General features: G+C 35.4%; 6 protein-coding genes, 2 long non-coding RNA genes and 1 pseudogene across 13 annotated transcripts in view; 5 read left to right on the forward strand and 4 right to left on the reverse strand.

Moving 5' to 3' along the window:
* The first annotated feature begins 11,268 nt into the window (after window positions 1–11,268).
* LOC149800318 (uncharacterized) lies at window positions 11,269–11,650 on the forward strand (annotated as a pseudogene).
* A 20,617-nt stretch (window positions 11,651–32,267) lies between these two features.
* On the forward strand, window positions 32,268–62,436 carry LOC149800319 (proton channel OtopLc-like). The gene is made up of 9 exons (XM_089959907.1): window positions 32,268–33,031; window positions 36,410–36,759; window positions 49,600–49,750; window positions 50,599–50,713; window positions 52,094–52,295; window positions 54,501–54,661; window positions 58,103–58,289; window positions 59,515–59,652; window positions 60,014–62,436. Exons 1-9 carry the CDS (start codon window positions 32,616–32,618, stop codon window positions 60,790–60,792), a joined length of 2,499 nt encoding a protein of 832 aa, XP_089816033.1. The 5' UTR covers window positions 32,268–32,615; the 3' UTR covers window positions 60,793–62,436.
* A 9,086-nt stretch (window positions 62,437–71,522) lies between these two features.
* LOC149800320 (uncharacterized) lies at window positions 71,523–72,447 on the reverse strand. Its single transcript, XR_016420959.1, has 2 exons — window positions 72,264–72,447; window positions 71,523–71,928 (listed from the first exon to the last, which is right to left on the reverse strand). It is a non-coding gene; the product is annotated as an uncharacterized LOC149800320 (long non-coding RNA).
* Window positions 72,448–73,164: 717 nt separating this feature from the next.
* Window positions 73,165–140,633, forward strand: LOC149800321 (sorting nexin-32-like). The gene is made up of 14 exons (XM_089959908.1): window positions 73,165–73,371; window positions 80,597–80,767; window positions 88,264–88,368; window positions 92,201–92,331; window positions 103,077–103,152; window positions 104,664–104,747; window positions 109,971–110,045; window positions 110,285–110,315; window positions 116,559–116,643; window positions 121,352–121,391; window positions 123,038–123,124; window positions 125,252–125,341; window positions 126,176–126,241; window positions 129,703–140,633. Exons 1-14 carry the CDS (start codon window positions 73,369–73,371, stop codon window positions 129,841–129,843), a joined length of 1,185 nt encoding a protein of 394 aa, XP_089816034.1. The 5' UTR covers window positions 73,165–73,368; the 3' UTR covers window positions 129,844–140,633.
* Window positions 140,634–150,315: 9,682 nt separating this feature from the next.
* Window positions 150,316–178,881, reverse strand: LOC149800322 (beta-sarcoglycan-like). 3 transcript variants are annotated; one of them, XM_089959910.1, is made up of 8 exons: window positions 178,775–178,873; window positions 176,227–176,384; window positions 174,802–174,987; window positions 167,054–167,233; window positions 162,013–162,043; window positions 160,202–160,353; window positions 152,547–152,687; window positions 150,316–152,057 (listed from the first exon to the last, which is right to left on the reverse strand). In XM_089959910.1, the coding sequence occupies exons 3-8, from the start codon at window positions 174,973–174,975 to the stop codon at window positions 151,851–151,853; spliced, it is 885 nt and encodes a 294-aa protein (XP_089816036.1). In that variant the 5' UTR covers window positions 174,976–174,987; window positions 176,227–176,384; window positions 178,775–178,873; the 3' UTR covers window positions 150,316–151,850. The 3 variants fall into 3 exon arrangements, with proteins under 3 accessions (XP_089816036.1, XP_089816035.1, XP_089816037.1); XM_089959909.1 differs by lacking the exon at window positions 176,227–176,384 and having other exon boundaries at window positions 178,775–178,881; XM_089959911.1 differs by lacking the exon at window positions 176,227–176,384 and having other exon boundaries at window positions 178,689–178,873.
* A 2,740-nt stretch (window positions 178,882–181,621) lies between these two features.
* Window positions 181,622–450,939, forward strand: LOC149800323 (ATP-dependent (S)-NAD(P)H-hydrate dehydratase-like). Of its 2 annotated transcripts, XM_089959914.1 has the most exons (11): window positions 181,640–181,953; window positions 190,826–190,970; window positions 192,355–192,400; window positions 195,917–196,005; window positions 206,261–206,369; window positions 208,837–208,887; window positions 210,913–211,017; window positions 253,073–253,193; window positions 263,206–263,326; window positions 425,108–425,281; window positions 450,801–450,939. In XM_089959914.1, exons 1-10 carry the CDS (start codon window positions 181,893–181,895, stop codon window positions 425,268–425,270), a joined length of 1,011 nt encoding a protein of 336 aa, XP_089816040.1. In that variant the 5' UTR covers window positions 181,640–181,892; the 3' UTR covers window positions 425,271–425,281; window positions 450,801–450,939. The 2 variants fall into 2 exon arrangements, with proteins under 2 accessions (XP_089816041.1, XP_089816040.1); XM_089959915.1 differs by lacking the exons at window positions 425,108–425,281; window positions 450,801–450,939 and adding an exon at window positions 347,932–348,093 and having other exon boundaries at window positions 181,622–181,953.
* LOC149800324 (uncharacterized) lies at window positions 323,902–377,666 on the reverse strand. Its single transcript, XR_016421360.1, has 3 exons — window positions 377,470–377,666; window positions 376,441–376,603; window positions 323,902–324,405 (listed from the first exon to the last, which is right to left on the reverse strand). It is a non-coding gene; the product is annotated as an uncharacterized LOC149800324 (long non-coding RNA).
* Window positions 450,911–471,408, forward strand: LOC149800325 (protocadherin-11 X-linked-like). 2 transcript variants are annotated; one of them, XM_089959913.1, is made up of 5 exons: window positions 450,911–453,694; window positions 457,091–457,252; window positions 461,322–461,466; window positions 462,143–462,186; window positions 466,844–466,981. In XM_089959913.1, the coding sequence occupies exons 1-4, from the start codon at window positions 450,911–450,913 to the stop codon at window positions 462,166–462,168; spliced, it is 3,117 nt and encodes a 1,038-aa protein (XP_089816039.1). In that variant the 3' UTR covers window positions 462,169–462,186; window positions 466,844–466,981. The 2 variants fall into 2 exon arrangements, with proteins under 2 accessions (XP_089816039.1, XP_089816038.1); XM_089959912.1 differs by lacking the exon at window positions 462,143–462,186 and having other exon boundaries at window positions 466,844–471,408.
* A 10,580-nt stretch (window positions 471,409–481,988) lies between these two features.
* LOC149800326 (protocadherin-1-like) overlaps window positions 481,989–516,903 on the reverse strand; it is a 40,667-nt gene continuing 5,752 nt past the window's right edge. The window contains exons 2-5 of one of the 2 annotated variants that reach the window (XM_089959917.1): window positions 510,981–511,082; window positions 488,428–491,200; window positions 486,271–486,418; window positions 481,989–485,052 (exon numbers count right to left, since the gene is read on the reverse strand). In XM_089959917.1, the coding sequence (XP_089816043.1) occupies window positions 483,980–485,052; window positions 486,271–486,418; window positions 488,428–491,142 (3,936 nt within the window). In that variant the 5' untranslated portion in view covers window positions 491,143–491,200; window positions 510,981–511,082 and the 3' untranslated portion in view covers window positions 481,989–483,979. Of the gene's footprint in view, window positions 485,053–486,270; window positions 486,419–488,427; window positions 491,201–492,857; window positions 493,009–510,980; window positions 511,083–516,903 lie in introns of those variants that run through there. The other variant, XM_089959918.1, reaches the window with a different exon arrangement.

Genomic DNA, 516,903 nt, shown 5'->3' on the forward strand with positions numbered 1-516,903 from the left:
AGAGAGGTGCATTTCTGATGTGAAATCATGGATGACATGTAACAAGCTGCAGATGAATGATGATAAAACTGAGGCCATTCTGATAACAACACAAAGACTTTCTCATTCACATCCTTTACCTCAAACAATAAATATCTGCAACGCCAACATTAAATTCACACAATCAGTACGAAACCTAGGTGTTACTCTGGACAGTACTCTCACATTGCACCAACATGTCACGAACATATGCAAAGTTGCATATCTTGAGCTGAGACGCATCAGCTCAGTTCGCAAATATCTTTCAGTTGATGCCACTAAAACACTTGTGTGTTCATTAGTACTTTCAAGACTGGACTGTTGTAACTCAATTCTGTCTGGTTCATCTCAATATCTGCTCCAGAAACTTCAAAAAGTTCAAAACACAGCTGCTCGGATCATACTTAGAGTATTACGATCAGAGCACACCTCCCCGCTGCTCTGTACCCTACAATCGATATCCATTCGATCCAGAATCAAACACAAAATTTGTTCTCTGTGCTACGTTTCACTGTCGGACTCTAGTGCAACATACCTAGCCGACCTCACCGATGTGTACACACCAGCAAGATACTGGCGCTCCTCTTCTGACAATCGTATACTCATTATTCCCACTATGAAAACAAAGTCATATGGACAGCGTTCTTTTGCAAACCAGGGCCCAGCAACGTGGAATGAATTGCCCACTGAACTTAGACACAAAGACACAGTGATCACATTCAATAGGGCTCTCAAAACTCACTTATTTCGACTGCAAGAACAAACTTAAAAACCTAATAATGTTTCCTACCTGAAATATTCTCAGCATATTTTTTATTTTTTAATGTTTTTCTAATTTCATGGTGTTTGTTTTTGTAATAATATTATTATATGTTTATATGTTTTTTATCTTATAGGTGTCGTCCAATGTTGTAAAGCGCTTAGAGCTTCTAAAGATTAGGCGCTGTACAAAGTCCTCATAATTATTGTTATTATTATTATTATTATTATTATTATTATTATTTAGTGACTAACATTTGCTGGAATAAATGTACTTTCTATCCTACTTCAGCATGCGCCTAACACACTATCATAGAGGACAATGCCAGATTGTCAATTTGACAAGGACAGAACCCAGAACCAAGAACTCCAGTGCAATTATGAGAGGTAACTCTGCTGGAACTAAACCGGTAAGAGTTACCCAGTTACATATGTCTTATTATTGATGTGAATTACGTTGTTATGTTTAAACCATAACAAATACAAGATCTAGCTTAACATAATCTAACAGGTAGCCAATAGAATCAACTTTTAAAGCTTAACAGTACTAAAGTCTTACATAATTACAGTTTGTATTGTTTAATTTTGAATACAACATCCTACACATTTCGAAGAACCACTTGAGTTGTTAATTGGTACCTGTATCGTATACAGAAACGGCACTAGGATGTGCAGGGCCCAAGGCAGCATGCGATTAGCGGTGCCCCAAGAAAAAAAGTTGCATTCCGGAGTTGATTTCCGTCAGCATCGCGGTGCCCCTGAAAGGGTGGTTGCCTCGTTCGCTTTGTGCTAGGGCTGGGCCTGATGTCATACGAAATAACAGTGATGTGAGTGCAGTATAAAAGAGTAACTTCTTGAAAACTCTTAAATGTCCAAGTCCAATAAATATTGATGTAGAAACTATCTTGAAAGATAGTTAATGGTAAAGCAATATCGTTGCATAGGTTCATGAATCGTCTGAAAATTAAGAGCTATTTGCAGGCCCGACCCTAGGGCAAGACGAACGAGGGTACCGCCTTGGACCTCGCGCTTCTCCACAATGCAGTATTTTTCATTGGGGCCCTGCGCTTATCCCATGCTGCATTGGGCCCTTCACATCCTAGGGCCCGGCCTGGCTATTGGTGATCACAACTCAGTACAGGTGGGTGGGAGATGGCACTCTGATAGTGAAGAAATGGCTATAAATTTTAATAATAGTGACACCATATTTCCTTCAATAGATACTTCCCGATAAGGTCATTTCCATATGATAATCTGCCCATTTTACCTGGACGACTGGCAATCTGGCAGTTTCTCCTAATATGTGACTACCAAAATTGATTATTTTGAACAAGGTACACTGAAGCAAAATCAAATTATAAAGTACAAAGTAGATATTAACAGAAAGCCTGATTTGGGTTCTGTTTATGTATGTATGTTTTGTAACCGTATCTTGAGATTCGTTGAATTTATTTCAACGTCCAAATAACATATAAACTCAATGGTAAACATTGCCAACATATCACAAATATTTGCATGCAATGAAACCAGTATGTCACTCACACATATCAATAATCCACTGAGTGGCAAGGGAAGTGGGTTTTGTTTCTGCCTTGAGAAATTGGACATAAGCATTTTTTCTGCAAATACTGTTTAGAAATAAAATATATTTTGGTTCTACAAACCCGGAAAGTAGATATTTAGTTATATGCGGTATATCTATGAAACAGCCTTACTGTATTCAACTTAAATTTTCTACCGTATCTATGGAAAATACACCATAAAATGCTAACTATGGTAGTACCCCATTTGTGACTTCAGTATGCAAGGTTACAGGATGGCCTATCTCCTCCCTTCTGATATGAAGCAAAATGAGTTGGGAATTCAATGACATGCTCTTTGAGACATTCTAAGTTTGTCATTCTGTAACCATGCAAAATATTTACAGACCATTTTATTTGAAATGTATCACATTTATGAAACAAATGTAACTTCCTATTATGCTTAATTGAATTGCAGTCCACTACATTGTTAGTGAACTTTCTCTTTCAGCGAATATTCCTTTCATCTTTCTAAACTGAAATGGTGGACACCTAATCATGACACTATGATACTGTTCCTTTTTCTCGTTTCTTGATAGAGTCAATTCCTTTATGGCTTGCCAATACTTAAGATTATGTCAACCACTAGCAGCATTAAATGGCCTTTTCTGATTCTGCTTTCTAAAGCACACCATGTCTTTGCCAATGACTTCAATGAAGCACAAACAAACAGACTGACCCAAAAAATTTCAAATTTCGTACATAAAGCGAAACCAGTAAATATTTAACATCAATGCAAGAAGTGATAATAAATGTATATAAGTAAATAAAAAGATAAGTTTAAACCCATACCCTACACATGATTTAACTGACACACCATACACCAATATGGCAGCCTCCAGTACATTGCCTCGTGATAGTTTCCACTTGTGGTGTATATAAGGCTTCGTGAATGCAAAATGAAACACTTGTTGCATTTTGTTTAGTCATTATACAACATTATAATTACACTGCATTTACTCAATTATATCTCTCTTTTATTATCAGTTGCACATAAAATACAATATCAGATTGCTTATTTTTAGTTTTTAAAATATCTTTTCCACAAATCATATTTTCCCTGTTCATTTCATTGATGTTACATTTTCCAGTTATGTTCTATACATGATATCTGACAATACCACAGCCACCCACCCTATGTTTGCATTTCAAATAGGCTTAATAAAGTGTGGAAGCAGAGATGGTGACATTCAAAAACACAGCCAATACATTTGATGTGTTCTGCCAACTTCGCGAACGGTTCAGGGTTTATACCGATGCATTCTATTCTATCAGTTTGGAGGGATAAGATCTTCAAGACTGTGGTAAGTACATATTTTGTCTTATTCAATCCAGTGTTATTCAAGACTGTGGTAAGTACATATTTTGTCTTATTCAGTCCAGTGTTATTCAAGACTATGGTAAGTACATATTTTGTCTTATTCAATCCAGTGTTATGTTAATTTATCTTAATATTATACATGTATTTTCAGTGACCTTTGCTGCTGAAGCATATGTTACTACTACTGGTGAAAACGGCAAAAAAAGAGGAGTTTGCAGATGTAAGAGTTGATCTTATCTAATGATAATTCTATATTGTAGTTATTTTACAAGGTAAAAATAGTTCAGCATTTAATATGTTCCTATTTTCCTGCCCCCCCCCCCCCCTCAAAAAAGCAGTGGTATTCCCTCCCAGTTAATGCAGGGACGTCATTTTTCCGGGGGGGGAGGGGGACAACTTTAAGGGGCTTGCTAATTTTCGTATATAGACAACAGCAATTTTACATTTTACAGCACATGCACATTCAGGAGGAAGGCAGATGCCTCCCCCCACCCCACCCCCACCCCCACCCCCATCCCTTGTTAAATGGTTTATGTTTTAACTTTACATGGCCAGGCTTTTCAGTTATGGATTTATGGTAATAAATCTTCACCAATACTTGAATAGTTTCATAGTCTGCCATTTTGATAACTTATTGCATCACATGTGTGTACGCAAAGCAGAAGGACGATGAATTAATATGCAGCTAGACTCACAAAGATAATCTAGCAGATCACAGTGTGCTGCAGACAAAGATAATCTAGCAGATCACAGTGTGCTGCAGACAAAGATAATCTAGCAGATCACAGTGTGCTGCAGACAATGATAATCTGGTATATCACAATGTACATGTACTGCAGACAATTGCGTGTCTTTGCACATGTGCACATGGTTTACTTGCAGTATTAATGTCAATTTTGAATATTTAGGGCGCATTGTTGTGAGGGGATGGGCTGTTGTTATCATATTCCATTACTTAACAGAATCTAGATGTAATGAGTAGATTCCAGGCAATATTAAGGAATATGGAGATGATAGTGAAGATGAAGATTAATTCCTTTGATTAGACAATGCAGAATCAGCTTTAGATACTTCATTATCTTAACATGATTATCGTCTTTGATCCGTTATCAAACATGGCAAATCAAGAATGTGGTAACTGTATTGTTAATGCCAGCAAATATATTTTATTAATTCTTAAGTTTCATTGTATGTGATGTTGTTGAAATACACACAAGTATATGTGTCTGAATGCATATGTGTAATTATTGTAATGGTAATATTATTATGGGTGGTAAATCTTCATTTTAATCAATGGTTTTCATTTGTGTTTTATTTCATGGGATATTTAGTGAATTATGCAATAACAGCGTCTGAGTGATTAATCATGATGTATTAATCATGGGCCTAAATAGTTAGAGTGTTCATCTCTAATGCGAGAGGTCGCAGGTTCAAACCATGGCTGGGGCTGGGTGTAACCAAAGACTTATAAAAATGGTACTTGCCGCCTTCTTGCTTCGAATTCAGCATTAAGAGGTTAGTGTTAGGACTTGTCAGCTTTTTGTCAGGATAATGTGACTGGGTGGGACATCATGCTGCATGTTTGCGGCATGATGCACCAGTGCTAGACATCAATATAAACTGCCACTCTGCAGACATGGTTGTGATATGACTGAAAGATTATTAAAGGTACATTAAAAATACACACACACACACACACACACACGCGTGCATTATTGATGACTTTTATAATGTGTCAAACGTATTGGTGACAAAACCGAATTTAGGGTGAATTTAGTTGTACTGCAATTGTTTAGTGCAAGGTTCAGAGTGACCAAGTATTGTATTTTTATACATGGACGGAACATCCCACATTTTTCCCAGCAGCACACTTCATGTATTCATTTAATGTGACTGCAATTCATAAACTGTGCTTACAACAGAAGTATACAATTGGCAACTCTGGATTAAATGCTTTAAATTAAATGTTTTGTGTTATTTGGTCACATTCAACTAATTATTTCATGATATTGTTATTTAGTCAGTTTGTCTGTGTATAATATTGTATAGAATTCAATGTTATAGTAACCATGTTACCTCCGTACAAATGGCAGCATTTCTAGAAATAGTAAAACAAATGTAAAGCTGTCCTTATATGATTTCCAATCAACAGTAGAAATATGACACTGATATATATTTAACTAATTAGTAGTAAAATAAATTTAAAACCTAAATCTTTCAAGTAATATGTTAAGGTCATTCATTCCAAAGTTTGAACACATTTGGAATAAGGGTGTCAGAATTAAAGTCCATCATAATGGCCTAGCTGTTCAGTAAGAGAGCAGTCAGTGGAATCCAGTTTGTTGAGTACGCATAACTATGTACACTGGAAATCATGCAGAGATATTCATAACAAAATAAATTATTCTTCACCATATTTACAAATTACATTTGTATTAAGTGGTAAATTTTGAAATCTGATAAATTTTATGCCAATCTCGTACATTTCCAATCGTCTTTGACTTTGCATGAAAAAGTACATGCGTTGACATAATTCAAAATACAAAGTCATAAAAAGATTGAACTGATAGAATTTCTAACAGTTTTCTGAATTATTTTAATTAGCTTGGTGTCAGAATGTTACAGCTTGGATTATTAAGAAATACTGGCAGCAACTGGAAAAGTAGCTGACATTGTCTCGATCAAGCAGTGTTTATTTTACAACATATATGTGCTGCTCGTTTACGATCCTGATGTGTTATAAAACACATGTTGTCTTGAGTAGCAGACAAAAGGGAAGTATAGGACTCATGGTACTAACACTAATTCGGGTTCCACAGTACACCTTTGGAATAACATTAATTTAAAAAATGCAGTAACTTAAGTTTCTGAAAGCTCATGAACAAACCAATATTTCTCAGTATAGACCCATTGTAGATGTAAGATTCTATGTAGAGAAAACCATTTTTACTGTGGCATCTTCTTCATCAAAATTTCTTTGAAATATGTTTTTCTTATTCTGCACCTCAAGAATCAGGTGCTAATTTCAGCAATGAGTGTTCCTAAGCCAAGTCTCTAAAAATGTTTCAAATTCCATCAATACAATATTTTCTCTTTTTGTTTCAGTTACAAATAGGAAAAGCTCTCAAAAGATTCCTTTAACTAAAATTTAACTTTTAATTATAAGCAAATCCTGGCCCTACAAAACCCATATATACCTTATTTTATGTTCACCCATTTGCCCATATAATTTTTTCCATGAGTCATATACCTACTTTTCTCGAAACAGTTGCGTCTATGTAAACAACCATTTGTGTATACTATGTTTTGATGAATAAACTCAGTTTGAGTGTTGCAGTGAATTTTCTTTAGTTTTCCCAGCCTCCTCTTCTGTAGGATAACCATCTTCATTTATGTCCATTGTTATATACTTGTTAGATTTCAAGTTACAATATCCCTTTTTCATATTGGAAAATGGATCAAGGATGTTTTCATCACAGCAATTCTTTGATGAAAAACGATAGAACTGTGATATGCAGTCAATATGAGTAAAAACATACTGCTAAGGGCATCCTGGATCAATACAGTGTAATGTACTCCTCAATCCCCAGTCCATATACAGTTAAACCATCCTCTTAAGAACACATTGGATAACCAAAGTGTAATGTACGTCACTGTCCCCACTCTATATACAGTTAAACCATCATGTTAAGGGTACACTGGATAATCACAATGTAATGTACCTCACTGTCCCCACTCAATATACAATTAAACCATCCTTTTAAGGACACAATGAATAACTACAATGTAATGTACCCCAATATCTCCAGTCTATATACAAATTTAAACCATTTTCTTAAGGGCACGCTGGATAACCACAATATAATGTACCTCACTATCTCCACTCAATATACAATTATACCATCCTCTTACGGATTCACTGGACAATTATAATATAATGTACCTCACTATATCCAGTCCATATACAAATTTAAACCATTGTCTTGAAAGCACACTGGATAACCACAATGTAATATACCTCACTGTCCCCACTCAATATATAATTAAAGCATCCTCTTACCGATACACTGGATAGCTACAATGTTATGTACCCAAATATCCCCAGTTCATATACAATTAAACCATCCTATTAATGGTGCACTGAATCGCCACAGTGTAATGTACACCAATATCCCCAGGCCATATACTCAATTTACACAAATCAATTTAATCATTCTGTTAGTGGAACACTGAATAAGCACAATGTAATGTAACTCACTGTCCACACTCCATATATAATTAAACCATCCTGTTAAGGACGTACTGCATCACCGTAATGTAACATGTCCCCAGTCCATGGTGAGATAAAGTGTAAGTGGTTTGACATCCTATCTCTCCATGTGAACAGGAATGAATTATATGCGTCATTAACAGAAAATAGAGACAAAAATCAAAAAGCATTTCACAGATGTAATAAAGGACAAAAAAAATACTAGCAATATTATGAATATCTGATTATGTTATAATTTACTGCTGAAGTCTTTAAAATGGCCAGTATAACCTATGAGGAGAACCTAGGAAAGTCTTTTTCTTAAAAGATCTAATCTATGCAAAATATGAAACTGTAGAATGCCACATTTTTTAGCAGGGAGATGCCAATGTGGCAGACCAAAAGATTCAAATGTCAGATTTGTCCAACCCAAAGTGTTGATTAATCTACCCTTCAAGAAGGAAAATATGCCATTCCTAAGAAGAAAATTTTAAGACAAAATGAAATGACCAATGCAAGATTACATGTTGAATGACAGATAGAGAGAATTAACAGTTTTAGAATTTTACAAGGAGTTTTGCCATTCAATGGCACACTGGGCTTCCAAACTATGGCATGTATGTGCCAACTTAATAAACTTGCAACGGCCTCTATTCCAGATTGATTCAACATGTCTTTTCTTGACAGTTGAAGGTAGAACATTTCTGTAATTGAACATTTTTTATTGCATAGTTACTATTTAAAAGTTAGTTCACAGGTCATTTTCCTTTCTTCACTTCTTATTTGGGGTGGATGGTGGAATGGTATAGTTATTTATGCATGTATCCTAGCTGTTACTGTCACAGTACATTATATGGGGTTGCCAGACCAGTACATCCATGTATCCTAGTTGTTACTGTCAAAGTACAGTCTATGGGGTTACCAGACCAGTGTATCCATTTGTACTTGTTTAATACAAAATGACAAAGTTCGAGAGGAAAAACAACAATAATTGTAATCATTCAGTATTTGGTGAATACATGATCTTTAAAGCAGAAGCAAAGGAATCTTATTTACTTTTCTTTCAGGTACTATTTAGGATTTGACTTAACCCCAACCTCTGTCAGAGTAAATATAGAGTGCACACTTCTACGTTATTGTCACACTGAAGTTTAGAATAAAACAATTTGTAAAAATATTTCTCTCTTCTGTGACACTGTAAGAAAAATATTACTGAGGTTAACAAAAGTTATTTCCTCTGAGATATTTTAGATTTTTAAACATCTAGAAGTTTTGAATCTATATGAATGAATTTTCACTGTTACATATATTTATGTTAACATGCCCTCTTTAATTTTGTTATATTTATTTATAAATTTCAAGGACACTTTAAGAGTCCCTCCACAAACAAATGCCACTTACAGTAAACTATTTTTCATGACTATGTTAAAATGCATAATTACTATTCTTTTCTTGACAATATTATCTCATTTAGTCAGAAAATGTTCCATGTACATGTGTAATGAGTTCTACAAGAAATGCTTGAATCAGATTACTTTGTCATATGATGCTTTAAGTGAACAGACAAGCCCTACATATTCAGTGAGTTATGGTGTAATCTAATATTACACTTGTATATTATTCACTTCTAACTATGCCTGCCAGACCAGTCTAGGTCATTTACCTCGTTATGTCCTCGGATAAGACACTAAGGTAACATATCTTAATCACTGTATGACACTATTGTGTTAAAAGTGCAGTTTTTAAAAAACGTAAAAGTGTCATTAAGAAAATATCAAACAAACTGTAAAAGTCACTTTGAAATGCCATCAAACAAACTGTAAACGTGCCATTAAAAAGCCATCAGATAAATTGTAAAAGTACCATTATAAATCATCAAACAAACTGTGAAAGTGCCATTAAAAATCATAAAACAAACTGTAAAAGTGCCTTTAGAAAACATCAAACTGTACAAGTGCAATTGCTAATCATCAAGCCATAAAAGTGCCATTAAAACAATCAAAAACTGTAAAAATGCCATTACAAAATATCAAAAACTGTAAAATTGCTATCAAAATCATCAAACAAACCATAAAGGTTCAATTAAAAATCATCAAACAAACTTTAATCGTACCACTGAAATGCCATCAAACTGTAAAGAAGCTACCAAACTGTGAAAGTGCCATTGAAAAGCCATCAAACAATCTGTAAATATGTCATTTAAAAAACCATCAAACAGTTCGAAAAAGTGCTATTAACACACCACCAAACAAACTGTAAATCTGCCATTAAACACCATCAAACAAACTGTAAATATGTATTTTAAAAACCATCAAACAAACTATAAAGGTACCTTCAAAAAACACATCAAACAAACTGTAAATGTGTCCTTTAAAACCCATCAAACAAACTGTAAATGTGCCATTAAACACCATCAAACAAACTGTAAATGTGCCATTAAAAACCATCAAACAAATTGTAAGTGTGCCATTAAACACCATCAAACAAACTGTAAATGTGCCATCAAAAACCATCAAACAAACTGTAAATGTGTCCTTTAAAAACCATCAAACAAACTATAAAGGTACCTTAAAAAAACATCAAACAAACTGTAAAACTGACATTAAAAACCATCAAACAAACTGTAAATGTGCCATTAAAAACCATCAAACAAACTGTAAAATGTGTCCTTTAAAACACCATCAAACAAACTGTAACACTCCATTAAAAACCATCAAACAAACTGTAAACATGGAAATCTGATGGAACACAAACCATAGCGGAAATATACAAGCACTCTGGGATATTTGACATTGCTGGATATAAATGTGCAAATCTGGCCCTGTTTGAGTTAATTGGTGGAATGGTCAGTGATGGATGATAGAAGCTCATTATAAATGAGACGGATTTGAGCTAAATTTTGTCTAGGTTTGCATGTGAGTTTTCAGTGAATCTAGAAACAATAGGCCTAATCTATAAATCCAGATTTACGCAGCACACAAACATGGACTCCATAAAATTCTAAACTTTCATCCAGACTATAACCTTCTTGTTCAGATACCACTGCGTACATGAAATAAATTGGAGGTGACTGCAAAATGAACATGAATCCAATTAAATAATCTCGTCTATACATAATAAATCTTATGACATATATACACTATCAATGTAAAGGTGTCTGCCTAGATAATCATGAACTTTGTGGTAGAACATTCCATCACAAGTAATACAAATCCCACTTGTTCATATTAAATGATGGATGCGGCGTTCGACCATATCTTAAATGCAGTGTCGGAGTCAAGTTGTGTAATCAGCTAGGTCAGCCATGCTGAATATTATTGTGCGTGAACGTGGGGAAAAAATGTGTCATCAATGCTGTTGAGGAAAAAGCTAACGATGCCATCAGTGCAGTTGAGGAAAAAGCTAACGATGCCATCAGTGCAGTTGAGGAAAAAGCTAACGATGCCATCAGTGCAGTTGAGGAAAAAGCTAACGATGCCATCAGTGCAGTTGAGGAAAAAAGCTAACGATGCCATCAGTGCAGTTGAGGAAAAAGCTAACGATGCCTTCAGTGCAGTTGAGGAAAAAGCTAACGATGCCATCAGTGCAGTTGAGGAAAAAGCTAACGATGCCATCAATGCAGTTGAGGAAAAAGCTAACGATGCCATCAGTGCAGTTGAGGAAAAAGCTAACAATGTCATCAATGCAGCTGAGAAAATAGACTTTATCGCTCTAGACCTGTAACAGAAAGAAGATAAATCAATAAGTTTAGTAAACAAATTATTTTTTCTATGATCAAAGTGAAAATGTAAGAGACACGTGCAGTATTATAAATTAAATCCCAAATGATCATAAATGTCCAATCATATGTCCAAAAGTATAGAATATTCGAATGAATTTCAATATATCTATTGATATAATATATATTGATTTGCCACAATGATGCAATCCAGAATGACTTTGAATGAGCTCACAATAATTTCAAATAATGAGTGAATCCAAAGTCATTGTGCACTTAGTAATTCCAATTAATTGTTTAGATAAATAATTCTTCTCAAATTATATTTTGGGTACAACAACAAACTTTGATCACGGATTCTCACATATGTAAGAAGAAAAAAAGGAAATGAATTACATTCACATTTTAACTAATCCCTACTTGTACACACTTTCACTTGACTTGAAAATGATTGTGTCTAGAATGTTCCGAACTCAAACGTAAACATCCTCTTTTCAACAATTATAATAAAGTACAATGATCAATCATGGACGCAATTTAACTATGTAAACATGTCGTTTGCATGATCTAAAACTTACAGTCAAGGAAATATAGCTAAGCACACAATTAAATTCAATATACATAACAAGACAAGTCAGTTGAATACTATCTGGAATTGACGTGACTGTTGCTAAAGATACTGGTAACATGAACATATCGGCGAAGATTTATTTCCTAGTAAGCAATGAATGTTTTGTCCTTTTTGTACGTGTATACCTGCGGTGAATCAGCACATGTGATCCATGACGGATTGTGGAATAAAAATACAAAGAGACGCAAGAAAATCAGATATACTTGCGCTATTAGGAAGTCCCACCGCCAATAAATCACAGTTCACCATGAAGCAGCTCAATGCAACGGCAGTTCAGTAGCTAATTAACAGAGGCCAACCGGGCAAAATGGCCTGTGGTTGCCGTCAGCTTATTACCCCTACTATTGCCACTAAGGCTGTCATGGAATCTTGCCAATGAGTAAACAGTCCCCATTTCAAGTTGCACAAGCTTGTTAGTGATTTCCAAAATTACCAGGCAATCATTTCAAATGTATAAAAACCAGGTAAAAACACTATGAAGCTCCTTTCATACCTGTGTCTGTGAATAACATGAATGTTTCAGCATGAATGGGCAACACGACTCATCTACGGGGTCAAGGTGAACATTGTTCTTGGTACGGACTATACCATACATATTCATTGCAGCCAGTGATGGGATCGGAATCTTATGTGCGTGTTACCACTGTAATCTTGAGCAACAGAAACATTAAGGTTTCGCTGAAATCCCCCACCCAGGGAGATCAGGATGGACTCATGTTAAGGTTTCCCCATACAAGCTCTTTTGCTGATCAATGTATATTCCCATGCCAGTCTGTATTCTGCAGCGAGCAGTAATAAACATGAAAAACACAAACGATTGATGTTTTGACTGGGTGATCTTATCCGTGATGGATGCTGTAAAAAAAATCATACAGCCTTGAATAGGCAGACAGTGCTTCTGATAACTCAAAACTGGCAACATAGAATTTCCTGTACAGGTTGCTGAATTTACCAAGTTTGAACAATTTCACTCTGACATCGCTGTTAATTTATTCACTTTGAATAGTGGCCTTCAGTTAACCAAACTATTGCCACATGTATTTGGTGAACAAATGCTGATCTTTTTCTGATGGATAACATGGAGGGCCCAGAGGCACTGCACCATTACCGGTTAGTGTGTATTAAAGATCCTTCTCTGGTAGAGTACCACCACATAAAGGACCATGAGAGAAACTTTCCATGTTGATGGTGCACGCATAAATTTACCACCAATAGTTGCTTGACAAACATAACTTTTATTTCATGGGAATCAGAGAAAAGCTGTAACATACAATAGTGCCAGAGCCGAGCAAAGGCGTTTTGAAATTTACTGCGATGCAATGAAAGATGAAAGTATTGAATTTCATCAACACAGATTTCATTGCTGCAATATTCTCATGGAGAGCAATGCTTTCCAAACTATAGGTTTTAACAGCCAAAGCCTATACCGATAAAAATATGCGGTACAAATGTCTGAAACAAATCCCATGCAGGTTTTATTACATTATTGTTTAATGTGATAGAGTAACTGAACTGCCTATGTTATACCGTGGTAAGGATTGCAGTAAGATGGATTCAACAGCAACTTTCCGTGCATGTTACGTGAATATGAACTGTAATGATATGGTGATTCATTGTTGGATCTGTGATAAAGCTGTCAGCTCACCAATGAAAAAGTGCATGACTACTGTCATATCACTGGTCAGGAGAGAAGTTGCACACATAAATGCAGCCTGCAGTTGTGACTAAGCGTAACAAAACAAGAATTCTGGTGATGCTTCATAATCTGTTTGGGTATGATGATCACTTTGCAACGGTATGAAAAGTAACACTATGCGCTATTCCTAATAGCATTTATAAGTTTATGATGTTTCTGCTTGGCCAACTGTAGTTCATTAACACTCTGCAGCTTCTCAATTCCAGCTTGGCCAAACTTGTTGACAATGAGGTAATAATCATTTTACACTCACTCGTTGATACGGCAGCATTGATGTGCTGACGCTTGCAGATGATTTAAAAGTGTTTCACAATAATGCCATGTGCTTGTACAAACTCATCCCCATGCATTACTTCTCATCATTGAAATGACTCAGGATGCACTGATATAATTTTAAAAAAACTCAAATTAAATTGGAACTGTTAATAGACACCTTTCGATATTTGTTTATCAAACGTGGTATCCATGGTGGAGTCTCCGTGGTGGATCATCACTATGTTTGCATTCACAACCCACGAGTACAATCCTGCATTTCCGAACAGTGATATTGTGTACCTGAAAACGAGCATATCTGCATAAATGGGTGATAGTGCAACCGATTTCAGTAGGTGAGTTCATATTGGTGGATCCTGCACATGTGGTAGTCCAGGCACATATCTGTGAAAATGACTACAACAGGAATGTCGGGTACTTATTTGAAGTCAATTTGAAATACCAGGACAAGCTTCACCATGCACGCAACGATTATCTACTGGCCCTGTAAGTGACGTCAGATTCCTCATGACTTGTTGCTGGTTTGGAGTGTAACACCATTTCTCAGTGCAAGGTAGGCTATACATGGCAGCAAGCATGACTGGTGGAGGCAGAACCTGGGAAAAACCGGATAAAAACCATTGATCCATATGACGCTACTGGCAGCTTTGTCACATACCCAACTTGGTAGAGCCCGAGACTCGAACCCACATGGACAGAGGTGAGATGGCAGTGCTCATTAAAGCTGAGTGCTTTCGACCACTTGGTCATTTGAGACCCCTTCCACACGCATGGTTATCCCTGGACCAGAGTGAGCTTGTGGATCATTCTGGTGGCGAGTTCGATGAGTGCACCAGACTTATCCTGATATAAATCCAACGATATACACACAAAACCTACGGTTGGGAAAGTATGTGTGTAAAATCGCTATATGTTTGTGGTTTCTTCTGTAGACATGATGACCCGTTATATTTGTATGAACACGAATCTGCAAATGGCCACCGGAAATAAATTTGAAAACTACTTATTCAAGCTGACGAACAAGGCCATGTACAGAACAGCGATGGAAAATCTCTAAAAATAAATTCGCATCGACCTTGTCTGGGACAGTGATCAACAGATACTCCACAGAATCTTTCGGGACCCAACATTTGTGTCATGCAAGATATTTTATAGCGGAGTCATTGCCATTCACATCAAGACGTCTAAACTGAAGTTGAAGAAACCTATCTATGTTAGTACGTATGTGCTGGATTTATTAAAACTGCTCATGTATACGTTCTAATATGACAAGTTCAAGCTGAGATACAGTGTCAACATATGGATGCTGTACATGGATATGGACTTCTGGCTGATGCAGATCACCACCAATAACGTCTACACTGACATGAGTGAGACATCGCTTGCATGTGAAGTCAACGCCAATAAGAAACCGAAGGACCATCCATGAAAGTGATCCAATGATGAATGTCAAGCAAACCCATCGAAGAATTTGTAGAACTGTGACCCCAGATATACTCAGTCATGATTGGATCTGATCTCTCCAGTGGATGTGGGAGATTCATCAAAAAGATCACATTAGCCAAAAGTGTCCCAATCATTGTTCCACAAAAGGATCTCGAACAGAAAATTTATAAGAATCTCTATGTGAGTGGCGTAAATTAATGTAAGTAGCAAATCTTATCCAGAAACATTGCATATGTGTATTTTTTCACCAACGTAAATTTGTCCCCACTGGACACCAACCGTTGTATTTTTCCAGGTGGAATCACCACTTACGCGTACATGCAGCATGAGAGTGATATCTAAGGACAGTATTTGTGTATTCGGTAGAATTGTTTATATCTGGGACAACCAACATGCTGTCATCTGGCTATGGCAGATGAATGAGCGTAAAACACCGCTGAAGTACAACTTGCCATGAACGCACACATATTCTGCCTGGTGGTCCGACTGCAGAGTTATGTTATCCGAATTTATCATTTGGATGCCATCAACGAATCCGTCACTGACCCCAGATGTATGATTTTATCACAGAATATGGAGTGTATCTGATTTCATTCTTTCCGATGACCACGGGCTCGTTGCAAAGAGGTATTGGAGAAGAATCCATATGGAAAATAAGTAACCAACAAAGTATCAACACACCGTGTCAAGTGGCATTTCAAATTACATAAAGTCTGAACAACCAAATGGGAGAGACCCGGGTGTTTCTTACCCCAGGACCCGTAATCTCTGTCTACGGCCCTCAGTCCGATATTTTCAACACTGGCAGTGACTGAAATCTCACAGGGGTTAAATGGTCATCAAGAGTCTACCCAAATGTTTTGCTTCGAAGACAGTTATTTGACGTGTGTATTGTCGCCTGTTCAAATACGTGGATTACAAAATCAATCAAGCACTTTGGATTTGAGAAACTTGGATCGTCAACATGAAATCTTCAACAGACTTGGTTTTCATATGGGTGCATATCTGGTGACAACTAAACATTTTAACATCTTGACTTGTTTTATTCAATGCAAACAAGATTATATGGTCAAATATATTGCTGAAATACTGCACGCACTCGAGCTTTCACCGACACCACGTGTATTTGTCGATGATGTGTTGCCACATACAAGCCATGCTTAACGGTATATGAAACTCCTGCTGACACGGACACAATAGCGCAAGGACCGTATAGAGAGCCATTGAGGTGGAACTGACCAGGTTTGCCACCAAAGCGGATTTCTTTGAGTTGAACAACTGAATTGTTGTTAGTGTTGATGCGGGCCTGCTTGTGATTTTTCAACATCAAACTGAAAAACTTAAAATCTCCAATGTAGAGATCCACAATGTTGTCTAGAGCTGCAAGTCACCATAACAAAAATCCTGGCCATAATCACCAAAACCAGAGAATAGGACACTGATGTGTCTGTTCCCTACATCAAAAGCTATATTGGTGAGTACACGGAGTCAAAACATGAAAAGACTGCCGATAAAATGAGTGGAAATCTTAGCATGAACGGAAGTCGAACCATACGGATACACGAGCCTATCAACGATACTGCATCTGATATGAAGCCATATATGGATTTTAAGAAAAGTCTCTCGGAAACTACCAAAACTGGCTGGAATCATTTCCAGCTTAATAATTCACACACTAGCTCACGTGTTAAGCTTTATAGAAATTATGAGTTATCCTGATAGTTCCGATAACCTTAGGCTGCCACAAGCAGCACTAACCTCTGAGGTATATGATGTAGGGCCTCTGAGGATTCGTGGCTTGACTAAGGATCATTGGAGCTTGTGACCTAATGTTGATAAAGCGAGACATTATTTCTTTACCGTGTAATCAAGGATCTATTAATATTTGATTACTAAGTAAACTTCATGAAACAAAGGGTCCCAAGAGCATAGTGGAAGATTTTTAAAGGAAACCTCAAAACATTACAAATTATTTTTAAAAACGTATGTAGACTTATTTCAGCTACATACTTGATTAAGATAAACACCTGCAAGGAATAGAGATGCAAGCGATGAATATTGATAATGAATTGCTAGTACCCGTCTTTGGATGTTTTTTATTTAAAAACCGTTAGCCCAGTATACATGGCGGACGCAACACTTGAGAAAGCTGAGCTTACCAGTGATAATAAAGACAAAGTCTCTGCAGTTTACAGTCGTGCGGTTTTAAGTCAGCTGGGAGTGGCTGCCAACATCAATCATGATTTTGTTCCTCTCGCCGACAAATATATGCATGAAACTATGGTTATCACACCCTCATATGCAATCAAATGTAATCTTGCCGAGGGTCAAATATAGATCGGATGTTGGTGGCACCCTGGTACACCAATACCATCTCCAGGCTAACTTAGAATTATCACATTATCACGCGAAAACGCCCGGTCGCTGAAAGTTACATTAGCGTAGAGATTAAAAACATTCAAGGATTGTTTCTACATCGATGAAGTGGAATGCACGCACAAATGCACCAGATAAAATTATCGGTCAATTATATCTAACCACTAGTATTCACTCGACCAGAAAAATAAAATTGGGTTGTCATATTTGAAGTTTCAAAATACACGACACTCGGTCGAGTGGGTATATCTGTGCCGGTATATGCATAAAGATTTATGGGCCGAAAAGGAGGACATGTCCGGGGAAAAAAGCGCGTATGGTAATCCTAAATAAAAACAGCCTGATATTCACTAAAAATGCGACTGTGTGTAGCAAGAGTTTTGGGCTATAAACTAGAACTGTTGGAGATACAAATCAAAGGCGTAATCAGTATAGTTTTAGGTGAACATAGGACCAAGCCCCCAGAAAGCACAATCTCTGGAAATCGAAATATTACCGATGAAGATAGTTTATATGATTGCATGACAGGTATATGAGTTAAGATAAATGCTTGCTTGGAAGTGCTTGTGAGTGCGAGTGTTGCACCCGAACAGGCCCAGCCTGTTGAGCAATTATATTCTGCAGTGACAATATCAATAAAAGAACTGATGAACCCTCAAAGCTACCGATGCGGAAAATTATTGAGGCGGTACAACAACTACGAGTTGAAGTCACAGAAAACGCCGTTATGCACGCAAATAATAAACGTACGATTATTGTCACAGATGCAGTTTGTGGACTAGCGACCGCGACCAACACTGACCTTGGCGTGGCGGAAATCGCGACTACCGCAACCATCATGAGTGTCCCAGACGGATTTGCTGTTGGAAATATATTAATAGCTACCTGTGTGTCTGGCGGCACTGGCAAAACAATTTCACGTCAGCTGTACAAACTAATACGTGTCTATTCGGAAATCCTCACAATCAGTCTCAATTATCAAGCTGTATTCGGTTGCCATCGAAGATAATAGAGTTACCACAACGGAGTTCGAGGCGGTGTTGGCTGCAATGAAAAACTTCCGACAACTTATTGTACATACATGAAACTGTGGTGTTATAGCAAAGACAGAATCGACAGAGACAAGTGTTTTCCACGTTGTAAAAATCGATGCCCCAGACGACCTGTAAGGGCGCATAAAATGCTTTCTCATGCGAAGCTCACCGCGAGAGATGGCTACTTAATGCCCCCGAAGGTATGGACCCAAACTGGTGACTGCTTTTGTAACCGGGGCCCCGAGTGGCCGAGTGGTCTAAAGCGCTCTCCGATACGGATCACTTCCATCTCACCTCTGTCTGCGTGGGTTCGAGTCTCGGATTCGGTTCATGTGGGTATGTGGGAAAGCTTGCTAGAAGCTTCTCGTGGGTCGGTGGTTCTTTCCGGCGTTTTCCCGAGTTCTTCCTCCACCATTAATACTGGCCGCCATGTATAGCCTATCGTGTGCTGACAAAATGGCGTTAAACCCTACAACAACAACAGCAAAAGCTTTTGTAACCTTCTATTTTACCACTAATACTTATGGTCTTGTTTGAAAGCAACATACCCAATTAAAATTCACAAAAGAATAATTGATATTCATAGCACTGATCTGACATCTTTATTCGCATTTCAGCAGGTCACTTAACCTAGATAATGATTAAGTTTGTTACCACAATGTGAAAAATAAATTCTTCAGTCTGGTCTTGTTGCAAATGGAGATATACATGGTTTACAATAAAAAATCACACTAACCCATGCTCGTGATGCATTCTATGAGACAAGTGAGTCTTACTGTTTGTTTCTCGTCCTCATGTCCTTATCTGACATAAGCACTGTCAAAACAAAAGTATACTCTGAAATTTTTTCAGGAATTTTTCAAATACGTCTTCTTGTCCTCTCTCGGGATTTCAATCGTTTGGCATAACTCCTGAGTGATATGTTGTGAGGAAACATATCTGGAATGTCTCTACATATTCAATTCACTTGAAGTTGATACTGGCAATGTACTTGTGAAAACAGAGCACAATGGTGGCAATTAGGTGCATTGTTGACTTATATTGTGTGCATCTTATTATGCAAATATACAGGTGTAATTTCATTGGAGAAGTCAATTGATTATTGCTTATAGGGATTTGTCTGGTCCACAATACAATATTTGTCCTTAAGTATATCTTTGGTCCCCAAATTCTGATGCTCAACAAACCGTTCGAAAGAAATAATTCCACGATGAGATGAAAAATTGGATGATACATGTCTATCTTGAAGGTGGCACTACTTATATCTGAGAAGAAGAAAAAATTAGATTCAAATTTTACTTTAAATTTTATAGAAGCAAAATATCGAGTAACATCTTTAAATAAGAACCCTGAATGTTAAGAAAGAAATAATTAATTCTTTAAAGAAAATACAGCGAGAGCAACATATGATCTGATGATTATTTTTTCATAATTTAGGTCAATCAAACTTGTGAGAATATAAAATATGTATTTAATTGTTTTCTTTTCCTAGAATCAAACCATGTTTCTTTTCCTCAATACTTAAGACAAAAACTAGCATAAAAGATATGTGTTTACCTTCCACTGAGCTTGAGGGAACGAAATAATATTTTTATTTCGTGGCCTCTCTGGGGCTCCGTAATGATTATTAATTTGCTGCTGCTGTTACTATTAATAATATTACTAACGATACTAAAAATACTAAAACTACAGTGCTATAGCAAAAAAACTGGAAGAAAGTTGATTGAATTGCTTATTCCAAATAAAAGTGAGCAAGGAATAAATCAAGCTAATTTTCAAACAGGATATAAGCCACACATACGGTCTAGTACATTTTGCATGGTAGTTACGCATCAACACAATGCCGGCTTGCAAAGACAATGTCCTCTGTTAGATAATACTGACCACAAATTGAACACACCTCGTGAGCAAATGAAGTATGACATGCAATTAAAGTGTATGGGTAGAGATGAATAACATGCAGTTATAGTATATGGATAGAGATGAGTGTGTGTGTGTGTGTGTGTGTGATTTAGATTTTTAACGTAGCTTTAACAATTTTCAAGTCATATCGCTACGATGTCTGCAGTGTGACAGTTTCAAGTGATGTCTTGCACTGGGGCATCATGCCGCAGACATGTAGCATGATGTCCCACCCAGTCACATTATCCAGACACCAGGCCGACCAGTCCTAACACTAACCTCTTAATGCTGAGCGCCTAGCGAGGCACCTGTTAGTACCATTTTTAGAAGTATTTTGTATGACTCGGCTGGGGTTCGAACCAACAACCTCCCGCATCCGGGGCGGACGTTCTAACCACTAGGCCACCGGTACGGTGATCGAGACGAATAACATGCAGTTAAAGTATATGGACAGAGTCGAAGACGAGTAAAGAAATTTGTATTTATCTTTGAATCAATAAAGAATATTTCTCGTCATCTGTAAGCAAAAATACATTCATTTGACCTATGGGCACACTTTTTAACTCGTGCATCGATGGACTTGATGAAATTCACTTACCGTTTAAAACAACATCCTGGTAGAACAATTAGGATATCAGTCCTTTGATTCATTGTTAGCAGGGTAAAACAAAGCGGACAAAATACAGAAAGATTCAATTCCGGAATAACAATGGCACCTGTGACATACAGAACGACTCAGTTCTGAATGGACAAAGGCAACTCTCTCTCTCTCTCTCGCAAGCAAGCAAGCAAGCAAGGTCAATACCGATGGGAATATTAAATGCATTGACTATCCCTCCCCCAGCCAAAGAGAAGGAAAACAAACAATGCAGCCTGTAATATTGCAATCCATTAGTCAATGGGTTTTAATCGGTCAGTCCACTTGTCATTGCGTCTCCATGTGAGCGATTGAGAGGGATGTATTGAATCTGTTTAGACTAAATCATTGCTTGATGTAATGCGCAATATGGTTTTACTGTTTTCCCCTGCCTCATATTGTGGGGTGGGAGTTTTTCAGAAGCAGTTTTCCAAAGATGTTGAAGTGGTGTTATTTTAAAATGTCATGTTTAATTAAGAAGCTTGTCATCGCTTCTCCTCCCACGCTGCTTGATGAATTTCTCTTTTGACATTTTGCAGGAGAAATAAACGGTACATATAGAGAGCCAACACGTTTTTATATTTCCTGTGTCTTATCTTTTACTAATTTCCATATTTGTCAGTACGGGATATTTTGAGAAGTCAAGTTTTAGGAAGAATCTTCTAATCGCATTGCTACCATGCTGCTTGTAGTATTTCAGTGAAACCTTTTAGGCTAAATAGGTCGTCTGTGTTTATGTGCTGTATGGGTTTAATTTTCTGTCCCACTTTGTTGGAATTTTTGTTTAGAAAAAAATATCAAAAATTTGCGGTTTTTTAAAATTTCAGTTGGTATGATGTAGCTTGTCATCACTTCCGACATCGATTTCAACAAAAACTTTCTTGTATGTGACAATTGGAGTTGGGAGACAGATAGGGTGCAAGGAACAGTTTTATGCACAAATTTAATGTTGCATACGCCTGCCTAATATAAAATTTCATAGAAAAAAGATACATGAGTGAGGTCAAAAAGGTCCTTCTGTTTTGGATAGATATAATAAAGGAAAACATAAAAATATCATTCACTTGACCCGACAAGTCAGTGAAAATTCATAGAATAAAAAAATTGATTCACCTCACCCCCAAATTTATACATGTATTTTTCATGACCGGAGGCCATTTTTTAGAACAAGCGATGCTCACGGTGGAAACACAAACCCTTTCCCTGGGCGATAATTTTGAGAAACTTTGTGAGCTTAATACCCTGATGCAATTCCAAAAAGTTGTCATTCATGCAGCTTTTGAGATATTCTACTTGCCTTGAACCAGCGCGTCTATTGCAGTAAATAGCTATCTCTGCTTCCAAGCCGACGCTCAAAAAGTCACACCATAGCATTAAGTTAAGATCTTTGCCATGGTCAAATTTGCTAAACTGTTCCCCGCCACCTAAGAGAACAACGGATACCATTCTGTGGCGTAGCAACCTTCACAAGTTTTTGCCACACCACTGGTTCCATTTTTATCCTGAACTGAGAAAGTAAAACACAGGTTCTTGCCATAACACTGGTTACATTTTTATCTCCAAAACTGAATACGTAACAAAAACAGTGTTTTCTACAAACATCATAGAGATTCCTTTTGTCTGTTATTATAACAACATAAAATATTAAAAAAACCAACAAGAAACACTATTTTATTTCAGCCAATCATATTGATGGTAAGTTTGTATGGAGGGTGATTACCGCCATAATTCTATGAATATGTTTGATATCAGTATACGATGTATATGGAGAATAGCTTTATTCTGTGTTGGGTTGTTATTACGTGTATAATGTACATTCAAAGTTGCATCTTTACCACTGTAAATATGTATAGCTGAAATTGTTATGTATGTTATTACAGTTATGCAATTCCTTGCATTTGGTTTTTTAAAGCATTTATGTGCTTGTCTTTTCTCGTGGACAACGTAGAATTGAATGAATAATAAGACAATATAAATAGTTCTTTCTTCCACAGTATTCTTTTTGTTGTTGCTTTATCACTTAAAATCATTACTTTGCCATTATGCAATGGAAGTCTATATCAGAGCCTCCTTTTCGTAGCATAGGCATTGTTTTATTCTTCTGAATACTGTGAGAGGTGTAATTAGTTAAATTTTAGGTTTTACAAGACAAGTATGCACGCAAAAAAAAGATTTACAAAAGAAGTTTTTGACGCGTTTCCTTTGTATATTATTCCGTTGGCTTTTCATCTGTAAGTGTAACATCATTAGAGGAACTACAAACACTAATAGGAGAACTACCCTTAAAATTACGTAGGCAAGAACTGCTCCTCCGATACTCCATTCGATTAGATACCCACCCCGACCACCATCCCACCAAAATAGCTATAAATAAGTGTAAAGTTGTCTTCAAACCCAAAATCATACCCATCAAACCAAGTGGCAAAGTAATCCTTGAACTAAGAGAAAAGATACCTCTACTAAAAAAACCGGTAACAAACAATACAGACCAGAACAAATCACCATGGTTACAAAAACCACCAAGGATTAACATTGAAGCAACCAAATTAGGCAATAAAGAAGGACAAGAAAACTTAATAAAACCTGTACTGGTAAACGAAATCAACCAAAAATGCCCGGACTATGTTAAAATATATACCGATGGATCAAAAACAAACAACCCACCAAGAACAGCTCCATTTACACCACTGAATTCTGGGCTATACTTGAATCACTACAATGGATCAAAGACAACCAAATACCTAAAGCAGTCATTATAAGCAATTCCCTAAGCGTTATCAAATCTATCCAAAATCGCAATACACACTCTAGGGAACAATTCCTCGACAGAGCATGCCAATTAATCGACGATATCACCACAGCACATCAATTAGTCGAGCTCATGTGGATACCGTCGCACATTGGAATCTCTGGCAACGAAACAGCAGACAAAGTTGCAAAAACCAAGCTAGGAGATAAAAACTCTATCAAGTTTAACTATAGCTCTACAGAAGCACTAAGCTTTGCACAAACATATATAGACCAAACATGGCAAGATTTTTGGAACTCCTCCACAAAAGGTAAAAAGCACAATGAAACCCAAAAAAAACGTAGATAGGAACATACAGCTACCTAAGGGTACCTATTTAGAACAGAAAACCATAAACAGGATAATAACTGGAAAAACTAAACTAGCAAGCAGTTTTGGAAGGTTTATAGGACCCAAACCAGCAACCATTAACTGCTTTAACTGCCACACCACCGAAGATCTACACCACGTATTCAATATATGCACAAAATATCAACCCGCTCGGAAAATATTTATCAAAAACCAAAAAGAGATTGGATCACCACACACATACCCAGAGTTACTTATGGACTTTAATAAAAATAAACAATCAGCATATAAAAATATAAATCAATTCATAGACTCAGCAGGACTTAGGAACAAAATATAATTACTATCCCCACAAAACCAAAAGACCCAGTAACTAGCTAAATAAATTTAGAAGCCACAACATAAAAACCCATAACATATCATTCAATTTTATAAAAGTATTAATAAATAATTCACTTACGAAGCACCTATAAAAAACTAAGGAAACCGCAAAATCGGATGTCCTAGATGTCCTTAACGAACCGAGTAATTAGCTAGGATTCCGGTCCTAGATGTCGTTAACGAACCGTGTAATCGGCTAGGACTCCGGTCTCTTGCTAAATAAAGTATAAATAATATTCAATCTCTAAAAACATTAATTAATAAATAACTTAAAGAGGTAATATCTAAAAACTTACAAATAACATAACGTAGGAAACACCCTAAACACCTCGACTAGTAATACCTTGAAAATCTCTCTTCATACATGATTTCTACTAAGAACCTCTATAAACAGCATAGAACATCCCCCCTCCTTTTAGAACATTTTGAAGAAGGAAAAAAAAAAAATAACAAAAAAAAAATCGCAAGAAACACCAGGCAAATACAACAAGAAACCAGCGATGTAAAGCAAGCAGGACCGTTCCCGAGCTCTCCTTCCCACTAATGACAGCCAACCATTCAACTGTAGGGAACTTTATGGACCCACAGATTGAGGCCAAACTATCAGGGTTCCTTGAATCCATAAAAAGCCTGGGGGAGGTGGCACCATCCTCTTCCCCAGGAACAACTAGCAGACTGCGGTGCAGTCAGAAAAAAGTGGCACATGCACAATTGTGCGCACGCCACTATAATTAAACTCAACAACAACAACAAGTGTAACGCCAAAACCATCCACAAAACACAATATATAAAAAAATGGTTCGATTGTCTTTTATTAACTGGGCGTTACGTTGTTTTTTTTTTATAGACACAGTAACATTTAATACTAAATGCTAAAGAGAGGGAATATTTTAAATGTAGCGATCATGCTGTTACTGATTCAGTTATAAATATACCAAATGACGGTTTACCTGGGGGTGGGGGTCTACCTTTTTGCAATTGATTGTGGGTAATTTTCCTACTCAAGATCATGGATATGGCTTGTTGTAGATTTTCTTAAGTTTGTATTACTGCAGGGAGAGAAGCAGTTAAAGTAGCACATGTCTTGTCCGGATTAAGATGGCAGGTGTCCCTGGTGCAATTTCAAAAATGAACCCACATCCGCACTATTTCGCTACGTTGGTGCCACCTTTCCACCCTCCGACTCAAGGCGAGGTGGGGGGAAGGGGGCTAGGGCCACATCTTCAATTGCTCAGCCTTTAATCTGGCATTGATTGTACCAGTTTTACATATAATTACTTTATTGAGGGGGATTACCGCCATAACTCTTTACGTGTATTTTACTTCTATGCGTGTATTTTCTATTATTATATGCTATATATAATTGTATTTTCTATTAGTTATACGCTACCCGTTATAGATTGCATTATTCTATTTTTTTTTTTTTTTTTTTCTATTTGTGTAGGATGCCCATTCTATATATCATCTTTACATCTGCCAATATGTATTAATGAGTTTGTTCGGTATGATAGTACAATAAAGCAATTTTGTGTCTTCAGATACCATGTAAGTGATATTATTACACACTTTAATGTTCTTGATTATGTCTTTCCAGCTCAAAATTTTCTCCTTTCGATTCACAGATTTCCTTTAGGGGTCCCGAGTGGCCGAGTGGTCTAAAGCACTCACCGTTCCGGATTACTGCTGTCTCACCGCTGTCTGCGTGGGTTCGAGTCTCAGGCTCGGCTAACTTTGGTACGTGAGAAAGCTTGCCAGTAGCTTCTCGTGGGTCGATGGTGTTTCCCGGGGTTTTCAAGGGTTCTTCCTCCACCATTAATACTGTCCGCCATGTATAGCCTATCTTGTGCTGAAAAAAATGGCATTACACCCTACTACAACAACAACAGATTTCCTTTATAACACACTATTAAGTATTACGCAAGATGCAATAGATTAATGTCCCATTATGACAACAGAGGGATCGTGAGGTTAATGCGCATTTTAATCATGGAGCCCTATCCGATCTGGCGTACATGTCTCGACAGCAACGTAGTATTTGTTGAATAATAAGACAATGAAAATATTTCATTCTTTCAGGGTATTTATAAACTTTATTTTTTAAAAGAAAGCTTGCCAGTAGCTTCTCGTGGGTCGGTGGTTCTCTCTTTCTCTCTCTCTCTCTCTCTCTCTCTCTCTCTCTCTCTCTCTCTCGTGTTTACATATTGTGGACTTTTGAATTATACGTGTATGAAATAAGATACAAATAGCAAGACAGGACCTTGCCGAAATACATGGTCAGCATGAGGGCAGTACTTATCTTTGGACGCACTGCTTGGTCAGAAACGCACAATCTTATTTATATATGCTTTCTGCTAGCGTTGAAAAACAGCCATTGAACTTCATTTACCCGTACATGCTCTAAATCGTACATTTCAAACCAAATAGTTCGTCCAATACCCGTGGAATTGATTATATGAATAACTTGATAACAGAGCATCGTGTGCTGGAAGTCTTATTTTTTTTCAAAGAAATGTATTTCGAAAACATTTATGACACAAAAATGTTTAATCTGTTTATGAAAATAAATTATTATACATTTTCTTAAAACTTATTTTCTTTATTCAGATCGTTAAAAATTGAAGAAAAAATAAAATCGTAATTATTGCTCAACAGTAGGAAAATTATGATTTTATAAACGTTTTATCTTTAGCACGACATTTCTTTAAAAAAATTCTAGGGTCATTATTGACTTGTTAACGAAGTTCAAGTGGTAAATTCAGCACTTGACAAAATAGTTTACATAAGCAAACCACTGCCTAAGCAAGGAATGTTTTAGTCCTACAAACGCAGATCAGGTAAACGTCAGTAAATTATATCCGCAATGGCCGTGCGAATAGTCCTGCAGATCATGGAATAGTCTTTCTCATGTCAAATACACGATGGCCGTACAAATAGTGTCTGCTTTTTAAAAAGTTCAGCACCATCACTCAATCAGTAACCTCTCTCTCTCTCTCTCTCTCTCTCCTGTTTTTGCATAGTATGGTATGGTATCTGGATATACATATATATGTATGTGAAATCAGTGACCTATACTAGCAAGATAAGCCCTGGTGAAATGCTGGTCACCATAACAACAGTACTAATCAAAGGTATTCAAGGCAGTTTGGGATCAGAAACGGGCGATTTTATTTATATAATCTTGTGCGTGCCTTGTGAAATGGCTATTTAACTTTATTTCTCCAGACATACTGTCAACTGTCCGTTTTAAACCAAACAAGCCGTCCAATTCACGTGAGACTAATTGTGAATAACATCACGAAGGAGCATCGTTAAGACACGAGAATGTGTACCTCTGTGTGTGTGTGTGTCTATGTGTGTGTGTGTGTGTGTGTGTGTGTGTGTGTGTGTGAGAGAGAGAGAGAGAGAGAGATATGGATTTTTAACGTAGCTTTAACAATTTTCAGTCATATCACTACGACGTCTACAGTGTGACAGTTTATAGTGATGTTTAGCACTGGGGCATCATGCCGCAGACATGTAGCATCACATCCATTCTGTCACATTATACTGACACCAGGCCGACCAGTCCTAGTACTGACCTCTTAATGCTAAGCGCCAAGCTAGGCAGCTTCAAGTGCCATTTTTATTAGTCTTGTATATACTCGGCAGGGGTTCGAACCCGCGATCTCCCGCATCCAAGGGGGACGCTCTAATCACTTAGGCCACCGGAGTCTTCCACGATGATGTGAGAATAACTGATCACATCGCAGTGTTTACATACGTGCCATTCTGTTTAGAACACTATTTTGAAATAAGAGTGACAGACAGACAGAGACGTGGGGGAGACATTAAATAGCGGTTGCAGTCTAGCAGTTGTTATGCCAACTTTTCACAAATATTAGCCAACCAAGTCACGATTTTTCACTGATAATTACAGTTTACGTGAAATGCCTCAAGTAGGAAAAAGAATTAAGTAAAATTGACAGTAAAGTAAAAAAAAGTATCCAATTAGTTTCAGAGTCTGGGTGTGAGCGTAGAGATATGTCAACAGTGAACAGTAACATTTTAAACCCTCGTGCCCCTGCCCCACTGCTACCCCCGACACTGATATATATATATATATATATATATATATATATATATATATATATATATATATATATATATATATAGAGAGAGAGAGAGAGAGAGAGAGAGAGAGAGAGATGTATAACAAATGTCGTTATGGCTCATCGATTTCTAGGTCAATAAAAATATTTTCCAGCATCCTAAACAAGTTGAAATAAGCTAGTTGAAGCATAATACACACATGCACAGACACAGACACACACACGTGTGTGTGTGTGTGTGTGTGTGTGTTTGGGTGCCCACTTGTTATGTGGCGCTTTTGTTTTGTTATCGTTTCCTAGGAGATGGATGATACATCACGGTTTTATTGCCCTGATCGAGTAAATAATAACATAGGGACAGTGATATGAGCAGAGCCAAAGAAAAAAGTAACACGAGCCCCTGCATGTTAAATATAACAATTTAATCAACTACATAAACAAAATCAAACTGAATATGACAGTTGAATGATACACGTTCTAAATAAAATTTACAAGAAATGCAATTAAACGTCCTGTTATACTGATAAAACAAATTTCCTTATGAAATCGATTGAATGACCGAACTCAATGCTCAGCATGCCTGCGTTACCTGGTTGGTTCCGGTCCTTCTAAATTCAATGATGGTGACAGCTCAGAGTCGCCGTATTTCTTTTCTTCATCTCTCTATCTCTCCAGCATCTTTCGGGTCATTAACTGTAACGTGATTGTCTGCTCTCCTTTCCACTGCGTAGTGCATATGTGGAGCTATTTCCTCTTTAAATAGATATATAAATATGCAACCTTAATATTTATCAACATTTTTTACTTTTGTGATCGAACAATAATCCCCACTCTTGTTACGTCAGATATCGTCTTATCGTAACTCAACAGAAACCGAGGCTAATATTGGTCAGTTCGCAGTTGATACACACAACTATATTACAGTTAAATTAATGTCTTTACCTAGCGGTTACCGCATTCTTAAATGGAACCATGACATAACTAGACATCTTAGAAAATAGTACTATGCCCTACACATGCTGGACTATGTGTCGGTCGGCAGGCGTTGTAAGGTCAAACACCATTGACTCTCGGATAACAGTACTCACATGTTAATTACACAAATGAATTAATGGATTTCACGTTATATCTTATTTGCATTACGTGCTAACTAGCAATTCACGTGCATAACATTTCCAGACATAGTAAAATAAATTCCTAGCCTACGTGATTCATATCATTTAAGACTGCTAAATTCACACATTCTCAACATGGGATTCCTTTTATATACAAACGAGTATATATAAACAATTTTCTCAGAATTCATATCAAGGCAATATTGTATTACCTTCTTAGAATGCACGAGTCATTCAAGACCAATTAATGCAAATAATTATGAAATTAAAACTAATATATGCAACAAATAATTACACATTTATATCAATGAACACACTGTAAGCGATTGATACACAATTTCTGCTTTCCGAGACTCGCTTTTCCTATCCAGTCGAATCTCTTTGTACATTTAAGGTTCCGTGTCCCTCAGCTTCCACACATGTTCCTTGGGCAATTTATAATAAGAAACACTTATTTCCCGTAGTCAACTTCTTGCCTCCCTGCAGAAACTTAGACTGACTAATTTCGCGAGGGATATTACTTAACACATTGAATTTCGCCTGGAAAACACCCCCCCCCCCAATTTAGAGGGATATTACTTAACACATTGAATTTCGCCTGGAAAACACACCACCCACCCACCCCCCATTTAGAGTAGACATTAAGGATTAACTTTAACCGCCGAAAATTTAACACGCCCACCGAAGTTAGACTAATCGTCCCTATTCCGTCTTTACTAATAACTATTTCTGGAACACCCCATTTTATGACACTTATTTCAAATCGCCCAAAATTATCGTTTCCCCGCTATTGAACCCCAAATTACCATCGCCTCTCTGTCTGTCTGACTGTTATCACAGCGGATCTTAATTAAAAATTAGTCATGTCCTACCATTAAGACCATCACATGATACTGATTTATTGCGAGTTCATTCATATATATATATATATATATATATATATATATATATATATATATATATATATATATATATATATATATATATATATTCCAGTGACGTTAAGTGAATTACCGTTACCCGTGTTACATATTTATCGCATACATACATCTTATAAAATGAGTTGGGTGCAATTCCCTCCAGAGTTTTAGTACTGGCTATATTTACAAACAAAACGGACGACCGGGATGGCTAATGGAGAGAAGGAGGGCATCGCTTTTTTATAAATAAATAAAAATAATAAAAAAATATATTTTAATAGAAGTATTGTGCCATTTGTCAATGTAGTTGGACTCAGACCAATCAATGTGGAATTTTTTTTTTACATCTTACGAGATTAACCACGAATTGGGGATCTGTGGATATGTCATTCATGCGTAGAATCTGTCATTTCTGCTTCACCCGGGGTGGTTGACCTTTTATAATGAGTTGTGCAACAGCGCCATATGTTATCATAATGGTGCATTACGTTATATCTTAAGTTATGTGCCATTATGACAACATATAGCGATGATTACATCATTTCAACTTGCTTATTGTAACATCTTGTCACTTTCATAATGCTAGAATGTAACTTCCAGGAATTTGTGTGTTTTTACCATCATGGCGATTGATATGAATTGTTAAAATGTATATAGGACATTTAGAGAAAGAATGATGTAATTATGTATGTTTGTGCGAGTGGTATTACAATGTGTACATAAATCGCACACAAGAAAACTGGCACGAAATTCTGTATTTCGATGTCACACATATCAAATTCACAAAGAAATATTACCAGGTTTAAAGAAACAACCCAAAATGTACTTCCGACAAACATATAAATTCAAAATAGAAAATACCTTGTGCATTAAAAACAAAAACAGAGAATTATGGCGGTAATTCCACACCATACATTTCAACCAATGTTAAAATTTGATACGCCGAATCGCTAAATGTATTGCCATCTCACACGCACTCACACGCACTGTTTTCTAAGCATCATTAGAGTTCTTACCGTGCTCGTGTTACTCACCCTTGGCCACCCCCTCAAGTGTGAAGGCTAGAGTTAGTTCTACTGAAACACGGCTTTCATTCAAACCTCCCGCAGGCCAGCTAGCATAAAAGCCCAGGATCCCACGTGACCTTTAAACTTAATTTAATTACAAGAGCCAATGGATTCGGCATTGTCTACATGTAGCTGAAGGCCGTGTGCGGTCGTTCGTGTTTATCGTCTTGAATACAAATCCTTGCTACTCGGCAGAAAAAAGCAAGAAAATTTGATCGGAGCATTTTGTAAGTGAAATTATACAGTATATGGAAACAGAGGATTGGATAAATGAATATTAATAGCTACTAAGGCAGCCATTGACAGTATGAGCGGCAATCAAAACTCCAATGATCTGGACAAAGGAGTAAACCCCTCGATGGTGAAGGGTTTGAGACAGGGGACCGTAAATGGCATCCCAGAGTCGGATACGGGAGAGAGTGGAGACGATTCTGAGCCTACCTACCGGGCTTATGATAATTTTGAGACGGACACGCAAGACGAGGATGAAATACTTCATCCTGCAAACCAAGGGGCCAAGGAATCACTTCCTCAGCGGGAGGTTCCACTTCCTGTCCCTCGAGAACCTGTTCATTTGCGGGACAATGTAATAGGCAACGGGCAGAACAGGGTAATCAGCAGTGATTCTGATAGTTGTGCAGAGAGTGACGCGTTCCTGGAAACAGAGGGACAGGTGACAGATGGAACCACTACGTCAACGTCAGAATCAGAGGAAACTCAAATGTAATTATACTCTTTCTCTCTCTCTCACACACACACACACACAGATATATATATATATATATATATATATATATATATATATATATATATATATATATATATATATATACCCAGAGCTACTGGCATCTATACTTGCCTTGGTAAGATAAATCCTTCGAAGTATTGCAGTAAATTAAAACACGAAACCCAACTAATAATCATTTTAGTTACGCACACAGACATGTGTACAAGTACAGACAAATATTTCATTTCGGCATCCTGTTTAGAAATAAAAAAATTTTACTGATCTCTCTCTCTCTCTCTCTCTCAGAATGCTGACACCTGTGATAATACCTTAAATTGTTAAAATAATCAGAAATAGAAAACAATTATTCGAAATATTACGTACAAGAAAACTTGTCTCTCTCAAATAGCAGACTACTACGTTTGAGCCATATTTTTTTTTTTAATCTTTTACCATTAGGATGCACCATGAAAAGTATGCATGTAAACACGTGTAGCCAATTAGAGTTAGGAAGGCACAAAGAGAGGAATTTACCGAGTGCGATCTAAGATTATGTAATCTGATAGCTTGTTTCATTTATACTTCTTTACGTACTCTCTACACATGCAAGGGGACGGGAACGACTTGTCTCTTATAACTTCGAAAACACACAATTGGATTGTGCCTCCTCTCTCTCTCTCTCTCTCTCTATCTCTCTCTCTCTCTCTCTATCTCTCTCTCTCTCTCTCTCTCTCTCTGCCCCACCCCGTCATGTGATAGGGGTAGTATCATTAGTAATTATAGTTCAAGCAGCAGTTATTGTACTTGTGTCAATCAAGTATTGGCGACTGTGTCTTTGCTAGCAGAGGCATTTGTGGTATGAGTGTATGCTTCAAATCTTCCAATGGGTCGATATGTACTGATGACATTGTACGATTGATCCTCAAGTTCAGCTTGTAATTAATATTTACACATTGAATACTCTAGTTTAGCTGCATGTTTGTCAAAAATATAAACACAACTTGAGAAATGTTTTAATTTTTCTAAATTCAAAATCCTCACGCTGCTAAGTAGTTGCCGAATTTTAAGTTAATTAGGGGGATTAATATCGGGCATTGTGACCTAAGCCAGTATAGTGCACAACCTCATTTGCCCGATTCAAAATTTGAAGTTCTGTTCTTTAAAAACAAAGTAATATCTTTTGCCCACAATAACAAGGGACTGGAAAGATTTCGGGTACCTCTGCACTTCTAATCACTGATAACGGCTCCGCGTTCATTGATTAATAAAATGCGGTCCGTTCCAGCGTTTGCTTACAAACAGATGGCAAATGATTGTAATAAATCGAGTGAATATTGGAGTTGAGGTACGTAGACAAAACGGATTTTTTTTTAAAAAATATATATTTATTCTTAGATTTAAAAAAAATGTATTTATTATCTATTGATTTCCTTTTTAAGTTAGTTACACGGGAAGGAGATTTCTTGCAATATACTGTATACATGGTTGATCAAACTTGCAAATAGGGAATGCATGCATCTCGGTAAAAATGAGTAATTTTCACATCTGTGTTTTGAACCCGAAAGGTGGATATAAGATTCAAACTATCGGGTCAGCCTTTTTTTCTTCAGAAATCAGGACATCGCTCGGCCATTTTCTTTACGTCACTTATTACGGTGGATGTAGATGTAGGAGTACACATAAATGTAATAGGTTTGATTATTCGCCTGGCGGCGTGCATCTTATATTTTACGACAGAAAAAACCTGACAGTAGTCCTACAGATATTTTGTCTACTTTTCCCGCTATACTGTATCATGTGAACAAAGTAGTTCCAAATATAGTTCTTAATGGCCATGAATTACAACATGGAATTTTGTTCTTGACTGAACGGAAAAGGCCGAGATGTTCTGATTGCCGTTTCTGTTCCTGTGTTGTGACCTTGAGCAGAGCACTTTACTTACTCATTTTTCTCGTCCACAGTATAACCTTCGAAGTGTTGGTGTGCCGTAAATACTAGACTAAACGAAATCTTGGCGTTGAGTCGAAACTTTAAAGTATTTATCAGCAAATGTCAGGACTTTAAGTTCAATAAGACAGCCAATTTAAACAGTATGTTTGCTATCGCCGATCGCGCATCCGTTATCATTTTGTTAATACTATCGACCAAACCAAACTAGCGTAGAAATTTAGTCACCTTGATCAAATATAGTTGTGCTCAAACTTTTCTGTTCGCAGACCACTTGAATATTGCTTAGGGACTTAGCGAACATTTAATGATCTTTAATATTTTTGATTGTATCGTTAGGTAACTATTGCATCCTTTCCGCGGACCACCTCAATGGAGCCTGAGAACCTCTAATGATCTAATCTAATGTGTAACTTTTAAAAAAAATCACAAAGCGAGATTTTACTTTTACGTAATTTATAACAATTTCAAGACTTCACTTGCTGTTATGGACGTTGATTTTTGTTGAAGAGCGCAACCATAATTGAATGAAATGACAATCGCCAGGTACTCGGTAGTACAGGAGGTGCATTTGTACACATTGTACTGTAAATGTCAATTATCTATACAGGTATTTAAGTCAATTGTCCATCACTGTAAAACAATATTAGATGAATTAGGTAAAGGAAAATTCGTATTCATTGTTTATTAATTTAGACTGCTTCTAGTTTACTCCAGTTCCTCTCAAGGAAAATAGTATGTTACTGTCGTTTTGTCCATTTGCATCTTTTATTTCGGTGCCATAGTTTTCTTGTTTATCCAGTTCATTTTCAGACCAATTGCTGTATTTATGCTTTGGCGCTTAGGGCTCATCGGCACTTTGAAGGTTATATCGTGCTGATACACGTAGACCAGAGTGTCTTGGCCTTACCCTAAATACAGACCACGATAACGATCAGGGCTGATCTGATGGTGGGAGTCAAAGCCGCACCCTTATTAAGGCTTAAGATCACTACTTGTACACCTTAAACACTGAGCAGTAACTTCCTTAAAATAAATGATATGTGTTGGCCCTAACCAAAGTTAGACTTGGAAGTTTTCCAAAAGTGTCTTCCACACCCTGGCTGGAAATCTGTTTGTCGGTGATATTTGGAATTTTGCTGACTTAAGCTCATTCTAGTTGGATCGACCAGGGACCAAACAGCAACATTTTGAATAACGTAAATTTTAATCTTTTCCAAACTACAAGTTACAATCTTCCGATGACATTTGAAACTTATTTTCAAAAATGTCAGCATAGTAGAAATGAGCTAGCTTTATTAATTTCAGGCAAGCTATTAAGCGATTATTTCAGCGCAGACATGAATAGTACAGTCGTCTAAACCGAGATAAAGCTATTGTTAGTAGTGCAATAAACTGAGTGTCAAATTCCAGTTTCTTCGTTCCAGATGGGTACCGGTTGTAAAGAGACCTGGCAGTAAACAAGGTGGATCTCCCCCACCTCCCAGTGGAAGCAGCTCAAATGACAGTGATTCGACCAGCAGACCCCAGAGTATGATCCATCGGCCTAATGCACCTGGGTACTCAGTCGGGACGCTGCCTGGGATATCGGCAAGTGGCGAGTATACGAGAGGTTTTGAAGAAAGCAGACGACAGTCATGGCATAATTTGCAGGCCGGCCTGCAGTCAGGCGTCCAAAAGCGTTTGCTACCCAAACAAGTAAGCGTGGGTCTCCTTCGAGATGAGGTCACGGGAACCATCACGCTTGACATCCAGAAAGTTCCCAATGGAGGACCAGGTTTGTGCATTTTAGCCCTTTTTGTTCTACATATTTGTAGTGATGTTTAAAAACAATAACTTTAGCGGGAAGGGCTTTTATTCTCGTGATCAACGCAGGTGCAAAAAGCTACGGCTTACTGTTCGTCACTAACATGTAGCCGCCGTAAGACGGTAAATTTTACCCATAGCTTTTTTTTATTATAGAAGAAACAAAGTGCATGCTCTGGATCAGTTCTGTTATCTTTTCTTAATCTTAGTGGACATGCTCAATTACAGCTCAGTTTAGTTCCTCGCCCCTTCCATTTACTTAACGGCATCCACACCAAGGAAATATTTACTCGTTCTTTCTTATCTAATCATACACCGATAGGTAATGAAACATGCAAAATTGCTTTTAAAGTTTGCTGTTGGGTTCAACCTTTCAAACAGCGGAAGACATTTAAACTTCCGGAGGTATTGGCGTCAGAATCACATTAACATAGGCATCCATATTAATCCCAAATATCCTGATTATTATGGTTTTGTAGAGTAATGGGCTATGTTACTAAAATTCATTGCCCTTGAAGATTCCCTCCCACGTCAACAGTCGTCTCAACACCTCTGCATAAGCTAAGTGCTCCATTAACCAACGAACGTTTGGTAATTTCGGAATTGTCTCTTCCAAAGCATGCATCCGCTAATGTTACCGCATCATCTTAGGAATGAAACGCTTGTTCGGAGATCCTTCGGAAGAGAACATTTAAAAAAAATCTCTGAGTGATTTCTTTACATTTATAGTGGGTTTTGTTTGTTTTTTGGTACAAAATTTGACAAATCTTATTTAAACAAAAAGTATGTGTAATGTAGTACAAATCAGGACTTAATGACTTAGATATCACACGTTATTAAATATAACTGGTTATGTATTGAATTTCCTACGGTTTTGAAGGGTTCTATCATGTTCATATTACATGATTTAGCCTTAACTGTAGACATGTCGCACAGCGTTCAACACTGCATTCGTTCAGTTTTTGTAAATCCCATTTATCAGCACAACTATTTCAGTTAATAGCGCATAAATGTTAAACAATATTTGGTAAATTAAGTAATCAAAGTTTTTGTTGTTTTCATTTACATCTCTTCTCATATAATTTAGTTTGAATAGTCCGTTTTTAGCTATACTGGTCATAAACCAGAAGAGTTTATGGGATGATCCGTCGGTTAACACAAGGTTTCTATTATCGCTAATCCTCCAAAGCTAATTAAAGGATGGCAATGAAATCTTTCACACACACACACACACACACACACACACCGTTGTCTAGTTGATCCTACAATACATGAAAATGATTCCGCCGGAACATCAAATATGGCCGCCACAGTCGCTATCTTGACAACCCCATTATTGATACTCCTGAAAGGATTAATGAACATATCAGCATGGGGTTTTAAGTAAAGGACTTTTTATGATGTCTGCTTGTCGTCCTAAATGACAATGTTGCAGATCTGATGTCCAAATTCTTGTTATTGTACATCATCATGAATGAAAAGTAAAACTGCCATGAGGTTTTCACAAGAAGACATTTTGTCATGTATGGTTCATCCAAAATGGAAATGGTGCCTATCTGATATCCGATATGGCCACAACAGTGGTAAACTTGAAAATATTGTTATCACCTCGCCTCCTGGGATAACTTTTCTATTTCTCAGTTTGTTATCTCGTAGTTCTAAATTATATATATATATATATATATATATATATATATATATATATATATATATATATATATATATATATATATATATATTCTTTCATTTATCAGGGGTTTTTTTTATTATTTTAGATCAATTATTAATCGATCAATGAAAAAGTTGTTCTCAGTACTAGATGAATGTCAGATTTTTCAATGAGCTAAATCCATATCGGCTATTAACGATTTTGGCAGGCAATATCTTAGCTTATTTTACGATAGTTTTGCAATATCGCCTGAATTAATTTATCACGCTTGAAAAAAAATGAGAAAAAAACTCCCGCATTCATTAGGACTAAATTTCAGTATGTTTGAACATTTAACTAGACCTGCTTATCGAAAATAACATGAAACATGTCTTTCCATAAATTAGTTGCATGACAAAATCACAAACAATAGCCAATATTTCAAAGAACTTTTCGAAAATATTCTTAAGTCGAGAGTGCATTTTGTTCCGAATTGTACGAACCGGTGGAAAGTAATGATAATAAGGGATGAACGGGGACCCGGCCCGGCCACCTGGAGCCGGCCACATTTTGCACTATCCGGAAATGCCCGGTCCAGCTGGGGTTTAAGATTAAAAAATTGATCTTGCTGGGTTGGGTCCCCACCCTGTCAGTATTTTTGTATTTATTTATAGAAACCCAGTTTTTTTATTGTTGACACAAATGAGGGTTAGAGAGGGATGGGGAATCCGGACAAAATTGGAGTGAAGAACCCGTCCAGGTAAAAATCGACCTGGCCGGGGTACCCGGAAAAATTTGCCATACCCGTTTATCCCTAATGATAGCTGAGCACATTTCTTTTAGTGTAGGACCACTCCTATTGCCTAGTAGTTAGAGCGTGCCTCGGATGCGGGAGGTCGCGGGTTTGAACCCCGACCGAGTCATACAAAAACTTATAAAAGTGGTACCTAACAGCTGCATCGCTAGGCGCTCAGCAATAAGAGGTTAGTGTTAGGACTGGTCGGCCTGGTGTCAGTATAACGTGACTGGGTGGAACATCATGCCCTGTCTGAGGCATGATGCCACAGTGCTAGACATCACTATAAACTGCCACATTGCAGACACAGTAGCGATATGACTGAAAAATTGTTAAAACTTCGTTAAAAATCCGTATTACACACAAATACACACACACATTCTTTTAATGTATGATGGTATATCGAGGTGGTAAAACTCATCAAGTGTTTCAACTGGATAATTTTTCATTGATTTGGTCTTTTATGTTTGTTTTTATTTTTCTTTACAAATACTTTGTCAAATTTAAGAAATACGCTTTAACTTTTATACGTTTGAAAGATTTTTTAAAAAAGAAATACATGTCAGTGGTTAATTGAAGTTAATAGGAATGATTAGTTATTATAATATTGCTCTGCACGACAACTTTAATAAATACGGACAACACAGTTTAGTGAACGTGTCATGATTCCAATTTGTGTGTTTACTCTAGTGTTTGAAAGAAAAGAATTTGAAGCCTTGTAGGAAAGTAAAGCTTATTCATAGTAATAGAGAACTATGAAAGTGTCTACCGTATCACCTATCTTCTTGAATCAGTCATTTTGGGGTCAGACATATGTATAATCAGTACCTTAATGGCCGATGAGTGTACTGACATGTATCGGCCATTGGAAGGTAAATTTCGGGAATCAAAACCGCTACAAATGTCCGTACTAAACAATGTATGTATTGTGCATGTATGTATGTTGTGGCACTTTGTCTCACCTTAGCACAATAGTGGCTATATGGTGCCAACTAAAGGTAAATGTTTGAACAATATAACACTGAATAACACAGCCACGTTTCCACGATAAACCTTCCAAATGTATGTAACCATCAAGTACAACAAGATAAATATAATGCGAAGAAATGCTATAAATCAGTAAAATGTACATGAAACAAGAAATAAAGGCAATACATGTAAAATCCTTAAAAGACAGAGAGAGAGAGAGGCAGAGACAGAGTAGGTTTAAATCAGTTATCGAGGAATCGAAGACGCAGATATTGTAGATTGTAGCTATTGCCGTGCCAAATGTCAAAACCGAACTTTGATATTTCAAGGTCGGCAGTTCACTCATTGACCCGAGACATCTTGTGTATTGTTTTTTTGTTGTTATTGTTGTTGTTGTTCTTTTCTTCTTACCATTTAGTCAATAAAAACCTGTTAAAATAATGTTTAATATATTTGTCTAATTTTTATATAAAAAGAACGATGATTTCCTTTGCAATTTTGAAGCTGTGTGAAGTTTGCAGGTTCCCTCAGTTCCCTCACTCAATCCACAGTCAGTGAAAATTGTGAAGACTTTAACGGTGGTTCAGTGGTTAATGTACCTGACTCGCGATCGGAATGATGCGAGTTCGAATCAAGCCATTAACAGGCAGAGTCGCTCAGTGTAGTGTGTCTATAGGAAAGGCACTTTATTCCAATAGCCGTGATGTTCAATATAGCATTGGCTGTTGAATGCGGAGAATATTGCTATTTGAGAAAGAAGTTTAGGAGAGTAGAAGAAGAAAAGGTGGTATAGGATCGCCGACTTTTACCTACCGTCATGCATCACGTTTAGGCCTTTATCATCATTTGCCGACAACTTGCATCCAAACATTTACTTGCAAATGGTTTTGTATTACGACCTCCCAGTGTTAAGAATCTGAAAATAACCTAGACGGAGTGGTCGCACACAGCTTTGATAGATAAATTCGGATACTTGATTTAAACCGGAGAGGGACGAAAATTTTAAGCCAGGATCAAAAGATAAGGTCCGTAACTAGAGTTTCTTGCAATCAACCTTAAGCTCAAGCTTACTGTATCCTATATTTGTATCATGCTTTCAGAAATTCCTGATAAACATGCTCTCTTTTTTTTGAGCGGGGGGCTGGGGTGGGCACTGCCCGACCCGGCTAAGTCGACCATTGTTCCCGAACAATATAGTCCATAACAGTTGTATCGTAACGATATAACCTTTCAAGTGTTGATGTGTCATCCATCATGTTGTGTGTGCATTTATCTGCATTAATCAGTTTAATTGTTATTTTCCCTGCAATTTGCTTTAAAGACATTACAGAATTAACAAAGAAACCATTATCATCTCCCGCAACAAAGGTGCTTCACCAACAGTCAGTAAACTATAATAAACTCTTTATTTTATAAATGCATCGATATTCCTTTAGCTACTTGACATCCTTTTAGCTACGGTGTTGTTTTCGAAGGGATCCGCAGATTTACGCATCCTTAAAAGTTTCAGATATTGTGTATATAATTCAGTATATAAACGAATCTGTTTTTCATGGCTCATCGCCGTAATTTTGTAGTCAATAGATATTTGATACCAAAGGAGGCAACATTTTGATTTTGATTCCCTTATGGTCTTGTTTACAAGGTGCCAAGCTCAAGATACATTAACCGATGTACGATCAAGCCCGTATCTACATCTCTCCATCTGTAAGCAATGCATAACATACTTTAGGGACAGCGTAGCAGTATAAATCGAGTAGGAGATAACTGGTGATAAGGCACTTGTTGACGAATACGGACTTACTCTGTGCCTAAAGGAACTCCACTGGACCATCATATTCTGTATATGCTACTTTAGAGCACGATCTCGATCTCTCTCTCTCTCTCTCTCTCTCTCTCACACACACACACACACACACACACACACACATACTCAACATGACTTCGCAACGAAGTCTTTCAGAATAGGTAGATCACAAAAACTTTATGTTCCAGCTCAGCTCGACTGCACGATTCCATCTTATGGTCTTTAAGTGGAGCGGAGGAATTCTCATTAAATCGTACACTGTTGATAAAATAGTAATTAAGTGGTTACATGATCAAAGTGAATCTAGACGGATGGGCTCTCGCTCCACGTGGAGCATATCAACCCCTTGTGTTCTTCATTCGGGTGCCTTTATAAACGAATTATCTTGAACAAATGAAACCGACAAATCCAATTTTAGAAAAGGCCAACCAGTCATCTGGCCGAATAAAACATACAAAAATTTGTTCCAGAGCATTAATATCGAAGCATGTTGCTGTAAGTGATGGACAGCCATTTGGCTGATTTATCTCCAGCGCTAACCGTTAATAGTATTAATTGCCCCACTCTTGATTTATAAAGAGTGACGTGTAAACAGATGACTCAGTTCAGTGCAACTATTCATGAATTAAATGACTTTAAAATAAACTTCTACAACAGATAGAACGACTATTACCAATCAACAGTCATGCTAAATAAATTAAATTAGACACACGACTGTTGAACACTCGCCTCTTTTATAGTTAGGAAAACTTGCAGCGTAAGGACCATAGTTATATCAGAGTGATAAAGTTAATTTTATTGGAATAAGATAAATGAGTCCGTTTATATTGTAATATGTTGCACTTAAACAATCATCCCAATTTTACCTTTGGCTTGAAGCAACTTTACGCAGATATTTAGTTGTCAGATCCTAAAAGTCACACAATGGAAATCTCCCCCCCCCCCAATCGCAGCTGTTCAGCACGTGTTATCAGTTGCGCTGTGAGGCCGTTACGTTAAATTCCATGAGCAATATTCGGTTTTATTGCATGGTTTTGGAGATGTAACGGTTTAATAGTGCGCATTATTTGGATTTATATGACATTTTTACAAGTTTCGCTAAACGTCATTTTTAGATAGGCGAAATAGCCTTTTAGAACCGGAAAGCAGGCAGAATTGATAAAGCAAAAACCTGACGATAAGGGTCAATGCGGTGCATTACTTCTCAATGTACGTCCAGTAAATAGCTAGTAGTTCTTCGCTGAAAATTCATTTTGTGGTTTACTTGTTTATTTTTTTTTTTTTTGTTTTGTTTTGATTTGGCGGTGGGCGTTTGCGTGGACACGAATGTATATGATGGAAATACCATTTTTCACCCGAAGAATACTTTGGGAATTCTTCCAGATTGTATCTACGCAGCCGTAGAGGCCCTTTTTATATTCTCTCCAATAGGTGGAGAGTATTATATTATAGGTGGCAGGGGACAGTTTCGCATATTGACCCCTTGCAAATTTCTTAACTTAAGGGTTTAGTGTGACTTATTGAGCTATTATTGTGTAATAATTAAAGATATGGATATATTTGTGAATTTGTCTTTCCAGCTTGTGTTGTTATTGAAATTAATGTGAGGCATGTACACCTCATGTAGTCACTGCACAGCATGTAGCCAGTGAAATACCAATAATCGGCTAGGAAGCAGCGCTAGTTACTTCTAGCAGTAGACACGTTGATTCAAGGCAAGCAAAATAATTCAAAAACTGATTGGATGCCAATTATTTTGAATAGTATCAGACTATTAGGCACATAATGTTTTTCAAAATTATCGTCCAGGGAAATGGCCTGTGTTTGTACTAAGAGCACCACGTGTTCTTGAAATTGGCCTTCGACGTGAAACATGCATGGATAAATTTGGAGGTGGGGTGCATCAACTTTTTATTCTATGAATTTCCATTGACTTGTCAGATCAAATGAATGATATTCGTATGTGTTGCTTTATTATACCTATCCAAATATATGGACCTTTTTGACCTCACTCGTGTATTTTATTTTTATGATTTTTTTTAAATATTAGGCAGGTGTATGCAACATTAAATTTGTGCATAAAACTGTTCTCTGCCCCCCCCCCCCCCATGATACCAGTTCGTCTCTCAGTCGTTGCCAATTTCGTTTCCGCGCAATAGCTTCAGTTGTTCCCAGTTACCAGACTTTGTGGACGGTTTGCACTTTGTGCAAGGGAGAAGCCTATCAAGGGGGGTGGGGGTGGGAGGGAACAAAGGCCAATGTCAATTTGACTGAAAAAATAAAAATGGTTTCTGCAGAATAACATTCATTCTACATTATATACATTAATCAAACAATATGGATGGCTTAAATTTGGGGCAAGTAAGCTTATTCATTTTGGGATCCAAGGTCAGGGTCACTTTGTCCTAAGAAACGAGAAGTAATTTCTGCACAAACGTTTTTGTTCTATACAGTGTTTCCCTTTAACATCATTTGTGTCAGAGACCTCAAATTCTTAATTTGACCCCGAGTTCTAGCAAAAACAAATTCTTTTCTTTTTAATAAATTTTAGTTTACAGTTTGACCCCCAGTTCTGATACCAAAGGAGATGTTTGACTCTCGATATTGCACCCATTGGTGGAAACACTGTCAATACATGGAAGGCTATGAAACGCAGGGTGGGCATATACTGTGCCGTTCACAATACTTCTGTTAGCTGATAATATTTTGGACTTTGTTAATTTTTTATGCCCAGTATTTAGTGTTAAGATTATATTTTATAGTTGGCAAGTCTTGTGTTGTATTAGGGTAAAGAAAAAAAAACCAAAATAATTTTTTCTCGATGAAACATCCACATTTTCTTGAGCACTTATTGATACATGGAACACACTCATTAATATTTCGTTTCCACGATGATACATATATTGCTGTCGATTATTTAATTAGTTGACTTTTTCATTTTAGCAGAATTCAAAAAGAGTAATTACGCCTGGTCGATAAATCCAGTTTTTAAGTAGATTCGTGCATATTTGCCTTCTTTATATCAAGTACAATGTGAGAAAGCTTGCCAGTAGCTTCTCGTGATTCGTTGGTTCTTCCCAGGGTTTTCCCGCGTTTTTCATTCACCGAATATACTGGCCGCCAGATAAAGCCTATTGTGTGCTGAAAAATGACGTCAATTACATGACATCCAAACAACCAACCATTACAGGTGAAGCAAAGAATAAGTTATTTTGCATCCTTAAGGATGTGTACACTCTGCTATTGCGTAAATTTTACCGTTTTTAGTTTGGGTTTTTTTATTCAGCTTTTGAAAAACTTTGGCCTATAAGGAGTCTTTGTAAATATTTTTAAGGCCTTTTTCGTGACATTGCAAACCCTGATATCCATGCAGTTTCAGAACACGTTACATGCAATGTATAAATAGTAAATTCCAAGTCCTGGGCCTTCCAGATATTAGCTGAAATTGTATCCACATTGAAATCTCGTATCCAAGACGTTGACTGAATCCACATGGAACCGTCTTAAATTGACAAAAACACTAATTGGATATCATCTTACGCTAGAAATGTAATTTAAAGAATTGACACAAGCTTTTTACACATTCAGTACTTTGCTATAACCTCTTGCAGGTCTTTGCATGTACCAACTATAGTTCCCCACCATGTGAGGCGAGTAATTTATTTGCAGTTTGTACACACATTGCTTACAACTGCGAATAAATATGCAAGGAAGAAATGTGAAAAAAGAACCGCCATGTATCAACATCATTTGAATTTCGACACTGAGAAGTCGATGCAATACTGTGCAGATAATCGTATATGCTGTTTGTGGCCGTAACTTGACCATTTCAGGACTCGCGACACTAATTCAGTTCCCATAGGTAGCCCATGCGAACACCACGACATTAAATTTTTGAATGCTTATGATCAGGTATCAGTACAGACATATCCCTGGTGACAGATTATGTGTAGAATAGTGTGAGCCTCTGCCATTTTCTGGATATATATGTTTGAAACGTGTGTTATCAGTTCCGCACAAAAGAGTTAGGTGCTGATTTCAGTAATGAGTCTTCCAAACTTGTGTATGTAAAAGCACTGAAATTCCATCAAGAAAACAATGTATGGTTGGGGCAGTTACAGGTAGGATAAGTTCTCAAATTCTTCTTCTTAATAAAATCGTAGTTTCATTAGCAACCAATCCTGGCCAGCTAAACCCATATATACTCTCCCATTTCTTGAATGGTTCACATTCTTCCATATAATTAGTACCGTTAGTCCTTCATAGCATGACCATCAGCTGGCCATTTCATTATGGCAATGTGCAACCCTACATGTATTCAGCTAATGACCGTCATCTAGCTGTTTCATGGCACTAAGTACTGCGTAGATGTACTTATATGCTGCTTGTGACTGTGACCAGGCCATTTCTTGGTGGCAGTGGTAAAATGTACGTTTTTGCTGATTGTGGCTGTGACTTTGCCATTTCGTGGCGGTAGTGTAGATGTACAAGCTGCTGGTGACCGTCATTTGGACATTTCGTGGCGGTACTATACATATATACGTATATGCTGCTTGTGACCGTGAATTTGCCATTTCGTGGCGGTACTGTACATATGTGTGTGTATGCTGCTTGTGACCGTGAATTTGCCATTTCGTGGCGGTACTGTACGTATGTTTGTATGTGGTGCTTGTGACTGAATTTGCCATTTCGTGGCGGTTCTGTACATATGTGTGTGTGTGTATGCTATTTGTGAGTGTGTTTGGCCATTTCATAGTGGTACTGTGTATATGTATATTAGTCCGAGTTTCCTCTGACCCTTGCCACTTCATTTTTTATATTTAGACATTTATGTTGGGGTGTAGGGTCCGAGTCCAGTCCCTATCGAAAAGTTGGAATTCGCCGACACTATGGGTTAGTCGCTGACATCATCGGTCATACAGTCACGTGAAATCAACAATACACCATTTATAGTGTTGCTGTAGGAAAACAAATCGAACTTATACATGAAAGTCACGTAATTTGTTTTACAGAAAAATGAAATAAAACATAAACTTCTCAAAATATTTATTCTGAAAACAGCGAATGAATATCTGTCAATGTATCAGCAATTTGAAGAAAACCAGATTCACTATGCAGAGAGCACATGTCAATGTGGCAGTCACGTGACTTCACCCTGTTGCAATACCGTCATGTTTCTGGTCGTTGATCTCAGAATAAATATGTTGAGAATTAAGTGTGCATTATATTTATTTACAAACATTAAGTTACTTCTACATAATATGACCAAATTATATGTACAACAACTTTGGAAAATTGTTTATTGTCAATATCACATGATTATATGACCTGATGTCATTACATGTAGGTTGCGAGAAATTTTTTATAGTCATGTGACTCAGAATGCAAATGGTCAGATCCAGGTCAAATTTCAGCAACGATATACTTTCGTCTCGTCTGTCAGCGGATTAAAGATATGACGGATGATATCCTTACAACTTTTAAGGAATAAATCATATTTCTATCGATTTCATGCAGGTATATATCTCGATGAAAGGTCGTTCAAGTTTGCTGGGCCGGCTAGCATGCGGCTCACCCATGCCGACACAAAATGGTGTCGGCGAATTTCAACTTTTCGATAGGAAATGGACTCTTGACCCTACACCCCAGAATAAATGTCGAAATATCAAAAATGGCATGACACGGGTCAGAGGAAATTCGGACTAATGTGTGTATATGCTGCGTGTGACCGTGAATTTGCCATTTTGTAGCGGTACTATACAGAGATATACGTATATGCTGCGTGTGACAGTGGTTTGACCGTTTCATATCGGTACTGTAAAGATGTACTAAAGTTTGTGACCGTAACCTGACCATTTTCATGGTGGTACTATGCATACGTGTACGTTCATGCTGCTTGAGACCGTGACCTGATCATCCGTAAATCTGTTGATAACAGCAGTTCCAAATTCATTCCCACCTGATCAAACAGTGGGTGACAAAACGTATACCTGTCCTTTAAGCGAACTGGTTAAGCTTGTAAGCATATAATTGAACTCAAGGGGATACATTTTAATCCAAATCTCCCAAACATTTCGGCAAACGAATATAATCTATATAATGTCGGATTTCTAATAAGTATTTCAATTCTTGACACACAGAGAGCGGTGTCTATTCTTGCCGCGCACTACGTATGTTGAGCAGTGTGCTCTGCTAGTAACAATGCTATATACCTTTTTATCTCGGTATATTTTAGGATTCTGTACCAGTACGGTTTTATGAAGAAACAGATGTACATGAAACATTCTTCGTCTAAATAGTATCTTTGCAATCTTGAGGTCAGGAAGTGATGGCTTTTAATCTTAATAAACAGACTTATCGTTAAACAAATGTTTTTCATATGCCTCTATAAACAAATGAGATAGGGGAATGAAAGATAAGACGTGTGATGGTGCCAAGGTCAGTGTACCTTGTATTCACCCATTACACTAGAGAAGGAGTCTAATGGGTTCCATGTATTCTTGCCTGTCTTCATAAAAATGAGTTTGGTTTATGAGCCAATATGTCTGACTTTTGTTTAGCAATTAAATATTATGAAATATGTAATAAAAAGTAATGCTAATTTGTGTACGTGAATTTGAAGAAGGTATGAATAAAAACGTTCGATCATAAATTATAAACTGTGTCTCACCGTTCCCTTTCTTACTTTATCCCGATCAGCATTTACATCTTTCGTATAACTATAAATGGGTTAAATGGCAGTTATTGCTGGATATAGCAACAAGTTTCTTCGAGTATGGATAGATGCAAAAATAAAATTTATCCATTGCATGATCAAATAAAACCCGTTTTAGGGATTAACTCTCAGTTGACAGATAACGATTTCCTAACAATGCACAAGCTAAGAGTAATTATTATTAAGAGTCACCGATTTTGTTTTTCATAAACATGTTTGAGTTGTATGAGTTGTAGAATAATAACAAACAGTTCAATACTACAACAGGTAAGGCAAGCTTTAGAACCATAAGACTTTTCAGGGGCAGTACACGCTTTTCCATCAGTGTGCGTCTAGTCTGAATCATGACATTTTGGAAAGTGTGACCTTCATTTCATCCCACAGTTCCGTAATAAATGTGTCAGGCCATTAAACTATTCACATAACACATTTTATAAAGTATTTCTGAATCACCTGCTCCATGAAATATTTACTGTTTGTTTGCCTTGGTTTCTGCAAGCCGCTATGCTATTGGTATCGTATTTCAAACTCGGGCAGAATTAATCAGATTTATAGTGCGCCATCTCCTGGAACACTTGTTGCGTGTTATGGAATAAAGACATTGGAATCGAGGACAGACCGAATATAAGTACCGGGAATTATTGAAGGAATCATCCCAATGCATATTTCTAAAGGAAGAAAATACATTTAAAACAAAATTTACAGACCCCCATAATGTCAAGAAAGTCTGGTTCTAAGCCAGTTTGCATATCCATGTTGCTGACTTTTTTGTTGTTTTTGTTTAGCCGAATAACTGATTTTTTGGAGCAAATATTGAATATTATATATCGATATGTTTTATCATTCCTGTATTGAACAACGAATCTTTTGCTCCAGGAATTGTCACAGACGAAGAAAGAAGAACCCAAAGTGACGATGCCTTCAACTCTGATGCATCAGGCGGCGGTCTTGCAGGATCCATCTTGAAGAATCGCAGTGGTGGAGCGAACACATCATCTCAAATCACGGAATACAACCGCAATACTAGGTGTGGAGTGCTTCTTGGTTTTTTGTAATGGTTTTCTGTAATGGTTGAGTGTCACGCAGTCATTATGCCATTCTGAAACCATTGAAATATAAATCGTTGCACTGATCTGGGCCATTCGAGATAGAAAATAACTTACTCCCTTTGCTGCATAGCTGGTGGCGTTTCTTGTACGTTTAAAAATGATAGCGTTTTAGCCGTGCTTCCACGTTTTTTAACCTTTGAAATATGGAACGAAAGTTTGGACTTAGGATCCGAAAATTGTGACTTTTCTAATATTAATTTAAATAATCTAATCAGCTTCATTTACCTTACAAACGTGCTTTAGCTAATGACTAACATGCAAATATTTAATGACGTAGACATACTCGCATCATACATATTCTAACTGACCCTGGAAGAAGAAGAATTGACCTTGGAAGAAGAAGAACTGTTCAGATTGGCTCTCGAAACATTTTGACATTACTAGACCTTTCATGAGTATGTAAACTCGAAAACGACCGATCACCGTTACACGTGTGTGCTAAAGCATACATGAATAAATACGATCATGGTGCTTAAATTTATGTCTTATGTAGAGATGATTATTTGCTTGTAATTACAAGCCAATTTTTAAAGCAAAATATTTGGCCAGTATATCTGTATTTTCACGTTTGAATCAAATTAAATCATTAATTCAGAAAACATTGGAGTTTTTATAAAATCTTTTAAGTACTGTGAGGTGTACAAAATTAAGAATTGTATGATCAGAAGATCGTAGACCAATCATTTTCTACTGCATCGCCTTAGAATATCGATGTTGCATGCTTGAAAATTTAAAACCGAAGTTGTTAAACTTTCTTTTCCTGTAGAGATAACCTATGCATCGCGCTCAGTGGACTGTACTGTCTGCTGGTGGTTGTGGCAGGAACAATATTTCCGATAGCTGAAATCTTTGCCAGAGATCCGAAACCTGCTCTCTTTGAGGTAAGTTATCGAGACCTGCTTCCATTTAAATAAATAAATAAATAAATAAATAAATAACAGCTTTATAGCAAATAGCATTATTTTCTTAACTCATTGATCTGAGGAAAAGAAATTTTGAATTATACTGTGCTCAGATTTAACGAGTGTTTACAGTTTATGGCACTGTCAACTTTGCAGAAACCAGTCAATGGCAATATTTCAATAGTCAGTATGAAAGAAAGAACTTCAGAAGTGGCATGTATAAATGAAAATGGAAGTTGTCGAGGGTCATTTTCTACACTATGTATCTTTTCTGAGGGGCAGAAAGATTCTTATTTGGGGGATTTCATCAATGGATATTTGTTATGTCGAAATGTTAATTGTCGTTGAAAACTTAGTGATTTGTATTTCTTATTATTTTGTTTCATACAAGAGGACATAGTTGAAATTCCGCACAGTTATATTTGCTAAGTTGTTACAATTGCTACATTTTACCTGTTTGTTACTATTGCTACATTTTGCTTAGTTGTTACTGTTGCTACATTTTCAGGACACTGCAAGAGCTATTTCTTCAAATCTTTTCCTTTATTATTTGCCTAGATTTTTCCAAATTTCATTGCTGAATCACGATTTAGAAGAGATGACTGCGACGTAAGAAGATTCGTTCATCTGCATAATCTTTGGATTAATACTTTACTTTGCTATACACGTATGTTTGGATGTGACTATTACTATTTTTTGCAATTTTTGGAGCAATGTTTACAACCTGATGACAAAAGAAAAGACTTTATCTCAAGATTCCCATTTTTGGCGAATCTAACTTGAATAAACAGTGATTTAAAAATAATGTAAATATACGTCAAAAAATAAAAACAAACAATTCATACAAGGACGAACATGAATGATAGCTACGACTTCTATGAAATAAAGTTTTTTGTTTCGAAGTCAAAGAAAGCAGTTTTGGTAATGTATGATTTACTGAGGAAAAGTAAGCTTGTGTACCATTTCTAAGTGTCAAGCAATATGCCGTTAATCATACGAGCTGTTTAGGACTGGGTTACTGATTTGCCTTTACACGGTATATAGTTTCTTTTCAAAACTAATTTCATTTAAAGATGTTGTTATACCAAGCTTGGTATGGAGATCGTTGAGATTACAGTGACAGATTTTTATCCTTTTTGTAGATAATTATGGAATAATTTATCATTGAGATTATCTGTTAAATTTATGAGACTTCCGATGATATACATTATTTTTCTTAAATCTTCTTTTCCCCCTCTCATCTTTCCCAAAACAGCATATTTGATAAATACCATACCACGAAGTCATCGTGTCTATCATTGCTGCAGACACACGCAAATTAAAGGGTTATATATTATCAGAAAATGTGTCTTTATGCAGGGGTTCTACATCTATCTCCATATCATGAGCATAGCTTTCCTCGTTTATGCTTACGCTTACCTGCTTCGAATTCGGACACTACCGAAGCAGAGACATAAGCGATCCAGTACACCATCTGGACAAGGAAGGCGACGGAAGTTAAGTCATGAGGGAATAACACATCTGCACACTGGAAATTTCTACCTCAGACTAGGTGCCGTGTGTAAGTATTTTTATTATTATCCGGTTCAGAAGATAAATATAAAGCAAATGAAAATCACAAATGTAATTGAGTCGTAAAATATGATGTTTAATTGCCTAATTTGTTGATAAACTTATGAGTATAGAAATGGCTCAATAATATTTTTTATAAAATATCTTGAGCAAATAGTGATTGTATAAAAATGTTATATAACATTATTGTTACACGCAAAGGATCTCACTTCAGAGCGAATCAAACACTTGAAGCTCAAGTTTCCCCTATTTCCAGGAATCATCAATACATCAGTCATTGTCAGCTGAAAGGTTTTATAATGCCACAGTAATTTCTTCAAATCACCTAATGACAACACATCACGAAACTCTTAATAATTTCACACTTACAAGGTTTGTTTTTTTTTTGTTCCACGTTTGTATGGTTCATCACTAAGCTTTTCCAAGTCGAATATTAGTACTTCACACCATGCAACACAAAGCACGACACAAACATCTAATACAATGAGTTATTCCTACATCGATCGATTAGGGGCCCCGTCCTCGTTTGTTCGAGTCACGGTTTCGGCCAACTTAGGTATAAGAAAAAGCTTGCAAATAGCTTCCTGTGTGTCAGTGGTTCTTCGCTGTGTTTCTCCCCGGTTTTTCATACACCAGATAGACTTGCTGTCACGTATAGCGTATCATGTGCTTAAAAATCTTATTAAATCTACCAAACCAAAAAAAGAACAAACATCTCAAATTACTGCCCTTGTATACCTGACAATTCCCTAAGTTACCAAATTATAGGAGGGTCCAATTTGTTAAACTAATATATGGCTTGATAAAGTCTTATGAATACTATACATCATGACTTCCACGTCCACTCCTAGAAATTTACTAATTACTCGGTTTGAGAAATATCTTCCCAGTACTGACTGCCCATAAAATCTTAACAAAGCTAATAATGAAGACGTAAAAACAGATAGCACACACCCTGTTTTATTACAGTGTTTTCAGTTCGTATACGCTTTAGTTTGTAAAATCATTGTCAACATCATTCAGTGTTTTCTCAGGTTGGCTCGAAATGTTGCAAGTTGCGCCACATTTATAATGAAGCAAATTCTTGTTTATCCATCAGTTTATCTGAAATGGTGACATTAAAAAGTAACACAAAGAAAATATTTGTGTAGCGCAGTCTTTAAATGATGGTAATTCGGTTTAGTTGTCAGGGCAGTCAATAAAATGATAGTACGTTTAAACCTCGGCACGGATTACTTGATCACAGGGGCGTTGCTACCATATAGCAAGAGTATGCAAAGCATAGGGGCCCACACTATAGATTAGGCAGGGCCCATCGGTAAGATTAGCATAGGGGCCCGCATATATTGGATATGCCACTGTTTGATCAGATATCACCAGCTCGCACCATCAGGCAGTAAAGGGCTCAGTGAGGGAGAAACTCGCACATATAAATCTTGAGACATTGGGGAGAAACATCGCTAATTGACTATACTCGCTAAATCGGCACAAAGTCTCTCTATTCCGCCTATATCTATATTTACTTAATATAGATATTACAAAAATGCGCAAATATTACGTAGCATGTACATATTTGTAAGGGTTTCTAATCTAAAATTTCAGAACAAAGAAATCTCCATTAATGTTTGCAGATCACTCTTTCATTGGTACTATAATGAGAGTACTTCTGTCATAATACTAGATGGCAAAAGCTATTATATCAAACAGCATGTATAAATCGTATTCTACCTTGCATGTGTATATTATTCTCTTCTCTGTGTATCATGGGAAGAACATGCTATATGATACATCGATACATCAAATGGCACTGAAATAAGCTTAGGAAAGGTACCATATTATTACAAGAATAATGTATAAAAGTAATGTTCAAAACATTTGAAAACAGTTTTAACAGAACTTTCACATTGACTTAATAAAATTTCTAAGCAAAAGGGTGAAAAGTTGTACCAAAAAAAGAAATATTGTAAAACATTATCTTGGGGTGGTATATTGCGAAATAATTGTTCAGTAATGATTTCCGAGTAATCCAAGTTTGTTTATGTTGTTTATATATCCAAGTAGTTGTCTTAAAAATATTTCAGTCCTACATTATAACAATATATGCAAAAGATTGTTTTGGCCGGAAATAAAGAGTATTTTATTGTTTATATTTTCTTTTGCAAGCTTCAATTTTGATTCATTCTTTTTCCATCAGTTTTTGGTATCGGCAGTATGATTAAAAGCGGCCTTCATTTTGGAGAGTTTTTTGAACTGGACTCAGAATCGCCTTGTAACCACGTGCTACATGGCATCAGGCCTTTACTTCACCTCTGTTTCACCTTTACACAGCTTTATTTCGTCTTTCTCAACTCTAAGGTAAGTAGAGTGTTTAGTCTTTACTGCAATGTTTGCGGTAGTCTTAAGATTGGCCCGCGTTATAAGCGAGAGAGCCTTTGTGCGTGCGTGTGTGTAATTTAGCTTTAACAATTTTCAGTTATATCGCTACGATGTCTGCAGTGTGATAGTTTATAGTGATGCCTAGCACTGGGGCACCATGCCGCACATGTATCATGATATCCCACCCGGTCACATGATGCTAGCACCAGGCCTACCAGTCCTAACACTTACCTCTTAGTACTGAGCACCTAGCGTTGCACCTGTTAGTACTATATTAAGTCTTTGGTATGATCCGGTCGGCGTTCGAACCCTCTCCCTCCTACATCTGAGGCGGACGCTCTAACCACTAGGCCACCGAATCGGTCTGAGAGAAAGCCTTGTACTTTGAGAGGCTGTAATAAGACTATGTCATCGAAGTGCATAAAACACGAAATATGGTATTTAATGCTTCGAAATCATCTTGTAATTGGCAATGAGTAGCCCAAAACTAAAATCAAATGAACAATTCTTAAGTGGCAATAACTGGACAATATTTTTCCACAAGTTTAATGGGATTCATGACGATGTTCGCATTATAAGAAATGCAGTGGTGTACTGGTCGACTTTGTAGTGAGAGATCATTTGGCCCATTATGAACTTCTGTACTGACTACTACCATACCGATTTGTCTGTACTGACTGCTACCATACCGATACGTCTGTACTGACTACTACCATACCGATTTGTCTGTACTGACTACTACCATACCGATTTGTCTGTACTGACTACTACCATACCGATTTGTCTGTACTGACTATTACCATACCGATTTGTCTGTACTGACTACTACCATACCGATTTGACTGTACTGACTACTACCATACCGATTTGTCTGTACTGACTACTACCATACCGATTTGACTGTACTGACTACTACCATACCGATTTGACTGTACTGACTACTACCATACCGATTTGACTTCGGCTTCAATCTGGCATTTTTGGGATTTAGCATTTCCTGGTTATGTTCCACCATACAATTTTCAATAACATTTTTCATGGGTGTCATTCCACATTGTTACGGCTTATAAATGGTGTTATTGATTTTTATTTTTTTTAAAATCTTTTTAGGATGTAAATATATTCCAATTCCAAACATTATGCATCAGGTAAAAACATGCATAACTTCGTTAATAGATGTGGATGTATGCATCAGTATATCAAATGTAGTTACAAAAAGTAAAAATCTTAAGGGCGTCTGCGTGGTTTAACGCGGTCGCCTTTACAGATTACTAACAACAAATCACCTCTGCATGAATTCGAGTTTTGGCTCGACCACTGTGGAAATGTGCGAAAGCTTGCCAGGAGGTTCACGTGGGTTGGTGGCTCTTCCTCAAACAAATATCCTGGTGGCCATGACTAGCCGACCATGTGCTAAAACCCCATGAAACCAAAATAAAATTAAAAATCTTGAAATATGTATAAGAGGACTACCGTAGCGACACGATGTTCAGTAGTGTTCCGTTATAGCTGTTAACAGGGGCTACATTTATTATAAAACAGTGAATTTGGCACTGAGTATATATATATATATATATATATATATATATATATATATATATATATATATATATATATATATATATACGTCACTGCAATTAAAATGCCGAATAGCTGTTTGGTTTTGTATCAAAGCCAGTCAACAGGTACCAGCTGCAATATATTTGGCTGAACAGAAGGACGGAGAAGGGGGTGGGGGGACCTAGTCCAGAAACATCACTGAAAATTGGAATATTCTCATTCTGATGAACCTCCTCAGAAGCAGTTGGGCATGCGCATGTTTTTGTATATAAAACAAAATTTCTTTTTGAAAAAAAATGTGTGTGATTCTTATTTTTATCGTAGCTTTAACAAATTTTCAGTCATATCGCAAAGATGTCTGCAGTGTGACAGTTTTATAGTGATGTCTAGCACTGGGGCTTCATGTCACACCAAGTCATATTATCCTGACACCAGGCTGACCAGTCCTAACTCGACCTCTTAAAGCTGAGCGCCAAGCGAGGCAGCTGCTAGTGCCATTTTTTTTTCTTTTTGTTTTAAATTAATGGCTTTACCTCTAGCTCATTTGAGCTAAATAATACTGTTATCTTTTTATTTCATCAAGCCAACGGTTCTTTCGAGAACTGATATCTGTCTGTACACCTGTTCTAGGGAAATTGTTCATTTTCATGTGATTCCTCGATGATGCATATAAGCCAATAATTTAAACTCCCTTGATCCGGGAATAGATACAGAAGGTAAATGTTTATCAGGCATCTCTACAAGACAAGAAAGGGTGAGGAGCAAATAGATGAATGATAAATCTGATCAAGCTTTTTTTATTTACACTGTGGAGACCAGTACGCATGGAATCAGATTCGTATGTCTTCAGGAGTAGGAAAAGTTTATTGTACGAAAGGTAACACTGATGCCACATAATAAGTACACAAAATATTCTGATAAGATCATTTCATATTTTCAATTAACGTTTGTGTCAATTTACAGTAAATTAAACTATCTTTATTATGAAAATATTGCGATTTTGAATTTATGTGAACAAAAAATGTGGACCCGTTTCCGTCTTGCTTCATGCATTACACGTCGTCGGTCGCGCACAGTTCTCCACCAACATTTGCCAATTACAACCGTCCCTAACTGCAGTACAAGTAGCAATTACTAAAGGCAGTATCGCTGCATGAAGGCCATAAATTATATTGATCAGCTATTCAGGGTGGTCATATTTTTTTTAGATCATAGGCATTTACATATTTATCCAACAGCGCTCGTTTAGTGCGGTATCAAATTCGACCGGAAAAACCCAGTAGGTACCCGTTTCTGGTTTGTCGAAGTAAAACTGATAACGCTCGCCAGTGTCACTCTGTGGCCTAACTAAAAAACAACATTTCCAATTTTTCATACTGTCTCAACTTGTGATAACAGAACTGAATGGTTATAATAAAAGAAAAGTGTAATGACCATTAATTGGGCTTATACCCAACGTCGAAACGACACAGAATTCAGATTATTCATTAGTACCGTAACAGTGTTCGTAATTTCTGAAACTAACACTTTAAGAATATCATTTATGTTTCCCAGTAATCAAGGAATATATCATTTCTTTTATCCAAACATGCAAATCTTATTTTGTAACAATTTCTGAAGGACTTTGCAAGTTTAATGATTTCGCAATGTGCATGATTTCCAGTTCTTCACTTAACGTTTATGACCTTAACAAAACAGTACATACACTACATGGGGTGTTGGTCACTGTCTTTGAGAAACAGCATGGCAGAGAATTATTAAGTGGGCAATGGTCATACTATTAAATAATGAAGGATGAAAAATGTAACAGTAGTTATAGTCGGAACTAGTATGTAGAAAATTGTTATGTTTATTTTCCAGATGCGGATTCACAAATATAAGTACCTTGCCAGATTTGGTTTGATGCACATGATTGCCACAAACCTTTGTGTGTGGATTGAGAATGTGGTGAGAGAGATATTAAGGGAGCTTGCCACCGACTACAAGGCACAGACAACCTCAACGAGCGGATTGATCGACAGTACGACTAAATATGATCCAGCTTCAGGTAATGTACCGGGTGCAGAGATCTCGAATATGCTTTTTCCCGGTAGCTTTGATTTCGTCTGCTAATGGCGTGGTCAGTGTTACGAGACAGTTTGCTAGGTATTTAAAGGCACATCAGCACATCATAGGCTTTATCTTGCTGATGAAATTTGGGTAATGCGTTTTTCCCACAGGAACGCTTCGGCGAGCAGCCCGGTCTGGTCTGTACATGATTCGAACCCGCACCCATCTGGGCGTGAGTGCAGTACGCTAGTTATTTAGCCGACACAGCTTTCTATTACGGGACTAGGTTAAGACTTTGACATACTCACATGTAGCGTAGAATTGTATAATCCTAATTGTTTTATCAATCTTGACTTGGTCGAGTCTCGACGTAGCGATCATTTTGGCGTCCAAGTGCGTGTTCATCCGTCCGCCTACATCGCAGATAGATTAAACTCAATTTTAATGCTTCCTATGTGGTTTGTACATTTGTCTACAGTCACGTTGCTAAATATCTGGACAGGCTGGACACAATGGCTGTGGCCATTTAGTTATTATTTATGATACTAGTTTGCGTAATTTGGTTGAAATGGCAAGCATTATCATTCTTCCTTCTGAACACAAATAATGACTCCAGTTTTCACGGTTTTGTTAATCAACAGGGTAAAATATCGTGATGGTTGTGACCTTCAGTTAAATTTGCGTTGTTTCCAGGGCCGGATTTGGGTCTTCTAGGGCTCTAAGCACTGAAAATATTATGCCCCCCGCCCCACTTACAAAACGTGACACTAAAATAATAAACAATATTAAAAGCTAAAAAGGCGGGAAAATACTAACGTTGACCATTCCAAATCAAAATGGTTATATATAATTCATTCAATTTTACCATCAACAATTTTTTTCTGGTGCCCCTTTTGTCTGGATCCCTAAGCGTGTGATTAGTATGCTTAATGGGTAATACGGCCCTGGTTGTTTTGCTTGGTGTCTCCTTCATCAGCAGGGTTATGGCCCAGTTGTTGCACAACTCTAGGGACGCACGTACGTACACATGGGCGGGCAGTAAGTATAATTTAAATCACGATAGTTGTTGCATCTTTATTTTTCCTACCACCCACTGTGCGCCTAGTAAGCGTAAGGGGGAGGGGGTTGGAAGGTTGGCAGTCGCATTGACTCTGGTCTTAATTTTGTTTTTCTGATTTTTGTTGAAAACGTTGTCATTTATTTTAGCCTGACTCAATTTGCAGGAAATTCTAGTGGTAGCAGCTTCAGTTTCACGTACCGGAAGATAGACTGTCAAAGCGGCTCTATGATGGGAGAAGTGGTGGACATATCCAGCCCTTACTTGTATCCATGTAGCATTCAGTACAGCATTATCTGCACAGGTCAGAATTCCAAAATCACTGGGTAATTTACTAAACCTCTGTATAAATTAATAAGACGCTTAATGACACATGTTTTAACATTGTATTAGGTGCATTTGTTAACACTTTGCATTTGCATTTATTTTTTTAACTTTGTTAGCTGATGAAACACGTTGATTTAAGATTTATTCAAGGCAAATATTTATCACATCCATGTAACATTTTAACCAATTTCTAAATTGATAAACAGAAGAATGTATTTACTTTGAAAATAATATTTACTGTCCTTCAACATTAACCATTGGTTGGTTGAACATTGCAAGACAAAACATTAATATTTCCAAAGAAGTTTATAATATTGCTTGTTTGCTTGCCGTTTCAGGTATATTACTGGTGATGTGGTACAGGGTGGGTCATAGGACGGAGAGGTCAGAGATCAATGATCGGGAAGAGAGTGAAAGGGTCAAAAGGTCAAATGTGGACTGTTCGGGATCAAGTAGAGGCCTATTCAGCGGAATTATTGTCCTTGTTGCCGTGGTAATAATTCTCATCACGTTTTTTGTTCTTGCGCGAAGTAAAGAGTTCATAGACACTGCTATCAAACTGGAGCAGTTTTCTGAAATATCAGTGTTTCTGATGGCATCGGCAGCTGTTGGACTAGCTTGCCAGAAAATGAGGGTGTTAAGACCCATAAAAGAATTTTCAGTTGGACTTGAAGAGAGCTTCATAATCCTGTCGCTTCTGGGTGTGTACGGTTTCTGTATGGTCAGTATCGTAGCTGCGGGTTTTGAGGCCAGCGAGACGAATGGAATGCTAATAATCTTAACAAACTGCTTGCAGATGGTGCAGACGACATTACAGACGATGTTTCTGCTGAATTTCATGCATCGTGTAGCCTGGAGGAGAGAACAAGAGAAAGATAAACCTGGCAGGGACTTTGTCACTTTTCTTCTGATCTGTAACATAGCCCTGTGGGGTCTAGCACTTTTCGAGGTAGAACAGTCGAGAGCGTATCCAGTTCAAATGAATTTCTATGGAACAATTGTTTGGAACATATTCACTCATCTGTCAGTACCGCTACTAACTTTCTTCCGTTTCCAGTCCACTGTGTGTTTTGCAAACATTTGGAAACATACCTGGACGCCATTATACAGATTTTAGAGCAAGTTAGTCCACGATAGAAGAAGACTACGTCCTCGTAAGTGGATACTCTGCAATACTCATTTCGTCTTAATAGTGGTCAGCTAATTTACTGTTTATCGATCATATTTAAACAATGTGCCATAGAAAGATGGTGATCGCAAACGCCTTGAGCAGATGAATGTGACAGGAAAGATAATGACTGCAAGTGCCTTGACCAGATGAATGTGCCAGGAACGATAATGACTGCAAGTGCCTTGACCAGATGAATGTGCCAGGAACGATAATGATCACAAGTGCCTTGACCAGATGAATGTGCCAGGAACGATAATGATCACAAGTGCCTTGACCAGATGAATGTGCCAGGAACGATAATGATCACAAGTGCCTGGACCAGATAAGGTCATGTAATTACGGAATATGAAAAGTTGTTGGCAACTCTAATGCGTGCGTGTATTTTTATATTTTAGGGCGGTGATTCAAAATGAACGATATAATACACTGTAGCAAGCGGAAAGAATCTTCAAGTTATTTTCTGTTTAAAGATAGTCTTCATTTGCAGGAGATAACGTTTTTCTGCAGTTTATGTACAGTGTTTTTGAAATCATTATGACCACGGATGAAATAATAACGCGACAACTAACTGTACTTTTGATAAGTAGAAAATGAAGAGTGACAAAATTGTAGCTCAAAAATGTTACTATGTAAGGTTTAGAATTTGGTCGCAAGAAAAACAGTGTTTTTGTAGATGTACGTTGACTGCTTAGGACATTATAAACAGAAAGAAATCAAGCATCTTTATTTTGTATTACGTCGGGACCGGTTATGAATTAGCTAACAGGACGAAAGTACAATAAATATTTTCAAAAGACAAATGTTTACACATGTAATGACATAATTTGGTTCCTTCCCCTTTTGGCAATCAAACAATCGCTTTTATCAATTTCCGTTTCTTCCCTTTGGTTTAGCTTTGGTTGTACGTATATTTGATTGTACATCAGAATTATTCGTCACAAAGGAGAAGACTTCATTGTTAAGTACGCGTTTGTTCTTAAATCTCAATTAAGTTATAAAAGAACTCAAAGTTGCATTGGAAGAAACTTATTTGTACTAACTACAAACACGATTTGTACTAAGTGCAAACACGTTTGGACTAACATGGCAGCTAGGTTTTGATATATTCGATATTACACGATCTGAGAACGTATGATGTGATATACTAGATAATACACGATCACGTGATGTTATATATCGAAGCGAACAAACAAATATTTTATATATGCCTATCTTTGTAACAGCAGTATTTCTTTTTAAATTGTAATGGTCCTGAATATAAATGGCGTGAAATTAAGAAATCTTTCCTCTTTTGATGTTACGTTGGTAATTTTTAAAAAATGTTCCTACGACTACGACTATTAACGTTTACGTGCGAGAGAGAGAGAGAGAGAGGATCAAGGAAGACGATACGAATTTGTCAGTGTTGTAGTATAAAAATAACACAAGATGTCTCAAGTTCTTTTATATATGCCATGTTTTATTCAGTTACTACTTTTAGTATTTTAATTGTATATACGTGTCTTGCTGGACATTTGTTTTAAATTTATCCAACAATCCTACTGGTCACAGGGATTTTCCATGTGACACTCATTTAAATGTGTAGAGCCTCGTTTTCGTTCATCTTTTTATTATTTTTTTTCCTTCATTTTGTGTTTGTCAAAAAAGATATGCCCGTTTTATTATTCTTCTAACTAGTCAGTTATATATAAAAACCAGAAGCATCTAATCTATTGTTTCAAACATTAGTCAATAAAATTCTAATTGCCAACAAATATGTTAAATACTAGTAATTTGTATGTCTCCAAAGTCGTTATTTCATATAGGATTGGGGGGTGACGGTCACTTAGGGTTCCATATACTGATGTAGAAGATGTACGATAAGTATCATAGTTTACAACAAAAAGGAACGTAACGTATTTACCCCCACCCACTCACCCCATATAACGCGAAACCAGCCACAAACAACACAGCGGATCTGCCATAGAACAGCGCGACTCAGATTACCTCTTGTAGCCTAAGTTTAATGAACTGTGTATATAGTATTGTATGTGGTGCATTGTAACCACATCCAGCTGGCTTGGGGGTGCACAACACTATTTGTGTGGTACAGTGTATCTGCATCCTGCTAGCTTGGGGATGTGGAATTAGCCTAACATGCCCTTTCGTTAAAGGCGACGAATAAAGGCAAAGTTTTGCCCCTGATGCATCCCGTGATTATATTTCAGCCGAGAAGGTCATGAATTCATAAAAGAGCGCGACTTATCGAGAAGATCTGACTTTGAATTTTTAAGACTTTATCCATGTTTTTTGTGGCCTTCATGTTTGATTTTACGCATACTTAGGACACCAAGACTTACTCTGCACCTTATAACCAAGATTGTGCTAATGTGCCGTTAAACACTCTACCTACCTCCTATTTTGTGCAGGTCCGTGATGTAATTAATGAATCGAGCTTTACAATCCTACCCGTTATGAAATCACGCTAAAACAGGCCTCCAGGGTTGTCTACATAGACAACATTGTCCATTCCTGTTTGACCCTATAAACAATTATGACTCCATAATCCCGTTCCCGTGTTAAACCTATGGACAAATTTAACATAAGATTTCCCGTATGACCGTATAAAAACGTTTGACCCCAAGTGCCACCCCCATGTTAAACCCATTAACCAATTTAACGTAGGATTTCCCATAATTACTTATAGTGGGGTCTATTGAAGTCAACTCTAACAATTTTACAATGTCACCCCAATTTGGGTCAACCACCTCTACTATACCCCCCCCCCCACCCAGTATTAAACCTATTAAACTATAATTTGAGACTATAGTGGCCCCCGCATGTTAATCCATGGGCAACTATACGGGCCTGCATATGTTAAACTATGGACGCTGATATCAATCCCATATGAGATGCAGTATCCAGATGTAACCGTTATCGATGCATCAGTTTCAGTTGCCTAATCACAGTAAGTAACGCTTGCAGAGAAAGAGTCGTCTTTGGGCAGAATTCAAGCCTAACTTTTCATTGGACATAATGCTTATGTAAATTATTTTCATCAGTGATAATATGAATACATATCCTCATAAAGCTGGAGGCCCCGGGGCGACCAGGTGGTATAAAGAGCTGGCCTTTACCACTTCCATCTCATCTTTGTCCACGTGCTTTCGAGTCTCGGGGCTCGGTTAATGAGAGTATATGAGAAAGCTTGCCGGTAGCTTCCCTTAGGTCGGTGGTTTATTCCGGGTTCTTACTCCAGTAGTAAAACTAGCCGATATGTATAACCTCTTTTGCGCTGAAAAATGGCGCTAAACCCACAACAGCAGCGTAAAAATGTTTCAATAATTTTGCATGTCTTTTTATGGGGTGGGGGAGTTTTACATTTCCCCTGGCGTTGAAATTAGTTTTACTGCACTGAACTAGGCTACAATGTACCAAAATCACAAAACGGACACCATTCAAAGAATCGTCCCAGAGATAGTGTTATGAAAATTACTTTTAAAAAGGACAAAGGTTATGTTTTACTCGGGAGTCACGGTTGAAGCAATAGCATATTTTTGTAGACTTAAAATGACACTATCAGCCATAACACCATTTTATCGTAACGAGTAGTTTGCTCCTACTGATTGAAATGGATGAGCCAATTGCGATATATAATATATGGCTGCATCCTTGGAAACCTTTTTTTTTTTTTTTTTTCTCTAACTGCTTAAAGAAGCTGGTTAAAACAGGACATCATGGATATCAGTCGTTTCTAGTTGTTTTGAGGCTGATTATAGTGTGGACCAAACCAAACTTTTAGTGTCATAGTCTGCCCTATTGGAGGTAAAAAAAAGTAGATCATCTAGCAATTTATATATAAATATTAATAGTGGTCATAGTGTGACCTTTTGACCAATTAAATTCCCTTTTACATACAAAATTCATATTTATTGCATTTATGGCATTATTATAGTCAGACCAAACAAGTGGGCAGACTCAGTACATCCGTTATATATATCAATGTTACAGTTACATTGATTGGCCGAATACAAAACAAAATCTCATTTGTAATGTCCCATTGTTTACCGATACGTAATCAACAAACATTAAAGTATAGGGAAAAACTTTGAAACATACGACAACATTTTATCAGTGGTCGATGTTTTTTTTTTTTAAAAAAAAGGTGAATGTATTCAAAGTTTTAAAAGAAGCACCCCACCCCTCAAAAAAACCAGCAAAACACAAACAAACAAGGAACCAAGTCTCTACACAGTAATAACAGTGACGGCGCGACGTTTCGAGGAGGCTGAAGGCACCTGTTCTTCAGTGACACTGTGTAATGGCACTTACATTGGGATATCTATTTAAGTAAGAGTAATCACAGAAAATGCTGACAGGGTTTACATCATTTAGTGGCTTTGAATCGTGACCCATTTGCTACATAAAAGTATTATTTTATTGTTTTATTTGAGGGTGGGGTGGGTCAAACTACTCAGAGATTTCAATAGCGACTAACTTAATACGTTTTAGAACCTGTACAGATATACGAACTGGCATTAAGGATAACGTTGAGACAAAATATCTCTTGTGTATAGCCATCTTTAAGGACATATCTGCGAATTTTTATGTTTTAATATAATGTTTAAGTACTTGATAAACTATTAAAAAAAATTGTAGATTTTAATCACTATTAATTCTTTTATTCGTGTTCATAAAACTTGGTGTCATGCATATAACATACGTTTCAAGGATAACGTATGACTTTATTACGAAGTATCTGATAAGAAAAATATCCTACACAATTCACGGTGTTTGCTAATTATGAAGTTTATCGAAACGTCATAGCTGCTTTCAACGCAAAATCAAGATTTGTCCAGATTTGCATTTGTTTCGTCAAGTTTATTTTTCGTGACATATAATCGTTTTGGAATTCGGATTTGTGATTTATTCTTGTGATTTATTCTTGTAGAAAGAGAACAAAGAGAATTTAACAAAAAAAATAAAATGCTAGTCGTATAAGTGCGTTTCTTTAAGCCCCACGATTATAACAAGAAAAACATATTCTGGTAATGACGAAGATATCCTATTCTCTTTGATTATTGCAAGTTTTCTTGGTATAAATATTGATTCATGATTGTGAATAATTTCAGCAACATTTTCACCCATTATGTAGATGTATTATTGCAAATTCCCATTAACCGACCACAGAAATGAGTGCTACAGTTTCTTTTTCACATTAATCCGCTGTACTGTAAGAATTCCAATACGGATCGTATTTGTATGCTTCCAAAAAACTATTGTAGCGTCTATACACCAATCTTTAAACACGTTCTTTTTAAATACTTTTTTATAATTAAAAAAAAGTTAAATGAGAGGTATCGAGTTTACAGATTAGGAGTGGATTTGCTACTGTAATGGAAGAAAATCTACTGAAAAAGAAATAAAGGATATTCTTTCATATTTGAACCACGTTTTGCATATGAAAATGAACAGGAGAGCGTTAGATTAAACGTTCTGCAGCTGTGACCCACCTTAAGAATAATCCTCCATAGAAAAACACCTAACACAATTAAATAAAGCCCAAATGACACCACATCGTAGGATTGTACACACGCGAAAGTTAATATATATATATATATATATATATATATATATATATATATATATATATATATATATATATATATATATATATATATATATATATATAGAGAGAGAGAGAGAGAGAGAGAGAGAGAGAGAGAGAGAGAGACCTTTATGTGTTTCTTGAATAAAGTCTATCAAATATTCAGCTAAAATCATTTTGGATGTGAAGCAAAATTTTTAAGAATACATTTTTAAACTTACAGTTCAGATTCCAGCCTGGTAAGTGAAGTATTTAAAACATCCTCATATTCATACTCACAATAATCGGTCACTGATTCGATGAATGATGTCTAATCTGTCACTGATTCGATGAATGATGTCTAATCGGTCACTGATTCGATGAATGATGTCTAATCGGTCACTGATTCGATGAATGATGTCTAATCTGTCACTGATTCGATGAATGATGTCTAATCGGTCACTGATTCGATGAATGATGTCTAATCGGTCACTGATTCGATGAATGATATCTAATCGGTCACTGATTCGATGAATGATGTCTAATCGGTCACAGATTCGATGAATGATGTCTAATCGGTCACAGATTCGATGAATGATGTCTAATCGGTCACTGATTCGATGAATGAGGTCTAATCGGTCACTGCTTCGATGAATGAAGTCTAATCGGTCACTGATTCGATGAATGATGTCTAATCCGTCACCGATTCGATGAATAATGTCTAATCGGTCACTGATTCGACGAATGATGTCTAATCGGTCACATATTTGATAGGTGATGTCAAATGAGTCACTGGTTTGGTGGATGATGTCAATCAGTCACTGATTTGATGATGTTTAATCGGTCATTGAGTCGATGGATGATGTCTAATCGATCACTGATTTAATAGATTATGCCAGATCGGTCACTGATTTGATGGATGATGTCTAATCGGTCACTGATCTGATAAATGATGTACAATCGGTCACTAATTGATAAATGATGTCTAATTGGTCACTGATTTGATGGAAGTTTTTCAGACATGAACGTGTTAAGAAGTCGAACTGACCTTTGATCATACATTATACAAAGAAATCAGACATTCAGTGAATGTGTTACAATCACACACCATATAAATTATACCTAAAACATTGGACACAATACGAGGAAATGCACGTACAACAACATCATGTACACAAATGTTGTCCTAATTCCGTGCGGAAAATAATTGATGTTTGGCTATCTATCACATACAGTAACAGTTTATAAATAAATGGCATTTCATAGCTTAATAGGGACTCGTCTTGGTGAAGAAGAGCGTATAGCCTATAACTAAATGGCATTTTATAATATAACTTGGGTTCTTTGAGTAACGAAGAGTGTATAGATTATAAATAAATGATATTGCACAATACATCATGGACTCGTATGCAGCGCCGGATCAGGTGAAGTGTTTAGAGGGTGGATGGGGTTCCAAATATTTAAAAGAGCCCTGCCTTTCCTCGAAGTGTCACTAAAGCAAAACTCAATGTGTCTGTTTACTCAGAGTGTGCATTATAGCCAATAAACGTGCGCAAAAATAAAAAAAAAGACGATGGTGAAAGTTAAAGTGACTTTACGCGCGTGTGTGTGTGTGTGTGTGCGCGAATCTTTTTTCTTCTGCTGGGGGATATAATGAAACCCCAACTTTCCGATCCGGCCCTAAGTTTGCGAGAAGAACCATGCATGTCAGAAGTATATACCAATCGAAAGTTGAATGAAGATGTGAACTTTTGTCAAGCCGCCACAAAATAAATGAACAAACTCAGTTTATATTCCATAGTGAACATTGTCTTTTGACCAATTTCGAATGGAGTATGTGTGTGTGTGTGATTTGAATTTTTAACGTAGCTTTAACAATTTATCAGTCATATCGCTACGATGTCTGCACTGTGGCAGTTTGTATTGATGTCTAGCGGCATCATGCCGCAGACATGTAGCATTATGTCCCACCCAGTTACGTTATCCTGACACCAGACCGACCAGTCCTAACACTAACCTCTTAATGCTGAGCGCCAAGCAAAGCAGCTGCTAGTATCATGTTTATACGTTTTTTGGTATTATTCGGCGGGGGTTCGACATTTCGACATACATACATACATATATACATACATACATACATACATACATACATACATACAGCACTGGGACGAGACTGAATCATCCAAATGTAGGTAGGACACATTTCAAGTTTTTTATATGGTTGCGCACTATAGCATACAAATCACAAAGACTATCTGGTACATGCTAAAGTCCAGAAAGATGCAAGCACATGCAGTTGCAAGGTACAAGTGCTGCATAAATCTGTAAGCATATGTCTGATACGGGATTTAAATAACTTTGGTATCAGTCACAAGTTAGGATGTAGGATGTCGAGCCAAAAATTTAATCAGTTTCCAAACATTCAAAATCTGTCATCCAAGATGTTGGCAAAATTTCTGGCATGCGAAAATGAACAAATATCCGCTAGAGTCACATTCGAAACAGAATCAATGACAACCACTACAATTCACCTGGATGATGTCGATTAAGTCTAACCGTTGTGGACCAATATTGAACGCATACGTAAGAAAAAATCATTGATTCTGCAACTGGGAAACCATGAAAATTTTGGTCTAAATGAAAAAAGAATCAGCTTCCCATTAATGTATAGCCAATGTTTAAGTCCGTAATCAGATCTATGACCTTCATAACAGGAATCATTCTCTATTGATTCTAATTCATTGTCTCTGCTAAAATTATGTTTCTACTTATCAGAGGCAGAATATTTATTTTATGGTTGAATACATTTATTTTCTATAATATGTTGGGTTTGGGGGTGGGTATTCTTTGTTTTTTTATGGAAGGATTGCACCTGTGCAGTATTCTGTAATGCATTATCACTATGTAACACACTTTTTGTTTCTGGGTAGTATTATTTCGTAATTGCTTATGCCTCAAAGGTATAGAAAATGGCTATTATTCCCCACAAACTTTGCTTTTGTGAGCAAAACAGTGATATTTTGAAATTTTCCTATTTACCAATGAGAAAACGGGCGAATTTATGACCTTCACATAAAGTCAGAAAAAACAACGTGAATAAAAATTAACATGTATTTATACTAAAGTAATAAAAAATTCCCACAAAAGATTTAGAATTGAGTACTTTTTCGAGATTTACAATTATACTGTATCACTTTCACGAATCAGCCCCAAAATATAGTCTCCCATCATGTTCTCGTTATAATGTCATTGGTAGCTGCGTTCAAGGTCCAGTATATCCTGGTGGAAGCGCTCGCCTTGCTCCTCCGAATACGCCCCCATGTTCTCCTTGATTTTATCAAGATGAGCATCAATGATATGGATTTTGAGGGCCAGCCTGAAGCTCATTGTGCCGCAGTTCCTCACCAGAGTCTGAACCAGATCCAGGTAGTTTGTGGCCTAGTGATTGCCCAGGAAGTCCCGAACCACTGCGACAAATCTGTTCCAAGCCGCTTTCTCCTTACTAGTCAGTTTCCTGGGGAATTCATTTCACTCATGGATCTACTTTATCTTTGGTCCGACGAAGACATCGGCTTTGACCTAAGCCTCAGACAGCTTAGGGAAGAAGTCGTGAAGGTACTTGAAGGCTGCCGACTCCTTATCGAGAACTCTGATAAATTGTTTCATAAGGCCCAATTTGATCTGCAGTAGTGGCATCAGCACATTCCGGGGGCCCACCAGTGAATCCCTCTTGGCGTTGTTCCTCCCCACCGAGAACTCGGTCTGCTGTGGACAGTTCTGCCTGTGGTGGCGCGCCCCTTGGTGTCTTTGCTGTCCCAAAGGCAAAAATTGCAGGGAAACTTGGTAAAATCGCCTTGGAGATCCACCAGGAATGCCACCACCTTGAAGTCTTCGATGACATCCTAGCCGTACTCATCATATTTCAAGGCGTCCAGCAAGGTATTGATGCTGTTGTAATCCTATTTGAGGTGCACAGAGTGAACCAGGGTTAGAGACGGAGCAACACAACTTTGAGGATCCTGAATGCGCTGTCAATGAAGAGGCGCCACTCATTCTGGTTACAGGCGATTCCGATTGCCTCGAACAGACTGGTCACATTGTGGCTGAAACAGAGCCAATCTTGACGGGCGAAGAAGCTGAAAAAAAAGCTTATTGACGCTTCCTCTGATGTGCGACCTGCACACTTTCATCCAACAAGTTCCACTCCTTAAGACTAGATGTCAAAAGCTCGGCATTGGACTTGGCGAGACCAAGATCTCTGATCAAGTTGTTGAGGTCGTTTTGGCTGGGGTATTATGGGTTTCGCTCCTCTGAAATTGTCACCTGGATCTACAACTTCTTCCTCGCTCTCTGATTTGCTGCTCTTTTCTAATGACGGCTGCTCTCTCTACAAAGGAGTGGGTACGGGGAGCTAAGGTCGGTGTGGCACCGGGGCGATGGATGAAGGAAGGTCCGGATATCTGATAGCAGGTTCTCGCAACATTTTTCGTATATGATATATTTTTTTCAATAGCATTGAAAATTGTAAAACATTTTAATATTAAGAACTTTTACAATTTTAAAAGTTTAACAAATTTTATAACATAAAATTCCGAGCAACAGTTGTCCAGCTTACCATCCAGAGTATTTTTCAGTGCACGCAGGTGAAATGAGGTGCCCAGGGTTTGTCTTGATCCCCGACAGGCATGCCGAAATATGCCTTGTAGGCCTCACACATCTTCGAAGATGCTTCAATGGAGTACTTTTTTGCTCTTGTCCTGATAAATTGGCCGCAGACATAGCAAAATGCGTCTGCCGGATGTTTGCAGCCTCTTGATGCCATCTCAGAAAAATGCAGCTATGTAACCACTTAGGCAGCTGGAACTAAACTGAACTGGTAGGCTTAAAGCCCCTGTATGTATATTACTATTTATATTACTGGAAAGTCCTAGTAGTTTCTCCAAGTTTACTCAGCACTGAATCTATCTGGAATGTTCAGGAGAATATGTAAATTTCAAAATATTACTGTCCTGGTCACAAAAGCAAAGTTTGTGGGGAATAATAGCCAGTTTCTATACTTTTGAGGCATAAGCAATTAGGAAATAACAAGTAATACTCAGGAGAAGAAAAAAATTGTTACACGGTTTAATCATCCCTTTGTTGTACTGAAATGAAGCTTGCCATGAATAATCATTTAATAAAGCTGCATAACTGGTCCAAGCAGTGGTTCTTTTGAGGTTTAATCCAGAAGAAAAAAAAAAAAAAAAAAAACAAACAATGGCCATGTTTCTCACGAACACAAATTTTTGAACTTGGTTATCAAAATATTGATCTAATAAAACTGCATAGTTGATCCAAGCATTGGCTCTTGAAGTTTAATCCAGAAAAAAGGTATGTAAAGTGCTTCTCAAACTTTTGTACATAAACCGTTTTCTTCTGTTATGCACAGTAACATTGACCTTTGATCTCTTGAACCCATCTCCAACAGGCTATTTCCTTACCGCAAGTGCAAGCAGTCCACACAGTCAGGTTCAGTCCTGCGATATAAAAATTTAAAAAAAACCTAATGTTATCATGCAAAAGACCATTGGTTTTTTTTGTTGTTGTTTTTTTATTGTTGGTTTTTTATCTTTCAGTCACGCTGATACCGACCTCCTCTAACGGTGTGCCCCTAAAATCAATAGCCTTTTTTCCCAAAGGCAAGTTCTTTATTTATGAAAGTTACTCTAATAAAAGACAAGATGGTCTATTGTGTTTCTCTGGACTAAGACGATATTTAGCACAACTAGAGAAGAGCTCACTTCACTTTATTCCAACCAATCCGGTCCCAAACCCTGTATTGAAATATTGGTGGTTTCGCATATGATCTTACCTTTTCATAAAGATTGCAATCGTTGTAGACGGAGTCGTCCAAAACACGGTAGTGGCAATATAGACTGTTTCTATATGTTTACCGGCATGTGTCGCAGCTCTTGATTTACGATCGGTTGAAACGGCCTTTCGGCGGTTTGTATGAGTGTTTCTATCAGATGTCTGACACATGGAATCACACAACCTTCCGCCCATCTTTTAATTAAAGCGTACATCGACGTATAGTCGATTACTTCATTAACATTGAACTTTCAATCAGATGCAACGTTCCTCCTATCGAAACTATTTCGGTTGTGGTCATGTGTTGGATATCTGTCATTTGACTGTCACGCGATAAATAACTCGTGTGACTAACTATCAACGCGGTTCATTAACACCCATTATTTCGAAATGTACATAATAATTGATAGTAATTGAACTCCAGTTAATTTCTTAGTGAAGTCTAAAAATGAATGTTAAATGTACAGTATGTAAAATGTTCCGAAATCAACTTACCAGGACCATTATGGAAATAAGTTTTTATCAATTTGTATAGGTCATAGTTATTAATCTTCTTTCATTTTTGTTATCTTTTTCTTGTGAGTATTTTTTTTTATTGTTGCATGTTGTTGTTTTTTTTTTTTTTTTTTTTTTTTGTCTTCAAAATTCTTTCAGGAATAGTTTGTACTCTGTAAATGTTCACGTGCAGTGTTGTCATATTACTCAGGTAGGTTTGTACTAGTATGTGATGTACGTTTTTTGTCCTTGATGTGTTACGTTTGTTTGTATTATAGTTGTTTTATCTGTGTCGTGTGTCACGCCAAGTTACTCATTTAGATTTGTTATATGTATTACTATTTGTGTTAAATGTTGATCCTGGCTAAATACAATTCTACTGTTTTTCTTTTGGTAACAGTGAACAAATGGGGATTTCCGCAGATGATCTAATTGTGGATACATGAAAGTACCACGTGAGAGGTCGATCTGTTTCAACTGGATTAAATTTAGTCAAGACCAGCAAACGCTTTGATCAACGCTTTTTGGACTCCGATCGTTTCCTGTTTTGGTTTTGCTAGTGCCGACTCGGGCGAAGCGTTTAGGAAACAGTCGCTATCCTGCTTAGAATAATGGTAAAGCTAGACTCTGTGTATTCTCTTTTTTAGAAGAAGTTGATTTTCACTCTTTATTGTTTTTAGTTTTGATTTGATTTTTGTTAGAGGTGGTATCGTAAAGTTGTCAGCGACCTGAATCTCGTAAATGAACCCTTGATTAAACCCACATGGTGTAGGGAGACACGCCCCCTTTCGCTCACTTTTTCGTAGATTATAGTATTATTTCGGCAATGAAATAGTGTTTCAAACCTTCTGTACAGTAATGTATTAAGATACAAGTGGTAAGGGCATTGTTAATTGAGCGTTTCGGTTAGAATATGAGTCAAAGGTGTTCAAAGCAAAGTGACGGGCCTAAGAAACGAATAGCTGGTGTCGAAAAACGTTGTAGCTCAGACACTTATTGCGAACCGAAACAAAATATATTTAGTTACGTCCAGTATGGTTAATAAATCATTTATGTTGTAGTCTTGGGGAGTTCAAGTAATAAATTGAATTAGTATGTTAAAGGGTGACGGCTGTCACTTCCCTATATGCATCTGGCTAGTATGAGCTATTTTATTTTAGTAATAACACAACATACCTGGATAACATGAATTAGTGACTTATAAAAGCTGTGTTTCTCAAGTCCATGCCAAGCTTTTAACTGTCTACAAGAAAATGATGAGAGATCACTTCCCACATCCATGTTCGAGCTGCAGGAGCAGTTTTGGATGCATGGCACTATGATGTATTATTGATCATGCCATGTAATGTGCTTTCACCATTTTTAGGACGAGGAGTCCTGGACTTCACTCATGGAACTCAGGAGTCCCTGGCATAAACTTGAGTCTCTCTCTTTCAGCAAGACTGGAAATAAAATAAAAAAAAGCATAAAATCATTATTTTGTTATGTATTAATATCAGATTCTTAGCCATTTATAGTATCACACTAAAATGACAATATTTTTCAGTAAATGGGATATTAAGTTAAAATTATAGTCATGTAAATTTATAATTGCTGCTGCTACAACAACACTAAAAACAAGGTCCAAGTCAAATAAGAAAATCATCAGCCAGTAGTTTCAATCCTAAAAATGATCATTTAGAATGCAGTGTAGTTTTCTCTCCAAGTAAAATAGCATATCCATTCACAAAAAAGAAACTTACATGAATAAACACATGGCATTACACTTAACATAGAGATAAACAAACTATCATTATGAAATGAAACTAAGACAGAAGACAAAGATAAATCAACCTGAATCGGTACAGAAATTTGGATAGAAATATGTTCATTAGTAATAAATTTCAAATACCATAAGAGTTGACCCAAAGAAATAAGGCTGGGATATAATGTGGACTCTTGTTTTTTTTTTTATTTTGTTATTATAATTAATCATGTTATGTGTATATTACCTAAAAAGCCAGAGACTGCTGATATGAACTGTTGTCAAGATAAATTCACATCAGCTGTTTTTAACTGATTCTCACATATCACAAATCAAATGGAACTTTTTTGCCTTTTGTTGGCCTTAGGTGTCATTTTCATCACACGTCTGTTTCCCAAAAACTGAAAACAAATTTTACCAACTTAATATTACAAGTTGGCTTACTTTTTTCTGCACTCTTTATTAAGATACTGTTGTGCCCTTTTCTTAATCACACATTCTTAATTAGCAGTTATTATTTTTATAGCAGATCAATGATTGGACAGTGTTGTCCCGATCAGACTGCTGAGAAAGCTTGGATTACTTTCATGATTTATGTTATGTCATCACCAGTTTATTGTAAGCACCATTCCGTCAAACTAGTGAAGATGCTTACATTCACACTCAATATAAAATCCTATTCAAAGCCATATCAGATCAGCTATCAGAGGGGCAATCCTTTTCGCGAGATAATTACAGGGAGAGGGGTTAACTCTTAATTAATGACACTGGTTTTATATGTTTGTTTAAATCTAGCCTTTAGCTATACTGCAAAATCATCCATCACTGATCCAAATATAAAAAGGATGAGTGTTCTGGGGGAAAATAAAGTGAATGTTCACAGGGAAAATGAAGTGCTTCTTGGAGATGTATTACAGGGAGAAAGGGTACGTTCTTTGAGAATTTGACTTGGAAACTTACAGGTCCTTGAGAGCCCTGCATATACTGAGGCAAAACCCTGAAAATTATTATCTGAAATGGTTGCAATATTTGTGCAAGAATTCATGGAAACCTTCAAACACCCTGAAAGATTTCATAGAATACATAGATTCTAATGATATGATCCATTATAGTGGTCTTTATATTTATAAGGTTCTTCCTTCACCATTAATACTGGCCGCCATGTATGGCCTATCGTGTGCTATTCTTTTGTGAATTTAAATTGGGTATGTTGCTTTCAAACAAGACCATAAGTATTAGTAGTAAAATAGGAGGTTACAAAAGCTTTTGCTGTTGTTGTTGTTGTTGTAGGGTTTGACGCCATTTTGTCAGCACACGATAGGCTATACATGGCGGAAGAACCTGGGGAAAACCCCAGAAAGAACCACCGACCCATGAGAAGCAACAACAACAATAAAATGAGACACAAGTCGTACTCATAGCAGCAAATAATGTCAAATTTGACACAATTAAGACACAACAAGGTATTCAGTATCACTTGAAAGTCAGATCTTGAAAATATTGTAATCTCTACTCCTCTCCAAATAGATGGCTATTTCAACATGGGGTTTTCACCAATAGACTTCTTATGATACCTAGTTGGTCATAAATGAAATCGGCACCAGTCATGCATCCAATATGGCTGCAACAATGATTGTCTTAAAAATGTTGATGTCACTGCTCCCTCTGAATGGATGATCATTTTGACAGATTTTTCACCAAGCCTTAAATGAAAATGGTGCCAGTTGTACATCCAGTATGGCTGCCATGACAACAACGTTAAAATTCTTATTATCACTGATCCCCTGAATGGATGATCATTATAACATGGGGTTTTCATTAAAAGACTTCTCACGATATGTACTTTGTTCTTAATGAAAAAATGGATGATCATTATAACATTGGTTTTTCATCAAAAGACTTCTCACGATATGTACTTTGTCCTTAATGAAAATGGATGATCATTCTAACATGGGGTTTTCATCAAAAGACTTCTCACGATATGTACTTTGTCCTTAATGAAAATGGATGATCATTCTAACATGGGGTTTTCATCAAAAGACTTCTCACGATATGTACTTTGTCCTTAATGAAAATGGATGATCATTATAGCATGGGGTTTTCATCAAAAGACTTCTCACGATATGTACTTTGTCCTTAATGAAAATGGTACTGCTGGAACACATTTTTAAAAATTGGTTTTGCTGAAGAATATTCGAAAAACTTCAACACTCATCAGTTGAAAGAAAGAAATGGTCTTATCTTAAATTCCTGTAAATTCTTTTTGCCCAGTGGATCATGAGTCCGTTTGTGGGACTTGTGTAATACTTTTGTACGTGGAATCATTAAAAGTTGCAATTGACTGCAGCTTTATGAGTACTACACCCTCATCTTAAGAGTAGGTCCATTTGACCGATACTTTACCTATCATTGACGTTGGTATAACAGCAAATTTGAAAATCTAGTTATCCCAGTTATCCCCAAAAATTTTGGAGATGGTTTGAACACTTGACAGTTACAAGGAAGAAATGGTCTCATCTTGAATTCCTGGAAATTATTTTCATGCAGGAGTCCTTGCTCTGACTCAAAATTCACCTGCCTAACCAGTTTGTGTTCTGTTAAGATTATTTTGACAGTGTTGAAACTGATTTCCTGAAAATACAAACTATAATAAAAAGGCTTTAAATTGACTAAGTTTCTCTCTCTATTTATCTCTCATAAAAGCATACTTCCTCAATAAATTATGTGTGACCTTGACTGTGGTTTTACTTAATTTTTTTAATAACAACAGTTTCTCTATGTCTTGATGTAAACCAGTAATCACTAATGTTATTTTCTGAATGCTGTAAAACAGAAATGAAGTTGGAAATGTATTGGTGTTTTTGGGGCTGTGTTTTTTTTCTTTTTTTTATTATTTTCAAAGCCCAGGGAGCTCCTGCATCATAAAGATTTCTTGGATATAATTTTCACCATATAGCTGTAAAGAAAGCTTACCCTAGGAATCATTCTAGTTGTCTAGAACTCATTTTCGGAGGTGGAGGGGGGTTGAAAAACCTTTTCCCCCACCTATTTGCCCCTAGAAACCGTAGCTTCAAGTTTGATACATAGTTTATATCACAGAACTGTGGATGTGTCAATCCATAGATATATCAATATAACCAGGGGCTAAATATTCTTTGAACTAAGTGGATTAAACCACAGTGTAATTATCTCAGGTCCTTTAGGCTGAAAAACATTGTATTGAAGGCTTTTATAAGTCACTTATCCCCATGCTTAGTATAATTGTCAAATAATTGCGTGGGTACTGATGGATATCTTTGACCATCTATAAATGACCAAGTCATTGTGAGCAAGTGACAGCTATTTGTCAGCCATGCAGAACAAGAGCACTGGATGTATATTACCGATGACATAATTAAAAAAAAAATTAAAGCAAAAAACAAACCATAGGCATGTTGTTGGCACCTCAAGGTTACATGAAGGAAATTAGATAACACCCCTTTTTTTTTTTTTTTTACATTAGTCCAATAAGCAACTGATCAGAATATGGGAGGGACCCATTCCAGTATTAGAGGAGCTCCAGACACATGACTACCAGAAGTTTTAGTTCTTGTGCAAAAAATATAAAAACAGAACAAAGCAAGCTGTTTATTTGTCAAATGAATTTTAAATTTCAAGAAAACGTTTAATATTTTATTCTTCCTATTTTGAAACTTTCATTGTTATATTGGGGTATCATATTTTAGGGCAAGCTTAAATCACAGAGACAAGTTCACTTTTCATATCAGCTTGCCCTGGGTTAGCTTTTATAAATATTTATCCAGCCCTGTAGTTGATACCTAAATCAAAAGAGAATAAATTTTGTTGTTGTTATTATAGGTATAATGGCATTTTCCAGCACACGATAGGCTATACATGGCGGCCAGTATTAATGATGGAGGAAGAACCCGGGAAAACCTGGAAAGAACCGACTCATGAGAAGCTACTGGCAAGCTTTCTCACATACCCACATTGGCAGAATAAAATTTAAAATTATCTTCTTTCTTTACAAAAATTGTTGCATTTAATTAACATAAAATATAAATTTATGTAGATTTTGATAATATGCATTGACAGAATATCAGATGTGCCCTTAACAGTAATATAAAGAATTTTTACTTAAGAATGAAAATGCAGTTACACCCTGAAAAGGGTAGAGATCATTGTCAGCAACTATCTGCAAAACTAAAAACAATTCATATTTAAGAAAAAGCTTGTTCAGGTGAGAGAAGATACACTTTAACCCGCCCACCCACTAAGATGGGCAGTTATAGCCAAATGTTAAAACATAACTTTTAAAATTTTTGTTACATGTTTAGGCTCGAATAAACAGTAACACAGAAAGAGTGAAAACAACAAGCTTTTTAAAATTTAACAAATAATTTATTTTCCTGGAAAAGTTCTAAAAAAGAAAAAAGGAGAACTTAAGGTTTCAAGAATCAAATCCAAAATATAATCTGAGAATAATCCACTAATTAAATTGCAAAAGTCCTAGTAATAAATGTTCTAATAATTTCAAATTTGAATCCTGATGGAAAATCCAAGATGGATGATGATGATGTATGCTTAGTCAGTACTGTGCTTATCTACAGTTCAATGTAGAAATACAAATAATGGCACTCTGGTGCTGGAAATCCAGATTAAATTTGTAAGCAATGTCTTTACAAAATTTCTGTGTGGGCACTCCTCAAAATATTTCCAGAGAAAAAAGAATTAATCCTCGTGAAATCCAACTGATCTGAAGAAAATTAGAACTATAAATCTGGCTACAAGAAAATAACTTGACATAGTGTAAAAAGCCCAAAACTGAGAAACCTCTCTCAAAGCATTTCTATTAAAACTAACAAATGCGCGTAATGGAAAAACCGGAATTGTGAAATCGAAAAAAGGGGGGGGGGGTCACGTGATCGTGTTTATGTCATGTACACCAAAAATGACACTGATGACAACCAGTCATTTTATTCCAAGAAATAAAAAATAAAAAAATTTGTTTAAATCTTAAATCATGTAGTCCCATCAGGACCTTGGAAACAACCAAACATTTTAAAATAAAATAGAACATTGTTTATGAAAGTAGCTACAAGTTCTGAAACAAGGTCAGAATTTAAATCAACACCTGGTGTTTATAAACTAACAGTCAAGGTCAAACAATTTTCTGAAAAAGTATCATCTCTAGTGAATAAATTTACATTATAATAGCATATAATATAATAAAAAATTTAAAACTGACAAACAGTTAAATTAATTATGAATATGAATTAAATCAGATATATGTAACATTTTCTATTATTTTTTTTATGGTGAATACTATTTTGTTTTCATTTCTCATTTGCTATATTTAGAAAATAATATTAAAACTTCAGTAATCTGATGAATTTAAATTTGATGTAGTTTATGTTTTTAAATTTAGCTCTTTTAAATTTAGCTCATCATGAATTATGCTCTATGCTGCTTTTAGTTACTGCTGTTTTAAATAAATAAATAATGCCAAAGTTACTCACAATTGACTTTGAATTTAATTTAATTCATTTTATATGTATGATGTAACAAACCTGATTAATAAAGAACGGCTTAGATTTATTACATAAATTATATTTTTCAACACAATACATGATTCATACATAATCTTGTTTATTTTATTTTTTTGCTAAACATTTACTTAAATAATTTTTATTGTTTAATTTCTTTTCAGTTTCATTCCATTTTGTTTCATTTTCATTTTATTTTTCTGTTTTGGTTAATTTGAGTTAATTTCAGTACTTTAGGCTACTGTAAAATTAATATTTAGTGCAGACTGCAAAGTACTGAAGTTTTAATAACGGGGAAAGGGGATAGAATGGAGATACATATTACAAGGATAGAAAAAAATGAAGGTTTGTTGAAGGCTATTTTTTTGTTAAAATGGTTTTTGAAAGGCATGAATCACATCAAGCTCCAAATAAAGTAATATTCTGTCTCCTTTGAAAATTTAAGTATGAAAACATAATGAGGTATCTGTTATGATATTAATTATAGGACTACATAGATTGGTTGATTGATCATGATCATTCTCATCATCATCATCATTTCTAATTCAGGATGAAAATGACTCAATAGAAGATGTAACAAGTTCAGAAGATGACGTAGATATTAGCTCTCCAGATTCAACACCCACAAAATATACACCATTCCAGCCACGTTTCCGTGTTCAGATCCCTGATGCTGTCAAAGATGGTGATGCTTTACTGTTCAGTGTGAAGGTTTTTAAGGTCAGAACCACTAGAAATGCTTTAGAGATCTCTGTAGGCCTTTGACAGTGAGATTCCTGGACCCTCATTCTCCAGGAATTTGTGGTCCTGATAGGAAAATGAGATGGGGGCCAGGTGAGAAAAGATGAAGTCTGTTAGTGGTCATTAAATTACTAAGTTAAAAATAAATTTTTAAAGGTTTAATATACTTAATATTTATGTAAACTATAATTTATTCCACTATTATCACTTCTACACCTCAGAATCAGTAATACAAAACCTGTTACTACTGCATACCTTCTACTTTTCTGGTTAGAAAATCCCCACCCACCCCTCCCCAGACGAGAATTAATTCTCTCATTTGGGTGAACCAGAAGATTTTGGAACACCTTACCCATGTACACTGGCCTGCATTCTTTTCCTATCACAGGAATTATGGGCTGCTTAAATGTTACATTGCAGAGAAATTGTCATTGCTTGATGTTTACATTGCAATGTAAGTTTTCTCTTTATATGTGTTGTCTTTATCATGATAGATTTACTCCTGATCAGGTTTCTGTCTGCCTGAAATGTGATTGATCTCTCTCTCTCTCTCTCTTATCATTTTTTCTGGTTACATTTGGTATGGCCTTGCATATAGGCTCTTATGGTATTATTGTAAATATTGATGGGAATTTATTTCTAGGCATTTAGTAAATGTCCCTATCTTTGCCAATTTTGGTTGGTAGACTCATATTGCTTATGTTTATGAGATAGTAGTTGATATTCATTTTTAGTTTTCTGTTTATTAGCAATCGTGCCATACTGCCAACTGGCTTTTGCAAAGTTATCACTAATTCTCAAATAAACCTGGCTGACAGTTTTTTTAATTATTTTGAGTACAGTTTTGGGGGTTTTATTGCCTTAAGTAAATTTATTCTGCAAACTATTATTGATTCTGTTTATTAATTATTACAGTAATGAATCATCTTAGTTCTCTCGCGTAATGTGAGTTGTACTGTTTCTATCTCAGAGAGGCCAGTCACACACCAGTTTTTCCCTTTATGTTGTGTGTTTAGTTATCAAGCACCATTCATTCTCATTTTAGCATTGCTTCCTTTTTGCATTAATACGTTAGTGATTGTTTTCATTCTCTGAGACCTTATAAAAGTGAGTTTTAGCTGTTATCATATTAGTATAGACTAAGTCTATGCATACAAATTTACTTACATAAAAGTTTTTGAATAATTTTTTTTTACAGCATCCTATTTTAGCAATGTCTAGGCAGGGTGTGGATGGGTAATGCCACCCCACTTACTTATCTTTAGTTGGTCAAAAGCTGGACTCACTAAATATAGTCATATATAAGGAAGAGAGTTTCTTTCTCAGCTTATTCAGAATTTAATCACATCTTTGGGTTTGACAGGTTTCAGGGGAAGGAAAATGATCCCAACTGATCACAAGGTCAGACCTGTCAGCCCTTACGATTTTGCCATAAGTCTTATGAAATTGACCATTAAAATATAGACTTATTAAATAAACGCAAAAACTACAGAAATAAGATTGTTGCAGTAAAATCCAGAATATTGGCTCATCCGTGTTTCATTTAGGCACAGGTTTCATATTAGATTTAGTGGAATTGATCAGGGAACCAGACTAACTTCACAGTAGTACCTTAGACACTTGAAACTGCACACATTTTTTCATGCAAGGCATGTTCATGATCAAACTGTTGATTATAGAAGTTTTTAAAAATTATGTCCTACAAATGATAGATGTTGAGAAAGAAAAGGAAAAAAAGGATCTGGAAAAGTTTTAGTAATCATTGGAGACGAATGAAAAGGATTATTCAGATTCTATAGAATAAAAGCTGGAAGTGACACTGCTGCATTTATTGTACATCAAATGTAGATTTGAGTATGTCTCATGGTGGGAGATATGATTGCTATCCTCATATGAAATCAAGAATGGTTCAAGAATTACACCAGGTTGAGAGATGGCAACAAGCCATTGAATAGCATAGGGCTTGGAGCTGAAGTTTTTGCAACTGTACTAAACATAAATAAGGTCTACATGTACTTTACAAACTTTTCAACTGAACAAAATGTTTACATCACTGATTCGGTTTCGAATACCAAACATTTTAAATTATATGTTTTCCAACCTTATAATAGCAGTACATTATATTTTGTCACAAATTACTAAAAACTGGTGAAAATTATGGAAAAATATCAACTGCCTTACTGAGTCTTGTTAGGGTTGGCAGGTCTGCATGGTCTGTCATTGAAGTTGTTTAAACTTATGCAGCCCTATTCAAAGAACAACCCCATTTCGAAAGGACAAAGGTGGACAGCCTCAGGGACTTGCATTCTCTCATGCAGAGTGTTCTTTTTCTGTTGCTTCTCGTAATTGCCAGGCTAGACTGCTTTGTTTTCGAGTGGTCTAAAGCGCTCACTGTTATGGATCACTGCCATTTCATCTCTGTCTGGGTGGGTCCAAGTCTTGGGTTCGGCCAATGTGGGTATGTGAGAAAGCTTGCCAGTAGTTTCTCATGGGTTGGTGGTTCTTTCTGGGGTATTCTGGGTTCTTCCTCCACCATTATTACTGGCTGCCATGTATAGCCTATCTTGTGCTGAAAAATGGCATTAAATCCTACAACAACAATAACAACTAGACTGCTTTTCAGAAGTTTGTCCTTGCAAAAGGGTAAATGGCTGGGTCCTTTAAAGCTGGATACTGGCTTCAGTTTCGAGATCTCCCGTCTCTAGTTGTGTCCCCGTTATTCTTCCACCAGTTGAATCTGGTGCAATTAAATCAAGAGGTACTCTTATCTTCTTAAAAAGTTTTTTTAAGCCTATTTAAGGTCATTGGTATCCCAATCTCCATTTTTTGATGATTTGTTGATCCACATTGGCTTTCTAAAGTTACTCGTATTAGATTTGTCCCAGTGTTGATCCACAGCGACCAAGATGTGTATTTCTCTAGAGAAATCTGAGCTTACTCCATTCCTAATTTCATTTACAAGCGGATTAATTTTGCCACAATCAGGATTAGTCTGTGTCCACTTGGGACAGAGTAGTCAAGATCCTTTACCTGTCTGAGGCACTGAGAACAATGTGTTGCTAGCTCATCCTTTTCTTTTTCTTTTGAGTTCCTTGTACTCCACAATGGACATGGTTCCCGTAGGGAGACTGTCCTAGTACCCTCTACAGTTTCTCCTTTTGGTGAACTGGAAACTGCACAGGGACCCTCTTAATGCTCAGATTTCTGTAAGTGTATATCTCTATCTTCATCTAATTTGGTGGACAAATCGGGGCCAATTTAGGACCAGAATCCCCATGCTTGCCTCAAACCTGACTTACATAAGTTCACAGAAATATCAGATTCAGGTTGTGTTGCTGATCTGGAACCAAAAGGACTAATTCTTCAAGGTTCCTGTTCCAAGAAGAATATTTCCTCCACATCAACAATTTGGAAATGAGGGCAGTGTTCTTATCCCTTCAGAGATGCCTCAGTAAATAAGAGTTCACTGCTTGATGTCTCCAACATTGATACATTGGTGGTAGCGTACCTCAGAGACAAAAAGGAATGTATGCTGTTTCTCTCTGTGTGGAGGTTTGAATCCTCCTTTGCTGAGTGCCTCAGAAGAGATTACCTATGAGCTGGCCATATTCCGTGTAAAAGTTATTTTGGAGTATGGTGTTTCTAGGAAGGAAAGATAGTCCTTATCGAATAGTCACCAATCCATAGTGAATTCCCTCTGTTCCAACTGGTGGACTTGTTTGTAGGTTAATAAGCTAGCTCCCATATTTTGTTTCCCTATTTGCCAACCAGTGACCTACACAAAAGCCCATAAATTCTCCACCTTTCTTCCATTGGATCATCTCAGATTATCTCAACAGGTTGCCAAGGTCATTATTCTGTCCAGGAGATGATCTACATCTGAGTCCTACAATGGAAAGTATATGGGGATTGCCAAGGTCATTATTCAGTCCAGGAGATGATCTACATCTAAGTCCTACAATGGAAAGTATATGGGGATTGCCAAGGTCATTATTCTGTCCAGTAGATGATCCACATCTGAGTCCTACAATGGAAAGTATACGGGGATTAATGCTGTAAGAAATATGTCAGTCCTAGTTGTCCTTCTGTGAGCACAGTGGTTCATTTTCTTAAGAGCTCAAGACTGTTGTCTCACTTGCTAATGCCTAGATGGAATCCTTTTTGCATCTTGTGGTCTCTAGTTAAACCTCTCTATGAACCATTAGGTGATGCTTCCTTCAGTAACCTTACCCTCAAGCTTGTTTTACTGGCTCCCCTTGATACCTACATGGTGAAAGAATGAACTTCGTGGTTAGTCAATAGAGCCAGGCTGTATGAGGTTCATAAAAATAATAAGTTGCCATCTAATGAGAAGAAAGTGACTTTTCCTTCCCCATAATGGTTTTGCTGATCTTTTAACTTCCACCATTTGTGGTGGTTGCATTTGCTATAAGGAGAACTTTTCAGTCCCTTACTAAGATGGTAATACCATTCGAGACATTAAGCTCATGATGTCTGAACCATTGCTACCTCATGAGGTAGAGCCATTGCTACTTCATGAGGTTTGAGCCAATGCAAGCTCATGGGCCTGTCCAACTCATTATTTCCTGGAGGATGTAATGAAGTCACATTTTCACAACCTACGACTGCCTTCTCTTGTGGCTTCTACTCATAGGCTCACCAGGGTGAATGTATATTTTCCAGCGGTCTGATTATTGTAGGTAAAAAATTGACTCTTGTGGATACCATTGGTCAGTAGTCTTCTATTCTACAGACTAATTGTGTGATCATCAGCCTGCCACCGAACTGAAATTCAGCTATTCAATAGCAACAGGTTTTGTATTACTGATATTAAAATATAGTTTTTGGTGGAGGGTAAAGCTAATTTTAATGAGGTAATACTAACCTGTTGCCATTGCCAGATTCCATCCTTTGCCCTGCACTGATGTCCCACTAGTACAGGGTCTTGTACAATGTACGAGATAGATTTAAAAAACTGAAGATCCATGAGTAATTATTGATGACCCATGAAATTCACAGTCTTAAAATACTGTTTGACCAAGACTAGCATCTAAAAGGTCCAAGGCCTGATTTCACCCACAGAACTAAGCATGTATAGGTCCAAGGCCTGATTTCATCCACAAAACTACGCATGTAAAGGTCCAAGGCCTGATTTCATCCACATAACTAAGCATGTAATGGTCCAGTGCCAGATTTCACCCACATAACTAAGTATGTAAAGGTCCAAGGCCTGATTTCACCTGTAGAACTAAGCATGGAAAGGTCCAGGGCCTAATTTCACCCATAGAACCAAACATGTAAAGGTCCAATGCCTGATTTCACCCACATAACTAAGCATGTAAAGGTCCAAGGCCTGATTTCACCCATAGAACCAAGCATGTAAAGGTCTAAGGTCTGATTTCACCCACAGAACTAAGCATGTAATGGTCCAAGGCCTGATTTCACCCACAGAACTAACCATATAAAGGTCCAGGGCCTGATTTCACCCATGAAACTAAGCATGTAATGGTCCAAGGCCTGATTTCGCCCACAGAACTAAGTATGTAAAGATACAAAGGCTGATTTCACCCACAGAACTTAAGTCAAACTCACATTTAAGTTTAGACTCAAGTGATCTGATTGACTGTAATTTAAGCCTGGCTTAAACTTGACCAATGAAATGTCTTAAATCTAGACTTAATCACATGGGTTGGTGAAATTGAGGCTGGGGTGGACATTTAATGTGTAGCACATAAAGGTCATGAACCCATTTTGGTCATTACACCATATATTTGGGGCAGATGACTTCAAGTGAACAGCAGCAAAACCTATGCATGGTAAATAATTCTAACTGCTAAGAGTATAAAGATTAAATTAGAACTTTTCCAGTAAAACATAAATGGAATCCAGGGAGTAGTCAACATAACCTTAAATTAGTACTTTTCCATTGAAATGTACAAGGAATCCAGGGAAGGCATGTTTAATGTGGAGTAGTCACCCATAGATTAAATTAGGACCGTTCCAGTAAAAGATAAATGGAAACCAGAGAAGGCACTTTTAATATGGAGTAGTCACATTTAGATTAATTTAGGACTGTTCAAGTAAAACAAAAATGGAATCCAGGGAGTAGTCACCAGTAGAAAAATTAGGACTGTTCCAGTAAAATATAAATGGAATCCTGGGAAGGCACTTTTAATGTGGAGTTGTCACCAATAGATTAAATTATAACTTTTCCATTGAAATATACAAGGAATCCAGGAAAGGCATTTTTTTTGTGAACTCGTCAACCATAGATTAAATTAGGACTGTTAGTAACAGTAAAACAATCATGGAATCCAGGGATGGCATTTTAATGTGAAGTAGTCACCTATAGATTAAACTAGGACTGTTCGAGTACAACATACATAGAATCCGGGGAAGTCACTTCTTTGTGAACTTTTTGAGTAATCAGATTACCCTGGCATTTAATTTTAAAATCTTCCATCCATTTGTATCATTTATGTTTTAATGAAACAGGTCTTATGGTAATTTCCAATATGTAAAACTATTACATAAACTACCACAAGAACAACTCAAGAACATTTACTTTTCTTAATTTCCAAAATGTCCCTATAAGTGATCAGTCCAGTACAGTCGGTTCAAAGCTGTTTTAAACAACACCTTCTGATATACAGGAGAGCACAAGCACTGATGTCTTTATTTCCTTTATACCATTGTGTGGGGTCATCTATTAAAACCATAATGATCGCTAATATTACATGCGAGTATCATTAACTTTACAACTACATGTTTGAGGTGGTCATTTAAACTATTATTTTGAATGTTTTTCAGTTTTTGGTTAGGTGTTGTAAACTAAAAGAAATAAATTGTTTTAGTCATTCTTGATTAATACTTTTACTTTTTGTTAATTACAATAAGTAATCTAGGTATGCCTATCAGTTTAAGCTGTGTTGATTTGATGTCCTATGGCCAGATTGCATTGTGCCATAACCAAAATGTGTGCATGTATGTGTAAACCTTAACCTTTGGTTCTGATAGCCACTTGATGTCCTATGACTTGAATGCATTGTGCCATAACCAAAATGTGTGCATGTATGTGTAAACCTTAACCTTTGGTTTTGGTAGCCACTTGAAGTCCTGTTGCCAGAAAGCATGGTGTAATGACCAAAATGTGTAAAGTTTAACCTTTGGTTTTGGTAGCCACTTTAAGTTCTAAGGCCTGAATGCATAGTGTTAAGACCAAAATGTGTGCATGTATGTGTAAACCTTAACCTTTGGTTCTGGTAGCCACTTGATGTACTATGACCTGAGTGGATGGTGTAATGACCAAAATGTGTACATTCATGTGTAAACCTTAACCTTTGGTTCTGGTAACACTTGATCTGTAAGATGCTATGAAGAGGTGTTTGATATAAATTATTATAACTTACTGCAAAGTAGACAAATAAATGAATTGATGGAAAAGATGCTGATTCTGCTTATTCTTTGTGTTGCAGTGGGATGTAAGAGATGAGGAAATCAACACAGTCAAGAGACAGTATGAGGATGTTGAGTGGCTGCATCACCTGCTTGTTACATATAATAACACAGATGGAGTTATTGTAGGCATTACATATCACCTGTTTGTTACATATAATAACACAGATGGAGTTATTGTAGGCATTACATATCACCTGCTTGTTACATATAATAACACAGATGGAGTTATTGTAGGCATTATACATCATCTACTTGTAACATATAATAACACAGATGGAGTTATTGAATGCATTAAATATCACCTGCTTGTTACATATAATAACACAGATGGAGTTATTGTAGGCATTATACATCATCTTCTTGTAACATATAATAATGTAGATGGAGTTATTGTAGGCATTACATATCACCTGCTTGTTACATATAATAACACAGATGGAGTTATTGTAGGCATTACACATCACCTGCTTGTTACATATAATAACACAGATGGAGTTATTGTAGGCATTACACATCACCTGCTTGTTACATATAATAACACAGATGGAGTTATTGAATGCATTACACATCACCTGCTTGTTACATATAATAACACAGATGGAGTTATTGTAGGCATTATACATCATCTACTTGTAACATATAATAACACAGATGGAGTTATTGAATGCATTACATATCACCTGCTTGTTACATATAATAACACAGATGGAGTTATTGAATGCATTACACATCACCTGCTTGTTACATATAATAACACAGATGGAGTTATTGTAGGCATTATACATCATCTACTTGTAACATATAATAACACAGATGGAGTTATTGAATGCATTACATATCACCTGCTTGTTACATATAATAACACAGATGGAGTTATTGAATGCATTACATATCACCTGCTTGTTACATATAACAACACAGATGGAGTTATTGTAGGCATTACATATCACCTGCTTGTTACATATAATAACACAGATGGAGTTATTGTAGGCATTATACATCACCTGCTTGTTACATATAATAACACAGATGGAGTTATTGTAGGCATTACATATCACCTGCTTGTTACATATAATAACACAGATGGAGTTATTGTAGGCATTATACATCATCTTCTTGTAACATATAATAATGTAGATGGAGTTATTGAATGCATTACATATCACCTGCTTGTTACATATAATAACACAGATGGAGTTATTGTAGGCATTATACATCATCTACTTGTAACATATAATAACACAGATGGAGTTATTGAATGCATTACATATCACCTGCTTGTTACATATAATAACACAGATGGAGTTATTGTAGGCATTATACATCATCTACTTGTAACATATAATAACACAGATGGAGTTATTGAATGCATTACATATCACCTGCTTGTTACATATAATAACACAGATGGAGTTATTGTATGCATTATACATCATCTACTTGTAACATTTAATAACACAGATGGAGTTACTGTAGGCATTATACATCATCTACTTTTAACATATAATAATGTAGATGGAGTTATTGAATGCATTACATATCACCTGCTTGTTACATATAATAACACAGATGGAGTTATTGAATGCATTACATATTACCTGCTTGTTACATATAATAACACAGATGGAGTTATTGTAGGCATTATACATCATCTTCTTGTAACATATAATAACACAGACGGAGTTATTGTAGGCATTACATATAACCTGCTTGTTACATATAATAACACAGATGGAGTTATTGTAGGCATTATACATCATCTTCTTGTAACATATAATAATGTAGATGGAGTTATTGAATGCATTACATATCACCTGCTTGTTACATATAACACAGATGGAGTTATTGTAGGCATTATACATCATCTTCTTGTAACATATAATAATGTAGATGGAGTTATTGAATGCATTACATATTACCTGCTTGTTACATATAATAACACAGATGGAGTTACTGTAGGCATTATACATCATCTTCTTGTAACATATAATAATGTAGATGGAGTTATTGAATGCATTACATATCACCTGCTTGTTACATATAATAACACAGATGGAGTTATTGTAGGCATTATACATCATCTTGTAACATATAATAATGTAGATGGAGTTATTGAATGCATTACATATCACCTGCTTGTTACATATAATAACACAGATGGAGTTGTTGTAGGCATTACACACCACCTACTTGCTACATACTACAATGTAGATGGAGTTATTGAATGCATTACACTTCACCTACTTGCTACATACTACAGTGAAAATGGAGTTATTGAATGCATTGCACTTCACCTACTTGTTACATACAATAATGTGGGGCCCCAAGTGACAGAGTGGTCTAAAATGTTCACCGTTATGGATCACTGCCATTTCACCTCTGTCAGCATGGGTTTGAGTCTTGGGCTCGGTCATTGTGGGTATGTGAGAAAGCTTGCCGGTAGCTTCTCATGGGTTGGTGGTTCTTTCCAGGGTTTTCCCTGGCTTCTTCCTCCACCATTTATACTGGCTGCCATGTATAGCCTATCTTGTGCTTAAAAATGGTGTTAAATCCTATAGCAACAACAAGAACAACATACAATAACATAGATGGAGTTATTGAATGAATTGCACATTACCTACTTGTTACATACAAAAATTATATGGAGTTATTGATTGCATTACACATCATCTACTTGTTAAATACAATTATGTAGATGGAGTCATTGAATGCATTTCACATCACCTACTTGTTACATGCAATAATGTAGATGGATTGTAGACATTACACATAATCTCCTTGTTACATACAATAATGTAGATGGAGTTATTGAGTGCATTTGACATCACTTTGTTGTTACATACAATAATTTTGATGAAGTTATTGTAGGCATTAAACATCATGTGAAGTACATTAATAATGTTCCTACCCCAAAAAATAAAAGTTTTCACTCTGTCTACAAATGGGACTATTGCTAAAAGATAAAATATCACTTATACCTCTTTCTCATTACCTGTTTCCTCTTGAAACTTGTTCAGTTTCAAATCCTGTCATTTTCTGCCTTTAGTTTTGTCACAGCATCTGTTTTTGTATCAGTCTATAACTGTCTTGCTTTTGTTATATCTTCACCCTCCTATACTGTCATGATTGAGAGAAAAACAATGGTCATCAGCAAAAAAAGAAAATGATTTTTATAACTTAGATTGCAGCTATTATGACTTCGGGCCAAATACAAATGCTATAATAATAATAATAATAATAATAATAATAATGAGGACTTTGTATAGCGCCTAATCTTTAGAAGCTCTAAGCACTTTACAACATTAGACAACACCTATAAGATAAAAAACATATAATAATATAATTACAAAAACAAACACCATGAAATTAGAAAAACATTAAAAAATGTAAAAAATACATGCTGAGAATATTTCAGGTAGGAAACATTAGTCAAATATACTTATAGTAATTTTTATATCTGATAATGAGTCAAATATAATTATAGTAATTTTTATATCTGATAATGAGTCAAATATAATTATAGTAATTTTTATACCTGATAATGAGTCAAATATAATTATAGTAATTTTATATATCTGATAATGAGTCAAATATAATTATAGTAATTTTTATATCTGATTCCAGGCTGAACAAAAAGTCAATTATCTGATAAGAAGACATACATGAGAATACACAAATATGCTTGATAACATGCCAAAGCAACTTTTTTATTGTAATAACCAGGTATAAAAGTAGATGCAATGGTTTATCAGTGATTCATATTTTCCATTGCCAAATACTGCATTTCTTACTGATGTAGGACTGTTGAATTTTATCAAACTATCAGTCCTTTCAAACAAATATTTTTTCAATCTCTTTATATGCATTATATATTCACGAAAATGTTTATATAAAAAAAATTATGAGTACAAAGCATATAAGATGTAGAAAATATTTTTGTATGTTGTATTGCAGATTCCCCCTCTCCCTCCAAGACCAGAGGCAGATGCCAAATCAGCTGAATCCAAGTCTAAGAAACAGTTGGGTAGTGACACTAAGTTCATCATGCCTGATGAATTCAGCAAGGAGTCTAGGATTATAGAAAAGTAGGTTTATCTAGCAGATAATGATTTACATGTCAAAATACAATGTCTCATGCTAAAAACACACTTTTTGACCCCTAAAAACCCAGATATGGTTGTGTTTTGAAAAACACAAATTTTCAGTAATTTAAAGGGAAAATTTAAGAAGAAAAACAGAAAGGGGATTGAGTGAAGCTTTTTCAGACCATCAGTGTCGTCAACAATCCTGCTTAGAACCCATGCACATGGTTCATATGGTCTTTGAAGGTCTTTGACAGTTTGGGAAAAATGAGGTAGACTTTTCAAGGCCTTGAAAGTTTGGGAAAATCGAGCAGATTACCCTGAGGTCTTTAAAAGATTTTGAAAATTGAAATAAACCCAGACATTTTAATTTCTTTCCATAATCACAAATAAAATTGTTCAAGGTTGTTAGATTTGGATGTAGTCATGTTTTCCTAGTTTCTTTCTTCTGATGACCCATTCAGTTTCATTTCATCAATAAAAAATGTAGTATTTTGCATTCATTGTTTTATCATATAACATAACTTGTATATAAAATGTTTGCGAAAATAGGTCTTGGAAATCTATGTTTGTGGTTTTTGAAAGTTTGGGAAGAGTCTTTGAATTTATCATTCAGAATTCTATATGAACCTTGATGCAGAATATCCACTGGTCAGTTTGTACAGCTGAGTATCATATAGACAATTAAAGGTTAATGGGGTAAACCACCATTTCCTACTACTTGATTGGCTGAGAATAGTTAGGGTGATGCCATACGAAGTCCATTGATCACTGCAGTGTGACAGCCTTTAGGCTAATTTGCATAGGTAAAGTACACTAAGTGGAACAATCCAGTTTTTGTGAATTTAGGTTAATCATAGAGATTTGTGTTAAAGAACAAAGTTACTATATGTCATTGTCCTGAATGAAAATGTTTAAGCCATCTTTGTTGAAATTTTTTTTTGAAGTTTGTGATCAGCAGCAGTCTTTCTGTGAAATTTGGTTTTACTCCATTATTAAATGCAGGCCATGATTATTTCAGTTGATGGAATAGTTTACAAGTGCTATTCATATTTAAAGACAAAATATTGCAATTTAGCTGTGATGAAGACAATGATGAGCCATCTACAAAGTGACCAAAGCCAAGCAAATTTAGATTTCAAAATTCCAGGAGCTTTACCTCATGAATCACAGCAGCAAGGGAGAGTACTGTATTTTCTCCTTCAAATATGTTCCCTGATCACATTAACGTTAGGGATATAAGCCTGCTACTTCTTGAATCCAGCCCTACTAAAAGACGAAAATTTGTCTTTTCGGTCTATCTCATATAGACCAAAGGGCAATAACTCTTGCCCCTTACCTCCCCTTGCCACCGCCAGGTGTCACTAGTTTTTAAGCTTTGCTTGTACGGATAACACATACATTATACCTCCAAACAATCCAAGCCATCTTAGCGTTAAATTGGACCATCCGAAGTTAAATTTGGATTTATTGTGTTGGACAATCATTCTTCTACAGGCTGTATACATTATTTTAACAATTTTTCTCAAAATTGAGTGACTTTGTCACCCTTACGGATTTCATTTACTGAAGACCATGTTACACACGCTATCGCGGAACTCGTTTTGTCAATTAAGAGTTAACGCGACACTGACTAATTTCGCTTACTCCGTTAGTATTAATAACACACTGAATTGCTAATTTGTGCTTTGTTTTCTTTTCTTGTGTTGTTTCAGTAGAAATGTCAACCAAATGCATGAAATGCAAAACGTTCAAAGCAAAAGAAGACAACCATGACTCTTGTATTGTATGTACCAAGTGTACATCATCTATACCATGCAGTGTGTGTAATACTTGGACAGAGCAAACATGGGCTGATGTAGTCCAGAAGGAGGCAAAAAGGAGGGATAGACGGAATAAGTCGAAGAAAGATAGCATTGATGTCCTCAGTATACATCCGAAGACAGCTTCCATTGCGAGCCTTGTGAGGGATGTTGGGGTCCCCCCTCCACCTAAAGTTCGTCGTTTGCAACCGTCAGCCACAGTAACATCAGCGGCAATGGAAGAAAATAATGTTGACAGGGTACAACAGTCCAACTTTGAACAGATGCGTTGTTTGGTCCAGGAAACGACGCAGCTATTGACATCAGGTCAGATATTACCCTTATTTCCCTCGCTCGCTTCCACAGCTTTTTCTGACTCTTTGGGGGAATGTTCCCCCAATTTTAGGCTGCCCAGTGGGCGTAAGTCCCCCGCATGTCCGAGCATGGCCTTCAGGCCTGTAAGTCAGGACGCATGGGGTTTTTACCGGATCCATCGGATCCATATCTTTATACAACCTCTACGTCACCGGCCGTCCAACTGTCCCAGCATGGGGACCCTATTGCTAAAACGGTCCGACCAAACATGACTTACGGGGATTTTAGTGATAAATCCGTCCGTCAAGCTGTACCGCTGGCAACATACCAATACCATGGCGGAGATTTTAGTGAGAAATCTGTCTGTCCAGCCAGGCCATTGGAGCAGCCGGTACCGGTGATAGCAGGACCATCGCCAACATTCAGACCGACCACAAGCCAGACAAACCAGCCGGCAGGGCCATCCGTCCATATGTTCACGGCTTATCCACAAGGGAGAGTTAGTGACAGTGTTAAGGATGACAGAATCGCATCATCTATGCCACCTGGTGTGCTCTATCCAGAAATGCAAGCTATTACAGAACACGACTCGGCACACAGTGAGGGTGACGAAACTCCTGCAAATCAGCCGTACACAGATCCAACCATGGAATGGACTGAGTTTAGCTTCAAGGCAGCAGTGGAAGAAATTTATAGAGTGTTGGCAATTTCAGAATGCCCTCCACCTCCTACTGCCACTCAAGACTACAAAGTTAAGGCATCTGTAGATCTTGACGGGGAGGAAGAGACGCCATCCTTCCGGCTCCTTACCCAGTCGGCAAAAATTAAGGAGATCAACGATCGTCTATCAGGACGAATAGGTGATCTGGGGAATGCTAAGGCGTTCTTTTCAGAAAGCCAAGTACCAGCGACGTTCTCGGGTCGCTGGTACAAAACTCATTCAGACGCCTTCAGTACGGATCTTCCGGCCCTGGACAAAACTATGGCAGCAGTTCACATGTCCGCTCCACTGTTATACAAAGTGGACAAAAATGTGTTCCATGCCACGTCAGAGCTAGTCTGGAACGTAGTCGCTACATCTTCAATGTTAGACTTGGCTTCATTAGCCATTTTCCGACTCACAGAAAAATCCGACAATGACCACGCTTGGGAAGCGGCGGCCCGGATTGCTAGAGTTATTAACAGGGCAGCTCACCATTCCATGGCTAATGCGTTGACTGCTTCTGCCAACTTAGAACTGATACGATGTGACACATGTCTGCGGTCCACGTCACTCAAGCCCCATCATACTCCGGCTTTACGGATGACTCTGTTTGGCTCGCCTTTACTCTTTGGAGGAAAAATTGAAGAAGTTCAGAAGCAGGCAGCTCAGGAACTGCCCCTCCAACTTGCCGCCCAACCCTCGCAGGTGTTTAGAAAAATCAGCCCCTGCAACAGCGGAGGGATGATTGGCGGACCAGGGACAAGGGATCCTTACAATCAAATGTGCAGTATAGATCCCAACCCAATGCCAGGAGACAACAGTCTAATCAAGCTAGGAGGCAACAATACAGAGGTGGTAAGAAACAAAGTTTCTCCGTCTTCAAGCCTCCTAACTCTAAAAATTGACATACCCTCTCCACCACCCGCGGACAGCCTACCTGTGGGCGGCCGCCTCCTGCAATTTCAGGACCACTGGACCATCTTTTTTTCTCAGAACGATTGGGTGATCCAGGTCATTTAGGAGGGACTTTGGATTTCATTTATCCAACCCCCTCGGGAGAAGGATACCTTTCTACAACAGGAGATACGGTCGCTCATAGGAAAACAGACGGTGGAGATTGTGAAAAAACCGCAATCGCCGGGGTTTTATTCCAAGCTGTTTCTTATCCAGAAGGCAAACGGCAAGTTGAGGCTGATCATCGACCTGAGTCGCCTCAACCAATACATTTTACCACCGAAATTCAAGATGGAAACGGCGAGATCAATCCGTCTTTCCATCCAGCAAGATGGGTATGCCGTCAGTCTAGATATGACCAACGCATATTTTCATGTCCCTATCCACCCCACGTCACGGAAATTTCTTCAATTCGCTTAAACCGCGACGCGGTTTATCAGTTCCAGGTCCTACCCTTTGGCCTCAACATAGCCCTTGGGCTTTTACCAAGGTTATGGATTGCGTCATCACCCTGTTCCGCTTGACTTCATCTACAGGGACGGCAGTGTACTTGGACGACATCCTCCAGAAACATATGGTAAGTTCAATTCTGCTAAAAGACAGAAACGATCTTTTAGCACTTTTAGATCATCTAGGCTTTCTCGTGAACTGGAAAAAGTCCGATCTCCGTCCATCTCAGTGTTTTGTCCATCTGGGTATGGAGTTTCTCACCGATCTGAATCTGGTACGGCTTCCTCGCATTCGCATAATCCAGATCGTCGAACTCGTCGAGTCCGTTTCCAACAGGACGTGGATTTCAGCGAGAGAATTCTTGCAACTCCTCGGATTATTCAATGCGGTGGCGGACTTGATCCCGCTTGGCCATCTTTTTATGCGTCCCTTACAAATAACGTTACTGGCACAATGGCGCCCCTTTTCAAATCCCCTCAATCAAACAATAATGATCACGCCCGTGATACGATCATTCGTGAGTCAGTGGCACAACCCCGGTTGGCTGTCCACGGGGATTCCTCTGGAGATGCCCCAAGCGGAGATAACGGTATGTGCCAATGCCAGTACCTATGGTTGGGGTGCCCACCTGTTGCCAGACTTCGCTACAGTCAGCGGCACGTGACAGCCAGGGGAGAGGCCTCTCCACATCAACCTTTTAGAAATGAGGGCTGTCATCAATGCCTTTCATTTCTGGAAAGATCAACTCTCAGGAAAAACTGTCCTCATTATGTCAGACAACTCTGTGGTGGTGACTTACCTCCTCAAACAAGGGGGCACCAAATCACCAGATCTGTGCTTTCTGATCTGGCAGTTTCTACATTGGTGCAACAACCTCCACATCAACGAACAAATCAGACACATTCCCGGCAGACTCAATGTCTTGGCTGACACTCTATCCAGGAAAGGTCAAGTCATTTACACGGAATGGTCACTCCATCAATCAGTCTTTCTTCGGATTTGCACACTTTGGGGGCATCCGATGATCGATCTTTTTGCGACAAGGTGGAATCACATGTTGCCCACCTTCGTCTCTCCGGTTCCAGACCCAGAGGCTTGGGCTGTGGACGCTCTGTCAATCAGCTGGGAGGGGTTGTGGGCATTCACCTACCCTCCCATGGTTTTGGTACCAAAAATAATCCATAGGTTAAGGGGTCAGAACTGTCGGATGATTCTGATTACCCCTCTCAGATGGAACAAGTCCTGGGTCACCGATCTACTCGATCTAGCGATAGATCTACCCAGGAAGATGCCAACCAGCCCAAATCTTCTCAAACAACCGCGGTCACGGGTGTTCCACCCCTGCCCGGACTGTCTTCTTCTTCATGATTGGCTCTTGTTCGGGCAGCCTTGCGAGACAAACAATTTAACCTTCGATTATGGAGAGAATCTCAAGAGCAAGAAGGCCCTCCACTCTGAAGGCTTACGAGGGAAAGTGGTGTGTTTTCAGGGACTGGTGCCATATCAATAACATCGTCCCTTTGAGTGTCTCAATCCCTCAACTGGCCAACTTTTTTCTTTGGCTTTTCGAGGAGAAACAGTTGGCCCAAATTACTATCAAAGGCTACCGCTGCATGATATCAGACACATTCCACCATCATAGTAGATGTGATATTGGGCATAACAAAGACCTATCAGATGTTTTAGCCAATTTTGATTTCAATCGAGCAAAATCCCTCACCCTGTTTCCAAAATGGAATCTGTCCTGGGTTTTAACATGGTTCATTTCAGACAAATTTGAACCTTTAGCCCACACTTCGTTAAACTACTATCATACAAAACATGTTTCTTGATAGCCTTAGCTTCAGCATGCAGGGTGAGCAAGTTACATGCCCTTTCCAGTGACCCGAACTTTCTTCAGTTCAGATCAGATGGTTCGTTGGTCCTCCTGACGCAACCAGGCTTTGTAGCCAAAAATAGGTTACCATCCATTGGCAATCAAAGAATCGTCATTCACTTGCTCTCTTCCATAGATAAGTCAAGAGCAGCAGCCATGCAAGATCCTGTTCATGCACTCAAGCACTATTTAAAACACACAGAGTCGTATTGGGACACACGTAAGCGCCTCTTTCTTCCGGTCAAAGCTGGTAAACGGGATATCACCCCTCAAGCCCTTGCTTCATGGCTGAAGTGGGTTATACGCTCAGCGTACTCTGAGGTCTCACAAGATCAGAGTTGCCTCATGAAGATTACGGCTCATGAGATTAGAGCAATCTCAGCGAGCCTGGCATTTGAACGCAATGTTTCGATCCGTGATATAATAGAAGCTGTTGGCTGGCATGCAGATTCAACCTTCTCCAGTTTTTATCTCAGAGATTTGGCTTCGCAGAGGCAAACCTTGAATCTGGTAGGTCCAGTGTCGGCAGCCCAGATGACCACCAGACCCATTTAAAACAATCAGCACAGCCTATCAGCTTCGCTGGATTCGCCAGTGAAATTTCGTAGATAAGAAGATTTCAATAACTATCTTCTTAACCATATATAAGGGTCACATATCACGTGACCCTAGGCTGTGTTGCTGATGAAATTAGGAGAACGGGTTATCGTTCAAATGGGGAATCCAGCCATCATTCCCTAGAAGGTACCCGGGGTGGAGGTAGGATGCTCAGCATTCCCTCCTCCTATTACTTATTCTCCTAACGTTAATGTGATCGGGGAACGTATTTGAAGGAGAAAGCAAATTTTTAGTAAATTGTGTTTCTCCGAGAATACTTACCCGATCACATTATTTAAAAACCCTCCCAACCACCCCACTATGCGAGCATCCTCTTATAATATATATTGCTCAGCTTAAAAAACTAGTGACACCTGGCGGTGGCAATGGGAGGTAAGGGGCAAGAGTTATTGCCCTTTGGTCTGTATGAGATAGACCGAAAAGACGAATTTTCGTCTTTTAATAGGGCTGGATTCGAGAGGTAGCAGGCTTATATCCCTAATGTTAATGTGATTGGGTAAGTATTCTCGGAGAAACACAATTTACTAAAAATTTGCTTTTTGGGCATATGCTGCAAATATGGACATTAGTCATTCTGGGTGTATGACATCCATTGACAAAGTAACACCACTCAGCATATTTGAAACTCATTATAGCAATGCTGATGCAGAATGATCATTTTCTGTCATGAGAAAAATTCTGCATGAGTGCAAAGATGAACACACTTGATATCTGCATTACAATTGATTCTCTTGCTGGACTATTAAGAAGAACAAAGACTGCATCTTATTATGAAAGTATTCCACTCTCCGATGGATTTTAAAGATACAAACAGCCACCTCCCACTTGCCAGTAACAGACACTGGTCTTCCAGAATTTTACAGTCGGTTCTTGTCTCTGTAGCAGAAATGATCTCATTTTTAGGTCAGTGTCAGTTACATCAAACACATATATCCACAGGTGTCCAGATTAATTTGCATTGTACTGCCAATCATTTTGAAGAATGTTATTTTGTCTGTCAATTGGTGTTAAATTTATTGACAGGTTTAAAGAAACATAGATTTAGCAAAATATTCAGAACTTTTCAAATACCTAACCGGTACTCTTTTTTTGTCCCACAGTCTTAACATGGGTGGTAACTTTAAAAAAATATTTTTGTGGCAGTGTTATCTTTAAGCCATTTTTGTTATCAGTATGGATGTGCATTGTGATATGACATAATTTTATACATTATAAAGTCATTCATCATACTTATTATGTTCATGAATGAGGTAATGTATGAAGCGTGATAAAGAATACAAAGAACTTAATTTTGTAGAATTTGTAAATTATTTCTTTTAGTAATGTTAATGGATCCCTTAATTGGAGACTAATCATAAATTAGAATGTATAATAAACAGGTTATTATATACACACTATCTTGCGTGGGCTAATAATTGTTTTGGTTTTTGATAACTTTTTCTAGTAAGCTGCATAGCAGAATTTGACTACATTTGACAATAATTCTAGCTTGAAAGCCCTATCTTGTTGATCACCCATGAAAAATGGTCACCTGTCCTAAGAGAAAAATAACTACATTTAGACATTTCTGTGTCCAAAAAGTCACTGAATAACATTTGAGCAACTTTTACAGAAAGCACATCATACAGATGATGCTGATGTGCCATTAAATATGGATAAGTTATAAAAAATTAGAGGACCCTCTAAATGTGTGTCATCCACAGCATTTGAAATTTCTCCAAAAGCATCCTACTGCTATAAATTTCATGGCAGACTACCAGTACTCTTGCATTTGCCTATTAGGCACATGTCACTCAGGTAAGTGATATCAGGCCCACTTTTGCCTTTGTCACTCACGTAAGTGATACCAGGCCTATTTTTGCCTTTGTTATACATGTCACTCAGATGAGTGATATCAGGCCCACTTTTGCCTTTGTTACACATTCGGCCTACATGTAATTCTGAGAATTAAAAATAATTGTTTTAAAAATTAAAAATACATTTTGAAAAAGTTATCATTTTGTGTACTTTATAAAGAAAAGTTCTTTATGTTTTAAATAAATCATTGGCTGAATGTGGTACATTGGTTGAATGTAGCACTTTGGCTGAATGTGGCACATTGGTTGAATGTAGCACTTTGGCTGAATGTGGCACATTGGTTGAATGTGGCACATTGGTTGAATGTAGCACTTTGGCTGAATGTGGCACATTGGTTGAATGTAGCACTTTGGTTGAATGTGGTACATTGGTTGAATGTAGCACTTTGGCTGAATATTGCACATTGGTTGAATGTGGTACATTGGCTAAATGTGGTACATTGGTTGAATGTAGCACTTTGGCTGAATGTGGTACATTGGTTGAATGTGGTACATTGCCTGAATTTGGTACATTCATCGAATATGGTTCTTTGGCTGGATATGTCTCATCGATTGAATGTAGTGCATTGGCTGACTATGGCACATTGGTCAAATGTAGCACATTGGTTGAGTGTGTACATTGGTTGAATATGGAACACTGGTTGAATGTAGTACATTGGTTGAATGTAGCACTTTGGCTGAATGTAGTACATTGGTTGAATGTAGCACTTTGGCTGAATGTGGTACATTGGTTGAATGTAGCACTTTGGCTGAATATTGCACATTGGTTGAATGTGGTACATTGGCTGAATGTGGTACATTGGTTGAATGTAGCACTTTGGCTGAATGTGGTACATTGGTTGAATGTGGTACATTGCCTGAATTTGGTACATTCATCGAATATGGTTCTTTGGCTGGATATGTCTCATCGATTGAATGTAGTGCATTGGCTGACTATGGCACATTGGTCAAATGTAGCACATTGGTTGAGTGTGTACATTGGTTGAATATGGAACACTGGTTGAATGTAGTACATTGGTTGAATGTAGCACTTTGGCTGAATATTGCACATTGGTTGAATGTAGCACTTTGGTTGAATGTGGTACATTGGTTGAATGTAGCACTTTGGCTGAATATTGCACATTGGTTGAATGTGGTACATTGGCTAAATGTGGTACATTGGTTGAATGTAGCACTTTGGCTGAATGTGGTACATTGGTTGAATGTGGTACATTGCCTGAATTTGGTACATTCATCGAATATGGTTCTTTGGCTGGATATGTCTCATCGATTGAATGTAGTGCATTGGCTGACTATGGCACATTGGTCAAATGTAGCACATTGGTTGAGTGTGTACATTGGTTGAATATGGAACACTGGTTGAATGTAGTACATTGGTTGAATGTAGCACTTTGGCTGAATGTAGTACATTGGTTGAATGTAGCACTTTGGCTGAATGTGGTACATTGGTTGAATGTAGCACTTTGGCTGAATATTGCACATTGGTTGAATGTGGTACATTGGCTGAATGTGGTACATTGGTTGAATGTAGCACTTTGGCTGAATGTGGTACATTGGTTGAATGTGGTACATTGCCTGAATTTGGTACATTCATCGAATATGGTTCTTTGGCTGGATATGTCTCATCGATTGAATGTAGTGCATTGGCTGACTATGGCACATTGGTCAAATGTAGCACATTGGTTGAGTGTGTACATTGGTTGAATATGGAACACTGGTTGAATGCAGAAAAGAACATCCATCTACACTGAGCAAATGTGATGTTTCTTTACCATTTAGGTCAAAAGTAAAATTGCAAATTTGTATTATCCTCATGTTTATTAATCAGTAAAGTATTGAATAGCAGCATTTTTGTTGAAGTAAACACAGTATCTCAAAATGGTTCAAGAATAATTGTGGCTAAAAAAATAATACATGTTGTTCTGAGACAAATTTACAAATCTCACATGGAAAAAATCTGTCAGTTATCTACTGCATTAGATTGTTTTCAACATGAAAAGGACCTTTTCAGGATCATAAATACTCTTACTCTTCTGAGTTTAGAAATGTGCGCAAAATGTTTTGATTGTCAAGACTGCATTAGAAATCAAATATTTTTTGTGTGCATTAAAAGATTAATCATAGGTCCTAAAATTATCATTACAGAAACTAGAGTAGTAACTTTCTTTTTTCAGATATCTCCAGTTAATGATAGCACATGAAGTCTTTGGAAAAGATAAAAATCTTGAAACCTTCTTGTGTGAAGAAAAGGTAATTCAGTCTTATATTGAGGTCTTTATTGTGGCATTGTTTTGTTTAAAACACCTAGAGCCAGAGCCATCATAAGGGGTTGCAAAACGGGTAACCACCCAGGGCACCAAGTCAGGGGAAGGGCACCATTGCTATATGCTTTTTCAAGTGGTGGATGTGTTGCTTCATCCAGTGCAAACTTGCAATGGGCCCCTCCTAGAGCAGATGTTTTGTTGCTGTGAATAATCATCAAAGTTGTCATAAAGATCAAATTTAATGCATATTATTTACAGTTGTTGCCTCAGTCATTTTTTTAAACCTCGTGATTATGGTACTAGCCATCCATGCATTAATAAATAGTGAATGCATGTATCTTATCACTCAGCAACATTAAGGATGGGTTTGTTTCTAGGGTTTGGTATATGGGTGGGTGGGGCATTTTATGGCAACACTGAAGGTTATGATCATGTTCCCAGGCAAGTAAAGTAAAGTTTCTTGCCCAAAGGATTCACTCTGGTTGCCAATCCAGGCTGGTCCAATGATGGGAAATCAACCTACATTTTTGGGTTCAAATCCTACCTTTGGATCAACCAGACTTGGCTATTGTGATGTGTCCTTGTGCAAGGCATTTTACTCCAGTTGCCTTGGCACTAAATAATGTGTGTTACTGTGTAGCACACCAAAACCCAACTAAATCAAACCCAACTGGTCACAAGCCCAACACCATAATCACTGAGCCACTGCAACCTATTTTCAAGATAGAGACTTCAAAACCTGTAATATGATATGGGGCATTTTTGAAGATAGATAGGGAGATTGGAGTATTTCATTCTTGCTCTAGTGAAGGAACTGGACATGAAATTGTAACATTGTATTCTATTTGCCAAGATGCATGTTACATTTATATATTGACAGTGATTCTATTGTTAAAAACAAAAATTAAAAGTGATAAAGAATTAGATGTTTTTAGCTAAATTATCAAAATTTTCATTTCAGAACTAAGTCATTTACAACATTTTCCATGTGTTTTATGTAGTAATGTGTGTCATAAGCAACAAATTCTTGTTAATTTCACCTATTTTATCCATGAATTTTTAATATATTTGCTATGGGCAGCACTGATTTAATATATGTTATTTATGTCATTCAAAATTGAAATTTTTCAATCACATATTTATTTTTACTTAATGTTTTTTGTTAGGCTCAAATCAACAAGTTTAGATAGTGTTATAGATGGCTTATCTAGACTAGAAATGTCAAACTGCTTATTTCAGCATGCAGTACAGTAAAACCTGCCTTGAGACACCCTCCCCTCCCCTTTTACCATAAAAAAGTAGTCTTATAAGACAGTTTGTTGGTTTATGTAGGTCATCACATTATACAACACAAATGATCCATAAATTAAGCATCTGGTGATAAATAACAGGTTGTTTCCCCCTAACAGTTTTCTTTTAGGTCAGGATTACTGTTGCAGGTTATCTGTCAGAAATTAAAAGGTGTATTATTTACCTGAATCTGTGTGAATGTTACAGGCACCGGAGCACACAAAGATAAATATGGGCCTTTTGGGTCGATTGTCAACATCTGTAGAAAAAGCCAGGAAAGGACAACATAGGGTAAGAAATCAGTCAGTGATTACTAAACTGTATCTGTTCATTCTTTAGCTATATGTATATTCCATGGTACAAATTCAAAATTTGCTTTTATGAAAAGCTGTAATTCATTTTCCATGTTAATACATTTTGTACATGGAAGTAACAAATTTGTATATAAGACTTACCTTCTATAAAAGTTGAATTTGAAGGTGTCATATGCACAAGACTTTGAATAACTTTGAAACCATTTTGTCTCTATCTAGTTTCAAGGAATTGAAAGACTCGTAAGTATGTGACATTCAAAATAGCTTGTTCATCATATGTCTAAAATATGCATTTAAATATATTTTGATGATGTAAAGGCTATTGCTAAGTTTTTAGGACTGAGTAAGAACATGGGTCTCAGTTAAACATTTGAGCATACCATACCAGATCATTGTTACACTTTGTTTTTAGCTTACATCAGCAAAGCACAGGAGTCTTAAGATATACCATGGGTGTCATGTGTATAGTCAACATCTTTGGTTGGTTAACACCAGAGTAAAGGTTTTGTTTTACTGCCGTTGCTGCTCCCTTTAGGTATTAATTTCTTCATAGACATGGATCAAGTCATTGAAAAGTAGGTCACATTGATCTACTGTTTGAATACATGTGACTTTGCTGTTAAAGGTTAATCCCAGAATAAAAGATATATGTTGTTTCTTCCTACAGCTATAGGCATTGTATTATCCCTAGAACATGATCCTTGCATCATTCTGAGTCACTCCAGTAGAAGATAGGTCACAGTGTCCTATTCATCTTATAATAAGTGTTAATTTTTTCTGTCTTCCTAGCAAATCTGCAGCTGTAGGCATTGTATTTATAGAACTATATCAAGGTGATTCTTCTTCAGATATGTTACCTGATTATAATATCATGATAGTACCAACCACTACCTCATAAATCCTGCCATTAAATTTTAGCTATAAAAGACCACAAAGTTGTCCTGTGACGTAGATGGGACTCCCCTTGGATGGTGGGATTGGCTCCGAATCCAGTCTATACTTCATTTACTAATTCTGATTGTGCTAGGAATTACACTCCTTTAAGGACCTTACAAAAATTCTGGATCAGGTGTTATTTGCCACAATAATGAGTGAGTTTTGGGGAGTTTTAACCATACATCTGTATTTCCATGTTGTGCATTTTATTAAGTTTTCTAACTTTATTAGAACAACTTATTTGTATGAGGTAAATGTTGATGCCATTTTGTTATACCTGCCCTGAGTACTAGAATGTTCGTTCAGTAATGTGTCTTTGATATCTGAGATCACTGTCGATTATATTACAGACCAGAAAGGTCATGCAGATAATTTCTGTAGACATTTATTTGTTCACTTGGGTTAACTTCATGCTAGGTTTATGAGACACTGTCAGTCACTGACTGTTTTATTTTACAGACCAGGATGGTCATGTAGGTTATTTTTAGAGACATTTTATATATAGTTCACTAGCATTCACTTCTCCGTAAGCTTATGTGATGCTTGACTGATTTCACCAGCTCTGGTCACTCATATGTTCATTCAAATAACATGTGCATGACCTATTATGTGACTTCTGTCACTCACTGTCTAATTTTACAGACTAGAAGTCATGACACATAATTTTGATTGGCATTTGCAGCGTTTATTAACATCCATTTTACAGTCAGAGTATGCGACATTAGACTGATTTCATCTGCTGAGGCTAGTTTTTGGTACTGTATTTACAGGTGTCAGCACAAAGGGCTGGACTAATTGCTTTCAGTTGAGAAGGAAGTCATTTTAAACTGGTTGGATATAATAATACTACATGTCTGGAATGATGGTTGTGATTTAAGCCATGCATGGGGCATATATCCTTCATGGATGGAGAGTCAATGGGTTACAGCTTGGACAGACACAGCACACGATTGAAATGAAGTTGAACACTGGGATGTGCTTCAGACACAGTTCTTGCTATTGTGCTATATAACAAGCTGTCAGTCTTTTCATTCAGGCACCATGATGTAGAATGGAAAAACATCCAGGCAGGTTGTTAATACCATTTGCAAGGGAGCTTAGCCTCATGGACATAGTATACCAATTCAGGGCACTTGGTATAGTGTACACATCAGTTCCGGGGTCTTGACACATGTTTAGGATAGAGATTCATCACTCTTCAGTGCCACTTCCACATCAGTGATTTTCAACCACCATTCTTTCTGTAAAATTATTACATTCTTGATCATGTATACAGCTTATTTCAGCCTTGGATTCCTTGTCTACAAGAGCAAATCCATTTTGGTCCTATCTCAGGATCCCCCCCCCAGGAATATAGTTAAAAACACATGTGAAGAGGTTCTATTTCCCACAACAACGTGCCTGGAAATTATCTTTGCAACAGTGAAACGGGTCTGTTTCCCTCAACAACATTCCAGGAAGTGATCTTACCAGCTTCAGTCCTCGCAATGAGATCACTTCTCAGCTGTTGGGAAAATCTTACTTGGCTTCCTTTGCTGTCCAGCATACAGGAATCATGATGTTTGTTTATGTCAGCATTGCAGGCTGTTGTGCCCAAGACCAACCAGTATTCCCAGAAATCAGCATTGCAGGCTGTTGTGCCCAAGACCAGCCAGTATTCCCAGAAATCAGCATTGCAGGCTTTTGTGCCCAAGACCAGCCAGTATTCCCAGAAATCAGCATTGCAGGCTGTTGTGCCCAAGACCAGCCAGTATTCCCATTAATCAGCATTGCAGGCTGTTGTGCCCAAGACCAGCCAGTATTCCCAGAAATCAGCATTGCAGGCTGTTGTGCCCAAGACCAGCCAGTATTCCCAGAAATCAGCATTGCAGGCTGTTGTGCCCAAGACCAGCCTGTATTCACAGAAATCAGCAGATCATGATCTCCTCAGAACTGACTATTACACATCATTCTCTTGGAGATGCAGACCATAATGAATACATTTCTTTGGCGTCAGGAGACATTGTATGGAAAGGGCATACTCATTCTGTTTGAACATCTCCACTGTTGTGAAATATCTCAAAAGGCAAGGGGGCACACCAAATCGCCAGATGTTTGCCGCCAAGTTTGGATATCTCAGTTGGTGTCGTCAATGATAAGTCCTTGTTGAAGTCTGTCAGAGTCCTTGCGGGCAGATGTTTTGCAGGCTGTTGTGCCCAAGACCAGCCAGTATTCCCAGAAATCAGCATTGCAGGCTGTTGTGCCCAAGACCAGCCAGTATTCCCAGAAATCAGCATTGCAGGCTGTTGTGCCCAAGACCAGCCTGTGTTCCCAGAAATCAGCATTGCAGGCTGTTGTGCCCAAGACCAGCCTGTATTCCCAGAAATCAGCAGATCATGATCTCCTCAGAACTGACTATTACACATCATTCTCTTGGAGATGCAGACCATAATGAATACATTTCTTTGGCATCAGGAGACATTGTATGGAAAGGGCATACTCATTCTGTTTGAACATCTCCACTGTTGTGAAATATCTCAAAAGGCAAGGGGGCGCACCAAATCGCCAGATGTTTGACCCCAGGTTTGGATATCTCAGTTGGTGTCGTCAATGATAAGTCCTTGTTGAAATCTGTCAAAGTCCTTGCGGGCAGATGTTTTGGCAGACTCAATATCCCATTGGAGTGAACCAATCCATACTGATTGGTTGAATCATACCTTAGTATTCAGTCAGATCTGAACCTGCCATTGCTGATGACCCAGGGATCTTTTAGTGACAAACTGGAATGCATATATAGCCTATCATGTGTTGAGAAATGGTGCTTAACACAACAAACTCTGCTTTGATGGTTAAAATTAGGTTTCTACATAAGGACAATCAGTCCTTTGATGTGAAACCTCTTTTCTTATTGAACCCATCTACAGGAGCTGGATTGGGCTTTGAAGCAGTTCCGGAGGTAAGCGAACTGGTACAAACAGCACGAGTTCATTTCTCTGTACCTTTGAAAGTGAAAAAGTTTGATATTCCAGCTGAGGCTCTATTGTCTTGCACAAGATGGGTTATTCACTTTAGATACAGACAAATAATCCGAATCAATGAAATTATTGCACATTTCAACTCGTGAAGATAGGGCAGTTACCACATGCATTGCATTCAAGTGCGCATGTTCCCTCATGAACCTTATACAAGACATGTGATGGAGAGGAAAGATGACTCCTAACCTACCTCCAGGATCTTTTATCCCAAGGGTTCAGTTTGACCTGACACCTATAGCAGCAGCACAACAGATCATTTGGCTACTTTTCATTGACATGGTTTTCCAACTTCTGCTGGGGGTAGGGAAAACTTTTTCTACTTCTTGCCTGTTATTTTAAGGTATTATGATCAGGTAAAGTAATTAGAGAAGAAATCAATTTTAGGAATAAATTTTGTTTATTTTATAATAGTTACCCAAATGTGCAAATGGAATGCAGAATGAATGTAAATGAAATACTGAATAAACACAAATGAAATGAATGCATTTTGAGAAAAATGGATAGGACAAAGTCACATTTCAGACTGCAGACCCATGAATGATAAATGAAAATGGAATGAAATGTGAATTCATTTCATTAATGGCTTTGATCACAATTTATTTTATTGCAGCCACTTAATTTCCAAGCCTGAAAGGCATTTTGCTTGATAATCCAAGATCAAACGTTTTAAACCGGCAGACATTTTTTCACCCCATACAAGCCATGACAACCCTATTTGATGTGAGAACATAATATCAGGTGGTATAAAACAAAGAACTAAATTTTAGGCATTTGCTGTTTCATTAAGTAAACATTTAATAATACAGTAAACAAAGCTGTCGTTCTCAATCCCTTTAACATTTAAGAGTCAGTAGATTGATTATAATCAGCTTCTTCCAGGGTGCAGGACGGATAAGTGATAAGCCACACCCTATGATATAAATTGATGAATAAAACCAGGTCACAGGCTGTCTGTAATTTGCCCACTCCTGCATAAATGCAGGATGGATAAGTGATTTTTAAAGCCACACCCTATGATATAAATTGATGAATAAAACCAGGTCACAGGCTGTCTGTAATTTACCCACTCCTGCATAAATGCAGGATGGATAAGTGATTTTTAAAGCCACACCCTATGATATAAATTGATGAATAAAACCAGGTCACAGGCTGTCTGTATTTTGCCCACTCCTGCAGTAGATGCCTAATTAATAGAAACATAGATTATCATCATCATGGTTTCATCCTGTGTTTTATTTATTCCCATACAGGATATAGATGAATATTTTCAAAAGAAAAGGGAATGGGCACCTGATTATTCCAAGATTATAAAAGAAACATCATCCGTGAGTATATTTCTATATGAAACAGTTTTCTTTGTGTGCTGTTGACCTTGCCAGTCACACGTGTAAATAGATGCCTTCATGTTTATTTGCATTACAGTTAAACATATCATCAGCTGGTCTATGTTTCTTTCTTTTTGAAAACATACATTTTGTGGAGTATGCATTCCTTTTTAAATGACATTATCTGTGAAGTTGCATACAAAATATTATATTAATATTTCCTAAACTTTTTTTTCCAGAATTTCAACAAAATGGTTTATGCTCAGATGAGTAAGTATTAGCTTTTATGGTGATAAATTTAAATTGAATTATAAACAATAATTTGAAGATGAAAAGAATTAGCTGATTTTTTTAAGAGTAATTAATAAGCAATTATTGAAAGCCATCAGCAGTCATTTTTTTTTAATGCGAATGAAACCATATTCTTTTGGTTTGTGAAACTCAAACGTTTATAGGTATATAATTTAAAACATACATGCTGTTTGTTACATGCTAATATCTTGTTACAAATCCAGGATCACATTGTTTAATTCAGAATCATAAAACTTGATTATTAACCAAGTTGTTGGTTTCATTGTTGATACATTTGGACATGTTAACAAGCTTTACCTGAAGTTGGCATCATTATTGATACATTCATACATGTAAGTAAGCTTGATCTGGAGTTGGTATGATTGTTGATACATTCATACTTGTAAGTTAGCTTGACCTGGAGTTGGTATGATTGTTGATACATTCATACTTGTAAGTTAGCTTCACCTGGAGTTGGTATGATTGTTGATACATTCATACATGTAAGTAAGCTTGATCTGGAGTTGGTATGATTGTTGATACATTCATGCTTGTAAGTTAGCTTGACCTGGAGTTGGTATGATTGTTGATACATTCATACTTGTAAGTTAGCTTCACCTGGAGTTGGTATGATTGTTGATACATTCATACTTGTAAGTTAGCTTCACCTGGAGTTGGTATGATTGTTGATACATTCATACCTGTAAGTTAGCTTGACCTGGAGTTGGTATTTTTATGTATATTTGATTTAATTATATGTGATTTAATTTATATTTATTTGAATTTAATTGTTTGTTTGTCAGTTTTAAATTGTATTTATTTTTCATTACATGCTATTGTAATGTAAATATATTGACCTGAGATGATACTTTTTCCAGAAAATAGTTTGACCTTGACTGTTCATTTTGTAAACACCAGGTGTTGACCTAGATCCTGACCTTGATTCAAAATTAATAGCAACCATATCAATAAGTTCTATTTTTATTTTAAATTGATTGGTTGTTGTTGAGGTCATGATGAGACTACTGTTTTAAGATGTAAACAATTTTTAAATTTTTTATTTCTTAGAGTAAAATGATTGGTTTTCATCAGGGACACACTGTGTGTACGTGATCTTTAACAAGTATATAATTTTGACAAGGTTCTGGAACATGATCACGTGACCTCCATTTTGCATTTTAGAATATGATATAAGCTTTGTTTTGGGGAGATGTTGTCAATAGTTGGGCTCTTACACTGGAAGTTGTATGTTGTGCTGTTTGGAGTTATTTCAAATTACTTGGATTCAAAAGGATTTTTTTAAAATTCTTCCTGGAAAATATGTGTACTCATATGAAATTGTTGAACAAGGACAGCTTTTATAAAAATTTATTCAGATTTCTAGAACAGGAGTGATATTTCTTGTTTCTACAAGGAACTATAGACTTTAACACTACAGATTATCGCATACTTCATCGTCTTCCATCTTGGATTCTTCGGTGGGACTTGAACTTGAAATCATTAGAACATTTTTTTATTAGGACTTTTTATTCTGGGATTATTTTTGGATTTGATTCTTAAAACCATAAGTTCATTTATTTTTTCATTTTTACAGAATTTTTCCAGGAAAATAAATTATCATATTTTTTAAAACTTGTTGTTTTCACTCTTTCTTGTGTTACTGTTTATTCGAGCCTAATCACATAACATAAGAGTATGATTATTGATACATTTATACATGTAAGTAAGCTTGACCTGGAGTTGGTATGATCGTTGATACATTTATAATTGTCAGTAAGCTTGACCTGGAGTTGGTATGATCGTTGATACATTTATAATTGTCAGTAAGCTTGACCTGGAGTTGGTATGATCATTGATACATTTATAATTGTCAGTAAGCTTGACCTGGAGTTGGTATGATCATTGATACATTTATAATTGTCAGTAAGCTTGACCTGGAGTTGGTATGATTGTTGATACATTTATGATTGTCAGTAAACTTGACCTGGAGTTGGTATGATTGTTGATACATTCATACTTGTCACTAAGCTTGACCTAGAGTTGGCATAAATGTTAATACATTCATACTTATCAGCAATTAAAAAGCAATAAATGAAGAAATTAATGCAAATAATCAAGGTATGTATAGTAAAAGAAAGGTTCGCTTAAAAATCATTTCATTGGAATTAACAGGGAATAAATTCTTTTATTTTATGTCATGAAAAAATGAGCATGTTATAATACGACAATATGAACTCAGGATTAGTTTTGTTTATGTTAAATTTTCAAAGTATTTATTTTTAAATCGGCCTCTGAAGCTCTCAATTATTTTTTTCACCCCAGAAAGCCAGATTTACCCAGCAGGTGTAAGAGTCTTTGACCATCTTTATAGTAATGGCCAGTGTAAATACTACTGCAGATTATTGTTCATTCATTGAATGATCCACCACACTATAGCCTCATAAGACAAGCATGTACAATTCAGTCCTTATGATATCTTGCCCATTCACATGTACAACAAATAGTGGACCTTTTGAAGAAAGATAGCTTTTCTTATTTTCAATTTGATGGGTCAGAAAAGGCCTCTGAAACCATCAGATAAATACATTTTTCAACCTAATCATTAGGAGTAGCTTACATAAATTCATTGGTGTGATTATTTACTGTTTTTGAAACCATGCCAGAAGATTTTGAACTCCTGAGCTTGAGTTTAGGTTGGGTTTTCAAAATCAGCCAATCAAATACAATCATGTAAAAGTAATATCAATTGTTATTGATTGAAACAACATCTAAGGCTCAAGTGTTTTGTGATTTCTAGGCCTGGTTATTCCATGTCATATATGGATGTACAGCACTCCCTCACTATAAGGCTGTCTGTTATAAAACAATCCCTGTTAAAAGATGGGTATAATCATCGATCCCATTTCATTATGTACAGACAGTGAAACAGGTAATATTACCATGTTTTCATTGATTTGCATTCCATTCTCAATTCATTTTCATTTTGCCACTTCTTATTGATTTTGTGCTTATCACTTCCATCATTTCCTGTCATGATTACTCATTTGAAACAAAATGGAAATGCATTTATTAAAGATGTTTATTCCATTTTCAAGATTTTTGATGGCAGAGAACCGTAGCTTTCTTGTCTTACCTTATCAGAAGTGTGTTTGATGAAATAGAGGCTGAATGAAATGCAAACGACATCATTGGAATTATAATTACACCTGCAGTACATGTGAACATTATAGTGGTAGAGTATTTGTCAACAAGTTTTTATTTTTTTATTTTGCTCAAATAAGGGGCCCCAGGTGGTCTAATGCTCTCACCTTTACAAATCACTCACACATCTCACCTGTGTCCATGACCGCTTCGGTAGTCCAATGGTTAGAGCGTCTGCCACAGATGCACATGGGTTTGATCCCGGAGTCATACCGGAGACTTACAAAAATGGTACAGACAGCTGCCTCGCTTGGCGTTCAGCATTAAGAGGTTAGTGTTAGGACTGGTCGGTTTGGTGTCAGGATAATGTGACTGGGTGGGACATCATGCTACATGTCTGCAGCATGATGCCCCAGTGCTAGACATCAATATAAAGTGGCACATTGCAGACATCATAGCGATATGACTGAAAAATCACATCACATCACATCACCTGTGTCCATGAGAGTTCAAATCTTGGCTTGACCAATGTAGGTATACAAAAAGGCTTGCCAATTGCTTCTAATGGGTCAGTGGTTCATCCTTCACTAAATACCCTGGTGGTTGCCATGTATATGATGTGCTAAACAATGGTGTTCAATCCCATAAAGTGAAACTTGGCTCAGACAATTACTATTTAGATATAACCACTGACAAAGATATCATCACATCATTGACAGTTGTTTTTTTATGTCTGCCTCGACAGGAACAATGCTATCAGCTGGTAAGGGGTAAAATATTGTTAGTGTGAAAAAGGATCCAGGATTATCATGCAGAAAGGGTTTTTGACCATGGAATTTTAGAATCAGCAAGGAAATAATTTTAAGATCCATTAATTAAATGCACTTATTTTCTGTGATCTTAATTTGCCCTCTCAATTTTCTTCAAATTCCGTTTATCATTTGTTAGCATTCATTCTGCATTTCATTTGTATTCATTCTAAATTTCATTTGTGTTCATTCACCATTCTATTTACATTAATTATGTATTCCATTTTCATTTTTCTGTTAAAAATTACCTGTTTAAGTGTATGTTGTGGTATATTTATAACTGTAATGTAAATAAATATTAGGTTTTCTCATTATATCATGGTGTGCTGTATGGCTGCCATTGACAGGGTTGTAATGTGTGAGTACTGTGCTATGTATGGCTGCCATCGACCGGGTTATAATGTGTGAGTACTGTATTGTGTATAGCTGCCATCGACAGAGTTGTAATGTGTGAGTTCTTTATTGTGTATGACTGCCATTGACAGGGTTGTAATGTGTGAGCACTGTATTATGTATAGCTGCCATCAATAGGGTTCTAATGTGTGAGTTCTGTAATGACCATACATAGAATATCATAATTTTCCAACAAACAAATTTTGCCTTTTCCAAAGTAAGTGCTTCTCTGACATCTAAAATCTTGTTAATTTATATATAATTATTTAAACAACATTTTAACTAAAGGAGTGAAAATGAAGTTTTTCTTGCACGAGTTCTTGTAAAAATTAAAAGAAAAACTTGAATATTAGTGCATTGATTCTGTAGCTATTTAGTAAGATCAAAATGTTTCCCTTTAACACCTGATGAAAGATGGATACCTACTATAACACATGAAAGGGTCATTAGTCACCTGCCCATTATGCATGGCTTTGACTGGGGTCTAGGTTTCCTTCCCTCTGTTTACAAAGACAACTGCTTGACATCACTTTGATCATTTATGGATGCAAAATAGGTAAGGTGTAGTCTTGTTGAGCCGGCAACGGCAGAAGCTTGACATGGTGATCACTTTAGCTTGTGTGGGTCTTTCTGTATGGTTATCCAAATCCTAAGAGTTCAAGCATTTTGCTTTCCTCTTTCCAGTATCATTTTATTACACCATCTTCAGATTTGGAATGTTGCTTCAGTATGCCTTTATCGTTATATAGCTAAATAGATGTCATTATTATCAAAGCTTGGGAGTCAACATGGGAGTGGAAATATATATAGCTAAATAAATGCCATTGTTATCAAAGCTTGGTAGTAGACATGGGAGTTGGCATTGATATGGCTAAATAAATGCACTTATTATCAAAGCTTGGAGTGGGCATTGATATACCTAAATAAATGCCATTATTATCAAAGCTTGGTAGAAGGCATGGGAGTGGGCATTGAAATAGCTAAATAAATGCCCTTGTTTAGGAGTGGGCATTGAAATAGCTAAATAAATGCCCTTGTTTGGGAGTGGGCATTGATATAGCTAAATAAATGCCATTATTATCAAAGCTTGGTAGAAGGCATGGGAGTGGGCATTGATATAGCTAAATAAATGCACTTGTTTGGGAGTGGGCATTGATATAGCTAAATAAACACTTATCAAAGCTTGTAGTGGGCATTGATATGCCTAAATAAATGCGATTTATTATCAAAGCATTGAAGTGGGTATGTGAGTTGGCATACATACATCTTATTATCAAAGTTTTCGAATGGGCAGTGATATAGCTAAATAAATGTCATTATTATCCATGCTTAGAAGTGGTTTCAGTATGCAGGCCACAGTCCCACAAAACTGTCACTTTGATGGGGCATGCATATTGGTTAGTACCATCCCACCAAAAGAGAGCATCTGTGATTGGGCATGCATGGTTAGCACATTCCCAAAAACGTGTGTCACTCTGATGGGACATGTATATAAGGTCAGCACCATTGCACCAAAGAGTATCATTGTGATCGGGTATGCATATTAGTCAGCACAATCCAACAAAAGTGTGTCACTGTGATGGGGCATGTATATTAGTTATCTCAATCCCACAGAATTGTGTCACTGTCAAAGGGCATGCTTAATGGTCAGCATCATCCCACCAACAGCATGTCATTGTGATTGAGCATGCATATTGGTCAGCACATTCCCACCAAAAGAATGTCACTCTAATGGGGCATACACTTTCCATGTACACATTTCAAGTTCTCTGGGCATTTTAATGTTTTCCCTGATCAGGGACCTTTCATGGCTTAATTCCAAAGTCTACTGTATCACATGTCATTACTATACAAGATCATGTTACATTTTTTATTACAGGATTAGGAACGTGTTTTGAGCATGTGTCAACCGCATTAAACTTCTCTGGACTCAACAGAGACGAGGAATCCATAAAAGTTAATAGGTATACACATTTTTTTAAATAATGTTCAGTAACAAAAATTAATATTTGTCTTATTTATATTATCAGTGATCGTAATTAACCAAATCATTTATTGATATTTTTATTTAAAAAAACAAATATTTGGAAAGTAAACTGTTGATTCTAAGTTTCATTAGTGTTATTTCAAATAATATATTTGTATCTGTGAAAAGTTAGAAGAACCTCAATATTAGTGGGAAAATATATGAAAATGAAGGTTATACATCACCATAGAAATGTTATGTATCATTAGATTCTTGGTCAGATTTTGCTCACATTAAATACACTTGTAGCACAGGCTGGAGGGTACCATACATTGGTGGTTCTTTATAAGAAATTTCATCTTCTTTAGCTTATTTTATGATACAATTCAAGACTGTGTAAATTATGTACATTTTGTGAGGTACAATTTAATTTGTATTTCTTGTGTACCACTAACCACAAATTAACAGACCCAAGTAATAATAATGATCCTTTTGTTGAAAAATTAAGTCCATTCCCCAGTCTACACAAACAGTGACCCGTCCATGTAAACAATAGGTCCCATCCCCAATCCACACAATCAATGACTGATCTGTGGAAAAAATAGGTCCCTTCCCCAATCCAAACAAACAGTGACCCATCCATGGAAAGAATGGGTCCCTTCCCCAATCCACACAAACAATGACCCATCTATGGAAACAATAGGTCCCTTCTGCAATCCACACAAACTGTGACCCATTCATGGTAACAATAGGTACCTTCTCCAATCCACACAAACAATGACCCATCCCTGGAAAAAATAGGTCACTTCCCCAATCCACACAAACAATGACCTATCCATGGAAACAATAGGTCCCTTCACCAATCCACACAAACAATGACCCATCCATGGAAAAAATATGTCCCTTCCCCAATCCACACAAACAATGACCCATCCATGGAAACAATAGGTCCCTTCCCCAATCCACACAAACAATGACCCATCCGTGGAAACAATACGTCCCTTCCCCAATCCACACAAACAATGATGCATCAATGGAAACAATACGTCCCTTCCCCAATCCACACAAACAATGACCCATCCATGGAAAAAATAGGTCCCTTCCCCAATCCACACAAACAATGACCCATCCATGGAAACAATAGGTCCCTTCCCCAATCCACACAAACAATGACCCATCCGTGGAAACAATACGTCCCTTCCCCAATCCACACAAACAATGATGCATCAATGGAAACAATACATCCCTTCCCCAATCCACACAAACAATGACCCATCCATGGAAACAATAGATCCCTTCCCCAATCCACACAAACAGTGACCCATCCATGGAAACAATAGATCCTCTTCTCAAACCCATAAGTTTCAGTATTGATGCAAATGTCATTTTTCAAAAGTCACAAAATGTATAAAAAAAATTATTTAAAAGAAATTAACATTATGTTTCTCAATAATATAAGGTACAGAATTTCATAAAATAAGTGTTACATCTTAGACATGGTTTTCCAAAAATTCTGTACTAATTGTAAGTTGCTTATTCTCATTTATTTTGAAACACCAAATAGGGGCACTTTATTTCCACATCAATTGAGATCATTCGTTATAGCTACTCTGTGCAAAATTAACTTATGTTTGGTTCAGAAAATTATGTAACATAAGATATCAGTGAGATCTTTGTCATACAATATTCCCAGCATGAATGAAAATATCCAAATGATATTGTGAATTTGTGATAAGAAAGGCACCAAAGAGCCAATCTTACTTACTATATTGATCCTGAAGATCAGTATATGAAAACTATAATCATTAAATGGTTGGAGATGCAACAGGATGCCGTGTTTGCTTCAGTACCAAAGATTTATAAAACATCCAAGACCTCTCTCATTGAATGAACAGAAACTTAAATGATTCACAATAATTTGATAGAAATTTTTTCATCCTTATTTTGCAGTTTTATTCGGTTAGCATTTTTAATTTGGGTAATTTAGATTTTGATTTCCTTTGTTACATCTATGAAAGAATTTTTCTTTCTCATGTGACATTTGTAGGATCATGCATGGTCTAATTTCATCTGAGACAAATGATGTATGTGGGGTCATTTTCTTCTATTTTCTATTATTCTTATAAATTGTTACCATTGATTTGTTCTTTTTGTTTTTGTTTTTATGGAAGAAATGTGGTGTCAAACCCACTTACATTTTATCACTGCATGGACTGGGACAGAGGGGTGCATGCCACATCATAGTTATTCTGTAGGCACTTAACATGATGGTTTTACTTGTTTGGTTGCACATGACAACTCTCCTTTTTTTCTGAAAGAAATACTGTTATGAAATTGTCCTAAATCCAACATATAATTTTTAAAAAATTTATTTTGAAAACAATGGATTAGACACAATCTAGACTGGTTATCCAGCTTGAACAGAGCCTGGAAACACTGAAATTCTCCTAAAAATCAACTGTGACACTCAAACCATTTCTAAATTGATTTAAAGGAAAATACCATATAAGTTTACTGTTTTACCAATTGATCTAGGGGCCCCGAGTGGCCAAGTGATTTAAAGCGTGCACCGTTCCGGATCACTGCAATCTCACCTCTGTCTGTGTGGGTTCAAGTCTCAGGCTCAGCTAATGTGGGTACGTGAGAAAGCTTGCCAGTTCTTCTTCCACCAGTTATACTGGCCACCATGTATAGCCTATCTTGTGCTGAAAAATGGCATTAAACCCTACAACAACAAGAACAATAACCAATTGATCGATACTATTCTCCATCTTTTCAGAGCAAAATTTCCATATACAAATGCTTGTTTACAGATATAATTAAGAATCTAGGCATATTTCCTTTTTGTCAGTCAATCAGTAAAAAAGCATGTGTTGTATGTTGTGAGGCTGTTGCAAATGGGTTCCATAAATGTTGCAAAATAAACACCACTTGATGTAGACCCTGTTGGCTATTTTACCAGTTGCTTCTGATATTTTATAAGAATCCGAGATGGAATATTCTGATGTCAGACTGATTTTAAAAAATTCTGAAAATTATGTCATAAATTCTGTTGGTGCTGTCTTTTTATGATTTGTGTAATAAATTAGGTAAGTGCATGTATTTTCCACACAGCATCAAATATGTTTGTCAGCTTGTAAGATTGGCATAAAAGTTATCCAATTTGGGAACATAACACTTATGTTATGAATGTTACGTCCAAACATGGTGAAGAATAATTTGTTAATTTATTATTTCATGGCATGATTTTGAATGTGCACAGTTATGTTTTCGCAATAAACTGAATGCAAGTGATGTCTCTCTTCCAGAACAGCAGGGCATTTTGTTGGTAATTAATCATGACACCCACATTGTGGTAAATTGGAAATGTCCTTAGGATTTTGCAGTAAAATATTAGCTTTTAAATTTATTTACTGATAATCAAGTAAATACCTGTCAGTGTTATCTTGCTGTTTTTGACTGCAAATGACCTACTTACCAGCTTTAAGTTTTGTTGCCAATTTCAGGAAAGACGAATATTTTAGGCAAACGTAACACTTATTTTATGACATCAAATTCTATATGCATACTATAACTTGTATGAGCTGCTGATTAATTCTAATTTTGATGTACACAGTCTTTCCATGAAATATAAACAAGTATTTTCATGTATAATGATCGTAATTGATCTGTTACACCATAAAAAGCCAAAAATACATGGTAAGCATTTCTATACTCCATGTTTTGTAAATGTTTACAGCAGTACATGCAATCCATTATGTGTTATATAGTCTGATACTGTAAATCTGACACAGATCTTTTCAATGAAATTTGGTTAAGCACAGAAATGGGTTTCATTTTGAATGACTTTCAAGGAATCTCATCTTTTCTAATACAACAATAGTAAGGGCCCCGAGTGGCCGAGTGGTCAACAGCGCTGTCCGTTACGGATCAGTGCCATCTCACCTCTGTCTGCATGGGTTCGAGTCTCAGATTCGGCTAATGTGGATATGTGAGAAAGCTTGCCAGTAGTTTCTCGTGGGTCAGTGGTTCTTTTCAGGGTTTTCCCGGGTTCTTCCTCCACAAATAATACTGGCCGCCATGTATAGCCTATCGTGTGCTGAAAAATGGCGTTAAACCCTACAACAAGAACAATAGTCAACTTAAAAGAAATTAGATGAATTATGATATATTGTATTTAACTTAAGTCATGAAAAGTATTAAATGAAGATACAGTAACATAGCACTAACCTTTGACCCCTTAATTTGGGTGTTCAGTATTAGCAGTTACTAACCTTTGACCCCTTAATTTGGGCGTTCAGTATTAGCAGTTACTAACCTTTGACCCCTTAATTTGGGTATAAGTAATAGCAGTTTAATGTCCATGCCATAATGAAAAGTATTAGATGAATATACTGTAACATAGCACCATCCTTTGACCTCTCGTACCATTCATCTGACTTTGGTTATTCAGCCATTGCTTTTTATTGATTATGTTATTTCCGTCATGAACCTTAGATTTAACTTAAGTCAGTTTTATTTCCTCCTCAGCTTATATCCATCACCACATGTGACCCCATTAAGTATGTTTAGCAATAATAATAAGGATGATTTTCTTTGAATATAATGTGCTGAAAGGCTTTTGGTTCATGTTTATGTATGTTCATGCAGTATTATTGAGAAGGAAATTTCTGATGGGTTTTTATATTTTGGTATTTTTTTTGCAGATTACTAGTAACTTTGTCAAGAGCTACAGAAGATTCCAAGGTAAAGCTATTCGTTGTTTTCAAATATTGAAGAAAATTGTTGGAAGCCTAATTGTTATTGTTACAATTGAAATAATTTTAGATTTAATGCCATAGAATTAATTTTCAACCTTTTACAGAAAATCTGAATTTTAACTTTGATTTGATTCATCTACTTTGTTAAAAATCTAATAATCTTTAAGTGCCAAACTTTAAATTGCAATGATAGTTAGTGAGCACAGTTTTTTTTTTTTCCTTGGAGTGCTTTTGATACACTGACCAAATATGTTTGTTGCAACCATGAAATAATAAAATAAAACCCTGATTTTGTTTAGATGTGCAAATGGTTAAGTTAAAAGCAGAAATTGGCAACCTTCTTTGCCGTCACACATAAGCACTCAAACTTTAGGTAAACATGGTGCTCCCTGCCATTTTATTTCACAATGAAAATTGTGCCTATCAAAATAGCCTTGAAACATTCAATATGCCATTGTAACCATCTTAAAAATCTTGCATTATCAATAACGGTTGGTGACTGCTCTGGTGGCCTAATTGGTTAGAGCATCCACCTCAGATGCGGGAGGTCATTGGTTCGAACACCAGTCAAGTCATAACAAGGACATAAAAATGGTACTAGTAGCTGCCTCACTTGGTACTCAGTATTAAAAAGTTAATTTTAGGACTGGTCGGCCTGGTATTGGGATAATGTGAATGGGTGGGATATGATGCTACATGTCTGTGGCATGCTGCCCCAGTGCTAGACATAATTATAAACTGCCACACTGCAGACATAGCGATATGACTTAAAAATTGTTAAAGCTGCATTAAAAATCAAATCACACACCTGATCAGTTGGTCATATTGACATGGGGATTGCACTGAAATTCTTCATATGATGTGTAGCTGGTCCTAAATGAAAAATGGTGCTAATCTGACATGCAGTATGATCTCAAGGATGACTTTCTAGTTATTACCAATCCTCCAGAACAGATGGTTGTGTTTACATGGATTTTTTTGCTAAAAGATTTTTGATTGTCTAATTGGTCCTATATGAAAATGGTACCAATCAGACTTCCATCATCACTGCCAAATCTTTTTATCACTCCTAAACAGATGCCCATAGTTACATGAAGTTTTCACCAAAAAAGTTTTCCAATCTTGTCTGATTAGTACAGATTGGAAAATAATGTTGATCTGACATATTGTATGGCAGGCTTTGTGGCCATTGTAAAAATCTTGTTATGGCAAATTCTTCTAACTGGATGGTCATATTGATATGTGGTTTTCACTGAAATGCTTCTCATTGTATGTAGTTTGTCCTAATAGAAAATTATGCCACTGTGACCTGCCAAAATGTGAAGCTATTTCTCCAGATTGGGTCACCTTATTGACATTTTGATATATAAACTTAACATACTTTCAGTATAAAGCAGTCCCTGTATGAAAGTCATACTGATACAACCTCCAAAGTGGCTGTCTTGACTGCCATCCTAAAATCTAGAAAACCTGGTCTGTTTCCCTCCTGTATAGATTGTCATGAATTTGTGGTTGTCCCCAAAAGATTTCTTATGATGTCTAGCTGGTTCTAAATTAAAATTATACCATATCTGACATTATATATGTGAAAATGTGATGGGCAAAACCCTGATGTGTATGCTTTTTATTCAGCATGGTCTAGAAATGTTGTCAGCCAGTGCAGAGAAGACGCTGGGATTTGAACTTGACTTGAATGCAAGATACATGGATTCTGTAAAGGTAATGGTTTCAGCAGAAGAATAATGACGGTTCTGTTCGAGAGTTTGACATTTCTGCATAAAAATAACGTTTAACAAAATAGGGACTGATTGATGAATTTTAAAATCAGCTGGTAGCCCAACTACCTACGCTGAAGATAATCTGATTTGGTTTGATTTCATTTTGTTGTTTTACATTACAGTGACACTTGAAACATTATACCATTGTAAAGAAATAGGAGTAAATTACCTGTCCAAGGGTGCTATTGTGGCTGACTCAGTCTGCTCAAATGATTGGATTTGAACCTGCATTCATCTAATTGTGAGTCCAGTCCATTTACAACTGAGAATGTTGGTGACCCAGCTAAAATTCATTATTAGAGAGAAGGTGTTTTAATTTGAAAATTGATACAAGTCAGTAATATATACATTCTTTAGTGAAATGTTTTTACTACAATGTTTTGAAAAAATGTATAACAAATCACTAGTCTGATATCATTTACTGGCCTGATGGACACTCCTGAGATCTGGATAGAAGATTCATCCAAACCTGCCTGAGAATACACTCACCATGTTCTATGGTAACCATTGATACTGTATATCAGAGATGCTACCAGGGTGCACAAATGCAAATCACGAAAAAAATGTATGCATTTGTGCAGTTTGATACCAGTGATGCATAAGAACTCCCACAAACAAGTTCCAACTCACTCATATGAAAATGCACTTGACTGCTATAATAAACTGAATAAATAAGAATACAAAAGATATTAAAATAGTAAGAATACCATTTTGATCAAAATATGCTAATTTAGGTCAATACAATAGGATGCTTAGAAATCCCCCTTATTATATATAGCAACAAATAAACGTACCCTACACTGGCTATCCATTCGATCCAGAATCAAACACAAAATTTGTTCTCTATGCTACATTTCACTGACGGACTCTAGTCCAACATACCTATCCGACCTCACCCATGTGTACACACCAGCAAGATGCTTATGCTCCTCTTCTGACAATTGTATACTCATTATTCCCACTATGAAAACAAAGTCATATGGACAGCGTTCTTTTGCATACCAGGGCCAAGCAACATGGAATGAATTGCCCACTGAACTTAGACACAAAGACACAGTGATCACATGCAAGAGTACTCTCAAAACTCACTTATTTCAACTGCAAGAACAAACTTAAAGACGTAATAATGTTTCCTACCTTAAATATTCCCAGCGTGTTTTTTCTATGTTTTCTAATTTCATGGAGTTTGTGTTTGTAATCATATCATTATATATGTTTTTTATATATAAGTGTTGTCTAATGTTGTAAAGTGCTTAGAGCTTCTAAAGTTTAGGTGCTATACAAAGTCCTCATTATTATTATTATTATTATTACTAGAGGGGTTCTGCAATTCATGCCCTATCCTCACATTTGTCTATGCAGAAATTTTGGTCCATTTTTGTAAGGTGAGCTTATAGGCAATGACTGGGTGGAAAATTATTGATTCTTTTCAACTTCATACATTATGTGAATGAATGTACAGTGTGAATGGCAGAATGAAGAAAGTAAAATATAAAGTGGAGTTTCTTGCCACATGGAGTAAAATAATTCTAAAATGATGTCAGATGTCAGGTTGGATTAACTGCCAATTAAGAAACCCAAATTTGATGCAAAATTTCAGAAATCTTGACTGTAACACCAAGACAAGATACATGTTATGTAGTATTTACAGGGATTATGGGGAAAATACTTTGTACATAGAAAATCAGTTTTTTAAATTTATTGGATATTACCTCATATAATGTACTGAGTCAGCAAAACGACCTTCTGAATAGGCTAGGATGTATGTATATAGGTCTATCATAGATCAATCAATGTGATTATAAGCACAATTTCTTTTCCTTTCAGTCGAAAAGCTTCCCTTAGTACAATATGTCACAAAATTGTTTCATACAGCATTTAATTATGAAAAATATGTACTCTTTGCACATGAAAAATATTTGCAGATATATTTCACACATAAACAATACAAACAATAAACAAATATGAAAAAATATTAACTCATACATTTTTGTTTCTTTTGTATTTAACAATGTTAATATATGCAAGGCATTATAAAGACCTAATTCCATTCTATTTCCCATTTCAGGAGATGTTGTTTAGGAGAACTTGTCTACTAATAGACTACCAGGATGCCAATAGGGCTCTGGAGAAGGCCAAACCTCAGAAGAAACAAGCAGTAAGTTTTTTAATATTGGATTGTACTGACAACTCGACATAGGGAAATATTAAAATTCCTAAATAATAAGCAAGTCAGTGAAACTCCTATTCATCATGTCAATGGAAAGCCTGTACAGCAAGTATGTCTTTGAAGATCCTATATATGTCAATGAAAGTGTACATGTATGTCTTTGAAAATCCTATATATGTCAATGAAAGTGTACAAGTATGTCTTTGAAGATCCTCTATATGTCAATGAAAGTGTACAAGTATGTCTTTGAAAATCCCATATATGTCAATGAAAGTGTACAAGTATGTCAACAAAATTCACATGTAGTAATTAAAGTAAAACGATTAGCCAAGTGTCAGTGAAGCTTTTATACCACAAGTATGTAAAATAAAACTAAAATAAAACTCCTATGAAATAGGCATGTCATTGAAAATCCTATACCAAAAACATGTGAAGTAGACATAGATACAACATTATGTCTCAAAACTGGAATTCAGCAAGTATGTTGCAAAACTGCAATGCAGTAAGTATGTCACAAACTCCAATACAAAAATCTTTATTGTTTATTTTACTGATTACTTCAAACAAACTGCATAGACACACATATGCTTGCACAATTATATGATGACAGATTTTGGCTTGTGCAGTTTGCGCTGGGACTTTTAAATGAATACATATGGCAGATACTTCAACATAGTATCCTTAATTATACACAGTGTTAAGAACAGCTTGGTTTATTATATAATGATGATGTACAGTCATGATGATTATAATAGGTTTGGCACACTAAGGATGTACATTTTCGGTGTATGACTATAACTGTTAAATATGATTTACATCCAGGCTGAAGAGGTCCAAACCACTGCACAGAAGGCATATAATAACTGCTGTGAACAAGCAAGAAATGAGGTATGCATAAATATTCAAAATTGAACCAGCCTTTATTGTCTTCATCTTGGCAAACATATGACTCCGATAGCCACTTTTTTCAGGGTTCTTAAGACCATTGTATACACTATTTTTAAGCAGCACTTGTCTTCACAGGTCATGTTTCACTTCACCGTGACTTTTTCTTATGGTAATACTTGGCTCGTCTGCAAAAAAGTGTAGAAGAACTAGTGTTATAGCCCAGTGTCATTCTGATGCAATAAACTGATTTCATAAGTGTCTGTGTCGTTAACTGCATGTGGCATTGTCATTCACGAATATACTTTTTTTATGGTTAGATTACTTTATTAGATTCTTGAAACTTGATATGTACATGCATGTGAACGGTTACTAAAATTAGTAGGTCACAGTGAGATCCTTTTAATGGTATGGTGACAATGTATACCTTTTTGGTTGTCACTTTTGATAACAGAATTAAACATATGAGTGCTACTACCACACTGTTACCATGTTACCATAAATAAAGGTCAACGTGAGCAACATTTTACATTTTACTTGTTTCTGGTAATTTTTTGCATTTAGCTCATCACCAAATAATTTATATATATAAGGCCACTGTGACCCATATTTCTTGCTTCATTTACTTTGTTTAAATTTTGTTTTATTTCTCAAGCTCTGGTCCTGGTAGAATCAAGAAACTTTATGATTGTATGCATCTCTGTTGGTACCGTATTCTTGCAACAAAAGAGCCTCATGGTGACCTGCATTTCACATATTACTGGCTAATGTTAAGTGTTTGAATTTAGCTGATAATGACATTGGCATTGTTGTACTTGGAATCAAGAAACTTAATGAGAGGATGCATCTTGATGAATACTACATCTCTTCTTAAAAAAGTAGGTCACTGTGACCCATATTTCACTGACTGTTCTTCAATTTGCTGTGTTTACTTTTCATGCTTTAATCATTGAACTAGATGATTGTATACGTCCCTCTTTTTGCTACACATATACTGTATTTCACATTTTACTGACACTACTCTCTGGTTTCAGTAGGAGGTTATTATGACCTGTATTTTATACTTCACTAAGTTAGGTTAAATTTTGTGTTTGATGTTCACTTCTCAGGCTAGAATCATGAAATTGATGATGAGATGCATCTCTGTTAGTGCCACACCATTTTAACAGAACAGACTTTATGTGACTTATATTTGATCTTTTTCTAGCTTGGTTTTTTTTTTTTTGTATTCAGCTCGTTAATTTCAGAATGTGTTATGGATACTAACCTAATTTAAATAATGTATCTTGTAAGTTGTCACATAGTGATAAGTTCTACATCCTTATTTAAAAAGGAGGTTGAGGCCCTATCTAAAGTTATCTAAAGTGCTTGCCTGTGCCGTTCACTGCCATCTCACCCCTGTTCAAGTCATGGGCTTGGCCAGTAGTGGTATGTGAGAATATTTGCCAGTACCTTCCTTTTGTTTGGTGGTTTTTCTAGATTCTTCCTCCACCACTTATACTGCTGCCAGGTATAGACTATCTTGTGCTGAGAAATGGCTTTTAACCGAAAACAACAACAAAAAGCAGTCGAAGTGACTATTGTTTCATGATTCAGTAACTTTGTTGAAATTTTGTGTTTTTTTGTCACTCCAAAGTTTATCTAAACCTGTGAGCAAAGCCTGGCTTCAAGAAAATGGCATCTTGAGCAAATTTTAAGACCGTTCTTTTGGTAAATAAAATATGAAAACAGCATTAATATTCGGTTTTCTAAATTCATTACAGTACCACTACTTTGATACTGTAGGAAGAATAATCTTTTATAATTGTTTTATGTCTTTTATGGCCTGTCAAACTAGGTAGGTAGGTGGATAGGTAAGTCGTGTTTACAATCTGGCAGCACAATCCTGGCTTTTAGAGTGCCAATTAAAAGTTCAAATTAGAAATAAAAAATGATTGACATTCTAATATAAAGATAAAAGATAGCACATACAAAAAATCTTTAGTTAGAAAAGGGGCCAACATTACAGTAAAATCTGTTGTGAGAGACCACCCCTTCTGCCAGCAAAAAACGGTCTCTCGAGACAAGTGGTCTCTCATAACAGGTTCGTACAAAAAGACCATTTTCCAAGGTCCCATTTCAAAACAATTTAAAGAACAATAACCACAGTCACTTCTATTCTTTATTAATAGTTCTAAGCTAAAATAATGTATGCATTCATCTAAAAACAAAATTATGTAGCAATCAAGATATATTTCTGTCATTAAACATTATATCACATTTACATTTAAAGATCACTGGTACATGTATTAGCAATTTCATCATTTTAATTTATTTAATTTGGACTTTGCTTTGGTGAAAACTTTATTAGAACAATTGCTGAAAAATAACTTGACATCAACAAAAGAAATTTATCAGGCCCATTTGTAGCTGTATGAAAATGATCGGATTAAATATTCATGCCATCAAATCAGTTCTTTCATATATTTTTAACAAATGTTTTGAACAGAATTGCTAAAAGCCATTTGATATATACAAATGAAATTTTGGTAGACATATTTTTATGCAATATTTAAATTGCCTGATTCAGGTTTCATTCCACAAGCAATGTTTCATTTTGTAAAACAATTGTACCCTCGTCTTTACTTAGATTTTGTGGGCTAACGTCGGCATTTGGGTTATACATGTCTTATAGACTTAAATCTTGTTTAGGGTTGCAGGAATTTCAATCCCTCCAAGGCCTCTGGCAATCTACTCTTCTGTTAATAATAGTCTGTGCTTCTGATAATAAGCACTTTTTTATATTTAGCTCTATTGGCCTGTTTTTATTGTAAAAGTTAGTCAGCTATGTCAAATTCAAAATCCCATGAAATTATTAAACTCAGTGGTTTACCTCCCTTAATTGTCCGATGATGTCTGTATAGTATTTCAAAAACAGTACATTATTTCAGTAGAAAATATCCTTACAAGGTAATTGCTTAAATTTTTTAAAAGATAGTTTCTGAATTTTTTTAAATCAGTTATTAGTTAAGAAATATAGAGAAGAATTAAAACATAGCACAGGTATTTCACCTATAATCATAAACATGGAACACTGATATATATATGCAAGTTATATGCATCATTTTGATCACATTTACAATGCTGTGTAATCCAAACACTCCATACCATCAGGATTCTCAGTAAAGTTGATTTTTATTGGTTGACCAGAAATTCCAGTTTGTTTGGGTGAAATATTCCTGACAACAAGGTCCACTTGAAAAATAGGAATGGCATTAGGTGCATCATGTAATCATGGTACAGCAGAATTATGTTGCTTACAACCAGCCTGCACATAACTCTATACATGTATCCATTGTTCAAGTGGATTAGGCCCTAGTACGTGTAACTATACAAATGAAATGTCCCATGGACAGATTATTTCCCATGGACAAATTATTTTGGTCTTTCTGTATGTTATATATTATTATTTTTTTACCTTCCAGTTGAAGAGCTTTCTTCAGCAGAGGATGTTGTCATTTCAGGATGGTTTAATTCTCTATGCTGAATCCCAGATTAAAACCGCCAGGGCTACATATGCTCTACTGGCCAAAACCATGACGGTGTTAAAACAGTCAGAGTTATAGTCCTTTGTTTTTACTACAGCAAAACTCTTATTCATTTATTGTAATAGGGAGGACTATGTCTGTTGAAAAAGAATTGTTGTTCACGACTGAAATCATGTTTTTTCAGCTTTTCTTTCCTTTTTTGACACGTGTCATCTTGTGCCCTAGTTTATATGTTTACTAACTAATGAAATAAATTGTATCAGTGTACATGGTGTAAAAGATAGCATAAACCTTGTCTACACCACATATATTGTAATTTCTTCACCAGCTGAGAAGTCACCTAACCATTCAGAAAAAAAAAGTATCTTTCTAAACATGATTACAGGATATTGAAAGGCATGCAGCTATAAAACCCTTCATAAATTAGACTAATTAATCTAATGCAATACTTACAACAGCATAGTAGGAGTTAAATATGATATGGTATGACACTGGTCTGGCTGGTTGGTTCTAGAGGAAGTCCCAATGTAGAGAAGACAATCAGCCAGTAATGCATGTATGTAAAGTAGGCAAGTGTAGACACTTGATATTTACATGTACTGGTATTTTTGTTATCTAATATTGATATAATTCTTATTTAACTGCATTCCAGAAGTTATAGAATTAGCTTTAAATAATGATGAAATTTGTATTTCATTTCTGCATTAACCAGTAAAAGATTCCTATGTGATATATGGTTTTGATTGATTATGAGATGAATTGTTTTTTAATAAAATCAGAAATTTATAACAAAATAAAAAAATAAAATTAAAAAAAATCCATTTTCTCAAGCTCATTCAATAAAGACTGATAGCTCAATATACCAAGCAAAGTTTAGTCAGCAATTATAAACTAATTAATCAAATTAATTTGAAGTAAGCATCAGGACAGCAGTATGACATGTTTGGTAGAATTTGGTAGAATATTAGGCCTCAAAATTAAATATTCAGTAATCAAACATATTACTCCTAGCAATATATATATAGTACTCTTAGAAAGACAACAGTGTGACATGTATGACATAGCTCTCAGAATTAGCCTTAAATATTCAGTACTCAGAAATATTTCTTGTAGCGATTTAGTACTCATTGAAAGACAGCAGTGTCACATGTAGCACATAGGCCTCAGAATTAGCCTTAAATACTCAGTACTCAGAAATATTTCTTGTAGCGGTTTAGCACTCATTGAAAGACAGCAGTGTCACATGTAGCACATAGGCCTCAGAATTAGCCTTAAATACTCAGTACTCAGACATATTTCTTGTAGCGATTTAGTACTCATTGAAAGACAGCAGTGTTACATGTAGCACATAGGCCTCAGAATTAGCCTTAAATACTCAGTACTCAGACATATTTCTTGTAGCGATTTAGTACTCATTGAAAGACAGCAGTGTTACATGTAGCACATAGGCCTCATAATTAGCCTTAAATACTCAGTACTCAGACATATTATAGCAATATATAGTACTCACTGAAAGACAGTAATGTGACTGACATGTAGCACATAAGCCTCAGAATTAGCCTTCAGTACTCAGACATATTTTTGCAATATATAGTACTCACTGAAAGAAAGTAATGTGACATGTAACACATAAGCCTCAGAATTAGTCCTCAGTACTCAGACATATTGTTGCAATATATAGTACTCATTGAAAGACAGTAATGTGACATGTAACACATAAGCCTCAGAATTAGCCCTCAGTACTCAGACATATTGTTGCAATATATAGTACTCACTGAAAGACAGTAATGTGACATGTAACACATACATCAGAATTAGCCCTCAGTACTCAGACAAAGCATAATCAGCCTATTAGAATTATATATATATATATATATATATATATATATCTATACTTTGCTTGTTAGCTATGGCTGGTAAAAAAAAATGTATTTCAGATGTAAGTTATCTGAACTCCCATGATTCTCAGATTTTGTCTAGATACATACTCTTTTAATGTATGGTAAAACAATGCAGAAAAATAAATTGTAGGTCCTGAGGATATTTCATTGGTCTTGATGAGTGAGAAAGTTCAGAAAATCAATGTATGAAGAATCAGTGTTTAACAGTAGTGGACATCATTCTGCAGATCTACTGTTTAATCAAAATTCATGTCATTTGAATGCTTCCCTCACAATAAGAAAGCATACCTCAGTTTTTTTCCTATATAAATCATGGCAAATTATTTTTCTTTTCTTCAAATGTATATATGCTTGTAGTTAATTTAATTATTCAAAATTACACAAATGTAATGTTATATATATATACACACACACACACTATCAGGTCTGGTACCATGATCAGTTTGTGATAGTCCCAATTTTTTTCTCTCAAGTATAACATATTAGTGTTAATTCATTATAATGTCTTTGTAATTTCATTATTTAAAAAAAAATGGTACCAGTCTGTTGTACTTGGTGTTTATTACCATTTATTCAGGGTAAAATTACACCAATGTCAGTTAGTTCTTGTACATAAATTAGACCCGTCTTGAATGTGACTTGCCATATATACATGCAAACAAATTGAGTCCAACTGCAAACAACATAGACTTTGATATGCCATTACACAATGCAGTCAGATCAGGGTCTGTGCTGTTTGTTCTATTGATCACTCCTAACCAACTGCAGCAACACTGATATGCCTGGACATTATGCAATGGCAGATCTGGGTCTGTGCAGTTTGCAGTTGGATTAAACATTTATTCAAGTGTATATGGTATTTACAAAGTGGAAATTTTGACCCGGATACATGATACATTTTGAGTAAGAACTCCAAGCCTAGGGTAACATTTCTTACTTTGTGTGTTTAGTAAAGGTTTATTACATCTAGAGGTGCCAAACATTTTGTGTAGACAACCCTTTATAGCTCACCACTGCAAAGTTAAAGCCATTGTATTAACCCAGCATTAACATCTGCACAGATCAAAGCATATACATATCAATAGCATCACTGAGTCTCAACCTTTCTTTCTACCAAGGCTCTAGACAGCAGTTTTCAGTGGGTTTCATAACAACCTCCCCTGGGGAGGGGGCTGACTAATGCATCTATGTATATTAATAATAATAATGAGGACTTTGTATAGCGCCTAATCTTTAGAAGCTCTAAGTGCCTTACAACATTGGACAACATTAATAACATAAAAAACACATTTATAATGATATGATTACATGTACAAAAAACAAACACCGTGAAGTTAGAAAACATAAAAATATGCTGAATATATTTAAGGTAGGAAATATTATTAGGTCTTTAAGTTTGTTCTTGCAGTCTAAATAGTTGAAAGGGATCACTGTGACTTTGTGACTTAGTTGTAATGTAAACTCTTAGTCAGTTATTTGCATGAAACTTGGTATTTTTTTTTCTTCACATGGTATAAAGACTATTATGCCAGGAATTATGAAACTTTGTGAGAGAATGCAGCTTGATGAGTATTACACCTGCATTATAAAATTAGGTCACTTTGGCTCATGTTTCATACTTGACTATGTTTACTTTTTGTGTTGTAAGTTTATTTATCAAGCTTTGATTGTTCATGCTAGAATTGCACAGTAGTTTGGTTGATTGGATTGTTTAATCATATTTTAACACAATCCTGATGACAAGTTTATATTTTAAAGAAGTTAAATTTTAGGAGAAAATAATTGTGAAAAATTATTAGAAAGGGGTCAACATTTCAATACTATAGTCTGAACTTATTTTCTACATTATGATTACAATGACGACTCATGTAGAGGTGAGCTATGTATTTGTTTGTTACACTATGGCTTCTTACTTGATGATTTTGTATCATGCAGAGAATAGCTATTTACCTGTAATTGTTGATTACACTATGGCTTCTCACTTGATGATTTTGTATTGATATGCAACTTATTTAGCAGTTTACTTCAACATTCAATATTAATTTTATAGCATGCTACTTCAACATTCAGTATTAATTTTATAGCATGCTACTTCAACATTCCATAATTGTGATTCTCTTTTGGTGCAGTGTAGGTTCATTGAGCACTGTAAATTTATTGTCAAATCAGCTCTTTTAGTACAATATGGGTTAACTAAGTACTGTAAGTTTATTGTCAAATCAGCTGTTTTAGTTTAATATGGTGTAACTGAGCTATGTAAGTTGTCAAATCAGCTCTTTTGGTTTAGTATGGGGTAACTGAGCACTGTAAATTTATTGTCAAATCAGCTATTTTGGTACAATATGGGTTAACTGAGCACTGTAAATGTATTGTCAAATCAGCTCTTTTGGTATATTATGGGTTACCTGAGCACTGTAAGCTTACTGTTAAATCAACTCTTTTGGTATAGTATGGATTAACTGAGCTCTGTAAATTTATTGTCAAATTGGCTCTTTTGGTACAGTATGGATTAACTGAGCACTGTAAATTTATTCTCAGATCCACCCTGGCAGGTGATACACATAGCAATTACTTTGATATCTGCACTCAAGATCTCATCAGGTTTAACATTTTGTTCCCATGCAATACACATGTAGTATTTGCTTGTGCAATAGCTACACACTACTACACTGAATATAGACCAAGGTCTTCCATCACACAGTGCATTGGCAAATGAATATTATTTGAGTTTATTCTACTTATTATTTTAACAAAGAGCAAGACCTTTTCTAAAGTCCATTTCACAACAGCAGTTCTGGATCTAGGTTGTTGACATCAGGGTGCACCTTACTTACAAATAAAAAATTTCTGAAATAAATTATGATTAGTTCATGGAAAAGGTGTATTGAGCTGAAGGCCATGTGCCTGTAGAAGACCTCAGGACATCTGTATCCTCATGGATTTATAAATGTTACAAATTTTACATTTATTTCCTAATTGCTTGGTTGTGATTGAGCATGTTTAATTTCTGATACATGTAACTTATAGTCAGTTTGTGCCATATGACTACCTATGTGTACATGTGTAACATTTGGTATTATATAAAATTCAAGCAATGTAAACCATTCTGTACATGTGCAATATTTCTTTTAGATTTTATATAGAATTATTATGTGTTCATTTGTTTTCTCTGTTAACATTACATTGTCAGAATCTTGCACTCATGCGCACTTCATAATGCACTCACATGTGCCCAAAAGTGTATTAGGAACTACTTTGTAAACAAATCATGTACACTCACGTAGTAGGTGCTTTACGTTTTGTTTGATTAAATTTGTTTCTGAATGAACTAAAACATGTTTCATGGACTGCCACATACCAGCTACTTTGCCATATTCCGCATTAACATTCTTGATACAATGTTTTGGATTTAGGCTAGCGATAGATGCCAGATTTCATAAAATTGCTGGGTCCCTACAAACATGCAAGTGACAAGGCAAGAACTGTCCTCAAAATGTACTTTCTTAATTCTGCAAATCTGAATTACATGAGCCATGTCATGGGTTCTCAAGCTAGATTATACATTTTTAAATTGTACTGTAATTTTGACTATATTCCAGGTGCAGTTACATCCTCCTTATTGCACTCAAAATGAAATAAACTTTAAATAGCATAGCGTCTTTTTGATAATTGCATTTGAAAGACTTCATATTTTTCCCACATTGTGAATTCAAACATTCAATGATAGAACAGAAACACATTTGCAGATGTCAATATGCTACTCCCTAGCTGCTGAAATCCGATGTACTTCATGTGGTATTAGAATAGATAAATCCAGTCCATAATCACGAAATTTCATAGAATCGACAAAAATACCCAAATCTATTCATTCCAGATCAGAAGGAAAAATTGTTGCACTGCATATTCATTCACAGTATGACTCCAAATTTCAATTTTACGTGGACGAAAATGATATTTTCTTTCAAAAGTTATGTCTAGCACATGACTAAGTTCAAATTTATCTGGGCAGAGTTAAGTGCGCAATAATAATGTTGTTGTTGTGTAATGATGAATCTGCACTTGTGTATTTAGTTTTTAATACGGAATACATTCAGTTACTTTGTTTCTTGTAGTGTGTTTTTGTTTATATAATTAAGCCTTAGGTAGAATAAGAAAATGAGCATATAATAAAAATGTTACTGCATTTGTATGGGAAAATATGAATTCGTTTTGTCAGGTGGATGTACTGCACTCCTAAAGTCTTGCAGTATTTCTATCAAAAAAACTAGTTCATATTTTCCCCTTTCAAATGCTGTAACCTATAAATAACAGTTAAAGGCCAGTTGTTTTTCTGAATACATTAGTAAAAATGTTTAGTTTTAGGAAGCAAAGATTCTATATCTTCACATAACTTTTATATCATGTATGTATACTTTTCACAAATGAATGTCTACTTCAACACAGTCCAATGGTATACCTTTCCAGTTTTTATAAAGTGCTTTACCAGAATTAAAAATGATACAAACTTACAAGAAGAGAGTTCAGTTATTTTGAACTGGTAAATGAATTTCATTTTCTGTTGCAAGTATAAATTGTAGCAGATGAAAGCAATGTTGACCACCTTACCTTTTAACTGACTCCATATTAATTAGCTGTATAAACTGCCCCAGGGATACAGATATGGCATTTCTTTTTCAAGTCATCATAATTTGTTGCTATGCATTATAATGAAGAAGTGACATTTCTTCTGCACTTGCTTTCTTGATAGAAGTCTATTTCTCTATTGAGACTATAAGGTTTGATGACAAGTGTACTTAACTAGAATGTCTTCCAGTAGATTTCTTCTTTCTTATCAAAATATGTTTGAGTATGTACAAGCATGGGCTATTGTCATCTGTTTACCTGGTCTGTAGATCACTTCTGGATCATACTTGTAAAGCTAATGGAAGCTTCTGCAGGCGAGCTGAAATATTGACTACTATGGATTGTGGTTCAGTTCTACCACAACCTTCTGTTAATAAATGTATTGTTGAAACTTGTTATACCCAAACACAATTGCCAGAGTTTCCTTTTTTGTGAGTATTTTTACTGGTGTGCGAGTACATGAAGGAAAATGCAGTTGGTTTAGCATTCAGTTTACAACAGCTGCTTCCATTCTGTTCCTAAGGAATTTACTGTCGGCTGTGAGCACCATAGGATTGCTGGAATTGAAATATGCAAATACTGGTGTGCTTGTGACCATCTTCTTTAGTTTTCAAAGTTTTCCTCAACATCTGCACTGCATTCTTTAATCATTGGGCATAGGTCAGTCACAAACTTGTGAAACAGTTCTTGAAAATTTTGTATTCGGGACTTGAATCTATATTATGATTTGGTTTGATATGGTTTTACAGTATTTTCAAACCAAAACAAGTCAGTCTTGAGTCACTTTGTATTTTCTTCTATTCTAGGTGTGACAGATGTTTCCATTTTTCACCCACCCACGTCAGGTAGTTGCATTATTCTTCATCAGGTTTGCCTTTTAAAATCCACTGTACATAAACTTGCAGTGGGATTTTAATGTTTTGAGATTTAAGCACAGAACTTAAATACATGACATAATTGTCACTTTAAAGTATATTTTTACAAATGAAAACTGGAAGGGTATATGTACTTTACCATGTTGAAGTTTAAGTATACCCGTCAATCAACAGCACATTCATGTTGTTAAATTGGTGTGTAGTTGTGTTATAGATACATCTTGTTCCTAGTCTATATTACTGTAACCTGCCATTTTTACAACAGCTAAATTTTGAAGTAACCAGCAGTAAAATAATTGCAACAGTTTAATGTTTCAGTTTGCTAATGTCTTTATATAGCTGTTTAATTTCATACATGTCATCCTCCAACAAACTCCACAAAATTTTCAAGCAACGTAGGATTATAGTACTATACAGTACCTTTCGTTTTTGATACAATACTTTTTAATCTTACTTCCATTAATTTCGTAGCAAAGAAATTAAAAATTAAACCTTTTACAGTAAAACAACGGAATAATCTTTATATTAAAACTACCTCAGTATAAGGTTACCTAAATTATAATAAGTAATCTTTATGGCTACCATGAACAGATGTACCCCCAGTGCTTCCACCTACAAACAGCATATACCCAGATTTGCTCTCACATCAAGGGCCAGCAGGTCAGTGTTTATGCAGTTAATATTGGTAATGATCTTGACCAGTGTAGACCCTACACTGATGTAGGGTATACACTGTAGACCCTACACTGATGCAGATCTGGGTTTCACACTGTGCAGTTTGGTATACATCATAGTAGGGTACATTCGGTACATTTATTGGCTGATTATTTTTTGTTTGATATTATGACATGTACAAAAACAGTTAAACTTTGTTTTCATTTGCTGATGTCGTGGTTATATTCTGATGCATTTTGTTTCTAACTCATAACATGAGAGCACATCATAATGGGCCCCACTCATTACAATGTGCTGGGCAGGACCTTAAAACAGAGGAATGTGTTGAGAAATGAAAATTAGGACAGTGAACATTCAGGATTGCCTATAAATAAAGACGTGGAAAACTGAAAATCCAATCTTTGAAGGTCTCATTCCAGGCTACTTTAGTTGAAACAACATTCCCTGGAGAAAAAATACAACAGAAACCAATGTTAGGGGGTCAGCCACATGGGGGTGGGTGGATGGTGTAATGGGGTTGTCTCTCATCTACATGATATTGTGGAATGTTGGAAATTAAACTCATTCAGTCTCTTTACTATAAAAGTGAATGAAATATAACAGCCCTTGGTATAAAAAAAATCTTTGCAGCAACTAAAGTCAGAAGGGGGAGCCAATCAGGAGCCATAACTCTTCTAAATGACATTGTGGAAATGGTAGAAAAAAAACTGATCCAGGGTCCTGCCTTACAGACACAAAATTGCTGATGGATAGCTGGACACAGACAGACATTACTAAGAAGGGCCCTAATCAAAAGAAATTTAGCACTCTAAAATTATTTAATATTCATAAATGATTGAATATGGTTTCCAACAATTCATGTTTGTTGTCATGAATGTTTTAGGTTTGACACATCAGAATATGCTGGTGTTCAGTTTTGCATATACACAAACAAATGTGTAAACTTATGACACCTAACGTAACAAATTTCTGCAAGTGTCTTAATCACCATTATCATCTAGCTCTTAGAGTTTTTATCAATAAGAGTCCCGCCTTCCAAAACCACCTGTTTCCAGACCTTCAGCGATTCCAGTTTTCACAATTATCTAGTTACCTACAGTAGTTACATACCCAGAAACATTTATGTATCCCAAAAATGCATTTTTTTTGCGTTAGAATCAACTCTGCATTTACCGTTTATCATCTCACTGTTTACCGCTTGTCAGTAGTTCTGCATCTTTCATTTACAAAAGTTGTGAAAGTGTAACAAGGGAAGTAATTCACAAAAGGTAATATTTTCTTATTTAATAACGTATTTGTATCTGGAAGATGTGAAAAATCACTTTAAAGTCATAAATCATTTAATTGCTGACAAAGGTTATCAGTGTTATTAATGAAGGAAAACAATTAGCTTCAGTATTTGTTAACCGAGTTTTTCACATTTCAGTTTAATGACAGTTTTATTCCAACACATGACTGTATAATTGGTGACATTGTCAAAACAAGGTATATGGTGGAAAGTATTCAGTAACAATCAGGAATCTTAAGAAAGGCTTTCAGCAGTAAAAATTAAATAGGTACTCGGAAGTCAGTGAAATTTCAAGACATTACGGTAAAGCATTCACATTTTTCCTAAATCCATCTTCAAGTCATTTTTGTATATCATTTATTGTTTGGTTGATAACTCAGCCTATGTTGCTTGTACTAAGAAGAGTTTATCCAACACCATTTTCATTCATTTGAATTTCAGTTATCATTCATTTATGTCCTATTCATTCCGTTTGTATTTCAAAGGAGTATATAATTATTCAGGGTCTGTAAAAGAAAGTTGTATGTTACACATTCATTTGGATGAAAATTAAAATCTATAAGTGAGCATGAAAGTGAAAAAAAATAAAAGAGGCTGTTAACCTCACATATAAGCATTTATCAAACACCTAAATTTTATTTTACTTTTATTACAGTATTGGAACCTCTGCATCTGAGTTACCTTTTTATGTAGATCTTTACAACTTTTTTCCTAGTTAAAGGCAGTCTGTAGAATCAGTGGAAAAAAACCCATAAGGCACACATACCAAAAATTAGACAAAATCAGATGCACAAATTACCAGTGTGCACACAGATTACAAGAAAACAAAACAAGTGCACAGATTCCCCATACTGTCTGTATGTTGGGATTTTACATTAATTTGAAATTGGATGGTCTTAGATAAAAAAATAACAAAGACAAACAAAAAGTGAAATGAAAATGTTTCCAGGATATACTGATTTTGCTTTTGGCTGTATTTACAGATATGTATGTAATCCCAAACACCATAGACCCTTTTATGCCATTGCAAACATATCAGGTCAGGGTTCATGTCACTAATAGTTTGATGTGCATTATGTATACCTGGGTAAATACAGCTCATTTGTTGCACCATATATAAACTTGCATACAAGTCGGATCCAGTTGCAACAGACCGCATAGACCCAGACCTGCATAAAAAGATTAATCAAAAGAAAAAGCACAGGCCCTCTTCTGCATGTACAGGTTTGTGTCTCTTTGCTGTTGGATACAACTTTTGTATGCAGGTGTGTCTGGTACTTCATAATAGGAGACTTACATGAAATTTAGGGGACAGAAAATGCATGCTGCTGTTGTTTAATAGATACTGTTATCAGAGGCGTAACACATTTGTATTATATGTATGCAACAAAAATGTGTGGTTAATTATAAAAACCTAGTATTCAAGATTGTAAATCACTGTACTTTAATTTATGATCATGATACATGTATCTAGATGATATTTGATTTAATAAATTTTTAAAGTTTTCTAAATTTGTTTTTTTGTCTTGTACTGTTTCTTATAAATGTCTGACCTTACAATTTATACTTATTTTATTGCATTGCATGATCTACAATTAGTATTAATACTGTATAGACTCGCTTATAAATAGAGTCAAACAACAAAGATCCTGATCTGCCATAGCATAATACAACTGCAGATCAGGGTATATGTTGTTTGTTCTACTGAAAAGATCTGCCAGCACATTATGCAACAGCAGATCTGGGTCTGTGCAGTTTGCAGTTGTACTTGTATTCAAAGCAAGTATATACAGTAGGTCATCTTCCTGTACATACAATGAATGTTTGCACTGAAGATGAATTTAACTTAGACTTAAAACACTCTGCAATTTACCAGACTTTATCAAATTTAATTTACTTATTTCCATTCAAAGTTGAAGCATATGGCTGTTCTAAAAAAAAAAAAAAAGCAAAAGTAATTGTAATCATACCAGCTATTGTTTAGATTTTATACTAAGTTAATGTTATTTTCCCATTCAAGCAACAACCCTACTGCTTCATTTCTGTACAGATAGTTGAGTAAGTCCATACGGTATTAACTGTAGCTATAACCAAAACAAGACTTGACAACAAACAGGAGAGGGCCTGGTGGCCAATTGGTCTAAATTGATCACCTTTATGAATTCCTGCCACGTCACCTGTCCCCATCGTTTCAAGTCTTGGGCTCAGCCAATGCTGGTATGTGAGAAGGCTTGCCAGTATTATGTATATGTAATTTATTTATTTGTTTGTTTGTTTTGAATTTGTTTAAAAATTCTATTACATGCTATTATAATGTCATATTGTTTACTGGATGTGACACTGTCCAGAATTTAGCTAGTCATGCCTTAACACTTGACAAGTCAAGTTGTTTTATGTTGTGTCCAGATTTGGGCTAATTATTTTATTTTCTTCAAATTATTGAATTTCAAGTGACTGTTTTCCCTGGAAATACACAAATGCTCCTAAACAATTCTTGGATAAAAACATTGGAAGTTATACTGAATTCAAAACTGGAATAATATTTTCTGTGATTCAACAAGAAACTGTTGACATAACAGCACTTCACAGGTTACAATAGACGTCATCATCTTCCATTTTGGATTTCATTGGGATTTGAACTCAGTTACATTCAGGACTTTTTATTACTAGGACTTCTATTTTTTAATTCTTGGATTATTTTTGGATTTGATTTGTAAAACCTTAAGTTCTTTTTACTTTTTTTTCACTTGATAGTCTAGGGAAGTAAAATACTTGTTAAATTTTACGAAGCTTGTTGTCTTCACTCCTTTCTGTTATTTTTTGTAAAAGCCTAGACTCATAACACCAGTAGCTTCCTTTGGTCATTGGTCCTTACCAGGGTTTTCCCAGGTTCTTCCTCCACAATTTTTCCTGGCTACCATGTACAGCCTATCATGCACTGAGAAATGGCGTTAAACCCCAAACAACGACATAAATGGTAGCAAGTTTCATAATGCACAAAAGTTAATGGAGAAGAAAACAGGATTTTAAAAAGTGGTAGACACTGATGGTAAATGTTTTTCAAACCATTTGCTAGATCACTTGTTGTCTTAGGTAAGTTTTCAACGAATGCAAAATAACTGAATCACTTTGCTACATATGGTGGTGGTGTGTTGGTGTTGCATTAATATTACTATTACTGTCTTCATTTTCAGAGAGTAGCCCAAGCACATTTATGGAAACTAATTACTCATGGAGACTTTATTAGCTACAGTTATTTACAGGTAAAAGTTCCACGATGTATTTACAAATGATATTACACCTCATTAAAGCAACTGTGTCCATGATTGACATACAGAATGCCATGTGTATGGGAACAAAACATATTTCCATCCTGTGATCACATCTCTATCATACAGTCATGCTTTCCTCATGATTGACATACAGAATGCCGTATGTCTGGGAACAAAACATATTTCCATCCTGTGATCACGTCTCTATCATACAGTCATGCTTTCCTCATGATTGACATACTGAATGCCGTATGTCTGGGAACAAAACATATTTCCATCCTGTGATCACGTCTCTATCATACAGTCATGCTTTCCTCATGTGATCATGTTTCTCCATGCCTCCTGTCTTGTTTGATTTGGTATAATAAACACTCTGCTATCCACTGTTTGGAGGAGATATGAAAATTTGTTCGTCTGTACCATCATGGATGAACAAGTCTGTTTTTTTCCCAAACAAAGGGAAAAAAGGAAAAATGATAAAGAAATAATATTATATACTTTTTATTGATTGATTAAGCACTCATTTAAGTGCACTTTGAAGAAAATATTTCGATGATTTTGCTTATTTCAAATATTCAGAACTATGGTATAAGAATATGCAAAACTATTTTTAATTTATTCGTTTGGGGAATGTTGAAATTTTTAGTTGAAACAGACCATAAGATGAAATTAGGAATTTCTTATGGTGGACTGAAAATATTCTGGATTTAATGATGACCTGGATTTTAAATCAACAAATTTAGACTTTCTCCTAGAGACATTCTTGCCCATGTAGAATAATATTCACTTCTTGCTTGTACCATCATTTGTTTTAAAATGTTTCCAAGTCAAGCCACATGAAGCTTAATAACTACTTCATTTTTAAGTTTACTAGACACCACTTATACTAGGGTCTCCGGGTGGACTAAGGTGCATGTGTTTACAGATCACTGACATCTTACATCTGACCATGTAGATTCAAATCCTGGGATGGGCTGATATGGATAGGCAAGAAAGTTGTTTCCACAGGTCGGTGAGTCTTCCCAGGGTTTTCTTGGATTCTTCCTCCAACATATGTAATACCGGCTGGCCACAATGCATCATGGGCTGAAAAATTGTGTTAAACCCAGAACAACAACCAACCTTTCAATTTCTAGTGATAATGCCAAGATTTGATATTTAGCTCCAAGTCTTTGAGAAGGTGTGCTTATAGGATCAGTAGCAGTTCAGGTGGTAAAGTGCTGGATTGGAAATCTTGGGTTTATTTGTTTGACACCTGGACAGGACAGCTGCTTTGGTGCATCCCATGAAAAGGGACTTAACTCCCATAGCCCTGGCATGATATACCCATCAATGTGTATAAAATGCCATTATAAACCAACTAACCAATTGTTGTATATGCAGTCAACAAAAGTGACACAATCACTTCTATTTAGATGTTCGCATTCACATCCTTAAAGTGTAGGTTACAAAGACTGACCTTCCTTGTTCTGTCAACTGGTTTAAATATTTTTAATTATGCAACAGTGATGCATGTATGACTCAACATTTCATGTTTTTGTTTTTGTATTGCACCATGAGAATACATCTTGGTATTTGAACTCTTGGTTGTATTTCTGCATCATAATTATATCAATATGTAAGTTTGAAATACAATATTAATTTACAGTAAATCTACTTTTCTTGATGTGCTATTTATTATTGTAAGGAGTTCACACAAATAAATCACCGCAAAAGTGTTTGTGTACTGGAAAGTGTGACACTGAACATCTGTGATAAAAAGTACTGCACAGTGCAGTTGAAGCTGCAAATTCTCCAGTCATGTGACTGTTCCTAACGTGCACTTTGGATTATGGTTATTGAAGTTACTTCTGTTGAAACATTTGCAAATTCATCAAAATGGAAACGAAAACCCCAAAAATGAAAAGAAACAAATATAGAGAAAGTTTTATTTTTATTTACTATGGATAAACAAATTCGACATCTTTAGGTCACCTATTTAGAAATTTTGTCATGAAAGGTAACAACAAAAGTTAAACCCAGAAGGGAAAAACACCTATAAAATCGCACCCACTGTTAGTAAACTGTGACAATGAAATAAATTAAAAAACAAGGTTCACAATAATTTAACGACAACAAAATATTATCAGTACATGATAAACACCCTGGACCCTCACAATCCAATGCACCTGTATAATGTATGGACGTGCATCCCATTTTAGGATCAATAGTTTTGATATTTAACCCATCTCAGAATAAGCAGTCTTTCCAGCAAACTTCTGTGAAAAGGTAGGGATTTAAAAAAGTATACAAAAAGTATGAGAAGAAAAAGGATGTTCTTATGGGAAAAATAATGTCACAAATTTATGTAATGTTACCGAGGAAAGGAAACCTTTACTAGACTTAACTTGTAAACTTGAACAAAAGCATGCTCTTATTTTCCAAACTAGCTGTCTCTTTAGCCCAAGTTGCTTCTACCATCTTAAAACACCATGATCCACAAAGAATCCACATTGCCTCTATCTTCTTAAATACACTGATCACATCATAAAGCCCATATCTGAACTTGCTTTGCTACCACTGTCCATTCAATGTGTAATCGATTTTCAACATAAATATGAAAAAGTTGGGATAGCAGTGCCATTGTGGAAAAAGTGCTATATGTAATTACTTATAAGATTAGTCGAATTGCAAACTGCACAAACCCAGATTTGCTGTTGCATAGTTTGTTAGGAGTAATCAGTAGAACAGACAACACAGACCCTGACCTGCAGCTGCATTTTGCAATGGTAGCTCAGGATCTTTTTTGTTAGGATCTTTGTTTTTGCATTTTTGACCCGACTTATAATCAAGTATATACAGCAGGGAAAACAGAGTCTGATAAAACAAGTAGGAAAAACTTGGGTTGATGAAAAGTTTGTATAAAATGTCCTGGCTTTTAACAAGGCACACTTTTGGCTCTCTAGAAAAAATATGGAAGCTCAGTTTTTTTTGTACTCTTAACCTTATAGTCATGGGTTCCACACACACATATTCATTTAAGCACAGGTCAGATGACTTAGTGTGTCCTTGATCAGGGTAATTAATCACATATTGTCAGTCTGATGTTGTCAATAATACAGTACAGATGCAATTAAAGACTACCAGCAGACAAACGGCAGAGTGCTGTGGTCTACGATGACTGTACATTACCTATTATGGGTACTACTATAGTTGCATGGGGGGTGCGTGGCCTGGGCCTGACGTCCCGCTTGCCAAAGGAAAGTGAAGCGTCTCTCATAGCCTCTCCTTCCCAGGTGTAGTGATTGCCGCAGGACCACTGTCTCGCTCTGCGGGGCAGGAGGTTACTTGCATATGGCCTCTCCTACACTATTGTGTCCACAGCAGCACCTTCACGCGGTGCCCCCTGTTTTAACAGAGCCTGCTGTGTGGCGCGACCGAGTACCCGGCGGTATAACTGGGTGGGCAGACTGGGCTCATTAGCCTTGGCAGGCAACCAGTCTAAGAGAAGGGAAACTCTGACCCCAAACCCGGGCAGATGAAGCTCGTTAGCCTTGTCAGGCAGTTCATCTAGGAGAAGGAAACTCTGATTCAAAACCAACCAAGTCCCATCCATTGGATTATGGCTCCACTGCCTTGTGGATATCTTCGGGAGAAGGAAAGGCTACGGGAGTAAACCCAGACAGAAAATCAGGAGTGGAGCCCCTAAGGCGGCTGGGGGTCGACTGCGACCTCCTTCCGGCAGCTCCTGCATCCAAACTGGTGCCAAATGTCATGCTCAGCATTCCTTTGGACCCCACCAGCAAGGACGAGAGGGGGATCCTGACGTCTGGGCAGCCCAGGATCTCCATATTCCACGCCCAGGCTTGCGCCCTGGAGAGGACACTCCAGTCTTGCTACTGAGTGAGGAAACAACACGGAAGCTGACAGTTTACGGGTTATAAGTCCCACCCGATTGGCGTAGGGAAGGGGCGCCACGGGTCAGCTTTGACGGTGGGAGGGATCATCGTGTCCCACTGGCCAACTATCGCCCGCCTCAAGCCGGGCAGCCCCCGGTCAATAAGGTGTTGACCCGCCATCGTCTGCCTGCTCCAGTGGGTGTCTGGAGCTCAGTGTGTTGTTCAGCATGACAAGCAGACGGTAATTCCACACCAGACAAAAGAAACAAGAAACCAATAAAGAAGACTCCAGCTCTTCGATTTGCAAGCTGGAATGTGCGCACCATGTGTACAGGCATCTCCGACGACCTCAGAGAAGTGGACGACACCAGAAAGACGGCCATCATCGATAGAGAACTCACCAGACTAAATATCAGCATAGCTGCCCTCCAGGAAACCAGGCTCGCCTCTAGTGGCTCCCTCAGAGAGGAAAACTACACCTTCTTCTGGAAGGGTCGAGAACCTGAGGAGCCCCGTCAGCACGGAGTGGGCTTTGCCATCAAAAACAATCTCCTGGCCTCGGTTGAACCTCCAACAGGGGGCACTGAGCGTCTCTTGTCCATCCGCCTCACCACTACTTCAGGTCCTGTCAACATCATCAGTGTCTACGCCCCAACCCTCACGTCATCAGAAGACGTGAAGGATCAGTTCTATGGGCAGCTGGACGAACAGATCAAAGGATGCCCCAAAAATGAACCACTATTCCTCCTCGGCGACTTTAATGCCAGAGTAGGTGCGGACCACGAGTCCTGGCCTACCTGCCTCGGATATCATGGCACTGGAAAGACCAACGAAAACGGCCAGAGACTGCTGGAGCTATGCACCTACCATGGCCTGTGCATCACAAACACCTTCTTCAAGTGTAAGCCACAACACAAAGTGTCATGGAAACACCCCAGATCTCATCACTGGCACCAACTCGACTTGGTCATCACCAGGCGCTCTGCCCTTAACAGCATCCTCTCCACCAGAACCTACCACAGTGCAGACTGCGACTCCGACCATGCCCTTGTGAGCAGCAGAGTGCGATTACAGCCACATGTGCTACACCGCACAAAACCAAAAGGATGTCCTCGCATAAACACTGCACAGATGTCAGTCCCTGCCAAGGTGGAGGAGTATGTGTCTGCCCTGAACAAGGCTCTCCAGGACCTGCCTGAGTATGACGCTACAGCCAAGTGGAACGCCATGAAGGGTGCCATCTACAGTACAGCTATGTCAACGTTTGGCAAGAAGGAACGACCCAGCCAGGACTGGTTCAATGCACACCTATCAAGGATGGAACCACAAATCGAGGAGAAACGAAAAGCCTTCATAGCTTACAAAAAATGCCCTAATGAACGGACGCTTGCTGCTCTCAGAAGTGCCCGAAGTAACACCCAACGCATTGCTAGACAGTGTGCGAACGAGTACTGGCAACAACTGTGTGAAGGGATCCAGCGAAGTGCCGAGTCCGGACACATCCAAGGCATGTACAGTGGCATCAAGAAGGCTCTAGGCCCTACAGTGAAAGGGGTCGCTCCCCTGAAATCCCTGACGGGAGAGAAGATCACAGACCGTGGGCAACAGATGGCCAGATGGGTGGAGCACTACTCAGAACTATACTCCCGAGAAACGTCAGTCACTGATGCAGCCCTCAGCAGCATAAAGAATCTGCCCACCATGGAAGAGCTCGACAATGTGCCAACCTTAGAGGAGCTCAGCAAAGCAATCGACTGCCTTCCAAACGACAAAGCACCAGGTAGTGACAGCATCCCACCCGAAGCTATCAAACGTGGAAAACCAGCATTGATTAAACCACTGCACGAGCTACTTTGCCGCTGCTGGGAGGAAGGAGTAGTCCCCCAAGACATGCGTGATGCCACAATTGTGACCCTTTACAAAAACAAGGGCGACCGCAGTGACTGTAATAATTACAGAGGGATCTCGCTATTGAGTATTGTTGGTAAAGTGTACGCCCGCATCATACTCAACAGGCTGCAGTTGCTGGCAGACCGTGTGTACCCGGAATCACAGTGCAGCTTCAGAGCAGGCAGGTCGACGACAGACATGATCTTCTCCCTACGACAACTCCAAGAGAAGAGCAGAGAGCAAGGTCAACCACTCTACATGATGTTCATCGACCTCACCAAGGCCTTTGACTTGGTCAGCAGGAAGGGCCTTTTTGAACTTCTGAGTAAGATCGGTTGCCCCCCAAAACTCCTCAGCATGATAATCTCTTTCCATGCAGATATGAAGGGAACAGTCATGTATGATGGATCATCCTCAACTTCCTTCCCAATTAACAGTGGTGTAAAGCAGGGCTGCGTGCTGGCACCAACACTTTTTGGGATCTTCTTCTCCCTGCTCCTGTCCTACGCCTTCGACACGTCCACGGATGGCATATATCTACACACCAGGTCTGATGGGAGCCTGTTCAACCTGGCACGACTGCGCTCAAAGACCAAAGTGAGAGCTGTGCTCATCAGGGAGATGCTTTTTGCAGATGACGCAGCTCTTGTGGCCCACACCGAGGAAGCCCTCCAGAGACTGGGAGACCGTTTTGCTGTTGCCTGCACGCACTTTGGTCTCACAATCAGCTTGGAAAAAACAAATGTCAGCGTGCAAGATACCACCATTGCCCCTTCAATCAAAATCAACGGTGTCACCCTGGAAGCAGTCAACAACTTTACCTACCTAGGGTCAACCATCAGCAACACTCTCTCAATTGATATGGAGCTGGACAGAAGGCTTGGAAAGGCAAACACCATCATGGCTCGATTAACAAAGAGGGTTTGGGAAAACAACGCGCTGACAGAGCACACCAAGGTCCAAGTCTACCAGGCCTGCGTTCTCAGCACCCTTCTATATGGAAGTGAGACGTGGAGTACCTACATGAGGCAAGAACGCCGGCTCAACTCCTTCCATATACGGTGCCTAAAACGCATCCTGAAAATCAGCTGGCAAGACCGTGTTCCACACAGCGAGATCCTGCAGCGTGCAAGAACCCCCAGCATGTACTCCCTGCTAATTAAACGCCGCCTTCGATGGCTGGGTCACGTCCGACGCATGGAGGATGGAAGGCTGCCAAAGGACATCTTATATGGACAGCTGGCCACTGGCATGAGAAGAGTCGGACGCCCCTCACTCCGTTTCAAAGATGTGTGCAAGAGGGACATGAAGGCATGCAACATTTCACCCGATGGCTGGGAAGAGCTGGCTGAGGACCGAGGCACCTGGAGACTGATGGTAAACAATGGCATATCAGTCGCTGATGCAAGGAGAGGCCAGTTGGTGGCAGAGAAACGTAAGAGAAAGAAGAACGCAACAGCAACCACAGTAATGCAGACTTCCCAGTATGTCTGCACCAACTGCAGTAGGGACTGTCACTCACGTATAGGCCTGCACAGCCACAGCAGACGTTGCCAACAGAGACAGGCAACACCCCAAGGGCGCTATTCGCATGGTCTTTCGAGACCGAGTCGCCAATGATGATGATGATGATGATGATAGTTGCATGCACATTCTTGGAAGTTACGTTGTCATCTCATACAAATAAATGGTAATATAAAAGCTCTATATAAGTTTTTTTTTACAGTACTCATATTAATCAAGAGGCATCTAAGCATTTCTATGATGAAGTCGGTGTTATGGAATAGACCCTCAATAGCTTGTCTTACAAATCAAATACAGAGAACTAACACCAAGAACAGGACAAAATTATCAGATGGCTACCCCTAAAAACTAAGCGACCTGAAGTAGTTAGCTCGGTAATCAGTTTGACTATTTGTACTGGTTTCATCAATTGTACTTCACTACCTACTACTCATGGTTTATGTGTGTTGTGTGTGGTCTGGTTGTAATAATCGACGGGCATGTATAACACATTAAAAGACTTCATCTCTTGTATTTACATGTAAATGTTAACCTATGAAGTATGAATTATGCAAATATGCACGGATTCAACCTTCAACTTTCATTTCTTTCAACTGAAGATGCGTGCTAACATGGGCTCAAAACTGGACGGATACTTATATTTTATATAACTGAGTTATAGTTCCCTTGATAGGACAAACACATTTTTTCTCACAACAATATGGCACTTACCTGAAAGATACTTGTATCAAATATGAATGAACACAAAACATTCCAAAATAGTATTACAGTAAAATGACTACAATATTTATCTACAATTGTATTCCCAAAGATGCCAACCCATTTAAGTATGCTGAACTGGAATCCTAGCATCTATTTTTTGTAAATCTAGGCAGCCCATCTGGAATGGATAACACTTTCATTAAAATAGGAACAGCCTTAGCAAACGTGGGGCCCCCTGGATTTACACAAAGGGTCCCATGTGAGTACAGAATTTGGAAATAAACTTTACAAAATGTTTTATATCATGTTCAACTTACAATTTTCTTCCATTGTTTTAAAATTACTTTTTCTCTATAGATATATTTTTCAAAATTACTAACGTGAGGGACCCCTGTCAGTGTGAGGCCCAAATGGGCCAAATCGGGCTAAAGCCAGCCCTGCATTAAGAGTATCAAGCTGCTATCCAATCATACTGCATCACTCAGTAAGTGAATAAAGCAACCTGTGTAAAGTTAGTAAAAAATTTGAAATTACATGGTGAATCCATTCCTCCAATTCAAGAACTGTTAATTTCTTCAACATTTGTTTACAAAACTTACAGCCATAAACATTCATTTTCTCACAAATTATTCACATCTTTCTCCTCTCTTCATCTCTGCTGCCATTTTTTACCTTTTTACAGTCTAACTGGTATCTTCTTTCTTGCTATTTAGTCTGTTTCTTTACATTGAGAAACTACATTCCATGCATCAGTCTACATCATACTGGTGATGAAGTACTTTTATTCCTACATGCACCCAGATAGAAAACTATACAAAATTTTATCCCCAAGTGCAGATTTTTTCCAGAGTTTCATCAATACGGGTTTTTCTTTTGTAAAAAATTTTGTAAAAAAAGTAATTGTTTATATTAGTAATCGTTGGCATATCTATATTACTACTGGAATATCATTAAAATCTTCCCAAAATTCTCCATTTGAACACTATTAAGAATATATCTGGTAGAGAAGATTTTGACAATTAGTGAAATGATCTCAAGGGTCATACCCATTAAACTGCCAGAAAAACACTGATATAGGTTTTTAGCAATTATTAAGATTGAAAGGTCAATATGAAATTATTTAGACCTTCCTTACATTATAAAGTTGAACAGGAACTGAAAACAAAATTTAAAAAGGCGATGCACTTTGTGACACAAATTAAAAATTTGCAATTAAAAACTGACGGTAACTGCAAAATGATTCGCCAAGCATTGGTAAAATCAATCAAAAAATCATAACTGCTTTTCATTATGTAGCATATTTTCTTGTTTATACTAATCACCATACTCAATCGAATGTACCTGTTTTTCCAGCCATAAATGCATATCAAATCAAACTTTTACTATTGTTTATGTAAATTTTCTAATATAGACTATATATATAAATATATATGTATATATATATATATCCAAGAAGCCTAGGTACCGCTACAGGGGTTTTGAACTTCATTGGCTTTGTCACAGCCTGAATCATGGCCAGTGTATGGGACTACAAACAATCGTCCCTCAGGCATACAGACACACACCTTGTATGCTGATCCACTTGAAGTGTCCCCAGCTATTACTAATGGGATATTACTGTGGAAAAATGTTCCTCTTAAACTTTCCATTTCTATTCCTCCGGACTAAATTAAAAGGAAAGGATAAATAGTGAATAATTTGTCTTAATTGCTAACAAGAGTAATCAAGTTCTAAACAACAGTGACAATGAAACTTTTGTGTGTACTGATATCTGATATCTTTTGATTTGAAGTAATTTAACCCATATTAGTCTACACATAATGTACACTAAGTTAGCAATATTCTTTACACTTGGCTTGTGTCTCTTTCCTATATACACTTGTTAGCTTTATGACTTCCAGCAGAATTGTAATGCACAAACTCCTATGTTAAGCTCACTTTGCCAAACTCTGTCTCTCTTTCTGTCTCTCTCTCTCATTTGTTCCACAATTCAAACCTCTCATTTTCATTCAGTTAATTATTATTCACTCTTCCAGTTCTAATGTAAATTTTGCAAGCTATTTTAATATAAATTATTTTTCTACACGTTTCTGCTGCTTATATATATTACATTTTAGCAGCCTTATGTAAAAGACTGCTGCTGATAAACCTACCAAAGATATGATGTCTAGATCCCCCTGGGCATGGACAGTGATATTACCCTCTGACATCATGCTGATGCCCTCCATTCCTATAATCTGCAGGTCATGATGGGACTCCACATGGAGATCCTCCACACCAGTTCTATTGTACATCTGAAAATCAGCAGCAAGTTAATTTTTATTATTAATATAAAGTTAAATTAATCATTGGTTACTAAGGAATATAAAGTTAAATTAATCACTGGTTACTAAGGAATATAAAGTTAAATTAATCACTGGTTACTAAGGAACATAAAGTTAAATTAATCACTGGTTACTAAGGAATATAAAGTTAAATTAATCACTGGTTACTAAGGAATATAAAGTTAAATTAATCACTGGTTACTCATCTTGAAATCCAGACAATACAATCATGTTTAGTACTAATCTATTTAAATTGATACAACTTTATCCTTATTATTTACAGTATATTCACCAAACAGTAACCCAACTGACCAGTAAGACCCAAATGACTAATATGACCAAACTGACTAATAAGACCCAAATGACTAATATGACCAAACTGACCAATAAGACCCCAACTGACCAATAAGAACAGAAGAAAACAACACAATGCTCTTTTGGTCACGGAATATGGTAAACTGTGCTTGAATCATTTAGGTATCTACAGTCGGCCAGAAAATGACTTACTTTATTCACAAAAGAATAGTTTTGATGCTCATTTTCAACATTTAGCAGTATGATGTAGACTGATTCATAGAATGTAGTTTCTCAATGTTTAGCAAGAGTAACCTTAAGTGGCACTTTGTGTTTAATGCTCTTCTGTGTAGAAACTAGTAAGGCATGATTAACTCTGGATATTTTTTACCAATAACTCTCAATGAAATGGTATTTGATCATGCTATGACCTAAGAATCTATAATTGCTTCATTAATCTAAGTGCAAACCATCTATAAAGTCTGGTCAAGGAACTTACTGTAAAACAAAAAAGTGTCTGCAAAACCCTTATTTTCTCTGAGCCACACTGACCCTGATCTTTGACCTTTTCACCCCAAATTTAAAAAAACTTCTTCCTTACTGCAGACTTCTTCCAAACAGTCACAGACCTTTGACCCTTTCAATACCCAAATCAAGAATTCTTCCTTACTCAATGTGCAAACCATCAACACAATTTTAGTCCAGGTCACAGATGCAGAACTGAAGTTACTATGCAGAAACCTTGACATTTGGTCCAGGTATATGATGTTGAACTAATGTTACTTAGAAACCTTGACATTTGGTCCAGGTATATGATGTTGAACTAATGTTACTTAGAAACCTTGACATTTGGTCCAGGTATATGATGTTGAACTAATGTTACTTAGAAACCTTGACATTTGGTCCAGGTATATGATGTTGAACTAATATTACTTAGAAATCTTGACATTTGGTCCAGGTATATGATGTTGAACTAATGTTACTTAGAAACCTTGACATTTGGTCCAGGTATATTATGTTGAACTAATGTTACTTAGAAACCTTGACATTTGATCCAGGTATATGATGTTGAACTAATGTTACTTTATAAAAACCAATCTTCTTCATTTAGTTAAAACAACAATAACCTTGCCCTTTTTGAACCCCAAATCAATATGTTTCGACTTTACCATAAATGCAAACTATCCATAAAGTTTGGTCAAGAAATGTCATGCCTAATTAAGTTTTTCTGCAGACACCATCCTTTTCCTAACAGTGAAAGTGACCATGACCTATGACCCCAAAATAAAATAAATAATAATGCAATGTATCCTCAAAGTCTGCTCCAAGTATGTAATGAAGAATTAATGTTTTTGTGCAGAAGTCATTTTTCTTCTTTCAGTTACACTGACCTTGATCTTCGACCCTGAAACCCCCAATTCAATAATATCCTCCTCAACCCAAGTGCAAGTTATGCACACAGTTTGGTGAAGGTCTGCTCTGCAGAACTTAAGTTATTGTCCAAAAGCCAAAAAGACTGGACAGATGGACAGACATGGTAATAGCATCATACAATCTGCTAAAATGATGACATATAAAAAAAGAAGCAGATTGTTATAGCCTCATTGAGCTTGAGTTGTCATGCAACTGGGTCACAGACTACATCTACTTTAAGATGCCATATATCACAAGGAGAGTCGTGATTAGACTGCTGTAAATTTACAATAAATTATGGTAAAATAATAGATTTTTGATGTAATGGCTTCATTCATAATCATACAGATGCTTGAATACAGTATAGCATTCTCTCATATTTCACTGATACAGCTGAAGAGTCTAATAAATTAACAGAACTCTTGCATTCCTCATCTTTGCAGAAAAAGTCCATAAAATCCTTAGCTTGAATCATAGTGCATATTTTTGTGTGTGATTTGGTGTGTGATCTGGATTTTGAACGTAGCTTTTTTTTTAAAAATTCAGTCATATTTCTATGATGTCTGCAGTGTTGCAATTTATAGTTTATGTCTAGCACTGGGGCATCATGCCGTCGCAGACATGTAGCATGATGTCCCACCCAGTCACATTATCCTGATACCAGACCGACCAGTCGTAACACTAACTTCTTAATGCTGAGCGCCAAGCAAGGCAGCTGTTAGTACCATTTTTATAAGTCTTTAGTATGACTTGGCCGAGGGTTTAAATCCAGGATCTCAACCATACGAGGCAGATGCTCTAACCACTAGACCACTGGAGTGGTCCATATTTTTGTGACATATTCTGTAAGAACTAGTGACAATGATGCAGGCCAAAGCTCTGATATGATTAGAAATTAAAATACATTTTTACATGTTCATCATTTTAAAGACAATGCTTCTATAATTTGTTAACAGTTTGGATTAACAATTTAATTCAATGAAATTTGATTCATTTAATATTTAATTCATTAAAAATTTTATTTATTAAAAATTTAATTCATTATCCCCAGAATCAAGCAGCTGATTGGTATCCTATACCAGATAAGATGAGGGATCGCCCACGGCAGTGGGAGCTTTGTCAGTGCCAATGTACCTCAGATTCAATGTCAATATTTCACTGTCTAATGTCAGACTAGGTTAGTTGAAAAGATTTGGTTTTTTTTAATTCCATCAATTAAGCTGAAATCTGGTCAAGCTGTTCTCAGAAAACATAATGGTATAAATTTCATACAATATACAGAAATAAAAAACTCATGCGGAATTTAAAAGAGTGATTTACTTTTTAATATTGATTTTCTTGTTCTAAAGAATCCAATAATCCATGCAATTCAATGCAAATTCCCACAGGGGCCCTGAGTAGTCTAAAGCACTCTCCATTACAGATCACTGCCATCTCACCTCTGTCTGCGTGGGTTCAAGTCTCGGATTCAACCAATGTCAGTATGTGAGAAAGCTTGCCAGTAGCTTCTCGTGGGTCGATGGTTATTTCCGGGGTTTTCCCGGGTTCTTCCTCCACCATTAATACTGACCGCCATGTATAGCCTATTATGTGCTGAAAAATGGCGTTAAACACTACAACAACAACAACAACAAAAAAGCAAATTCCCACAGAATAAAAGATAACCTTTAATAGAGTTAAACAGATATCCTGGAAAACATGGACTTCATTTAGGTCCTGATAATGGCTGTTGTACATTCAGATCTTGTTAATAATGATCAATCCTCCCTTTCTTTTCTTTCTTTTATCTTTTCATCTTTTTCATCATTCTCACTCCAGCTTTCTTCTATAATTGGTATTTCAAGGTCACCGTCAATTACAGGTGATAAAAAATCCACAATTTCTCCATTAGAGCAAGTTGGGTAAGTTGTCCTCCCAGCGGTCGATTTTGGCGCTATATAAATCTCAACTTTTTCTTTTATTTGTTGTTCACTGTTTCCTCTGTATATCTTAAGTTAATTAAAATTTGACGGGTTTAACTGCAGGCATAATTTATATATGGTGGAAAATAAACCAACAGTGTGTGCTCTGTTGCATTGTCAATACTAATTCTATTGCTGAGTCATGGTACTTGATACAAAAGGAATGTTAACTACATTATAACACAGGTAGGGGATAATGACTTAGAAAATAAAAATAACCTGAGAAAAGCAATTAACAAGACAAAAATGAAAGATGACAGCAAAAAGGTCTATGTGATTTGCCCAACATAAAACAGTGGTTTAAAGTGTTACAAGAATTCCATATCTACAATAATTTACTGGTGACAAAGTTCACTGGAAAAGTCTCTTATGTAGGATGCATTAACTTTGTGTTAGATTACTGCCCTTTACAGTCCTACCCACTTATATCGACATCACTTATATCGACAAGCCACCTATTTCTACAAAAAAGCAAAGTCCCGGTCCCTTGGTTTACTATTGCTATCAAAATTGTCATGCTTATGTTAATGTTGAGATAAAAAATAAACATACAAGTCAACAGAAGCCCTTAGTTCCAGCTTGAACAAATCCTTTGTTTTCTAATCATTTCTTTTGACAAGCTGCCAGTTCCGACCCATACTTTGTTCAACAATTAGTTGATCTTGCCACCAGGCTTTAATTTTCCTACCTAATCATTTATGTCGACCAGCTGCCAGTTCTGACCTATACTTTGTTCAACAATTAGCTGATCTTGCTGCCAGGCTTTAATTTTCCCGCCTAATCATTTATGTTGGCAAGCGGCCAATTCAGACCTGTACTTTATTCAACAATTAGTTAATCTTGCCACCAGGCTATAATGTCACGGTCGGATAAAAAACAGGTTTTTGTTTGGTCCTATAATGTTAGCATCTTGCAGCGACTTAAATAAAATCAATGAAATCTGATTGATTCTTGCATTTTCCAAAGTGATCAGTGATCAAAACAAGTTTATTGTGCTGTAAAAGTTTCCTTTATAACTTTATTTATATTTACGTCGGCTACCAACAGCAGTGTAAAATGCAGATTAAATTTACAGTCTCTGGAAACAAAATATCTGGCTGTTAAGGAAGTTGAGGGTGGAGCATCTCGCAAAGATGTGTGTGAAAAATTTTCTCTTAAACATAACACCCTGTCAGGATGGATGAAAGCTGCGGAGTCTATAAAGAAAGACTATACTGAAGGTAACTGCACTCCCCAAAGGAAGAAGCAGAAGAGGGGTCTGGAGTGGCCAAGTGGTCTAAAGCGCTCTCAGTTACAGATCACTGCCATCTCACCTCTGTCTGCGTGGGTTCGAGTCTCGGATTCGGCTAATGTGGATGTGAGAAAGCTTGCCAGTAGCTTCTCATGGGTTGGTGGTTCTTTCCGGGCTTTTCTGGGTTCTTCCTCCACCATTAATACTGACCGCCATGTATAGCCTATCATGTGCTGAAAAATGGCATTAAACCATACAACAACAACGACAACAACAACAACAGAAGCAGAAGACTGCTAAATTTGAAGACGTGGAGGAGGCCACAGCAAAATGGTTCAAAGAAACCCGCATCGATCATGACATGGTCATCAAAAAAGTGAAAGAATTTGTGAAAAAACTTAGTGTGGAGAACTTTGCTGCAACAAGTGACTGGTTCAGTCACTTTAATGTTCAACATAACATCGGATACAAAAGGATTTGTGGAGAAGCCAACTCAGCAGACACATCACAGCTTGATGGATGGAAAGCCCAGCTTAAAGATATATTGCAGAATTATAAGTCTGAGGATATATACAATGCGGGCGAAACAGCTTTACTCTTTAAGTGTACTCCAGACAAGACATACTGCATCAAAGGTCAACCATGTGTTGGTGGGAAACAGCCTAAAGACCACATCTCTGTTCTAGTCACATCGAACATGATTGACAATGATAAAATGACACTTCTAATTACTGACAAGTCTAAGAAGCCTTGCTGTTTTAAAAATGTGCACCACTTTCCTGTGGATTATTATGCAAACACAAAAGCTTGGATGACATCGGACATTTTTATGGAGTGGATAAGGAAACTCTACAGAAATATGAAAGTGCAAGGAAGAAAAATTGCCTTGCTTGTGGATAATTGTTCTGCGCACCCATTTGCGGACAATCTCCAACATATCCAACTAATTTTTCTTCCTCCCAATACCTCGTCACTCATACAGCCAATGGATAAGGAGTCATCCAGAATCGAAAACTACATTATCGAAAACTTCTCACCCACAAAAAGCTGGCTGCGAATGAAAAGCAAGTAGAATTTAAGTAAGATTTGCTTGGGGCTCTGTAAAACTTGAGGAAAATTTGGGGATTACTGAAGCCAGAGACCATAAAGATCTGCCTTATGCATGCTTTCTTTCCCGAAGATGAGGAATTTCATGGATTCTCCCCATCAAATATCCCACATAGTCTTGAAGAAAATGGCTTATATGAAGGTACTGGAATGCCGATGGATGAGTTTATTTGGATGGCTATTGAAACGGATGACAAGGAACAATGCCAAGCAGTACTAGCAGATGATGACATTACTGATGCCGTAAAAATGGATTATGTTTCAGAAGATGGCACGGAAGACAACATAACTGATACTGACGCTAATGATGAATCGGAAACACTACCTTTGCCATGTGTTTCATGCAGAAAGGTCTTTTCAATATGCGACGGTTTGACAAAATTTTTTGTGCAATCAAACTCAATGGTAATATCGGAAGAAGCCCATGGTCACTTGGAAAAGTTGCAGCGTCTTCTCCAGAGAGAACAACTATCAAGGCTCAAACAGAAGAAGTTTGCATGAAGTTCAGAAATGTATGTACTCTCGTTATCTCCCATGCCCACTTGTTGTGCTAAAAACATTTAATTTTAATTAATTTAAATTTAAATTAAATTTTATTGTAATTTTATGCATTGATTATGCTATAGATAATAATCTCAATTACATGTATATGTATTTGTCATTAAAATCTTTTACTGCCACATGTATTTGTATTTTGAGAGAATTCATAACTTGTTATCTCCGGAATGTATTTTAAATGTATACCACTTGAGCTGACATTGCTACAATATTGTATTGTAAGAATCATTTTCTTTTAATACCTCATTAGCATGTGTCAATGTATACAATATTATGCCTTCATTAATCATATCAGCCACATAGCTCTTGTTCGCTTTCATGTACTTTTCACGACAACTTCTGTAACTAAATACATGTACTGTTTAAACCAAGTTGTTGACAGGTTTTCATTTCCCTGTGAATAGCCCCATCCCCTTGGTAGCCTTAATAAGATGGGAACAGACTGACCAAAATCTAAGCCAATTTAAGTACATGTACTTCAAGCATGTAAATAACAACTATGCAACCATGTGCTAATGCCTATATTTAATATCATAGTGAATGTTTTTCATATCAGGATGTGACCGATGCAATATTTTACTGTGGATTTTATTACACAAAGGTAATCAAAATGTAATTGGTCAATATACAAGTGTATTTCACACTGGTTTTGTCTTCAGTTACTCAAAAGTTCCATTGTTTGTTTTCTCAAAGTGTAAATGTTACTCACTGACGACAGGTCACCACTTACTGACAAATCAAATTTAACTTTCTCCAGACCCCCCACCCCCAACACTTATCTCAACATCCGCCTATGTCGACAATATTTTCTCTGGCCCAAGGATTTCAACATAAATGGGTAGGACTGTATAAGTAAGAGCTTAATGATAGAACTAAAAACTCGACAAATATGCAAAACAAAAGTAATAAAAGATCTTTACAGTTTTCACTTGCATCTCCCTCATCTTTGAGTTTTTTACTCTTTTGAATTCCATTCTTGGTCTGTCTTCAGTTGAAAAGAGAACATGGCTGGCATCTTTTATCATTTGGAAGCCTTTTGCCTTCATCAGAATACCCTCCATGTTGACAGTCACTGGAATTAAAGTATTTTCTACAACTGTAGAAATAAAAGTATTCAGAAAAGTTGATAGTTTATAGTGGAGCAAAGTATGGATTAAGACAAAAACTACTGCATATACACTCAATTCATACCATACAACTTTTATTATGCTAACCTACCATTAAATATGAATACATACATGTGCATAGATGTGTAAAATCCATAAATATCCATGACAATTTTACATCACTGAAACGGAATAAAACTTGTAAAATCAACTCAAATAACTAGATCTGCCATTCAAAAGACCATGAGTTTGGTTCCGTGCCTGTGAGACTTTGTCTGCCATTCATAAGACCATGAGTTTGGTTCCATACCTGTGAGACTTTGTCTGCCATTCATAAGACCACGAATCTGGTGGCATGCCTGTGAGACTTTGTCTGCCATTCATAAGACCATGAGTTTGGTTCCATACCTGTGAGATTTTGTCTGCCATTCATAAGACCACGAATTTGGTGGCATGCCTGTGAGACTTTGTCTGCCATTCATAAGACCATGAGTTTCCATACCTGTGAGACTTTGTCTGCCATTCATAAGACCACGAATTTGGTGGCATGCCTGGGAGACTTTGTCTGCCATTCAATAAGACCATGTGTTTGGTTTCATACCTAGGAGACTTTGCCATTCATAAGACCATGAGTTTGGTTCCATGCCTGGGAGACTTTGTCTGCCATTCAATAAGACCATGAGTTTGGCTCCATGCCTAGGAGACTTTGTCTGCCATCCATAAGACCATGCATCTGGTTTCATAACTAGGAGACTTTGCCATTCATAAGACCATGAGTTTGGTTCCATGCCTGGGAGACTTTGTCTGCAATTCAATAAGATCATGAGTTTGCTTCCATACCTGGGAAACTTTTTCTGCCATTCATAAGACCATGCGTTTGGTTTCATACCTGGGAGACTATGTCTGCCATTCATAAGACCATGAAGTTTGATTTCATGCCTGGGAGACTTTGTCATTCATAAGACCACAAGTTTGATTTCATACCTGGGAAACTTTGTCTGCCATTCATAAGACCATGTTTGATTTTACACCTGAGTGACTTTGTCTGCCATTCAAAAGACCATGAGTTTGATTTTCATACCTGAGAGACTTTTGGAAGATTCAGGAAATATTATATGCATTTTGTATTGCTAACCAGACTCTCCATGACTGCATACACCATGCCTGCACTGCTGACTGGAACCTAATTATAATGTCAAAGGTCTGTCCATACCTTATCATGCTGTGTCCACACATTGCCATAATATGCATACAAAAGAGGAAATCTACCCTAAATTGTATTCCAATGATACTGGAGGGATTTTGTGTTGATAAGGTTTATATGTCTGGGACTCATAAATCCTGAAACAATATTTTCTGTCTTATTTTAGCTAACTGGCTGGCAAAGTTAGATGAAAATACATTCCACCAAAATAGTTTTAAAATAATTATTTTGATTATTATTTTTGGTCTATGCATCTATCTATTCCTCACCGTCTCTATCACCCATTCATCTGATTTTAATTTTCTGGCTTAGCGCAGATCCTTTGTAATAAGATCATAAGTGACTGACCCTGTTTTAAGACTGGAAACAGTGGAATATATCAATAAAGAACGGGCTATATACTGTAATAATGCTGTCCTACCTGATTCTCCTGTACTAGAATTCAGACTGACCTGTGATAGAAAAAACATGAAAATTTGATAATATTTACCAGATTTGTCCATGCATAAAATACAATCTCCATGAATAAAATGCATTCAACTATGAACAGAGAAAGTGCTGGCCCCATAGTTTCAAATCTGAGTTTGAGTTTCGTAACTCAAGCTCAAAACCTCAAAATCGGAGATGATACATCGTGTGTGCCTATGTCATCAAACTTTAACAGTGTAGTAGAGGAACCAAAGTTAGGATCATCTTTAAGTTGTTTTATTCTAGTTTCATTCTACTCAAAGTTAAAGACCATCAAAATTCTGTAATTCAATCTTCAATTTTTTGCTCAGATATTTTTCAAAACAAGGGACCTGCAGATCATAAAACTTCTAGGCTCTGACTAATATGACTGGGTGGGACACGATACTACGTGTCTGTGGCATGATGCCCCAGTGCTAAACAACAATATAAACTGCTACACTGCAGAATTGCAGTGATATGACAGACATTTTTTAAATGCTATGTTAAAAATCCAAATCACACACTCACACATGGCTTGACTATTATGTAAAAATTACAACTGCACAATGATAAATACTAACACCATTCATATACATCCAATAGGAGAGACAGACACATTGATACATAATGGAAATAGTGGGTTTGCCCCTTTGGATACAGACAATTCTGTGTTGGATAAATCATCTAGAACTTCAGTGTTGCAATGACACTTTTGACAGTCTCCTAGTGAAAATTCAATCTAAAACTCAAACTCAGTGTTTTATGATCTTAAAAAACACCAGTAGATCAAGGTCTACAAAAACAGCTTGAAATCATAGGCCCTGGATTGGGATCTCAATCGGACATGGAACTACTGAAGGTAGCTGTGTGTGTGACTTGGATCTTTAATGTAGCTTTAACATTTTTTCAGTCATATCCCAAGAATGTGTGCAGTGTGGCAGTTTATAGTATGTCTAGCAGTGGAGCATCATGCTGCAGACATGTAGCAGCATGTCCCACCCAGTCACATTATCCTGACACCAGGCTGACCAGTCCTAACACTAACCTCTTAATGCTGGGTGCCTAGTGAGGCAATTTTGTTAGTACCATTTTTATAAGTCTTTGACATGACTCGGCCAGGGTTCGAACCTGCGACCTCCCCCCATAAGAGGTGCATGCTCTAACCACTTAGGCCACTAGAGTGGCTGAAAGCTGCTGACTGTTAGTCAAAAACCAAGGTTGGCAAAGAGAAAATGAATCATAATGCTGTGCCTTAGTCAATCCTTTTTATTGAAAAAGCATGGAATTCAATCTGACTCCTTTTTAATGCTAAGGAAAACAGTCTCACGGGTAAGGTTTTTAAATGTAAGCTTAATTCAAATGTTCATAAGGGTGTTTGAAGATACTCAAAGAACACATAAAAGATTCCATTTAAGCATCATTGAGCAATAGGGGTGAAATGATTCATTGATATATCGATGCAACGATACTTTGGCTGAAAGGATACACATATCGATACAAGAGATGGAGAATCGATATAAAACGATACTTACCATATGCATGTTAATTTAGTCTTTAGCAGTCATGAATAATTATTATTAGTTGCCTTGTTATTCTGTAAAATTATAATCCATCTGAAACAGCATTTGCAGTCACAGGCACCCAGGTTTATTATTAAAAACGAAAAGACTATTTGAGAATACCCATTCACTGTCTACAAGTTAACACCAAGTGATATCTTAACCAGGAAGTATGTTCAGCATATACTATATACATTCCAAGCATGTTCCAAATGTATAATGAAGTACTTACTCATCATTTAATAACCACTTTCACGCAAAGTTTCTACTTTAATTGTATCTTGACTCCTTTGGTCAATTTGAAAGCTATACTACCGGTTTGTTGCATGTTGAAATATGTTACACTGAATTCTCAATTTGTTCTTATTGCTTGTTCTGGTCCAGGTTAAACAATAACCACCAATCAGAAATCAATGTAGCTTATTCTCTACATGACAAACAGGAAATATTGGGAGAGTAACAGAGTCTTTGCAGGAAAGTCATTAGATATATCAAGTACTTAAGTGGAGATACTGTCAGGGTGTGCTATTGCACGAATCATGCAAAAATTTTACGAATTTGCATGCTTGGAGAACAGAAAAATGCGAAAACTCCTGCAAATTTTTTTAAAGTCCCACACAAGAAAATGCAATTGGTGGAGTATACAATTTTCATTTAACCATTCTTGTCACAACATCTCTTAAGCAACTGTTCCGCATCTGGTGATGATGACAATAATTTTTAAAGTTATGAAGTATATCAGATTATTGGAGCTGAGAAAGTGATAATGGAGATACCAGTGAGTAATTTTGAGCCCAAAATGGTGTTAAATATGAGCCACATGTACATGCTGGATAGACAAAAAAACTGATGGCATGACCCTATCAGTGGTATTTCAAAATTAAATGTACAAAGGGCAGAATGCTGAGTCTAATTAAAACACAGACAATTTAAAAGTAAAATGCAATTTTCATTTTTTTTAAATTAATCAATTGCACCCTGCCGATCTTATGCTACAAAACCATATACATGTATCCATATCAAGGTACAGATAAATGGAATAAAATAAGGGTTAAAAAAATGAAATTAAAAAGTAAAGATATTTATTTTAATACCTCTGTTTGCACAAGCATTGATGGACTAAATACCCTTATAATGCATTAAGGAACATATATGAAATTTGGCATTGTAGTCAGTATACTACTGATTTTAAAAAAAGGAACTTTATGGTGGTGTAAAATCCTAGTTTGGAGCAAAAATATAAAAAAGAGAATATCTGTGAGCTGTGGAAAATTGTACATTACAGTCACAAGGATCAGTTTCCCAACATATTCAAGGCGACAAAGCAAGCTATGTATATGCCCCTTTCTAAGGAAACACAGAACAATATTGATACAAAGAAATGGAGCAGAGTATGCTCTGAAATAATTAACAGATTAATATTTAATACAACTAGAGGTGACATCTGTCAAAGATGTTGATTTCAGAAGAGCTCTAAGAAAGTTGAGCAGGAAGAGAGGCATATACTAAGTTTAGATAAATACTGACCTATGACCGTTTCTTCTTCCCCCTCATTTTTTCTTTGATAACGAGGGAAGTCTCCCTTAAGATAAAATCCTGTCATCATCTCTCGTCAAATTGTAGATGGGGAACAAATATGGAATTTCTCTTTTTATGCAGAGATATTTAATCAGTGAATGAAGGTGCTGGTGAAATAAATATAAGTAGCATATAATGACATATGGGGCAGATTTCAAACTGCTCAAGTTTATCTCCTCGTCTAAGTTTTTAAAAAATTGTAGAATAGGACTGGGTGTAGTCAATAGTTTTCCTTCACTAACAAATACAAGTACCTGTGGATGCAGCAGTCTTTTGCATCTGCATGAAGTAAAATGTGATAGATTCTGTTGACATTGGATTAAACTCACTGCAACCAACAGGTAGTCTGTTTGAAAGTAATGTTGTTATCTTCTCCTCAATGAGAACTGAGTATACATATATGATAACTATATGTCTAAAACCAAGAATGTCAACACACATGAAAGGGCACCAAATACCTTCCAAAGATGGAAATACCATTAAGTTCATATGTGTATCTATATGTATCGTGTTGCAGGCTGGATATCATGAATACTACTGATATGCGGCACAGGTGTATTGTTTCACCCCTAGTGAGCAAGATATTGGCGTCTAACACTGAAAATAGCAGACAAAATCAGGCAGATGAGGGTCCAACCCACTAACAGACCCTCAAGAGAAAATGGGTGTTAGAAAGAACTGTATACAGCCTAGTTAAAGAAAGGTGTCCCTAGAGCTATTAATAATGGACACAAAACATTTTCTTTCCTTGACATATGACATTTACAAACATCAACAAATGCAGATTCTGATGATCAATCTAGCACACATGTACAATGCATGTAGTACAAGTGAATAAAATATTTTGTATGTTGGCTATGATTAAAGGAGCCATACAGTGATACATTTTTGTACAATTCTGGCCATCCAATACCATCTGGAAGTGGGAATATTTGACTTGGACTGAAGATTAGGAATCTCAGAAAAGAAAGCAACCTAACAGTAGCAGGCAGTTCATTACTGCCTTTAAAATGTCATTTTCTGCGACACTCTGAAAACTGACACACACAAAAATAAATATGTTTATAGTACTGTGTTCTGTTTCTGAATGGAAACATTTATGTGTATATACATGTAAGTGTAACAATCTTTCAATCCATCTCAATGTACAAATGAAGAGACTGTTGCACAACATACAATTTAACTTACAGTGACTAAAGGTACTTTTAATTTCTGAAATATGAAACAGAACCTTAGTGCATACATAGAAAAATCATAAAACAACAGACTGAGGACCTATTTCTTGAACTTACAAGCTGTTCTATAATGTCTACTGATTGGTCAATATTCAATTGATCCTGGAATACAAGTACTTAGCTGCACTTTGAACTTACAATCAGGCACTGAAAGTGTTTCTGTGACCTAGATTTGCCCATTTTAAGTCAGGTTCACCTCTATAAATACTATATGACAGTAAAATGACTAGAAAATAGGAATCTGACAGAAGTGATTATAATGTCATAACTTTAGGCTAAAAAAAGGAATGATTCTGACAAAATTGGAATGGTTGACATTTTTGCATAATACTTACATCATATCAAATATTGCCCACAACACCGTAAACTTACAGCATGTAAAAAAAATATTATAATTTATTTTATATGATGTCCATTTCTCAAATTTTGAATCCTATATCTCTAATGTCCCACACTTAGTATTCTCTGATATCATGTCCCAAATGTAATGTTAGTATTCTCTGATATCTATCATGTCCCAAATGTAATGTTAGTATTATCTGATATCTATCATGTCCCAAATGTAATGTTAGTATTCTCTGATATCTATCCTGCCCTAAATGTACAGTTTCCCATCATGTTGATCAAGCCCCACACTTACGGAGTGTCCCATGATATCCAGATCCATGTCCCTCCTGCCTCCCAGCATGCCATGGTATAAATCCACATTGTTGACCTCGATGTCAGATAGAACTCTCAGCAGCTGACCTCCTGGCAGGAACTCTGCTGACTCAAGACCATGGTGGGTGATATGCAGAAAGTAAATAAGGGCTACAGAGACCTACAAATGAAGTGGTTGAAAGGTCCTATCATTCTGCATGAAACAAAAATGAACCATCCGCAATATGCAAATTCTCACATCAATTACATGTAATATTATGTTAACATAAACTTTAACAATCATTTCTATACTATAAGAGCATTTTGACGACCATGTTTCCTACTGCAATGGAGACAAAAACGTTTGGTTAGCTGTTGAATTTTCAAATAAAAAAGTTGTGGGAGAGGGGCAAAATTAAAGTTTTTTGCATCTATCATAAGCAAAACATTGGCATTACATTTCCAATGGGACCGTTTTATTGTTTTTTGCATCTGACATAAGCAAAACATTGGCATTACATTTCCAATGGGACTGTTTTATTGTTTTTTGCATCCAACATAAGCAAAACATTGGCATTACATTTCCAATGGGACCGTTTTATTGCTTTTTGCATCCGACATAAGCAAAACATTGGCATTACATTTCCATTGGGACTGTTTTATTGTTTTTTGCATCCAACATAAGCAAAACATTGACATTACATTTCCAATGGGACCGTTTTATTGTTTTTTTGCATCCGACATAAGCAAAACATTGGCATTACATTTCCAATGGGACCGTTTTATTGTTTTTTGATTCCGACATAAGCAAAACATTGGCATTACATTTCCAATGGGACTGTTTTATTGTTTTTTGCATCTGACATAAGCAAAACATTGGCATTACATTTCCAATGGGACTGTTTTATTGAGTTTTGCATCCGACATAAGCAAAACATTGGCATTACATTTCCAATGGGACCGTTTTATTGTTGACATGTACATCAACATTAAGTTTTTGACTTGAGTTTCTCTGAAGCAGTTGCATGCATAATTATGAAACTTGATGGGTGTATTCATTGTGGGCGGTACTGTTTATCACAGGAAAAAGAGGTCACAGTGACCTTCTTTCACATGTGAATTTGCTAGGTATTTGGAATTATGACTTAGTATTACAGGCAGGACACAACATTCCATATAAATATTGTTTCTTGTGTTGTTTTGATCACTTACTATTAAAAGAAATTTTAACTGTAAGTACTTTTTATTCCACTGAAAATTATATAATAGTTTAGAACAAAGCAACTAGAAACTTGGCCAAAGACAATGATTTTTTTATTCTGAACTTAACATTATAATCTGCTTATTCCAGATTATCTGCATAATAAATAAACTGTCATCATTTTATTATAATTGTTTTTGTTTTTTTTGAAAGCCAATCTATTGACAAATAAATTATATTATTCCTTACTTCCGTACAAAAGTAGACATAAATTCTACAAATGCTGTACACATCCAAAATGCTGCTGATCATTAACTTGAAGAAGACAAAACCAAAAAATATTTAAAGAATATCATAACCCACAATTTCTTTAAATATCGTAAGTTACAAATTTTTTTATAAAAATGTATGACTATGACCAGTACATGTTGTCACTTGTAATACACAGAGAACACAATGACCAGTACATGTTGTCACTTGTAATACACAGAGAACACAATGACCAGTACATGTTGTCACTTGTAATACACAGAGAACACAATGACCAGTACATGTTGACAATTGTAATACACAGGGAACACAATGACCAGTACATGTTGTCACTTGTAATACTCAGGGAACACAATGACCAGTACATGTTGTCACTTGTAATACACAGGGAACGCAATGACCAGTACATGTTGTCACTTGTAATACACAAGGAACGCAATGACCAGTACATGTTGTCACTTGTAATACACAGGGAACACAATGACCAGTACATGTTGTCACTTGTAATACACAGGGAACACAATGACCAGTACATGTTGTCACTTGTAATACACAGGGAACACAATGACCAGTACATGTTGTCACTTGTAATACACAGGGAACACAATGACCAGTACATGTTGTCACTTGTAATACACAGGGAACACAATGACCAGTACATGTTGTCACTTGTAATACACAGGGAACACAATGACCAATACATGTTGTCACTTGTAATACACAGGGAACACAATGACCAGTACATGTTGTCACTTGTAATACACAGGGAACACAATGACCAGTACATGTTGTCAGTTGTATTACACAGGGAACACAATGACCAGTACATGTTGTCACTTGTAATACACAGGGAACACAATGACCAGTACATGTTGTCACTTGTAATACACAGGGAACACAATGACCAGTACATGTTGTCACTTGTAATACACAGGGAACACAATGACCAGTACATGTTGTCACTTGTAATACACAGGGAACACAATGACCAGTACATGTTGTCACTTGTAATACACAGGGAACACAAAGACCAGTACATCTTGCTATTTGTAATACACAGGGAACACAAAGACCAATACATCTTGCTATTTGTAATACACAGGGAACACAAAGACCAATACATCTTGCTATTTGTAATACACAGGGAACACAATGACCAGTACATCTTGCTATTTGTAATACACAGGGAACACAATGACCAGTACATGTTGTCACTTGTAATACACAGGGAACACTATGACCAGTACATCTTGCTATTTGTGACATTCGGTGAACACTAAGACCCATACATCTTGCCACTGGACATATTCAGTAAACACTATGATCAGTACGTCTTGCCATTTGTGATATTCAGTGAACCCTATTGACCAGTATGTCTTGCCAGCTGTCATACTGAGTGAACACTGAGTATGTCTTGCCACAAGAGTTACAAACCTTGCAAAGAGATATTCCAAGACAGCAGATTGATGCCAAGGCACAGGAGTTAAGAACCTTGCAAAGAGATATGCCAAGACAGCAGACTGATGCCAAGTCATGAGAGTTAAGAAACTTGCAAAGAGATATGCCAAGACATGAGATTCAGGTGGGTCTAAATAGAATTTTACCTTGTTACCAAATGGTTGTAAGTCTATATTAACAATAAATCAACCATAAAGAAAAAGAAATATTACTGGATTATAATACTCATGAAGATGCATCAACAAACTTTCATCAATGCAGGGCCCAAGCCATGTATGATTAATCTAGATTTAATAGGATTAAGATACAGATGTAGAGTCCAAGTCATGTATGATTAATCTAGATTTAATAGGATTAAGATACAGATGTAGAGTCCAAGTCATGTATGATTAATCTAGATTTAATAGGATTAAGATACTAATGTAAGGTCAAAGTCATGTATGATTAATCTAGATTTAATAGGATTAAGATACAGATGTAGAGTGCAAGTCATGTATGATTAATCTAGATTTAACAGATTAAGATACTGATGTAAGGTCAAAGTCATGTATGATTAATCTAGATTTAATAGGATTAAGATACAGATGTAGAGTGCAAGTCATGTATGATTAATCTAGATTTAATAGGATTAAGATACAGATGTAGAGTCAAAGTCATGTATGATTAATCTAGATTTAATAGGATTAAGATACTAATGTAAGGTCAAAGTCATGTATGATTAATCTAGATTTAATAGGATTAAGATACAGATGTAGAGTGCAAGTCATGTATGATTAATCTAGATTTAATAGGATTAAGATACAGATGTAGAGTGCAAGTCAGGTATGATTAATCTAGATTTAACAGATTAAGATACTGATGTAAGGTCAAAGTCATGTATGATTAATCTAGATTTAATAGGATTAAGATACAGATGTAGAGTGCAAGTCATGTATGATTAATCTAGATTTAATAGGATTAAGATACAGATGTAAAGTCAAAGTCATCTATGATTAATCTAGATTTAACAGATTAAGATATTGATGTAGAGTCAAAGTCATGTATGATTAATCTAGATTTAATAGGATTAAGATACAGATGTAGAGTCAAAGTCATGTATGATTAATCTAGATTTAACAGATTAAGATACTGATGTAAGGTCAAAGTCATGTATGATTAATCTAGATTTAATAGGATTAAGATACAGATGTAGGGTCAAAGTCATGTATGCTTAATCTAGATTTAATAGGATTAAGATACTAATGTAAGGTCAAAGTCATGTATGATTAATGTAGATTTAACAGATTAAGATACTGATGTAGGGTCAAAGTCATGTATGATTAATCTAGATTTAACAGGATTAAAAAGTTGAGGATGAAATCTGAAATACAAAAGTGTGAACATTAGGTAATAGTAACTTTCTGGTTTTTGCATGGATGCATTATTCTTGGTGAAATACATCTACGAGTCATGCGTGTAGGTAACTTTGGTCTATGATATTCAGGGTATAATAAGTAAATTGCTGGAATACAAAAGTCACTCAAGCATGAATCTCCCTCAGATGTATCCAAATACCAATTTTTTATGAGGATGAAAGTGGTCCATGGTATTAATGGCTGAAGAAATAACTAAAAATACAAATGGCATTCATGCTGCAAAGCATTAAAATTAGGTCAATGACCTAGTTTTGCTATGGTAGAGCTACATTTCTTAAGATGCATCTGCATACCAATTTTCATGAATGTATTTGGAACAAAATTGAAGATAATGTGGGTTAACAAAGGAATGGCTGAAAAGACAAGTCAATCAAGCATAACGACTAGGTCACAGTGACCTAGTTTTTATATGGTTGAGTCACTCATCCTGAGAGTAGGTTAAATTGAGTCCAAGATAATGACAACATAACAAATGAATGGTCAAAACCCTTTCCCATGGTTCATACAAAAATATCAGGACCACATTTAGGGAATTTCCATTGGCCTTTAAAGGGCTTCTCACAATTTTACCCACTTCTGGACTCAAAATTAACTTTTACAGTCAGAAAAATTTTGAAAGTTGTAATATTGTCCACAATAAACTTTCTGCAATTTACTAGGATTTCGGAACTGTAACCAAAGGAAATGCTAGCAATTTCAGGACCTTTACATTTAAAGTCAAATTCAGAAGACACCTTTCTGTATTTGTGTTGAGTCAATCTTCTAACACTTAAAATAAAGTTTGAATATTTTGTCTTTAAATATGAATAACAAAAGCTATACAATATCACTGCCAAGTGAAGTCACTGTCACAACTAATTTTCCAGCTGCATGTGTACTTTATACAATCATTGTAATGTATCTTCCAACTGTGTCAAATAGTTACAGTTTACGAGGAACACCTGACTCTGATACGGTTTTTGATACATCAGGTGGTTATAGGAGGCTTTGCAGAAGATTGAGGAAATAGTATACTCTCCCATATTTCCCAAAATTTATTGACTTATTACACACACTGTCATGGACTTATCCCCTTCAAATGTTCAGATTCATAAGTCTTAACTTATTACATGCACAGAGGTATCGCTAGGATTTTAAAACTAGGAGTCCAGGACTCCCATTTTGGTAAAAATAGGAGTCCCACCATCAAAATTTGCAGCCTCTTCTTTCCTATAGAATCAACACAGACGTGAGTGCATCTATTTTTAGATGGAGAGGTTTTCGTAATGTAACCACTCACTATAATATAGCTTCATTACAACAGTCCATTGACAGGATCTCAAATTTATGGTTTATTTATTTGTATACGTACTTGTAGCAATTTTAGGCAAATAAAAAATAGTATCTGATTTGCTGTTTTTTTTCTGTATTTTCGCAAATATGTGTTAAGTCAGAAAACAGCTTAGACCTTAAAGCGCATCTCACGAATTCTAGAACAACATTGTCCCATACGTTTCTGACATACATAATTTGCATTTTAAAGTTAAATCTTTAATAAAATAATACCTAGACTTTGGTTTCAATGATTTGTATATTTTTTCTGAATACATTTGCCCGATGATTTAAGAAAACAGACAATCTAATAAAATGGTACATCCCAGACTTAGCAAAGTCTGCCATTATTTCCTGTTAGGCCTACTGGTTCACTTGCAGTTTCAAACTAATTTTATGACAAAACAGTGTATAAGAGGAAGTTAATATATATCCAGATCACTGATTCTGATCTTAAAACACAAGTCTGTATGTTTTACCATCAAAGGATAGCATGCAGGAAATTGATAGTTGCTACCTCACTCAGAAAAGGGTTAATGGTCAATCAGCTATCAAAACAAAATGCTTGTGAATTGTCAAGAGTTTGTTTGTCAATGTAACTGATATAAAAACTAGGCTTAGCTAATGATGCCTTGATGAATACATTTCGCTGCAACACTAGAACTAACCAGGCTAAGGCGAGGGGCATTAAAAAAAATATGGTATGGTCAGTCAATATACCTCTTAAATAATCACAGGGCGAAGTCATTTTTGCTTTCCTAACAGAAGAAGGCAAAGTTTACATTTTTAGGCAATTTGTCACCCACTTACGAATGGCATTTTGTCTAAGTCTCAACATGTCTTGATTCTGAGGTCACGTGTACTATTGATTCTGCTACATTTGGAAATGAACACAATAACGAAAGCTAAAGTTGTTTATTTGATGTACTTTTATAAATGACCACATGTACATCTCTGGGTCATTCTGCCTTTGAATTCAATCACTGTAAATATCAGTACATTTTCCCACCTGGCCGCCAGTCAAAGCCTTGCCACCCAGCTATTGCATCATGTTCTTTTTTATGTACTCTTATAAAATGGCAACATGTATGTACGTCAAGGGTCTTTCAGTCACTGAATTCTGTAATTGTAAATATAAGCACAGCTAATTGATCAAAACATTTTCCCACAAAGCAGGTGACTGAAGCAGGACTGGCAAGACTTTGAATTTTGCTGCAAACCTATTACATGCATATGGAGGACTCCCGCCTCAGTGATTTTCTGCATTCCAGATCAAAAACTGTCATCCAAATATGCGTAATTAAGCATTTCCAAGATCTCTGACGCATTATCATGGACTTACTCCCTTCTAAATGCTCTAATTCAGGAGTATTAACTTATTACACATATTGTCATGGACTTATCCCCTTTAGATGCTCAAATTCATGAATCTTAAGTAATGATACTCATTACCATGGACTTGTCCCCTTTGAATGCTCAGGTTCATGAGTATTAACTTATTACATACATTATCATGGAAATATCCCCTTTTATATGCTCACATTCATGAGCATTTGGTATCTGTGATCTATTTGCAACAGAAAACACTTTCCCTATTGTCAAAGTAAATGACTAAATAAGCTCACATTTATAACATGGGTCTCATTTATAACATGGGTCAGATTTATAACATGGGTCACATTTACAACATTTGTCATATTTTTAACATGGGTCACATTTATACATTGGTCACACTTATAACATGGGCCACCTTTATAACATGGGTCAGATTTATAACATGGGTCACATTTACAACATTTGTCACATGGGTCACATTTATACATTGGTCACACTTATAACATGGGTCACATTTATAACATTGGTCTCAGTTATAACACATTTTTAACATGGGTCACATTTATACATTGGTCACACTTATAACATGGGTCACATTTATAACATTGGTCTCAGTTATAACATGGGGTAAGATTTATAACATGGGTCAAATTAATAACATGGGTCACATTTATGGCTCCAATAAAGAGCTATAAAGTGGAGCACCACTGTTACAGCACAATAAATGACAAGAGCATAAAGAGGCACAACAGAGCTTACAGCAGAATTAAGCAGGGCAATGATGGTGATAAAAATTAACACTGTATACAAGCAGAAGCTCTTCTTTCCACGGATACCCGTCTCCTGGATATAGGTCTCATCGACAGGGACATAGCCTGCATGAAAATTAGCACTGTCTCTATTGGAACGTCGTCTAAAGGTAGGTTCCTCCATGCTATAAGTTTCCTGTAAAATTAAACTAGGACAAATCAGTATTTGAGTTTATCACACTGCATATCTGAACAAAAGTCATGTCACTCATTCTACATTATGAAAAGAGATAACTGCATTTACATGACATGCAACCAAGCATGACCAGTGTAAGGTGCTGGCAGATCAGTGTCTCTGTTTACTTTTAAATTTTACACAGAACATGATAACATAGACCCTGATCTGCCAATGTGTTTAGTGACAGCAGATTTTATGTCATTCATAGATGACAAGGTGATCAATGTTTCAACATTCTGATACAGAAGGCTCCACAAACATAAGTTTCTGGTTTGAAATTTTATATCATTACATCTTTGATACATTTACTTTTTATTGTGTCTGGTAACAGTTTATGCAAACATTTTGGTTACTAAAAACCCATGAAGTTTAAAGGCCCAAGAAACAATAAGGACAGAACAATAAGAAAACATTTGGAAGGACACCTTCTCTAATTCACAAATTTAGATACCAATGAAAATGTACCTTTTACTACAAAAATGACCATCTTTTAACAATTGTTGCATTCAATAATATATCATTGGTACAATGCCATATCAAACGTCAGTAATTCAACTATCTCCATTCATTCTGTAAATCTCCATTCATTCTGTGAATTTACTTTGTGTGTGTGTGTGTGTGTGTGTGTGTGTGTGTGTGTGTGTGTGTGTGTGTGTGTATATGTTTTAGATTTTTAACATAACTTTAACAACTTTTCAGTCAACATCACTATGATGTCTGCAGTGTGGCAGTTAAATTATAGTGTGGTATAGCACTAGGGCATCATGCCACAGACATGTAGCATCACATCCCACCCAGTCACATTATCATGACACCAGGCCGACCAGCCCTAAAACAAACCTCTTAATGCTGAGCACCAAGCAAGGCAGCTGCTAGTACCATTTTTATAAGTCTTTGGTATGAATCAGCCAGGGTTCGAACCCGAACTTCCTGCATCTGAGGCGGATGTTATAGCCACTAGGCCACCGGAGCGATGAAAGTTTACTTGTATGTACATGTCAAAGCTGCAATGAATACAGGCAGATGACACTACCAGGTTACTAGCACCACCCCCAGCATAGCTCATGGTCTTGAAACCACACAGATTTGGGCCATAAAAAGAAGGACTGATAGAGGAGTGGAGGGTAGGGAGTAATTTTTTTACATGTTCCAGCAGCCATACCAAAAATGAAAAAGTCAAAAGAAAGTTCTGCTTACCTTGAATGAGTCATCAAATATTTATCTATCACTGATGCCTGCTAACATCAAAACCATGTCCATGAAGTTTAATTATTGCATGCTCACTTCAAAATGTTTTGCAATACTTAAGTTCCATCAAGCCCACGCCTCTCCTCACAGCTGATTTGACTTGTTGCCTGTAAAATGCATTTTGCCAGTTTATTTTTTAAGATAAAGAATGATTTAATACTTCCAAAGTTTTTTTCTGACTAAAGGATTTTCCTCTGAATTTCAGGAGAAAAGATGGCAGAATCCTTTTTTTTACATATGATAGACCAATCAAATTAGCTACGGATGGAACTCAAGTTTTTTGTTCTTTCTGAACTTAAGCACATTTTGCCTCACCTAAATGTTATTACTTTTTGGAACAGGCACTCTATCATGACAGGGGTATAGAACAATGTCCTAGCAAAACTCCTTCCTTGTCATTTCTGTAACACATAAAGCTCCCTACCATACATCTCATTCCACTACCAATCCCTCCCATTATGAAACAATTCTCTGTGGTGTAGGTTTGTTCAAAAGTGATTGACTGTCAGCCATTTCTAAACCATACATCTGACTGGTTATGATTATATTTCATAACACCAAGTACTAATGTGACTAAACAAAGATAATTTCACAGCTAATATAACTAATAATGAGTTAGAGTGAAAACATTAATAAGGAAAAAATTTGTACAGAGATAAATTGTGATATGACATAGTACCAATACAGAGATATGCCACTGCACCACTATATACATGTACTCTGTAACTTGGTTGCTGACAGCTTTATTCCTCTGGCAAGTTTTAACCTGGTTCTGATACATACAAGCCAATTAAAAATGAACTGGAAATCTGCACTTGAATAACTGTTTTTTGGGGGAAAGAATTTAATAGACTTCCAAATAAGATACACTGGTAGATTTAACATTTTTATATATCACCACCTTTCACATAAACAATCTGAAATACACAGCTGTTATGTAAAATTAGAAATATGTCCATGAAACACAGATACCATGCCGTCAGCATTAACATTTGCACCTGCTATAAACTGGATGATATGGTTCTTCAAACTTTAACAAAGATCTTCTTGAGTTTTTATGAGCACTGACAATGATCCTTCTGTATCTGCATTGCTTTAAGTATGTGCCATAGATGTAATCTAATGCATGCTAATGAAACCGTTATTATGATTTGCTCCCTTGAATGATAATGTTTATGACATCTAAAGATTACTAACTAGTTCATGATTGGTGCCAATGTTTCTTTTGAAGTTTGATTTTACTCCAAAAATTATTTTAGTAGCTCACAGAAGGATGAACCATCAGTGATGCAAGAACTGCCAAGCAAAAGAAAATTGTACAACTCATTGTAGATGTTTTACTTTATGAAGCACAACAGTATGAGGAAGCCTTTTATTCTTTGTACAAACTGCACACACTATATTATGATTAGTCATTCTGTACTGTATGAGACAGTAACACTTCCCAGCACCGGCACAATGTACACATGCATAGTTTGATCCTAAAAGTAACTAATATGTTCAATATTCTAATTAGTGTGGCCATTTCATGCTTGGCACTCCCCGAGAGCAATGCAGAACATGTATCCATTTGCTAGCGACCTCAAATTTACTGATGTATGCACAGAAAGTGGCATCACCCAAAAGCAAGAGCAATATGGTTAAAGTGCATTGTTCTTGCCTTAGGGTGACACTACTTTCCACACGTGTCTGCAATTCAAATCTGAGGTCAATATCCACTGGATAAACAGGTGTTCTGTTTTGAAGTAGATTATTACTTAGAAAAGGTATGTATTTTGAAGGATTTAATGCCATGGCTCAAAAGAAAAATAATTATATTTACAATCAAAATAAATTTATTAATTAGTAGCAAGCAGCCTGATAATTAACTTTAATCTATAAAGTGGACACTACAGCACAAATCGTTCCTTTGATGGCTGTTCTTCGTGACCAGTCCTGTCAGGCAAAAAAAGAAGAAAAAAAACGGCACAGATCAACTTGTTGGTCTACCCCATACTACTTCGAAAATTAACTGGTCGGACCCTAATTCTACCAAGTACTTCTGCTATAAAGTGTATGAAATGCTTAAAAACTGATAATTCATTCTCTTTACACAAATCTGATCTTAATTTATGACCATACTCTATTGGTTTGTAAGAATAGATGACTTATTCTCAATTGTACGACATCATTTTTGGGGTCGTGCAGTAACCCCATCACCCCCATCTCAAAACTCACTTTCTGAATCTCATCCACCCCTACGCAATGTCTCAGAGGTTGGCAGTATTGAAAAAAAGAATAATAATAATAATACCGTGCTTGTCCTGTAGTAAACAATTGCTACTGCAGGCCTAACTAAATAAATCGAGGTTATTTTCTATTAATAAACTAATATTCCATATACGATCAACAAAAAGTAAACTACTGCTTACACAAATAACTAAGCAATATGTTTTCGTTCCCTTCAATGTTTTAAGAAGATATATAAATGAAAAACGTCACTTTAGTTGGAACTAACTTTGCAAACTTATCCAACTCCTTTTTTCTTTTTTCTTTTCTGTAGGCTTATTGGAATATCTTCGGCCTTTGTCCAGCCTCTGAATCCAAACCCACAACAAACAACAGTAACACAGTCAGGCAGGTGCTTGGCTGGTTTGCATACTGTTTTCTTTGGTTCATGAATAAAAGTAGTCTTCGCATTGCTAGCTGGATATTCGTCCGACAAAAATATGAATTGTATCATTGTAGGAATGAAACATTGAATAATGTAATAGCTTCTTGGCCTTTGAAATTTACTTTTATATTAAAAGCCCATAAAATAATTTCATTTGAAATAGCTCAATACCATGTTCTAAATCTAAGAAGTGTAGATTGCAAAAATGAAGTCCATCTGTAAGTGATGCAAAATAAAAAGCCAAACTGGACATATATATAGATCGGGAAAATTAGATAACTTCGGAAATATTATTTGTGAACTTGGCCTGGTTTATGAAAAAGGCAAATTTAAATCAAAACTATTATTACATCAAATACAAAAAAGTTTTTACAGCAAAACACAAAATGGAACGAATACAGTATTATGACTATATCGACTTAAAATAAAGAAAAGAAAAGAGTCACATATAAAAAAAATTGTAAAATTCAACAAATAATTTATTTCCACAAAAATAATAATTGAAAAATGCAAAAAGACTATACCGTATTGAGAATTAAATCCCATATAATCCTAGAATTTCAAGCACAAGTCCTAATATGTAAAGATCTGAACACACTTAAGTGATATTCCAAAATAAATCCAGCGATGGAAGTGTTGATGTGCCTGTGTCATTGTGGTTTTGTTGGCTCACATTAATACGATCCAAGAATATATCCTTATTTTAATTTCACTATGAGTCCAAGTCTCTGTTTCCAATAATGTTATTTTGATCACTTTGTAATTCCAAAGAAGAATAATTTGAATTAAATAATTCAGATAAATAAATTCCATCCCAAATAAAATACTGGACACAAAAATAATACAATCAATTCTGCTCAGGTCTTACAGCACGAATTTCTTTTAGAAAAAAAAGAAACTATTACATAAAGAAAATTTCATTCTGGACTGTTCCAAATGTTTACAAGATAAATTCTTAGTCATAATTAGAAGGTTTGTTTCTAAAAGTATAATATAAAACGTGGTAAATAACAGGTAGAGGGGCCTTTCTTGGGGAAATTTCCGAAGTCCTGGACTCAGATTGAGATAAACGTGTTTACAAATCCAAAATCAATGATTCAGGTCAGGGAGAAAATAACTTGAACTTGATTTTGGACAAGGTCAAGTCCAAAATACAATTATCCATAAAGTGCAAATTAAATATACATAACATACGGTTATTCGGATTTGCAGGAAAATAGAAGCAATATACATACTAGCAAATATACAAAGATAAACAACATTGACGGACATTCACTTTGCGGTGAGTATTATTGAATGAATATTTTCAAATTATTAAAATCCCAGTAAATCTAGATACAAGTATTGCAGAATGAATACCGTAATAAAAAATAATTAAAATAACAGCGCAGACCATATATGCATTTCTGGATGTGAATAGTGGCACGATAACGTAACATTATTTTAATTTACCTTTCATTTGGTAAGTACTGAGAACGTATAGAATTTCCAATAATACTCCTAGATGTATCAAATTGTTAGTATGTTGCACATATAACACAACCTCTATTTTGCATGATGAACTAAATTTTCAGTAAAAAAAATTAAAATAAAAAATCGACTTACAGGCGAGTGTAGTTTAAAAATAGAACACATACTTAAGCGCACCAATAAAGGAAATATCCATCGATATATAACATCATGTATACGCGACTCGGTTGCTATGGCAATAAAATGGTCATGATTATAAGATGCCGAAAAGACTTAGAATCGCCATAAATTAAATTGGATTTAGATGAGATTATCAGGCGCGTCAGCATATATTTCCACTTCACTTTTTGGTAAGTGCTAAATCTGATTAATATATTTTTAACAAATTAATTTTATTGGGCTACCTGTGCAAAAAGATGCATAAGCACCTATTACAAGATAATTGTCTGCCAGTAATTTAAAAAAGATGATAATTAGCATTCCTGCAAAAAGGGTATGACATTGACCTCATGCAATCGAAAGTTGCCGAAAGTTAACTTTGATTTAGGTCTATTATTGCTGGTGCGTAATCACTTTGCTTGTCGCTAATCTGATTAACGTACAGGTTTAATTTTGTAGGAATGTGTGGATTTTGATGTAGCTAAATATATTACTCCTTAAAGTTGTTAGTAGTTAACAAAAAGAGACGCAGAGGAAAATTATCACTGATTATTCAAGCTGATCAACAGTATTTATCTTCGTGTCAACGCCTACTTGGCCATAATTATCGTGTTTCACTTTATGTCAGCGATAAAATAATTTTCATATTTTGTAATTTGGTGGGTGTAGTGCAAAAAAAATAATTAATTGACCTTGTAATAAAGCACATAAACAGTTTGAACTTTGGTATCGTAATGTTTTGACTTTATGAATATGTTTTTACTTGGGTACGTTTCGGCATTCAAAAGGAACGTTTTGCTTGGTACGCTTTGGTCAAGATATGTTTTGACTTGAGTACGTTTTGACTGTAAATCTTTGGAAAGACTATTCTCACGGCCACAGTGTGCACACAGTAGAAACTATCCCTACAGCGACTTGTCAATGCGTTAGGGACGAGTTTAAAATATTCCGAAATGTATAAACTCAGCTATGTAATTCAATTAAATCTAATCAGTCGCAAAAATGAGCACATTTTGCAATACAGGCACGCGACAGCCGTACGAATAATGGGCACTGAGTTTGTGTGAATAGTCGTTCCAGAGGAGCTATACGGCAGCCGTGCCAATAGTCTTGCCGTTAAAATGCACGGCGACCTTACGAATAGCCTCAATCTTCCCAGTGTTCATTGCATTCTAACAATACAATTACGAGAGTTCAAGGATTAGTGTAGCGGACCATTTCGGAAAGCCTCGCTAATCATTGCTTGTTAATATTACGCAAAGAGCTGCGGTACTCCACGAAAAGAAAGTACAACACTAAAGTTGTCAGGGAAGAGGCACTTACAACTGACAACATGTTTACAGTGGCTAATATCTTCGCATTTCTTGTTGGACGAAACAGACTCGTTCCTTCTGGTATAATGTATACATATTGTTATGAGTCTTAGTTGTTTTTGACCTTTCTCACCCCGTGTTGATATTTGAGTGATATGCTATAGAGCATTACCAATCGAAGATAAAAGTGTTAAATCAAAATGTTTCAAAACCTTGCATTAGTGGCGTAGGGTAGTCACTTTAAAAAGGGACAGGTATAAATTAATACTTCCACTATTTGCCCCAAACCCCACCCACCCATCATTTGCGGTACATAGAAACACCGAAACGCACCGAAACACCGGAACGCATTGAAAACACCGAAAAGAAATATATACGGATCAGGGTAAAAAAGGACCAGTACCGAAAGGGCCCATGGCCAAATGGGACTACTGTTGAAAAAGCCCAGTCCAAAGAGACTTGACCTCAAAAGGCCCATTTGTTTTTCTAGGGTAGATCACAAAAAATAAGAAAAGAATGTTGAAACATAGTGTTGCAACACATGATTAAATATGTGACTATCAGAAAGTCTCATACGTCACATGAGAACAGATTAATTTGTTTGAATCAGCTCTCTATTTTCAAACTGATTTTCAAAACTGCATACGCCATCAGTCCACTGTTTGATTGCTAATAAATTGATATTTTTAAATGCCCACATTTCTTATTTATATATTTTGATCATGTTCAGTTTTCATATTAATAAGATTTATAATATGATTTTATGATTGGTTTTGTGATGCAGTTTATATAAACATGTGTATACTTGAACAGGTTGGTCCAGCTTCAACCACGTAGACCACATGATCAAAAAATGTAATGTTCATGGGCCATGCATGCTGATTTGCATTGTAATTATAGAACTAAGTACTGTATGAGCATGGGCTACACAAAAGATTCCAGTGGGACACATTTGGCCACCCTGTGCTAGATTATTGTTCATTATGACTTGTTAATTACTTAGTATATTTTCTGAAACGAATTATATATATATACGTCTTTGTGTATTAAACCCATTTCTGGAACTATTTAGTATCCCGTACTCTTACTCAAATAGAAGAAAAAAATGGTGAACGAAAGACTGTTGATATGCTTGAAAGCATACATTAGTCAGCTAGCGGTGTACTATGTACTATTAATACATTTAATGTACATACTAGTAATGGTAATCAGTATGGAAAATGTAACTACTCTGAATCGTGCACAAACAACTTTTGTTTTGATATAAATACTGAAATAAGTAAGGAAATTATTTACCACGCCATTCTTGCACTTTTCTTTGCATTTAGACCATTAAAATAATTGTGCATAATTCATGATGGTTACACTTAAGCTATGCAGCTGTTTTACTTGTTGGTTGGTGCAATCCCGGAACTTCAGATAACAAGAAAACTGTAACTGTTAATAACCACAGTATAATAATCAACTTAATAAATCATCAATAGATATTTATTATTAATAGCTCAAACAGTAAACTCTTGTATACATTGTAATACAGGCTGTTAATATAAAATTTATTTACTTTCAAAACTGTTGCTAAAATATGCACAATTTCCAGCTCTTTGTTAATTTGAGTTGCATCACTTGCAGTAAAGAAAGCAAATATTAATGTATTATATAACTATTATTAAATTTCACAGATATGAATTATACATACACAAAAAATATTCGCTATGGTATATACAATATAAATGAATTGCATTTCATTGTTTTCATTGCATTCTGATATTTTGGTGTATTTCTGCGTTTCTATGCACCCCCCCTCATTTGCGTAGGAAAATCTTTTATGGCATTAATATATTAACATTTGCAGACTTTCATCTTTTTAATAAATTTTAGCTATAATATTCACACACTGTCCAGTTTGTTGGTACGCCAATACTGATTTCAAAAATGAAAAGTATAAAGTATATAAAAAATTGCACATCACTTAGTTATTTTGTTCTTTGATATCTAACATGACCATCACCTAGGGTCCCAAGTGATACAGTGTATGATGTATGACGTTATTTATATTTTTGTGCTATGTCTTACTGACAGTGTATGATGTATCACATTATTTATATTTTTGTGCTATGTCTTACTGACAGTGTATGATGTATAATGTTATTTATATTTTTGTGCTATGTCTTACTGACAGTGTATGATGTATCACGTTATTTATATTTTTGTGCTATGTCTTACTGACAGTGTATGACGTATCACGTTATTTATATTTTTGTGCTATGTCTTACTGACAGTGTATGATGTATCACGTTATTTATATTTTTGTGCTATGTCTTACTGACAGTGTATGATGCATCACGTTATTTATATTTTTGTGCTATGTCTTACTGACAGTGTATGACGTATCACGTTATTTATATTTTTGTGCTATGTCTTACTGCCTTGTGTAGCATGTGCTCATGTTGACTGCTATCAGAATGAACATCTAAATTTTCAGAATGCTGAAATGTTTAAATTATTGATAAATATCTTGAACGAAACAAAGCTATCAAAATGCTTTCTTCAGTATTGGTCTGTTTTTATTGATTTCATTAAATTAACATTTTTCATTCTAATCTGATTTTGGCATTCTCAGTTTCTATTGTATTCCATCCATTTATTGATTTCGTTAAAGGAACACTTTTCATTCTAATCTGACTTTGGCATTCTCAGTTTCTATAGTATTCCATCCATTTATTGATTTCGTTAAAGAAACACTTTTCATTCTAATCTGACTTTGGCATTCTCAGTTTCTACAGTATTCCATCCATTTATTGATTTCGTTAAAGAAACACTTTTCATTCTAATCTGATTTTGGCATTCTCAGTTTCTATAGTATTCCATCCAGCTGAACAGAACAGGAAAATACTTCCATTTGCTACTGTCAGATTTTGATTCCATCAGGATAAAGATATTAACGTATGTATAATTATTTAGATTTAAAGTTGTTGAAGAGTTGATATTGGCTGCCAAATGTGTTAGATATGACTGAAAATGTTACCTCTTGGACTCCTGTCAGTTGACTAAGGAACATGCTACACAAGGCTGATAATTTAAGTATTTGGATGTAGCACCAAAACAAAAATATGTGATATGTTTTACGTTGTAGGACCACAAATCACATAGAATAAATATAAAGGAGGAACTTCTGCATACAAATGTTCAAAGAGATTCAATGACAACATTTTTGAAATTATCAAAGATGGTGAAGTACATCACATCTGTTGCTTGAAAACAGAGTCACCCATGCAAATATGTTGACCAAGTTACTATAAAACTCCCATTTGATTCAAAACACCAACAAGTTGATAGTGCTTGGGACCCCTGGCAACAGTCTGGTTTGATTTCTGTGTCAATAACATGTGCACCATATCCTGTATCATATTTGTCAATACTGGAAATAGTAGTAGTGTATTACAATGCTCATCCTTTAGCATCTTCAGTGGGAATCAGTAGATACAGTGGAATCAGTAGATACAGTGGGAATCAGTAGATACAGTGGAATCAGTAGATACAGCAGAATCAGTAGATACAGTGGGAATCAGTAGATACAGTGGAATCAGTAGATACAGTGGAATCAGTAGATACAGTGGGAATCAGTAGATACAGTGGAATCAGTAGATACAGCAGAATCAGTAGATACAGTGGGAATCAGTAGATACAGTGGAATCAGTAGATACAGTGGAATCAGTAGATACAGTGGGAATCAGTAGTAGATAAAGTGGGAATCAGTAGATACAGTGGAATCAGTAGATACAGTGGGAATCAGTAGATACAGTGGAATCAGTAGATACAGTGGGAATCATTATAGCTATGCTGTTGTAATGCACATATAACTATGATGTATAAGATGGCATCAACCTCATACATATATGGGCATTGCATTCCTTAGTGCCTTCCTCAAGACATTCCAGGACTGAATATGGCAAAATGTTCAGTCAGTTATTTTCTTTAAAGATTTCAGCTCACCTTAATCCCCCCTTCTCAAAGTGCTTTTGGAATTATCTGCCAACAATTCTTGCTGAGGCTTCCAACTTGGCATCTTTCTATGTCACACCATAGTTGAGGTTGACTGCTGCAGTGAAATGTGTAGATCTAGGTGACATTGTCATCAAGTCAGTTTTCAAGGGAAAGTGACCAAGTGAAATAAGAATTGGTTACGTAACATGTCCTATTTGTAATCACCATAATTTGAGCTTATATTAGTTTATTATGAGACAAATCATAGTAAATCGTAATGTTGGAGAAAATAAATTGTCTCCTTATAGAATCCAAACAATTGGAACTAGATAAAAATTCATCCAAAATATTTTGTACACTGTGTAAAGCAACTTCCATATGCCACACTGCCTGGTTTAGGCAAATTAATTGATTTTTTTAAATGAGAGATATGCTCTAACCTCCGACCCTAACTTAACCTTACAGTTATCAAACACAGCTTGGAAAACATCAATTGGAATTTGGACAACTTATTTTAAGACAAAATGCGTAGTTTTAGCAAAGAAAATTATGATATTATCCAATGTTAAAGAAGTATTACACAACTTTGTTTTCAAAGGTTTTAAACAGGTACAGGCATAAGTTGCACAATAACACACTTTTGGTTGGGTGGAGTCTAGTCCAACTGAAAAAACAAAAAGACCAATTTTTTCGCCACATTGCATATAATGTCATTAATAAAAGAAAGAAGAAAGAATGATCTTTTATATAATGAAAAACTGATCTTCATGTTATTTTGGCATATACTTAAAAGAAATTAGGAGTGATATGAGTAATGAAGACTTGTTGGCATCTTTACATAGGCTCTGGTTAAAAACAAAGTCATCACCATGAGACTTTATTGGGTTTGGGATGACTTCACTGAAAAACATAGTCATCAGCATGAGACTTTATTGGGTTTGGGATTACCTCACTGAAAAAACATAGTCATCAGCATGAGACTTTATTGGGTTTGGGATGACCTCACTGAAAAGCAAAGTCATCAGCATGAGACTTTATTGGGTTTGGGATGACCTCACTGAAAAACAAAGTCATCAGCATGAGACTATTGGGTTTGGGATGACCTCACTGAAAAACAAAGTCATTAGCATGAGACTTTATTGGGTTTGGGATGACCTCACTGAAAAAACATAACTGGTATTAGCCAGTACAAATTTGTATATCAGTGTTTTATCTACAGATGACTTTACGTAAGTCATTTGACTCATCAAGGCAAAAATGAGAGAGTAAAAATCCAAACCTATGAGTTCTATTCAAGCCAATGATCAGTCTTCAGTAGTCTAAAAAAAAAAAATTACATTATTTAAATACACAACACAAATATCAGTTATATAATGTAACTAAAGCCAATAAGGCAGTTCCCTTGCCAGAAGCATCTGAACATTATATATTTGTTAAAAAATCTTGTTGACAGTTTCATGTCATCAGATATAATCTGAGCATATATGACAAGGCGTTTATTGTTGGCTATTTTAGTGATTTCACCTGCCGTTGCTGTCACAAATGATGAATTTTGCAGGTCACGTATAAGGCAATCCTCAGTGTTTGATAGGCTCTCCAGTAACTCTGAACAGGTAGTAGCCGAGTCACACTGAATGGCAGAACTCTTCAGAATGCCATTGGCATCAATTTCTTTAGTCATTAAGTCATGTATTAAAATTAAGAAGAGATTTGTATGTTAAAAAAGTGTTTGGAAGAATGTTTTTGCAAAACTGCCTTCAAATCTGCCTGGTGTTGTGGACCTTCAGTCAGCAGTTTGTGTTCTGGCAACCCAGCATGCCTTACAAGTGTACTGTTCTGAAAGTTATTGTCTTTTGCACATTTGGTCATGGTGGTTTTTTTTAGCCTCTGTACATATATGGCAAAGCATAAAGGCATCTTCACTATCACATTCTTCACTCAAGTTAACTTCTTTTTGACAATGTAGCCAGATGTATGTTTTCAACTATTGCTGCACAAAATTACGTTTTAGCTTACAAATAATTATTACCTCATCTTTAGATGATGAAGGCTCCACTGGTTTCATAACAATACTATTATCATCGGTTGGTTGTAAACATGGTCCAAATAATAATTTCGTTTGTTTCGGATCTATTTTAAATTTTTTTGCTGTGGATGTCATTTTCAGTTGAACACTGACAATGTCTTGGAACAACTTAAGGCAATCAATGGAAATTGTTGGTTTGTTGCATGACAAGTATGCACATAAAATAATAGTTACTTGTGAGAATCACTTTAAAATCATGTATTTATTTTCCACCTCTTTCTTGTGTGTGGTGATTATATGGTTCTAACATCCTGTTGCTACAAATGATATTAGTGTTACAGGTCACATAAGGTCAGCTCCAGTCTCCACATTCAGTTGTAACCCTATGTATTATGATAACATTAGCGTAAGTTACTGATGTGCACATGTTTCCCCTGTTTGGGAGAGCTGTAATCTGGCCAATAAAGTAGTTAGACCAAACCTTTATTTTGTGTTAATAAGCAATCATAACATTGGGGGGTGTCAGTTTACGTATTGCTGATGATTTTTGTGCGTCAGATCGGAAAAGTCTGCGTATTTGACACATGGGTAGATAAAACACTGGTATATATTGTATCCAGTTAAAGTTGCTTGTAATGAATGATTTTGATTTAACTTTGAGTATGTCTACGTTCTATTCACTACTTTGTGGCAATATAGACATTTTCATGGTTCTCCCTCATAAAAACACTGTTCATGAGAGTCATGTTAGTGACATAAATGAGACCACATTGTGTTATAATGTTATTATAAGTGAGACCACATTGTGTTATAATATTATTGACATGTTATAATTGAGAACACATCATGTTTTAATATTAGTGACATGTTATAAGTGAGACCACTTATATTATAATATTAGTGACGTTATAAATGAGACCACGTGTATTATAGTATTAGTGACATGTTATAAGTGAGACCACATTGTGTCATAATATTAGTGACATGTTATAAATGAGGCCACCTTTATTATAGTATTAGTGACATGTTTTATATGAGACCACCTGTATTATAAAGTTAGTGACATGTAGTAAGTAAAACTACATGTGTTACAATATTAGTACATTTAACATGTTATTTGGGAGACCACATGTGTTAGATACATGCTAAGTTTTTTTGGGCCAAATCAGGCAGATGAGTGTTCCTAGTCAAGCAGATTGGGTCCAAATCAGGGAGATCAGTATTCCTACTCAGGGAGACTGGGTCTAAGTGTGGGAGATTAGCATTACAATGAGTTTTGTCATAAATTTAAGCACAAAGTGAACAACGTAATGAAACTAAGGAAATTAACTACAGTGAATAATTGTTACTCAACTTTATTAATTTTCTTATGCTATTTTCTTAGTCTTGCAAAAAAATAATTTAAGAGCTTTCTCAAGAATCAGTAAGTGCTTCAAAAACCTGTGACCTACTGGTACCTCAAACACTCAAACTTTTTTTGTTTTCAACATGGGCTGTCTTTCAGTATTGTAGAAAAGCTCTTTTGCTGCAGTACAAAAATTATTTGAAGGTCTGAGTTCAAAACAGTCACACTTAACATTTATAGTACACAATATTAATGATGATTGTTTTTCCACATACATTTCTATGGTGGTTTCCCTGAATCTTCCTTAACATGCTGAAACAGTGTTCAGTTTCAACAATGTCAGGGTTGAGATAGCCAAGGGTCTGGTCATGAAATAGAAACTTAACTATCATCTTTGCTGTAACTTGTTTACAGAATAACATCACACTCCTGAAGAAGCAGCTCAGCTGTGCTGGAGAAGTTTCAACCAGGATGCTGTCATTTGCCTCACTTTAGGCACATGATACGATGATTTTTCATTGCAGTGTGTTACATATTTTTCAAGATCATTTTTCCCTTACTAGAAATGTTCAGATGTGTGTCACAAGTTGTGCAGTACACAAAGCTTTGTCCCTTTTTCACTGTGTTATAGACGTTTAAATTGTCAAACCAAGTACTGTTGAACTTGCATAGTTTTTTTCTGATGGTGTATTTTCCTTTGGATTCTTTAGTGTATGTTTCAGTATTGTACCACAATTATTATATTTCCAAATAGATGAAAAAGTGTTTTATACTTTTCAAGTTGCCTACAAGCTGTTATGCAAGACACATTGCACAATACTGAAATATTGACGAGTAAAACAACTTATGTTTGTACAATAAATGAGTCATTGTGTGTTAGATCTGTGACTTGATTGGTTGTTAGGTCAATAACTACATGATTGATAGATTACAAGAGTTTTAAAAATCCACTGAATGTTGTTTAAGCTGGAAATACGTATGCTTGGCAGATGTTGCTTTAGCCCGAAATACCTGTACTTGGCAGATTTTTTATTACTTGGAGTGTTTTTCAGCAAATCAATTGATCAAAGGATGCAGTCTAAAATCAAAAGACTACCTGACAATCTGGGAGACTTGGCATGTATGGTGTTATAATATTAGTGACATGTTATAAGTGAGACCAAATTGTGTCGTAGTATAACACAAAGCACATGAAACCACAATCTATTTGATTCTCAGCATTATAAATTTACATTAAGTGAGATAAATTCAATAGTTCTTTCTGGGTAAATAGAATAATCTAAGTAGCTTTATGCAAACAGACGTCAAGGTTTTCATAATGAGCATTGTTTTCTATGTTTTCAAGTTATTATTTTGTTCATGCTTTATGTCCTTTAGAGGGATGCCTTTTTGATCAAAAACATACATTTATAAAAAGTAATAAATAATGTCACTAATTGTAATAAAAAAGAATATTTTAATCCATTCCCTAAAAATGAATCTAACCTTTTAAATCAGAATATATTAAGGATATAAAATATACTGTATTTATATGCATTGAAAGTTATATTCCTTTCCTTGGACTGGTAGAATTGAAGTATATATTTTTATTGCCACAGGACACCTTGGTTCATCAAGATTTGTCCACACCACGTTGATGAATTCTGGTCTTATCGAGATGGTGAAATCTATTATTCCGCCACTTACTTACACCTCACACAAGGGAGATGCAGGTCGCATTGGTGTTATTGGTGGATCTCAGGAGTAAGATTGTATTGTGATGTAGTGGGTGGGGCTATTACCAATCTAAGCAGTGTATTAAAAAGTAGTATGTGGGCCTATTACCAGTCTAATCAGTGTATTAAAATGTAGTATGTGGGCCTATTACCAGTCTAATCAGTGTATTAAAATGTAGTATGTGGGCCTATTACCAGTCTAATCAGTGTATTAAAATGTAGTATGTGGGCCTATTACCAGTCTAATCAGTGTATTAAAATATAGTATGTGGGCCTATTACCAGTGTAATCAGTGTATTAAAATGTAGTATGTGGGCCTATTACCAGTCTAATCAGTGTATTAAAATGTAGTATGTGGGCCTATTACCAGTCTAATCAGTGTATTAAAATGTAGTATGTGGGCCTATTACCAGTCTAATCAGTGTATTAAAATGTAGTATGTGGGCCTATTACCAGTCTAATCAGTGTATTAAAATGTAGTATGTGGGCCTATTACCAGTCTAATCAGTGTATTAAAATATAGTTGGGTTGCCTGTTATCAGTCTAATAAATGATTGAGAATCTAGGGGGTGGGCTTATTTTTAGTCTAATCAGTGTATTAAAATATAAGGGGTGGGCTTATTATCCAACAAATATCACAAAGTTAATAAATGGTTGGAAAAGGGGTGGGGTGTGCATGTTGATCATCAAGAATGAGCTTAACTTTGGATAAATACAAGTATTCATGTTGTCTTTCTAATTTTTTAATAACTCACTTTAAAACATTTAGTTCACTTGTTCAGGTAAAAAGACAATTTGGCTACACTTTCTAAATTCAGTCCATAAGGCAAATCCGGGGCAAAAGGTACAATAAATGTATATTCCTTCTAATCACATATTAAGTCATATTAGTTAAATATATTTCATTCTGCAGTTTTAACGTAAAAAAAAAAATAATTGTGTGCTAGTATCTTCATAATTTCATTATTTTGAGGGGGATTTTGTTTGTAAACCACTCTGTTCCTTATTTTGTCATCTTTGTTCATTATGATATTATGTTACGTTATCTAAAGTGAATGATGTCATAGTCCTTTTACAGTCAAGGCTAACTATGAGAAAACTGTCTACATGTAGTTCTATTTTTTAAATGGGATATTTAAAATAATAGGTGTGATTCATTTAATAACTTTAATTAGTTTTAATAATAATTTTTTTAAATACAAATTACAGATATCAAACAATTGAACGTTATAATGTAAACCTTATAAGTAAGATGATTTTTAATAGATAGTATTACTTTATGCAGCCTTTGAAAAAAGATATAGAGTCCTAATCTAATAAACAAAGGGTTCCGAGGAAAGAGTACGATAATAATCCATGTATTCCATTTTTTTCACTGCTTTTCATGATATGTCATTACTTTTTTTTCATAGCTACACTGGGGCTCCATATTTTGCAGCTATTTCCAGTTTGAAACTGGTAAGTGAAATTATATTTTTTTTTCTTTCAAGTACGATCTTTTAAACACATTGTACAGTATTTATCCCACCTGGGAAGCATGGGCAGAACATGGGTGTCACTTTTCTGGCAGAAGTGTCTTGGTTGTTGTTGTTGTTGTATAGTTTAATGCCATTTTTCAGCACAAGATAGGCTATACATGGCGGCCAGTATAATTGGTTGAGGATGAACCCTGGAAAACCCCGGGAAGAACCACCGACCCACGAGAAGCTACTGACAGGCTTTCTCATGTACCCACGTTAGAAGTGTCTTGGTTGGAGTTAGGATAAATCTTATGTGTTTGCACTTGGTTCATTTTATTAGACACTGTTGCTTGTACAGCCATGAAAGTTTATTGGTATATCCATCATGGAGGGTACTGGTCATCACCTGCAAAGTATGATACAGTGACTTATTTTAAACACTCCAGAGACTTTGCTGAGTATTTGAAAAATGTTTGAGTAGACCAGGTGAGATATCACATTTTGTGAACTTTGTGTGTCACACTTTATTTGTAAGATTTTTCTTGCTTGAAATTGTCATCTTATGGCCGGTACAGTTATTTTCATTCCAAAGTGGAAATTACTCTAGCACACAACATCGTTATTATAAGGTGTAACCAGATATATGTCAGTCCCAGGTGTAATGTATTTATTTACTCAACTTTATACAAGAGTACAGAAAACTTAAACATCTTTCACTCAGATACTGCTAGCATCACTTGATTGAAAGCCCTGTCCTGGCATGAAGCTTTACTGTATATATATTCATATAAATTCGTATTGTGGTTTTGTCATAAAGCATAAAGCTTTACTGTATATATACTCATATAAATTAGTATTGTGGTTTTGTCATAAAGCATAAAGCTTTACCATATATATGCTCATAAAAATTAGTATTGTGGTTTTGTCATTTTTTAGCACATGAAAGGTTGTACATGGTGGCCAGTATATTTAATGGAGGTAGAACCTGAGAAAACCCCAGGAAGATCCACTGAACCACAGAAATCTACTGGCAAGCTTTCTCACATACCCACGGTTGGCCAAGTCAAGACTCGAGCTCACCTAGAAATGGGTGATATGTTTGTGATTTGTAATGTTGAGCACGTTAGAACACTCGGCCCCCATTCAAGTCCAGTCCAACTGCTAACAACATAGACCTTGATCTCCCATTGCATAAAGCACTAGCAGATCAGAGCTTATATTGTTTGTTCTACTGATTACTCATAACAAACTGCATAGACCCAGGTCTGTCAGTGCATTATGTGATGGCAGATCTGGGTCTGTGCACTTTGCAGTTGGATCCAATTTATAGGTGAGTTTTGTTACCTAAATATCTGCCAGGTTAATTTTGTATCAGTTTTTTACTCCATTACAGTAGTTTGAAAAACTTACATTGAAATTACCTAAAATAGGCTATTTGGCTGTATGACTCTTGTCCATTCATAGTCTGTGAAAGATGTTTAAAGTGGAATTTTTTTAATTTGAAATCTCACAACAAACCACGTTTCATTGTTACTTTTCTGCCCATGCTAAACGATGTGAAAGAAATTGGATAAACATTTCAAACAAAGAACTACATGTATAATTTTATGATTAAAACAAATATTGGCAGTTTTAATACCTCATTATGCAAATTTGCAATAGCTGAATGTATGAGTTGTGCATGAGGAATGTAGAAATAGAGGCCCGTTCATCCAAAGACAAGGCAGTTTCTGCAACCTAGCTTTAATTTTCTGTGTTCTGTTTATCTTAAACCTCACATGTGGCTTCCTTTGGGTACAGGAAGAAGCCGATAAATTCTGATGTTGCTGAGTCAGTAGCTGAAAATGTGATTTTCCTTTCTGAATTATAAGACAAATTTTCTTGCTATAATTATCATCAAACTTCATTAATAGGCTCTACATTGGCAGGGGTTGTTCCCTATTGATTCTGAGGCTTTACATTGGCAGGGGTTGTTCCCTATTGATTATGAGGCTTTACATTGGCAGGGGTTGTTCCCTATTGATTCTGAGGCTTTACATTGGCAGGGGTTGTTCCCTATTGATTATGAGGCTTTACATTGGCAGGGGTTGTTCCCTATTGATTCTGAGGCTGTACATTGGCAGGGGTAGTTCCCTATTGATTCTGAGGCAGAGATGCGAAAGGTCAAGGTCTCTAGAGTCAGCATTCTAATTTATGGTGTTTCTGCTTGGTAAGTCGTGTTTCCAGATCCATTTGTTGTTGTTGTAGGGTTTAATGCCATATTTCAGCACAAGATAGGCTATACATGGTGGCCAGTATAAACGGTGGAGGAAGAACCCGGGAAAAAACCCGAGAAGAACCACTGACCCATGAGAAGCTACTGGCATGCTTTCTCACATACCCACATTGGCTGACCCTGAGACTCAGACCAATGCAGACAGAGGTGAAATGGTGAGCACTTTAGACCACTAGGCCACTCGGGGCCCCAGATCCATTTGTCATCAAGCATCACAGATACTCTTCATTTGAACAGAGACAGCTTGCTACTGAGTCTGAAGTCTAGTAGTCACTATCAGATTTATTTTGAGATGGAATTGTTTGGTTCCACAGTAAAAGTTAAACTTTTTCTCAAATTTCCAGCTCTCACATATTTGTCAACCTAATTGTGATTGTTGCATTACATTTAGGGAAGGGTAGCTTCCAGTTGAGTTCATGATCAATAGATTAAGGTCAAGATGGGAAATTGCAAACTTACGTTAAGTTTACATTTGTAAATAGCTTTGATTTGGCTGGGAGAAGCATCTGTTATTCAGGTGGTTATATCTCAGTTTACCTTTCTTTCACATCTATAGTAAACACATGATTCAAGTTCTAGTCGAATTATAATAGGAATATGGAAATCATATTTTAATTAATGTTAATTATTCCATGTTATTAAACAAAAGTGAACCAGACTGTTTTGCTGAAGTACGTATACATGTGACAGAGAGCATTGCAGTTCTGGAACTGTATTGCTGATAGATGTTTCATTCAAATTTTTAACTGATATTCTCACCTAGATTTAAATCTTTAGTTTTGTATTATTTGCAAGTTGTATTGTATAGATGAAGATTTGCAATATGGGGGGAATCTGTTGATAGTTTTAGACCAGCATGTGATCTTTGGCAGATTTTAAACCCATGTATGCTTCCTTGTTATAGATATGAGCTGCATACAAAATCACTTTTATTTTCAAATTTAAGTTTCACTTCATGTCAGTTGTATCAAATGTTCTTACAGTTTATATGAAGTACTGTCATGGCTCATGTTAGCATAGATTGACTTTCGAGGTAGAGTTACTGGAAGCACTGAGACAAAATCTTCTACCTTATATATGCAGCCGCATGCTCTTGTATGTGTCAGAATTACTGATTGAACCCAGGACTGCATGGATATAGTGTTGCCATTGCACCATCCATGCCTCTTTTATTTTCTTCATAATAGGAATCCTATACTGATGAACAAGCATATTGATAAAAAAATGTAATGTTTTCAGGGAGCAGACTTGTCTCATGTTTTCTGTGCAAAAGATGCTGCTTTGGTAATCAAGTCCTACAGTCCCGAGCTTATCGTCCATCCAGTTCTGTAAGTAGTACTGATTTACCTTTAACTGTACATAACCACCATCCAAGTGTAGATTCAGATTGACTGTTGCTTGAAGCACTGGTAGGTTAAAGTCTATGCAGTTTGATGGAAATCATAAGAACAAGATGGTATGATCTGTAATGCTGTCAGTATATTATACTGTTTGCAATTGCATGCAAGTTAATCATAAGCAGGTATGATATCTGCATTCATTGCCTCTCCTTGGCCACTTTTACCAGAATGTCACAGTTCACACATGGCTTGTGTTGCAAATGGTCAGGGGTCCACTGATATTACCAAAGCAATGGTCAACCAACAGTAAATAGCATTAGTACTGTATATACTCATTTATTAGTCTACCCTCATGTGTTAGGGCTTCAAAAGGCCAATTTCTGTTGTCAGATCTGTCGGAAGACCTGTGGTGACTTGTCGTCAGTGGCTCAGAGTTGCATTTTGGAACAATAAACAAGTTAAACTGGATACCGTATTTGCCAGCATTTTGCAAAATTAGGTTAAACTGGTTACCGTATTTGCCAGCCTATAAGTCGCTATGGAGTACAAGTCTAATTAGCACATTTGGCAAATTTTCCATCCTTCATCCATATATAAGTTGATGCCAAGTATAAGACGAGGCCCAATTAATACTTTGGATTGTCTTTTTCACTTCGTTCCACACAGCATCACAAATTTTATCCTATCTGTATAACTCGGTAACCTTTCCAGTCAGGATCATTAATGTAACCAAAATTACCAAATTTGTTTCACACAAAGTATTTAAAATGTATTACATACTTTTAGCTACATATAATAATGCTGACCTGAAAATGTATTGAGTTACAGATAGGATTAACTCGCGATGCTTTGCGGAATTAAACTATAATAACTTCCTGTTTCTTAAATCTTAAAAGTATCACTGTATGCTATTTCAGATTACCAGCAATAGAGAAATGGCACCATTAATGCTAAAATGCTTTTTCCACAGTTTTGGTGGGTAAGAGAGATACAGAGATAGTGATTCATATGTATTCATTTGCATTGTTCTTGCTCCTCGTGATCAAAATAAAATATGGTCTGATATATGAGAGAAAGAGATATTTCATCTCTTCCGGGTTTTCTTTGTTTTTGTTGTTGTTTTACCTTCTTGCCCCCATTTAGCTGAAGCTTTTTGTCAAAGAGAGCAAACATTAATAAATTAAACAGTAAATGTAAACTCCATTTAGGTTAAATCCTAAGAATAACCATTTCACATGCTGTCTAATTTTCTTTGCAAGTATCATGACCTCTGCATTCCCAACAAATAAAATTCCTTTTTAAAGTGCATGTGCTCTTCCTGTACGTAGGCGGCAATTGTTTTATGATCTTCGCTCTTGCTAGATGTTACTTTAAATTGCTGTCAGTTACATTGGCAAGTTCAAAAGCTGTCACTGGCTGAGAAATTTACATGAGTAACCACCTGGCATTTCCTTTCATCATACGGTATGGTATTCATAATACCCATGAATAGCCTCATTTCACTATTGGTAGCCTCACTAATCTGATTGGTCTGCCAAATCTTGACCTCAAACAGGTGCTAGCTTGGAATGACTGAATACAGCTGTAGCATATTTAATTAACATGTAATTATCACTACAAAGCCATGTGTGGTTTTTGGATAATGGAAGTGGCAACAAAAACTATAAGGAATTGCTTACCTAGTGGTATTAATTGATAACGGAATATGTACCGCACTTGTACACAAGTAAAATCAGTCGTCAGGTAAGTGAACAATACAGATTTACAATTGTGTCAGGATGCATGGGGTTTGTATTGGATCCAAATCCTTATAACACCACACCATTACCAGCCATCCAGCCATCACCAACCATCCATCATTGGAAGACCTTTTGAGAAGACAGCTCAGCCAACTAGTTTGTCGCTTGCATTTCCAACTCATTGGGGGGTGTTCTGCATATTTAGGCAGTCCATTTGGCGTAAGTCTCTTCGCATGTCCGAGTATGGTCCTAGGGCCTATAAATGAGGATGATTATTGTCTGTACCAGAGCCATTGGATTCAGTGCACAATAAACCTGCACCATCACCAGCCGTTGAGCTGTCACCAGCCATTCCTATATGGGGACCCTTCTTGTTGAATCAGACCAGCCAACTGATTTACAGGGATCTTAGTGACGGATCTGCCTATATAACCTTACCATCTGTCCAGCCATCCAGGCCTTTGGAACGGCTGGTACTGGTGATAGTCAAACCATTCTCTATACCACCAGCTTCCAGGCCAATCATTTGTCGGGCAAAGCAACAGTTCTGGCAGTGCTGTAATTATGTATGTTCACTGCTTGTCCACAAGGGAGAGCTAGTTATGTTTTCATAGAGATGGAATTGAGTCTTCAAAGCCACCTGATATGTCTTCTCCAGAGTTGCAAGTAGACCCAGATTGGGCCTTGACACACACTGAGTATGATGAAACTCCTTCACATCATGCTCAGATCTGACCATGGAACAGACTGAGGTTTAGCTTTCAAGTCACCTTCAAGTTCATTTAAGGGTGCTGGCTACTTCAGAATGCCCTCCACCCCCTACTGCTACTCAAGAGTATAGTTCTAAAGACGAGGAGGAAGAGACACCATCTGTCAAGTTCGTCCCCAGTCGGTTAGACTTAAGGTAACATATACCTTTAGTACTGATCTCCTTGCACTTGACAAGAATATAGCAGTTGTTTGTGTGTCTGCATCTGTTTTCCAGTGTGGACAAAATGTGCTCCATACCAAGTCAGAGATGGTTCAGGATGTCATTGCTCCTTCTTCATTGTGTGATTTGGCTTCATTGGCACTTTTCAGATTCATGGAGACACCTGGTAATAGCCACACTTGGGAGGTGATGGCCAATATTGGTAGGATATTTACCAGGGCTGTTCATCATACAATGGCCAGCACTTGGATGGCTTCACTCAACTTATGCCTGATATGACATGTCACTCGAACCTTGTCAGACTCTTGCTTTCTGAATGACCCTGTTTGGGTCTCCATTGTCTTTGGAGGAAAAAATGAGGAAGTTTTGAGGCTGGCGGCTCAGGAACTGTCCCTCTACCTTGCCACTCAATCCACACAGGCATTTGGAACCACTCAGCCCCCCATAAGCATTAAGAGATGTTAAGTGGACTTGGGACAGGGTATCTTCTTATTCACATGTGAATCAGTATCGATCCTTAGGAAAGAATTAGACGGAGGTGATAAGAAACCAAATTTCAGGCTCACTTGATCTCCCAATTCTTTCAGAATTGGAGGTGGGGTTGATCTGGGTCATTTTGGAGGGGCTTCAGGTTTAGTTAATCAACAACTACCTCCCATCTCCTCTCCCTTCATCACAGATGCACTGTCAGGTTGGGAGAAGGATGCCTTTTAACAACAAGAGATATGGTTGCTCATAAAAAAAAGGAAACAGGCAGTGGAAATTGTGCAAGAGCCACAATCCCCTGGGTTTTATTCAAGGCTGTTTCTTATTCAGAAAGCGAGTGGCAGGTTGAGACCCATCATCCACTTTAGTCACCCGAGCCAATTCATTGCACCTCCAGATTTCAAGATAAGGATTGTGAGATCAGTCTGCCTCTCCATATGAAGTGACACGTATGTTGTCCGTCTTGATCTGACCGATGCTTATTTTCTCGTCTATCCACCCAGTGTCATGAACATTTTTCCGCTTTGCTTACTGTGACACAGTTTATTAGTTCAGAGTTCTTCCCATTGGCCTCAGCATCAGCCCTTGGGCTTGTACCCAAATTATGGATTGTGTTGTCATCCTGTTCTGATTGTCGTCGTCTACAGTGATGGCAGTATACCTGGATGACATCTTCCAGAAACACATGGGACATTTTTTCCTACTTCTAGGCAGGAATAATCTCTCTCTTTTAGATCATCTAGGCTTTCTATTGACCTAGGAAAAATTTTACCTCTGTCCATCCCAGCCTTTGTCCATCTTGGCGTGGGGTTCTTGACCAACATGAATCTGGTGCAGCATCCTTTTGTCCTTGTAATCAGAATAGTCCCACTCATTGAGTACAGTCCCAACAGGACTTGGAATTCATCGATAGAGTTCTAAATCCTTGATTGTCCAATGCAGCAGCAGCCTGGATCCCACTTGACTGTCTTTTTATGTGCTCCATGATGAAGCTAGCACAATGACGGAGAACCCATTTTCAAGTCCTCTTGATTAAACAGTCATGCTCACACATGAGGTAGGTTAATTCCTGTGCCAGTGGTATAATCCAGGTTGGCTGACCATGGGAATTCATCTGGAGAAGTCCCAAGTGGAAATAACGGTATGTACTGACACTGGTATGTATGGCTGGGGTGTCCACACATTACTGACCATCACTACTTCAGTGGGAGCCAGAGGAGTGCTTCAGTGGGAGCCAGAGGAGTGGTCTCTACACATCATTCTTCTAGAGGGGAAGGCTGTCATCTATGCCTTTTCACTTCTGGAAAGATTGACTCTCCAACATGGTCCTCATTCTGTCCAACATCTCTTTGGTGGTGACCTATTTCCTCAAATAGGGGCACTGACTCACCTGACCAGTGTGTTCTGATTTGTCAGTGCAACAATCTCCATATCAGTGTACAAATTAGATGCATTCCCAGCAGACTCAATGTCTGGGCTGACACTATGTCCAGTTCAAGTCCTTCATGCAGAATGATCTTTCCATCACTCAGTCTTCACATGGATCTGCACACATTGAGGGTGGGTGGGTCTGAACCTTTTTGAGGCAAGGTGGAATCACCAGTTACCCACCTTCATCTCTCCAGTCCCAGACCCAGCAGCTTGGGCCATGGATGCACTGTCAGTCAGTTGGGAGGGGTTGTGGGCATTTGCCTACCCTCCCATTGTCCTGATACAAAAATAACCCAAAAATCATGGAGTCAGAGATGCAAGATGTTTCTGGTAGCCCCTCTCAGATGGGGCAAGACCTGGGTCATAGGTTTACACAGGGAAGATTCCAGCCAACCTGAATCTTCTCTAGTAACCACAGTCACAGTTGTTCCATTCCTGCCTGGCCTGTCTTTTTCAGTGCCCATGGCTGTTATTAGAACAGCTTGTGAACAAACAGCTAAAACCTTCAATTTTGGAGAGACTTTTGAAAGCAGAAGACCTTAACTTATGAGGGAACATGGACTGGTATTAGACCAATACCATCAAGTGTGTCAATCCCTAAACTGTTTGACTTTTATCTCTGGCTCTTTGAGGAGAAACAGTTGGCCCCAATCTATATCAAAGGCTACCAACCCATGATATTGGACACATTTCAGCATCATGGCAGTCATGATTTTGGACATGATAAAATCCTATTGGATCTTTTAGACCATGTTTGGACTCACTGCACCAAAATCACTGTTCCAAATGGAACCAATCCAGGGTTTTAACATGGTGCAACTCTAATCAATTTTAACCTCTACTCCACACTTTGCTACAGTTACTACCGTAATGACTATGTGTCTTGGGACACTATAAGTCTTAGGACACCTTAAATTATTTTCAAAAGTTATTTTATTATGACCTATTTGGGACGCAAAATTATAGCAACTTTTTCATGTACTATAAGTCTTGGGACGCCTTCAACATTTGTTTGAAAAGTCAATAAATATAAATTTTCTTCTGTTTCCTTATTATTTCTACCCAGTTTAATTGTGTATAATTTGATCGATGACAAGAGTTGAGCATTAGCGGGTTGCTGTAAGCATTTACAACAGTAACCTATCCCTTTTAACTTCAGTATATTATGGTTTGTTTAAGCATTATTGCATTCGAATATTGTATCAATGTACCAGTAATTTGCCTTGAAAAAGTAAATACCTACCACGTTAAAACTGTGCTCCCAGTATGATAAGAATGAACAACAATATCGCTTGGTTCAACGCCTGCATTTAGTTAGCATGTTTACATCATGACATCACCACATGTACATGGAAGATTTTGACTTACACTTAATGAAGTACATCCTTTGGATTCGAATTATTGGCACTAAACTTTAATAATACCTACAAAATACAATAAAGAAGATTCAGAAATAACACTTTGAAAATAACTGTAATATCTGAACACTCAGACATAGTTTGCTTTGATGTAAGCGACCATAAATAAGTACCTGCTTACTTGGCGGCATTAATCGTGCTACTCAACTGATCAAGTGATCATACCTTAATTGATTGATAATGATTGTCAATGGTGAGTCAGTCCAATATAATTTTGTAGGGGCAAAATAATTTGCTACTGCTATTATGCTCAACCCACTTTAGATTTTATAACAATTAATTTGTGTGGATTCATGTTGCAGAACAAAAGGTTTACCAGTATTGCTGCCAAACAAAAATCCCACTTTTCACAAACCAGTTTCATTGTTTAAACAATTACCTGGTCCTCTGTGAGAAAACAAAAGACAAATCTGCTAATTATAAACACAAGGACATGCCGAAACAACCAGCTGTCCAATTCGATGGTGGAATGAATTCTCTGTTGAAAGTTATGAATTTGTGTTATGGTAAGTGGCAACACAAAACTTAAACATACCAATGATGATCAGTTGTGTGAATATACTGTATGATGTTTATGCGACTTGTATTATTAAAGATGTTTGTCATTTCATATAATTTACATCGCTTAGTTGGATCGCTTATATCGCTGAAAAATGATAATTCTTGAGTGCATAGGTCAAATTAAATAAAATAGCAATTGACATCTTTTTTAAATGTGATTTGGGAGAATGAGATTTGGTAAAAACAATGAATAAAGCAAAACTGCAACTAGTATTCTTGGGAATAAACAAGAATATACAATTTGCACCGTGTAAGTACTGCTCTGTACACTATATGCAATACCTGTCACCTGGTAAACTTAAAGCGCCCATGAATTTATTGACATTTTTATTTACCTTTATTTTATTTCATGTTGGAAAAATTGGAAAATATGCACACGAAAATAATAAAATAAAAACAGTCAAGGTAGTTTATAATAGTTTTTTGCCGTAGTAAATGAACAAGAGTTGGTCACTGGCACACTAGTGTGCCGATTTTGTCTCGACTTTTTTTTATGTCTATAAGTGTTGTTGGGACCCCGAAAATGCTATAATTTTTAAATGCTTATAAATCTTTAGACACAAAAAACAATAATTATTTTTTCATGTCCCAAGACATACAGTCATTATAGTGTCATCCAAGACATGATTCCTGATAGCTTTAGCTACCACATGCAGGGTAGGCATGCAGCAGGGCCTGTCAAACCGATCTCTCATCAGTTCAGATCAGAAGGTTTGATGGTTCTGTGGACACAACCAGGCTTTGTAGCCCAGTATAGGTACAGTCTGTCGGTAACCAGAGAGTCATTACTCACTCGCTTGCTTCCATAGACAGGTCTAAAACAACAGTCATGCAAAGTCCTGTTCATACTCTTAAGCACAACTTAAAATGCACACAGACAAGTCATGGCATGTGCAAACTCCTCTTCCTTCCAGTCAGAGCCAGGGCACATGATATCACCTATCAAGCCCTTCATGGCTGAAGTGGGTTGTATGCTTGCATACTCTGATGTATCACCAGATGAAAATCGTCTCATGAAGATTACAGCTGATCTACTTCAAGTCATAGATGCGAGCATCATGTTAGATTGTAATGTTTTGATCCAAGATATAACAGAAGCTGTTCACTGGCATGCGGAGTCAACTTTCTCAAACTTTTGTCTCAGAGATTTATCATCCCAAAGGAAAACCTTGCATCTTGTTGGTCTGGTGGAGGCAGCATAGGTGACCACCAGGCCCAACTAAATCAACTTAGCCTGTTAGCTTCACTGTAGTTGAGGGTGAAATTATCTAGGTAAAAATATTTCAGTATTCATCTTCTTAGCCATTTGTAAGGGTCATTGGTCAAAATGACCCTAGGCTGTGTTGCTTATGTAAGTAGGAGAACGGGTTATAGTTCACATGGGGAATTGAGCTATTTTTCCCATGAAGGATACCCAAGGTAGATGTCAGATGCTCAGCATTCCCATCTTCTATTACTTATTTTCCTAACATTTTGTGATTGGGGATCATAATTGAACGAGAAAGCAAATTTTTAAGTAAATTATGTTTCTCTGAAAGTACTAATCAGATTACATTACTTAAAAACCCTCCCAACCACCCTGTCATGCAGACATCCTCATTAGTATATCTCTCAGCTAAAAACCTACAACAAATTGCATTTCCAAGTGGAAGTAATGGGCAAGAGTTATTGCCTCTTTTCTATACAAGCTCAACAGGAAAAGATGATTTTTGTCTTCTAGTAGGTCTGGAATCGTGAGGTAGCAGGCTAATATTCCTAATGTATTGTGATGAGCTAAGTATTCTTGGAGAAACATAATTTACTTAAAAATTGGCTTTCTGAATGAGAATAGCGACATGAAACGTCAAAATATTTGAATTAACAGTTCTATAATGTACTGCAGACATCCAGAGTTTATGACATTACCCCTAGATTTATAAAAATATTTTTATATATCACACTTATAAGATGACCTCTTCTCTATTGAATATTAAGTAAATAACATTTACTTGTAAGTATATATGGTACATAATCTGTTACTGTTGACTTGCTGATCATCTGTGATGCCAAATCTACTTGTCTGAGCTCATAATTTCAACCTTCCATTATATGGAATGTTCCAGAAGTCTAGAACAAAGAAAACAAAACCAGTCTGACTACCACATCATTAGCTCATGTGTCATACTCAGCCTTGTTTCCTACAATGCTTGTAAAGCTAAAACTTGTTCACTTAACTTGTGGAATATTGCCATTAATTGTGTATATGTGTGTGTGTGTGTGTGTGTATATATATATATATATATATATATATATATATATATATATATATATATATATATATATATATATATAAAGCAGTTGAACAAGTTTCTAAATGAGCCTTGTATCCCAAAGGATATTGATCTAGTGTCATGCTGGCAGACCAATGCTGACAGGTTTTCTTTACTTGTGCTTATTATTTAGCAGCACCTCCAGCAAGCATCCCAAATGAATGTATATTCAGTGCTGCTGGCAACACCATGTCAGACAGAAGATGATATCTACTAGCAGTCATTGTTGAGAGACTAGGGTTTTTTTCTTCTTCATAAATCTAATGTATTCATCTTGCATCAGTAACTGTTGGACTGCTTTTGAAAATTTGAATCTTTCTATTCATTAATTAACATATAAAGCATTATCAAGTCATTTAACTGTAGCACTTTGATATTTTGGTAATGCCTTAGTTATTTTGAACCTTCACGTGTTGCTGGTTACTGTATAATTAATTAGAATGTCATTAGCCCTGCTGAAAAAATATTTTATTTTGGAATATTCAGTCATGTATTCGTATTTGACTGAATAGTTATGGGTCTCTATTCATATTTGGCAGAATAGTTATGGGTCTCTATTCATATTTGACTGAATAGTTATGGGTCTCTAGTCATATTTGGCCAAATAGTTATGGGTCTCTATTCATATTTGGCTGAATAGTTGAAACCACTATTTGGTACAGGCCTAGAATCTACCTCTCTTGATAAGATAGGGGACTTTATTAGACTGTATTACTATTCTCTGTTCTTCACCATTCCCCTTACCTGTCTTTATGTTAAGTAATTTGTCCTTATTGGTAGTTCATGAATTTTATTAAGTAATTTTTTTTGTTGGTACTCATTATATTTTCACCTTTGGTAAGTGTTATTATCCTGTTCTGGAATCTTAATTCCCTTTTTTTACATAAATTTGAAATTAATAACTAACAGCACTAGCTTATAGTATTCATTCCCAGCCGAGTATGGTATCATTATCTTCTCAATTTCAGGAGGGTATGGAATCTTATCCTTTCCTAGTTGACTTGTGTTGCCTTGTTTAGTTTTCATAAAGCAAAAAAAAATTTTTTTTGAAGTAAGCCATAAGAAAATGGAAAAAGTTTTTGTGATTGTCAGTAGGAACTTTGATTTGGCAGATATATTAGATAAAGCTGGCATTATCCAGTAAATTTTACGTACTAAATATATTTATTATAATAAATCATGTCAAAACACATGTTAAATGAACATAAATTACTAATGATTTGAAGAAGAGAAAAAAAAATATTTAATATTAGTTGCAAATTTTTTATGCAACATTTCTTTCAAAAAGAATGTTTAGAGAATAAGGATTTCGATATTTCGTTGAGAACTTTATGATTAGGATGTATTTAACATAATGCAATTTTTCAGGGATCATCCAAATGCAGTATCTGAGGTTGATGAATGGTTGCCAAGGTTACATGCCATTGTTCTTGGCCCTGGACTTGGAAGAAATGACAAGATTATCAGTAATGCTAAGGTATGTTGATTTACTATATTATATATAGGAAACTGAGCACCATATATAGGAAACTGAACACCATGTTTTGTAAAAATATACACAAGTCACCTACCATTACCCATTTCCATTTTCAGACATTACTAGTGCTGTAATAGCTATTGAATTTTGCTATTAATCTAGTCATTGCACAACAGTTTTTATAAAGTGAACTAGTTAGAATATAATTAATACAGTAGAACTTGGATTTAGTAAAACCATATTTATTAAGGATCAAAATTCAAATTTCTAAATCCCTGTGATACAATGAAGAGAGCTGTAGGTTTTGTAACAACTTAAATTATAAAGCAGATAGCTTGAGCTTGATCAGACATAGTTGATGGCTTGCATTTACAACAAGGAGGTAAGCTACAGAGTTTGTTTTTGAAAGATCAAAGATTAAGGTCATGTTGTCATAAAGAGTGAAGCATGGTTTATAATGTGGTAACATATTTTGCCCATCTTCTTTCATCAGACTTCATACACTAATATTTGAGGTCACGGGTTTGAACCCTGGCCAAGTCATACCAAAGACTTATAAAAATTGTACTTCCTGCTGCCTCGCTTGGCGCTCAGCATTAAGAGGTTAGTGTTAGGACTGGTCGACCTGGCGTTAGGATAATGTGAATGGGTAGGACATCATGCTACATGTATGCCAAACATTGTGAATGACTTGCAGTATGTCAATAAATGCTGGGGTCAGTAGGTCAAAGTCACTTTATAGCAGAATTTCCTCCCTTATTACAGACATATTGGTTATAATTCTTTGTCTTACCACAATATTTACTTTTGTTTTATAAATACCTTATACCTTTCTCTGTGTCATTCCTAATCAATCAATTGTTCAAACTGAGGGTCAGCAATTAGCATGTGTATTTGCTTTTTGCTTCAATGATCATTGGTTTGATCATTTTTGCCCTCAGTAGTAGAGAATCTGAGTCAACCATATTGTCGACCATATTGTAAAACCATATTGTCATCCATATTGTAAAATGGTTTTTGTTTTTTCAGTGACCATTATATACAGACATTTATGCCTGATAGTGTTTCATTGTAGGATATTTGGGTTCTGAATAACTTGATTAGTAATCTCACAGTATTATCCCAACTATTCATCCACTCACTTCCTATCCCACCACCTCTCCCACAAAACAGGGGAGGGGGATAAGTTATATGACATTTGTGTACATCAATAAATGATTGCTAATCTATCCTAAGGATTAAAAATATCTATTATATAAAAAGATATGCTTGACATTATGTATTTAGATATGCTTGACATTATGTATTTAGATATGCTTGACATTATGTATTTAGATATGCTTGACATTATGTATTTAGATATGCTTGACAATATGTATTTAGATATGCTTGACATTATGTATTTAGATATGCTTGACATTATGTATTTAGATATGCTTGACAATATGTATTTAGATATGCTTGACAATATGTATTTAGATATGCTTGACATTATGTATTTAGATATGATTGAGATGTATTTAGATATGCTTGACATTATGTATTTAGATATGCTTGACAATATGTATTTAGATATGCTTGACATTATGTATTTAGATATGCTTGACATTATGTATTTAGATATGCTTGACATTATGTATTTAGATATGCTTGACATTATGTATTTAGATATGCTTGACAATATGTATTTAGATATTCTTGACAATATGTATTTAGATATGCTTGACATTATGTATTTAGATATGCTTGACATTATGTATTTAGATATGCTTGACATTATGTATTTAGATATGCTTGACATTATGTATTTAGATATGCTTGACATTATGTATTTAGATATGCTTGACATTATGTATTTAGATATGATTGAGATGTATTTAGATATGCTTGACATTATGTATTTGGATATGCTTGACAATATGTATTTAGATATTCTTGACAATATGTATTTAGATATGCTTGACATTATGTATTTAGATATGCTTGACAATATGTATTTAGATATGCTTGACATTATGTATTTAGTTATGCTTGACAATATGTATTTAGATATGCTTGACAATATGTATTTAGATATGCTTGACATTATGTATTTAGATATGCTTGACATTATGTATTTAGATATGCTTGACATTATGTATTTAGTTATGCTTGACATTATGTATTTAGATTTGCTTGACATTATGTATTTAGATTTGCTTGACATTATGTATTTAGATATGCTTGACACTATGTATTTAGATAAACATGACATTATGTATTTAGATATGCTTGACATTATGTATTTAGATATGATTGACATGTATTTAGATATGCTTGACATTATGTATTTAGATATGCTTTGTGTATATGTATATGTATTTGTTTATATTCTAACACAAATGGTCAGAATCTCATAAACACTCTTGCTTTAAAAAATTGATGTGCATACCTTACTTTGCATTGAATTTCTTTATACATCTTTCAGACATTCATTGATAAAATCAAAAAGCTGGGGATTCCAATTGTCATTGATGCTGTAAGTATTAAAATTATTAATAAATTTAGTAAGTTTTTATTTTTCTGTGGAGAGTAGAACTTTTTTCCCCCCAGTGTCTTTTATTTGGATTAGCAGTGTGTCAGGTCATGCATACAGCATCATCCCTGCAAGTGGTTAGTTTTCATTGAACAAAAATTTTGTTCATTGAAACATTTAATGTGAACAACTATTTATGACAAACAAGCTATGCCTGATGCAGTCATAATATCACAACACTAGCAGACAACAGATAATTGGTTCCATGGCATATAAATAGTGTTAGGACAGTCCAACATTTGAACTATACCATCTGATGTCATTCACTGGCATTGCATAGAGATATACCATCTAAGCATCTGGTGAATAGACTGCTCCAGTGGCCTAGTGGTTAGAGTGTCCACCATGGAAGTGGGAGGTCATGGGTTCAAACCCTGGCTGAGTCATACCAAAGACTTACAAAAATATTACCAACAGGTGCCTCTCTTGGGGCTCAGCATTAAGAGGTTGGTGTTAGGACTGGTCGACCTGGTGTCTGGATAATGTGACTGGGTGGGACATGCTGCTACATGTCTGTGGCATGATGCCCCAGTGCTAGACATCACTATAAACTGCCACACTGCAGACATCATAGTGATATGACAGATTTTTTTTTTAAAAGCTATGTTAAAAATCCTAATCACATACACACACACACACATCTGTCTGGTGAATAGATGTCAATTACTTGTATGTGTTCAGATGTTTTAAGTAAATCAGGAATAGTTTGTTCACACCCTTTTGACCATTGCTATATCTATCGATTTCTGTTCCCTCATCAAACATTTGATTAAACAATGTTCTTTTGTATTTTACATCAAGATTTTGAGTTTCATTGGAAAGACTAGTCTTTTATTTTACAGGTATTTACAAATAAAGTTCAGTATCTTGTATGAAAGACATAAATATATCCAAAGTTTTTTTACCTACATTAAGTTGAAAATAAAGATTGAAAATACAAAAGGGAATAACAAGTTACTTCTGTCATTCTGTCTAGAGATCTATCTATTGCTCATTTTGGTCCATCCATCAGGTAACTCATTAGTGAATAACACAGGACTTTAATCTAATACTTGCACACTTGCTAATGCAAGTTAATTATGGAAAGTGCAGGTTGATATTTCCTTCATGAAATCCCACTCTAGAGGTTACTTTATTTGCACTTTGAAAGTCTGTGCCAAACAAATAACAAGTATTCTAATTCTGTGATGGGAATTTCCTTGTCTCATTGCCAACTACTTCTTTGACTGTTTTTCTCAGCCATTTGTTTTGAATTGAGGATTGAGAAAAGAGGAATTCAGTTTTTGTTCATCATTTCATTGACTTACATTACTTGCTGAGACTGAGTTTATGTCTAGCTTCAAGATGACATTAAAATGTGTCATGCTCTATTTTATTAAATGTACGTTTAATCTTATATGCTTTATCTGGCATTCTATGCCATTGTTCAGCCCATATTGCTGTATCTCACACTCAGATTGGAACTACTGTGCCTTCTTCTTTGGCATCCAAGTGTCAGTATTTATAGACAACGTAAATCAAACTTTTATAAATCTTAATTTGTTATGAATTTCAATCATACTGTAAAGCTAAAACTATTGATAAAGTTTACAAGAGGGGATATATAATAAATAGAAAATGACTTCATCAAATTCCTAGGCTTTATCAAACTCTTTCTGTTGACTTGGAACAAAACTTGTATGTGATTTTGTGTATAAGATGTCACAATACCATCAACATAAGACTACCAGGCTAAGACAAGAAAAGTAATGGTTGCAAATATGAAAGATTTTTTGTCACATCTGGGAAAATATTAGTTGTGTGGAAATTCAGTTAACCTAGCAAAATCCATTCCTTTTTAGAGGTCTTTATAATCAATGTTTTTCTATATTTGCAAGTTGTTCTAGCATTTTTCATTATATGAAGGGACAGCTGTAGATGTTCTACTTCTCTGCAAATTCATTTGCATACTGTTGCTTTAATTTGCAGGATGGACTCTACTTGGTTACAGAATATCCCGAGATCATCAAGGGTTACACCAAGGCCATCCTGACACCTAATGTGGTGGAGTTTTCCAGGCTATATCAGAAAATGGTATGTAGTTTGAAACTTCAGCTATATTTGTGTACAAATAACTGTGGTAATGTAAGTAAACAAAAATGGCATGTTGGAGTTTAGATATAGCTAGGACATTAGGGAGAAAACTGATCACCATTAGTTACTTTTAACTCGGATGAGAAATCATAGCACTCTGTAGTGAGAGCCTGAGGACCTCCAGTTTCTGATCCTGGACTTAAATTTTCAAACTTTGGTTTTCAGTTTACAGGAAATATTGGTTCACCTGGTCACAAGGCCATATGTACTTAAGTTCAGGCTTATGGCATGGTCTGAAACACATCATACATCCATGCATCATCCATTATATGTCACCCCTTATCATTTGCTATTTGAAATATTTCATCAAAATCATTAGACTAGTTGGCACCGTATTTAGCAGCGAGCATGCTGTCATAAAGGGCTTTCATGCTTAAAAAAAAACAGTGTCACCCTTCTAAAAGTAGAAAAATCTATAAATGATTTTTTTCTCAAAGACACATGAACAGGATTTGACAAAATGTTATAGAAAACATCTGGGCATGAAGGGTTTCAATAAAGCTTGCTACAACAAATGCTTTGACTACCTCTGCTAATATGGACTTGGTGTGACAAAATGTATGTCTGCATTTATCATCACTTAACCCTTTACCTCATACAAGCGTCTTTGGACGCCTCTACTCCATTAGCATGGAAGCGCCATTTGACGCCTCTACAAGATTCGCATAGAAGCGCCTTTTGACGCCTGCGGTAAACATCAGCCATTTTGAGCTAGTTTTCGTAGCGCCACCTTCGGGGAAAACCCCCCTATTACATACTATATTCATTTCTGCGAATGACAATTACGTCAGATCACGTGGTCACTATTCATGCACTGGTCGATATCTGCTATTTAAAGTAACTGGGTTGTAATCTCCACTCTCCAAAATGGCAGCCGAGGATTTCATTCAGTACGTACGAAGTTTTCACGATTAGAATAACAACCACGAAAGATTCAATAAATTAGGTAAAGTCTCTGATATTGATGTAGGCAGCAATTAGTTTTTATAAATTATCAAATTCAGATGACTTAGTGATATAGACGCACACGAAAACCTTGTAAATTTCGAGGATCGGAAATAGCAGCTACGGTTGGTCACACGGCCTCATGGACATGACGGTGAACGAGTTCTCTCAAGATTTTGAAGCACATAAAAAAATTCTTCTGTGGAAAATAATTACACAGCTATAACAATCGGACATTACTCTTAAATTTTTCCACATATAATATATGTGTACCAAAAAAGTAAAATGGTTAAAATTGTTGTTAAATGTAACATACACTAAATTGCTTAACAGTTACAGGCAGGATTTCATTCAGTACTTACGAAGTTTTCACGAGTAGAATCACAAACACGAAAGATTCAATAACCTTGGTAAAGGCTATGATATTTATGCAAGCAGCAATTAGTTTTTTATTGATTATCAAATTCAGATGACTTAGTGATGTAGACGCAGACGAAAAACGTGTAAATTTCGAGAATGGGAAATGGCAGCTACGGTCGGTCACGCCGCCTCACTGACATGACGGTGAACGAGTTCTCTCTCGATTTTATAGCACATAAAATATTCTTCTGTGAAAAATAATTACACAGCTATAACAATCGGACTTTACTCTTCAATTTTTCCACATATAATAAATGTCTGCCTAAAACGTAAAATGGTTAAAACTGCTGTTAAACGTAACACCACTACATTGCTTAACAATTCACAGGCATGCCTATGCGGATGCGGTCTGCTAGGTAACAGGTGTTCTATTTATAGTGTGCTGCACTTTGTCACTAAGCTCTATGAGGTAAAGGGTTAAATTGCCTCATGCACTGAAATTGAGGACAAACACTTTTGAGTTGCCATTTTCGTTTGGGGCAAGCCACTTCTGGAACTGCTTCTCCAACTTGTTGTTCAGCCTCCACAGTCATATAAAGCCAATCTCAGCCTCATAGGAGGAATGATCAGAGTCAAAGAGGTAAGGGCTCGTTTTCCTTTACTGCCCAGTCAAAAAATCCATCTTAATCAAATGGCAGGTGGCATCAGCCCATTCAGTTTAGGAGGCAGCATTATGGCAGGGGCTATAAATAGCATGTTTATCATTCCCCAGACCTTCTAACTCTCACTGTTGAATTGCCACCCCTACTGGCCACAGACAGCCTAAGGGTGATGCAGACTTTCTCATTTTGACTGTCATTGGATTGCTTTATTTCTACAAAAGGAGAGGGGCAATCTAAATCATTTTGGAGGGGATTGGGATTTCATTTATCCAGCCCCATTCTCTTTTGTCACCTTTGTTCATGATGGATATACTGTCTGACTCAGAGAAGGATGAAATCGTGCTGCAGGAGATCTAGTCATTAATAAACACACGGGAAATCAAGATTGTTTGAAAGCAAGCTGTAGTAAAAGTCACGTCGCAAATCAAACTTCATAAATGCTTTCTGCTGCCAGAACTCAGTGCATTTCTACCTAGCCATCAGTACGAGTGACATCCCAATCTCAGATCTATGTTTTAATTTTATCATCTGAATTATTGGGGTGTCATAACTTGTCAGCAGCAAGTGCATGCTTGTCCTTTTCTTTCTTCATGATTGGGGGGACCGGATGAAATCCTTAGATGCTCCGTTAGCTGATTATCCATACTTTATCATCAGTAACATAATCATCTGGTATGGGTCCAGTCTGGTCATTGGGGGGCTTGTGTGCATTAGCCTACAACATAGTTTCTACGTGTTCTGGACCCAGTCCATCTGTCTCTTTAAGGAAGCTTAAACCAACCTGGTGGGTAATTTCAGGAGTTCTTGATAAGGCACACTGTCGTAAAATAGATTCATCGTTCTTAAGTGATTTTTCAGATTTAGGAAACCTCTTTTCCAGCTCCCTCTTATCCTTACCTACTTTGTTTTGATTGGACGATTTTGGTTACTGATTCTCTGTACATCTTATCTGTACCTACTTTGGTTTGATTAGACGATTTTGGTTACTGATTCTCTGTACATCTTATCTGTACCTACTTTGGTTTGATTAGACGATTTTGATTACTGATTCTCTGTACATCTTATCCTTACCTACTTTGGTTTGATTAGACGATTTTGATTACTGATTCTCTGTACATCTTATCCTTACCTACTTTGGTTTAATTAGATGATTTTGATTACTGATTCTCTGTACATCTTATCTGTACCTACTTTGGTTTGATTAGACAATTTTGATTGCTGATTCTCTGTACATCTCTTTGGTTTGATTAGACGATTTTGTTTACTGATTCTCTGTACATCTTATCTGTACCTACTTTGGTTTGATTAGACAATTTTGATTGCTGATTCTCTGTACATCTCTTTGGTTTGATTAGACGATTTTGATTACTGATTCTCTGTACATCTCTTTGGTTTGATTAGACGATTTTGATTACTGATTCTCTGTACATCTTATCCTTACCTACTTTGGTTTGATTAGACGATTTTGATTACTGATTCTCTGTACATCTCTTTGGTTTAATTAGATGATTTTGATTACTGATTCTCTGTACATCTTCGTTATTTTAAGTTGTTCCAACTCAAACCTCTCAAGATTGTTGAGTGAAACTGCCTACTGATTTCTACATCCTTCATCCCCTTCACTTGTTCTACATCCCTATACACAGTTCTCTCTCTGCCTCAAGATCAAAGACCAACTTATTAAACTTTGAATCCATACCTCAGTTGTAGCACTTGACAGAATTGGACAAACTTTGAAAGAAATCTTCTGGCATAAATTCCTTTCAGCATAGGATAAAGTTTGTCATTAAATATAGATGAAGATGCAACAACTAGGGAAGGCTTGAAACAATTATTTTATAAACTATGCATTCAACAGTAATATGCAAAATGTGTACATAAACGATCATATGAACCTAGACTGATTGGGCAGCTGCTCTTGTTTTTAGCTATTTGACAGCATCTGCCAGGTGAGAGATCTTAGACCCTATTTTTTAGAGAACTGCTGGGTGAAAAATTGGCTCCATTTCCAGTATAGTGGATTCCCCAATTCCCAAGTAAAATATTTGAAAATTATGCAGAATTCTCAATTCTAGAAATTTACTTTAAACAATTTAATTACAAGCTGATCATGTTTCCCAAAATAATGGGCCAATGCCACATTGGTAATTGCACAAGAAAAATCCCTTGTGTTTTATATTTTGGACGTGACTTTTGTTTTGTTTGTTTTTTTGAAATTACACAGTGTTGGACATTTGTTTTCAATATTTTACTGAGAACTTGAAAAAAGGTCACTTTCATCAGTTATCAGGTTTGGAGATAGCTGCTAGTTAATTTATATCAGATCATGTGGGTTTTTTTACCAATTTCTAGCATTCGGGTTTTTTTATAATGCCATTTCTACACATGCATTATCAAGTGCAAACCCTCTCATTTCTTATCAGTGATCACATACAAATATCCTTTCACTTGTCACATGTTTCATGTTCCCAGTATGCCTGAAAGGAGTGAAGCAGCTGTTCAGATCCACATAGCACACTAATTTTCCAGAACATACCACCATTCCTGTGTAATGTCCAATTCACAATGAATATTTAAGATCCAAGATAATCTTAAAACAGATCTGACACGTACATGTACTTATTTCACCTTCATCATAATGGGATGGAGAATGCACCTCCAGTTTGGAGAGTTCCCAAATAGATTAATATAGTTAACTCTCTGTTAGAACAGCTGCCTCGCTTGGCGCTCAGCATTAAGAGGTTAGTGTTAGGACTGGTCAGCCTGGTGTCAGGATAATGTGGGTGGGTGGAACATCATGCTACATGTCTGCGGCATGATTCCCCAGTGCTAGACATTACTATAAACTGCCACATTGCGGACATCTTAGTGATATGACTGAAAAATTGTTAAAAGTTAAGTTAAAAATCCAAATCACAACACAACAGCATACAGGCTGAGGGATCACCTAGGGCAGTGGGAGCTCTATCATTGCCTGTATCTCTGACACTTGTTAACATTATTTCAATGACTGATTTTTAGAGGGGTTGCTTTAAAAAAATTGGTTAGTTTTTGCTTTGTATTCTGTCAGTTAAGCAAAATTATGGTGACGTTGTTTTGAATAAAGTTATCAACATAATCATATAAATTTCATGCAATATGCTGAAATAATAAGCTCATGCAGAATGGTTAAAGGGTGATTTACTAATCAGTATTGGTCCTGTTGTCTTAAATAATCAACTAATCCATACATACATGTGATTCCTTAAAACTTATTGTGAATTCCCACAATAAATCACAGCCTTCACCACTTTGAATTCTGGTAAAGATTGAATCTATCTGCATTTGGATCTTAAATTCATGGTTAGCTCAGCTGGCCATAAGGTCTAGTGAGATTAGGGTATGGCCATAAGGCTCAATGAGATCAGGGTATGGCAATAAGGCTAAGTGAGATTAGGTTATAGCCATAAGGCCTAGAGAAATTAGGATATGGCCATAAGGCCTAATGAGATCAGGGTATGGCCATAAGGCCTAGTGAGAGTGTATGGCCATGAGCAGGATATATGCATACTAATGAAGTGATATTGCATCTAATTGGTTATGCTTGTTTCCACGTTGAAGGCCACATTTCTTATCCAGTTTTTTATTAAACTTGGAATATGTGCTTATATCATATCAATATCTAGGAAAAAATTCATAAATGAAGGAAATCCATGCATGTCTTGCATCTGATTCACTGGATATTCACCACTCTAGAGTCCATATTTCTGATTCACTGGCTTTTCACCACTCCAGAGTGCATATTTCTGATTCATGGAGCTTTTCACCACTCTAGAGTGCATATTTCTGATTCATCAAGCTTTTCACCACTCGAATCCCAATATATTTTATTAATTTAGCTTTTCACCACTAGAGTCCATATTTCCGATTCATGGAGCTTTTCACCACTCTAGAGTGCATATTTCTGATTATCAAGCTTTTCACCACTTGAGTCTATATTTCTGATTCACTGGATTTTCCCCAATCTTGAGTCCATATTTCTGATTCACTGAGATTATCAGCACTCTAGAGTTCACATTTCTAATTCATTGTGCTTTTCACCACTTTAGAATCCTCTTTCTTTTTAATTGAGCTTTTCACCACTAGAATCTGTATTTCTCAATCACTGGATTTTCACCACTCTAAAGTTCATATTTCTGATTCATCGAGCTTTTCACCGCTCAAATGTCAATATATTTATTTTAGCTTTTCACCACTAGAGTCTATATTTCTGATTTACTGGATCTTAATCAATCTAGAGTCTGAATTTCTGATTCACTGAGATTCTCACCAATATTGAATCCATATTTCTGATCCATTGAACTTTTCAACACTGTACTCTATATATTTCTGATTCACAGGATTTTCACCACTCTAGTGTCCATATTTCTGATTCACAGAGCTTTTCATCACTCTGGAATCAATATTTCTGATTCAGTTTTAATCAAACTTAGAATATACATCTTTATGAAGATCTCAGGAATGTTAAAAAATCAGCAATATTCATGCATGTTTGTGAGGTTTTCGTGCATATTTATGAGGTTGTCATGCTGTTTATGAGGTTGTCATTGCTGTTTATGAGGTTTTCATGCATGTTTATGAAGTCTTTTTGCATCAGATAGTTGGAGCATGTTACAACCCTTGAAGCCATATTTCTTGTCTGACTTGGATTGAACTTTGAACTTTAAAACCAGTATCATCAAGATCCCTAACAAGCTTGATAATGAGACACATGCATGTTATTGAGTTGATCTTCTATCTGATTGGCTGAGCTTTTTACAATTCAGGAAGCCATATTTTTCTATTCTGATTTTGGTCAAACTTAGTATATGGACTCATATGATCAAACTCCAGTGAGTTTGATTTTGAGTAATATGCATGAGGTGATCTGACCAATCTGAAAGCCTTATTTTCTTTTCAGAATTTGACGATGTCTTGAATATAGAGTGACAAACTGCTGTTTTAATCTCAGTGTTTTCTTATCTGGAAATAATTACATATCAGCTGTTATATAGACTGCAGAGGTTTTCATTTTGTTGTATGATATAAACACAATTATTAATCAACTGACTCCAAAAACAAAATGAAAGTCTGATCTTGCCACTTTCTATCCCCAACTCTAAAATTGTCTTTGTTTGTTGGAAATTATTTTTATTTTCTCTTGTGCTTTAGACATTAAAATGATAATGCTTTGTGGGGTTTTTTGTTGCTATTTGGAAACATTGGCTGAAGAGTGCTATTAGTTGACAATATACAAGGGAGGTAGCTCTTGTATGATATAATCATTCACTGAAATTCGAGTTGCCTCCCTTTGCATAAGATTGCTATGACGATAGCCCTCATACTTTGTTAATACTTTTGTAGTAAAACCATACAGTTTATAACTATTTTTAGTAATATAAACTGTATTTCCTAACTGAAAATGGACATTATGCCATAGATTTGAAACCCCTCCAGTTAAAAACAGAGTTTGGAGAAAATGGGCAGCTGCTTATGCATATTTTTGTCTAAAACAATGGTTTCCAAAGTGGGCAGTGGGATTACCGAGGGGAGTGTGTGTGCTAATGCTGAATAATGCTTTTTATTGAGTTAGGTAGGGGACACTGTCTGCATTTATCATCACTTAAATTGCCTCATGCACTGACACTGAGGACAAACACTTCTGAGTTGCCATTACCGTTTGGGGCAAGGCACCTCTGGAACTGCTTCTCCAACTTGTTGTTCAGCCTCCACAGTCATATAAAGCCAATCTCAGCCTCATAGGAGGAATGATCAGAGTCAAAGAGGTAAGGGCTCATTTTCCTTTACTGCCCAGTCAAAGAATCCATCTTAATCAAATGCCAGGTGGCATCAGCCCATTCAGTTTAGGAGGCAGCATTATGGCAGGGGCTATATATAGCATGTTTATCATTCCCCAGACCTTCTAACTCTCACTGTTGAATTGCCACCCATACCGGCCACAGACAGCCTAAGGGTGATGCAGACTTTCTCATTTTGACTGTCATTGGATTGCTTTGTTTCTACAAAAAGAGAGGGGCAATCTAAATCATTTTGGAGGGGATTGGGATTTCATTTATCCAGCCCCATTCTCTTTTGTCTCCTTTGTTCATGATGGATATACTTTCTGACTCAGAGAAGGATGAAATCGTGCTGCAGGAGATCTAGTCATTATTAACACATGGGCAATCAAGATTGTTTGAAAGCAAGCTGTAGTAAAAGTCCCGTCGCAAATCAAACTTCATAAACGCTTTCTGCCGCCAGAACTCCATGCATTTCTACCTAGCCATCAGTACGAGTGACATCCCAATCTCAGATCTATGTTTTAATTTTATCATCTGAATTATTGGGGTGTCATAACTTGTCAGCAGCAAGTGCATGCTTGTCCTTTTCTTTCTTCATGATTGGGGGGACCAGATGAAATCCTTAGATGCTCCGTTAGCTGATTATCCATACTTTATCATCAGTAACATAATCATCTGGTATGCTTGTCCTTTTCTTTCTTCATGATTGGGGGGACCGGATGAAATCCTTAGATGCTCCAATAGCTGATTATCCATACTTTATCATCAGTAACATAATCATCTGGTATGGGTCCAGACTGGTCATTGGGTGGCTTGTGTGCATTAGCCTACAGCATAGTTTCTGCATGTTCTGGACCCAGTCCATCTGTCTCTTTAAGGAAGCTTAAACCAACCTGGTGGGTATTTTCAAGAGTTCTTGATAAGGCACACTGTCGTAAAATAGATTCATCGTTCTTAAGTGATTTTTCAGATTTAAGAGACCTCTTTTCCAGCTCCCTCTTATCCTTACCTACTTTGGTTTGATTGGATGATTTCGATTACTGATTCTCTCTACATCTTATCTGTACCTACTTTGGTTTGATTAGATGATTTCGATTACTGATTCTCTGTACATCTTATCCTTACCTACTTTGGTTTGATTAGACGATTTTGATTGCTGATTCTCTGTACATCTCTTTGGTTTGATTAGACGATTTTGATTACTGATTCTCTGTACATCTCTTTGTTTTGATTAGATGATTTTGATTGCTGATTCTCTGTACATCTCTTTGGTTTGATTAGACGATTTCGATTACTGATTCTCTGTACATCTCTTTGTTTTGATTAGATGATTTTGATTACTGATTCTCTGTACATCTCTTTGGTTTGATTAGACGATTTTGATTACTGATTCTCTGTACATCTCTTTGCTTTGATTGGACGATTTTGATTACTGATTCTCTGTACATCTTATCTTTACCTACTTTGGTTTGATTGGACGATTTTGATTACTGATTCTTGGTACATCTTATCCTTGCCTACTTTGGTTTGATTAGACGATTTTGATTACTGATTCTCTTTACATCTCTTTGGTTTGATTAGACGATTTCGATTACTGATTCTCTGTACATCTCTTTGTTTTGAATAGACGATTTTGATTACTAATTCTCTGTACATCTCTTTGGTTTGATTAGACGATTTCGATTACTGATTCTCTGTACATCTCTTTGTTTTGAATAGACAATTTTGATTACTGATTCTCTGTACATCTCTTTGGTTTGATTAGACGATTTTGATTACTGATTCTCTGTACATCTCTTTGGTTTGATTAGACGATTTTGATTACTGATTCTCTGTACATCTCTTTGGTTTGATTAGACGATTTCGATTACTGATTCTCTGTACATCTCTTTGGTTTGATTAGACGATTTCGATTACTGATTCTCTGTACATCTTCGTTATTTTAAGTTGTTCCAACTCAAACCTCTCAAGACTGTTGAGTGAAACTGCATACTGATTTCTACATCCTTTATCCCCTTCACTTGTTCTACATCCCTATACACAGCTCTCTCTCTCTCTGCCTCAAGATCAAAGACCAACTTATTAAACTTAGAATCCATACCTATTTGTAGCACTTGACAGAATCGGACAAACTTTGAAAGAAATCTTCTGGCATAAATTCCTTTCAGCACAGGATAAATTTTGTCATTAAATATAGATGAAGATGCAACAACTAGGGAAGGCTTGAAACAGTTGTTTTATAAACTATGCATTCAACAGTAATATGCAAAATGTGTACAGAAACGATCGTATGAACCTCTGTATGAACCTAGATTGATCGGGCAACTGCTCTTGTTTTTAGCTATTTGACAGCATCTGCCAGGTGAAAGATCTCAGACTCTATTTTTTAGAGAACTGCTGGATGAAAAATTGGCTCCATTTCTAGTATAGTGGATTCCCCTATTCCCAAGTAAAATATTTGAAAATTGTGCAGAATTCTCAATTCTAGAAATTTACTTTAAACAATTTAATTACAAGCTGATCATGTTTCCCAAAATAATGGGCCAATGCCACATTGGTAATTGCACAAGAAAAATCCCTGGTTTTTTATATTCTGGGCGTGACTTTTTTTCATTTTTTTTTAAATTACATACAGTATTGGATTTTTGTTTTCAATATTTTACAGAGAACTTGAAAAAAGGTCACTTTCTTTAGTTATCAGGTTTGGAGATAGCTGATTAATTTATATCAGATCATGTGGGGTTTTTTTTACGAGTTTCTAGCATTCTGGTTTTTTTTGTGCCGTATCTACACATGCATTATCAAGTGCAAACCCTCTCATCTTTTATCAGTGCACACATAAAAATATCTTTTCACTTGTCACATGTTTCTTGTACCCAGTATGTCTGAAAGGAGTGAAGCAGCTGTTCAAATCCACATAGTACGTAATAATTTTCCAGAATATGCCACCATGCCTGTGTAGTGTCCCATTCACACTGAATATTTAAGATCCAGGAGGAATCTTAAAACAGATCTGACATGTACATGTACTTATTTCACCTTCATTTTAATGGGATGGAGAATGCACCTCCAGTTTGGAGAGTTCCCAAATAGTTTAGTATAGTTAACTCTCTGTTAGAAGCATCAATATGGTAGTACTACACGGAGCTCCGCTATGGCGAAGGTCAAGGTTGTAGCCACATTTCTTTGAATCCATCCAAATTCAGAATAAAGCTCCATAATCATCAGTACTAGTATATACAACTGTATATACATTTTCAGACTCATTAGAAAATGGAGAAACCAAGACAATAAAAAGATTGGCATGATGAAGCTGATTATTTTTTAAACCTCTGCCCCTTCAGAGTTACACCAAACCCGCTCCTCAGCAATGTGTGAAATCCCCAAAAACTTATGTTTTTGATAGTGATGACAACTTTGCCACATATCATTACGATTCATGATACACAGCTGACTGCTCCGACGGCCAAGTGGTTTGAGCATTTGCCTCAGATTCGGGAGGTCATGGGTTTTATCCTCGGCTGAGTCATACCAAAGGCTTACAAAAATGGTACTAACAGCTGCCTCGCTTGGCACTCATCATTAAGAGGTTAGTGTTAGGACTGGTCGGCCTGGTGTCAGGATAATGTGACTGGGTGGGACATCATGCTACATGTCTGCGGCATGATTCCCCAGTGCTAGACATCACTATAAACTGCCACATTGCAGACATCGTAGCGATATGACTGAAAGTTTTTTAAAAGTTATGTTAAAAATCCAAATCACAGAACAACAGTATACAGGCTGAGTAATCACCTAGGGCAGTGGGAGCTCTATCATTGCCTGTATCTCTGACACTTGTTAACATTATTTCAATGACTGATTTTTAGAGGGGTTGCTTTAAAAAAAATTGGTTAGTTTTTGCTTTGTATTCTGTCAGTTAAGCAAAATTATGGTAACGTTGTTTTGAATAAAGTTATCAACATAATCATATAAATTTCATGCAATATGCTGAAATAATAAGCTCATGCAGAATGGTTAAAGGGTGATTTACTAATCAGTATTGGTCCTGTTGTCTTAAATAATCAACTAATCCATACATACATGTGATTCCTTAAAACTTATTGTGAATTCCCACAATAAATCACAGCCTTCACCACTTTGAATTCTGGTAAAGATTGAATCTATCTGCATTTGGATCTTAAATTCATGGTTAGCTCAGCTGGCCATAAGGTCTAGTGAGATTAGGGTATGGCCATAAGGCTTAATGAGATCAGGGTATGGCCATAAGGCTTAATGAGATTAGGGTTTGGCCATAAGGCTTAATGAGATTAGGGTATGGCCATAAGGCCTAGTGAGATTAGGGTATGGCCATAAGGCCTAGTGAGATTAGGGTATGGCCATAAGGCCTAGTGAGATTAGGGTATGGCCATAAGGCTTAATGAGATCAGGGTATGGCAATAAGGCTAAGTAAGATTAGGTTATAGCCATAAGGCCTAGAGAAATTAGACTATAGTCATAAGGCCTACTGAGATCAGGGTATGGCCATAAGGCTTAATGAGATTAGGGTATGGCCATAAGGCTTAATGAGATTAGGGTATGGCCATAAGGCCTAGTGAGATTAGGGTATGGCCATAAGGAATAGTGAGATTAGGGTATGGCCATAAGGCCTAGTGAGATTAGAGTATGGCCATAAGGCCTAGTGAGATTAGGGTATGGCCATAAGGCTTAATGAGATCAGGGTATGGCAATAAGGCTAAGTAAGATTAGGTTATAGCCATAAGGCCTAGATAAATTAGACTATAGCCATAAGGCCTACTGAGATCAGGGTATGGCCATAAGGCCTAGTGAGAGTGTATGGCCATGAGCAGGATATATGCATACTAATGAAGTGATATTGCATCTAATTGGTTATGCTTGTTTCCATGTTGAAGGCCACATTTCTGATCCAATTTGTTATTAAACTTGGAATATGTGCTTATATTAGCAAGATCTAGGAATAAATTCATAAATGAAGGAAATCCATGCATGTCTTGCATCTGATTCACTGGATTTTCTTCACTCTATAGTCTATATTTCTGATTCACTGGATTTTCACCACTCTAGAGTCCATATTTCTGATTCACTGGATTTTCACCATTCTAAAGTCATATTTACGATTCATGGAGCTTTTCACCACTCTAGAGTGCATATTTCTGATTCATCAAGCTTTTCACCACTCGAATGCCAATATATTTTATTAATTTAGCTTTTCACCACTAGAGTCCATATTTCCGATTCATGGAGCTTTTAACCACTCTAGAGTGCATATTTCTGTTTATCAAACTTTTCACCACTAGAGCCTATATTTCTGATTCACTGGATTTTCACCAATCTTGAGTCCATATTTCTGATTCGCTGAGATTATCACCACTCTAGAGTTCAGAGTCTAATTCATTGTGCTTTTCACCACTAGAGTCTGTATTTCTCAATCACTGGATTTTCACCACTCTAAAGTGCATATTTCTGATTCACAGAGCTTTTCATCACTCTGGAATCAATATTTCTGATCAGTTTTGATCAAACTTGGAATATACATCTTTATCAAGATCTCAGACATGTTAAAAAATCACCAATATTCGTGCATATTTACGAGGTTTTCATGCATGTTTATGAGGTTGCCATGCTGTATATGAGGTTTTCATGCATGTTTGTGAGGTTTTCATGCATGTTTATGAGGTTGTCATGCTGTTTATGAGGTTGTCATGCTGTATATGAGGTTTTCATGCATGTTTGTGAGGTTTTCATGCATGTTTATGAGGTTGTCATGCTGTTCATGAGGTTGTCATGCTGTTTATGAGGTTTTCATGCATGTTTATGAGGTTTTTTTGCATCAGATAGTTGGAGCATGTTACAACCCATGTAGCCATATTTCTTTTCTGACTTGGATTGAACTTTGAACTTTAAAACCAGTATCATCAAGATCCCTGACAAGCTTGATAATGAGACACATGCATGTTATTGAGTTGATCTTCCATCTGATTGGCTGAGCTTGTTACAGTTCAGGAAGCCATATTTTTCTATTCTGATTTTGGTCAAACTTAGTATATGGACTCAAATGATCAAACTCCAGTGAGTTTGATTTTGAGCAATATGCATGTGGTGATCTTACCAATCTGAAAGCCATATTTTCTTTTCAGAATTTGACGATGTCTTGAATACAGAGTGACAAACTGCTGTTTTAATCTCAGTGTTTTTTTATCTGGAAATAATAACATATCAACTGTTATATAGACTGCAGAGGTTTTCATTTTGTTGTATGATATAAACACAATTATTAATCAACTGACTCAAAAAAAAATTAAAGTCTGATCTTGCCACATTCTATCCCCAACTCTAAAATTGTCTTTGTTTGTTGGAAATTATTTTTATTTTCTCTTGGGCTTTAGACATTAAAATAATATAAAAAATTTTTTTTAGCTATTTGGAAACATTGGTTGAAGAAAGTTATTAGTTGACAAATATCCAAGGGAGATAGCTCTTGTACAATCTAATCATCCACTAAAATTCGAGTTGTCTCCCTTAGCATAAGATTCCTGTGAATGGCCAGTAGCCCCATACTTTGTTAATACTTTTGTAGTAAAATCATACAGTTTATAACTATTATTAGTAATATAAACTGTATTTAGTAACCAAAAATGGACATTATGCCATAGATTTGAAACCCCTCCAGTTAAAAACAGAGTTTGGAGAAAATGGGCAGCTGCTTATGCATATTTTAGTCTAAAACAGTGGTTCCCAAAGTGGGCGGTGGGATTACCGAGGGGAGTGTGTGTGCTAATGCTGAATGATGCTTTTTATTGAGTATGGTAGGGGACACTGAGGATAACCAAGGGGGCGGTGGCCTGAAAAAGTTTGGGAACCACTGGACTAAAATGTAATCTTGAACATGGAATGCAATGTTGTGTATGCACTGAGATTGTCAACTTGTTCACATAGCATGAACATATTTATTCTTGACACAAGTGTAAATTACAATGAGAAACATGTAGATAAATTGTAGATGACGTGTCAGTCAGACATGTGTTCCATTGTCCAATTGTGCATTTATTTTGATGTTCTCCAACCTCAATACAGTAAAGATTATTTATTATAATCGTTGATAAAAATTGTTTTATCTGTCTGGACATTCAGTTTTTATTTCCTGGGTAAAATTCCTAATTACTGCATATTCCAAAGCTTTGTTACAACATTTCATGGTTACAATATTTAATTGGTTATATCATTTGATTTGTGTTGTCTGTCAGGGAAAATTACCTCAGTTATAAAGTTTTTATCATGCTGTAAAAGTCAGGTAGACAACGGCAGTCATTTAAATAAAGCTGATAGATTAAGCAAAGGTATAGTAATAATACCTGATTCATATTCACCAAATAACAAAAGCATAACGAAGACACCAGCTAACAAAAGCTTGATAATCACACCATAGTCACAATTGGCCATTTATTAGTTTGGGATCCCAATTAATGCAGTTAAAGCATGACCAGAAATATGTTGTTTTGTACATTTTTTAGCAAATATTCAGAAATAACCCTTGAGCTGTTATTCTTTACCAGTGCCCTGGTTGGCTGATTGGTTTAGGGCACTTGCCTTTACAGATCACTCCAATCTCACCTTTGTTAATGTGGGTTTGAGTCTTGGCTTGGCCAACATGGGTATGTGTGAAAGCTTGCCAGTAGTTATATGTTGATCTACAGTTCTTTCTGGGTACACCTGGATTCTTCCTTTACCAAATATACTGGCTGCTGTGTATTAATTAGCCTATCATCTGCTGGGAAAAAAATGTCATTAAAGCCACAAATCACAAACCATCATTTTATATCAACATATTGAATAAGGGAGTACAGCTTGAAGTAAACCTCCCTTGTATTGCAAGAGATCATCTTCAGTTTAAAGTAAAAGTACTAATGTGCTCTTATTCAAAGATACCTCACATGCCTTGACAAAATTTGTTTGCGTGCCATACATTTATTTTGTCCACAGTCAGTATGATTTATTGTGCATGACATGATGTTTCCATTTATTCTGTTGCCAACAGTTTTTGTAAAGTAGGGCATAGTCAGAAAACAGTTGTAAATACCAGTGATAAGGATGATTATGATGATGTTTCCATGGCAACATTGCATGGTGCATTACTCCTACTTGATTCTGGTAACAAGGATGTTGATTTCTTGGCTTATATTAATTTTGATAGTGATATTGTCACATCTGTGAAACCAGCAGTTGTAGATATTGTTTGTGAAATTAGTGATTGTCTGGAAGTTACCAATTTTTCAGCAACTGGAAATGATGATTGTGATGACGAATTAATACCAGCCATTGTACCCAGAGCTAGCAGGTTCTAGCTAGCACAGTGGATATCAGACTGTAACGACAAACTCAGAGTGAGATCAGACTATATCAACAAACTCAGAGTGAGATCAGACTATATCTACAAACTCAGAGTGAGATCAGACTATATCTACAAACTCAGAGTGAGATTAGACTATATCTACAAACTCAGAGTGAGATCAGACCAAAACTGAAAACTCAAAGTGAGATCAGACTAACGACAAACACAGTGAGATCAGATTGTAACTTGAAATACAGAGTGAGATCAGACTGTAAGTACAAACTCAGAGTGAGATCAGATTGTAAGTACAAACTCAGAGGGACACACCTGATATTTTGTATGAGCAGTTGCATGGCACTGATAAACATGTCAACAAAAAAATTGAGATTAATAAAAAAACCCAGATGACTATTGAAATTTTATTTCTGGCTGGTACATGTACATATATGTTGATACTTTCAACAGGTGGTAAGACTTGTTCACATGTATGTCCATCAACATCAATATCAACATGGACACAAACATAAAGAAAAATGATGAATATGGATATGACATTTCTCATTTATAACATTGGAAATGTCTTGTCCCCATTTAAACATTATAAATAATCTTTACTCTCTATGAATTTTCTTAGTATATATTGCAGGTATTCTTTTTAATATGGTACATTTATTTTCACTAGATGCTGATGAAACAGGAAACTCAAAGATTCAGCCGTTAGCTAAAATATTTGCAAATTAAATGTGTTTTGACTTGGTGTCCAGTTGGGGCAAAGAAACCTAACTTTTATCTCTGTTCAGAGATAGTATTAATAGTTTTATTGAGTTACCATGTGAAAATACTAAGTTGTTGTGGTTGCCATCATCATCTTCCTCTGTCCCACTCACCGCTGCATAATTGTCATTATTGTTACAAAACTGTTTGAAAATTGTCTGAATTCTGCAACAACTAAAGACTTGCTAATGAAATATAAGAAGCAGCCATCTTGAATGCTGTTTTTACCTAGTCATTTGCTTGTCTGTGAATTAGTCTTATCCATGTCAGTGTGCCATATGATGAGAAGTTACAGAAAAAATGATGTTTCTTGTTACGTCAGTAGACTGATAACTATGGCAAGAATGTAACTTAAATATAACTTTTTAAAAAAAATAACTCCTTTATTCTGGTTATCTAACTCACAAAGTTGACTTTTCAAATAGATATTTAGAGCCCCTGAAGATATTTTTCCTTGACAGTATACATGTAGCACCTTCTGTTTATTAACACTGATTCTTGACGATTCAGGAATGTCTAGGTAAACTTTCTTGACTGTATACATGTAGCGCCTTCTGTTTATTATACTGATTCTTGACAATTCAGGGATGTCTAGGTAAACGTTCTTAACAGTACATACATGTAGTGCCTTACGTTTATTGTATCGATTCTAGATGATTAGGGAATGTCTAGGTAAACTTTCATTTTCTGTATGCATGTAGCTTCTTCTGTTTATTGTATTGATTATAGATGATTTCAGGGATGTCTAGGTAAACGTTCTTGACAGTACATACATGTAGCGCCTTATGTTTATTCTATCGATTCTAGATGATTAGGGAATGACTAGGTAAACTTTCTTGACTGTATGTGTAGCAACTTAAGTTTAATGTATTGATGTTTGATGATTCAGGAATATCTGTGTAACCTTTCTTCATCTAAGGCAATCATCTTAACAAATGATAATTGATAACATTTTTAATTTTATTTTTTAATATCAGTAGCCATAGTTAGATTGAAATTGCTGTTTCATAATTATAAAATTAAAAAGATATGTGATTGATGCTGCATTAATAGAGGATCAAACACAAGTGTTGATTTAATATGAAATTTAGGAAATGAATTGAATATATGCCAAATCCTGCTTACTGCAAGTGTTATATTTTATTACTGAATAGGTGTCACTTAATTTCATATCAGGTAAGCATGAGGTTGGGATTCTGTCTATCACAATCTGAAGGGCTAGCCACGTTTCAGTGATATGGTGTTTACATTGTACCAAAGTGTGTCACATCATATCTTTTTACTTGATGTCATCATGATGATAAACATCAAAGTTACATAATAGAAATGGTAAAATATAGTCATGAGAGTTACACAATAGAAATGGTAAAATATACTCATGAAAGTTACACAATAGAAATGGTACAATACACTCACAAAAGTTACATGATAGAAGTGGTAAAATATACTCACAAAAGTTACATGATATAATGGTAAAATAGACATGAAAGTTACATAGTAGAAATGGTAAAATATATTCATGAGAGTTACACAATGGAAATGGTAAAATATACTCATGAAAGTTAACCATAGAAATGGTAAAATACACTTTATGGAAGCTACATGATAGAAATGGTAAAATATATTCACGAAAGTTACATGATAGAAATGGTAAAATATACTCATGAAAGTTACATGATAGAAGTGGTAAAATACACTTTATTGAAGTTATATGATAGAAGTGGCAAAATACACTCTTGACAGTTACACAAGAGAAATGGTACAATACACTCACAAAAGTTACATGATATAATGGTAAAATAGACATGAAAGTTACATAATAGAAATAGTAAAATACACTCATGGAAGTTACATGATAGAAATGGTAAAATAGACATGAAAGTTACATAATAGAAATGGTAAAATACACGTATAAGTTACATAATAGAAATGGTAAAATACACTCATTAAAGTTACATAATAGAAATGGTAAAATACACATAAATGTTTGCACAATAGAAATGGTAAAATACACTCATTAAAGTTACATAATAGAAATGGTAAAATACACTAAGCATTGTATAACTTAATAACTATGATGCTTGGTTCATACCATGATGGCAGGTCAGAGAATACAAATTTATCTGCGGTTACATGTAATAATAGTAGCTATCTAAGGTTACAACTGTAATTATGGGAGTGAACTGCTGGAATGACAAGGTTCATGTAGTACAGTTATGTCCCTTACTGCACATTTGTTTTTTGAGTAGGCAAACGTCTACATAAATACCGAAGCAAAGCAAGGTTATACTGAATTCCAGAATAGTCAGTATTTAGGTGATATAGTCTCAAGAAAAGTTTTCTTTCAGATTAGACACTTAGAAACATTTGTAAAATGAATTATTTGAAAATATGCTTTGTAAGTTAATATGCCTCAATGCAAATTTTATTATCAGCTGTGAAAATTGAACTCTGGTAGCTGGATGAAACACATGTCTTGTAGAACACTTGATAAAAGTTTATATTAAAATCTATTGATTTTCCAATTAAACCTTTTGGTAATCAGAGATTAACTCTTGAATCAAATGCTACCTTTCCCTTTTTTATTAGCAAAATATCCTGACATAGTTGATGTTTGTAATGGATTGTGAGACAAAACATTCACTGTATTTTTTCAGGTTTTAGATGGCAATTTTTTTAGATAATGAATGTAAAGAAATGTCTCCTGTTTTAAATACAGAGCTTCAGTTTTTCAGCTTTGAATTTTGAAGTTACTCCAATTATTACAGGCGAATGCTAATTGTACATAGATGTGACAGAACCAGGACATCAGATCAGTACAGTTCCAAATTTGTGTCAGTAAGTTGCCTTCTGAGTCAGCAGGAATTATTATTGACAATAATTTTGTGAAGCTCTAGATGATTGAAAACAAAACAAGTATTTTTTTGTCATAATATGTACTTCATAATATTGTAAAACGGCAAGTTTGGTATATGAATCAGATTCTGATGGCAGCGTTACAGAGTGTTGTCAATTAAGTGTCAAAGAAAGAGTTGTATATCTCATGCTTCACTACAAACATTATTTTTTATTTTTATAGTTTCCATAATCATTTTTGGTTTCATTGACATTTTGACCATCACGTGTCCACAGATGACATTCCTTGTAATTATTAAGTTTCACACCTTTTAACAACATCTCAGTACCTTCTCTGGTGCAGATTTCCATTATGTGATGGTCTCTGCATATATCAGGTGATATATTCTGTTCCCCCAATATGCTTTCTGAAAATCTACTTTGTTTTGAAACTTGTAATGCATATTCAAGGCTTTTTCTTCTCTAATGCACAGACTTAAACTCTGATTTCTGAACATTGTTGAACTTGTTTTTAAGCTTTAGAGAGTAGTGTTTTAGTATTGGGATAAATGGCACATCATTTCTCTAATTTGGCATGAATGACCAAAAGTAGAAATGATCATCCCTCAAATACTCCTCTTAAAAATCATGAAAAGCACAAAAACAAATAAACAAGACTAAAAAATCTAAATTCTTAAGTGTATTTTATTATTGAAGATATTTTTTGGTACGTCTCTCCTTTCTATCTTGCCTCTAACAGGAATGTTTGGCCAATTTTTAATCAAAGATTCAAAAGCCTTCATGGAGCACTTTGATCCATTTTTAATATTTATAACATGTCAATAAAAATTCTGTGTTTGACCATTGATTGTGTCACATTTCTTAATCAGATGTTTAGCATGTATCATTGCACAAATTTCTACACTGGTAGAACAGTTCCAGTCCCCAGTAGACTGGATGTGACTGGTTTTTGCAATCTATGTATAGAATGCATGAAAATTAAAATTTAAAAAAATATTTTAATTTTTAAAAGTGCTTGATTTCACTTATAAAATAGTATACAGTACATGGTTGAGAGCCTTTAAAACAATACCTCTCTCCTGTTGCAAGGATAATCTCATGTGTGACTAAAATGCATTTATATGAAGTACTATGGGTCTATTTCTGTCTTACTATGCAGTACTATGGGCCTGCTTCTGTCTTAGCATGCAGTACTATGGGCCTACTTTTATCTTACCATGCAGTATTATGGGCCTCCCTGTGTCTTTCCATGCAGTGCTATGGGCCTACTTTTGTCTTAGTATGCAGTATTATGGACCTACCTATGTCTTACCATGCAGTATTTTGGGCCTTCCTCTGTCTTACTATGCAGTACTATGGCCCTATGTTTGTCTTACCATGTAGTATTATGGACCTACCTGTGTCTTTCCATGCAGTGCTATGGGCCTACTGTTGTCTTATCATGCCATACTATGGGTCTACTTTTGTCTTACCATGCAGTACTAAGGGCCTACTTTTGTCTTACCATGCAGTATTATGTGCCTACGTATGTCTTACGATGCAGTATTATGTGCCTACGTATGTCTTACCATGCAGTATTATGTGCCTATGTATGTCTTACCATGCAGTATTATGTGCCTACGTATGTCTTACCATGCAGTATTATGTGCCTACATATGTCTTACGATGCAGTACTATGTGCCTACATGTGTCTTACCATGCAGTATTTTGGGATCTACCTCTGTTTTACCATGCAGTACTATGGGTCTACTTTTGTCTTACCATGAAGTACTCTGGGCATATTTCTGTCTTACCATGAAGTACTATGGGCCTACTTGTGTCTTACCATGCAGTATTATGGACCTACCTATGTCTTTCCATGCAGTACTGTGAGCCTGCTGTTGTCTTATCATGCAGTATTATGTACCAACATCAGCCTTACCATGCAGTTCTATGGTCCTTCTTCTGTCATACAAAGAAGTACTCTGGGCCTGTTTCTGTCTTACCATGCAGTACTCTGGGCCTATTTCTGTCTTACCATGCAGTACTATGGGCTTTTGACCATAGTGTCAAAATGAGAGTTTGATATCTCATATGCCTACTTTAGTCTTACCATGCTATTCTATGGGCTTATTTCTGTCATACCATGCAGTACTAAGGGCCTACTTTTGTCTTATGATGCAGTACTAGGGGCCTATATCTCCCTTACCATGCATACTGTGGGCCTACTTCTGTCTTAACCATACAGTACTATGTTCCTACTGTCTTACCTTATAGTACTCTGGGCCTACTTCTGACTTACCATGCCATACATTGGGTCTACTTCTGTCTTAACATTCAGAACTATGGGCCTATTTCAGCCTTACCATGCAGTAATATGTTCCTACTTCTGTCTTACCTTGTAGTCCTCTGGGCCTGCTTATAACTTAACATGACATACATTGGGTCTACTTCTGTCTTAACATGCAGAACTATGGGCCTATTTCAGCCTTACCATGCAGTACTGTAGACCTATTTCAGTCTTACCATGCAGTACTGTGGACCTATTTCAGCCTTACCATGCAGTACTGTGGGCCTCTTTCAGCCTTACCATGCAGTACTGTGGGCCTCTTTCAACCTTACCATGCAGTACTGTGGGCCTCTTTCAACCTTATCATGCAGTACTGTGGGCCTCTTTCAGCCTTACCATGCAGTACTGTGGGCCTCTTTCAGCCTTACCATGCAGTACTGTGGGCCTCTTTCAGCCTTACCATGCAGTACTGTGGGCCTATTTCAGCCTTACCATGCAGTACTGTGGGTCTATTTCAGTCTTACAGTGCAGTACTGTGGGCCTCTTTCAATCTTACAATGCAGTACTCTGGGCCTCTTTGAGCCTTACCATGCAGTACTGGGGCCTATTTCAGTTTTACCATGCAGTAATGTGTGCCTCTTTTGGCCTTACCATGCAGTACTGTGGGCCTCTTTGAGCCTTACCATGCAGTACTGGGGCCTATTTCAGTTTTACCATGCAGTAATGTGTGCCTCTTTTGGCCTTACCATGCAGTACTGTGGGCCTATTTCAGTCTTACGATGCAGTACTGTGGGCCTCTGTCAGCCTTACTATGCAGTACTGTGGGCCTCTTTCAGTCTTACCATGCAGTACTGTGGGCCTCTTTCAGCCTTACCATGCAGTACTGTGGGCCTCTTTCAGCCTTACCATGCAAAACCTGAGCATTCAGGACATCCTCATTTCTTTCTGGTGTGAGATGAATAAGTTTGACTCTCTGAAAGCAACTTCAAGATTGTTGTAGTGATACTTCAAAAGCCGGTAAGTATTTCGTTTACAAATCATCTGGGTCTGTTTGTGAATAATAGATTCTTATAATTCGTGTTGACATTAACCTCAGTGACATGTGAAGAATCAATGAAATTTAATTTTAATGTTATTATTGCAATATGTAATGAAAATAATTAAATAAATCAGTCGGTTCCTATATCGTGAAACCATTCTTACTTTGCTGTTAGTTATGGCACATTATCCAGTTATTATTGTGATGCCTGTAAAATTATTACGACATAATGAAGACTGCAAGCCTGAGATCAGTTTTTAATAGCCATTATATAAATCTGAGGTTTTTCTAGCATGGAGTAGACAAAGCTGAGTATTTGCCAACATAGTCCCAGAGTTGACCAAACCTTTTTTCCAAAATTGCAGAATAGCTGTCCACAAATACATTTATATTCCAAGATAGCACTTGCATGATATATGAGGGGGAGAGACAGACGTACAAATAGACAGAGAGAGAACCTTGAGCTGGATCTCTTTGTCATGTTATACTCCCACTTTTAAGAATAATTGTAAATTGTGTTGTCCTGCCTGTGGGACCATATCAGCTTGTATGAGTAATGTTGCAGCTCTCCTCCTTAACCATTTTAGATATTGATTTTGAACTGTGAAATATGATTGGGGATGATCTGTGGATGTGTGTGATGGTTTCAGAATTTCGAGTCAATTTCGTGCAGCTTAGGCGATTGGGACACTTCAGCATCTATTTGTATTAGTGGGTGATAGGGAGGGATTACTTAGAAAATCTGTGTGATAATATATGTATTACTAGGTGATGGGATAGGATTACTTATAAAATCAGTGGGGAAATGTCTGTATTACAGGGTGATGGGGTAGGGATTATTTAGAAAATCAATGTGATAATGATTCATTGATTCAGACTTCTCATTATTTGCTGTATCATTCAGTGAAAATACATTCATTCAGATTAAATTTTGCAAAAATATGAATGGAATATTTTATTTTTTGTTGCTTTTCTCATAGGCTGGTTTATGTATGCTGTTGTGTGCAGTTGGACATTTCCTATTTTGTTTATTTTTTTTATTTTATAATAATTTAGATGTTAGTTTTAGGTGACAAAGACATTTCTTTGATTGTTAAAGAATTCTCCTTAACCCTCACCAAAATGAAAGTTTGATTTTTCATATGCCATGTTCTTTTGATCATAAACCACACACCCCATTTTGACTTTTTGGTGTATATTAAAGAGAACAACTGAAAATTTATTATTTGATAGATATTATGTTCATAAATACAGAAAATTTAACTGAAGTTTGGGAAAATTCTTGTTTATGGAAATAATTTTGTTCACCTTGTCTGGTTCTTCCATACTAAACAGGTTTAAATTGTGAATGATATGAAAGCATCAGACATTCTCCAAAAAGTATGATGTATCATCAATTTGGTTTGTGTTCACTGTAGTGCTAATTTTATTGATAGTTGTTAGGTCTATTTTTTTAAATAAAAATCACAAATGTAACCATATTATTAAATTCAGGTTATATTCCCTTTTAATTTTATTGTCTTTTTTTATCCCATGCTTTATCTGGGTCAAAGGTTAAAAGCATGAATTTGCATTTTAAGTGCAGCATCAGGAATGCCTGACAAGTAAAAAGTCATGTTCAGCATGGATGTACTGTAATCAGGAGTTTCTGTTGCATAGGACATACAGTCACATTAAACAAATTGACCATGTTACGTCAATGACCACCTCTAATGGTAAACAACAGGGACACAGACAATATGCATTTCCTTGAAAGGCAGTTATGTATATGTGTGTGTTTGGATTTTGTAATATAGCTTTAACAATCTGAGTCATATCTCTATGATGTATGCAGCGTGGCAGTTTATATTGATGTTGAGCACTGGGGGCATCATGCTGCAGACATGTGGCATCATGTCCCACCCAGTCACATCATCCTGACACCAGGCTGACCAGTCCTAAAACTAACCTCTTAATGATGAGTGCCAAGTGAGGCAGCTGCTTGTACCATTTTTATAAGTATTTGGTATGACTCAGCTGGAGTTCAAACCTGTGACCTCCCACATCAGAGGCGGATGCTCTAACCAATTAGGCCACTGGATCAGTCTGAAATATGATAAAAAAATGTGAGAAGATTATAAAAAACATGTCACCAATATGCTATATTTAATAAATGCAACAGTTTTTTTGCCAGATTATAAGCCTACCCCCTCCTAAGTGATTTTTTTTAAATGCTGACCCATATTCTTATTATTGGAAGAATATGGTATTAATAATAAATTTTGTAAACTTTAGATGGCACTGAAGTAAAATGTGAAAGTGCTAAAATCAAATCCTATTTTGTTGCATAAAATATAAGCAGGGATGAAAATTCAGTGTCAGCTATTGTTTCACTTCAGTGACAAGGATGTCCTGCTGAAATATTGCCAGCATTTTTTTTGAAAGACCATACTTTCCATTTGTTTTGGTCAGCTTATACTTGCACTTCCCAGGCAGTTTTTCATACTAATCAGTGCTTTCCAGAAGAAGAGCAGACTGGTATCAAATTGTAATAGCTTACAACTGGTGTTACAAGGGTTACAATAAAATCTGGAAAATAACCATTCATACAGTCAGATTTAGGTCATTAACATTTTCAGCTTTTAATTTTCTGTAATAGCTGATTGAGCAAGAGTTTATTCTCTGCAAGTAAATTTGTTCAGTGCTTTATTGTCTGGGCAAGTAAAATTGTTTTTTACTTTCTTGTCTGGGCAGTTAAAGTTTTTTTAGTACTTTCTTGTCTGGACAATTAAAATTGTTTAGTACTTTCTTCTTTTGGCAAGTAGATTTTTTTTATAGATGATTTATCAACCCCTGTGTAGAAACCTACAGAAGTAAAATTTTGATTACTGAATTTCATGTTTCAGGTACACTGTTATTAAAATTATGTACATGTCAACTCTGAATTTGTGAGATTTCATGTATTATGTTGGTTTAAGATACATTACACATGAGCAGCCTATCTGTAAATTTAATTAACATTGATCAGTAGACAAGGAGCCCCAAGTGGCTGAATAATAATAATAATAATAATAATAATGATAATAATAATGAGGACTTTGTATAGTGCCTAATCTTTAGAAGCTCTAAGCACTTTACAACATTAGACAACACCTATAAGATAAAAAACATAATAATATTATTACAAAAACAAACAACATGAAATTAGAAAAACATTAAAAAATAAAAAACATGCTGAGAATATTTCAGGTAGGAAACATTATTAGGTCTTTAAGTTTGTTCTTGCAGTCGGAAAAAAAAAGTGAGTTTTGAGAGCCCTCTTGAATGTGATCACTGTGTCTTTGTGTCTAAGTTCAGTGGGCAATTCATTCAACGTTGCTGGGCCCTGTTATGTAAAAGAACGCTGTCCATACGACTTTGTTTTCATAGTGGGAATAATGAGTATATGATTGTCAGAAGAGGAATGTAAGTATCTTGCTGGTGTGTACACATGGGTGAGGTCGGATAGGTATGTTGGACTAGAGTCCGACAGTGAAACGTAGCACAGAGAACAAATTTTGTGTTTGATTCTGGATCCAATGGATAGCCAGTGTAAGGTACAGAGCCGCGGGGTGGTGTGCTCTGGTCGTGGTACTCTAAGTATGATCCGAGCAGCTGTGTTTTGAACTTTTTAAAGTTTCTGGAGTAGATATTGAGATGAACCAGACAGAATTGAGTTACAATAGTCCAGTCTTGAAAGTACTAATGAACACACAAGTGTTTTAGTGGCATCAACTGAAAGATATTTGCGAATTGAGCTGATGCGTCTCAGCTCAAGATATGCAGCCTTGCATATGTTCATGACATGTTGGTGCAATGTGAGAGTACTGTCCAGAGTAACACCTAGGTTTCATACTGATTGTGTGAATTTAATGTTGGCGTTGCTGATATTTATTGTTTGAGGTAAAGGATGTGAATGAGAAAGTCTTTGTGTTGTGATCAGAATGGCCTCAGTTTTATCATCATTCGTCTGCAGCTTGTTACAAGTCATCCATGATTTCACATCAGAAATGCACCTCTCTATACCTTGGATGGTAGCATCAACTTCAGTTGGGTGGCTAGATTAGTATATTTGGGTGTCATCAGCGTACAAATGGTGAGACACTGGATGATGATCTATGACACTTGAGAGCAACTGAGTGTACAGAATGAAGAGAACAGGTTCAAAAACAGACCCCTGTGGAACACCACAACATAGATCAACTGGGCTGGAGTGTATTCCATTTGCAGATACAATTTGTGTCTTGTTGACCAAGTAGGACTTGAACCACAGTAAGGCTGTATCATGAATGCCAAATACATGCTGGAGACGGTGAAGTAATATGTCATGGTTAATTGTGTCAAATGCTGCAGACAAATCGAGGAGGGTGAGGACTGTAATCTTTCCGCTATCCAACGCAGAGAGAATGTCATTAACTACTTTTAGAAGAGTAGTTTCAGTACTGTGGCAAGGGCGATATGCAGATTGTACATTGCTAAAAAGACTGTTTGAATTTAGATGAGATACAAGCTGGGATAGAACAACCTTTTCTAAGATTTTTGAAATGAATGGGAGATTAGAAACTGGGCAGTAGTTCTTTAAATTGTTATGGTCTAGTGTTGGTTTCTTCAGCAGGGGCTTTACAATGGCAGTTTTGAAAAATAATGGGAATTCCCCAGATGAGAGAGAGGTATTAATAACATCAGTTAGTGAAGGCAATACTGGATCTAAGCACTCAAGCAGCATTGATGTTGGAATTGGATCAAGTTCACATGACTTTGGTGCACTCTTCATCATGATTGTACGTACGAAATCCATAGAGACAGGTTCAAATGCTGCTAATGGTTGCCGCTCAAATTCTGTATCCCAACTGTATGGTGACGACAAGTCAGTTGAAATTGTGGTGTCAAGCTTATCTCTAATGGTTTGTACTTTGTCATGGAAGAAATTTGCAAACATGTCCGGAAGGTCGACTGGAGAGAAGGTAGTTGGAAGTGATGTTGACTTGTTCCTTGACATTAACTTGTTAGTAATCTCGAAGAGCTCTTTGCAGCTGGAACTTTCCATGATCTTAGTAGTGTAGTGGGCTGATTTCGCTGCATGGACTATATTTGTGACATTCTTCTTAGTGGCTTCATAGATATGCTTATGAATAGTGAGTCTGGTGGAAAGCCAGAGCCTCTCAGCTTTACAGCGGTCTCTTTTAGCAGTGCGAAGCTGGTCTAAATGGTCTAAAGCGCTCTCTGTTACAGATCACTGCCATCTCACCTCTCTCTGCGTGGATTAAAGTCTCAGATTCAGCCTATGTGGGTATGTGAGAAAGCTTGCCAGTAGCTTCTTGTGGGTCGGTGGTTCTTTCTGGGGTTTTCCCGGGTTCTTCCTCCACCATTAATACTGGCCGCCATGTATAGCCTATCGTGTGCTGAAAAATGGCGTTAAACCCAACAACATCAATGGACAAAATATTGTTATGTAAAATGATGAGGAGCAGATGCAAATGCAACACACCCTACATTGGCAGATATATAATTGTGAGCAAAATCGACGAATGACAGTGATGTAAGATTTCCTGAGAAGAAAACAATTCTGCAACTATGCAAAACATATACTTTGAAATCCAGATGGCCTTAGCGTGCTATCTGAATTATTTCATGGCCATTGGATAAAGTGTATGGCTGTATTTTTCTGTCACATCCTGCAGTTTTCATTGTTTTTAAGATAGTTGTAAATCCATGATTAAGATAGTTGTAAATCCATGCTTAAGATAGTTGTAAATCCATGCTTAAGAGAGTTGTAAATCCATGCTTAAGATAGTTGTAAATCCATGATTAAGATAGTTGTAAATTCATGATTAAGATAGTTGTAAATCCATGCTTAAGATACTTGTAAATCCTTGATTAAGATAGTTGTAAATCCATGAGTACGATAGTTGTAAATCCATGTTTAAGATAGTTGTAAATCCATGTGTAAGATAGTTGTAAATCCATGGTTAAGATAGCTGTAAATCCATGTTTCAGATAGTTGTAAATCCATGTTTAAGATAGCTGTAAATCCATGTTTAAGATAGTTGTAAATCCATGATTAAGATAGTTGTAAATCCATGATTAAGAAAGCTGCAAATCCATGTTTAAGATAGTTGTAAATCCATGATTAAGATAGCTGTAAATCCATGTTTAAGATAGTTGTAAATCCATGCAAGATGGCCCACATTCAGGAAGACCATTGACTGCTATTGGTGATTGGCAAGTGGCTGCTGACAATGGGACAGAAATTTATGATGATACTTCATATAGTGGAAGAATTCCTGGAGAACTTCAGAACCTTAATTTTGAGACACACTCCATCATCTGTTGTTGTTATTGTTGTTGTTGTTGTTGTTGTAGGGTTAAACGCCATTTTTCAGCTGCATCCTATACCATATCAAAGAAGGGAACATATAAGGGGTATTTAAAAAGTTTTGAATAACAAAATAACAAATTACAACAGAGTTCTGTATTACTGCATTCCTTTAAATTACCCCTCAGTATAGGATGCAGCACAGATTGATACTATCATCTAAATCAAAAACTTGCCCCTCTGTAGCCCAAATTTTTCTGTGGACTGACCACATGTTTTGGTTCTAGTAAGATCACTCTAATACTGATCAGACCTCTTTCTACTGGTCACCTTGATAAAACAGCCAAATGCTTTTTTCCCAGTTGTGTCTGCTGTAGAAAGGTTTTAATAGTGATAGTTTATGTAATGTTTCAGTTTTGTATTGAATACAGTTCTAAACCGATTCTGTTGAGGATTTGAATTCAGTTGCAGGTTGTGATATGCAGTGATTCTACATTATAACACAGTTGAAGAGAGCCATGAAAGTGTACTGTGTTATAAGTGAGGTTACATTATAATGGGGTATATAATCCATGTTATTACTATTACACAGTGTAATGGGGTACATTATTCATGGTATTACTATTACACATTATAATAGGGTATGTTATACATGGTATTACTATTACACAGTGTAATGGGGTACATTATACATGGTATTACCATTACACAGTGTAATGGGGTACATTATACATGGTATTACTATTGCACAGTGTAATGGGGTATATTATACATGGTATTACTATTGCACAGTGTAATAGGGTAGATTATACATGATATTATCATTACACAATATAATGGGGTACATTATATGAGGTATTACTATTCCACAATGTAAAGGGGTACATTATACATGTAATTACTATTGTACAGTGTAATGGGGTACATTATACATGGTATTACTATTGTACAGTGTAATGGGGTACATTATACATGGTATTACTATTACATAATGTAATGGGGTATATTATACATGGTTTTACTATTATACAATATAATGGGGTACATTATATGTGGTATTACTGTTACATAATGCAGTGGGGTACATTATATATGGTATTACTATTACATAATGTAATGGGGTATATTATACATGGTTTTACTATTATACAATATAATGGGGTACATTATATATGGTATTACTGTTACATAATGCAATGGGGTACATTATACATGATATTACTATTGCGCAGTGTAATGGGGTACATTATACATCTTATTTCCATTACACAGTGTAATGGGGTACATTATACATCTTGTTAATATTACACAGTGTAATTGGATACATTATAAATCTTATTTTTATTACACACTGTAATGGGGTACATTATACATCTTATTTCTGTTACATAATATAATGGGGTACATTATGCATGATATTACTATTACACAATCTAATGGGGTACATTATACATCTTATTTCTATTACACAATGTAATGCATACATTATACATTATTTCTATTGCACAATGTAATGGTGTACATTATCCTGGTATTACTATTATACAATATAATGGGGTACATTATACATGGTATTACTCGGTTTCTTTTACACAGTGTAATGAGATACACTATATACATGTTTTTGCTATTACAGAATATAATGGATCCATTACACTGGTGTACATTATACATGGTAGTACTATTACACAGTGCAATGGATCCATTACACTGGGGTACATTATACATGGTAGTACTATTACACAATGCAATGGATCCATTACACTGGTGTACATTATACATGGTAGTACTATTACACAATGCAATGGATCCATTACACTGGTGTACATTATACATGGTAGTACTACTACACAATGCAATGGATCCATTACACTGGTGTACATTATACATGGTAGTACTATTACACAATGCAATGGATCCATTACACTGGTGTACATTATACATGGTAGTACTATTACACAATGCAACGGATCCATTTCACTGGTGTACATTATACATGGTAGTACTATTACACAATGCAATGGATCCATTACACTGGTGTACATTATACATGGTAGTACTGTTACACAATGCAATGGATCCATTACACTGGTGTACATTATACATGGTAGTACTATTACACAATGCAATGGGTCCATTACACTGGGGTACATTATGCATGATACTGGGTACATTATGCATTGTGTTATTGTTAAAGATAATGTAATGGGGTCCATTATACTGGGGTATATTAAACATGGTATGACTACTTTGTAATATAATGGGTCACATTATATATAGTAGTACTGTTAGTGGGATCCATATTACTGGGGTACACTGTACATGGTATTACTATTAAAATAATTTAACAGGGTACATTATACAAGGTATTACTATTAAAAGTAATATAATTGGGTACATTATACATGGTATAACTATTCTATAATTTAATGGTGTCTGTTATACTGGGGTACCTTATACAGAGGTTAAAGTGCAAATTGAAATTAATGTAAATGCACATAGTGAGTTGTGCATGAGTCACAGCACCTGGTGCTGTCTGCTACATAACTATGAACACATTGGCACAAATTCAGTGTTATTTCTTCATCATAAATGGCATTAAAATGAAAGTGTGTAAATCAAATTGGCGTAAATCAAGCATCACCTGTACATAGTATTATTATATGCTCATTTGTTTCTCCGTTAACTTTACATTATCAGAATTGTTCAGTATTTTACGATATTGCACACCTTCATATTGCACCCACGCGCAGGACACATGTGCCCAATAGTGTTGATTAGGAACTACTTTGTAAACAAACCATGTACATTCGCATAGTAGACGCAATACATTTTGGTTGATTAAATTTGTTTCTGAATAACTAAAGCAGATGTTTCATGGACTGCAACATACCAACTGTTTTGCTACATTCCACGTTAACTTTCTGATACATTGTTTCAGATTTTGCGATAGACACCAGATTTCATAAAATTGCTTGGTACCTACCAATAACATGCAAGCTATAAAGGCATAAACTGTCTCCTTTAGCTGGTAATAAGAATGGCAAAAAAATATACTTACAGTTTTGCATCCAGAATTTCCTCAAAATGTACTTTCTTAGTTCTGCAAATTACATGAGCCATGTCATGAGTTCTTAAGCTGGATTAGACATTTTGAAATTGTACTGTAATTTCAACTATATTCCAAGTGCAACTACATATTCCTTACTGTACTCAAAATGAAATAAACATTTAATTCAATAGCATCTTTTTGATAATTGCAATTGAAACACTTCATATTTTTCCCACATAATGATTTCAAATAGTCAATGAGAGAACAAACACACTTGCAGATGCAAACACGCTTCTCCTGTGCTGCTTCAATCCGATGTATTTCATGTATAATTTGCACAGATGATTCCAGTCCAAAATCACAAACTTTCATCCAAAATACCAAAATATATTCATTCCAGATCAAATGGAAAAGTTGTTACAATACGCATTCATTCACAATATGACTGCAAATTTCAATTTTAACTAGACACGCCATTTTCTTTCGAAAGTTATGTCGAGCGTGCGACTAAGTTCAAATTTATCTGGCCGGAGTTATGTGCGCATTAATAATGATGTTGTTGTGTAATGATAAATCTGCGCTTGTGTATTTAGTTTGAAATACGGCATTCATTCATTTGCGTTGTTTCTTTTGTGTATTTTGTTTATATAATTAAGCCTTAGGTAGAATAAGAAAATGAGCATATAATAAAAAGGTTACTGCATTTGTATGGGAAAATATGAACTCATTTTGTCGGATGGATATACTGCACTCGCAAGATCGTGCAGTATTCCAGCCAAGAAACTCGTTCATGTTTTCCCATACAAATGCAGTAACCTATAATTGTTACTGAATAATGGAATGGGGTCTATTTTAGTGGGTAACACTATACATACATGGTATTGCTATTGAATAATGTAACGGGTCTATTCTACTGGGTTACACTATACATGGTATTGCTATTAAAAATAATATGATGGGGTACATTATCAAATGTTCCCTCATTGTGGGACCACATTATTTTGGGGTACAATAAAGTGAGGGGTCACTGTATATGATATTACATGGTGTATGCTAATCACTTCCATTATGAAGTGGATTTTTAGCACTACTGAGATTTTGGGTGGAGAGTATCAGTGACATTCTTGAATGCAAGATGGATAAAAAATTTGTAATGAAAACTCCATACTATTGCGGCCACCTGTGCTTGAAATAGTTATTTTCCATTTGCAGGCATGAACTCAGACAAGCAAAGTAAAATTAGCTCTAAAACATTTAATAAATATCACATTATATTTGTCCTAGTCAATCACATTAACCATGACTTTGTTTGGTAATTTCATTAAAACAAATAGGATTTGGTGATTTAAGACATTAACTCTCTTTGATGATGGTGGACTTGACTGGTTTGTTTTATTTTAATAGCTTTAAAGCATCAGCCACCATTCTTTATCTAGAATATGTCTGATCTTTATAGTTTCTTGGAAGCATGAGCTTTAATAATTATCCAAAATGAATTAGTCTTTCAGTCCATCCCACCTTTACACTGTCATTGTGGTAGGATTGGTTTTACTCTAATGACATCTTTCTCTGTAACAATAGAGTTCAGTGTGACATTGTCCACATCTCTTTAGTGTCCCAATATTTATACAATATCTGGCCATTAAAGGCTGGATAATGTTTCACTTGCTGTTGTAAATTTTCATGACCAGTGTAATCTTGTCAGGGGCATCTGTTTTGACCTGGGGTGGAGGCATTTGAAATGGTGTTAATTGGATGATCCATGATCTGATTGCCAATGATTTATGTCTTAATCTTTGTGGAGGATGTCTCCCATATGTTCTAACTATTTATGCATTTTTCTTAACTGTATAACCTGGGTGTTCATGTGTCACAGGTCTTAATTATCCCCCCTTCATATTTTGCATTAGGTATACTGTGATACCCTCTGTTATCCATTTGCCCATGATTTTGCATGTCAGTGTGATAAAATACATTTAGTAATACAAAGCATGTAGATGTACACACAGTATGGTGGCTAGATATTTTAATATTTCCGATCAATTTATTTAGTATTTATTTCTTCCTATTATTTTTTGCAAGTTTTTCTTTTAAAAAAAAGAAGACCTTGTTCATTTTAAGGAATATATGTTAGATATGTTAGAAATGTGAAAATCAGTTTAAGTGACATATCCCAGATACAGAATGTTAGTATGTACAGCTTGACCATGTTGATATTCCCCACATACTGTCTCATAACTAGATATGGATATATAGACAAACAGCTGTATAAAGACAGACAGATGGACAGACTAAGGAATATAATTATGCTGACAAATTATCTTGTCCAGTTTCCAGATTTGTTGTGATTCATTGTTATAGGTATACTCTGTCAAGTTAGTTTTTACTTCACATTTTCTTGGTTTTCAACTCCTTTTTTCAGTATAGCTCTATTACAAGTTGTCAAGAGGCAATATCCAGCAAAAATATGAAGTATTAAGATATTTAATAATGCCTGTATTATCAAAATCCCAATCATCCATGTTATTGGTGTAGTTTAACTACTGGCATACTGTGTATCTATCAAATAACCATAGGTATATAAATCTACCCCACTTCAGCCTGCTAATTATTTTTGGGGGTATATTGGTCTCAGCTTATCTGTTGGTCACACTTGTATAAATTGTATTCCTCAAGAACCCTTTTCAGATATCTCTATGTTACTTGGTGTGCTTTACTATCACGACTTGACATCGCATCCTATGAAAAAAAGGTCCTCTCTGGTCAGCCTTATAAGAGATATCCCCATTTGTTTGTACCTTGGTTGCTCAGCTGGCAGAGCATTGGACTCATAATCAAGGGGTCACTGGTTCATTACCCACCCAGGATAGCCAGAATAGCCTTGGGAAAGGCACTTAGTATCTTTTTTCCTTTAAATGATGTAGCCAATAATGTGTTACATAGTAGCTTTAAAACCGCTCCAATGGTCTAGTGGTTAGAGTGTCCGCCTCGGATGCAGGAGGTCGCGAGTTCAAACCATGGCCAAGTCTTACCAGATACTGAAAAAAATGGTACTAACAGCTGCCTTGTTTGGCGTTCATCATTAAGAGGTGAGTGCTAGGACTGGTCTGCCTGGTGTCAGAATAATGTGCCTGGGTGGGACATGTCTGTGGCATGATACCAGAGTGCTAGACATCACTATAAACTGTCACACTGCAGATATCATAGCATTAATACAGATAAATTGTTAAAGCTATGTTAAAAATCCAAATCACACACACATAGGGGCTTTACAACAGCAAACCATACCAAACCATACAAATTGTGTCATCTGTCCAGTCACAAATCTATCACACTTTTCTCCAGTTAATATATCCTGAAGTGTTTCAAATATGTCATGAAACTGTATACACATTTGTATCATGACAAGAGTTTTGTCACACTTAAGATCAGGCTTCGTCAGATGAGTACTCTTAGAGTTATCTCCCCACTCTTGAAAATTCTTTTATACTCTTCTTTAATTAATGTCTTGAACTGTTACAGATAACTACTTTAAACTTGGCATGCATTAGTGTCATGGCAACAGTTTGTCAGATTTTATTGTGCAAAGTATTCTGTAAGCACTCACCTAAAGAAAGGTCTAGTTGGAACTGATTTCTTGTTTTCCAATTACATTTTGGTAATGGAATGCATAATGAAGGGAGGAGGGTGATCTTAGGACAGATCTTGTGCATTATTTATTTCAGAGAAGTGATAACAGGAGGCATGATTAGTACTGCAGGTATTTCAGGAAAAGATGGTATTGGAGATAGTAAAATTAATTACTACAGGTGTAACAACATTTTATTAATTTATAGGTAAACTGACATAACTTTATCTTTCTGTATATATTGGAGTATTTTTCTTCAGGGTAATTAGGAATTGGATTTTGACTGACCATGCACATTGTGAACAGATTTGACAAACATGATCCACCTGTCGGTGTGAATGATAGGTACCCAGAGATTTTGAAGGAGAGAGATTAATATGATTCTTTGAAGCCAAATTGCTCATTTTTATAACATTTCCTGGAATAAATTACCAAAACTGGAATTCTGACTAATTTGAAATGTTTTATTTGGGGATTTGGCACCCATTTTAACTGTGATATAGACCTTTTGTTTATACTCTGACAAGTAACTTTTAAAAATTCCATTTCAACTGTTTCTGTCTTCGTTAACTGAGTAAATTTATACCCTGAGAATAACCTTTTAAAAATTCCATTTCATCTGTTTCTGTTGTGGAAAGCCTGTTAGATTTAAACCCTGAGAATTAACCTTTTAAAAATTCCATTTCAGCTGTTTCTGTTGTGGATAACCTGGTAGATTTAGACCCAGAGAATTAACCTTTTAAAAATTCCATTTCAGCTGTTTCTGTTGTGGATAACCTGGTAGATTTAGACCCTGAGAATCAACCTTTTAAAAATTCCATTTCAACTATTTCTGTCTTGATTAACTAAGTAGATTTATACCCTGAGAATTAACCTTTTAAAAATTCCATTTCAACTGTTTCTATTGTGGATAACCTGGTAGATTTAGACCCTGAGAATTAACCTTGTAAAGTTTCCATTTCAACTATTTCTGTCTTGATTAACTAAGTAGATTTATACCCTGAGAATTAACCTTTTAAAAATTCCATTTCAACTGTTTCTATCATTGATAACCTGGTAGATTTAGACCCAGAGAATTAACATTTTAAAAATTCCATTTCAACTGTTTGTGTTGTGGATAGCCTTATAGATTTAGACCCTGAGGATTGACCTTTCAAACATTCCATTTCAATTGTTTCTGTTGTGGATAACCTGGTAGATTTAGACCCTGAGAATTATCCTTTTAAAAATTCCATTTGAACTGTTTGTGTTGTGGATAACCTGGTAGATTTATACCCTGAGAATTAACCTTTTAAAAATTCCATTTCAATTGTTTCTGTTGTGGATAACCTGGTAGATTTAGACCCTGAGAATTAACCTTTTAAAAATTCCATTTGAACTGTTTCTATCATGGATAACCTGGTAGATTTATACCCTGAGAATTAACCTTTTAAAAATTCTATTTGAACTGTTTCTATCATAGATAACCTGGTAGATTTATACCCTGAGAATTAACCTTTTAAAAATTCCATTTGAACTGTTTCTATCATGGATAACCTGGTAGATTTAGACCCTGAGACTTAACCTTTTAAAAATTCCATTTCAACTGTTTGTGTTGTGGATAGCCTTATAGATTTAGACCCAGAGGATTGACCTTTCAAAAATTCCATTTCAACTGTTTCTGTTTTGGATAACCTGGTAGATTTAGACCCTGAGAATAACCTTGTAAAAATTCCATTTCAACTGTTTCTATCATTGATAACCTGGTAGATTTAGACCCTGAGAATTAACCTTGTAAAAATTCCATTTCAACTGTTTCTATCATAGATAACCTGGTAGATTTAGACCCTGAGAATTAACCTTGTAAAAATTCCATTTCAACTGTTTCTATCATTGATAACCTGGTAGATTTATACCCTGAGAATTAAGCTTTTAAAAATTCCATTTCAACTGTTTCTGTTGTGGATAACCTGGTAGATTTAGACCCTGAGAATTAAGCTTTTAAAAATTCCATTTCAACTGTTTTTGTTGTGGATAACCTGGTAGATTTAGACCCTGAGAATTAACCTTTTAAAAATTCCATTTCAACTGTTTCTGTTTTGGATAACCTGGTAGATTTAGACCCTAAGAATTAACCTTTTAAAAATTCCATTTCAACTGTTTCTATCATTGATAACCTGGTAGATTTAGACCCTGAGAATTAACCTTTTAAAAATTCCATTTCAACTGTTTCTATCATTGATAACCTGGTAGATTTAGACCCAGAGAATTAACCTTTTAAAAATTCCATTTCATCTGTTTCTGTCATGGATAACCTGGTAGATTTAGACCCTGAGAATTAACCTTTTAAAAATTCCATTTCAACTGTTTCTGTTTTGGATAACCTGGTAGATTTAGACCCTAAGAATTAACCTTTTAAAAATTCCATTTCAACTGTTTCTATCATTGATAACCTGGTAGATTTAGACCCTGAGAATTAACCTTTTAAAAATTCCATTTCAACTGTTTCTATCATTGATAACCTGGTAGATTTAGACCCTAAGAATTAACCTTTTAAAAATTCCATTTCAACTGTTTCTGTCATTGATAACCTGGTAGATTTAGACCCTGAGAATTAAGCTTTTAAAAATTCCATTTCAACTGTTTCTATCATTGATAACCTGGTAGATTTAGACCCAGAGAATTAACCTTGTAAAAATTCCATTTCATCTGTTTCTGTCATGGATAACCTGGTAGATTTAGACCCTGAGAATTAACCTTTTAAAAATTCCATTTCAACTGTTTGTGTTGTGGATAGCCTTATAGATTTAGACCCTGAGGATTGACCTTTCAAAAATTCCATTTCAACTGTTTCTGTTTTGGATAACTTTGTAGATTTAGACCCTGAGAATTAACCTTTTAAAAATTCCATTTGAACTGTTTGTGTTGTGGATAACCTGGTAGATTTAGACCCAGAGAATTAACCTTTTAAAAATTCCATTTCAACTGTTTCTGTTGTGGATAACCTGGTAGATTTAGACCCTGAGAATTAACCTTGTAAAGTTTCCATTTCAACTGTTTCTGTCTTGGTTAACTTAGTAGATTTATACCCTGAGAATTAACCTTTTAAAAATTCCATTTCAACTGTTTCTGTCATGGATAACCTGGTAGATTTATACCCTAAGAATTAACCTTTTAAAAATTCCATTTCAACTGTTTCTATCATGGATAACCTGGTAAATTTAGACCCAGAGAATTAACCTTGTAAAAATTCCATTTCTGTCTTGGTTAATTCAGTAGCTATTCTGACTGAAATACTTATCATCATTTATCTTCACTGTAATGTTGAAGGATCAATTCAATCTATTCATAAGGTGGTCTATTGCCAGTGATTTCTGAGGAAAGAAAATCAATCACCAGACTATTGTCTGACAAGCTAATTATATAATTTGACATAATGTTATGACCAGTTCACAGTTTAGCAAGACTTCTGACCATTTTCTTTCATTGATTTTAATATTCTTTTGTTGAGTATGATTTTTAAATAACTGTGAAAGTTACATACCTAATTAAATTTAGTGTTAAAGTGTAACATGTTTAAAAAGATATAATTTCAATCCCTTGCCAAAAATGATGTTTTATCAGCTTTTTTGAACAGATGTATTTAAAAATGTCCTATATGCATTGCCAGATTGTGATTTTAGCCCTGTTGTTTATTAAAAGTTGTACTTGTTGTTGTCGTTGTTGTAGTGTTTAATGCTATTTTTCAGCATATGATAGGCTATACATGGCAGCCAGTATTAATGGTGGAGGAAGAACCCGGGAAAACCCCGGAAAGTTCCACCATTGGCTGAATCCAAGACAGAGGTGAGATTGCAGTGATCCATAACAGAGAGCGCTTTAGACCACTTGGCCACACATATACCCATATCTTCTCTCACATAATGTACTGGTCAATCAGGGTCCTAGCAATTTGTGAGGAGTAATCAGTGAACAAGCAGCATAGAGCCCAACCTACCCATGCATTATGTGATGGCAGATCAGGGTCTGTGTTGATTGCTATGCATAGATGGTTCATAATTCATTGCAAGCTCATAATTTCATCAGTAAAATATCATTAAAAAATATGCTTAGAAATAAATCTGAACAGAGAGGTAATGTTGATTTCCAGATTTTTAGGCTGATTTGTTTAAGGTTTAATTTACATTAAAAATATGTGAGACATTCATGTAATGCATAATTATTGGTACAGTATAGCAACCACAACATAATGCATATAGTTCCAGGACATTATTTTTGTCACTGTAAGATGAAAGAAAGAAGCCTGAAAAATAGAGAGAGAGAGAATGGAAAATGGTAAATAAAATATTGTTTACATATTTAAAGATTTACATATCAATCTACAGTGTATATGTATATTATGTAAATTGTTAGCATTTTTACAAAATAAATACGAGAACATGCATACATTTATTACTTGTTCACTCATGCTACATGTCTGCGACATGATGCCCCAGTGCTAGACATCACTATAAACTGCCACATTGCAGACATCGTAGCGATATGACTGAAAAATTGTTAAAGCTACGTTAAAAATAAAAATCACATCACATCACATTACTTGTTCACAAAAACATATGCTTACATATATGTACTTATAGGCACATCAGTACACCATGTTGGTGAATTCCAAATTATTTGTATTACAGCATTTACTATTTATCCGTCTTAAAATCGTATACAGAAATCTAGTTATGTGACAATCCCAAATGATCTGGTAAAGTTATGTGACAATCCCAAATGATCTGGTAAAGTTATTGTGACAGTCCCAAAAGATTTAACAAAAGTTATGTGACAATCCCAAAAGAATTGATGAAGTTATGTGACAATCCTAAAATATCTGACAAAGTTATGTGACAATCCCGAATGATCTGGTATAGTTGTGACAATCCCAAATGATCTGATAAAGTTATTGTGACAGTCCCAAAAGATTTGTCAAAAGTTATGTGACAATCCCAAAAGATTTGACAAAGTTATGTGACAATCCTAAAAGATCTGACAAAGTTATGTGACAGTCCCAAAAGATTTGACAAAGTTATGTGACAATCCCAAATGATCTGGTAAAGTTATTGTGACAATCCCAAAGATTTACCAAAGTTATGTGACAATCCTAAAAGATTTGACAAAGTTATGTGACAATCCTAAAAGATCTGACAAAGTTATGTGACAATCCTAAAAGATCTGACAAAGTTAAGTGACAATCCTAAAAGATCTGACAAAGTTATGTGACAATCTTAAAAGATCTGATAAATTCTCTATGTAACATGCAAAGAGAACAGAGCTTGTTAAGGATGATTCTGTTTCTTTTGAGAAATACATTCAAAGGGAAAATTCTGTTTAATATTTTCAGCTCCATCCATCTTTGATTTGGAGTTTTTAATGTTTTTTTATGGTAAAAAAAAAAAAATTCAGCCAGTTGTCTTGTGAAGTTGAATATTAATTGATAAATTTAATTTTAAATGTCTTTATAATTGCAAGTATTCGTTGAAAATATTTGAATTTAATGTTAATAGAAAATCTATTTTTAAAATTATCAAAACTTATCCAGGAATCATTCTCATTAATAAAATAATTCACAAATCTAATTCCTTTCTGAAACCAATATTTTGTTCTGAGGTCTCAAGCTGACTTCTTAAAAATTGCCTGAAAGAAGACTGTCAAAGGGACAGAAGATCATCATCCAGGGTCTGTGCAATTTGCAGTTAGACCGAATCATAGCAAGATTTATTTATTTATAAAAATTGTACTTTTGGTTTTGACCCCTGGGTTACAGTTCTGAAAGGAGGTGGGTATTGGGTGGATGAAATGTAATAGAAAGCATGGATATTTACCATGGCAAGCTTTAAAAGTAGATCTAGTTTGAACTTTATCGTGTTTTCTACCCAACAGCTGGGAAGGAAACCCTCGGAAGATGAGCCCGTAAACAACGTGAAGAGGCTGTCTCAGCAGTTGGGATATGTGACAATTGTACAGAAGGGAGAGAATGATATCATCTCTAATGGTACCCAAGGTAGGTAATTCATTTCAAATTAAGGATTATTTATTTTTCTTGGGCAACATTTATCTAGTTGTAAGGAAACACTATGTAATTGACTCAAAGTCTTTTAGTAATTGAAATTTTATGTCAATTTTGATCCAATAATATATCACAATACTGTGCATTTCCAACAGTTTATCTTTATTTTTCTTCTAATCAGCATGAAGCGGACATTGAAATACAAACCGTTGATACATTGTAGATCACTTCTCGTTGTGAATTGGTATTTCTAATTCAATTTTTAATATTTTATTGTCCACTTAGGCAGTATACCCAGTAGTATCGACCGCTACAAAATAAAATTAAAAATATTAATTTCTCCAAAATAGTATCAGTTTCATACAAAATAGCATACATGTATTGAAAGTTCAAATATACATATTCATTGATGAACATTTTAAAAATTGAGACTTACTATTGATGTATGTGTTTGTTTTTTAAATTTGACTTTGCCATATATACTCACTTATAAGGCAGGTCTAATTGCATCAAGAATAAATACTGATTTATCATTGCTTAACTCATTAACCCCTGGAGGTTTTTGTCGTTTTTGCCTGAAATGCAAGTAGGAAACACATTTTGTGGGCTGTTTCTGAATACATCCTAATACATCAACATCCAAGAGATTTCCCATTAACCTAATGCCTTCTTGTGTTAGAAACATCGTTTTTCATTGGCTATTTCGCTTGTGCATGAGCAGAAGGGTAAAAGTTGGAGTTTTTTTTTTTTTGCTTAACAGATCCATCATTTTCGCATCTAGACCACTTTTTTGCAAAGATTCACCTGTCTGTGTGCAGTTCAGACCATTCTGCCTTAGATCGGAGACCAAAAGTCTAAAATCCAGACACAAAATCGGATTCTGACCACAGGCAAATTTTGGGTGGAAAAAATCAGGTCCAAAAAATGTGGCTTTTCCCTTTGTATTTTGTAGTGCAACTAGAACATCCAGATTATTTGGTATTATTGTAGAGCTACATCTGTCTACCTTTCTATGATACCACCCACTATAATACCACCCACTATAATACCACCCACTGTAGTATATCGTACATGATCTTGGTGCTACAGAGCTCAGCAGTAGGCTACTACCTCCTGCCACGTAAATGCAGTGCCAGGGGTTAATGAGTTAATAAGCCAGCTGGTCAGGGTTTTATGTTTTTAGTTCTACTGATTACTCCAAACAAATTGGATAGACTGAAATATGCTGGCATATTATATGATATCAGGTCTAGGTCTGTGCAGTTGGAGTTGGACCCAACATTTAATGGATCATAAATGGTTTATTAAACCACTTACTTTATTTCTTTTCATTATTTTGTCTGTCTCCCATTGTACTCAGGTTTCTTTGTGTCTTCATCTTTGTGGGTCTCTGTTCATCTCATTATTTATTTTTCTCTCCTTCTCATGATTTATTGTTTTCTGATAATAATGGATTGTGCATCAGACTCCTGTCATTAAGAAGGGGCAAGACAGTATCCCCTACCCAGTATCCCCTACTCTTCCTATAATTATCTTACAAATGTGAAATCTTAAACCACAAAAGTCATTTTCACCTAATTGTCTTCCCCCTGAACCTGAAAGTCCATGAAAGCAGAAGGGACTTGGAAAGCACCTTGACATGAAATTTAGTCATAAATCTCCATTACTAGATGGCATGTATTGTACCAGTGCTATTCTCAGACCAAACAGTCAGGTACGGGGGAGATAATTATCATCCATCCATGCCAAGAGCTGGACATCAGGCAGAAAGTGTACTGAATACAACACCCTATAGATTATCTGCTCCTTACAATTGTATGATGTATTGGAATAGTGTGTCAGAAATTTAATATATATTTGATAGATTTTGATTTATAATTAGTATAATTTTTGTTTTTTATTGAAGTCTGTTGAAATTCTAATATTTAAAATGTACATGTAATATTTATTGCATTCAGTACAGGCAGGAATATTTGACTTTATTTTGTCAGAATGAATTTCCATGGACAATTAACATACTGGTCAAACACAGACATCCTTCGAACATGCTTCGTTCTCTTGCTAAGATAAAGTTGAATGATAAGATACATAAATTAGAGAGAAGGCGAATGAATGAATAGAAGTTAAGTGTCATTCTGATTCTTTACTGTTAAATACTGTCATATTTCATTATAGGTATTGATAAGTAACCTTTTGACCTTCCAAATAAGGGACACGGTCAAAACAACCTCTTAAATTATCATCTGAAAAACACGATTTTTAACATGCTGACATGTCCATGATTTGCAAGACATGGTTTCCTAAATATGTGATGAGATGGTGGTGGTTCTAGTACTGGACCTTCAAATATATATATATATATATATATATATATATATATATATATATATATATATATATATATATATATATATATATATATATATATATATATATATATATATATATATATATGTATTTATGTATGTATATATGTATTTATGTATGTATGTAATAATTAGAATATGACATTTATGGATGGAATAACAGAGATCTGTGCAGAGATATAGAATATAAGATAAAGTGAAATATAAGATAAAGGTAGAAGCTATAAAATAAATATTAATCATACTCAATCAACTATGACCTCAACAAGACTTTGTTTTCAACTGTCTAAATCTTAGCTATAAAATAGCAGTCAGAAAGGTTTCTAAACTATTTTGATGTACCCCCTGTAACCTGTACATGAGAGCACATGAATGTCTTTACACCATAATATTTTTCCTAATTTCATTGTTACCATTAAACAATAAAGTAACTATTCATACACAACAAACCGAAAGACTAAAGTCAATAAATAAATAAACTAATCTGAATTAAATCAGCTAAGAACAGGTATGGTGCCATGCATGACATGTGAGTGCATCAGTTTTCAGAAAGAGGAATATTCTTCACATAACCACAAACTTTCTAGCTTCATTACAACAATTCATCAATAGGATTGCAAATTTATGGATTTAATATTTGTCTACTTTCTTGTAATGTTGTGTATTGGTTAGATATTTTGTGTATTGGTTAGATATTGTTGCTTTACTGCTCTTTTCTTATTTTCACAAACTGTGCATGATGTTTGAAAACAACCTTGAAAATTATAGTGCTTCTTGAAATTCCACAACATGGCATTGTCCTATGTGTTTATGGCCTATGACCTATGACCTATGTTTTTCGGCCTTAATCTTCTATTACATATTATTGAGACTTTTCTTTCTATGAATTGCATATTTTCCTTAATTTATTTGCCCAATGATTTATGAAAACAGAAAGTGTAACAAAGAGGTATTATCCCAAGACAGGTTCACTTTAAGTTTGAAATTTAATTATGGAGAAACAAAATAAAACAGACATGGCAGTTAAATTCTTCAACCCCCCCCCCAAAAAAAAAAAATTATTAAAAAGTGTTTTACACTGATTCTGTTCTTACAATTGATATTGACATGCTGATGTTTAAAATTCTTACAAGAAGTTTGTATGTTGTCATCATTAAATGATAACTTGTGGAAATGGAGCAGTGATAATTTTCTGGGAAAAGGGTTAATGGTCAGTCTGCTATTAAAACACATGCCTGTGTGTGTGTGTGTGTGTGTGTGTGTGTGTGTGTGAGAGAGAGTTTGTCAGTGAAGTTGATATAGCTCCAGCTATTTCATGTATGCAGCACATTTTGCTTTGGACTACAACACAACACTGGAACTACCTGGCTAGATCGAGAGAGCATCTCAAAAGACAGTAGAGGGTGACAGTTTCATTTTTAGGTCCTTTAGTCACCAGCTTTGCCTGGTAGCATGACCCCTATTAATTTCAAGAGGACTGAAATATGGTAGTCTCTTTGAATAGATGGTAAATATATGTAGGCTGATAATCGTATATATGGTAACTTGCAGCAAATCAATTTATGTAGTATTATAATTGTTATATTCAGATTTAATAGTTTCCTTTTGAGGTTCATTTTACACAAATGAATCAAGCAAAAATTGGAGCAAATTATTGAAAGGTGTATAATGAGGGTCATTTATAAATATGCCCATTGAGACTGGTACCTTGCTGTCATATGTAATCCATAAAGGTAGTAAATTCAGAGACAAGTCTGTGAGCCAGTCTGGCACAAAAATGAACTGCAAGATCAACCATACACAGGCTGTGAACTTAAAGTTTATATAAAACAGGTGATATTATAACTTATATGAAACATAAACAGACTTTCAGATTTTAAACATAGATTACCAATATTCATAGCACTGGGTCCAGATGTACATAGGAGTTGTGGCCCCTTTGTAAATTATGGACCTAATAAAAGAGGACCCAAGTCCAGGTCAGGGAAAATGCGTCAAGAAATCATAAATAAATATGTAGTAAATCAGATAAAATAGGTGATTGTGTAGATACCAGGCTTTATATTAAGCTCTGGTCAATGTCCAGCACCCTTTGTGAGAGACATTTTGGTAAAATATTGTTGATGACTAAAAGAAAGCAGAGTGGGTTGGCCAGGCTTGGATTTCACTAGCAGAACTGAAGACTGGACTTCAAGTCTGAATTCCAACATGCCAATGAAATGTCTTAAGTCCAGACTTAGTCTTTAACATAAGTTGGTGAAATTGGGGTTTTGACTTTTTTCGTCATCTACCTCCTTTTTTTCTCTTATCGTGAATCTTGCCCTCCAGTGTATTTCGGCCAAGATATGTAGTTTTAATAGTTTTAGATAGACATAAAAAATTTGTGCAAACTGAATGACATGGTCTTATTCACTGCAGTCAAACATTTATTCAGATTTCATTTCACCATTTTGGGGGGAAATTGCTGGTTTTGCAAGAAACACAGAGCAGCTAAGTACAAATATTATTTGTAATATTATACTATATCAAACTTTTGTATCCATGCCATGCTGCACTCTGGGTTGTAAATCCAATTAGTGTGTTTTTAATAAGCCCTATGGTAACTGAGAGGGCAAGTTCAATTGGAGGAAGGTAATCTAAACTTAGCCTGTGATAACCTCTAGCACTCCTATAGCACTAAATCTGTCCATGCTGTAGTAAAAGGGAGATAACTCATGTTCTACAAGGACCATATGGAGTCTGGTGCACTTCCAAGCTTGTAAAAGGACTGATAAAGACCTTGATATCTTTTTATCTTGTACACCAATATAGAATAATACATAAATCTGTCAGTTGGTATTAAAGGGAGATAACTGCAATTTGAGGTACAGCAGATTTGTCATCTACTTAATGATTCTGGCAAATGATTCTTGTAATATTTATTCACAAGACCATGTTGACTTTCATAAAAGACTGCAGTTTGTAGTGTTTTAAACAAATGTATCAAAGTAAAGCCATATATTCCTATATACATGTATTATTCAGTACGTTAATTTGCAAATATCAGATCTTTTATGAACAGACAAAATTCAGTAAATCACAAAATGTTTATATGCACAGAATTTTTTTAATTTAGTTCAGAAGCTTAATTGACAGACATATTTTCACAGAAATGAAATTAGTATATCACTTTATTTTTTATTACTATCTGGAAGGTTTATGTTCCTAACAATGACACTTAAACTAAATTTGTAAAGATTCAATGCTGCCAAAATATAAATATTTGGTGATCTTGTTTTTGGTGGCTTTAAGGACACTTCTAACATTATTAGCCATATCATGCTGAAGAAATTGGAGCTACATGCCTTTCCACTAAGGCAGCCAGCCTGAATCAACCTGGGAAGGTGTTATTGAAAATTCATCTCTTGGATACCAACACTAAACCAACAAAGCTATCTCTCAGCTTTCCCAATTATCAGTATATAAAATGATGGAATCTAATTGGCAAAAAGAATATGCCATTATGGAAGTAGAGGGAAGTAAAATTACCAAAAATTATATTGATTGCAAAACCCACTATAATATGAGTGTCTGCAGAGTGTCATTAGGTAATGTAAGATAATGTGCTATATGGAGACAAGTCGTTTAGTTGAAATAAATGTTGCATGTGTATCCTTTAGAGTATTGCAAAGGGGTGGGATACAAATATATGGGATTAAGTGATTTAATTACAAGCTTTAACTGACGGATGTTAACTGAAAAATAGTATTCATATACATGCAAACAAGAAAAAGAATACATGAAACTGACTTTGATGATGGAATCACAGGGTCATAAGTTGGGAACTTTTGAGAGCCTGACTTTGTGACCATATATATATTTCCTGTATATATATATTTTGAAAACAGAAAAATTTCCCATGCAGCTGACTTTGATTCTGGGTCCAACATTACCTTATGAAGGACTGAACCCTTGGGTCATAGCTTGAAAACTAAAGATCCCCACCCAGTAACCAAGTGGATATTTGCTGGGCATGAAAAAGACAAATGTACATATCCACTTGACATTTGCTGCTGGAGCTGCCCTTACCAACAGGGACATACCCAAGTTTCTCAAACTTTGAAGTTGGGGGCAAAATGGGGAAGGACAGGGATGAATGTTTCACAAACACATAAATCTGTTGGCGTTTTCTTCTCTCTAGGTTTACAAGTAAATAAAGATAGAAAGGAATTATAATTTTCTTAGGTACCTAACAGTTGCTGTATTTTATTAGGGAAAAAGTTCTCTGTACCAAATATTAAAGGACAAAAAATAATTGTTATGGATTGATGCACAAGAAAATACAGTACAAATTATATACAGGGTTAATGAATAAGCAGGTATTACTGTCCATTGTATAAAAGAGTCACAGGTCATGGATTTATTTTGGAGTTTGGATATTGGAGGTTTAGATACAAGGACTATTACTTTGCTTGGTAATATCATGATCATTTTCCAATATATTAGTCCACTTTAAACCACATTTTTACATGCCCAGAAATTGCATTTGAACAAGCACACAGTATTTCATGAATGTAGAAAGAAAATTTTATTGGTGATAATTCTTACAATTGAGATTATAGGTAGAATAATGTCATGTGTATTTCAGATTATCCAACAATGAAAAGTTGGTAACTCAGCTCACAAAATTTAAATGACAAAAAATATTTGGATTTACAATACTTATTCACACAGAAGCTAATGAAGTTGATGACAGAAATGTAAGACTTGCCCTACATGATTTGAAAACATGACACATAAATGTACATTTGCAGCATGTATTAATATTTGATTGTATGGCTTACATTGTATCACTCATATACATTTAATATTTCATTTTTCTTAGAAACCTTGTGTATTGGAACAAAAATTACCAGTAAGGTGTTTTAAATTTTGTAGATGGCCATATTCTTGTGGTTTTGAAGAAGACAAAATATTTGAATTTCCATAGGTATTTATTATTCATTGATGTGGAAGGTGTCCTACTGTTTTCAAAGAAGGATCATTTAGTTTTTGGTCTTTAAATTCATGGCTTTTGCAGACAGGAAATAAAAAATAGAGGACTCTGTGTATGTTAAGTTATCAGGACACTTAGTCCTGAGAACAGCCCTGTATGGCAACTGGTCCATAAAACAGGTGACCTGTGTTGGATAGTATTCAACCTCTATAACCTACAATTTGGCTTTCCTGATAAGAGAGTAGAAAAGGGTAATTACTCTGACATAAAAAGCTCCATATATTGTGATTAATTTCATGGCTAGATAGTTAGTGAAGCAGAAATACTATTTAAGGAATTCTCTCATAGGGACAAACATGATATCTGCTACATCTAAAAGAAATCACATTTTTATAGGAATTTAATGTGTTCTTTTATGTATTTATCTGATATTTAAGGTACAGACAAATTGTATATTTCCCACCCATTTTGATAGAATGATTTGAAGATTTTGTCCATATTTATAGTCTCTTAGTAAATACTGCAATTTCAAATTTAGTTTGCAATACAATCTTAATTCTATAATCATATAGACCTAAAAGTCAGTTAGTCTTTAGGATACAAGTAGGACCACATGTATGAACTTGTGCCCAACCCTATTAAAGAACACCTTATATACTTGCTTATCAGATAAGTTAAACTGCAAACTGTACAGACCCAGATCTGCTGTTGCATAATACACTGGTAGATCTGGGTCTGTACAGTACAACAGCCAACACTGACCCTGTTCTGCACTCACATTATGCTATGGCAGATCAGGATCTTTGTTGTTTGCAATTGGAGTTGACTTATAAGCAAGTATTAGTGTATATTTATCCTGCGCTGAGATATAGAGGATTTTACAGGAGTATTCATTTAAGTGAAATTTATGAAATGAGTGTGGCAAGCAGAATTTCATAAATTTCATTGGAAGTGAGCATGGATGAAAGATTCCCTTTGTTGCATGGAAAATACTGACTTTATTTGAGCAAACTGAAGAATAGTGGTGTGAGATGCCATTTTCATTACAGCTTTCCTTTGCATGATGTTATCATCGATCATGAATGATTGAACTGCAAATATTGATGTAAATGTATTTAGTTTCTGAAGTCATTTACCAAACAATTGTAATGACAATAAACAAATTATCTAAATTATTTTTGACTTGTGATCTTAAGTAAAGCACTGATAGATTGTAATTTAATTTTTTTTTCATCTTTTCTAGAATTAATAGTTCATCTTCAGAAAAATGCACAAGGCCTTTTACTATATCCCCATTAAATCGGTCATTGTCATTGTACCTTATACAATACCCCTGTGGTCACAGATAATTTGTTGAGACATTATGTAATAACCCCATTATCACAATCATTGTGTTGTGACCTTATTATATAAACCCATTATCACAATATTTGTGTTGTGACCTTATATAAACCCATTTTCACAAACATTGTATGGACTTTATTATATAAACCCATTATCATAATCATTGTCATTTCGTTGTCCTTACTGGTGTCAAAAAATGTACACCTTGTATACTGTTTTTCGGACAACATTGCTTTAACAGTCATAAAACTTGTCATGCACATTCATCCTAATGAGTATTACACCATCATAGAAAAAGTAGACCGATGTGACCTTACTCTCTTGCTTCATTGAATAGGTTTCCTAAGTTTGGATTTATTTATAGCACACTGCACTTCCATGAAACTTTATAATTTGCACACATCCTGAAGAGAGCTATAATTCTTCTCCACCATATCATCATTCTCCATATCATCATCATCATCTTCTTCATCATCATCATCATCATCATCATCATCATCATCATCATCATGTCAATACAGATCATGACTTGAATCAGTAAATATAAACTTATGTCTGCATAAATATATACAGGCATCTTTGCTGTCTTTTGTTGGCTGAATTTCTTTTTCAAGAAAAATACACTAAACAGTTTTCAAATGCTAGTTAACTTTAAAGGCAATTTCAGCTTTGTTTTTTTCCAAGATAATCTTTACATTTTCTTTTTTTATGAAACTTGTGTGAAAATCTGAATGAAACCTGAGTGCCGTATGCTTGTAAATTCAGCTACTTCTTTATCTGTTACATCTCATTTTGGTATACACTTTGCCGATTAGAGAAACAACAATTAGTACGGGGATTATTAGATCACTCATTCTTAGTTAGGGAGGTTGATTAGTTAAATTTCACAATACTGAATACTGCATAAGCTATTCTTAATTATTTTATCATATTAGCAATCAAATCCTAATTGCATTATTGTAATCCGAGGGTATAGAAATGTGAAAAGAATTCTTTATTCTAAAATATAAACTTAAATCATTAATGCAAATTTCAGCACAGATCTGTAATTATGTTTTTAAATTGTGGGTGTGTGCGTGCGTGTGTGGACACAAATAACCTGCAAGAAAAAAACAAAAAAGGGATTGTCAGTTACATGTATAAAGTGACCAAATAACCGTTTATTTTTTATACAGAATAGTTAAGTATACAGAAATAAGAGATATACTTGGGCAACAATATTGAATTGCCACATGTGTACACTAAATGCAGCCAGATGTTAGAATTAAGATCACAAAAGAAGTCAGCTTTATTCAGCAAACTGTTCCTATACTCTTTGCAGTGTTGGTGTGTTGTGGAGAAGGGAGTCCAAGAAGATGTGGGGGTCAAGGAGACCTTCTGTCAGGGGCCATGGGAACCTTCACTTACTGGGCCCACATGGCAGTAGAGAAGAAGGCTTACAAGTAAGGGACATACATACAATTGTAATACATTCTGGAGTATTTTGTAAAGACTTGACCGTCTAAAGACTTGACCATCTTATGACCATTTGGAGTCAATGACCACACACTAAAAAGTTAATGGCTTGTATAAGTGAAAATGGGATTTTTGATGTTCCATTATTGAAACTCTGAAGATAGAAAATAATTCAATTTTATAAGTATTCATTCCATCAAATCCATTTTCTATAAGAGATTAAGAGAGGAAGACAATTTTAATACATTTTTATTCCGTCATTTTATTTAAAAAGTATGAGTAATATGCAAGAACTGGAAAAATATTATCCAGTGAAATGGTTGTATAAGTTTATTTTCTGCATGTTCCAGGTAGGTGACCCATTTTTATGACCATGCAGCTAGGCTGGTTTTATTTTCATTTAGGATTTAAATGGTGACAAGCCAAACGTTGGAGTTCTACTTAACAAACAAGCCCCATGCAAAAACAAAATACATTTACTTTTTCGTAAGTGATTTCACCCTGCATGACAACTGGCTCTACCACATACATGTATGGTTAGCAACGTGCATGTTTGTCAACAAGATGTATGCCATTTAATTAGCCCTCCCTGCCCCCACCCCCTTACACAATACAAAGGCATGAATCCACTAAGGAACAGAATTAAAGTATGATGACTGTACATTCATACATACATACATACATACATACATACATACATACATACATACATACATACATACATACATACATACATACATACATACATACATTCATACATACATACATACATGCATGCATGCATGCATGCATACATACATACATACATACATACATACACACACATGCACACACATGCACATACACACACATATACATGCATGTATGCATGCATGCATGCATACATACATACATACATACATACATACATACAACTTTTTAAAAAATGCTATCACGATATATTACAGACAAAAGCATACAACCTCCTTACTAAGGATGTCTGAACTGGAATTACCAAGGCAACAATAAAAGCTCCAAATATTTGGCAAATTATGAATTAACATACATTGACATTGTGTGGTATGCTGATCAATCAAAATAATTGATGATTGGTTGGAAAGTTAAACAACCTAGTATTTGATTATGATTTTTCATAGTCAGATATAAATTATTGATGTTTTTGCGTTGTCTAAATGTTTTGACATTTTGGGATGAAGTCTTCCAGGGAAAAAATTATGTAAATATATATCACTATATGATACAGTAATAAAAGCATACAGTCTCCTTACTAAGGATGTCTGAACTGTGTGTGTGTATATATATATATATATATATATATATATATATATATATATATATATATATATATATATATATATATCATCATCATCATCCAAGTCCCTTAGCCTGGTAGACCGTTCGGGCACTGCACAAGACTGAACAATCAGCTTCCTCCATTCCTCTCGCTTTTCTGTCTTTCTCCGTGAGTCGCTCAATGTCAAGCCTATCCAACCTCGAATGTTATCTTCCCGCCTCTTTCTTCGCCTGCCTCTCTTTCTTCTTCCTTGTACAGTGCCTTCTAGGATTGTCTTGGCAAGTCCTGATGATCGTGAGACATGCCCATACCACTGCAGTTTACATTATTTTTATATATACACTGCTGTCGGGCATTTCTGCGCACCTAAGGTTTTCGTTTCCAATATTGAAGCAAAACGCATACAGAATTCGAGCGATTGACAAAAATAAAATACAGCAACGCTTAACCATTTGAAAAGATGCAATGGTCACCAGAATATTCTGTTCAAAATAATATTAATTTTGGACACAGAGGATACCACCACCCTGTTTTCCTGACTCGTGTTATGTCAGCATATTTTGCGCATAGCTTTGAAAAGATGTAATGTTTATCCATTTGGGCTACAGAAATGAAATATATTACTTTGGACTGTTTCTGTCAGCAGTTCAGTCAAGTAATTAGGTCAGGTTTATAGCTAGTTTTAATAAATTCAACGTAAAAATAACAATAAATGGCAAGAGGTATTAAGCAAACTAAACCGATCTTGTAAAAAAGTTAGTGAAGTTCAACATTTTATGAAAAATAAGCTATTACATGTACGTGGAAGAGAAACAACAATGAATAGGATGTAGTGTGATTACAACGTCTTGTTGATGGGGAAAAATTACTACAGAATTTAGAAACAGACTATACGCCGAGGAATTTGTTGATAATTTATGTTCTAGCAGCAAGTAGACACGTTGGGTAGCAGACGATTTTGTACATGTGGGACAACTTCTTGCAAAATTGGAAACTTGGATTAAAATACAGTTTCGTTTTAAGGTACACATTTCCATCTTTTATATGATGTATTTAGTTGTATTATTCTAAAAGATGCATAGTAAATCGAATTTTCTGGGTTACAAGTTCAAGAAGGTCATGGAGTGGGTCTTCACGTTGCCATTTAGAAATCACATTTTTATGTGCATTTTGAGTCTAAGTGTGGGATATTTTTGTACACTTTATGAGTATCACTTTTCTTAATTAATATACGATTGTTCTTTCTGGATACAAAATGGATTTTTGACCCAAAATAGCACATGATCCAATGTTTACAAAAATGACGTATCGTTGCGCAGAATTACTGATGCACAGAATTGGCCGACTTGGCGGTATGTATATCCATGACATGCTTGCTGGGTATTTTGTGCCACATGACCTCAGGCTCAGTTTTTTTTCAATACTTAAATGATAGACTCTTTGATATCTGCTTAAAAGCATGCATATGTCACAGGAAAAACACATTTGAAACAAAAAGTAATTTGAATTTTTTTATTGAATATTTTATAGATTAAATTTATGAAATCCTGAACACTTCTTTACCATTATGCAAGCTAGTAAATGTGGCAATTCTCGTTTAGAAGTGAACGAAACTAATGAAATTGTTTATAAAGAATACAATTTTTTTTATTGTTGAGTTACAAACTGAGGACCAACAACACATCAGACACCAGCTGAACTGGTAAACCATTCTGCTCTACAGGAAGACCACTCCAATGTCCTAGTGGTTAGAGTGTCCACCTCGGATGCTGGAGGTCACAGATTCGAGTCCTGGCTGAGTCATACCAAAGGTTTATAAAAATGGTACTAGGTGCTCAACACAAAGGGGTTAGTGCTGGGAGTGGTCAGCCTGGAGTCAGGATAATGTGCCTGTTTGGCACATCATGCTAAATGTCTGTGCTATGATGCCCCAGTGCTAGACATCACTATAAACTGTCACACTGCAGACATTATTGTGATATGACTGAAAAACTGTTAAAGCTATGTTAAAAATCCAAAACAAACACACACACACTCTATTCTATAGGATACAGGTAACTTTACTATTACCAGATACAGTAAAAATATCTTTAACGATTAATAGGTATCAACATTATTGCCAACAAATTAAAATTAATTGTTGATCAGAGGTGTTGAACTAGTCATCAGTATTAAACTTTCAACCAATTTGCAACACCAGTGACAGCCCATTGTCACCCCTGTCTTATTTGACAGGGTTCCGCTGCATGCAAAGGAATCACCCTGCTTGAATAATCCTTTGAAATATCTTAGCTTTGCACACCTCAAGAAATCTCTCCAACAATTCTGATTTATTCTGTTCAGGTTACACTAGAGTGTTATTGACAAATTGCAAACTCCAATAATAATCATTCATCAAAAGACTGTGTTAACAGAAAGCTTTGAATGTCTGTCAGTGACAAATGTACCTAAATCTTTACATTTCTCTTCAAAGAGTGTGGAACAGAAAAACCTCTATCATCAATATCAGTATTACCTTGTTGAGACCAAAAAAAGGAGAGAAAAATTGATACATTTCATTTAGAAATGGAAGGCATTTATCATTGTCTATCTACAAAGGTCAGACCACTCTAAAATATGTTAATTTCATGTCAATATCAATATTATCTACCATAGTCTTTCGCAAAGTGATTCTGTTTCATTGAGTTTTCCATCCATACGCAAATTGTTAATGACCAAAATTCTCTGACTCAGATGCGGGAAGTTGTGGGTTTAAACCCCAGCCGAGTCACACCAAAGACTTATAAAAATGGTACTAGCAGCTGCCTCACTTGGTGCTCAGCATTAAGAAGTTAGTGTTAAGACTGGTCAGCCTAATGTCAGGATAATGTGATGGGGTGAGACATGATGCTACATGTCTGTGGCATGATGCCCCAGTGCTAGACGTCACTATAAACTGCCATGTCACAGACATTATAGCGATATGATTGGAAAATTATTAAAGCTATGTTCAACATCCAAATCACACACACTTACACATAATGACCAATTTTCCATAATTTTCAAGTAGATAATACATTTGTTGAATATAGAAATTTTTACCCTCCATGATAAGTAAAATACATTCTTAAAACTCTATACCTTTTGGTTTGCTTGTTTGCAGCAAGTTAATGCCATCTAAATTCAGTTATTGATGATACATGTTGAATAAGTCACGAGTTATTATTCCAGTCTTATGAGATTTTTAGAAACAAAATTAAGATGTCAAATTTTTTAGAAAACAAATGCTGGTTTTGCTTCATTAGCACAAAGTCTGGATAATATAGTGAATGTAACAATCAGTCTGGTACAGGATTATACTGGAGCCACCCCACCCAATGCCACATAAGGTGATTTAGAAAATTATATCAGTATTTACAGAATAAATGTTCCATCATGGGATAATATTGAATGTGAGTTGATGCATTTCCTCTTAAAGTGGTGTTCATATGAAACATGTAAGTGTAATTACGACTGCAAATTAACATTATTTATCAGTCTAAAACATTCGGTTATTTAGCTGACAGAATCACTGTTACCTCGGAGAGAATCTCAGTCAATCACTAATATTACTCGAAGTTAATTTGTGATAAACTGCAGTGCTGTTTTTGATCTTTTGAAGGTTTTGTTGCCATTTACAATACTGACAGTGCATTTAATTGGTTTCTTTGCCTCATTTTCTTTGTCTTTTTTTTGTCACTTTTGCATACCTTTACAGTACACTGACTCCTTATTTTATGAATGTTGAATTAAGGAATTTACTAGTTTTTCCAACTGAAAAATTAATACCGCTTTTTCATTATGCATAAGAATTGTTACAACAATAAAGCATTCCAAGCTGTTTATGTGTAAATTGCCCTTACTGTCCACCATTCCTTGCTCATCCAGTGCACATTTTTGTACATGTATTATATTGTTAGTTGTGCACACTGTACCAGTGAATCATTTTCATTGTTCACTGATGTTGAATAGTGCTTCTCATTTTCTGTTTTAATTTTTTTTTCTTTTTTTCTTTGTACTGCATGTTTAGTTAGCACTGTTCATGTCAAATTAATTAGTGTTAATTATAATAAATAATTACATATATGTGCACAGGACACCTATCTGAAATTATTGCCTTCAGATTAATGGGATGTTCATTTTCGCTTAACGAAGTTTTGCTTAACAAACAATTTTCAGGGAACACATACCATTTTTAAAATGAGGAGTCATTCTAATTTGAATTCTACACCATGATAAACTTTCTTATCTCTCTCTCTTTCATTCTTGATAAAATGAATTCTTCCCACTCAAGCCAGATAATGTTCATTTTACCACAAGCAGTTCATTTACAGTTGTATAATTATTCAATTTGCCAGGTTGGTGACTGTAAGTAAAAATCCTTTCTCACCAACCATCTTGTATCTGAAAATGGCCATAAAATGCAAAATTCGGAAGCAGTGGCCCTAATTTAGGCCTAATTCAGACTTATTCCTCATAAGACATACATTCACAGACCCATGAATCATCAGGTTACGCTAATGGTCATCATCATTTTCCAAAAGTCTCCCAGTGTTTTTTTATTTCAGATGCTTATTTATAATAAAGCAAAAGTCATAGAAACTTCTAGGACAAGCACAATGCTGGTCTTCTAGAATATCATCCATCATATGCAAACTCCATAGGTCCTTCAGGAAGATCATAATTATCTTTGATTAGACCTGCCTGTCCCTAATGGGTCACATTGTCTGCCCTTATGATTATTTCAATTCCTTTAAATTTGATATGCATGCAGTGGCCTTTGTCCAGCTGCCAGGTCAAGGAGGCTGTTGGTTACAGCAGGGTAGCATGTGGACAAGATGGAGAGAAGCATTGCCTTGACAAAGTGACTTTTGATGAGGGCCTGCTGAACAGGGGTCATTTGTTTCCATGTTTTGTCAATAGCACATGTCTCATTTACTTTGTCCAGTTGTCCATGCAACTGTCCACTACCTAGCTATCTATCATTGCCAATTAAAAGCTATTAGTTGTCCAGTGCTTATTAATACTTCCATCAAACAGACAGAAGGATCAGACTCAGTTAATTGTTTTCTGATCTGGAGCTTGGATGGAGACATATTTCTTCACTAATTTCTCTCTCATTTATATTCATGCTGTTTAGAAAGCTTGAGGACTTTATCAGAACTAATTTGTCTAAACTTGATTAAAGCAAACATGTTTCAAAGTTATTCATGCAGTGTTTACTCTGGCAACAATCACAGAGTCTGCAACATTTGTCCTCTTGCATGTTTAGCTTTCTCTTTAATTTGTCTGAGGTGTTGTTGTTGTTGTTGTTGTTATAGGGTTTAACACCATTTTCAGCACAAGATAGGCTATACATGGCGGCCAGTATTATTGGTGGAGGAAGAACCCGGGAAAACCCCAGAAAGAACCACCGACCCATGAGAAGCTATCGGCAAGCTTTCTCACACATCCACTGTCAGAGGTGTATAAATGTATATGACACTATATTACTCTTGCACTCTCAATTTTTGAAAGAGGTAAAATATTAACCACTATTGATCTTTCCTTGGCACAAGTTTCAAAATAAATGCTTAGTTGCCTTTTGTTGGCAGTTATCTTCGTTGTTTTATTGTTTTGATTTCCTACTTATTTATTTATTTTTTTCAAATTAAGAAAACCTAGCTTCCTTATCAATAATTGGGGAACATTCATTTAAACAGGAATCTGTGTTTGAAAAAGCCACGACATTATGTAGTGTTATGACATATTGCATCTTTTTTGCATTGTATTTTAGTGTTGGCATAATGAATGATGTGATTATGAAATATGTTTTATATTGTGGTCCATAACATCAGACAATTATATCAAAAGTTGGTATGTATTTGTACTATGATTCTTTTTTTTATAAAATGAAATGGTGGTGTTACTTGTGGGCCAATTACAAATATTATTTCTAAGTATGAAAACTAATAAATTTTAAATTTTATAATGAGGCAGGCATTTATTTTCATCCAAAAGAACAGCTTATTGCACAAGTTTTAAAAACATCATAAAAATATATTTTCAAATATGAAGTACCTGATGCATTCAATATTACATTTATTATCATCATCTTGAATAACAAATGTTGATGTTTTACTAATTCGAAGACTCCAGTCAGTCTGCAAGCAAATATTAAATCCTGATAATTCTCAACCATCTACCATAAGTATGATGTATTCATTCTAATGAACAGCCATGCATTCTCTCCTACTACCATTTAAACTTGGGTCATTATAGTTGTCTGAGTAAAATTAAGTTATTTTTCAGACTGCTTCTTCCATTACTACAGCTGGCTTGAATTAGAGTTCATTCAGTGACTTCATTTTTTTCCATTTCACTTGCCAAAATGGATTGCCCCAGAGAAATAACTTTATTGGACCTTAAAATAATGGTTATAAGAATACCTCAGTTATATTATTGTTGTGTATTGTAGTGTATGATTTGGTCCCTTCACTCCCTCTATATTTGGTCCTGGACTGGTTCAAGATCAATTAACAAAGTTAGGACATACAATAACACTTTTGGTGTGAACAGGTTGAGATGGACAGTCCATCTGGAGTCTGATTTAGAATGCAATGCTTGTGAACTCAGACTGGTACCTCAAGGGACTTGAATTTGACATTTTGACAGAAGATGTCAGAACATCAATGAGGAAGGTTTCATCAACATTATTGTCCATCCTCTGGAGATACCCTGTTTCATTTAATTAATTGAAAAGATTGCAAATACTCATTAGTACTCCTTGATCTCTCTTGTCTGGGATAATTGGTTGCTGAAATATTCTCATAGGAAAATTTATCCATTTGACAAGCAAGTGATATACAATGTATGGGATATGATATAATACAGTATATCTGATATTGTACAACACAGTATACCTGATACTGTATATTACAATTACAATATATCTGATATTGTACCATACAGTATATCTAATACTGTACCATACTGTATATGATACTGGACTAAGCACTCTATGGGATATGGTATAATACAGTATATTTGATATTGTACAATATAGTATATCAGATATTGTACCATATAGTATATCAAATATTGTACCACACTGTGTAAGATATTGTACTAAACACTATGGGATATGGTACAATACAGTATATCAGATATTGCACAATACAGTATATCTAATATTGTACATACAGTAAGATATTGTACTATACAGTGTATTGGATATGGTACAACACAGTATATCTGATATTTTACCATACAATATATATGATATTCTACCATAATGTATAAGATATTGTACTATACATTGCATGAGATATGGTACAACACAGAATATCTGATATTTTACCATACAGTATGTCTGATATTATACTATACTGTATGAGATATTGTACTATACATTGCATGAGATATGGTACAGCACAGTATATCTGATATTCTACCATACTATATTAGATAGTGTACTGTACAGTGTATGGAATATGGTACACTACAGCATAGAAGATAAAGCATACAATATTTCCATAACTGAATGAAGAAATTGTTAAGATTGGACAAGTTGGGTAATTTTTCAGACTAGTTATGGATAGAAATGATTAAATAAGATAATGCATATTGGTAAATAATGCTCTTACATTACACTATTCTGTCCACAGGGAGTTCAATTTCATAACTTTCCGTCAATTTGGCAGCTCTCTTACAATAGCTGTAATGACTATGAAGTCCTAATCTGTCACGCTTAGAAGTTTTTATTAACAGAACTGTATATAGATCATTTTTCCATTAAAGCAAGCACATAAATTGGGAAGTGTAAAACACATTTTGGCTGCTTTTATTGACAGAGCTGTAATCATCTAAGATCTGGCTTTGTGATTCGTAATGAAAATGAACATCCCGTCCCAATAGTTTGACAACAAAATTGTAACAAATGAAAAATCTGGACTTAAAATTAAGTTAAGTTGACTTTAAATTGGATTTTATTCTTGTCGTCTTCGCTTACAGTGCTCTTCAATTTACATTCTCGGCTAAAAATAATTGTAATCAACTGGATTAAAAACACTTCTGTAACTTAATAATGTGTACGAGGTTTTAGTGTTCAGTTGAGACCCATTATTGTTATTATTTTAAGCAGCACTCTGAATAAATAGTGTTAAACACTTTATTAACAGAAAGATCATTGGAAATATTAAGCTATTAATTAATTGTTCCATATCCAATTTTGTTTTTCATTTAATTATTTTTTAAAAATTTCTCCTTGTACAAGACAGAAAATAAATGATAATGAATTCAGATCAGTCGTTACATACTTGTTGTGAAACTTCTCGTAACATTTTGTTGATTTGTGGCATGAATTAATATTTGACCACTCAAGGCTCATATTTCCTGGAATTTATCATAGAATCTGTCAGTCTCCTGCACCATCAAGAGAAGAAGGCTTTTAGATTAAAATGTGTTCCCTAGTTGGTAGTCAATTATGGAGGCAAATAAAAGAAGCAATGAATTCTGAGATGTATAATATCTTGTTTGTAATTAATGTTATTTTTTTGATAGAGGATAACACTTTGAATAAATACTGCTCCACACATTAAGTGTTGTAAGGCATATTTGGTGTCCGAAATCTTTACAAGTGTAAAAGCTTTGACAAAAATTATGGAAGTACCATGTGCAGTAGTAATCTGATGGGAAGACCATTCCACATTTGTTTTCTCAAAATTTTGGAAGAGATTTATTTTATCATGGACTGTTTATAAAGACCATCCCTTTTCTAAAATAATATACTGCCACCCCCTTTTCCCATTCCCCGGGCTTTATCTGTTGTGTGTATCTATGAGATGAAGGGGATAGCAGAGTGTATGAAAAAGAGACATTGTTACGGCTTACAATTACCGATCAGCGTGAACTGTGTAAAATTTTATCTTTAATGGTATGTTGACACCAATTTATTCTATCAGGAGCATTCCTCAAAGACAACATGCACATTTTCTTTTACTCAGCCAACTTACCAACAGAATGGATTTGTGCAAAATCATTTGCCCAGAAATATTGTTACCTCCAAAGTAAGGTTGGATGCTTTTCTTGTTACAATGGTTGAGATGTATGTGGGTATATGTGTACAGGATTGATATCTAATCCTGATATTAACAAAATTTATGTTGCAAATTTCAATGATGCACGGCATGATCAAGTGTATATTTGAATATGTCATATAACAGAAAGGTCCAAAAATTGATGTCCACTTCATTGGATTGTACACATGCAGCACATGTAGGTGTTGGATGTTAGGGAACCTATGGTATGGCTCTGCATTGGGAGCGTAGAATGCTTCCACCCATCAAAAACGGCTTCTTATCACTCTGGAGTTCATAATTACTGATCCACTTTCAATAAGATGTGGAATCTGCATTTATATCATCGAAACCTTGGGCCAGTGCTGTATTAAGCAAAGCTTATGCCTGTTGAAATAGCGATTTTGCACTTAATTGTGGTTACTGTTTTAGTGGCCATATCTCTGATCCAGTTTTGATCAAACTTGGAATATTGGCTTATATCATTATTATCTTGAATGAGTTTGATAATGAGCAGAATACACACATATTAAGCAGATGATCTGTATCTGGTTGGATGGGCATGTTAGCACTCTGTAGACCATATTTTTGATCCATTTTTTATCAGAGCTAGAATTTATGCTTATACAAGATCCATGCATGCTGATGAGGTTGATCTTGCATACAATTGACTGAACTGGTTACCCAACTGGAAGCCATATTTCTGATCTGATTTTGATCAAACTTGCAATGTGAGTATATATCATCAGGATCTTGGATGGATTCAGTAATGAGTGAGAGTTACCCATGCAAATGAGATAGTCTTGCATCTCTTTGTTACCACCCTGAGACAATATTTCTGATCTGATTATGATCCATCTTGAAATGTACGCTTATGTCATACATGTTAATGAGATGATCTTACACTTGATTGGCTGAGCTTGTTATCACTGTATTGGCTGTATTTCTGATCTGATTTTGATCAGACTTGGAATATATGCTTATATTTATGTATTAAGAACTCATACAAGCCCAGTAATGAGTTATGCTTATTAATGAGATAATCTTGCATCTGATCATCTGATCAACTCCATCATACCCCCACACTTGAAGCCTTTTTGATCTGTTCACTTTATTATCATCAACATCTTGGATTACTTTGATTATGATCAAAGAACTGTGTTTATTAATTATGCCTTAATCCTTAAAATTTTTATTTAATTAAGATATAGTACAGTTAAGGTAAAAATCAACGCAATATAAAGTTGGGAAATAGTTAATGTGAGTCCTTATGCTAATTCATAAGTCTGGGCATCTCGGTAACATTTTCAGTACCAGTTGTGCTATATTTAATATGCACAATAGTTGACAGATTGGTCAAAGTAATCAGTTTGTTTAGAACATAAATTTGTCAGTTTTTGATTGACTCTAGCAGCACATTTTACACATTAATGGCTATAACATGCCAAGGAAATGAGATCTAAGTACCTTACATAAGAAAACGCTGAAGCAGCAAACCCTGGTGGGCCTGGATGGGTATCAAACCAGTGACTTTATATTAAGAGTCCAGTGCTTTACCGAGTTAACACAGTTCCATAATGTCAAATACAGGTAGTAATGAATAATCATTTTATCAGGAAGTGATATCCATAATAAACACGGGTTAAATTTTGTTTTCAAAAATAGGAGATATGGTTCTTTTCAAACAAGGTATTATTGCTGCCTTAATACTGTACAGTGGACTAAAACCTTTTGCATGCATTTAGAGAATCTGATCATATAAATTCCTCCATAATGAATACGGATGATTGACAAGTTTAGACTGGTTCTAATCATTCTGCTTTTCTTGCTGGTACCAGTCTGTATAGTCTCAATTGCTGACACTACAGTTAAACAATATCAGCATTTAGTATTGCAAGATGAAAGAAATGCATGTTTTACACAGAGCTGAAAGCTGTGAAAGGTTGCAGAACTTAGTCCTACAGAGGTCATCAGGTTGCAGTCTGTAAATGTGATCCAGATGTACAGTTAAGTATGAATATAGTATAGTATCAAGTTGGTTGAAGACACATTTAATACACTAGGAAGTGTAAATGCACATGGCCAAGAAATCTGGAGTGTTGATGTGTGAATCTTCAAGTCATGGTCTCAAACCCATACAGTGCCAGCATGTTCTTTCCTATGGCAAATAGAAAAATAATTTTTTTAAAAAGTTATACAGGAAGAGAGAAACATTTGTTCATACATAGCTGCATATCTCAAGGTGAAAGGCTAAGAATGTTAGAGATGAAGATGAAAAGAATGGTTTCAGATTATGTCTGTCAGGTGAATAATTGTAATGGAGCAAAATGTTGAATTATCACCAGGATATAATACGGCTAGAACATTTGTACCTGTGAATGGTTTAGTTTAGTTTACTGCCTAAAAATGCTTGAAAATTGGTAAACATTAAATGAATATATGCACCTAGCTGTCTGTGATGCAGGAAGTACCAGTTGCAATTAAATGATATATTCCTCATCTCTGCTATTGAGGACTGTTTAGTAGGTTTTCCTGTTAATTCTTTACTTAAAGCATGTATTATTTTCAAATTGAATGTGGCATTACAGAGAAAAGTAGAGGTTGATAAGAATTAGGTGTTGCACATATTGTACAACGTGACACATTCTTGGGATGGTTTACTCAAGTTGTTAGAAGTATTCAAGAAAGACATGTCTTACCAACTGAATCCTGTCATAGCAGTAGGTAAAGACATGCAGTAAATTAACAGCCAGTTCTGAGGTACAGCTTGCATATCATAATAGCTGTCAGCTGTCCAATAAGCCTGACAGGTGAAAAAAGGAAATTGTCATGTTTCTAGTCATTTCAATTAAATGAGATAATTTTAGTTACTGTAAATGGTTTAGTTTGTAGAAATTTTTGCAAACATTGTGGCCTGTGGATATCATCTTGTGCTCTTTTGATTTATTGTGCACAACACTGTACAGCTCTGTCAGGGACATCTTGAATGATACATATCCATTGTACAGCTCTGTCAGGAACATCTTGAATGATACATATGCACCGTACAGCTCAGTCAGGGACATCTTGAATGATACATATGCACTGTACAGCTCAGTCAGGGACATCTTGATTGATACATATGCACTGTACAGCTCAGTCAGGGACATCTTGATTTATACATATGCACTGTACAGCTCAGTCAGGGACATCTTGAATGATACATATGCACTGTACAGCTCAGTCAGGGAAATCTTGAATGATACATATGCACTGTACAGCTCAGTCAGGAATATCAATATTGATATATTATACACACACTGTACAGCTCTGTCTGGAGTATCTCTGTTGATATATTGTGCGCAGTCTGTACAGCACTGTCAGGAGTATCTCTATGTATTGTACACACATTGTACATCTGTCTGGAATATCCCTTTTGATATATTGTGCACGCATTGTACAGCTCTTTCAGGAATAGTTCTTTTGATATTGTGTGCACACACTGTACATCTCTGTCAGGAATGTCTCTGCTGACATACTATACACATTGTACATCTGTCAGGAATATTTATATTGATATATTGTGCACACACTGTACAGCTGCCAGGAATAGGATTGCTTAGCAGTGCCCTAGTGTGATGTCACAAATCACTACTTCATATCTAAAACTATAATGGACACAGATAATAATTTGGTGGACCAATACCTTTATTTAAATTATTGTACAGATAACACTGTACAGCTCTCTCTGAAATATTGTAAGTGGCATGATTGAAATTTCCCTGGCTTTCTTAATACAGTATTTACTATTTAAAGGAAACAGTTATGACTGTCGGCTCCATATTAACATTTTTTTGTTATGTAGCTTGACCATAATTATCGCAAGGATATAATAAATTGGGTTTGTCCATATGTTCTCTGTATTTCAAAACCCTCAGGTGTCTGTGTAATCTCACACTTTTCATAGACTGTGTTGAAACTTGGAAGACATTTTTGAAAGAGGTCAGTATGCCTAAATTGTTTTGCCATCATGCTCAAATGATTTTTTTTCAGAATTGCTGAAATGTATATACTATATACATGTTTAATTTTTTATGTGGGCAAATAATCACCATATTTTTAATGAATTGACGTGAAATTTGACAGATATTATTGTGAGATATTATTGACGTAAGGCTAATGTGTGCATATTGTTCTGTCATGATTCTCTGATGTGTTTTTTCCCGGAGTTATGTTTCATTTTGTTCTTAATGTGTACTTGCTTTATATGACTATTCCTTTGTGTGTAAACGTTCCTGTGTTTTGTGATGATATTACCCATCAATGTGGCATGCATTATCGACAAACCAGCAGCATGTCCATATCATTTGGTCCTCACGTTTTTGTATTTCTTGAGCGAATATTTTGTTTAGTGTTACATGTTTATAGTGAAAAATCTTGTTGGTAATGGCATTTGAAACTTATTGAAGCATACATGTATTTAGAAAAAAGTATACATGGAAAATAAGCATGTATATGGAAAATAAGCATACATATATATGGAAACTAAGCAAATATATATGTGGAAAATAAGCAACCATGTATATGGAAAATAAGCAGATGTGGGTATTATGGTATTTTTGTAGCAGAAGTAAGCAAACATTAAGGAGCAGAAGATAATTTTTAAAGACAGTAACTGTCCTTCTCAAATGTAAATTGTACTCCTATAATTAGCTAATTGGTAATTTTATTCCTATAACTAGTTTATTGGTAATTTTAATCCAATAATTAGTTTATTTGTAATTTTATTCCTGTGATTAGTTTATTTGTAATTTTATGCACCCAGGCTGATACTTAAATAAACCAGTAAAATGTTTGATAATTTTGTTGCTGAATTTATGTATAAATTAAGAAACATAATATTTATCTCACAGGCCAATACACTCTCTACACTGTTTGTAGCAATTAATCTCAGATCACAATCAGTAAATTGATGACTAATTAGAACATTGTTTATGAAGATGCGATTGCATGAGGATCAGCCCCCCCCCCCCCAATTACGTGTCACATGTACCATAAACTTGTGTTGGTGACATCCATACAGTGTCCATTTCAAGACCTTCGCTGGGTCTTGAAGAAACATCCAGTCATTATCATTGTGTAAATCACATTACTCAAGTCATTTTTTAACTGGATAAAATAATTTGGCAACTGTCTCTTAAAATCCAAAGTTGAATTTTTTTGTTCTCCCTTTATTGTGAACCTTACCAGTGTGCATAAATATTGTAAGTCTCTTTACATTAACAGTATTTTGTAATTAGTGACCAATACAAATTTCTTCATATAGCATATACAGAGGATCTCAAATCAGTGAAACCTTGATAAAACTGCAACCTGTCTAACTGATATTTTACGCTGGTCCCAGACTGCCACAGTTTGGCACGTTTCTGTATGTATGACATTTCATATGTGGAACATATCCCGCAGTTTTTGACAATTTGCTCTGAAATTTAAGAGATGTTATTCAGGCGAACATGTGTGTATTATCACTCTTTTGTCACACTGTGACATGTTTTTCCGGAGTTATACTCCATTTTGGTGATAAATGTATGTCCAGTAAATGAAAATTTTTGTTTGGGCAACCATTCCTACAGCCTAAATTGATTGATGAATTGCCCTGAAGATTGGAATCATTATCAACACACTGACAGTTTTCTACAGTATTGTTTATTTTATTTTTAGACTAATTTTAAATGTTGTCACAGAGACACACACACACACAGACAGACAGACACACACACACACACATGCATGCACACAGACACACACACACAATGCATAATACTGCTCTTTTTTTACTTGTCTAAGATGACAGGGTGTATGTGTGCTATGGACACATTTCCTGTTCCCACTAATATTATTGTCAAACTCCAATTAAATAGATCAATCAATGTGTCTTTTAAATTAAAGACATAAATTTAAATATTCTAATCCAGTTCTGGTTATTAACTCAGTTATTGTCAGATTTGAAGGAAAAGTCGAAATTTGATCATTTCCTATTAATCCATTCCAATTGATTCAAATTTTGTGATAATGGGCTTTTTAAGGAATTAAGGATTGTCTCCAAGAGATATTTTGAAAGCTGATATTTTGATGTATTGAAAATATTTGCTGAAGTACCCTGGTGTTGCTTTGGGTCCCATTATTAGAGTTTACGGATCGTAAGATGAGACCTGGATGTAACTATAATATGTGTCAGATTGATTTAATGATGTATCAAACGGGTCATTATTTAGCAGTGATCAATGTTGTACCTCTGCCATCCAACATTTTCTTCCATCAGATGATGAATGTGGGTAAACTGACTTAAGTAGAAGTGTTAAATATTTGAACTATCAAATTGTCTTACTTGTCAATGCAGTGCTGTGTATTACAGCTGACATTACTAAAGTAGTGTTGAATCATGCCTGCCTGTTAACACCTGCTTGCCTTAATTATAAAACCACAAAAGTTATTCAATGGTTCATGTATGTAATGTTCCATGGTGTAGTGGTGACTGTCTTGTAATGTGGATACAGTTATGGATCCTGTTCATTTGGTTATATTTACTTTTTTTAATTTTCTGCCTTATTTATTTCACTCAGTTGCAGTTTTTGTTGTTAGGTGTTTTATAACACATCAACACAAGTAGGTTATTTAGTGTTGCGGCAACTGGTGTAAAGTACCTTAAAGTGCAGCACACTCTCTTTTCCTCTTGGACAGAGTGAGTTGCACTCTTCCCACAGGGAAAAGCAGCATCCCTTTCATTTAGAAGGGTAAAGAGTGATTCACACCCATACCCACCCCCCAGTAAAGATGAATAATACATTCTACTTGCCCACAGCTCAGTGCAGGCTGAAGATGAGTTATGCTACCCCCCCCCAAAAGGTGAGAGCAGCACTCTTTCAGTGCCAGGGGTTGATTATTGGCAATCAGACTGAGCCACCCAGTTCTGGAGCACTCAGATCTTGATCTTTAAGATGTGAGGAATGTTCTTCATACCGATCTGAATCACCTGACTAGTCTTTACCTGGTCACTGGTCACTGGTCACCAGTCATTGGAGATACTACATTACAGGGATAGAGATCAGACACCCTTCCCTCCAGACGTTTTTGTTTCATCATGTCGGCAACTGGGAATCAACTTATGTTCAACAGGTTAGGAAAGGGGACTGGAATGGCATCCCCAATTTCTCTGCTGTCCCTGTAAATCCCATAGCCTTGCATGCCAATTTATTTTAAGCAGCCACATTGAGTCTGCTGAAAGAGGGATCTCTGTCAACAATGGCTGTTCATTGATGTCGAAAGGAGTCACAAAAACTTGTAAGCATGCATTGTACTTGTCCATGGCCTTGTCACCTGAGCTTCTCCACCTCTGCAGGCATGTTGCTCTTGACACTTCCAAGGTCTTACTAGGTCACAAAAAGAACCTTCAGAGGGCTGCACCCCCACCCACCCCCAACCCGACCCCGGGAAGGAGACTTATGAAAAGATCATCCCCTCTGTGGCTACTTAGGATTTGAGAGACCAGTAACACCAGTCCTTTGCATCAGCTCATGGCTCCTAGAAACTGGCTGAAAAGCATCCTGATCACTCAGTGTCTGTTGGTATGATTTAACACTGAACAGCCACAATCTAAACAACAACCCCATTTCAGAGCTCTCCTCGGTAGTTGGATCTTAAAAGGGTATGCCACAAAGGTCCATAGAGGAAGATTGTGTGCCTAAGACCCCTTTCCTTAGATCAAGTATAGACAGCCCTAAGGAATCGCTGCCTTTTTTGTATTGTGTACCTCTTTTGTTTGTTCCCACTGGTGCATGACTATACCTCTTTTCAGAGGCTTGGTCTGGCATATTGATTGATGGCAGAGTTCTTTCTATCATAAAAGATGGATACTGGCTTAAGTTTGAGTATCTCCCTCTAGTAAAGTCCCACATCTCCATCCCCTAGATAGGTCCCCCATCTCCATCCACTAGATAGGTCCCCCATTTCCATCCACTAGATAGGGCCCCATTTCCATCCACTAAATAGGGCCCCCATTTCCATCCACTAAATAGGGCCCCCATTTCCATCCACTAGATAGGGCCCCCATTTCCATCCACTAAATAGGGCCTCCATTTCCATCCACTAAATTGGGCCCCCATTTCCATCCACTATATAGGTCCCCCATTTCCATCCACTAGATGGGGCCCCCATTTCCATCTTCTAGATAGGGCCTCCATTTCCATCCACTAAATAGGTCTTCCATTTCCATCCACTAGATAGGTCCCCCATTTCCATCCACTATATAGGTCCCCCATTTCCATCCACTAGATAGGGCCCCCATTTCCATCTTCTAGATAGGTCCCCCATCTTCTTCCACCAATTAAATATGGTGCACATGGAGAAAGAAGTTCACTCCCATCTTAAGCAATATCTGGTCTACTCCTAGATTTTCCTGTTTCCCAACAAAGGGTGAACATCTGGTCTAATAATTGACCTTTCCTACCTAAACAGATCTCTGCTGGAGAAACCAGTCAAGATGGAGACCACAGCTTCAATCAGGAATGCCTGGAATTAGGACAGTCTCCCTCAATCTTCAGAATGTGTACATCTCTATTCTTCCTCCATGCAGGAAGTACATGTATCTCCAGTTTTGTTTTGGATGTGGAGGTCTTCCAGTTTCAGGCTCTGCTGTTTGGTCTACCTCCCTACCCATAGCTTTTATCATGTTTGTGTGAGTAGATGCATCACATTTATGATCACTGGGTAGCCCGATTTTCAATATTTTAACGTCTAGCTCAGTGGTGCACAACCCCAGGCCTGTGGGCCCTGATCTGGCCTGCAAACTTGTTCTGTCCAGCCCTCAGGGCAAATTAAAACAACACAGAAATCTGGCCTTTGAACAGTAATTATATTAAAGAAATTAGTATTTGCAGCCCTCGAGTGGTCTTAAAAAAATGCAGTCTGTCCTTTGGCCAAAAAAGGTTGTGCACCCCCTGGTCTAGTTGATCTGCAATGGCTGTCTAGAGCCCCTAAGGCTAGATTCATCTCACTATTTGTCCATAATGACCAGGCTGGGCCTTGGAGCCCAGACTCCATCTCAAGATTTTGTCTACATCAGGATGAATACCATGTCCCTCAGGACAGAGTAGACAAGATCCTGTAACAAGGAGGCACATATGCATCACCTCTCATGCATGGAGGTTTATAACCTCATTTGCTGGGCAACTTCAGAAGGAAATACCATTTAAGTTCAGCACATTCCCAGCAAGAAGAATATTTTGGCAGATTGTCTTTCTAGAATAGGAAAGACAGTCCTAAGGAATCACACCACGAATCTGTAAGAGACTCCCAGTTCCATCTTTGGCTGCCTTCTTTGGTGGACTTGTTAGCCACTGTGCTAAACAACAAAATTCTTTTTCTCCATTCACCAACCAGAGGGCCTGGGCAGTGGATGCTTTCAACCTGAAGTGGGATTGCCTGTTCACTTAAGCCTTTACACCTTTCAGGATAATCCCACAGGTTTAACACAAAGTCATGCACTCTACTGCTCAGCTCACCCCTCTGTGACCCTAGTAGCATGGTTCAACAGTATTCTTGATCTACTGGTGAACCATCCCAGGACCTTGCCTCACAGGAAATAAAGTCACAACACAGATTGCCGGATTCCCTCCTCCTGCCCTGCACTGTTGTGTCCACTAAGTAAAGCTATACCCTAGACAACAAATGAATGGCAATATGCATGAGCAATGTCTCTTTTGGGTGTCCCAGGGACAATCCTTTGTTCTAGAATGTACTGGTTCACCTTTAAAAGTACCAGCTATGCAATGGCAACAGGTAAGTATTACTTCATTAAAGTTTTATCTCCACAAATACATTTTAATGAGAGTCACTTTTATAGCTTCCATTAATGGCATTATAATGAGGGTAACTTTTATTACCATTGGCATTTTTTTCACAAAGCAATATTTTAGATTGTAGTTGATGATCACACACTGAGCTGTACTAAATGGGTTATTTTTGGCAAAATTTTGTCCTTGGATATGGTACATTCTGGACAATTCTGAAAGTGGAAATAAAACTGTGAAGAGTTAGAAGAACTGATTCAGAAACCACTTGGCAATTCCATCATATCATATCAAGTTGCCTCATGGCAGACACAGCTACTCTGAGAATGTTTATTTACTACACCATAAAGAAATTGGTGTAGTTAATAAACTAGATGAAATCTTTTTATAAAATAATACACATTCCTTCAGAAATTGTAATTATTAAATATAGTGAAGCTCAGTTATGCAGCTTAATTTCATTTATTATCAGTACACAACAGCCAGGAACATTTGGATCAACTTTCCTCAAGCAGTTTATAATACTTACACGCCACTTGACCTCTTATATTGACAGTTGCTAGGTTAAAAAATCCAAACAAATATTAAATCACTCAGACCACCTATAAAAAAGAGAATATTACTTAAAAATCATAATTGTGAAAAAAATATTCCTGTTAAAAGTTATGTAATAAGCTAAAATCTTTGAATTAGAATTCAAGCTTTATTTAATTACATTTGTGCAACAAGTTGTAGTAACTCAGATTCTGTCATCTTATTTAATTAGGTGGTAACAGAAGGTGATCACTAAAGAGAAGGAAGTCAAGAACTGTGAGAAAAGTAGTGACCACATAAATGTGTTTTATTTGCATATCAGTCCTTTTAAATGATGCCATTTTCTTTATATATTAAAGAGCTTTTAAATTTAGAAGAAGTGGGTATTTTCTTGGACTGTCCATACTATTTTTTATTTCATCATAAAAGAATAACTCATTTTCATCTTGATTCTAATATTGTACAATCCATGCTAAATTAAACATAGCGTCCAACATGCAAACTGTTTAGACCCATCTTTACTGTCCCATAATGCACTAGCAGAATCGATCTATATAGTCTGTTAGGAGTAGAGACCAGCTGCGAACTTTACTGACCTAGATCTTCCATCGCATAATACACAAGTATACTGGATCTATGCAGTTTGTTAGGAGTACTTAAGAAAATAGACACCAATCTACAGGCACATTATGCGATGGCAGACCAAGGTGTAAGTTGTTTGCAGTTGGATGTGACTTATGAACAAGTATATACTGTGCTCAAGATTGATTGCAATGCTGACTTTATGTCACAAAATAATTTTTTGGCATGTGTGACAGTTCATTGAATACTGCAGTCTACCGTAAAACATTTTTGCTTAAAAGTATTGTGTAGAGACTTGAGAAGAAGGTTAAAAAAAGGTCTCGCATTTTGCAACAGTAACTGCTATTATTTACCACTTTTTTAAGGACGTCAAACTGTAAAGCAATAACGGTATTAATCGTATCAATTTTATATTGTGCATAAGCCAGTTCAGGTTATTCTACAATCATTGTAATCTGAGTGGGCTCGTTTGACCCATCTTAAAGGAAGAGACATCATTGATACTTTTTATCATAATTTCGGATCTGTAGAAAATTTTGATGACTGTCTCACTCATAATTGGACCTATTTATCATGCTTATATAACTGAGATAGGTAAAGGAAAACGAACTCTTCAAATGAGAGTCGTTTAAGATAAATTGAAATGGATGCCAGGAAAGTCCAGAATGCCCTTTATTTTAAAAGCAAAGTTCATGTGGCATGTTGATAAATTATCCCAGGAGGTAATTTATTAGAGCACGATATTGAGTATTCCTCTGAGATATGTGTAATTAATCTATCAATTAACCATTTGCCTCTAGGCATTTGATATAAATACATATCCTTTGATAAATTAATTTCCTATTTTCACCTATATGATAAATTTGTGCAATATCAGTAATGTATTCTGATCTACCTGGAAGGGGTACAGGGTAATATTTACCAGATATATAGCACTCATGTATGCAAACAAACTGACTGCAAACATCATAGACCCAGATCCATCATCACGTAATGTGCTGGCAGATCTTGGTCTGTGTTGTTTTAAGTTGGGTCTGATTTATGCACAGGTATATATGATATATTTACTGATACTGTTCTAATATGTGTAATACATACCCACAGCATAAAATATAAACCCAGACCTGTGAGTACATTACTTAACAGGAGACATGGTCTGTGTTGTTTACCCCCCACCCCAAAAAAAAAAAAGAAAAACGTAAGTAGAACAAAACAGGATCTGCAGGCATATCATACAACAGTAGATTGGGGTCTTCACTGTTGATAGTTGGACATGTACAATGTTATGCATGAGAAAATTCATAGTTGTCCTTGTGGGATAAAGTAATGCACAAACGAATAAGCTGACTAAGCAAATTTAGGACTACAGGCATTTATTATTTCTTGAAATGAAATTTAAACATGGAAGTGGAAGTGATTTAATAAAGTTCAGGTCAAAGCTGAAAAATTTATAGAAAAGAAGAAAACGTTTTAAAGCATTGCTTCTTGCCCAAACTAAGATTTTTTTTATAGCATTACACAAAATTTTTTTTTCCTATTATCATGCAATTGGTGCTGATTTGCCATTTAGTATTGTGCAAGTAGATTACATACATATTGAGACAATGCAAGTTTATGTGTAGCATGTACCATCTATGCTTGCTTAAAAGTCAAGTCCTACTGCACACTGCACAGACACAAATCTGCTGTCGCATAATGCACTGGCAAACACTGGCAAATCTGGGTCTCCACAGTTTGTTAGGAGTAATCAGTAGAACAAACAGCATAGAACATAATCTGCAGGTGCATTATGCTATGGCAGATCAAGATCTTTGTTGTTTGCAGCTTGACTTGACTTAAAAGCGAGTACATATGATACCCAAGTTGTGGTCCCATCAGCCTCATTTATAAATAGGTTTTCCAGTACCTGTAAGATCAACAAAAAACAATCGGGGGGTGGGGTGGCCTTGGGTGGCTGAAATGGTTTCAAGCACTCACCTTTACTGATCACTGATTACTGCAATTACTGTAGGTTAAAGTCCTTGACTCAGCCAATGTATAAAATGGTGTTAAACTCAAAATGACAAGAACAAAAATATTAGTACTTTAGTAAAGTACCAAGAGAGGACACGATTAACAGCATGTAACAAAGTTGTAACCTAGGTTAATATGTATGAAATCCGTGAAAAGGAAGGAATTTAGTTTGCACAGATTTCTTTTACTTGATTTGTTTTTATGGGTATTTTTCAACACATTGCATTCTATATCAAGTGATGGCACTGTTTGGTATAGGTTAGAAAAGTTGCACATTTGGAACCACATAAGAAAATTTTTTATAATCTTGTTGAAATGAGTATGATGGAAGTAGAAGGTAAAAAAATTTAATCACAGAAGGGATAGGTAACATTGTCTTGTAAGTGTATACATACCCCCTAAGGAACACAGTAATAAAATAAAGCCAAATAGAAGAACTTAACATGTGTACATTAGCATAAATAATAATAGGAGACAAGGATGAAATAAAAGTATTTATATTAACTAAAACAAATATAGTTGCAGAGTAGGCCATGTTGGTTTGGACATAGCATTTCACAGCTATAATGTATTTCAATCCTAAATGTGATAAGGTTGTTAAATGTTTAAAAGCCATGGTTCATCAACTGAGTGTAATAATACCCAGATGTTCACACTGATCTTTCATTAGTGAAAATACTTATTTCAGTAGCAGTAGTACCAAAGAAACATTTAAGATATTATACCAATTGTGTAGCATATACTGTTATTTATTTGAGAATTCATACTAATAAAAATGTTAGACAAACCCATTAACAGGTATCTAAACGCATGAACAAACATAAATTTGACATCAATTACTTTATCAATCCATCTTTCTAATCTCATGTCTCCACAAACTTTAATAACAGCTTCCATTCATTTGCAAGATTTTTATTGAAGACGGTTGATATTGCTAATTCAGAAATGGGATGTCTGTTAAATGCATTGGATTCACTGTCTGAACAGGGGCCCCAAGTGGCCAAGTGGTCTAAAGCACTCTTCGTTACGGATCACTGCCATCTCAGCTCTGTCTGCGTGGGTTTGAGTCTTGGATTCGGCTAATGTGGGTATGTGAGAAAGCTTACCAGTAGCTTCTCGTGGGTCGGTGGTTCTTTCTGGCGTCTTCCCCGAGTTCTTCCTCCACCATTAATACTGGCCGCCATGTATAGCCTATCGTGTGCTGAAAAATGGCGTTAAACCCTGCAACAACAACTGTCTGAACACTAAATATCCAGTGGGTTTAAAATCTGAGAATATATATGAACTTCATTGATAAATTTGTTGTATTTGGTAACTTCTGTTGTTATTGGTATGTCAGAAACATATTCTCAATAACTGGTTTGGTTGGACTTCACCTCCTTTAGAGTATTTGGCCTACACAGATTTTTGTTATTTCTGTTTGTCTTCAGCAACCAATACAATGCAGCTGGCTTCCCTACTGCTGTGTACAAAGTAAATTGCTATTTTTGCAGAAAATGGTCAAAAAGTATTATGCAATTTTAAAATGTACATTTCTCTCTATTATCTTTCTTTGAACTATTTATTTATCAAATAAAATTTATAAAATTTCATTATAAAATTATTTATATTATACAATTTTAAAATCTTTAAAAAGAAAACTTTTTACAGTAATTGTACAGATAAGGGGCATAGTTCAACCTTAATTCTGAAATGGATTTACTATCTAAAGAAACATTGGATACTGTCAGGCATATCTGAAAAGTTATTTCTGTAAGATTATTTCTAATTTTCATTGATGAATTCATAATATTTAATCAGTTATACAAATTTAAAGGAAACTGTCTATTTATGCATGGATGTTCTGCTAGTAGCTAAAAATAACTTTTACTTACCTATAATGCCTCCATTGCCAGGTATAGTTTTACTTTCAATATGAACAAAACATGTCAGCTCACTAGATGCAGTGCTGCGCATACCCAACAGTTCACGTTCATAAAAAAATGCTGAAGATCAGCTTGCTTTTAAATCCTTAGAGAAGAAGAATTTTATAAATGCCGGCTACTCTGTTCAGTATATGGTGTCTGATGCATATGGTGTTCAGTTATTATGGTACATCTTTTTGCCTACATATAAGAAAAACAGTTCTACAAAGAAGTACTTTTTTACTTAAAGAAATAAAAAGAGCCCCAAAACATCCAGATGCCAATAAACAAATCTAATAAAGAGGACTTTCCATTGACCCAGATCTGCCATTGCATAATGCACCAACAGATCTGGGTCCATATAATTTGTTAGGAGTTATCAGTTGAACAAACAGTATATGTAATGGCAAATCAGGGTCTATGTTGTTTGCAGTTGCACTTATCATCAATGAATATATATGGTACTGTCCCCTACATCAAATGCCCTGAGAAGTCTGTGATCATTCGTCACTTTGTATGAAAAGGAATGTCATGATTCTAGCAACAGGCCTCAATTTCCAAAAATGACATCACAGTCATATAATCTCACCATGCATAAAGAATGGCTCGCAGAATCTTATGTTACATGTTTAGGCTTGAATAAACAGCAACACAAGAAAGAGCGAGAACAACAAGCTTTGAAAAATATAACAAATAATTTAATTCCCCGGAAAAATACTGTAAAAATGAAGAAAAGAATAAGACTTTATGATTTTAAGAATCAGATCCAAAAATAATCCAAGAATAATCCACAAAAAATATTTTAGAAGCCCTGATAATGAAATGTTCTAATGATTTCAAGTTCAAGTCCTGACGAAGAATCCAAGATGGAAGGCGATGATGTATGCTGTATCCGGTAGTGTGGTTGTCTAAAGTTCCTTATAAAACACAATAAATAATCCTCCGGTTTTAGAAATCCAAATAAAAATTTTAAGAAATGTCTTTGTTCAAGAATTCTGTATGAGCACACATATATTTTCAAGAAAAAGAATTAATCCTTTTGAATCCAAATAATCGGAAGAAAAATTAACATATAACTCGAAAACTGGCTTCAACAGAAGGAAACTACTTAACATCAAGCGTTCTTAAGCCCAGACTGACTAATATCTCTCAAAGCATCACTTATTAACACTAACTAATGTGCAATTTCAGAAATGTCTGAATTATGAAATAGAGGATCACGTGATCATGTTTGCATATAAAAAATATCATGTAGTCCCATTAAGACCTTGATAAAAACCAAACATTTTACTCTAAGAATAAACGTTGTTTACTTCAGTAAAACTATTTATATGCGCAGGGTCATTTATCCAATACAGCCCCTATCTGACCCTGATTATTTCCACATTAAAAATGAATTTAAAAAAAGAACTTATTAATGTGACTGTTACTAAGTTGTAATTAAATTCGAGAACCAGGTCAGCCTTATTTTACAGAAATGAACAGTCATGGCCAAACTATTTTCTGGAAAAAGTATGAGTTCCTAGTAAACAAAACTACATTATTTTGACATAATAAAATTTAAAAAAAAAAGATTTTAAAACTTACAAACAATTAACTCAGATATAAATTAAATCAAATATACGTAACAGGAAACACAGAGCACCCTGACAAGGTACATAAGTTAGTATCAGGGGTTTTGACTTCACAAGTCAGTATCAGACTGATTTCATAAGTCACAGAGTTTGGAGATTGACTTTGTAAGTCAGTGTCTGGAGATTTGACTTCATTAGTCAGTGTATGGTGTTCTTACCACCAATACTCCTCTTTTACATTTTAAGTTGGCACACACTGTGCTGTGATAAAGAGAACATAAAAACATCTGTCTAGATAATTGCTATTACCAAATAAAAGTATCCAAGGAATTATAAATCAAATTTCATCTGTTTCCTGATTTTTGTATGGGTATCTTCATAATGTACCAGATTTACTCACTTATAAGAAAAGTCATTTAACTGCAAACAACAAAAATCCTGATCTGCCATAGCTTAATGCACCTGCAGATTAGGGTCTATGCTGTTTGTTCTACTGATCACTCCTAACAAACTGCACACCCAGATCTGCCAGTGCATTCTGTGATGGCAGATCTGGGTCTGTGCAGTTTGCATTGGGACTCATAAATGAGTATATACAGTACTACTGTTTACACAGAGATTTACCGCTCTGGTTGCCTAGTGGTTAGAGCATCTGCCTCAGATGCGGGAGGTTGTGGGTTCAATCCCCGGCTGAGTCATACCAAAGACTTACAAAAATGGTACTAACAGCTGCCTCGCTTGGCGCTCAGCATTAAGAGGTTAGTGTTAGGACTAGTCGGCCTGGTGTCAGGATAATGTGACTGGGTGGGACATTATGCTACATGTCTGTGGCATGATGCCCCAGTGCTAGACATCACTATAAACTGCCACACTGCAGACATCGTAGCGATATGACTGAAAAATTGTTAAAGCTACGTTAAAAATCCAGATAACACACACACACACATAGACAGAAATTTGAAATGAAGCCCTTTTAAAGTCTATGGAGCTGAGGTGGCTGAGTGGTTAGCATGTCAAACTTCTGAGCACATGAGTATAGGTTCAAACCCTACCAAGACCAAGTTAGGGTGGCTGCTGTGCCATGACTGAAGGCAAGGCATTTTGATTTCATTGCATCATATACAATAAAGCCTGTATTTAGAGACCACTGCTGTTAAAGACCACCTGTCTTGAGAGACCATATTCTCAATGCAGATTTATTGATTATATAGTGTAATGACCTCTCATGAGAGACAACCTCTCTTGAGAGACCATTATTTACTTAGTTAAGAGAGTGTGTGTGTGTGTGTGTGTATATATATATATACACACACACACATATATTGATTGTAAATAAATAACACAATATAGCTAATTTATATATAAGTCTAGACTAATAAATTCAATATAAACCACATGAATACATGGTTATGTTTTGGTAGAATTTCAGGAATGCAATAATTTTTGTATTAGTTCAGGTTTAATTTTACTACCAATCTGTATCTGCAGTCTGACAAGAAAATTTATGTTTTTTCATTTTGTCCACAGACTGAATAAATGTCAGTCACTGCAGATATAAATATATAAGCTTTACTTAGACAAATTATATGTTTCCCTATTGGCCAATTGCCCAGAAATGACATTAATCCCATTTGACAGATTATAAATACCAGATACATACATTTTTTTTTACATTTATGTAAAATTGAAATTTAAAAGAATCCAAACTTGCTGTTTGTTGTGCTTTGCACGCAAGGGACTTAGGTATTATTTTGTTTTTGTATTTTTCACAAACCTTTTGGAAGTCAAGCCATTAAAAAAAAATACCCATTTATTTTGGGGTTTTATAACATTGTGTCCTTGCATGAAAACTTCATTTTCTAACCACACATTTGCCACCAATGTGGGTGCCAAACTTGCATATCTGTCTATCTATCTATCTATCTATCTATCTATCTATCTATCTATATCTATCTATCCATCTATCTATCTATCTATCTATCTATCTATCTGTCTGTCTGTCTGTCTATCTACCTCCCTACCCTACCCTACCCTCCCTCCCTCCCTCCGTAGCTACCTAGCTACCTACCTAACTACCTACCTACCTATTGATGCAGGAAAGTAAGCTCTGTCTAAATAATTTTTTGCACAATTTTTGGGCAGTAACTTCTTTATCTGCAATCTGATAGAAACATTCCAGTGATAAAGTCCATGTTTATGCAGATTATGAACTAGCTGCAAAATTATTTTCACATAGAAGAATAAAGTTGTTTGTCTTCGATGAGAACAATTTAGCGGAGTTAAAACTGAATGAGTTTATTTAGGTAACCACAATCGATGAATAATGTTCTAATTGTACGACCCACCATGTGGAAGGGTTTAAAGGTGAATTAGGAATAACTTGTATCTATTGATTAAAAACTATAGGCATGGTGTTGCTGTAAAAATGAAATAATTTACAAAATTCAGAAATTTAAGTTTATGTTCGATGATGATGATTGTTGTTGTTGTTGTTGTGGGGTTTAATGCCATTTTTCAGCACACGATAGGCTATACATGGCGGCCAGTATTAAAAGTGAAGGAAGAACCCGGGAAAACCCCGGAAAGAACCACTGACCCACAAAAAGCTACTGGCAAACTTTCTCACATACCCACATTGGCCGAATCCAAGACTTGAACCAACACAGACAGAGGTGAGATGGCAGTGATCCGTAATGGAGAGCACTTTGGATCACTCGGCACTCTGGGCCCCTCGATGAAGATGAGAAGTTGGGGATATAAATCATCCATAGCAAATTTTGTTACTGTCACTTTTCTGTTAGACCACACACAAAAAATGTTATCACCTAAACATGCAAAATAATATATCAAAACAAATAATGTGCCAACAAATCTGGGTCTTTGTTGCGTGTTGTAGCGATTACACAGTAAATTGCATGAACACAGATCTGCCACAAAATTAATAAAATCTCACTCAGATTCTCATTATTCCCACTATTAAAACTAAGTCATACAGACAGCATTCATTTGTGCACCAGGGCCCAACTACATGGAACAATTGCCCATTGATCTTAGACACAAAGACATCGTGATCTCATTCAAGAGTGCTATTAACTCACTTGTTTTGATTACAAGAACAGGCTTAAAGACTTGATAGTGTTTACTTCCTTAATTATTGTCGGTATTATTTTACACATATTTTGTAATTTCATGTTCATATTATTATTATTATTATTATTATTATTATTATTATATCTCTGGGTCTGTTAGTTGGATACAACTTATAAGCGAGTGCTGGTATATATGATAATGTATCTTTAGATAAGTCAAGTTAGGAAAGGAATAAGATTTTATATGGATGCCATCCATTCCTTGCAGAAACAGTCACATTTGGAATATAGTTACAATATTTAATTTGTAATTTTATTTAAATAAAATCGTGTCTGTGACATTAAATTCTTATTTTTTTTTAACTGATAAATCTGTTAACAAACCAGTCAATTAACAGTTGCTTTTTTGCCATACCCATTTGTTTTATTTTCATTGATTTTGCTATCCATGATTGATTGTTTATGTAGCCGTGACAACCATTTCTAAAAGATAAGCATAGTATAAAACTGAAAGCAAATTTACATGTCGCCATTAGAAACTATGCATTAAAATTTCATAAATACATGTTTAAAGCTAATTATGGGCAGCACTTCCTTAGTCTCTAAGTTAGTAAAATCTTTTGAAGTTGAAACATGATTCGTATGGGCATTAAATTACTAATCATTGAGACAGGTAAAATAAGGATACATTTATTTATTGTATTTCATTGATGTAACAGGTTCTGTTTCTCAAGTCCTGTGCCTTTAATTGATTACTTCAGGGCGTAGGGGCAGATTATTTTAGCATCTGTTCATGTAATGCGTAAGTGGAACGAACTTCATAAGCCCAGGTACGCAGCAAATTATTTGGCAACAGATGCAGATCCAAGTGCAGATTGTATAGACCAAGATCTGCTGTCAAATAATGCACTGGCAGATCTTGGTCTTTGCAGTTTGTTAGAGCAATCAGTACAACAAATGACATAGACCCTACTTTGCATGTAATATGCCTGCAGATCAATGTCAGTTGGACTCAACCTCTATCAGCATATATACAGATGTTGTACCTCCATTTAGGAGACATGTTAACCTCTCTTAGGGAATAATTAAATCTGGAATTCATTACAATTTTGACAGTTAAGCAAATAACTAATTACCTGGTATATCTTAATTAGGTTCTGTTGTCTATGTAAAAATCCCATATCACTGCAGACTATATTATATTCTACAAAGGTGAAAACAACTCTTATTCAAATAAAAATGCCAACATGCCTGCCAAAGCAATAACATCGTGCTTCAAAGACACTGCTATCATGCTGATATTCTCCCTTGGGTACAACATTATTTTTGTATTTCTTCATTTGTATCCTGCTGCTGCATGTGGAAGGTATAAGAACCCTGTATCATTTCAAAGCTTGATGTCTGTTGGGCAACTTTTCAGATTGCTATTCCATGGCCTGCAACAATGAAGCAACAACACATTTAAAGCAACGTTCAATATACTATGTCCTTTCACTATCTCCGTTTACATATGATTGATCAAAACATTTCAGACCTTTATGGGTATCCACAAAACAACCCCAATCATACCTATGGTTTGTTTGCATGTAGTTAGCAAGGTCACATAGTCACCATGGAGTCTTCATAAAATTAGAGGATAGTGGATGCAATACAGGCTACAAATTACAAGACCTTGGACACAAATAATTCTTGCATTGAATCAGTAGGTCCCATTTCTCAATCCATGAATTTAGGTATTATTATGTATATTTAATTTACATTGTGTACTTGACTTTTGTCATGTTTATGATTGATGGTTGTAAAGTTTTGCCTACCTGACTTTCATCATGATTTTAAGCAGTAAACAAGATGTTTACTAAATTTAAGTTCAAGGCCTAACCTTCTTTAAGAGTTAGTGAAATTTTCCCTTAGTTTTTCAGAAAATAATATTGCAACATTGGTTAAACGGGGTTGTATATAAAGGAGTTTGGTAAAAAAAATTCATTCCTGTTTTAAGATCAGTCTCTGAAATCATTAGTTGTGTTCAGATATAATTTGAGCGAAATTATTTATTAAACTATTCATTGGAATTACAAAGTGCTTATTGACTTTTGGATTAACAAATTATCTTAATTATTTTATAAGTGTAATTACTAATGCCTGAACTATGCTTGTACCACTGGCTGTCACACGAAGGTTGTTCAAAGCCTGTGATTTTTGCCCAGTCAGATCAGGTTTGTAGGAGTGGACATTGACAATAGCTTCTGGTACTAACTATAAGATGCTGATAAAAATTCTAAAAATGGAAAGATAAAATAGCAACAAATAAACTCTAGTTAGAAAAGTAGCCAAGTTTTTTTTTTTTTTGAGATCACATTTATATGAATTTTTCCTCAACATGATAATTATTGTTTTACATGGATGGCAAATGGAGGCTACAGAAAGCTGTGCTATGTAACTGTTTAACCTTTGGTTTAACATTTTGGACTTGAATTTTTATTTCTACAGAAATCTTATTTGAATGACTAAGAAAATGTTGCAGTGTTCACTTTGAGCACAGTTTTCACTATTTGGTATCAAGAAACTTGGGCCTAAGTGGATTACCCAATGACACCCTGGGGCTTAACCCAGGCCGGCCTAGTATTGAACTGACAACCCTCGAATTACAACTCCAAATGAGGTATGATACTGTATCTCCATACATTTTTGTGAAAAAAACAACACTTGAGGTAGGCAAATGAAATTTAACTGCATATTTGTATCTGCATGTAGATGACCTAATTAGATATTTAGGCCACTGCAGCAGTTTCAATGTTATTTTTTAACTTTTATTGCTGTTTGTTTTCATGAAAACCTTGTTAGCACAAACTATTCTAGCAAGACAGAAAATGGAATTTTTGAATGCATGTTTTTATCCATATATATAATGGCTTTATTTGGGCCTTTTTCATCTTCATGCCTGCAGCGGGAGCATACCTGTTTTACAAACACAAATTCTAGTTCAACTCCAATTAAATAAACTTTTTGATGGCTTTTCTCTTCAAGAGATGTGGTACTTTTCATTGACCTTTTAATATGTTTATTCCCAAATGTCACAAAAGTACAGAAGCAAAGTTAATAGAGTTCTGCTGGGATTTTAGAGGACAGAATGCAGTTTATATAACTAGCATAATATGCATATGAGAATGATTTCTTACCCATTGGTTCAGCTTGTTTCATCCACTGCTGTATAAGATTCAAAAACCAGTATATCACAGACTGAGAGACAGCTGCATTTTTAGGTTTTGAGTTACTTGAGGTGGAGGAAGTCTTGTCTAAATCATCAAGAATGAGAACCAGCCTTTCCAACACTCATAATTAATACATTAGCCAAGTTGCAGAACAGAACCTGTCAGATGGCTGAATGAGAATATGAGAAGATGAAGAATATCTGTCGGCATCACACTAAATACCCATGCAGATGGGAGAGTTAAGGAAACTGGAGCCAGGGTGATGAGATGTTTCAGATGACATTTGTTTTCAGCAGGATATTTTTTTAAGCTGTGTGAGGAGGAATTCATTAGCTGGATTTTTGTATTTTTGCATCATTGAAGGATCTCCAAAACAAAGTATATGGTGAATGTTATGATCAGTGATTACATCATTTAAATTTTACATTATATAATTGAAAAAAAGATGTATTGTCCTTCCACAAAGATTCAATAAAATATTGATTGACTGTGCCTGGCCCAAGAATTGGAATTTAACTAAATAATTAAATGTATGGATAACTTAATATTTTCCACAGTAAATTCTGTTTCCAAGAGACACTTGATTGATAGAATAGACAGTTGGTTAAATATATTCCTCATTTTGCTTTACCTGCTGACCCTTTATTTTAGTATTAGAATCCCCCATTATTAGATTTGTTGACTTTTCATAAACATATACAGCCTGAACTAAAACCAACTCCCCCATACAAAAGCTTTTGTAATATTGGTATGTCTGTCCGTCTGTCTGCCCATTATTATTTTTAGGGTTTTGCTTGAGAAGTCATGTTTCCTATTTTCAATTTCATCGAACCTCAAAAGTATTATATGCTTTGGCAGGAGCACCTCTCTATTTTTATCTGAACCCAATGGTCAAATGTCAAGGTCACATGAGCTAAAATTTTCATTGTTGGTTCAAGATAATAAATCTACTTTACTCAAGTTTCCCCACAACCCACTGTTATCAGCCTCATAGTTACATTATATCTGAGGGAGGGTATCTTCATAAGTCTAAGATAACGGTAACTGTATTTTTTGAAATTTGTAATACTGCAGTGGGGAAGGAGGAGGTCATGTGTCAGGTCGATATTTTCTTTTGTATTCTGGATTTTGTGAACTACTCCAATTACTTCTTTCCTTTCATTTATTATGGGGGGGGGGGGGCAATTTGTAAAACATTTTTCATGTCATTGACTTGCAGATGTATTGAATACCTTTCACAGAAATAAAAATCTGTTGAAGAGAAGGAGCAGTTGAAAGTATATTTCATCATGGTTTGGCATTGCAACGAATTCTTTAGACTAAAACTATTTTGGAGATGAATGTGTTGGCATTGTTTCTGGTTCCTTACTCCCTGAAAACTGTCTGATACTTGGGACACAGCATACATAGCTCTGTACCATCTGTACTCACTTATAAGTTAAGTCAGACTGCAGGCAACAAAGATCCTGATCTGCAATAGCATAATGTGCCTGCAGATCAAGATCTATGTTGTTTGTTATACTGATTACTCCTAACAAACTGCACAGACCCAAATCTGCCAGTGCATAATGCGACAAAAGTTCTGGGTCTGTCCAGTTTGCAGTTGGGCTTATAAGCAAGTACATATGGTATAATTTGTTCTGGTAATAACTAATAACTCTTTCAGTACAGTTGTTGCCTCACATCAAGCCTTCTTTCAACTAATTGTAAAGTTAATAGCTTAGTTGAAAAGGAGATTTTGAAGAATTTCACAGTTGCCATTACCTACTGGCATGAATTCTTTGTCTGCTCCTGACAGGCTTTGATGAATATGGGCAAATGTTCCTTTTCTTCATGCTAGTCTACACTCTGCTAAATTCTGCAAGCAACATTTGAGAAATTGCACTCTTGAAAGAAAGTTTCAGGACTTGATGCAAGCAATTTTGTCTTGATTACTTCATTACGACAAGTTTGGTAGGTGCAAAATTCATGAGAACATTTGTTCGAATAATAGTGTTTGCTTTATGTATAATCTTCAAGACCATATCAAACAGTGAAAATATCATTTTCCAATACACGCTGCATAGACACACAAAATCCCAATACATGCTGCATAGACAGATTAAGGTCTGTATTACATCATTTAAAGTAAAGTGTAAAATGTGTAGAATCTTTCTTATTAAAAAATCAGAATATTTGATTTTTCAACAATTATATACATGTCTCTTAATTTCACTCTTTTTTTTGTTGTACATATCCTTTGTTGCTTATTAACTGCTGCCAATGTTGAGGGAACCAAAATATTTAATGGCTAAAAATTCCTACTTTAAAACTTCATTAAAGTAATTTTCTTTTCATCTCAGTTGTTAATACAGTGATCTTGTCTTGATTGTCTTTCTTGCCAGGAAATGAACGGTTGTGATTCTTGACTTTTGTATAGTGTGTTTGATTTTATTTTAAGGGGTCATAAAAGTGTAATGTTATCGATGTAAATCTAAAAATAACCTTAATAAGTTTAACCATGCTTTTGCATTTTCTAGCAGAATATCATATTTCTTGTTACAGCATTTTGGTATTGCCATTTGCCAAAATTCCGCTTTCTTGCCTCTTTCAGCTGCCTAATTTCATCATACAGTGGTGTGTATTAAGATCATTAAAACTGAAAAATTGCAGTTATCTATAAATTATTGAGTTTTGTGTAAAGAAAAGTTTTTAGTGCTTTTTCAAGCCTTCTCCCAGTCATACATTATTTGTTAATTGATCAAATATTTGGTGTTGCTGGCAATTAAAGTTTCATTACTTGAATTGAGAATAGTTTACATGTTCAGCAAGCAATAAGACTCCAAAAATGTGTTTCCCTTATTTTTGTTGCTGACCCTAGTATTCTACCCTACTCCCACCCACCCCGTACAAAAAAATTATAATAATAATATATATAATAATTCTTTTTAAATCCCTTCCAACCTATCCTGATTGAAAAACCAATGCAATAAGAAACACATATTTTTTGGGCATAAGGCAGGTTGGAAGTATTCTCAAATGTATTGTTTAATGGTGCAACTGATACGCACCATCATGGACAGGTAATTCAATTTTTAAAGTGAGTGACTGCAGTATTGGTTATATTTGCCTTGTAATCAGCTAAAAGTTATAAAATTTGTAAAGAATTTATTGGTTGCTTTTAATGTCACTTTGCAACACATTAATGGCTAAATCATGCTTAAGATATTTGGAGCTAAGTACCTTTCCCCTGGACTCACTGAAGCAGCCATCCCAGTCTGGCCTGGATGGGTGTTGAATAAAAGACCTGATATAGCCCACTGAGCTACTGCTGCTTTTCACAATTTGCTGTGGATTTAAAAAATACATTTACTTGTACAAAATGAAATGTCTAATGATCTGTTGTCATGACAACATTGGTTGAATCTCTACATAGTGACTGTAAAGTGGGGAGAGAATTGTCCCTGGTGGGTGTCCCGCCAAATTTGGTTTTTGTTATCTAGGGGTTGACCGCCCTCGATGTTAATGCCCGGTTCGAGTAAATATAAATATAAGTGGTGAAACTTACAGGTGAAATAGATAGAGATCTGAGCAGGTATATAGAACAAACCAACACGAGCCCCTGTACATGTAAACGAACAATTTAATCAATTACATAAAAAACACTGTGAAAATTCCTTACATCAGGAATGTACTCTGCTTGTAGAAATTTAAACTTTCACCGAAATACAAAGAAAACGCAAATAGATTTAAATAAAATAGCCGATCTGTTTACTGATAGATTTAGTTCATCATAGGATCGAGTGAACAATCAAAGTCAGCGTCTTGTACGATTGCATAACCTGTTTGTCCTCAGTTGTTCTGCTGCCACTGTAGCTGTTCAGACGCTTGGATCTCAGGATGATACTTTCCACCATCCGTCTCAGGATACTCTCAGAATACGTTTCAGAAATTAATATGCCGCAGGATTGCGTCACAGGATCATACGTTTCACTGCACTTCTGTCTATACTTCTCAGTATACGTTTCAGAATAACATAACATTATACGTCCCAGAATAATGTGTCTCAGGATAATACGTCTCAGGATTATATGTATCAGGAGCTATTTTCCCCCTTTTAAATAAATATAAATAGAGACAACCAAAATGTCCTGTTATTTATGAAACAGTTAATTCTTCATTATTCTCCCTTGTTATCAGATTTCACTATCAGTGCTAAACAGATGCTAAGGCTATCGATCGACTCCACATGTCCTATAATGACCCTAGTTAGTCAAATGGCTAATTCATTGTGCCTTGACCTTACACATTAACACATACACGAGGCCTGGGGTTCTGAGCCAGCCTCAATTTACACAGCGAATAAATAGGATACATCACATCAATCAATTACTAGATCATTTCAGTCAATACACAGTTATTCTTAATCATATGTGAAATCTTCTCAATTCAGTGAATTCACACAGATTCTCGTAATCAAATTAACTAATGTAATGTATTAAATTCTTAGAACATAATTCTTATGTAAACAAGACGACAAATTCAAACAATTCGTCAAACTTATCTAAAGAAGATTAATGTACGACTTCCTATGCGTAAACTCAACACAGTTATACTTCATAAAGCAAATTATTACACGAATGTAGAAAAAAGATTCATGCAAATACAAGTAAATAACTTCAGCAAAGCATTATATATGGCATCAACAAATTACATGGAATTGTCACACTACCTTTGCTTTCAACGTTCCTCCCTCTAATCGGCAAATTATTTCGTCAGTTCCTTTCGACAATAGTCCCCTTTGGACAACAGTTCTTTTACAAGGAATTTCTTGCAAATCCCAAGGAGTCCTACTTTTGGGTTTCCTCTTACAGGAAAAGCTTAGACTGACTAGAATTTCTGATGTGGCAATTTTTAAAACCTAGAAAATTTTGTGTGGGAAACACGCCCCTTATTTAACGTAACCAATCAGAATCAAATATCTCTGCCGCCTTTTTCCAGAGGCGCCAAAGTCAGGGTCAGCTTGACCTGGTAGTTTGAGTAACAGAGTTTCTGCAATTTCTCAATTGTGACAGCTTTACCATGAAAATGAAGTTTTCCGTGTCCCTAATAGTCCACCTGGCTGCTGTATAAACAAATGCTTAATTAGGAACAAAATTCTCCCTCTAAAGGACATTACCATACACGGCAGTATGGCGATATGATATGTGCCTGTCTCCATAAATCTAATTAATGGTTCTGTGGTCTCAACTAATGTATTCTTGTTAGATCGACAGAAAATTTGCCCCTTCACAGTGACGATCACCTTGGCAGTGTGTGTGCGAGTGTGCACACATATGCATGCATGCATCCTCAGTCTGTCCACACCCTAGATTAAAGGGAGGCTTGACATAAAGGGAGTCTTGTTTATGGTAAAATACTAAGACATGCTTGCTCCACCAAGGCATATACCAGATGCTCAATAAAGTCACCGTGACCTACTGTTTTCTGTGGTGAACACTATTTTAGAAAAGAAATACACCTAGTTTGATGCCTGTACATGCAACAGTGTCAGAGAAACTGAGTTAAATTCAACAACCTTGATGATAGTGTCATAATAAAGGTGATGTGTGTGTGTGTGTGTGTGTGTGTGTGTGTGTGTGTATATATATATACACACATGTCTCACATTCGCTTCACAGGTGAGACACAACTAACACAGGATGTCACTGCCCTATCGATTGCACTTGTGCTTTCTTGATTAATCTGCTTCATGTGCTTATTGGAAATAATTAATTATTATTGATTAATTTTATTTACAATTTCTCATCTCCTTCCCCCCTTTCCACCCTGTGTAAGAACTTTAGTATGGACTTCGCATCCATATTCCATTGTATGCTGGACTGGCTACTAACAGCAGCTCAGTGAGGCCTTAGACTTTAAAAATGAAATGTGTTAGTTACAGTAGCAGATATAAGAAGCCATTATTCTTTAAAGTCCAGTGAGTACCTGGCATCAACAACCATTTTCTGTATACCCATGGTATAAATTACATTTTAGGCTTTGCATAAATCCTGAAATTTTTAGATTTTACACCTAGTATCAGGTTTATTTTACCTGAATTATTGCCCCTAATTTTACCTGAATTATTGCCTCTAATTTTCAAAAAATTTGTATCATGTCATGATGTTGGCATAAAAGTCTAAATAGGGTCATTAATATATTCCACCTGATGGCTTTTATCTTTGATAATGTATCCTATTTCTCTCACCTGGTAATCAACACTAAAGTTTCAGCCAGGTAATGACCTTTCACAGGTGAGCTTATGACCTATGGCCTTTGCCTTGGCTGCTTCATCCTAGTGAAAAGTTTGTTTCCCCCTGATAACTTCAAATGAGAGGAATTTTGTTTACTGGATTTACATTTAACAAGTGAGTTTACCTCAGGATTTAGTGTAATTTTGATTAATTGAACGAAATCACACAATGAATTAAAGAAATTCTTCATTTTTTAAAAATTCTGTTTTGTTTTGGGTTTGTTTGGGAAGGTGTTGACAGTTTATAAGGGAAAATGAGGCAGCAAATTATATGGCATTGCATGTTAGGGAAGAGACTGACCATTTCATTTTCAAGGTTTGGGTGGGGGTGATTTCTTTTGAACTACAATTGTAGTTTCTTCTACTTGAAGATACTTTTTGTTTTTCAACCAACATAATGAATAATAATGGTGATAATTAGTTATTTTGTATAGATCAGAGAAAGAATATTTGTGCAAGATACTTGGGGTCAAAAATGTAAATAAAAATGCCCCCCCCCCCCAAATGGTCAGTCCTCAAAAATGTAAATAAAAATGCCCCCCCTTAAATGGTCAGTCCCCCATGTCTTTCAGAAAGTTTTCTTTGATATCATCATATATAGGAAGTGTTATTCTTCAGTTGCTGCAAATCACTACATTTCAACTGGCACATGAATTTGAACATTTCTTAAAGCAACTGAATTCAGTGAGACACGAAGTAAATCATCATCCCTTACATAAGAAGGAAAGAAAACTGGAAAAAAGCAGGTTCACATAGATTGGTACACTATAGAATATGAGGCAGGCATGGTTAGCACAGCAAACAAAATGTTTTTTCACAGGCTAGGCAGACATCTAAGAGAATGAGTGATTGATATGTTTGACAGTTGCATGATTCAGTGATACTTTCTGGGCTCCATTAACAACATTCAGCAGGATAATGACCCTGCTTTGTAACATTGGTAGGTGTCAGGTGATGCTCCTAATTAGTACATTATACCTAGTTCCAAAATCATATCACTGATTTCTTGCCTCCTGTTATTGATACTATGTGCCATAGTCACTACATAAGTGAATGTGCTATCTGGTGATTTACTGTCCAGTTTTGGATATTATCCCGACGCCGACCAACTGTAAGGTCATGTCCGTATTTTAAGAGCAGCAAATTAGTTCCAAGCACGTGACACCATTACTTTGTTAATTTTCATGACTTACTGAAGTCATTCTAATATATCTCTTGGAAGTAATAAACTAAGAACAACTCTTACAAGAAAGTGGGTTATTATCTAACGTGTTTTTACAAAGCATAAAATTGCCGATGCTTATTGGAGCACATCTGTTGTCAAATCTTCATCCTGTATTCAGAGGTGCATATTTTTGCATGTTGTAAAGCTCTTCAATTACAGAGGTAAGTAAATTTTGCTTGTAGTTCACAATCCTATAATGCCTAAAGGACACACAGTACTAATGGTATCGAAAAATGGGATCCATTCTGGAAATGGGTGAAGATAAAATACAGTGTATATGAGTTTGGCTGACTAGGATTGGTTAATAATGTAAGTTAGTTTTTAATAAAAAGAATCTTTTGTGAGCTTATTTTAGTTGTAACTGAAAAGAGACATTATTTTGTTGATGGAATTGCAATCCTTTAACAGTCTTGAGATTGGAACTCTCATTACTGAAATTAGCACCTGACTCATTGGTGCAGAATTGAAAGCACGTTTCAAACACATGTAGGTCCAGAAAATGCAGTGGCTCATATCCTTTTCTCTACACAGAAGCTGTCGTGCAGGATGTATCTTATTATACTGATAAATATAGGTTTAATCATGAGCACTCAGAAATTTAAAGTTAATGAATTTTTAATGATAGTGTTTGCTTAGGTTCATGGTATGAACTGAATCAGTACCGTGAGTCCTAAGTAGAAGTTATTGTTTTTGAAAAACACCAGAACTTGTAAAGTTTGCTACTACAGACTTCGGGGGGGGGGGGGGGCTTGATTGCCAAAATGGTGCAAGGTACTAACTTTTAATGATCATTCACATCTGACCTATGTCCACATAATGTCCACCTCTGTCCACATGGGTTTGAGTATCTGCTCAGCCAGCATTGGTATTGGAGAAGGTTTGTCAGTAGCTTTGTGTAGGTCTGTGGTCTTCCTGGGTTCTTCCTGCACCAAATATACTGGTTGCCATGTGTAATCATGTGCTGTAAAATGGCGTTAGACCCCACAAAACCAAAACCAATCTGCCTGGCTCTCATTAACATTGAATATTACCGTATTATGCCACATAGAAGTTCACTTACCAAACTAGTTAACACATATCCAGAGCACAAGTTTGCTAATATCTAAAAAAGTTTAAAGGTTGATCATGGAGAAAATCTTCAAAATGGAAATTTGTCAGGCTTTTTATATAACATTATCTGTAAATCATAAATCTGTTTTTCTGATAAAATATACTCAAAACAAATTCCCAAAGTACCATTACAAGCAATGAAGTGTTAGATTATCCAAAATTATTGACTGCATTACCTCCCTTGACTGTGGCGTTGCTTGCAGTTTTGTGTGACATCATTCTAGAACAAGCCAATCAGTCACTGATGTCATTTAAATTAAAAATGACAGTGACAACTTGTAATAAAAAATAAGATAAATGGCTGTTTTAAATTTTAATTTCAAAATTAAGGAAGATAACAAAATATAGGGATCTACTGCTTTTATTGTACGTCAGACTGGGAAGTATTACAAATATCTTTCAGAATATGACCTACTGTTTCTTTTTGAAAGTACTTCATAAGCAATCAGGACAATCACAAATTCGTCCAAATGTTGAATGGATTTAAATATGTAGGCAATCATAGGCACAAATCTTCACTAAGTCTTCCTTTATATATTTATGGTGGCAAATAGGAGCAGGGAAAATGCAGTAAATCGTGATGAAATATTATGTTGGAAGATAAAGGGTTATATTTAAAGGGAATGGGGTCACTATTCGCAATTTCAAACAACTGTAGTTTATTTTTAAGGAAATACTATTGATAGCTTTGACTAAAACAGATAGGCTGTATTTATTTTCTCATGGTGTCATATATATAAGTTAGATAAGATACTTTATTTATTTTCTCATTGTGTTGTATATAAAAGTTAAAAAATATGATGTATTTATTTTCTCATTGTGGCATGTAAAAAAGTTAGAAAACATACTGAGATATGCTTATGTATATAACTGCACAGCATTTTTATAATTGTTTACATTTTTTTATTTGCATTAAATGTTTTTGATTGCTTTTTTTGTCTTTTTATGTTCAAGCTATCTTTTAACCTTGCTGATCCAAATTTTTTAATTTTATTTCTTCTTTTTTATTCATGAACACAGCATAATTTCTTGTACAATGATTTCTAAAAGAATAAGGACTTCTCCCTCCCTATGCCAGCGAATATCTTATTTCCAGATGGATTTTTCAAAAGTCAAAATATACTTTATTTCAATAGTACTGCTTCAGAATGTTGAATAATGAAATATTTTTAATTTGTTTAAAGACATTACATGATACAGTAAGCTTTGAATTTACATTTTTCTCATCAGTTGGCAGGTTTTCCTTTAAGTTCATGTAGCAGCAGACAAAGTCATATGAGATATTTGGCTTTATTTGGTGCTTTATGGCACAGCAACACAAGTAGGTTATTTAGTGCCTATGCAATTGTCATTTCCGATGATAATTGTAGGTGGTCTTCAACTCTGAAAGTGTAAAAGGTATTACCTAACAAGGTTTCTAAATACCTACATGGCTCAACATTCTTTGGCAAGCTGGAATCATTTCATATATAGAGGATCTCAAATGGGTAATGATTTAATATTGAATTTATGAAACTCACTGAATAATAGCCAGCTGTTGCAGTCCTTGGGGAGCATAAGCTGGGCGTTATTCATTGAGTTTCATAAATTTAATACTAAATCGTTACCCATTTGAGATTCTGTTTACCACATAGTTTTCATCTTAATGGAAATAGTTTAGAGAGAAATAAGAAGGAATAATTTTATCATTCTGACTCAGATGCTGTACATGTCTTTTTTTGCAGTCTTGGACACAGTTCTACAACCATTAACATTTAAAGGTCAACATTTTTATTTTTAAATTATCAATCAAAGTGCAAGCTTTCTTTTGAATAAATATAATATTTTACATAGACAAAATCTTTTTTAAACACAGAATGTTGTGTGTGTGTGTGTGTGTATGTGTGTGTGTGAGAGAGAGAGAGAGAGAGAGATACATGTAGTTTGATACTGGTTAGGGTGATCCATGTTAACACTAATATGTGTCAGTTTCAGCTACGATTCCATTGTTGGGATATTTGTGTGAAATTTCAGAATTATTGTAATGTATTTGTGACTGGATATTTGCATTATTTGATTTGCATAGGTGCTAATGATTGTTGTATGTCTTTTATCTGAGTGTGTGAGTCTTATTTGCAAGAGTCTGTCATTCACGTCCTTTGGTAAACTTTTTAGCTTGATGACTAGCTCAGATTTAATGGCAAACCCAACAGTTCTCTACCAAGTGGAGCTCTTCTTCCTTCTGGTCTGTCCGCTGATATACTGTAAAATAGCACATTCCTTGTACCAATGGCAACTGTTGTCACCTTTGTCCTTTTGTGTGAATTTCCAAAGCTTAAGGGGAATTCCCATCAGCTGCAGTGCACTGATCAGGGTTAAGGTGAAGGAGGCAACAATTAGAGCATCTTTTCTGGCCCATTTGTCATGCATCAGAGACAAGCATTGTAGATCCTGAATAGGTCTGCACAGTTGCCAAGGAAGCTGCAGACTTCCACTGCTGCTTTCGTCCAGCTAAAAGTGACCCAGCACTCTGAGTTACCTGTGTGCAGGTATGCAGTTACAGCAGTCAGTGTATCCATGCCAGCTTCTTTGTCACTGCCCGTTGCCAGTGGATTTGCATGTATCTCATGGAGGAGAGGGATGATATAGCTTGCACATGAGTTGGATTTATGTAAGTGAAATTGTGCAGAGTCACCCTTACTCTCATCTAATCCCGACTGAATCCAGTGGCATGACAATGATGAGTCAGCTGGAGACGAGTCTGGATGCAATCTAATCCAGACCGAATACAGTGGCGTGACAATGATGAGTCAACTGGAGACGAGTCTGGATGCAATCTAATCCAGACCGAATACAGTGGCATGACAATGATGAGTCAACTGGAGACGAGTCTGGATGCAGTCTAATCCAGACTGAATACAGTGGCATGACAATGATAAATCAACTGGAGACGAGTCTGGATGCAATCTAATCCAGACTGAATACAGTGGCATGACAGTGATGAGTCAACTGGATATGAGTCTGGATGCAATCTAATCCAGACTGAATCCAGTGGCATGACAGTGATGAGTCAACTGGAGATGAGTCTGGATGCAATCTAATCCAGACTGAATACAGTGGCATGACAATGATGAGTCAACTGGAGATGAGTCTGGATGCAACATGTGACCAACAGATCATAGACATCATGAGCTGACACCCTGCACTGTCCAGAGTTCTTACCATCTACTTTCAGTCAATGGTAATGACTATATCTGCTTGACTGCCTGATCCACCAGAGAGGACTTACCACAGGGGCCTGCTGTAGCTGTCCACAATGCATCAGTAGTTGCATGTATTACCATCTACTGTTACTTAAGTAGCAGGTATATGTTTTAAAAAAAGCAACACCAACATGTAAAATCTGTGACCGGTTTCGCTTTATTGCTTCATCAATCTAAATTCAAATTATTGTTACATCATGAAATTCTTTCAGTTTCTAAGTGATTAACACTAGAAACAAAATGACGTAAACAAGGTGACGTCATAGTTTGAATCATTCTGCGATATTCTTTAGCTACAGTTCTAAATGCAAAAGTAATTTGGAAAAATGAGATGTTTAAATCATTAAGGTACTTATATCCCTGTTGAAAACTATAACAGTAAAACATACAAGAAGAAATCTGGATAAACAGGTTTATGTCCTATTAAATATGTATAATTTCGTATTTGTTAAATATTATGAATTTATAAATAAATGAAGATTTTAAATAATTTTAGATATCTAAAAGTTGTAAAATCATATTATTTAATAAATAATAAATTATTTAAAGGGAAATAAATACCGCCATGTCCGCCAATTCTGCGCATCAGGTAATTCTGCGCAATGATACGTCATTTCTGTAAACATTGTATCATGTGCTATTTTGGGTCAAAAATCCATTTTGTATCCAGAAAGAACAATTGTATATTAATTAAGAAAAGTTATATTCATAAAGTGTACAAAAATATCCCACATTTAGACTCGAAATGCACATAAAAATGTGATTTCTAAATGGCAACGTGAAGACCCGCTCCATGACCTTCTTGAACCTGTAACCCAGAAAATTTGATTTGCTATGCATTTTTTAGAATAATACAAATAAATGCATTATAAAAAGATGGAAATGTGTACCTTTAAACAAAACTACATACGATTCTAATCCAAGTTTCAGGCTTTCTTTCCATTTTCTATTGAGATCAGAAGGGAAATTTATTTGAAATTTAGGAACAGATTAATATCTTCCAAGAGGTCATTTTCTAATTACAAATACAATATATTGCCAATAAAAATGTATCAGTCAGATGGTTTATTGTTTGACCAGATCCAAAGACGCAGTGTTGTTGCAGAAATTTAAGACCTTGTTTTGATCTTCTGAATATGAGAATGATGAGAAAATGCTGATCCTGGCCAGCATCTGACACAGACATGGTTCATTTGAGGCCATGTTGTTTAGATTGGTTGCCTTATAGTACATACATGTCAAAAACAGGCATGGTGTATTACCAGTCTACAAGTCAGGGATTTGTGCTTTAATAGCACATTTACTGGCAGTTATATAATAGTGTCACATTAATCCACATTGTCTTAATTGACTTCGACTTTTGTTGAACTAAAAAGTTATGAGCGGAAGTTGTCAGATTTCTGTTTAATGTCTGCACCTAACTGACTGCTTTATGTGGCAGTAGATTTCAAAATAGTGGGTCTTACTGTATATACTCACTTATAAGTAGAGTCAAACTGCAAACAACAAAGATCCTGATCTGCCACATCATAATGCACCTGCAGATCAGGGTTTATGTTGTTTGTTCTGCTGATTACTCCTAACAAACTGCACAGAACCAGATCTTAAGGCACATTATGCAATGGCAGATCTGGCTCTGTGCATTTTGCAGTTGGACTTGACTTATAAGTGAGTGTATATGGCATATTCTGTTAAGATTAAGAGCCGAGCTCCAGTTTCATTCTGTTAATGATCAAACATCATAACAATACTCGAGTTTATTGTTTAGACATTTTCTAATTCCTGTCTCTGGATTTGAACTTGCTGAATTAATCTGAAGATTGGTGGTAAGTCGGTGTTTTTTTATGCAATATATTAGTATAGAATATGTAAAGCTATTCAAAATAAAATATATTAATACAGTACACAGTTAGCAGGTTTTAAAGTAGTGTTCCATGTATCTGTTTCTTAAAATCAATTTAATCCTTTGTTAACTCTTGTTTTTTCCATGAAGAAAATAGATCCTTTTCATACAAAATTCTAAGTTATTATATTCGTTAAGAAATAAAATGGATAGTCATTTTTGAAGTTGTTGAAAATACTACGTGGAGGACACAGAGTTAAACAAATATCCACAAAATTAAATTCACTATGAATAAATAGTAGATTGGGTCTTATTCCACAAAATGTTTTCCCCACAAAATTGTTTGTTTACTCCAAAGTATATATCAGTGTTTCCCTTTACCCTCAGTTGTGCTTTAGGGACCCCCAAAATGTAAAATTTGACCCCAGTTTTGATACCAAAGTTTGTTTTTTACACAGATTAACCCCCAATTTTAACAACAAGATGATTTTCGACTCTTAGTCGTTCACCCCTAGGAGATATACTGAATGATACACACATATATTTCTGAATTTTGTTATCTTTACCTTGTGATGACCAACCTCAACAGAGAGAGGGATATACTGTATGGTGATTCTGGTATCCCTTCCACTGTCCATTTGTTTATCCCTCCATCCAGAACACAATCTTGTGAGTGCAACTGGTTCCAAAGTGATTGATTGAATTGCCATTATACTTGGTTACTGTTATGGTCATCACCTGAGAAACTTCATATAGACAAATCACTCTGTTTTCTTGTTAGAGTTATTGCCCTTTTTGTCTTGTAGTTTAATTGAAATATATTTGTTGGTGTAGCTATTGCTGCAGTTTTGATGGATTGTCTAAATTTTTATCAATGCTGTGGTCATCACTTGACTATGCACATATCAGCAAATCACTCTGCTCACACAGTTTTTGATAAAGTTATTGCCCTTTTTGTTTTTTTTAGCTGAATGTTGTTTTTGACACTATCATTAGTGCTTCTAGTCCTACAGGTTTTAATGGATTCTTTTGAAACTTGGTAAATATTGCACCTGAAGATGCATATATTGGCAGATTTATTTCTGCAAATTTTGTAAGTTTTTTTGTCATTGTTGACATGCACCTGAATGCAGTGTATAACATGTTATGATGTCCAGTTTGTAATAAATAAAAATGGTGCTGATTGGGCATACAGTATCTTGATAATTTTGTTATTGCTACTACTCCTGAATGGAAAGTCATATTGCCATGGCCTTTCACCAGAAGACTTGTTACATCATGGTGATGATCTGACATCCAATGTGTTGGCCATCTTGGTTTATCATGCAAATTGAATTAATATGTACTCATCTTGATTGGAGGATATAGCTGATTTCACTAAAAGACATCTTATATTTCTATAATTAGTCCTAAATGAAAATGGTGCTGATTTGACATCAAATATTGCCACTACGAGGCCATATAAAAAAAATTGTTATAGCTACTCCTGATCATGTAGACCGGGGTATTCCACTTGAACAATTCTCACTGTATGTACTTGGTCTTAAATGAAAAGGATTGCACTGTGACCTCCCAGAATTTGAAAAATCTTTTAACAGGTGCTTCTGCTAAACATATCATCATAATAGGATTGTTTTTTTTTATACGGTATGTAGTTAATTCCTATATTAAAACGAAGCTGTATCTTGGATTTTCTTTGAAATTCTTTTGGGCCATGGAGCATCAGTCACTTTGAGGGACACTTGTTACCATAGCAACCATAAAATTTACGATTGCAACAGTTGCTTCAATTGTATTTAGCCATTATTGCAACAGTATTCAAATAGCTTCATGTGTGTGTGTGTTAACATAGCTTTAGCAAGTTTTCATTTCATATCACTACGATGTCTGCAGTATGACAGTTTATAGTGAATTCTAGCACTGGGCCATCATGCCGCAGACATGTAGCATCATGTCCAATCCATTCACGTTATCCTGAGACCAGGCTGACCAGCCCTAACACTAACCTCTTAATGCTGAGGATCAAGTGAGGCAGCTGTTTGTACCATTTTAAATGTCTTTGGTATGACTTGGACTAGGTTTGAACCCATCACCTCCCAATCTAAGATGGACACTCTAACCACTAGGCAACTGGATCCGTCCAAATAGCTGCATGATTGTGATTTATGTTGTACAAAGCTATTTTATAATAACAGTAGTAATATTACTGTTGTAATTGCAGTTTTAATTGTTATAACACTAAAATTATATTTTAAATCACAGCAATTATGTTACTATTATAATAGTACGTTTTATTATCACAGTGCGAAAATTATTATTACAATGATGAAAATTATTATTACAATGATGAAAATTATTATTACAATGATGAAAATACCATTGCACCCGTACTTTAATATCATTACAGTGGTTGGTTGTATGAATCTTGTTGCAACAGATATAAAAATCATTTCAGTAACACCATTTCAACAACACATGTTTAAAAAAAATGGCAAAAAGTACTGTTGCATACCAAAATCTTGGTGTTGCAACAATGATACCATAGCAGTAATATTTGGTTAGGTACAGCAAACGTAGTGGTAGTTTTGGTTAGGTACAGCAAACGTAGTGGTAGTTTTGGTTAGGTACAGCAAACGTAGTGGTAGTTTTGGTTAGGTACAGCAAACGTAGTGGTAGTTTTGGTTAGGTACAGCAAACGTAGTGGTAGTTTTGGTTAGGTACAGCAAACGTAGTGGTAGTTTTGGTTAGGTACAGCAAACGTAGTGGTAGTTTTGGTTAGGTACAGCAAACATAGTGGTAGTTTGCCTCCTTGGTGTATGGTATACATCTGATTTTTAAAAATACCATTAAGTCGTCCATTAGGTAAATAGTAAGGGGCCCCGAGTAGCCAAGTGGTCTAAAGTGCTCTCCGTTACGGATCACTGCCATCTCACCTCTGTCTGCATGGGTTTGAGTCTCGGATTCGGCCAATATGGGTATGTGAGAAAGCTTGCCAGTAGCTTCTCGTGGGTCGGTGGTTCTTTCTGGGGTTTTCCTGGGTTCTTCCTCCACCATTAATACTGGCCACCATGTATAGCCTATCTTGTGCTGAAAAATGGCGTTAAACCCTACAACAACAACAACAACAACAACAAGGTAAATAGGATCATGTGAGGCAACAGATAGTTATGAGTCAAGTACAATGCACTTACATGGGTCTTTCCTGTTACTATAGTGTGGTTCAATAGTTCTTTCCAGTGATTATAGTGTGGTTCACATTGGTCTGTCTTGTTATTATAGTTCACATAGGTCTTACCTCTTATTATAATGTAATTTACATGGGTCTTTCCTGTCATTAGAGTGTGGTTCACCTTCAGGTATTTCCTGTTATTAGAGTGTAGTTCACATACCTCTTACTAGAGTGTAATTTACATAGGTTTTTTCCTGTTATTAGAGTGTGGTTCACATTAGTCTTTCCTGTTATTAGAAAATAGTTCACATAGGTCTTACCTCTTACTAGAGTGTAATTTACATAGGTTATTCCTGTTATTATTGTGTCGTTCACTTTAGTCTTTCCTGTTATTAGAGAATAGTTCACATATGTCTTACCTCTTATTATAGTGTAATTTACATAGGTTTTTCCTGTTATTAGAGTGTAGTTCACATTAGTCTTTCCTATTATTAAAGAATAGTTCACATAGGTCTTACCTCTTATTAGAGTGTAATTTACATAGGTTTTTCCTGTTATTAGAGTGTGGTTCACTACATTTTCTGGAAAGAAAGTGTTATCTACAAACAGTATTTCCTTAAAGCAGTTATAAGATTGTGAAAATCACCATAACATCCCATGCATTCTTCTGCCTTTTGCTATGGCACATGACATTCTTTTCCAAGTATTGTATTTGACACCTTTTACATGATTTAACATGTTTCCCTTTTATCATGCAGTATTCCACGTTTACATTTATTTGATTGTGTTTTACTGCCTAAAGCTGTTTTAGCTTTGTAATTCTTGATATTTATAATTTTAGAACTTTGTCTGGCATCATATAGCCAGTATTGTGTTGATGTGCTGTTAACCCTACATACATAGTAGTGAGGTTCAATAAGGCAGTTAAGTATTGTATCAGGTAACTAGGATCATGTGAGATAACAGGAGAGTGTCATGGGTCAAGTGAATCAAGTGCACTGCACTTGAGGCAGGTTTCAGGTTATTAAGAGTGTCACTCTGATACACTATAATTTTTATTAACAGTATTGCCTCAGACATAGATATGGTTGTGAAAACCACTTTCTACCATTACCTCTGGTATTGTATATGCTTTCCTGTAGGTTGAATCCAACTGCAAACTGCAAAGACAGAGATCTGCCAGCTCATAATGTGCAGGGCAGATCTGGATTTGTGTAGTTTGTTAAGACTAATCAGTAGAACAAACAGCATAGACCCTGATCTGCAGATGCATTATGTTACAGCAGATCAGGATCTTTGTTTTTTGCAGTCTGACTTGACTTACAAGTGAGTATATACGGTAGTTGACACTTTTTTCTTCTTCCCCCTTCCAATTATAAAGCTGAAGCAGAAAAATAGAGAAATGATTTGGATGTTTCTTTAAATTCACTGTGAATTTCATTATTGTCTCCATTCTTAGATGCTGTAAGTCTGTCTGACTCAGATAGGTTCCCCACATTCAGCAAATTTCATCACTCAGGACACCATGGAGTTCAATTTCTTCAATTTCTCATTCTGGTTCACCATGAAATTTACTGATAATAAAATAGCCCTGGGATGTTTGTGATGGTGCTTGCATCTGAACACATGCCAAGATTAGATTAAAATTTCTCTGTCAATTTCATGGGGATCATAGTCAGAAGTGAGCATGTTTTTGCAAGGAGGTCAGCATAACATATGCTTTCCCATCTGACCAGGGGTCATGAGCTGGTGGATGGTTTACAGCTTGTTAATGCACTATTAGAGCCCAGACATTCCCTGTTTGAAGATGGACAAATAGCCCTGTCCATCATCTTGTATATTAACATGCCAAGGGCTTCCTATATATAGTTCCATGAAAACTTTTGATGATATTTAGGAAGCAGATTGCTGAGGATAGAGGTCATAAATTTCAGACATGCATGACACATTGGTGGATTGAACCATGATAATTTTGAATGATGGAGGCAAATACTCAAGCAATAGGGTTCTTAAGAGTCTAATGATAATCTTGTAAGCAATATTTGTGAAATGCTTACAGAAATTAGAGCTGAACAAAAATCCACATGATGGATAAAAGGGATTACTACTGTAATGTTTCTTGTCAGACATGTATGGAAATATACATTTGTTAAAGATAAATTTTAACTTGTGACACAAAAAATATTTTTTTAGAAGTAAATGTAATAGTCTGTAACTTTTATTTTAGTTTTTTTTACTTTTATTGTCTATCCCAAAAAAAATTCAAAAGAAATTAATGCTCGTAAATTAATCAGCTGCTGAAATATAGTCTGCATTTAAACTCATAAAAAAAAATTTATTTTGCAACCTAAACATTTTTATTTATGTGATACAAGCGATAGAATATAATTTAAGGACAGTATTTAAGTATGTTAGTCATTTTTATTTCAGTAAATTAAAAACTATCAGCTGTTAAAATATTTTAAAAGTATCATCACTGTTGCTTTGTACAGAGTGTGAAAAAACTTTTAAATTCTTCTGTAAAATAGTGACAAGTTGAATTTTGGTTAATAGAAAGAAATTTATAGATGACTAAGGATCAGAAGTCAATATTGGTAAGTCAGTAATAGTTTCTGCAAAGCAGGTTTGGTTCTAGATCACATATCTTCATGGTTCTCTAAGACCTATTGGTCATCATTCAACTGTCATATGCAGAAGACATTATAATAAACATTCTGTGGGCTGTGCTGTCGACTGAACCCTTGTTGAAATCACTCAGCTGGCATAAGCTACTTTTACTTGGTGAAATTCTTCAGCCAGGTTTTCTGAAATCATTTTATAAAATAGATAGTTTGAGAGAGAATCAGTGACGCATATAATTTAGATTACACTAAAACTGAAGCAGCCACAACTCTGGGACAGAAAATAAAATGACACATTCAGATGAATCTAGAGACATAATGTTATTTAGTGTACAGTAAATATTTGGAGAGTAAAAAAACTGGATACACAGTAAATAAAAAAACATTTGTATTTTGTTCAGAGTTTGCTGGAGGAACTCATTTTACATATGAATGTATTTCATAATTACAACCTCAATATGTCACTACACCATATTAAATGTGTCCATTTCACTGACCTTCCTGGATCAAAATTCATACTTACATGTTTATGTGTGTGCATGCATATATATATATATATATATATATATATATATATATATATATATATATATATATATATATATATATATATATATATAGTCAAAATAGTGAAATTCCTCTGGATCAAAACCTCAGTATATCCGAATTCTATCAAAGCATAATTTTTTGTTTAGTTGAATATCTTCACTTTTTCCTGTAAACCGAAATCCCTCAAATCCAAATACTGAAACAAATTTTGATCCCAGATTTGAATGTTATGCTTTAAAAAACCCATAAAAGCAAAACTCAGTTAAATTTTAGAAATTATTTTAGCTGCGCCCTGACACATGCTGGAAAAGATTAATTATGGTTAGCAAGTACTGCAGTGGGCTGATGTGTGAGACAAAAACCTGGAAAATGTCCAGTGGGCTGATGTGTGAGACAAAAACCTGGAAAATGTCCAGTGGGCTGATGTGTGAGACAAAAACCTGGAAAATGTCCAGTGGGCTGATGTGTGAGACAAAAACCTGGAAAATGTCCAGTGGCATGATGTGTGAGACAAAAACCTGGAAAATGTCCAGTGGCATGATGTGTGAGACAAAAACCTGGAAAATGTCCAGTGGCACACAAGGTTAAAACAACACTTGACACTCATGCTGACACAAATTAGGGCTGACATTGGGCAAAGCTAAAGTCTTTATACCATAGGATAGACCTAGCTTTTAAGGCAAATTGATATTAACTAAATGCCTGTAGGTAAGACATTTAAGAAAGATTATATTTATCTCTTTATTATCTCATTGTGATTGATGCTGTTCATTTGTATACATTATTTGCTTGTTTGTTTTTTTATTAGATATCAGGTCTGTTCCCTCCGTTTTGATGCTTGCTGATGGAGACTGATAGAGTATTATTTTAAAAGTCACATTCACTCAGTGACATACCCTAAAGTTTTAGATCTTGTATAGAGATTAAAGTACTTTGTGATTGCTCTGGATGAGCCCTATATAACAAGAAATGGAGTCATTAATGCATGCCACTCTAGTTAAAGATGTATTATACTCCAGGCCCTCTTCAAGCCAGGCTCTTGAAATGTAAATAGGATGAATTACACTGAATATTTAAACATTGTGGAATATCATTCATAATTCCAATGGATTTAAAGTAAAGTTATAAAAATAAATAGTACCTCAGCTGTGTATTGTGACAAAGACTATATTTCTATGTAAAACAGCTGTATTTATTAATCTGACAGGATGTGACTTTCGGAAGGAACTTACATTGCTTAACTAATTCTTTACTAAATGCATGTATTTAAAAAAACATACAGCTTTCTTAATTTTGTGCACTCTTACACAGACACTGATGCTCTCGTAATTACAAACTGTCTCTTTATATAAGCACTAAGAAGACCTTTTTCACACCTCATTAAACTAAAAGCTTCTCAAAATAAGATAACAAATTTGTGTCCCAATGGTTTTCAGTTTTAAGGGATTTAAGTGTGTGTGTATGTGTGTGTGTGTGTGTGTGTAGATAGATAGAAAGTATATATATATATATATATATATATATATATATAGAGAGAGAGAGAGAGAGAGAGAGAGAGAGAGAGAGAGAGAATTCCAGTATGAATCCAGTCATTTAAAATGTTTTAGGATATGTAGCGTGCTTAGCAAAGTAAATGTAAGCAATACAAATGGTATCCATCAGTATCACTAGCAACCTAGTTTGTCATCAAAGTGCAGACTTGGGCAGGTCCTCTAAGTTATCAAGATGCTTGATTGTGACACTCAGATCATGCAGCAATGTTCTCAGTAATCAAGATTACCTTCTCTTGTGTTGCTACAGTTGAAAACTCACCCAAAAAAAACATGGATGTTGGCTTACATTAAAAGCCAGCCATTTCAGCAACTCAGACACATTGAATTATTTTTTTCAGAGTGCATGCACAACACAAGTGTTGCTTTTAACCTTATGAGGAATTCAAAGCTATCTCAGTCATGGCAGTTGTTTCAGTTTTTATCAGCAGATATTCTTAACTCAATAAGAGCATGAGAAATGATGTAACTAGCAAGCAATATTGATATTAAACGATGAAATAATACCATATATATGTGCTTGTAAGTCCAGTCAAACTGCTGACACAAAAATCCAGATCTGCCATAGCACAATGTGCATGCAGATCAGGGTCTGTATTGTTTGTTCTACTGATTACTCCTAGCAAACTGCACAGACCCAGATTTGCTAACACATTATGCAATGGCAGATCAGATGGTCTTTGCATATTGCTGTTGGGCCCATCTTATAAGTTATATATGGTAGGCATAGACCCCTAAAAGTGTGATGGGCTCCATAAATTCAATCCAGGCAGCCCAAAGGGTCCCTTTTCTTGCAGAATTGGAGAAAACACTGGATGTAGAGTAGATTTTGTATGATTTATAGCTGTTACGCCAGTGAGAAATTTTATTTTCAGCCACCTGCAGTGAAGGTTTCATTTTAAATCACTTTTAAGTTTTGCAGACCGCTTTGTGAATTTTCTGATTCTTATATGTTATAGGCATTTAATTCTGTCAGTCTGTAATACATTAAAAGTGTTATACAATTACCATTTTTTTCATAATGTACATACATGAAAGCTATTTATCCTTGATCCCATTAGTGGAGCTTTTACTAACATTACCATAGAAGCTACAGTGATAAATTACTCAACGTTACATTTTTTTTATAAGATTTTGAACAGTTTGGGTATCAGTTTTTCAACCCCAAAATTAGTTTCACACTGTCTCTTCATTGTTTAGTACAAATGACTGCTGTTTTGAGTTTATTGTTAACACTCATAAAATCAAACATAGTGAAGAACATTTTCAGCTGCTTAATACAAAATAAATCTGATGGTGATAACAGAATTTTTTTATTTTTTTTAACCCTGAATTAATATTTCAGTGGTGCAGCACTCAACTTGGTCCCTGTAATTGTATAGCTTTAGGCTATATCGCCTGCATCTCTTCCTTGTTGTTCTCAAAGATAGCACATTCTATTACTTTATGTTTAAAAATTCAGTCTCATTTTTGTTGATAGCATCCTTTTCATCTTTTGGCCCATCTAGGATGATAGCAGCTCTAATTTTCTCTTGTGTATGTAGAGATGTGGCAAACTTAAAGAGAGTGAACTGCAGCCTGCTTTTTACTGTAAGAATAGCCCAACCTGAGCACAGTGCCACCTGCTGGAAACAAGGGACATGACTCACCATTTTCTCATTAGATTGGTGTCATCTCTTCATTGAGAGCACCTGTCAATGATTTAAAAGATTCTGTTTTGTTTTTGCTTTGGGTTTTTTCCAATGACAATACAAAATCCACAAAAAAAATCTACTTTTTATTTAGATTGTTATTTGAATTTCTTTTCATTGATCCTCATTTTCAGTTGTACTAACATTTAACTGTACATTGTATTTGGGCATATCTACCATTTATCCTTCAGTCTCTGAAACAAACCCCGATTTAATAAATAATGCATCCTGAAACATTATCCCAAAGATGTTTTATGTTAAAAGGTTTCAAATAGAACCCAAATTGATATTGCATGCTTGGTAAATTGAAGCTATTAAGATTCTCCATAGCTATCACATTAGGGTGCAGCATGATATGAAGTTGTTAAGAATCTCTGTAGCTGTGTGATTGGGTGCAGCCAGCTATCTCGGGGCAAAGGAATGAGAGGGCAACTGCTGGAAAGGTTTGGAATACTTGCTCTGTTGTATTTGCATATTGGGAAGAGATGACATTTAATTTATCAAAGTGGGTATCATACAATTTATTTCATAGCCCTAATTCCCGGAATTCTCATATGGAAGCAACTTCCAGAGGCTTTCCTGACAGTAGATTTGACATTCAGTTTCTGATACTTTTCACTTCTTAATCCAATTCTAGTACAATATTAATTTTTGCTAGTGAATTAGAAACTTGTACAATTCTGCTCTAGTATTGCCTGTCTCGAGATAGTCCTATGAGAGACCAATTGTCTTGAGAGACCATTATATACCATTGTATAAATCCTCACCTTCTCTTACAGCATGTATGCAGCGTGTCACTATGAAATATTAAAAAAGAACATTGGTTCTTTTTAAAAAATGTGTAAATCTTAGCTCATGAATATTAAAAAGAAATAGTTGCCAGAGATGAGAATGTTCAGAACTCAAACAGCACAAATTAAATTGAACTTTGCAATAGCACCACGTCTATTCAGTTACCACCTGCCTTAACAGACCAAAATAATTGATTCAGTATTTGATATTTAAATATTTTTCAAGGACCACCTGTCTTCTAGGAGAGTTTTTTTTTGGGGGGGGAGGTCTTAACATTAGTTGGTTTGATTTAAACAGTATTTATTGAATATCATCCATAAATATATAGATAGTACATCACAAAGGAAGGAGCAACAAACAATTATATTTACGTAGATTGTTCTCCATCTTGACAGTGTGTATGGTTTTTCTATTAACATTCTTGAACACAATGCAAGAAGGAATGACAGAAAAAAGATGCAAGCAGAATGTCAATAATACAAAAATAATGATGAAATTTGAGCAATTATTATTTGTTTTAAATGTCATTAGAAAGAGATGTATATATTGTTTTATGTTATGGTTGTTGCCTGTGTGATAGGGGTTGGGGGTGGGAGTTGCTAATGTAAAATACTGTGGTAATAGTATCCTGATTATAAACAATTCTTCTGAAGTACCTAATATTTGCCGTATTAATATGAAAACATTTTTTATACAGAAATTCAAATTACATAATAGTATGATTATTTTTAGCCCACCTTGGTGTAGGGCTGGCTACATGAGCTTGTAACTAAGGACCCTGCCTCCTTCCAGCATCATCCAGTGTCTGTCAACAATTTCTTGTTACCACTCTGGAGGTCATATTTACAATCTAGATTTTATCAGATTTGGAGTATGGGGTTATTATGATTAAGATCTTTGATGAGGTCAATAATTAGAGAGATAAGCACATATTAATGAGGAAAGCTTCCATTTGATTGGTGGAATTTGTAACCTTCAAAAGACCATGTTTCTGATACTGTTTTGATCAGTTTGGGAAATGTAAGCTTATTGCATCTGAATGGCTGTGCTTATTACCAGTTGAAAAGCCATATTACTGGTCCAGTTTTGTTCAGACATGAAATAGAGGCTTACGTCAGCAAGACCTATTCAAACTGACAATGAGTGGAATTTGTGCATAATAATGAGATGATCTTGTATCTGATTGGATGAGCTTTGCTATTAAACTTGAGACTTTATTGCTTAATTGATTTTACCAAATTAATTAAAATCTGGTAAATATGTTTATTTTATCAAGATAATGGGGATGATAAGTACAGTTACAATCAAAATAGATGCATGTGGATGAGGAAGCATTACTTGGCAACACTCTAACAACTTTGTTTCTGATCCAGTTGTAATCTGACATGGTATATAGACTGGTATCATTGAGATTAAATATAGGTATAATATGGGGCATATTATTGAGGTGTTCTTGCATCTGATTGGCTGAGCTTGTTACCATTCAAGTGAAGGTATTTCTGACCAGATTTTAATTAATTTGGTAAATCTAAGGTTAGTATCATCAAAACATCATATGACTTTTCTTAGTGATCTTGCATCTGACTGGCAGAGGTTTTTTTTTACCATTCTAGAGACTGTTTTTTAAAATATATTATTTTGATCTGACATGGAATGAAGGTTTAATTATCCTCAAGATGTTAGCTGAATTTAATTGTGTGTATTTTTAGATTTTGAAAGTATCTTTAACAATTTTAGCCATATTGGTATGATGTCTGCAGTGTGGCAGTTTATAGCAATGTCTAGCACTGGGGCATCATACCCTAGACATGAAGATCACATCACACTGAGTTACATTAACCTGACACTAGGCCGACCAGTCCTAACACTTTAAACCTTTTAATGTTGAGTGCCAAGCAAAGTAGCTGATAGTACCATATTTATAAGTCGTTGATATGACTTAGCCAGGAGATACATTACAAAAGTTGTTTACTTACAATACTCATTAAGGATGTTTAATGATATGGTCAGCTGTTAAGTACGCCAGGTAAGCTGCAATATCAGGCACATTTGGACATCATGGATATGTAGACCCCCAGTTGAACTTGACATTGACCCCACCTTCATGATCAGATCAGTTCATGCGTAAATTTATTGTAGATTTTGAGAGAAATGAAAACTAGTAAAGTTTCTGGAAGCTTTCCAATTGGATCACTAATTTCGTTATGGTTGTACTTATAAAATACGCTCATAAAAATGGGATGTGGTATACAAGTAAGATTAACTAAGCCAGCAGTGGCATAAATATATTTTTTTACCATGGTGCATCTAAACAGTTTGGACCTATTGAATCGTTTTTCAGAAAAAATGTATCCAACTCTAGGTTTTCTGGTGGGTTTGAACTCAAACCAAGTCATACCAGTGACTTATAAAAATGGTACTCGCAGCCACCTCGCTTGGCACTCTGCATTAAGAGGTTAGTGTTAGGGCTGGTCAGCCTGGTGTCAGGATAATGTGACAAGGTGGGACATGATGCTGGATGTCTAGGGCATAATGCCCTATTTCTAAACATCACTATAAACTGCCATGCTGCAGACATCATATTGATATGACTGAAAATTGTTTAAAGCTACATTAAAAACTAAATCACACACACACACACACACACACACACACACACACACACACACACACGGTTTTCTGACTCCATGAGAACAGTGTGAAAGTTTGGGGATTTGGTTTGGCAGCGTAGGAGTTGCATTACATTCAGCATCAAAAGTTGATGTTCTTGGTTTAATTGAGACCAATGTTTTAGAACTCCAGATGGAACAATTACCATTACTAATGGATATTTCTCAGTGCAGTAGCCCTTTCAAAAACACTAATAAAGTTTTCTTTCCTGTCCCAGGATGTTATGCATTATATGTCTTGCCTAGATATGATGATTGCACTGCAAATGAACGATGAGCACTCTGTTGCTTTTTAGCTTAGACTTGCATTCTGTTAATGCAAGATTCTAGCCATGAATAAAAATGGGTCCATAGTTTTTGGTGATCCTGGGTAAAATATATTATTAATGCCACCCCTAACACACTTAATCCTCCATTTAGGCCCTTGCCTTTTCCTCAGTATCTTATTTATTCAGTGTGCAACCATCATGACATTTGTGTTAAGGATTAGAATGCACAGCAAGTTAAATTTTATGAGCAATTTACCAAGCAGCAAGAACAGAAACAAAGGAAACTTGTTATGGTGTCTGCCAGAATAAACAGTTGTTTATTATTTCCTTCTCCTTGTTTTTTTTTACTTATACCCATGACTTGTTTAGTTCATTTAGACATTTGAACAATGAATGCAGGCTTTGAACACACTTATTGTATATTGGTGATTTTAATTTTTTGACTATGTACTGCCTGTAGTATACATAGATATCGTTATTAGAGAAGTAGTTGGTACTTACTGCAGTGGTCACCAGTTTGGAAGCGGTTTATTATAGTGCTTGGTGAGGAGTGTATGCCCAATACATAAGTGTCAAGTTCTCCATGTTGGTGTTTGCTGTTCAGTCACACATGTAACAATGGTTCCTAGTAAAACTCGTGCTAAACTTGATGGAGACCATTCCCTTATAAAATCTCTCAGATTCCTGCAGTTGGTTTTGTAAATAGATAAGCTTTTAAATGACCAGTAATATATCTTATGCATTATTGATGTAAATGGGGCAGTTGGATAAAGGAAATTAAACTGTATGTATTACAGTACAAGATGGACTATCAAAGGCACTTAATAGATCTGAATGTTTCTCCTTGAAGCTTCAAGTACAAAAGTTGGGCACATCAACGCCTGACATTTATAAATTGTTCTCCCCACATGTGCATGCAATTACGGACTCCGTCTGTAGACCAGCCGTGCTGACTCCAACTTCTGAAAGTATTTAAAGTTGGATTAAGTGGCATAAGATGCAGAAGGCATTGGAGGTAGCTATAATAGACTAGTAAAATTCTTCCAGGGCTTTCAAAAATAAAAGGAAAAACCTGCTGCTCTGAAATCAATATTAAACTGTTTAAAGGAAGGTAAATAACTTTCAGGTGTTAGGTGTCTAGTTTCTAATCAATGTCAAGTTGTGCAAAGCTCCAGGAAATGGTTTAAAAGGAAGAGGGATGTGTATTGAAAGTTAAAGTGTTATTAAAGCCAGATATAATAATTCACTTTAATTCTGTTTCCACCATTTATCACCTGAATGTGCTTTTCTAGTTTATTTTCAGTTGTAGGATGATTGTATGTTTTAAATGAAGTTATTTTTAATATACCTTTTAGTTTATTTAATGTTCTGTTTGTATTTATTATTAAAGTAAAGTACGTTACTTCAATACATAATGTGTGCTTCTGAGCCAGAGTTAGCAGCACATAACCATAGTGCTCACTTTGAAACCATCAAATTTTTTTCTGCTAGATGGATCTGAAAGAAGTAAATGTATACAGTCGCTTTTAAAAGGCATTTTCTTATAAGCTATTAAAGGAACATAGATATTCTTGGAACCACATCTAAGGAGCTGCAGTAGCTCATTGGATAGAGCATCAGACACATAATTCAAGATTAACAGGTTTGATACCTGCCCATGCCAGTAAAGGTCAGCTTGCTAGATTTGTCTTTGGGGAAAAGCACTTAATTAGGACCTGTTGCCTCCACATGGTATAGGAAATAATGTGTTAATATAGCTGTTAAAACCAACAAAAATAAAAGCATAAAACCGCATTTTATGACCCTTAAAAGGCCAGAAGAACTGTGCTGTGTATATTAACATGGGTTCCCTGGGTGTGTGAGAATGCCTTCATTATCACACCTGGTACTACTGCTTAAGGATGATTGGTTGTGAAATGTAATAATATGAAGGATTGCATGTGAAATGTAATAATATGAAGGATTGCATGTGAAATGTAATATGAAAGATTCATGCGAAATATAGGAGTATTAAGGGTTGTGTATGAGCTGTAAGTGTCAAGGACTGCAAATGAAATGTAAGAATGTTAATTGTTGTATATGAAATGTACAAGTATTAAGGATTGCATTTGTATTGTAGGAGTATTATGGCTAGCATATGAAATGTACATGTATTAAGGATTGCATATGAAATAAAGGAGTGTTAATATTGTTTGTCAAATATACAACAATTGAGGATTGCTTGTGAGATAAATGTAGGAGTCTTTAACATCTTGAAAAATGTATATTTTATGTAGCATTGGATTCAAGCAACCAAAAATCACATTAAATTGTATAGGCTGATTTGCCTTCTCGCACTACCCTAAGCCGAATATCTATTCCCAAGTAATAGTCATTGCTTAGAAAAGTATGGGGAAAGTTCCTTGTCACATAGGTAATGAAAGTTTTGATATCGGTCATGTCATAATTATTGATCTTGTTCTTTGAGCTTTGCAGTTGGCAATTTTTAAATAAAATGAACATGCAGAAGCAGGCAAGACAGAAAACCATAATATTGGGTTATCTCTGTTGTACAGATTCTGGCCTTGTAACATAGTAATTTTATGTACTGTATATACTCACTTATAAGATGCGACCCACTACAAACTGCACAGACCCAGATCTGCCGTCACATAATGTGCCATAAGATCTGGGTCAGTGCAGTTTATTAGGAGTAATCAGTATAACAAACAACATAGAACCTGTTATGTAGGCACATTATACTACAGTAGATTAACATTTTTGTTGTTTGCAGTTGTTTGATTCAACTTACAAGCAAGCATATATGGTACCAGTTGAATAAAGTAAATGATGTTAAATATTGTGTGACCAGAACTTTAAAACATAATCCTACTCTGTCAGAAATACTTAGTTGTTGTTGTTGTTGTGGGGTTTAACGCCATTTTTCAGCACCATAGGCTATACATGGCGGCCAGTATTAATGGTGGAGGAAGAACCCGGAAAACCCCGGAAAGAACCACCAACCCACGAGAAGCTACTGGCAGGCTTTCTCACATGCCCACATTGGCTGAATCTTAGACTCGAACCGCCGCAGACAGAGGTGAGATGGCAGTGATCCGTAACGAAGAGCGCTTTAGACCACTCGGCCACTTGGGGCCCCGAAATACTTAGTGCAATCCTTCCTTTTTATGTGTGATACAGTTTTGTCCTGTGAGAATGTCATGTGAGAATTTTACACCTGTTCCACTGAATGCACTTGTTACAGCATCGAAATTGATATAATGCTTGTGTCACATGAACATCTACAAATTTTCTTGTAGTTTTCAAATAAAATAATATTTTCTGTCCTAAACATTACTGGTAGTTAAATTTCTTTTTTTAAAGTGAAAATTTGCATGATTTTCCTAATAATCTAAAAACAGAAAACTCTTAGTTGTTTTTTTTCAAAGCTAATTATCAGTGCTGATAGTGCACTATCTTGTTTTTTCAACACTAGTTCCTTGTGAGAAAAGAGGGAAAAAATAATCCATTATATGCATTGGTGTGAGACAGAATTCCACATAATCCATGGTATGCATCGATGTGAGGTAGTGAATTCCACAGAATCCAATGCATCATATGTATTGATGTGAAATAGGGAATTCCACAGAATCCATTTTATGCATTGGTGTGAGATAGGGAATTTCACTCACAGATCACAAATTGGGGGCAGGAACTTGGCAATACATTATTGAAGCCTCATTCCTCCCAATACATTTTGACCCGTGATTGAGATTTTCTTATCCCACACCAACACATGATGGATTCTCCTAGTCTCACTATTTACATGTGAGATAAAAATTAAATCATTGCTATCTTTATCATGAAGGTGCAATAAATGGCTCTCCGCTGAGGCCACCCCTCACCCCCATCAGATGATTTTTAGCCAAAAAATTTACCTCTATGATGGACAAGCTGGTAGTTTGTCTTACACAGTGATATTTTTTCTCAGTATTTTCATAAAAGACATACTGAATCTAAATCTGCACACAAGTAACAACAGAAACACTTATAGAAAGTATATCTTCTCTTTCTTCTATTGCAATTCAAAGTATTTATTTAAAATGCCATATGCCAAAAAATGTCAAATCTGCGAGTAGCCAAGAAGTGTGACTGTGAGCTCAGAGGCAAGAATTTATAAGCAACCACTAAAGCCAGTATAAAGCTTAAACCTGAAAACCACCATTATATATTTTTTCCAAACATATTTTGACAATTCAGACATGGAATGCATATGCCATTCTATAAAGTTAAGCCATTATCTTACGGCCATCTTTGCATTTACCATGTATATGTTCAGATATGTACTATGAACTAAATTAGACCAAGCAAGAAAATATGTTTCCAGTCAGCCAACCATCCCAGTTTCACACTGCTGACCCTAGCACTTCCCTCCCACCCCCCATGGTAAATTTTTGTACATGAAATATGTTTTGTTCTGGGGTTTTTTAATAGTAAAAAAAAAGCCTGTCTACCCTAATTTTAAAACCAGTGCAATAGGAAAGGCACATTTGTTTTCATGGAGGCATTTCCACACTTTTTTTATGCGAAGTCCATGTAACATTGAAATAATGACTGTTGAAATCCATGAACAAAACACATTGCATTGATTCTCATGTTATGCAAAAAGACCTTCAGAAGTGCTGGAAAGTTCTTTCATATATTTCAGTCGTGACCCGGGGCCCTGAGTGGCCGAGTGGTCTAAAGCACTCACTGCTACAGATCACTGCTATCTCACCTCTGTCTGCGTGGGTTTGAGTTGCGGGTTTGGCCTATTGTGGGTATGTGAGAAAGCTTGCCAGTAGCTTCTCATGGGTTGGTGGTTCTTTCTTGGGTTTTCCTGGGTTCTTCCTTCACCATTAATACTGGCCGCCATGTATAGCCTATCTTGTGCTGAAAAATGGCATTAAACCCAACAACAACAACAACAAGTTGTGACCCAGGTCGCTGCAAATTGGTAACAGCTCCAGAACGTAGATTTGATAAGGAAGTAGTTCAAATACAGGTCCAATTTAGGTTCCATTAATATGAAATAATACAAATGAATTTGATTATCTAGGGAGAAATTTTGCTTCATAAGCAATTTTCTGGCACTTGTCCCCTTTTTGAATTATGTAATTACGTATCTTCACTCTGTCCTTTTATTAAAAATTTGAATGTGATTATGTCAGAATGGCTTTTCTCAGCTTGAGGAATCCCCAGTAAACTGTCATTCGTGTCATATACACCCAAGAGGAAAATGAGTATTTAACAATTTCAGTGCCATTGTAACCTATGATCAGTATTGCTGACAAACAGTGTCCAATCAGGTTCTCACTTCAGGTACATTTAATACAGCATGATGTATATTACCTGTCCCAAGTGCGTTTATGTGCCCTCATGGCCCCCATCCACCACCAATGATTAATTTCCTTAAAGTTTAAACATAACTGAAATCAGCAAATTCTTGGTTTACCTTTTACTTAGTAATGTGATCACATGATACAGGGGTGCATAGTTTTTATGTGTATAAAAAAATAAATAAACTTAGTTTCACTTAGCCAGAATCAGATGCAGGTGTTGACCTGAAGTTCTCAATTTCTCTTCCTGCTTCCTCTGTGCCAACCTGTTTCCAATTTATACAAAATCTTCTAAACTCTTGGATGAGGGATAAATAATAAACAGAACTTCCATAGCAAACACCATTTGCTCCCAAAATTGCCTCCAAGGAAAAAACAAAGATTTGACAGCTTTGTAGTACGAGAGTTTAAATATTGTTTCTGACGACATCACATAAAAACTTGTGCAGGAGGGGTTAAAGTTTTAGCTCATTTCCAGCATTCCCCCATTTCTCTGGGCACACCTATTAAATGTATGTGATGCAATTTATGTGATACACAGATCATATACTAAACTAAAACAATTGCCAGAACACCAGATCACAAATACCAAGCCTGGAAATTCTTTTCAAAGCATGTGTAATGTCTATTTTTATATACCTAATTCTTATCCATAAATTATACGTTAAACTGAAATATATATATGTGTATATATATATATATATATATATATATATATATATATATATATATATATATATATATATATATATATATATATATATAAAAGAATTTAATAATATAAAGAAGTCATTCTTAAATATGAACTCCAAAATGAAAAGTAAAGTAAAATTATGTAAGTAATTTTAATAAAAATTCTAATTACCATCAGTTTGGACAAGACCAGTGACTTATTTCAGAAACCATCTGTCATTTATGATCATTTTTTTGAAAAACAAGACCTATTGCCATGTATAATTTGATGACCTCTGTTGCAAGACCACATGTCTTAATTGATAGACCAGTTTTTATTAGAATAATAGACCAATTTTTATTACAATAATATATATCATCTGTGCTTACTTTTAAGCCGAGTCAACAGCAAACTGCACAGATCCAGATCTGCTATCACATAATGCACTGACAGATCTGGCTCTGTGCAGTTTGATATGAGTAATATTGACTCTGATCTGCAGGCATATTATGATACAGTAGATTGGGATCTTTATTGTTTGCAGTTTGATTCGACATATAAGCAAGTAGATACTGTAGTCTTAGGCTTTTAATGCATGCTTTACTGTATTGATTTAGGATGCTAATATTATGTATGAGAGAACACATGTGACCTATAGGTGAATAAATCTTAATTGAAACGTTCAATACAAAGAAGAAAAGTTGAGTAACTATTAATGAATTGCATATGCTTTGTTGAATGTACATCTATGTTCCATTTGTTGAATATTTCCTGTCAGAGATTTGATTTCATTTGCCTTTCATTTGTTGTTCTCACAGGACAGCAGTGGAAATTTAGTGTTGATTATTCTTCTCCATCAAATATAGTGTTTTATATGGATTTTAGCTTTATCTGCAGTTATTTGTGCATTATGAAATGGATTATTGATTTCAATTAATGCTTTTCCCTTCATTTTGCTATCAGATATTAAGTTGTGTTTAGATCTTGTAATATCAACTATCAGTGGAGATGACTTGCTGCAGTGCTTGTGTCTTTCACAATACCTAGAACTGACATTATCTGGCAAATCATGCCATCGAGTGTAACAGTTTTGTATTTTACTCAGTTGCTTTCTTCTTGTGGTGAGAAAAACTTGATCTAGCTTGTAAAGGTAATGGGCTTGTTTCTATTGCCATCAACAAAACCTTGATATCAGGGCATCAGCTGTTCGTAAGTGATCCACCACACCCGACAAAGATACCATACTATGTAAAAAGCCACTTTTAAACTTCCTGATAAAACCCTTGGGATTGCATGGGACTTGTATTGCAGGCATGTTCTAGGTGTTTTACACATTCAGGATAAATTAGTTGGATCTGGTACTGCAATGGTGATAGACAGAAACAGGTTTTGCATTATGTGCATGACTGTCATAGTTCTTAGTGTCTTGTGTTTTCTACTCCATTTCAATACTTTTTAAATATGTTTGATAAATTTACATTTTTAACAGACATTTTAAGGCACATTTCCCATGATTCTGAAGGCAGTGTTGTCTTTTACAGTAACATAATAAACTTTAATATAGATAATACCCATCTTTGTTGGTTTGACATGGGATGGCTTGTAGATTACACATCAAAGCAGGAGAATGAAATTCAGTGTTCAAAACTTATTCCAAATCACATGTTCTGAACAGTGGTACTGCATTTTAAGGTACATCAACTTAATAAATGATCTTCTTTTGCTAATAAACTTAAAAAAGAAACAAAATGAATTTTATTTATCTAAATTGATATATATTTCAGCTTCATAGTATGCAATTTAGTACAGACATGTGAAAAAATATAAACCAACGAAATTGTATACATACACAATAAATTTTAATTTACTTCTTGAAATTAGAACTTAACATTTTCAATGTTTTTCAGAATTGAATAATAAAATGGGATAAAGCTTATCTGAATATTTTAAAATGTAGTCAAGTTTTTAAAAAAAAAATCTGTTTATCTTAGAATTAACGTCATGATGATTTTACATATTTTAATGACCAAAACAAAAATTGAAAACTTTTAATATTTTCAGTTCTACCTGTGCCTTAATTAAAATTGTTGTAAAAATACATACTGTAAACAGCAAAATTGCATAAATTGCATATTGCACTGGCAGATCTAGGTCTATGCATTTTGTTATTTCAAATTATTAAAACAAATAACATACACCAATTATATGCCAATCCAGTATGTGATGACAGACAATTTGTCTATGTTTTTTGCAATTAGACCAAACATACTGTATGTACAAATATATGCAGTGCACGGTGCATACATGTCAAGACTCCCTTGATCTCATACTTTAGTGGAATTAAAACAATAATCTTGACTGAATGGAGCAATGAGAAAAAATCATGATTTTACCTTAGCTGATGTACTGAAAATTCATTATTTTTCACAGGGTTCCAGTTTTCATCGGATATCAGTTTTCCTAGGTTGCCAGTTATGATGGGGTACCAGTTTTCATGGGATACCCATTTTTGATGGGATAGCAGTTTTTATTGGGTGCCAATGTTAATGGGATAGCAATTTTCACAGATACCAGTTTTCATATGGTACCAGTTTTCATTAGGCATCTGTTTTCATGAGATACCAGTTTTCAAGTGGTACCTATTTTTAGTTCCAGATTGGGGGGATTTTATGGTTTCTTGGGAAATCAGGAATTTCAGAACCCATTGAGCAGTTATTCTTCTCTGGATAAATTAAGATACCATTCCCAAGCAATAAAAAAATGTATGGACAAAAATAACATTTTTCACAAAACCACAAAAACTGACACCCATGAAAATAAATGAATCTTGGATATTTTTTATTATTCTGTGGTCATTCCATTTTTGCTTTCATAAGATTGTATCATGCATTTATTGTAAGGTTTCTAAAAGAACATTTTTTCAGAGAGTCACTTAAATTCTTATTATTTCCCTTGCTGGCTCAAAGCTGTCAAATAAGCATGATACATCATACTGCATGTCATATGGCACAAGGCTATAAAATAAGCTTGATATTCATACTGCATGTCTCATGGCCAGAGGCTGTAAAATAAGCATATGTCATACTTTACGTCACATGGCCCAAGACTGTAAAATAAGCTTGATATTCATACTGCATGTTATATGGCCCAAGGTTGTAAAAAATGCATGTCATAATTTATGTCACATGGCCCAAGACTGTTAAATAACCATATATCATACTCCATGTCATATGGCCCAAGGTTGTAAAGTAAATGCCATACTGTATTTAATATGTTTGAAAGCTGTAAAATAAGCATATGTTATACTGCATGTCATAAGGCCAGAGGCTGTAAAATAGCATGTCATACTGCATGTCATATGGCCCAAGGCTGTAAAAATAAGCATTTCATACTGCATGTCATAAGACCCAAGGCTGTAAAATAAGCGTGTCATACTGCATGTCATAAGACCCAAGGCTGTAAAATAAGCTTGTCATACTGCATGTCATATGGCCCAAGGCTGTAAAATAAGCGTTTCATACTGCATGTCATAAGACCCAAGGCTGTAAAATAAGCATGTCATACTGCATGTCATAAGACCCAAGGCTGTAAAATAAGCGTGTCATACTGCATGTCATATGGCCCAATGATGTAAAATAAATATTGCATGTCATACTGCATATCATATGGCCCAAGACTAAAATAACTATACATCATACTACATATCATATGGCCTGAGGCTGTAAAATAATTATAGGTTACTGCATTTGTATGGGAAAATATAAACAAGTTTTTTGGATGGAATACTGCATGACTTGGGAGTGCAGTATATCCATCTGACAAAAGGAGTTAATATTTTCTCATACAAATACAGTAAACTTTTTATTATATGCGCATTTTCTTTTTCTACCTAAGGCATAATTATATAAACAAAATACACTTCAAGAAACAAAGTAAATGAATGCATGCCGTATTCCAAACTAAATACACAAGCACAGATTCATCACTACACAACAACAACATTATTAATGCGCACATAACTCATCCCAGATAAATTTAAACTTAGTCGCGCTAGACATAACTTAAGAAAGAAATGGCATTTTTGTCTACTTAAAATTGAAATTTTTTGAGTCATATTGTGAATGAATGCACATTGCAACAGCTATTCCATTTGATCTGGAATGAATAGATTTTAGTATTTTTGTTGATTTTATGAAAATTGTGTGATTATGGATTGAATTTATTTGTGCAAATTATACGTGACATCTGCAAGTGTTTTCTGTTCTGTCATTGACTAATTGAAATCATAATGTGGAGTAAATATGAAGTCTTTCAATTGCATTTATCCAAAAGACACTTTGGTATTTAAAGTTTATTTTATTTTGAGTGCATTAAGGAGGATGTAATTGCACTTGGAATATAGTCAAAATTACAGTACAATTTCGAAATGTGTAATCAAGCTTGAGAACCCATGACATGGGTCATGTAATTCAGATTTGCAGAACTAAGAAAGTACATTTTGAGGAAATCCATGATGTAAAACTGTCAGTATATTTTTTGCCATTCTTATTACCAGCTAAAGGAGACAGTTCATGCCTTGTAACTTGAATGTTATTTGTAGGTACCCATCATTTTTATGAAATCTGGCATATATTGCCAAAATCTGAAACATTGTTTCAAAAAAGTTGATGCAGAATGCAGCAAAGCAGCTGGTATGTGGCAGTCCACGAAACATCTGCTTTAGTTCATTCAGAAACAAATTTAATCAACCAAAACGTAAAGCCTCTGCTACATGAGTGTACTCGTTTTGTCGGATGGATATACTGCACGTAAAGCGCCTACTACTCGAGTGTGCATGATTTGTTTACAAATCAGAAGTGCTGGCATCTGTGTCCATTGTTTGTTTACAATAGAAAGCAGTTCCTTTATGCACGTGAATGCATTATGAAGGTGTACAATATCGTAAAATACTGAACGATTCTGACAGTGTAAAGTTTATGGAGAAAAAAATGAGCATATAATAAACATGTCATACTGCATGTCATATGGCCCAAGATTGTAAAATAAACATGTCATACTGCATGTCATATGGTCCAAAGCTGCAAAATAAACTTAAGTTAAACTGCATGTCATAAGACCCAAGGCTGTCAAATAAGCTTATGGCATACTGCATGTCATATGACCCAATGCTGTCAAATAAGCTTATGACATACTGCATGTCATATGGCCCAAGGCTGTCAGATAAGCAAGATATATCATACTGCATGTCATATGGCCCAAGGCTGTCTGATAAATATGGTATCTCATACTGCATGTCATATGGCCCAAGGCGGTAAAATAAGCATATGGCATACTGCATGTCATATGACCCAAGGCTGTAAAATAAGCATGGTATGTCATATTGCATGTCATTAGAGTTGACTAATGGTGTTTAAGTGTTTAGCATGGAGAATTCTCAACTGAAAGGGTATTGGCTCAAATAAAATCATACCATTGGATCATCCACCATATTATATCCTTGTTTCTTGGCACGAAATGTCCTACTTATGTTGATATTTTGTAATATACCAAACCAAATATGACAACTGGGGACATATTTTTTCCAGTAACACAAATTTTGTCAAGTTCTGAAACAGAATGTCATCTGTTTTGTACTCCTGCAATATGGTGATGTTTTGCAGTTTATTTGTTTTACCAATATTGATTTCACAAGTTCCATCAAGCAACTGTATGTGACCCACTTTCATTGGTCCAGATGTCAGTGTACATGTATTTTGGTTGCATACATGATGATAGCCAATGAATGCAAATTACTTTTGATGGACAACCACATATGTACACATATTGGAACCAATCCTTGGAATGCAGTATTGAAAAGCAAGCAAAGATGCCACTGTGTAATTCAAGATTTTAATAGTATTTTATGTTTCCATATTTTCTGTGGCTTATTTTGTCCTTTCCTTCTTTTTGAATAAAACCAATGTTCTTAATATTGACTTGTATTATTTTAACCAATAAAAGTAATAATTTAATTGAATTTTTGTAACTAATTCTTCCTTAAAGATGAATTGGTGGACAAAAGACTGTTAGAATCTCACATTTTCTAGAGTAATATCTACTAAGAGCCAGAGACTAAATATTGTGTAGTAACCTCATGGATCAATTTTATAAATACAAAGAATCCTTTCCTTCATAAAGCATTAAAATTGTCACTTACAATCGAGTGGATTTATATTAAGTAAAAAGTATCAAAAGTAGAAGTTATCCTGTCCAATGTCAGAATTTACAATACAGGTGAGTGTCCATATATAAGACGTAAGTAAAAGTAATCCAATGTCAGAATTTACAATACAGGTGAGTGTCCATATATAAGGCGTAAGTAAAAGTAATCCAATGTCAGAATTTACAATACAGGTGAGTGTCCATATATAAGCGTAAGTAAAAGTAATCCAATGTCAGAATTTACAATACAGGTGAGTGTCCATATATAAGGCGTAAGTAAAAGTAATCCAATGTCAGAATTTACAATACAGGTGAGTGTCCATATATAAGGCGTAAGTAAAAGTAATCCAATGTCAGAATTTACAATACAGGTGAGTGTCCATATATAAGGCGTAAGTAAAAGTAATCCAATGTCAGAATTTACAATACAGGTGAGTGTCCATATATAAGGCGTAAGTAAAAGTAATCCAATGTCAGAATTTACAATACAGGTGAGTGTCCATATATAAGGCGTAAGTAAAAGTAATCCAATGTCAGAATTTACAATACAGGTGAGTGTCCATATATAAGGCGTAAGTAAAAGTAATCCAATGTCAGAATTTACAATACAGGGGAGTGGCCATATTTAAGGCTAAAGTATAAGTAATCCATTGTTAAAATTTATGTCCAAGTGTTCAGACATATATTAGCCTAAAGTACAAAAAATTCTGTCCAACATCAATTTACACTGCGAGGGTTGTATATTACTGGCAGCTTACCAAGAATATTAGGTTACGTATTGTATATGCAGTGAAGAATTTCATGAGGAAGCAATATAGTATTCCCTTGTTTTAATGTTGTCTTTGAGATCCGTAGACTGCATTATATTGCAGGATACAGTATACCCTCATTATAATGCTGTACATTGGAATCAAAGTGTATATACTATCTTATAATTAAATACAGGATACAGTACTACCTCGTTATAATGCTGTCAGTTGGAGCCAAAGTGTATACTATCATATAATGAAGTACATGACACTGCTACTTCACTATAATGCTTTCCATGGGAAGCATTGATTTCACTGCCTTATAGTGACACTGTCTTATAATGAAGTACATGATACAGTACTCCCTCATTATAATGCTTTCCATGGGGATCCAATATACTGCCGTATAGTGAGACCTTCTTATAATGAAGTACATTATACAAATAATTCTACCACAAAAATGGGATCCATTACCATACCTTATTACAGGAAATGTATTATAATAAAGGGATGTATAGCAAGGGAATGGTGTAATATTTACTGTATTTTTGAGGATGCCGTGGAGAAAAAAATTTAATTTGCATAATTCCAACAACCTATACTGAGAAAGTAGTCATTTTGATTTGTTATGTACAAAGATATACATCTTAAAAAAATATAAGTCTAGATAGATAAAATCAGTGGTCTTGATTGTTGAACTGGAATACAAATTTTATAATTGAGAACCTGGTAGAACATGGACAGTCACTACAAGTACATGACATTATATATGTAAATTAAATACGATTACCAAAAAATGAAAAAATTCTGTCTCTTACAGATAAATAATACATGCTACTGTAATCAACTGTATTGATAATTTCTACGTATGGACTATAGCAGGCTTGATGCCTGTATCCAATGGCTGAAAGCATTTGGTTTACTCAGGTCTTATCCTTCATCTTGATTAACAAGAGTCTTATTTCATCATCATCTGTTTTCTCAAAATGAATCTTGGATAATCTTGGAATATATTTCACCATGTGATTGGTTATAAATATTTAGTTTTAAAACAAAAATAGGACTCTAGAAGAACTTTCTTCGCTATCAAAGACAGAAATCTGAAAGGATTTAAGCAATCATTTACTTGAATGAGTCAGATAGTGGTGTTTCATTGGTTGAATGCCAGTGATGATGTAAGTGGGAAATTATCAGTAGGAGATATATCCTTTGTAAATTATAATTATCTACTACTATTAAAAGGGGGACTCTTATCTGAAGTCCCCAATAATATATGAAAATAAAATACAGTTTGTTCAACAATCATCAAAAAACCACGAAAGTTTGACAATGCCAAAAATCCAGTCCACACATTACTCCATAATCTAGCAGAAAGTCCCTGAAAAAGTTGCATCACTTGATGTATATAAATTACATGAAAGGGTTTGTTTATGACAGATGTTTATGATTAAGTGCAAAGACATATCTTTATGAACTGTTTGAAAAACAACCTGAACCCTCAAGATTATTGTTTTTCCTGATCCATAAGAAAAAAACTTGTATCAGTTAGCTTGTAGATTATGACATCAAGCAAAATTCAAATTCCTAACTGTGACAAATTGAGTCATAAAACCTCCTGGTAATGGTGCATTATCATTCCCCTCATCTTATCTAGACACAATCTTTCCAGCAATTACACACAACCTGGCCCTAACACAAGACCAAGCTCAGCTGCAACAGGCACAGGGAATTAAAACACCTTTGTATCATACATCTAATCTAGGCTGGCTTCCTTTACTCATTGTGTCTCTCTCTGATCCTGTGTGTGTATTATAGGCCCCAGTTATCTGGATAGTGTTTTTATTGACAAGTTTGATGGGAAGCCAGCTCAATGTGCAAGGAATCAGTAGCAGTACATCATCATCAGTTTGGAATGGGGATTTGGGTTGATGAAGACAAAAATAACTGAAAGAATATTGTTGCCCAAAGGAAAGTTAATGCCATATTACCCATACTCTTTTTTTCATAAAAACAATTAGAATATTGATATCTTGGCTTAGCGCAAAGCTGGTCAGTCAACTAATAGGTTAATTAATTAATTAATGTCAATGACCTATTGAATACATTGAATGACCCAGTGGGTTGTCTGTGCCTGTGATGGTTGTGCAGAATAAAAATTTCATATTTTTATAACTTAAATAACTCACTACAATTTTCACGAAATTTTGACCATGTACAGTAAAAGCTGTCCTGAGAGACCACTGCTATGAGAGACCACCTGTCTTGAGAGACCAGGCTCTCCATGTACAGATTTATTGATTATATAGTGTTATGACATGTAATGAGAGACCATTATGTTTTGGCAGAAGAGGTGGGCTTTCAAGATAGGTTCCCCTGCTTCAAAGTCCTTTCTCATATAGCATGATTGTTAGCTCTGCTGGTCATAGACCAGAAGAACTCAAATGAAAAACTTTTTTTCTGCCCATCATCCATCTATTAGCACAAGTTTGTTGTCACTACTACTCCTAAACTACTTGGAGGATTGCCATGAAATATTACATGTGCATTCAGTCCATGGTCTGGTTTGTCATAAACAAAAATGATACCACATCCAGTATGGCCTCCAGAGTGGACATCCTGTTGTTGCTACTTCTCCTGAATGGATCTAGTTTTCATGAAAAGACTTTCCCGGTAATATGATGTCTGGTTGCTCATGCATGCAAACGGTGCTGATCTATCATCCAGTATGGTCACCACAGCAGCCATCTTGAAAATCCTGTTATTGTTACTTCTCAACAGAAAGTCCTCTTGACATATTGTCACACCACAAGATTTCTTGTTTTGCCTAGTTAGTCATAAAGAAGATAGTGCTGATCTGATTTCATTTATGCCACCGCAGTGGTGATCTTGAAAATCTTGTTATCACTTAACTCCTTCAAAATGGATGGTCATGTCAGCATGGAGTATTCACCAAACAACTTCTTATGATGTATAGTTGGTCCTAACTGAATATGGTGCTAATCTATTTTATAATATGGCCACCATGGCAGCCATCTTGAAAATTGTGTTATTGCTACTTTTCCTGCAACGGAGAGTCATATTGACATGGGGTTTACACCAGAAGACTTCTCATGATGTCAGATTAGACAAACAAAAATGGTGCTGATTTGATGTCTAATATGGCCACCACATCAGCCATGTTGAAAATCTTGTTAAGCTACTAGAATATGGTTTTCACCAAAAGATTTCTAATGACATCTGTTTGGTCCTAAATGAAAATGGCACTAATCTGATATCCATTATGTCCACTGCAGTAGCTAATTTGAAAATCTTGTTATTACTCTAGATTATCATAGATGGCTTGACCACTCATCGGTTGAAAGTAAGAAATGGTTTCAGCTTGAATTCTTGGAAATTCTTTTCACCTAGTTGAGCATCAGACCCCTCAAGGGACTCTTGTTTCACATTTAAGACAACAATTTCAAAGAAATAACTAATGTATGCTAATTAGCGGGTGGATCATTCTTCTAAAATCAAAGAGGTCACTTTTACCAGGGCAGTCAGATGTGCAAAGTGAGTGTATTAACAATGCAACATTCTTCAAAACCTTAACTTTGCTATTGTACATATTGAGCTTCAAAGCACAACAGTGGAATAAGCAGTTTGAGTGACCACCTTGGGTGCAGAAGGTCATGGGTTTGAACACCAGCTGAGTCATACCAGAGACTTATAAAAATGGTACTAGCAGCTGCCTCACTTGGTGCTCAACATTAAGTGACTAGTGTTAGGACTGGTCAGCCCCATGGCAGGATAATGTGACTGGGTGGGACATGCTACATGTCTGCAGCATGCATCCCCCGTGCTTGACATCACTATGAACTGCCACACTGTAGACATTGTAGCGATAAACTCAAATTGTTAAAGCTACATTAAAATTCTCCCCCAAAACAAATACTGAGCTTAAAAGACTCTTCTTTTTTGCAAAACAAAACAGACCCAGACCCACCTCTAAACATGGCATGTGTATTGTAGTAATATTTGAACACAAGTGCACATGGGGAGAAATGTAATCAAAATTTAAATCCATACAAAATTCCTGCATAAAATTAGGTTAGTGAGCTTTCATTTATGGGGAGTGACTTGAAAATATTTCTCTTATGCAAGAGTCTTGTTTAACTGAAATGGAGTGTCATTTCCAAAGTTAAGAAAATTCCATTGCCATGACAACCAATTTTATTAATCACAGGAAATGTTTTATATGTCAACATTCTCTCAGTTTTGTCAAAAGTATTATCCTGTCAGGGTTGACAGTCTTATAAGATACAAAACAATGGGATTTTTATCTTCCTGTAAGTAAATAAAACAGCTTCCATTCATCAGACAAAAAAATTGCCAAGGGTAATTGAATTGTGTCTGATGGAAGAAGACTCCTGGCAGATCACCATATTTCTTAAATACCAGCCATGAAAAATTATCTCTGGTTAATTAAGTTTGGGAGAAGTTTGGCATTATATGTCGAGGTTAATAAGAAAAGTTATGAATCAGGAGAGGGGGAGAGTGTAGCCAGACTGTGTCACTCAACACACTGTCAGATCTCTTAATCCACACAGAAAATGGAGAATTTGCAAGCACAACTACTACATTGCTTCTGTAGCTTCACTGAAGTTACTGAAATAAAGAGTTGACCATATTTGTGCATTTTTGTGATACTATGCTGACAAATGGTTATTGTGGTGAATTTTCACAAGAAATTTCATTTTGTGGCATTTTCTACAAATGCCGGCAAAACTGTCCAACATAGTGTGTTTGACTGGATCCAAACTGTCAGTATAGACACATTAAAACCATCACTATAGATACATTCAGACCATCATTATAGATACATTAAAACCATCATTATAGATACATTCAAACAAATATGATTAATACATTCAAACCATCATTATAGATACATTCAAACCATCACTAATAATGAATTCAAACCATCATTATAGATACATTCAAACCATCACTATAGATACATTCAGACCATCACTATAGATACATTCAGACCATCATTATAGATACATTAAAACCATCATTATAGATACATTCAAACCATCACTATTAATGAATTCAAACCATCATTATAGATACATTCAAACCATCACTATAGATACATTCAAACCATCACTATAGATAATATAGATACATTGAAACGATCACTATAGATACATTCAAACCATCACTATAGATACATTCAAAGCATCACTATTAATGCATTAATGCATTCAAACCATCACTATAGATACATTCAAAGATTCATTATAGAAGCATTCTGGCCATTACGGTAGATACAGGGGCCCCGAGTGGCTGAGTGTCTAAAGCGCTCACCATTACAGATCACTGCCATCTCACCTCTGTCTGCATAGGTTCAAGTCTCAGGCTCGGCTAACATCGGTATGTGAGACATGAGAAAGCTTGCCAGTAGCTTCTCCTGGGTTGGTTCTTCCCAGGGTCTTCCAGGGTTCTTCCTCCACCAGTTATACTGGCCGCCATGTATAGCCTATCTTGTGCTGAAAAATTTTGCTAAACCCTACAACAACTATAGATACATTCAAATCATCACTATAGATACATTCAAACCATCACTCTACATATATTTAAACCAGAGATATCACTAAAGATACATTCAGGCCATCACTATAGATAAATACAAATCATTACTATAGATACATTCTGTTTGATTGCTAAGGTATTCCAGTGATATTCTTCACATAAAAGATACAATAAACTCAGTTTAAAAGAATCAGAGCTTGTAAATGTATCTAAGATTTGCCAAATATGTACAGGTGTCAGAAATTTAAAATGTTGAGACTTTTTTTAAGAGTAAAGAGGATATATGATTCCTATAGAACTGAAGTGAAATTTCATATATTGGATGAAAAAGACCAGGTAATTAATAACATTTAGTTAACCATATTATAAGTAGACATAGTTTTCAGATATGCTGACAAGTTTTAAGACCCTGTTTTATTGGACTGTATATCTAACTGACCTCTTGACCAGTGCAGGTCTCCTAGATCAGGATATTTCACAAATTTCATAGTCATTATCATATTGGAACATTGTCAGTTGCTTATTTTAAAGTTGTCTTTCATACATATATCAGCACCATATAGCCAGTATTTTGCAGACATGCCATTAAACCCTATACATATATTCATTCATATGCTATCAAAAATAAGATCATTGAGGCATCGTTCCTGTAATGTATGGTGTATTTCTCGTATAAAATCAAGCAAGCATTTTGGCTATTAAATTTTAAGTCCTCTTCAATAATTTTTTTTTTTTAAATTGGGAAGAAAATATATTGGTTTTTCATCCTGACAGCATATTACTTGATCTGTATTTGAGAAACTATAGATCTGAATTTCAAATTCAGCTAGACTAGGCCTAAAAAAACAAAAGCATGAAAAATGAAAGAATAGTAAAAAGTAGAATATACACACTTACATATGGTCATCCTATATTTTTAAAGTAAAAAGTATTGTATATAATAACTTATAAGGAAAGTTCAACTACAAATTGCACAATTGGGTAATGTGCCAGCAGATCTGGGTCCTTGCATTTTGTTAGGAGCAATCAGTAGAACAAACAGCATTAATCTCTGATCTGCGGGCACATTACATCACAGGTCTATGTTAATTGCAGTTATAAGTTAGTATATGTGGTAATGTTTAAAATTCCTCCCAGACTTTTTAGAGTTATGTATATACAGTTCTAGCTTAGTTCCCAGGGTTTTTCCACTCCAGACAACTGTTGCAGATGAAAACTTGATCAATTTGCTTGAGTAATACAGTCCAATGATTTGAATGTTTATACCTACATTTTGGTGCAGTACCATGTGTTTCCCACTTTGTTTATCATTTAGACCTTCCAGAGCTTCATGTTTTCCTGCTCTGTCTCTAACTTCAAGTGGCAAAAAGAAATTTTGGGATTTGTTTGGATCCAGACTTGCTTTTCTTTGAAGAGAATTTCTCGTACAAACCGGAACTATGGTGCCATTTAAGATCTTTTTTAGCTTTCGAGAATTAAATTGTAATTTGTTCTTAACTTCCCATTTGTCTACTGACTAATTCTAGTTAATAATATGAAGTTTATATGTGCCATTAATCCCTTCTCATCTCCTCTTGTAGTTGTGACAGATTTCTCTCCTACTGAGAAAAACATTTGGATAAAGAAGGGAGGATCAGAAAGTACTACCACATACTTTTATCTTTACCAAATGGCATCAGAAACTTTAGGGATCAAATTTGTCTTCAGCAACCATCTGTGGGAAGGGAGAAGAGTTTCCTAAGACAGGTGGTTACTGAATGGATTCATTTTTAGCTCACCTGGCCATGAGTTTAGACCCCAGGTGGCCAAGTGGTCAAAGGCTCTCACCTTTGCAGATGAATGATGTTGTGCCTGTCTGCTTGGGTTCGAGTCTTTGACTCTGCCAACATTCGTATGTGAGAAAGCTTGCCACTAGCATACTGTGAGTTGATGGTTCTTCCCAAAGGCTGTCCTGGGTTCTTTCTCCACCAAACAGTACTGGCTCCCATTTGTAGCCATCTGTGTGCTGAAAACTGGAGTTAAACCCATAACAACCAACCAACCAATCAACCAACCAACCAAGCAAGCATAAGACTTTGTGACCTTATGGTATAATCCTTCTTCAGTGATATGTTGTTCATTGTCCATCATATGTTATGTGTTTCTATTTTTTGTCCATGTTTATTATTCCTCGTATATAGATAGCAGTAGGTTGGGGAACCGTACAAATTACTCAGTACAAGTGGACATTACTGTACATGGAATAATGATTAATACTAGTATGTAGTATTATATTCTAAACACAATACAGAATTTAATATTGGCTGAGAGAAAGAGAAAGAGAGCAAAATGAAAAAAGGATTTATTGTAACTATTTTCTACATGTACACATATTTACACACATTTCCCATACATATCTACACACACACACACACACACACACACATATATATATATATATATATATATATATATATATATATATATATATATATATATATATATATATATATATATATATATCTGTACCTGTGCACATATGCATGTTACTACTAGATTCAACATTCACTTATTACAAGGTTTATACAGTAACTATTTTTTTTACACATTTGATAATATTTACATTCTTTTATCATTTTCTATGATTGTTTTCTCTTATTATCAAACTTCCAATAAATCAGATACATAAATTAGGAGACCAGTACTACTTTATTATTATATAACTACTACATTTTTCCTTTCCATTATACCCAATAATAAAATAAATGAGGTCATACCTCCATCACTGAAACACATACTTAATTTCATACATGGACATACCTGGGTGGGTGGGTGGGTGTGTTTTGGATTTTTAACATCGCTTTAAAAATTTCCAGTCATATCACTATGGTGTCTGCAGACTGGTGATGTCTAGCACTGGGACATCATGCTACAGACATGTACCATGCTGTCTCACTCAGTCACAGTATCGTGATACCAGGCAGACTAATCCTAACACTAACCATCCTCTTATTGCTGAGAACCAATCAAGGCAGATCGCTAGTACTTTTTTGTAAGTCTTTGGTATGACTCAGCCGAGGTTTGAACCTGTGACCTCCTGCATCCGTGGCGGATGCTCTAACCACTTATGCTACTGGAGCAGTGCTGTTACCATTTTAAGTTCTGTTTTGGAGTTGAACATCAGCATTCGATAATCATGCAGCGTTTGAAATATGTATTCAGTTAACATGTAAATGCCTGTGATTATAAACTATTGAATTGATTTAATTGTACTGTAGATTGTTTCAAGAGATGTGGAAGAAAGGGTTTACAGAGACAGGTGGTATCTTAACAAGTTGATCTGTAATATTGACATGTGTACATGTAACAGTAAAAAAAAAAATCTAAGTAATGACATTTTGTTGAGTGCATATGCTTTGCAACAAACATGACTGAAGTTGATTTAATGTTTTAAAGTCATGTTTGAGTACATTTTTTTTACCTTATCTGATCATTTGAACTTTGGTGGTCATTAAAGTTAATTAACATTTATTTCGGTATACCTAATTCTTGCATTCTATGAAATTCTCTTTTTTGAAGTAGATTTTGATACCTCTAGTGTTTAGAACACTGTTAATCATCATAATATAATACGATTTAGATGTTGATATCCTAAGTTGTAGAACACTGTTAAAAATCATAATATAGTGTGAAGTAGATTTTGATATCCATAGTATTTAGAACACTGTTAAGCATCATAATATAGTGTGAAGTAGATTTGGATATCCATAGTATTTAGAACACTGTTAAGCATCATAATATAATGTGAAGTAGATTTTGATATCCCTTGTATTTATAACACTATTAAGCATCATAATATAATGTGAAGTAGATTTGGATATCCCTTGTATTTATAACACTGTTAAGTATCATAATATAATGTGAAGTAGATTTGGATATCCCTTGTATTTATAACACTGTTAAGTATCATAATATAATGTGAAGTAGATTTGGATATCCCTTGTATTTATAACACTATTAAGCATCATAATATAATGTGAAGTAGATTTGGATATCCCTTGTATTTATAACACTGTTAAGCATCATAATATAGTGTGAAGTAGATTTGGATATCCCTTGTATTTAGAACACTGTTAATCATTATGATATAATACTATAATGCGAAGTAGATTTTGATATCCCAAGTGTTCTGAACACTGTTAAGCATCATAATATAATATGATGTCTATTTTGATATCACTAGTATTTAGAACACTGTTAAGCATCACAATATAATGTGAAGTAGATTTGGATATCCCTTGTATTTAGAGCACTGTTAAGCATCACAATATATTGTGAAGTAGACTTTTTTATCATTGTATTTACCGTATAATAATGTTTAACATAAATGTGACGAAAATTGAATCATGTGATAATTGAGAAAATATGAGAAAATTAGGAATAACCATGGTTTATTTCAAAGACATTTGTGTCACTTTTATATTTGCAGTAGGCAGTTCTTTATTGGTCATTTCTAATAAATGTGATAGAAAATTGATATAAAACGTTTGGTAAGCTAGTTACATGTAGCTTGCAGTGAATGGGAGTAAATGGATACAATACTGGTCTTTCACAACAAAGCAAAACCTAAATGCAATTCTTAACAAAAATCCATATTTTAATGGCCTCTGACATTTTCAGTTTCTTCTTGAATAGTATATTCTATAAATCATTTTTTACATTACTTCATGTTGTTTGATTTTGAAGTAACAAGTAAAAATCGTTGTGCATTTGCATGTAGTTTGTTTTCATGACATGTTCTGCTGTCCAAATCCACCATTTACAAGGTAGGACATGGTCTAGTCTAGACTGGCTTGCAGTTAGGTCCCTGCTGACATTGACAATGGAGACATAGCGCCCAGTCTACCCACCATGACTATGATGGATTGATTTGCATTATGGGATAATTATTGAGGTATTCAGATGTCTTCCATGTAGCCAACATCACACATGCTATACAAACATATCATTTATTACTTTATTTAAAGAAAGCATGGAAGACAAGATATATAAAAGAAACACTGAACATAGGTTTCCTATATCAGTGACCTTCTCACCAGCATCATAGCCTTTTGACCTTCCAGAATTTTGCATCATACACTGATCAAATGTTGTTGACTCATCATTTGGTCCACCTCTATGTTTTAGATAATAATAATAATAATAATAATAATAATAATAATAATGATCATAATAATAATCATAATTAATAGCAAATGATACTAGAATAAAATCAGTGGTGTGTCACTGCATTTTCCAGCACTTCCTAGCCATGCCACTGGGTGTATAGTCTGTCCTAGTGATCATGTGTTACAAGAGTATATATGTATACTAGTCTGTTTATGTCATGTATGTGTATATATGATTATATGGTGAATATCTTGTCATTTGCCAGGTTATCACCCAAGGGGTCCAGGGTTATTACCCATGGGCAAGTCCATTACCAGAGGCATAATCCAGTGCCTGTTTTATATGTGCTTGTGGATTTATCTTTTCATGCTCTTTAAACGTATACATGGTTATAGGGTGGGGCAGTTACCAAAGTATGATGCAGGGGAAGGTCTGTTACCCTAATGTATATATTGGACATGTGTCTGATTTCATATGCTCGTGTCCTTTAAATCTGTATATGGTTAAAGGGTACAGATCTCAACAATCTCCTGACGAAGTCCTAGGGACTGCCTTTCCCCACCATGGGGGCATGATGCAAAGCAATAATCTTACAACCCATTGCATATGCATATGTTATCCCTAGCCTGTAAGATAACACAAAGACATTCAGGTCTGCACCTCCACTACTTTAGAAACCTTGTCAGATGTTTTGAAGACCTTCTCAACTCACCATCAAGCCCCATCCCAGGACTTAGAAATTAGAATCGTACCATATTTTTCTCATTGTCTTGATTTTTTCAGGTTTGCATGATGTGCAGGCATACTGAAAGATTGACATTTTACCTGAACTTACATAACTTGTCAAAATGTACAATGTTCAACTCTGCAAGATTTTCTGAGGAAATGTATTATTTTCAAATTGCGCTACATAATTGTTTTCTTTCTAAATGAATGATATCAATGGTATGTGTCCGAGTCATTATTGTTTATTCCTAATTGATTCTGCTGCATGAGTGTTTCCTTCTTTCTGCAGTAAGCTGTCAGACTTGACATTGAAACTTCATGAAAGAGAGACCACTGTGTAGATCTGTATTTATGACTATCCAGACTGTCCACTCCAACTGTCACAAGGGCCATAAATGACAGATGAGATGAAGGTACAAAAGGTGCCATATATGATAATGTTTTAGATACAGTCTGACAGGTGTAATGATTAGGTGACACAGACTCTAGACTGCCTGATGCACATATTTTGTAAACATCAATCTGCAATTAGGTGGCATTTCAGCTTTAAAAAATGCTGCAGATTGCAAAATGGATTTTTGTTCGTTAACATGTATTGATATTGGACATTATATACAAGATAAAATACAGCATGCAACCCTAGGTGTCTCATTGACATAAATACGATATAGTAATGAAACCTATTGATTTACATAATATTAAATGGTAGTAGAAGTATTAATTTTTGTATATTTGTGTTATTTAATCCTGTTGTTAAAAGATTTTACCAGTTATAAATAGGAATATGTGCAGATTAAACATCAGACTGTTATGTATATTTTTTTTAAGTTATATTTTATTTAATATAATTGTTTGTTTGTTAGTTTAAATTTTTTTATATTCTATTGTAACATTATTTACTGGATTTGTCATTGTCTAGAAATTCAATTCAGTTATGTTTGACCTGACTGTTTTTTGTATAAGCAACTAATAATAGAAACTTTGTATCTAAAGCTGGCCTAGTTCCTGACCTTGATTCAGAACTAGTAAGAGTTGAAGTAAACAACTTTGTTTCTTTTTTAATATTTTTTGCCAGAGTAAGATTCATAAAGTGAAATAGAGGTCATGCTTGGAGTACGTGACAAATAACATGTATCAATTAGTTTTTTCCAGAGGATTGACCCACATCCAGGCATCTGTTTTGCATCGTAGCTAGATTTATTATTAATGTTTTGAGAAAGAATAGTCATTCATTGCCTTGACACTTGAGAAGTTAAAGTGTTTTATGTTGTGACCAGTTTTGGGGCTAATTATTTTGTTTTCTTCAAATTATTTGGATACCAAGAGAATTATTTTTCCTGGAAATACTTGTACTCTAAATTAATTGTTGGACAAGGATGGTTATCAAAATTTACATAGAATTCAAACACTGAACTATTATTTTCTGTGATTCAACAAATAACTGTTGACACATCAGTACGATGCTGACCACAGTATATGTCATCATCTTCCATTTTGGATTTCATTGGGATTCAAACTCAGTTTCATTAGGACTTTTTATTACTAGGACTTCATTTTTTTAATTCTTGGATTATTTTTGGATTTGATTTAGAAAACCATACGTTCTTTTTCTTTTTTTTAACTTGTTTTCTAGGGAAATAAATCATTTGTTAAATTTTACAAAGCTTGTTGTCTTCACTGTTTTCTTGTTACTGTTTGAAAGAGCCTAAACACATAAGACATTCAACATACTGTAATGCATTTTTTTTAAAAATGCCTTTAGGTGAGAATGTCCTTACATTGGTACAAGTTTGCTAGGTGCTAAATGTTTTCTTTAGGCCTCATAGACTGGATGATAGATTATATACAACATATAGCAATTGATATACCCGATGAATACAAAACATTGACTCCATTTAGTAGTTCTATCTACAGCACATCGTTCTATCTTTATTTACATCTGTCTTTTGATTTTTCCAGTTTGTATCTCTTTATCAGCTGTATGCAATAAAACTTCATATGATGTTCTTTGAAAGATGCATGTTCAAATATTAAGCTTTTACTATGCAGGGCAACTTAAAGAATATATATCACAAAGCTGCTTGTTTATTAGATATAATAGAAAATCATGTGCCCATTTCACCAAGACGATATATAGATATGCGAGTAAAGTGTATAGTAATGGATCCCATTTCATCAGTTGGTTGTAAATTACATGTAGTATGTGCTTCCTTATAAGGCAAGGTTGTATAATCTTGATTCTCATGGACAGTATTATATAATGACAGAGTATTGTATCATGTACCTCATTATAAGGGTACTGCATGGTGCCCATTGGCAGCATTATAATAAAGGATTACTTTACCATGCATTTCATTGTAATGCAGTCTCATTATAAGGCAGTATACTTACGGATGGCATTATAATGAGGGAGTATTTATCAGTTATTTTATTAGGAAGTCTCATTGTGAAATAGTAATAGTGTGGATCACCATGGATGACTTTACAGTAAGTGAGTACTGTATCATGTACTTCATTACAAGGACAGTCTCAATACAAGACAGTATGATCTAGGGCCCCTAAGGATGGCATTATAATAAGGGAGTACTGTATTGTCAGAATCTCTTTTTGGTTGTTGTTGTTTTTGTTCTAGGGTTTGATGCCATTTTTCAGCACAAGATAGGCTATACATGGCAGCCAGTATGACTGGTGGAGGAAGAACCCTGGAAAACCCAGGGAACAACCACCAACACATGAGAAGCTACTGGCAGGCTTTCCCACTTACCCATGCTAGCCGAGTCTCTTTTTGGAATTTAGTCATTAACTATCAATTTATGTAAACACTTCTCATAAATCAGTCTTTTAATGAACTGCAGTTTGTAGACCCAGATCATCGTAGGGATGCTATCATGCATTACATCTTTACTGGATATTACATGGTATGTGTATCTGAAATATGTTTCAGATTTGAAAATATTTGGTAGACATCTGATCTTGGTCTAGTTACATTCTGCTATAAATAGTTGTACTATGAGTCTGTGACAATAATTAAGAATATCTATTCCACCTTAGGGGCCCCAAGTGGCCAAGTGGAATAAAGCGCTCTTCGTTACAGATCACTGCCATCTCACCTCTGCCTGCGTCGGTTCGAGTCTAAGATTCAGCCAATGTGGGTATGTGAGAAAGCTTGCCAGTAGCTTCTCGTAGGTCGGTGGTCCTTTCCGGGGTTTTCCCAGGTTCTTCCTCCACCATTAATACTGGCTGCCATATATAGCCTATTTTGTGCTGAAAAATGGCGTTAAACCCCACAACAACAACAACAAAAAATGTCACCTTCTATCATATATACTTTCTTCTATCATATATACTGGTGCATAATGCACCACAAATCTGGGTCTGTGCAGTTTGTTAGGAGTGATCAGTAGAACAACATAGACCCTAATCTGCAGGTGCATTATGCTACGGCAGATCGGGATATTTGTTGGTTGCATTTTGACTTGACTTTTAAGTGAATAAATCTGGTACATAAACTGTTGATTTATTGATCCACGCAGCTGTCAGTTTTTTTTTTTATCTCTGTTATCTTCCTGAAGATAATCCCCTGTGGTCATTGTGCATCAAGGGACAATCAATGTTTAACAAGATTTACACTTCTCATCTTGTCTTGTCTTCCTTGACCATAAACAATGTTAGATTTATAGGATGGGCATTATTTTGTCAAATACTTTTTGTAAAGGAATTATTTTCAGAGTCATTTCCAGCTGAGGACGTTTGTGAATAAAAGAGTTTGATAAGGCATGTGTCTTGAGTCGAGGAAATATTTATTGGTCAGATACATTTAATTTGTTTACTTAGGTCATAAATCCATTTTTATTTCATTGACCACTAAAAGCTTCCAGTGATTTTCTTTTGTTCTTTTTTTATTGTGTGAAAAAGATTATATTTTGTCTGTCACAATGACCATCTTGAAAATCTTGTTATGGCTATTCATGACTGGATTATGGTCATATCAGCATGAGATTTTTTTTACTGAAAGACACATCTGATATATATAGACAGGCCTACACTGCTGCCAATTTGACATCCAACATGACCAACATGGTGGCCATCTTGAAAATCATGTCACTAACTCCTCCTGAACAGATAGTCTTAGTCACATAGGGCTTTAACTAAAAGACTTGTCTAGATGGTTTGACATGAAAATGGTATATGTACATGAAAATGGTATATGTACCTGAAAATGGTATATGTACATGAAAATGGTATATGTGCATGAAAATGGTATTTGTACATGAAAATGGTGTATGTGCATGAAAATGGTATTTGTACATGAAAATGGTATATGTACATGAAAATGGTATATGTGCATGAAAATGGTGTTTGTACATGAAAATGGTATATGTACATGAAAATGGTATATCTACATGAAAATGGTATATCTACATGAAAATGAAAAAGCACACTAGCACTACACAACTGGTTTGGAATGAAAATTATAATCATCTTGCATCTAAAATGACAACATAGTGGCCATTTCAATAATCTTTTTATAGATACCTCACTTGCAAGAGTGGTAGGATTGTCAAATGGTTTTCACTTAAACACTTGTTGCACTATTTAATTGATTCTGAATGAAATTGTGCAGCTCTGACCCTCAAACCATGACTATTGAACTTATCTGCCCTTTTTTTGTGAAGACCTTGGGGTCAGGTCAAGGTAACTGCTTGCATTTTTTTGCCTCACTCTGATAAAAAAAATCTACCATCCATAATGTCAGGTTCAAAGTCCAAGGTCATGCACATTTTTACTGCACTAAACAGTTATCATGTGAACCCCTGATAACTTAAACATGTAAGAAAATAGTGTTGTTTTCAATAGTGGTTTGTTGGAGTCTCAGACAAATATGAGAGATGATTTAATAAATAGAAAGAAGAAATACCTTTCATGGGTTCCTGGAAATATACATGTACATTTTGGTTGGTCAGGAGCTGATTAGTCTTTCATAGATTTTTTTAAAAATTTTTGTTTATTCTGACATTTGTCTTATATATATATATATATATATATATATATATATATATATATATATATATATATATATATATATATATATATATATATATGAATACAGTTACTCTTTTGGCAATTATTCAATAGATTCTTATGCATTTTGAATCTTAAGGGAAATCATCTACACCAAATCCAGTACCACAAACCAATTATACTTAAGAATAGAATACAGATTGTTGTTGCATGTGTTTTTTTATGCAACATAAGATGTTCTTTTCACTTTTGATCTTTTCTTTGTTTTATTCTGTGATGAATCATCTTTTTTTAAAACAATCACAATTCTGATACTAAACCATGGACCAATTATTTAAAGCAATGTATGGCATACTAAACCATGGACCAATTATTTAAAGCAATGTATGGCAAACACAGTTGGAGCAACCTTTGGAATGCCACTGTAATTTGTGATATGATGTTAGCCAGTCTTTGATGGTAACATGTCAGTTAATCATGTTCCAAGAATCTGCATTAGGTACTAAATCTCATTAATTATGAAAATTTATAGGCAAGAACAAGCCAATGAGTGATAATAAAACATAATTTTTTGAAGTTGGTAGGCGCTAATTGTGGTTTGATTTCAAAAAGTGAGATATTTTTAATGTCAAATAATTAATGGTGACAGATGTTGTCAAGATACATAAAATTCAAAAATGATTTGGTCTGAAAAAAAAAATTTAATTTTTAGACACCATTTTGCATTCTGTACTGTTTGTAGAATCACCTACTATCTTGCAGTTGATATATAACGTTTTATGCCACTTTTTAAAAAAGCAACGAAGTGAAGTAAGCATCTCACCAATTAATTTTGTTACTTACATTAGTGGCAGATCATGTAAGAGGTAGCGGAGGGACAAGGGGTCACTTTATTCCCCAAACCCACCCATTTTTTATGCCATAACACAACCTTGTTAAGGACATAGCCTTGTCCTTCTATACACCCTTCCATTAGACCTTTATTTAAGCATTGGCATTTTGTTTGGGCTCATTTCATGCACTAAGTTCGGAAATATGTGTTCCATACACAGTTTCTAGTTCAGTTAAAATATCAACCTTGAGCAGAAAAAGCCAGTCTGGCAGAAAGGAAACTCAGTTCTTAAACAAAGAACCATCACACAAAGAATCTTGGATCTGCCTTTTTTCAAGTATGTTTATTGTTTATGACCTGATCAACCTTACAGTGAGAGAAATCTTCATGTCCACAACTGCCCACTTTTGGTCAAAATGACCTATGAATGTTAGAACTCTCCATTTAAAAAAATAATTAAATCTTCATTTTTTACCTTGTAAATGATCTCTCTGGTCTATACACTTTCTAACTTCTCACATCTTCCACTTAACTATATCCACAGCGTGTACATGCAGGCTTAAAATTAGATGTTATTTTCTATGTCAAAATAGTTGTATGCTACATAAAAATATAACAGTTCTCTCATGTACATGTCAAAATAGTTGTATGCTATGTAAGAATATAACAATTAGCATAAACAAGTCAGGATATAATAAGCAGCAAAAGATAGAGGAATATGGGGGTGCCAATTTTCTTCATTTACAGGTGATTTTATCTCTGTTAATTTTAAAAATTGCACATTTCCTAATTAACTCCTCAATTAAGACCTGACAAAGTGTCGAGATATGTGGAAACTTTGTTTTCAGTCTGATGAATCCAAAAGCAAATTATCACATGTTAATTATCATTTGTCCATGAATGTTCAGGATGTACATTCCTACAATGGTTGCACTTATATGGCTTTTTCTGTCTGCTGTGCCTTTTGTTTTCTTTAAAAATAAACACCAGTTTAAAAGAATTGAAATAATTAGCTGTCCCAGGATAATGATTCCTTTCTGTTTACTTTTCCTACTGTATGAAAACAAGAGCACTTTACAAGTGGGGACAAGCAATGTTGACTGCATTTACCACTTTCCAAGGTAAATTGCTGTAAACATTCAACTTGCTTTGAAACGGAAACAGAAAGAGTGGCACCTTTCTCGTACTGTGTGAAGCAATTTTATTCCTTTGTCTGTTGAAGCACTAATCTATCTTTTATACTACATTGGCACAATTAGTGTAACTCAATATGGAAGACATAACAATTAAAAAATGTCAGTTATGTATGCTGCGTATTTTCTTGTTTGTGCATAATGATTGTGTAGTCTAATTAAATCACTGTCAGGCTGTGAGTATATTTTCTGCCATAATTGTAAAAAAAAATAATGTGATTTTACAAACCACTGTTATGGAAGACCACCTTATGTATAAAGCACATGTCCTGTACAGATAAGCTGTGTTATACATGTACTGTGAATTATTTACTTCCATGAATATTGAAATGCCATGGTTTTACAAATTTTCTTTCATTTAATTTCGTAGATAAGGGAAGTGGTCCTACTTTTTTCATAAAGGTTCATTACATTACATCCATATTATAATGCAGTTCATTCAAGTCATAAAGTATACCGTATATACTCACTTATAAGTCGAGTCCAACTGCAAAATGCACAGACCCAGATCTGCCATTGCATAATGTACCTTAAGATCTGGTTCTGTGCAGTTTGTTAGGAGTAATCAGCAGAACAAACAGTGTAGACTCTGATCTGCAGACACATTACGATATGACAAATCAGGATCTTTGTTGTTTACAATTTGACTTGATTTATAAGCAAGTACACTTGGTACATGAGGATCTTTCTTGTTTGTAATTTTTACTCTACTAATAAGTGTGTATGGTACCATTCTAAAATGAGACTGCCTTGTGAAAGTTCATGACGCATATAATTCTGCTAGCTTGTAATGAAATGAGGCCCATGACCTACTCGCCTTATAACAGAAGCTGTGTTATAATGAAGGGCATTATAGTGAGTGAGTGCTGTCTTTAATTTTTAGGTTTATAACAACCACAGATTCCATGAAAATTGGTACCACAAAAAATAAAATAATGATTACAAATACATCGCTCCCTCTGTAATGATGTAAAGAGGGCCTCAAGGGAGAATAGTCCTTGACTAATGAGTCACCCTCTATAAATAAAGCATTATTATTATTATTATTAATTGGATTCATAAGTGGCCTGCATTAAAATGGGGGAACCTTCTACTTAGAGATTTTCCAGCAAATACATGTCTGTAAAGACACAAAGCAGAGTATTTAATGATGTGAAATTATAATATAATTGTTTCTAATGATCCAAAAAGCAAAATAAATAGCAAGGATAAATGGGATCCATGATGGTGGTACCTGCCTTATAAGTGGGCAGTGATATACTGAGTCTCATTACAGTAAGAGACCATTGTATATTGGGAGTAAATGACAGGTTTAGCTCAGTTTACAATTAATAACTTGAAGTATACAGATGTATACTTGATGTTTACTTAGATTTCTAATCAACAGTAAACCCAAACACCCACAGGCTAGGGGATGTAGATTAGGCCCTGTGCATCCTCCTGCATGTCTTAAAAGGTGAATAATAGAGACAACCATTTTTTTTTGGCCCTTGGATTTGCCCCAAGATTTGTTTTCGCGGACTTGGACATTTTAAAAGTGTTGTCTATATCCATCTGAATTGGACTTTTTGAAAGTGTTGTCTATATCCATCTGACTTGGACATTTTAAAAGAGTGTGGTCTATATCCATCTGACTTGGACATTTTAAAAGAGTGTGGTCTATATCCATCTGACTTGGACATTTTAAAAGAGTGTGGCCTATATCCATCTGACTTGGACCTTTTAAAAGATTGTGGTCTATATCCATCTGACTTGGACATTTTAAAAGAGTGTGGCCTATATCCATCTGACTTGGACATTTTAAAAGAGTGTGGTCTATATCCATCTGACTTGGACATTTTAAAAGAGTGTGGCCTATATCCATCTGACTTGGACATTTTAAAAGAGTGTGGTCTATATCCATCTGACTTGGACATTTTAAAAGAGTGTGGTCTATATCCATCTGACTTGGACATTTTAAAAGAGTGTGGTCTATATCCATCTGACTTGGACATTTTAAAAGAGTGTGGCCTATATCCATCTGACTTGGACATTTTAAAAGAGTGTGGTCTATATCCATCTGACTTGGACATTTTAAAAGAGTGTGGCCTATATCCATCTTACTTGGACATTTTAAAAGAGTGTGGTCTATATCCATCTGACTTGGACATTTTAAAAGAGTGTGGTCTATATCCATCTGACTTGGACATTTTAAAAGAGTGTGGTCTATATCCATCTGACTTGGACATTTTAAAAGAGTGTGGCCTATATCCATCTGACTTGGACATTTTAAAAGAGTGTGGTCTATATCCATCTTTTAAAAGAGTGGTATATATCCAGAATCTGACTTTCCATTCTGAGAACTTTTCCTTTTCTGCCTTTATCTTTGTTATGTATGCCGCACGGGGGGGGGCTATCTAGACCATATGCAGCACTTTGTGGCCAGGAATGTGCTGATGTACAGTTAAAAATATATATATACACACACACACACATATATATATATATATATATATATATATATATATATATATATATATATATATATATATATATATATATATATATATATATATACACACATACATACATACTAACAGTTCTATGATTTTTGTTTGTTCATTCCTTGTTTTATTATGGTGATGTGATTTTGATTTTTAACGTAGCTTTAACAATTTTTCAGTCATATCGCTACGATGTCTGCAATGTGGCAGTTTATAGTGATGTCTAGCACTGGGGCATCATGCCGCAGACATGTAGCATGATGTCCCACCCAGTCACATTATCCTGACACCGGGCTGACCAGTCCTAACACTAACCTCTTAATGCTGAGCGCCAAGCGAGGCAGCTGTTAGTACCATTTTTGTAAGTCTTTGGTATGACTCGGCCAGGGATCGAACCCACGACCTCCCGCATCCGAGGCGGATGCTCTAACCACTAGGCCACCGGAGCGGTTGTTTTATTATGGAAATATAATTTTGATTTTAGTTTCAACACCAATCTTGTAAAAATGGTTTTTTCTTATAATTTTCTGACACACATTTACCTTATTTAAAAGTATAATTATGTTATACATCTTATGTTGTAGAATATAAAAAAATAGATATGATAACTACATATAGCAGTGTGACATTTATATAAATTGATCTGTAAACAATAAATTGGTGACAAAACAAATACAAACTGTAGTGTGTGACTTCATGAAGAGACCTTAACTTGTTTTAATATAGTAGAGAAATTTTTCTTTCAAATATTTCCACACTTTATTTATGATTTGTTCATGAAAGCAAACTGCTGTATATATTTACTTATAAGTCGGGTCCCACTTCAGTGTAGACCCAGATCTGCCATCATACAGTACACCAGCAGATCAAGGTTTGTATTGCTTGTTCTCCTCATTATTCCTTCAAAATTATGTAGTCTCAGATCATCATGTAAATTATGCAATGTTTGATCAGGGTCTATGCAGTTTGCAGTTGCACAAAACTTATACATGAGTACAGAAGGTAATAGAATAAAAGAAAAAATGGCTTGCCACATATATTTGTAAGTTTTCAAACACAAAAAGCAAACTTAAAGTTTCGAATTTTTTAATGTCAGTGTAGTCAGAATGCAGATTATACAAAATTCAGGGTTTTCTAAACTTCTAGAATGCAGAGACTATTAAAATGTTGAATGAATTTAAACTTTTACAGTAATTCATAAAATTTGTATGGCTAACCATTATTTATTATTGGTTTCTTTTAGGCAAATAAAAGAAGAAACAGAAATCTTGCGAAAACCATCATTGTGAAAATTGAAAGTCTTCAATGTGTTACATTTAAATGAAAATGACTCTAATATTTGATTATTTGTATTCTGTTTTGAACGCCATGTTATCTTCTGGTCTTGATTTAGTGCACAAAGAGATGTCAAAATTCATCTTGCCAATTATTACTAATCTAACTTGATGCATATTTTGATCTTAGTTTCTTTATGGTCATATAAACAATAGATTTTCACTTCACTGTTATAATTTCTGCCACATAGAAAGAAAAGAGGTGTGGAAAACGATAATAACACTAGTTTTATTGTAGATTATTACTGGCACGAAATTGAAAAAAAGATTGAGCTAACCTAATTGCCAGTCAAATATTCATTTGCAACAAGGTGTCTGATACAAGGTAATAATTATTCCAGTGCTGGAAAGTATGCATACAAATTGAAAATATGAGGATTTTATTGTGTAGCTGAGATAAGCTATGGTAATTCCTCTCTCGTCAAGTAAGTTTTGACAGAATGTTAATACGGATAATAATTAGAAGGTTTCTATTTCAACCTGACCTGCCATGTTTATTGATGAAACTGACCAACCCATTGGTCAGGGGTTCTGGAGATGATCATAAGACAGGTTGTACAACTGACCACTAATATGAAATTGGCCTGGACACCTGGTCATTACTTTCACCATGGTTCATTATGGCCAGGTAGGCTTTCATGACTGCAGAAATAAAATAACTACTATCCCTAACTGGACCACTGTAAATCTACTGTTGTTGTTGTGGGGTTTAACACCATTTTTCTGCACACGATAGGCTATACATGGCAGCCAGTATTACTGGTGAAGGAAGAATCCGTGAAAACCCCAGAAAGAACAACCGACCCACGAGAAGCTACTGGCAAGCTTTCTCACATACCCACATTGGCCGAACCCGAGACTCGAACCCATGCAGACAGAGGTGAGATGGTTGTGATTCATGACGGAGAACGCTTTAGACCACTTGGCCACCCATAAATCTACTGTATGTAGAGAAAACATTACAGTTTTAGAAATATTCTTATCTCATTATTGAAACAGAAAATAAGTGCATAAAATTTACATGCCGTGTGCAATACATGCAGCCATAATAATAGTATGCAATTCTCCACAGGGTAGTGTAAATAAACATTGTAGACTTGTGGTCAAAATCAGCTCTGGATCCTTCAGTTTAGTATTAGAGACTTCAGGGCTGAAATTTTTATGAAATTACTTTTATCGAGAAGAAAGAAGAAAGAAAAATAATTTCAAACAACAAACTCAGGTTTTCACATACCTGCATAGTAACATATGATGAAAGTAAAGACAACGAAGCTGAATTCAGCAAACCTTAATGTGCCTAATAACCTGAAACCTTTCAGTAATCAAATTGTGTTATGCATAAAGCGCATGAAGAGTCTGACTGATACAGCATGTCAGATCCATACAAATTTGGAGGGTGATGTTGGGGATTTGTCCCACATGTGCAAGGTTTTCAAAACATTTTTAACAACTACATGTATACAACAAAAACTGCTTAGCTGTTGTGGATACTATATTGTTAAACCATTGCCAAGTTCAAATACTTTGCTGTGGTGGAGACCATCTTGTTAAACCATGGCCAAATTCAGATGCTTTGCTTTAGTAGAGACCATCTTGTTACACCATGGCCAAGTTCAGATGCTTTGCTTTAGTAGAGACCAGCTTGTTACACCATGGCCAAGTTCAAATGCTTTGCTTTGGTAGAGACCATCTTGTTGGACCATGTCTAAATTCATTGTTTCAAAATCAAGAAGGGTTCAGGAGGAATCGTGAGACATCAGAGGGTAGGATTTGTTTTTTAATCTGCCACCTTATTTCGGTTTCCATTACGGATTTAACAGTTAAAGGTCTGTATGGTTTCACCAGTTGAAATATTTTATTGTATCGGTGCTTGCCAACAACATGTGTTAAGTAAACAGTACGAATTCAGAAGTTCTACTCATCAGTGATACTGTTCTATGCTTCATGAAAGACTAGACATACAGTGCAATATTATTAGATAGATAATAGTTCTAGTCACTTTGAAATTGGCCACAGGACAATACAGTTTGCAACAAAGTGCAACAATCATGATGAGATCTCCTTTATTTCATGTAGTAATTGTTCGGCCTGAGGCTTGACTCTACTGTAGCTGTTGAATTAAAAAGAACTTCCATGTTTTGTTTGAGATTTAAATGTGACAGAAATTGTATAGGAGCATTTACAATTATTGTTTGTGTCCTCAATAAATTAATATTTACTTTCTGAAAATAAAAACACAAAAATATTTAGTAACTGCTTGTAAATTTAATCAATATTCAAAGTGATGTAGGAAGGTATTTTTAAAATCAGTTCTTTATAAGAAAGGTTGATGCAATGTTTTCTTATTAAGTAAGAGAGTCATCATTGTACTGGAAACCTGTCATTTAAAACTTGTAAATATAAATTTTTAACATCTTAATATGCTTTTTGCTTAAAAGTAATATTTAAAGAGATTTCAGGATTTAAGGAGGAAAAAAAAGAAAATGCATTGAAAATTAGACAAGTATTGGTAAAGTTCAGGTTTTTATTATGTCTTAAATTTTGTTAAAAAATAATTATTCATGTGTTACTCCTAAAAAACAGTGCCAGTATATACTGGTAATATAAATATTAATATAACATGATCTAAATCAAAGGAATATTTTCTCAAGAACTGTAATAAAGTCTTTATGTACAAAAACTTTGAAAAAATGTTGTTTTTCTAACTTGATGCCAGTAGTAACAAGAAATTACTATCTTTTTGTACCAAATGCTTACTTTTCTTTTGAATGCTATTAATGGTTAGAACCCCACTATTTTATCACAGGGCCAGGGGCTTGGTGACTAACCACTGGCTAAATTGCAACATCAAAGACTGTTTATATAATTAACCATGCATTGCAGGTAATAAAATTCTGATTTATTGCACTGTTAAACTTTGTTTTAAATAAAATTTCCAACTAATGATATTATGCTTGAATTTAATCATTTGATTGATGATATTTTTCCATCAGGAAATAATCCAAATCCTTTTTATCTTAAATATCTCCTTTTTGTAACATTAGTAACACTTTGTGTTAAGAATAGTGTCATCTCTTATTTATTTCCTCAGAATTAATGTTTTCTTTTATATCTATTAACACAATTACCTGTTCAGCTGTACATACAAATGATAAATCATAATGGAAGCTAATGGTTACCCCTGAAGGAAAGGAGAATTGATCCTTACAAAACATACAAGAACACAGTAAGTTTGTGAACAGAACAGAAGCTTGATTCAGACAGAATATATAGTTTTCATCTATCTTTATGAAAAAATAAAAAGTGAAAGAGTGCCACCATGGTTGTGATGTGTGTGTGTGTGTGTGATTTGGATTTTTAACGTAGCTTGAACAATTTTTCAGTCATCGCTACAATGTCTGCAGTGTGACAGTTTACAGTGATGTCTAGCTCTTAGGCATCATGCCGAAGACATGTAGCATGATGTCCCACCCAGTCATATTATCTTGACACCAGGCCGACCAGTCCTAACACTAACCTCTTAGTGCTGAGCACCAAGCGAGGCAGCTGTTAGTACTATTTTTGTAAGTCTTTGGTATGACTCGGCCAGGGATTGAACCCACAACCTCCCGCATCCAAGGTGGATGCTCTAACCACTAGGCCACCAGAGCAGTGCTGTCTGTCATGAGCATTATAGTATTGCTTTCTGCTTTCTGAGGTGATACAGAATATCCTAGTTTGATATCAGGGTAAAATATTTGTATGGTAGTGATCATAATCCTAATTGGACTGGATATCCTAGCATATTAGGTTGACATATATTTGAATAATCATATCCTAATTAGACTGGATATCTTACCTTATTAGTTGATGCATGTATGTGTGTGTGTGTGTATATATATATATATATATATATATATATATATATATATATATATATATATATATATATATATATATATATATATATATATATATATATACATATGTGTGTGTGTGTGTGTCTATGTTTGGGTGTAACAATCATCCTTTTTACACTGGATTTCCCAGCATAACACACATACACAGACACACACACACACACACAGGTGTGTGTGTGTATGTGTGCGCATGCATGTGTGTGTGTAATATTCAAAAAAAGTTCATTTCAAAACAGCATCTAATAGGGAAGGTCATGTGACTTTCAAAATATTAACACAGACTCATAACATTATTGATTAAACATTCCCCAGTATCAGCATTACCCCCAGTTTTCTTCACTGGTTATACTGGCTGTTTAAAGTAAACCTTGTCTGTCTTAGGAAATGTTCAAAGAACTTTTAATTCCCTTTATTTTGGTGTATGATTGATGTGTGTAATATGGGGTGTAGATTATACAGCTTGGCCTTACTTCAGATGTGCAACTTGCAAAAAACTGCTGGCTCTGTTTGGTCATTTTCACTTCCAGAACTTCAGAGGTAAATTGTATTTTAAAAAAGCAGCCAATAACTTTTTCTTAACTTTTATATATCTGGTAATTCATTCATTGCACTTTCAGAAGCTGGTATTGTCTAGTTTGTCAAAATAACATTCCCTGTTTTAATAGTTGCTAAAGATTTAGACTGATTCAGGGTGGGGTTTTTTAGCACAAAGGAGCAGTCATTTTAGTTAGCTCTGTACTTAGATCATGTTCAATTTCCACAAGTGCAATATCCAAACAAAGAGGTATACCAACATTTTCTCCATTGTGCATGTTGCAAATGTAAACAACTTCAGCTTACACCTGCCACTCTCTCAGAAGTTCATAATAACTGTAGAGCTCCACTTGCAGAGTACATGCAAGAACTACTTACCTCCAGAATTGAAGAGCTTGAAAACTTGCAAGCACTGCTTACCTCCAGAATTAAAAAGCTTGATGATTTACAAGTACTACAAGCCTCCAAAACTTAATAGGTTGACAACAGACGTTCTCAATGAGGATGGGCAATTTTTTATTTTAGAAAAACACAGCTTAACGCATTTTTAAAAGAATTCTACTTGCTCAGTTTTTATAACTATAGTCAGAACATATATTTGATTGACTTTAAGAGGTCATCACAACAAATGTCAAGTTTGCAGAACTATTTTATTAGACTCTTTAACATACATGCATGCCTGGCAAGCTGGTCAGTGTTGGGGTAATGTACAAAATTGTATAGTGAATCACCAGATAGCAGTGGCATGCAATCCGTGCAAAGCATGGCTCACTTATTACCACCGGGAGAAAAGAAAATTCTAAGCCTATGTCTTTAAGATTTTGGATAGGTTTGATAATGAGCATGATTCAAGCATTATAATGAGGTGATCATGCATCTGATTGGTTGAGTTTGTTACCACTCTGGAGACCATATTTGTGATCATGTTTTGATAAATGTGAAATATTAAATATAATCTTATATCATCATGATCTCAGACAAGTTTGATAACAAGGGAAATCATTGTATATTGTCTAGATGAGCTTGCATGTGATTGGCTGATCTTGTATGCACTCTAGCAACTCTAATTACAATCAGAGTTTGATTACAGTTGTTACATAGACTTATACATACATCATGATGATGTTTCAAGGGAGTCAGATTTAGAACCGAATCTATTACAATTTTATGAAGTAACCGTGTTTCTAATTCACTAGGCATGTTACCCCTCTGGAGACCAAGTTTATATTGAATTTTGCTCAGACTTGGTATAGAAGCTTTTATTGTTTGTCATGGTTTTAGAATGCTTCAGTTAAGCATGTATTTAATGAAATGAACTTGGCTGATTTTGTTACTTCTCTTGAGACAAAACTTGGTATAAAAATAAGAGCTTCAATCATGTTGATTGTGAACTCTGTATAGTATTTATGCCTTCATTTTTGGAAATAATTTTTTTTTTCAGACTAGTGAAACAGGTGAAATCTACATGACATAAACATAGATAGAGATGGTTTACGTATAGATTTGTGTTCTTACAGTTATCAGTCATGCATAAGCCTGCATATTGAAAAGGTCAGCGTTTAAGTCATGTATTCCAGTAGAGTGATATTAAACCCTGTTATGTATTCCAGCAGAGTGATATTAAACCCTGTTATGTATTCCAGCAGAGTGATATTAAACCCTGTTATGTATTGCAGTAGAGTGATATTAAACCCTGTTATGTATTGCAGTAGAGTGATATTAAACCCTGTTATGTATTTCAGCAGAGTGATATTAAACCCTGTTATATATTCCAGCAGAGTGATATTAAACCTTGTTATGTATTCCAGCAGAGTGATATTAAACCCTGTTATGTATTCCAGCAGAGTGATATTAAACCCTGTTATGTATTCCAGCAGAGTGATATTAAACCCTGTTATGTTATGTATTCCAGCAGAGTGATATTAAACCCTGTTATGTATTCCAGTAGAGTGATATTAAACCCTGTTATGTATTCCAGTAGAGTGATATTAAACCCTGTTATGTTATGTATTCCAGCAGTGATATTAAACCCTGTTATGTATTCCAGTAGAGTGATATTAAACCCTGTTATGTATTCCAGCAGAGTGATATTAAAACCTGTTATGTATTCCAGTAGAGTGATATTAAACCCTGTTATGTATTCCAGCAGTGATATTAAACTTTGTTATGGGGGCCCCAAGTGGCCATGTGGTCTAAAGCGCTCTCCGTTATGGATCACTGCCATCTCACCTCTGTCAGCATGGGTTAAAGTCTCGGATACGGTTAATGTGGGTATGTGAGAAAGCTTGCCAGTAGCTTCTCGTGGGTTGGTGGTTCTTTCCAGGATTTTCCTGGGTTCTTCCTCTGCCATTAATACTGGCCACCATGTATAGCCTATTGTGTGCTGAAAAATGACGTTAAACCATGCAACAACAAAAAAATAAACCTGTCATGTATTCCAGCAGAGTGATATCAGGCCCCACAGAGGTCTCTTGTTTCTGTATGTTGTCAGCTATGTTATTGTATGTTATGTTTCTTTGCAGAGATGTGGTGTAGAAAGTCAATAACAACTTTTGGCTTGCTGAACTCTTGAAAGGCTGAACAGGTGGCACTTGTACTTGATGTTATTTTATTTTGAAGTTTGCTCTGTACCACAAATGATCAACATGATAACCTGCAAGCTTTTCCTTTTCATCTGGCACACAGCTTGAACAAATTAAACTTTTTTTTAAAGTAGTGGAATTGGATTTGCTATTTCAAATGGCTTGGTAGCTGTACTCTTGGTTGAAGGCACATGCCAGACAAATGTCTTTTTACACTTGCATTCTGAAGTAACATAGGAATGTGGTAAGCTTTGTAGCCAATTTGAAAGGCATTTTGAAACTCTTATAAAGGTGCCATGTTGTCTTTTTTTGTGACAGTTTGCTTTCCATGTTGGGGATTAAAGTCTTGTTTAGGATATAGGAAAGGTCAAGAAATGGCAATTAAAATCAACTTTGTTGGAAGTTCAGGAATTACAAAAAGCTCTCACTCATATAAGAGAACATGAAATGGAAGAGTGGACACATTGACTGTTCATACTCCCTGCTAGTTTATAACATTGGGCACACTTAAAGTTTAATTCCACCCTCAGTTGGACATCTTTTAATCGTGTTCTGGTGAAATCGAAGCATATACATCCAAGTCCATTGCATAGGGCTGCATCAGTAGGAGCTAATCACTCGATAATATGTTAATAATTGAGGACCAAAACTTGATAACCATCACAGTTGGTAGTGTCTAGTCATGCTGAAATATATTTCATCAATATTTTATGTACTTGAGCTGAATTCTCTGGATTAAGGAGAAAGATAAATCAAAATGATCAGTTAGTGAGAGTAGATGAGCAGTAATGGAAGTCACAATAAAAATTTAACAGCCTTCTTTATTACATGTATTTCACAGATATTTCATACTGTCAGTCCGTTTCTTGCTTTGATTTTCTTTTTTATTACAGAATCATTTAATGTTATTTTGTTGATCTGGTGTTTGATCCATATTTCCATGTTGCACAGCCAGATTGAAACTAATTAGTTATTTCACTAATGGCCACACATCAATATTCTCAGATACACTGAACTGAACCCCTATAAATCCAAATTTGTTTTGATATTTTTTCATGCTGTGTAGATTATATATATATATATATACACACAGACACACATACATACATACATAAACAGCAAAACCTGTCTTGAAAGACCACTGCTATGTGAGACCACCTGTCTCCAGAGACCATATTCTCAATGCACAATTTATTGATTAATATATAACATTGTGATCTGTTATCAGAGACCACCTGTCTTCAGAGACCATAATTATTTCGCAGAAAAGGTGGTTTTTCAAGATAGGTTTTACTCTGTGTGTGTGTGTGTGTGTGTGTGTGTATATATATATATATATATATATATATATATATATATATATATATATATATATATATATATATATATATATATATATATATATATATAAAGTGTAATAAGAGAGGCTTAAATAATGAATACATAACCCCATCCATGTTCTTTTATGAATCTAGAGAAATAACTCTTTGATATGGTGATTTAATATATCATGACCTGATGACATAAGTGTAGTTCTACGCCGTATCAAAAAGCTCTTTCCAATTTCTTGAAATAAAGCACACATTTAGCTTGATGTATACATATCGTGTACTCTGATTCATATTTGTATTTTTCTCAGAAAACATATTTACCCCCAACAGCCTTTGTTCATTGTTGCTAGAGAGTTGTTTTGTGTGTATTAAAACTTTACAGAATTTGTCATATGTAACTCGTATTTAATGCTATTAACATAACTAACATGGCTGCTTGAAAATCAGGATACATTTGTCATTTGCATGAGACATTAAGTACTTAACAGAGCTAAGCTAATTTGATCTCACTCGTTTTATGGAAGAACTTTCAACTTTCAATAAGAAAAGCATGGAATACATTTTTCAGAGTTTGTAGAGGTCAAGGCTAGAATTTGCCAAGCATCCAAATTTTTCAAAATGTTCAAGTTTTCATTGTTAGTTCAGCAGAATCTTAGCTGCATAATTTTTTTATCTTTATGGACACAGATGCAAAGAAGGTAGATGATTCACGGGAAAAAAATCTTATTTGTATCATATCAATTTTTTTTACGTATTTCATGGTTTCTCAAAATCAGAAATTTAATTTTCAACAATAAATTTTCCATCATTGAAGAAACTTGGATTCTGATAATTGACCTGCAGAGGTAAATTCACAAATTAATGTACACATAAAATATCTATGTTAGCTGACATACCACCCCACCCCAGAAATTGCGTCTCAGTGGAAGAAAGAAATATGCATTATCATGTAGCAAAATCATATATTTATGTATAGATTTTGGAAGTTATTGTCAAATTGGTTATTTATAAGCATAATAATTCACTTCATTTATTCCCTCATTATAATGCAGTTCGTGGGACCCATAGTATACCACCTTATTATGAGACCTCCTTGTAAAGAAGTACATGATAGTCTTCCCTCATTATAACACTGAACACAACCTTCTAGTGAGCCCACCTTATAATAAAGTACATGATACACAAAGTAATGTGCATAATTATCTGGGATTCACTCATATTCTCATCTTATAACAAGAAATGTGTTATAATGAAAATCCTTATAGCGAGGGAGTGATGTACATTTTTTTGTGGGAATGGAAATCAAATCCGGATATCAGTATTTGGCATGTTTGATAATCATGCTTTAGACATGTCAGTTGTAATTAGTTTACTATTGATCTCAACTGTCAGTTTCCCCTCCCTCTTCCAAGCTTCTTCATCATTAGACACGCACATGTCTAATTTGACAAAATCTGCATTATTCCTGAAAAACTACCTCTTCCTTCAAGACATAAATAAAGTAAGCAGAATGCTATGGATGCATTTCTATCAAAGAGAAGAACAAAGACTTAATTGGTAGTGGACCTAAATTGACCACTCATATTGAATTGCTTTTGATTAATGTTGTTATAGTTGACTACTTAAAGTCATGGTCAGTTAGCATGACATTCTGTACAAGGACATGTGGCCTCTTCATTTCAAGTCCCATTCTGTGCACTCCAAACCCATGAACACTCACCAGCAAAAGCAAACAAAATGAGCCAATTGTACCAGCACTGATGAGTTAAATACATCATTTTACATTCTGAATGAAACTTTTTAACTAGGTGTAGAATTTACCTTTTTTTCTTAAATTTTTCTAGTGCCATAAAGGATCCACCTTTTGTTGAAAGTGTATAGTGGCACAAAGGGTCCAAGGCAGCACCATTTTGTCAAGGTTTCTAATGACACAAAGAGCCCAAGTCAACACTTTTTTTACAAGAGTTTTAGTCATAGATGTTAAAAACGTTAAAATTAAAATAAAAAACGTATTTTTTCTCAATAAATAAAAAACGAAAAAAATGTTCCAGTAGTTTTTAGGCAACACAAAAATCAATATTTTACTTATTTACACGCTACATACCAGTTTTAAAGTTTCAGTGATACAAATATGACAAAATGTCAAAAGTTTTAAACCATAATCCAGATAACATTGAAAATTTTTTCACTCAATGTCGTTATCACCATCCGACTGATCTGACCACTCTATGGTTTCCTCCATATAATAACCTGTATGGCCGATGATAAAAAAAAAAATGGAAGTACCAAATATAAAAAACGCAAAAAAACCCCATAAAAACGCGTTTTTCGAGGTAAAATAAAAAACTAAAAAAAACATTTATATCATCTATGGTTTTAGTTACATAAAGGGTCCAAGACACCGCCTTTTGTTCACCTAAAAGAAAAATCTGTCAAACCCATCCTCTAGTTTTAACTTATTTATGTCGATCTTAAATCTCACATTCTAAAGTATATCACTCCCTCACTATAAGGTCTTTCATTATAACAGTATGGATGTCATGAATCCCCTTTCAATAAGTGGTTGTAAAATATATATTTCATTATAGGCTTTTTCATATTATTTTTTTCTGTTATTTTCTATACATTTCTTTAAAAAAATTAATTTTATGATTTATTTTTTATTTGACTGTAGTTAATGTTTACATTAATTTTGAAAGGGTTTATCTTTATAAATTTAGATGCATTCCACTTCTACATTTTTGTTCCAACTTTTCTTTTAGTTGGCACTTCATAGTAATTGTTGTATTGATGTGCCATAAAACACTCCTACTTTGATATATAAGGCAATCTCAATGGATGTCATGGACATCATTATAATGAGGGAGTACTTTATCATGTACTTCATTATAAGACAATTTCACTATAAGGCAGTGTAATCAATGGTTCCAATGGATAGCATTATAATAAGGGAATACTGTATCATGTAGTTCTTTATAAGGCATTTTCACTAGAAAGTAGTATATTACCTGACTCATGGACATGATTATAATGAGGAAGTACTTCATTATAAGGTAGTCTCACTGTAAGACAGTATACTCTATGGCATTCAATGACATTATAATGAGGGAGTTCAGTATATAATTTAGGATAAGATAGTATCACTGTAATGCAGTATAATCTATGGCTTTATTGGGCAGCATTATAATGAGGGAGTACATTATATAATTTAGGATAAGATATCATTATAATGCAGTATAATATATGGCTTTCTTGGACAGCATTATAATGAGGGAGTTCCATATAATGTACTTCATCATATGGTTATCTCAATCTGAGGAAGTATAAATCTGTGGTTCATGGACAGCATTATAATGAGGGAACATTTAATTGTAAGGTAGTCTTACTCAATGGCATTCAACGACATCATTATAATGAGGGAGTTTGCTATATAATTTAGGATAAGATATTCTCACTGTGTGGCAGTATAATCTATGGCTTTCATAGACAGCATTAAAATGAGAGAGTACCATATAAAGAACTTCATTATATGGTTGTCTCAGTGTGAGGAAGTATAAATCTGTGGTTCATGGGCAACATTATAATGAGAGAGTACTTCAATATAAGGTAGTCTTACTGAGACAGTATACTCTGGCATTCATGGACATCATTATAACAAGCGAGTACAATATCATACTTTATTATAAAATAGTCTCAGTGTAATGCAGTATAATCTGTGGTTGTCATGGACAGCATGATAATGAGGGAGTACTGTACTCAGATGAAGTAGCTTCTGGCAAATTATGCATGGTTTTAAAGAAACTATATCCTTGTGTACTGATGTCTTTCTATGAAAAATGCTTAATTCGATCAGATTTATTGAAAACTGTAATATGTTTTTCTTAAATTGTTTCTTTAGGAAGCTTTATTGTAAAGTGCTTTTATATTTGCTTATGATATTCTCAATTAAATGTATGGATAATTCCTATAACAAAGACATAGCTTGTAAACCATACTGTCACCATTTTTATTTAGCTAAAACATGTCAATATTTTTTCTGTGTCCTACAAATAAAAGAAATAAAAAAAGTTATGCACATCAGGTTGAGAAAAAAAATTCTTTTAATGTTTTTACGATCGGTATTTTGTTATTTCCCAAAACATGAAAGCCATCTTCTCTTTATTGATTCATTTCTAAATTGTTTAATTTTTTATCACAGCCTCGATCAAGTGGCCTATTATTAGCGATATTACAGTTGATTACTGTTTATTTTTATATTATTACTGGATTAAAGAAAATTACCTTCTCAAAATAGTATTCTGTGTGGGAGGTCTACAATCTTTCATGCAGAAAAAGTTACTTGCTTCAAAGATTTGTTTTTATTGGAAGGTTTTAGAGTTTTTCCCTAGGGAAAATTAAAGCCAAACTTGTTCATGTGTCGTTTTATCTGACCTCTAATGCCATTTACATTAAGAACAAAAAATGTTTATGAAAGCATATTTGCTATATTTCAAAAGATTATTTATGTAGGTTCAAGTATTTATTAAAATTAAAGAAATTTTTTTTACATTTCACTAGAAAACAAAAGAAGACAAAAAACAGCAGTCAGATTAATTTAAATTTGTTCGGTATACTGTATTATTGTTAAGAAGGACAAAGACACAAAGGCAATCAAAAGCATTAACATCAAAGAAAAGGTTTTATCTACTTCCACATTTTCATGAGACTTCAAAAAAGGAAGGCCAAGATATTAGTATAGGCTGTAATGGAGAACTATATTTAATTTTTTCCACCCTTTGACATTGGCAGAGAGTCTGTAAATATCAGGATTTATTTGTCTGTGTCCAGAGAGCTCAAGCTCCTTAAGATTTTTTTCTCATCAGACTGATTTTTTCCCAGCATAATTGTGAAAATTGATTAGATTTTTATGGTTCTTCTTCTTCATTGCAATTGATTTCCTGCCTAACTTGTTTCTCAGCTTCCCCAGCCTCAAATACCAACAAGACATGAATTATTGCATGGAATCCAGTTGGCTACTATGGTGTATTTGGGCATGGTGCTTTACTCCAATTACCCTGGCACTAAATGCAAGGCGCTTTACTCCAATTGCCCTGGCACAAAATGCATGGCACTTTACTCCAATTGACTTGTTACTAAATGCAAGGCACTTTACTCCAATTGCCTTGTTATTAAATACAAGGCACTTTACTCCAATTGCCTTGGCACTAAATGCATAGAACTTTACTCCAATTATCCTTGGCACTAAATGCATGGCACTTTACTCCAATTGTCCTTGGCACTAAATGCATGACACTTTACTCCAATTGTCTTGTTACTAAATGCAAGGTACTTTACTCCAATTGCCTTGGCACTAAATGCATGGCACTTTACTCCAATTGTCCTTGGCACTAAATGCATGACACTATACTCCAATTGCCCTTGTCACTAAATGCAAGGCACTTCACTCCAATTGCCTTGGCACTAAATGCATGGCACTTTACTCCAATTGCCTTGGCACTAAATGCATGACACTTTACTCCAACTGCCTTGTTACTAAATGCAAGGCACTTTACTCCAATTGTCCTTGGCACTAAATGCATGACACTTTACTCCAATTGCCCTTGTCACTAAATGCATGACACTTTACTCCAATTGCCCTTGTCACTAAATGCAAGGCACTTTACTCCAGTTGCCTTGGCACTAAATGCATGGCACTTTACTCCAGTTGCCCTTGTCACTAAATGCAAGGCACTTTACTCCAGTTGCCTTGGCACTAAATGCATGGCACTTTACTCCAATTGCCTTGGCACTAAATGCATGACACTTTACTCCAATTGTCATTGGCACTAAATGCATGGCACTTTACTCCAATTGCCTTGGCACTAAATGCATGACACTTTACTCCAATTGTCATTGGCACTAAATGCATGGCACTTTACTCCAATTGCCTTTGTCACTAAATGCAAGGCACTTTACTTCAGTTGCCTTGGCACTAAATGCATGGCACTTTACTCCAATTGCCTTGGCACTAAATGCATGACACTTTACTCCAATTGTCATTGGCACTAAATGCATGGCACTTTACTCCAATTGCCTTGTTACTAAATGCTTGGCACTTAACTCCAATTGTCCTTGGCACTAAATGCATGGCACTTTACTCCAATTGCCTTGGCACTAAATGCATGGCACTTAACTCCAATTGTCCTTGTTACTAAATGCATGACACTTTACTCCAATTGTCCTTGTTACTAAATGCAGGACATTTTACTCCAGTTGCTTTGGTACTAAATGCTTGGCACTTAACTCCAATTGTCCTTGGCACTAAATGCATGGCACTTTACTCCAATTGCCTTGGCACTAAATGCATGGCACTTTACTCCAATTGCTTTGGTACTAAATGCTTGGCACTTAACTCCAATTGCCTTGGCACTAAATGCATGACACATTGCTCCAATTGTTCTTGGCACTAAATGCATGGCACTTTACTCCAATTGCCTTGGCACTAAATGCATGACACTTTACTCCAAGTGCCCTTGGCACTAAATGCGTGGCAATTTACTCCAATTGCCTTGTTACTAAATGCATGTCACATTACTCAAGTTGCCCTTGGCACTAAATAACCTATTTGTATTGCTGTGCCATAAACACCAACCCAAATAAATAATATATAATGGACTCCATTTGATGATAAATAGTTTTTGCTGGAAGATTCTAATGCAAAGTTCTAGTAATGGTCACCGATGCCTAATTTTTGCCTTTCAAAGTGCTTACCATATGTACTTGCTTATATGTCGAGTCAAACTTTAAACAACAAAGAGCCAGATCTACCATAGCATAATGTGTCCACAGATTGGGGTCAATGCTGTTTGTTATACTGATTACTCCTAATAAACTGCACAGAACCAGATCTTATGGCACATTATGTGATGGCAGATCTGGGTCTGTGTAGTTTGCAGTGGGTCACATCTTATAAGTAAATGTAAATGGTAATATCACTTGAAAAGTTTATTGAACTTAACTTTCATTTTACTCAAGGACAAGAAGGCCCCCTTAATTAACAATGGGTCATAATTTTAGATAAGAACTTGCTAAAGAAATATTGAATGCTCCAGTGGCCTAGTTAGGTTAGAGCATCCACCTCGGCTGCGGTAGGTTGCAGGTCTGAACCCTAGCTGAGTCATACCAACTATTTATAAAACTGGTGATAGCAGCTGACTCGCTTGGCGCTCAGCATTAAGATGTTAGTGTTAGGACTGGTTGGCCTGGTGTCAGGATAATGTAACTGGGTAGGACATCATGCTATGCTACATGTCTGCGGCATGATACCCCACTGCTAGACATCACTATAAACTGTCACACAGCAGGCATAATAGTGATATAACTGAAAAATTGTTAAAGCTACATTAAACAGACAGACAGACGGATTCCTCTCTTGCTGTCAGGAACCATATAATATCAGTTGTATGTCCCATAATATAGATATAACTTCATTATTAATTAGTAACCCCTTGCAATGGTCGTCAAGGAGAATGGCAGGTCAGGTTCAACTAAAAGATCTTTTGTGTAAAAAAATAAATTCACACTTTCTGGAATAAGTACTTTGTAATATTGGCTTCTTGGTCTCATTGGTATTATGGGTCATGAAAGGGCAAATAAAGCAGCCAAAGCTGCACTGTATTCACCAATTTCAGACTGGAAACATTCATGTTGTGAGTTCAAATTTTGTTTAAATCAGCATCTTAAAAACAATGTTGGATCGACATTCCAAAAACAAGCTTCAGAACATCAGGATCAACCTTGGAGAGTAGCATACCTCACATACAAATAAATTGCAGAGATCAGGTGGTACTGTGCTGGTTATGAGTGAAAGGTGAACCTCCTCCATAATGAGTACCCTGCCAGTGTCCAGCTATCATGGAACACGTTCTTATTTAATGCATTGACTCCACTCTTTGAGACAGAAGTTGTTTTATTCCGAAATCAATTAAGATCATGTACAGTCAGAGAAAAATGTTGGACTTCTTGAGGATATGGTTTTATTCAACCAATTTTGACCTTAAGATTTTATTTATAGTACTTTATCGTTACATTAATTTAGAACAGTTTTTCTTTTGAAACGTTTTATGCAGTTACTCATTTTTAAATTTTTAAGCCTTGACTTTTCATTGGCTTCATATTGTTACTTTAGTGCTGAGGTGCTGCTCGACACTATTCATAAATACAGATTTCTTGGGGGCCCCGAGTGGCCGAGTGGTCTAAGGCGCTCTCCATTATGGATCACTGCCATCTCACCTCTGTCCACTTGGTTTCGAATCTCTGATTCAGCCAATGTGGGTATGTGAGAAAGCTTGCCAGTAGCTTCTCGAGGGTCGGTGGTTCTTTGCTGGGATTTCCTGGGTTCTTCCTCCACCAGTAATACTGGCCACCATGTATAGCCTATTGTGTGCTGAAAAATGGCATTAAACCCTACAACCAGAACAACAGATGTCTTGTACATGTTATATATATGTGTGTGTGTGTGTGTGTGTGTATACACCACCTTAGTGAATACATAATCTGTTTATACATATTTTCTTACATAACAAATACACTCGCCAATAAAACTTGTCCAACTGCAGAGACCCAGATCTGCCATTGTTTAATGCACCGGCAGAGCTGGGTCTGTGCAGTTTGTTAGGAGTAATCAGTAGAACAAACAGTGTAGACCATGATCTGCAGGTGAATTATGCTACAGCAGATTATCATCTTGGTTGTTTGCAATTTGACTTGACTTATGAGTGAGTACATAATGGTATACACCACCTGAAGTGACGTTACGATGTTCATTACCAACTCCACCATCACCAGCACCAACATTTTTTTGTATTTTGTATTTAGTACACAGCAACATGTTTCCACTATTATTGCCTGTTAATTACTGTCTGATACTATTACATTATTGCATGTACAATATTCTTTAAATATCTCATCAGCTTGTACCAATGTTTGCCGTCCTATCTATTTTCCATTAGATTCATATACTCAGGTCACTCAGATTATCTAATTAAAGATTATTGCTAATTAGGATTAAGCTTTGGCATCTCTCCCAGTCCTTGACCAAATTTTGATATACTTTTCTCGATGGTCAGTGCAAATAAATGCTTTTTAAAACAATAGTGACTGTTGATCAACATGTGTATATTGAATTGTGTTGCCACATGGTGTAATGTTGCTGGATAGTATAGGTGTTGAGAACTTGATATCCTTCCATCACTCATTCTTATATTTCGATTATATACATCTATACAGGAATAACAAAGTCATAAAGAAACAAATATAATGCAGTGAGAGTAAAAGTCATTCAAGTAAAATGAAATTCAATTCACATTGAAACTCACCAGAAACTTGCCTCTGTTAGATCGCATGTCAGTGTGTTACAGTATTTTGGATTTCTATGCTGGTTCTTTGTTTCATAGTTAAAGTTTTGGTCATTAGCAAAATTGTTGAAACAGGAAACTGCAAAGATTGATATGTACAAGCTGTACATACATCAGACAGTACCTGGAGATATAGTGTATAGTAGGTCGGTGAGCCATGCAGGTTCCAGTAATGGTATTTGATATTAAAGAATTTTAAAAGTTTTTACATAATTCATAAAGGAGATCATTCCATCAGTTTCCATATCATACATACAACAGGCACACTTTTATTATTGAGACAGAGCATTATAAAGGTATACAGCATTCCCTCACTATAAGGTACTTTATTACAATGCAAATATACAGCACTCCCTCACTATAAGGTACTTTATTATAAGATATATACAGCACTTCATCACTATAATGGACTTTATTACAAGACACAGAAGTCACTTACTATAAGGTACAATACTACCAGACATGCAACATTCCCTTACTATAAGGTACTTTATTACAATACAGATATACAGCACTCCATCACTATAAGTAATTTATTACAAGATGTATACATTACAAGACAGATATACAGCACTCCCTCACTATAAGGTACTTTATTACAAGACATATACAGTATTCCTCTATAAGGTACTTTATTACAAGATATACACAGCAATACCTTATTATGAGGTACTTTATTACAAGATAGATATACAGTACTCTTATAAGGTACTGTAACATAGCCTTCATGGTTACATTACAGAAAAACAAAGAATATATATATATATATATATATATATATATATATATATATATATATATATAGAGAGAGAGAGAGATACATACATACATATATATACATACATACATACATATATATATATATATATATATATATATATATATATATATATATATATATATATATATATATATATATATATATATATATAAAATTTTCTTTAAGTTTATGAATTGGTTTGTTTTGCATTACATACATTTTTTACATACCTTAATTCCTAGGTGAATCAAGCCCCAATTCCTGTTTTCAACACTAATTTTGAAGCAAGTTATTAGAGTCATAAAAATCATTTTCTTTTTAAATATTCATATTTCAGATAATTGAAGGTCAAAAAAAAGTAATAACCACAATGGTAATAGCTTTGACTTACAGCGCATTCTCTATTATCTACAGGTGTATCTGGATGAAACTTTAGTGTATATATTACAACAGGATATATATCTCTCTTGATAATTGAGTCATAACAGAGATCCAATAGATCTCATAATTGAGTCATGACAGGAATACATTTCACCTGTTGAATGAGTCATAATAGTGACATACCTGTTGGACATTTTTCCTTTTTCATGCTAAAATAATGATCAGGGCCACTTGTATATTTACATGCCACTTGATGAATTGTGTAAATACTGCACTTACACATAAATATGTTTGTAGGCATTCAGTTTTAGAAGATAAAGAAATAGCGACAATGAAATTATTACATGTCAATGTCAACACCTAATGTAGATGGAATATATGTATGTGTGTGTGTGTGTATGTATATATATATATATATATATATATATATATATATATATATATATATATATATATATATATATATATATATATATATATATATATATATGGCATTTCTTCCTCCACCAAATATACTGGCTACCATGTACAATTAAATCCAACAAAAACCAAAAACACCCAAACCTAAACCTTGGATAGCAAATCACTGCTGGCCTGGTATATTGACCAAGTACTGACCAAGATCATAATTAATGTAAGCACTGCCAATGGTTGTCAATAATAATAATAATAATAATGATAATAATAATAATAATAATAATAATAATAATAATAATAATAATGAAATGAATGAATGAACCAACAAGCTAATTAATTAATTAATTGATTACTGAGTTCCTGGTGATAACTTTGACATTGGTTGGAAACATAAGTTGGAGTATGCCAGGGAAAGGAAAGTTGTTAGCAAGACTTTGTTGTTATGAAATGTAGAGGAAGAGTGTACCACTTAATTATATTGAAAATTCTCATCGTTAAGTTTAATTCCCATTAAATATATTTTATCGCTTGGTATTGTCGTGATAATTAGTACAAGGATTGTGTTATCCAGGAAAGCATAACTTTAAAATATTCTCTGGGTTTTTTGTTGGACAATGTTTTCTGGTGTTCCTATCTAATTGATTCAAGGCAATGACTGTACAGCAATTTTTTTTAGTTGTACAATGTTTTCTGGTCTTGCTATCCCATTGGATTCAAAGCAGTTATTGCACAGAAACGGTTTGGGCGGATTTTTGTTTGTGTTTTTTGTTGGACAATGTTTTCTGGTGTTGTGCATAATGAATTCAAGGCAATTACTGTAGATGATTTTTTTGTTGTTGGTTGGATGATGTTTTCTGACATTGCTACCTAGTGGATTCAAAGCAGTTATGGCACAGCAATCATTTTTCAATCTGTGTTTAGTAGCATGCAGGTCTTTTGTCACTTCTTAAAAAGTATACTTTAAGTGGCAAAAAAATTGATCATCAATTTATTAAATATAATAAGTAATTTGCAGCTCCATCCAATAATAGTTTCAGTGAAGGTTGGTGTGACTTAGAAAATACAAAATATAGCCATTCAAAGAAGAGACAGTTTGATAGTTTTACCAAACACTTGCAGGAAAGTCATCATTACATCATCTCTTTTTTTGTACATATACTTGTATGCTACTACAAAATATGGTAGGAAAGATAGGAAACAAGATAGCTAAATAAAAGAAAGAAGAGCAGTGTAATATCTCTCTCTCTCTCTCTCTCTCTATCTCTCTCTCTCTCTCTGTATGGGAGAACGTAGCCTCTTGTTTTTGAAAGTGATAAATGGACTCCAGTTCAGTACATGTATTATCAAACATTTATTCAGTTGCTCTGATCAGACAGATTTCATTTATTAGGATTTAATTCTATGAAAGAGGGAGAAAAACTACTGGTATTTGCTTGTGCTGTCTGAGACTGGTTGTACCCATAGTTGTTACTCCTTTGCCCTTTCAGCACTAAATGAATGGGTATCTCCATGTCTCCTTGATTGAGGTCAGCCCCTTTTAGACATTCAGTGCTAATATTTTCAGACTCCATTATCACAAGTATTAAAAGTACTAAATAATGCCAGAAACTGGTCAGGAGATACATTATTTATTTCCAGCTTCCATATTCTTGAAGGAGGAAGAATTTGGCATTAATTTTATAATGATTACATCTGAAGAATTTTATTGCGACCATGATTATTGTTAGATCTGAACAGTTGTTTCAGATTATGGTTGCCCTAATCACAAAGTGTAAATCCCTCAGAGGATTATCAATCATTGTTACTGACAGCTTTTCTGATTCACTTTCATGGATTAACAGCTCTTCACTTCAAATGTATTTCTCTTCAATTAAACTTATTGGAATATTTGGCCAGGAGTAAATGTCCAAAAATATGTTTACAAAACAAAGGACTTTGACAAATCCCTAAAACAACCACAGGTCATAATGTATGCAAAAGGAAAATTCTGGAACAAGAATAGCATTTGCATGCTTTATTGTTGTACTTAATACCATTTATGCTTGCGTACAAGTCAGGTCATACTGAAACAGCATAGACCCTGATCTGTCATTGCATACTGCACCAGAAAATCAGGGTCTTTGATGGTTCTTCCTTCTTATTCCTGAGAACAAACTGCATAGACATTGATCTGCTGGCACATTATGTGAAAACAGATTTTGGTCTCTGAAGTTTGCATTTGAATCTGTCTTATAAGAAAGTACATACAGTAAATGAAGAAAAATTAAAGTAGACTGGTATTTGTGTATTTTAATTGCATTGTAAATCTTTCAAAGGATCTAAACAAGTAATGTATTAAAGGAATTTAATTTTTTTTAATTAAATTTAGAACAACTAAATGCCTCTAATTAAATTATACCTTAATTGTTACCACAGATGTATTCAGATGGAGGAAAATAAATACAGCAATGTGCCTGATTTGTATCAATTTTGTGAAGATATTGCTTCTGTAAATTAAATTGAGTAATTAACTGTCATGTCAGCATAATCCATGTAGACAGTAGGCATCTCAATTCCAGTATTTTATGATAGCTCAAATTTTAGGATTAGCTGTGAATAAAATTTGGTCATTTTCCTTGTTAATTAAGAATTTTCAGTCTTATGCTGTGAATAATTCCAAATGCATATCCCTTGATGTGACATTATCATATTCTTATATGATAATGTGGCTGTTATTTCATCTTATTCCAGCAAGGGACTGTATTTAAGGGTATATCATGTCAGCTGTTCTTTCTTTCCTTCCTTCCTTCCTTCCTTCCTTCCTTCCTTCCTTTCTTTCTTTCTTTCTTTCTTTTTTCTTTCTTTCTTTCTTTCTTTCTTTCTTTCTTTCTTTCGTATTTAGTTGGACCAAATTATTTTCACTGCTTGGAGAGTTAGTATCAGATATCATCATCATAGAAACAGGCCTAATTAGAGATGATTCCTTGTAGATTTTGTACAGTAGTCCTTAATTAAGTAAAATATATGTTTCATGTAGACTTAGTATTTACAGTTCTCAAATTTGACAATCGGTTCAAGTTGAAAATTTGTTTTTTTTAGGGTGGTTGGATAGTTATTCAAACCTTCCCCCATATGCCTGCAATATGAAGACTCACATGAAGGCGTCTATTTAAAAAAAAAAAAACACACATAAACTTTCCCATGTTATCACATTTAAATAACAGCAGCAGGTGAAACAGGAGGGAAGCTTGCTTCTTAGGTCCATTACAGCAAGGTGTTGGTCATTAAACTGGACAATGCCCAGTATGTGACAGCCACTCATTTGAAGATCATCTGCTTGTCTAATAAAGAGACTTGACTTCTATCAAATGGTAATCTTCAATGGAAATTCAGGAGCTGATTCTTCAAGGTAAATTCAGGACTAGATTGGAAAAGAAAGATTTTTATATGACCCTTATTCATACTAGAATGGAAAAGAAAGATTTTTGTATGACCCTTATTCATACTAGAATGAAAAAGAAAGATTTTTGTATGACCCTTATTCATACTAGAATAGAAAAAAAAGATTTTTGTATGACCCTTATTCATACTAGAATGGAAAAAAAAAAATTTTTGTATGACCCTTATTCATACTAGAATGAAAAAGAAAGATTTTTGTATGACCCTTATTCATACTAGAATGGAAAAGAAAGACATCATTTTATGATCAGCCTTCTGTGATTTTTTTTATAACACGTTTCAACAGTATAAATGTTTTTAAATACATCAAGAGCTTTAAGTAAACCAAGTGTCTAATTACCATCAAGTTTTTCCTGGTAGTTTTTTAATCATAATATTAAATGATCTTTTTAATGATGTGATAGGTGTAATCACATGTTAATGTATTTTACATAAAAGTTATAAAACTAATAATTTATAACCTATGAGATGAGCATACCTCTGACAGTATGTACATGAATGTAGGTAGGTACATGTATGCAGGTAGGTACATGAATGTAGGTAGGTACATGTATGTAGGTAGGTACATGTATGTAGGTAGGTACATGTATGTAGGTAGGTACATGAATGTAGGTAGGTACATGTATGTAGGTAGGTACATGTATGTAGGTAGGTACATGTATGTAGGTAGGTACATGTATGTAGGTAGGTACATGAATGTAGGTAGGTACATGTATGTAGGTAGGTACATGTATGTAGGTAGGTACATGTATGTAGGTAGGTACATGTATGTAGGTAGGTACATGTATGTAGGTAGGTACATGTATGTAGGTAGGTACATGTATGTAGGTAGGTACATGTATGTAGGTAGGTACATGTATAAGGTTTAATAGCACTACAGCACACTCCTGGATATAAAGTGCTAAGTAAGTTTAGGCACCACCACCAACTCCTCCATCAAAAAGCATACAAAACAAAGGCAGTGTAGCATAAAAATATTACAAATAAATTTTAATTTCCTTATATGAGCTTACCTCTTAAAAATTTCAAGGTTGTCATAGCATGATTTATATATATATATATATATATATATATATATATATATATATATATATATATATATATATATATATATATATTTTCATAAAGTCTGTGCTTATCTGTATCTACAATGTGTTAGTGTTTTCAGACAGTATTGACCACTGGTCATAGTAGTCCACCAGGGGTAATATGCATTGTTATCATCACTATTTGACATTTCATTTATGGACCTCAGTCCATCTGGTGTCCATTCACTCCCATGAGGGGCTGAGAAAAGGTCAGAGGACATTTGCTGACCAGTGGACACAGACAGACTCATTAATCCTAGCCACTCAGTAGTATCTTGTCAGACATTTCCAACAACAGTGAAACCTTCCATAGAAGAAACCTTTTTATAAATGGACTTGTTTAATACGAATAACATTTATGAACTATTTCACAAGTAAATAAATGACACCAGTCTGTAAAATGGATAATGGTCTAACCACCTGCAAGCCCTGTATAGACAGGTTTACTGTTTTTAACTCTAAAACAGAGATAATGGTCACATAAATAATGGTCACATACAGTTCTGTGCACATCAAGCACAGGTTTTGTATTAGACATTTCTAACATATAGACAGCAAGACAATTCCAGCCCATGACTTGGTATTATCCATTTCTAACATATAGACAGCAAGACAATTCCAGACCATGACCTGGTAATATCCATTTCTAACATATAGACAGCAAGACAATTCCAGCCCTTGACCTGGTATTATCCATTTCTAACATATAGACAGCAAGACAATTCCAGACCATGACCTGGTATTATCCATTTCTAACATATAGACAGCAAGACAACTCCAGCCCATGACTTGGTATTATCCATTTCTAACATATAGACAGCAAGACAATTCCAGACCATGACCTGGTATTATCCATTTCTAACATATAGACAGCAAGACAATTCTGGACCATGACCTGGTATTATCCATTTCTAACATATAGACAGCAAGACAATTCCAGACCATGACCTGGTATTATCCATTTCTAACATATAGACAGCAAGACAATTCCAGACCATGACTTGGTATTATCCATTTCTGACATATAGACAGCAAGACAATTCCAGACCATGACCTGGTATTATCCATTTTTTTAAAATCTTAATGTGTGGTTTAAAATTCGTTATCTGACCCATGCCCAGGAGGAAGTTGTATAGGTCTGCATTGCTAATCACTGATGGGAAGAAATTCAGATAGGTACCTGAGTGTATGATGCTAGGCTCTATTCTATGATGCTAGACACACACTATCTTATGATGCTGGGTAATACTTGGTGAAGCTAGATACTGTTTGATGCTAGGCAATATTGTATGATGCTCTACTTTATGATGCTAGACTCTATTGTATGATGCTAGACACACACTATCCTATGATGCTGGGCACTATGTGAAGCTAGACACTATCATATGACACAAGACAATACTGTTTTAGGCTAGGCAATATTGTATGATGCACTACTTTATGACGCTATGCACTATTGTAAGATGTTAGACCCTGTTGTATGATGTTAGGCACAAATTTATGATGCTAGTCACTATTGTATGATGTACTGTAACTGTTGTATGATGTTAGGAACTGTTGTATGCTGAACTTAGTATGGTGATAGACACTAATGTATGATGCTAGGTGCTACAGATGATGTTAGGCACTATCGTATGTGGCTAGGCACTACTGAATGATGTAGGCATCGCTGTATGATGATAGTCATTATTTTATGCTCATTTTCTTCTCCGTTAACTTTACACTGTCAGAATCATTCAGTATTTTAAGAGATTGCACACCTTCATATTGCACTCACGTGCAGGACACAAGTGCCCAATAGTGTATAAGGAACTACTTTGTAAACAAATCAATGTACTCTCGTGTAGCAGATGCTTTATGTTTTGGTTAATTAAATTTGTTTCTGAATGAACTAAAGCAGATGTTTCTTGGACTTTGCTACAGTCCGCATTTACCTTTTTGATAAAGTGTTGTGGCTTTTGGCAATAGATGACAGATTTCATAAAATTGCTTGGTACCTACAAATAACATGCAAGTTATAAAGGCATAAACTGTCTCCTTTAGCTAGTAATAAGAATGGCAAAAAATATACTTAACAGTTTTACATTCTGAATTTCCTCAAAATGTGCTTTGCAGTTCTGCAAATCCGAATTACATGAGCGATGTCATGAGTTCTCAAGCTTGATTACACATTTCAAAATTGTACTGTAATTTCGACTATATTCCAAGTGCAATTACATCCTCCTTACTACACTCAAAATGAAATAAACATTAAATTCAGTAGCGTCTTTTTGATAATTGCAGTCGAAACACTTACTATTTTTCCCACATTATGATTTCAAATAGTCAATGACAGAACAAACACTTGCAGATGTAAACATGCTTCTCCCACGCTGCTTCAATCCGATGTATTTCATGTACAATTTGCACAGTAGAATCCAGTCCATAATCACAAAATTACGTAGAATCGACAAAAATACCAAAAGCTATTCATTCCAGATCAAATGGAAAACTTTATGCAATGCGCATTCATACACAATATGACTCCAACTTTCGTTTAACATTAATAATGTTGTTGTCTTGTTGTGTAATGATGAATCTGCGCTTGTGTATTTAGTTTGGAATACGGCATACATTCATTTACGTTTTTTCTTGTACATGTAGTGTATTTTGTTTATATAATTAAGCCTTAGGTAGAATAAGAAAATGAGCATATAATAGAAAGGTTACTGCATTTGTATGGAAAATATGAACTCGTTTTGTCGGATGGACGTACTGCACTACCAAGGTCATGTAATATTCCATATATAAAAAAAAATTCATGTTTTCCCATACAAATGCAGTAACCTATAATTATTGAATGATGCTAGGCACTATCGTATGTGGCTAGGCACTATTGAATGATTGTAGACATCCATGTATGATAATAGGCAATATTGAATGATGCTAGGCATCTCTGCATGATGATAGCCACTATTGAATGATGGGTGGTGCTAATGTATGATGCTAAGCACTACTGAATAATATTAGGCACTATCGTATGTGGCTAGGCAGTATTGAATGATACTAGGCACTACGGAATGATGTTAGGCACTACTGAATGATGTTAGGCACTATTGTATGTGGCTAGGCATTTCTGTATGATGATAGGCGCTACTGAATGATGCTAGACATCTCTGTATGATGATAGGCGCTATTGAATGATGCTAGGCATCTCTGTATGTTGATATGCACTATTTTTATGACCACCTCAGTGGCATAAGTGGTTAGAGTATCCGCCTCAGATGCAAGAGGTCATGGGTTAAAACCTTGGCTGAATCATACCAAAGACTTATAAAAATGGTACTACCAGCTACCTTTTTCGGTGCTAAGCATTGAGGGGTTAGTGTTAGGTCTGGTCAGCCTGGCTTCAAGATAATATGACTGGATGGGACATGATGCTACATGTTTGCAGCATGATGCCCCTGTGCTAGACATCACTATAAACTGCCACACTGAAGGCATTGATATGACTAAAATTGTTAAAGCTATGTTAAAATTCTAAATCACACACACACATACATGCTATTTTTAGGTAGAAAGGGAACAGATTAAAACTGTTAAGAAACTGTTATATATTTATATTCCGGTGTATAATTACATAATGTTTACGTTTTAAAGTCAGTAAATTCAGCGTCACTCACATATTTTGATTACATGTACAGCAATATACTTTTTTCAATAAAGAGATATCAAACATTATCTGTTACTTCCTGCAGGGATTAAACTTCAAAATTGGATGAAAGGATTTGAATCGAAAATATATCCAAGAGTCAAGAGAAAGGTTTATTTTATTTTACTGAAACTACTCTTCTAAAAGTAGCTAATGACATTTGCTCTGCTTTGGATAGTGAAAAAATTACATTTCTCACCCTCCTTGATTTGTCTGCAGCATTTGGCACAATAGACCATGATATATCACTTCAGTGTCTCCAGCATGTATTTGGCATTCATGATACAGCCTTGGTTCAAGTCCTACTTGGTCAACAGGACACTAATTGTGTCTGCAAATGGAATACACTCCAGACCAGTTAATCTATGCTGTGGTGTTCCACAGTGGTCTGTTCTTGGACCTGTTCTCTTCATTGTATACACTCAGCTGCTCTCAGATGTCATAGATCATCATCCAATGTCTCACCATTTGTACGCTGACAACACCCAAATATACAAATGTAGCTACCCAACTGAAGTTGATGCTACCATCCAAGGTGTAGAGAGGTGCATTTCTGATGTGAAATCATGGATGACATGTAACAAGCTGCAGATGAATGATGATAAAACTGAGGTCATTCTGATCACAACACAAAGACTTTCTCAGTCATATCCTTTACCTCAAACAAAAAATATCATTAATACCTACATTAAATTCACACAGTCAGTACAAAACCTAGGTGTCACTCTGGACAGTACTCTTACATTGCACCAGCATGTCATGAACATGTGCAAGGCTGCATATCTTGAGCTGAGACGCATCAGTTCCATTCGCAAATATCTTTCAGTTGATGTCACTAAAACACTTGTATGTTCATTAATACTTTCAAGACTGGACTACTGTAACTCAATTCTGTCTGGTTCATCTCAATAGCTACTTCAGAAACTTCAAAAAGTTCAAAACACAGCTGCTCAGATCATACTTGAGAGTGCCACGATCAGAGCACACATACCCGATGCCCTGTACCCTACACTGGCTATCCATTGGATCCAGAATCAAACACAAAATTTGTTCTCTGTGCTACGTTTCACTGACGGACTTCAGTCCAACATACCTATCCAACCTCACCGATGTGTACACACCATCAAGATACTTACGCTCTTCTTCTGACAATTGTATACTCATTATTCCCACTACGAAAACAAAGTCATATGGACAGTGTTCTTTTGCATACCAGGGCCCAGTAACATGGAGTCAGAATTGCCCACTGAACGTAGACACAAAGACACAGTGATTCCATTCAAGAGTGCTCTTAAAACTCACTTATTTTGACTGCAAGAACAAACTTAAAGACCTAATAATGTTCCCTACCTTAAATATTTTCAGCTTGGGTTTTTTTGTTTTCTTATTTCATGGTGTTTGTTTTATGTAATAATATCATTATATATGTGGGGTTTGTAATGTTATAGGTGTGGTCTAATGTTGTAAAGCACTTAGAGTTTCTAAGGATTAGGCACTATACAAAGTCTCATTATTATTATTATTATTATTATTATTATTATTATTATACTTTTGCAGTAAAATTTATTAAAAAGATTTCTAGTTATTGTATCAGGTTTCTTGAATTATTTTTATTCTGACCTTCCTAAACAATGAAAATTTTGAGATTGGTTAACTTTCAACAAAAGGTTATTGAATTGAAAAATTATTAAAGTGGAAGTGAAAAGAGCTTATAAACTTGAAATTGGGAAGGAAAGAGTGACCTGTACTTGTCAGCATAGGTCCTATATTGGTGCCTGGTGACCTGTACTTGTCAGTAAAGATCCAATATTGGTTCATGGTGACCTGTGCTTGTCATCAAAGGTCTTGTACTGGTACCTGGTGACCTATGCTTGTCAGTTAAAGGTCCTATATCGGTACCCACTACATACATTAGCTTGATCAGTCTCCATATTTATGAGACATTATTGTACATGATCTTGTTAGGAAGTACTGAGTCCTAGACAAATGCTACAATTTTGGGCTGCTTTCTAATTTATCAGATTTTTGGTCTTGTAATTGCAGAGTGGAACAGGAAGAATAATTTCGATTGAATGTTTGCTCTCTTCGTTGAACTGGCTTCTAATTAACCTTGAGCTGATTCTCTCAGCTATATAACTAACTCTGTCCACAAACTTAAAAGATGCATGATATTTGAAATGCACAAGGAATAGCCAAGTTTAATTAAAAACCTGTCAATCATTTTTTGAATATTAGTCATTATCACAAGTGGTCATCCAGCTGCTTGACCCTTTGATGCATTTGTTGACACCACAGTCCATTGCCTTCAAGGGCGTGCACATGGCAACATTATGGAGTTCTCTGTAAAATTCTTTCTACTTTTTTAACTAGTACTAGTAACAACTGCAACTGTTTGTCTAGTGTGATTCTTGCATAACCACTGCAGCTGTTTTTATTGTGATTGTTGCATAACTACTGTGACTGTTTATCTAGTGTAATTTTTACATAACTAATATGACTGTTTATCTAGTGTAATTGTTGCATGATATCTGCAATGATTGTGTCATAACCATTGTGGCTGTTTACCTAGCATGATTGTTGCATCACCAATATAACTGTTTATCTACTGTGATTGTTGGATATTGATATCATAAAGGTACATATCACTCAAGAAATTTGTTCATTTCAAATTGAAAGTGTCAGACTTTCCATATGTAGCATGAAAATTGTCAAAAAGAGGAACTCAGCTATACCAAAACTAGGTCACTGTGACCTAATTTCATGCTTGAGTGTTTATTATTTTCAGCCATTCATTAGTCAGAAGTCTTTTAGGTCACTGTGACCTAATTGCATGCTTGAGTGTTTATAATTTTCAGCCATTCATTCATTATGTCCTTCATTATGGACCCTTTTTCACCTGCATCTGCATCTCAGTCAGAAGTCTTTTACAACTTTCACATTTTCAGCCATTAATTCTGTTACGAGTCTATGCTCTTAACATAAGTAACAGAAAAGAGTGAAAAGCAACAAGCTTTGTAAAATTCAATTGTTATTTATATTTAATTTGCATATAATGGAATTTTAAAAAACATTATTAAAAAAACATCTAACAATCAATGCAAATTCAGTATACAAAACAATTTGTTACACTCGAAATTTTGAGCTCCAGTTTTACTATCACTCATAAAATGTGATATATGGATGTGTTTGAACAATGCCACAATGCCAGCATATGGTCACTTTGAGTAAATTATGTATTTTCAGCCATTTATTCCTTATGCCATGAGTGTCTTGCACATTTACCTTAACAGGAATAACTCACCCATCCAGAATCAAACACAAAATTTGGTGTCTGTACTACGTTTCACTGTCGGACTCTAGTCCAACATACCTGTCCGACCTCACCCATGTGTACACACCAGCAAGATACTTACGCTCCTCTTCTGACAATCATATACTCATTATTCCCACTATGAAAATAAAGTCATATGGATAGCGTTCTTTTGCATACCAGGGCCCAGCAATGTGGAATGAATTGCCCACTGAACTAAGACACAAAGACACAGTGATCACATTCAAGAGGGCTCTCAAAACTCACTTATTTCGCCTGCAAGAACAAACTTAAAGACCTGATAATGTTTCCTACCTTAAATATTCTCAGCATGTTTTTTTTAATGTTTTCTAATTTCATGGTGTTTGTTTCTGTAATCATATCATTATATGTTTTTTATCTTATAGGTGTTGTCTAATGTTGTAAAGTGCTTAGAGCTTCTAAAGATTAGGCACAATACAAAGTCCTCATTGTTATTATTATTATCATTATTATTATTATTATTATTATTATTATTATTATTTTATTATTATTATTATTATTATTATTATTATTATGATACTAGAATTAGGTCATTGTGACCAAATTTTCACTTCTGGATGGGCATATATTCTCAGCTATATGTTCAGTACACCTCAGTATTATTAGCCCTATTTGACCAGACCTCAGAAGATTTACATGAATATGCATCTTATAGTCTATAACTCAACCATGCCAAGTAGTTTTTGCACTTATTTTTATCTTCTCAGTTATTTGTTCTTTATGCCCTTAATATCTTCAACCAAATATATGCATTCAAGGTAGGTAACTTAACCATGCCAAAGTAGGTCCATGTGATTTAATTTTCACACTTGACTGTTTGATGTATTTTCAGTTTTTTCAGTTTACTTGAGATTCAATATCTTGAATGCTATTTTTATTTTCTCCACCAAAATTTGAAGACTGGTAATGGATCCATCTCAACAAGAGTAACACAGCCATACCAAAACTAGGTCATGATGGCCTAATTTTCATGCTTAAGTAAATTCATTTCCTTAGTTGATTTTTCTTTGCACCATAAATATTGTGGGCCATATTTTACTTACATTCATACAAATTTATGTTTAATGTCAATAAGAGGAACTCAGCTGTGCCGAAACTTTTCTTCTTCCTTAGATTGGTACCAATATTAATTCAGATGCTTGGAATGTTAGTGCAAAGATGGGGAGCTTACTAGGACATCATGAAGTGCATGTGATAAATCCATTGGTATAAAGTAGAACCGAGAACAGAAAAGACTAACAGATTATGAAAACTGAGCTTCATACGGCTACAAATAAACTCATTAATTTTTCAGTGTTGATAACTTTGAACAGATTCATCACAAGTATACTGCGATGGCCAGGCCTGTAGATCACTACAGTTTTGAGCTAAAAGATTTTTTGGTATCGTGTGATCACAAGGAACATTTGAAAAGTCATTTTTGGTTGGCACAGCACTCAACTCCCTGGCCAGCTCAGTCTCCAGCCACTGTGTGGGTATTTAATATAGCCATTGTGATCATTGGGTCTCCAGCCATGTGGGTATTTAATATGGCCATTGTGATCATTGGGTCTCCAGCCATGTGGGTATTTAATATGGCCATTGTGATCATTGGGTCTCCAGCCATGTGGATATATAATATGGCCATTGTGATCATTGGGTCTCCAGCCATGTGGGTATTTAATATGGCCATTGTGATCATTGGGTCTCCAGCCATGTGGGTATTTAATACGGCCATTGTAATCATTGGGTCTCCAGCCACTGTGTGGGTATTGAATACGGCCATTGTGATCATTGGGTCTCCAGCCACTGTGTGGGTATTTAATACGGCCATTGTGATCATTGGGTCTCCAGCCACTGTGTGGGTATTGAATACGGCCATTGTCATCATTGGGTCTCCAGCCACTGTGTGGGTATTTAATACAGCCATTGTGATCATTGGGTCTCCAGCCACTGTGTGGGTATTTAATACGGCCATTGTGATCATTGGGTCTCCAGCCACATGGGTATTTAATATGGCCATTGTGATCATTGGGTCTCCAGCCATGTGGGTATTTAATATGGCCATTTTGATCATTGGGTCTCCAGCCATGTGGGTATTGAATACGGCCATTGTGATCATTGGGTCTCCAGCCATGTGGGTATTTAATATGGCCATTGTGATCATTGGGTCTCCAGCCATGTGGGTATTTAATATGGCCATTGTGATGATTGGGTCTCCAGCCACTGTGTGGGTATTGAATATGGCCATTGTGATCATTGGGTCTCCAGCCATGTGGGTATTTAATATTTGCCATTGTGATCATTGGGTCTCCAGCCATGTGGGTATTTAATACGGCCATTATGATCATTGGGTCTCCAGCCACTGTGTGGGTATTGAATATGGCCATTGTGATCATTGGGTCTCCGGCCATGTGGGTATTTAATACGACCATTGTAATGATTGGGTCTCCAGCCACTGTGTGGGTATTGAATACGGCCATTGTGATCATTGGGTCTCCAGCCATGTGGGTATTTAATACAGCCATTGTGATGATTGGGTCTCCAGCCACTGTGTGGGTATTGAATACGGCCATTGTGATCATTGGGTCTCCAGCCATGTGGGTATTTAATACGGCCATTGTGATCATTGGGTCTCCAGCCACTGTGTGGATATTTAATACGGCCATTGTGATGATTGGGTCTCCAGCAACTGTGTGGGTATCTAATACGGCCATTGTGATCATTGGGTCTCCAGCCATGTGGGTATTTAATACGGCCATTATGATGATTGGGTCTCCAGCCACTGTGTGGGTATTGAATACGGCCATTGTGATGATTGGGTCTCCAGCCACTGTGTGGGTATTGAATACGGCCATTGTGATCATTGGGTCTCCAGCCACTGTGTGGGTATTTAATACGGCCATTGTGATGATTGGGTCTCCAGCCACTGTGTGGGTATTTAATATGGCCATTGTGATGATTGGTCTCCAGCCACTGTGTGGGTATTTAATATGGCCATTGTGATCATTGGGTCTCCAGCCACTGTGTGGGTATTGAATACGGCCATTGTGATCATTGGGTCTCCAGCCACTGTGTGGGTATTTAATATGGCCATTGTGATCATTGGGTCTCCAGCCATGTGGGTATTTAATACAGCCATTGTGATGATTGGGTATCCAGCCACTGTGTGGGTATTGAATACGGCCATTGTGATCATTGGGTCTCCAGCCATGTGGGTATTTAATACAGCCATTGTGATGATTGGGTCTCCAGCCACTGTGTGGGTATTGAATACGGCCATTGTGATCATTGGGTCTCCAGCCATGTGGGTATTTAATACGGCCATTGTGATCATTGGGTCTCCAGCCACTGTGTGGGTATTTAATACGGCCATTGTGATCATTGGGTCTCCAGCCACTGTGTGGGTATTGAATACGGCCATTGTGATCATTGGGTCTCCAGCCATGTGGGTATTTAATATGGCCATTGTGATCATTGGGTCTCCAGCCAATGTGTGGGTATTGAATACAGCCATTGTGATCATTGGGTCTCCAGCCACTGTGTGGGTATTGAATACGGCCATTGTGATGATTGGGTCTCCAGCCACTGTGTGGGTATTGAATACGGCCATTGTGATCATTGGGTCTCCAGCCACTGTGTGGGTATTTAATACGGCCATTGTGATCATTTGGTCTCCAGACACTGTGTGGGTATTTAATACGGCCATTATGATCATTGGGTCTCCAGCCATGTGGGTATTTAATACGGCCATTGTGATGATTGGGTCTCCAGCCACTGTGTGGGTATTTAATATGGCCATTGTGATCATTGGTCTCCAGTCACTGTGTGGGTATTGAATACGGCCATTGTGATCATTGGGTCTCCAGCCACTGTGCGGGTATTTAATACAACCACTGTGATGATTGGGTCTCCAGCCACTGTGTGGGTATTTAATATGGCCATTGTGATGATTGGGTCTCCAGCCATGTGGGTATTTAATACAGCCATTGTGATCATTGGGTCTCCAGCCACTGTGTGGGTATTGAATACGACCATTGTGATCATTGACCTAAAAAGTAAAATCCATTTAGTTTGGCCAGATATTGATCCTTAAATGATATCAATTCTTTCTTGTCTCAAGTGTAATCAAGTGTACTGAAGTGGTTGTATGTATATTTAGAGATCAAGATCTATTTAAGAAATACTTATCACATGACTTGAAATCTGCTGAACTATCTTTTAAAGTAAACAATCTATTGGTCACCAGTAAAACTTAGTCTACATGCTGTCATTTGTATTTTGTTTTGAAAGGTACTATCGTTACTCCTAGACCTCAAAGCCAACCACAGGCCCAGTTTTCAAATTTTGATAAAACTGAATAAAACTGGATTCTTAACGTCCTGTGGAAATTGTGTAAACATGCATGATAAATGTTATATTCTGTTTAATAATTTTGATAAAACTTGTACAGAATGGACTTGGAAATTACAGTATATGGTAAATGTAGTATCTAAGTATATTCTGAAGACAGCTAGCTATTTCCCATCCAATGATGGATTAATAAATGAAAGTTTCGAGATAAAAGTTTTAAAAAAAAGTAACCAAACAAAAAATTGAACAATTTGGATGAGCCAGTTAGAAAAAATATTTGAACATAAAAGTAGATGAAAAGTAGTTAAAAATTGGAATGCTGCCTTGAGTTTTGGCAGGCATAACACACAGAAAGACAAATATGGGTGTTTATATATAAGGTGTATTGGCATTCCTTAAAACAGTATGCTGGGTACACTGAAATACAATTAACATCACTATGTATGTCAAGACCAACTGCAGCTGCACAGACCAACATCTGACATTGCATAATGGACTAGCCAATCTGGATTTCTGCAGTTTATTGGGAGTAACCAGTTGAACAAATAACAAAGACCCTGGTCTTAAAGGAGACCAGAAACCAATGGAAATATAGAATAATAATAAAAGTACTATAGCAGAAAACCTTATTCTGAAGTATCATCTGCGACCGTAATGCCAATATTTAAATATTGGCCTATCTTCTAGGAGCTGAATTTCCGTGACCTCGTATGCAAAATTTCCGCGCCTATTCGGTTACTTTCGGGATGTGACGTCATAGTAGCGACTCCAGCAGCCCAAGTGGGAGTTGCCAGAGTAAAAGACAATACCGTTTTGCGTTGCTTACGGGTGTAATGGAACATTAAGAAAAGCCTGTGGACGTATTTTTTTTTCTTTTCCGAAAGATAAAGGCATCATGAAAGAATAGGTGCATTATTACAAACGAGTCGATTTCAAAGCAACACCATACAGCACTATGTGCTCGTTACATTTCTCAAAGGAATGTTACGAGAGGGATCATGAAACAATAGCAGCTCAAAGATACGTAAATGCTAGGCCTAGACTAAAAGTTGGCGCTGTTCCAGACATACCTTTGGACACTTTAAATCCTGGGAAAAGAGTTAAACGTGTGAGTTACGAAAATAGGTAGAAGGACGAGTAAGTGACCACAAAATGCAACAATCAATCCACATATCTTTTATCTAAAACAGCAGTGCTAAAAACAAATCTGATAGCCCGACACCCTGGGCCCCTTCTGGTTTTAGTTCCGGCCCATCCTGTATTCAAAGTGAGGTGCCGTCAGGCTTGTCGAAACAAAAATTGTTTGCCTGAGGAAACTTTGATCGCGCTGGTGAAATGAGTAAACGTATTTTCAAGATGTTGACATACATGCCTTAACACGGCACAATCTAAATCAAATCACCACTGTCCTAGGTGAAATTTAGATTTGATTTTAATCAAATGGAAGCTTTGCTAAAAATAAGATTCTAAACCTGTCGTGTTTCGAGAAAACACAATTTTCAGTAATCTTATAAAAAATAATTTAAAAAAAATGCATTGTATACATGTAGTTTGCATAAACGGTAATCTGTATTAATTGGAACTGATATAAAACTATTCCTTGGGCAGTTTAAAAAGCAGCAATTAAAAAAAAGGTCAAAGTTTCACATTAACTGTCTGACAATAGAACGGGGGGGGAGCTATTGACCCCCCCCCCCTTGCCCCAATGTGCGACCGCCCATTTGACGTGCCTTTTCTCGCTGTGATACGCCTTATTATTCCCCCATGACAAGCCCCTTTTGCATATTCTGGTCAGTTCTGGCTAAATTGCAAAATAGCTAAAGTTTTGATTTAAGTACGCAAACGATACAGCCGGTGTGACTAATGAACATACTCCTTATCCTTGCATTGATCTTGTGATCGGACATACTTCAAAGAAACCATGTTCGACAGTGTGTGTATGTGTAAGCATCAGCAATCAGCAATACCAAATAAACGATGCCTATTTTGTTGTTACTTACGATGCCATGGACTTCATTTTAACAGTTCAAATTTGCAGTCACAAGTTACCGTACATGTGGCAACTGTTTTTCTCAGTTTTATGCCCCACCTTTTTTCCTTAGGTTTCAGTCTTAATGCATGTAACACTGTTTGCTGAATAAAATATTTAATCAGAATTAGTTCTTTAGGGCCACATATACTGCATGGTATATTTTGTTTTATTCCTTGTAATTTAATCATGGTAATTAAACTTTTCATATACGGTAAAGGAATGTCAGGTGTTAACTGGCCGAGTTTCTTTGTCGGAAATGGAGATGCGATTTTGTTTGCAGAGAAAATTTCAACGTGATCATTCATTTAAGCTAAATGGTGACAATTTTATTCTTTTAATTATTTTTTTAATATAGTACTGTTGTAGTTGTTTAAAAAATCTGAAATTTACTTGAATAATGTTTAATCTTCACGTTCTATTTACTGAAGAAGAAAAAAAGAAAAAAAAAAACTGTTGTATGATATTAATTATTTCGTCCAGTGCCGGGTTTAGACGTGTGTGCGTGTGATTTGAATTTTTAACGTAGCTTTAACAATTTTTCAGTCATATCGCTACGATGTCAGCAGTGTGGCAGTTTAGACTGTGGATTGCATACGTTATATTTAAAAATGGTTTGGGGTTGGGGTTTTTTCTTCTGACAAATGAAAATTGACAGACATAATGTAATAATCGGGACTTCGCTGCGCAAAATTGAGAGATATTACGAGATCGGGATGTAAATGAGGAAATGCCCCCAAAATAGGGAGGTTTTTCTCCCGGCTTGAGAGTTGACAGGTATGAACTGTCCGGGCTTGTGGAATTTCATTCAGGACTTTAGTTTATTTAAGTCACCAGCCCGGGCCTGTGCCTAACAAATTTCTTTTAGCACTTACCAGTACAGTACATAAACTATTATATCAGACTGCAGATTCAACTTTTGAATGTGCAACCCAAATGTGGTCTCCTGTCTGCCTCGCTCGCCAATGTTTATGTTTGTATTCGAGGACTGGCTAGTATAGCGTCACGGTACCACGTGATCTGTCGTCTCATCAAAACTCGGAAAAACTCGGCAATTTACGGAATCGTGGTATCTTCCACGCAATATAATCACTACCCGCTTACGATATTTAATTTATAAACATTGCAGTCGAATTAAAATCTGTAGAGAATTACATACGTAAAAGGAAAATTTTGATTTCTAGTCTCCTTTAAGGTACATATGACAGCAGATTAGGGACAAATGTTATTTACAGTAACAATTTCAAACTGAGTGTCACAAACTGACTGCATTGTTTTGCTGAAGTAGCCAAGAAATATATTCACATATATATGAGCTCTTCCTATCTTCTAAATATGCAGATTACATCAACTTGATTTATTCTACTCATTCAGTTATGTAGATACCATGTGACAATGTACCATTTTTATTCCATGCTTTGTGCCACTTATAATGAGAGAGAGAGAGAGAGAGAGAGTTAAAATATTTAATATATAAGTTTCTAATTTATAAATGATTTTATGTTTTTGCATGATATCTGAAGATACATTATAAAATGAACATATGTCAAATAACTTTATTCTTCCTCTATTTAACATTTTGGACCCATGGTAGCCATATTGGACCCATGGTAGCCCTATTGGTAGAGTATTAGACTGATCATAGGTTCAATATCAACCTAAGCTTGCTTGGTTCAGTTGCCTCGCTGTTTGTTTTTGAGAAGAGCACTTAGCTCCCATTTCCTCGGCATAGTATAGTCAAATGAAAGCGTTGTTATAAAAGACCCCAACATTTTGTGTTTGTCCCGGTGATCTTTATTAATTGTTTCTAAACGATAGGTATGTATAATATATATGTCTTTTTCTCTGTGTACAATGTTATAAATAGAATATTCTGTATCATCAGGTGAATTTCTACAGCATTCATAAAATGTTTGCCTTTTGATCTTCCTAATTACACTGTACATTAGCTAGTGTCATTATTTTTTTCTATGGTAGCTGGCATTCATGTTTTGGGACCTGAAACACTAATTTGTTTTCCACAGTAGTTATGAGTGAGTGTTGCATGTGCTTCTAAAACTTTCTGAACAATCACAGTGGGGTGTCAGATTTTTGATAAAATAAAAACTGTTGTTGGCAATAGATGACCAAATTCACAACATATATCACTCCCTCTCTATAAGCCTTTCGATATAGTGTAGTTTTTATATAAAGAGAGTATGATATTGATTCCATTTAATTGTATTGGTAGTAAAATGTTATATGTACAAATACAGTCTGATTATGAAGTATCAAATACAGTCTGATTTTTGAAGTATTAAATACAGTATCAAGTATTCCCTCACTTATAGATTAGTATCCCCACTTATAGACTGGTACCCTGTACAGTTGATTATTAGTACCCGGTACAATTTATTATTTGTACTCCACATCCTGTTTGTTTCAGTGTGAAAAGCTCTTCTCTTGTTTAAAACATAATTATTGAGAAAGCGTTTTTTTCTCCACACACTTGTGAGATGGATGAGGTAGTGTATATCCCTTGATAATCCAAGTACATCATTATAATGAGGTAGTGTATATACCTTGATAATCCATTTACATCATTATAATGAGGTAGTGAATATACCTTGATAATCCATTTACATCATTGTAATAAGGTAGTGAATATACCTTGATAATCTATGTGCATCACTATAATGAGGTAGTGAATGTACCTTGATAATCCATTTACATCACTGTAGCAAGGTAGTGAATATACCTTGATAATCTATGTGCATCACTATAATGAGGTAGTGAATGTACCTTGATAATCCATTTACATCATTGTAGCAAGGTAGTGAATATACCTTGATAATCTATGTGCATCATTATAATGAGGTAGTGAATATACCTTGATAATCCATTTACATCATTGTAACAAGGTAGTGAATATACCTTGATAATCTATGTACATCATTATAATGAGGTAGTGAATATACCTTGATAATTCATGTACATCATTATAACGAGGTAGTGAATATACCTTGATAATCCATGTACATTATTGTAATGAGGTAATGTATATACCTTGATAATCCATTTACATCATTGTAACAAGGTAGTGAATATAACTTGATAATTCATGTACATCATTATAATGAGGCAATATATGTACCTTGATAATCCATGTACATCATTATAATGAGGTAGTGAATATACCTTGATAATTCATGTACATCATTATAATGAGGTAATATATGTACCTTGATAATCCATGTTATTCATTATGAGGTAGTGTATATACCTTGGTTATGGAAATTGTGTTAAATTCTCATCATTCAGGTGTCACAACCAGTTTTTATCTCTACACTTTCCTCCCCAAAGATATTTTTGTTTGTATGGGGTGCTTGTTTCTTTTTCTGTTGCTATTTTTGTGTCATGTTTAATGGTACCTTTAACACTATTTTTTGCTATATTTTTTACATGGAAATGTGAGCTAAGTACATACCAAGGCATCCAACCCATACTGGTCTGAATGGGTATAAAATCCAGGACCCTACGGCTACAAGTCCCCACATCTCCCTTCTTTGTATATATTGCCACATTATTAAATATCATAAACGTTTTAGGATGATGCCAAAAATATGTTTTGTGTATATAATTCAGCAATACGGAAAGGCCATCTTGAGCCACTTGCGCACTAAAACACCATCCCCTTAGTATAGATAGCAAAAGGAATCTCAAAGTAAACAAGAAAATCAATCTCAATAAGGGATAACATAAAAAGCATGAGTCAGGGTTTTACAGAGGGTCACATTTAATTCCATACAGCCATCGCAGGAAATCAGAAGCTCGTTTATTATAACCAGACAACGGCTGTCTTAGGTCTTTGGCTTATAAATTAGCCTTTGGTAAGGTATAATATTTATTCTGCCAGTCATTCTTGTATTATAGGAATCGGGCCTGTTTGAGTTTTACTTAAAAACTTGAGGCCAATTTAATACCACACACATTCCAGTCATTATATGATACGGCATTCATTCCGGTCATTATAGGTTTTTCCTGCAGTGTAGCTCTGTTGGACCCCAGATGTATTAGTAGGGAGTAGGAGTGAAGCTCTGTGGGACCCCAGATTTCTTAATAGGGATCGGGAGCAAATAGTGGTTTTGTGCAATTCAAGAGGCAACCTCACTGTTTGGATTTGGTTGTTTTATTACCTATATCTGTATGCATCTCAGTGGGCTAAGTACACGGCTGTCATGTGCAATCAATGAATAAGGAAAGTTATACCAAAGTATTGCATAGTTTCTATTATTAGACATGTGAGTTAAAGATCATGATATCCTTTTATTCATATCAGGTTATATACATTATCTTATAAATAAAAATATAAAGTGATACCTATTTCATTGAATTTATTGAATGGCACCAGTAGCAGTAGTAGTAGTTCTTGTTACAGTTTTTATTGCTACTGTTGTTATTTGCACTAACTGTTGTGAACTTTGATAAATGTTTGACCCCAGTTAGAGAGTCTAAAACCTGGTTTTCCAAAAGGTAGAAAAGTGTAACGGCTGGTTTTAAGCATCTGACACTTTGGCAGTTGGAGATAAGTTGGTCCTCAAGTGTATAACTTCATTTGTAATTTCTGCGTTATGTTTAGTCCACAGTCAACCACTGGTGCAATTCTTTCTTATCTTGATTGATTACAAACTATACAAAAAATTAGTAAACCCATAGGAGAGAGTGGGTGGGTCTTAATTTTAGCATTGTTCAGTGTCACTGGTCATCACCATATTTGACCTTTCTTCAAACAAAAATCGGTATATATTCACGTTACCATGCACATTGACCAAATTAGATGAATAATGTTTCTTCCAAAACGTTAATTACAAACATTGCCGAACAATTATTTAATTTGAGTGCATTGTTTAAATCATTAGATAGCAATATCATTTTCACCCAATCTTATCTCTCAGGGTCAACTTTTGTCAGTATCGTTACATCTATTTCCCTGTCTTCACTGCCTATTACGATGAGAGAAGTAAAGATTACCACTGCCAAGGTAAATAAATCATTCCCATTTGTTCCCCTTCTAATGAAACGCCATTGAGGAAGACCAATTACCAGAGACATCTCAGTCATGTGATCTTGATTGACACGTGTAATGGGATAGGGTGGAGCTAAGCTTACAGACTGTGAAGTGGAAATGCCTCGCATATCAGTAACATGTTAGTTTTGTGATCTGCCGAGGTTTACATTGAAATTGGATTTTATTCAGTGTCATTATCTCTTTACGGATATAGTGACAGTAACTTTTGTGTATTGTGCCACAAGTCATTACACTTTTGCAGGTAGGTGGCTTAACATGATGTACAATTTTTACGTACGTTCCTGATATTTTTTTGTTATTGCTCAGGTAACTCATCTTACAGGTAATGTCAGGTGAGAAGGATGCTGGGTTGACATGTATATAAATACTCATCTCCACTCACCTTAGAGATAACTTCCCTTGATCTGTCTCCAGGTGATGTTTACTTCATAAGAGAAACATTTATAATACTACAGTAATAAATTTGTTTAACTGACATCAATAGACTTGTACATTTAAATTGTAGGTGCATAATATCAATCTGAAAGGAAAGTATTTTTTAATAATATGTGCTGACGTATAACTCTTTTTAAAATAATAGGTATGTTTATTTACATGTATCTCTTCTTACATCCACTAAAAACAGAAGCTCCGATGTATATCAATATCATGAAATTTCAAAATGCTCAATTGTTATGCCACAAGGAAAAGAAAAATACATTCTGATTAATCAAGAACTTGTAAATCCACTATTCTGTCCTTCAAATATCATTGATCAGGGTTTATCCTATAACTGAGAAAATGGGGACGGGGTCTCACCCCCTCCATTTTTAAAAAGTGGGTGGGGGTTTCTGACAATAGTGTTTAATGAAGAAAAAAGGTAACGTTTGAAAATACATTGCATGAAATCATCAGCAGTCTGCTGATTCTTCTGGTCTGGTGAAGAAGAAAAAAGCATGAATCTTAATTTTAGAATAGACAAGTAATTCTTCTAATTCTTACATTTGGTGTCATTCTCATTTTATTTACGTCTTCCTCGTTGTCATCATTTATTTTACTCTTGCAAGATTAGTGATGTGCACACAAACACAAACAGATATATATATATATATATATATATATATATATATATATATATATATATACACATTCAAACTAATTTAAATGTGTAATTACATGAATTACACGATTGAACAGAAGTATTTAAAATACTGAGAGATTAATTACTTATTTAATTCAAAATATCTAAGACCAACTGTTGCAGTCTGCATAAAACCTTCAGTGAATTTCCTACATGACGTACCATTATCATGTAACTGCGAATTATCACTGCTAAAGGAGCTAGAACAAACAAGGTCCCTCACCCCTTGAAATGTCAATGAATATTCGACGAGTTTGGTATTCAAGAACACAAAAGAGGCTTTACAACCGTCAATTTGTACTTGGACAAGAAGGGTTCTTAATTTAAACAGAAATTAAATTACACACTACAGTAACTACATGTGTTTTATGTTCATTCATTTGAATAGCATTGTGTGGGTTTAGTGTTCTGCCTTCGGGATGCAAGCGGAAAAGTAAACAGCACACAGGGCTAATAGCAGGGTAGGAAATAAAATGTAGGTTTGATAATTAAATGTGTACTTTCCTCATGATCTTAATCTCCAGGATAATTTTCTTCTGAGGAATTTTCGGAAGCATGATCTAGCATGAAGTCAAATCTCTAATGAGTCGTGTAGTTTTTTAAATTAAGGGTACAAATATAATTTAAAAATAAAAATTTGGGATATTTTGGGCACGTTTTTTTTTATTGTTAGTATTCATCAGTGACTATGTTGCCGAGACAGAATAGGGGAAATTATATGTAATTTCCAGAATTGTTTTGCACGTGCGTGCAAATTGGGGGCAGGACTTGCAAAATGCCCTTCGTACAAAACGAATGATATATTTTATAGACTGGACTTCCTTTTTTCTTTTCATGCTTCATTAAATTGTACTGAAAACATAAAAATGAAACACCAAATACGTTCGTCAAACTTGTGTTAATTCTAATATTTTTTTATTTTGGGGTATTACCTGGTACAGTAAACGATAATTTAAGAATCATTTTGACGTGTGATAGACATTATATCAATGTTTAAAAAACGAAAGCAATAGCCAGATAAAATAAATTTAAATTTTCGAGTGACAACATTCCTAAGATCACTCTATGTATTATGGAAACAGGGTCTATATGTATAGTCAAAGAGTATATCCAGTATTTTGTAACTGGCAACGTTAAAGTTTGAGAGGACAATATCAAGGCATTGAAACATGGCAGGACCATATACCTGCTGCATGATTTTATGTTCGAAATATTGTTGTCAAACCGAATGTAATGATCTTTCCTTTGCTGGTCTGTTAATGTAGTAGACAGACAGTCAGTCACTGTGCAGGAATATGTAATAATTATATGTACACCTTCAAGAACAATGGTGAGTTATATAACCATGTAGACATTAAGGTAGGAGTCACTCATACCATAGTACATTTTTTATGCCCTTCCCCATAGGTGTTTCAGATAATGAAAAATGTATTCCTCGTTACCTCGATAGAGGGAGCTGAGGTAGCTCGGTTGGTAAAGATTCAGTGCAGGCCAGCACGATTCAGCTGGCTTGGCGTGTCCTTGGGAAAGGCACGTAGCTTCCATTTCCTTGGCATGAGGTAGCCAATAATGTGCAAAAAATATCATTAAAACCAAGAAAAACAAACCAAAATCTCACTCGGATTAAAATCAGTTCTCCACTGTCCGATGTGAAGATTTTATAACAAGCTCTTAAGGGTCATGTTCTGGTGACCTATGTTTTTACCATAATCGCTAATTTTATCAGCCAATCAGATGAAGTCCTATACCGTCGTGTTTTGGAGACCCGGCAGTATGACTGAAGAACATCTATGGGTGCCGAGCTATTTGATTCACTTTCAAATTTCTGAAAAGCTGCATTTCCATTGGCTAATTAAAAGATCACCAGAATATGGCCCCTGAGCGGTCGCTGTCAGATCTTCATGCAGGACAGTGGATATCTGATTTTAATCGTATTGAAAACCTCTAGGATATAGAAACATTCTAGTGATGCAGAGGTCCGGAGTTTTAAACTGACTTTTTTGGGAGACATCTCTTTTGTGGAAAAACCTTACAAAATTATCCAGTCAGAGGTTAACTCCATACACAGTTATTTAGCTAAACTCTTTGTTTATTGTGATAAAAAATACTCTCTTCTTAAGTGTACTTATTTGGTTCACATGGAGTGTCTTTAGAATCCTAGGTGTTTCAGTTGCAAGGTAATTGTCATAGAGAAAGACTTTAACAAGTCATCTGTTACTAGGTGAGAGACTATATGCAGCTGGTAAGCCTCCTGTCACACCTTGACAGGTGATCATCATGATAAATATAGGTGATAATCACTGAATAATGACCATGTCAATCAGCTAGAGTCCAGATTGGAACCTGCTGTTCCTTTTATTTCCCTGGACATGAAATAAACATCATCATGGTTTGGTCTCAAGCATGACTCTTTCTGCGCGAAGATCACTTTTATTACTTTAGCCCCCATAGAGTAGCCAGTATAAAATAATGTTTACAGTGGTCTTTTTATCGTTTTATTTGTTGTCATTTTCTTTTATGGTCACTTCCTGTTATAAAGATTTCACTTTTTATGTCCAGTTTTTTTTTAAATTTATTACTACACTAATTTTAAGTACACATCACATGTTAAACTTGATTTAAGTAACACTGTCTTCAAACACAATACCAAAACTTATAATTTTCAGCTTAAACGGAAAGTTAGCAAAAATTACATACACATTTCCAGAACTGAAGGATTGAGTTTCAAAATGATGTATGGACATCTTTTCGTATAGAGACAGTTCTCCCATTGAGAATCGTTTAACATGCATTGAAATGAACATTCTCTATGGATGAATATGTGGTCACTTAACAAGCACATTGAAAATGTGTGTGTGTGTGTGTGTGACGTTTTCTCAAATACATACTGATTCAACAAAATTAAAAAGGACAGTAACTTATCTACAGTATAGGCATGAGCTTTGCAATGACACGTTCCTAACAACGGAGTTGCCACCTGTTGCGTATTGTAAGGAACCGCTCAATGTAATAGTGTAATGTAGTGATGTCAGTTTCATAAAGGCTCACACGTGTGTTCCATACTCTGGATGTGTTCAGGTGGCTGTCCTAGTTACAGAATGGCTGGAAACGAACTTGGTATTATTACCAAAATTTAGTGTATACAGGAAGTATAACTGGTAATAGGTTGTTTTTTATGTCAGTTTTGCAAAGAATGCATACATGAGCCTGACATGTAATAGACGCCATTTACTTTGATTACTAGGCAAATCAACATCTGTCAACCATTTGACCATTTTGTTCTTGACAGATCTGTGAGTGTAACAAGTACATAAGATAAGACAGTAAATTAAGAGAGTTTGTGACAGATGCAAGTTCGTGTGATGCCCGTCTTTGGCATGAATGTCTGGAAATAACGATTAAAATAATCGTACAGTTTGCATTGACTGTTGGGTAACTTGGTGCTTGTTAGAGAATTATTTTTCTGTTCAGTGAGAAGGATAAATTACAGATAGGATTGCCAAATATTTAACTTCACCAGATAAGATCATGATAAAGGTGTGAGACTTAAGCTAGGAGTTGCACTTTTCATTTGTATGCAGTAATGATTCATTTTTTGTGCGGTATAAGATATATTTTATTTTGTTAAGTACTGGCTTTAACCGCAAGTCTACACAATTCTGCCTACATAGTGCCGAATAAAAGTTTTAACATTATACAGGGACATTTTTTTAAATATAAACCTTTGCAAACAATTATTGAAATTAGAGGAAGGGTTTTGTTTTTCTTAAGTTTTTCTAAATTTTACTTTTACAACTATACCTGCATTATTTAGACATGTATAAATTACTCCCCTCTGAAAGCACAGACCTAAATCTGTCCTTGCATCATGCATTATCGGGTCAGGAACAAAGCTGTCAGCATGAAAAGTAGAATTGACAGGGCTGACCCTGATAGTTGGAACCATGTATTGTAGCAGATTTAGTTATAATTTTAATTAGATTGCTCTGGCCGCTCGAAATTGGATCTTGTTCAACCAATGTGGGTATGTGAGAATGCTTGGCAGTAACTTTGTACATCAGTGGTTTATGCCAGGGTCTTTCCAGGCTCTTTTATTACCAGATACACTTGCAGCCATGTATAGCCCATCATGTGCTAAAAAAATAGCATTAAACATCACAAAACCAACATTGTACATCCAGTGGCACAATATGGCTAGAAGCTGGTGGTGTGACCATACAGTGTTGTGCTAAATTGTAGGTGTGAGGGAAGGACAAATGTATTAAGCATTTTCACTGAAAACCATTACAGTTCTATTACAAAATGGAACTCTTCTATTATGGTCGTATATATCAGCAAATGGGATCCTTCTTCCCATCTTCTTATACTGGGTCAAAGTTATTGTGACTAGACTTTTATCTTGTAAAACCACAGCAAGAACAAAATTTATTGGAGTGTATTCATGGTGTATGTAGTTTTTCTATCTGTTCATCAGCAATGGTCAGTTAATCAATGAGGGTTTTATTTTTCATTCATAAGGCCAGAGGGAATAATGCGAATTTGTGGGATGATTATGAAGCCCACATGAACATCAGTACTGGTAAATTGGTAGGTCTTATCAGGGGCATACTAGGCAGCCCTTCCTTCTGTTTGAAGAGGAGGGAGTGCCTGGCGGAGGGGGAGAATCAGGAAATCAGTCATTCATATCATAAACATCATAAACAATAATTTCCTCAAGCTTGCCTTTCATTCCTGTCAGTGAGCCGATATTTACTTAAAGTGACTTTGTGATCATGGTTGTTGGATCATAAATGTGTTCCTTTAGGTTGATAGATATATAGGTAAGTGTAAAAAATAAAAAAAACATCCACCACTGATTATAACACCCACCCCCATTTTGAGGCATCTTGGCTCCACACCTGGTTATGTAAGGTACACCATACAGCATGGATCCTTTAGCAAACGTTCTGACGATGAGGGAAATTCAGTGGCCATCAGCAAAAGGCTTTTGTACCTTGTGATTAGATTAATACTTCATGTCCAGTGAAGGTCATCTTTTGTCAGGGCATTTTAAATTTGGTGTCATGGCTTTTGAGAATAAATTGACATACTGTGCCTCTTTGTAAAGGTTATTGTGTACTACCCTAATTATCCTAATGAGGTGGACAAAGATAACTTCGTGGGATGTCCGCATACACAGAAGTCTAGCAGAGCTCTTGGGTTCCTGTTATTGTGATTTTCCTTGTTTCTTGATCCAGCATTGAGATACGTATACAGTATTTTTCTCTAGTTGTTTTGTTAGACCCAGCTACAAGGGTCATACTTTACTTATTATGAAGGGGGGGGGGGCGCAATTTAGCAGGTGACAGTATTTGACACGTGTAGAAGCATCTATATGATCATGATCAGGCCTGTGAATGTTTGAAAATGCTTTCAGAGACAAATTACATGATGATATTCATGTTTCTATAGCATTCGACCCTCTTTTGATTCCAGAAAATTTCCATAAATAATTCCATCCCACCTGGGATTTGTGACATCTTGACTCATTTTCGTACCCTCTAAGTTAACAGTTGATCGACGTCAACATATTACTTTTATTGTTTTACTTCTATTTTTCATACAGAAAATACATTCTTGTTCATTCAAACTTTTGATTTTTTTGGTTCTTTAGAATAAGCATTTTCTTGCATATTTATATATACAGCCCCGACCTACCCAGTAAACCGCAAACAAAGATTAGGAAGAAAATAATAATTTATGGTATTTAGGTAGTGAATATGATTCAGATTGAAGAGTGGTGTCTCAAAACATTAGTCAAAGTTGATTAACGGAAAAATTTTGGGTTTTCTGTTAAGTCAGGAATTTCTTCTGTTTTTATTTTGTTTGTTCCTAAATTTCAATGAAGTGTCGTTTCTACATGTATATGGTCGTTTTGTATTCCTTGTTTTTCTACAACTATGATAGCAAGCAACAGTACGGATACATCTGTATTGAAAGCAAGAGCAAAAGATGGATTCTAAGTGACGACAAGGAAACGTGATAGAACATGGTAATATTGATGGGGGTGGGGACAAGACAAATATCAGCAAGTATGTGATTACAGAGAGTTTGAGAATGATTAAATTTGAAAATATGGTACGTATTGTTATAAGAAAACTGATTTGGTATTCACAAACATTACCAATACTAGCTGGTTAAACCAGGCACTAGAGACACATTTACTGACTTCATACTCTGATTGATGCTTGAAATAATGGCCAGGTTAATGAACGATACAATTCTTATCATGTCATGTTGCTAATCATGTATGATATTTATTCTCAGGTGTCTTAAGATTAACCAATTTCCAACCTCTTCTGACAGAAAACAACAGTTGTTTCTCGACTTGTATCTGAGCAACTGGCTGGCTTTGTGATTTGTCTGTCTTCTGTAGCTCTGGAGAGTAAAATATGGATTTATTATCCAGACTGACTTCGTTATGAGACTGTTTCATCGTGACTTGTTTTGTGAAAGGTAGTTGTTTTCATCAGGACATGAAAGGCTAGTGTCAAGGCAATGAGTATCGAATGCATCACCCTGAAACACACATCAGCCCACGCGTGTGTGTGTCTGGGCAGGATTCAAACTTATAACCCAGCAATAATTCAACCAGTACACTGACCTGTAAGCCACTGTGGCTCTCTGTGTAAGATATTGTTGTTGTTATTGTTTAATGCCATTTTTCAGCACACGATAGGTTGGTTATACATGCGACCAGTAAAACTGGTGGATGAAGAAGAATCTGGAAAAACCCGTTAGAACCGCCAACCCCTGGTAAGTTACTGGTATGCTTTCTCACATGCCCACATTAGTCGAGCCCTAGGCTCGAGAACACAAGGACAGAGGTGATAATGGCAGTGATCGGCAAAGGACACTGATTTAGAACACTGTCCCCAAGGGGCTCCCTGCGCCCTGTTGTATTGCATGTATGGATACTGATTAATTGGATACACCTGAGATAAGAACATCCTTGTGTGAGTAGTTTTGCATGTCTCGAAGCTCATTAGACGGATGCATCAGAGATATAAAAAAAAAAAAACTGACAAAGTAATTTACTTTTGTCTTGATTTTAGTAGGGAAAAAGGCAATCAAAGAATATTGCAAAGATGACGGTCTGATAATCTTGCCACACATTGAAAGATATTTTATACCTTCTTATGTTACCACATTTTATAAAACCCTTTCTAATGTGTCATCAATCCTATGATTTTCAACAGATTGATCAACATAAAAATGACCAGGTTCCTTTTGTTTGCTGTAATTTATATTTAACTTGGGACATTATTGACCAATACATGTATATATCGGATTCAACTCTTAGCACATACTTTTGTGGTCTGACTTTTTTTAATTAATTTTAAAAGCCTAGTCTTCAGGAAAATTAATGAATGATTGTACATAATGTTATTTGTTTGGTGTTTAAAAGCACATTAGCACATAAAAGGCTATATAGCATCTAGTTCAGAGTCATACGAGTTAAGTGCCTTGTGCATACTAAGACAGATACTAAAGCAGTCCACCTGGCAATAGGATGATGTGAGCAGGGTTTGAACCCACAACCTTTGGCTTTCAAGTCCGGCATGCTTACCATAGCCACTGTGGCTTCTCAATTGGAAAAAATAAATATAGCAATATAATTCAAATCATAAAATGATACTTTTTGGGTCACAAGCACCACCATTACCATCATCACCACCACCACCACCACCATCATCAAGACCATTGTCATTGTCGTCACCTAACATTAATGCATTTATTGTATATGTATACGTATATATATATTTGTCATTCATGTTGTACCCCGAACATTATATTAACGTTTAAGAACATTTCCGATCATGGCCAGTATGGCTCATCTAGAATAAACAATACATTGCTGAAGATAAGGGTTGGTGTTCTAAGCATGAAGAAAATTTTGCACCTAATCTATTTGATCTTCTTTTCGGATTCATGAAGAAAGACACATAATCCTGAAAATCTTGGAATTCTTTTTACACAGATATGAAACCCACTTTCAAATATCTCCAAACATTGAAGCAAGATTCTTTTGAGAGTTGTTAATTGATGTTGAGAATTTGTTTTTGGAAAGGACTGACAAAAAATCTCTTGGTATTTTAACTTAAAAATCCAAGTTGAAATGAGTTTAAGCTTTAACAAATATACAGATTATACAGGGTAAGGAAAAAAGGCAAAATTCATCTTTGATGGATGTTTTGAAAGGAGTAAAAAGGGTGTAATATTTACACAATGAATAACCCTTAAATCTTGGCACTGGATGGAGATGTTGACAGGATTCAGTAAAATGCAATATCACCCTGAACGTATTCATACCAATGTCCTCAAAATGAAAATGTACAACACTTAAAAGTTTAATCCTTTTTTTGGCATTAACTCTATATATATATATATATATATATATATATATATATATATATATATATATATATATATATATATATATATATAATATCATCTATTATTCATACCAAGAATGGTTTTTTTTACCAGTTCGTTATTGTTATTTGATGGTTATATTTTTGTTTGAAAAGAATATATTTGTAAATCAAAGATTACAGAATGGCTCGGTACCTTTATTTTTTAATAAGCAAAGTGATTTAAGATTTAATAACCCATGAGGATTTATGTTCTTGTGTCTGCAGTAAATTAGCCTAGGAGAACTGTTTCAATTGGTATTACTATGAAAATGTTCATTTGTATTCTTAGATTAATTTATAGCATTATTTTTTTTAATACATGCTTTTATAATTGGAAAAGACTTATAAATAGTTCTTTGGATTAAACATCTGCTTCTAATCAGTACATAGAATATAAATAATTTTAATTTAAATTTCCATGCTTATCCTCTGTTTAGTCTTTTTTATACTCCATTTCATTTCAAGTAATCATTTTATATTATTTTTGGTTAGAAATAAGTTTTGTTTGATTTTATAAAAGAAAATTACAATTTGTTCCTGTGTGGCATTTATTAAATATTTTCCAAGTCTTGCCTGTCACGTGTAGTCAATGTGCCTTTCAATCAATTATCTTTGATATCTGGTATATTACTTTAGAGTCGTCAGTTTCAATTATACCCGGGGCTTTATTTGGAGGTTCCATTTTCTAAACTTTATACCATTTCAGCATTCTATTTTACTGTTAATATTGACAATATTAAGAACATATCAGAAAATCTAATCAAACAACGAATGGTACAAGGACCTATTACTCCAACAGTTTAACTATTTATGAAAGAGGTATTGATTGTGTTTAATCACCTCATCTTCTTACAAAGGTTTAATTAGGTTTAGTTTATTGCCCGTTTGAGCCTTCAACAATGGTGTTAACTTCAGCAAAAGTAGGAATCCCTGTTACATTGTGCAAGGTAGCTTCATACATTGAAATGCATATCACTTACTGAGCCTTGTGGCACAGTTTATTTTTTTATATTATGTTCTACAACTAGATAAGCCAAAACACAATTTTTTTAATTTATAAAAGAAAGGTCATCCAGTTTGCTCAGGTATGAATTCCCCAACTTAATGCAAACTACACACACCAAGATCTGCCATACCATGCAGTTTGTTAGGACTAATCAGCAAAACAGCATAGACCTGTGTCTGCTAGTACATCATGCGGGGGTAGATCAGGGTCTGTGTTGTTTGCAGTTAGACTTGTAAGCAAATATGAGAATTTGGCATTTATCAAAACTCTTGATTATGGTTTTATATTTGTTACGTTGTCAATTTTTTACATTGTGCTTTTTGAAGATCTTATAATTATACCATCTTTACTCGATTCGAGTCAAACTGCAAACAACAAAGATCCTGTTCTGCCATAGGATGGTGCGCCTGCAGACCAGGGTGTGTTTTTGTGGCTCTATTGATTTTTTCGTAACAAGCTGCACAGACCCAAATCTGCCAGTGCATTATGTGAGGGCAGATCTAAATATGTGCAGTTGGCCTCATCTTATACGCAGATATACATGGTACCGTATTACCATCATTCTCTGATGATTGGCCCATGTTTGATGATAAGCCCACTCCCACTACTTTCAAATCATTATTTCTCGGTTTAAGAAAGTAATATTTAAGAAAACATTACCCAAGTCAAGTTAATTTTTAAAAGTTTTACAAAAACTGTCCCAATGATATGTTGTCCTTGATATGGAAATGTAATGTGCCTTCTGTTGGAAAAAGACAGTGTTTAAGCATATTGATCAATTCCTTCAATATTTATTGTTCTTGTACAAATGAATGTCCTGGCTGTTAAATATTTTAGATCACAAGCTTTTGGTTTAAAAGTGTGCGGTTTCAACCCTTGCTATTGGATCAACCTGGTTCAGCTGATATAACGAGTCCTTGGGAGGGCACTTTACTCCAATCTTTTCGGCATTAAGAAACGTACTAGTGATGCCCTGCTTTTAATACATCAAACAAAATCAAACTATTAAAATAATTGTTTTGTGCACAAGGAGATATTAAAACTCGTTAAACGTTAATCACTGCAAACCCAAACATAAATCGGTAAAGTTTTGTGTTTTTTTTTTATAATTCAGGTTTAAGATGTAGAAAGTTTTACATGTACACTAGGATTGGGCAAGTCAATAGAATTATGTATTTAAGTGCCTGATGTGTAGGTTGTGGAATTCTGTAGTAATTATTAATCACAGGACATTTATACATGTAAGTAATGCTTCACTTTACTGGACATGAATCATCAAGACGTAGGTCATATTAACACATTATTGATAATGCTGTGGAAGGCTATATCATGAGCCTTCCGTTTCAGATCTTATAGAAAGATCATTTGAGTTATGGAATGTCATGTGTAATGTAGAGAGGTCAATACACAGTCCATCAACGTTTGACAGGTTAGTCTCGGTAGACAATTATTCTGAAGTATTCCAACCCAAAAACATATGTAGATAATAGTGGGTGAAGAAGTTTTAATGCTTTGATCAAATCTAAGTAGAGATGTTTGGGAATCAATTATTTATCAAAGCGAGACAGATTTACTGCTTAATGTTTGATTATCAATCAAAAAAGGCAGTCCTTGATGACGTTTGTATTATGAAAGGATGTGACATATAGAGTTTTTGGCTATGTACAGACAAAGATTATTTGATCGTCAAAACCAGATTTTGTTGTCATGGTTTTAAAAATACAATAAATATTGGATATTTGATGTTAGCATTCCAGGCCTACATGTTGTAAAGAAATCAAAATCATTTGAAAGTGGTCATTAATTTGGATTTTTGGAAACAAATTTCATGGAACCTGATAAATTTTACAGCATCTTAAAACCTTTAGAACAGTTTGCCATCTGAAATAATTACATTCGCATATTTGAATAATGATGAAATTTGTACTGTGCAAAAGAAATAATGATTTTTTTTTTTTAAATTTGTGTGAAAAGTTATGATTGGTTATAAGTGACCTCTTACGTAGCAGTGCTGCTCATTAGAATGTGTGTAATCTGTGTGTGTTTGTGTGTGTATCCTGTGTGTGTTTGTGTGTGTAACTTTTTAGGGGTGAGAATGCATTTAATCATGCTCACATCATTCCATATCAAAATCTAATATTGATAAAACAATCTTTAGATTGACATAGATGCAGTCGTTTATTAGATCTTGTTTAATTTTTCTCATTCCTGTCAGCTAGTGTGATTCAGCCAGTGTCCGCAAAGTGGCTAGCAGGGATGCTTTCTGCCTGTCAGTATCGCTGGTGTGAAAATCTTTCAGTAATGCCTCAATAAAGCCTTGATCAAAACTAGACCGCTCTTGATTAAGCAAAGAAATGACAAATAAATTTCCCAAGATGTCTTCATTACTACAGCCACTACATGACAAATACATTTCCCAGGATGTCTTCATTTCTACAGCCACTTCAGGGACAGTTTTTTTGCATAGACTGGCATAGTTTTACAAAACTGAGTTGGGTGGGTGGGAGCAGGATGATGAGTGTAATATGAGATAAAAGTTTGACTAAACTGGTAGAGAAGGGAACACAGAACTTTAGAATCTTCAAACACACACACACACACACACACACACACACCGCTTCAGTTGCGTCTCCTCTACTAGGTTCAAAATCTGAGCCTATACTTTCCTAAAGAAATGGGTTTTAAATTTAAACGTAGAGTACAGACTTTGATTAAACTGAAGTTAGACTAAGCATGAATTCTAGACTTGCATTCAGCTGTCAACACTGAAGTTGATACATTGTCCAGCTGTCAGAGCCAGATCTGCCGGAACAAGGTATCCATGCCTGCATATTTTTTTTGCAGATTACGGAATTTTCACTGAATCTGCACCTTTGCAGAGGACACAAGCATTGTGTGAATCTTTATTGTCATATTAAAATTTGGGCATTTTTACACTTTATGGAATTTTGTAAGTACTTGAGAAGATTTAATATAAAAAAGAATCAGAAATACAAAAATTAAACGAAAAAATTCAGATCTTGGTGGCTTGAGTTCAATTACGTGTAGATTGACATGCCAAATTAGATATAGATAATGCTAGGTTACATGAAAAATAAAATTGTTTTTGTTCTTGTACTCCTGGGAATTGCTTAACAGCGAGGGTCTGCAGATTTTAGATGGAGATATGATGTTAACTTGGGCTGAACATCTGCTGATTTATAAATTTGTGTGGTCACCCTTCACTAACATGGTGTGGTTGTAGATCTACTACACTCTTTGCTTCACCTTTGAACTCCAGTGAAGAGTTATTAGATGTGGCATTTTCATCTGCAGTACTTTCAGGAACATAATCTGAACCTTTAATTGATATTGTGGGGTATATGGTTGAGTAAATATGCTGAGAAATAGAGACGTAATGAATTATAATTATGCACAATGCAGTCTTTGTTTCTGAGCAATAGTAGCAAAGTTGGTATAGTGTCAGATTCATAATCCAGGGGTCGCAGGTTCGACACTCTACCAGGCCAGACCAGGGCTTACTCAGTGTCACTGAAAAAGAACCTTATCTCCCATTTCCTGGCAGTATATAGCCAGTAAAGTGTTGAAAGTGTCATTAAAAATGAAGAAAGCAACCAGCCAGCTGTATCTGTGGCATATACTGTAATTACATAATTTACAAGCTGTAGTAACTCATGCTGAGAGTTGTTGCTAGTGTAGCCATACGAATGCTGTTTCTACTGGAATTCTAAATATGAAATTTTATCAGAAGGAACTTTCTTATTTCCCATGCTCCAGTTTGGTGGTAAATAAATTTAGGCGATTACATTTTAGTCACACCAGATAAGTTTGATCAAACCAGAGACTTACAGAATATGTATATTTAAACATTTTAGTTTTGCTACATCATTCAGTGTACTCAGATTGTTTGGAACAAGTACTGTATGATATACGCTGGATATCTCAAGAAAAATAACCACACGGTACCAAATTTTATTTACAAAAATTAACCTTATAATTAACTAAGAAATTGGATTGCAGGGTACATTGTTTTAGGACATAATAAAGTGGCCTTAGCATCCTTATCGTTATCACTGTTTGATTTAAACTGCTTTAAATTGATATTCATGGGTTCTTGTTTCCATAAATAAAAGTAACAACTGTGGGGCTGTATATGAGGAAACACTTTTTGAGATTGGCTAGGGTTCATGCCTAGCCGATCTATTTCACACCTGTTCTATTTAGCTACTTTATTGTCTTTTGACAACTATAGTCAAATGTGCCATTGCTGGTGTACAGCATCTCCCCCTCCCCTTAGTTAAATCAGACAGGTAATTACGGTTAACTGATAAGTTTGTAATCCAAGGCATATCAAAGGGGATATCTTGGCTGATGAATCACAGTCATCAACGGAACTCAATCTCAGAACTTTAAAAATAACATCATCAGTGAAGAAAGTGATTAATTTTGACTGGTCAGGATATCTTCTTTACATCAGCCATTCCATATATATATATATATATATATATATATATATATATATATATATATATATATATATATATATATATATATATATATATATATATATAATATAAACTCATTCTGATGCAAAGCTCAATATATTTTGTTTTGATTCTTGCTGGAAGACTGGTATGTGAAAGAAAATAACAGCAATTTTGCAACATTATTCAATAGAAAATGACAGCTCCAAGACGGAAACAAAAATGTTGCAATTTGTTTATTTAGAGAGTATTTGATTTCAATGTAGATAATTTAACATTTGTTGACTAAACGTCAGATCTTTTGAAGACTGGTTATGTCTTGACACTGTCATGCATCATTTTTAAGGCAGTATCACTCTCTGCAAGACAGTACTCCATGGATGGAATTATAATGAGGTAGTACAGTGTAATGTAACTAATTCTGAGGGAATATACTTCATGATGAATTCCTAGGATAGCATTATAATAGGTGAATACTGCATGCATTTGCTAGTACATTGGAATCAAAATGTGTATGTTTGGTGGGGTTAACACACAGGGTTAATAGTGGAACTCAAAAACTTCATAAAATCTAAAATTTCATTTTGACCTTAGAAACTTAAAAAAAGCCTTAAAAAACATTGAAGGAAACCTAAATTAAAAAAAAAAGATAATTAAAAAACAAACAATGAATGGTTCTACCCTGACCCAACATAAATGCCTTTTTAGTCAGCTTTTCATTAGGTTAGCCTAGCAGTTGAGAAAGCATGCATATTTCTTAGCATTTACAGGTATTTATTTTTTATTTATATATTAATTTTCACTTTATCATTATTATAATTTTATTTATAAACAATGTCAAAGCATACTTTATACAAAATTTAATAAATGTTATGGTCTCCATGAAGATAATCTTGTAACTGATTTTTATTATGGACTGCCAAATTATTTTTTTTTGAACATTGAGAAAACCTAATAGAAACCCTTAAATTTTAAATTGAATTTCACTTTTAATGCTGAACACAATTTCCAGCACATGATAAGCTTTTCATTATGGCCAGTACATCCATTAGAGAAAAACCTAATAAAAACCCTGGGAATAACTACAAATACACAGACAGTTAATGGCATGTTTTCCCTTATATCTTCATTGTTTGAGCCCAAGACTCAAACCCACGCTGACAGAGTTGAGATGGACGTAATCGGTACAGGTGAATGCCTTATACTACTTGGCCACTCATCAAAGCATGAAACTTGTTTCTTTTGTCGTTTAAACAAGTTATGGACAGTACAAATAAATAAGCGCGTCAAAAAGCAGGTAAAGCAGCGATTGGTTGCGTTTTTTAATCCAACATAATTCTCATTTTGATTTGATAAAATTTTGTGAATTATTTCTGCCTTTCCTTAATTATTGATTGTGTAATCAGCATCGGTGCTAACGGTTGCAGAGTCTGAGACTCAAATGCTACTAAAGGCTTAACTGATCAGATATAGAAATAATGTTTACCAGGTAACAACCTGAGTACATTTTGTACTCTACTGTTTATATAGATCCAAGGATCGATCATTCAGTTTTAATTTAATTATAGGATCCATATTTGGTTCTCAGACACTGATTTTACAGATAATATTTTCATTTTTATTGCCAGGGCATCTTATTGTAAGGTTATCTTACTTGCTATTATGTCAGCTGACAGGATATTTTACAAATTCATAAAATGTATACGGGAAGAGTAGCAATAACACGATTTTCAAAATGGCTGCCATGGCATCCGTATTGGGCAACTCAGTGATAGCATTTTCACTTGTTTGGTTCCTCACATTCATATCCATTATCAATCCATACAACAGCTATTTCAGGAACCAGTCAATAATAAAAGGACAAAAGAAGATTTTAATAGAGAGAAAAAAGCTATAATCATAAAGTGTGGCTGCAAATAAAATTAGTTAAGGATAAAGGTTAGCGACGTCCATATAGTTTTATGGAGGAATAGCTTTTAGTATCACATTAAATTATGGACATAAATTGGATTAATTTCTGCTGGGCAGTAATTCAGAAATGGACATCTCTTAGTTACATTTGCATTGAAATGCTTGAGTGACCGTTTTGTTACATGTAACTGATGCCTGAATCATAACCTATGCCTGTGGTTTCATTAGGGAATTGTGATTTCCCAAACCTTTGTTTTGGTTTATGATGGTACTCAATTTTTGGCTATTTGTTTGCTTTAATGCTGTTTATGTAGCAGAATTAACAATGGCAGTTAGATAAATAGCAATGGCAGTTAGATAAATAGCTCCATGCACTCTAATGCTGGCCAATATGGCTGGCATGCTCTCACAGCATCAGTACTGTCTATACTCGCTTATAAGACGAATCCAGTTGCAAACTGATCAGGCCCAAATATGCCGTCATATAATGCGCTGGTAGATGTGGGTCTGTGCAGTTTGTTAAGAATAATCAGTAGAGAAAACAGCATAGATGCCGATCTTCATGTACATTATGATACGGCAGATCAGGATCTCTATTTTTGCAGTTGAACTTGACTTATATGCCAGTAAGTATGGTAGTTATGTTATTTGACAGTACAAATTCATTCAGCAGTAGATAAAATAGACCAAAATCTGCCTTAAACAACTTAATTATTAGCGCCATGCACACTACAGCATGTCAGCTGGTCTACTGTGCCTGCTACAGTGATTGTATATTGTACCACTATTGTATAATCAGCACATATAACTGAACATCATAGACCAATATCTGCCATCAGCAGTGTGATTATTAGCTCTGTGTTGCGAGTCAAGTAGTCTACTGTGCTACTGAACATATTTTGCACTACTTGTTCATTGCACAAGGAACACAAATCAGATAACAGCCTACGCCAGGGTCTATCCTCGACAATTTTATAAAATAACTCTTCAGCTGAGACAATGCAAGAAGCTACAACATGGTGGCAATACAGAAAGCTATCCAGTACACTAAGCTCATTACTAAAACTTGCACACTTCGTGACAAATAAATCCAATTATATCGTGACTGTAACTTGCATTCTACAGACCAGCAGTATGTGTGTGTGTGTGTGTGTGTGTGTGTGTGTGTTTTATGGAGTCAGCAGCCTCTCTCGTCCGTGGCTGACACTCTAACCGCTAGGCCACCAGAGCAGTCAAACAGATCCAAAGTTTTGTTGAAATGTGGAAAAGTATAAACAGTTCCAGAGTTCAGTTTTTGGAAAACATTATATCATGGAATAAAATACCATAATTACTTTGCTTGGTCTAAAGCATGAAATATTATCATTGACTGGAGCTTAGTACAGTGGAGTCAAATGTATAGCTTAATTCTATTGGGATTGTTGTGTTTGACCTTCCCTTGTGAGGTCTAATGGATATACATGTGACTGTTAATATCTTACATGTTCATACTCATTTTGGACTTGATTCACTAAGAAGTGGAGAGATATACATGCAGAATGAACCATAGTTACAGTCAAATAATCAGGGTCTATCCTAGAATACACAATTTAGTCAGATAATCGGGGTCTATCATAGAATACACCATTGCTGTTAAATAAACAAGGTCTATTTTAGAATACACAGTTTCAGTCAAATAATCAGGGTCTATCCTAGAATACACATTTGAAGTCAGATAATCGGGGTCTATCATAGAATACACAGTTTAAATCAAATAAACAGGATTTTTTTTAGATACACAATCGCAGTCAAATAATCAGGGTCTATTTTACAAGACACAATTGCAGTCAGATAATCAGGGTCTATTCTACAATACAGAGTTGCAGTCAAATAATCAGGGTCTATCAAATAACACACAATTGCAGAATTCATGTGAATTTCTAACATCATGCTGAAATGTCACTGAATGGGACAAAATTGTGCATCATATTTCCATTTCAGACCATTATTTTTTCATTAATTATCTCATATATTCACAACATCTCCCCCTCCCTTTCTTATACAAATGTAGGAAGTATTTTCCCTCAGAAATTTTCAAACATGGAATTAGATCCTACCTAATGAACCAGCAGTTTACAGAAACATTGCTCTGTCCAATGCAAGCACATTTTTTCGACACAGTTCCCAGTTACATATATTAAAGACACTGGCACATTTACATATATTAATGACTCTAGCAAAGTTACATATATTAAAGACTCTTGCAAAGTTTCATATATTAAAGACTCTGGGGAAGTTACGTACATTAAAGACTAGGGAAGTTATATATATATTAAAGACTCTAGTAAAGTTAGATATATTAAAGACTCTGCAGAGTTTCATATATCAAAGACTCTAGGGAAGTTATGTATATTAAAGACTAGCAAAGTTACATATGAAAGACTCTGCAAAGTTACAGTTTTTTAAAGCTACGTTAAAAATCTAAATCACACACACACACACACACACACCACTTTGCTTACTTAGATCCTTGGGGGCCCTGAGTGGCCGAGTGATCTAAAGCGCTCACCGTTACGGATCACTGCCATCTCACCGCTGTCTGCGTGGGTTTGAGTCTCGGTCTCGGCCAATTGGGGTATGTGAGAAAGCTTGCCGGTAGCTTCTCGTGGGTTGTTGGTTCTTTCCGTATTTTCACAGGTTCTTCCTCTAGCATTGATACTGGCCGCCACGTGTATCGTGTGCAGACAAATGGCGTTAAACCTTATAACAACTTAGATCCTTAATTAATTGAAATATATTCTTTTTCAAGTTTCTCATCTACATTAATATTACTTATTTCTAATAAATTTATATGTATTGGTCAAGATGGCAAATAAACATTTTTCTTCATAAACCACACTTTTATAATAGGGTGTGTCTAGAGAAAAAAATATCTTAGACGCCGCATGGTTGGGAAAAAAAAATGGTCAGCTATTTTGACCTATGGTTCAATGAAATTAACTATATTCATTCAGTCTGTGCCAACTAACTGGCAGACAAAGATGCCAAAGGCTTTTCTATTTCACCATTCAAAATTAGTTAATCTGATTACGGATATGTGCTTCTGCTGTTGTATGTTTAGCATATTACCCTTTTGTGGCAATTGTTTATTAGCACTTGTATATAAAACACCAAGCTAACCTTTAAACACCCGTTGACACCTTGCTAAACACTGGCACACTTCAGCTTGGGTAATCAATATTCAACTGGTTGATTTAGAAAGCAGAAAGAGAAACCAAGTGGAACCATGTTTTCTGTTAATTTTACATACATTCTCCTGTTAGAATCTCTCAGCCGTTAATCATTTTATATTGGATAAACTGTTAAGATCAACCTGCATGGTGAAGAGAAATTTAATATATGGCTTGTGTAAATTGCTGAAAGAATTATTTTAAATTTTATATATATTTTTTAGTTTTTTGCTCTTACTATCCGATACTTATTTTAAAAAAAATAAGCAGAGAAAGGAAAGATTTTGATCACAACAGTATTTACCACATTTCCAATGTACAAAATAGTCCCATCAGATTCAGTCTTGCAAACAATTTACCATTTCAGGTACCTTCTCTACTTTTCTTGTCTCAGCTTGTCTGAGGTCTGCTAAATATGGCTAAGTAACAATTTGTTAACAGTATTACTTGTCGAAATAAAATGCCATGACAGGTTTATATTTTTTTTAAAACTGATATGTTATATGTACATGGGTTCTCAGATTTCTAATAATAACAGACAATTTTAATCTTAAATGGTTTTTTTTCATTAATTAGTATCTTCCTGGTCTGAAAGTGTTAAAATATTATCCAAACCCGAATTATGGATTCAGAGGCTGTTATCAGGATATGTAGTTTGTATCTAATGACTGAAGAGGTCATCAGGGACTAATTTATTTTGGCAGGAGTTTATTGGCAGGCAAGCCAGAAAAAAAAATCATCTCCCTGTGGCCACTTATCACCCTAAACCAGTTAAATGTCATCCCAGTCTGAGTCCGACTTGCCTGCTTCATTGTTTCAAAACTCAACTGGATACATTGGCCTTTAATCACACGATGAAATCAGTTGCCTAATTTCAGTTAGAATTATTCAAATGATGCACCCAATCAATCAGTTTCGCAAGATTCCTGGAGAAAATGAAAAGATGAGTTTTCCTTTTCCCTTTAATGAAGTTTGAGTGGTGAATAGTAGATCATTATGATTAATTTCAGAAAAAGTGGATAAATTGAATTAGTTAAGGGCTTGAATGATATTGCCAAGGAATCAAATCCACCAATCAGGGGACTGGGCAATTGAATCAGAGCGTAGAGTGAATCTCTGCCAAAACTAAAACAATTAGCAATGGCCTGGCATGGGACACAAGTGACCAGTGCTCACTAATCAGACCCAAGCCTATTGTCCAGCTTGTCTAAATTGTCTCCAATCACTGTGGTCAGTAGAGCAGTAACTACTGAAGGAAAAGGACACTTTTTGTTAAGTTCTCAGTTAACACTTGACCAAGAAAAAGGGATAATTCTGAACAGGAGAAGCAGCATTCTATCAAGGAATTATATACATACATGGTAAGTTTGCATAGGACAGTGTCTTTTGAAATCATAGACATATGTTTTGATATAAGACCATTATAAATCATTAACAGATGTACACAGCATTTAAAAAAAGTGTTTAAATGCTTAGATTTGAAAAGTTCAGCTGTATTCAGTTGTTGATATCACAATAGTAATGACATGATGTGGACATGCTTTTCAGTTAAAATTCCTGACTTTTTAATTTCAATAACCTTTCTCATGTGCATTTTTATGTAATATGAGTGGATGTATAAATCAATGCCTGTCTTATTTCCTTTGTAAATATTTTAATATCCTGAGTATAACTCACAGACAAAATTCAGATTATATCTTTTAAACTTTTAGTACACACCTTGGACTGGTGCAACATTGATCCATGTGTGTGTGTTTTTTATTATTTTTAATGTAACTTTAACAACATTGATGTATTTTAGCATTCACAGTTCTTCATTGTCTATAGTATTTAATCTGTTTTTATCCATCTCTCCATCAGTTTTTTCCACACTAATTTCTGGAGCACGTCTCAAAAATTTTTCGGGGCACCTGCATTAAGCTTATTGCTCATATTTGATTAGTGGTTTACATGGGTTTTGCTGCTGTTCACAGTTCTTCTTTTTTTATTTGGTTAATTTTATTTCCATCCATCCATTATCCTTATTCCATTTTCAAATGAAAAGTATAAAATTCTAAACGTGTTAAGTTTTGCAAACTATTGTGATAAAAATATCAAAATTATGTATAGAGCTTCATATATTTCAGTAAGATATAAATGTAATAGCTGTTTATGACATGATAAAAAATATTAAATAGTACATAGAGTTTAAAAAGCACTCAATTGCTTTATGTCAATATTGTCTTATTTGAGTTCTTGATATCAGTTATGTCATGAAGTGGTATTACTTGTATTACATATTAGAAATAGTATGATTCTAGAGTATAGATGTAAAAAAAAAGTTGTCTGCGTTATTTGCATTACATATAAAAATAGTATGATTCTGGTATGTTAATGTAAATTACTAATCTGTTATTTGCATTGCATATTGTAATAGTATGATTCTGGTATATAAATGTAAATGACTAGTCTTATTTGCGTTATATATGGAAATATTATGATTCTGGTATATAAATGTAAATAAGTTCTCTTTTTTTGTTACATATCGAAATATGATTCTGGTATACAAATGTAAAAAAACAAGTCTATTATTTGCATTACATATAGTAATAGAATGATTTTGGTATATACATGTAAATAATGTGTTATTTGCATTACATATGGAAATAGTATGATTCTGGTATATAGGTGTAAATAACTGGTTTGTGTTATTTGTATTAGACTTAGAAATAGTATGATTCTGGTATATAGGTATAAATAAGTTTTGTGTTGTATTACATATGTAAATAGTATGCTTCGGGTATACATATGTAAATAAGTTATGTTATTTGTATTACATATAGAAATAGTACGACGGTATATTGCTGTAATTTACACCATGGGAAATACTTGTAATTCTTGTTTACCGATTAAGAATTGCCTTTTCCCACTCCCACAGACTGGTTTAGTTTTGTTTAAAATTAAAGCTGAATAGTTTTTGCAAACTGATAATTTGACTTCAAGCTTGCTTATTTCCCATGGGAACTTTCAACAATTTTTTCTTGCATTATGTTACACAAAAGAAATGACAGATAATACAGATAATATATAAATGTTATGACTGAAATGAATTAAGCATACAATCTCACGTCACATATGACTGAATTGATTGATAGAGAATTAAGCATTAAATCTCACGTCACATATGACTGCTGAAGAATGAAGTGATACAACTTTAATAGGTCGATATATGACTATATTTGATAGGTCGATATAGGACTATATTTGATAGGTCGATATAGGACTATATTTGATAGGTCGATATAGGACTATATTTGATAGGTCAGTATAGGACTATATTTTATTGGTCGATATATGACTATATTTGATAGGTCAATATAGGACTATATTGCTCTTGAAACTGTTTGTAATTATTTATACAGTATGTGTGTGAGTAATAATAGAACGTGTCATACATCATATACAGAGTCTATACTTTATCACAGTTAACGGATTACTGGTGCATGCCTCACCATCACTTTTCAAAACTTGAATCTTTTGGATGAATTTTAAAATTTATGGAAGATAAAAAGAGTCGATAGTTTTATTAGGGAGGGGACTTCTCACCCCAATAGTTGAAGAAAAAAAAATTCTCTGATGTGTAATTTAAAAAAAAATATATCCATTATATTAGTTGGGGAAAAAATGCATTATTTTCGGGGGGGGGGGGGGAGGGTTATATAAAAAAAATCCCGGTTCAAAGGAAAATGCTCCACATTATCTTTAAAAGTTTTGCTATTGCTTTAACCAACTGTATCTATTCCTTGTTCATGACTCGAGTGCTGTTGGATTTGATGCCTGAATTAAAGATTCCATGAATTGTCCTTTTTTCACTTATTTGATAAAATAAATATTCTTTTATTTCCAGTCAGTCCATTGAAGTTTACGGACCAACAGTCTGCGCAGCTTACGCAGCGTGTTTACTAACTAGAGAGTGTAACAGACGAGCATTCCGTAAACACCAGCGTTCGACAACAACCAGTGACATGGTTGAATGTATACAAGACTCGTTTGATTTCCTCTTCATGTAAATTTTACTTGTGTAAGTATTCCTGTAATTTTTTTCTTCACACCAGTCTTTTATCTGCATTAGCTAAGTGACCCACTGTTTTTCAAAAAATTGGCTCTTTTATAAAAGACTCTTCGTTTTATTTTCAGACATTGTAGCAGTGTAATTTCAGACAACCAAGATCGTTATCTGCATTAGAATAATGAACCAGCAAATTAGGTTCTATTGTGTTTGTTCTGCTAATTACTCTTAACAAACTGCACAGACCCAGATCTGATGGTGTATTATGTGACAGCAGATCAGGGTCTGTGCAGTTTGCAGTTAGATTGGTCTTATAAACGAGTATATACAGTACTTTCTTTTTGACGTTGATCATATGAAACAAAATGAGAGCTCTGTTTGGCAGGGAGTAATACAGGTGTTAAGAATCAGTAATTGAAGGGTTGTGACCGAATTTACAAAATCACCCACTACAAGCAATTTGAACTGTTTATCAGGCAGGGCAACACAAGAACCTTACAGTATATACTATCGGACAAATATGAAAATTGTCTGTTATGAAGCAAGTTGTAAAGTTAAAATTGATGTATCACACCAGTACTGTTGTCTGTGAACTGGGCTGGAGGAATTGTTTGTAAAGTTATACAATGTTTAATGGTGGCTAGCAATTCTAGACCGATAATGTAATTGATACCTTCATTTATTCAACAAATCAGATCAAATTTTACCCCAGGGTACTACAAATCTACACCTAGAAAGTTTATTGTGACTAATGATTGTTTGAGTCAACAGTTAGCCATTATCATGTCCAACTTTTTTGGCCTTTGATCTTTCTTGACCTTTGATCTTTTTTTTTAACAAGGGAGGTAATAACACTTCATAAAAGTAACATAAGAATGCAAGATATTTGTGTAAATGTGGTGAAGTTAAAGTATCAGTTTATGTGATGGGGTATTTTTTTTTTTTATTTTTTTTTTGTGTTCCATCACAAAGACCATATCTCAGCTGGAGTTTAATATATTGGAGCAACATTAGAACATTAGCTAAATTGTTGATATTCTGGACATATCTGCTACAGAATTTTGATACCTTGACTTGTGTAGCCTTGTTTAGACATTGGAGGCAATGATTTTACCATAAAGCAGGATTTATTTAAAAATGACTTGTAGATATCAGATCACAGCCAAAACTTCACACAAAAGAGTTGAAAGATGAAATGTATACAAATGTTCTTCTAAAAGGAAAACATATTGTAAGTGCCATTCAGTCTTTGTGATTAAACATCAGAGAGCAGCATGAAATTTGTAGATAATAACCCAATTAGACCCAAACTGACTTACGTTTTTTGACAAAATACTTATTGCAGGCCAAGAACCATGATTTAGATTCTAGTGTTAAGTTCTTTCATGCCTAGTTAGGCATAGCAATTTCTGTGCCTTTGAAACATGGCAACAAAAGATCTCTTTTGATAACATATTAGACATATACCCAGCTTCAGGTGGAAGATCTGGGTCTTTTGTTGCAAATGCTGTATATACTCATGTGAAATGGTGATCAAACTACCAAAAACAAAACATAGACCCCGATCTTCCACTGCATGCACGCAAAATAGACCATTTGAACATCAAATAATATGATAGTAGATTAGGGTCTTTGCAGTTGAATCAGTCCTTTAGATGAGTAAATACGGTATGGGTCTATATTGTTTGTAGTTGAATCAGGCTTTTAGATGAGTAAATACGGTATGGGTCTATATTGTTTGTAGTTGAATCAGGCTTTTAGATGAGTAAATACGGTATGGGTCTATCTTTGTATTTGGTTCAGGTTTTTAGATGAATAAATATGGTATGGATCTATGATATTTGATTTGCTTACAATTATAAATAAACTACATAGACCATGATAATATGCTGGCAGATCTAGAACTTCAATTTTCATGGTTAGGAATTCATTAAACATGGTGTAAATTCAGTGGCAGCCATTTTCTGGTCAAATGCCTGTTCCTCCCCTACTCTAATTGGGTGGAAAGATTAGCCAGATTAGGGTGAAAATTAATACAAATTACTGATTAATAACACTCGTCATTCTCACGCTCTGGCTAGGACTATCAGGGGATTAATAAAAGATTAAATTTTAACTGAATTGGATATATTTTCACTGATGCCTACATTTAAAGCTCCGAATTTGGAACTTTTTTTCTTTTCATACAATTGACTGTGTTTTATATATTATTTTGATATATTTGATGGTTCATTATAATCTGTTCTAAGTCTTTTTGATTTCACTGATATTGAAGTTTTTATCTTGAAATACAGCAATCTGGTTCAAGGATCATATTTACCTGTGTACATGTAACTGTGAACAGAACAGTTCCAATTTAAATGAGAACTTATCAAGAATTAAATTAAATAGGAAATAAGTGATTTGCGGACCTCACTTTTAACAGATTTTTTTATATATGTTAAAACTCTTGTCATATTGAATCTTTGGATCTATTATGTTGAGAAGAAAGTGAAAAAGAACTAATTTTAGTTTGTCATATTTATTGAATTCTTTGCTCAAAGGCCATGACCCAAATTATAAAACTACCTTTACTGAAAATTTGACAAATTTTTCAAATGATTTTTTAAATTTATAACCCCACTTTAATAATCATTTTAATGGCTTTAGATTAAAATCGTCATTATAGTTTCTTTGATATGCATTTACTTAACTATATGGTGTTATTTATAAAGTGAATGTTGTTTAATCTATTTAGGAATTTCACTCCTATGTGTAGTTAATTCCATTTGTTCTTGTACTCTTTGAAATTTATGTCATTCATCTGCCATACCTGTCTGAAATACAAAGTTGTGATACCTGTCTTGTCATTAGCAATAATGATTCCCCGTTTTCATGTATTTAATTACTGACAAGGAAGGAAGTGGGTGGAGTTGAAGCCAAGTTGTTCATTAATTATTCACCATCACATTAGAATGCAATCCTGTTGTTGGGCATTGAATTCAGGATTACCATGTATACATGGCTGTAAGACTAGTCCAACTGCAAACAGCACAGACCCAGATCTGCCATAACAAAATGTACCAGCAGATCCGGGTCTGTGCAGTTTGATAGGAGCTATCATTAGAACAAACTTTAGACCCTGATCTGCAACCACGTTATGTTACAGCATATCAGGATCTTTGGCTCAACTTGCACACAGTAAGTACAGTAGATGTTGAAATCAAACACACAAATTTCAGCTCTTCATGATATATATATATATATATATATATATATATATATATATATATATATATATATATATATATATATATATATACTGGACATCTCTGCCATCGATAGTTGAGGATAGTGCATTTTGAAAATATGGCATGTTTGTGACAAATAATTTAAACTGAGGAGATTTTGGGGGGTTTTGTTGTCACTTAATAACCAAATAATATTATCTCTGCAATATAAAACTTTATTTTGAGAATACACATTAAGTGACATTCTGAAATGCAATCAAATATGTTTTTGCTGCATAAACCTTATATTGTCAGTATTGCTGAGAATGTAGTATTATTATTTAGAGTTACTAAACTGTAAATAGTGATTTTGATACTTTGTATAAAACCTTATATTGTCAGTATTGCTGAGAATGTAGTATTATTATTTAGAGTTACTAAACTGTAAATAGTGATTTTGATACTTTGTATACATATATAAGATTTAAACTTTGATGTGTACACATGTACAAGTAAAATGACTTTCATGCTTTGAACACACATATAACAATAATTTTGATGATGTGTACACATGTACAAGTATGATGTGTTTGATTCTTTGTACATATATACAACAACAAAAAATGACATGGATATGGTACAAACATATACAACAATAATGACTGATAGTGTACACGTGTATAACAATAACTTTGATACTTTGTACATATGCACAATAATAAAAAATTTGTACATTAACAATATTAATGACTGATATATTGTATGTACATGTACAATAATAATAATAACTTTAATACAAATACAACAATAATGACTAATACAAAATTTCCTGTTTATAGGGTCCATATATACATGTAGCTAATTATAAAATTATTTTTTACAAAATAAATTATTGTTGTATGTGCATCATGTTAAGACTTGTTTTTCAAAAATTTACATTGCATGTACATTATTTATATTAAAAATGATGCTACCATTAACAGTTACCCTTAGTAATGTTTCATTTAAGTAATTCCCTTGTATTTGGATTTGTGAGTCAATATTTAGTTCATACTTTAGGGTTATAATCTAATGAGATTGTCTTAATCCAGTATAAAGCCCAATCATAATCCTTTCCAAGCATGGCTTTAGGTTCCATGCATGGCTTTAGGTTGATACCTATATTTAACGATAAGCATTGGTGAGTACAGCATGGAATTATATAAAGTTTTATACCATACCTGCTCGCTTGTATTTGTCCATCTGCAAACTGCACAGATCCAGATCTGCTGTTGCATAAGTGCTGACAGATGTGGTTCTGTGCAGTTTGTTAGGAGTTATCAGTGGAACAAACGCTACAGAGCCAAATCTGCAGGCACATTATAATACAACAAATCAGGATCTGTGTTGTTTGCAGTTTGACTTATTGAGTGTATATGGTACTTTGACTGCACTACAGGAGATGGTTTTAATTTTACTTATTTGTATTTTACTGACATACTCGGAAAATGATTTGCTTTTGTGTTTTATTAAAGAGCACCAGTGGCTTATTGTGACTAAATTTAGAAAAAGAACCAGGGCTCATCCTGTGGTAGGATTTGAACCTGCACCCTTTCAGTCTCAAGTCCGGCACACTAACCACTGAGCCACCTCATTTCCCATTAAAAACTGAATTGATAAATTGTTATTTGCAAGCATGGCCTTAAATCATTCAGAGGCCCAAGGTGTGATAAGAAAATTGTATACTTTATTTAAAAATAATAGCTTTCAAAATTGCAACATTTATTGATATTTTATTTATTACATTATTTTCTTTACTTTATTTTCAAAATTTGTATACACTTCAGGAGTGCAACATGCAAGGCAAAGAGTAAAAATTAGTAAACAGATATTTTAGTACACTTCAGGGGTGCAGCACACAAGGCAAAGAATAAAAATGAATTTAAAAAATATTATAGTACACTTCAGGAGTGCTGTATGCAAGGCAAAGAGTAAAAACTAGTAAAAAGATATTTTAGGACACTTAAGGAGTGGAACATGCAAGGCAAAAGGTAAAAAACCAATCAAAATTATGGTCAAATTTTATTTGTAATCAAGAGTTTCCTTGTAGGAAAATTTCAGTAATCACTGCGGTCATTCAAGTTAAACATTGTGCAGAATAATCAAGATGGTGACTCATTTGAAGTCTACATTTGGGTCTAGACTGTTATGGTCACAGTCATCGATGCTTATTGATCTTACAGTGTATACATTTACTGTCTAAAGGTAATTACCAGGAGTATTTAGTGCCAGTAGGTTTTGCAGTGTTGATATTACTAATTTACACTCATCAGTATAGTAGTAAAAGAAATGCCCCATGTATGACCTCAGTCAGTTTTCTTCAAAGTGCAGGCTTGATTCCTATCTCTACTCCACCCCTTTGAAAATTATTCACTTGTGTAAGTACAAAAACCTGACTAGTCGCATGCCAGGCTTCATGTCTGCCATACTGCACACATTTCATTTCACTTTTAAAAACATGTCTTTGATGTTCCTGAGCTCTTTATTCTTTTTTTTTTATGCTGGATTTTTTAGTGGATGCACAGTAATGGGAAAATTAGTGTCATCAAATGTGAAAGATGCATGAAAAAACTTTTCAGCGGAACATTGTCGACACTGAATGAAAGCTATTGTTCTTGTGTGAAATGAAAGTGAAATAGATATATTATTGTTCAGAATGACATATATTATATTCCATTATGATAAAAACAATGTTGGATCAAGCGAGAGAAATAGGACAACATATTTCTGACTCATATTTTAGACCAAGGTACATACACAAATTTTGGCATGTTTTGAACATTTCTTCCACTGTCAAGTTTTTATGGGGACTACAAAAATTGGTGTTGTGCACTTTACTTTGCAACTACAAAAAACTGTTCTTATGGAATTGTTATAAATATAAGCCGCAGTGACATGATGGATTATATGCAAGGTATGTATGGTCTGAAGTTATAAATGTGTCTTTTTTGTGCAGTGTAATCAATTTTCCTAACATATTTGTACAACAAAAAGTTCTAACCACTCAAAATGTATATTTTTAATAATGGCCCCTTCTTGTCACAGCAAATCAGCTTTTTGTCTTTATCTACATAACCTGATCAAAAAGAGAAATAAAAAAATTTGAATTGTTGCTAAATTATTTAAAGTATGGAAAAGAAAAATATTGAGTGCAGAAGATATCAGTATTGTTAAGACATGAGTGAAATCATTACTATGTAATTTAAAGATAAGTACATTATTGACATTTCATTGAATGTAAATTTAAATGCATTAGTTACACTTTACAGCATCGTTTCCCTAAGTGCGGTACTCGTACAGCCTTGGTGATGGTATGTGAAAGGGTTTCAGGAGACTATGGCACTGAGAGAAGGGTTATGCTGATAAGACCAATGTCCCTAAAGGGGTACGCAAATGTTATAAGTTTGGAAAACTCTGCTTTACTAAAAATAAGCACGTTATTTACAGTGCATCTAATTTTATAAAATTATATTCATAAATAAAAATTTATCTTCCGAGAAATACAAAATTGTATAACATTTTAAAAGTGCATTAAAAACACAAGAGTATGACAACTTGCTTGTGAAGACAAATATTGTTTTATACATACAAAATATATTTAGAAATAGAGTGTGTGATAATACGTAAAAAGTTTAATTGATGGATCTATGTGTACGAACATCGAGCATGGAATGCTTTGTAACTTGGGAAATAATGTAGTTTAACATAACAGGGACTTACAAATTACAGCTATGGTGTGAAATTTGAATTCCTCAGAGTATTGAAAAACTTAAACTGATTTAGGACAGAACAAAAGAGTTCTTTGGATCATTCATAAAAATGAGCTATTTGTGATACATTGTTATCTTGTTAAATTGTATGTGTGATTTGGATTTTTAACATAGCTTTAACAGTTTTTCTGTCATAAGGCTACAATGTCTGTAATGTGAGTTTATAGTGATGTCCTGCACAGGTGCATTATGCCGCAGACATGTAGCATCATGTCCCACCCAGTCACATTATCCTGACACCGGGCCAATTAGTCCTAATGCTGACTTCGTAATGCTGAGCACCTAGCGAGGCAGCTGTTAGTACCATTTATGTAAGTCTTTGGTAGACTCGATTGGGGTTCGAAACCTGCAAACTCCCACATCTGAGGCAGAAGTTGTACCTGCTTAGGCCACTTGAGTGATATGTCTTGAAAAAAAAAATATATGATAAGAATTTTCAGAGACAGAATTATGACGTATATAAAAATCACTTAATGTATTAAACTTGAAGAAAAAAAATTAAATATCATAGAGAATGAAAGTTTTTGTACCCCTCCTAAAGCATAAGAATCTTCCAAGTATATGCAAACAACATAGACCTGAATCTCCTGTTTCATAAGGTGCAGGCAGATCAAGGTCTCTGTTGTATGTTATTATGATTACTCCAAACTAACTGTTCAGACCCTGATCTCCTGGCACATTTTGTGACATCAGAAATGAGTCTGCACAGTTTGCATTTGTACTCAACTTGTAAATAAGTGTATATGGTACTTATCAATACACAAATACTTATGATATCAATACACAAGAACTTATAATAAACTTGAATTGATTTTCCATGAAACTAACTAAAGTACAATAATAGCCCAAGAAAATACCAAGTTTTTATTTTTTGCTCCGACTTTGCTCTGACTTTGTAATTTGCACTTTTAAGGTGTGATTAAGTTTGTCACCTTGTTCCTTTTAATTAAAGCATAGCTTGTTAGTGTTGCAGAACTACAAATGACAGAATTATGTCCGGAATGATGACAGGGACTGATATGGAGGCTAGGTACTGACATTTACTTTGAAAATGTTGTTGTTGTTGTAGGGTTTAACACCATTTTTCAGCACATGATAGGCTATACATGGCGGCCAGTATTAATGGTGGAGGAAGAACCCGGGAAAACCCCGGAAAGAACCACCGACCCACGAGAAGCTACTGGCAAGCTTTCTCACATACCCACGTTGGCTGACTCCGAGACTCGAACCCACGCAGACAGAGGTGAGATGGCAGTGATCCGTAACGGACGGCGCTTTAGACCACTCGGCCACTCGGGGTACTTTGAAAATAGCTACTTCAATCATTTTCTTTTATTTGTATTTGTTACCCATGTGTATAATAGAAGACCTTGCTAAAACAAATGTTCTTTTAGTGGGCTGCTACTCCATTTGTGTATGAATAGACGTTCTCCACTTTAAGACTTGCATTGTCAAACATGCCAGTGTTAAATGTGTACCAAATTAGAGTGATGGTATTGGAAATTCTGAAATTTAAACAATCTCTCACTTTGACAGGAAAACAGGAAAGTCATTTGTAGCGGTTTGTTATTCTCATTTCTTCCCTTGTCTTCAGTTAGTTCAGATGTGTTTGTGACACATACATGATTGAGACATGATGAGGGTAAATGCGCAATAACCTTAATGACAAGTCATTAGTTATAATGTCAGCAATCAGGATAAAGTTGTATGTCAAGTGCTTGACCTGCATGTCTCCCTATCTAAAACTGGTCCACACAAAAAAATAATAGATTGAGAATAAAGTGTGATGTCCATTTTGTCTTCTCAAGAGTGAACAGTGATGGAATAGAGAGCAGAGACATAGTCTGTTTACTAGCATATCAGTACACAGTCTGATCCAGGATTTTTAGTTTGAAATGGGGGATTCATTTTACTTAAAATGTCCAGGTTTCTCAGCTTCTAAGACTAGAATCATAGAATGTAACAAAGTTGCTGATGAAAAAAAGGAGGGGATCAATTACACATACCCCACCCCTTTTCGTCCCCTTCAGAGAGTGTGTGTGGTGTGTTTGTGTGTATATATTGCGAAAGCTCCCATTGAAAGTGAAATTAATTGCTCTCTGGTGCCAGTATATGCTGCAAAATTGTACAAAAACTAGATGATAAATGAAAGTCATGTCTGTAAATGTTATATAAAGACAATTATCAAGGGTTTTTGGAGCTGTGCCAAAATGACAGGTGACAACCTTAAAAGCATGGCTCACACCTAGCCAGTCATAGCAGTGGTCAGCAGGCCATTTGATTGATTGAGAGATTGTGGAGCCATCCCTTTAGGGTTGTAGCTTTTGGGGGGGGTAATGTTTGTATGTTTAATTGCATTTTTTACACATTATTGGCTGTACCTAATGTAATAATTGGAACTAAGTACCTTCCCAAGGTCACACCTAGGCAGCAAAACCAGGCTGGCCTGGGCAGATATTGAACATACAACCCTTGGAATATGAATCTAACAGACTGAATTTTGGGAAGTGATGAAGTACTTTGATGAACTTTTTAATTCTTTTTTTCTAATTGGATATTTGAAGAACTAAAAGTATTAATTCTGATAAAAATTATTGCATGTTTGTTGATAAAATGTAGCATTAGATTGAATTACACTTGTGTGGTTAATACAAAAGATACAAATGTTCAGCTCAGTTCTGTCCACATTGTCTTTTGAAATCAGCCAAAATGAAAAGAACAAAATCTGATGTAGGAATACATGTATGAAAGAACTAGGCTTTAATACAAAGAATTTGGTCCATCCATTGTATATAAAAGAAAAAGCAGTGAAAAATGCTTACCGGTACTACTTTAAAAAATTGCGTGTACTACTATTTACAGATAATACAAAAAATAGCTATCAGTTCATCCAAGTCAGTTTCACAACATTACACTCTCCTTAGGTCCCTGGGGCAATACCAGGCTAATTGTTTTAGTCAGATATTAAAGGCTGGGGTCACAAATTACATGAGAGCAATAACCCATGCAAATGTTTTCTCACAGGGTGAAAACTATCAGCTGTCATTGGTGAAATGAATCTTATCTTGGACTGCAAAATGTCAAAATTTTCTTTGCTGTCAAAGCAATCTTTTGCATAAAAAAAGCATCTGAAAAATAACCAGAATGGATCTATAATTTATACAGTATGGTTAAGTTATATCAATGTACATAAAATATGCAATTGTTTGACTTTTTAAAAATATTGATAATGTCTGAAGTTACATCAACAATTTTTGTTTACAAAATCATTCAATATATTTGCCTTCCAGAGAAGGGAGAGCAACTGACATGTAATTCAAGGGTTACAGGTTTAATAGCTGTCCAGGTCAGCTTGGGTTGGCTGCCTGAGTTTATTCTTTGGAAAGGCACACAAGTCCCATTTCATCATGATGAATCGCCTATAGCCCCCACCCCTATGCAATGAAAACTTGGGGCCAGAATTTAACTATAGTATTCAGTGACGTTGGTTGTAATAGTGGCCAATGACTGTAATGTAGTGTTTTCTATTAAAGAATTTCCTTAGCATATGAGATGACCTGGGATGGAAATGTTACACATTTGATCTAAAGATCATGCTGGTAAAAAAAATGTTTTGACGTTGTAGTTAATCTTACAAAATCTACACACAGTGAACTACATTTTTCTTTGTTTTCTGCATACAGATCATGAAAAATATGTCTTCAGCTGGTTGCTGGTATTAAACTGTGATAAAATAGGATACATTCAAGCAGAAGAAAAATACATACATTATACATATTCCAAAACAAGTTGAGATTTATAGACATTTTTAAGTTAACATTTCATTCCATTTCCCAAAATAGTAACCATTAAATTATGACCATGATAAGAATATATGGTTTCTTGTTTACATTAAAAATTTATCACTTTCTTTCTGAGTTAAAATTTTACTGTTTGTGCAAATCTTTGACTTGACAGTCAGGTTAAATCTTTATTACAATAAGAGACCAACCATTTAACTTTCAGAAAGGACATTGGTTAGTTCATTAAATAAATTTCCTGAAGAGCTTAAAAAAACATTTTCTTGGTCTGTTTCATAGAAAACAAGAAATAATGATATCATTGTGTTAGTTGAATATCTTGAGGTAATGGGAAAATAAATATCTTGCATTGAAAGAAAATCCCTTCTCTCCCCCTCCACCAGAAATATCAAGTACAGTATTATATGGTCTGTACTTGTGTATATACCATGCCTCCGAAGAACACATGCTGCACTTTTTTTTACTTGGTCTTTTCCTGGATCACCGCTATCATGAAAGACCAGTTATGAGTAAATGTAAAGGACATCTGTCCTGCCTTAAGGGGTAAAGTTAGTACATGTCTCAAACTTCCATGAGAATTCAGGTATATATATATATATATATATATATATATATATATATATATATATATATATATATATATATATATATACACACACACACATGTGTGTGTCTGTGTCAGGTGTTGTTCAAGATGTTAGCTATAGGAAAAGACAGGTGCAGAATAGGCAAACAGTCCCTCCCCCCCCCAGTGATCCCTTTGGTAAATCTGGCAATGTGTATATTGAATCACCTTGATGAGCAAATAAAGACAGGCCTGTGTTATTGATGTCTCAGAAGTAAAGGGTTCTTTAATGTTTATGGTTAGCAGAATGATTTGATTTGATCTCTCAACATGATTTTGATGAGAAATGAATTTAAAGGAAAATATTATACAGTTCTTAAATTTTGGGGTCAAAATTTTGTATATACTTTTTTTAAATGCTTTTATGTAGAAAAGAAACGTTCTTTCTTTGTGATAAGAAACTGAAAATAACATTCAATCATACGGATTCTCAGCAGACGTTTACAGTGTGAAATATCTTTGTTGTGGGAGTTATTAATTTTATGCTTGACAACAAATGGATTGCAATATATCAAGTTTGGATATGGTGAGTGGGTCGGTAAACCATTAAAATGCGATAATGCAGGGCTGATCACAGGGACATAAAATGACTTTACATGTCAGATTATGATCTGATTAACAATGCTTAATGGTATCATTTATGAAAAATGTTTCCTGTTAAAAATAAGATTAAAGAAATTCCAGGTTAGTTCTTTGGACCATTTATTGAAATGTGAATTGTATCTTTCTTGCTAGGATAGGTTGAATGTTTTGAATACTGTAAATATGCAGCTAAATGTTTTATGCGTATTACGTACATGGTAAATATGGGGGTAAATGTTTTATGTGTATTACGTTCTTGGTAAATATGGGGGTAAATGTTTTATGTGTATTACATTCCTGCTAAATATGGGGGTAAATGTTTTATGCGTATTACGTTCCTGCTAAATATGGGGGTAAATGTTTTATGCATATTACATTCCTGCTAAATATGGGGGTAAATGTTTTATGCGTATTACGTTCCTGCTAAATATGGAGATATATTATTGTCGATATGAATGGAGAAAAATGTGTTTAAAAACCCGAGTGTCTTCACAACAAATAAGGTTTATTGAGGTTGGAAAAGTGATAACTTATTAAGGTAGGTGTTCTTATGCAAATAAAATAAAAGCAACAAAATGTCTTATTCTCTGAAGGAACAATTTATCTTGGAGTCTGACAAATTTTTTAATTATTTGCAAAATCCATGGATAATTATATTTTTTAAACACAAAAAAGAATCTGCCAGTTTAAAATCTTTGACTTGACTAAGTAAGCCAGAATTCAGTTATTTTCAAATGTCCAGAATGTCTTGGTAAATTTGTATACACTTTTTTTTATCAGTTATTTTCAAATGTTGAAATGTCTTGGTAAATTTGTATATATTTTTTCTTATCAGTTATTTTGAAATGTCCAGGATGTGTTGGTAAATTTGTATAAATTTTTTCTTTTATAAAACATCATACTTTGATTTGATCGATGTGTAATCTATCATTAGCATGATCATTTCAACATTTGAGATCATTGTTTTTTTTTATAAAATGCAGGAAACAAGTAGTGATATCAAACATGATATAAATGAGTTTCATTGTTATACTCTCATTATCATGGATACTGACACTCATGAAAATTTATATTTAGTTTCATTTCATGAAGGGTAATTACCATTTATACTTGCTTATAAGACGAATCCAACTGCAAACTGCACAGACCCAAATCTGCCATCACATTGATGCTCCGGTAGATCTGGGTCTGCAGTTTGTTAGGCCTAATCATCAGAACAACAGAGACTCTAATCTGCAGACATATTATGCTACGGCAAACCAGGATCTTTGTTGTTTGCAGTTTGACTTACAAATGAGTACATATGGTAACCCATCAGATGTTTATCACTGTTACCAATTTTTCACACTTTAATGACATTTGTATTTGCAGCTTTTGTTCATTACCATGTTAATTAATATCTTGAACCATTGTATCTGCACATATAAATCTCAAAGATTACCTTACACCAAATATATGTCATGGTGACCTTTTTTCATATGTGAGTAAGTTAAGTATTTTCATCATGCCATTTACTACACTCGGCATCTTGACCCTACTTAACCTACATTCATGAAAACTGGTATAGGAATCAATTTTAAGGAGACTGATGCAATCTTATTTTGTTGTAATTAATTCTTAGGCTGAAGTTACCTTTATATTTTCACCTGTTTGTTCTTTACTCCCTCAGCATATTGGACTTAATTTTATCTTTACTTAATAAAATTGATGCATGTTTACAAGGGCAATTTGACTTTACCATAATTAGTCACTGTAACCTAGTTTTCATGCTTGAGTGATGTTTCTATTTTGAACAAGGTTTGGCCTTCACCCTCAGTATTTTTTATGCTAGTTGTTCTTGCCTAATCAAACTTGTAATTATATGATGATGAAACGTTGATGCACCATAAATATTATTATTGTTTTGCATAAGTATTAATATTTTTTTGCATAAGTATTAAAATTGCTTTGCTCCACATGGTAGTTTAGTTATTAATATTGACTCACTTTCAGTTGGTAAAGTGTTCAATTTTGTCTTGACCAGCCTGAAGCAGCTGTCAAGGCTGTCATCTCCTTTTGCCTCAAAATCGGTCCTCCGTAACAGTCAATATACATGGACTAGTCCAAATGTACATTTTTGGGGAAGGGATTCGTGATAGTGAACAAACACCTACATATGGATATTTCTTTTCTTATCTTTTGAAAAAGTTGAGAACAAATATTGTGGGTGGGCTTCATGTATGCTGCATATGGTACCCCATACCAAGATTTTATGGAGAAAATATTTAATGAAACGAGCTTCAAAAAAAAAAATGTTTTAAAAAATTATGCTCGGATGCTTGAACATGTTAATATTTTTATACATGATTTATCAGAATGTTTACACCAGTAGAGAAATAAGACATCTCGTGCTTCACTGAAGCATGATGTATTTAGGATTGAAATCAATCATGGCTCAGGCACTATTGCTATATATCAGATTGTATTTATGTCGTGTAAATCAAACAAGTTTTCGATATTCTTGTTTGTATATAGCTACATTGATGCTCTATATGAACTTGCCAAAGCATGTATTTGTAGGGGTGGGGGTATTCCTTGAAAGAAGTCTTTTGACCATTGATATTCTGAGCTTGAACTTAGCTGTATTTGTTAGACTGGTGTATCTCTGAATATGAACTGTAAGATTTTCAACAATTATTATGCATAAATGTAGTAAAATTGGACAATTAGGTTGGATGTTTTAATTGAGTAGATTTTAAAAATTGATTAAATTAAAACCAAGATAAAAGTTAAAGTTTTACCATGATAACAGTTTATGCCATGATAATAGTTCTATCGGTACAAAGTTTATGCCATGATAATAGTGCTATCGGTACAAAGTTTATGCCATGATAATAGTGCTATTGGTACAAAGTTTATGCCATGATAATAGTGCTGTCGGTACAAAGTTTATGCCATGATAATATTGCTGTAAGTATAAAGTTTATTCCATGATAACAGTACTATAGGTATAAAGTTCATGCCATGATATGCTTCAGTTCTGTGTTGCCTGTCTCACCAGGTTGAGCATGGTAAACAATTCTTAGTTTTGTGATAATGTTTTTGAAAGTCTCATGGGATTCTTTTATTTTTATATGTGGCCTCAGAATGGCTTGAATAAAAAATACCCCTGCAGAGAGTTGTAACGATTATATTGCTTGAAATTTTTGTACCGATTGTATAAAAAAAAAAAATATCCTGGTTCAAAAGTGAGTCCCTGCCTCTACCCCCTCTAGTTAAATGGTCAGTCCCTGATATCACTGTGTCGGAAGTTTTTGTTTTAGGAATTTGTCTGGTCTGTCTCACCTTATTGTTAGAAAGTATGTTTTATCACTGAACAGCGTTTGGGGTTTTAAAATAATTTAAAGTCACCTACATTCAATGTCATTTGCAGTATTTACCTGAAACATTGGGAAAATATTACTATTGATGTAAAGTTTATACACTGATATACTTGTATGTTTGCTTGTCTCACAGACTTCAGCAAAAACAACTTGATGCATAATGGTAAAAAATGAACAGTTTTGTGTGCAATTTCCTATACCGCAACACTGAGATCCATGGAACATTTATATTAACAGTTTACTTATCGTGTCTTTGTAGAATATTTAGTATTTTAACTGATTGGAGGGTTTTCAAAGCAAAGGGCCATTCAGTTCTGAATTCCAGACTTACATTGCAAGAGAATTCCTAATTTTATATATGTTGATGACAATGTGATTCAAGTTTTAAAAAAGGCTTATATTCAGAAATGATCCATTTGCCTTTATTCCCTTCATAAAATAGTATGGGCATACTGTAGTTAATCAACATTTATAAGTTATTTTTTAGAAGGACTTCCTTTGCATGTCTGATTTTCTTCTGATACAAAATATTGTAGACAATGATATTTAAACAGTTTTGGGTGATAATACACATTTTGGTTCCAGGTGAAGTCATAACTTGAAGATACATAAAGGAACTGATATTTTTTGCGAAGGAATAATAAAATACAAAATAGTGATGTAGTCTGAAGGTATTTAAGTTTTAAGGACCTCTTCATGGACAATGGAATGAACTATGGGTCCTGTAGCTCTATTCTGTAGTTTGTGACCCTCTTTTGTGTTAAATCAATATTTGAATTATTAAGGTATTATACCAAGCATAAAGACCTGCTTTTAACAGCTTTTATTTATCCCAATTCTTGTACTAAATTGAAAATGGGAAAGAAATGCCTTGCTACGTTCACAGGTACCTCCTAGCATTGTAGGTGATCCTTGAGAACATCCCAAACTGATCTAGCCATTACGAAGCATTTATTCCCTGGCTTACGGGTGACTAGTTGGTCAAACTTTTTGAAACATTTTTAAATATTGTGACTTTCTTATGGGTAAGCATTTTTATATTTTAATTATATTTTTGAGTTTCTTTCAGACAAGGTTTTTGTTTCACATTGATTTTAAATATAGTTTCTGTTATAAAGTTTATATGTTTACTTTTCTGAGCGTGCATTATTTTGAGTCAGTTATAAATAGGAATTATTTTTTTTTACAATACCATTAGTTACATAAAAGCATTTTTTAATAGCGATTGAAAATTATAGAACTGTTTTAATGATGATGCATTTTAATGATAGATTTGAGAAATGCATTCACTTCATAATGTTATTTAAAGTAATTAAGTTGTTTTCTTCATTCTTTACACACACCCCCATTGATTCCAAACTCTCAAACCCTTATATTGACATTAACAAACAAAACTGGATACAGCTTATGTAACTTATTCTTTTGTAAGACAAACATACTGCTAGATTTGTATTCATCAATGAAGTTTTGGCACCCAAACTTGTACCGTCTTATTCCAAATTTGTAAACAATTCTGTAAACAGCCTTAGGACTGATCCAGAATTCAACAGACATAATTGAATTATGTCAATGAGACTAGATAATGTCCTAAACAATTAATGACTGGATAGGAAGGAATTAGTAATCCTTAAATAGGCACACCTTTAGAGGATGCAGTAATGTGATTATAAGTATACATCTAATAAGATAGTGTTTCTGACAGGAGGAATTTTGGTTACCTGATGCTATCAGAGAAAGATTTAGCATGATGCATGACACCCAGTAAGACACTATCATCCATAGGGACAGTGTGCTCTCTCTCTCTCTCTCTCTCTCTCTCTCTCTCTCTCTCTCTCTCTCTCTCTCTATATATATGATTTACTTTTGCTTTCCTAGTGTGCTAAAGAGCAAGGATTTTTAATATTTTCAGTGGTAAAATATACTTTGTAGTGGACTAATATATGCCAGATTTTAGCCATTGATGTCCATTTCTGGATTCTTTATTTTCTCCTTCAGCAAGGTTGGAGTTTTACATATTCATTTTCTAAATAATAAAAAAACTTGTTTCACTGTGGTATAGGTACAGTCATGGTAATATTACTTAAAGTGGGCTGCATTCAAATAATTTAAATTCTTGCTAACTACTTTTCTAAATTGTATAAAATTGATGTTGCTCAAAGACCACATGACTTATCAAGAAGGAATGTGCATGTAGTTAGGAAAAAGCAACTGTAGTAAATGAATCCAATAAATCTTAGTGTTAAAAAGATAATTAGAATGTCCATTATATTGTCAATTTCAACAGGTAAAATGTCACTTAAATCTGCACTTTAAGAACATGTACATACATAGCTGGGCCTTCTGGTGGCAATGTTCAGTAGAATCACTAGCTGATCAAAGCATGGTTCCTTTACAATTGTGACCTTTCGTGCTCAGCCTGTTTTCCCCAAAACCGTACACCATAAATTTAATAATATAGCAAAGACGTTTGCGTTTTTTGATTCGGTGGTCAGGGTTAGACAAGCTGATTGTTTTGATAATAATGTGTAATGTCTTGTCTTACAGGTATAGGTTTCCCCTGTTTACTCTTCAATGGCTAATAAGCTTAGTCATAATTCAGTGTATTTGTAAAAGCCAATAACAAACAATGTGATATTATTTTCATTGCAAGGCAGGTTGTTGCAGTTTTGAGTTTAATTACATAATTTACTCATTTTTGTTATACATGTAATAGATTCATTTTAAACACCTTTCAAAAAATGAATAACAGCATCAACATATTAGTAATAATAATAATAATAATAACAATAACAATATGTAGACCTGGGTTCTACACAAAAAAAGTGCCACAGTATTTCTGAACATAATACAAACCATAGTATACTACAAATATGCTATTGACCAACAATTTAATGTTCTGGCACAGTGGCCTTAAAAGTCATTCGTTAAACAATTTTATAAAAAGCTGGAAAAGATATCTTGCCTTGATTTCAAACAGAAATAACACCATATTGTATACATTTTATTATTTGTGGGAAAATATTTGTACAAGATGAAAATAAAATGTCTCAGCCGAAAAATCACAGGCCACCCCTCCCCAACCCCTTGATTGCTATGTGTATGTAATTTTTTTGTATAAATTTTAATCTGAAAACAGTAATCAAAGAGCATGTTGATATAAAAGAAAGTGTGGACACCAAAAGCTACAATTTACTAGCTGCGCTGTGAGTGGGATGCCAACACCTGCGCAAGATATCTATCATGGAAAGTCTGTAAATATTCAGTAAACATAAAGCACTTAGGAAATGAGAAAATATTTAGTGGAATTTAAAAAATTATGTAAAATTCAGAAAACAAAAAATTGCTCTCAAATTCTTACAATTATTGTCAGCCTACAAAGTAATGCATGTAGTTAACACATTAACATACACAGTAAATAATTTAAAAATTGCTTTTTTTTAAATCCAATTTTTTTCCAAAAGTGGCATTTGGCCTGAATATTTTCCCCAACATTCTATTTGGTCACCACGTTGGCATACATCAAATGTGTCAAACATGTGATCAGAGGATCATAAATATAATTATATTTGTAATATTTAAATTAATTTGTGATAAATAAAAAGTTTTTTAAATTATTGTTATGAAAACATGCGGTTAATATTGTTAAATTTATAAGAAAATTACTCAGGAATATCCATAGATTGCTTATCTAACAGAAACAAAAAATGTACTGGTACAATAGAACTTCTCTTGAAAGACCACCCCTTCTGCCAAAAAAGAATGGTCTCTCTAGACAGGTGTCTCTCATAACAGGTCATAACACCATATAATCAATAAATCTGTGCATTGAGATTCTGGTCTCACAAAATAGGTGGTCTGTCAAGACAGGTTTTACTGTATGTGAAAAAGTACCGTGGTACCTACCACCATAAAAAAATGCCATGGTAAACTGGATTACCAGTAATTCTGCATGCATATAATAATTGCTAAGGAATTTAACATTGGCAATAAATCTTGGTGCTTGGAAGGAGAAAGAGAGATTGTCCAATATTCAATGTTTGAAACTACTGCCAGCTCAGTGACTTTAAACCAGCAGTTTTCAGACTAATTCAGTAATATTATTTTTCAAAGAAAATTTGCTTCTTTGAAGAACATTTTGCCCAGATTTTATCACCGGATTGTGACAACTTATTTTCAGACAATTTCCTTTAGATATGCTTCACACACAGGATGGAGGGGGTACTATTTATGTGCAACTTAAGCCATGTTTTTTGTTTATCCTTGCATGCTGTCACAAATTCAGAGAGTTCATAATGATTATAGTGTTTAATGCTGTTTTGGTAAAGGAGGTATTGGAACGACTGGTACCATTGGTGAGTGTGTTGACAGTCTTCGCTTGGGGGAAAAGCCCTGTGTTAGCTGACATTGTTTTCCATGTAAAATGAAACAAACAGTACAGAGGTTATTGTGTATAACATTTGAATCCTTACTGTGGGATATTGTGTGCTGTTGTTGCTTTTAACTCCTGACAGAGTCAGTTTGTGTTGTTGGCTGCTATTGACAATTTTGCTAACATGGGGTACACTGGGTGGGATTGTTTATTTTCACTCTATGATGACTCCAGGTGAATTTTGGTAAATGTGCCTAGCTTGCAAGTGCTTATTTGTTGTACAGGTATTGCAGAGCTTGTTTGTAAAGACTAGATGCGTTTTTAGTTCTTGTGTCTATCATTTCAGTTGGACTGTGTTTAACTATAGTCTTAAATTGTTGATATTTGTATGCACATGCATTAAGGCACTGCTGTTTGTTCCAAAGTACAGTTGTGGGGGTAATATCGAAGGCAGGGAAAACATTGGACAGATAAAGATAATACTGTCCCAATTTGGCAGACAGTGAAAATACTATATGCCCATTCATTTATCAGAAAATGAAAATATCATATACCCCTATCCAACAGATTAAGATAACACTGTATGCATCTGTAGGACAGGATAATCTGATATGCATCTATGGGACAGACAGGATAATTCTGTGTGCTCTTATTGGACAGATAGGATAATTGTATTATGCCCATAATGAAATTGAAAATACAAGAATAATACAATATACCCTTTCCAGCAGATAAGGCTAAATCTCCAAAAGGGCCATAGAGAATTATCTTTGTTAAATAGAGAAATGTAGATTGGATAGACAAAGGATAATGCTGCATCCTTATTGGACATATACAGATAGTGCTGTATGCTTCTATTGGATAGACAATGATAATAATGTGTTATAATGCTGCATCCTTATTGGACATATACATATAGTGCTGTATGCTTCTATTGGATAGACAATGATAATAATGTGTTATAATGCTGCATCCTTATTGGACAATGCTGCATCCTTATTGGACATATACAGATAGTGCTGTATGCTTCTATTGGATAGACAGTGATAATAATGTGTTCTTATTGGACATATACAGATAGTGCTGTGTGCTTCTATTGGATAGACAATGATAATAATGTGTTCTTATTGGACATATACAGATAGTACTGTATGCTTCTGTTGGATAGTCAGTGATAATACTATATTATGCCCCTACTGGACAGACACAGATGTTAATGAATGTCTTCCTTCATTTTTTTTAGACAGACAAGGGTAATACTACATTTCCCTATTGAACAAAGATAATTCTCTATGGCCCTATTGGAGAGTCAAAAAAATATTATTTACTGCTACTGGAGAGACAAGGAAAATAATATGCAACTATTGGCTTGTTGTAGGATTAGTACCATTTCTCAGCACAAGATAGGTTATACATGGTGGCCAGTATTAATGGGGGATGAAGAACCTGTGAAAACCCCAGAAAGAACCACTGACCCACGAGAAGCTACTGGCAAGCTTTCCCACATACCCACATTGGCTGAACCCGAGATTCAAACCCACGCAGACAGGTAAGATGGCAGTGATCCGTAACGGCGAGCACTTCTGGCCACGTGGGACCCCCTATTGGACAGATAAGGATAATACTACATAATACTGTGCATCCCAGTCCCATTAGTTTTAGGATAAACTTCTTCAGTGCTGCTTCCTGGTATCCATTAGGACACATTGATCATAAACTGATCATTTGATGTTGGAGCATTTGGATGAATATACAAACAGAATGTATAATGTTTTAATATGTTTTATAATTAAATCAAGCACCTTATTTGAAAAACAAAATTGCAAGCATTACATTGTAAGATTGTAGTTCAGCTATACATCTGTTTTAATTTATTTTTTGAGGGATGATTAGATGCATGTTTTAATCGTCAATTTATTATTAGTTCTTGATTGTCTTATGTATTTCTTCTCTTTCGTAGAACCATGGGAGATGTACAGCGTAGGAAAGTATTTTGATTCCTCATTTTGCTGGAATTAAACTAAGTTTTCCAATTTATCACAAAATTTTTGATCTGTTGGTGGATGTAGCTTGCTACCACTTCCTAACTACCATAGAAACTGAATTAGCTCTTATTGCAGTGATAAGCTTCTTAGAGAACTGACCACTAAAATCAGTAAACATTAAAAGGAGATATTCACGCTTCTGGCACCATGGTAGGAATTTCTCTTGGTGATACCCTGTGACTTAGACAGGTAAAACTTATTTACCTGTCTCATTTGACAGAAGTTAGCACCCAGCTCACAAGTTTTAATAAATCCCCATGTTTAGGTTTTGTCCTTCTATCAGTAATGTTGCAACCTTGTGGTCAACACTGGCATCTAGAAGGAAAGCTGACTGACAAGTGTAGAATGCAATCTCCAGTCAGCCTAACAAATCCTGCCAGCCCAATAACTCAGCTGATAGAGGGGAAACTGGTCTTTGATAATTAATGTTTGAATAGCTGGGATTAAAACAGGCACCAGTTAAGGGTTCCCTACAGAGTGCCCCATTGCCCAGTTTTATTCTCACAGATGCTCACTGTCAATATATAAAATAGCTGCATCTGTATATGTGTAGATAGTTAATCCAACATGTCTTACTCCTGATTATGCAATATTTGGCATAATAATAATTCCCTATTTTCATCTAATGCCCACAGTGATGCACCTTGGCATGAAGATGGATTAAAAGACAAGGGGGATCCTTGACTCTCACTGATTCTTTGGATGTCATAAAAGAGGAGAAAAATAGTACTCTCAAAAATCACTTGGTATTGGTGTATATTTGGGGGGGGGGGATATCTTCCCTCTGACATGTTTACAATATATGGCTAATTATTTTGTGCAGTACATGTTGATTTTTTGATTACCTTCAAAGAGAATATTGTATTCTACGATTTCCACCCAGTAACGGGAGTTAAGTTTCTGTAATTTTAAGGTAAATCTGACTGTCGATTTCACATTTAGATAACTTGTACTTGAGAAGTTGCAAGATACATTGATATCCTGTAGAGAGATGAAATTTTATCAGTTGTGTATATCTTCTGTAAATTTATAATTGCTTTGGGTTAAAATAAGTTTATAACCAGATAATACAACTCAAAATAGGGAAATTAAACTATTTTCACTCTTTTGAAATACTTTAGTGTTCAGAACACTGACTGTATTTATATGGATAAATGTGTGAATTTGTTTGCATATGTAAAACAGGAATGTTGAAATTTCATGGTGTTCTCTCTCTGCCTCTCTGTCTTCTCTCTCTCTCTTTGTCTCTCTCTCTCTCTCTCTCTCTCTCTCCTTAAATCAGTGGAAGCAAAGCACCAGTTATTCACACCAGGATTACTGGCATACCTGGCCACTTAGAGCTATTAACAGCTTGACTTGACCATATGGTCATTTGGCTAAAGCTTGGCATAAATTTATGCCCTGGTCTCTGGGGTTTACACATGTACTGGTCAATTTTCACAGGAAATAAGACCCAACTGTTCAGTCAGTTGACAGTTTCTTGCCCATTTTGTACCTTGGCATTGTTTTTTTATAGGGAAATAATTACACCCACTTGAAGTTAAGTAAGACATAGCATTTATCCACTTGCAAAATTTTGCCTCTCTCTTGTACATCAAAGAGAGCACCATAACAAGGTTAGTATTAATATGGCAATCTCACATGATAATTTAATTACCATATTTTCTGTGTAAAATTGGAGATTTATTTTAGCTCTTGGCACATTTTTTCAGAGGTATTTATAGAACAAAGAACATTAATTGTCCATATGACAAACTTTCACCAGTACTTTGCTTTAGGTGGGTTATACAGAAATTGGACACTGTGACATATAGATCGGAAAATATATAACAAAGCTTAACATAAAAAAATTTAAAGTTAAGGGTCCACAGATTGGCTTTTGCAGGATTTAAGTTTTAGACTTCAGGACTCCATAATAATTGCATCATTAGAGGTCAGTCATACAGATCATACCTTTAATGTATGTTGACTTCTGCCATTTTGGACTACTTTTGCTACTTATGAAACAAGGATTTGTGGAGATGTTATGAACGATTTAAAAAAAATGTTTTATTCATAACCTCTGTCAATCCATTCAATCCAGTTTTAGAAATGGCCAAGGTGATGAAAATATATATTACATTTCTTTTTTGGGGAGAAAGTGCTGGTGAATAAAATGTAAACATTTTCTGAGGTAGTTCTGAATGAATATTCCATTGATTTTCATACATTTTGTTTTGTCTTTAGATTTGAAATATAGTACTCCATAAAACATTTGACTAAATTTACCTGCAAAATAGATATAGAGGTGGAGACTTTTAATCCAATGAATACACACAGGTGCACAGACACACACATACACATGCATATTTAAGCAGCACAAGGAGAAAGAAAAATATATGGATACTTTGGTAAAAAGAAAAGATAATCGTGGATGAAAGGAAAATATTATTTTTCATATCTACATTTTTAATATGCTGAATTCTTTGAAACTGAGCTATAGCAAAAATGACAGCTTTGAATATGATGAATTCTTTTAAATCAGGTCATAGCAGTGAAGATTTTTAATAATACTTTCAAAATGTTATGTTTTGGTTTAAACATACACGTTTCCACGGTTTATATGTGAATTACAGTTTAATATGTGCATAACAGTCCATCAAAGAAATGAAATATTGAACCATAACAGGCATGACATCTGTGTAATGGAGAAAATAAAACAACTGATCTGCGTGAACATGTATTTTATTATATTAATTCCGAAATAGTACAGTATATATGCCAACAGTGAAGTGTTTAAAATTGAACCAACATTCAGTTAGATTAGTGTCACTTTGGTATCCTACCCTGGGGACCTTACACATTAGTCAAACAATAGGGCTAGTGCAAAGCATGTTGTCAGTACTGGTCAGTATGGGGTAGCTTAATTCCAGGTATCCTGCTGCTGACTGATTGGTCAGCCAAACCAGAAGTCCCTCCCCTCTCAGCCACTGAGGTGCTAAGTCAATATATTTTCTGGATGCTTTTAAGTTAACACACATCTGTAGATAGGTTAGTGTAGACAGCTGCCTGTCATATGTATCATAGAGACAGTTCCTTAAGTTGAGACAGTTGATGCTTGTTGTATGTATCATAGAGACAGTTCTTTAGGCCGAGACAGTTAATGCTTGTTGTATGTATCATAGAGACAGTTCTTTAGGCTGAGACAGTTAATGCTTGTTGTACCTCTGATAGAGACAGTTCCTAAGGTTGAAATAGTTGATGACAGTCATATGATATATTTAGTTATAGATGTACTTCATTTTGTGTTATTTTTATTCAAAATGTAATACACTTACTTCAGTAAGTGATCAGATATTGTCTACTTTCAGAATTCATTCATGTTTGTATATCACTTCAGATATTTAAGAATTTTAAACAGTTTGAATGTTAATATACTTTGACTGTTTTAACTGATATTTTTTTTATTATATCCCAGGTACATATGCTGCTTTGAAACAATTTTATTAATCATGTTTCACAATCTGTTGAAATTATTTATTATGTTGCATTCAACTTGTTTGGCATGATACATGTGTTTTGAGATTATAGTTACAAGTAACTCACCCAAGTTTCTTAATGCCGGATATGTATATCTTCACAATATTGCTCACAATATTACATACATACATACATATATGAGCTTGAAATCTTAATTTACTATTTTTGTCGATAATATCAAATATTTTAATTATTTCTCTCATTTTTACAGGTCCTGCTGCCTGCAATCGGTGTGATGTATGAAAGTTTTGTATGCCAGACAACATGCAGACATAAATCTCTGCAATCACAGTGATGTGACATTTTATATTCTAATATTTTATGTTTATCATTATGCCATATCCATTCATTATGCCGAGAATCAACTCCCTTTACTTCTATTCCCTCATGCTTCTCCACATGTCAGATAATCTTGTATACACTCAAGACGTCACACTTGAATACAAGGTACGAGAAGAACAGGATGAGAGAACTTTTATAGGAAACGTAGCTCGTGATAGCCTGCTATATGGAAATGTGTCAAATGAAATGTTTCAGAGGATGAAATTTAGTATTCTGACGCAGGGAAATGAATATGCTTCTTTATTCACAATAGATGAAACCACAAGTACATTAAGAACTGCTAAAGTTTTGGATCGTGAAAATGAATGTGCAAGTTTGAAGACTTGTGTCCTTGGATTTAACGTAGCTGTGTACATCAAGAATCCAGATTCGGAAAATTTTGATATTTACAAGATCATCCGCATATTTGTAACTGTAGAAGATATCAATGACAATAAGCCAACATTTCCTAATTCTGAGATAAGATTGGAAGTGTCCGAATCTGCACCAGTTGGTTACGAACTCTTCACTAGTGGTGCCATTGACAGAGACACGGGTGGGAATAACTCAGTACAAGCATACAAGATGAACCCTAGCAATGAAATTTTTGGATTAAAAGTTTTGATTGATGGAGACGGAACATCTGACCTAGCAATTGTGCTACGTTATCCACTGGATCGTGAGACTCGAGACTTCTACCAATTAACTATTGAGGCAACAGATGGAGGATTTCCTCAGAGAACTGGGACATTGACAGTGAACATTACTGTTACTGATACAAACGATAACCCTCCAATGTTCACACAAAATACCTATAACATCACTCTCCCTGAAAACTCCAAACTATACACACAAATATTGACATTATCAGCTACAGATGCTGACATCGGAGAAAATGCCCGTATATCCTACATGTTCAGCAGTAGGGTGGCAAGCAAAATCAAAGACTTGTTTGCTATCAACGATACCACAGGAAATGTGTCGGTCATTGGTGAAGTTGACTATGAGGTGGATCGCAGGTTTCAATTTTCAGTACAAGCAGTGGATCATGGAAACCCTGTCAAATTCTCAACAGCCACGGTATTCATTTCTGTAGTTGATATGAATGATAATGCCCCTGAAATAAATATAAATGTCCCTCCAGGAGGAACGAAGGTTATAGAAGCCGCAGAAGTTGGGGCCTTTGTGGCACATGTTGGTGTAACAGATCTCGATTCTGGAATGAATGGGAAATGCTTGTGTCATATAGCAGGAGATGACTTTAGACTGGAAGAATTTGGCATTGAGAATAATTATAAAGTTGTTTTAAACAAAAGGTTGGATTATGAGACGGCAACACAGCATAACGTGACTATAATATGTGAAGATGGTGGTGTTCCAAAGAGAGAAAACAGGACTAGTTTCATTGTAAGAGTTGAAGATGTAAATGACAACTTTCCACAGTTCACAACACCCACTTATTATGCTAGCATTCGTGAAAACCAAATGCCGGGGCCAAAAATTGTACAGGTTTTAGCTGTGGATATTGATGGAGGAGACAATGGGCGTGTGCTATATGCTCTTCACCCAGAAGCCATTTCACTTTTTACAATAAATCCACAAACAGGTCTAATCAGTGCCAACTTCAAATTTGATCGAGAGAAGACACCAGAAATCAGATTTAGAGTTCTTGCTTTTGATCAAGGTGACCCTTCTTTGACTTCAACAGCAACTGTTGTACTGACAGTCTTGGACGAAAATGATAACGCACCCCAGTTTAATTCCGATCCACTCTATCTTAGTGTGCTCGAGAACCGCAAGAAAGAACCAGTTGGATTTGTAAATGTTACTGACCCCGATGCTCAGGAAAATGGTCAGTTTGATCTCACTTTCCCTTCAGATCCACAGCTTCTAAAATTATTTTATTTTGATTCCAAAACTGGTTACATTGAAACCAAGGAAAGTCTTGATCGTGAGCAAGTCTCATTTTATGAGTTTACTGTAAGTGCTGTTGATAGGGGAGCCATACCTCGTTCCAGTACAGCAAGAGTAATCATCCGTGTTATTGATGACAATGACCAAATTCCAGCTATATTATATCCAAATAACAGTAACAACACTGTAGTCATACCAGTCAATTCTCCAATTGGACAAATCATAACACATATTGAAGCCACCGATAATGATGAGGGACAAAATGCCAAATTGTCGTACTATGTGCAGAGGGGAGACGTAAAGGGCCTTTTCAATATGGATGTTGATTCTGGAATTCTCACTGTCAGAAAACCAATGAATATCCATGATGTAGATACATACAAACTTAGCATCGCTGTGCAAGATAATGGAGATAATCCCTTGACTGGAATGGCAACACTGATTGTCGTGGTTGCCCATTCAAACGACACAGCTGCCTTGCCTCTCAAAGAGGAAGAGGGACAGCAGAACATTCTGATAGTCATCATTCTCGTGCTTGTCACTGTCATTTTATCTGTAGCAATTATTATTACCATTTGTGTCATTCGTAGAATTGACCGAGGAAATCGTAATGAACCCATCAGAAAAATTGTGGAAGAACCTAGAATGTATGAACAAGCCAAGACGGAGGAGAGCTTATCAGCCTCTTCCAATATGTCCAAAGACTCTGATATGGAGCTTTTGAAAAAGAAGGCCAAAAAAGAAGTCAGTTTTTCTTTAGATGAAGAAAGTGAAACGTGGAACAATTCTAGCCTAACTAATGTGACCTCATTTTCTACATTTAAAAATCCAACATCTTTTAACTCGTCAACAGACTGTAAAGATACAGAGGTAAGCATTTCATACTTCTTTTACTATACATAATCACCAACTGTTTCCTACTGCTTGGTAGAAATAGTTATTCAAATGGGTCAACCCATTCTTCTATCCATCCCACTTTTCCTTCCACACAGCAGATCCTTTATTATTAAGATGTAAACCAGTCAGAATGAACCTTGATGTTGATGAGATTTTGTTTTCATATGTATTTATTTTTCTATTTATTTATTTGTTTTCGCTTTCTATGTTTGCATATTGTCCACTTTAATTTGTGTGTGAAAATACTCATTACCTTTTCCCAAAATAAAAATTGTATCCTGGTTAGATAAAATACCATGATAAGGTCATTGCCCATTACAAGGAGCCATTTGAACAAAGGTTCAAAGAAGATCTACCTACTTGGATAGATTTCAGTTTGACCTTAGGCTCTCTAATTATCTGCCATTTGACAATTAACAGTTAGCCCCTGGTTACTAAACATCGCCATTTTTGCTTTCTTGCATCCATTTCATGGCATCAATTCGGAACATGTTTATGTATTTAATGTAGTAGGTAGATAACCATTATGGCATGTAAAATGATGACATCACCAGCAGAGTACACTTGTTAAAATTCTTAACACTATATAGAAACTTTTTAAAAAAAACTATCTTGCAGATTGCAATGGTTTCTATGAATGAGGTCATGAAAATGTATTGCAGGGTTCCAATACATCATATTACCGAAATATCTTTGTTTTGGGCATAAATTAATGTTAAAACGGGTTTTGCTTCTCTTTGTCCACAGTTACTATGCTGTAAACATATTGTACGTACAAACTAAAATTTAAATGACAGAAACATTGATAGACATTGATGAACCTGGGTATGTGCATAATTTCATAGATGCAACTAGGTAACAGTTGTGAGTTTTTAAGCGTTGAATTGCTTCTTAAAAAAACTTTTATTTCATTCTTTAATCAAGGTTACCCTTAATCAAGGTTATGGGTACATCATTTGTATAAAAAGAACATAATGTGTCAAAATAAAGCATTAAGTGCAGTTCAGGAAATCTCAGTTTTTTAATGTGTATATTACTGGATGCAGCTTAGCTTTTTAATATATATATATATATATATATATATATATATATATATATATATATATATATATATATATATATTACTGGATGCAGCTAAAAAGTCCAAAGATCTCAGATTTCAAGTGGATAAAATTAAAATAATGGCATGTAATTATGACAAAGCAAAGCCTAAAGACAAAATTTTTATAACGGTAAAACTATCATCCTCTGATACAAGGTAATACAGACATGTGATGCCAGAGTGTTGTTGAGAATCAAGCATTGCAGATCTACACATAGAGTTCTTCACCCTTTTAAAAATAGTATATCCCCTGATTCAGATCACAAAAACACATATGTAATAGACGACTTTTGACTCAGATTAGTTTACTTTGAGCTGCTTGCATACACTTAGTTCCAAAATTTATAATCTATGGAATAGGAATATTAAAGAACCCTAGAAATATAATTTAGGCATTTTGGCAATAGGGACTGACCGAAGGTAGGAAGCTTAAGGCAGAATTTGATTAATCAGAGTGTAGGCAGGTTAGATCGCAGGAGGCATGTAGCAAAAATACAAACAACTCCCAAATTAAGTAGTGCGCAAAAGTGGCGCAACCTTAAAGAGGATGTACATGTCTAGTAATTGACAAGCAACTTCAATCAAATCGAGCAACTTTTACAAACAATCTCCCATACTATAGTGTTAAGTTCTTCTGTATTTTGGTGAAGTTTTATTGAATTTTGGGATGCAACATCATGGCTAGATTTCCACCATAATTGGAATAATTAAGTTCTCTAAAATCCAGTTCTCTGTGTTAAAGATCTTTACTCTTTCTTGTTAGATCTATGTTAGCTTAGCAAACAACATAGATAGGGGGTTGGGAGCAGTATGGGCTCAGACATTGACCTTAGGTTTTTAACAGTTTAGAAGTATTTACCATATATACTTATATATAAGTCAGATCTAACTGCAGACTTCATTGTCCCAAAGCTGTCACATAATATTCCAGCAGATCTGGAGGTGGGGTGCAGTTTATTAAGAATAATCAGCAGAAAAAACATACTCCTGATAGCTGGCATGTTATATTGTGATGACAGATCACATTTCTATATTCTTTGAAGTTGGACTTATAAGTGGCAATGCTTATAAGTGAGTATATATGGTAGTCAGTAGATTTCTGTTTAATATTTGTGCATAGAAATTAATTAATTGAAAAGAATTTTGATTATGCTTCATATTAAAGTGAATAAGGATCAATTAAACTAATTACATCATTAAAGGAAAGTATATGCTTCAAATAGGATATCATACTTTAGCATACATTATAAACCGCTCTGGTGGCCTAGAGGTTAGAGCGTCCGCCTTGGAAGTGGGACTTTGTGGGTTCGAACCCTGGTCTAGTCATACCAAAGACTTATAAAAATGGTACTAACAGCTGCCTCGCTAGGCGCTCAGCATTAAGAGGTTAGTGTTAGGATTGGTCGGCCTGGTGTCAAGATAATGTGACTGGGTAGGACATCATGCTACATGTCTGTGGCATGATGCCCCAGTGCTAGACATCACTATAGCCACACTGCAGACATCATAGCGATATGACTGAATTTTTTTTAAAGCTACATTAAAAATCCTAATCACACACACACACACACACAAAGTGATTGAGGGCGATACAGTGGGCAGATAGTAAGCATAAATACATTTATGCCTCAAGAAACTGACATAAGGAATGTCAATGCATCTGATTCATTACATATTGGTTTATGTTGTATATACATACACTTTTAATACATTATTGGCTATATCATGCTTATAAAATGGGAGATAAGTGCCTTTCCCAGAGAGACACTGATGCAGCCAACCCAGTAGGTATCCTGAATCGGCAGGTATCAAACCAGCAAGCCATGGACAATGGTCCAGATGGACTGTGATCCAGATGACCTACCAACTGATCAACCATGGCTTCATGATTCATTAAGTACATGAGATTCTCATGTACAGATATTGTTTTTATGCTGATTTTGTATAATTCAGTATCTTGTTATATATCCAGATTTTACCAACTCTTGTAGAAAAAACATGAAAGTGAAATGGTTCACAAATGAGTTATTAATTGCTTGAATTTATTTGAATACATTAAAATTATTGTTGTATTGCTTTGATCTGTATATATACATATGCACATGCATGTGTGCACATGCACTCAAACATGCATGCACACACACACATCCTTGTATTTTCAGTAAATATCCAAATGATCATTGTTACATTGATCAAATTTTATTCCAATGAAATCTGTTAAATGGGAAAATGTTAACTACATGTTGAAAATTTCTGTATTTTTTCAGGATCCACAATCAAGTACATCATGGCTTGAAAATAATACATTAGCATCATCAGATTTTAATAAGACAGACAGTTACACAGACAAGGAAATAAACAGTTTGACTCAGCATCAGCTCCAAGTTTTACATCATCAGCGATTACCTCGAGTCCATGAAGGAGATGAGGTAACTTTAACTTGCAAACTGTGTATTCAGGAGACCTCTTTTTCTCCGATACATTAATCTTATGATAATAGGATTTATGAACATGACATGAGTTATCAGTGTTCTCCACTCCCCCTCTCTCCCACTGACCCCAGTCCAGCTCTGCTATTATCTTTCTATTAAAGAGCTCCTTGAAGGGCGTGGGATGCTTATGGCACAGCAAAACTTTAGTTCTTACCCTGCATAGGCATGTACAGCAGAGTTCCTTGCTCAAGGACACAAAGTAGTAGCCAGTCCTAGCTAATACAGTAGTGGGAATTCAACCTGTGTCCATCTGGTCATAATTCCAACATCTCAGCCTCTGAGCCACTGCAGGTTCCAAGCCCAAATTTGTCAGAAGCAGATAATGCCACATTTGTTGATATGTATCATACACACAATCAGCTATGAATAGCATAGACCCAGTCTACCATCCCATAATGGGTAGACCCAGTCTGCCATTCCATAAAGGGTAGACCCAGTCTGCCATTCCATAAAGGGTAGACCCAGTCTGCCATTCCATAAAAGGTAGACCCAGTATGCCATCTCATAATGGCTACACCCATTCTGCCATCCCATAATGAGTAGACCCAGTCTGCCATTCCATAAAAGGTAGACCCAGTATGCCATCTCATAATGGCTACACCCATTCTGCCATCCCATAATGAGTAGACCCAGTCTGCCATTCCATAAAAGGTAGACCCAGTATGCCATCTCATAATGGCTACACCCATTCTGCCATCCCATAATGAGTAGACCCAGTCTGTCATTCCGTAAAAGGTAGACCCGTATGCCATCCCATAATGGGTAGACGGAGCAAAAAACCTGATCTTCTGTTTACTACTCAATGTTTCCCTTCCCCATTTATGTCACCCAGAGTTTAAAAAAACATATCCTGAGGCAAAAATGACCTAAAGAGTCTGTGATTAGGGAGAATGTTTGGAGCACAAGGAGTATCCATAATTGTAGACATAGTTAAATAAAAAATGTAAAGATGATTATTCAAGAGATTGAAGTTGTTTCTCTCTCTCCCACCTTGTATAGAAAGACTGAATGCAGGTGCAGGTAAAGACAATAAAGGAAGTCGGACCTGTTTCAAATAGGCATCTCTGAAAGTGTGCAAATGGCTTTTTAAAACAAATGGTTTCTGAAAAGAGGTTTATTTCTGCATGTCTTTGGCAACTGAGACATATAAGTGGTTATACACAGAGACATAAGTGGTTATACACAGACATATATAAGTGGTTATACACAGAGACATAAGTGGTTATACACAGACATAAGTGGTTATACACATGGACATAAGTGGTTATACACAGACATAAATGGTTATACACAGAGACATAAGTGGTTATACACAGAGACATAAGTGGTTATACACAGAGACAAGTGGTTATACACAGAGACAAGTGGTTATACACAGAGACATAAGTGCTTATACACAGAAACATATGAGTGCTTATACACAGAGACTTAAGTGGTTATACAGAGACATATAAATGGTTATACACAGAGACATAAGTGGTTTTACACAGGTATATAAGTGGTTATACACAGACATGTAAGTGGTTATACACAGAGACATATGTGGTTATACAGAGACATATAAGTGGTTATACACAGAGACAAGTGGTTATACACAGAGACAAGTGGTTATACACAGAGACATAAGTGCTTATACACAGAAACATATGAGTGCTTATACACAGAGACTTAAGTGGTTATACAGAGACATATAAATGGTTATACACAGAGACATAAGTGGTTTTACACAGGTATATAAGTGGTTATACACAGACATGTAAGTGGTTATACACAGAGACATGTGGTTATACAGAGACATATAAGTGGTTATACACAGAAACAAGTGGTTTTACACAGACATTAGTGGTTTTACAAGAGATATATAAGTGGTTATACAGAAACATAAAAATGGTTATACACAGAGACATAAGTGGCTTTACACAGACATATAAGTGGTTATGCACAGAGACATTAGTGGTTATACATAGAGACAGTAGTGGTTATACACAGACATAAGTAGTTATACATAAAGATATTAGTGGTTATACATAAAGATATTAGTGGTTATACACAGACATAAGTGGTGGTACACAGATATATAAGTGGTTATACACAGAGACATGTAAGTGGTTATACACAGACATGTAAGTGGTTATACACAGACATGTAAGTGGTTATACACAGAGACATAAGTGGTGGTACACAGAGACATATAAGTGGTTATACACAGAGACATGTAAGTGGCTATACACAGAAACATGTAAGTGGTTATACACAGAGACATGTAAGTGGTTATACACAGAGACATATAAGTGGTTATACATAGAGACATGTAAGTGGTTATACACAGAGACATGTAAGTGGCTATACACAGACATGTAAGTGGTTATGCACAGAGACATGTAAGTAGTTATACACAGAGACATGTAAGTAGTTATACACAGGGAAATATTAGTGACTACACTGACATAAATCATCACAACACATTCCAGTAATTTGGTTTAAACTTTTAATAATATAACTGATACCTGCAGTCAAAAAGGTGCCGGGGGTGGGGGGGGGGGTGAGTAGACATATAAATGCAATCTAACCTACAGATCTTCATATCTTCATACAATCTCAGATCTTCCAAAACCGCAGGGCTAGTTTATGTAGGCTCAGCAGTCAATTAGTAACTGCCCCCAAAAAAATAATTTTTAGAGGTATTCTTTTTAGATGAGGACCTAATGTGGTGTGGTCTATATTTTGGTTCCTGCTCATGATTTATTGCAACTGGAAAAAGTAACACTACTTCTACACACCATAAATAACAAAGATTCTGTAACAGACTTCTTCTACACATAAATTACAAAGACTCCATCAGACAACTTGTACACATAAATTACAAACTCTCTCTCTATCACAGTTCTTCTATGCATCATAAATTACAAAGAATATCAGACAACTTGTACACAAATTACAAAGACAACTTGTATACATCATAAATTACAAAGAATATCAGACAACTTGTACACAAATTACAAAGACAACTTGTATACATCATAAATTACAAAGACTATCAGACAACTTGTGCACAAATTACAAAGACAACTTGTATACATCAAAAATTAAAAAGACTATCAGACAACTTCTGCACAGCATAAATTACAAAGATTATCAGACAATTTCTACACAGCATAAATTACAGAGACTATCAGACAACTTGTACACAAATTACAAAGACAACTTGTATACATCATAAATTACAAAGACTATCAGACAACTTCTGCACAGCATAAATTACAAAGATTATCAGACAATTTCTACACAGCATAAATTACAAAGATTATCAGACAATTTCTACACAGCATAAATTACAGAGACTATCAGACAATTTCTACACAGCATAAATTACAGAGACTATCAGACAATTTCTACACAGCATAAATTACAGAGACTATCAGACAATTTCTACACAGCGTAAATTACAGAGACTATCAGACAATTTCTACACGCATAAATTACAGAGACTATCAGACCACTTTTACACAACATAAATTACAGAATTCCTTTATTAAGTCTTCCCATGGTGCATTCTTTTGTGAAGTAAATGACAATTTTTATTTTGATTTATTTATTGTTACTAATAAATTATGTATTACATTTAGCACCACTTAATTTCCACATTTATATATAACACATACATAAAGCACACTTGTCCACTAAAGTGCTCACTGTTATGGATCATTGCCATCTCACCTCTGTCTGTGAGTGTTTGACTCTCAGATTTGACCAATGTGAGTATGTGAGAAAGCTTGCCAGTAGTTTCTCATGGGTCGGTGGTTCTCTCTGGAGTTTTCCCGGGTTCTTCCTCCACCATTTATACTGGCCGCCATGTATAGCCTATCTTGTGCTGAAAAATGGCATTAAACCCTACAGCAAGAAAAACAACAACAACACTTGTCAATTTGGACAAAATCTTGTGACCACGTGAGTTCCCTGGATGGACAGGTTTTAAATGTCTAGTACTTTGTTTCACTTATTTCAGTACCAAGTCATGGCGCTGGAGATGCTAAAGAAAACTGAGGATGCTAATAGTGAAACATCAGGGGAGTGTGGGACGAGTGACAGTGGCAGAGGTGGCAGTGATGAAGATATAAACAGCAGCAAGGGCCATACGATTAGTGACTCAGGTACAGCATCACCACTTTGGATAATAGCCATCATCGTTACATACTATTTTTGTCTGAATGTTGATGACAAAGATAATCCAGATGATTTCAAAGATGCAGATAAACTTTACATGAAGGAATCAATTAAAAAAATATTGTCTTGCCTGCAGTATATGTTCAGAGGTAAGACGGTAGTATACGGATGTGATCTAGTTCCCATCTACCGTATATACTTGCTTATAAGTCATATTGCAGGCAACAAATATCCATGTTTTTTTTATAGCAAAATGCTCCTGCAGATCAGGGTTTATGTTTCTTGTTCTTCTGATTAGTCCTTACAAACTGCATAGATCCATGTCTAGATCTGGGTCTGTTCAGTTTGCAGTTGGACTCGTCTTATAATTGAGTATATACAGTAGTCTCGTTATCTGGTAGAACTTTGAAATTGGAATATCTTTTTTTGAATTAGTATTAAAATTTGTACATGGGTTTATTCCAGATGATGTGAAAAGGGTATTGTTTGTTAGAATGATAGGGAAAATATATATGCAAAATTAGCTTGTTTATTTAGAGTGAATTATTTAGAACTAATTGACATTAATAGTTTTTTACACTGTAAAATTATTTTTTGAATCTGTAGTTATTTTCATAACAAAAATCATACAATTAATGAGACATTGTTCCTTGTTTCCCACAGCGATCTATTACCAGTATTATGTATAGTGGAGAAATATGTCCATGGTAAGTTATTGGCAGTCTCAAGCATGCGCTTAGTGCCAGGCTTCTCATTGTGCAGCCCATGTTTTCTAATGACCACAAAAAACACATCATGGTCATTATTTAACAAATGATAAACCCATACTTACCGATAAGACAAACATGCAGATTTACAAACTTTTGCCAGATTTGTACTAAAGATACCTTCTCTGTTAATAGGCTTCCTCCATACATTTTGGAAAGTTTATAACGCTGGCATCAGGGATGAATTCACCAGCAGGACCTAAGTCTGGACTTAAATTTAAGTTTAAAATCCATCAATCTGATTGGCTTAAATTTGAGTCTGACTTAAAATTGACCAATTGCATGGCTCGAAGGTAGACTTCATGTACAATTTATGTTGTGAAATTGATCCTTGATCTCACAAGGAGATTATAGTGTAATTTGGGACAATCTTTAGAGGTAGTGGAGAGGTTAACGGATACATTAAGGATTACCAGAGATGGAATGACAATCTTTAGAGGTAGTGGAGAGGTTAACGGATACATTAAGGATTACCAGAGATGGAATGACAATCTTTAGAGGTAGTGGAGAGGTTAACGGATACATTAAGGATTACCAGAGATGGAATGACAATCTTTAGAGGTAGTGGAGAGGTTAACAGATACATTAAGGATTACCAGAGATGGAATGACAATCTTTAAAGGTAGTGGAGAGGTTAACAGATACATTAAGGATTACCAGAGATGGAATGACAATCTTTAGAGGTAGTGGAGAGGTTAACAGATACATTAAGGATTACCAGAGATGGAATGACAATCTTTAAAGGTAGTGGAGAGGTTAACAGATACATTAAGGATTACCAGAGATGGAATGATAAGATTTAGAGGTAGTGGAGGTTAGAGGTTAACAGATACATTAAGGATTACCAGAGATGGAATGACAATCTTTAGAGGTAGTGGAGAGGTTAACAGATACATTAAGGATTACCAGAGATGGAATGACAATCTTTAGAGGTAGTGGAGAGGTTAACAGATACATTAAGGATTACCAGAGATGGAATGACAATCTTTAGAGGTACTGGAGAGGTTAACAGATACATTAAGGATTACCAGAGATGGAATGGCAATCTTTAGAGGTAGTGGAGAGGTTAACGGATACATTAAGGATTACCAGAGATGGAATGGCAATCTTTAGAGGTAGTGGAGAGGTTAACGGATACATTAAGGATTACCAGAGATGTAATGGCAATCTTTAGAGGTACTGGAGAGGTTAACAGATACATTAAAGATTACCAGAGATGGAATGACAATCTTTAGAGGTAGTGGAGAGGTTAACAGATACATTAAGGATTACCAGAGATGGAATGACAATCTTTAGAGGTAGTGGAGAGGTTAACAGATACATTAAGGATTACCAGAGATGGAATGACAATCTTTAGAGGTAGTGGAGAGGTTAACGGATACATTAAGGATTACCAGAGATGGAATGACAATCTTTAGAGGTAGTGGAGAGGTTAACAGATACATTAAGGATTACCAGAGATGGAATGACAATCTTTAGAGGTAGTGGAGAGGTTAACAGATACATTAAGGATTACCAGAGATGGAATGACAATCTTTAGAGGTAGTGGAGAGGTTAACAGAGACATTAAGGATTATCAGAGATGGAATGACAATCTTTAGAGGTAGTGGAGAGGTTAACGGATACATTAAGGATTACCAGAGATGGAATGACAATCTTTAGAGGTAGTGGAGAGGTTAACAGAGACATTAAGGATTACCAGAGATGAAACAAATTATTTTAATGAAGACTGTTTAAGTGAATATAGAAGGAACAATTTTGTTGAATCTTTTTTGAATTAGAAGGTTAATTCTGCCATTTGTGTTGTTATTAACATCATGTGGAAGATGTGTTTTGCAAATAATGCGTAATCAATATATTTGTTAGCTTAACAGATTTTACACGCATTTGTCACCAGTAAACCAGCTTAATGGATTTGATACAAGAAATATTTTGTGCATAATATTGATGGTTTATATTGCACATTGATACTGTCATGAAAAGGTTTAAGAAAGCTTGAGAAAAATGTAAGAGAAAGATGGTTGTTGGAAGATGCACATATTTATAAGTGTAATCAAGTAATGGCTTATTGAATGACCCTGGCTTTTGATGTTGGCTGAGATGAACTGTCTTGTTAGTACTGTGGATTTTTGTTCAAATTATTGTGGTTATTTTTAATGCATGACCCTGCAATTTCCTTACTAAGTTTCTTTAACATGTCGATAAAGCTACGAGTTACCTACTTATTTAGTTTGAAACAACTTCTAATGCATCCTTTTTTTTTAACCATCGCTACAAGGATTGCATGTAAAGCTTCTACACAAAGATTTTGTTCAAAACCGTGTATAGAAATTAAGATTGTAGAGAGCGATTCAGTTTGTATTGTATTTCCTACAGTTTATATTATTTTATTCATAAATGAACTGTCATCATTATTTTTAATAAAACTCATCGTAAATGATTTTATTGTTTTCCTGCAATATTTTGACATCAGGTGAGCTAAATTAAAGTTCTGAGAGTCAGTGATATTTTCATCCCCACACTTTTTGTCCATTAGCCATCCACATGTTAGTTTGCACATCTCCTAAAAAAAACACTGGGTGGAAATTCAGGAAACTTTTTTGTTACGTTGCCATTCGCTTAAACCTACCGACAAGAGGGATTTCATCCTGGGCTATCACCCCACCCAGAAGTCCCTTGGAGGGAGTCAAATGGTCATGTATAACAATTTCAGTTAAAATGACATTTTCACAAACTTTTTTTAAAGCCAGCTATATATATATATATAGCCATACAGAAAGGTGTATTAGATATGTGAAGGTGGGGATGGGTAGAGTACAAATTGAGGAAAGGAGACAGGTGATGTGTAATAGGCAGTAAAAAAGACATGGGGATTTGCAAGCCATAGCAGTTGCTTAACCTTTTTGGGGGTGGGGAGTATTTGTTCCCTGCCATTTATAGAAAAGGGGATAAATTAAAATGGACAGTTTGTCTGCCTTTAAGTCTTTCCTTCAGTCCATCTGTCCTACTTGACATTTTTTGTGCAGTGACTCTTAATTGTTTTTCGATTTTGAGTTTGATTGGTTGAATTCCACATTATTGTTGGGCCGAGTTATGACCCTTAATTTTCCGATTCAAAACTTTCTTGTCCAGTAAGTAAATCCTATGATTATACTTGAATTTAAACCAATTTTGGAATGCTGCGTAGTATTGTGGCAACCTTGGCTGAGTTCAGTTGTCATTCTGTGTTATTTGTTATCAGAGTTAAATCCCCAGATTGTTGGACTCCACTTTTGTTTGTACAGGTTAACTCAATTAGTTATTATATTTCAACCAAATTTGGTGTACGATTTGATATTGGTGAGACCATAGCTTAACTCAATTAGTTACTATGTTTCAACCAAATTTGGTGTACAGTTTGATATTGGTCACGTGAGACCATAGCTTAACTCAATTAGTTACTATGTTTCAACCAAATTTGGTGTACGGTTTGATATTGGTCACATGAGACCATAGCTTAACTCAATTAGTTACTATGTTTCAACCAAATTTGGTGTACGGTTTGATATTGGTCACATGAGACCATAGCTTAACTCAATTAGTTACTATGTTTCAACCAAATTTGGTGTACAGTTTGATATTGGTGAGACCATAGCTTAACTCAGTTAGTTACTATGTTTCAACCAAATTTGGTGTACAGTTTGATAATGGTGAGACCATAGCTTAACTCAGTTAGTTACTATGTTTCAACCAAATTTGGTGTACAGTTTGATATTGGTGAGACCATAGCTTAACTCAGTTAGTTACTATGTTTCAACCAAATTTGGTGTACAGTTTGATATTGGTGAGACCATAGCTTAACTCAATTAGTTACTATGTTTCAACCAAATTTGGTGTACGGTTTGATATTGGTCACATGAGACCATAGCTTAACTCAATTAGTTACTATGTTTCAACCAAATTTGGTGTACGGTTTGATATTGGTCACGTGAGACCATAGCTTAACTCAGTTAGTTACTATGTTTCAACCAAATTTGGTGTACAGTTTGATATTGGTGAGACCATAGCTTAACTCAATTAGTTACTATGTTTCAACCAAATTTGGTGTACGGTTTGATATTGGTCACATGAGACCATAGCTTAACTCAATTAGTTACTATGTTTCAACCAAATTTGGTGTACAGTTTGATATTGGTGAGACCATAGCTTAACTCAGTTAGTTACTATGTTTCAACCAAATTTGGTGTACGGTTTGATATTGGTCACGTGAGACCATAGCTTAACTCAGTTAGTTACTATGTTTCAACCAAATTTGGTGTACGGCTTGATATTGGTGAAACCAAAGCAGGCATCTACTGCTACACCTTTAAATATATTGGTAGAGAACCCTGGAGAAGATCTTTACAGAAGAAAAAAAAACACAAAATAAATTAAGATTTATTATTAGCTTTCATTTATTATTTGATCTAAATTTACAAAAGGATATTTGAGTACATTGCAATATAGCTAAGTGCTTTAAAAAAATGGACAGGCAGAATGCAGCACAAATGACAAAATCTCGTACATTAATAAGGATGCAAATGCATTGTGTTTATTAATGTTTTTGTTTGTTTTGCAGAGGAATCCAAAGTTTTGTACCCCACCTCAAGCATAAGTTTCAATGCAAGCAGTCACACTCCACAGCATTTGAACATTCATGCCAGTCCATCCCATAATAGTCAAAGGTCAAGGACACCAGCAGATAGTTTCAAGAGAAATATCAGTTTCAGTGATGACAGTGTTACAGCAAATACCACCATCAATAGCAGCAAGTATTCCTTGGGACAACCAAGTCCTGGTCATATATCAAATAACTACATTAATAGTCCCCACAGGAACAATATAACAAGGGAACTTTTTTTTATTAGTGGAAGGACACAAGGCAGTAATTTGTTTGATTCTCAGAACACAACAGGTGGACTTCCATATTCTCTTGCTGACATTGATGATGTCAGTCAAATGACATACACAGCAAGAGATGATGTCAGTCAAATGACTTATAGAACAAGAGATGATGTCAGTCAAATGACATACACAACAGGAGATGATATCAGTCAAATGACTTATAGAACAAGAGATGATGCCAGTGAAATGACATACACAACAAGAGATGATGTCAGCACTACAACCTCGGGGAGCTATACTATTAATCCAGATGAACTCTGTCAAGAGATTGATGAACTTTTCTTCAAGGATGTTGTAGTGTAGTGACCTATGCTGGCGGGTGGCTGGTGGTTACCAAGGTTACATGTGCCAAAATTTTAAGCCATTCACAGATGCTGATATTCAGTGTCCTGTTTACGGTTGTTCATATTCCTGATGGTGCTATTGTTCGGTGTGTGCCAGTTTCGACAGGCCTAAATCTACGATGTTGACCCAAGTCTAATACACTATCTACTTGCGGCCATATTGAGGTGAAATATCCATTAAAATTGAATATTGTCACTCTCTTATCTTGCAAGTATTGAACTAAGCTGCAACATAGAAAGAGGATTGATAATGCTTGTTTGAAATGTGCCGCATGTTTGTATTAAAACTTGCAAATATGAGGCACATTAACCTATTTAAAAACACATACTGTAGAGCTTGTTGCTGTGTAGAGAACATTTTGTTCAAAGAAAAATCACTTTTCATGTTTACGACACTAAAATATATGCTTAAAAAACTTGAAGTCTGAAAAATATAAATTGAAAGTGAATCTTTCTTTAAGACAAAAATGAAAAGAAAAACCAGGAAATGCAACAGTCTCATCGTCACTGAAATTAGTTTTCATTCATTCCTTACATCAGTGGGCATGCAAGATGTTTCCAGTCTTGTAAGGGAACTTCCAGTGTTGTACAGGAACTTCCAGTGCATATCAGTATCTATGTTTGAATGTTGTCCGTCACAAAATCTTTATTTATGAAATAATAATTTGTAAAGATGTTGATATGTATGTTGCACAATCATGAATGAAATTCTCAATGTACATAACGTTACTTGTCACAAAGTCAGGCAGCAGGACACAAGATTTAAGAAATGTAATTACCATAAGAAAAGAGGTAAATTTGTCATCAGTGCTAATAAACAAGGATGACGCATTGTGTTTTTATTTTTGAAGAATATTAAATTTTATATTGAAAAGTTTTAGCACCTGCTTTTATTAATAAACTGTCTATGCCAGGCCTAGGTTTGTTTATTTATAGCAGTTTTATGTTTATTTTTAGCTTGATTAAAGAGATATGACAGTTTTCCCTTTCACAGAAGTTTACATTAGAGGCTTGTCCACTACCTTTGTAATTATATAGTTATATGCTTGCATACTGAATACTGGGTGTCCATTTTGAGGAAGCAGGATCTGCACATGGATGGTTACCATTGTACTCACTTATAAGTCAAATCAAACTGCCAAAAATCAAAGACCCAGATCTGCCATAGCATAATGCACTTGCAGGTTAGGGTCTATTTTGTGATTACTCCTAGCAATCTAAAGAGACCCAGATCTGCCAGAACATTATTTGCCAGCTGATCTGGACCTGTGCAGTTTGCAGTTGGACTCTCCTTATATGCGAGTATATATGGTGCTCTTCTTGAAAGCGGAATGGACTAGTATTTTATGGTCTCTTTGCTCAAGCTACAGAGTTTGAGTTAACTTCTTTGTTGCCCATCATCAGACAGATGAATTGAAAGCAATTACAATTCTGTTTGCATTATTTTAAAATGTACATAGGGTTATAAACTGATGATCTGTTCTCTAAAGTGTACTTCATTTGCTAGGGTGGATAGATGCTAACCAAAGTAAGAAATCTTCAGACATCAATGTTGTAAATGCCTGAAATTTCATTTGAAATTAAAATTTAAGTTCTTTTTTAAGTGTGCATTTTAGAAAAATCCTTGAAAAATTGCAAAGTTTGCAAATTAAATGACAGATTTGTGGACATTCATAGTATTTAGTTAAAGTTGTTATGGGTACTGTAATCATAGCTAATTTTTATATGCACAGATACATGCATCTGAAATTTAATTTCTGTTGTAATTTCGGACATGTAAAAGTTGAATTTGCTCCAACTGATTTTGATGATGGGTGATCAAACATTCATTTTATGTGTGTCGATTTAGAGAAATAAAATGTAATGAAAAAGATATTTTCATCATAAAATTTCAAATCATTATAGCAGTTGCATCGGTCTTTGTTAAACTGTTTTAAAGTCAGGGATGTACAAATTTGTTCCCAGCCACTAGGGCAAGACAAGTGACAGGAAAAGTGACTTGTCCTGACGAGTTTTCTTTTTATTTGTCTGTTTTGCCCTCATAATTCTATTAATTTTCAATAGTCTAATATTTTAACTAGAATATGTTGATGGCCAGCATTTGTAATTATGGGATGTACCTATTGTACTCTTAGTAACTACTAATGGTACTTTGTTGTACTGTAAAATAATGTACTGAATTACCATCTAAACTTGCTTATAAGTAGAGTCAAACTGAAAACAAAAATCCTGATCTGCTGTAGCATAATGCAGATCAGGGCCTATGTTGTTTGTTCTACTGATGATTCCTAGCAAACTGCACAGACCCAGATTTTCCAGCACATTGTTATGACAGATCTGGATCTTTACAGTTTGCAGTTGGTCCGTCTTATAAGCTAGTGTTTATGGTAGTAGCTACTATTGGTCTTTCTGTGTACTCTCATGTAATGTATTTAAATAGTTTTTCACTTATGTGTAATGTGTTACTCGGTATCTTATGTTACACATGCTATTTGTTTTCAGAATGATTGTATCAATTCATTTTATATTTTTAATTGTCTGGTCATATAAATAAATGGCTAACACTGATGAAATTATCGATGCAGAAGAAACATTCATATGTTTAGTGTTATACGCCATCTTCTCAAAAATGTCACAGGGACCTAGCTTTACTTCTGTTAAAGATGCACATCCCGCCATAAAAATTTAATAACTGTACAATCTGTAGGGAAGGTACTCTTATTTGTCAAAATGTAACTTTTCAAAGTAACTTCAACACACACAAGTCCTGTACATTTGCTGATGTTATTAAAATCTGTGTCCTTTTTATTTATATACACAGTTTCATGATTAAAGAATGGTTCATGTCACCATTGGGACTGTAACTTTTGGGGGAGGGGAAACACTTGAAATTGCATTCGAAAATTCAGTAATGAATTTGTACTAATTTACTGTGGGTAGGGTGGATGGCAAAATTGCTAAGGATAATTTTAGAATCAAGTCCACCAATTAATAATCTGGCTTACTACGTGCAGTTTAGAAGAAATCGGGTCCAGATGTACATCACTGATAATCAATTTAACTTTTCTGTACCTTAGTGGAACATTGATTTTATTTCAACAAATAAAGCCATAATGTTTTGGTAAGTATGTCCTTTTTCTTGTTTGGAAATTTACATTTCCAAACCATATCAGCAGATGCTGAATGTAGTTTCTAGACTGTGTGCTATTGTAACAACATGAATGGCAACATGCTGATTTCATGGTAGATACCAAAAAAGGGTGCTGCATCAGTCTTACTGACTTAACAAGGACTTGTACATTTTTGAAAACTTGCACATGTATTGAACATTACTCTTTGCCTCTTGGCACTTGTCTGACATACATTCAACTAGCCCTGGGCATTGGGCTATCCAATTTGTACAGCCCTGATATTTTCAAAAGGTCATTTCAGTTGACTCTGACTTTTCATGAGATATTGACTCGGACTTATTATGAGATGTCAATCAATTTTTACTTTTACTTTTGCTGTTGTAGTAAATGTTCCTTTGGGAAATTTTTGGGAAATATTTTTTGTCAGTTTCATCGAATCTTGTTGAATTTTAGATGATTGGTATTTATCAGACAATTTTAAATTTGGAACAAAGTAAGAATTTACATCTGTGTCTTTGACATTTCTTATTTTATGTCTGGCTTTAGTTTAACATGATTTATCAATCACCTGTTAAAATTTTAGTCACGTTTTACTAATTCACTAATGTCACCGTTTAAATGTTTTAAATGTTGCAGCTATCTGTTGCAGTGAAGTTGTTACCAGATTTGTATTTTTGTTTATAATATGTTTTGTAATTGATTATCTGTTGACCCGTCTGGTCACAAAAAGGCTGAACATAAAAAAATACAAGTATTAAAAACTTCTTATGTGTGTTCTTTTATATCTCCAATGTTCCAACAAAAAAGACAGACTGAAATCTCACCTGGTGAATTTTGTCTACCTCTTTTCTATTTTTGTTCTCTTGTCACTCTCTCCACTAGTATTTTACCATGTAATTAAAAGTTGACCTTGAAGGGGGTGAGTGGAGGAATGCAGGAAGCATGTGCTTGGGGGCTTTGGATCTCACCTGTTACTGTTAAGACATAGATCCAACAGTCTCTGTTAATAACTGCCCATAGAGTAGACAGGCTTATAGAGACTGCTAAGTAGTTAGAGCATCGGCCTCGGATGCAGGAGGTCACGTGTCGAACCGAGGCCAAATCATATGAGAGACTTGTAAAAGTGGTATTGGCAGCTGCCTTTGCTTGGCGCACAGCATTAAGGAGTTAGTATTAGGACTGGTCGGGCTGGTTTCAGGATAATGTTACTGGCTGGGACATGATGCTGGATGTCTGCGGCATGATGCTCTAGTGCTAAAAATCACTATAAACTGTCACACTGCAGATATCATACCAATATGACTGAAAAATTGTTAAAGCTACGTTAAAATTCCGAATCACACACATAGTAAGATTGCCTTACGGTGAAGTATATTACACTTATAACTGTACTATTAGATAATATTTTTTTTTATAAATGAAACGTTCCGGTAGCCTAGTGGTTTGAGCGTTCGCCTCAGATGCGGGAGGTCGCGTTTTCGAACCCCGGCCGAGTCATACCAAAGACTTAAAAACAATGGTACCAACAGCTGCCTCGCTTTGCGCTCAGCATTAAGAGGTTAATGTTAGGAGTGGTCGACCTGATGTCAGGATAATGTAGCTGGACGGGACATTATGCTACATGTCTGCGGCATGGTGCATTGTCATTGCGTTAAGATTTTGTCTTTTTGAAAGTCGGATTTCTTTTGTATTCGAGTCAGACTTTGGTATTAGAATGTCCAATTCCTTCTGTCCGCAATGTGCTGGGGGATTCCTGTCTCATCCGTTGAAACTAGTCTGCTTTTGTAAAATCAACTCTTACCGTGCACTTCATGTATGATGTGATCAGTGCATTACGACATCGGCAATATGGCATAACTTTGAACTTAAGTGTCGTTGTATAACACAAAATGTAAATGAGTCGATGAAAAATGTACGAGACTCTGGAGAAAGAAAAAAAAACCGTTTTAAAAACTTTCCATAATCCGGTCACATACATGTTGCAGAAAACTGATTTGATATTATAATTGTCATACAGAGGAAATTTACTCGACAACACACCTGTTTCTCAATGTATTTTACCTGTACTATTTCTGTTGCTCTTTTATATTCCCACCTTAAGGTTTAGCATATGGTGTTGTCTGTCCCTCCGTTTGTTACCATTTTAATTTTTGTGCAATAATTAATTTCTAAATTCTGTACAGCTACCAAATTTTGTGGTAAGAAAGAACTCTGGCTACCTTGGACTCGAAAACTCAAAGCTCAAGATCACAGTGAATAAAAAGGAGGAAAATGGGTTTATACACACACACAAAATTTTATTTTTCATCACAGACCTCGATTAAACTTTCTTACGTGTGGGGTTAAAAAGACTTTTTGGAATTCTGTTGTTTTTAAGGTCAGAGGTGTAAGGTCACTGTGATTGAAAGGAGCAAATCGGTTTCCACACAATGTCACTATATCCACATTATAGACCAGAATTAAGTTTGTCGCTTGCTTACACTTCGGTTGAGCAAGAACCTTGTCAATTTTGGAATCAAAAGATCAAAGGTCAGGAGCATAGTGACTAAGGGAAAAATATGGTTTCTAAACAATAACATTTGTTGTACACCATAGACCTGGACCAAACGTTTTGGTTGTTTGCAATTGCATGTAAGAAAGAAGGGTATGGTGGTACTCAACAGTTTCTTATTTTACATATGGTTAGATTTTTTAAACAAAAGGAATTTCCATGGGTTTCCTTGCTGGTTATACTGGCTCTTTAGAAAAGACCTTTGCACAACTTGTGTATTGTTAAAAGACGTTTTAATTCCCTTTATTCTGGTGTATGATTAATGGTTGTAGCATGGATTAAAAAATATACAGCCAGATGACCACCTTTCAAAAAACTGCTAGCTCTTGGTCATTTTCACTCCTTGGACATCAAAGGTAAATTGGGAAAATAAGAACAAATATATATTTATTTTTTTTTCAATTTATATATTGGCTAATTCATTCATTGCACTTTTAGAAGCTGTCTAGTCTGGCAAAAATATTTTCCGTATTTTATTAACTGTTAAAGATGGAGTTCTTTAGAATAATTCAGCCTAATTTTTAGAGGACATGAGAGCTATCATTTTGGTTAGCTGTTTGATTGGATCATGTACAATTTCCACAAGCTTCTTCAATATCCTAAGACATTTCAACCACAGTATATGACAGAAACAAACGTATACCAACATTCTCTCCAGTGTGCGTGTTGCAAATGCAGACTCCACCTTACATCTGTCACTCTCTCAGAAGTTCATAATATCTGTAGAGCGCTTCCTATATGTATTTTGGATTCAAGGGTCAAGGTCACTGACTGAAAGGATAAAAATGGTTTCAGCATGAAGCCTATTATTGTGGGGATAGAGATGTACGGTCATTGCGACTGAATGGGGAAAAATAGTTTCAGCACACTGAGATTTGATCTGCATCACAGACCAGGACCAAACTTTGTGGATGGCTTGCACTTGGGGCAAGGAAGAAGCCATTTGATTCGAGGGTCAAGGATGAAGGTCTCTGAAACTTTGACCATGTACCTTTACTATAGTTCTTACATACTGAGCAAGACTGACACCTATCAATATGGGAGTCAAAAGATCAAGGTCACGATGGAAAGTTATTTTTTTTCTTCTTTCATTTTGCATGTTTACAGATAAAGAGCCTATTATCATTTTTTTTTAGAAAGGCTAACAATTTCAAAGGTCAAGATCACTGACTCAAAGAAAAAATAAGTTTCGCAGAAAAACAGTTGTTCTAAAGTATGTTCATTTGCGTAACACAGCGTGGATGTCTTACAGAAATCAATAGATTATGTAGCTTAAAGGTCTGAGGTCATTGTCACAGTAATTCTAATAAGAAAATCTTGGTTTCTGCACATTAACTTTAGTTCAATACAACATACACCATTTCGGTCAATAACCTCCCAGGTCGTACATGCCAAATGTGTGCCTACGTAGATGGTTCACTAATGTTGTTGGCTTAAATGTGCTGCTCACTGTACTAGTGTCAAGTATACGTTCAACTATTATTTTATAGACAATAGTAGTGACAGAATTATATTTCCCATAATCTTATATGTAGTGACCCACACTCTGGGATCGATTTTCCACTACGATGAGTGCCAGTAAATGCACAGAAACCTATACTTATTTTTTGTTGGTGCTTTTGAATTGCTGATAAGACCCTTGGCTACGTAAAAATAGTAATTATTAAAAAGTCCAAGATTTCAGTAGTGATGATCCTTGATGATGTTCACTTATCCTTAAAAAGGAATTTGTCAATATAATAATGTTTGTTCACTGCTTCCTCAAGCAGGAACCTGTCATTATAGTAAAATTTGTTCACTGCTTCCTTAAGCAGAAATATGGCATTATAATCGTGGTCAATGCATCCTTAAGCAGAAATCTGTCATATTGCTGCTCACTGCTTCTTAAGCAAGAATTTGTCATTATAATCCTGCTCAATGCATCCTTAAGCAGGGATCTTTTATTATAATGATGTTCACTGTATAAAAAAAAAAACACAATATGCATAACCTTTGTTATTCGCAAAATGACACTCACTATGAGACTAAACACTACATTTTGTAAAAACCTTTGTTGATGACAAAGACATTCTGTCAAACCGTTGAATACACATTGTATTTATAGCAGTGGTGTAGCCATAACTATATACGTAGAAGTACAGCGTCCTCAGAATATAGATATTGAAGTTTGTTTATTTCTGATATGCACAGAGGTAATTCGACGGGTTTGATTTGACCAAAATATATAAAAGTCATTGGTGTCAATATATATTTGCAAATCTAGAAGTTGATGAATACAACTAAATAACAAGCAACGATATAGTCCTTTTTGTTCACTTGGGTATCAACATACAAGTTTTTACATTTAGCACAGTTTCTCAGACGCTTGCGTATACATGTGAAGCATGATGGGTCTGTTTGTAAAGTACTGTTCATCACAGGCAAAAATGAGGTCACAGTGACATACTTATCACAATTCAGTCATTTTGCTACGTACTTGGAAAGTGCCTCAGCAGAAATCGGCGAAACATTATTCTGCGGAATTCTTGCTTCTAGGATGATTAAAGTTGAACTGGGAGCGAGTATTCCGTTAAAATGGTCGCATTTCTCTGCTTTTATTGGATAAGGGGTTTCAAATGACCACTGGCACCCTCACCATGAAGAATCCATTCCCTTGCCATATTGAACTCCCCACAAAATCTGCTCTAAACCAATATCATTTGTTTTTGTTTAAAATGATATTTAGAATACCTGGGAGATTTCTTTTGAGAGCTCACAAATTTCATCTTGTACCGTTCGCCTAATCTCCATCTTTGAATGTTGCTTATGTGACAATGGGAGCTTATTGGAATACTGTGGAGAAGAGAATCAATTGCTATCTTGACGGAATGCTTTTTTTTAATGTCCTAAAAATCAAGACAAAGACGAGGAAATTCTCTTGAGATGTGAATTTCCAATCCTTTAATTTGTATTTAGCATAAGAGTACTGGTCAGATGTCGTTATAACATTCTTTATATTGGGTCTCTCAGTTTATGGCCTCAGTTTTGAACATTATAGCAGTGGGATCAGAATCAACATTGTTTAGCTGCTCAGAGAAGGTCCGTTGTCTTCAACATCATTTGCCGTATTCTGGCTCAGACAGTTCAGAAGCATTGAAATGCAGGGCCGGACAACTAGGACAAATTCCGGTAGCCCACAAGGGTCAGGGGGCTCACAGTCGTCACAATTTATAAGTCAGAGGGGCCGACTAGATAATTTTGCCTAGGGCCCACAAATCCTGTCCGCGGCCCTAGTAAAACGGTTCACATGCATTGGGACAACTCAGAAGCAGTGAAATAATTCACATACAGAGGGAGGGGCCCCGAGTGGCCGAGTGGTCTAAAGCGCTCTCCGTTACGGATCACTGCCATCTCACCTCTGTCTGCGTGGGTTCGAGTCTCGGATTCAGCCTATGTGGGTATGTGAGAAAGCTTGCCAGTAGCTTCTCGTGGGTCGGTGGTTCTTTCCGGGGTTTTCCCGGGTTCTTCCTCCACCATTAATACTGGCCGCCATGTATCGTGTGCTGAAAAATGGCGTTAAACCCTAAAACAACAACAACATCAACAACAACATACAGAGGGACAGTTCAGAAACAGTGAAATAGCTGGCATGCATAGGGACAGTTCAGAAGCATGGGATTACTTCAGAAGCAGTGAAATAGTTGGCATGCATAGGAACAGTTCAGAAGCAGTGAAATAGTTGGCATGCATAGGGACAATTAAGAAGCAGTGAAATAGTTGGCATGCATAGGGACAATTCAGAAGCAGTGAAAGAGTTGGCATGCATAGGGACAGTTCAGAAGCATGGGATTAGTTCAGAAACAGTGAAATAGTTGGCATGCATAGGGACAGTTCAGAAGCAGTGAAATAGTTGGCATGCATAGGGACAATTCAGAAGCAGTGAAATAGTTGGCATGCATAGGGACAATTCAGAAGCAGTGAAATAGTTGGCATGCATAGGGACAATTCAGAAGCAGTGAAATAGTTGGCATGCATAGGGACAATTCAGAAGCATGGGATTAGTTCAGAAGCAAAGTTTTTTGTGGGTCATGTGTATTTTTTATATTTTTTAAAAATAAAGTTTTGCCTGTTGTTTATATTAACTATCAGCTGATGCTACTTTAAGATACTGTTCAATAAAAGTAAATGCCATGTCTTAGTTCTTCAATTTTAGTCAACACTGAATTAAAGTTATAAAAGTACCAATGGTTATAGGTAAGAATATGTGTGCAAAGCATTGACCACTGTGGGATCGAAGTTTATTTATTTATTTATTTATTTATTTATTTATTTATTTATTTATTTATTTATTTATTTGACAATAAAGTTTAAAAGTACTTAATTTGTAAATAGTTATATAAAACCTTCTGTAGCGATTACCTCAGAATTACAGTCAGATCTTCATTAACGCAGGATCCATGACGCATATTTACACATAATAAATGCATATATGCATACGAACTTGTTTGTATTCGGAAGCTCTGTATATTATCTAAGTATTTGCTGACAAGCTAGATTTGAAAAACAAAATGAAAGAAAATGACAACATTAAATCCGGATCAAAATAATAGCTCTACCCCCGTAATGTCTGAACTTGTGTTACTATCTCCCCAGTAAACGTGTCTTATAGTTTCATTTCGACAGCAGTTATAAACATATCAGGTAAGTAACTGGGAAGAGGCTTCGATCCGCTTTGTTGCTAATAATGGTCTCGATTGAGTTAACTCCCTTTATTTAAAAAAACAGGAAAAAAACACTGGTGTGCCATTAAACCATATCTGTCTATCTATCTATCTATCTCTCTCTCTCTCTCTCTCTCTCTCTCTCTCTCTATATATATATATATATATATATATATATATATATATATATATATATATATATATATATATATATATATATATATATATATATAGAGAGAGAGAGAGAGAGAGAGAGAGAGAGAGAATATATGTATAGCATGTACGCTGTATCAGTGATATACATTAAACCATATCTGTCTATCTATCTATCTATCTCTCTCTCTCTCTCTCTCTCTCTCTCTATATATATATATATATATATATATATATATATATATATATATATATAGAGAGAGAGAGAGAGAGAGAGAGAGAGAGAGAGAGAGAGAGAGAGAATATATGTATAGCATGTACGCTGTATCAGTGATATACCACGAGATTTCATTAAAAGGAAATGAGGCTTGCTAAATTTATATTTTACGTTTCATCTAAGTCATTATTCTGCTTTAATTAACATTTCTAAAGAAAATACAATCTCTCTCTCTCTCTCTCTCTCTCTCTCTCTCTCATTCATAGGTCCAGAGACATCGTCGTATGACACAAGCGAAAATCCCCAAAGCTCGTATTCTCATGGATTTTCGGCCGTATCTAGCTACGATAATCCACAGAAAGAGAGAGAGAGATGGGGATATGCGGGCAACCATTTGGACATTTTTATGTCAAATAATTAATAATCGATTTTTAGAACATTATAATAGGTTTAAGAAACAACAATAACAAAGCATTAAATACGCTACAGTATGTGTGCCTCGTAACCGACAAATTTAACATATACCACCATGTCGGCCAATTCTGCGCGTCGGGTAATTCTGCGCTATGATACGTCATTTCTGTATACATTGGATCACGTATTATTTGTGGTAAAAGGTCCATTTTGTATCAAGAAAGAACGATCGTGCTTTAATAAAGAAAAGTGATATTCATAAAGTGTGGAAAATATCCAACATTTCGACTCGAAATGCATATGAAAATGTGATTTCTAAATGCCAACATGAATACCCACTCCATGACCTTCTTGAACCTGTAACCCAGAAAATCCTACTTACTATGCATCTTTTAGAATCATACAAATAAATACATTATATAAAAGATGGAAATGTATACCTTAAAATATTCTGCATCTTATTCCAAGTTTCCAATTTTACAAAAAGTTGTCTCACACGTACAAAATCGTCCGCTACCCAGCGTGTCAACTTGCCGCTATAACGGGATTCTCAAGAAATTCTCCGGCGTATAGTCTGTTTCTAAATTATTGAGTAATTTTTCCCAATAAACAAGACGTTGTAAACACATTTATATCCTATTCATTGTTGTTTCTGTTCCATATACTAGCTTGTTTATTTATAAAATATTGAACGTTACTAAATTTTGTTTACGAGATCGGATTAGTTTGCTTAATAACTCTTGCCATTTATCGGCATTGTTACGTTGGATTTTGTAAAACTAGCTTTAAACTTTACCTAATTACTAGACTGAACTGCTGACAGAAACAGTCCAAAGTAATGTAATTCATTTTTTATAGCCCGATGGATAAATATTACATCTTTTCAAAGTTGTGCGCAGAATAGTCCGACATATGACGAGTCATGAAAACACGGGGGTGGTATCCCCTGTGTCCAAAAATAATATTATTTTGAACAGTATCTTCTGGTAACAATTGCCTCTTTTCAAGTGGTAAGCATTGCAGCATCTTATTTTCGGCAATCGGTCGAATTCGGTATGCGTTTTTGTTGTTTTTTTTCAATATTGGAGACGGAAACCTTACATGCGCATTATTGCCCTACAGTGTTGTAGGCCTAGTGTCGACAGGCTATTGCAACTATGTATTATTGATATTATGAACACTGTAGATAGATCCCAAGGAAGCGTCAACATACCGTTACGACGAACCAGATTACTCTAGGTTACTTGGTACAAGTTCAATTTTAATGTTTTCATCCAGCGCAATGTTTTCTCTCTCACTCCAGAGTTTTTCTTATTTTGTCCCTTACACACGAAAGGGGAGAGAAAAATGGAAAAAAGAAAGGATTCCAATGAAATTGTATACCATTTTAATTTCATTTAGAAAACAGGGACTATTAATACTTTTTTATCGTTATTTTCATGCCATTTATGATTAATGAATGAGTAGCAATTCATCATTAGTATATAGGTCTGCAGTTGAAAGAATGTTTATATCTTCGTATTAATGCGCCATGGGCGGATCACAATTTCATATACCAACAGTATTGGTATATTAATTTGCTTTCTACCAACACTTTAAATGCCATGTTAGTTTTTATGTATGTTTTATAAATATACTGTAGTCTTGCGTATAAATGTAATAGTTGTATCATCAAATATAAATGTTACTACTGCGATTGTAACAATTTTACATAATATTACCCCTGTGATTGTAATGGGGGGGGGGGTTTGCGATACTAATTTTGGGATCAACTATTAATAAATTATAGGGAAACTAATTATTTTAATTATGAAAAAATCAAAACAGTTACAGAAACGTTCACCTATAACAACGATTTTTAGGTTATATTCACAGCCCGGGAGAGGGCAGCAATGCATGCTAAAGGTTAGAGACCCTATCCATTCCAATATAGCCTGTGTATCACGATGATATATCTTTTTTTTTACTCTTGTAAGTGCAGAAGCCTTGTATCGAACCACAGACCTTGACGTGATGACACCAGATATACTTGCACGTGTCAGAACTTCAACTTAACCCGACTTTAAAATAATTGCCAATGATTTTAGAAACAAATGTATGGTAATTTTCAAACTTTAAATATAGTTTGCAACTTTCCAACGTTCATTTTAACAGCTGTATGCGTGCATTTTGTTTAATGAACATTATATGACTCAAACCAGATTTGCAAATTATCAAACCATTTTACACAACGGCTCTCGATACAAAAAGTCAAATTTGTTTTTTTCATAATATTAATCGGTTTTCAAGCAATATAAATACTTGTACAATTACAAAGAGTTGCCGTTATCCGGCGGTTGTGGGGACAGGATGACATCGCGCCTCGTAACACCCCCTTATAGTTATACAATCGTGACAGAATACTGCTGCCATAATGCAACTCGCTTTGCACCTCTGCAGTCTCGGAGTTGATCCCTTTACAAATGCAACGGTAAGAGGTAGCCCATCCAATGTCAATGGGTTTATGGGAGTTCACTTGTTTCCTCCACCGCAATCACATAACGCCAACAACTCAACATTCAACAGATGTCAGTTGAACGTGTTATACAATGACTCTGTGTGTGTGTGTGTGTGTGTGTGTGTGTGAGATTTTTAATGTATCTTTAACAATTTTAGTCATATCGCTATGATATCTGCAATGTGGCAGTTTATATTGATGTCTATCACTGGGGCATCAAGCCGAAGACATGTGTCAACATATCCCACCCAGTCGAATTGTCCTGACAACAGGACGGTCTTTGGTATGACTTGGCCCAACATTCGAAGCTGCGACCTACCGCATCCGAGGAGGACGCTCTAACCACTTGGGCCACCAAAGCGGTCTGCAATGACTGTTAAGTGTCCCTTTTTTACAATCACCATGCTCATTTTGAGCTACAGTCTCCCTCATCAGCAGGGCCGTACCGACCATATAAGCGAACATGGCCGTCTCATATGGCACAAGTATGTAACAGAGGGGGGTCGTATCGTTCCTTTCAATTTAACTGTCAGTCATACATGTAGTATAAAATAATAATATATAGTATTTTATACTATATGTATGACTGATAGTTACATTGTAATTGTAAGCAACGATACGAGCCCTTACGATCTGTAAGGGTCGACAAATTATACACAATTTAATTTTAGCGGGAGGTTTGGGTGGGGTGGGGGTGAAAAATCTAAGGCGCGTAAAATCTTTGGGCGAGCCCTGCTCGTCAGACCTCCCATTTAAATACGTCCTTGCTGTAGGACAAGAAGGGAAAAAAAGGAATGCAAGCAAAAGGTCGATCAGATTTTGTTATTATTATTCTCTACAAATTCATATGCAATCGACAATGATAGATCTAGTATAAATAAATTAATAGACAAATATCTTCCACACTCTGATAAAAGCGCATAAAAATATATAAGAATATAAAAACAGCACTGATATCTCAAATTAATCACTGAAATAGAATTATCACAAAATTTATCAGTAAATGTCGCTTTCATCAGCTTCATTAATATCGATAATAAATTCACCCTCCATTATCCACAACAGACAAAACTGTTTAAGGCTGTGTACAGAAAATACAAAACAAACGCATCGTTGCACACAAAATTCGCAAAGAACCATAGTGAGCTGCTGCAGTTAGTTCAACATTAGTCTAGAAACCAACTATTCTATTGAGAAACGAAAACGTATAGATTTCAAACCCTTTACTGCTATTGCGGTAATTATTAAGACGACATAATACTTCATAAAATTCAAATCTAACGTAACCCGAAGTTCTACTTGCAGTCTTTGCACTGAAGACTCATTTTGAAACAAATCTGCAGTAAACGCGTGATGCGTTTGATACAAGCAGTCACTCCTTATGTCCCTTCATACCGGAGCCGCCGTCCCTTCACACACGAGCCGTCCCGTTATACACGAGTCGACTCTTCAGAGCCGAATCATCCTTTCATACCCTAGTCGACTCTTCATACCCGAGTCATCCTTTCATACACGAGTCGACTCTTCATACCCGAATCATCCTTTCATACCCGAGTCGACTCTTCATACCCGAATCATCCTTTCATACCCGAGTCGACTCTTCATACCCGAGTAATGCATTTGCCTTGTTCAACACGAAACTGTAAAATAGCATTATCCATGATGAAAACGAACTTGTGTAAAAAGAAAGAAAATAAAAATGAAACCCCACATGTTCGTATATATTTTTGGATCCCAGATATATATCCTTAACATCAACAGATTGAATTCGGTTCAGATGAGCGAATGGATCAGATTACTCATGAGCCAATCGTAATGTATGTACACGCCAAGATGAGTAAATACAATAAAATCTTGTTCGCTCGAACAATTTGGATCTCTCGAACTGTTTTTTTCTAGAATCAGACATATGTCTGAGATTATATTAAATATCATTGACTCGAACTATGGATATCTCGAACTGATTTGCCAGGTTCGTTGGGTGTTCCATCTATAGAGAATGTGGCTAGAAAACAGCACGAGAATGCACGTATCCAAGAGTAAACGCAGGAGGCTATAAGAACAGTCACTGATTCGTGATATCGGCAGAAGGGGGAGGCATTATTGTCAATTTCCAGTCGATTCTGATGCTACTGCACTCCATTTATAATCTCCCAAATCAGTAACGTCGGAACTATTTATGAAGTGCTTCGGCTACTTCGCAGGCGAGAAGAGTGTTCTAAAAATAATTATGGTGACCATCAATCTTTAAAACCAGCAATTTTCAAAGATATTTGGAAGGCTATGTCAAGAGGAAGTCGCCTGGTGTTTAAAGCACATCATCATATTATATGTTATAACGTCCCGAAGCAGAATTGGAGTAAATTGTATTGCCCATGGGCACACCATGGTTTACCTACTTACGTAATGGTGTTACCCCCTATAACGTAGCTTGATCTCTTGAATTTCATTTTTGTTCAGGAAGTTATACTAGTCATTCTGAGTATATATTCGCATAAGTAGTTTTAACTTTCCTATGAAGTTTTAAACAATAAAATTGGCCACATCGAACTTTGCCTCTCCCCTTGCCCCCTCCCCATATGATGATCATATACTGTCAATTTCAATGGTTTGTTATGTTCACTGGACCAGTCTCAGACGATGTGCTGCAGCGATAAGTCGATCTTAACAAGTTACACTCGTACAGTGCACATGTTTAGCGACTGACGCGTTATACGTCTTAAAATGATCACTTCGTCGCAAAGTTATCGCTATTTTTTAAACCACTGATACATTTTTTTCCAGACTGCTACCCCTGAATTAGTCACACAACTATATCCTTATGTGGATAACCGTTTTCATGACCGCCTTCTTCCAGAGAAAGTGTGTAACTCCCTGAAGTCGTCGAGCTGCCATCGTCTCCTCGGCCCCCACTGATCATGCTCAAGCTGTCTCTCTGTCCATTCTCATATGTAGGGCCGTCTAGCGGCACAAGATATGATAGTCCATGAGCATTAAACGACCCATCTGAATGGTGTCGAACCAGCTGAGACAGCGCCGGCAGTTCAAGAATAGCTGAACAAGACTCCGGGGAGACTGATCTGTTTAGCGAATATGGGCGGGAATGTTGGTCATACTTTCTGAAAATGTCATTACCTGAAATGATCGAATCCTTTTGAACACTACCTGTACGATTATAAGATGGTATGTAAGTTTCGGAATCACTAACGTGTTGTTGACCCGAATTTCCTGATTTTACAACGCCACCTACATTGTTTGGTTTGTACAAAGAAAAAAGAGTTAGAGCATATGCATTTGTTGTTTGCATCGGGAATGAATTACTTGATTTAATTGTAAGAGGACGATATTGCAAACCTTTACTGCTGTTCCCTGACTGTTTAACGACGCTTTTGCAATCCGTTTTATCGTACGATGGATTTTTGGACGTGTCATGGCGAAAACTATGGATATTCCATGACTGTGAAAGACTCGGTTGATCATGTGACGGTGTATGTGTCACGTGACCTGGCTCACTGAAAACACGATCTTTTGATGATAAAGATGATTTGTCCAGAAAACGAACGCTTTTCTTTTGACTGTAACTGACATCGGAATGGTTATCGTCGCTCTCCGTGTGAACCGGTTCGTTAATATTCCTCAGCGTTTGAAGTTCTTTGCGAGTTGCAGTCCTGGAAGGGGTGTGAACAAAATTGGCAATGCTTTTTGGAATTCCCGAAACTTTATGAGATTTCTTGATACTGTCCGACTCCAGGAAGACATGATCCTCTTCCTGGTCTGGTTGTGAAGTCTTTTTGCAAGGATTCGGCATATTATCCTTAATACCTATCCCCGAATCCACACTTTTCTGAGTCTGGAGCTTTCTGTTGTCAACGAAATCTGAAATTATCAAGAAAATAGGACTCACTAACATACACTTCCATAAACAGAGTAAACCGTCTATTATATTGATATCCGCATATTTAGTTGGCGCAGCCTCATTAAAATCACTTGTTATATATCAGTAAATCTGACATATTCATATACAAGTTCACGTTATGTTGACCTTTTATTTATCAATTAGAGCCAAACTTGAAAAATGTCACTCGGAACAAATTGTTGTTAAAGAGTACTATCCCTAACACGCAATGTAACGCGTTATCTGATAGGCTACTAAAACAATTTGCCCAGACCAAGAAAATTTCAAAGATACCAAAAACAAAATTGTATTTATCGACGAGACCTACTTGCTAATAAGCTGATGTTGGTTTGAATCAGACCGGAACTGAAACTGGTTGCCATGGTTCATCCATAACAACCATTTGTGTGAGTTCATAAATGGTAGATATATTTATCCAGTGCTGCTTTGACCAACCGAAGATAATTTGGCACATGAGGAATTCAGCTCATGCGCACTCTACTTGAAAATTAGCAGCTTACAGCCGTTATAGTCCACACGTAAAACAACCCCTTCTGTGTAGTATTGTGTAACATGTAGAACAAATTAAAATATCATTCAGTACCATACTTGAGTATTTTAATACACTGCATCATTAGGTATTCATGTGAAGGAACCTGCGTCCCCATCCTTGTTGGCATATGTGTGTATGTATGTATGTATGTGTGTGTGTGTGTGTGTGTGTGTATGTGTGTGTGTGCATGTACGATGTATGTATGTATGTATGTATGTATGTAGACCATAATGACGTGGTCGACCTAAAATGTATTGACTGCAAATTGAATGAGTTATTTGGGACATTCCATTAAAAAAATCTAATTTACCAGTTTTTACCACACGATAAACACGATGCATCAATGTTTACTAGCCTTCAATACAAAAACAAACACCGTAGCATGAAGTTGCCTAAGCAAGACTACATTCATGTCCCGTCTTCAGCAGTATTTATCTGAGATCGAAACAACGTCAACAACAATATTTGTCAACAAGAAAATAATTATAAAAATTACTCAACCAAATTAGTTATCCCCGTGAATTCGGGGTCAGTAATCGAGTGGTCGATAATCTGGAATTGGCACCCTTCCTATAAAACATTCATTTTTTTTTAAACAAGGAATCCTATAAGTTTCAACTTTTCCCAAGCATTTATTTTTACTGACCCATGTAGAAGTCCGGCCCTTGGTCAACTGTTCCGACGAGACTGGAGCGATCGCCCTCACTTCCACCCCTCCCACTGTCCAGTGTGTCCACGTCTTGGTTATGTGTGTCGCTGTTCCTCCTCTTTAGGATGCTAGTCAGTGGTTTAATCTACAGAATATAGAAAAAAGAAAACTAATTTTTTCAAAATTCGAGGAATATTGTTCTGACAGTTTTGGCAGCACCAACTGTCAACTTTATTCAACTATATTAGTCATTATAATTAAGACCCTAACAGTGTGGTTTATCCTGCAGTCACGTGATTAACCATATGTGGAGTTTTCTGGGTGGCAGAAGAAAAACAAGTACGGATGGAACTTCAATACTATATGGAAATAATTATCCATTGTTAGTAAATATTAACAGTTTTAGGCATGATCTGTACCTGTTATTGGATGTTAGACAGTTTGTACTGTGTTAAATAGCTTGGTTCCCAGTTACGATAGCAGTACAAGTGAACGTTGATCGGGATATTTATTGCTTATCTACAGCACGGGATAATTCATTGTTAGACGGCTTTTACATAATTGTATGTTAAACAGGCATAGAAAAATCTAAAATGTGCTTATCTTGTCAATGAAATGTTTTACTATTTTTCCTAACAGACAAGTGTAACATAAAAAATAGAAATGAACATTCGTGCAAGGCCCTCTCTCTCTATTTTTTTTTTGGGGGGGGGGGGGGCGGAGAGACACGTTGCATCCTAATAAATAAATAAAAAAAAGAGACCAATATGAGATTTATTTTGTGGTCACTTTGCGTGATACTGTCTACTTTATGAGGATCCTTTTGTACAAACTCTTATTTTCAGAACTTGCTTTATTAAAAAGACTTTATTATATGCACCTAGTTTTAGAAATTAGAATACAGCATTCGAACCACACTATACCGTATTTTCTTACATAAATCGCACCCTCCGAAACTGCGATCAGATACAAGCCTAATCTGCAATCGCATAATTAAAATACAGATCTGGGTTTACGTTGTTCATTTTACTCGTGATTTTTATGCGAATGCTGTGGACCACGATATATTTGTGCATTATGCGCCTCCAGATCTGTTTCTAGACTGATCATATATATCCCACTTATGAAACTAAATTGGTATATACTTGTGTTTAGCTATCGAAATGATATTCGTAACGAATACTAAACAAATATTTAAAAAACTACGTAATACTCTACCCACTCCCTCCTTCGATTAAGTATTCTCGTCGCCATGGTTACATGGACACACACTAAACAAGAGACGACAGTAATTACATGGCTGAAACCTGACTGAAATTCTAAATTGAAAGCGCGTGACAGTGCTATATCAACCTCACAGTGCTGACTAAAAGGCTTGTCGCCAAAGGAATGGGTAGTTTATAAATGTATGAATGCGCGACTGAAACAAACACCGAATAAATATAAAGATAAACAATGCTAGTATTGAGATGAGTTCTAAGTTGAAGACACGCCTTTGATGGGTCTTCCCGACGCTGGAATAGTCTTGGAAACGAAAATAGCAAAAGGTCATGGGGGCGTGTCATTTACAGTTCTAAGTGATTGTTTAACATTAGTTTACACAAAACTCTCCTGCTGTTGTTGTGTGACATTTTGGAACAATGTAAGCCTGTGACGAAGGGGAAGAAATCATAGTCCATAATCACTTATCCTGTACAAAGCTCGACACAATTTGCTTCACGATTATCTAATTATACTATGAGAAAATTTTAAACCATGAATCTTTTCTCGATCATTTGGGAAATATTTGGGTAACCATAAATATGATATCTTTGAAATCTGATTAAAGATTCGTTAACCACGTGTTTCCATGCACACAAAGAAGCTTAATTCTTAACTGTAAGAAGTACCCGAAAATATTTTACACAATTTACCCGTTTTGCTAGTAAGTAAACGAATGAAAAGTGAGTCGGGAAGATTACATTGCAATTTTTGACAAATTGAAGTTAATAATGTGAATCAAATATTTACAAATATTTCAAGGTTCGAAAATTTCATCGTTTATGTATCTGTAGATAGAACCTGCCACAATTTGGGTATCTCAAGAAACAGAGTCCCACATTGCATCTAGATCGCAAAGAGAGAGAGAGAGAGAGAGAGAGAGAGAGATCTTACTTGTTCTTTTGTGTAAGGAACTTCCTTTTCCCGCTGTTTTTCTCTCTGCAGTGACGTAGAAGTGATATTTTTAATCATCGCCAGGTTCCTGTCATACATATACTTTTCCGGCAATCTTTCATTGTCATTCCCATTGGCATCCTTCGAAGATGTTGATGAAATTTCTGAGAGTTTTTCGTCTAAAACATTTCGATCATCAGATCTACTTTCCATATCTTTTCTTTTATCACACATGCATAATTTGCAAATAACTGTTACCATTAGCACGGAAAGAAGTACCGTAATGCAGACGACAACAATGACAATCCAAATACTCTGGTGAAGATTTCCAATAGCAGCTGCTTGCACATGTTCATTTTTAGTTATTAATAATTTAAACGTTTTCGATGCATTTCGCGGAGGATCTCCTTGGTCCCTGACTACGACCTGAAAGGCCAAAGTAAGGTCAACATCAGCATCGTTCAAAGACCTGTTCAAAATTAGCTTTCCTGTGTCTAGCTCTGTAAAAACGTCCTCAGAATTGCTAGTTGTGTTCAAAGAGTATCGCAACTGCGCGTTCTTACCCTCATCTCGATCAGATGCCAATATTTGTACGATAACCGATCCCACTTTTGTCGTAAAGGGAATCAGTACAGAATCGTCAGAGTCATTAGGGTATTCGATGACTGGGTCATTGTCATTTAAATCTTGAATGAAAATAGATACTTGTGCAGAAGATGACCTCCCTCCCATATCGACCGCCAATACAGAAAACTCGTACTTGCTCTTAACTTCACGATCGAGAGGCACTCTCGTTTTTATGACGCCGCTATCGGTGTAAAAGACGAAGAGTTCCGAGATATTTCCCAGATATAGAAACTGCAGAGAAACTGATCCATTAATTCCATTATCGGTATCGGTTGCTTGAATCACGCCGACACTAGTCCCATCAGGTTGGTTTTCGTACACAAAGAGTTGTGTGGAATTCGTGATAAAACGGGGATCGTTGTCATTCTGGTCAGTTATATGCACGACAACAGTTCCTGTTGAGGTCAAAGACGGCGTTCCCTTATCTGATGCTATAACACGAAAAATGTATTTATCGTGAATCTCGCGGTCAAAGATTATTCTAGCTTTTATGATTCCCGTATCTTTTTCTATACTAAATTGAGCCAGAGCTTCTGGATGAAGAGAGAATTCCACTTGTCCGTTCTGATTCTCATCCTTGTCAGTTGCTGAGACGATTCCAATTCTCGCATTAACAACATTGTTTTCCTCTATGCTCATGTTAAACACTTCCTCGGTAAAGATGGGAAAATTGTCGTTGACGTCAGAGACTATAACCCTGAAACTAGCAACGCTTTGCCGACGAGGGATTCCGAAATCTTCGCATCGCAGCATTACCTCGTGGTATGAGTTAACTTCTCGATCAAGAGGTTGAAAAAGAACAACTTTATAATTATTCTTCAGAGTGAGATGTTCCAACGAAAAGTTTGGATCTGCGGAAGCGCACGTCACTCTACCATTTTCTCCACTATCTGGATCCAAAACTTCAATGAGAGCGATATATGTACCAATCGTCGTGTCCTCGGAAAGAGTAGTGCCCCCTGGTGGGAGGTTTATATTAATTTGAGGGGAGTTATCATTTACATCTGTCACATAAATGGACACCTTTGTTTGGGAAGTTAGCACAGGATTTCCGTGATCATATGCAACAGCATAAAAGTGGAACTCCTGAATCTGTTCGTAGTCCACCTCTCCAATCACTGTTATCTGACCCAAGGACGCATCTATTTCGAAATACTCAGAAATTGTAGGAGCTGTTCTACTGCTGAAGCGGTAGGACACTACACCGTTCTCTCCTGAATCAGCATCTATCGAGGTTACATTTAGAATTCCAGACTCCAAAGCAAGGTTTTCAGGTATTGAGAGATTGTATTCTTGCTGCGTAAAGATTGGCGCATTATCATTAATATCTGTAATTAAAACGTTCATAGTCAATGTACCAGTCCTTTCGGGGCTTCCGCCGTCCCTAGCCTCTATTGTGACAGAATAGTAACTTTGTTTCTCTCTGTCAAACTTTCGAGCAACCCTAATATTCAGTTCAGGTTCTTGTGCCTGTGTATCGTCTTGTGTTTCCGGAACATCTAACAGAAATAGCCCATTTCCCGACACCTCATACGAGTTCACTATCCCTGTGTCTTTGTCTCTAGCCCCATTTATAGTAAAAACGAAGGAGTCATCCTCCTCAGGAACCTGTACAGTAATGGTCGACTTGGGGAACTCGGGAGAGTTGTCGTTAATGTCTTCCACTGTTACTTCAGCTAAAATCATTCTGTAGATATCCGGAAGATCGGGTGAGTTGTAGCGGTACACGATAACGTTAAAGCTAATAACACATCTCATGGCTGAATATTGACATTCATCGAATGACTCTCTGTCTATCTTCCTCACCGTGGACGACATACTTGTTGTTTCATTGACAGAGAACAGTGATGCATATTGGTTACCTTGAGTTAGAATTTGAAATCGGAAGAGCTGGTAGTCTTTTGGCGGGATGCCTTGAAAAAGACGGGTGTCGTTGGCGATGTTTCCAATGTATACCACATCGCGTTGTTCCTCAAAAATGGTGTACTTCACAGTAGTATTCTGAGCGTCAGTTGTTATAAGGTACACGACCAGAACAATGATCACGTACATTACAATCCCACACTTCCTTGACATTATTATTATCATTATCAATGTCCTTTCACAGAGCAGAGTTCTTCACCATTCTACAGACATTCAGGTGTGTCTGAAAGAAGAGAAAATACTCATCTTGGAAGGTAGCAATTAATGTACAATGTGGATCTTTCGTTTGGAAAGTTTTGAAATAAAAGCAATATTTGAAACGACTGTTACTTATTAACGAAAGATCCAAAGGGGGTGAAAAACAACATCTTAACATTCTAGTATTGTGCTAACCCTATGCATATATAGATAAATATATACTGAAGGGAAAGAATAAAAATCATCAATACACCAAATTATTGGTCAGATTAGCCTTCTTTTAAAAATAGGACAGAAAAAAGATACAGCTGGATTGTGTCTAAAATCAAAGTCCAGATGGCAACCCTTCCATCATAGGACTTATTTCATGTTACCAGTAGCAAAATGTTGCTTTGTCAAAAATTACTGAACGAGATTTGATTGTGTGTGAAAGAGTTTAAGTAGGGATTCGTATCAAATGGATATTAAAGAAATAATGTCTTCTTTATGTGGGGCTGGTAATGGAGATATTTGACGTCGATCTTACATCGCATTGTTACCAGTCATTTACACAATTTGGAATTTATGTTCAGGTTGTGCACATCAGAAAATGTTCTAAATGAAATAGCGGGACGAAATTGAATTTCACTTCTTGAAAATTAAGAGCGCCATTGTAAACTTTTTGTAGTATTACATTATTCTAGCAAACGTGATTAGATCCAATTTAAAAAGACAATAGATTAATTAAGGCCTTTCATTAAATCAAGACATTGTCTGCAGTAAATGTGCTATGTCGATATTTTGTTTTATGAACTTTTCAAATTATTTTTTAAAAATGGAGATGCAATAGTCACTTTACTATTTGTTAATTTAAAAGTAAACAGACGAGGCTAGACGTTTATTTTGATCGCATTAGCATTACAATATTCTGTAAGAAAATAACAACTACTAAACACGTTTCAAACCATGTACCAGTGTAAATAGTGCAAGTCCTTTATCGTCATTTATAACAACGTTTTGATGGTATAACATGCGTGTTTATTGCTGCGAAGTAATTAAAAATAACACAAATATAACGTTTATATCACGATTCACCTTCGTTTGAATCAGATCTCAGCACCAAAAAAATCCCCAAAAAATCACACCATCAACAAAGTAAACAGTCATTTTCAACATCATCCATAACAATATCATTATTCTGCGAATACTAATATTTTCATCACTTCAGAACTTGTATTTGTGCCCCCTAATTCATTTGGAGTGTTTTCATTGGGTATGTGTCATTGTGTTGCATAATATTGTAACTTATTTGTATCATTGCTCCTTAATCTCTATTCATTTTACGATAACAATTTTAAAGTACTGTGTCCACACAGAATCGAACTCAGATTACTAAAATCAATACACTAAACAGTAGGTACTATCCAAAACAATTTCCTTACCCAGCCCACCCCGTCACAGAACTTTACTCAAACTTTTGAGTAGCAAATGTTATGCAAGGTTTGGAAATATTACTCGAAACTAACAAATTCAGGCATTGGATTGTCAAAATATTTTTGAATTAGATTCGATTGGTGTTAAGTTCTACTATAGACGTGCCTGTCTAATACACTGCTGAATTGGTATGGAAAAAAAGGATAACGCATAGAGTTCATAAAAGTATAGGATAGCACTTCATTCGTTAGCAATGCTGTTTAACTTACCAGCGCATTAATACTACATGCCGTGCTCGTATTTTGCCTGCTTCCATCAGTAGCTCTTAACCTCTGTAGAGGCACATAATATTTTCATCTATCAAGGCCCACCTTCCCGTAAAGTGAATATGACGGCTTACTGCAGGTGACGATGTTCGACACCTTTTTTTATTGGCCATTACCGCGGATGAAAGACATCGGGGAAAGTGAAAACTGGATCTCACTAATTCGCTTTAACGTGATTTAGTCTAGGTAAATTTCTTGTTGTGGTTTAAAAGGCATTGTTCAATTTGAAAAGAAGTATACTGTCCTTGCACCTAATTGACCATTTCGGACTATTTGTATTTGGAGACCGCGATAATTGGCCAATAATAGTCTCTCGACGGGGAAGCTCCTGTTTTCTTTGTCGTTAGTCATTATTAAATAACGGAGCCAGGGCACCCGGGTAACAATGGGATTCATACGAGTAATGACGAAGTGAAAGGAAACTTAAGAATTTGTCAGTTCGCAACCTCCATGTCTGAAAAGGTCCGTTCTCACTTAAGTAGATAATTAGTGCCTTGACTATGTTGATAATTATTCCATTTTTAATAACATAATTGGCCCATAGAAGTAGAGATAACAACGGAATTCTTTTTTTCAAGAGAAAACATTGTTTTGCATTAACTATGCATCCTTATGAAAGTTGTCAGAAATAATTACTTCCCACCTACATTCAAGACCTGTGTAAAATAACTTACCTTCAGATTCAAATATTTTAGTCCAATCAAGAATGATGTTAATAAATACTGAAACAGCTCTCCTTCCCTAAGTACACCTTCTCACCAGCTCTTCACTGTCGTTTTCTTGAGAGGAGTGCAAATTAATTCGTTTCAAGAACAAACTTTTTCAAAAGAACGTTTTATTTGTGACGTACTGACTTGGTGGGTGTCCAAAAACATTCATTTTCAAGATTATCTAAGCGATTCTGATTGAACAACCAGTCAATCGAGTTTGACGAGTGTCACAAGGGAGATTTGATACACGTTTATACCTTGCGTGAGTGAAAGAAAGTAAATAAAAGTACTCGAAGCAGTAACAGATTGTATTGTATACTTAGTTATAGTTCTTGTTCCTGATGTAGTACATGTAGTAGTTGTAAGACTGCTAGTAGTAGTAGTAGTAGTAGTATTAGTAGGAGGAGGAGTAAGAAAAGGAAGTAGAAGACAAAATGTTCTTAGTGGTGTCTTTATAATAATTATACTACTACTAATAATAATAAGAAGAAGAAGAAGAAGAAAAAGAAGGATGATAATGATGACAAAAACGATGACGATGATGAAGACGACTTGTTGGGCATTTTCTCTTTCAATACTGAATGATATCCATTTTAATCCTGTTGTCATCTTACGTATATTTTAATCTGTGCACATTTTAAAATATTAGTTTTAGGCTACGCCGTGGAATATGCATGTATAAGCTTTAACGGTACACATATTTCACGCCATGGAACACGCCTGTATAGGGTCACCCGAACGGCACACGTATTTCACACCGTGAAATATGTATACATTGTATATAGATTTAACGGCACGAATAGTTCACGGCAAAATCGAGACAGTATTACTATGTACGCCGCGGAGAGATGGTGGGTTACATTGTGCACCCATCTTTCCGAGAGAAAAAGACAGCTTTCATTGGATTAAAATTTGCTTTATGTGAAAACTTGTCACATACATGTACATATTTAACCTGATTTAGGGTTCATTGCGAAGTTATGTTTTTTTTTTATATAGAAAATTGCGCGCGCGCGTGTGTGTGTGTGTGCGTATGTGTGTGTATTTGTTTGTATGTGATGGATAATCACAAAAGACTTATCTTTATATTTTCATGGTAGTAAAATATGTCAGCGATTAGAGTTGAATAACGACTTCGTCTAATTGTAGGGTACAGGGTACATCATTGTTGAGTTAAATTAATACATTAAACCTATCCTGCCACTACCGCCTGTGAATGAGAACTAAATATTTACATAAAAGCTGTCAAAATGGCAACGACGTATAAAATGAATGTTTTACAAAATCATGTCAATTTTCCATGGATTATCAAGAACGCCTCAAGAAATTGAATGTTGCTCACTTACTAGATTATGAAATAGGTGGTAAGTTGTTTTCAAAACTTGTCACAATGACAAATTATAAAAAAATGTCAAAAATGATTGCATATGATCTGAGAAATAGCAGGTGTCACCGTTTTTCTATATTTAATTAAGAAAGAGGCGGTTAATAGCACGGTCAACACGGACTTATATGAATATTTGATAAATTATGGGTGTATGCAGAGTACAGGAACAAATCATGACAGATTTTATTTTGCACAGAGCCCGATGGAATTGCAAGGTATATTTTGAGCTTAATAAGCAAGCTGAAAAGAATTCTAAAATATTTCACCGAAGGATTAATAACTGCTCTTTGATTGAACTCTCACAACCTGGGAAGCCGCTTTTTGCATCCGAATGACAAAACGGAAAGTCTCTGATGCAAAAGAATCACTAACGAGGCATTAAACATTCTTTGTCAAGTTTGTATGCGTAATAAATCTGATGACAGAGTGATAACTGAGGCAAAATTAATATGTATTGTAATACAATGGTCCCAGCTGTGTGCATTGGTGAACCAGTACTCCTAAAAGAAAACTGCCTCCGATTAGTGGGAGGTGTCTAAATAAATGGGGTTACAGGGGTCCTAAAAACTAAAATCACTATCCACAACTCAAATGTCTTATTTAGCTGATATTTTAAAACATGGACGATGGAAACAAAATGTCAGTTACATGTCCATCAATAAGATGATGTGCGTGAATCAATTTTAGAAGATTTGTAATCAAAGTAGAAATAGAAATGTAGCTGAAATCAGTCCACGGTAAAATGAATAAACTGACAATTCAAAGTCCGTACGTAGAAGTAAACTTATATCCTGAATTTAGTTGAGGCAGCTCATTTGCCACAGTCGGTCTATTGCTAAATGCATTTGCAACATGCAAAACCTAAAGTATGCGAATGTGTTTAGCAAAATGATGGGAAAAATATTTTGTTCACAGATGATACCATGAACCCTCTTGAGAGCGAAGTTCCTTAGCACGGATCATCCGTGTAAGGTTGGTAATGGCCAACAACTTTCAGAGAATTATGTACAGCAAAGGACAATTTGCGCCCATGTGACAACAAATTGGTTCACCGAACCTTCTGTCATGTTAACTGTTGGTAGGCTCGTTATCTGGTGATGAGAGAGAGAGAGAGAGAGAGAGAGAGAGAGAGATTTTCGTAGGTGTTGATGTATAAGGTAATTAGGTCCCAGAGGGATTTTTAAGAAAATGTACACTTTAAACAAAGAAAAGTAAACCCCCAAAAAGTTGTCAATGGTATCAAAAAGTTTAAAACACCGACCCTTTCTGCAGGACAGGAAAACTAAACTTTAACATTGTTAGCTTTTGTCGTTAGTCATGGCGAGAGTGCAGGATGTAAGTATCAAATTTAGAAAGAAAGCTGATGCTTTTACCTGTATGTAAAACAAGTTTATCCTTTCTAAGATCATTCATTCACACACTATTCGCTAAGGTATGTAGCAAAAATGCACAAAAAAAGGTATCGGATAGACCTGTCATATTGGACCCAAAAACTAAAACCACACGATCAACTTATAATGAATCTACAAAACAGTCTTCAGTTTGTTTCAGCTCAAGTTTCACTAATCACTATGTTTCGTCTATTAACAGCGTTATTTTATTTGGGACATTTGCATGAAAGAAAGGCGACTAATTATCTTCCAAATGAACACTCAAAACAACTCAGCAAAGTTTGTGATCTCCAGCCCTTAAACTAAGAATAAGGCCTGATGCCGATGTTTTTTTGGAATTTACCGATCTTTAAGCGATTGTTTTCACTACTGAAAATCACGATGATTCGCACTTTTTCACCGGTGAAATGGATATCATCAGCTGTCAGTAACGAGTGTTCGCGACTCCTTACTGTACCGCTGATTTTATCGGTATGCACATGATAATTTGATAGTACTGTTTGAAAATGTGCAAAATGTGAACGGACAGAACCTTTAAATCAAAACGTTCGTGTACGATAATATATAAACAATTCCTTTTAAATTGTGGACAGTAGTACGCTTGAATAGAAATGTAGGTGTTATAGAATAAAACAAGGAACTCTGCTGAGAGTGAGCGTTATTTCCGTTAATTGATCCAGACTATGCGACGACAAAGATTGTTGTTTTCGTTTTGTTCTGTTCCATTTGCTTAAAAGGTTGCTTAGCGATGCAAATATAATTTTGACCACGATCACACTCTCTCTTTTCGGGTTACAACCTACGGCAAAGTATGTACGGTCAAGCAGCAAGTAAACACAATCAGTCTAATATTCGATCATTACGATATCTGATGGGAGACATGCCGCCGAATAGCACTTGGTAGTAAGTTAAATTTATGATCCTTATTCTTATTAAACTTAAGTGAATATTGATGGAAAATCTAAAGACGATAAATAAGCTAATTAGATGGAGAAAAATAAAATGTTTTCCTTAGTCCTGCTTGAGTGACGAATGAGAATGTGATGAAATTAACAGTTGGAATTCTCATGTAAGCATGTACTTACATAACATATATACATACATACATACATATATGCACGCACGCACGCACGCATACCCATCCATCATCATTCTCTCTCTCTCTCTCTCTCTCTCTCTCTCTCTATATATATATATATATATATATATATATATATATATATATATATATATATATATATATATATATATATATATAAAATTGAATTTATGTTGTTGCCTTTAAGTGGGTTCCAGTGAAACAATTAAAGCTCAAACTGAATGCCTCGTTTTAATTTGAAGGATAGGTAAGAAGAAGAAAAAAAGAATATATATATATATATATATATATATATATATATATATATATATATATATATATATATATATATATATATATATATATATATATATATATATATATATAAGACAGACACGTGTATAAAATATCGTTCTATTAGACCGAATCGGTTGTATGCCCAGCTGGTAAAGTCATAATCTCGTAATACAATGGTCGCAGGTTTAATACGCGCTCAGGCAGTCCTGGTTGACTCCCTCGCTGTGTCCTTTTGGAAAGGCTTTTAGCTCCCATGTCCTCGGCATGATATGAAGCATAATATCTTAAAAGTTCCGCTGAAACCAGCCAACATAAAAATCAGGGGTAAGGAGTTATTACCAATTATAACATAAACGTAAAGGCAATAAATCAACAAGCAAGGCATAATCAAAAAGCAAAGATTTACAGTCTACTCAAGTTTAGCTATGGTAGTTGCATAGGAAAATCCATGAATGGCGCCAAGCCTGACCTAAGCGTAAAACACGAGGCAGAAGCTATATCCGAATAATTTAACAAATGAAGATAAACGCTGTTTGCTTAAGAATATTAAACAGGAATACGCCTCTATCTATCTCTTCTACAATCCAATAAAATAATTTCAAAATATATTAACTTTTGACAGTCACTGGTGTTGCTGTTTAATTTGCAAAATAAGAAAGAACATATTTAGAACAAAAATAAAAACTTGATATGCAATCCAATGTTTACCAGATAAACTATGTGCAACTATACTATACTATACCATGACATACCATACCATACTAACTATACTATACTATACTATACTATACTATACTATACTATACTATACTATACTATACTATACTATACTATACTATGCTATACTATACTATACTATACTATACTATACCATGACATACCATACCATACCATACTAACAATACTATACTATACTAACTATACTATACTATACTATACTATACTATACTATACTATACTATACTATACCATCACATATCATAAAATAATCAAATCATAAAATGTATGTTGTGTGATTTGGATTTTTAACGTAGCTTTAACAATTTTTCAGTCATATTGCTACAATGTCTGCAGTGTGACAGTTTAAAGTGATGTTTAGCACTGGGGCATCATGTCCCACCTAGGCACATTATCCTGATACCAGACCCACCAGTCCTAACACTAATCTCTAAATGCAGAGCGCCTAGCGAGACAACTGCTAGTACCATTTGTTTTTAAAAAGTCATTGGTATGACTCTCAGAGGTTCGAACCCGCATCCGAGGCAGATGTTCTAACCACTAGGCCAACGGAGCGGTTTATAATGTATGCTAAAGTATGATATCTTATTTGAAACAAACACCTTCCTTTAATGATTTAATTAGTTTAATTGATTCCTTAAAATCGGCTCCCTATATGAAGTTGAACAATTTCATTTTGAGAAATCATTCAACATATCCATACTAATTTGAAGAATTTAAGTTTTTTTTATGGGTTCTGCGCGATGGGCATTTCACATGATTTCGTCCGTTTTTCATCAATTTGGAACAAACAAATAGCCAGTGCAGCTGAACATGCCCCAAGGAGGTGTGCTACCGTTTGCGGATGTATTAAAATTCAATTAAATATTACTCCATTAGCGTATGAAGTTATCGGTTCACATATTGTAACCAAATGACGCATTGCCTCGCGTAAATATATATATATATATATATATATATATATATATATATATATATATATATATATATATATATATATATATATACACACACACACACACACACACACACAGAGATATACATACATGCACGCAAGCGTGGGTACGTGGGAAAGCCTGCCAGTAGCTTCTCGTGGGTCGGTGGTTCTTCCCTGGGTTTTACAGGGTTCTTCCTCCACCAGTTATACTGGCCGCCATGTACAGCTGAAAAATGGCGCTAAACCCTAGAACAACAACAACAACAACAACAACATACACGCATACATACATAACCATTTTCTTCAAAATACACGAAGTTAAGCCTTTCAGATACATACCAAATCATTTACAACACGTAAAAGTTAATTGACAATGGTAAAATAAAGCGCGTTAAACTCTCTGATTGCTCGTCACTGAAAATGAACTTTCGCAAATAAAAAAATAAATGCCGAATCAATTATATAAATTATTCTAATGATGAACGTCTATCTTAAAACTGAAATTTTCATTAAAAAAATAATAATATATCAATCATACAAAACCTCTCCTGAAGTACGAACATATTTAAATGGGTTGAAATATATTTTATATGTCTATCTGTCTGTCTCTGTTTGTCTGTCTTTTTCTGTCTGTCCGTCTGTCTGTCTCTGTCCGTCTGTCTGTCTGTCTCTATCTCTCTCTCTCTCTCTCTCTCTCTCTCTCTCTCTCTCTCTCTCTCTCTCTCTATATATATATATATATATATATATATATATATATATATATATATATATATATATATATATATAATTTCAACTCACCTATCTGTTTTGAAGCAACCGTCGGTACATAAATATTCTGTCTTAAGCTTGTAACTATTTTCGTTCAGATTTATTACAACGAAGGGGAAACTATTAAAACATTTTGTTTAGTTACTTAGGACCAACCAAGCTTCAAAGCTATTGACATTGGTGGAATTCTTAATCTTAGGGCTGGGCTTTCTTCAGGATTAGAGCAAACTTTTCTAAACAGACCTTAGAGAACAAGTTGCGGTGGTCTTTTCAGGGTCACTACATTATATTTTCATGATTGTCAGGTTTGCACTTAATGTGAATATTTTGTGCATCGAACACAAACCGTTCATAACAATTGTAACCACACAGACCGGTTGGCTGTATTTATCATTTATACGAAAAATTGTTGATACATTCGGGAAATGAAAAGGTTCCCGACAAATGAGGAATAATGGCGTCAATACATTGTCTCTTAAGCAGCGTTACGGTATAATTAAAGAGTTGTGTTGGGTCACGGAAAAAATGAAGTAGGCGTTACCTGCTGGCATATTCGCTTTTCAACAAACCTTGTCATATGAAATGATAACAATGGCTCCATCAACAAGTCTATACAATTGGTGATCGTTGCAACATTGCCATCCATATGCCAAAAAAAGACACCAATATTTGCTCACTTTTCTATGTTTGATTTTTGGAGCGAATATCATTATGCTATAGCATTCCCATGTTATAAAGAACCTATATGTTATTAGGTTTTTGCCCTTTTTGAATTTGACAAAGAGAAGTCACAAATTACAGCCCTACGTTAATGGTACAGTGCCAATATTTTTCAATACATACTGTATATGAGTAACGTCACCTTTTAAAAGACTGTGCGCAAACATAGGGACCAACAATGAGGTTTGTCAGAATCTATGCAATTTCATATAACAATGGTTATAAAAGACATCAAATACGAAACATACATGGGAAAAATTGGATATATCACTGAGTGAACATCGATAAACAGCAGACAGGCAGGCAGACAGACACACACACGGATATATATATATATATATATATATATATATATATATATATATATATATATATATATATATATATATATATATATAGAGAGAGAGAGAGAGAGAGAGAGAGAGAGAGAGAGACTGCTTTTGTGGGGGAAAATTACAGATTTTAACAATGCGAATTCTAAGAAATATTATTTTTCCATCCAGTAACGATGGATAGTAAAATTCATGTTCACCTAATTAAGCTACATTATTTTCGTTTCTTTTTCCTCGCGATGTGCCTTGATTCTTGCTAGAAGAACATCGGTACAGCGGCCACTGAAAGCAAAAGTCACCCTAAATATAGAGCAAATTTACAGTCTGAATATACACATATATGCAAATCACCCACCCCATCTCATTTTAAAACGTTTCTTGAACCATTCCATCCTACCCTCCGATGGATCCTCCCAAATGCAACGCTGTTCCAACGCCGATGGTTCTGATGGTTTAAGTACATGATATGAACCTAAACAGACGGAGCTTGGCACCTACGTCAAGGTATTAAAAATGAGATAGCGTAGGACAAAGAGGAATATTTCAACACTTTTTAAGTTGTGAAAAATATCGTATAAAACCCTTCTTACCACAACAATCGGACGATAATCGGACGATAATCCAATATCTCTTAGACCTCCAAGTGTCTCGTGAATCAAACGCTACGAGTGTGCTCTTTCCAGGTAAGATACTCAGTTCTCACTACACAGAAGAAACAGTGGTTTCAATATGACTAATTCGTACAAATTATCGCAAAATATATGGATTTCCACGAGATTTCGGTCTACTGAAGCAGATAATAGAATGAAAAGCAATCCTCTCATTTCACTGTATATTTACCGTATTTGCTTTTATATATCTCGCTCACGCTTACGAACTGCATAGACCCAGATCTTTAGGCGGATATTATGCGAGATGATCTGGTTTTACGCGGTTTGTTGTTCTTACGCAACGGGCGCGCGTATTATACACGACAGATCTGAGTTTGTACAGTAACTATGGGCGTATTATACACGACAGATCTGAGTTTGAACAGTAACTATGAGCGTATTATACACGACAGATCTGAGTTTGCACAGTAACTATGAGCGTATTATACAAGACAGATCTGAGTTTGCACAGTAACTATGAGCGTATTATACACGACAGATCTGAGTTTGCACAGTAACTATGAGCGTATTATACACGACAGATCTGAGTTTGCACAGTAACTATGAGCGTATTATACACGACAGATCTGAGTTTGACCAGTAACTATGAGCGTATTATACACGGAAGATCCAGTCTGGACTGTGAGCTGCCGGGTGCATATTTACATGGATACGTACGATGACTTGTCGTAAATTGATGCCAATTTATTGCAGTTGAAGATAAGTCCCCATCCATTATAAAGACAAAATCAGGTACAATATTAAACATACATCAATTCTACATTCAAATTAACATCCTTAGATCTTAGAAAAGCTTTTGCTTCCTTTGATAAATAAATACTTTTTATTGAATATATCTATTAAGGGGTATTATAGGATTTTATATAGAAAGATGAAAATTTCACACGGTACAGAAACCAGTCTGAAATCTGTATTTCTTCATATAATTATAGTTTTCTCTCTTTTCTTTAATGTTTAAATTATATTAAAATTGCGTTTACTTCATGCACGAGTTTCAGGAACAACGCATAAAAGGAAGAAGAAGAAAACAAACACACACACACACGCACACACATACACACACATGTACATACATACATACATACATACATACATACATACATACATACATACATACATACATACATACGTACGTACGTACGTACACACACACACACATGCATGCATACATACATGCATGCATACATACATACATACATACATACATACATACATACATACATACATACATACATACATGGGTCATTTATAATAATCATCCAATACATAAAGGGTAATTGAAAATAGTCACTTCGTGCATGAATTTCTTAAACAACATCTCAAAGACTACTGGCACTTTCTGAAGTAATACTAACTGATATTGCTTGTGTTGGCCACCTAAATAGAAAATGGAAACTCTAACCAGTGTAGGAACAAATTCCTTTCGCCGGAGGACCCCCAACAAAATCCCCCCAAAATCACTCGACTATCAATATCTCCCGAAGATGGAAATAAACTTTTTTCCAATAGAATAAAATGCTTTTCTCAAAGATATGCAGGCCTAGATATGCAGGCCTATCTTAAATTTCCCATTTCAGAGGAAAGCATTCGTTTCTTATACAAATTGCCTGGAACTACATTGCATTTCATAATCGGTATCATGAATTTTATATAATAACAATATAATTTTTAAAATCCTTTTAGAATATTGAAAAGTTCTAAATAGCGCTGAAACGGGGCTTGTCCACATGTAATTTACTAGATTAATAATACATTGTGTCTGAATATGCAAGCAAGGTACATGTGTAGAAATTGTACATCTCTCAACAATCCTTTCTATGTAAGAAGTTTGAATTTTGTTTTACAGGAATGCTTTCTTACGGGGAAAACTACACAACTGCTTTCATATCTGCACACTAAAGGCCTTGAAGACGAGTTCAATTTTCAGCATTTTGTATCATTTAACAGAGTTATGGTCCCTGATTGATAGACACATCCAGTGTAACTTAGACACAACTCTTTTATTTAATCTAAATTTGCTTGACATCATAATATTGAAAGAACCTAGCCTGGAGTTGATTATCACCGTTCAGCATCATTATTTTGTGGAGTTCTAGCTACAGGTTGTTAAACCCACTGATTTTCATTTCTGCTCAATAACTCGATTTTAAATCCATTATTGTACTGACACGCGGTTCAACCATGTACATAAATTACACACACACACACACACACATGGGTTTCAGAAACTTTATATCTGAACACTCTACATCAGCTCTCTTAAATTTATAAAAATCGACCTACTGTTTCTAAACGCATAAATGTCTTTTGGCAGCCAGTGGTATGTTTTCCAAGAGGGGTCGTTTTTCTATATAAAAACTAAGTACGATATTTTGTATTTCAAATAGCTGGTATATATGATGCAAAAAATATCTTCTTGAAATGTAAAGTGAAATTTCGCACAATCTCTAAGTATAAAAAATAATATCAAAGATTACAAAATTGCATGAAATGTGAAATCAGTCCAAATGAAAGATTCATTTTTACTTCAAGCGCATTTATAATTGAGTACAAATCTGAATGCATATGCAACGAATGAGCCAGCAGGAAGTTGTGTTGAACGATGTTTTCGCCTCCTTCGCATGTATAATCCAAACTTTATGCATTGTTTTTATAGGCAAATTGCAGGTCAGTGCAATCCAAAATTTACCTTCATCATTATAATAAATCTGACTTCACCCAAAATGCTGCATAACCATGCATGCAAAAGTGTCACGGAATCTGAACTACAGCTACCACGAGACCCTGGCGTACTTTGCCAAAACAATGTGATCGTTGTATATGTCTAACTACAATATGAGAGAGAGAGAGAGAGAGAGAGAGAGAGAGAGAATTTTCACATAGTAAAGCATTAAAGGACCCATGATCCCATTACACGACAAACTTCTTGCTTTATCTATTGCTCTAATAAGAGCAGATCAAACAGCTATGCACCCTGGGAAAAAAAAAAAAAAACATTACATCGCATTAAAGGATTTTAATCCCATCGACGGCATAGATAAATAGCCCTTTTACTGCTACATAAATTAACGTGAAAGCATCTTCTGGTCTACCTCTTATTTGTATCTCAGACATTTCGTCTGTGAACATATTTTTACTCGTACTGCTGATCTGCTTTAGACGCGGGAAACCTCTGCTGTGTCAGTGCTGGAAACGCCACTTTGGTCATATTTACATAGAACAGTCTTAATTTTGCGATTTTTAGACAGTTTGTATAAGATAGAAGAAACAAAAGTAAATTAATATTTATGAAATGTTTTAAAAACGTCTTCCTGTATGTGCCTGGTACACCAGTTTGCTATTATGGTAAATATTTTTTATGAAGGCAAGAAAGACAGTCGAACATTGAAGTATTCTTTTACTTTTGAAAAACAAATTCAGCCCCGAAATACCCAAATCTAAAATACCCCCCCCCCCCCCAAAACAAAAAAAAAAACAGAACTATGATAAAGTGAACACCCTAGCATCCTCTAATTATTAGATCAATTTGACTTAAATTATGGATTCAAGGAGCATGAAACTCTCTTCCAGGAGACGTGAAAATTATAGTATTATAGGTCATCATTATCCCTAGGACCTCCTCTTTAGATCTATCATGATTCCTAAGACCTCCTCTTTAGGTCCATCATGATCCCTCAGACCTCCTATTTAGGTCTTTTACGATCTTTGAGACCGCCTCTTTAGATCTATCATGATCCCTAATGCCTTCTCTTTAGGTCGATTATGATAATCTTTAGACAAATGATTTATTGTGTACTGAATTTGTTGTCATTTATGGAAGAGTGATTTTAGACAAAGAACTTTTCAAAACAAGGGAGCAAGACAGCTCCTGTGTACTGAGCTGTTCTCGTTCTTGAAGAGTAATAACGTTTTATTTTATAAACTGTTGAAGGGGCAAGTATAGTTCACTTTTTTAAAACATCAAATATTTTAATTTTTTCAGGTAATGGCGTTATGTATTGGGTTATTAGTGTAGGACTGCATGAGGGAATTGTGCAATCATAATAAAATGCTGCAGTGTAATTATTTTGTCTGCTATTGAAAAGAAACGGAGGGCAACTCTTTCAAGGTATGCAATTTAGATGGTGAAAGCGTCTTGATATATCTCCTATCATCTGACAGACAAAATTTAATTAATTAATTAATTAATTAATTAATTAATTAATTAATTAATTAATTAATTTATTTATTTATTTACTTATGAAAATGTGAGTCACAAACAAAACTGGATCCACCCTCACGACCACATTTCTTCCTTCCTTCCTTTATTTCTTCATTCATTCATTCATTCATTCATCGGATGCATACAATAGGAAAAAGTATTATAAAGACACGTGTATACACTAATACAAATACACATCAAGCATACAAATGTACAATAATGCCAGGGTTGTGAGAATAGCTAGCATGAAACGTATCTGAATATAAGGAACGCGAGGATTATAGATAAACCAATGGCAAATAACACAATATCACCATTGTATTAAAAGCGGAACAAACGATAACATAAAAATCGTTTTCGTATTAAAAATACGTTTACTATCATTGTAGAGGCCAAAATATAACCATTTTCTATGTGCAGTCACTTTAAGGGCTCAGTTTTAAATTAGTACATTACAATATATTAAATAAAATTCACTTGCATTTGGAACAACTGTTCATTTATCAATATACAATGACGAAGAAGACAGCACTTCACGCAGAAGAGTCCACTGTTATATACTCGAGTTATAAAACAAACAAATAAACAACATCAACAACGAGCAGGCCGATAGTCTGTTATACGTGCATAAAATAATATACTTTGTCTTTTATTTAGAAGCATACATAAATTACAGATGCAAGAAATAATGCCAATTCCTATGGTGTTTGAAGTATACAATAACTATCTTAATCGCAAAGTACAGTTCATGTGGGAAATAAATAAATATTAAATGGAATCATCATCAGCTATAAAATATAAAACAATAAGTTCGATCTCACATGTAACATTTAACCATTATATGCGTCCAGAACAGATCTTTCAAACTATGTGTGAAACTACATGAAACAAGAATATGTAACTCACACTATCACATACAGAGATACAGGGCTATATATTTAATCAAACCAGAGGGCTGAATAATTATTTTGAAGCGGGAGTAGGTAAGTAAGTAATTAAGTGTGTGTGTATGTGTGTATGTATGTATGTATGTATGTATGTTTTTGTGTGTGTGTGTGGTTTATAAATGTATAAATTTAAATTAATAATGTTAAAGGAGACTAGAAATCAAAATTTTCCTTTTACGTATGTAATTCTCTACAGATTTTAATCCGAGTGACATGTTTATAAATTAAATATCGTAAGCGGGTAGTGATTTTATTGCATGGAAGATACCACGATTCCGTAAATTGCCGAGTTTTTCCGAGTTTTGATGAGACGACAGATCACGTGGTACCGTGACGCAATACTAGCCAGTCCTCGAATACAAACATAAACATTGGCGAGCGAGGCAGACGGAAGGAGACCACATTTGGGTTGCACATTCAAAACTTGAATCTGCAGTCTGATATAATAGTTTATGTTCTGTACTGGTCAGTGCTTAAAGAAATTTATTAGGCACAGGCCTCGGGCTGGTGACTTAAATAAACTCAACCCTGACTGAAATTCCACAAGCCCGGAGGAGTTCATACCTGTCAACTCTCAAGCCGGGAGAAAAACCTCCCGATTTTGGGGGTATTTCCTCATCTACATCCCGATCTCGTGATATCTCTAAATTTTTCGCAGCGAAGTCCCGATTATTACATTATGTCTGTCAATTTTTATTTGTTAGAAGAAAAAAACCCAACCCCAAACCATTTATAATAGATATAACGTATGCAATCCACTGTCTAAACTGCCACACTGCAGACATCGTAGTGATATGACTGAAAAAATGTTAAAGTTACGTTAAAAATTCAAATCACAGGCACACACGTCTAAATCCGGCACTGGACGAAATAATTAATATCACACTGTTCACACAACAGTTTTTTTTTCTTTTTTTCTTCTTCAGTAAATAGAACGTGAAAATTAAACATTATTCAAGTAAATTTCAGATGTTTTTAAACAACTACAACAATACTATTGTATACAAAAATTAAAAGAATAAAATTGTTACCAATTAGCTTAATGAATGATCACTGTGAAATTTTCTCTGCGAACAAAATCGCATCTCCATTTCCGCCGAAGAAACTCGGCCAGCTAACACCTGACATTCCTCTACCGTATATGTAAAGTTTAATTACCATGATTAAATTACAAGGAATAAAACAAAATATACCATGCAGTATATGTGGCCCTAAAGAACTAATTCTGAATAAATATTGTGTTCAGCAAACAGTGTTACATGCATCAAGACTTAAATCTGAAGTCCATGGCATCGTAAGTAACAACAAAATAGGCATCGTTTATTTTGGCAATCAATTGCTGGTGCTTGCACATACACACACTGTCGAACATGGTTTCTTTGAAGTATGTCCGAAGGTCAGTCCTTTTCACAAGATCAATGCAAGGATAAGGAGTCTGTTCATTAGTCACACCGGCTTTATTGTTTGCGTACTTAAATTAAAACTTTAGCTATTTTGCAATTTAGCCAGAGCTGACCAGAATAGGCAAAATGGGCTTGTCCTGGGGGAATAATAAGGCGTATCACATGGAGAAAAGGTACGTCCCATGGGCGCTCGCACATTGGGGCAAGGGGTTGGGGGTTGGGTCAATAGTGTCTCCCCCCCCCCCAGTTTCAATTGCCAGCCATTTAATGTGAAACTTTGATCTCTTTTCTTTTAATCGTTGCTATTTAAACTGCCCAAGGAATAGTTTTATATCAGTTCCAATCATTACAGATTACCGTTTATACATACTACATGTATACAATGATTTTTTTTTAAATTTGTAATTTTTATAAGATTACTGAAAATTGTGTTTTCTCGAAACACGACCGGTTTAGAATATTATTTTTGGCAAAGCCTCCATTTGATCAAAATCAAATCTAAATTTCACCTTGGACAGTAGTGATTTGATTTTGATTGTGCCGTGTTAAGGCGTGTATATCAACATCTTGAAAATACATTTACTCATTTCACCAGCGCGATCAAAGTTTCCTCAGGCAAACAATTTTTGTTTCGACAAGCCTGACGGGCACCTCACTTTGAATACAGGATGGGCCGGAACTAAAACCAGAGGAGCCCAGGGTGTCGGACTATCAGATTTATTTTTATCACTGCTGGTGTAGATAAAAGATCTGTGAATTGATTGTTGCATTTTGTGGTCACTTACTCGGCCTTCTGCCTATTTTCGTAACTCGCACGTTTAACACTTTTCCCAGGATTTAAAATATTCAACGTTATATCTGGAACAGCGCCAACTTTTAGTCTAGGCCTAGCATTTGCATATCCTTGACAGTCCTTTGAGAAATGTAAGGAGCACATAGTGTTGCTTAGAAATCGACTCGTTTGTAATAATGTATCCATTCTTTCATTATGCCTTTATCTTTCGGAAAAGAAAAAACAAATGTTGTCCACAGGCTTTTCTTAATGTTCTATTACGCCCGTAAGCAACGCAAAACGGTATTGTCTTTTACTCTGGCAACTCCCACTTGGGCTGCTGGAGTCGCTACTATGACGTCACATCCCGAAAGTAACCGAGTAGGCGCGGAAATTGTGCATACGAGGTCACGGAAATTCAGCTCGTAGAAGATAGGCCAATATTTCAATATTGGCATTACGGTCGCAGATGATACTTCAGAATAAGGTTTTCTGCTATAGTACTTTTATTATTATTCTATATTTCCATTGGTTTCTGGTCTCCTTTAAGTTTCGTTTAAAAAAGAGTATTTTCACTTTACCAATTTAGAAAATAAAGATTCTCTACTAAACAAACAGGGGCCTCGGGTGGCCGAGTGGTCTAAATCGCTCGCTTATACCGCTCGCTGCTATCTCATCCTTGTCCGGATGGGTTCACGTTTCTGGCTCGGCCATTGTGGGTGAGAAAGGCGGTTAAATTGGGTCCCACTCTCCAATTAACCCAAAAATTAGGCGTACTACATTAACTACACTGGACGGGACCCGCTGCCAGTGTGGTGCCCTGGACCTTGCAAACTATAAGGCAAGGCCTGCATGTGAGAAAACGTGCCAGTAGCTTCCCGTGGGTCGGAGGTTCTTCGTGAAAGTTGTTCCAAGTTTTTCTTCCAACAGTTATACTGGCCGCCATGTATCGTGTGCTGAAAATGGCATCAAGTCCACAACAACAATGACAACTAAATAAACATGGTATAACATGTAAACCATCACCACGCTATTTTTCAAAGATGAGCATTTTATTGTCTAAGATTTATCTGAAACTTACTTAAATAATCAGATATGCAGAACAACATTTCTGACCTGGTAAGGCCAAGCCCATTTTAAGATATTTTTAACAGTTACATTAGCGAGTCCTTTTTTAGTGGTGTGAAATGATTTTAAAATCAGTCCTTAGACAAATATAGCGTTGGCGTAAATGCTGATTTATGCATTTATTATTATTATTATTATTATTATTATTATTTACAAATGATAATTAATTAATACACTGATATGAAGACAATCTTTTATTGAATAAGCAGTTAGTTTCCTTGGCACTGACAAGGTTGCAACTGGTGATCATCAATGAGCTATATATAATACACTTTTTAAAAAAATAAAAAAAAATAATTAAAAAAATAACAACAACAACATCATCAAAAACAAATTTAATAACATAATTTTACCTAACTTATGATAGTTTCTTTTCTTACATTCATTTGCAACAATAAATTATCGACTTTCGCGATCTCAATGTTTAAACAATATATTGATAAGTAGCGTGTAAACATTTACGAACTAATTCCGGAGAATGATACTGGCCTGCAAAAACAAACGAATAGAACAGAAACTATATCCATTATAAACAAAACGAGCGATTGATATTTGAAATCGAGATTAAAAGAATTCACCTCACCTGTATGCAGGTACAATGCTGATAGCTGTGGAGACGAATCCCCACAGGTGTGTTATCCGTGCCAAGGATTAGGTATAGCTGGTAGGTCCTCACCTTGTTCACCTGAAAAATATATTTAACACCGGTATGATATGGCTGAAGTCGGCCCTTCAATCTCTTGCAAGAGTCGCACGTGTATTTTGTTTGTGTGCGACTTAAAGAAGGTATACATTTTGTGAAAAATAATACCTGCAAGAATGTTTGAAAGATTTTCATGGATTAGAGAGATTAGTAATATATATGGATCATCAATCATTTTAATTTTCCCCAGGCTGGCCCCAAGCAATACACTTCTAAATCATAAGCGATCAATATTCACGAAATGTTTGATTTAAATACTTTTTATTTTTTAATTTTGTTTAAAATTTCGGCAAGCACAAAATATATGTTAAAAAAATTGGAAATTCAACAGTTTCTTAAATATCCCAAAATGAAGTATATCAACAGTATTTTGGAGGTATTCCGAAGTATATCGACAATATTTCGAGGTATTTCGAAGTATATTGACAATATTTTCGAGGTATTCCGAACCTCGCATTTGGAATGCATAAACTGGGTGCTCTTTTAAGGTGGCGCTCTACAGTTGGGTATTTTGCATAGGGAGGGTTAGGATTTTAAAGAAAAAGAATTTCCACGGCTTTCCTCACTGGCTATACTGGCTATTTAAAAAAGACCTTATATATCTTAGGTATAATTCAAAGAACCTTTAATTTCCTTTATTTTGGTGTATGATTGATGGGTGTAATATGGGTTATAGAATATACAGCTTGCACTTACTCCAGATGTGCACCTTTCAAAAAAGTGCTAGCTCCACTTGGTCATTTTCACTTCCTGAACTTCAGAGGTAAATTGTATAAAAAAAAGAGCCGATAACTTTTTTTTTTACATTTTATATGTTTGGTAATTCATTCATTGCACTTTCAGAAGCTGGTATTGTCTAGTCTGGCAAAATTCATTTTCCCTATTTTAATAGCTGCTATGGATAGTGTACTTTAGACTAATTCAGGCTGATTTTTTTAGCACAAGGGAGCAGTCATTTTAGTTAGCAGTGTGTTTAAATCATGTACAATTTCCAAAAGTACAATATCCAAAGAAATATCATCCACATTACATTAATGTAGCATAGAGGTATGCCAACATTCTCTTCATTGTGCATGTTTTAAATGCAAACAACTTCACCTTACATATGTCACTCTCTCAAAAGTACATAATAACTGGTGAGCGCCCCCTTATTCTACAACTACATCGAGAATACGATAAAATTTAAATTGTTTGTATGTCACATTTGTATATAATGTACCTATCAATAAGTCCACGATGCAGTTTTTTAATCCTTTCCTTAGCGCAAGCTCACAATCAATGTTTAACGCCAACATCATTGAAATGAATAAGTTATTTAACTCTTACAGTATTACTTTCACGCTAAGCCAATGTAGTGTGCAAGTTACTTTTACATTTAGGGGTGGGGGACGGGAAGTTTACCTCTGATATGCTATCAGTTTAGAAGCTACATTACATTTTAGAGACCAGAAACACGACCAAACACTAAATAAAAAAAGATGTCCACTCAGATACCAGATATCACTCGCCGTTTCCGCCATTGCTTCAACAATACCAATGTAATGTGTTGTTTTAATTTTGTTTTGCTTTCTCTTTTTGGAAGGAAAGTGCAAATTTCACCCAACAATTAAGAACAATATATAAATGGGATACGTATAATTATTTTTTATAGAAGACGAGGGACCAGATATTATACACTAAAAAAGGTTACCGCAAATCACCACATACACGCATGCGTTTACACTTCATTTCCCTTTTGCAGTATGTTTTGTACAGTAGTACAAAAATGTCCTTTGTGGCAGACGGAGTACGATCACTGAAAATAGCCACGAGAAGAAAAAAAATTATGATAATGCAAAGATTACAGAAGATGTGTTAAGACTTTCAACGTTTACAATTTTATTAAATTGAAATGAACAACAACTATGCGAATTTCGGTTCAAAAGTAATAGCTTCAAGAAGCCACAGATTATTAAGCTAGAAATTCAATTTGATTAGTCCAAGGAAAACTTCTAATGTTGTATCGATCAATATTCATATAAAAAAGTATCACATCCTCTTATTGTTGTTGCTGTCAAATGCGACAAGAAAGGTTCACAACATCCAAGTAAAATGAATGAAAGGTGCCAGTAACGTTAACGCAGTGCCGGATTACACATTAAGCACAATAAGCACGTGCGTAGAACACCAGCGTAACACCAGAAGAAAAAAAATCAAATTAATTGTTCATGATAAAATTGAATGAATTATATATGACCCTTTTGATCTCATGCACGAGTATTTTGATTTGGAATGATGGCAATATCGGTACTTCCCTCCTTTTTAGCTTTTAATATTGTTTTTTAGAATTTCGGGGGGGGGGGGCAACCATAATAACCTTAATTCGGCACTGCGTTCGTGAAAGATCCATGTAACGTGAATGAAACATCCATGTAACGTGAAGGATAGGCTCAATTAACATGAATGAAACGTCCAAGTAACGTGAATTAAATGATCAATCTTACTGTCTGTATAATGGCTCTATCATCGTCCAATAATTACAATCGGATAATAAAATACCAAATATAGGCAAATGTTCTTCTCATAGTTTAATTTCAATATATTTACATTGATGTTGTTTATGGAATGAATAATGCATTAGACGTTTTACTCTGACCTCTTGCGTCTTGGGGCCATGTTGCTGGGTACCATGCCCGTTATGCACGTCGTTAATCTCTGATTTAAGGGTACATGGTGTCCTATCAGACGTCAATGGTTAACTTCGGTTGCTACGGGCTTTCTGTCTAAAAATCAATCTCATGTCATTACCCGATCCGTAGGTGGAGTGGAGAAGTTGTTAGCACAATGAAGTTTAAATTGTCAAAACACGAGTTTGATTAAAACAAATAGTTATTACCGGACAAACGTATAGTTCATAGCGGACAAATGCATAACTGGTACCGGACGAAACGCACAGTTGTTACCGGACATACTGTTTTCCAAACTTACAAAGTATCTTCTTTACCATAATAAATGAAACGTACATTTTTGAGTCTGTTTATTACAGACTAATATTATTATCTTAATATCTCTCTGACTTTTTTTGTTGTTATATGTTGAATTGTAATAGTTTTCTTTTAAATTACTGGACAAATATTTGCCAGAGGGTAATTACAAAATTTACGGAAAACTCAAACTTTAAACAGTTATTGTCACCATTTTTAGTTTCATGCCAGATATAGTTTATAGTGTTCGCAATAATCTGATTATACATTACAGAGTCGCTAAGGAATTTTGAACGAAAAATTTTAAAAAATGAAGTAATATACTTTTAGCTGTACAGTACTCTGGCTATTTTCCACGAAGCATGCGCATCGCATACGGAAACAGTCTACCTATAAGGCTGACGGTTATATGGATGGGAGCGGTAAATTCCCCAGATTAAATTGGTGACGATTCAAACAGCTGTTTTTTTCTTCTCGCACTGAGTAAGTTCTTGCCTTAGGCAACAAAGCTTTTAACGATTTAATTGTAATTTGGTGAGTGATGCAGATCTTGCCACAGATACTTTTGTCGCATCATTGTCGGCACAAGAGAGAGAGAGAGAGAGAGAGAGAGAGAGAGAGAGAGAGATATGGACGAAGAGTCTATATATAGAAAATCAGGATACTGATACTGCAGCTTCATATTAAACATAGGTAGCAGATTTAGAAAAAAATTAAGGCACTAACAGGACGTAAAGTGCATGGTTATTTGTTGATCCGGGTACGAAACATAAAGGCCAAAATAATATAACTTAATTGGAGTCATAATGACAAGCCCAACAGATATCTTTCACTTTAAAGCCACAGTGTCATTAAGCAGATATTGCTATTTGCCCTTTATGTTCTTTTACATTTTTTTCCTCATGTTTCATCGTTATTAATGGCAGACATATATAAGCACAAATGGACTTTTAATCTGTGTTGTCTATATTATAGATGATCCCTACTCGAGTATTTAACTTACGGGAAACTGATATATTATTGTTAATAGCTATGGATCAAAGCTATTAAAAAGTACTCAACAATGTAGTGATTGGTGCGCATTTAAAAAACAAAGTGGAATTTTAATCTCTCTGAAAAGGTCATTCAGTGCGCCCGAAGATTTTTTTTTTATAGGATGAGGCAAACATCTAGTAGTCAGCTATTACGTTTTACTGTAAGGCCAAAAGGCCAAAACATGTTAATATGTTAAGAGGTGAAATCCAGGGAGAGGGGTGGGGCAGCCCCCCCCCCTCGGCGCGAGCACCCATGGGGACATTACATAAATGAATTTGAATACTTGTATTCTGTCACCAACTGTCCATGAACTATCAGTTTAAAGTATTTAAAAATCATAAAACTTTCCTAGGTTGAAGATCATAGGATCTCTTAAAATACGCAAAGAAAAGTATTTATCGGTAATAGTAGGAGTAGTAGTTGCTGTTTTAGTGCGAAACAGTTATTGAGGTCCACGTATGCTTTTAAAAATTGACATCATGCACGCCCGATTGACGGCAGGAGGAAAATATTATGATTTCCCTTGATCTTGGACACTTTCCGTTGGTTATCATTTACTTTCGTCGGTCTGTTATTGCGACTATTTACATTGTACTGGCATTTTTTTTTTAAATCGGATAAAGTAGGTGCAACCATATCATTTTACGATAATGAGACTCTGAACGATAGATACAAATAAATATAAACTTCAGTCATACAATTTCTCATTGTCAACGCCAATTTTCTAACATATCTAAGAATCTTGAGTTTAGCTTTCAAAGTATTAATTAAGCCCTCGTAGACTCATCTTGCTTACAGTAACGCTTTTGATGTAATGCGGAGAATACCGTATTTTGATCTGATAAAGTTACTTGATGTTCATCATATAATGTTGGCGGCAAATTGACTAAAAAAAGTGTGCTGAATAATAAATAAATTATAAATGGAGGAACTGAAGCCTTGTCAGCGTGAGAACCGTGTTCAGATAATACCTAAGGTAGCTTTATATCGTTCTGAATATCGGAAAGTAGTGGGTTGAGATGATTATAATTTATTATTAAAGTGCTTACATTCGTTTTCAAACTACATCTTTATTACATCATGCACATAACGCGTCCCCACGGAATCAAAGTATTTTAGCCCAAATAGTTCACCGGCAGCAAAGACGTTTAATTTGCAGATGATAAAAAACCCTATTAATAACTGTTTCTCAGAAGGTCTTCTTTAACCTTTTATAACTGAAATGCTAAAGAAAGAGTTTAATACTTATGTATTAAAAAAAAAATACTTCTTATCGGTCGATTTTCGTTCAGATGTGACTTATTTTCCCTATCCTTTTTTATATAATCTACATAATCAGACCAACTGACCTACCGTCAAAGTAAAGATAACCATGCAGCATGCAAAATTTAAATCTTATGTTGATACTTACACACTTACGCCATGCGAATTAAAATGGACGCCCGCAGAGTTTTTTTTTTTTTATTTTTGGAGGGGGCGGCAAAATGTAGTGGTCAACTATTTAAGTTTATAGGGTGTAGGCCAAAACATGTACCAAGGTGAAATCGGGGTGGGTGAGCAAATGCAAATGGGTTGATGGTTCATAAATGTCGGCACGTGTTTGAATTATTTATATCTAATGACATTTTTCTATACTCTGAGTGTGGGTGTGTGTGATTTGGAGTTTTAACGTAACAACTTTGTAGTCATATTGCTACGATGTCTGCAGTGTGGCAATTTATAGTGATGTCTAGCACTGGGGCATCATGCCGCACTCAGTCACACTATCCTGACACAAGGCCGACCAGTCCTAACACTAACCTCTT

The sequence above is a fragment of the Sinohyriopsis cumingii genome, chromosome 5 (genome assembly GCF_028554795.1).
Source record: "Sinohyriopsis cumingii isolate HCF-2022 chromosome 5, ASM2855479v2, whole genome shotgun sequence".
Classification (NCBI taxonomy): Eukaryota; Metazoa; Mollusca; class Bivalvia; order Unionida; family Unionidae; genus Sinohyriopsis; species Sinohyriopsis cumingii.

Excerpts from the sequence above, each read along its gene's own strand:
- LOC149800323 (XM_089959914.1), top strand. The coding sequence starts at position 181,893 with ATGTTTACAGTGGCTAATATCTTCGCATTTCTTGTTGGACGAAACAGA. Across the intron at positions 211,018-253,072 it reads CCAGGCTATATCAGAAAATG|CTGGGAAGGAAACCCTCGGA; the intron begins GTATGTAGTTTG and ends TCTACCCAACAG. Across the intron at positions 263,327-425,107 it reads GTAGAGAAGAAGGCTTACAA|TCAGTCCATTGAAGTTTACG; the intron begins GTAAGGGACATA and ends TTTTATTTCCAG.
- LOC149800321 (XM_089959908.1), top strand. Across the intron at positions 104,748-109,970 it reads CCAGGAAAGGACAACATAGG|GATATAGATGAATATTTTCA; the intron begins GTAAGAAATCAG and ends ATTCCCATACAG. Across the intron at positions 125,342-126,175 it reads AACCTCAGAAGAAACAAGCA|GCTGAAGAGGTCCAAACCAC; the intron begins GTAAGTTTTTTA and ends ATTTACATCCAG.
- LOC149800322 (XM_089959909.1), bottom strand. The coding sequence starts at position 174,975 with ATGGAGGAACCTACCTTTAGACGACGTTCCAATAGAGACAGTGCTAAT. Across the intron at positions 162,044-167,053 it reads TGGATATCATGGGACACTCC|GTCAGTCTGAATTCTAGTAC; the intron begins GTAAGTGTGGGG and ends TTTCTATCACAG. Across the intron at positions 152,058-152,546 it reads ATCTAGACATCATATCTTTG|TCCGGAGGAATAGAAATGGA; the intron begins GTAGGTTTATCA and ends CTTTTAATTTAG.
- LOC149800325 (XM_089959912.1), top strand. The coding sequence starts at position 450,911 with ATGTTTATCATTATGCCATATCCATTCATTATGCCGAGAATCAACTCC. Across the intron at positions 453,695-457,090 it reads CAGACTGTAAAGATACAGAG|GATCCACAATCAAGTACATC; the intron begins GTAAGCATTTCA and ends GTATTTTTTCAG. Across the intron at positions 457,253-461,321 it reads GAGTCCATGAAGGAGATGAG|TACCAAGTCATGGCGCTGGA; the intron begins GTAACTTTAACT and ends CACTTATTTCAG.
- LOC149800319 (XM_089959907.1), top strand. The coding sequence starts at position 32,616 with ATGAGCGGCAATCAAAACTCCAATGATCTGGACAAAGGAGTAAACCCC. Across the intron at positions 33,032-36,409 it reads GAATCAGAGGAAACTCAAAT|ATGGGTACCGGTTGTAAAGA; the intron begins GTAATTATACTC and ends TCTTCGTTCCAG. Across the intron at positions 50,714-52,093 it reads CGAAACCTGCTCTCTTTGAG|GGGTTCTACATCTATCTCCA; the intron begins GTAAGTTATCGA and ends GTCTTTATGCAG.